Raw genomic sequence first — 576716 nt, 5'->3', positions numbered from 1 at the left:
GTGAGGAAGAATCCATTACTTCAAATGCAACTTAAAAAGCCAGACCACAGTTTGTAAATGCACTTAGGTTGAAAGATGTCCTGTAGTTTGATGAAACTAAAATTAAAGAGTTGATCCACGATGACCATCTTTACATTGGAAGGAAAATAATGAAGTTTGCAATTTTGAGGACGCCATCCTAATTGTGAAGTACGGGGATGAGAGCATCTTGTAGTGTTGGTCTTTTGCTACAGGGTGTACATGTGCTCTTCACAAATAGATGGTGTCATGAGTAAATATTTTGAAAGTGTTGAAGCAAACATCTCAAGACATCAGTCAGCAACTTAAAGCTTGGGCACAAGTAGGTCTTCCTTATGATCAAAGAACCCAAGAATAGTACCAATTTAGTTACATAGTAGTTTAAGGACAATAAAACAAAAATTTTTGGAGTTGCCTTCACAGAGTCCTGATTACAGCATAGGAAACTTGTGGTAATTCCTTGTGGAAGAATACTCAGAATGTTTGACCCATATCATATAGTTTCAAAGGCAATTCTACCAAAAACCTTGGAAATATATGTTAACCTCAAATTTTTAGGAAGGTTGAAAAGCATCTCTCTCTCATTATTTTGTTGTTTAGCAATAAGAAATAATGTTGGTAATCCTAACTGACCTAAAACCGGAAAAACCTAATCTGACTTGAGGTCAGACAGTGAGAAAAATAGAAAAGCAGTGTTTATTAATATGTGGTTTCAACTCTGTCTGGTTTTGCATTCATGCAAATGATTTAAATTTTATTACATTTTAAGTGGAAGGGTAAATAAGATCCTCCAGTTTAAAAAAAGTTGAATAAGTGGTAGCTTAATTTCTCTTCCAGAGCTCTGAGAGGTTAAAGCTGCATAAATAAGAAGAAGAAGAAGAAGAAGAGAAAAGCTGAAGCATTACTTTTTGATTGGCTATCTGTGGGCTGTATCTGCAGTCTTTAAAACGAACATCAGTTTCATCTCATCTACTGCTTGACAGAATTTAAATTGGATCCCAAAGAGAGTAACATGATAGAAATGAAATCATATTAGTTTTTGCCTCTGTGGTACCCATCAGTGTTGATTTGTTGAGGATGTATTTTATTTAAAATTACATGAATGTGTTTGGTAAACTTTTCAAGCCAAAACTTTTATTGACAATTTTTTGAAAAAAAAAAAAAGTCCAACATCTCTGCTAAGGTCAGAAAGCTCACTGTCGTGATATTTGATTGCATACTGCTTGGTAAATATTCACTATGAGACAACATCACCCGCCTAACAATTCAAATAAGCACCACTTCACAATACTCCACATAACTTCAGCAGCACACTGCACTGACAATTATGCTTTCTATTATGAAACTATCCCTTTATTTTCTACACAATTAACCCTGGGCTAACACTAATTTAAGCCTTCATTGCCCACCGGATTCTTCCTCCACATGAAGAGTAAACAGAGAACTACCTGAAGCGTAACATTGTAAGATTAAAGAGAAAGGAAATATGCAAACATGCAGATTTTCAAATCCCACGAGCATATTATCTATTAGATTGATGCACATATAAGAATATTCATAAGTTTATTGGCCAGCCCCTTGGTGATCTCTAATTATATGTGGCCACAATGGTGAGATGGACCAAATACGTTGCTAATTTAACTTTTTTCATTTAATTTATTGGCAATTAAAATGTAACTTCAACCTTGTCCTAAAAAGGATTAAGGATACGGTGCGCTTCAAGGAAATAATATACTGAGGCAAATGTTAGACTGACCAAACAGAGATATATATTTAGTTTACATGTATGAGTTAAACAAAACTAAATTAAGTACATTTATGTTAACAATCAGAAATGTATGCTATTAAACTGCCTTCAGAGGGCACTTAATTTCTACATAGAGTCCACCTGTACAAAAATGTATCTAAGTATGGATCCAGCTGTGCTGTGAAGGCCTCAAAAAGTTGATCAGAGAACATCAGTAAACAAACATGAAAACCAAGAACACAGCTCAGGGATAAAGGTGATGAGAAGTTCAAGGCTTATGAAATAACATCCCAAGATTTTAATATCTCATGGAGCCCTGTTCAGTTCAGCATCTAAAATTGGAAAGAGTATGGCACAATTGCAAACCTACCAAGACATGACAATCAACCTAAACGAACAGGCCGGGGAAGGAAAGCTTTAACTGAAGAATCGGCCAAGACACCTATAGCCACTCTGGACGAGCTCCAGAGATGCATAGCTTAGGTAGGACTATTCGTTAATTGTTAAAAAAAGCAATAAAAAGGGCAATTTGACTTTTGCCAAAAGCTATGTGGGGGAAATAGCAACCAAGAAGGTGCTCTGATTGGATGAGAGTAAAATCTAAGTTTTTGGATGCTGAACAAACTTTCCCTATGGTGAACCATGATGCAGGAAGCACCATGACGTGCTATTCATCAGCAGAAACAGAGAAGCTGGTCACAGAGGATAGACAGGGCTAATAAAAAAAGTCCAATGCTAGAGAAAATTTCTGCTTAGAGGTTCAAGACTTGAGGCGTTGGCAGTATTTTACCTGTAGCAGGACAACAACCCCTGTGGCCACAGATTCAACAGAATGGTTTAGATCAGAGTATTCAGAAATTAGAATGACCTATTTAAAGTTCAAACCTAAATCTAATTGGGAATCTGGGGCAAGGCTTGAAAATTGATGTTGAGACACTCTTTACTCTACACTTATGCCTGTCACCATTTTAAGATTTGTATATGCAAAGAACTTGATATCTGCATGATTTAATTGAATTGACTTTGTAAAGCACCTTGAGACAACATGGCACTATAAACTGAATTGAATAGCACAGGTCATTGCTGTTTAGATTTTTTTCAGCTTCTTCTTCTTCTATTGATAATTCTATTGGTAATAACACTAAAATCAGGCACTGATAAATAGGAAAGAGTAGGACATAGATTTATTTTAGTTATTTATGTTTTGTTGTGTGTGAGAATGACACCTGAACTTGCAGTAAGGGACAAATCAAACTCATTATTAGGAAAGCAGATCTTTCCCTCAGTTTATTGTATTTTTAATGTTGTTTTTCTGTTCTCGTAACGAAGCTCTCAATATTTTTGGAAGCCGAGAAGAAAGGAGGCAATAATGACTGCCCGCTGAGCTAATACATGCTGCCTTGTGCAAAGCTGTCTGAATCACAGGGGCAATCATTAAGACGGTTAAAGTAGTACACTGCGTGCTCTGTGATTATGTTCTAAAAACAAACCATGTGGCGGACAGATTAATATGGTCCAGTGGTGTTTTTAGATCAGAAATTGAGAGAGAGAAAGCAACCTGCAGACTCAAGCCTTTGATCATGGCCAATGCTGAGTGTGGTGATTTACTGCATCACAAACCCTTTGAAGGTCCTGCTTCTGATGCAGCAGCCATGGTCAGTCTTTTGAGATTACATTTATTATTATTATTATCCATCTCTATGGATGCACAAGAGATGATGATCATGATTGGATTCGGGTCAATATTTATTAAGTCTTCTTAGTTACTTTAAGGCAGCCGCATTATCAACATCAATCAGCAATCAATCAACATGCAAAAGTGAAACCTCAGGGAAGGTTTGAATTATCTATAAATGTGTATTATATGCATTATTTATTGTGTAAAATGAAAAAAAAAAACGTGTAGATTAAATATTCTTCAGTTGGATGCAGAAGTCAAGATTAATCAGATTGTTCTAAATAAACTGTTTAATATATCAACGTACTTTCAAGGTCATGTTCAAGCAATGAACATAAAACGAAAGAAAAGAAACAAAAGTCTATTTAAAGACATTAAAAGATCCTAAGAAAACCTCTAAAACTGTCAGAACCAGTTTTTGAAGATTGAAGAAAGTCTGACTCCATGCAGGAAAAGAATAAAGAGATTTTTAAAGGAATGTCTGGTTTAGATCTTTTATTTCAAATTGGCTGCTTTCTTTTTTCAAAGTACACCAGAGTTTTAATCATCTCTTTTTACAGTTTAGTCATTTTAATGAGATATCAGAGGCAAACCCAGAGTAACCAGAGATTTGGTTAGCCTATGTTTTGTAACTCTGCCCAAATTCGGCTTTTTAGACATTTTACTCAGTCATGGTGTGGAAACTAAAAGAGAGCCCCCCAACCCTTTTATTAATGCAACAGTTTTTAAGCTACAGTTGGCATGTGTGTTAAATCAACAGTTGCAAGCTCTAACTGGGCAGATAGTTCACTAATTAAATACATATTATTAGGTTGGTATACTCTTTGTGTAACTCTATAAAGAGCAGAATGACAAAAAGTTTGAATATTCTGTAGTAAAGTACTTTACAATTAGAAGTGAGCCCATCAATTCAATAATTATCTGTATGTTGTGCTGGTATCCACTGTAAGAATTATGATTATTGATTAATTCATATTGATCAAGTATTATAATTTAAAATCATAATTTGAAAAAAATGAATTTCTTAACCAAAAATCATTACTTACGAATAGAAATCAGAGATGTCCTCTGGTGTTGTGATTATGGGCTCAAAGCTCTTTAATAATTCCAATTAGCTATTCATCATTAATAATTGATAAATTATTAACCAAAACCACAAACTGTCACTGTTTATTCAACCGCTTCACCGAAGGCGGGGGAACTTCGACCTTGTTTTGACAGATAAATCACTCCTGCACAAAATAAACACAAACGCTTCTCTTAACTATATATATGAAGATTTATTGAAGCCAAATAATTCTGATATACCGTTATTCTGGTCCAAAAACCTTCACCTAACTAACAAGCGCTATTCTACAAAATGGGGATAAAAATGACTACCTAACTATAATAATAAAATAAAAATATATGCACATTTAGTGTACAGGTCCTTCTCAAAATATTAGCATATTGTGATGAAGTTCATTATTTTCCATAATGTCATGATGAAAATTTAACATTCATATATTTTAGATCCATTGCACACTAACTGAAAGATTTCAAGTCTTTTATTGTCTTAATACGGATGATTTTGGCATACAGCTCATGAAAACCCAAAATTCCTATCTCACAAAATTAGCATATCATTAAAAGGGTCTCTAAATGAGCTATGAACCTAATCATCTGAATCAACGAGTTAACTCTAAACACCTGCAAAAGATTCCTGAGGCCTTTAAAACTCCCAGCCTGGTTCATCACTCAAAATCCCAATCATGGGTAAGACTGCCGACCTGACTGCTGTCCAGAAGGCCACTATTGACACCCTCAAGCAAGAGGGTAAGACACAGAAAGAAATTTCTGAACGAATAGGCTGTTCCCAGAGTGCTGTATCAAGGCACCTCAGTGGGAAGTCTGTGGGAAGGAAAAAGTGTGGCAGAAAACGCTGCACAACGAGAAGAGGTGAGCGGACCCTGAGGAAGATTGTGGAGAAGGGCCGATTCCAGACCTTGGGGGGACCTGCGGAAGCAGTGGACTGAGTCTGGAGTAGAAACATCCAGAGCCACCGTGCACAGGCGTGTGCAGGAAATGGGCTACAGGTGCCGCATTCCCCAGGTCAAGCCACTTTTGAACCAGAAACAGCGGCAGAAGCGCCTGACCTGGGCTACAGAGAAGCAGCACTGGTCTGTTGCTCAGTGGTCCAAAGTACTTTTTTCAGATGAAAGCAAATTCTGCATGTCATTCGGAAATCAAGGTGCCAGAGTCTGGAGGAAGACTGGGGAAAAGGAAATGCCAAAATGCCAGAAGTCCAGTGTCAAGTACCCACAGTCAGTGATGGTCTCGGGTGCCGTGTCAGCTGCTGGTGTTGGTCCACTGTGTTTTATCAAGGGCAGGGTCAATGCAGCTAGCTATCAGGAGATTTTGGAGCACTTCATGCTTCCATCTGCTGAAAAGCTTTATAGAGATGAAGATTTCATTTTTCAGCACGACCTGGCACCTGCTCACAGTGCCAAAACCACTGGTAAATGGTTTACTGACCATGGTATCACTGTGCTCAATTGGCCTGCCAACTCTCCTGACCTGAACCCCATAGAGAATCTGTGGGATATTGTGAAGAGAACGTTGAGAGACTCAAGACCCAACACTCTGGATGAGCTAAAGGCCACTATCGAAGCATCCTGGGCCTCCATAAGACCTCAGCAGTGCCACAGGCTGATTGCCTCCATGCCACGTCGCATTGAAGCAGTCATTTCTGCAAAAGGATTCCCGACCAAGTATTGAGTGCATAACTGTACATGATTATTTGAAGGTTGACGTTTTTTGTATTAAAAACACTTTTCTTTTATTGGTCGGATGAAATATGCTAATTTTGAGAGATAGGAATTTTGGGTTTTCATGAGCTGTATGCCAAAATCATCCGTATTAAGACAATAAAATACCTGAAATATTTCAGTTAGTGTGCAATGAATCTAAAATATATGAATGTTAAATTTTCATCATGACATTATGGAAAATAATTAACTTTATCACAATATGCTAATATTTTGAGAAGGACCTGTATATGAAGATCAAACCAGCAGTTTTATGGACAAAATGTGCAATTTGGGTTAAATGGAAAGAGAAGTCCTCCTGGTGCTGATATCTCGATGGCGGCGATCAGCTGATAAAACGGTGGGGCCACGCCCCTTTAGCCTCTAGCAGTTGATTGCTCCAAATTTCGAACAAAGAGTCATAAAACTCGGAGGCGGGACTCAGTGGAAAAACTCCAGCAATAAAATTGGAACTCTTGTAATTATGAATATGAATATATTATTTTATATTGATATTTTAATATTTATTAAATCATATTTCGGTCTGTTAAGGGTTGTCCTGTGAATACCAGCCTAATAAGGCGGAGGCATTAGGACAAAATTGAAAGGGATGAGCCAAGCTCTGACATTATTGAACAGCAAAACTCTGCACAGTCATGGAATGAATTCACACAATTTATTAAAATACAAGAATTTATTAACAAAAATAAGTCATCTCAAAGTCAAACATATTTCAATCAACAAACTCTTCACCATGCTAAAACACTAAACTACCAAGCAGAATTAAAGAATAAGGAAGCCTAATGGGCTATGTACAATATAAACCAGTTGATCAAAGATGGTTGAAAACCATGACCGAAAGAGTGATGCAACATTACCATGCAATGTTTATGTTTGAGAACCAATGATCATCTTGAAGAATCTGGAAGTGAAAGTGAAGTTAAGTTAGTCTTGGAACCAACGTAGGCAATAATTGGCATTCCTTTGAACAACCATTCACAATGCAAGATCAGATAAAATATTATTTTAATAAAATAATATTTTAAGTATGATTTGCTGAATAAAACCAACCTTCTGGATGACCAATTCTCAACAGTGTTTAATTAGCTGCCTTTATTTATGAAATAGTAAAATGATATTTAAGGAAATAATATTTTGAAAAAGAACCAAATTTTTCTGGAGAAATGGGTCTTAATGGTGTTTACTTAGTTATCAAGTTTAGTAAAATAATGTTTAGGGAAATATTTTACTAGATTGAAAACCAACAACCTTTTTGGGTAAATGATCTTAGCAGGCAAGCACGTGTTCTTAGCTGTTAGCCGTTAAAGCTAACAAAAGAAGCTTGTAGCTTATCATCAGAATCAAACACATACCTTTAAAATACCACTAATAAAAGAGTTAAAATGCATAAGCGTGGACGGCACGGTATGGGCAATTGTCTGTGTTTAAAATCACCCTTTAAATAAAGTTTTTCTTAACTTTTAAAACCAACACAAACACAAAACACACAAACTGAGCACATGTGCTTACAGCTAATCTGCTAGCACTAAGATGGCTTAGTTTCAACACAAAGAAGAAGTAGAACCGTTTAGTCGACTGAATCAACAAGGAGGAAACTCATCTCCTTGGAAATAAAACCTCTGTGGGTTTTCATCTGTGCCGGGTGTCGGCGAGACTCTCAAACGTTCGGCTGCAAGCTTTTGTCTCTCCACATATGGGCCTCCGTTCCGTCATCCCATGAGACAAGCTGGAAATGGCAACGAAACTTTTTTTTCCGGCGGATTTAAAATACCGGTGACGTCAGAGCTGCGATGTCTGTTGAGCTGCGCATGTCAAAATGTGCAACCAAAATGGATGACTCCAACACCACCATGCGTCGAGCAGGTAAGAATGAGATTTTCACATGTACTGTACAGGCAGAAAATAAAGGAAAACCAGCTCTGTGCACTCATTTACACACAATTCACAATGTACCTTGGGGCATTTTACCATTTAAACTTGACAACAACGATTTTAAATGCAGATTTAATACATATTTTCATAATAAGGTCTTAGATTCTCCAACTCAGAGTGAGAAGAAAAAAAGATCTTAAGCCCTATGTAGTGAACCCATCCATCCATCCATCCATCCATCCATCCATCCATCCATCCATCCATCCATCCATCCATCCATCCATCCATCCATCCATCCATCCATCCATCCATCCTCACCATAACCCTTGAAGGGTTGCAGGGGACTGGTTATTATCAATAGGTGAGGGGTTGGGTACACCATGGACAGGTCAGCCAACAAACTGTAATGATCCTGGTGTGTTTGAGTATGAATGTGAGTGCGAGTGGTAATCTTTCTCTACTGGAGGGCGTAGCAGACACCTGCCGATCTCACACCTGCCAGCAATCCCATCATCTGGCTGCTGGTGATTTAAGGTGCTACAGAACGACCATTCCTCACTTGATGCTCAGCCTTCATGGTAGGCTTTAAAGCAACAAAGTATTCATTGAGAAGGTCTAGTATTTATGTGCATTTGCTCACCTTACGTCGAGCTGATTGTTTCTTGCCTGCTTCCAGGTTGAAATATTTCTGTTATCTGCCATGCCAAACCTACTCCAATCAATGAAGCCTTCTCATGCCTGAACCTTCTGGAACTCCTTCCACGGTCGTCCCCTGCATCTACAGCATTCTCAGCAGTCACCTACCTGCCTGCTCTCCAACTACCTCAAGCCAAACACAGCTCAGTACTCTGAGATCGACTTGCTCTTCCCATGTTGAATTCCACTCATTAACTCAAACCCGACCAAAGCAAACACAAGAGTGACCCTTCGTCACACCTGGATTACGTCCAGGATCCTGACTTGCATCCAAAGAAGATCCTCATCTATATCACAGAGTTATCTGTTCCCTAAATTCAAGAATTCTACACTTATCATCTCCCATGATCTTGCAGCTCTCTTCTTCCAGACACAGAATAAGACAATAAGACACAGCAAAAAACATGGGTATGTGTGTGATTTCCGCATGCGGGTCAGAAAATGTCCTAGAGTCATGACAGAAACAAAGATTTTCAAATAAAAGAATTCTACAGTCCATGACACTTTGGATCTGTGAAAAGTTTGCGCTTCCACTTTGGCCTTATGTTTCTTATTTTACAATGAAAGAATATCTCCTTCTAGAAACCGTTTCTTTAGATTTGTATTGTCCAATTCCTGTAAGGTTTAAACTGTCTGAAACAAATAAGATGAACATGTCCATACTCTCTTCCTGTAATGTAAGAATGCTTGAAAATCTTCTTTGGAGGTCAAATCGTCTGACAAAATATTTGAGTTAAAACAAACCTTTGCACTGCATAAAAGCAGGATTATCCAAGTTGGAGCCTTTTTCAAGCCCTTAAATCACTGACATAAAAAAATAATAGCTATTACACTTCAAAAGGTACCTATTTGGAGAATCAGATATCTGACTTCTCTAGTATTGAATTATAAGTAGTTTTGCACTGACAAGTCAAGAGTTGGTACTTAATCATTCCTAAACAAAATGCCATGTTGTTAAAACTATAAAAGCGCTGCCATGCGTTTATGTCAGTAATTTGCAAGTTTCAAGCAGTACGGTTAAAATGCCTGATTCTAAGATTAAATGAATATAATGGCAGTACCACAAGGCTATGTAATTAGTGAACATGTCTTGTGTTCAAATAGAGAACAAGACACCACAGTGAACTGTGTATGGCAGCCAATCATAAAGATTTCTAAAATATTTTATGTCTGAAGATATAACTCTGGCCTTAAATTAGTCCAAATCTACAGTCCAGTGAACTCAGATGTAGATAATATTGATGTAATGATATTTATGTGAAGGGATGTGTTCTGCTTCAAATTCTTGCTGCAAGCAGCCTCTCTGGGCTGCTCCACTGAAGTTGTGAGAGTTTGCTCACTGATAAAAAGCAGCTTTCTTCAAAGGCCCTCCTTTGAAACTTGTTTGTCCTGCTCCTTCAATGACTTGTTACACAACACCTGGCCTACATTGATTTGATCAAAGACATTAGCAAATATAAAAAAAAGGTTATTTGAAGAAAACTAATGGAAGAGCACAAATATAAAAGCATTACAGCTAAAAACAATTATCCAGTGAAATATTTCCGAATAAACAGCAGGGGGCCTCTGGATGAAATGCTGCCAGGCTTACATACTTTAAAAGAGTGTTTACAAAATTGTTAAAGTATAAAGTCTAAAAAAAAAAAAAAAAAAAAAGAGTTGTTCAGTGAGCCTTAACGACTCTTCATTAAGACCAATTTCAAGAAAGATTACAGAAAAGCCCTTTCTCCTTCGAAGCGAAGAAATAAACTAGGTGAGGTCCAAAGATTTTATGCTGTACACTTTTTAAAGTAGTCCTGCACAGCTTTTCCATGAAAAATCCAAATTAATATTACAATAACCCCATGTTTATTGAGCCCAGATTTTTTCTTTCAAAACATACAGAAGCAAATAACTTTAAATATACCCCTCTGTTCCCCAACTGTCCAATCAACAAAAGCAAAACCAACTGCAAAGAAGAGCAAGTTAGCAGATAATTCCACCTCAAAGGTGGATACCTTATTTTTTATTTGACTTGATAATTTAGGCTCCAGATAAATATGAAACAGAAAAAATGTATAATTAATGCAGAAGAATTAGAAACCATAAACTTGTCACTGGTACATGTGAAAATCTCATCCTTTCCTGCTCGACACAACATAATAATTGAATTGATGGGCTCACTAATTAACTAGTGGTGCCTCATGAGTGATACAAAGGCTTCATAGATGTGACAAGAGTTGATGTTTTACAAAATTAGCTTCATTTGTTCATGTTCAGACCCATCTAAGATGCATTTATTTTACACAAACATTTGTGACAAGATGGGAAACTGTGACAGCAGTTGAAACCACATCACTCTCACCTATGAATCATTCAGGCATGAAAAGGCAAAAGTCAAAGGATGAACAAGTGTTGTGTCTACACATAGAAGACAATTTTTCAAAGAACTCATTTTATATAGCCTTGCAGCAAGAAGGTCCTGGGTTCGATTCCCGGCCGGGGGTCTTTCTACATGGAGTTTGCATGTTCTCCCCGTGCATGCGTGGGTTCTCACCGGGTACTCCGGCTTCCTCCCACAGTCCAAAGATATGCCAGTTAGGTTAATTGGTCACTCTAAATTGCCCTTAGGTGTATGAATGAGTTTTTGTATGGTTGTATGTGTGTTGCCCTGCGATGGACTGGCGACCTGTCCAGGGTGTACCCCACCTCTTGCCCATAGACTGCTGGAGATAGGCACCAGCTTCCCCACGACCCACTATGGAATAAGCGGTAGAAAATGACTGACTGACTGACCTTTTGGCACTTTATCACTAGCAGCCTATCAAAAAGCCACAGAGATTCATTGATTTTTGTATGTAATCACAGCCAAAAGAACGCTTAGGAAGACCTTCAGAAACCTGGAGAAGTATTGATCAAGGCAAACAATAAAGTGTTTATAATAATATAATAATTTTCTCAGCTTATGCATATAGCCCCAGGGTAGATTTTTTTTTGTTATTACTAATACTTTTTAAGAAATATACAATGAGGACACATGTATCAATGTTTATGAATCTGTAATAACCTATTATCCTGTACTGCGCTTTGCACAAGGACCAGATAATTTAATTAATTCAATAAAATAAGTGATACCTCTGTAGAAAGAATTACTCTAAAACAGTGCCTTTAAACATCATTAGATTTGATTACATTAATAAACCAGTGAAGGATTGCAAACACTAACAATTCGGAGAGAAACACTGGTGCTTACATATCCTAAAATACATTACAACCCTCATCTCAGTAAGGAATGTGGCCTGTTTTCCCTCAGTAAACACAAAAACATGTTAAAACCATAATGCTATCCTCCATTATCCTTGCTAGCCCTGTGCTGTTTTCTTTCTTTTTTGGACATCCTTCAGTATTTGTCATTCTTCTTTCAGCCGGCACAAAGCTCAGCAGGAAAACATACGAGGCTGGCAATAAAAGGAACCTGAGATGCTAGAGCATGCATCACTATGGGAATGCTCCAAGATCTTATTTGTGCTTTTCATGCCCTAAGCCTCTTGTCTCTAATCTGTGCCACTTGATGTGTAGGTGTGCATGGGTGTGAAATACGCTTTCCTTCCATGGCAAGGATTGCACATTGTTCTTGCCAAAAGGAAGGAGGAAATGTTTGGCAACATTTGGAACAATTTTCTGAACCACACAAAGAACCTACAAAGCAGATTCAAACGAGGAGATGAAGAAACAGTGTTGCCCTGGGCATTTAGTGGCTTTGTACGCACCATGACATCATCATTTCATGAGCAATTGTGTCAGTCACAATGCAGACGATAGAGGATGTCGTGACCCTCAGATAATTGCAGTGTCTCAAGGGAAGCCTTGAGGAAACAGACAGAGGATTCCACAGTGTTTTCTCTTCAACAAAACCAACCAAAGCATTTGTAGCAGGGATGCAGAGACCTGTTAGTATTTGAAGTGAGGGGTTTACCATTTAGTGGGTTATTACAAACTGTCTAATAAATAACAAACAATAAATAATTCCATTCAATTCAATTCAATTCAATTTAGTTTAATAAATAACAGTTATCTCTAACCAAAAATTACAGGGCTATGGTTTAAAGCATCATCATAAATGATGATGATGCTTTAGGATCACACACATAAAGCTATGTTGGCTTATTATGTCGAGTGTGTCATCAATTATTGAAGCTGTTAGCTTTAAGCTGCTGTTTAATCACTGCCGCTGCCTCTATGAAAACATAGCAAATGAGCTTTCTATGAAAGACATGGCCTTGCCTTCATTTATTGTCACAGAATGCATATTTAACATGTTTCATGTCACACCGCTATCCATCAGATAAAGACACTGAATGGGGAGTTATGAAAACTCAACAATATAATACTGTGATTTGGCGATGGTGCATTAAGGCAGATAATCTCAGATTAATTTGGAGGTCCTGTGTGTACAATGGAGTTACATATAGTAGGATAAAAGCCAAATTGTGACCGTTTTTATTGAGCTTGGCTGTGTCCACTGAGTGACTGTCACAACACTGCAGTGCAGCATGACTCTGCATGATTCTGAGGTTGACCCATTGATATAAATGCATCTGTAAAAGCAAAGAAAGACAAAAGTTAAAACTAAACAACATAAAATAAATGAAAAGCTATCCAAAAATTGGATCACAATGTGTCACTTTTTGAGATCTTTAGCCTGCTTCATGTTGCCAAACAGGTTCTATATGAGGAATTTCTTAATTCCACAGGCCTGTCAGTTGTTAGGCCAGGGTGTTGCCAGTGAGCTTGAGCTCAGCTGTCCAAAGACATTAGGTAGTTTATGATTTAACTATAGGGAAATTATATTTTCATTTAGAGCTATGTTTTTTTCCAAAATAAATGAAATCATTAAAAATCTTTTTTTTGTATTTTACTCAGCTTAGAGACATGTTGAGGAGCTTCATTATCTTAGTGAAGCTTGGAGTAGAGCTGCTGTTCTACTGCAAGAGACTTAACTATGTGAAACTAAACTAAACTAAGACTACTTATTATTATTGTTTTACTTATGTATTTATTTTATGGCCACACTGTAATAAACAATCTAAGACAAAAATGTAAATATTTTCTTTTATTTATTCTAACTTAAGTCATTTAAGTTGTAGCTTAAGCAGAATTTGATTTGACCCTCCTGTTAGGAACATCAACCAACACTAACAGCATTTCAGTGTTGACTTAGTTGAATCTGGGAGAGGGGCTCAAGTTTAATAAGCTGATCTTAAAAGCAATCACAGATAACTGGTTAGTATTTGCTGAGATGCGTTTGTGAACAAATTGAACTCAAACACTTGAACTTAAACTTATAGCGTCAGATAGTAACATAGTAACTATGTTAAAATGATGAAACAATGCAGATTGTTTTTTGAACTTTTACAAAGTAAAGTTGCCAATGCCGTTAAATCTGAAATTTGTATCAATTTACAATGCTTTAATTTATCAATGCTGAAACTGTCAAGTCACATTTAATAGTATTCTCATTCTCAATTAACAAATATAAACATTTTAGATTTATAGTCTGTGTTGAAATTCGAGCATTTCTGGAGACTCCTGATGGTTTAGGGGGGTAATGTGTAACTCTGGTCCTCACAGCCCACTGCACTTCATGTTGTAGATGTGTCTCTGGTTTAACACACCTGATACAAATGATTGCATTGCTCCCTCAGTAGTCTATAACGTGCTGCAGAAGCCATCTAAACATCTACTCATTTAAGCTGTTGCTACAGGGGAACACCTTAAACATGCTGGACAGTGAGCCCTGAGGACCAGGGTTAACAAACATGGGTTTAGGGGGCCCTAAGCAGTGGCTTAGTTTGCTTTTGCTTTGGGCACGCTATGTTTGACAAGATTTGGTCTCTGTATGCTACATAGGGGTTTCTAAAATGTTCAGTACCAACATTCCTTGTAGCGTCTAATCTTAATTATTTTGCAAAAAAGAGAGAAAATATGAATTATACTAATGTGGCAGAAGATGTCTAAAATCTTTAAGGACCATTGGGACCTTAATTGCGGGCTGTGATTGTACACTTGTTATATTTCGCCTACAAGCTTTTGACCTCAGTGCTGACCTACATTAATTATCAGCGCTCAATGTGGATATTTCTTACATAATGGCTTTAACAAACAGTACTTTGTCATAATGAAGCTCGCTAACTCTACACATATTCCTGGCTGCTGTCACTGACTACCTACGGGTGTCTGTTTTTTGATTAATGGAGCTATAGATGCTCCAAGGGGCTAAAATCCACACTGCGTTAAGCTTAGTTTTAAAATGAGGCTCAAGTAAAACTGAATAAATATGCACATTTTCATGATTGTCACACATTTACAAGATTTTTTAACTACATTCACGTGAATTACACACAATGATTTCCACTTTTGTTCTGTAGAATAGGAGGATTTCACAGTGGGTTACAATGAAATGATGAAAGTCTCAAAAATCGGTTTAGAAAGGAGAGAAATGTGAAAGTCTTGGCTGAGAGCAATCAATCTTGGAGCAGGTAACGTTTTGCTTTGAAATTCTCTACCACCTGTAAGACTTGTGCTTCAATTTAAAGGGCAAAGATTGTAAAAACTAATAGAAATGACACTGATCCAATAGTGGTGTCAGGCCGGATCAGCTACTGGACTGAGACCTACCAATCCAGATGCCAGATATATATATATTACAACTGGCCTTGCAAGAGGTCTTGGTTGCTTGTGCGGCCCAAAGACATTAACCCTTTGCCATCAGTGGGTAATTGACAACAAACAACATGAAAGCCAGACTTATGAGCATATTTTGTTTTTAGCGCTGTGGTCTTAAACTTTTGCATTTTAATGTTTTCCATAATCTGCCAACTCTACTTTTTGTTTCTTGTTATCACTTTAAACACTCCTATTTCCTTCACTTTTCTGCACTTTTATTTTGTCCCTCTCACATTGGTTGACTTGTTAGGGATAGTATGCTTTTGGTGGTTGATTTGTCCTTTTTCTGATAAAGAAAATAAACAAAAATCTTTAAAAACTGTAAAAATACCCCCAAACCACTGGACCCTTTTACCTGCTCTTGTGCTACCTTTTCTGTTTTCATGAGCTGAGGAGTAACATTCACAATGGTTTATGGTCACCAAAGATACATTTTGAGTTCAATTGTAAAACAATTTACACTACATTTGACATTAATGAACCTCACTGTTCAGTGCCTGAACAAATTAAATTCACAGAGCTATTTTAGATAATGAAATCCATAGATCAAGTTAAGGTAGTGCTTTAGGTATGGCAAAAATAAAAAATCCGATATTGTTTGTAGAATGAATCGTCCTTTGTGTAAACAACTTTAGTGCATTATTGAATGTTTTATTTTTACTGTATCTGTTTTTCTAAATGATGTGAAACCCTAAAGCTTAAAAACAATCCAGATTACCTGCAGGCACCACTCCAACTGAGCCAGAAGTGTAATAAAAGGCAACGTATCAAATAAATGGTGGTAATATAAGAAGAACTGTAGAACATTCCTCTTTTCCCCTCCGCCTCATCTAAAACCTCATTGGTCATCAGCGAGATACAGAACTTGTCTATTTACAACAGAAGTCTTGCTTCTAAAAGAAACTCAGTGAAAAGAACACAAAATGTGTTTCAATAACTAAATTTAATTATATCTTGCAAGCTAAAATAAAATGGTTGCTTGTATGTGTCTCAACCTTCATAGCTGGAAAGTTTTATTTCTCTAGCAACGAACCTGCCTTTAATAGCCTCATATACATCCAAATGTCCCTGAGCAGATCAGCAAGGCAGGCCTTCTTAGCATGAGCTAAATGGGTAAAACATGTGAATCTGTAAGATGTACAGTAAATGGTACAGGTGGTGAGACAAAATAACTGAGCGTTAAGAAGGTGAAAGGGAGCAAGATTTCCTCACACAGAGTAAGATTAGGTTTAACGGTGATGGAGGTTCATTTCTCGCTGCAAAGTATAAATTGAGGTAATAAGCAGTTTGCTCTTGAGGTTTTCAGTCAAGAATTTAAGACACTTTCGTTTTAGCAGAAAATATGTTTTTCTTTGGAAACCGCAGAAACTGTAAAAAGTACAGTCTTCAATTCTAGGCATGTATTTTGAGCATTTCTCTAGAATATTTGGGATATACAGTTATATATAATAAATTACAGCATCATTAAAAAGTTTATTTATTTCAGTAACTCAGTTGACTAAGTGAAACACAATAAATAGATTAGTTATGCACAAGCTGATGTTTTCAAACCTTCCTTTCAGCTAATTAGGATTTTCTGATTGCATCTAATGAAAACACATCTATTTTGTTACAAGATTAGAATATTGTATCTGGCCAAAAAAGAAAAATATATTTTAATATAGAACTGTGGGCTGAATGAAAATATCTTAATACCTCTATAAAGGTTTTAATTTTCAAAAGGTGCTTTTAATTTGACAAGGAGCATCATCAGAAGGCATACTGTAATTTTCCAGCTTCTCTTAATTTAGTTTAATTAAAACCCTAAACGTGTACAAGGGTGTACTTTCTTTTTAGCATGACGGTACCTATCCGTGGGAATGAATGAAATGATTACTTTCTAAAAACTGTGACTAGTTGTCATGTAAACAAAAACCTGAGGTCTGGGTTCATGTCAATAGTTTCCACAGTGTGGTTATATCTTGAGAAATAATTAGCCCTATTAGCAAAACATATGAAGGAGATATTCTTAGCAATGCTAGGCACAATAAATTCAGCTTTCCTTTACATTTTCACTGGTAAAAGCACATAGATTGCAAGGTACACAGTATACCTTGTTTGGTGGTTTTGGCCACAGTTCGTTGTGTATGATTTAAACATATTCAACACATAAAATAATGAATTTCAAATCACGTTTAAAAGAATACAAAAGTTTCTATGCTAAGATCAAAAAGTGAGATTTTAGAAAACTCAGTGATATTAAGGCACCGACAAGTGCAAGTTTATTTTAAATGCATTCATGTTCAAGTTAATTTAACGTGTTTTACGGGAAATCCAGGAAACATAATGCCTAAAATCAGGCATAAAGAGAAAAAGAAATGCATGTTTGACTATTCTCAACCTTCAACAGAAATTGACACTAGTCAAATAATAAACTAATAAGCTGTAGGAGACAACATAGAAAGGCAGATCAATATCAAATTAATTAACTGTGTGTCCTTAGCATACGTGCAGTAAAATATATTGTTGTGCCTGGACTCTAGGGCTAGGGGGAGCAAACAGATGTTAAAACAAATGGCCCAGGATTGTACCTTTGAGAAACTCCTCATGTGATCTTTCATCTGGAGGGGCAAAGTATTTCATGATCTACCAACTCTTACAAAGTTTAATATGAAATACTTTTTTTAGTCTTCAAGCAGAGCCCAAGCTGCAGGAGCTCCTTGTCCTAAATTACTGTACTGTTACCAGTAACCTAATATCTCCAAGAGCCAGGCCTAACAACCAGCAACTGAACAGTGATGCAGAACTTTTAGAAACCTTTTCTTCAATTTCCAACTATTTTGCTCTGGCTTCAACTCAGGCTACATATAGGCTTAAAGTTGGCTTTGTGAATATAAGTATTTTGGACACCGAATGCCTTCTCCATTACAGCCACTTGAAGGTTAACTCCATTGTCTAAAAACTGATCTTTTCTTCAAGTAGTGTTTTGGTGCTTCAGGTCTGTGACTCACAAGAGGACTTGGAGCCGGTGGAAAGATCCATTTGGAGGTACCAGAGGCCTTAAGGGCGAGGTTCATCCAGCTGCTTTGTTCAAACGACTGGATTCATCTGAGATCCTTCTCAAATCCCTCAAGGTCAGATCTGATGCAGATTGAGAGGTAGTGATCATGCCTGTGTCCATCTTTCTTTTCTGGATTGTTTAACCCTGCTTTATCCATCTATCCATCAATCCAGAGTATTAAAGCTTAATTATGCATCCTAATTTTATTTTTTTTATCCTTTACCATTTTATGACTACATTTTTCATAATCTGATAATAAAACAACAAATGCTTATAAATACAAATAAAAAATAATTTAATTAAATAATGTGCCTTGGTATTTCTTCTGTTTGAGAAATTAGATTTGCTAGGTGACATTGAGGTCCCATGAACAATTTGTATAATATGAAGCTCATTATTTATTCCCCCAAATTAAGTCATATTATTAAAAATTCCCCCCACCACGCCACTAGTGAGTGGTGTGTTCTTTGAAACTTAACATGTGGAAACGAATTAGAAAATGAACTCTTTGTTGGAGAACGTTCGTTAAATTCAAAGGACTCAGCAGCACAAGGAAGTAGTCTTCATGTCGCCATTGTTATCATAGATATCTTCATCTTCTGTGGGTTTTAAACTTGTCAGCAGCTGTTATGCTGTGCGTGTGCGCACTAATTTCAACTGATTTTAGTCTGGCTGCCCATGAGACAGGGCTTCCCCATAAGAAGGTTTCCATTCTTCCCATCTACATGACAACGGAGACCGGGACGTTTTCAAACCATTTAACTCTGGAACCTGTTGTCACATTGTGCACATTTTTAGAGAAAATGTGCACCACTGTTGTGTAAACGAGTGGTAGAAACACAACTAAACATTTCCATCTTGATCAGAAAACATTGTCGTGTTAAAAGGGGCTTAGTCTTGATGCTACAGATCGTCGAGAACTTTCAACTCCAGCATTCCATACAGTTGATAAACATGTCTGTTAGGATAACCGGACTCTCTAAATCCTCTTACGTGTGAGTGTGTGTGTGCACAATTGGCAATCCTGTGAAGAACTAGTGACTTGTCCAGGGTGTACCCAGTCTTCTGCTTGCTGACCAGCGTCAGCCCCCCTTCAACACAAACAGACTGAAAAGGGATGGATGGATGGATGGATGCCCTCTGTGATCTTAGGGAAGGGGAAACAGCAAGTTCTGCAACCCAACAAACCATGACCTTACGAACATCTAAAGCCATCTGGTTGGTATGATGTTGGAACAGGTATGAGGGGCCAACACATTCTTTATTACACAAAGAAAAATGTTTAAATGAGTCATGTACAAAAAGCAGTCCAATTACCACTGGTGTCATAGCATATGTGCGTAAAACATTACACATGTATTTTTTCTTCTTCCTGTAAAATATAAATGGCAGCAGTCTGTACCAGGGACAGAGTATAAACAGCTGACTACTGTCCGTGCATATATACAAGGAAATGCAATAATCCATGTAAATTGATATGAAGCCATGCATAACTTTATTCAAAATCTCTGGGAACAAGATAGAGATTTGCATTGACTAATGCTTTAAAAAACTTGTTTTGACAACTGAACTGTTTAATATTAAAAAGAACTGTTTAAGAGATTTTTAAATCTGTCAACACAAGTCTATATTAAAACCAAAGCCACTTGCCTGCAAAAGCATTTTTTTTTTTGCAGTTAAGTATGTCACATCTCAAAGCATTTTGCAAGTTTCCCTGTCACAGATTATGTAAATCCTATTGGTGTTGGTTTGCATTATACAGCAATGTTTAGTTCAGTCTGTGCAGAAGCACAGAGCTTTCCTGGCTGTTTCCATGACTTGTGTCGACGTGACAGGAAAAAAGTGAATTTGCCAGGCTGAGTCATGCAGAGAGAGAGTGGGGGTGGCTGCAAGGTTAATTGCGAGTGGGAATAATTGGCCAGTGGGTTCAACTTGTCTGATGGGAGGAATTTGGAAACTAATCTTACTGTTTGGAAAATTTCCATGCAGTTCCTCCAAAAAGGCCTTTTTATTTGATGTTCTGTGCTCAGGCTATATTCAGCACTCTGATCACTGTCTTTTCAATACAGATTTTGTAGATTTTTACAAATTTGCCATACCAATATTTCAGTGTCCCAGTGCATTTGTTTTGCAATGCTGTCTACACAACTCCTTTAGTAAATAGTCACATGGTAATATTTATTATTGTAAGGAGAGTATTGAAAGGCATAATTTTTTGTCGGTTTGACCAAACATACTGGTTGAGGTTTTCATCACAAAAGGGGGTTAAAGTGGCAGAGCTCAGATGTTAAGGCTACCAAAGAATCAATTAAAAAAAATAATGCATAACCTGAGGCCTGTACTATGAAGTAGCATTAGTCATTCATCAAGGTAACATGTAAGGTTTATCAGCTTCAGTTCAAATTTTATCAAGCTGGCTCACTCCTTAACTGGGTCTGTCACCATAGTAACTTATGCTGGATACCTAACCTGTGCTGGAGTAGGTTAGGTTACTTATGAATTCTGTTACAACACTATGTAAAATATTTATAGGGTATATGACAAACTTGTTCTCTAGTCTGAACTAAATGCACTAACACAACCCTCTCACCATAACAATATTATCCAGCATAATTTTACTATTTTGCAATTTCTTATTTTATCCTGTGGAAGAGATTCAGTCAAGCATGATCATGTTGAATAGTTCAAAATAGCAGTCGCAAAGATTGATGAGGATTCACCGAGTCTGTTCTCTAAGCCAACAAACTGGGTTTGTTTTTAAACTACTCAACTTCTACCCCAATAGCATAAACCCAGCCTTTGGCTTGAGTAGTCTTTTTGTCCACTGTGGTCGACATTTTTACAGGCTTACTGCCAACTAGTTTCAATTTCCAATTTCTTTTTCTTATAGTTGGTGAGATCTGAAGACTTTTACAGAAATTAAACACTAGCGTGGTTCCGTGATTATAAGGATCATAGTTTTTTGCCATCTTCTCAGTAAAGCTGTAAAATGCAATTTATATTGCTCTAGAATACATATGTTCTTTGTCTGCAGTTTGATCCCATCAGCAACGTCCATCCCATCACTGAGGCTTCATTTAACTGCTCCTAGTTAAAAACAAAAAAAAAATAAAAATACAACAGCAAAGGTAGTGTAGACAGATTTGTTGTAATGTACCTAACTGGGTGAGTGTGTGAATTAGAGATGATACACATTAAATGCAAACTTCTGCATCCAGTTCTTTTGTTGCAGTTTTAAATCTTGTATTTGATAATTTTATATGTTGTATATGATCCACACTGAGAAAAGTTTATTCTAATGAGTGCATGTAATATTCTCACTAGAACTGTATGTTTTCTTATGTTATTAATAAACTCTGAGCTTCACTAATAATAAATATCTGTGTGCGTCAAAATGAATTATTGCTCAATGTTAAAAACTTTAATTTTGTAATATAATTGCATAATATAATCACCATTCCACCAATTCTGCTTTGCTAATACTGCTGCATTTAGCAGCAATTGGAAACTAAGTATTGTCATCTTTCAACTGAAAAATAACAATATGCAAGAAAAACCGAGGGTTTCATATAGAGCATAAAACAATCATTGAGGCGTTCTTGGTTCATTACTTTACTAAGTTAATTAGGTTATTCAAACTAATGAGAAGAAGAAGCAAGAGAGCTGCAATGTCTTATTTCCAATGTGTTGGTGTTTCAAATGTACAGTAAATATTAGATCATTTGAGTGGACATAAAGAAAAGGAGGGACATACTTACCATTAGCTTGTGACCCTAAAATAAGACTTAATCACTGTAAATCTCTCAATATGAGATGTTTTTCAAACAAGTGGCAGCACTATTTTTCTTGAGTCTTTACACTGGCAAAAATGTCATTTGCAGGATGCAGAGAAATTAAATGCATTTCTTAGCCATCAACAATGTCCTGGCTTTATTTAAGCTGAACATTTGACAAATTTCCCTCCCAAAAATGGCAGAGCTCATTTAAATTGGTTTGTTTCCAGGCATGGACCTAAATTTTCAGTGAGGTTGAAGTCTGAAACTTATGAAGAAACACGTATTTATACATTTGAGCCTGTATGTAGAATTTTGATCCAGTTTGGCTTATAGAAATTCCCCCAGAAAATATACAATTGTTCTTAAATATCAGTGAAGTTGTCTGTTGTATTATCATTCCACACATGTAAAGGAAAAGTTTAAATAAATCATAAGGGGCCCAAATGAACACGAGACTCATGCAGATGATGAAGCTCTGACTGGAAATGTGTTTCTCAAGCTGTTTAGCACACATATGCAATTGGCACTTGCAATCCAATCTTCTTAGACTTGTTCTCTCACATTGTGTTTATTTATTCTTGACAATCATAGCCAAACACAGATTCCTTTTTAATATTTAAATCAGGTTGTAGATTTCTGGTGAAACTTACTATTTTGACTAAATTCATTCCGGTTTTCACTATGACCATAAAAAGAAATTCTAGCTGTTGTTTTGACATCTTAACCACCCAAATATTCTGTGGATCATGTTTAAAATACAAGTTTGGAGTCTTTTCAGATATTTTTTGTTGCATGTGCTTTTTTACTAAGCATATCTATTCTAATGTGGCAGGCCTCTGAAGGAGCATATTCGGTGCAGCATTATTTCTGAACCATTGTGATGGTTTTTTGCTGCAGACCCTCTTAGCTGCTTGCCAAGCATAGCTTTGTCTCGAGGGTATGATTTGCCTCCCTTTCTGTTGATGTCTATTTGTACCCACACAGACAGGATCGACAGAATCAGCATCTGAAATTGAATTGTCTCTTAGACAAAATGTAAATGAATACTTCAGTGACTTTTAACTTAAAGCCAATGAGACCAATTTTATAGTGTTTTCGCCTTATTTATGTTCCATAATCTTTCTGAAACAGCCTAATGCAATCACAATGAAATAAGATGAAAGTGATAATCATATAATTTCTGGCTAAAATTTCATTTTTGAGCATTTTCTGTCTGTTTTAATTGCGTTGATGTATTATCTTTGTGTACATGCCACATATGTGTTTGAGATCACTTTACTTAATGTTGTGTTGTATATTAACTGGAGAAAGGTTTTGTCTTCAGGTTGCTTAGAAATTCTGAAGCTAAAAGCAGTAAATACGATTAGTGGGAAACATAATAATCTACATTCCCTTTTACAAAAACATCAATGAATGGTTTCAAAAAATTAGCTGGTGCCATGGAACTAGAGAGATCCAGCAGGTTGGAGTGCACCACCCAACCCTTTTCACCTCAGCTTTTTATCTATGTTTACCTGCAACTAACAGATTTATCAAAGTTGGGTTAGCTTCAGTCCTCCATATCAGGTTGGTTTGTGCATAAGTCACACCAAGGCAGAAGGTTGCTTGGCTTGTAAGTGCCTTACAGAAAGGGCTAATTTAAACTTTCCTTTGTTTTTCTTTTTTAGTTATTGTGGTTGCCATTGGAGGCCTGATTATACGGATTATTTAAAGTTCTTCATAACATTAGTTATTAGGGATGTCTCAGGAGGTGCTTTTTCTCAAAAACAAATTAATATTAAATGTTTGCCAATACCAAGTCCCTTCATTAAAATAAATCCATCCATCCATCCATCCATCCATCCATCCATCCATCCATACATCCATCCATCCATATATCCATCCATCATCTGTTAAATCCTCATTTCCTTGTGTGTACCTTTTGGCCGTTTCTTTGTTGTTATTAGGTTCCTATATTTTATGTTCTTCAGTTCATTTCCCTTTGAGTTTCTTATTTGATCTCTATTTCTTCCCTGTTACTTACTTATTCTTGTATTCCAATATATTTAGGTTTCTGTTAGATTCCTTCCAGGGTTCTCTTGCCCATGTTCTCTCTTCCCTCAGCTTTCTCTCCCTTCACTGGTCTCAGCTCTGTCTTATCTCTACCTGATTGCTCCCATCTGTTTTGCCCTTCCTTCCTCCACTCTTCCCTATGTGTTAATACGGTCTGTTTGTCATTGTTCTTCACTAGATTCTTCCTTTGCCTCCATGATACTGTTTGCCTGCCTGCCTCCATGCCCTTTCCCCACCTGATCCTCTGCCTATGTTCCGTTTCTTGCCTCTACGTGTGTTCAGTTGTCATTACATGTTTTTAACTCACTACGAGGCTCCAGCACTCCTGTTTCTCCGTTGGTCCTGCAAGAAACCACCACTGGGTATAAACTTGAAAATCTCTGTTGCTTCAAAGTACAATACAAAAATTACACATTTAATCAGTATTACAGTATTACATAAGGTCAATGTTAGTATTGTGATTGTGCTTCACCAAAATCCCTCTTGATTCTAGAAGTTAAATTATCATTTTTTTCACTGAAACATATTTTTATGCTACTGGGGTCTCTTGACTCAACACATACAACAACAGTCTTTAATAAACTCACATGTCTCTCTCGCTGACAACATTTTCATGTAGAGCTGTTGCCTGAGGTGCTAGGTTAATGCTAGCAATTTTATGTCTGCTTTGATATGACTCTGATAACTCAGCTTGTAACATATGGTTCTGGTTTGTAACATCATAAAAACTATTTGCAAGTGTTCCACACTTTACACAAAAGGCTGCAGCTGCTAATAAAGTCTCCCTGGGACATCCCAGATCTGTTATATCACCAAAACACAGTTTTTTCAGCTATGTATGCAAAAAAGAAGCCATGATTTTTAAAAAGTACAGCCAATCATGACTGTACTTCTTGCTGAGGATGCACAAATGATACAGACACAGTAAACAAATAATGGAAATCAAGACCCAAGGTCTCCATTACTGATAATTTTAAAATAGTTATGATCAGATCCCTGCTTTTGTCCACAACTGTACAAACAATAGATCACACAGTGTTTATATTATATCAGGTCCCACTCTCTGACATTAAGGGGTGGGGAATTTGTGGATCAGATCATATCTTGAAAAGGTAAGAAGATAAAAAATATTGATTCTAGGATGCATCAATCATTGTTAAAAATCTGTTCTTGTTCTGTCATTTGGTGACATTGTAAAAATGCATTTAGAATTTTTCAGGTGTACTTTGAACTTTTTGATCTTCATGATAATAAAATCAAAGCGGTCACCAATCACTGGTAATTGTCATGAATTACATTCTGGCCTTGGAAAACAGGTAGAAATGGAGGTGGCACAGGCAGTGGCCATGAATATTTCCTCAATCAAACAGCATGCCACCATTAAAGTCACTAATGTACTTCCATTCCGATGCATATATTTCAGTGCGGTGACTGATGTTGCACTACCTCTTTTTAATACATGCAACAGTCATCTGAAATATAAAAAATGTTTGAAAGCTGCAGTATATGAGGTGCTGCAGATTACATGTTTAATGTCAGCCTGCTCATAAATGCATTGCTTTTATAAATATGTTAGTACTAAATGTGGGATTCGGTTCCCCTTTATCAGAGTATATCATTATCTCTTATCTATATCCAATACTGCAATGGAAACCATATTGCAGAAAAGCCTTAGCTTTCTTTGCATTGCACATTTAAAACTTACATTTTGCCGTCTTTCATAAATGTTTTTTGGGTCTTTTTTTAACATTTTGTGGCACTAGGCTTTTATTTTATAGTGTATAGACAGGAAATGAACAGAGAGCGAAGTGAGGAAGACATGCAGCAAAGGTCCCAGGGTTGTAAATCTTGTGTCGAGGACTCATAGCCTCTGTATATGGTGTGCACCCTCTGCCTCTACACCATGCTCCACATCCCATAAATGGGCTTTTTGAAATAATTTGTATGCATGCAAGGGCATTTCTGTTCCAACAGGAATTTCTTTTCTATATTTATTATCAGTTTGGGAGTCACGATTGTAACAAATACTACTGAACTGGTAAAATAAAGAAGCATTTACCTTAAAGTTTAGAGCAAAGGACTCTAGTTAAAGTGAAAAAACTGAAATTGCCAGATGCAGTTTGTAGCCTATTGGGATGGGAAAGTGGTGAAAATGCCTGATTCATCTTAATTATTTACCATGTAGCTTGCGAGGGTATTTAATCTGAATATTTTTAGATAAAAATGTGCGAGGAATAGGAAGACTATCTATCTTTTCCAACAGTACGTATGTGTATATGTGTGTTAGGCATATAATTTGGTGGGTGGTGGTTTGTGCTTGCCATGAATATTAACATTCATGAAGATGAGGAAAAACCGATACAATTTTGTGCTTTTAGAAGGTAAAGCTCCTAAAAAAGAGCTATATCATATCATAAAGACTTATATTCTATAAACTCAACAATGTGTGTTGTAAGATATCTTTTAGTCATGTTGAGAGAGTTCTGGGACCTGAACTAAAAACTGCTTTAATGGTTTATTGAAGTAACGTCAGGATTTTCCTCCCAACCAATCAGTGCCCTAATAAAAATGAAAAAGACACCAGAAAATCTTTTTAAGAGCTAAATAGCTAGAATTGATTTCTAAAAAAAAGATTAATTACCCTAAAGTTTCATCTTAATTATTTTTTAATTAATTTTAACTAAGCATTTGCATCTTCGATGAAGGGATGATCATACAAATACAAGGCCATGAAAAAATAGCTATAATTGCATCACAAAGTTCTTTGTTAGTGATAATTAATTCCACTTATTTATAGGAAAAAATCATCTGTTTTAATATAGAGTACTTTATGTATCTGTGGGGATTCATGTACTCGCCTTTGACAGTTAAACTAAAATAGGAAAGAAATAATTTTATGAAAACAAATTCAAATAGGCATACAAAGGTCCAGAGCCTTTTAGTAATGACACAATGTCATCGATTAAGCTTAACTAATGAGTTTCTGGAAGCTCTGCAATTGAATTCCCATTTTTCCTTCACTAAAGTGAGACATTTTGAAAATGAAAGAGCATCATAGAATAAAAATGGTAGACTGTGGAGAAAAGGAACAATTTTCAATAATAAGTTGAATTTCTGAAATTTGAATGTGTCATTGAAAAACTTATTTTTATATCTTCCCTACATGCTTATACCAGTTTCCAGTCCCTCTTCCTGCATTACATTTATTTAAATCCAGATATCACTGGGATATTTTTGCCTCATTAACCTGATGAGCGACAAAGAGACATGATTAGCATTAATCTGAACATGAGAAACACAGGTATACAAGGTTTAAGAATAGTAGCAAAAACTTGGTCAATGTCATCCCCCTTGTAGAACAATTTAGTTCATTATAATGCACTTGTTGGATGTTCACTTCACTTTGACTTTCGGCTCAGATGATAACGAGTCAACCTTTCATCCGAGAACCCTGCTAAACAATGCTTCCCTAATCATTAAAGTGGCTAAGCCTGCAGATGAGCTCGGTGCGCATAACGCACCCATCACAGTAATCATTACTGACAGGACATGCAGCTGCTAATGATCTTCTCTTAATCACACTTAATCAGGTAATAATGATTTTGAGGTGAGAGATGAAGTGGTTGCTCTCTGCTTTCACCACGCTGAGGCCCAATTGTTTCACTTGACTGGTTTCGGCATCAGTGGGGGTGTTGGGAGGGGATCTGTCTGCATATGCTGCACTTTTTCTGACTCACAGGATCACCTGTTGAGCTAATGACAGGTTAACAAGTGCGCCCTCTTTCACATCTAAGGTTTTACATATCAGAGCATAAAATAATTTATCTAATGAGCTGGAGGGCAGAATATCAAGTAAATGCAACTTTAAATATACAACTACATTTGGCATTTATAACATTTACACGCACAAGACTAATATGCACAAACATCGTAATAAACTATGTATAATTATGTCTCATAAATGAATGACTTGCTGAATCACCTTTAGGCGTGATAATATGAACGAATCACTCTTCTTGGCAATGTTGCATAAGCCAATTAGAAGCTTGCAGACATTCATTTCTGCACTGCTCTGTTATGATCCTACCAAAGCATTTTAATCAGGCTAAGATCTGGACTTTGACTAGACCCCTGCATTACTTTATTTTACTATTTCACACACGTTGTTGTAGATTTGCTTATGTTTTGCTTAAGACAATTGTTCTGTTGATCACCACGTAAAAGGCAAGAGTCACCTGTTGAACAGATGACTTCATATTTGACTCTGGAATCCTTTAGTAAAAAGAGAAGTTCATGGTTGACTCAATGACTGCAAGCTGCCCAGGTTCTGTAGCCAGAAAACAAGCCTGAATCACCTGTTCTTGACTGATGATTTCAGGTCTTTATACTCATGTGCTGTGTTTGGTTGTTGCCAGTCATGGTGGTGTGGATTTTTACCTAATTTCTTAACTTTCGTCTTGTCTGCTCAAACCACATTTTTAAGAATTGTTTTACAAACCTCTGCTGTTCTTTAAAAAAATAACAGGCTATCATTTCACAAATCCTCAAATCAAGCTATACTTCTTCAGTATTTTTCTAGCTGTACTACCATACATATTAACACTTAAAAAGTATTTCAAGGTGTGACCTAAGGCTCAACTTGTTGGGAATGTTTTCAATGTCTGCATAGACATTCTAAGCATACGTTGATCAGTCTGTTTTGTAGTAAATGCTTTTTATAAACTAATGGGCAACAAAATATGCTTTACACCATTACTGACATCTGTCCAGCTTGGCAGTGTTAACACATCTGGAGGCTCCAGACCAAACTGCCACAACTTTAGCTTTTTTTGAAGGTGTTCACACCCAGTGATACATCAGTTAATCGTGTAAATTTGATTAGCAGAAAATTGATGCTTGTACATTTTCCAAAAATTGCTTCTTCTCTTTTACTTAAGTGACAGCTGGGTTGTACACTGTTCAGAAATAAAGGGGACACTTAAACAACACGATATAAAAACAACACAATATAACTCCAAGTAAATCAAACTTCTGTGAAATCAAACTGTCAACTTAGGAAGCAACACTGATTGACAATCAATTTCACAGCTGTTGTGCAAATGGAATAGACAACAGGGGGAAATCTTTGGCGATTAGCAAGACACACTCAATAAAGGAGTGGTCCTGCAGGTGGGGAACACAGACCACTTCTCAGTACCGATGCTTTCTGGCTGATGTTTTGGTCACTTTTGAATGTTGGTGGTGCTTTCACACTCGTGGTAGCATGAGACGGACTCTACAACCCACACAAGTGGCTCAGGTAGTGCAGCTCATCCAGGATGACACATCAATGCGAGCTGTGGCAAGAAGGTTTGTTGTGTCTGTCTCATAGTGTCCAGAGCCTATAGGCGCTACCAGGAGACAGGCCAGTACACCAAGAGATGTGGAGGAAGCCGTAGGAGGACAACAACCCAGCAGCAGGACCACTACCTCCGCCTTTGTGCAAGGAGGAACAGGAGGAGCACTGCCAGAGCCCTGCAAAATGACCTCCAGCAGGCCACAAATGTGCATGTGTCTGCACAAACGTTTAGAAACCGACTCCATGAGGATGGTATGAGGGCCTGACGTCCACAAATGGGTGTTGTGCTCACAGCCCAACACCGTGCAGGACGCTTGGCAATTGCCAGAGAACACCAGGATTGGTAAATTCACCACTGGCGCCCTGTGCTCTTCACAGATGAAAGCAGGTTCACACTGAGCACATGTAACAGACGTGAAAGAGTCTGGAGACACCATGGAGAGCGATCTGCTGCCTGCAACATCCTTCAGCATGACCGGTTTGGCAGTGGGTCAGTAATGGTGTGGGGTGGCATTTCTTTGAAGGGCCGCACGGCCCTCCATGTGCTCGCCAGAGGTAGCCTGACTGCCATTAGGTACCGAGATGAGATCCTCAGACCCCTTATGAGACCATATGCTGGTGCGGTTGGCCCTGGGTTCCTCCTAATGCAAGACAGTGCTAGACCTCATGTGGCTGGAGTGTGTCAGCAGTTCCTGCAAGATGAAGACATTGAAGCTATGGACCGGCCCGCCCGTTCCCCAGACCTGAATCCGTTTGAGCACATCTGGGACATCACGTCTCGCTCCATCCACCTACATCACGTTGCACCACAAACTGTCCAGGAGTTGGCGGATGCTTTAGTCCAGGTCTGGGAGCAGATCCCTCAGGAGACCATCCGCTGTTTCATCTGTTTGTAGCTCTCATTGTGAATGCAACACTTTGATTTTTGATCTTATAACATGGAGCTCACGTAAATAGACAAGCATTTTGGGGCATTCAGTTTATATTCCCATCCCAGCTCCTTCACACTCGGGTGCAAACCGCCCAAGTACATGCTGTAGCACTTGGCTAGAGGGGGCCAGCAGGACCACATGGACAGGATTTTGGCTGCGCCTAGAAATCCTGTCCATAAAAGTTATAAACAGGACCAGTTACAAAGGACAGCCCTGCCGGAGTCCAACATGCACTGGGAACAGGTCCAACTTAGTCCAAACTCCTGCTCCGCTTGTAAAGAGACCGGATGGCCCCTAAAAGGGCCCCCGACTCCGCACTCCTGGATGATTTTGCGGCCAGGAAAATAAATAAATAAATCCCAACTGCCAATATACAGCATAGGTTTGGTCCTAAAAGGTTAAAACACAATGTTTACATAAAATACAGACTTAATTTAAGCACAATGCTTAACAAAGTCTTCATTCATATAAATAATCAATAGTAGTGTAACAGAATGCAGCTGCAGCTTTTCTTGTCCTATTTGCTGTATTTCCTGTCTATAAATAATAAAACAAAATCCTTTAATTTAATGTGTTACTTCTGAGTGTTGTAGCTTGAGCCCTCAGTTAATACTCTCACATACAAAGTGAAGCCGAAGGTTAAACAGTTAAGTTTAAAGCAAGGAGAGACACAGAGAGCTAATGTCGCTCCTTAGAAAAATGGCAAAACCTGCCTGGAGGTGTGCTGCAGCTAAATCGCAAGTGCACACATAGACAGGCAGACACTCAGAGAAAACACACAGACATGTCAATTTATTGGTAAATTTAGATGCCATTCTCAAGGTAGAGTGTTCCTGGCCTAAAGCATCCTCCACAGAAACAATCTGCCACATTAAAGTCTGACAAAAAGTTTCATGGTCTTGCTGTTTTTTAGAAGAAAACGAAATTAACACCCAACAGGAGATGACAGATACATTATGTCCACTTTGATTTCTCACTTTTGTCAAAAATAATTAATTATCTTTAAAGAAAATAAAATTACTCACGCCGTGATATCTTACCGAAACAGTGTCTCTGACAAGATTTATCACACGACACTCAGTCTTTGACTCAGTCTAAAATCCCAACTCTTGCTCACACCGTGGTAAAAGTGTTAACAAAAATCTTTTTAGGTTTTTTGTTTCAGCACTGCCTGTGCTCGTGCAGCTTTGCGGTGAACCGTGGCCTCTCCTAATTGTAAACTCAATGAAGCATTCTTAACAGATGCTGGTGGAACGGCTCCATTAGGCCTTACAGGCGCCTGTCATCCTCATATCAAACCCATGAAATGTCAAACTGTCATTATCACACTGCCCGTGCCCCATCCATCCAGCCGGCAATTTAATTCTTATTAAATGCACATTATAAGTGGAGATGGATGGTCTTGGTCCAGTGGAGATGCAGTTTCAGAATGACTTCTGGTAGGGCACACAAGAATAAGCAGTTAGCACAACAGTGTTAACAAAAAGTGAAGTGCCTCGCTAAGTATTCATAGCCTTTAAACATTTTGTGACTTTGGTCACTACAGTCGTGAACTTCAAGATATTTTAATGATGTTTTTATGATAGAAAAACTAAGCCATAATTGTAAAGCTGAATGAATACATGATTTTCAAAGGTTTTTACAAGTAAAAATGTTAAAAGACGTCCATGACAACTCACGTTCTCCCGCAGTTTGGCACAAGCCCAGGAGGTCACACAGCAAACACTTGAAAGAGAGTGCTCTAGACAGAGAAGATACTTGTAAGCTGACAAAATGTAAAAAAAATTTTCAAGGGCCATCAGTACTTGCAAGGCTCTGTGTTCTCTGTTCTGCATTCAGTTGCTGTGGCCATTTGGTTGGAATCACAGGAACTGGGAGAGGATTCCCCCTGGGATATTCGCGTTGGCCTACACTTTCCTCAGCTGTGGCTCTGCGAAAATATTTTAGAGAAGAAAAAAATGACACACTTGCAGTTGTAATGACAGTGGAAGGTGATTCTACAAAGATGCATGACACAATTTTTATTTGTAATTTGTTTTTTCTTTTAGGTGACACACTGTGTCAAAGATCAAAGGAAAATTAGTACATGTGTATAAGGTAATGTACAGTGCTGTATAAAAGTGCTGCCCCTCTAACAACTTTTTATTTATTTTTCTTTGCTTTTTTGTTTCAGATTACAAATGTCAACACCATGTAAGAAAATCTGACTGATTACAAAAAGCAGTTTTTAATTTATTTAATTAACTGAAAAGAGTTATCCAAACCAACCTGGCCCTATATCAAAATGTATTTGCCTTCTTTGTTAAATTATGAACTAACCATATTTTCACAAGCCATACCCAAACCTGATTACTATCCGACCTGCAAAATCAAGGTTTCACCTAAATAGTACCTGACTGACAACATTAAGTAGGGTTACAATAGCAAAAGCCACTCAAATCTATCAGTATGGAAAGGGTTACAAATTCATATTAAAGGCTTTGGAACTCCAGTAAATCAGGGTGGGAGCCATTATCCACAAACGGAGACAACATGGAACTGCTGTGAAGCTTCCCAGGAGTGGCTGGCCTACTCAAATTACCCCAGGAGCTCATCAATGGCATCCAGAATAACATCTAAAACACTACAGGCTACTTACTTGTCTCAGTCTAGGTCACTGTGTAAAGGTGAATACCACTGCTGACTAAAACTGTTTTACATTTCCCTAAAAACATTTTGATAATCCTCAAAACTGTTGAAAATATCTTGTGGGCTAAGAAGACAAAAGTGAAACGTTTTGCCAAGTGTGTGTCCCTTTGGTGTAAAACTAACACTGCTTTTCAGAAAAAGAATGTGATTCTGACAGTCAAATATGGTTTAGGTTTAATGGAAGACCTGGAAGACTTGCCGTAATCAATGAAGCCATGAGTTCTTGCAGAAACTCCTGAAGGAGAAAGCCCAGCCAACAGCTCACCTGTTCATACACTTCAGCGCACTTGAAGCAAGACAGTGATTTAAAGCACACCAGAAAGTCCACCTCTGAACGGTTAAAAGAGAAAACTAAATAAAGATTTTGGAGCTGACTAGTCAAAGTCAAGACTTAAATCTGATTGCAATGATGGTGCCAGACCTGAGGGAGGTAGTTCATGCCTGAAATCCCTCCGATGTGGCTGAATAAAAAACAATTGGGCAAAGAAGAGTGGGCCAAAATCTGTCCACAACAATGTAAAAGACTTATTGCTAATTAATTCAATGATTCTTTTACATCTTGATTGAGGTTTTATCAATAACAATAACAGTTGTACAAAATACAAAACGGTTTAAGGGGTCTGTCTACAAGTGACATAAAAAATATTGACTCACTCAGCAGCATTTGAAGAGGGTTCCTTCCCTTTAATTACTACCTTCAAAAAGTAGAAGCTGCATTCAGCAGATAAATTCACTGTGGTGGGTGACCCCTTAGGTAACGGTTGTGGATTGGTTTGGTAAAGTAGTAAAAGTAGTAAACAGGAAACGTAAGACACAGGTTAATACATTTCCTCCATTTAAATAAAAATACCGTTCACACAATTAGTCCGGCAATTTGAAACCAGAAAGAAATGGGCATTTATTGTACTTTTCCAAATAATAAATAATGTATATAATTAATACACTTTGAAAAGTAATTAGCATGCAATCAATTTCTGTTTCAGCCATCTAAAACTAATAAAAATAATAAACCTCTTTATGGTGCATGTGCTATACCACCCACTCTTCCTGTTCATAATTCCACCCACAAAGTGTCCCTGATTTAGCTTTAAGCAGCCCTTTTCATGACTTACAGCACCAGCGGTATTTCAAACACTTGTGATAGTGACAAGGTGCATCGGTAACAACAAGCAAGCTGCTCCTCAGGGATCCTCCTGCAGACGTTGCCTTGAATATTAATAAGGCTCTGTTTCTGTTACACGCCCCCCCCCTCCCCCCAACTAAAAACAAACAGTAATGCTCCACTGATCAAAGAGAGCTCATTATCTGTGTGTAACGCTGCAGAGATCCTTTGGAACATCCAATAAGTTACAGCTTTTACAGTCAGATTCTCCGTCTGCTTGTCTCAGCACATCATCTCCAATGGCGGGGCAACACTTAAACCAATGCACATTCAATGTTGATTTAAGAGTCTGTTCAAAGAGAGGCTTCTGATTGCGTTATCAATAAATGACACAGCGATTCTTATTCATCTGTAGTGCACCGTCTGATTCGGCAAAAGGACAATTTCTGGCTGATAATCAGCCTCTCGTAACTAGTGGTCGAATTTTTCCCTCGAGATGCCTCATTTGATACGTTCGTGGGAGGGCGTCAATGCATATGCAATGACTGTCGGTAACTCAGAAGAGAGAATGAGATTTGACCTAGATTATCCACTTTTGGCGCTACACAAATTACTGCACTAATCATGAAGCAGATTGGCTAGTTGACCTCCTCTTTCGTCGCATGGACCTGCAGCAGATTGACTAATGATGACACTCATGGTGGGTGATTGTCACCGAACTGGGATGAGGGTTTTCTCTTTGTCAGTGATGTCACTGAGAGGCAGTAATTTGCTAAAACCTTGTCCCCAATTTTTTATAAATTTCAAAAAACCTTAATCGAAAAATGGGTCAGGTAATCAGAACCTCGTTACCTTTCTGACATTGTTTAAAAGCAGTTTTCGATAAATGATCATGAGTAGAAATGCCAATAAAATATTTGAAAGGAACTAAAGTACCTTTATTGAGTAGCTACAACAGAATCCAATTAAAGTTAAGAGAATGGACTTGACTCTGGGTGTGGGACTCGGATGGCTCAGTTCTGAATCTTGCTCATTGGTTTTCAGGGAATTTGGGGAAATGTGAGGAATGGGTCTGGTGTTATTGCAGTTTAGTGGTTTGCATGGGGGTCTAATATTGTTGGTTTGGATCCTATGATGGTGGGGCAGCTGGGCCCGGATTTTCTGCCGGGTTCAGGCTTGGAAAAAGTGTTGCTTTCACTGTGAGTTAGCAATCTAGCTAGGAGCAGATGCAAGCAGAGCATTTGTGGAGTGAGGAAGGGTTGCCAGGTGCTTTTGACTGGCATTTGGCCTTTTCTGGGACATTGGTTGGGGAAGGTTTTGAAGGGACACCAATCTGCCATTTAATTTGCGCCAGTGTTGTTGAGAGCAACTTGTTGACTGCATGATGTTAACTAAACCTTTCACTGGTGGTAGCTAGGGTGTTACATTATATGGGCTCACTGGGTCATGGCTCCTGTCTGCCCTGAGGTCCATGCTGTGGTTCAGCCCAGCATTTGCTCATAATCAGTCTCAGGGAGCCTGTCTCACAGGCCTGGTAGGGATGTTATTGGGGCCTGCCAAAGCAATGCAAGAAATGCATGGAATGCATTGCGAAGCATTACTCTCCACCTCTAAACGACCCTCTTTATTACTATTATTTTATTTAGGTAATTGTTTGGTTTGTTTGATCAACACCGTTATTGCTTTCCTGGTCACCAACACCTCCCCGCCCTTTTGACTTCTTTGTAATGCCTGTGGCCCATTCAGCTTGCTGAAGGAACCAGATATGTCTGTAATGCTATAAATTTTGTAAAATCAACTGCTAAACAGCAGGGATATCTAATTTCTCCCTTTCTGTGGAGTAAATATGCCTCTGACACTGTAAGGGAACCAGACCCACTGTACTGTTTGCACAAGCTGCCTGAACAGGAAACACACGAAAAAAATATTTAAAAAAAGAATTATAACAGGGGGGCATGCTTTGCAACACAGTTTACAAACAGATTCAGCAAGAGCTAATGGCTTTTTCTTTACCAATGTTTAGAATATATTTATTGCAGTTTATAAGGAAAACCAGAATCTGGTATACAAAATGTGAATTTCATAGAACACTTTGTGTCCATCCAGATAATTGTCCTGGTTACAAGCACTTCAGACATTTGGTTTAAGCTGTCCATCTGCCCTCAAGCCATGTTTTTGTCACTGATCCTGTGGCCAAGATTGGGATAATGTAATATTGTATTTGAGAAGATGTCAGCAGGGACCATTTTTATGAATCCGACTCTAATCTGTCTACTCACTGTCCATTTGAATCCTCATTACTTAAAACACTCGATACTTCCGGGTTTTGCAGCCAAGCAAGCATTCAGGCTTTGAAATGTCTTCGAGTTTTGTAAATCTTTTGAAGCTTAAGAACAAGGTATGTATACAATTTTAGAAAACCGACTTTCTGTCTATATATTCAAGTCTGTAATCCAAATATTATTCTGTAGGTAACAAGGATCTCTGCAGTGAACACTAGCCTTTATGCTGTGATGCACATTACTTCTTGCTAACAACTATACAACTACAATGGCAGGAAAGGAAAGCCAGTCATTGAAATGTAAAGGTTAAGAGTCAAATAGTCCTACTTATAAAACATGTTATATCCAAACATTTTTGCCACAAATAGCAAAATTTCTATTGTATTATTGGAGGAATGTAGGTGATATTCTAAGTAAACTAGACAATGTTATTTATTTTGACTACCAGAGACTGGTTGCAGTCACATGCAACATTGCTGCACAACCTCCTAAATCAGATAAAGTGAAACCAATAATAAATAACTATGATATCTTGTAATTTTACATTTTTATTTTGTCCATGACACAGTGAATGGTTGCAGTGGTCATATGAATTACTAAAGAGCAAGAAGCAGGCTCCTTGAATGAACAGGGAGAAACTAAACTGAACTAAGATATGCTGGAAACAACTACTGAGACAAACCTTTGATGAGGAAGCTAATGTACTGAGGCAGCAAATAATTACAAAAGCAGGTGGTATTATTAATAAATTAACACAGTTTAAGATCACAATAAACTTTACAATCACCAAGAGACAATTTGATTTGAAGCCAGCAGAGCAAAGAACATATACAAAGATAATACAAATACAGTTGACAAAAATACAAACATAACCGCAACATTCAAGGACACAACCAGGATACAAACATAGTCTCTGTTAAGTTAAAATAATTAGACCATCTGAAACCATGTGAAATTAAGCCTAAAAGCAAAATTATCAAATTTTGGCCCTTCATGTAGTGGCTTTCAAAATGTACAAACCCCTGTAAAAATGAAAGGTTTTTGTAATTAAAAAACATTTGATCACGATAAACCATTTCCCAGTCATATACAGCTTTATGTCTTTTAAAATACAACCCTGCAGTCAATTACACTGAATTGGACTGACCTGAAATAAACTTCAGCTGTTCTAATAGGACTTTCCTGACATTTGCTCTTTTGCATCCTTTAGCTAGAGCCATATTTTGCAGAGAGGTTACAAAGATTTAAATAGACATCATTGTACAAATGTAAAATTGAAGAGTGTGCGAAAAGTCCAGCGGTATCATTTATATAGCATGGCACATTGAAACAGTCGTCAATCATTAAAAAGTAGAACAACAGTGGCATTGCAAAAACCTGGTCAGGGAAGCTGCCAAGACGCCTAGAGCAACCCTAAAGGAGCTCTAGGAATTTTTAACAAGTTCTGGATGTGTTCTCCATATGACAACAAGCTCTTGTTTTCTCCCTATGTCGATGCTAAGGAGTTACGTTGAAAGACAAAAACAATTTCCAAAACAAACATCCAAGCCTGTCTGAAATCTCCCTAAAGCTTTTGGGAGGATGCATCGTGGTATGAAAGAACCAAACTGCATATTCTGGACCACAATTCCAAAAAGTATTGTTGTCATAAAAATATAAAACCCATCACCAAAAAAACACTATGCTCACAAACACGGTAGTAGGGGCAACAAGAGCTGTTACTTGTCTTTATTTGGGACTAAACGTTTTGTCATGGTAGATGAAAATTAAGAACAACTCTAAATAAAATTCAGTATTGATCCAAAATATCTTGGTTTCTGCTAGAAAACTGAAGATGAAGAGAAATTCTTCTGAGAAGTCCTCATAATCAGATAAATTGTCTTGTTGCTGAAAGAAAAAACTTGCCTTACCTTACCTAGATGTGGACTTTTGTTAGGCCAAGTAGGCAAACATTGCCAAGTCAACATAAAGGTGCATCTCAATAAATTAGAATATTGTTGAAAGGTTTTTTTTAGTCAGTAACTCAATTCACTAAGTGAAGCACATTATACAGATTAATTGCATCCAAGCCGATGTTTTCAAGTCCTGTTAATTATGATGATTTTCTCCTTACAGCTAATGAAAACACAACCTTTAAGATGAGAATATTACATCAGTCCAATAAAAACATTTTAATACATAAATTGGGGCTTATTGTAAATTATGTTTATTAACTTCCTAAAGGTTATTTTCTAAAGGTGCTTTTAATCTGCCAAAGGAGCCTCATCAGAACACATATTCCAATTCTGTGGCCCAAAAAAACCAAAACCAAAATTGTGTCAGTTGTTTTGTAATGTATGCAGGATGATGTAATAATTTCAGTTTTATCAGTTAAAGAAGTTGACATATTTTTGCATAAAAACATAACTGTGTCTGTGTGGACCTAACCAGATTAATGCAGTTAGCCCAGGAAGTTAAGGATAACACTAAACAACTATAATACCTCAACAAGCAGTTTTATAAATAAACACAACTGTAAAAACTCTCTTTCCAGTAGCAGAACTTAGTTTAATTGTAAACAAGGATGCAGGTCGATGGTGCAGATGCTCTGTTCACGAGTTAAACATTTTTTCAATGCTTTATAGTCTGTTATCTAACCTAAAATAAATCTTAGCTGGGGGGGCTTTGTGCTTCATGGACTTCTGAGGAATGGGTTTTAACAGTTTGTAAAACAAACATTTTCATTAGATGTTCACATGGATGAACTGAAAGCTGCATGTGTTGTTCTCACATAAACACCCATCTAGTGTTTTACATTACTTCAGCCTTTTTTGGTTACTCTTGACTAATTCTTCTCTGCTTGAAACAGCAGGTTCTTTATTATTGTTTATTTGCCTTAATTTAGTTTTATTTTCTCAGTCCAGTCAGCTAATGGTTTTTACTTCTCTCCCACAAGCAGCGACCCCCTGGGTTGTTTCAAAGTAATTTGGTTCCACCTGAAGAGACACACATGCTTGCTCAAGCGCACAATCAATATTAATCGACTTTGAAGGGAGGCAAAGGCATGTCTCCAAATAGATGTTGCTGCCTGGAGATAATAGTTTAGGTAGGCTGAAATGTTCGGACGCTGTGGTCTCTGTTGAGGTTATTGATGACCCCAAGCAACTCCTTGTTTCTGTGTTGCTTTTTTATTCATTTTCGCGCTCCTTCTCCAACAGCTTTTCTGTTATCGCTCCATCTTGTTGAAACCTTCCTTTTACTTAAGGCCCACATCAATGCACTGAGATTAATTGAATAAATGTAAGACAAAACTAAGTAGTTAATATTGTCACGGCTCATCTTGGCACATAAGATATTGATATTACATAATTCCTTGATTAAAAGTTGCTTTATGACTTTTGTTGCTCAAAGTTAAATGACTAAACAGGGCAGGGGCATTACATAGTATGTATTTTAAAATACAGGGTAATGCCACTATTATACCATTTCTAATGAGTGGCACAATAAAAATGTATGCTACTTTCTGACTGAATATAAATAGCAAGCAATTTTAGGCATGTGTTGCTTGTGAAATTTTTGTATTTCAACATTTTCATGTTGTAAATTATGCTTTTAAGCATTAAAATATAAGAGCAAAGACTCTTTTGTGTGTTTCTTTTTTTTTACCAGGTTCACCAGGAATGAAATCACAGTTTCTTGCATGCATATTAATACCGGACCCTTCACCTAAACAGGGCGTACAAAAGTATTGTGCACACAAATGAAATGTAGCAGTTAATTTGCCTCCTTCTAACTTTATAATTTAATGCTCTAGCTGTCTAGTTCTAGCAGTTATTATTATTAAACAAAACACAATTTTATAGAACTGTGCAGTTTGTAAACTACCTCTTCCTCTGATTGGTTAGAGCAGGCCAGCTACAACATTTACATCATTTAGACGTGTTAAAGTTGCAGTCTAAGAAGCTAGATTTCTGCATAAATTGATGATGGGCTTCAGAAAGTAGATGAAAACACAGAAGTTGGCAGAAGGCATTAGGGTTTCCTGATCTACTTCTGATTAACCAGCTCATTAGAATAACACTAAGACTGCAGGAACTACAACAGAGCCACCTTCTTCTGATCTTCCCTACAATGTACAGCACAGCACAAGCATTCACTTTCAGTCTTCAACTTGTAAAGAGGTGCCAAAACAGAACAACAATCACTGTAATCACTACTTTTGAAGCATCTTGCTACAGTGGAAGAGATTTGCTTGAATGTTCCATTTAGATGGACAGTTTTTTGAAAGTGACTGGCAGTGTATTTACTAATGTTGGTTCAAGGGGCATGAAAATTTGAACTATGCAAAGATTTGGGATCAACTGTTTCAAAACCGGCATTCAGTAATCATGAACATATTTGTATTTTGTTTAATGCTTTTTGTGCCATAAGTGGCCTTTATTTTTCAAGAAGTAAGCCAATAAGAACGGGGTGGAGAGAGGAGGAAGACATGCAGCAAAGATTGCCTGAATAGGAGGGTCGAACCCGCAATGTCTGTGTTGAGGACTGAAGCCTCTGAATATGGGTCGCCCATTTGGGGAAATTCTCTGTCTCTATACCAGTGTTTCTACCATGCTTGTGGTCTGCCTTTTTGCAAACACAGTGTTTAATTTGTTAGTGAAGAAATCTCCAGGTTAAGATTGATGATTTTGGTTTAAAGTCAGGTGTGTTTGGGAACGGATTTTGTTTTCTTTGATTGTTGCTGCGAAGATAAAAGCATGTTTAATGTTTGAAACGGTGCTCTGGTAATTGCTATGCAGGTGTGTGTTTTCTTGTTCTTTTTATTTTTCAGAATCAGAATTATGGACCAAATGTCAATATGAAACACCTGTCCCCTCATTGTTGTCCTGCTGACACTGCTTGTTAGAAAGAAAGGACTTAACCCGGGTGGTTGAAACAGCACAGGGGATTGTGGGATGTACTCTCCCTGATTTGGACTCTGTATAGGGTTCAAAAAAGAGCCAGGAGCGTCTCTGCTGACACCTCCCACCCTGTCCACAGCCTGTTTTGTGCCACTGCTTTTATTAAAGTGATACAGAAGCATCAAAACTGTACTTTGCTAATACTCTACACTGCTGGTCATTGTTTTGGATATTATACTTTGCTTTATTAGATTATTGCTCATCGCTGCAATTCCATTTTATCTTATGTTTATGTTATTTGTTTCACGCTTTTATCCCATGGAAGCTGGGATGCCACCAAACAAAATTTCGCTATGTAAATGTTTCTGTATATGCATAATGACAATAAAGACAATTATTCTGATTCTAATACCTCGTAAACTTTTACATATTTTGTCCAATCTTTTTTGCAAAACAGATTAAACACAGTCAGTTTAGATAGAGATTTGCTATGGACAGAACCTTTTATTACCTTGGCTACTAAAAAACATGAATATGTTCTTCTGTGTTCCCTACGAGTCTTATGGCGAACTTAAAGCAAAACTTCTTATGGCCTCCCATCGAGCGACCCGACATTCCACACAAGCCGAAAAAGAGGATTCAGAGTGAGCCTCGCCAGCATCCGGCGCCGCAACGGGAGGAGAAGGTACAGACCCATCATCCCATTCATCATCATGGGAAATGTTAGATCCCGTCCCAATAGTGGATGAATTGGCAACGCTTAACAGCTAAAACATCCTAGAGGCTACAGAGAGCAGCTTAATTATCCTGACTGAGACGTGGCTAACTGCACTAACTCTGGACACAACCTCAATGACTGCCTGCTTTTCTTCCCAGAACTTCACACCTCCCTGCTCTCAGCCATCACCCATCCCCTCTGCTTCAGAGGACTCCATCCCATAGCCCCCCTCCTCCACCACCATCCTGTCCTTTTAAACACTTCATGTGAGGAAAGAGCTGTGAAAGATCAAGGTGCGAAAGGCTGCAGGTCCCGATGGCATCAGCTCCAGGTTTCTGAGGTGCTGCACAGATCAACTGTGTGGCATCATAGGATACATGTTTAACATGAGCCTGAAGCTGTAGAAAGTACCACACCTGCGGAGGAGCTCCTGTCTGGTGCCATCGCCAAAGACCACAAGACCTCAGCAGGTACAGGTGAAGACCCTCAAGAGGATGATCCTTAACCATCTTCGCCCCCTGGTTAGGTCTTTGTTGGATTCGGTGCAGTTTGCCTACCTGCTTGACATTGGGGTGGATGTTGCCAGCATCTACCTCCTATACCGAGCTCTGACCCACTTGGAGAAGCCTGGAAGCACTGTGGGGATTGTGTTCTTTGATTTATCCAGTGCTTTTAATACCATCCAGTCTGGACCAGAGGGAGAGGTTCAAGTGGTCAGGAGTGGACCACCATCTGTCCCCATGGATATACCTCAGTGGATATAAAATTACACAGGTGGACTTTACTAAGTAGGTAATTTATGAAGAAAATTAGCTGCACTGGATTTTATTTAAGGGCACTGTACAAACAAATGTGTCAGGGTGTGTTGCCTTTTGGACTCTGTGTTATGTTTTCTTCTCAGTTATTTTGAGTGTTAGGTTGTGTTTCTCTCCCTCCTCATTCATAGCTCCTTTAGTTATTGTTATCTTTCTTAGTTTTGACTTAGTATAGTTTTCTCTGTCATTTTGCTATTATTATTATTATTATGATTATTATTATTTCTGTTTCTCCAACCCCTCTGGTTAGGTTGTGTTTACTTATTGTTTACTTTTTGTTTGTTTACATCCTAGTCCTCATGTTCTGTTTCCCTTCCTGTCAGTTCAGTCTGTGTTGTGTTAGGTTTGCTGAATGGGTTCCTTGTTCGTTCTTAGTTTATGGTGTTTCTTATGTTCCCTCTAGTTTCTCGGTTCATGTTTATTCTTTACTCTCATGCTTCATTTGGTTATTTATTTACAGCTTCGTTTCGGTATTGTTTATTAGTCCATTCACCATGTTTTAATCTATGTATTGTTTTCACCTGTTCCCTCTGCCTTCCTCCCTCCTTGTTACACCTGTTCTTAGTTCCTTGATTACCTGCCTTTGTTCTCATTCAGTATATTAGTTAGTTTGGTGAATATGTTCGATGCTGGTTTGTTGCTTGGGACAAGTTCCCTTTGTTTCTTCGTACACTGTCAGACCTGGACTCCTGAACTCTCAGTTTTCATCCTGCCTGCCTACCTGTGAGTTTAGCCTTTGTTTTGATTTAAATAAATCATCGTTCTGCCTCACCATGCCGACTCGTTGCCTGAATCTGCACTTTGGTCCACAACAAAAACCTTCGAATATGACAAAATGTGCCTATGTGTAAAATGTGTAACCAGGTGACAATCTATGTAGTGCAGTTATAATGCACAAAAAACAATAAAATATTGTTTGAATAAATTACTTCTACAATAGATTTGAGATTTAATATTGTTGAAATAAAAGTTGTAAAAATGCCCTATTTTGTAGAATTAGGAAATCTTAACAACTCTCCATCGATGCAGCAATAAGATATCCTCAAGTGCTTGCAAATGACAAAAATAGAATGCTATCATTAGCTGTCATTTTTAGTATTGATAGAAGAAGCAGCACATTTGGCAGGTTCATCTACATCTAACTGCCAAGTAAAGAAAATAAAGAGGTAAATGTTACTCCGGTAATAAGGGGCCACATAACCACCGCAGTAGCAAGTACTCAGTAAGATTTTTGTTCTTTTGTAAGTACATCTAAATGGTTAACAGACATCTTGACTAAAATTTATATACTTTTATATATATAATATACACTCACCGGCCACTTTATTAGGTACACCTGTCCAACTGCTCGTTAACGCAAATTTCTAATCAACCAATCACATGGCAGCAACTCAATACATTTAGGCATGCAGACATGGTCAACACCTTTCTTCCCCATTCTGATGGGGAAGAAAGGTGATTTAAGTGACTTTGAACGTGGCATGGTTGTTGGTGCCAGACGGCCTGGTCTGAGTATTTCAGAAACTGCTGATCTACTGGGATTTTCACGCACTACCATCTCTAGGGTTTACAGAGAATGGTCCAAAAAAGAGAAAATATCCAGTTAGCGGCAGTTCTGTGGGCGCAAATACCTTGTTGATACCAGAGTTCAGAGGAGAACGGCCAGACTGGTTCGAGCTGACAGAAAGGCTACAGTTACTCAATTAACCACTCGTTACAACCAAGGCATGCAGAAGAGCATCACTGAATGCACAACACGGGGAACCTTGTGGCGGATGGGCTACAGCAGCAGAAGTCCACACCGGGTGCCACTCCAGTCAGCTAAGAACAGGAACTTGAGGCTACAATTTGCACAGGCTTACTAAAATTGGACAATAGAAGATTGTAAAACCGTTGCCTGGTCTCATGAGTCTCAATTTCTTTGGGCCCCTTAGTACCAGTTGAGCATCGTGTCGACACCACAGCCTACCTGAGTATTGTTGATGACCATGTCCATCCCTTAGTGACCACAGTGTACCCATCTATTGGTGGTTACTTCCAGCAGGATAACGCGCCATGTCATAAAGCACGATTCATCTCAGACTGGTTTCTTGAACATGACAATGAGTTCACTGTACTCAAATGGCCTCCACAGTCACTAGATCTCAATCCAATAGAGCACCTTTGGGATGTGGTTGAACGGGAGATTTGCATCATGGATGTACAGCCGACAAATCTGCAGCATCTGTCTGATGCTATCATGTCAATATGGACCAAACTCTCTGAGGAATGTTTCCAGTACCTTGGTGATTCTATGCCATGAAGGATTAAGGCAGTTCTGAAGGCAAAAGGGGGTCCAACCCGGTACTAGCAAGGTGTGCCTAATAAAGTCCCCGGTAAGTGTATATACTGTGTGTATATATATATATATATATATATATATATATATATATATATATATATATATATATAATTTTCTTTTTAAAGTGAATTATAGTTTTTTAGATGTTTAGTAGAAGTCTAAATGTAAACTTGCTCTAGTCAAGATTGGCAAATATAAAAACATGGCCAAAGCTGGACTTCAACTCAGAACCTTTTGACTACTAACATAAAATTTTTATCAGATAAGCTATAAATGTTATTGTCATTAAAATTACACATAGTACCTCAAAAAGAAAAACTGTTGAACCTTGTTCCTCATCTGCCTCAGAGATACAGGTCCTTCTCAAAATATTAGCATATTGTGATAAAGTTCATTATTTTCCATAATGTAATTATGAAAATTTAACATTCATATATTTTAGATTCATTGCACACTAACTGAAATATTTCAGGTCTTTTATTGTCTTAATACGGATGATTTTGGCATACAGCTCATGAAAACCCAAAATTCTTATCTCACATAATTAGCATATCATTAAAAGGGTCTCTATACGAGCTATGAACCTAATCATCTGAATCAACGAGTTAACTCTAAACACCTGCAAAAGATTCCTGAGGCCTTTAAAACTCCCAGCCTGGTTCATCACTCAAAACCCCAATCATGGGTAAGACTGCCGACCTGACTGCTGTCCAGAAGGCCACTATTGACACCCTCAAGCAAGAGGGTAAGACAGAAAGAAATTTCTGAACGAATAGGCTGTTCCCAGAGTGCTGTATCAAGGCACCTCAGTGGGAAGTCTGTGGGAAGGAAAAAGTGTGGCAGAAAACGCTGCCCAACGAGAAGAGGTGACCGGACCCTGAGGAAGATTATGGAGAAGGGCCGATTCCAGACCTTGGGGGACCTGTGGAAGCAGTGGACTGAGTCTGGAGTAGAAACATCCAGAGCCACCGTGCACAGGCGTGTGCAGGAAATGGGCTACAGGTGCCACATTCCCCAGACCTGGGCTACAGAGAAGCAGCACTGGACTGTTGCTCAGTGGTCCAAAGTACTTTTTTTGGATGAAACCAAATTCTGCATGTCATTCGGAAATCAATGTGCCAGAGTCTGGAGGAAGACTGGGGAGAAGGAAATGCCAAAATGCCAGAAGTCCAGTGTCAAGTACCCACAGTCAGTGATGGTCTGGGGTGCCGTGTCAGCTGCTGGTGTTGGTCCACTGTGTTTTATCAAGGGCAGGGTCAATGCAGCTAGCTATCAGGAGATTTTGGAGCACTTCATGCTTCCATCTGCTGAAAAGCTTTATGGAGATGAAGATTTCATTTTTCAGCACGACCTGGCACCTGCTCACAGTGCCAAAACCACTGGTAAATGGTTTACTGACCATGGTATCACTGTGCTCAATTGGCCTGCCAACTCTCCTGACCTGAACCCCATAGAGAATCTGTGGGACATTGTGAAGAGAACATTGAGAGACTCAAGACCCAACACTCTGGATGAGCTAAAGGCCGCTATCGAAGCATCCTGGGCCTCCATAAGACCTCAGCAGTGCCACAGGCTGATTGCCTCCATGCCACGCCGCATTGAAGCAGTCATTTCTGCAAAAGGATTCCCGACCAAGTATTGAGTGCATAACTGTACATGATTATTTGAAGGTTGACGTTTTTTGTATTAAAAACACTTTTCTTTTATTGGTGGGATGAAATATGCTAATTTTGTGAGATAGGAATTTTGGGTTTTCATGAGCTGTATGCCACAATCATCCGTATTAAGACAATAAAAGACCTGAAATATTTCAGTTAGTGTGCAATGAATCTAAAATATATGAATGTTAAATTTTCATCATGACATTATGGAAAATAATTAACTTTATCACAATATGCTAATATTTTGAGAAGGACCTGTATTGTCTCAGTGCTGCTTCATCTCTGTCATATGAGCAGCTTGGTCAGAGACGTTCTGCCGCTGTGTGTGGTTAGAAATTATGACTGATTCTGAATATCGACCCAACAAACTTAACTTCATCATTGGTAGTATTCAGGAAAAGTGTTGTCAACAGAGCCCAGCCTGTGCAGCTCGAATGTTTAACAACACTTTAGATTAAATTTGTTTGTCGTGCCCATCCACCACTCACTTCTCTGTCTTTCTTTGTTAAATTTATAATACTTTTTTGGATAAACAAATCTACATTTAGACTTCTACTTTAAAAATTCCCATTAGACAAAACAAATATACAAATTTTGGTTTAGATGTCTATGGACCATTTTAAAATTATTTGGGCTTTTTCCAACAAAAATGCTCACTATGTTGGAAGATAATTATTGTAAAGACAATTTTTTTCAAAGCATATCTTGTCCTTAGCTGAGATTCACAGTTCTAACAGAATTACCCAGCTAGTCTGGCAAGGCATTGTTTCAACTGTTTTTTCCTAATCTTAAAATCTCAGCTGTTAATTTCACATTTGTGTGTTTTGACTACTGTAACTTTACAAGGATGTTTTTTTTTTTTTTAATAACATTTAGAAATGTTATTGAATGTGTTGTCGACTTAACACATCTAAAAAACTAATTGTATATTTTATATTTTTAACAGAGCTAAGTGGAAACGGGTTGATCTATTGAAATCTCATTATACAATGAAGTCCTGGGAGGCACCTGAATCCCTTCGAACCTGAATCCCAGGATAAACAGTTCATATTGACTAGATATTGACAACATATCCAACTGGATATACATTATTGTGAACCCTAATTATCTAATTATGATGCCTAACTTAACAAACTGACAAAAAAAGTCACATTGTCATTAATGAATGTTTGCCTTTTGGCATTTCGGGACTAATGAAATCATTTTAGACATCTAGTTTTTCGTTTCACAAACACAAGAGAGGAGATTGTAAACTGGATCTATTCAAGGCAGGGAGAACTTCACAATTGAAAAACTTCAGTTGTTCACATTTCAGTACACCCAAATAAAATACAGTTTTTTTGGTGTTTTTCTTTCCTTGCAAAACTGCCATTTAAATTATATTGATCATCCTGACAGGGTCAACCTGACGCCCTTTCTTTGGTTTGAAATTTGTCAACAGGCATCCTGAGAAATGGTCACGTTTACTCAACGAAATTAGAAAGGTGTGGGAAAAAAACTGAAAACTTGTTTTAACATAATAATGATAAAATACATTACGTTTCATTAGACTAAAAATAATCTTTTTCTATGTGTTTGTTTTTCTGTAAGCGCCGTGGTCAAGGGCATGTACAATTTTTTTACAAGCCTGCTAAGGATTCCAGGCCCTATCTCTGCTCTACATTGTCAGCCGGCAGCAGATGTGAAATTATGATCTTCTGGTTGCAAGCCCACATCTCTAACCTTTAGACCTGGGATTTCTAAACTGGCAGCATTTTCCTACTTGGCACGACACACGACGCCTGGCAATACAGCGAGCTCTCGCTGTAACAAATCAGAGACTGACTAGGAGGTTTAGACTTTAAATAGCTTTCAACCAACATTACTGTGTTGTACAGGTTACTGTGAAAGGAAGGTTCTGGAAAACAAGTATTTCCTTAAAAACTGGCCACTAAGTAGTAAAGCTACTTTCTTTAAAAAGGGAAGACAGTTTTGTTCTTTTGTGTTTGGCCTTTACTTGACTGTTGTTGGATGAAAAGAGGGCAGAAAGAATAAGAAAAGGGAAGACAATGGCCACCACAACCTGGAACTCAGTAAGGCTGCAGAAAAAATCTATAGCCTCTTGGGGGAGACTCAAAGCAATTAGTTAAGCTAGGTAATTCTTCTAGTAAAATTAACGCCATGAGGAAATAGAAGTTTCCATAACTGTCAGTACAGTCATGGGAAAAACTAAGTCCAGTCTAGCTGCTTAAATTGGATTTAAGAGTTAAAGTAAATGAAATGCATTTAAATAATTTCTCATCAGCAACTATGACCACCTCTATAAATGTAGGAGTTTGTTGTTCTGGAGCATACAGGTATTCAACACAATGACAAGAACGAAAGACAACAGCAATAACCAATGAAACTGTTCCTGCTCATCAATCTGGTAAGGGTTATGAAGCCATTTTTAAAGAAATAGAACATCATTATTTTGCAGTGAGAAAAATAATCTCAAGTTAAAATAAACAAGACAGTAGTTCATCTACCCAGGAGTAGTCATACCAGCAAACTACCCTTATTTCTCAGACAAACTGCCAAGTTAAATGTTAAACTAAGTTAAATGTTTATGACTGTTCAGTTAAAAAAAGATTAAACAATAAAGGCAGGTTTCCCTCTAAAATGATTTGGGAATTCAATGTTTTCTGAAACAATATCTTATTCCACCACATTCTGTCAAACACCAAACACACCATAAGAACACAAAAACCTAATACCACTTGTCAAGATGGCTGATGAGGTGGGATTAATAATGTCAGTTGAAGCTTAACCCAGACCAATTATGCAAGTGTATAATGACCCCAAAAACGTCAAATCAACAACAGGATTAGATACAAAAGAAAACAAGTAAGGTGTTGCAATGGCCCAGCCAAAGATGGACTTCAACATGATTAAAATGTTACAGTGGGACAATAGGAGGGCTGTGTATAAATTAAAACCTGCAAATTCAATTAAACTAAGGAATTCTTGCGAAGAAGAGTAGGCCACAATTCCTCCACCATGATATGAAACTGATGAAGTCATGTCGAAAATGAGTACTTAAAGTTATTGCTTCTAAAAGTTGTTGTACAACAGTTTCATTACTATATTGACAATCATGGAAAAAGACAGTTATTTGACTATACGTTAATCTGCTCTAAACAATTGTTAAGGGTAATATTTTAATATCATGTTAAAGCACCACATGCCACATCTATTTCTTAATTTAGGTTGTATGCCCACTTGCATCCATTTACTTGGCAGTTCTTGCATTTAAGCAATAATCATTTAATATTTTAGTACAAAATCATATAATACATACAGTATTTTTTTCTATCTGAATTTTAATTTTCCCTGTTCCAAATATACACAGACCTCAGGGCGCCTGCACATCGCCTCCTGACAAATTCCCATTTAGAGCGACACAACATGTCAGTGGTTGAAGCTTCTGATTGATGGGACTGATCCATTCAGAAAGCTCTCAGAGCAGCCGGCGTGTAGACAGGTGAGGGTAAAATCCTGTCACTCAACAGTTCAACTTCCATTACTTATTCAACTGTCCTGCCTTTGGCTGGCGCAACAGAGAGTAGGATGAAAACAATTAATGAAGCTATCTGTTCAGGATTAGGCGGCGCAGCACACAGCTTTCACCATGGACGCCTCTACCTTAAATGGATTCTTACTGTAAAATGTCCCAGCAGCCTCAAAGCCAAGCTCACATTATTTCACAGGAAGACTCCCTCAAGGATAAACAGTTTATTCTGCCCTTTGGGCAAAGCATATTTTTCTAGCATTTGTTTTAAGATGAGTCAGTCAACACAAGACGTAGTTTGGGCAGAAACTCTCTAATATTTCAAGAATCACAGGAATGTATGGGTTAGGTGAGATGTAGCCTTGTACTTGTGCTGTTTGCTTGAGATAAGAGAAGGCCAATTTCATGTTTTTACCTCTTTGACAGCAGCTGGCAAGTTTTATTTCTGCTGCATGGTTTGGCTATTGTTCATGTGTCAGAAGTGAATTCCACTTGGCAAGAATTACCAGTTTCCTCTTTAGTTTATTTCCTGGGTTTGGCTTCTTCACTGAACTCTTCTTTTAAAATTGAAAGAGTATGAATTTATGTATTTGTATTTTTTTTTTTTTTTGAGATATACAGTATATCAGAAAATGAAATAATGTATATATGTTATATATAAACACTGCAGAATTCACACTTAGTCATTATAGAACATGTTTTTTTATTTCACTTCACTTCACAAACATTAAAAAATGACAGTTTCCATTAAAATATAACTCTGTTAGGTACGCCTGTTCAATTGTTTGGTAACACAAATAATCAGCCAAACGCATGGCAGCAACTAGACGTATTGAAGATGACTAGCTGAAGTTCTAACTGAGCATCAGAATGGGCAAGAAAGGAGATTTAAGTCACTTTGAAATGTTGCATGGTTGCTGGAGTCAGACAGGCTGGCCAGGTTTCAAAAGAATGGTTCAGAAAAGAAAACATTTCCACTGAGCAGCAGTTGTGTGGATGAAAATGCATTGTTAAGGTAAAAGCAGAATAGGCAGACTGGTTTAATAAAATTGAAAGCTAACCTCAAATACCTACTTGTTACAACCAGGGCATAAAAACGTACAACATGTTCCTACTTGAAATGCAAGGGCTAGAGTTTGGCATGAACAGTATGAAAGCATGGATCCATCCTGCGTTGTATCAACAGTTCAGGCCCGTGCTGGTTTGATAAATAGTTTGGGGGATATATTTTGGCACACTCTGGGCACCTTAGTATCAGCTGAACCATCTCTTTATAAACACAGTGTACTCATACAGTAATTGCTACCAGCAAGATGATACACCTCGTCACAAAGCTCAAATCTTCTCAAACTGTTTTTTTGAACACTGTGAGTGAACTATATCTCAATGGCCTCCACAGTCGCTAAATCTCAATGCAATAACGCACTTTGAACAAGAGATAGGCATAATGGATATGAAGTGGACAAACCTACAGGAACTGCAGGATGCCATTATGTGAACATGGACCTAATTCCCTGAGGAATATTTCTGATATCTCATTGAATCTATGCCACAATGAATAAAGGCAGTTCTGATGCCAAAAAGTGGCCCCTCTTTTCAGATAAACTTCCTTAAATGCTGTACGACTTCCTGTAAGGATTGGATAATATGACCTACCGACCAATTACAGTACACGCTCCTTACCATAAAGATGGGTGTTAGCTGGGCAATACTCTTAGCTATGCAGTGTCATGTACAGTCAATTCCCTGATTTATCCTATTTTAAAATTCACAACTGCAGCTTCACCAAATTTCTTTATGGAAATCGAAAGACATCAAGCTTCTAACTGACAAAGAGTAATGTTACATTTATGTATGTACTTTTTAAGGTGGATGGAACCTGAGAGTGTCATATATACCTTGTATAAAAAGATACATGCACAGAACCATTTTTACATTAACAGAATTATTTATGTTTTCTGTTTACTAAAAAATAATTGAGAACATTTTTTTTACTATGTTTAAATTCAATGCTTACACAAATTTACATCAATTTTCACTGTGTGCATTTGCTAGCTGTAATCTGGCTATTTATGTTGCAATAGCACTAATGGCTTCTTCCTCTCTGAGGAAGCCCATACCAGTACAGGTCTTGTCTTTCTGTAGATAACAATGCTCTCTTCCCAGCTTCAGGCACCATTTCATCCATACCAGGTCTTTTGCTTTTGTTCTAGACATGATATGCACATTCTGTGCCAAACTTATTCTGGGACACAGAATATGTATCCTTACTAGATGGTATGATGCCTGGGCATTCCCATGCTGTCCGTATGTGCTTTATTTGTTTGATCAGTTGAACGTGACACTTGCTAGCTTCTGGAAATTGTACCTAATTATTGACCAGCCAGGAAAATCTTGGTCTGATTTAATGTCAGACACTAAGAATAAAATACTTATAATATATCTTATAATATATACTTATACATATCTAGATTCAGCTACAGTACATGTGATTAAAGCTGAAACTAATTATTTAAAACCATTACAGGTTTGATAGACAAAAATTGCAGTACAAACTAAACTACTACTACTTCAAATTTCAATCTCTGCAATAGGGAGGAACATACATTTCGGATTTTACTTAAGCTCTGCTTACATTCAAGGGTTAATAAAAAATTAAAACTGTTAACCAGGGAGTTGAATATACCTGAATCTTCTTCAGAGCAAATGTTTATGCATTTCTTGGTCTCTTTGGCATGTAAAACAGCTGTCTTGTTAAGCCTTGCAAAGCCTCCCCTCCTTAAAGTGAGACACTGGATTGGATTCAACACCTGTAAGCAATCACAGGAACCAATGCACAGCAGATGGGTTAAGCTTTCAGTTTCATCTGTAATTGCTTCAAGCACGACAGTTGCCAATCCACCGTATATTGTAAATAATAATCTCCGTAGGCATGTTTGCATAAAATTCAGTTTCCTGTCAGAGAGGCTTTGAGGGTGCTCTACACACCTGCTTTAGAAAACTTGTCTCAGAGCTCAGCAGCTACAGTGCTGCCCCTGCTGACTGACAAGAAAAGAAATCATTTCACATTTGATTTAGTATTTATGAGAGCATGATTTATTTATTTATTTTGATCAATGCATCCCTTTTTTATGCTGCTGTTGGCCTCTACGGTAAGGATCTTCAGATGCGATGATGCTACAGGACTCCAGTGTTAGTTGATGCTCTCAAAACCCTGTGTGCAGTCTCTAAACCTCAAATAGAATTGCTGTCTGGAGGAGAATGTGAACCTTTTCTCTTTATCGTCTGCATCTTTCAATGGCTTTACTCTTTAAAGCTGAGGAAAGGACCCCCCCACCATCATCCCCACACACCACCACCCATTGTGGATAGCTGTGATGGAAATCGGAAATAACTGTGAAGCCATTGTATTGTCTGGTTCTGTTTTAGCACAGAAAGCTGTACAGAAACAATGCTTCAGCAGAGAACCCTGGTAAGATGTTTAGGAGAATTGGTATGGAGTCAGATTTCTTTTATGGATACCCATACGTTGTTGTAGTGTAGTTTAGTGATTGCATTTCTTATGAGTAAAACTGCTTACTGAAGAGATGTTTAGATAGCAAAGACAATACTTGCTGACACATACTCAGCCATTTACTTGTGCTGTGACATATGCCTACATATGTTGAGATTTTTGACATGTGTCAGTTTGAGCTTTCTGGGATTACCGAGTCTTCTCTTTGAGCTGACCTGAGGGGACCCTGCTAAAACGGTTTGATCCGAAACCTGCACCTTTCATCTCAACTGGTCAGTCTGCATTAGACACTGACCTCCAGACTAAATCTCCGTGGAATTACTGAACACACAGTCGATCTGCTGAAAAGAGCAAAGACAGGTGTGAGTTATAGCTCCAAAGCATTTTCTTTAACACTTGCAACTGTAATTTAGTTCCCTAGGGTGCATAGACATGGAGGATTTCTGTAATTCTGGAATCTACAGAATTTGGCCTATTCAGGAAGAAAGCCATTGCTGAATTATAAAGCCATAAGATATTAGGTTTTAAGTTTGCTACATAAGTGAAAACCTGCTCTGGTCAAAAGAGACCAAAATTAATTCTTTCGCTCTACCTGTAAAATGCCGTGTGGCAGAAAACTACCACTGCCCATCATCTTGAACATACCGTTTGCTACATAATTTCATATCTGTTCACTCACAGTTTTGATGCCATCAGTGAGAATCTACAATGTAAATGGTCATGAAAAAAAAAAAAAAAAAAATTCATCGTCCCATCAACTCTGCACAGCTTCCCTGTCCCCTGAAAAGCATGATGCTGCCACCACCATGTTTCACTGTGGGGGTGGACAAAAAATAGTAAAATAACTTTAACTATATTTTATAGTTTAGATTCTTTAAAGTAGCCGCCATTTGCTGTTATGACTGAAATATTAACCTTTGGCCGTCTCTCAATGAACCTCTCGGAAGTTCTTTCAAGGTTCTTTAGAAAACCATTTCAGATAACCACCTCATGAAGCTCAGGGAGAGAACGCCAAGAGAGCAAAGCAGTCATCAAAGCAAAAGGTGGCTATTTGGAAGACACTGATAAATAAAAATGTTTAGAGTTATTTCACACTTTTCGTTTACTATATCATTCCATGTGTGTTCATTCACAGTTTTGTTGCCTTTGGTGAGAATCTACAATTTAAACAGTCATAAAAATAAAGAAACCCATTAAGTGAGAAAGTGTATTTAAAAGATTTGACCGGTACTCTATATGACACGATAAATCACAGAAATTAACCCTCAGAAGTGATGAAAAGACAAATTTATGGAATTTGAATGAATCATATTGGTGCAAATTTGTTTAAAATAGATTTCATATTAAAGGCTCAAAAACCTTCTATGTAATAAAGGGTTAGAGAAAATCAAGATTCATTGCAGAGTGCTCTTGTAATTCTTTGCAATTTTGACGAGAAATGGGACCAAAGTGTCTATTTATTAGGATAAAAGAGAAATGACAATAGACAGACAGAAGGGAAATTATCTCTTCAGCTTCACAGAAAATCAGTAAATGAGTTATTTGAGAGACAAGTGTGCTTGTTTAGGGAGATCAGAAGAAATGTGCTCTAAGTGATCCTCAGAAATTCAGCTTCAGATTGGTGCTTTGGTTTTTGTGTTCATTCTTTTTCTGCTTTTATACATTTAATACCGAAGTAAAATTATAGCCTTACCAGTTATTTTAACAAAAGGACCAAAAGTAGTCTACGTAACAAGCCATGTACGTCTTTAATGAAAATGTTGGATGGTTCATGTTAGAAATGGTATATTCTGATCTACATTAATATCCCCACTGCAGTAATGTATTTTTTTAGGAACACTTAAACACATTGTGCCTTATGCACTTGTTGCTAATAACAGCCTGTTACTGATGGTAGTATCTGTCTTTGGCCTAGAGGGCATGATTCAGAGAAACACATAAATCCCTTTTAATCCTTTTTTTGACAGTGTTACCATTTCAGAAATTTTCTTAGAAAATCTGGTTTGCTTGCTGACAAGCTAGAGATCATTTGGCTGTCTTTGCTCCTCAAAGGCTCAGCTTTTTGGAGATTTCATTTTAGTACTGACTTATTATTACAATTCCCTCTTGTAATAATCTGATATAAATTAACAAAATGCAAAAATTTATGATTTTATGACTTACTAATGTAGTTTTATAATGTCTGTCTAAAAATAGGATTAAAATGATCACCCCGGTTCTAAAGTCCCTACACTGGCTCCCTGTAGCTCAGAGAATAGAGTTTAAAATACTTCTGTTAGTCTATAAATCACTGAATGGCTTAGCACCAAAATACATTACAGACTTGTTGTCAGTGTATCAACCAGCCAGACCTCTCAGGTCATCTTGCTCAAATCTACTCTGCATATCCAAAACCAGAACTAAACATGAAGAAGCAGCTTTTAGTTCTTATGCTCCACTAATCTGGAATAAACTGCCAGAAAACTGTTTTCAGTTTTCATTTAGAGGAAATAAAATTTATACGGTCACAGCTAGAAGAAACAAATGAAGATGGAGCACTTTTACACACATTAGTATATAAATGATGCTACCGTTTCAGAAAAAACGAAATGATGCAGAGACACATTTAATTATGGCACCAATTAAATAAATTATTTTTATAGAGACCAGTTTTAAATTATTAAAGAAAAGAATAGCAGTGCTAAAAAAAAAAGGCTTTTTAATCTGATAATAGTGTCAAGACAGTTCAAATCTGGGATATTGATCTATTCAGTTAAATAGCACAGGGAATTGTTAATCTGTGTCAGTAACTTTGATGTTAATGAAACCAACAACATTTACACTAGAGGGACAATAGTGAGACAACCAGCAAAACAGAAATGGTTTTGAAGGTGGAGGTCACTGAGATTTTTTCCATCTTCATATTTCCTGGTCTTTTTTTTGGTCGTTTTGCTTTTGGAAAGGCTCAGTGCCACTACTACTAGCATGAGGCAATACCTGGACCCCACAGAGTTTTCATAGATAGTCCACATCCTCCAGTATGGCACAGATATTTATTCCATTGCTAAAGTTTTGCGGTTCCCCCAATAAACATCAGGCAGATTTCAGGAGAGACAGGTGGTTCCTCAAGGAGAGCTGGACAGGGCTGTAGAAGGTCAGAACCCGTCCAGCGGGTCTGGTAGGTACACTATGGTGCATGCACAAGCAGGATGAAGCCTATCAGAGCCCTGAGAAACAACCTCCTACAGGCCACTGGTTGAGGTCATTTTAATGTTTCTGACTTAACAATTAAACAAGCTTCATGAGGCAGGTCTGAGACAACACGCATGTGACCTTACACACATATGACATGGTCTGGTGAAGCCATGGAGAAACAAATGCTGCCTGTATCATCGTTTACCATGGCCAGTTTGGTGATGGTCTGGGAAGGCATACAGGTCCTTCTCAAAATATTAGCATATTGTGATAAAGTAAATTATTTTCCATAATGTCATGATGAAAATTTAACATTCATATATTTTAGATTCATTGCACACTAACTGAAATATTTCAGGTCTTTTATTGTCTTAATACGGATGATTTTGGCATACAGCTCATGAAAACCCAAAATTCCTATCTCACAAAATTAGCATATCATTAAAAGGGTCTCTAAACGAGCTATGAACCTAATCATCTGAATCAACGAGTTAACTCTAAACACCTGCAAAAGATTCCTGAGGCCTTTAAAACTCCCAGCCTGGTTCATCACTCAAAACCCCAATCATGGGTAAGACTGCCGACCTGACTGCTGTCCAGAAGGCCACTATTGACACCCTCAAGCAAGAGGGTAAGACACAGAAATAAATTTCTGAACAAATAGGCTGTTCCCAGAGTGCTGTATCAAGGCACCTCAGTGGGAAGTCTGTGGGAAGGAAAAAGTGTGGCAGAAAACGCTGCACAACGAGAAGAGGTGACCGGACCCTGAGGAAGATAGTGGAGAAGGGCCAATTCCAGACCTTGGGGGACCTGCGGAAGCAGTGGACTGAGTCTGGAGTAGAAACATCCAGAGCCACCGTGCACAGGCGTGTGCAGGAAATGGGCTACAGGTGCCACATTCCCCAGGTCATGCCACTTTTGAACCAGAAACAGCGGCAGAAGCGCCTGACATGAACTTTATCACAATATGCTAATATTTTGAGAAGGACCTGTATGCGTGGATGGAAGCATAGACCTAAAGGCTAGGCAACAGCACCCTGACTATAGTTAGGTATCAGTGTATGCAGGACCATACACTGGTAAATGTTTGGAGGAGTAAATCATCCTTGTTTCTAAAGGACTTTTGTTCTTTTTTGGTCTTCTGACTTCTACATTTTTCCTTAAAGGTGTGAGCATGAAAATGTTGCAGGGCTTGAGTGTGATCACACACGATTTGGCTGGTTCTACAGTGCATTTCCCTAGACGTCCTGCATGTAGATGTCCTGCAGTGATAGGTGTCATTATCCACTAGTCTTTGTGTTTTATTTATCACTTTGTGTTTGTATTTGGATAGTTTTGTGTTCATTGTTATTCTTTGGTTTGTGTCACTCCCAGTGTTTCAGTTTCACTTCCACTACATTCCTTTTTATTAAGATTCTTAGTTCTTTCTCTGTGCTTTCTTGTGTGTTGGTTTAGATTATTTTAGTGTTTTAGCTTTTGGTTCATTATGATTCTTATGTGTAAACTGAGAAAAGGTGTTGGTGGCTATTTATGGTTCATCCAATTTCCCTCAGTTTTCCAATTTCAGAACTTGGATCTGGGAATAACCTTAAACCTAACTTAAACATGTTCCAGTTGAAAGTCAGCAAACAAGTGTAATTGACTGAAGAAGCACATTTATAAATTCAAGATGTACAGGATACATGTACATGTGTGGCAGATTCACTGGAACTCAAGCTCCCAGAAGAGCATATAAACTGTTTATAATGGAAGCTATGACTATGTCTTAAATGCACAGCTGCCGCACTGAATTTCAAGGTCAGGGTTGTTTTTAAATGTAAATCTTTCCTATTTTCAATTCCTGTTTATTATTCCAAAGTGAAACTTGGGAATTTTTATTTACAGTAAAAAATAGACTTAAAAAAAAAACTTAACTTTTTTTTTTCTGTGATGAAAAACAACAAGAAAAAAAATCCAACTTCAGTTGTGGAACTTTTTCAAAATAGTTTGACAATGTTGATACTGAGAAAACTTAATTTGTAAGTTGATATTTAAGAAAATGTTTGAGAGCCACTGTCATGTATCAGCTTGTGAGCTGGAAGTATTGTTACAACCACAGAAGGAAGTACAACCTCCATGAATTTGTAATGCGAGCTTTGTGTCTCCTAACTTTGATCAGGTCAACCCTTCTTCACTCGTGATATATGAAAATAGATGTTTCGTTATTGGGAGTGATAGTATGTGGTCCCATTTTCATAAAAACCTTATCAGCACAATGCAGCTGTTACCCATCTCCTAAATAACCTGCCATCTCCTGATAAACAAAGAAAACATGTTTCCAACTGACACATTTTTTTCTCTGAAAGGGCTTCTGTTCTGTTTGTGTGTCTAAACTATTACCTCCACGCAGCAAGGACAGCGATCTGTTCCAGTCACAGTCATGATTGAGGAATCATTGTACACCTGAGTATTCCAGCTTGCAGTTGATTCCGTCACTCACTGCCTGTCGCTGTCGATTACACTTGGGTGTGGAGAAGTGTCAAAATCCAGAAGTCCCATGTGGTGCTGGTGTGCGTCTGCACGCCCTTGCCCAAAGTCAAGCGAGTCGCTGTCTTCTCCGATAAGATGGATGATAACTCGGCACTCTTATATCTTGTGACAAATGTCATGCTCGTGCTCCTAGCGCACACACTAAGGTATTTTCATTAGGTTAAAGGAGCTAAAAATCTACACTTGATGCATAGATGGCTAAAAATAAGAAACTACTGTAGCAAGAACAATGAGGAAAAATAAAAAGCATTTCATCTTCATGAAGCTCATAGATGCAATTTATTCAGAGATGCTGTGCTGCTGCTCAGAGGAAATGACATGCGCACAGCTACAGGGTCCACATAACTATTAAAGACGACTTTAGAAAGGGGGACTGGGTTTTTGGTTTTGTTTTTTTCTCCGGAGGGTAGAAGTATCTTCCTGCAGAACTGCACGGGTCATCAGGGGCTAAAGCCAGCTTTGCATTGAGAAAGGGCCTCAAGGAAGATGGGAAACTGGGATATGTTGACACACAATTCATTGGAATTGGAAGAATTCCATGTGGAGAATACAGAAATACCATTACAGCAGACGAGAGGCACTGCTGCTTTTTTTTGCTTTTCGTGGACATGAACAGATGTGTTTTTGTGCTCATCTTGTTTATATAGAACAGATATACAACAAAGGTCTTCCCATAGCAATGTAAACAAAATTTAAAGAGCTCAGATTCACATCTCAAACTTATTCTTCAATTTCATCAAACCCATTTTCATGATAATACAGTACACTACAATCAAGGGTTTTCCAAAGTTTATCTTGAGAAGGTGGACTTTCAAAGCTGTTCTTAAATAATACCTAAATCTTATTGGCTTGAGTGAACTTGAAGGAACACTGTATTCAGAAATAAGTTTAAAAAGCGAAATAAAAAAATATATTTTGGAAAAACTTATAAATGTATAGTATGTTAGCAATACGGTTTGCAATTTTGCTCAAATTCAATCCATGACATAATAACTATTCTATTTTAAAGTATACAGTGATATTACAAACCTGTTTAATAACAAATTGTTCTTTTTAACCAATCAATACCCAAGGCATTTTGACTCGGATTTTTTTCACAGCAGTTTTTCACATACAAAGTTCACAATAAAACATTTTCTGCTGGGAATGTGTTCTTTTAGCTGCAAATATTTGCTGATGTTTGCAAAGTGTTAGGTACACAGGAGACAGGACACGATACCAAAATGCTGCTTTACAATTACTTGTGTGCCCAGAATAATATGGCGAATGAGCCTTCAAATTAACATATTCCCATTCAAATACAAATAATTCCAAATTAATCACAATAACACAATATTACGATAATTCTTTCATCACTGTGCATTGTTCCATTTCAGCTGTGCCAAATCACTTCACTGTTACTACAGAGTAAATCTGTTGCAGTTATCAAATTTGAAGCTTTTCTACATGAAAAAAACAAATAGAATGAGAGGAGGCTGAAATTGAGCCTCATTTATCAAAACATGGAGTAGATTTGGGTGTAGTAATGGTTGTGGAAAAAGCTCTTCCGTATGTTTGGCCAATGCCAATGTATAAACAAACACATCTGGTTGCTGGTAGCTGGTGGCTGGAATCTTCAAATAAATACCACACCCCCGTTCATTCATAGTTTTGGTAACCTGACCTACAAAACTTTTGAAAAGGATGGACAAAACGTGGTAAAAAACACTCATTTAAAAACATGATAGCATCCAAACATTAGTGAAACATAAAGATGAACAAAACGGCAGTTCATTACACAATGTCTTTACGAATGTTGTGTATCTGATCTTCTTTAATAGCTTGCTTGCAAAAACACAAATATAAGAAAAGTGCTGAATAAGGTTCTGTCTTAATCTTAAAGAAATTATACCCTGTTCATCTGACTGTAAAGCATCAGACTAAAACTAACTGACCAGCGTAAAATATTGCAAAAGTGCCCTGCCAAAAATGATTATATAAAACTCTTTCCAGAGACCCAGCGCCCCTTTGTAAAAGTATGCACCAGAGATCTGCAGCCACATAAATCTCCTCACATGTTGGTCCTGATCCTGCTGTGTTTAATGTTCTATTTAATTGTTCAGCAATTACCCAACACACAGTCCAGATTAAAAAAGTGTTTCAAGTAAAACAACCATTTGCCTAAGAAATTTTTAGCTATTTCAGATGCTGACAAAAGTTTTTTTTTTTTTTATCCTCCATGATAAAGGCAAGCTTGCAACTGTGTCATTTTCTGCTTAAGTCTCCCATAGTATTTGCTGGCTACTGTAATGACAGGTTTTTGCACTGCCTATGGCACCTTGCTGCAGTCTGTCATTTTAAGTAAATTAAAAGAAAATCATTAATGAACATACATTTTCTTCACTTCACAGGACATTTTCTTCACCTGAAATCTTGTGTTGCTATACATCACTCTGTACTGGTATCAACGGATGATTCTCCAACTCAACTTAATTTCCTCTTCTTACCTCAAGACCACACTGACCTTAACCTGCATACACAATCTAAAACCAGGCCTGGAATCTAAGCGCATTCGCCTCTCACAACCAGATGGACACACCTTTCAATAAGCGTGCAAATGATCAAAGACACAACTTTTATCTACTTCCATGTTTGATCAATTAGGGCTAATTGTTTGATAAACATTCCTTTTTTTTACAGTACCTGCCCAAGTCTTTCTATTGAAAATGACAACATTTGAATGTAAATCTTAGCAGAGTAGCTTGAAATGTGGCTCACGCCACGGATTATCTGCTTGATATCCCCTGGGGACAAGGCTAGAGCCGGGAGGAGTGACAGTATTGTCACTCACTGCATCACAGTCTTCGAGGACTATCAGCACTCTGCAGGATGATCCTGATAACATCTGTGTTTGTCTCTGGCCTACCAGAGATCCTGACCTCCTATCAGATCACCAGTCTAATCATGTAGTCCCTCTGCCTTGAGCCCTGCAGCGAGAGGTCCGGCCGGCGCTCCCCCGCAGACCTGGAGTATAAACAGTTTAAAACATTGTTCCATGTGCTGCTGTATAGAAAGCAGAAGATTTATCCTTGGAGACGTCCTCAAATATAATGGTCAATATTATCTATAGCTTGTTCTGCAGATATTTAGCCTTTGCTATCTGCATAATAATCACACACTCGGGAGTTACATTTTCAGAAACTGCACTGCATCAAAAAAAGATTAGCTGCTAAAGTTTTAACTGCAATTCATGCGACTGTTCTGATGTACCAACAAAGGCACATCATAGTAAAGCATTGTGAGAGAATAGCCTTGAGCGGTGTGTGGGATGTGTCCCTATGGCTCCACCATAGGAGCAGAGTCCAGGATTACATGTCTCTTGATTTCTATGTTCTGTTGTCACGTCAGTGACAACAATAATTATAATGTACATGAGGGTGTCATTCAGGGACCCGTCTGATACAGCTGGGAAAGTAAATGATGGGCCAGTCATCATTTTTCTCCGTAATTATTTTTTTCCTGTTGTACAGTTGATACAATACTCTCACTGTACCTCGGTAATCTACTTATCGAAGAACCCAAAAGTATACAAGCTAGTAAGTTAAATTACTTAAAACAAAGTGTAACACAATGAATAACATATAAACCTATAAGGAAAGTGAGCTGCAGTGGAACTATCATAGTGTGGGGCTGACCTTTAGCATGTGTTACTGAGGAACTTCATATAACTGAAGTAATGAATGAAGAAATATACAATGACTGTTTGGATAAATTTACTGCAAACAAATAAATGATGCAAACAATGGAAATGGAAAATGCAGCAAATAAAAAAAAGATTCTAGCTCCTTAAACCAGAAGAGCAGCACGCTACTATTACTTACGTAAATATGCTGCAGTTCTTTAATATTTTAAAAGATTACGGCCACGTGTTTAAAAAAAGACATGAGGGAAAACTTACCTTTTCTTTCTTCCCTCCAACTTTCTTCTGGGCGATCCGTTAATGTCTTTACTGAGGGTCTGGTCCCATATGACGTGGCAGTCGAATCCCCTTAGTGGTCTGGTGCACGTCCGTTGTTGGGAAGGCGTGGTAAGGCGTATTAAGGCGTATTCGTCACTTCCTGTTTTCATTGTTGCACTTGGTGGATTGTTTGGTGTGTGAAGGTTCTCTCGTTTGATCTGATTTCTCTCTACTGTGATATCTCTTACTTGTTCTAATACATAAGCACGTTGAAACACATACTTTCTGTTGCTGCATTTAACGTTTGGAGACTCTCCGTGTCTTACACGGTTTTTCTAGTAGTGGTAAAGGGTCGCTAGCTTAGTGTTAGCTTTAATACCACCATGGCTACCCGTTCTAATGTTTCTCTCTCTGAGTCTCCTCCTCTCTCCTGCTTTCTGTGTCAGATGTTCGGTTACTCCTCTGCCTCCTTTAGTGATAATGGTACATGTAATAAATGTAGCATTTTTGTAGCTTTGGAGGCGAGGGTGTCGGAATTGGAGGCCTGGCTCTGCGCTGTTGAAAAACCAGCAGATAGCCGAGGCCCCTTAGCCAGTGCGGAGCCACCGAGGGTAGCTCCCCGTAGCAGTCCGTCAGCAGAGCCCACGCAGCCGGGGTGTCAGGCCGGCTGGGTGACAGTACATAGAAAGCATAGTTCTAGATCCCGGCCCACAGGTCACCACCTGCGTTTCTAACAGATTTTCCCGCTCAGCGACACACCTGCTAAGAAGCCAACTCTGGTAATTGGCAGCTCCATAGTCAGAAACGTGGCACTAGAGACACCAGCGACCATAGTCAAATGTCTACCAGGGGCCAGAACAGGTGACATCAAATCCTACCTGACACTGCTGGCTAAGGATGTGTAAATACAGTAAGATTGTTATTCACACTGGTGATAATGACACCCGGTTACGTCAATCGGAGGTCAGTGTTACTTCGGTGTGTAAGTTTGCCAAAACAATGTCGGACTCCGTAATTTTCTCTGGTCCTCTCCCCAATCTGACCAGTGACGACATGTTTAGCTGCATGCTGTCATTCAACCGCTGCCTGTCTAGGTGGTTTCCAGAAAACAATGTGGGCTACAGTGATAATTGGAGAACATTTTGGGGAAAACCTGGTCTGATCCAGAGAGACGGCATCCATCTCACTTTGGATGGAGCAGCTCTTCTTTATAGGAATCTGGCCGAATTTATCAGTTCTCCAAAACTCTGACAACCCAGGGTTCAGACCAGGAAGGAGGGTCGTAGTTTAACTCTCCTCTCGGCAGCTTCTGTACTGCTACCCACCCATTACCCTATTAAGACAGTGTCTTGCCCTCAGCCAAAATTGAATAGATTGAAAAATAATCTAAAAGGAGAAAATCATGAAAATCTCATAAAAATAAACACAACTCAGACTAAAAATAAAAATAAAACTATTAAATGTGGCTTACTAAACATAAGTTCTCTTTCTTCAAAGACTTTGCTAGTTAGTGACCTGATTTGTGACAATCAGATTGATTTATTTAGCCTCACAGAAACCTGGCTGCAGCAAGAGGATTATGTTACTATAAATGAGTCAACTCCTACTAATTGTTTAAATTTCCACATTCCTCGATATACTGGGCGAGGAGGAGAAGTAGCAACCATCTTTCATTCCGATTTATTGATTTGTCCCAGACCAATCAATAGCTACAACTCTTTTGAATATTTAATCCTTAGTTTTCCTCATCCAAATTGCAAAGCATTAAAACCACTTCTGTTTGTTGTTTGGTACTGTCCACCAGGCCCTTACTCTCAATTTTTAGATCAGTTTTAAGACCTTCTATCTAATTTAGGGTATATTCACACTTGCAACTTTTGGTCCACTTTAAACGGACCAGAGTTTGTTTCCCCCCTTGGTCCCTTTGTGTAGGTGTGAATACACTTAAGCGAACCCTGGTCTGGACCAAACAACCGGACCGAGACCCACTTTTTGAGGTGATCTCGGTCCGCTTCCAAACGGACTCTGGTGCGGTTCGCTTATGGTCTGAATACAAATCGGCCCCGATCCAAACCAACTACAAAAAGCGTACGTCTCTTTGGACATAAAATTGCACGTAGAGAATGTTGGCGTTCAGCACTCATTCTCTGATGGGCTTCCAAAATTATAAATGGAACGTCTCAAAGACTGTGTTTGATGAGCTGCTCTTCACCCTCACAATAATATTGCAGCTGTAATAACGGCACAAACATGCAGAACAGAGGTGCTGCATGCAGCACGTCTACAGCTGTTTTCCTAAATTTCCGGGTCTGTGCTCTGTCTCGACCCCGTCATTTCTGTCCAATGGGAACAATAATCGTCACCCGTGTGGCCTTGTTTACAAGTAATAGTTCACTTGTAAAAAGTACAATGTGAAAGCAAACCGCCCCAAATGAAAAAAGTAAAGTTCGTTAACCCTAACCCAACCCTAACCCGGACCAAAGGACTTTCCTGGTATGAATACCACCTTAGTGTTAAATACAGAGAAGGTTATTGTAGTGGGAGATTTTAACATTCATGTTGACACTGAAAGTGATAGCCTAAATATAGTGTTTAATGCTCTCTTAGACTCAATTGGCTTTGCTCAAAACATTAACAAACCTACCCACCTTTGTCTTCATTCTCTGGACCTTGTGCTGACATATGGCATTGAGTGTAAAGACATAACAATATTTTTTCATAACCTTGTCCTGTCTGGCCATTTTTTAATAACCTTTGAGTTTAATTTAACCGAGTACTCCACACCTGAAAGAAAATTTCATTATAGTAGATCATTATCAGACAATGCTGTAACAACCTTTAAAGAATCTGTTCCACTTTTAATTTTCTCATTATCACAGAAAAACTCAGTGGAGGGAAATAATTTTGTTTCTGCCCCTTCACAAATTGATTTTCTTGTTCATAGTGTTGCTTCATCATTGCGTGATGCATTAGACAATGCGGCTCCCTGGTTTAATTCAGAGCTCCATACTTTAAAGCACAATGTTAGAAAATTGGAGAGAAAATGGTGCTCTACACACCTAGATGATTCCTACTTAATCTGGAAAAATAGCCAACTGTTGTATAAAAAGACACTTCGCCAAGCTATAACAGCTTATTTCTCATCATTAATAGAAGAGAACAAGAAAAATCCTAGGTTTCTCTTTAGTACAGTTGCTAAACGTACAGAGTCATAAGCTCTTTTGAGCCATCCATTCCCTTAGCTCTAAGCAGTCATGACTTTATGGAATTCTTCCTAAATAAAATTGATTCTATTAAAAATAAAATCTTTGACATACTCCCGAAGATGATTACTTCATCCTCAGCAAGTGAGATAACATTGGAAGTAACTGTAGAACTTGATCTGTGTTTGGACTTTTTTGATCCCGTAGTAGAGCTTCCTGAGTTATCAGAAATATTAGCTTCATCTAAACCTTCAACTTGTATGTTAGACCCAATCCCAACCAAATTATTTATGAAAGAGTTCCCTCTGATTACCACCCCCATTTTAGATATGATTAATCTTCCCTTAGTAAATGGATATGTACCACAAGCTTTAAAGGTAGCTGTAATTAAACCTTTACTTAAGAAACCTTCACTTGATCGAGATGAGTTGAAAAATTACAGACCTATATCCAATCTTCTGTTCTTATCTAAAATTCTTGAGAAAATAGTTGCTAATCAAATGTGTGTGCATTTCCACTGCAATGACCTGTTTGAAGAGTTTCAGTCAGGTTTCAGAGCTCATCACAGCACTGAAACAGCTTTGGTGAAAGTCACTAATGATATTCTTATGTCCTCAGATAATGGACTTGTGTCTGTACTTGTCCTGTTGGATCTCAGTGCTGCATTTAATACAGTCGATATAGAAAGGCTGGAATATGCTGTAGGGATCAGGGGAACAGCGCTAAACTGGTTTAAATCTTATTTGTCTGACATATTCCAGTTTGTTCATGTAAATGATAAATCATCTTTAAACTCCAGGGTTAATTGTGGAGTACCACAGGGTTCAGTACTTGGGCCAATTTTCTTTACTATATATATATATGCTTCCAATAGGTCAAATTATCAGGCAGCATAGGAAAGGTTTTCACTGTTACACTGATGATACTCAGCTTTACTTATCCATAAATCCTGATGAGCCCAACCAGTTAGATAGACTACAAGACATGCTTTTAGTCTATCTAACGTATCGTATTTATTATTGTATTTCTCCTATTTTAGCTTCCCTTCGTGGCTCTCTGTAAAATCCAGAATAGAATTTAAATTTATCCTCCTCACATATAAAGAAAGCCCTTAATGATCTAGCTCCATCATACATCAGAGATCTGATTGTTGCATATGTTCCTAACAGAGCACTTTGTTCTCAGACTGCATGTTTACTGGTGGTTCCTAGAGTCTGTAGAAGTAGAATGGGAGGCAGATCCTTTAGTTATCAGGCTCCTCTCCTGTGGAACCAGCTCCCAGTTTTAGTCCATGAGGCAGACACCCTGTCTTCTTTTAAGGCTAGGCTTAAAACTTTCTTTTTTGATAAAGCTTATTGTTAGAGTGGCTTAGGCTATCCTGAGCTATCTCTGTAGTTATGCTGCTATAGGCTTAGGCTGCTGGAGGACATAATGACCACTTTGAACCTCTTCGTTACATTCTCACACTACTCTCCAATTTTGTATTAATTGCTGTTATTTCAGCTTTAAACTTTATGTTCTCTCTCTTTTCTCTTCCTAGAAGCTACACCGGGCCTGACTCTGTGTCTACCTGTGACACCTTTCTCGAGGGGGGCATCATCCAAGCTTCTGCTGGCAACAACTTAATGCTCACCCTTTACCGATGATCCACATGGCCTGGCCCTGTTTTTCAGTGTTTAACCCTGTCTCTCTCCTAGACATAGCAATTGACTACGTTTTTTACTGTAACTAATTATATGTGCTCTCTTTCAGACTCTATACTTGAAAACTGGCTCAGAGTTTATCGGTTCTTTCTTTCTAGAAACGACTAAAGGAGCTACATCCATTAACATTTACTATTCCTTCCCATAAAAAGTACTCTTGGATCAGTGCTTCTGTGTTCTTTTTGTGTCTCTGCTCTGTTCTCTCAAATCCCCAGTCAGACGTGGCAGATGGCCACTCACACTGAGCCTGGTTCTGCTGGAGGTTTCTTCCTGTTAAAAGGGAGTTTTTCCTCTCCACTGTCGCTACATGCATGCTCAGTATGAGGGATTGCTGCAAAGTCAATGCCAGTGACTGTCCACGTCTCTACATGCTCATCCAGGAGGAGTGACTGCTGCAAGTCACTGACTGGATGCAATCTGCTGGGTTTCCTTAGATAGAAAAACTTTTTATCCAATTTGAATAAATAACTGAATCGGACTGCACTGTTCAATGATTAGGATTAATTGGAGTGTATGTACCTGACTTATGTGAAATGCCTTGAGACGACATGTGTTGTGAATTGGCGCTATATAAATAAACTGAATTGAATTTTGTAGACTGAGCTGGCACCTTTTCTTAACTTACTGTTGTTTTTGGTTATTGCAGTTTTTTTTATTTTGCTTCTGTCTATTTTTTCCAATTGTTGCATTTTTCTTTTGCAGTGATTTTCTTTAGCATTTGTTTTTTATGTTTGTGTGTTTTTGGAGTTTGCCTCATCTGTGTGTTTGCAGCACGTTTTGCCATTTCTGGTGCGTTATAGCTATAGCTTACTTGAGTTGTTACTGACATCTGGTGTAAATTTCATGCCCAAAGCCTCCTTATAACAATAATTATGATCATCATCATCACATTCTTTATTTTGAACCATTTTGTGCTAGTTATTTGTAATTATAAGTTTATAACCCAAGAAGTTAAATACTTTTTTCAGCTGTAAATGTACTCTTCATCTGTTCTACAGTATGTAGGTGATCCAGCAAGGGCTTGTAGGACATGTTGTAGAAAATTTGTAATTTTTACAATATAATTTCTGAAAGGCCTTTAGTATGCCGGTAAAAAGGATTCAGAGAAATCAGTAGTTGAAGAAGTAACAATGCTCTTCTCAAAAAATCTAGTGAGGGAGTTCTCATCCATCAATAGATGTTGATTTTTGATTTCCAAGGAGAAGTACAAAAAGGTCAGAAACAGTTTCCGTTTTTACTTTTTTTCCTTGACATGACACCCGTTGACTTCACTGAAAATACCAAAGTGTAAAGGAGGTGAGACATTTTTCTACAATCCTAGTTTTAGTGTAACAGGAATATGAAAGGAAAAAATAAAGTTACTAGTGATAGGAAATAGTTGCTCAAGCAACATCTCAATGAAAGTACGAGTTAGTCTTTTCTGCCGTGAATTAAAGCTGTAAAACTTGGTGAAGAGTAAGAAAATACAGATGCTCTTTGTATATGAAGGGTGTTTCACCTCATCTTGCTGCACGCTGACAAGAACAGACTACGAGAAAAGTTGCATTAGCAGCTTTGGAAACTCTTTGTGTCACTCCTAAATAACAGTGTTGACTGTCGGCTTCAAACGTCAGAGGAGAATAGTGGAAAAAACATGTGATTTAGCTGTCTCAAGCAAGTGACGAATGTGGCTGCATTTCTTCTAATGGCTGCCAGAAGCTCATGCCAGCAAGAATTCAATGATGTCAAACGAAAGCTTCTCAATTTCCTTCTCTAAATTGTATAACTTTTTTCAGTGAAAAACATTTAGCCTGTCAGCTTTTATTGCTACCTGAGAATTTGGGGGATAATTTTATGATACTATAGATGGACAGCAGCTTAGGAAGAAATGTTGCTTTAGTAATTAGCTTTACTGACATATGTCTGTGTATGTTTCCTTTGATTAAATTATTCATCAGATTTTCCTACTGTGTGAGGTCAAACATAGAGAACTTCATCCTTCAATGGATAATGGATGCTAGAGGAGAACTTTTACATTTATATTGTGACCGTTTTACCGTCCAGGTCAGATGTTTAAATGCATCCATCACATTAATTAATGCCATGTAAATTTCGGGCTTCTATTGACTCATCTCGGTCATAATGTTTGGTTAACTGTCAGTTAAGGATTTGTGCTATTTGTTTTTGTAGCATTCAGTAAAATTTGCAGTTTAATTCTGTCTGTACAGCAGTCTCATTGACAGAGCAGGGTTTATTTAAGTCAGTTGGCACAAATCTTTTATTTGTCCAATACACTTGAGGTAGGGACTTCAGGAGATGATCAATCTAACTGAGATCCGAGCATTCAAAAAAACATGTTGGCCTATTTTTTGCAGCTTCTCTGGGATCATTGTTAAAACATCTAATCTGTTACCCTTAGATGAAAGATGACTTTTAGGGATGTTCTGGAACAACCTAGGATAAACAAACCTGCCATAAATTAAAGATGCTGGAACATTACCTAAATTTTGCTAGAAACATGGGTCAAATATCCAGCCAGGATAATGCCAGAAGCCTATTGGTAGTAACAAAAAGCGTGTGGTTGACATGCAACTTGGTGTGGGACATTTATCACAATATTAGGCAGGGGTATACAGGTCCTTCTCAAAATATTAGCATATTGTGATAAAGTTCATTATTTTCCATAATGTTATGATGAAAATTTAACATTCATATATTTTAGATTCATTGCACACTAACTGAAATATTTCAGGTCTTTTATTGTCTTAATACGGATGATTTTGGCAAACAGCTCATGAAAACCCAAAATTCCTATTTCACAAAATTAGCATATTTCATCCGACCAATAAAAGAAAAGTGTTTTTAATACAAAAAACGTCAACCTTCAAATAATCATGTACAGTTATGCACTCAATACTTGGTCAGGAATCCTTTGGCAGAAATGACTGCTTCAATGTGGCGTGGCATGGAGGCAATCAGCCTGTGGCACTGCTGAGGTCTTATGGAGGCCCAGGATGCTTCGATAGCGGCCTTTAGCTTATCCAGAGTGTTGGGTCTTGAGTCTCTCAACGTTCTCTTCACAATATCCCACAGATTCTCTATGGGGTTCAGGTCAGGAGAGTTGGCAGGCCAATTGAGCACAGTGATACCATGGTCCGTAAACCATTTACCAGTGGTTTTGGCACTGTGAGCAGATGCCAGGTCGTGCTGAAAAATGAAATCTTCATCTCCATAAAGCTTTTCAGCAGATGGAAGCATGAAGTGCTCCAAAATCTCCTGATAGCTAGCTGCATTGACCCTGCCCTTGATAAAACACAGTGGACCAACACCAGCAGCTGACACGGCACCCCAGACCATCACTGACTGTGGGTATTTGACACTGGACTTCTGGCATTTTGGCATTTCCTTCTCCCCAGTCTTCCTCCAGACTCTGGCACCTTGATTTCCGAATGACATGCAGAATTTGCTATCATCTGAAAAAAGTACTTTGGACCCCTGAGCAACAGTCCAGTGCTGCTTCTCTGTAGCCCAGGTCAGGCGCTTCTGCCGCTGTTTCTGGTTCAAAAGTGGCTTGACCTGGGAAATGCGGCACCTGTAGCCCATTTCCTGCACACGCCTGTGCACGGTGGCTCTGGATGTTTCTACTCCAGACTCAGTCCACTTCTTCTGCAGGTCCCCCAAGGTCTGGAATCGGCCCTTCTCCACAATCTCCCTCAGGGTCCGGTCACCTCTTCTCGTTGTGCAGCGTTTTCTGCCACACTTTTTCCTTCCCACAGACTTCCCACTGAGGTGCCTTGATACAGCACTCTGGGAACAGCCTATTCGTTCAGAAATGTCTTTCTGTTTCTTACCCTCTTGCTTGAGGGTGTCAATAGTGGCCTTCTGGACAGCAGTCAGGTCGGCAGTCTTACCCATGATTGGGGTTTTGAGTAATGAACCAGGCTGGGAGTTTTAAAGGCCTCAGGAATCTTTTGCAGGTGTTTAGAGTTAACTCGTTGATTCAGATGATTAGGTTCATAGCTCGTTTAGAGACCCTTTTAATGATATGCTAATTTTGTGAGATAGGAATTTTGGGTTTTCATGAGCTGTATGCCAAAATCATCCGTATTGAGACAATAAAAGACCTGAAATATTTCAGTTAGTGTGCAATGAATCTAAAATATATGAATTTTAAATTTTCATCATGACATTAAGGAAAATAATGAACTTTATCACAATATGCTAATATTTTGAGAAGGACCTGTATATGTTTGAGCCTATATGTATAATCCTGACCCTGTGTGTTCACTATAGTTAATCTTTTGTATCATTTTCTTGTTTTAAAAAAATATTTAAGTTCTGTGTTGTAAAATCAAAGTCTTAGAATAACAGGCCAAAAGTTGACATGAGAAATGTTACCATTTCCGCTTCACTTTTAAATCAGTCATTTTATGCTTCAACACAAACTTCACCATAAAAACAAATCTAAACCTGAAGCAAAGTTTTATTTCAATTTATTCTCCTAGCGCTGATGAATAATAATAATATTTTATGTAAATTAAAACAAAGTCCCAAGCAGTGAAAACTGTTCATGACTTTACTTATTTGACAGCAAACTACATCTGCAAATCTCTGCCAATTTTCCTATTTGGGTTGTTTTGTTCAATTATCCAAGCAGTACTTGAACACATAGCTGGAAGCTCATTTTTTTAAGCTGTCACTTGTGAATCACATTTCTTTACCTCCATGTGATACATTACTGATTAATGGAGCTAACTGTTTAAAGCAGTGGGAATTCTGAAAACAAAAGTCCATTTAGTAAATATCACCAATGGAATAAAGGCATGTTCCAAAAATAAGTGACACCCTTTTTCAATAATGTGGTTTAATGCATCAATTCAATGTTTTGATCTTTACCATTCGTTCAATGTCTGTACCTGTTTATCCTTGCAGGGTCGCAGTTTGTGCCTATCTCCAGTGGTCATTGGGGTGAGGGGGGGCAGTCAGTCAGGGGTCATCCAACACAGAGACACACAGAACAAACAGCCATGCACACACACAAATACACAAGGTCAATTTAGAGAGACCAATTAACCTAATAGTCATGTTTTGGACTGTAGGAGGAAGCTGGAGTACCCAGAGAGAACCCACGCATGGACGGGAGAACATGCCTACTACATGCAGAAAGACCCCAGGCTGGGATTCGTACTCAGGACCTTAATGGTGCAATCAACCACCGTCCCAGACAGTTATCATGAGAACTTTGAGCTGATATGTTGCATCTGTTTTTCTTGAAATATTTAGCTGTGCATTGTGGCTAAACACCCGTAAAGCAGCCTTAACCATCCAGGACTTTGCGCCATTGGTTTTTGCTTTCTTTTTGTACTCTCTTTTTTTCTTTAGCTTAACAATAGTTAAAAGTAAAACTTCTAGGCTTGGATTAGGACTTGCTATGTAAAAAGTAAATATTTGTGAGTTTCACCAATGCTGTTGTTGTGATTATGAATGTGAATATATTATTTAATATTTATTATTAATACTTATATTTTATTAGATAATAGTTCTGCCTGTTAAGGCTTGTCCTGTGAATACCAGCCAAATAAGGTGGTGGTATTTGGACAAAATTGAAAGGGATGAGCCAAGCTCTGACATTATTGGACAGCACAACTCTGCACACACATGGGATAAATTCATATTTAAGGAAATATTATTAAGGAATTGTTAAAATAATATTTGAGAAAATCTTATTTTGAATGAGGACCAACAACATTTCTGGATAAATGATCTTTAGTGGTGTTTAGTTAGTTATCATGTTTAGGGAAATATTATTTCTTAAATTGGAAACTACCAGCCTTTCTGGTTAAATGATCTGTAGATGGCTCATAAGTTGGGCGAGCACGTGTTCTGAGCCATTAGCGGTTGGAGCTAACAGAAGAAGCTTATAGTTGTTATCAGAAAACAAAACACCCTTTAAATAAAATGTGCCTTAACTTTAAAAACACAACACAGAACACATCATTAGCTGAGTTTATTAACACAAACAAATATTATTTCAATTTTTTAATTCTAAACTAACCTTCTCTGCCCAAACACTACATCACTGCCACTGCAACGACCGCCCAGGGAGAAACACTATCCAGCTCAGCTCCACCATCGCCGCCCAGCCGATCCAAACGCCAGTGACCCCATGCCCTAGAAGTGGACACAACCCCTCCACCCCACAGGCCACAGCCCCTCCACGCCACCCCCCGGCCCACCGCCCCAATCCCCCCTCGGACAAGACAGCCAGCAGAACAGCACACCTCCAAGCCCGCCCAACCCCCCCCAGACAGCGCCAGCAGCCCCAGCCCACCAGTCCACGAGAGGGATACATGCACCGGCCGGGGACCTGGGCCATGCAGGCCAACCGCTCCAGGCCAAGCACAACCCGCCAGCCGCCCCGGTGCAGTCACACGACATGCTCCGCCGCCCCACCCACCCGACCGCCAACCGCAGCCCAGCGCCCGACCCCTGAGCTTAACTTGTTTATTCAGGAAGTGGGAAACTACAGAATAACAGAAGTAGCTTAACACATATCAACTCACATACAGTCTCACCTGATTTATTGCAGAGCCAGTGCTTTATAAATTGGGGCTTCTTGAAAAGGTTTTATTTCTGACCTGTGCTGTCCACACTAACCTATTATGAGCACTGTGAATTGACATAACGTATATTTATTTCACCTCTCCACTATGTTTCCAAGGCCAAAACATGTCCTTGTGGAATCAAGAAAGAGCTGTAAGATGCATCATTTATGTGCCTCCTGCAAAAAAGCAGATTTCTTAATGTTAGTTCAATATAGTGCAGATTTATCTCAAGGAACCAAGCTGACAGAGACTGCTGGAATTTATTCCAATTGTATAAGCCACAGGTTTTAAATCATATAGCCCTGAGAAGCTGTGGTGAAGGTATCTGTTATTACACACAGCAGTGCACTTAAGGGCAATGTCACATCCGAGAAAGGTATAAGAGAAAATGACAAGAACTGTGGAGAAAGAATCCAAATAATAGCTGGCCAGTGATGTTTTCAAATTTCAGGATTTTTTAATTAGGATGTCTTACCCTGTATTGTGTTTTGTATGAGAGGAAAACAATTTATTTGCCACCTGCTGCTGCAGTTATTGTAGAGTAACATAATTCAGAGGATGTCTCCAGCACACATGCTGTCAGTGCTTCCATACACCCCCACTGTGTTTTACAGAAGCACCGCACAACCAGCCTGGTAATATATATTGTTATGGTGATGTGGCATGTTGTTATGAGAAAAGTGTGACTCCACAAGTACTTTCCTATTAAACTTGACTTGATGTAGAGTCCATTCTGGCACGAACAGCAAACGCATGCCTCGCTGCTTTTCCGCTGCTCTTTCTGACAAATTCTCAGACTCGTCGAAATGAAGTGTGACGAACATTACCGCAAAAGTGACCAGTGTTTGAATGACTGAATGCCATTTCTTTACCAGACTGATGAAGCCATTAATGTTATGTATGTCATGTCTGAAAAGGAGCAAGATGCATCAAAACCAAAGTGTAAGTTTGTATGCTTCAAAATGAAGACAGAGCTTCCATTTTCGGAGAGTTCTTTGATTTGGTGGTTTATTCACAAGATAGGTTAGTTGAATTAATCTGCTACATATTCCACCACTCTAACTGATGGGATGTATTTTGTCCTTCTGACTTTAGAGCAAATGCCTGCCTACAACACATATTTAAGACAAGAATTTAAAACTTTGCAATATGATAAAGCTTATAGTTAGAGTGGATTATGTTCCCCTTATGTTCTCAGCATATATTCACCACTTTTCCTCATGTTTGCCTTTTCTGCTGTCATTGCTGCCATTAAACGTTTGTTGTCTATTTGTTTTATTTGTTTTTTTTAAATATACCTGTCTTATAAACTCCTAGACATTTTCACAATAACTTTGTCTTAATTTTAAACATTGCTTTATATTAATGTTTCTTGTAAAATTAATCAATATCATATTTAGCTCCAAAAGACTGGAAGTATAATTCTAAGATTTTAGGGATATTTATGAATGTCAATGATTGCTTAATTAATAGTAACATTAAATGTCTATGACTGTCTATGACATTTTTACATAGTTGTTTCTTTGCAGGAATGAATCTTGTAGCTGTCAGTTGCTGGACTGATGCAGTAACACATCTATGGTTTTTGTAACTACAATATCTGCATCTCAATACACTCAACCATACTGAAGTCAGTAAAATAAAAGCTTGTAGGCTTTGAGGTGCAGATCTTCATCTTGTACTGTGCCACAAAAGAATTCATGGTCGGATGAAGCCAAATAGACAATATCATCCATGTGTGCAGCTGCCTGAAGTCTGTGACTTATCCACACATTGCGATAAACAGGACCATGAGATTGAGTAGCGGTTCAACCCTTTTTGAAGAGCTAAGCCATCAGTAAAACTCAATTTACTGGTCAATCTATTGTCCAGCTCTCTTGAAATGCTTCAGACAACCTCAGTGGAATCAAAGTAGACTCTACATAAATCTACTGTGAAGTTCAAACTGTTGGAAATAAAATAATGCAATCCGTTCAATGTTTATGTGAAATAACTCCCATTGGTTGCGCTTCTTTGGCACAAATATACAGTACAATTAGGCCAAATTCTAAAGCAACTACAGCACCCACAATTATTGACTCCCCTGGTAAAGGTGTCCAAAACCTCAAATTAAATGAATCTTTTATAAGTTGATTTAGTTAGCAATCCACGACTTCAACCACTTCCTTCTTACCTTTGGTATACATATGTTAGAAAGGCACATTTGTCTTAGCCACTCTTCAAAATAGGAAAGATAATAGAACATGCCATTCACTCAAGGCAGATGTGTTGATCTTCAAAAGGCAGTTAATGGTTTAAAACTACTAGAGTTGGAGCAACAATCAGAAAGTTTAAAATGACTGGATTTGACTGAAATGAGTGACTGGACTGTGAGAAATAAGGCTGGACAAGGATCCATCTCAATCATGTTTGAAAAGGCTGATAAAGCAGGTAAAAAGAAAAACTCACTGTTAGAGAACAATAGCAAAGAGAGGCATTAGGCTCACTGAGTCTCCATGATAACTATGAATGATATCTACATGCTCACTATTTGTTTGGGAGGCACACCAGAAAAACAAAATATTTCCTGTCCTACAACCACACAACATAAACCTGTGCAATTTCTTATATCCTACTAAAAATCAACTGTGTGCTTTGGTCAGATGACGGTAACATTATTTAACGCAGCAAACATGTGTATGGCATGAAGAAAAGGATGTTGCAAAAATACCCCAGGTCAACAGCTAAATATGGTGGATTTGTGTGATGCTGTGGGCCTGTTTTTCCATAAAGGAAAAGGGAAGGTAAGGGAACCAAAAAGATCATTGTTGGCAAACTGCAGGGAATTTTCTCTGTTGATATATATCTACTACTTGTTTTATAAGGCTTTTTAAACCTTTACCAGGGATAAAAATGTGCATCTCTAGCTACAGTACAGAATCATCGAGTTTTCAAATATAAAACTCTAAATAAAACGATACAAAAACTTTGAAATATGCAAATTGGTAATAATTTTGTTATTACAGGATACTTTAACATACATTTGTGTGTGTTTCAGGGGACTATTGTGCAATGTGTTTCAGAATATTTTCTGAGCAATCACTTCCATGTGACATAAAGAGGGAAAAAGGTAAGGTAAGGTAAGTTTATTTATATAGCGCCTTTCAGCAACGAGACACTCAAAGCGCTGTACATACAATAAACACAGATACAGACACAGAAAAACAAATCAAATGATAAAATCAAACAACAGAGGTAATTTAAAAAAGTTAAATAAAATAAAAAAAGAGAATAGAATGATGGACAAGAAAATGAAAGGAAAATTGGACTGAAAATGCAACTAATCATGCCTAAATGGCACAGTCAAAAGCCACTCTAAACAAATAAGTTTTTAATCTTGATTTAAAGCAACTTAGGGTTTCGGCGCTTTTACTTCCTTCATTCTGCCTGACAACCTGGAGATGTTATTCCCTGTGTAATAATTGAAAAGCAAACAGGCTAAGAGAATAAACAGGTTCAGGCAGAAGTGCAAGAGACGCATCATTTGAAAGGCACTGAGCGAGACGGGATTCAATTTCATATTGCCTGGCAGAGCATGTCCCTCTCTGCTGTCCCTTGTGCTGGTTACTGGCAGTTTCCGAGCCAAACAAAACCATTGTCATGTTTCCCCGTGACAGCTCTCTCCTGTAACTGGAACATGCTGGATATTGTGATATGGTTAAATCAGCATTACGTGACAGTGACCATGTTTACCCCTGACACAGGACTAGAGCAACGTGTTTTTATGTTGTTGGTGGAATCAGTCGGAAAACAAGCAGTAACGAAATGGAACATCAGCTTTGCATAAAGCCAGAGGGAGAAAAACATCAAACTTGGTGTAGAGTTTGAGTCCAAATTCTGCTTTCAGAAGCCACCATGAAGACACAATAAAAAAAAAAAAAGAAAAAGAAATGAACAACTCTACCTATGCCACCTTTATGTACTTCTATGTACCACTGTTACAGAGATTTTTAAATGGTAAATGGCCTGAATTTATAAAGTGCTTTTCTAGTCGCACTGACTGCTCAAAGTATTTAACACCAAAGCCACATTCACCCAGGTGTACTCACTAATGCACAGACATTCACACACCCATACACGGTGGGCAATTTCGGGTTAAGTACTTTGTAATGTGGCAGGAAGAAGCTGGAATCAAACCCACAACTTTTAGATTGCAAGACAACTACTCTTCCCATTGAGCCACAATCACCCATAGCAGGTTGCAGATGTCAAATTTACTATTTTTGCTCAGTTTCATAGTTCAATTTGCAGCCACAGCAGACATCTATCTTCAACAAGAGCTTTCTTAATAGGTTTGTAAATTATTAGCTCAGGATTGAATGTCACACTTTTTGACAGTATTGGAGAATTTCGCAACTAAATATTCAAAATCGTGTGAAAAGGAAACCGATAATAATCTGATTGATCAGCTTGATAACTTCATGCATATGGCAGCTTTTTACATATATTTGTTTAAAGGAAAAATGTTTTCAAACCTTTGATTTACTAATCTGCAAGTGATTTGAGATAAATATGTTTTTTTTCTGATTGTTTTCATCTGCAGGGCGTTTAGAGTTTCAGATGGTGTTTCACTTACTGAAACTAAAAAGATATGATGTACAGAATATTAAATAATATTAAGCGCTGCTTTTTGCTTTAGATTTCTAAGATGGAAGCAAGATCTTCTCATAGTGCTTAGATACTTGGTTTATTGCAGTTTTTCCATCAAAAAAATATTCTTTTACAATTTTCGTTCCTCCAAACTAAACCTTTGACTTTTGATAACTTTAAGGTGCCAATTTATTTTCATTTATCTCTTCCAGTTAAAACCAGATATTTACATACACTGTATAGAAAGACAAATGGCATTTGTTTCTCACTCTCTTGACATTAAATCATAACTTTTCCAGTTTGAACTCTTTTGGGATTACCAACATTATTTCTATTTGCTAAACATGAGATAAATGAGAGATAGCTTTTTCATCACTTTCTCTAAGTGTAACATATATACTTTACATACTTTTCTGAAATATTTGGTAGGACTGCCTTTAAACTATATGACTTTGATCAAATAATTTGGGTTTATTTCCACAAGCCTCTCACAATGGGTTTGCTGGACGTCTGGCCAATTCCTCTTGACAGAACAGGAGTCAGGTTTTGCCCACAGTTTATCTGTGGGACTGAGATCAGGGCTGTGTCCAAAACATCAACTTTGTTGTCCTTAATGCATTTTGCAACTAATTTGGCAGTATGGTTAGGAACCGTTTGGAAAACACAAGCTTTAACATCCTGGCTGATGTCTTGAGATGTTGCTTCAATATTCCACATAATGTTCTTATATCATGATGCTATCTGTTTTGTGAAGTGTAACAGTCATTCCTGCAGCAAAACACCACATGATCTTTCTTTCTCCTGTTCCTCTGATCATGGCAATGTTTGTAATGCCCAAACACTTCACTTTTGTTTCAACTGACTATGGGACATGTCTCCAAAAAATTAACGTATTTTGCAAACAGTTATCAGACTTTTTATGTTGCTTTTGGAAAAGATTGGCTTCTTCCTCTTGGAGTGGCCTTTTAGCTGATGTCTGTGCACTGTGACATTCTTTGTCCTGCCGGAAATTGTGCCTAAGGATAAATCAGACTTGTAGAGTACATTTTCCACAAGTCCCTGACACCTTGGCTGATTTTTTTTTTTTTCCCATTTTGTCTACTAAAACATTAAAGGTTTAGTCTGCTTTATTGTCAGACAGCGAGGAAGAAATGTTATAAGCCTTTTTGTACAAAGTATGTATTTTAATATCATGGGTTCTCCTACCTCAATACCTTCTTCCACGGCTACTAATACAAGAAGGAAGCCTATTATTTGAAATACTTTAGGTGCATTAAAACATGGCTTGACCATAAATTCATCATTGATGAAAAAAGAATAAGTCATTCTCACCTAAGTATACACTTGAATTAGTGACATCAAAAGAATTGGAGTTAGCCAAGAGCAGCAGAATAGGAACCCCACTGACCAACCAAGTACTTATTAATTCTAATATGAATAGTACCATTCCACTCATCAGAATTTCTAGCTTATGAAAATGACATCTTACTGCAGATAACTACAGATGGTACCTAGTAACTGGTTAAGAAAGTGTCCAATTAGGCTCTGGATGCAAACACTTTCCCTTAAAAGGGGGACATGGCATCTCCCATTTTAAGCAGCACCTCATGCCAAGAGATTCACAGCAAATTCACACAAACCACACATTGCACCCACAAATACACTGACAACACTAGTATGATGATAAAAGTATTATTTTTTTTTTACTGATAACAGCAGTAGACAACACCATTACAAGTTTATTTCTGCAAATAGATATTCTAACGTCTGACTAAGGAAATTCAAATTGATAAGAAACGTAAATGTAAATATGAATATAACAAAAGGGTCAATCACAGAAACTCATTAATAGATGGATCCAAGTTCATACCTTTAGGGACTAAACTCTTTAGATTGCTGCTAAAAATGGGGGATGTCATCCTCCCCTTTTTGAGGCCAAGTGCAGCTAGTGTCATAATCGGCCTTGGTTTAGTCTCACCAAAGTGCAGACTTACACTCAGGAGTCGCATGGTGTGTAGAAACGTTCTTCATTTATTTGTAATAATAAGTTGTGAACTTACAAAGCCAAAACACCAAAGTCAAACGTGAAGCCAGGAAACAAGAACAGGTTACAAACAGGGTGCTTGGGACATCTTCTGATGATGTCCCAGATGTGCTCAATCGGATTCAGGTCTGGGGAATTGGCGGGCCAGTCCATAGCTTCAACGTCTTCATCTTGCAGGAACTGCTGACACACTCCAGCCACATGAGGTCTAGCATTGTCCTGCATTAGGAGGAACCCAGGGCCAACCACACCAGCATATGGTCTCACAAGGGGTCTGAGGATCTCATCTCAGTACCTATTGGTGGTCAGGCTACCTCTGGTGAGCACATGGAGGGCCATGCAGCCCTCCAAAGAAATGCCACCCCACACCATTACTGACCCACTGCCAAACCGCTCATGCTGAAGGATGTTGCAGGCAGCAGATCGCTCTCCACAGTGTCTCTATACTCTGTCACATGTGCTCAGTGTGAACCTGCTTTCATCTGTGAAGAGCACAATCCTGGTGTTCTCTGGCAAATGCCAAGCGTCCTGCACGGTGTTGGGCTGTGAGCACAACCCCCATTTGTGGACGTCGGCCCTCATACCATCCTCATGGAGTCGGTTTCTAACCGTTTGTGCAGACACATGCACATTTGTGGCATGCTGGAGGTAATTGGCAGGCTCTGGCAGTGCTCCTCGTGTTCCTCCTTGCACAAAGGTGGGGGTAGCAGTCCTGCTGCTGGGTTGTTGCCCTACTATGGCCTCCTCCACGTCTCCTGGTGTAGCGGCCTGTCTCCTGGTAGCACCTCCAGGCTCTGGACACTACGCTGACAGAAAAAGCAAACCTTTTTGCCACAGCTCGCATTGATGTGCCATCCTGGATGAGCTGCACTACCTGAGCCACTTGTGTGGGTTGTAGAGTTCGTCTCATGCTACCACGAGTGTGAAAGCACCACCAACTTTCAAAAGTGAGCAAAACATCGGCCAGAAAGCATAGGTACTGAAAAGTGGTCTGTGGTCCCCACCTGCAGAACCACTCCTTTATTGAGTGTGTCTTGCTAATTGCCAAATATTTCCCCCTGTTGTCTATTCCCTTTGCACAACAGCATGTGAAATTGATTGTCAATCAGTGTTGCTTCCTAAGTGGACAGTTTGATTTAACAGAAGCTAGATTTACTTGAAGTTATATTGTGTTGTTTAAGTGTTCCCATTATTTTTTTAAGCAGTGTATATAGTTAGAGAATTGGCCCAAGTACTGAACCCTGTGGTACTCCAAAATTAACCCTGGAGTTTGAAGATGATTTATCATTTACATGAACAAACTGGAATCTGTCAGACAAATAAGATTTAAACCAGCCTAGCGCTGTTACCCTGATCTCTACAGAATATTCCAGCCTTTCTAAAAGGTAAGGTAAGGTAAGGTAAGGTAAGGTTATTTATATAGTGCTTTTTTCAGTAACAAGACATTCAAAGCGCTGTACATGAGGAAGAACAATTACAATACAATCACAAAGAAAATAAACACAGATACAGACACAGAAAAACAAATCAAATGACACTTATAATCCTTGGGAGTAATAATAATTAATAATCCTTCCAAGTTTACTAGTAGAAATTGGTTCCAAGCCATCTCAATAATAAAGCATATTATGCTAAAAGAAGATGATAATATTGATAGTCTCATCATTCCACTTAATTCTGTTGTAAATATGAATCTGATAATATTATTTAATATTTAATATTAATATTTTAATATTTTTTCAAATAATATTTTGGTCTGTTAAGGATTGTCCTGTGAATACCAGCCCCATTAAGGCGATGGTATTAGGACAGAATAGAAAGGGGTGAGACGAGCTCTGACATTATTGAACAGCATAAACTCTGCACACATATGGAATGAATTCACACAATTTCTTAAAATACAATAATTTATTAACAAAAATAAGTCAACTCAAAGTCAAACATATTTCAATCAACAAACTCTTTACTATGCTAAAACAATCCAACTAAACTACCAAGCAGAATTAAAGAATAATCAAGACTAATGGGCTATGTACAATATAAACAAGTTGATTAAAGATGATTGGAAATCATGACCAAAAAGAGTGATGCAACATTAACATGCAATGTTTATGTTTGACAACCAATGATTATCTTGAAGAATCTGGAAGTGAAGTTAAGTTAGTTTTGGAACTAACTTAGGAAATAATCAGCAAATGTTTAGACAACCCTACACAATGCAAGATCGTTAAAATATTATTTTAATAAAATAATGTTTTAAATAATGATCTGCCAAATAAAACCAACCTCCTCGATGACTAATTCTTAACGGTGTCTAATTAACTGCCTTTATTTATTGAAATAATATTTGAAGAAATATTATTGAGTAATTTGGAAAAGAGCCAAATCTTTCTGGAGAAATGGGGCTTAATGGTGTTTACTAAGTTATCAACTCTAGTAAATTATGTTCAGGGACTATTATCCACTAGCTTGAAAACCAACAACCTTTCTGTTGACTAGCCTTAATGCTAGCACACACGTGTTCTTACCGCATTCTTATAGCTTAGCACCAGAATCAACACATACCTTTAAAATACCAGGGTTAATAAAAGGGTTAAAATGCATAAGCGTGGACGGCGCATCATGAGCGATCTTCTGTTTAAAATCACCCTTTAAATAAAGCTTATCTTAACTTTAAAACATACAAAGAACACAGAACCGGCGTGTGCCGTAGCTAGCCCACTAGCACTAAAGATAGCCAGGGTCCACAAAACAAAACTTCATAACATGAAAACGTTTAGATCATTTCATCCTAAACCTATCTGTTAATCTGCCCAAACCTAACCTCTGACCATGTTGAGGGAATGTTGTCCAAGGGCGAAGTTTGAAGAAGGTATCCAGTCAACAAGCGGTTGGCTCGGTAGCTAACCTCTGCGTTCGCTCTGTGAACAAAAGAGTTAGCTCCGGAGAGCTGGCGGCTCGGCTTGTCCGCTGCCCAGCTGTTCGTTACCGTAACACGGTTGTGCAGGCCATAGTAACTTCCTCCAGACTCAGCTTGTAGAAACAGCTTCTCCACCGGGGTCTCTCCTCGACACAGTTTTGCTTCTGTGGGGCCTCGAAGAGAAAATGTAAGCAACTCTTACACCTTAATTTCTCCGTTCATGAATGAAAATACCGGATACACAGACAGTATTTCATTCTACTTAACTTTGCATATGATCAATGATCGTATGGCTTTGGATCCAGTTGAATTTATGTATTTTTGCCAGCAAAAGACATTCGCGCGCTGGACCTCTCCTGAACCGTCCTCCTGGAAGGCCGTGTGGAAAGAGAGCGATATGTGGGAAGGGTGGGGGTCTTATACGGGCAGTGGCATCACTGGGACGTCCTCTGCTACCCTCCTTCCCCCTTCGGAGTTGTGCTTTTATTTGGGTAATGGTGCCACAGGAAGTCCGCAGTTATCCCCTTTTCTGGCTGTGCCGGAAGAAGGTTAATGCACTTTATTTTGAAAAGTTCCAGGAATGTCTGTACCGGAGTTTTAGTTGAAATCCATGGCTGTGGTCCCAACAATTCTAACTAGGGAAGCTGAGTCAGAGTCAATGGTACAGAACAGCTGTAATCCACAGGTGTTAATGATATATTGCTTTTACTGGTACTGAAGTTGAACTAAGTAATAACAGTCCATTGTAGTCTAATTAAGAAAGCTGGGTCATTGGTGTAAGACCAGCTAAAGTCCAAATTACTAATAATATTTGGTTTTTGCTGGTAATGCTATTGATAAAACAAAAAATCAATCAAAAAGTAATGAAATACTAATAATAATTGGCTTTTGCTTTTAATCCTTCTGAGAAATCTGAAAATCTGTGAAAAGTAATGAAATCACACATTTAGGTAAAGTAAGATAGGAGGGAAAAAATCATATTTCAGACTCTATTCTTAGCAGAATAGTGTCTGAAGTAGTACAAAAAACCTCAGCAGGGGTAAGCAACACACACATAAGTAAAGATTTAGCAAGGGTACGGTGGAATCTTGAGGGTGCGAATGTATAAGTTTGAGTGTGTGTGCAAGAATTAGACTGTCAACACTGATAGAAGCGCCATTGTCCTTGAGAAGAGAGGTGGAAGTTTTATCAATTGGCCACATTGTCCTATCAGCACACAGCTGGTAGGGGAGTACTGGGGAAGAGCGTCATGTTTATATAACATCCAGGAGATATTTTGTCAATAGCCAGTTAGCAGAAGTTGCCAAGGCCACATTGGGGAGCCAGATTTAGAAAACAATAAATGTTGTGGTTCAGGCAATTTTGAATTTCCAGCTACCTTAAGAGTTTTACTGGTATGTCTCAATTGCCAAATTTCTGGTACTTTCCGCAGATCTGGAGCGTGCAACTTCTCCAAGATTATATCCTTTAACCTCTGAGTCCAACCGCTGCCAGGCTGCGATTCTGTTCAAGTATCGTGTCCAGCTTGCGATTCTGCTCTCAACATTTCAGTCTGAGTGTTGATCGCTCTACAGACTCCATCTAACATCGCAGGCCGCTTTGGAATGCTTTGAACAGCCGCCTACATTTTGCGAACCACTCCATAAGCCAGGCAACCACCAACTCCAAAAAGCAGAAATCCTGTTATCAAAAGTCCAAATATGTACACATTTTCTATGTCCTCGACCGACATCGTAGTCAGGCACACAATCTTCCACTGCTGCCAACAATCCATTGTGTATCCAGAGAAGAACGTCCCGTCTGGACAAGAGGTTCTCCTTTACCCTGGCTTCTCGTTGAAAAAAAAAAATTACATTGCGAGTCCAGGTGACCAAATCCATAATTTAAAAGTTTGAAGGATATGCAAAGCGAGGCTCTGAGAAATATACAGACAAAAAGTAGAAGCAGGGATCAACAGGGAGGGAGAGAAAACGCATGTGTCTTCCACCGAGAGCAAGAGAATATTGTGATCGAATGTATCAAATGCAGCACTGAGATGTAACAGAACCAGTACAGACACAAGTTCATTATCTGAGGCCATAAACATTGGTGCTGGTAGTACTGCAGAACTGAAAACAAACAGTGAACACACAATATGAACATTATTGCTCATACTGTTTTCCCAGCACTACTCCTGTCTCTCTCTCTTGGCGTCAAACATTTTTTTTGTGCCTTTTTATACATGATCCCTGTATGAGATCATGTATGAAATTTTTCTTTTTGCATCTCCACTGGGTGTTGCTGACTGACTTGTCTCCATTGCTTATCCTTGTTTACTCATTGCGCGCATTCACAATATATTAACTCCGGTCACACAGTCTTATCATGGTAAATATACACAAAAGGCAGCTGACAGCTGTATGTGCTGCACAAGGTGCCCTTGTTTTCCACTTGAGCATCTGCCCCCCAAAATGTCTGTGCATGCCACTGGCAGTAGCCCATCTGCTTCAAGGTTAGGGGTGTTGTGAAGTGGGGTGTTTAATAACTGTTAAACAGTTATTAAACATACCTTTCATAAAGCCCACAGAATGTTTTCTTTATTGGTCTGATGTAAATTTCTAATCTTAAACGTCGTGTTATTATTAGCTGTAAGTGGAAAATTGTCCTAATTAACAGAAATAAAGACTTGAAAAATATGTGTGTGTAATTAATCTATACAACATTGTTTCACTTAGTAAATCGAGTTACTGAAATGAATGAACTTTTCATTAATATTCTAATTTAGTGAATATGACAGCACTGCATTTCCATTCTAATGTTGGTTTCCTGGAGAAGAGCATTAATTACATACACACATACACACATTATGTACACCTGTAAGGGCTTTGTTTTTGACTGTCTCCATGGCAACATCTCTGTGTAAAGCTGGATGCATTAGCTAAAATGTGCTAGCAGCTAAAATTCTTCTGTATCAAGTGACAAAATGGCGGGTCAGCTGCATACGTTGCCTTTGCTGTATCAGTAAAGCTCTGAGATAAGACCTTGGTGGTGATGCAAATGAAGATAGGTGCCCACACAGATTGACCTGTAGAGCAATTGGTTACCACAGACACTGAACACATGCTGGAGGAAAGACATTATTGACCAATTAGTTTCCCAGATTGCTTAGCAAGTTCCTTTGTTGCTTCTGTGTTAATGGATTTGACAGGTGCACCTCCCCTCCAAAGTGCTTTTTGAAATCTAACAGACTATACTTTAATAAAATTCTCTGGACAAGAGAATGTTGTTCTATTTTATAGTTAGGTCAAAAATTATTGATACTTCTGATGAATTTACTTTTTTTTTTTCACCAAGAAGTTGATAAAACAATATCAAAAACTGTCTGTACTGTTTTTGTACTTTGTACTTTTAGTTTTGGTTTAGGTTTTATTTAGAGTATGAGCTTCTCTTTTATATTTTGTTGTTTTATTTTGGTTGGCAAAGTCATTTCTGTTCTGTGCTGTCTTTCCTTTCTTTTTTCTCTGTTTCTGAGTTTATTCATATCCCTTTGCCTTTGTATTTTAGCCATTCTCATATTAAGTTATGTTCTATATTTAAATTTTTCTGTCCTCTAGTGACTGGTCTCTGTGTGTTTAGTTGCTGTTCTGCCATTCATTCCATTACATTCCCTCTGTGCATTTTCTTAGGTTTCTCACTCAGCTGATCTCACTTGTCTAATTATACTCACACCTATCTGGTGTCCCACTGATCACCTCACCTCAGAATAAATCCCCCTTCAGTACATTTAGTCTCTGCTCTGTCAATTTGTGGTACATTGTATAAAACACAAATAAAAACAGAATACAATGATTTGCAAATCCTGTTTTGCCTATATGCAATTGAATAAAGACCAGATGTTTAACATCTAAACTGATAAACTTAAATTTTTTTATGCAAATATTTACTCATTTTGGATTGGTGCTTGCAACACATTCCAACAAAGCTGGGTCAGGGGGATGTTTGCTTTTAAAAATATTTAATAAGCATTTGGGACACTAATGTTTGAAGCTTTGTAGGTGGAATTCTTTTCCATTCTTGCTTGATGAACAACTTCAGTTGCTCAACAGTCCAGGGTCTCTTGTCTTCTGCACTTCATAATGCACCACACATTTTCAATGGGAGACAGGTCTGGACTGCCACTGTCTAGTATCCACACTCTATGAAGCCACGCTGTTGTAACACGTGCAGAATGTGGCTTGGCTTCAGTGATGTGCGATGAGGTGAATGATTAGTGAGGCACAGACTCCTCTGGAGTCAGATGTACAAATCTTTGAACCCAAAATAGAAGCTTTAATTATTGTAAAAGCTTTTAATTATGCTGTAATCAATTCCATGCTGTTCAATAATACCATAGCAAGAAATCCAAAATAATATCCCTTTATTTATAAGGTCAGTTTTCATTATTTAAATTTTTCTCTTTTTTATTACAACTGAAAATTGTGTATGATCTTACCTTTTATTCATATTTGAAGTCCATAGAAGCCGGTTGCATTAATCAAGTCTTTTGAAATCAACCCAGTTCTCTCTCACCTTCGCGTTGTGGATCTTAATGTTCAGTCTCTGCTGCCCATTCAATGCCAAGACAAATCCTATACTCTGCAGGGTTTTTATGTGTATCACTCCGGTTGAAAAGAGTGCGTTACCTTTCTCCCACTTGTTTGAAGCAGATCTTCCAGCTATAGAGTTGGTTTTCCTCTCTATTTAAAACCTCCTGTTTTGACTGAAGATCTAGTTTAGAAAAATCCTTTTCGAGTTTCAAGACGCAATCTTCCATTCTGTTGGACCAAATTTAAATAAGAGGACGATTACAGGACTATTCGGTGAAAATAACTCTACCCTCTGCGTAGCAAAAGAGTCCATAACAATGTGCTGTTAGCTGAATGGCCCAGAGAAGCCAGGGGCGTTTCTGGGAGTTGTTTATATATGGCTTTCACTTTGCATGGTGGAGTTTTAACTTGCACTTGTAGATGTAGCAACAAACTGTGTTAACTGACAATGGTTTGTTGAAGTGTTCCTGAGCCTATGTGGTAATATGCATTACACAACGATAACAGTTTTTAATGCAGTGCATTCTGAGGGTTCAAAGGTTTGGTTTTCTGCATTGCTGCTGAAGTGTAGAGATTTATGAAGATTCTCAGAATCGTTTGATAATATTATGTACTGTAGATTATGAAATCCCTAAATTCCTTGCAATTGTCTGCTGTTCTTAAACTGTTGGAATATTTGCTCATGCAGTTCTTCACAGAATAGTGGAACTCACCCCATCCTTGCTTGTGAATGACTGAACCTTTCAGGGATGCTCCTTTTATACCCAGTCATGACACTTACCAGTTTCCAATTAACCAGTTCACCTGTGAAATGTTCCAAACAGGTGTTTTTTGAGCATTCCCCAACTTTACCAGTCTTTTGTGGGCCCTGTCCTAGCTGTTTTGGAACGTGTTGCAAGCATCAGAATCAGAATCCTTTTTATTGTCATTGTGTAAAAAATGCACAACAAAATTCAAAAAATAGCAACTCTTGAAGTCAGTGAAAACAATCAAATAAATACATAAATGGATAAATCAGGGTTTACATGAATTTGCAGTGTTCAGGGCAACAGCAGATCTTGGGTAGAAATTGTTTTTCTGTCTGTTTGTTTTTGACTTTATTGCCCTGAAACGTCTCCCTGAGGGTAAAAATTCAAAGAGGCGGTGGCCGGGGTGTGAGGAGTCCCTGATGATGCTGAGGGCTCTCCGGAGGCAGCGGGTCCTCTAGATCTCCTCCAAATATGGAAGAGGGCAGCCAATCAGTCTCTGGGCAGTGTTTATGACCCTCTGGAGCAGCTTCCTCTGCCTCAGTGCAACTGGAGAACCACAGTGAGATACCAGGGCACAACACCGACTCCACAGAGCAGCGATAGAAGGACACCAGCAGCTCTCTGGGATCGGTTTGTCAAAAAATCCCTTATCCAGCAGCAGATATTGTGGGGGAGATCCAGGACCCCCAGCTTCCTCACCAATCTGCTCAGAATAATAGTTTTAAAAGCCGTGCTGAAGTCCAGGAGGAGTAGAGTTGCATAGCTCCTTCGCTGTTCCACGTGTGTCAGAGCGGTGGCGATGGCACCCTCTGTAGACCGGTTGGTTTTGTAGGCAAACTGGTGGGGGTCAAGTGTGGGTGGCAGGCATGAAGTGATATGAATTCGAAGCAGTTTCTCGAAGCACTTCATGATGATCGGGGTTAGTGCCACTGGCCGATAGTCATCGAGACTGCTAATATTGTTCTTTTTTGGCAGTGGGATCATGGTAGAGCACTTTAAACATGGTGGGATGGAGCACTGGGTGAGGTCCAGCAGCTTTCCTGGGGTTCACTGCCCCCAAGGTTCTCCTTACGTCCTGTACTTCAACAGTGATGGTTTGGCTGTTGAGGGATGACAGCTGCACTATGGGCTCTGCTGGTGATTCAGCTTCAAAACGGGCGAAGAAGTGGTTTAGCTCCCCTGCCAGTGTGACATCCCCAGATATTGCGGTGGTGTTGCTGGATCTGAAATTGGTGATGTGCTGGACCCCTTGCCACACCTGCTGGCTGTTGTTGCTGTTGAATTCTTTCTCAATCCTCTGCTTGTAGTTTGCCTAGGCCTCTCTGATGCCTCTCTTCAGAGAGGCTCGGGCGCAGCTGTACGGGTCCCTGTCTCTGGACCTGAAAGCGCTATTTCTCTCCCTCAGCAGGTTCTTGACCTCTTTGTTCATCCAGGGCTTCTGGTTGGGAAACACCCGGATGTTTCTCTCCACTGTGACGGTGTCAACACAGCGTTAAATATAGCAGAGTACTGCTGAGGTGGATACTTCCAGGTCCTGGTGGTAGAAAATATCCCGGTCTGTCCTTGATAAACAGTCTTGTAACTGCTGAGTAGCACCATCCGGCCAAGATTTCACAGTCTGGATTTTGGGGGGTGCTCGCTTCAGCACAGACTTGTATGCTAGAACGAGAAGCAGCGACATATGTTCAGAGGAGCCCAAATGGAGCAGCTGAGTGGCCCTGTATCCATGCCTGATGTTGGAGTAGGCTTTATCTAGCGTGTTAGCTCCCTCTACTGGCACATTTAATGTGCTGGTGGAATTTAGGGAGCGCTACTTTCAAATCAGCATGGTTAAAATCTCCCGCAATCACATGCACTGCCTCTTGGTGGTTGTTCTGTTGCGGCTGAGAGCATGGTCCAAGTGGCTGATAGCTGCACTGGCGTAGGCACCAGGAATATATACAGCAGTCACCATGACAACGGTAAACTCACGCGGAAGGTACAACGGCCTGCATCTGACGGTGATAAATTTCAGGTCTGCTGAGCAGTGCCTGTCAATAACCGTGGCATTTGTGCACCAGCTGTTATTCACATAGATGCAGAGCCCCCCTCCCCAATTTATGATAGGAGTCACGGCTCCTATCATATCTGTACGTTTTGCATCCTGCAAGCTCGATAGCCGTGTCCGGACTGGATGTCTGGAGCCAGGTGTCCGTAATCGGCAAAATGCAGCAGTCATGAACGAGACTGTTAGCTGCTAGCTGAAGCTTCAGCTCATCCATCTTATTTGTGAGGGATATGGCATTTGTGAGACAAATGCTGGGTAGTGGCAGTTAGTGTGGGCTTCTCCGTAGTTGTGCCAAGAGGCCAGCCCGGCACCGTCGCTTTTTTCTTTCCTCTCATTTCCCCGCATCTTCCACCTGACCATTGGGATAACAATCCATGAGGAGCTCGGTTTTTGGGGTACGTATATTATGCCTATGTATAAAGTCCTCTGTCACACACGGTTCGCTCCATAATCCAATACGGAAAAGATTATGTCTGCTGTAGGTGATCCTAGACATACTAATGAAACAATAAACCTTAAAAAACACCTAACAACTAGAGGAGCTCCGAGCCACAGCATCTGTGCGCGCTGCCATCTTCAGAGTAAGAACCAATGTTCTTTGTCTGTCAAATTCAAAATGAGTGAATATTTGCAAACAAAAAAAAAAGTTTATCAATATGAACATTAAAAATCTTGTCTTTGTTATGCACTGAATTCCATGTTGGTTGAACAGAATTTGCAAATCATTGTTTCCTGTTTTTATTTATATTTTACACAGTGTCCCAACTTAATTGGAAATGGGGGTTATATGTAGGATCCGGATTAGTAACTAGTGCACAAAAACCAGCTCAGACACTATAGTGAAAAAGTCCTTCATCATGAAGTCCTCCAGAACATTATCAAGCTCTTGGTGTGTTATAAACCATTGCAACTCATCACAGAGTGTATACTCACATGGGTAGGAAAAACACTTATACAGTACATCATGTTGCACACATATATACACACAACCTGTGACATCTTTCCGTCTTATTTCTATATAGTTTTATCACCATGCAGCCAGAGAAATGTTTTTTACATTTTAAAAACATTTGTTTCAGATCTCAACCAAACATGTTTGAGAGATCTGAAACAACCCTGTTGAGTGTAAAGCAAGCTTTGTATCTTTGGTGTCAGAGGAAACATCACCATGTTTTGGATTTCTGAAGTTATTAAACCTTTTATTTTTGCATTCATGCTACCTTCTGCCATACAAACATTTGGGTCCTACACACATTACCTGACAAATGAGTATTAATTAGGGGAAAAAAGTAACATATGTTTTTATTATACTTTATTATAAAATGGCATGTTGAAAATTATTTATACCCTTCTCAAAATTCAATGCAAATACCTTTATTGGCAACAAAGCATTTAAAGACTTGTAATTACTAAGCAGTGTTTGCACGTTTGCACTCCTATTAAAACTATTTATCTTTGGCGCTGAGCTTCAGGTTTTGGAGGTTGGAGGTAAACAAGTAGGTCCAACAATTTGAAAAGAGCGATCCTATCAAGTTTTATACCTCGTTCTTGGGACTACGAGTAGATTTTGGTTCACGGACCAGAGGGTTTGAGATGAAGTATTTGCCTTTAATAATTCAGTAATATAGGAAGAAGCTTGACCATGCAGGGTCTTCAAAGTTAAAGTCAGGATTTAAACAAATTACTGAACAGGTTATAAGTGCAAAGACATTAAAACAGGAGTGATATGTGTTCTTCTAGTTGAAAGTCTTGCTGCAGAAGTTTGGGCTGAATGAAGGTGATGAAGAGCTTTTTTGGTGATACATGTAAAAAATGAATCATTCTAATAGTCTAGATATGAAGATATAAATAAACATTTTAAGTTCCTGTTTTGATTCTATAAGTTTGGAAATATTTCTTAAGTGACAAAAAACATTTCGGACAAGTTGTATTAAGTGACCTTCAAGAGACAATGATTGGTTGAAAAGAACACCATAAGTCCTTAGGTTTGGCTTGACAGCAGAGGGAGTTCTGATCATAGAACCCATTCTCTATGGGACACTTATCAAGCTCTTGGTGTTCTCAGAGTTCAGTTGTTGGATTTATTTCTTAACCAGCATGTTTGTTTTCTTTTGTGACTGAAGTAATTCAGAGCGTGTAAAGAACTCTGAATTTTTAAGGAGCAACACAGCTGAATGTCATTTTTATAAATGTCATAGGAGCTATTGTGGAATGCATTGATGATCTATCCAAGTGGGTGACTATATAGCAAAAAAAGAAGTGGACCTAAAACAGAGCCTTGAGATACCATACATATTAGATCAGTGGAGTTTGACATGATTTGATTTATATGGACACCAGTGGCGGATGCTGGTCTTTCAAGGAGGGGAAGTTCAATTTCAAGATCGCTGATTCGCTCATTTCGCTGTCAATCAAAAAGGAATTCAGCCTCAGACAGATCATCCAATCAGCATGCAGAAGCCGAGGCCAGTCTACTGCCCCATAGACCCCCAGAGATGCTGAGCGTCCGATGGGCGGGACAAAGCCCAGCATTTTTGCTTCGCTGTTGATCTCACTGTTTAAAGCACTGTGAAGCTGCGGGAATGAGTGAGAGGAAAGCCACGCCATTACTAGTGATAAGAAGCTGATTCTGAACAAAAGTTGAGCGCATTTTAGCGCATATTTAGTCAATGACATGTACACACAACAGTATATATTTGATCACTTATTTTTGACATTTTAGCTGAAGCTGAGCTTCCCTTGCAGTCTTAGAGCAACGCCACTGATGGACACTGAAGCTTCCATCTGAAAGGTAAGCTGTAAACCTCTCTAACTCCCCACGAAATCCCCACTAAAGTATGCAGTTAGTTAGCATGATGTGATTGACAGTGTCGGGGTTTGCGAAAATGTCTAACGAGACTCAAATAAGGAAATCCTCAGTGTCTGCAGCCATCATGATGTCAGTGGACATCTTAAGCAAGCATTTTCTGTCCAATGCATTTTTACCCAAACAATGATTGGTATTTATCAAAAATTTGATGTTGATCCAGAAAAGGCCTTGTTGTCATCACCCTAATCCATAGCTTCCTCACAGACTCAGATTCAAGTCAGAACTTCTAGTCAGATGTTGGTAAAATTAAAAGATTACTTGAAACCTAAATCTGCCAAGGGTATGAAAAATTAGGCTTAATTGTATATTTTTCAATAGATATTAGAAATAGCAAACGAATACTTGTTACTCTTATAAAGCGTAGTGTCAGATCAAAGACACTGAAGTTTTCAACCCATAAATACTGCAGTTCAGTAAAAACAATCTAAAGCTTGCTTGCAGCTGTCAGTTGTTTCTACACAACTTTACAAGCCCAAAACCTCAGCGCTTTGTAAATGTGGCTGCTTCACAATGTTCAGATTTCTATGACTGACATGGGGTATTTTGTGATGCACAGACTATATATAGCATATTGAATCAGTCCAAAAAAAAAACAATCCAAATGAATGTTACTTTACAGAGACAACTCCCCCCCCCGGAATCCACTAATCAAAGAATAAAATCCTTACAGAACTGTTATTAATTGAAGAAGTTCATAGTTAATTTAAGATTCAGCACCCCCCACCCCCCCAAAACAAATCCCACAGATAGCTGTTTAATCATTTGAAACTAGCAGACTGTATCCTATTTGCTAGCCGTTGTAACAGATTTTTTAAAATGCTGATTATTTCATTCCATTTACTAAATTAAGTGCCCCAAGAAACGGACGTGCTTCTTGAGAAAAGTCAGGCCAGTGCGTGGTACCTCAGTGTGTTTCTGGACTATTTGATTTCAGACTACTCAACTAATACAGATAAAAGGTCAGTCAGTCATTTTCTACCGCTTATTCCATAGTGGGTCATGAGGAAGCTGGTGCCTATCTATGGGCAAGAGGTGGGGTACACCCTGGACAAGTCGTCAGTCCATCGCAGTCCAGTGCCATAATCTCAAACAGAATATTTAGAAAAACACAACAATTAATTTTAGTTCATTTATTGAGTTAGAACAAACTGTGTGAATTACGTAAGGTTCTAGAATAAGTGGAACACAATAATTCCTGTGGAATAAAAGTAATGGGATTGTCATACGTTTTTATGTTGACTAGTTTCCATGAAGCTATGGTAAATAATCCATGGCTTGACATAAAAGATGCAAATTTATCTTGTTTCTTTCTCTTTCTTATAGCCACCCTTCAGCATGGGGAAAAACAACAGAGGATGGAACTCAAGTTGATATCCACCATGAAAAAGTGTATCTATTCCATCTATGCATGGAATAGATACACAAAAAACAACTATTCCATCAAAATTGGTCAACATCTGTGGTGGGATGATAACCATTGATTTAAGCCTACTTTTAATTTTGAAACCAATTTAAATGAGAAATCATTAAAAAATATTACACAGGTTACATGGAAATTGCATGCAGATTCTACTGGTCACAAGGCTAACAAGTGCAATAATTTGAGGTGCAAAAAGTGCACCTCACACTCAGATTGGTTTTCAAGGCTGCGCTGCGGGGCATCGGTTGCAACCAGAGATAGGCACCATCCCCCACTTGACCCCGCACAGATAAGAGTGTATAGACAGTGGATTACACTTCTCTGCTTGAGGTTGATCAGTGTCACTATTTGCCAAATTGAAAGAGAAATTCAGAGGCATAGTTGTTGTGCAACACGTGGACTAATTCTAAAACTATGGAAAGCTGTGGAAATCCAGATGTGCGCCACTTGAGCAAATAGCACTCTCTGTGGCAATCCAGTTTGCCCACACTTAAATGAGATACTGGGCATGGGAAATCCCATCCATAATTCGGTATATTACAACCAGAGCAAATGGCTTACCATTCTCAAAGTTTAGGGTTCTAATTTAGAAATGTGGCGAACGCACAAAACGGGGCCTGAAACTGGTGTATGTAACTGTCCACGAAAAGGTTTTGATCTATAAAAAACAAACTTTACGGGACAATGTGCAGTCCCTCACGCAAACTCTGACCCATGTGTATGCTGGAGTTTGTCCTGTAATGGGTGGGTTACTGGTTCGAACCCATGCTCTGTCGGTGTCAGTCATTGTGTCCAGGGGAAAGACACTTAACCTGCCTGGCCTGCTGATGGTGGTCAGGGGGCTCAGTGGCGCCTGTGTATGGCAGCCTCACTTCTGTCAGTCTGTCCCGGGGCAGCTGTGGCTACAATGTAGCTTACCACTGTCAATGGGTGGATGACTGATTTTAGTGTAGCAGTCAGTGCTTTCAACCTTTGAGTGAAGAAATGTAGCGTTCAATCATCTTTTTAAAATCAGTTAAAGAAATCTACATCCCTCATTATTTTGGAATTAACAATATGAGGATTGCTACATCAGATCAGCATGTCTCTGTTAAAGTTAAAATTTTGTAAAAGTTATTCTCTATTTCTTTGATCATTTCTGCACCTTCTGTGTTTGTGGTCAAGCAAAGGACAACTGGACCTGGCCAAAACGTTTAGAAATGCTCGATATGCATGCTTGTGTCTGTATATTTTTAGTGCAGTCTTGTGCAGAAATAAAGTAGATAGCTCATGCCAAATAACTGCAACAAATCAAGCAGACTAAACCGCATTGTGAAATCCCTCCTCTATGTTTTCGTCTGATGGAGAGTGCTGGTAGAAGTCAGTGGTTTGACCTGCAGGAGCGTGGGCTCAGAGAACAGAGAAAATGTAGCCCTGCTTGCAGAGCTGACAAGGGGAACAAATAGGAATGGTGAAGTGGAGGTAACTCTCATTTGTGCTAATTTCCAAAAAAGAACCACTTTTCTCAAAGTGCCAAAGTTTCCCAAAGAGTGATGATATTGCTTGTGAAAAGACTATAATAATGACTCACCTGCAGCAGCGATTTTACAGACGCCACTTCATGTCGCTCGTTGCTATCATTATGCATGCCTAGTTTTTTCATGACCCTTTTTTTAAATTCTAACCCCCCCACACACCCTTAACACAAAATCAAAGTCAAATACAGTATCACTCTAACAAATGAGATGATTATATTGTAAGGATTTTTAGTGCTTTGATGAGCTTGAAGGTCCGATTCATGCGTGGTTTTTCGTTCATTTGCTGAACTCTGGTTTTTGCTCTGTACATGATAATGTGGAAGTGGCTAAAGTGCATAAGCCCAGTGTAGGAGATGCATATTGTATACAACCAGATTATCAGCCATGATATGTTAAATTACAACTGGAACAAATCAAGTAGGAGTCTTTTTGCTGTTCCATTGAATATTAATTAGGCTAATTAACTGAGGTAAATTGCAATTTGGAATGTAATTGGTAGTGGGATGACATTTCAAGTTCAAACGGAGCAGAAATGCAGTCACCCTTAACCATATGTTAATGGGATTTCTTGAATCTTTAGCCTCACTTTTGAATAGATTGGATTTTACTGTCCAATTAGCTTTGACCAACCATCATCTGGGTCAGTGACGGGAGCCTAAGGACTGAAGAACCAGGACTGGAGCATGTTGGCAGATAATATGTAAGAAGAGCAAGTGAACCCTACATGCTAAATCTAATACAGCATAAACAGCAGAATACTGGAAGTAAGTTAAATGACAGGGAAATTCTGCTTAGAGAACAAAAATAGGAGATTAGGGCTTTGTGCTTACTCACCAGGGGTAAGCTATTTTATATTGTTATATTGTCATTACTTACGGATCAAAATCAGAGATGTCCTCTGTTATGGTGAATATGGGCTCAAAGTCATTAATAATTACAATTAGTAAATTCTAATTAATAATTGATCATTATTAACCTAAAACCAAGCTAAATATCACTGTTTAATCAACAGCTTTACTGAAAGTGGGAAACTTTGACCTTATTTTGGCAGATAAATCACTCTTGCTCAAAATGAACACAAACGCTTTCTCTTTATCTCAGAGAATATTTATTAAATCAACAGCCCTGACACACCTCGCTATTCTGATTAAATAACCTTCACCTAATCAAGCATGCAAAAATTCTACACAAAAGGGGTAAAATAACTAACCAAACAACGATAAAACAACATTGAGTGCCTATGAAAGTCAAACAAGTAGTTTATGGCAAAAATTGGTTCTGGGGCAAAGCTTTGGGAGCAGCCTTCACCAGACTGCCATCATAAAACCCCCAAAGTTGGAGCTCAGTGAAACACAAAGGGTCACACACAGCTTCAAAGCAATAAAATATGAAATAAAACAAAACGGGATTACTTGGGGCTGTCTTCTCTGGAGCACGGAAGGGGGCTAATTTGTTACGCCTCTGTAACAAACTCAAAAAATGGTCGGCTTCTCCTCCTTTGGCAAAAGGGGAAAAATATAACGGACCGTCAGCAGTCGACTGGAGCAAAAACAAAGAGTTGAGTTGCGAGTTGGGTGTCAAACTTACGCCTTCGATTGGTAAGGTAACTTGCTGGTCTTCGTATCCCAGTAAGCTTTTAACTCACTGAGCTTCTCATAAGTTTGGTCAGTGAGGAGAATGAATGAAACTCACATGAGTTTCTTCTCCAGAATGATGCGCACCTCCGTTGCATGGTAACTGCGTCTCAGTTTCCAGCGGGAGAAAAAGCACTGGTGGGGCATCTCCTGTGTTCTTATATAGCCCACTGTGACATCAGAGCTGCGACGGCACTTCCTGTTAGCTGTAATTCATGCTGGAAGGTGTAGTAGCAGACAATATTGGGGGGTGTAGTAGCAGCCGACACTGGGATGTATAGAAGCGAACAAACATCCTTACACATGACTCTATTCAAAAGAGAAAAATTCTATCAACACCTGTCCAGGTGCTGATGCACTTGAAGACCTGGCTGACAAATAAAGGCTTCAATTCGTAGATGTCTTGGGCCACTTGGAGATGCACCACTTTCTGTATAGACGCATAAGTGACAATAACATACTGAATTGTAAGCTGTGTGCTCAAAAGAGAAAACAAAAAGAACTGATTTTTGGCCTTTGAGAAGAAAATGATACAAATGTGGATAAAAGAAAACATGATTTCACAGTATTTTGTTAAAGCATCTTTCTTGTTTTTTACCCTATAGGCTACTTGCGATCTTTTTTTTAATGTTTTGTTTTAGTTGTATATTTAAAATCAGCTTTTAAAAATAAAGTATTATTGTCGCACTCTCTCAGTGCAGCCATAAATTATAGGTATCTGCAGAGGGATTTTGTGGCATGTGATGGGCAGGTACACAAAAAATGTAGACCACACAGGCTTTGTGTTTGAGTGGACTGGGAGGCATGCATAACTCTTAGTTTGCAGTTTTTTTATGTAATTACAGACAGTTTTAGGTAAGTATCCTGTCTCACCAGAGACAAAAACACACTGGACCATTGTTACACAGCTTTAAAGGACTCATATCATGCTGTTACCAGGGCTGCTCTGGGTTTTTCGGATCATTATCTAATCCACCTCATCCCAACCTACAGACAGAGACTAAGAGCTTCCAAACCCAAGGTTCACACTGTTAAGAAGTGGACTGAGGAATCAAAGCAGATGCTACAGGCCTGCTTTGAATGCACAGACTGGACAGTTTTTGAAACCTCAGCCACTGACTTAAACCAACTAACTGATGTGGTGACATCATACATCAGTTTCTGTGAGGACATGTGTGTGCAGACCAAGACCTTCTGCACCTTTGGGAACAATAAGCCATGGTTTACTCCACACCTCAGGAATCTGCGCAGGGATAAGGAAGAAGCTCACAGCAGTGGAGATTGGGCGCGGTACAGGCAGGCCAGGAACACACTAAGAAAAGAGATCAAAGCAGCTAAGAGAAGCTACAGTGAGAAGCTTAAGAACAGCCTTTCTACTGGTGAAACTTCAGCTGTATGGACTGGTCTGAGAAACCTGACTGCCTAAAAGAGCCCCTCCACCCATCCTGAACAAAGTCGTCTCCTGGCCAACCGTCTGAATGGCTTCTACTGCAGACATGACAAGAAGCCATTCACACCTCAAATCATCCCCTCTACATCCCACCATCAGATCCTCTGCCTGCACTAAAGATCTCCGAGGAAGAGGTAAACAGGCTCTTTCAGCGCATGAAAACAAAGAAAGCTGGAGGACCTGATAACGTCTCCCCATCATGTCTGAAAGCCTGCGCACATCAACTTGCTCTGATCTTCACAAGGATCTTCAACAAGTCACTGGAGAAATGTGAGGTCCCCTCCTGCCTCAAACGATCCACCATCGTCCCGGTTCCCAAGAAACCCACCATCGTAGGATTAAATGACTACAGGCCTGTAGCCCTGACGTCTGTGATCATGAAATCCTTTGAGCGGCTGGTGCTGAAGCACCTGAAAGACATCACAGGCCCCCTGCTGGACCCCCTGCAATTTGCTTACCGAGCAAACAGGTCGGCAGATGATGCTGTTAACTTAGGTCTACACTTCATCCTGCAACACCTCGACCACCCAGGGACGTACGCCAGGATCCTGTTTGTAGACTTCAGCTCGGCCTTCAACACTACACAGACATCCTCCACCAGAACCTCACACAGCTCAACGTCCCAGCCTCTACCTGTCAGTGGATCAACAGCTTCCTGACAGACCGACAGCAGCAGGTGAGACTGGGGAGCATCTTCTCCCGATCCAGATCAATAAGTACTGGTGCCCCCCAGGGGTGTGTTCTATCCCCACTCCTCTTCTCTCTGTACACAGAGGACTGCACCTCATTGGACTCGTCCGTGAAACTCCTTAAGTTTGCAGACGACACCACTGTCATTGGACTGATCCAGGACGGTGATGAGTCTGCATACAGACAGCAGGTGGATTGGCTGGTACACTGGTGCGGTCAGAACTACCTTGAACTGAACCCACTCAAGACTGTGGAAATGGTGGTGGACTTTCAGAGAACACCACCCCCATACACCCCCCTCACCATCCTCAACAACACTGTATCGGCCGTGGACCACTTCAGGTTCTTAGGAACCACCATCTCTGAGGACCTGAGATGGTCTTCGCACATAGACACTGTTCGAAAGAAGGCCCAGCAGAGACTGTACTTCCTGAGGCAACTCAAGAAGTTCAACCTTCCACCGGAGCTGTTGCTCATCTTCTACACTGCCATCATTCAATCTGTCCTGTCTTCATCCATCCATGGTTTGGCTCATCCACAAAACAGGACAGGTCCAGACTGCAACGAATAATCAGGAATGCAGAGAGAATAATCAGGGCTGACCTTCCCTCCATCCAGGACTTATACAGGTCTAGGGTCAAGAAAAGAGCTGCCAAAATCTCTGCAGACCCCACACACCCTGCACATAAACTGTTTAGAGTTTTACCTTCAGGCCGTCGCTAAAGAGCACTGTTCACTAAAACCAGCCGCCACAAAGACAGCTTCTTCCCCCAGGCTGTTTCTCTGATGAACATTCAATAGAATACAGAACAACAGCATACAGATGTTGCAAATGCACCTTTTCTATTAGATATGTGAATATTGTACATTGTAAATTGTAAATTTGTATATTCTGTAATGCAAAAACAGAACAAAAGAGCAAAGTGTACCGGAGGCAAATTCCTTGTTTGTATGCACGAACTTGGCAATAAAGCTGATTCTGATTCTGAGAATGTAAAAGTGCCAGACGGTAGGATTTTACAAGTCTGCAATGAAATCACAAGCTAATTCTGTTTGTGGTGAGTTCAGTGATCTCTGTTCCTCTACTCACACACATCCTTCAGATACAAAGGCCAGACATAGAAAGCAGAGATGAGAGGAAACTATTCTGCCTTGTGGTCATGGGTCTTCAAAACAGTCTGGAGAAATTGAATGGCCAACACTTTCAGAGAACCCTTTGGCTTCTGCTAAAAAGCTCTCGCTGGAGTAAGTGGCAGGTAATTTTGGTTTGTAGCTACAGTGCAGCACTTTTCCTCAACTTGGAAAGAGGCTCACAGAAAGAGGTCAGCTTCATGGTTTTAGCTAAAAAAAATAAAAAGGACAAGATTTTGTTCTAATCAAAGCCAAATTACTATCTGAGTGAAGTGATCCTATTTGGCGATCCTCATATTGAGACCTATTGTATGCAAAACTCATTCAGGTGTTAATAAGGATCACACTAACAGTAACCCCTCCAATTAACTTCATTCAGCTTATTTTCTTTTAATAATGCTTCAAACAGGTCGCACATTGTAGCACAGAGTTACTTCTGAATGGTGTTTAAAGCAAACTGTGGAAATCTGTGCAAGTTATTGAATGCCTTTGCCCAGTATATGAATCATCCATCCATCAATCCATCGTCTGTACCCACCTGTCCTTGCAGGGTAGTGAGGAGCTGTTCCCAATCTCCAACAGTCTTTGACCAAGACGTGGGGTACACCCTTGAATAATTCCCATCATCTGTCCCAGTTTCATATGATCCTTGGTTCAGTTCAGGTTATTATGTCTCTGTTTTTGGGGTTTTTGGAGGTGAACGATTGTCAGTACGGACCTCCTAATCGGTCTGCAGCTATGCAGCCCCATAGGCAACAAACTGTGATGTACTGCGCATTTCCACAACTTTCTATCAATGCAAACTCTTACTACTATTGAATTATTAGCTCCATGAGCTTTCCTGGATCAGACCACATAAGACAGCGTTTGAGTCCCATGTTCATTATTGGCTGCCTTGACCCTGTTGCCTGTTCATCATGGTTCATTCTTTGGACAGCTTTGGATATATACTGACCACTGCAGATCTGGAACACCACTCAAGAGCTGCAGTTTTTGAGTTTGTCTGACCCAGTTATCCACTTATCACAATCTGGCCTTTTTCAAGCTTGTTCAAATCTCTCCATTTAACCATTTCACAACAATCACAGTTGATGTGATTGCGATGGAGATAAGGGTGCCAAGTTGTTCCTATTGTGTGGCTTGACAATCAAATCTTAAACAGGACAAAGAAAGTTTAATGATTAGTTTTAATGATAAACTAGATATCTAAAGCTTTGTTTATATAATGCAAATAAAAACATATGGTAGCTAAACTAAAAAGGGAGAAATTGCAGAAAATCACTGCACTTAATTTGCTATATATCAAGTCTCCAAGACAAAATCGGCTCTGATTGACTTAAGAAATGCATCCTGTGACATTTACAATTAGCAATCGTGTGAGCAAATGTTGCATGTGCCAGTCAACACTTCTCCGAGATGACTCACAAATCCTCTATATGCACAAGAGTAACTGTGTGGAATAGACCCATTAATCTGCAGCACACTTCAACGAAATAACAAACATACAGGAGTCACACTGTGAGAATCCTATATCTCAAATGAGGTTTTTTTTAGAGATTGAAGCCGACATCTTTTGAGAGATGAAGGAGGTTAAATGAGGCAGCAAATTATGCTCGGGCCCCTGATACCACCAAACCCCCATATGTCCTTGATTATACACAGTGTAATGTTGAATTCTTAGTGTGTGAGGTGCCTCTGCAGGGTAAAATCACCTGCAGTTCTAAATTATTCATTAAATCCATGTAAAATATTCTTAAGTGCCTGCAAAGGTGAAAGCTCTTCCCTTTACTGGAAGGCCCTTGGTAGTTACCAAAGTAACAAAGGTTTGCTGATAGCAAGAACAGAGCAAACAGGTATCAGCCATATTTACTAAACCAAGAGATGATAGGCAGAATGTGTCTAACACAAATTGCTGTTTGCAATCTAGTGTTGGATAATACCACAGAATTAATAAGTAGCTTGCTAAACTGAGTTGTTTTGATGGTTCTTTAAACTGAAGATTGAATTTGAAGTATGCAAAGCTTTGAAAAGACTTTGGGTCTTTGTAGTTAGGATTTAAGTAATTTGTACTTTGTAGTTTGGGTTTAAGATCACACAATTTAGCTTTCAACGCACTGTACCCCCACTGGAGCTCCTGCTGAAGTTAAACGGAGCAAAGTACTACAATACCTTTAAACTAGATACACATTATTTTGTGTTTTAATCTTGTAAATACAAATAGCAACTGTATAAATGGTTGGATTTAAGTACTGTAGCTTTTGATTAAAGTATAGCAATAACCATGAACTTGTAGATGTATTCATGGTTGCAAACACATGATGAAAATAAATGAATCCACAGTGCAATACTTCATAAGTGAGGAAGGAAAGTGTCTTCTGCTTAGATAAATGGAAATTCTTAATCATCATTTTAGTGGAATCATTGATGGTTTTATAGGTTGTGTCGTTTTCTGTGTAACCATGGACTTAAGTCTGTTAATAAAGTTTGATTGATTGAAAAATACTACATCCATCTGTTGGCTATACCAACATGTTCTTGTAGGGCTGCGGGCGAACTGTTGCCTATCTCCAGCAGTTATTGGACAGGAGGCAGTCCACTTCAGGGCAACACTGGGACACACAACCATTGCATGCACACATTCATACCTGAGTGCAATTTAGAGCAATAATGTTTTTGGACTGGAGGGAGGAGAACCTGGAGAGGACCCACACATGCAAACTCCATGTAGAGAGATCTCTTGCCGGGTTTCGAACCCAGGACCTTCTTGCTGCAAGGTGCAATAGCACTACACTCTTTTTAAAGGTGCTTTTTCCATCAGTATTGTATGTTACACAAAAACCAGTCAGTTATTGTTGTCTTGGTAACTTATCAGACACTTAAATCAAATTTAACTGGCTTCTAAGTGTTTGTAGAGAGAAACATTACAGAAAAAAGTAAGTACTCTTCATTCTCACCAATTAAAGCACAATACATTTTCTGCTACAACTTAGCAATTAAAATTGACAGATTAATTGGCATCTAAAATAATTTGTAGCCTATTGTGCTTGACATCAGAAAATGCACCAGCTGAATAAATATTTTAGGCCAAATATATCTTTTATATTAGGTTATAACACTTACAGCCAGCAGTAGAAAAACACATTTCAGTGGACAGATTCCCCTGCTGTCATTATATTGCTTTTCTGTAAAATAAATGATTTTGTATCATCCCTTGGTGATGGTTTGTAACTGATGACTACCAAGGTGGAACTCTTTGACCTCCTTTTTACTGCCAGTGACTCTAGAGACCACCTTGTTTGGGCCAGGGGTCAAACTGGATCAGCATGAGGTCAGTGCTGACATGGAGGCTTAGGCAGGTTCTCTGGGTAATTAGGAAAGGAAGGAAGGCCGCCTGGCTCTGTCAGTTCACCCCCAGAAGTTAAATGCTACTGGATTTCATCTTTTCACAATCAGCCTACCTTACGGAGGTATTATAAAATTTGTATTTAGGTACTCCATACCATTACATTGCCTTAAGATATAGGAGAGTTGGAATGCATGTTAATAAAGACCAAAGCAGCTCTAATTACTCCAGTAGCTTGTGGTTTTCAGTGATATATCTCACTTTCGATCTTTACATGGTAAAAAACAGCATTGCTAAGGGTATTTTATTCACTTGCTGAATAAACGGCATCAGCAACTCTATTCTCATTAGCTCTTTAAGGTGCTACACAACCTGGGTAAGCATATATGAGCAACAAATAGCTAATCTTTGAATAGAGTTCCTACACATAGGTCAGCTTGTTTTAATGTAGTGGCTTTTGGTCTTGAACACATCCCCATTATAATCCAACTTTACTCTTAATATTGGTTCTGCATGAGCATTTATTTAAAAAATTCAAAAGCTTTAGGTATTATTGCCGCTAAGCTGATATGAATATTTGCATTGAAGTACACTGTGAGAGTGTACACACACCTTGAATGTTTTTCACATGTTATCACATTACAGCCACAAACTTCAAAGTAGTGCACTGATATGAAGTGGAAGAAAAACAATTTCAGAATAAGAATCAGAATCAGCTTTATTGCCAAGTTCATACATACAAACAAGGAATTTGACTCCGGTACACTTTGCTCTTTGGTTTTGTTTTTGCAATACAGAATATACATATTTACAATGTACAATATACACATATATAATAAAAGGTGCATTTGCAACATCTGTATGCTGTTGTTTTGTAGTCTATTGAATGTTCAAAAGAGAAACAGCCTGGGGGAAGAAACTGTCTCTGTGGCTGCCTGAAGGTAAAGCTCTGAACAGTTTATGTGCAGGGTGTGTGGGGTCTGCAGAGATTTTAGCAGCTCTTTTCCTGACCCTGGGTGGGTTGAGTTCAAGGTAGCTCTGACCACACCAGTGTACCAGCCGATCCACCTGCTGTCTGTATGCCGACTCATCACCGTCCTGGATCAGTCCAATGACAGTGGTGTCATCTGCACACTTAAGGAGTTTCACGGACGAGTCCAATGAGGTGCAGTCATTTGTGTACAGGGAGAAGAGGAGTGGGGATAGAACACACTCCTGGGGTGCACCAGTACTTATTGATCTGGATTGGGAGAAGATGCTCCCCAGTCTCACCTGCTGCTGTTGGTCCGTCAGGAAGCTGTTGATCCACTGACAGGTGGAGGCTGGGACGTTGAGCTGGGTGAGCTTCTGGTGGAGGATTACTGGTATGATGGTGTTGAAGGCCAAGCTGAAGTCTACAAACAGGATCCTGGCGTATGTCTGTGGGTGGTCGAGGTGTTGCAGGATGTAGTGTAGACCTAAGTTAACAGCATCATCTGCCGACCTGTTTGCTCAGTAAGCAAATTGCAGTGGGTCCAGCAGGGGGCCTGTGATGTCTTTCAGGTGCTTCAACACCAGCCGCTCAAAGGATTTCGTGACCACAGACGTCAGGGCTACAGGCCTGTAGTCATTTAATCCTAGGATGGTGGGTTTCTTGGGCACTGGGATGATGGTGGATCGTTTGAGGCAGGAGGGGACCTCACATTTTTCCAGTGATTTGTTGAAGATCCTTGTGAAGATTGGAGCGAGTTGATTTGCACAGGCTTTCAGGCATGATGGGGAGACATTATCAGGTCCTACAGCTTTCTTTGTTTTCATTCTTCCTTGGAGATCTTTAGTGCAGGCAGAGGATCTGAAGGTATGGGGTTGGTAGCTTTATGGGAAGAATTTGTTCCTGAATGGGATGTGGAGGAGATGGTTTGAGGTGTGAATGGCTTCTTGTCATGTCTGCAGTAGAAGCCATTCAGACGGTTCCTCAGGTGAGGACTCTGTTCAGGAAGGGTGGGGGGCTCCTGTAGACAGTCAGGTTTCTCAGACCGGTCCATACAGCTGAAGTGTCACCAGTAGAAAGGCTGTTCTTAAGCTTCTCACTGTGGCTTCTCTTGACTGCTTTGATCTCCTTTGTTAGTCTGTTCCTGACCTGCCTGTACCGTGCCCAATCACACACATGTCCTCACAGAAACTGATGTATGATGTCACTACATCAGTTAGTTGGTTTAGGTTAGTGGCTGAAGTTTCAAAAACAGTCCAGTCTGTGCATTCAAAGCAGGCTTGTAGCATCTGCTTTGATTCCTCAGTCCACTTCTTAACAGTGTGAACCGTGGGTTTGGAAGCTCTTAGTCTCTGTCTATAGGTTAGGATGAGGTGGATTAGATAATGATCAAAAAAACCCAGCACGATATGAGTCCTTTAAAGCTGTGTAACAATTGTCCAGTGTGTTTTTGTCTCTGGTGGGACACTTAATATGCTCTCTGTATTTGGCGAGTTCATTGGAGAGGTTTGCTCTGTGAAAATCTCCCAGTATTATGATGAAAGAGTCCGTGTATTTTTTCTCCACATCTGTAATCAGCTCAGCGAGATGTTTTTCCGCAGCAGAAGTGCAGCCACGCGTTGGAAAATATGAGCCAATTATTATAAACGAGGAAAACTCTCTTGGTGAATAAAACGGTTTACAGATTATGGAAAATGACTTCAGATCCAGACTACATGTTTTCCCCAGCACTTTTACGTCTCTGCACCAACCTTCATTTATATAAAAGCAGATTCCGCCTCCTCGCTTCTTCCCCGATAGCTCCGCGCTGCGATCCGCTCTGAACAGCTGGAAGTCCGGCATCAGCAGTGCGCGGTCCGCAATGTTTTCACTCAGCCCTGTCTCGGTGAAGCAGAGAACCGCTGATCCGCGGAGGTCTGTGTTTTTACCGGTGAGAAGAAGCAGCTCGTCCATCTTGTTGCTTAGAGAGAGGACATTTGCCAGGTGGATTGAAGGCAGTGGTGTGCAAAGTCCTCTTTTGCGGAGCTTTACCAGCGCGCCAGCACGTTTCCCCTCCGATGCTTTCGGCGCAGTATCCCATATAGTGCCGCAGCTCCGCTTGCCAGGAGCTCAGTGAACCTTGGATCGATGAAAGATGGTGAAAAAATCCTAAGAGAGGACTCTCTGATGTTGAGAAGTTCCTCTTTACTGAATGAGACCACAGGATTGTGGCCCGAGACCATAGTACTATGGCTCGAAAAACATAAAAACACACAAAATGCAGCTTATTGGTCTCTGTGATGTTTACAGAGTTATATAGTAATACAGATATAAGGGAGGTTAAAGGAGGTGCTTGCTTTTGCAGGGCTGTTCTGGTGTAGAATGTAAACACATTGTTACATTTAATTCTAGATGCTTTTTGACAAGAAAAAAAAAACAACAAAAAAGACAAGCATGCTTCTCGGCAACAAAAAGGGAAAGGCTTGTACAAAACATATGTCTGCATCTAAGTTTTTTTTTTACAAACTGAAGAAAAGGCTTTCATGAGGCTGTGAAGACTGTGATAAAATGACATCTAACAGGGCTTTACAGCAGTCTGAATTGGGATGTATCAGTAAAAAAAGATAAACATATTTTTTACCCTTTTTTGAAAATGCTGCAATGAGGTGCATATATTTTACAGAGCTTTTTCAATCTAGAAAACAGATAAAGGTAAGTTCAACCAGAGCATCATAGAATTAAACCTAGTGAACACAATTTTGACTTGTGATGGATACTCCGACTTGAGACTTGACTAGAACTTGCCCCTCAAAGTTTTGAGACTTGACTTGAGCTTGGAAAGAATTACTTGTGAATATCTCCGATGGTATTGTTTATAATTGCAATGTACAGTGCCTTGCGAAAGTACTCGCCCCCCCTTGAACTGGTCAACCTCTTGCCACATTTCAGGCTTCAAACATAAAGATATACAACTCTAATTTTTTGTGAAGAATCAACAACAAGTGGGACACAATCATGAAGTGGAATGAAATTTATTGGATGTGTCAAACCTTTTTAACAAATAAAGAACTGAAAAGTGGGGCGTGCAATATTATTCAGCCCCTTTACTTTCGGTGCAGCAAACGCACTCCAGAAGTTCAGTGAGGATCTCTGAATGATCCAATGTTGTCCCAAATGACTGATGATGATAAATAAAATCCACCAGTGTGTAATCAAGTCTCTGTATAAATGCACCTGCTCTGTGATAGTCTCAGGGTTCTGTTCAAAGCGCAGAGAGCATCATGAAGACCAAGGAACACACCAGGCAGGTCCGAGATACTGTTGTGGAGAAGTTTAAAGCCGAATTTGGATACAAAAAGATTTCCCAAGCTTTAAACATCCCAAGGAGCACTGTTCAAGCAATCATATTGAAATGGAAGGAGTATCAGACCACTGCAAATCTACCAAGATCCGGCCGTCCCTCTAAACTCTCATCTCGAACAAGGAGAAGACTGATCAGAGATGCAGCCAAGAGGCCCATGATCACTCTGGATGAACTGCAGAGATCTACAGCTGAGGTGGGAGAGTGTGTCCATAGGACAACAATCAGTCGTACACTGCACAAATCTGGCCTTTATGGAAGAGTGGCAAGAAGAAAGCCATTACTCAAAGATATCCATAAAAAGTCTCGTTTAAAGTTTGCCACAAGCCACCTGGGAGACACACCAAACATGTGAAAGAAGGTGCTCTGGTCAGATGAAACCAAAATCGAAGTGTTTGGCCACAATGCAAAATGATATGTTTGGCGTAAAAGCAACACAACTCATCACCCTGAACACACCATCCCCACTGTTAAACATGGTGGTGGCAGCATCATGGTTTGGGCCTGCTTTTCGTCAGCAGGGACAGGGAAGATGGTCAAAATTGATGGGAAGATGGATGGGGCCAAATACAGCACCATTCTGGAAGAAAACCTGTTGGAGTCTGCAAGAGACCTGAGACTGGGATGGAGATTTATCTTCCAAATAAACGTATCCAGGTGTTGGAATGGCCAAGTCAAAGTCCAGACCTGAATCCAATCGAGAATCTGTGGAAAGAGCTGAAGACTGCTGTTCATGAATGCTCTCCATCCAACCTCACTGAGCTCAAGCTGTTTTGCAAGAAGAATGGGCAAGAATTTCAGTCTCTCGATGTGCAAAACTGATAGAGACAAACCCCAAGCGACTTGCAGCTGTAATTGCGGCAAAGGGTGGCATTAAAAAGTATTAACGCAAGGGGGCCGAATAATTTTGCACGCCCCACTTTTCAGTTTTTTATTTGTTAAAAACGTTTGACACATCCAATAAATTTAATTCCACTTCATGATTGTGTCCATTTGTTGTTGATTCTTCACAAATAATTAGAATTTTATATCTTTATGTTTGAAGCCTGAAATGTGGCAAGAGGTTGAAAAGTTCAAGGGGGCCGAGTACTTTCGCAAGGATTGTATGTCTTCCTGCACCACTGAAAATGGAGGTTCTCCCTTATTGGGCTTCAGAGGATGAAATAATAATAAATGAAGGAAATAAAATGCTTAGCTCTGCAGCAACCTTTAACTTTTTAAAGTAGCAACCAGAGACCTCACTAAAGATAAGCTGCTGTACATCTAAACCAGGCTGACACAGGTCCAGAAAAAGCAGCACCTCTCTGTTCAGCATTTTGCTGAGTCTTTACAGAATACTCTGATATGCTTAAAAAGGCTCATCCAACATTTCACCCTCTCAGCAATGATAGGAGTTCAGTGATGTTTTGAAAAGCCACGGCAATGATATTTGTGAAATACGTAAAATATACAGGCCAGATGAAATATATTCATCTAACCTGTCCTCATGTCTGCTTCACCCGCTCAAGCTGGTTAGACGCCAGAAAGAAAGCGGGTTTTTCTCAAGTTATGTTTTTATAATGTCTACTCAAGACACTTTTATTTCTCCCTTCAAATGTTTTATTCATAACTTTAAATAGTAAAAGCTAGAAGTTTAGTTTTAGGCCATTTAAAAAAATTTGATAAGATTTGTGAAATAAAAAATAGTTGTCAAAATGGTTTTAAATTTAAAATGTTTTACATCATGGTACCATTAGAAAAATATTATGTAGTTTTGTACTTGGACCTGTTTTTCAGATGCAACTACAAAATAACTTAATTACAAAATGACTTAATTATTTGATTTTGGTGTGTTGAAGAAGAGACAGGGAAAATCCCTGTGCTACAAAATGTCTTTTACTTGTTTGGTGTATATATGCAGAGCGCATGTAGATTATTGGTTGAATCTATCATTTCAAGGGGCCATCATAGTTTTACACGCAACAATGATTCTCGCCCTGCGATGGAGTGGTGACCTATCCAGGGTGTACCCCGCCTCCCCTCCATAGACTGCTGGAGATAACCACCAGCTTCCCCACGACCCACTATCGTAGAAGCGGTATTGAAAATGAATGACTGACTGAAAATGATTCTCCCTTCTCAATTTAAACACAGGAACAATATTCAACAAATGTGTTTCATATATAAATTCCCCCCTTCTGTTTAGTTCTGTTCAGATCTGGCCTCTGTGGGAAGATTCAGGGGCCCTCTTACACCCACAAGCCACCACATCATCTCTAGCATCACTTTTATATTGTTTAAGTTTGATAGTTTTGTATTCTCGATTTAGGACATGTTTTATTGTTAACTTATGAGGCTATATTCCTCTGATAAAATGCTGACCAATTGTACTTTGTTAGACAGTCACATGAGTCATGTCACATTATTTATATATTAAATAGCATATAGGATAAATGCATAAAAGTTAACAATGTCTTACGACAATTAGCTTTCATATATACATATCAGGTAGATACATTGTAGAGTGAGCTGTGAAGATATAAGGCTGCTTTAACAGTTTTATTGAGCTGCTTGTTAAAGGAGTTGAATAATTAAAAACAGACTCTTTTCAAAGTTGTGAATTAACAGTTTTTTTTTGACCCCTCATTTCAACCTGCAGTTGCGTCCGGTGAACAGTTTACTGTCTCAGCACGGTGGTGTTGGGAAGGAGCGTCAAGTTTTAATGCTATCAAAGAAAATACACAGGTATGATATAAAATCTGATTTCAGCAAAGACACAAATAGTAGAAATGATTCATTATTCCAATTTTTTAAAGTATCCTGCAACATATTCATGACTCTTGAACCTTTTTCGCAATTTTTCACAGATACTTTAATGTATTACAGTGTGTTGCGCAGTGTAAGTTTTCTACTTCGGTGTAGACAGAAGAGTCTAATTATGGTAGAAGAAGATACATGCTGTGTTCCTTAAATGGATTGTGGCCGGAGTCCAACGGCAAAAGGAACTTCTTATGGTTTGTTTTTAACAATAACCTTCTTCCTACTATGATCTTTTTACCACTGTAATTAGGACTGTGTTAATAAAGCAAAAATCAATATTGTTTTAAAGAAGACAACTTTGTCAATTTGTTGAATTTTTTCAATGGCAGACAATCCTCTGGTAACACTTATAAAATAGTTCACCTAAGATGGTTTTAAACCAAACAATAAAGATGAGGCAGAATGAACAATGTATCATAAAATTATTATGTACTGTGCTAAGATAGAGCAGCAGAACACTTAAGCAAATAACGTTCTATGAGTAATAAAGTCTATTGTTAAGATTTTGACAAATTATAATCCATCTTTTTAGGGTTTATACCAATTTTTGCTAGTACTACACAGATTTAAATTTAAAATGGACATTCTAGATAAATTAAATCTTTTCAAGAGAAAGATAAATGTAGAAATCACTCCCTTAAGAACTAATTCACTTTATCAGTAAGAAGAATGAGTCAGTACAATTTATCTGTGGTAGAGAGATGTTTGTTTCAATATTCAACATTAGCTTTTACTCATAGACTCATAGATATGTTCTTTTATGTCATGAAAAGCTAAGCGGTTTGGACCTCGTATCCTTTGGTTTGTGGGGTTGTTTCTTGGCTAGCGTACATGATGTTCAGTGAAGGAAAATCTTGCAGTTTCTTCATTCGTCACTGCAGGAGTGTGATTCGCATGCATTAATTACAGGTGGACCAGCTGCTGCAGTACAGGAAAGAGAGGGACAACCTGTGATTCACACAGACTTTACTGTGAAAAAAATGATAACACTGAAGTAAAGGCATCAGTCATGTCAGGCTGCTTCTTATTTTACAGTCCATTTATTATAAATTAGCTATTTTGACACCATTGCTGTATTCTGGAGAACAGCTAAGCAAAAGAAGGATATGTTAACAGTTGTTTATAAATGATAACACATGTTTAGCTTGTTCTAAATAAATTCCTTATAAACAGAAACTCTAAACCTACTACAGCATAAATGCTGTTGTATTTCATATATAACACCACCTCACAACATTAATTATGACTCAGTCACAAAAGGTCAATGTTTTCTGACATTGTTCCCTGATTCAACTTCAGTCATAGGATTCTTTTCCCTGCTTTTTGAACAATTAATGACTATGAAATCAAGAATAAATATTACACAAACTCCAAAAAAATAAGAATATCATTTAAACATAGAACAGAAAGAGATGACAAAAATTGAAGAAAAACAACAAAAGGCATTAAAACCCTGACATTTAAAGGATTCTTTGTCACATCCTGTGACTATTTGGTGTTTATATTAAAATAACTCACTATCCTGTAGCTGTCAGCATGAGACTACATCTTGTAAAATAAGTTTTATTAAAACTGTCAAAAACCCTGTCAAGCTGTAGAAAGAAGCTTTCAGGGTTGGGTTGGTGCTGGAATCTCTTGAAACAGTCAACAAATATCAGGTGGTCAAAAGGTCTGCTGATTCTGTAGTTCCAAAAGCAAAAAATGTGAGTGAGTCATGTGCCAGGGTTTTAGAAAACAGACCGCAACCAGTCATCGAACCAATGATTCAGGAGGTGCAGTGTGGCTTTCATTCTGGTCGTGGAACAATGGGCCAGATGTTAAACTCACAAAACTGCTGAGGGGGTCATGGGAGTTTGGTTGCACAGTTCAAATGTGTTTTATAGAGCTGGAAAAAACTAAAACTTTTCCCAAAGCATTTTGTGGAGGGCATTACAAGAGCATAGGGGACCTGGGTCACTTTCAATGTGTGTCTGGTCTTTGTATACCCAAAGCAAGAGCTTTGCCCACTGTCTCGTCACAAAGTCAAGCATCTTCCTAGTGTGGGTTTGACTCCTCTATTGCTTCACCTTGTTTGTGATGTTCTTGGAAGGGATTTCAAGGCATAGCTGTAGAGAGAAGGGTCCCTTTTTTGGGAAACTTTGTTGCTGGTTTTTGGTGGTGATTTGTTTCTGCTACAATATTTAGGCAATGCTCCTCCACATTGAAAGGGGTCTTTTGGGGTTGTTTGGGTATCTGTTAAGCCCCCTTCTGGGTGCCTCTCTTTGTAAGTTTACTTGGCATGTTCTGGTTGGAGGGGACACCACAGCAAACAACAAATTCACTGGAAGGACTACATATATATCTGCTCTAAAAACACCTTGAGATGAGCCCACAGGCCCCACCGGCAGCCATGTATGCCAGAGCAGATCCTGCCATAGACCCAGTGACCCGAAACCCCTGGGCCCATCACCCTCCTAGCGGAGGCTGAGTGATCTGGCACACCACAAAGCACCCAGCCCTGGACATTGAGAACCCCCAATGCACCGGTGGGCAGAGATACCAACCACCAGCAGGGAGTGTGGCGAGGAGGAAATGGGCCCCACATTTGATGGGTTGGGGGTAAGCTGATCCAAGAGAGGGAGCAGCCAAGACCCAACCTGACACAAAAACAGGTGCACACAGTCACAATCACATATTCACACCCTCATGCGTACACATAAAAACACTCACACCCAACTTTAACTTAGATGATTCAGTTATGTTAGCGTTCTCTCCACAAAGCATTCTGGAATTTGTTTTAAGAAAGACTATGAGTCAGATGAATGATGGAGATCATATTAAATGCAACTGATAACTCACACAACACGAGGGCACACACAGGAGCCAAGGCAACAGCAAAAGTAGAATGTAGTGGAGAAACTTAAAGTGGACATATCATGCTTTTAAATCTTTCCTTTTCACACTGTAAGTATTCAGTTGTGGTCTATATAAAGTGGAACTGCAATGATTTGGTCTGAAATCCTTGTTATTTTGCCCCCAGGCCCCTCTGTTTCCCTTTTCTGAGGTGCGTCTGTGAGCATCTCATTTTGGTGCCGTCTCTTTAAATGCTACTGAGGTACTTCACACCCCGCCCCCCTCCAGATCAAAGAGCTTACTGTAACCTGTTCAGCTATGTTTGTAATTTAATAGCTGAAATACAATTATCTAGCAGCACAGAAATAAGACAGAAATGGAAAAAACAATGCAAAACTGTTTCTGTAATAATACTATTTGGTAGGGTTATGTCCTCATGAAAGCAGCACGCAGCACTAACATAAACAGAACGCATGTTAATACTGCTATCAATGGCCAGGACATCATATCCACACACAATAAATTCATATCTAAAATAAAGTTTAACCAAAGCTAAAGACTAAAATCAACATAATAGACCAAATGAAGTGCACAGAATATGACACAACCAAGAACTAAAACTCAATACAAAGGAATTAACCAATATAGAGAGATACTAATAACACAAAAATGATCTTGATACAAATACAAGAGAGAACCAAAACACAAACTGCTTTTTGTGGTCCAATGAGCTAACCCCTCCCTCCTACTTCCCCATTTCTGAGGGGATTGGTCAATCCAGCTCTCCATCTAAAGGGTCCGGACTTCCCTAAACCTGAAAGATCTTACTAAGCAGGTTTACTGAAAGATCTTTTTAAGCTGGTGTCAGGAAATGACACGCCTAACCTCTAACAACCTACATCCACAAGTCTCACCCTTCTTCAACTGGTGGTCTGGACAACCGAGTAGCCCACAGCAGTCATCCACTCCTGTTTTAACAAATTTGGCTTAAGGGAATCTATAAAAACCTCTTAAAATCTCTTAGAACCAGGCAGCAAGACTTTTTACCACCAACGAAAAACCAAAAAATAAGGCGACTCAAATAATTGAATGTCCACAATTTATTAAAAATTGTATATGCTTTTTTAAATTAGTATCACTCTTGCAGGGGTCAATAACAGCTTAAATTCAGCAACACATAATAATTTCAATAATAGAAATGAATCATTCAACTTTACTTGTTTCCCTGATGCTGAAACTAGTGAGTTTGGAGAGGCCTTGAAGGCGGAGGCTCATACATGCACCCGATGGGGATGTTTCTTCAGGAAACAACGAGTGGATTTTCTTGAAAGAAAGACAACTTAAATCTTCAGTTTTCTTCCTGTAAGTGGACAGGCACTGAGGCTCCAGGTTTCGATGGTCAAACAGGAACTTTGTTGCCAAGAAACCCACCATCGTAGGATTAAATGACTACAGGCCTGTAGCCCTGACGTCTGTGGTCATGAAATCCTTTGAGCGACTGGTGTTGAAGCACCTGAAAGACATCACAGGCCCCCTGCTGGACCCCCTGTAATTTGCTTACCGAGCAAACAGGTCAGCAGATGATGCTGTTAACTGAGGTCTACACTTCATCCTGCGACACCTCGACCACCCAGGGACATACGCCAGCATCCTGTTTGTAGACTTCAGCTCGGCCTTCAACACTATCATACCAGACATCCTCCACCAGAAGCTCACACAGCTCAACGTCCCAGCCTCCACCTGTCAGTGGATCAACAGCTTCCTGACAGACCAACAGCAGCAGGTGAGACTGGGGAGCATCTTCTCCCGATCCAGATCAATAAGTACTGGTGCCCCCCAGGGGTGTGTTCTATCCCCACTCCTCTTCTCTCTGTACACACATGACTGCACCTCATCGGACTCGTCCGTGAAATTCCTTAAGTTTGCAGACGACACCACTGTCATTGGACTGATCCAGGACGGTGATGAGTCTGCATACAGACAGCAGGTGGATCGGCTGGTACACTGGTGCAGTCAGAACTACCTTGAACTGAACCCACTCAAGACTGTGGAAATGGTGGTGGACTTTCGGAGAACACCACCCCCATACACCCCCCTCACCATCCTCAACAACACTGTATCGGCCGTGGACCACTTCAGGTTCTTAGGAACCACCATCTCTGAGGACCTGAGATGGTCTTCGCACATAGACACTGTTCGAAAGAAGGCCCAGCAGAGACTGTACTTCCTGAGGCAACTCAAGAAGTTCAACCTTCCACAGGAGCTGCTGGTCATCTTCTACACTACCATCATTCAGTCTGTCCTGTCTTCATCCATCTCAGTGTGGTTTGGCTCATCCACAGAACAGGACAGGTCCAGACTGCAATGTATAATCAGGTCTGCAGAGAGAATAATCAGAGGTGACCTTCCCTCCATCCAGGACTTATACAGGTCTAGGGTCAAGAAAAGTGCTGCCAAAATCTCTGCAGACCCCACACACCCTGCACATAAACTGTTTAGAGTTTTACCTTCAGGCCGCCGCTACAGAGCACTGTTCACTAAAACCATCCGCCACAAAGACAGTTTCTTCCCCCAGGCTGTTTCTCTGATGAACATTCAATAGAGTACAGAACAACAGCATACAGATGTTGCAAATGCACCTTTTCTATTAGATATGTGAATTTCTTGTTTGTATGCACGAACTTGGCAATAAAGCTGATTCTGATATGTCTCAGAAGACAGTGGCTTCCAGAGGCTGAAGAGTTCAAGGAAACCCTAGAGGTATAACTAAGGTTGATTCAGGTCTTCCAGAAGCCTGAAACTTAGAGCAATCAGTTGTTCACTGATCAAGTTCACTTCAGTTGTCTGGGTAAAAAGGCAATAGATGAAATCAGATTCTCAATTTTGAGACACAGTCCTTTCAGGGCACACGGGTTGATCCTCTTTTTAATGCAGTTGATCAGCTGGGCTGTGTCTCTGGTCCTCTGCTTCATCTGTATTGGCTTTCTCCGTCCAATCTTGTTCGCTGGTCTTCTGCGAGGAAACAACCAACTATCCCCTATTCTTGCCCATTTTATAGAGCATTTTCATCAAACTCTTTGTGCTTATTGGCCAGTGGTTGTTGCCATGGCTGTCCAATTGGTCACCCGTGACAAAAGGTGATCTTTTCTTTGGAATTCCTCGAGTTGTGTGCTTCACATCAGACATGACATCATCACCTCAGTCCTGAGCTGTCTGCTGGCCTCTCCTTTGACCTGCGCCCTCACCTCAATCATCAGCCTTGTACTGTAAACTACAGCTCTCACTTCCACAATTCCTGAACATCTGCTCTATTCCTGTCTCACTCAACATTACACTTCTTCTTAAACAGAGGCTTTAATTCTTACATCGGTGCTGCTCAAACATTTAGTTACAGCCTTTACTTCATTTACAGTTTAAAACCATGACTTCAACTTCATCCTTTCTTATTCATACATCACAACTGATTATCATTATATCTCCTTCATATATAGTTGATTAATAACCTTTAAACCTTAATGTTTTTTAATCATCAGTTCACAATCATACTTTGATCGTATTACTTTTTATGTGTGTTTTAACTTGATAGTCAAAGATCACTCATTACATTTAATACTTGTAGAAAATAGAAAATCATCATACGTCATGTCTCTGGTTACACTTGTAGTTTATACTCCTGCAAAAGATAAAATGCTTAGTATATGACTACATACAGGCCTCTCCAATCTTTCAGTCCCAGAATATGAAAATATACTTATTTTACTTTTTATTGATTCAACTGTGAGCATTTCATGAATGTCGCATGGATTACATGGAAAGATCTCACCTTATTTTGGCAACCTGTAAATGATGAAACTTTAGTTTAGTGTTCTCTTTGCACTATTGGATAAAATGTGTCTCTTTTGGTCCATTTATTTATTTATTTATTTATTTTTTTTTTTGTGAATTGTCAAACATTAAGATAATATTCAGAATGACAAAGTATTCAAAAACAGCCCGAAAACTCTAAGTGTTGCTCCTTATTCATATTATACTGGGGAATGACTACTATGGTTTTATTGCAGTCCCATTAAATGGCTGGAAGTTGGTTAGTTTTTTACAAATCTATAATCTTTGTATGTTATTTTGCTTAAAAACCGCATCCATATTATGCTGCAACAAGCTAACAGGTTAAGTTCAGAGTGGCCATCTTTTAATTCAATCATTTCTACCCAGAATCAGTCAGCTGGTAAATCTTCCTCTTAAATTCATTAGACACTGGCTCATAAAGAGTGTAATTATTTTGAGTTCTGTGCCTCCATCCGGTTAGTGCAGGAGTCAATTAGGGTGAACAACTGAATGTTAACTGGCTCATTAGATGCTGGGAAACAAAGCAAATGCCACATTTCCATAGAAATTATGCCACTTTTGTCAGTGAAGAGATAACAGAACAGCTTCTAGTAGATCAAACAATCCATACAGAGCTTTTATTAGCTAAAAGTTCCCAATTTAATACAAACACCATCCACTCACCTTATTTTTCCAAAACAATTTAGTTTTTTGTTTAGATTTACTTTTTTGGATAATGCTGCATTTTGTTTTAATATGTTGAGTTCAATTAAATTAAAGAGAACAGTGATAAACTCAATTAAAAATATATTATACTGTGAACTAGCGCATTTGGTGTTTTTTTGTACAATTTTGTACAATCGATTAGTAATAACTTAATGTCTAAATTACCCACAGATTATTGCACATAGCAGCAGAGACAGACCAGGACTGTGCTACACACAAGTTAGCATGTTCATAGAGTCCCAAAAATAAGAAAAAAGGTGTGAATTCATATAATTATTGTAAAACATCAGTTACCTCTTCCTTCTTTTGCATATACCAGAGTATTCTGTGTGGGCTGAACTCTGTGGGAAAACACAGTAATTTAATGAGATTTTAAAAAGGTGGTATGGCCTCTGGAGGCATAGAGAAATTGCTTTCAACAAATAAGTTCTTTTTATCCTCGAGGATAAAAACGTGTGTTTAGGATCCTAAATTGACTGTATGAGTGAATGAGAGTGGGCATAGTTGTTTGCCTTGTGTGTCTCTGTTCTGGCACTTTGATGGATTGGGAGCCCATCTGGGGTATAGTGCATTTCTCGACTGCTGGGACAGGCTTCAGCCTCCCATGACCCTGAACAGGATTAGGTGCAAGAGAGAGAGAAAGAAAGAGAGAGAGGGGCAGATGGATGGATGGACAGACAGACATGTGGATAATGTTCTCAGGTTCAGCTCATGACCATTGTGACTGTGGGTTATAGCTCCCAGAATTGATTTGTACAGACAAGATCTAAGAAGTTGGGAAATATTGAAAAAATAGATGTCTTCGTGAAAATTAAACAGTGAGTCCTAAAAAGAGTTTAAACCTTTGTTTAACAATCAGGAAGTAGAACAAATCCACAAAATGTTTTTAATGCTTTTTTTGTTTAATCTGACTAAATGCATATTTAGCTGTAAAATGTATTAGCTGTAAAATTGGGTATTTAATGCTGACGGCTACAGAGAATAAATTGCTTTCAGACAGTTGTGAGAACTTCAAAAACCTTATTTGGTTGCTGTTTGAAAATAAACAGCAAAGTGTTATAAAGTTTGCAAGTAAAACCTTGTCTGACAATTCTAAAATTAATAAGAATGAGCCTTTTATTTCATGTTTTTTTATGTTGTCTCTGAATTAATGTTCTTGTGGTTTCATTCATTTCTATCTAATAATAGCTGTGCTGCAGAGCTATGTATTCATACCCATTCTTTCATTTTGTCAAGCTACAACAATAAACTTTGATGTACTGTATTGTCATTCCATGTGTTAGACCAACACAAAGTAGTGCATGATTGTGAGGACAGCATTAAGTCATGCACTTCAGAAATCTGGTCTTTGTGGAAAAAAGTCATGTAGGTGAGACAGGAAAAATCAGGAGGACAAACAGTACAGGCTTGGAATCTTAACCTAAAGCGATGCAAGGGTGAAGGTGCACTAGATGTTGTGAAGTTGATGAGAAAATGTTTATTTCAGGTGTAAGAGACTTAACTTGGAAATAATGACTTGTGCCCTGCGATGGACTGGCGACTTGTCCAGGGTGTACCCAGCCTCTCGCCCATAGACTGCTGGAGATAGGCACCAGCTCCCCCATGACCCACTATGAAATAAGCGGTAGAAAATGACTGACTGACTGACAATGACTTGTGAATAACCCCGATTTGTGTTTGTAATGTGACAAGATGTGTAAAGGTACAAAAGGGTTTATTATTTTGGCAAAGCACTGTATCTTCTCTCATTTTGTTTTGAGAACATTGTCTTATATATTGATTCTTTGTTTGCAGGGTATAGATACAGCAGGTCAAACAGCCAAGCAAACTCTCTCTCTCTTGCTCACACACACACACACACACACACACACACACACACACACACACACACACACACACACACACACACACACACACACACAGTTCCTATCCTCACAGGGACCTTGCATTGACTTCCATTCAATGCTATATCCTGATCCAGTATATACCTTATTGTAAACCTAACCTAAACTCAGTTCATACCTTAGTCCTAAACGATTTACCCACATGATCCATTTCCCTTTGTGTGGACTTGGCAAAATGTCCACACAATGGTGAATGTCCACACAGTGCTGGTGTTCCATCAGGGATTGATCCACACAAGGTTAGACAGACATACGCACACCCACACAAACAGACACACGCACACTCAAACACACCTGCACACACACAGCGCTACATATATGATACAGAGCCTGCCAGACCTTTGGGTTTGTGATGAAATAGAAAAAAAAGTGTCACTCTGGACATCAGAGGGACCACATTTCTTTGAGAGAGAGAGGAAGTGATGCTTTGCTCTTGTAAACACAGAGCTGGCTGGGAGAACTCAGCAAAGATATTACCTCTGGTCTAAGAGCGTTACAGCTGCAAAAATACCGCGACAGAGGGATAAAGCAATTCTGAAAGGGAAGCAGACCGGAATACAACAATGAAAATAAATTATCTGCAAGTAAAACCTGCACCCATGCATTCAGAAGCAGTCAAATGAAACCAGTTTGTGTTTTCCCAGTCACAAATAAGAGCGGACTGGTGAGAACAGCAGGTAAGCACAGGATAAATGTTATTCAATTTTTGTCCTCATCCATCTCCGTATATCACCATGACCCCACTAAAAGTATTTTCCTATTGGCAAATGTGGCAATGCTTCAGTGATAAATCAGAAGCAAAAGCTTTGTCCTGCAGCTCAGCTGACATGAGTCTAAACAATTAGATTTTGTTTGTGTGTGTGTGAATGCATCTTCTTGACCTCAGGAAGAGATGTCTGGCCACCAATAAGATTAGAGTAGACAACAAAAGTGCAATGATAAAAATTCTTGTCATTGTTTTTCAATTTAGTCTGATAAATATGTGTCCTTTTATTTATTTTTTTTATCACAATGCACTTGTTTTACATGCAAATTAAACCCTGCAACCACAGCCACACATTACAAGCCATCTTTCTTTGTGGCTACAACTAACTCAACTCAAAGCAGAAACACTGCATGTGCCACTAAGGTTAAACATTTGCAGCTGTGCCCTCTACTACTTCTCTGTACAGAGGATGGTGAGAAGTGTTTATTGAGAAAAGGCTACAAACAAAAGAGGAAAAAATGCTAATTAGTAACCAGAAATTACATTTGGGATTGGTGAAAAAAAAAGCTTAATGAAAACATGTGATGAGTTTCTCACAGCTGGAAACAAAGAGGGTGAGAGCTAGAAAGAAGGGAGTGGGAGTGGAGGTGGGTGTGAACAACAGCAAGAGTTTTGAAGAAACGTCAAATAATCCACAGTGTGTAACGAAGAGTGAATTGCTCTTTACAGTCAGCAATTACCAAACAAAATGCTCTGGAAAGGGCAGACTGCCCAAAATTCTATATTTCTTAATTTGGTTATTTTTGCTGTTTTCTTCTTTTTATTTGCTTGAAGACAGTTTTCAAGATGTGCAAAAAAAAAAAAACAAAAAAGGGCTTTTGTGTTTTTATGCAGGGTGTCGTGTGATGGGAAAAACACAGACTCTCAGATGTTGTTCACTTTTGCCTTTCAATTGACTTTTATGCCTTGGACACTGCCAAGACATGTGCCAATAAGGCTTTGGAAGTTGCACGTCTTTGAGTGCGTGAGTAGATTGGGCAAAAAGATTGAGCAAATACAGCATCAGAGCATGACAATACAATTATTTGACTAATCATAGCTCTCAGGCAAGCAGACAATACAGCCGTTGTCAACAGTCACAATATTGGCTGTAGAAAACAGAGAGAAACTTTTAAAGTTAGCAGCTTTTAAGAAAAAATAAACAAGTAACATAACCACACAAAAATAGCCACTGAATAGATAAGCAATAGCATTTTAACAAGGATTTGTCAATATTTGGTTGTTGGTCATTGGCTGTTGAATAATGTAAGTCTGATAACTTGTAAAAGCAAGTAAGGTCAAATTATACACATAGGCTCAGATATATACTTACATTCCAACTGTTAAGTATACACTATCAGTCAAGGTTTGGACACATTTTCAGCCTTTTTACTAGTAGTGTATTTTGTTGAATGTTCCACCTTTACCACACGCTTTAAACAGTTAAAAAAGATTCTGCATTAGTTCTAGCTGTAACTTCGTTAGGATGTTCAAGAACAACCCGAGAGCCACCTAGGTTCAAGTCTGCCATAAACTGGAAACTGCTAGAACACCAGTGTAACTTTCTATAATGGAGCCATCACAATAAACTGAAAGGACTCCAACCAAGAAATAATTTATAAATTAAAGCTAGACAACCAAATATCATTTATAGAGTGGCATCATCAGACAAGAGAAGTCTATTTGAAAGAAGCCAATATGAAGTTTTCAAAACCAAAATCATTTTACCATCAATCAGGCATGGAGGTCACAGTATCATACTGAAGGTCTGCTTCGCATTTGGTGACTGATTTCGATATTTGCTTTCTTTTATAATTCTGCTTGCATTAGCCATTCTTATGCTTATAAGACCATGGGCAGGTTTTGTAAATAAACCAAACAGTTGTAAAATAAAAAAAGATACTTCAGTGAAGGAACATTTAAAAAAAACAGATCTATAATAACCCAACCCACCACATAAACTTAACTAAGCACAAAAAGTCATTTTAGACAAAGCTACATTTGATAATAGACATAATGTTCCTTAACACATACACACCGTTTTTTACTATGTACAGTAGCTGATGAAAACCATCCCGTTTGCCTGTGAAGTCTAATTGTGTCATATTGATAACTATCCGTGACACTGTGATGCTGAATATACAAGTCATTAAGACTAAAGTAATTAGTGTCCTCATCATACCTCCAAGCAAATACTGCTGCAAGCTCCATGCTGATGACTATTTTTATGAAAGAATATTCTATTATATTTTCTAATGTGTTTGGAATTTAACATAAAGTAATGAAACACTAAATTACTGGAGATATAAAATGAGTTTCATCACATCAATAGAATAAGCTATATTAGGCAAAAATGGATCTTTTGAAATGTATTGTTAATTAGCTAACTGTGGAAGACTCTTGAGTAAGATAAATCCAGAGAAACCACAGCAACCTTTTTTGATTAAATTAAATAAAATTTATTTATATAGCATTAATTCATGGAAGTTTACAGAACAAATACTGTAAATGTCCAGTTGATATTTAGTATTAAAGAAAAAGTCCAATCACACCAATTCATTCCATTACCAATCCACTCTTATGAGTCATAGTCTGATTAAGATTTAAATACATACAGTACCATTTCATCACAATTATAAGACAATACAACAAATTTATCCAGCCATCTATTCTCTTGCACGAATCCGAGGTAGGGCTCTGGCAGTAACAGGTAAAGAAGGGAAATCTGGACATCCCTCTCCTCAGTGACACCCTATTCCAATCCCAGGCTAGAAGGGATATAACATTTCTTCCAGGGGGTTCTGGGTCTCTAACCATTGTGATATGTCCGGTGAAACCTCAAACAAAGGTGTCTTGGAGACATCCTGATCTAAAGTCCAAACCACATAGTCAAACTCTTAAATATGGTCTTGCTCTGAGGAGCTCTTTACCTTAAGTGCTGCCACCATACATAAGAAGTTAGTTTCAGCTGCTTGCAGATCTTGTTCTTTGGTGCTGTTCAATATGTCTTGACCATAGGTGAGGATTGGAACATAGATGGACTGATAGTTTGAGAACTTCACTTTTTGTCTCAGACCAGAGCAGCACCGGCACCTTGGGCGTAATCCATCTTCCTATCTCCCAATCCATACTTATATTGCTTTGACCAAAGCACCAAGATACTTCAACATTTCCACCAACAGGTTCAGTCAACATGAACTGTGATTAAAAAGTTATCTTAGATAAAACAGGGCAGCAAAAGCACTTCTTAACGGCTCCATATACAAAGGAGACACATCTGAACACAGATAGACTGAGCAAGTATTACTTTCTATAATAAAAACAAAGAGAATCCATAAAGTTGGTGGCAGCAATAGTTTGTGGATTATTATTATTTATTTGCTAAAGGAAAAGGCAAAAGTTACAAATATGATTTTTTAAAGTAAATGTTGTGACATACAGAAGTGGATTGTGAAGTACAAAATTATGAGCTATACTGCCACTGTCTGTAGAAAAAGAAAACAGGTAAACTCTTAAAGCTTTCTGATATAGAAAGGTGGAAATATGTAGTCATAAATCTCTTTCAGAGCTCATGAAAGACAACCATAATAAGTCTGTTTTATTTAGATGTTTTATGATTACTTTTTCTCTTAAAGGGTTACTTCACTTATGAATTTCTAATCAAAGTTTATCATTATAATGTTTGTGAGACTAATTAATCTACTTGTCTGAACAAAGTGGAAGAAGTGCCAAACGATTCAACATGGAGTTTCAGGACCTAGGACAGCTCCTTCATTGAAGACACATAGACACTGTACATCATTATTACATTTTCACAGTCTATTTTGATGCTGGATTGAATTTGGAAATAACACAGTTAATTATGCAATTAGGATACTATCTTGAAATATCCTTTTTCTACAGCAAACTGCCCTCGCTCATGTAGGCAACCATCTGCTCCATATGGTATGCCTTAAACACTGTGACAGGATACTTAAAACAGGGTTTTGGAAAACAGGTAATACATAGTAATCTTAAAAGCATCCTTATCAAGAGAATTGGATAGGAAAATAAAAAAAATATGTTTGCTTAGATGTGATATAATCAGTATCAGCTTTATGGGCCACGGTTGTGTGCATAAACAAAGAATATGACTTTCAAGTTTCAAGCACTCACATTGTACAGACATTAAATATAAGTGTATAACCTTAAGAGGAAATAACATTAAGATAAAGGAATGGTATATACATGTATGTAGAGCCATTATATATATTATGTATGTATTCATTTTGTTCATCAGAGAGACAGCCGGGGGAAAGAAACTGTCTCTGTGGCAGCTGTCTCACTTTGTTTCTAACACAGAGAGTTTTCGCTGGAGGGTGTGGCCTTATGATTTAGTATGTACCATGGTACAATGGCAGGATGGTAATTCTTTACTAGTAAAAAATCTGAAAAAACATGTTAGTAGCATTTCACCACAGACTGTTGTCAAGTGTGCTACTATTTTTTTCAGCTCAACAACATTTGTGTACTTATGTGAAGTTACCTTAGTTCAGGCTCTATCAGTCTGCCAGATCTGCTGCAATGTTCAGTCCGCTCTACCTTTACCAATAACAGAGTAAATCTTTGGATTTTGCGTCAGTTTTGCAACAGATTTGGAAATTGTATGTTCCTCAGTTTTCCAAGTCTGATACTTGAGAAAAAGATGATCATGCGAAATGAGCCAATGAGGTGAACTGATGGAACCAGCAAGCTCAACCAAGGAAACACATAGCAATATGGGCCCTTTATGGCTGAAAAAAAAGCTAAATGTAGGCAGTTAATATCATCTAACATAGCATTCTGTTGCACCTATGTGAACATTTTCCATCTGAAAATAGACACAATGTTTCTAGCTATTTAAAACTGCTACAGTCAGCAATAACAGATGTAATTTGTCTCACTTAGCTTCCACCACTTTATTTTATTTTCAAAAACCAAACACAGATATTAAATTTTTCTACTACAGCTAAGGAACCATTATCAATAATAACTTCACAGAACCTCTCCTAAAAAAAAATCCAAACCAACCTTTTATGCTGAATCACCTTTGGGTTACGAAACAGGGAAAAGATCCAAAGCATACCAGCAGGTCCACCACTAAATGGCTAAACTAACTAAATGTAAGTTTAAGGGTAGACTAGTCAAAGTCTGGACTTTAATCTGATTGAAGTGGTGTTCCCTGACCTTAAAAAGGCCATTCCTCCATAGCATTTTAAAATCCAGCATTTCTTTCCTCCATAAAATCTTCATCTAAAAAACATAGTTTCTGTTTACTCGTTTGTTGATGATCGTAAACATTTAAGTGTGACAAAAATGGAAAAACAGATCCAGATGTTTTAAAACAGCACTCAAATCAGCAGAAATACCAACAGTTGTGCCATGAGTGATAACAATCATTCCCTAACATGAGATTTTGTCCTTCACTGAATAAACGTACTCGAATGAAAGGTTGAACTTTTCAGTAGTAGATGCAATAAAATATTTAGTGTACACTCAGTGTGAAATAAAAGCCAAATATTAAAAAGACAGTTGTGGCTTTACGCTTGCACACACTTAATTTGATGGGGCTTTGGTGTTCTCACAGGCTGAAATCTGTAGATGATTAATTATTTTTAAGTAATGTAAGAAAATGACATGATTTGGATGGTTTTACAATGTGAGAAGAATAATGAATAGGGAACCATTAAGAGGTTTATCTCTCAGAGCAGACTAAACGTCTTTATGAGAAGAGAGTTGTCAGGACATTTTTTTATAATCCAGCACAGGCACATCACAAAACCATATTCTGTTTCATCTCTCAGCTCCTCTGTTGGCTACAAAGATCTCCAAATGTAAACCCTTAATTCAACTGAAACAAAGGCTTGAAACAAAATATAGGAGAGCTACGTCAGAACTTTGCTCTATTACAGCTGCAGTCAGGAGTTTATATGCACTACATTTAAAGATCCTTGATTCAGGATTGTCAACAATATATATTTTAAACCATTTATTTACCAATTTATTTATTCAGCACAATTTCATTAAGTGGTGCTGAAGGGTCTCGAATGTCTGGACAAGACATTAACCTCTCAATAGTGATGATGACTGACTGAATTTTAGGGTGTATTCACACCAGGAAAGTCCATTTGTCCACTTGTTTAGTCCGAACCAAAAGCAAACTTTATTTTTTTCATTTGTTTTCACATTGTACTTTTTGCAAGTGAACTATTATTTGTAAACAAAGCCACGTGGGTGACGATCATTGTTCCCATTGGACAGAAATGACGGGGGCGGGACAGAGAACAGACCCGGAAATTTAGGAAAACAGCTGTAGACGTGCTGCGTGCAGCACCTGTGTTCTGCATAATTGTGCCGTTATTACAGCTGCAATATTGTTGTGAGGGGGAAGAGCAGCTCATTCAACACAGACTTTGAGACGTTCCATTTATAATTTTGGAACCCCGTCGGAGAATGTGTGCTGAACGCCGACGTTTTCTACGTGCCTTGTCCCACAACAAACCAGTAGCGTTGCTAAGCAACACACAGCTTATCAGCTATGACTACCTTACAACACACACCTTTGCTACCGGCTACGATGGCTTCTTATGCCAAAGAGACGTACGCTTTTTGTAGTTGGTACAGATCGGGGCCAGTGTGTATTCAGACCATAAGCGTACCGCACCAGAGTCCGTTTGAAAGCGGACCGAGACCACCTCAAAAAGTGGGTCTCGGTCCGGTTGTTTGGTCCGGACCAAGGTTCGCTTGAGTGTATTCACACCTGCACAAAAGGTCCGGACCAAGGAGGGAAACGAAATCTGGTCCGTTTAAAGCAGACCAAAGGTGGCAAGTGTGAATACACCCTTAGATACACACGTTGGGAAAGGGTTTTTGAGCCATTTCTAAACAATAAAAGAACTACGTTTAGTGGAGTCAGGATTAAACTAATGAACGTTGTGCGCAATGCGAAGCATGGCAGTGGTAGCATCATGGTGTGGGGAATCTTACTGCCATTGGTACTGTTGCACAGAAGACAGAATAATTAAGAAGTTGAGCCACCTGCAGTTTTTTCCTCTTGATCCAATTCACGGACAGAAGCTGCATTTGCAATAAACAAAGCAGGCTAATGTTGGGCTTGCCCTGAACTGAATTTGTGGAGAATGATTCAATAAAATGGTCTATACCAAAAAACCAAGAAACAAAGAAGGGTGATTAAATATCCAGCTGCAATCATATTCCAGTGTTGTTGATGGTGGCAAATAATGTTTGACGTCTTGTTAAAAAAAATGTATCCAAATATTAGTGCGGGTATGTGTATAAGTATTTGTATAAGTTTATACATGTGGTCGAACTAAGCTTCCTCCAGAGGGTGGTGGGACTCAGCCTTACAGGCAGGGTGAGCAGCTCGGTCATCTGGGGGGAGCTCGAAGTAGAGCCACTGCTTCTCTGCACTCCGAAAGGAGTCAGTTGAGGTGGTTTGCAACTTGCTGGAGGGATTATTTATCCTGTCTGCCATGGAATGCCTTGGGATCTTCCAGAATGAGCTGGGGAAAAGAGGGTCTGGGGTTCCCTCCTGGACATTGATATTGGATAAGCAGAAAACAATGGACGGACAGATGGATAGATGGACGGACGGATGAAGTATAATTTTGACCTGGTGTGCATCATGAAAAAAATCCATCGTCAATATCAATACTGTATATCTTAGCCTTGTTTAAAAAGGTTATTCCTTGTATTATCTGTGCAAAATATTATTTAGTATTCCAAACTAATAGGCTATGGATGCCTATGTTAGGTCTCTGTAAATGTCTGACTGAAAATGTTCATTGACAAGGATAAAGTAGAAGTAATAGCAGCAATTGTACTGCAGCAGTGACATTTGTTAGGGGAGACAAGCAGCAAAACATTAACATTAACAGAATTAGTTTCACTGGGATACATGGCATTTGTTTTCTTTCCATTTTTTCATTGCTGACTAAAACTGTGTCATTAGGAATTACCTGGTTCAAAGTGACTGTTTTGTATTTTGTTTCTTGAAATAATTTGGTATTTCAAGACAAGATTTAAATTTGCAAACCATAACAAAAATGGACAGATTGTGTATTTGTGCATCTACTCTTAGAGTTGGTAATTCTTAACTTAACTGATTTTGTTTGATTCTCAGTTGAGTCCAAACTATGCCAGAGTGCTCAGTCTGACGCTGGCCAACTGCACGTTACCACGGTGACACGTTCCGTTGTCCTTCCTTGGGAAACTGCTTCACGTGCTGGGAGCTCTCTGTAATCTCTGTAGACCTCAGAGAGGAAAGTCAAGCCACGCTTGTACCTTAATTATTACCCCCTTTCATGAATGAATATACCGAATACACAGACAGTAATTCATCCGTACTTACTTAACTTAGTGCATATGATAGGTGATTGTATGACACTCTTGGATCCAGTTCAAGAGTTTATGTCTGTTTGCCAGCAAAGAGACATTAGCGCGCTGTGCCTCTCCTGTCCCGGTCGTCACCGTCGTGGAAGAGAGTGACTTGTGGGAGAAGTGGGGGTTTCATATGGACAGTGGCATCATGGGAAGTTCACTGTTACCCCCAATTCCAAAGTTGTGCCGCAAGTAGGCTAAGACAATTTATTTTGAAAGTTCCAGAAAAGTCTGTACTGGCCTTTCACGTTGTAACCATGGCTGTGGTCCCAACAGTCAATAGACTAATCTTTTAATATAGCCCCAGCCATTAATATTCTGCATGCAATTGCTGGTGTAGCAGTCAAAGAGAGATGCAAAACTGTTATTATACCTAAAAAGCTGATTGACATTGGGTTAATTTTACAATTACTGTTACCTGTTCAAGTAAACTATTTTGAGTTAAGTTCAAGTGTTACATTTTTGCGGTGAGTTGGAATGAACCAACTCTGAGGTGAAGAAGCGTGGAACTTAGATTTAGCATGTAATTTATTATTCCTCAGCATTATTTTTGTTTTGTAGTTTAAAAAATGTAACATTAGAATTAACAGAAACTATGTGCATTTTTGGACTGCAGAGAATGATCAGATTTCTTTGGGTAAAAAAAGGAGCAGGAGAAACCCTCTTTTTTTAAAATAGTGGGAGCAACAGCTCCACTTGCTCCATTTTTCGGGCACCTATGTTTGCATTTGCTCTGTCAAGAGGAATGGACCAGAATTCCGGCAAAATATTTTGAGAAGTCTTTGGAAGGATACAGAAAACATTTGACCCAAGTCGTACACAGTAAAAGGCAATTCTACCAAATACTAGGTAAAGGTATGTAAACGTTTGATATTAAATAAAAGTTAAAAACAATTCATGGGTGTAACATGGCTCATGTATGGAGCAGGTGCACCATACATAGAGCATAGAGCCTTAGGCACATCTGTTCCGGGTTTGATTTACAGCCCAAGCAATTTACTGGATGTCTTCCCCCTATGTCTGCCTTTTTTTCTGTCATGCTACGGATTAATAAAGGTCCATAGCACCACAAAATCATAAAAAAAAAGGTTTAATTTTTCTCGCATTTACCTAACATAAAAAAAAAATAACTTTGTGAATCCTACCAGACCTAAATCAGGAAATGTTTAGTCCTATTTATTGTCAAATTCACTGAGAAAGCCATGTTTTTTATTTTTGTTTTCTTAGTGTAAATATCTGGTTTCATTAGTAAAAACTGTACTTTATTGTTGTAAAGCTAATGGCTGCAGATGTTTTTTGTTTCTTTTTTTAATGGAGACTTTTAGCCTGTGAAACATCATCAGTCTGTCCCAAAAGCATATACAATTGCATTTTAATAAATTACAAAACCATCATCTTACATTTCAAGCGTTATTTCTGTCAAGTTTGAAGATTTTTGCTTACAACTAGTGAAAACCATCAATTATGTTTCTCAGGAAATCAGAACACCCAATAAATGAGGATTTTCAGTATATAAATGTTATGGCCTATACATATATACAGGGGTTGGACAATGAAACTGAAACACTTGTCATTTTAGTGTGGGAGGTTTCATGGCTAAATTGGACCAGCCTGGTAGCCAGTCTTCATTGATTGCACATTGCACCAGTAAGAGCAGAGTGTGAAGGTTCAATTAGCAGGGTAAGAGCACAGTTTTGCTCAAAATATTGAAATGCACACAACATTATGGGTGACATACCAGAGTTCAAAAGAGGACAAATTGTTGGTGCACGTCTTGCTGGCGCATCTGTGACCAAGACAGCAAGTCTTTGTGATGTATCAAGAGCCACGGTATCCAGGGTATTGTCAGCATACCACCAAGAAGGACGAACCACATCCAACAGGATTAACTGTGGACGCAAGAGGAAGCTGTCTGAAAGGGATGTTCGGGTGCTAACCCGGATTGTATCCAAAAAACATAAAACCACGGCTGCCCAAATCACGGCAGAATTAAATGTGCACCTCAACTCTCCTGTTTCCACCAGAACTGTCCGTCGGGAGCTCCACAGGGTCAATATACACGGCCGGGCTGCTATAGCCAAACCTTTGGTCACTCATGCCAAAGCCAAACGTCGGTTTCAATGGTGCAAGGAGCGCAAATCTTGAGCTGTGGACAATGTGAAACATGTATTGTTCTCTGATGAGTCCACCTTTACTGTTTTCCCCACATCCGGGAGAGTTACGGTGTGGAGAAGCCCCAAAGAAGCGTACCACCCAGACTGTTGCATGCCCAGAGTGAAGAATGGGGGTGGATCAGTGATGGTTTGGCCTGCCATATCATGGCATTCCTTTGGCCCAATACTTGTGCTAGATGGACGCGTCATTGCCAAGGACTACCGAACCATTCTTGAGGACCATGTGCATCCAATGGTTCAAACATTGTATCCTGAAGGCGGTGCACCAATACACACAGCAAAACTGGTGAAAGATTGGTTTGATGAACATGAAAGTGAAGTTGAACATCTCCCATGGCCTGCACAGTCACCAGATCTAAATATTATTGAGCCACTTTGGGGTGTTTTGGAGGAGCGAGTCAGGAAACGTTTTCCTCCACCAGTATCACGTAGTGACCTGGCCACTATCCTGCAAGAAGAATGGTTTAAAATCCCTCTGTCCACTGTGGAGGACTTGTATATGTCATTCCCAAGATGAATTGACGCTGTATTGGCCGCAAAAGGAGGCCCTACACCATACTAATAAATTATTGTGGTCTAAAACCAGGTGTTTCAGTTTCATTGTCCAACCCCTGTATATATATATCCGGAGGAGCTGGAGGAGGTGTCTGGGGAGAGGGATGTCTGGGTGTCTCTGCTGAGTCTGCTGCCCCTGCGATAAAGTGGAAGACGACGAGTACGAGTATATATATCTATATATATATATATATAGATATATATATATATATTTTTTTTTGCAAAATAATGCAAAGTTAAGTGGAAGGAAAAAGTGTGGTAAATAAGTGCATAAGCAACAGAATTATCCTTGACTGGATATTGAAGCTAGACCTATTTAAGAATGTGCAGAGATTCACAAGGTATTCCCGAAGCAGCGATCGGTGCTTCAAGAACCTCCACCTATCCTGGTCATAGACTACAAGTGTTGCAATTTATGTGGTAAAACACTCCTGAACCAGAGACAACATCAGAAGTGTCTTACCAAGGAAAAAAGGGATATTGCTCAGTAGTGCAAAATTTAGCCTTTTATTTGAACATCAAGGACCAGACTTGGAGGGAGATTGGAGAGATACAGCCAAGTTGGTTAAAATCCAGTGGGAAGTTTCTGCAGTCTGTAATAATTGGGGGAGCCATTTCATCTGCTAGTGATGGCCCACTGTGTTTTATTAAGTTCAAAGTCAATGCAGTCATCGGCCAGGAAATGTAAGAGTACTTCTTGTCTCCCTCTGCTGACTACATAAGTCAGAACAGACAGCATCTATAGCTTCATCAAACACAGACTGGGAGCAGGACCACAGCAAACTTCCAAAGGCAGTGGGAAAACAAATTTCTCACATGATAATTATGCAGATTCAACAGAAGCTCCACAAGTCTAACTTATGACCAGAATGTCTAACAAAGTCATAACGGTAAGTCTTGTCCTACATTCTTCAATAATGCATTACCCTGCCTAATTAATTCAAGAAAGCGCAGAAAACATGATTTCCATTGCTCTGCATTATAATAGAGGTGACTTTCCTTACAGTTAAGTTACAATTCATAATGATAAACTCTCATAATGGGCACATTATGGAGACTGAACCAAAATAAACAAGACAGTACACCCTGAGGTGTAACATATATTCCATTGTTTTACTGTAGGAATAAGCTGTCTGTTTTCTTCAGTGTTGACTTTGCAATTTAAAGAGATGAAGCCTAAGGTTTCACACAGAGGCATGCTGAAACTGCAGAGCAGGTAACACCACATCCTCACAGACAGACAAATCAAAGAGTTATTTATATGCATGAGATAAAATTCATGGATATGTCTTTGCTTCCAATAAATATAAACACTAGTTGTTCAGCAAAATAAGATGCAGTGGTCTGAAAAGCTAATATTTCCTTAAATTGCTTCTTCTAACTTTGAAGAATATTAACAAATCTAGTTACATTTACATGCTTGGTTTGGTAATTGTTACCTGGCAACATTATTTATAAAAAACTACAGTGGATGGCAAAATGGAAATCAGGATTGACCTTGTTCCAGTACAATGCAGTGTTTGCAGAAATACAAAGAAAAAAAATCATGACAAGAAGCTGTAGCAGTAAAATCTAGAAGGAAATTTTAGAAATGAAGTAAAAAAGTAGAAAGAAATGTTCAGTGCTACTTTAAATACTGAAGGTCATTGCTTTTTATTTGGCAAACATGAACAGCAAGGGCAGCAAAGTTGTTAAGCACAAAATGTCTTACATGAGTGGTCTGCAATTCTTTGTAGAAATTATATTCATTTTTCCTGGAAGTTTAATACATACTTTAATTACATACTCACCAAAATGGTTTAAATTGCAACATTAGTTTTCATAATGATTATGATATATAACCACTTATTTGAGCAAATATTATGAGACTCAAAATTACCCACTACTAACAGAAACTAAGCTGGCATCCTAAAACCTAAACACATAAAGTTTCTGTACACAAGAAATATGACAAAACGTTATCATAATTAATAGTTCTAAACTAACTTTGGTTTATTTTACCATTGCATTGATTTTTACCAGTCTCCCTTGTCTCTGTATGTCAATGACTTTCCAGAGAGATGCAAGGAAGGTGAAATAGTATTATTTTCAGTAAGGTGGACTGATCAATGGATCAGCTGTGGATCACGGGTTCTTTTTCCCACCAAACAATTTCCATTGCTTTACTGGAGCTAGATCTGGCTCAGTACCAGTGCTAGGATGATGCACCAATCATAGTGTTCATATTTTCATAGCTGCATTTAAGCTTCATTCATAATTGCTGTTTACAGCTGAATCTATAAAAGTTGTTTGTGAGCCCCTATATAACCTCTGACATGTCTTTTAATGTGTGGTGTTTTGAAATCCAGCTTAAAATGTCACGTTTAATGCGAGTTTGCAATGCTATTTATAAATACCAATCTGAGGTTGGAAATACCAATTGACATTATAAAAAGAAACACTAAAAGATTTGTTAAAAAACAGATTTCATACTACAATAGAATGCTGATCTGGAAACATCAATACTCAGGAAAAACCACAATAAGTTTGTATGCATTTTTTTTTGTAAAACCATGTAAGAACTGGCTATAGCAAAAGTCCTGTTCTGCTCGTGAAGCAGCTTTTATGAAATTAAGCACTAATACTTGCCTCAGTCATTTTTTATTCACTTCTCACCTAAATAATTTGGTCAGCCATATTTGTGTGGTTTGTTTTAAAAATGTACTCCTGCCTTATTGTTCCTAATATTAGGAAAAGCACAGAGACACTGCCATAGGTTACTGTAAACATAAAATTTGAAATAAAAAAGGTGTTTTTTCCATGGCTGCCTGATTCTGATAGACAATTATTTTTCTTTTTCAAATTTTTTGTGATCCTATAATTTGGAATGCTCTTTGTGGCATTTTATTCAGAAATATATCCACACTAAACTAAAACTTCAATTAAGCTCAATCTTCATACATGCAATATATCTATATTCATAAATGGAAGGCTAGAAGTTATTTTTTAACCTTGGTAGACAGGAAGTGAGAATGTGTTGCATTTCAAAATTGATCTTTAAAAATTAGATATGCTTTACACGGTAATCGAAAAGGGCAGTCAACCATTCAGTGTCGTGACCTCTGAGCTAAAAGGGTGAGTGAATCAAAGTCCAGGGAGTGGATTCAAAAACGATGAATAATCAAAACACATTTTTGCGTGCACCTTTTATATCCTATAAAAATATATATAGATATATATATATATATATATATATAGAGAGAGAGAGAGAGAAAGAATGTGCAGATACACAAACAAGGCCCGCTTAGGCAATAGTTCCGCATGTTTCTGTGTGACGTAAGCCCCACTAATAATGAATAGGGACATGACTGTATAAATAAAAGATACATATATGCATACGTGTATGCCTACATACTGGATCAGGCAGGCATTCATCCATCCATCCATTGTCCATATCAACTTGTCGTTGTGGAGGGCTGGTGCCTATGTCCAGCGGTCATTGAGCGAGAGGCGGGGTACACCTGGGTGGCCAGTTCATTAAAGGGCAACACAGATACACACAGGACAAACAACCTTGCATGTACATACTCATACCTAAGGTCAATTCAGAAAGTAGTTAGATCAAGCATTTTTATTATAAAGAAAGTTATGAGCTCCAGAACTCACCTTTGCTGCCGTACAGCGAAGGAAGCCTCCAACTAAAGGAAAGTGGGCATACAGTAGTTGCCCATTATTTTGTACTGCTATAATCTCTTGGGGGTTTAAAGTAGTCACCAATTTTTTTTTTTTTTTTTTTTATGTCTGGTCTGATGCTGCTGCCTCAACAGATGGCTGCAAACCAAATTGGACCCTCCTCCACCGACATTTATAGAAGACATGCATCATTGTGTGGCAGATTTTTAATGGATGAGAGCATCCTGAAGAAATCGTGTTTGCTGTTTACGTAATTGCCAACATCTTTAGTGTTGAATCTCTCTGTGTTCCAACACCTTGTTATGTGGATACTGACAACCTCCACCTGTTCTTCTAGTCTGATTGGGTAACATTTGTTCACAAATCCTTTTCTCCAAGACAAAATCAAGTGTCATGACTAAAATATGGAAACAGCCTCTCAGTAGATGCATGGGATCTAGTCTGCCTATAACTTTGCATTGCTGTGGCTTATGAATTCAAATCATGTCTTTTTTTATATCCGTTGGACTATTTTAATACATTTAACAACTAAACTTTAAAACTTATAAAAAATTGCCAACTGCAAAGAAGAAGCAGAAGACGAAGGGAGGCAAAGACTCTTGAAAGCAGTGGAGACATCTGCATGTTTTTATTTTAAACATCTTCAAGTTGTGCAGCAGTAAATAATTTGGAAACATGTTGGAATAGCTTAGTTAACACCTGTTAATTCCTGTGTTCAAATGCTCCACTACTCTATAGTGAATTTTATAGTGCTTTGCACTATTATTAAAAAGCAAGCTATTACCTGAAGCATGCTGTTAAACCTGCAGTACAGGATTAATCAAGTTAAATGACAGACTTTGATCCTCACAGTACTGTCCACGTGAAATGGAGTTGTTGAATGAGTTTCAACCCTAAGGTTATGAATATTGCACTACAGTGAAGGGTGCATATTTGTTTATTTATGTGGAGAAATCAAAATGCATTGACCTAATGTGAGATGTTGCAGCTGGTCAAATAATCCCTTACTATAGATAGATAACACATTTTTGGGTACCAAAAAGAACACAGAATCAGGCTAAAATCGGTGAAGCACTGATAAATGACATAGCATCGCCGCCTTGTTCTGTGTCAGAGTCTTCAGCTGCCTCTTAAACTGGCTGCAGAAGACAGACACGTAGAAGGCGAGACACAGTAGGGATTTCAGAGTTTCCCGATGTTGAGGAAATTGATGTAGCCGTGAAGATGTGACAGGAATTATGTGGGTCTAGGGAGGAAATGGGAGGTCTGTGTGGTAGGAAACTTTGAGGGAAAATGGTGAGATTCCTCCTGAGCAGAACCTGCCGGAAAACATGTCCAGCCCATCGGTTCTGTCCAGCCTTTGATCAGATTGATTTAGGCTCACCTTGAAGTCTGTGTGCTCTTTCACCCCTGATGACACATTCTGCATTTTTTGTTTTTTTCAGGTGGATTTGGCTCTCCAGCGTTTACCTTTCGACTTTGTGTTCTGTGGGAGTTTGACTCCCATTCAGTAATGGAAAAAAAGGCAACAAAATATACCAGCACAAAAACAAAGACCACAAATGTAACCTTAGAGAGAAAAGAGTTGTTTAATAGGTTTTCTTCTTCGGTCGTTTAGGAAAATAGTGTCATGCAACTTATGAACTGGTTTAGCTTTTAGCAAATATAAATTCACCTGAAGTTAGTCGTTAAATAGTAACAGAATCATTAGTAAGATTAGTAATATTGTAGTGCACCGCCTGGGGACTGGGAACTAACAACTTAGCCCTTTCTATTAATCTGAACATTTTTTCAGGCTGAATGTGTAAGCCAGTACAGAAACAACACCTACAAGGCCAATTTATGATGGTTTGACCACAGGCTTTTCAACCAGCGTCTGTCAAAGCACACCTACATTAATGATAACAAACCCCTTATTTCTTAAAAAGTACAATATACTTCAGGACAGCAAAACAACAAAGATTAAAATCAGTTGTACTAGACTTTAACTAGCTTCTATTTTGTCATACAACAAGATATACAACAATGGTGATTATTTTTATGTAACTGTGTGTGTGTTGAGTGAATGTGAAACAATAATTGCGAATCAAAGGGTTCCCCAAATTGGCTGCAGATACCATGTGGTCAGTCCTAACGTGTACTAAAATGTCTGCCTTGACTAGAAAAAAGGACTGAAACTGTGTAGGTGTTTGAGCCAACATTGTACTGAAAGAGAACAATGAATCTTGGGGAAAGTGAGATATTAAGATCTCTCATGAGGTCTGGTCCTTGTTCATAATAGAGAGGGTTAACTGGTTTGTCTCAGTGACATGTGATGTGGTTCATGACTGGTGAGGCACAGACTCCTCTTGAGTCAGACGTACAAATATGAACCCAAATAGAGGCTAATATTTTAATTTTGATCTTAACTGAAATATTTAATCGCTTTAAAAGCTTTTAATTGTTTAACAATTAAACTGTTTAACAATCTCACAGCAAGAAAAACAAAAAAAACTTTTATATAAGGTCAAATTTGATTATTTAAAATATTTTTTTAATTTTGGTTGATCTTTCTTTTTTTTATTAATATTGGAAATTGTGTATGATCTTACCTTTATTTGTATATGAAGTCAATGGAAGCAGGTTGGATTAATCTAAGTCTTAAAATGTCCAGATTCTCCCTCACCTTCCCCGTGTGGATGCTAATGTTGAGTCCGTGTTGCCAATTCAATGCCAAGTTAGATCAGTGAACTGTGCACTGTTTTCGGGTGTGGCACTCCGGTTGAACAAAGGCGGGTTACCTTTCTCCCACTTGTTTGAAGCAGATTTTTCAGCTCTGGGGTTGGTCTTCCTCTCCCTAAAACCTCTTGTTTCGACTAAAAATCCGGTTTAGAAAAATCATTTTCCAGTTTTGAGAACTAATCTAATAGGTAAGAGTACATCCTGGACAGGTCACCCAGGCCATCACAGGACGACAGAGAGACACACCCTGTAAGTAATCGTCCACAGACACATTCCTACCCAAAGGCAATTTAATGTATACCAAGATTTGATTTCAGTAAAGAATATAAGTGTCTGTTTCTTAATCAGTGAAACTGTTTTCTTTTATTTGCTGTTCGACTCTGTAATAGTGTTTAACAGAATAAAATCCTTGAAGGTAAAAAACTGACCATATGTATGCATGGTCTCTGAGTGTTTAAAAAAAAAAAAAGGTCAGTGACTAATGTTCAGTGACTAATGCAGATTATCTACAAACTGATATCAACTACCTATGATTTATTTAGTTTTTTTGATTTATTAGTCTAAAGAGTTATGTAATATAAAAAACATACACCAAAAGAAAAATAAGCTAAACTTCATGAAGCCGTTTTTCTATTTAATTACTCCTGCATAGTTAATGCAGGAGTAATAGCATTTATTTTAGATTTTCTTGCATTAGTTACATGAATCGCTGCGGTAGTCATCAACATTGTTTCACAGCAGCCATACTTAAAAGACTGTCGGCATAAGAAAATATGCCTGCATCCTTCCTTCTTCTGTTTTTCATTTACCCTCTTTGTCAAATAATCAGCTGCCCGAACTGTAAAATAATGAGTCTCTACCGACACTTCCAAATGGACTCATCCATATACCTTTTCATATCAGTATACCTACTTTGCAACATGTGCTTGCTAAACTGCATAAATTAAAACCTAGAATAGTATCAGATGTTATTATAATTGTAATGTATGCTATTTAAGCAGCGTTAAACATAATCAAACCAACAGCAACTCATGATATGAAGAAAATTCCTCGCAGTGATCATATTTTCTCCTCCAAGGCAGATGACCATCAATGTGACTTTAGGCTGAAAATAACTGCACTTGATTAAAGCTGCAGCTTAATCATAGCAGTGTCTCAGCAGTTTAGATGTAATTATGATGTGAACAGTATTAAATCACTCTGATGCATAGTGTGGTGGATGTAATATAATACACCAACCAGTTTCATAGTTGCGATGCATTTCTAACATAAACAAGTTGAAAGTAGCTCCAGCTCAGTAGTGAAGTGCTTACTATACTATTTATCTAGTGTTGCTTACGTAGCATGTTAATGTCTGAATAATTTAAAAGTGTTGAATTAGGTCTTGAGGTATTATTCTTCTTTGTTTGGACTGCCATTATCTGCTTTTTTACAGAAAAGAGAGATAAGATACAAACTCATACTTTTCCAGGAAAATTGCCACACCTCCACCCCCAAGTTGCAGAAAGTCAGTACAGTAATCCTACTTGCATTGACATTCACATTTATTGACACCAATGATAAACCTAAATATATATCTATATCTATATATATATATATATATATATATATATATATATATATATATATATATCTTTATTGATGTAATCTCCCACTGAAGGAAAATAAAAGTGCAAACTCTAATTGGAGTATATTAATTCAATCCCTTAGATTTTCTGCTTTGGAGCATATGGAAAGGTTACTTTCACCATTTCTGTCAGTACATTCTCTCTAGATCATCCAGAGACCATTTACTCTCTTCTCTTCAGCTCATCCAACGGGCTTTCTAGGATTTAGGTCTGGGAACTGTTGATTGAGACGTGCTGAGGATCATTTGTTTTTTTTTATTTATAAGTGGGTAAAATGTTCTGGAGCTGAATATTGTGTTGGACTCTTTGTTTGCATAGGCACTGAGGAAAATTCACCACTTTCAGCAAAATAGCATCAATAATTTTTTGCCATTAGTGGCCTTTACTGAACAGCAGTTTGACCGAAGGGAGGGGAGAAAGAAAAGAGAAGACTTCCAGCAAATGTCCCAAGAGCAGGCATTCAACCCAGGACAACCGCGTTGAGGACTATAGCCTCTACACATGGTGCGCCTGGTTTACCAATTGAGCCACCAAGTGCCCCAAAATAGCCTCAATCATTTAACACAATGCTCAAGTTCTTTTTGTTTTGATTGAGTGTGACACTTTTTTCTATACCTATTCCCTTGCTTTCAAGTAAGTAAAAACAGAAGAAGGAATATCTTGGTAATAAAAAGTGAGACGTAAAGCCTGAACCAGGACAGTGACGAGTCTGCATACAGACAGGAGGTGGATTGGCTGGTCCACTGGTGTGCTCAAAACCAACTGGAACTAGACCTGTAAAAGACAGTGGGATGACAGTGGACTTCTGGAAAACACCCCCCAAATCTTTCCGCTTCCTGGGAACCATCATCTCCCAGGATCTCAAGTGGGAGCCAAACATCAACTCCCTCATCAAGAAAGCCCAGCAGAGGATGTTCTTCCTGCGGCAGCTGAAGAAATTCAACCTGCCAAAGACTATGATGGTGCACTTCTACACAGCCATCATTGAGTCCATCCTCACCTCCTCCATCACCATCTGGTACGCTGCTGCTACAACCAAGGATAAGGGCAGGCTGCAGCGTGTCATTCGGTCTGCTGAGAAGGTGATTGGCTGCAGTCTACTGTCGCTCCAGGAACTGTACACCTCCAGGACCCTGAAGCGGGCAGGGAAGATTCTGGCTGATCCCTCCCACCCCGGTCACAGACTCTTTGAGACTCTCCCCTCTGGCAGGAGGCTGCGGTCCATCCGGACCAAAACCTCACGCCACAAGAACAGTTTTTTCCCATCTGCCACCAGCCTGGTTAACAAAGCCCGGAAACCACCCTGACACTCTCCCTTCCCCCACACCCCCCTTTTTTTGCTGACAGGACACCTGTAACCTGTAACTCTATGCATTACATTAACGCTCAGCTTGGACTCCTGCTTTACTTGCACTGCCATACTTGCACAATGATCACCTGCACTGTTGTATTGCTCTTGCATCTTATACTGCTCTATATTTACTCTCACTCACTTAAAACTGTGCACATATATTTATATTATATTGTAGATATGTTTATACTGTTTAATTTGTAATGTATTGCACCGACTACGCCAAAACAAATTCCTTGTATGTCCAAAAACGTACTTGGCAATAAAGCTTTTCTGATTCTGATTCTGATGGCCTCCCATCACCATCCTCAACAACACTGCTGTGGACCACCTGAGGTGGTCCTCACATATAGACACTGTTCGGAAGAAGGCCCAGCACAGACTATACTTCCTATGGCAACTCAAGAAGTACAATCTCCCACAGAAGCTGTTGGCTATCTTCTACGCTACTTTCATTCAGTCTGTGTGGTCACTGTGTGGTTTGGTTCATTTACAAAGCAGGACAGCTCCGAACTGCAACAAACAATTAGATCTGCAGAAAGGATCATCAGGGCTGACTTTCCCTCCATCCAGGACTTGTACAGGTCTAGAGCGAGTAAAATGGCAGCTAACATCTCTTTAGACCCCACACATCCTGGACACAAACTGTTTAGGCTATGTGAGTGATGGAAAATGAAGTCAAATTCCTTGTTTGTACTCACAAACTTGGCCATTAAAGTTGATTCTAATTCTGATTAACACCTGAGGAGTAAGAAAATACTACTTTTTACTCAGCTCTGAAGTTTTTTCCATGTGCACACATGTCCACTAAAATTTAATTGTTTTTTTAATTCCAGGGTGTTTTTTCCAAAACCCCAAATTTGTTTTGTAGACTGGAATACTATTGAAGTTTAAATCACTGGATCCAGAAGCGTCCAGTGACCCAACATCACACCTGCGTGCTGTCAGTAGGCCAGAATTACCTAATAAAATGAACTCTGTCTTTTTATCTTTTAAATAAATGGAGGATAAACCTGAATGTCATCTGTATAAAAACAGAAAAACGTTTTCTGTATTACATTAGTTTCATTCCATTATACTTGGCTCCTCTTTTTTTTGTGCTCTTTTTCTTTCCATTTTTTGTAGCCTGTGGTCTCTACAACCAGATAATGCCTGGTTCACACGGCATGCTTATTATGCAGATTTGACCTGATTTTCACCTTCCAACAATCTTAAGGATGCCCTGATTATTGTGATAATCTAAGATAATCTTATGAGATATTCCTGCTGTGTGTGGTGTGTTGAGAGTGATCTAGTCTCCTCGGAAGCACATCAGGACTGTTCCTACCTCAAATCAGGGATATTTAACATGTTGGATTGTCTCGACTGGATATCCTAGCATGTAGGGTGTTCCCCGAGGAAAAACAAACACATAGCCTGTTGAATGTGACATGTAGCCAAACACCTTTTGTTTGTTATTTAGTCCACAAACTATTACCATTACTCCTTCCTCATCTGCCATGTCATCCTCTTTGAACCCCTGTTTGATCTCCAGAGGTTTTGTGAGATCTCACATGTGACATTTAAATGTTCATGAGTGAAATCTGTAAATATGCAGTGTGTTGTGTTTGCTGTGTGGCTGTACACCACACACTGTAGGACCAAACCTGTTATATCTGCAGTTATTATCGTCATGTGTTGGGTCTCAGGTTTTAAAAATCAACCGACAATTTTAAAGTCATGTTTTAAAGGCACGTGAACCAGGCATTAAGCTACAAAATGGATGCTTTGTATTTATTTGAACAAGTTTTCAGTGGTTCTGACATGCTTTCGTGTCTTCTGCATCATAAATATATTCGGAACATATTCAATTAAATTCAATTCAATTCAAAAATACTTTATTAATCCCAAAGGGAAATTAAATGTTGTTATAGCTCATATTATGAAAGTTTCCTAAAGAGCCGTTGTAGATGCTGATGGCTATGGGCAGGAAGGATCTCCTGTAGCGCTCCGTCTTACAACAGATCTGAAGAAGCCTCTGACTGAAGACACTCTGTTGTTGTAGGACAGTCTGATGAAGAGGATGCTCAGGGTTCTCCATAATGTTCTTCATTTTATGAAGAATCCTTGTTTGCACAATGATCTCCAGAGGTTCCAGAGGAGTCCCCAGAACAGAGCCAGCCTTCTTAAATTGCTTGTTGAGAGTCCCTGGCTCTGATGCTGCTTCCCCAGCAGATGATGGCAGAAGAGATCACACTCTCCACAACAGACTTATAGAAGATATGCAGCATCTTGCTGCAAACACCAAAGGACCTAAGCTTCCTCAAGAAGTACAGTCTGTTCTGTCCCTTCTTGTAGATGGCTTCACAGTTGCATCTCCACTCTAGTCTGTTGTCCAGGTGAACACCGAGGTATTTATACTCCTCCACCACCTCCACTTCTTCTCCCATGATAGAAATAGTTTTTGACTTATTCCTGTTTCTCTTAAAATCTACAATAATCTCCATTGTTTTAGTCACGTTCAAAATGAGATGATTGTTTCCACACCATGCCACAAAGCGGTCCACCACCTTCCTGTTGTTGGAATAATTTAATATAGATTTATCTTATATTTTCTCCTATTCTTTAATTTGACTATTTGATATTATAACCTTTCATGATGTATGTGTGAGTAAGGATGTGATGAGTTGTCTGCAGGCAAAGATCATAAATGGAGCTGAGCTTGCTGAGGAGGAAGCAGTCCAATTGAGGAGGTCATAAAAGATGAAGGCTGATTGTGCTGAACGGACAACACACTGATCCTAACTTTCCACTATTAGACGTGGATCAACAGCGAGTCTATTCATCAAGGGCTTGTGTAACTCACCATCATTGTGGATAGTGTCATTGGCTGTATGTTGGACAACAGTCAAGGTATTAGTCCTTCCAGTTATCGTGTAGGCCAAACAAAATTGTGTTTCATTGGTCCTTTTACCTTTTAAATTAAATCAGTGAAGTAAATTAAGTTTTCAATGATATTCTAAGCTATTGAAGTACACCGGTGGATGGACTTGTTTAATATAATTCATTGTTAAGGAGTGAACAGAGCCAAAAAAGAACAAAGAAAAGTGGAGAACCTCAGGAGACTGTGAATGACTGGTGCGGTCAAGTACAGTGAATATCTCACCCATCCTCCTAGCTGTGCTTTCCTTCCAATAGTTGGTCTCCTCATTCCTACTGGGTGCTGCTTGGCTGTCTGTTCACTGAGTCCCAAGGCTTTACATTAATATTAAGAGGCAGTGCTAGAGCTGCAGCCACCCCTAAACCCTTCCTATCTCTTATGCTTGTAGTTTCAAACAAACAACAGCCACCTCTGTTAGGCCTTGGAATTCTTAAAATGTCAGAAGAATTGTCCCGAGGCTTTTCGACCCATTGAATTAAGCCATACATGCAAAACTAAGCCTCTAATGAAGTACATTAACCTCGAGCACCTATATCCACTTGCAAAATTGTGTTGTTTACTTACAAGCCACCAACGAGGGAGAAAAAAAAAAGACTGAGGAGAGGGTGGGAAAAGAGATATACTTGACAAGCCTATTATTTAGGAAAAGAGTCTGCAATGACTCAGTGCCTGGAATACACTGATACACTGCAATATCCCATTTAAGGGCGGAAAAGATGAAATGCTTTGTGCAACATCCCCAATACCACAGACACAAGAAGAAGGAAACGAAACAACATCTCTCTCTGGACCGCATTTGTCTGTGTGACAGAGCCGATATGCCCACAGATTGTTGCTTCAGAATGAGCTATTGTGCATCCAGCTTAAAAAAAAAAGCTTTTAAAAAGGCATTTATCAAGTTGTACATTTGAGATGATTCAGTGTTACTGACATTCTGCGCAGCTCACATTGGCATTTAGGTTTGGTGATCTGTCATCTGCATTTTCAGCCTCCAAAAGAATCTCTGTTCTTGTCACAAAGTTGATAAAAAAAAGAGTATTTGTACAAAATCTAACCATGGAGGCATTATGGCACTCATATATAAAACCAAGACCAAATTTTAGCCTTCATAATTCCCCGGCTATTTCTTACAGCTGTTCTTAAAAAAAGCTTGGAGCTAAAAGCAGAAGCAGAGACACGTCACATTTTGCTCACATGTCAGAGGGCAATTTACAAAAGACCTCTTAAATTAAAGATGGAGCTCAACTCTATGTATCTGGCTTACTCATATCTTGTTAAGAATGTGGATTTAATTGCAGGTTAGCATGAACTGTGTGAGAGTGTTGTTGCCAACGGAGACTGACATGAATGACGACTTCCAGGATGATTAAAAGAGAAAAAGGAGGAAAAATAGCTCACAGGAGTCTGAACTCAAACAGGTCTAAAATGTGTATACTCTTATCAAGTTAACAATGATTATTTTGGGAAATACCTCATTTGGCAGGAAATTTGACATTAAAAGGCAGCTTGACAGGACAAAGGAAGGAAGAGTAGTCATTTCATTTGTTTTTTTTCAACTTCCTTTTCTGTATCAAACCAAGATCTATCTGAAATAAATAAGATTAAAATAAAATTCCTGTTCCTGATCGGGCTTTGCATTGTGAAAGACGTGAAGACGTAAAATATGCCTCAGTTTATTAAATTTATCCAATAAAGGTCAAAAAGGATCCGTCAAATGACGCCTAACTGCCAAATTTTTAAATCCATACAAGATGTAGCAAACACTTTTCTTTTGTTAATGAGTATGAAGCAATGAAAACATTGTAAAGTCCCTGCTTGACATTTAATTGAATTTTATTTATTTTCTCAAGAACAATTGGGATGCACACAATGTGAAGGGAACTGCATTTAGGTCTGTTGTGTTTGGAGGATTTTTTTATAATTATAGACTCTGAAAGGACGTATTTATGTAGGCCTTGTAACAGAAAGAAAGAAAACGAAGATACAAAAAAGAGACTGAGCATGTTTGTACAATGAAAAACTGGACTCTAGACCATCAATAAACAATGAACCACACTTGTAAGTGAAACAAAAATACTTATTAAAGTGTTTAAGTATTGGACGAATGAAGCAGGAGGCTCTGTGTTTAATCGGTGGCCCAGGAGAGAATAGAGACTAAGTAGCTGAGACCCAGGAAAATGGTGAGAGGTGAATTATGTTTTGTGAGTTTCTTAGTTCTAGGGTGAATAACTGTAGTGCAGAGATGGTACCATAGATCTAGGGGTACTTGAGATTGGTGATGGTCAGGTGAGTAATGGTTAGTTTACAGTTGAAGTCATTCCCAATATGCTTTCAGATCCAGGTGATGAGAACGAGAGCAGATTGATAGGTAATGTGTGCTAAGTAGTTTATAGCTATACAAAACTTTAAAGTGTTTGAAATTACTAACTATACTTTAAGAGACGAGAGCAGATTGGTAGGTAATGTGTGTTAAGTTGTTTATAGCTATAGAGCCTTTCACAACCAGTTTAAGAGTGTTTATACAAAAAACAAACAACAAAAACTATACTTGAAATATGCCCCCTCATATTTCTTGCATTATCAGTTAAAATGATGCTGTCACACTCTTTGTCCGTCTCTTATCTGTTAAGAATCTCTTCTATTGATTTCTCATATGCTGTGGCTAGTATAAGATCAACGGAACTCTCGGGAATGCAGCACAGCCTGTATTTGATCAATAAGGAATATATGCATTGTGCTGTGAGGCTAAGCAGTGACTATGGGCAAGCAACCAATTTCCAAGTGTCTATACAAAAGCCAAAAGCAGTCTCATCAAATAACATAACCTGCATGTGAATGCAAAAAAAATCCAGCTCAGGTAGAGCTGCGATTGACTAAGTGCATAGTAGAACAATGAACATCCACTGCCAAAGGCGGCAAAACCATATTCTATATTCTCCGCCTCAGCAGTGGGTTGATCATCCAGAGTGATACATTTAGTCACCTCTTTTGTAATGACTTTGCCTATATCATTGTCCTTTTAAAACTAAGGGATTTGGCTCCACCATATACTTTCTCATTTTACTTTGCCATGTAGCTATTTCTTTACCACATCACTGCTAAGTTTGCAGATGGTCAATTCAGTTTAGGTATTTAGTGTCAATTCACAAAACATGTCATTTCAAGGCACTTCACAAAAAAAGTCAGTTCAGTCGAATCATACAGATTCCAAATCAAGTACATGTATTACAATTAATCCTAGTTAAATAATACAAACAAATTCAGTGTATCATTCATATTGGTAAAAACGTTTTCTATCTAAGGAAACCTTAGCAGATTGCTTTGAGCCATTGACTTACAGCATTCTCTCCTCCTGGATGAGCATGTGGCAAAAATGGACAGTCCCTAGCATTGTTGTTGACTTTACAGCAATCCCTCACACTGAGCATATATGTAGAAACAGTAGAAAGGAAAACTCCCCTGTAACAGGAAGAAACCTTCAGTTCAGAGCATATACAGTTAGGTGCAGTAGAAGCTCAGCCAATAGCTTTGTCTTGGAGAGAGACAGGGTTAAACACTGAAAGACACGGTCAATGTATTATCTATACAAGGAGAACATGACGTTGTTGGCAGTAGTAGCTCAGCCAATGCCTCCCTCCAGGAAGGTGTCACAAATTAACACAAAGCCAGGCCAGATGTAGCTTTTATAAGGAGAAGAAAACAGAGAGAGAACACAATGTTAGAAGCTGAAGTAACAGCAAATTGTCAGGATCTGCTATTTTGGACTTTGTTTTGGTTTTGTGTGTGTTTTGATTGAGCAGTTTATTTAGGTTTATTTACTCCTGCGTTGTGCTTAGTTGTGTTAGTTTCTTCCTCTTCCTCCTGGCTTTAGACCCCTTTTTGTTACGATTTACCCAGTTGCTTGTTCCCCTTAATATTAGTTGTTCTTACCCAGCCTTGTTCCTTAGTATAGTTCCTCATGTCCCTGCCTTGTCCAGTTAGTGCTCCTTCCAAATTTAGTTTTGTGTTTTATGTTAGGGTTTATATTTATATAGGTTTCCTTAGGTCTGTTTCCCAGTAGTTTAACTTTTCCCATGCCCCTGTTTAGTTCTTCCTAGAGTTACTATGTATGTTAGCTAATGTTTAGGTTTATTTTCCCCGTTCCTCCCAGTTTAGTTTAGTGTTTAGTGTCCCTTCCTGTCTTCTTTCCTAGCTCCAGTCACCATAGCTACCTCCATTACCTCAGTTCCCTTCACCTGGCCAGCACACCTGTAAGCATTCATCTGATTACTACTCCTCTCGTTCCCATTGTTTCACCATTCACCTTCCCTGCATATAGCTCACTGGTTTCATTTGTTCCCCGTCGCCTCGTTCTGCCAGATACCTCCTGGCCGAGAATGCTGCGCTGTTCTAACGTCATAATAAATATGGATCAAAATCTTACCTTCTGGCTCCTGAGTATCTCCCTGCAAGCTGGTCCGACCCAAAAACACACCATGACACAAATAATGAAAAATTAGAGAGTAGTAGGAGAACATAGCAGAGTTAGGGAAAGTGGTCAATATGTTCTCCAGCAGTCAAAGCCTATAGCACCATAACAACAGATATAGCTCAGTATAATCAAAGCCACTTTAAGCTTTATCAAAAGCCTTTACTAGTTTTTTCAGCGCCACTCCTGGATATTTCTAATTTAGGCAATATTCCAGCAGTGAAAAAAAGGAAATCCTACAAACCTATTTAATATGGGATTTAAATTACATGTCTTGGTTAAACATAACACCAACAGAAAGGACATGCGAGAGTTTGTGTCAGCATGTACCACCTGCTCCAGAGTTAAGCCCTCAAGACGCCCTCCAGCCGGTCTACTAAGGCCTCTTCCTATTCCACACCGACCATGGTCCCACATCTCTATGGATTTGGTCACCGGCCTACCTCCTTCTCATGGTAACACTGTACTCCTCACTGTGGTTGACAGATTTTCCAAGATGACCCACCTCATTCCTCTCCGCAAGTTACCCTCAGCTCCTGTACTCGCTGATGTAATAACCCGAGAGGTGTTTAGACTTCATGGCATTCCCCGTAACATCGTTTCAGATAGAGGACCTCAGTTCATTTCCCGTTTCTGGGGTGAGTTTTGCACCCTTCTTGGCATTGATGTCAGCCTTTCTTCAGGTTTCCATCCTCAGACGGACGGCCAGACAGAAAGGATGAATCAGGAAGTTGAGACCAAATTACGCATCCTATGCATGGATGCTCCCAGTCGCTGGTCACAGAATTTACCATGGGTGGAGTACGCCATCAATGGATTACCATCAAGTGCCACAGGTCTGTCACCATTTCATGTTGTTTATGGCTATCAACCGCCTATTCTCTCTGTTCAGGAAGGGGTTACCCAGGTTCCTGCTGCCCATTTAACAGCACGTCATTGTCTCAGAGTCTGGAGAAAGGCCAGAGCATCTCTCTGCAAGACCTCAGCTGTCTATGCCCGTAATGCCAACCGTCACAGATCCCAAGCTCCAAGATACCTGGTGGGTGAGAAGGTCTGGTTATCCACTAAGGATTTACCCATCAAGGTAGAGAATCGCAAGTTGGCACCCCGTTTTGTGGGTCCTTTTCCTATTGCCAAGGTCATTAACCCACTAGCTGTGCGTCTCAGTCTACCTTCTTCATTACGTGTGCACCCCACTTTCCATGTCTCCAAGGTCAAACCTGTAAGGTCATCCAGGTTTTGCCCTCCTTCCAGACCCCCTCCACCCCCCCGACTCATAGATGGAGCCCCTGTCTTCACTGTAAAACGCTTGCTACGTTCCCGACGTTGGGGCCGTGGCATCCAATACCTGGTGGACTGGAAGGGCTATGGTCCTGAGGAGAGGTCTTGGATACCTTCTCGCCTGATCCTGGATAAGGGCCTTATCCGCGATTTTCATCGCCAACATCCGGACCAGCCCAGAGGGGCGTCAAGGGCCGCCCCTTGAGGAGGGGGTGATGTCATGATTCCAGCCCTTCAGCTCACTTTGACTGTGCTGATTACTCATTGCCTTCACCTGCACTGGGGTGCTCCTATTTAATCAGCTGCTCGTCACCAGCTCAGTGCGAGATCGTCTGTTGCCTCTGTCACAGCTTTCAAGCCTTGATTCATGTTTCAAGAGAGTTTTTTCTGGTTATCTGATCCTGCCTGTTTTTTGACCACAGATTTCTGCCTTGTCCTTCTGCTGTTCGGAAAAGTCCTGACCTCACGTTGCTGAAACCTGCCTGTCTCTGACTCTGTCTCTGGATTACTGGACTATCCCTGCCTGAAACCCTCCAGTGCTTTACCTTGGATTGTCTCCCGCTTCTGCATCTGGTTGGTGGAAATATTCTCTGTCTCCTGTTTGTTCCTGGAACCCCCAAGACCTCCTGTTGTGAACTTCCCCTTCCTCCCCGGCTGGATTTCAATTCCCTGATAAACCTCCATTCCTGTCCTTCCTGTCTGACTGCTTCAGTGGAACCTCTTCTACCCAATTATTATTATTATTTTTTATATTAAAACTTTTGGTTAACCATTCTCTTGTCTGACTGCGTTTTGGGTTCTGGTTGAGTTGCATCATCGTTACAGTACGATCTCGCCAGTATGAACCCACAGCCGAATCCCAATTGGTGTTCTAAAGTAGAGGGGCTATTACTGGCCTAGAAAGAAATGTCCAGGAGCTTTTACGGGGACTTTCTTCTCTTAAAATCACCCAGGTCCAAGCTAGTTCCTCAGTTGCTCAACCACTCCCCTCTACTGTTGCTCCGACGGCTAACGCAAACAACGAGCCTAAGCTTCCCCCCCCTGAGCGTTTTAATGGGGATCCTGAACAATGCAGACCTTTTTTGACCCAGTGTTCCCTGCTATTTGAACTCCAGCCCACTGCCTTTCCTTCGGAACGGGCCAAGGTGGCCTATGCATCATCGTTACACATACATTATCTATCTAGAACTTTATTCTTTTAGGAACAATATGAGGGAGCTAATTTTCATTTCAGAATCCACAGCTTATTTACAGGTGTGTTTTTTATTTTTTAGTCCAAATAATTAAAAGCCCACTCCATACCGCTGCTCGTTATTCTCATACTTTCTGGTTGTGTAATTACGAGGCAGTATGTGCTCCATCAGCCTTTACGTCTGAGACAGTCAGTCATTCAAACCAAGGACCGCGGAACCGGTAGGGCCAGGGCCCTTCCTGCTTTTGGTCATCAAAGATGTAAAATAATTAGAAAAAGTTACACAAATAAAATGGAACTCTTCAATAGAAAGGATTTATAAATACAGATCAGAAAGCAGCATCATTCTCCAATGAGAGGGATAAATGATTCTATCTAAACATTTATTGGCTGTTTGTGTCATGTGATGTGAACAAAACTTTTCCCACACAAACGTTAGCCACCTAGCATTGCTTCTTATCGGTATCAGTTTGATATCCTCGTTAGTGTCCATTTTTATTGTTTACGATGAAACATAAAATAACAGATTTTTTTTTGGCACAATGCCACCGAAAGTGAAAGGAATTTCGGCTGCAGATATTCCAATTGTGGTTTACTCTACTTTAACCCGTGGGGATGCTTCGGCAGATGGGTCTGCTGCTCCCCCTTGCTTGTTTGCCGCTACAGCAGACATGGAGGATAACCCTGGGTGTGCTGCTGCTGCCTCGGCTGTCCATACTATATCTGGTGGGTGTCATCCAGTGAGCAATTTCATCTATAGCACATGTTAATCTATCTGCCTTTGTTAATTTGGTCACTCTGTTCTGTCGCCGTTGTTGGGATTATGATTATTGATTAATTAATATTTATCAATAATTATAATTGAAAATCATAATTTGAGAAAATTAATTTCTTAACCAAAAATCGTTATTTATGAATTGAAATCAGAGATGTCCTCTGGGGTTGTAATTGTGGTTCAAAGCCCTTGATAATTACAATTATTAAATTCTCAGTAATAGTTGATAACTATTATTAGATCGTTCGTTCGTCGTCTTCCGCTTATCCAGGACCGGGTCGCGGGGGCAGCAGACTCAGCAGAGACGCCCAGACGTCCCTCTCTCCAGACACCTCCTCCAGCTCCTCCAGGGGGAGCCCAAGGCGTTCCCAGGCCAGCCGAGAGACATAGTCCCTCCAGCGTGTCCTGGGCCGTCCCCTGGGCCTCCTCCCGGTGGGACGTGCCTGGAACACCTCCCGAGGAAGGCGTCCAGGAGGCATCCGGTATAGATGCCCGAGCCACCTCAACTGGCTCCTCTCGATGTGGAGGAGCAGCGGCTCTACTCCGAGCTCCTCCCGGATGGCCGAGCTCCTCACCCTATCTCTAAGGGAGTGCCCGGCCACCCTACGGAGGAAGCTCATTTCAGCCGCTTGTATCCGTGATCTCGTTCTTTCGGTCATGACCCAAAGTTCCTGGCCATAGGTGAGGGTAGGAACGTAGACCAACCAGTAAATTGAGAGCTTTGCTTTTCGGCTCAGCTCTCTCTTCACCACAATGGACTGGCACAGCGCCACCATTACTGTGGCAGCCGCACCGATCCGTCTGTCGATCTCCCGCTCCATTCTTCCCTCACTCGTGAACAAGACCCCGAGATACTTAAACTCCTCCACTTGAGGCAGGAACTCCCCTCCAACCTGAAGAGGACAAGCCACCCTTTTCCGGTCGAGTACCATGGCCTCGGACTTGGAGGAGCTGATCCTCATCCCAGCCGCTTCACACTCGGCTGCGAACCGCCACAGCGCATGCTGTAGGTCTTGGCTAGAGGGGGCCAGCAGGACCACGTCATCTGCAAAAAGAAGAGACGAAATCCACTGGTCCCCAAACCAGACCCCCTCCGGCCCTTGGCTGCGTCTAGAAATCCTGTCCATAAAAGTTATGAACAGGACCGGCGACAAAGGGCAGCCCTGCCGGAGTCCAACATGCACTGGGAACAGGTCCGACTTAGGGCCGGTAATGCGGACCAAACTCCTGCTCCGCTCGTACAGGGACCGGATGGCCCCTAATAAAGGGCCCCCGATTCCATACTCCTGGAGCACCCCCCACAGGGCATCACGAAGGACACAGTCGAATGCCTTCTCCAGGTCCACAAAACACATGTGAACCGGTTGGGCAAACTCCCATGAACCCTCGAGCACCCTGTAGAGGGTATAGAGCTGGTCCAGTGTTCCACGGCTGGGACGAAAATCACACTGTTCCTCCTGAAGCCGAGGTTCGACAATCGGTCGGACTCTCCTCTCCAATACCCTGGTGTAGGCCTTACCAGGGAGGCTGAGGAGTGTGATCCCCCTGTAGTTGGAACACACCCTCCGGTCCCCCTTCTTATAAAGGGGGACCACCACCCCAGTCTGCCAGTCCAGAGGCACTGTCCCCGACCGCCACGCGGCATTTAGGCCCCAGACAACATAGCCTCTAGGATCATTTGAGCACTCAAACCCCTCCACCACGTTAAGGTGACGGTTCAATGTCACTGTTTAATCAACCGTTTCTGCCGAAACGTGGGGAACTTTAATCTTATTTTGACTGACTGATCACTCTTGCACAAAATAAACACAAACGCCTTCTCTTTATCACGTGAATATTTATTAAATCAACCGTCCTGATACAGCTCGCTCTTCCAATTCAATAATCTTCACCTAATCAAACATGCAAAGTTCTACACAAAAAGGGTAAAATATCTAACTAACCAAAAGAAAATAATAGCATTGAGTGTGTATGAAATCAAACCAGCAGTTATGGCAGTTATGGCAAAATATAGAAGGAGTATGGTTTAACGAAGCTCTGGGAGTCAACTCCCAAAGTGTATCTTAGTTAAAAAAGGTCATAAAACATCCCCCAGCGCTGGGAAGTCTGCGCACAAAAAGAATCATAAAACTTCTGGCGGCAAGCCAGTAAGGCATGAAGTTGAAGACAAAGAAAATGGTTGATTTTCACCATAAGGTCATTATTGCACTTCAGTTTCACAGCGCACCTACGCTCAGGTGTCCACACAGTAAAAACACAACTTGCGAGACCCGGCAGCCTCAGAAATCAACAGCAATCAAGTTTCAATAAACAATGGCATGCACATACAATTTAGAACACATTAGACTATAAGTGGCGATTCTAAATAGCCCTAAAATCCTACTCTATCCTGCCCAAGCTATTCCTAATAAAGAAAATAAAAACGAATGGACTTTACTTGATGCAGTCTTCCTTGGACAGAGAGGTAGAGATAAAGGGGGGAAGAGTTTCCACGCGTTTCAAAGCGGTCCATCCTCGTCCTTGTGGCCTCCTTGGCAGAAAGGTGAAAAATATGACGGACCGTCACTAGTCGACTGGAACAAAAAAAACAAAGAGGAAATTTTCTTCTCCTTGAAACCTCCTGATTTTTTGGTTACGTGTTAAATCCACGTCTTCAATCGGTAAAGTTGAAACTTACAAGCCTTCTTATTCTCGTAAGCTTAATTCGCTTGGTTTTCTGGCCAATGGGAGAATGAATGAAAGTCCACGTGGGATTTCTTCTCCAGAATTATGTGCTTCAGATGCCGGTAACCACGTCTCGGTTCCAAGCTGAAAAGCAATGGGGGTAATCTCAGAGTATGTTATATAGTCAACCGTGACATCAGAGCTGCGACGCCTCCGTCCTATCAGCCACGGTTCCCGCTGGGATTTGTAGTAGCAGACTGTCCTGGGGTACAAAATGGCTGATGACGCCGGAAGGCATAGTGGCGTCCAGCAACGTCCACATGGTCCAATATTAAGCAACACATGGTCCAACACTGTGATAGCCGCTCCTCCAGAAAAATGTTTGCCGCCTTCCGGCCCAACTGTAGGGCTTCAGAGCTCCCAGCTTCCACATCTTCTTCTTCTACAAGCCAGGCAGACGTTCACTGCTCCAGCGACTGTTGCAGGGATCTGACAAAGTCTCACCAACCAGACGACCCAGCAATTCTCTCTGGGGCAAGACAGGTACAAGGTTTAACACAAAAAACCCAGTCTGTTCAACCACAGTGACAACTGTCTTCTGCATCGTCTGCAGCAGGTCCGGAATGCCGCTGCCCGTTTGCTGATGGGTAAAAGAAGACATGAGCATATTACTCCTATATTGTCCTCCCTGCACTAGCTGCCTGTACGTTTAAAAATTTTAAAGATTTAACTTTTGATTTTTAAATTGTCGAGCACCTTTTTTTTTTAGCTTTTACACAAACATGTTCCCAGCAGAAATCTGATGTCAGGTAAACTGCTGCTTTCAGATGATCCTAGGATTCTTGAAAGCTGACGAGACAGAGCTTATTGTGTAGCAGCCCCCAAACTGTGGAAAGGTCCTCCACTCACTGAAAGGATGGCCCATGCCGTGAATGATTTTATATCTCTTTTAAAGACTCATCTGTTTAACTTGGCTTTTTATTCTAGTTGAGCAGATGCATCAGGCTAGTTTTATACATTATTATTTTTTTTTTTTTATTGTTTTAAACTAATTCTGTTAGTTTTATTGTACATGTTGTATTTTATTGCTTATTTTATGTTTCAATTGCTTTGTTTTATGGAAATGTACAGCACTTTGGTCATTTAGGTGTGTGAAGTGCTTTATAAATAAAGTTTGATTGATTGACTGATTTAGTGGTCAGATAAAAATAGCTTCTCCACACCTGTGTCCTCCTGCTCAGAGAGCCCTCTTCTTTTATCCCCCTGCGTGTGTGTGTGTGTGTGTGTGTGTTGTATCTCAGCTGCCCTCTGCTCAGACTGCGTTGGTGATGAAGCAGAAACAATATAAATTTGTCGTGTTTTCTGACCAGTACGCATATTTTAGCGGCTCAGTTAGGGGTTTATTGACCAACAACTGTCTTAGATCTGGGCCACAGTGACATTTTCCAGAGGCAATTATAGCATCACAGGGGCAAAAAGTCAAAACTAACCATGTGACTGGTGGGGTGTTGTCATGTCATTTCTCTTACAAAATAACATAATAAGTAACATTATTAATAGACATTTTTATTAGGTCTCAGAGAAGGGCTTAGGGTTAGGGCTAAAAAACAAAAAGAAGAAAAAAAAATACGTAATTTGACCAGAAGGGCACTTGTGGGTTAGGGTTAGGAATAGGGTTTCAAAAGTTGACTCATGTATGATTATGCACTTACAAAAGTCTTGCGGCAGCTATTTTTCTGTAAGACAAAATAAATCTGTCTGATTGTCACAAATCAAGTCATTAATTAACAAAGTCTTTGAAGAGAGAGATCTTATGTTCAATAAACCACATCTGTTTTATTTTTTGTACACGTGGAGCCATATTTAATTTTAGGAGATTTTCATGATTTGCTCCTTTAAGATGAGTTTTAAATTTATTTGATTTAGCTGTGGGCAAGACACTGTCTCAATCTCTTGCCAACAGCATGGCAACTGAAATACTTTCATTTTCTGTTTTAAAATAGTTCCACAGAAATGTTTACAAAACTGTTTGGCATGGTCCATCACAATGGTTTATGGCACCTGATGGCTTTTGAGAAGTGACTGACATAAACAACAGGTATTGTTAGCTGACAGCAGTCAGTGACACTGATACGATTCATTATAGAAATGCCTTCAATGTGAGCCCAAGGTAATACTTGGGATTTTTACTTGAAACTTTATCAGAAGGTGATGTAGATTACTGTATCCACAGACAGGCAATCTGGTAACAGTTAGAAGCTCCTCTGGTTCTCTTTCAAAGTTGGGTGAGCAGCACAACAGAAACAGGTCCTACCTCAGAGGAGATCAGCAGCACAGAAAGAGAGAGGGAGCAAAACAAAGACTCAACAAATCTGCCCCAGGATAACAAGAGCTGTGCAATAAAATCATCATGATCATTTCAGCCACTTTTGTCTGCTATCAGAAATACATTTGTTATGTTGATTAACATTGCCATTAACTGGATTAAATGTATTAGATATTATCAGTTGGTCAAAAATGTCATCCTGGATACAAGTGGCTAATATTAGTTTTATCCAAAGGCTGTCTGAATTCAGTCTTAGGAAAAAAGTGAGGAGTCCTGTCATATAGGGGTGAGCTCACAAAAGAGACGATGCTTCTTTGAAAGAAGCCAGTTAAGTTGGTTCGGGCATCTTATCAGGTAGCCTCCTGGGCGTCTACCTTATGAGTTTTCCAGATATGTCCCACTAGGAGGAGACCCTGTGGCAGAATCAGAACTTGCTGGAGGGACAATCTATTTGTATTGGCAAAGGGATGTCATGGATCCCTCAGAATGAGCAGGGCAGTGTCACCTAGAGTGGGGATATTTGGGTTTCCATCCTAAACCTTTTTTCTCTGCAACCCAACCATGGACAAGAAGAAGACAATGGTTGGAGTAGGAAAATGTCAATCAAACACTGAGTTTTCTCCTAACATTAACTAAATCTTAGATCCATTTAGCAAACTGGAACCCTGCCAGCTTTTGACTATATATATTCTATATAATATTGTAAGATAATGAAATGGCTATATACAAAAATACTTGTTGAGATCTGCCAGATTGTCCTCTTCAGGTTGGAGGGGAGTTCCTGCCTCAAGTGGCGGAGTTTAAGTGTCTCGGGGTCTTGTTCACGAGTGAGGGAAGAATGGAGCGGTAGATCGACCAATGGTTATAATCAGTCTGACAGAGAGAGGTATCCCAATCCTTGTGGTTTTTAGTATAACAATGACCATCAGTGGGACCCTTTGTGAGGTGCCTTGTGACGACATTGTTGTAAATGAGCACTGTTTAACTAAATAATCTGAACTGAAACTATCTGTGTAGTTGTGCTGCTATAGGCTTATGCTGCTGGCGGACATAATGACCACTTTCACCCTCTTTGCTACATTCTCGCACTGCTGTCCAATTTTGCATTATTTGCTGTTATTTCAGCTTTTAACTTAGTTCTCTCTCTTTTCTCTTCCTAGAAGCTACAACTAGCCTGGCTCTGTGTCTACCTATGACACCTTTATGGAGAGGGGAATTGTCCGAGCTTCTGCTGGCAACAACTTAATGCTCACCCTCTACCGATGATCCACATGGCCCTGTCTTTTAGTGTTTAACCCTTTCTCTCTCCTAGACATGGCGATTGACTGAGCTTTACTGTAACTAATTATATGTGCTCTTTTTCAGACTCTAACCTTGAAAACTGGCTCAGTTTATCTGTTATTTCTAGGTGAAATGACTAAAGGAGCTACATCCATTAACATTTACTTTTCCTTCCCATATAAAGAACTCCTGGATCAGTGCTTCTTTGTTCTCTTTGTGTCTCTGCTCTGTTCTCTCAAACCCCCAGTCGGTCGTGGCAGATGGCCGCTCACACTGAGCCTGGTTCTGCTGGAGGTTTCTTCCTGTTAAAGGGAGTTTTTCTCTCCACTTTCGCTACATGCATGCTCAGTATGAGGGATTGCTGCAAAGTCAACGCCAGTGACTGTCCACTGTCTCTACATGCTCATCCAGGAGGAGGGAATGCTGCAAGTCACTGACTGGATGCAATCTGCTGGGTTTCCTTAGACAGAAAAACCTTTTATCCAATTTGAATAAAAAGCTAACTCCGACTGCACTGTTCAATTGTTAGGATTAATTGGAATGTATGTACCTGACTGTTGTGAAGTGCCTTGAGACAACATGTGTTGTGAATTGGCGCTATATAAATAAAACTGAATTGAATTGAATTGAAGAAGGACACTTATTTATGACCTGCACAAACACTAACAGATGCATAAGATGCCTTGCAGATTTGCAGATAACATAAATAAAACTGAATTGAATTGTATTGAATTGAATTGAATTGAATCGACAGACGGATCGGTGTGGCTGCCGCAGTAATGGGGGCACTGTGCTGCTCCATTGTGGTGAAGAGAGAGCTGAGCCGAAAAGCGAAGCTCTCGATTTACCGGTCGGTCTACGTTCCTACCCTCACCTATGGCCATGAACTTTGGGTCATGGCTGAAAGAACGAGATCCCGGATACAATCGGCTGAAATGAGTTTCCTCCGTAGGGAGCCAGGCACTCCCTTAGAGATAGGGGGAGGAGCTCAGCCATCCGGGAGGGGCTTGGAGTAGAGCCGCTGCTCCTCCACATCGAGAGGAGCCAGTTGAGGTGGCTCGGGCATCTATACCGGATGCCTCCTGGACGCCTTCCTAGGGAGGTGTTCCAGGCACGTCCCACCGAGAGGAGGCCCAGGGGAGGGCCCAGGACATGCTGGAGGGACTATGTCTCTCGGCTGGCCTGGGAACGCCTTGGGCTGCCTCCGGAGGAGCTGGAGGAGGTGTCTAGGGAGAGGGACGTCTGGGTGTCTGTGCTGAGTCTGCTGCCCCCACGACCCGGTCCCTGATTAAGTGGAAGACGACGAGTATGAGATCTGCCAGTTTCTTTCTTTTGGAAAATAAATTATTTTTCTTTGAGCTATAACCTTGAAATCTGGCTTTCTGGAAGTGGAATTCAGCCACTAAATAGAGTCAAAGAGAACTAAAGGTGATTATTTAGACACTCCATATACATTCCATATTTTTTTTCTTTTCTGAAAAGATCTAAGACAGTTTTTACAGCCAGGAGGTGACTCTATTGGAGGCATAAGGCAGGAATAAAAGGTAACACTGGTAAAGGAGGTGAGCTACTTGATAGGACTTAATTGGGTTGTCATGGATTTTACAACAGAAAAGTGTAACAGTAAAACATTTTTCCAGGAAAATATGAGAAATAATATACAGTGAGTTGATATGTATATAGTTTAGTTCCCTGTTTTTCATACATTGATAAATAAACAACCCTGGTGCTGTGCTTCGGAAACTGAAACATTGAAAATTTGCCAGAAAAAGATGCTTCACTACATAGTCCATATCATGTCACAAAACACTTCATTTACTCTCAATATTGGTTAATCTAAGCCACAAATTTAGTAACATACATCTATAAACAGGGCTGCATGGTGGCGCAGTTGGTAGCACTGTTGCCTTGCAGCAAGAAGGTCCTGGGTTCAATTCCCAGCCGGGGTTCATTCTTCATGGAGTTTGCATGTTCTCCCCGTGCATGTATGGGTTCTCACTGGGTACTCCAGCTTCCTCCCACAGTCCAAAGAGGTTAGGTTAATTGGTCACTCTAAATTGCCCTTAGGTGTGTGCATGGTTGTTTGTGTGTTGCCCTGTGATCAACTGGTGACCTGTCCAGGGTGTACCCTGCCTCTTGCCCATAGACTGCTGGAGATAGGCACCAGCTCTCCCATGACCCACTATGGAATAAGTGGTAGAAAATGACTGACTGATATCTATAAACAACAAATCTAAAGCATCTGTCTTAATGCTTACTGGATAGTATGTTTGGCATAATTGATAGTAACATATTGATTGACTAAAAAAGTGAGTGGGTGTTTCTGATACTGTGCTAGATTGGTTCAGATCTTGCTTGGTAGACCTGAAGCATTTCTGTTTATTGGCAATTACAAATCTTAGTGAATAAAGATTGAATGTAGGGTTCCTTAAAGCTCCAATTTTCTTTTAATATCTATATGTTTTCTTGCTTCAGACTATGACATATCTCACCATGTGTATGCTGATGACACAGCTTTACATTTGTATGAAAATATAAAGTTGGTAAGTTTCTGGGTATTTCATATTTCTGGGATTTTCATTTTGATGACGACTCAGATCTTTTTGCCAGGGGTTTCACCAACCTTATGAACTTTTAATTTTACATAGCATGTATTTCTCCCCCTCACACCAAAAAGGCACCTCCTTTTTACTTTGGGCTTGAACTTTGACTTTATCTGCTCTGAGAATGTTTGCTTTTTTTTTTTGGATCATTGCTATATTCTTTAAAATTTTTATTTTTATTAATCTATCCTTGTGACTAAGCCTTCTGCTTGCCCTGTGGTCAGCTCTCGATTTGTAAACTCCTCAACTGTAGATAATTTCTGCCTTTTTATTTTAGACAGCACCTGTCCTTTTTAAAAAGAGATAAGAATCTGCTTCAAAATCTTTGCTGTGGATTAATGACCCTATCTACTCTTTAAAGCATTCTTGCTGAAAGCTGAATGCTTGTGGAGTAAAAATAATTTGCTGGTCTATTTACTTGATCTAAAAGATATTTTGGTTTTCTTACCATTCTGTCTAAAAAGCAAGGGCTGCCGACCTTTTTAGCCTGGTTTCCTAAAGTGCTATTTAACACAATCAGTGCCATTCTTACCCCATCTCCACTGACAAACTATGTAATTTTATTTTTGTCATTTGAAAAGTCACTTATATCAGAATATGTTTCAGTCAGCTGTCTCTTTGACCATCCTTGTTCCTGCTCAGTCTGTTATTCTAGATCATTTTATATCAGTTTCTCTTTCAGTCCATCAACCCCTGCATACATGCTATGGTTAATGCCTCATTGGCTTCTGGTCAAGTCTTAGTTTACTTCAAGAATACTGTCATCCAACCTATTCCAAAAATAGCCCAATCTCTTAATTATCGTACTCAGAATTAGAATCAACTTTATTGGCCAAGTTTGTATGCATAAACAAGGAATTTGGCCTTGGTTTCCAGCACTTAAATCAAACCCACATTAACTAAAGATGTCTGCTAAAATGGCACGGAGACAGTTTTTTCCCCCAGGCTGTTTCTCTGGTGAACACTTGACAGTCAGAGTTCCAGAACAACACCATACATACTTGGACTGATTTCACTTTATATTCCATTGTGAAGTCAGTTGTACATTTAAAAAAGATATTCTTTATTATTGAGAGCATCATGTACCTGAGTCAAATTCCTAGTTTGTCTGTACAAACTTGCCAATAAAGCTGATTGTGACTCTAATATGAACTTTTGACTAAATAAAAATAAGGAAAAAGGAGCAGTATGTACATGTATGTGTAGGTACAGCCATTTTTTTATTTATATAAAAAACGAAAGACAGGTTGTGTCAGTACATATATGATTTGTTTCTTTCACAGGAGAGTAGCTGACTTCTCAGACTGTAAGGTGTTCATTATCTTCATCAGAGAAACAGCCTGGGGCAAGAAAACATCTCTGTGGCGGCTGTTTTTTGCTAATTGTGTTCTGTAGCCTACCTAAAGGTAAAAATCTAAACAGATTGTGACCAGAATATGCAGGGTCTGCAGATATGTTAGCTGCCTTTTTCCTGACCCTAGACCTATACAGGTCATGGATGGAGGGAAGGTCAACCCCAATGATCCTCTCTGCAGACCTGATTGCTTATTTCAGTCTGGACCTGTCCAGATGATGCAAAACTGCATGATCTGTTGACCTGTTTGCCTAGTAAGCAGAATGCAAGGGGTCCAGCAGGGGACCTGTGATGTGTTTCAGATGCTACAACACCAGTTGCTCGAAGGATTTAATGACAACAGGTCCGTAGTCAATTAATCCTGTGATGGTGCGTTTCTTGAGGGTCGGGATGATGGTGGAGCATTTAAAGCACGAGGGAACATCACACAGCTCCAGAGACTTGTTGAAGATCTGAGTGAATACCTGTCATACTGGTGGTGTTTTGTAGGTGAAAGCTGCATGGTGAGTAAAGTCTTAAATAACATCAGAACTGATACCTACAGAGGAGTGAAACAGCACACAGAGCAGAGCAATGACACAGGCACGGATCAGGTAGGCAAACAGTAGGATCCGGAGTCAAGCAATGTAACCCAGAGAGTTTAAACACAGAGGCAGCGTGGCGAAATGACCAATGAACTAGAAGAGCTAATCAGATTAAATGTGGAGCAGCTGATGCCAGGGAGAATACAGAGCAACTGAAGGAGGGAGGTTAATTCACACAGATGGACAGGAACAGAGAAACACTGGAAGGAATCTAAAATAACTCTAAATGTTCAGGAATACAAGAAATAAGTAAACAATGAAATGAACTAAAATATTAACACTAAGAATATAAACAACAAGGAAAGAAACGCATACAGGAATCCAAAACTCAAACATTTAATGATCATAGTCCATGACGTTGTTGGGCCATCCATTTTGGTCAGGAGAGCGACTGTGCGACGCAGCTCTGATGTCATCAAGGCTTATAAAAAGCAGAGGAGGCCAACTTGTAACTGCCATTTCCAGTCATAGTTCATGAGACGTTCAGAGGCATCTCTGGAGGAATAGAAGCTTGCAGGTGGGTTTGCTTTTCCTCCAAACTGGCCATTCCCAGAAGAGCTTGAAAGCTGGAAATCTGTCTGATACAAGAGGATCAGAAGATCCATATCCCGATTGAAGACCGTCAGACATGACCCAGGCGTCGGTGAAACCCACAGAGGTTTTCTTTCCAAGGACACGAGTTTCCTCCTTGTTTTTCAGTCGACTGCAACAGTTTCTCATATTTTCCCTATTTTGGACGGATGAGAAGTTACCGTTTTTGAGCAGATCACGGACACATGACACTCTGGTTCCTCCGTTTTTTTCTTCAGACCCACTACCCATTCTCAAGCCGGTGAAGAGAAGAAATCGGCGTCAAAGTAATTTTGTTCTTTTTATACTAAAACAGATAGGTGTATTTTGGGTTGGGCCGGGTGAGGCATAGTTAAGGTGAATTAGGATCACCATTAGATAATCCAAGATATTAACTTGTTGCATGCCATTTTTTTGAATAATGTTTTGATAAAAATTGATAATCAATAATCATAATCTTTACAAGGTTATGTGACCAAAGCCTGTTGGTTATGCCACATGTTAGGCTGAAGACTGATGGCACCTTTGCAGCAGTAGCACCAGGACTTTGGAACTTTCTGCACTTTAGTTTACTGTATGTGGACTCTGTGGACTTTTAAAAAATGCAACTAAAACCTTTTTTTTTAAACTATTGGGCGTACTGTACAATGGTTTTGGTTTTTCTTTTGTACAACACTTTGCAATCTATGTCTTAAAAGATGTTATATAGATAAAGTTTTTCTAGCTTACCCAATGACCACAGCCACTCAGTCATTGAGCCAGTGACTGTGAGTTTAATAAATTTAGGTTTAAAGATTGATTTTGTCATCTCAGTTCATCATTGATTGTCTATTGGTTCATGAGGAAAGGCCATTGAAAAACAGTTCAACTGATGGTGGTATGAACCCATATAATGTATCATGTTGATCATCAATCTACAGATGCATAAGCTTTAGTTGAATGTAAAGATGTTTGAAGTAAAACCTTTAACAGTCTTGAATCTACAGAAAAATCTATGAAGTTTCCGTAACTTGAAAGAAAGAAAAACCAGCATGAAACCATAAAGTACGTTGTAAAAAAATGCATTCTTCTAATTCAGGTTCACACTGCAAGATAATTATGCCTTTTTTTTGACCTGATCTTTGCCTTCCTTCAATCTTAAGTACGCCCCGATTTCCATGATGGCTCTAAAGATAATCTTTTGAAGTTATTTTTAGGCTCTAGTGGTCTTTATCATTTTTTCAAAGTATTTTTTGACATTGGTCAGACAGGAAACGGTGTAGAAAGAGCGGTGTAAGGGAGCGCAGAAAGCATCAATGGGCTGGGATTTGATCCCGCGACAGGCTGCGTCGAGGACTTAGTGGATGGATCGCACGCTTCAACTTTTCTTAATATTTGAGACATATTTGCTCCATCAGAGGATTTTATGGACAGTCTAGGACACTATAGGAAATAGGTGAACCATCTAGGTAGGATGATCACTATTACTGTCAGATGCTGAAGAAGAGATGGTGAAATTGCTTTATAATGTATATGTAAATTTCGTTTGTTCACTCACTATGGTCATTATACATAGTAATGGGTTCAGACCACAATGAATGAATCATACCTTAAATGATTCTGCTTTAGGATAGTCTTTAAAAATCTTCAAATCAGACAGTCTTTCTTGTGCTCTTGAGAAGAACACTAGTTTTTGTAGTCACAAAGGGACAGCCGGTGTGCTGAGAGCCATTTACACTGAAAATAATAGCTCAAACAACGCTGTCAAAAGCATATCTCCGACATCTGATAGCCATAACAGCAAAATACCTTGATTTTGCTCTGCATTTTGGAAATGCGTCTTATGAGTTTCACAAAAGATTGGCCTCAAACTACTGAGCATAGCAGGCTAAAATAAGTATTGCATCACAATACATTTGTACTGCTTCTGTAAAATGCCTAATAGTCCATCACACCACATCTTCTAAGAATAATCTTTAAAAACATACTGAATAAAATCCAGTCAGTTTTAGTAGGAATAAGTAGGTATGTCTCAATTACAAGTGTATTAGATCAGATGGCTGGATTTGCCTCACGACATGTGCACAAAATAGGATTGCCCTAGTTACAGCAGGATTGTTGCTATTTTGCTTTTTGAAAACATTTTTAATGCTTTAAAGTTCAGCAATGTGTCAAACAGCATTAACACTTCATCTAAAACTACTCTGTGATTTTTCCAAAGGGTTTAGTTAGATCGGGCAGCAAAGTTACCTGAATCCACAGCGATAAGCTAGTAATTAAAACTCTTAAAAGGGTACTGTTACTGTGCTATGGTGCACAGTCTCATTTTCATGTCTGCAACATGACAACCATGTTTAGATAGAGTTGTTCAGATTTCACTGGTAATTCCAGGCATGACTGCAACTGCTGGGAAGTGACAGCAACATTTTCCTGACAAGAACAATAAAACCTTGTGTTTCACCAATAAAAAAAGATGGTCTGCTAAAAGCTGATTTCTACAAATGATGCCAGCATAGGCTGGTCTTTCTGGAAGCTCTGACAACTTTTGATTTCAGCAAAGGGCTCTTTTCCATTGATTTGTTTGATTTTAGATGTAATCTTTTTTAAACTCAACATCATGTAAAAATCAACGTAGTGAAACAGAGATACTAGTTATTTGGTCACTATGCCAAATTAAAGGAGTTCTGTAATAGCTAATCAAATGTTGAACATACAAGGAACAACAAATGGCAAAGAACTGATTAAGGCATAGAGGTGTTTCATATAGGTCAATTGTTGATGGTTTATTCAACTGAAATTGGAAACTGCAATGTTGAGGTTATACTTAAAACCTAAGTGTAGGTTCAAACATATCTACAAATTTTTTTGCTTCATATTGTATCTATTTAGAGCTTGGACTTACCCCTTCTTGTCCAATGTTGGTGCAAAGTCAAGATACTAATCTGCAGACTGGACTGGCTCTTAAAGGCAGACATGAAAGTACTGTCAAAGTACTGTGTTTACCTCTTCCGTGGAAAGACAATTTCATTGTCTTTACTGGTTTCCTCATTGTTGAAAGTAAGTGATTTTTAGGTATATGTCTAAATTTAGATGACCATTAAATCAAATGAAAAGTAGCATACAATTAAGGTTTTGCATACGTTTCTCTGTGACAGAATTTCTATAATACTAATACTCTGCACTAGTACATTAATTATTTGTAATGATACTGTCTTCTATTTTATGAGCACGTTGTCACCATGTTATATAAGTAAATTGAAATTAGGCTGTCCTATGATAGCAGCTTTCAGAAATAACCTTATTTGAACATACCTTCTCTTACCCATGAGCCACACGAGAACAGACAGATTTAAACAGACATTTTTATTTAATCTGAGCTGGGCTCTCCTAGAATAAGTTAGGAGGAAGGTACAGAGCACTAGGAAGTCTATGACTCTTGGTCCAGGTGTGGACCAGTTTAAAAGGAAAATCTCCAAATTATCGAGACAAATAACAGTTCCAAGGAGTTGTCTCCTCCCCAGGGAGAAATGTTTGATCGTATGTTGAGAAAAATTATGAACCAAAAAACGCCAATGAATGAGTAATAATATTAGATTTTCCAACAGGCCTAAAATATAAAAATTAATTCAGTTTTTTTCTGTAGTCCAACTTTTCTTTACTTTTTGTTTTACTTTCCTTCATCATGCCACTGCAATGTACTTTTTAATGTCTTTTTGTTACTGCAGAGTAATTTTTTCATCATGTAAAACATTTTGAATTGTTGCTGAAATGTGCTATATATATAAACCTGCCTTGCCTCATCTTACCTTTTAAATTATAAGATTTACATACAGATCTTACGCAGTGTGGTTTTCAAAGTAAAATTGTGCTTTTTTTAAAACTTTTTTTTGTTGCTAAGTCTGCATGAATAAGTACATAAAAAACAAAAAAGAGTGTGGCAGATATCTTCATCCACAGTTACATTATAGTTAGCTGTCTTGTTAGTTTGAATAAATGTAATTAGAAACCTAGTAGGCGTAATAAGTCTCTGTTTTTCAAAACTTTTTAAACAGGGACCTGATTTTAATATTTTTGCAAAATTCTGAATATTTATTTATATCACCTTCACATGAAGCCATCAGAGTAAAACTGGGATGAAAGCATTTTGTGAAACTGTCAGCTGGAGCCAGCTCTCCTGCAGAGCTCACAGCTCAGGCTGGGCGTCAGAATGACCAGGAACGAGAGATGAGCCACACAAGAGCAGACAGATTTAAACAGACATTTTTATTTGATCTGTGTGGCGTTTAATTATTTTTCTCTCTACAGACTAAATGTCAGCAGTTGATATGGTAAAATGGACAGAATTGAAGAGTGAAAGAAAAAAGAACAATCAAATGTCCCCTTGTTTTGACATTTGTTTCTTCAGATGTTCTCACTACTGACAGTGTGGTGTTCTGCTATATAAAGGATTGCCAGTCATTGTCTACATCAATGTAAATGCCATAGTAGAAGAAAGTATACATTTCTGGTCAGAAACCCGTCACAAGTTGCTTTGATTCAGCAAAATCTTTTTAATAAAGTAATTGCTGTCGATCAATTACAGTAAGAAAAGATGGACAACCTAAGCAAAAATTACTATTGAACATAACATTTTTCTCAGTAAATTTCTGATGGGAATATTCACATTCGATTCATGTAATTTGTTGGTAAAGACCCAAGTATTTCAGACACAAAAAATAATCAAAACAAATTACTCAATAAAGTCAGTTATGTGTAAAAAAGTGGACACAGCTACACAGGGCATCATAAATCTTTCAATATTTACAAACAATCCTGCTCCTTATCAGTGCAAATAAATCCACAAACTTATTCATAACTACACTGCTCAAAAAATTTAAGGGAACACTTAAACAACACAATATAACTCCAAGTAAATCAAACCTCTGTGAAATCAAACTGTCCACTTAGTAAGCAACACTGATTGACAATCAATTTCACAAGCTGTTGGAATAGACAACAAGAGGAAATCTTTGGCAATTAGCGAGACACTGTCAATAAAGGAGTGGTTCTGCAGGTGGGGACCACAGACCACTTCTCAGTACCTATGCTTTCTGGCTGATGTTTTGGTCACTTTTGAATGTTGGTGGTGGTTTTACACTCGTGGTAGCATGAGACTCTACAACCCACACAAGTGGCTCAGGTAGTGCAGCTCATCCAGGATGGCACATCAATGCGAGCTGTGGCAAGAAGGTTTGCTGTGTCTGTCAGCGTAGTGTCCAGAGCCTGGAGGCGCTACCAGGAGACAGGCCAGTAAACCAGGAGACGTGGAGGAGGCCGTAGGAGGGCAACAACCCAGCAGCGGGACCACTACCCCCGCCTTTGTGCAAATAGAAACAAGTGGAGCACTGACAGAGCCCTGCAAAAGGACCTACAGCGGGCCACAAATGTGCATGCGTCTGCACAAACGGTTAGAAACCGACTCCATGAGGATGGTATGAGGGCCCAACGTCCTCAAATAGGGATTGTCCTCAGAGCAGGACGCTTGGCATTTGCCAGAGAACACCAGGATTGGCAAATTTGCCCCTGGCGCTCTTTGCTCTTTACAGATGAAAGCAGGTTCACACTGAGCACATGTAACAGACGTGAAAGAGTCTGGAGACACCATGGAGAGCGATCTGCTGCCTGCAACATCCTTCAGCATGACCAGTTTGGCAGTGGGTCAGTAATGGTGTGGGGTGGCATTTCTTTGAAGGGCCGCACGGCCCTCCATGTGCTCGCCAGAGGTAGCCTGACTGCCATTAGGTACCAAGATGAGATCCTCAGACCCCTTGTGAGACCATATGCTGGTGCGGTTGGCCCTTGGTTCCTCCTAATGAAGGACAATGCTAGACCTCATGTGGCTGGAGTGTGTCAGTAGTTCCTGCAAGATGAAGACATTGAAGCTATGGACTGGCCCGCCCGTTCCCCAGACCTGAATCCGATTGAGCACATCTGGGATATTATGTCTCGCTCCATCCACCAACGTCACGTTGCACCACAGACTGCCCAGGAGTTGGCGGATGCTTTAGTCCAGCTCTGGGAGGAGATCCCTTAGGAGACCAACCGCCGTCATCAGGAGCATGCCCAGGCGTTGTAGGGAGGTCATATAGGCACGTGGAGGCCACACACAATACTGAGCCTCATTTTGACTTGTTTTAAGGACATTACATCAAAGTTGGATCAACCTGTAGTGCGTTTTTCCACTTAAATTTTGTGTGTGACTCTATTGGTTAATAAGTTTGATTTCCATTGATGATTTTTGTGTGATTATGTTGTCAGCACATTCAACTTTGTACAGAACAAAGTATTCAATGAGAATATTTCATTCATTCAGATCTAGGATGTGTTATTTGAATGTTCCCTTTATTTTTTTGAGCAGTGTATATATGCATTACATTATTACAATACACTTTTTTGATAATGCACTTTTTTAATAAAAACCGCAAGTAATTGTCAGGGTTGGGGGATTCTTGTTTTATGTACCTGACGGGTTGGTTCCTAGTGGGTGCTGGAGACAATGGGTGGTGGAGACAGGTATTTTCCATCCCCGGTGATGAGCCCTGGAGTATTTAAGCAGGAGGCAGCCAGCATCTCATCGCTCGACTGTTAGCCCACCGTGGTATTTGCTCAAGCCGACATCAAGTCTCACTTAAGTATTCCTTGCTTCGACTTAGTTTAACCAACCTGTCTTCTTCCAGTGAACCGTACCGGAGACTACCTGGATGGTGCCCAGGCCGGCCTCCGGCGGACTAATCCCTATGAGCTCCTCGTTCCTGACTACTGAGGATAGACCGACTACAAGACTGTTGGAATTATGAATCTGAGAATATTATTTAATATTTAATATTAATATTTTAATATTTTATAAAATAAATTTTCAGTCTGTTAAGGGTTGTCCTGTGAATACCAGCCCAGTAAGGTGATGGTATTAGGACAAAATAGAAAGGTGTGAGACGAGCTCTGACATTATTGAACAGCATAAACTCTGCACATATATGGAATGAATTCACACAATTTCTTAAAATACAAGAATTTATTAACAAAAATAAGTCAACTCAAAGTCAAACATATTTCAATCAACAAACTCTTTACTATGCTAAAACAATCCAACTAAACTACCAAGCAGAATTAAAGAATAACGAAGACTAATGGGCTATGTATAATATAAATAAGTTGATGAGAGATGATTGAAAACCATGACCAAAAGAGTGATGCAACATTACCATGCAATGTTTATGTTTGAGAACCAAGGATTATCTTGAAGAATCTGGAAATGATGTTAAGTTAGTCTTGGAACTAACTTAGACAATAATTGGCATACCTTCAGACAACCATTCACAATGCAAGATCAGGTAAAATATTTTAATAATGATCTGCTGAATAAAAACCGACCTTCTGGATGACCATTCCTCAGTGGTGTCTAATTAGCTGCCTTTATTTATTGAAAGAATATTTGAAGAAATATTATTAAGGGAGTATTTTGGAAAAGAGCCAAATCTTTCTGGAGAAATGGGGCTTAATGGTGTTTACTTAGTTATGAAATCTAGTAACTGATGTTCAGGGACTATTATTCACTAGTTTGAAACTAACAACCTTTCTGTTAAATACTCTTTAGTAGCAAGCACGTGTTCTTACCGGTTAGCAGTTGAGCTAACAAAAGGAGCCAATAGCTTAGCTCCAAAATCAACACATACCTTTAAAATACCAGGGTTAATAAAAAGGTTAAAATGCATAAGCGCGGATGGCGCATTATGAGCAATCTTCTGTATTTGAAATCACCCTTTAAATCAAGTTTGTCTTAACTTTAAAAACATACAAAGAACACAAACAGGGCACGTGTGCTGCAGATAGCCTGCTAGCACTAAGGTAGCCGAGTTTCACACAAACAAAACTTCATAAAATGAAAAACGTTTAGATCATTTCATCCTAACTGTTAATCTGTCTCTGCCCAAAACACTTAACCTCATGAACCGTGGTGAGGAAACATTGTCCAAGGGTGAAGTTTGAAGAAAGTATCTACAGTCAACAAGCGGTTAGCTCGCTAGTTTCGCGGGGGGTTGAAGGTTCGTTCGCTCTGAACAAAAGGGTTAGCTCTGGAGCTGTAGCTGGGCGGCCCATCCTGTCCACTCCTACAGGGCTCGGAGAGAAAGTCAAGCAATGCTTGTACCTTAATTACCCCCGTTCATGAATGAAAATACCGGATACACAGACAGTATTTCATCCGTACTTATCTTTGCATATGATCGATGATCGTATGGCTTCCTTGGATCCAGTTGAAGAGTTTATATCTGTTTGCCAGCAAAGAGACATCAGCGCGCTGGGCCTCCCCTGACCGGTCCCACTAGAGGCCGTGTGGAAAGAGATCGGCTTGTTGGAGAGGGGGTGCTCTTATTCAGACAGAGGAATCATGGGAAGTCCGCTGTTACCCCCGATTCCTAAGTTGTGCTGGAAGTAGGTTAATACAATTTATTTTGAAAAGTTCCAGAAGAGTTCGTACCGGAGTTTAATGTTGAAATCCATGGCTGTGGGTCCCAACAAAGACGCTTCGTTGCTGCTGAACTACCGGATCCATTCCAGCTGGCTGCTTCCAGGCTGCTACCTCCACAACCCTCTTACAGCGAGACCTGTAAAAAAACAAAACATTTTGAAGCTTGTTGAAGTGACTTTTTTCATTAATATCCTTATTTTGAACATAAACATAAAAAATAATAATAAACAAACATAAAGATAAAACATTCATGTTCAGTTCGAAAAGGAGTAGAAAGATTCCACTGCTTATCAAATCCTAACCCCAATTGGCTCGTCTAGTGTATGCATTGTGCATTCCAATCAAGAATGTAGAATCTAAATACATCCCATCGAATGTTAACAGATTTATTTTGTCCTCCATGTCACAATTTCTACACTTTTATAATGTTTCTTCACAATTCATTTATTGCTACACAGTCTACACTATCTATTCTATCTACAAAGAGTCTCCTAAGATGGAGTTTTGACCAAAATTCTACTTGGAAGACTTACCTCCACTTCCTGCTCCGTCTAACTACTCCACTACGTTCTCCACTCCAACAAATCAGCTCCTGGTCCGCATTCCTTTTCAGCCAATCATCCCTCCAAGGCTTCGCTTTAAAAGACCTCTTAAAGAACTCTTAAAAGAATCTCCTGCTCTTCAGCTGAGCTTCGACCCTCCTCCACCCCATCTCCACCATCAGGCTTCAATCACCTTCTGACTCCCTTATCTCCTCACGCCTCCACTCCACCACCAGTATCAGGATCCCGGGGGGAAGACTTCTCTAATTCTAACCCTAAGATGTTCATTCAAGCTCATGTCATTATCACCGGGGTCCAAGTGCCAAAAGAAAACAAACATCAGCTAATACACTTATCTAATTGCCATCTCTGTGTTTCTCTCATTTGTGAGTTGAAATGGAGTTTTGACGAAAATTCAGACTGAAAGACTCACTTCCATCATCTGCTCCGGCCTGAAATTTGTATTCATATACCCATTTAATACAAATGTTATTCACCATTACTTGTATTTGATCCATTATTTTTTGTCTTTATTTTACTTAAATTTATTGACGATTTATTGATATTGAGCCACAGTCTCCAGATACTAATTTCTGATGTTATTGTCTCCAAAAGCTGATGTAAACCCTCCCCTGAGCAAACAAACAAATAAATAAATAAAATTTGGATTATCTGCAAATAATATTAATTCCAGTATATTTGAGGCTGTATATATGTCATTTATGTATAGTCTGAACAGTTTGGGGCCTAAAACAAACCCATAAGGAACACCACACTCTATGTCCATCTAAGCTGATTTGTATTCACCCATTTGTAAGAGAAATTGTCTGTTTTTTAAGTAACTTATTAAACAGTTCAGTCCAACCCCTCTGATGCCATAATGTTCCTGTATTGTGAATATCTTATGATCTATGGTATTTAACGCTTTCTTTAAGTTTTTCTTTAAACATTTCTGCTTCATTTCCTTTATTGTTGTCGTGGGAGGATTTTGGGTCGGACCAAAGTGCAGACAAGAGCTCGGTAAGCGCATCTTAGTAACTTCCTTGTTTATTCACAAAGTCCAAAAACGTAACAAAAACACTGCAGGGATGAAACAAAGACAAGATCAAAAACTTGCGCAAACCTGCAGGTACTCATGGCAAGGCATAGCATAGACAAAACGTAGCATAGTCGAAGCATAGTATTACAAAGCGAAGCATAAACAAAGCATAGACGTGGTAGGGAACGGGGTAGTAACAGAACAAGGAACCAGCGACGAACAGAGACACCAAACCAACTAATATACTGGGGAAAGACAAAGGCAGGGAATCAAGGGAACTGAGAACAGGTGCGACAAGGAGGCAGGGAAGCAGAAGGAACAGGTGAAACAAGTACCAATCCACAACTAAACACAGAGATACTAAATAAGAATTCAAGGGTGAAATAATAATAATAATAATAATAATAATAATACCACAAAAAGTAATAAGAAAGCAACCACAAAAGAAACTAAGAGTTAGAGGAATACAATACATACTAGGAAATGATAGAGGGAGGAAAAGGAACTAATAAACATGAAGCCCAATCCAAAATGGAAACAACTAAACAAAAGTTAACACAAAGCCACAAGCAAAGTCCAAAAATGTAATATCCTGACAATTGTGTATAGCATTTGAAATGTCTTCCACCAATTCCAATTTTGCTAGAATTGTTTCTTTCTTTTTTGAAACCATATTACTGTCCCTATGTAGTTTTTGTTTCTCAATGAAATCATCTTATCTACTTGTAAAGAGTTTTTCCAGAATTTTGGAGAACAGATACGACAAAAAAAAAAGAACAAGCCTAGAGCAATTTCCGCCTGAAATTACATAACTTAAATATATCAAGTATAGCCCCACAGTTAGAAAGTCTACATGCAAACATTTGGTACCTGGGTAAAGATAATACATGAAATTGTATTTTTCAAGTGGAACCACTATTGTAACTGTTACTATGTCTTATTTATTTGTTAAGCCCAGTCGGTTTGTCGGGCTGAACAAAAACGTCTGTCACTTGATTTATGAAGGGGTATTACTTTAACTCTTTTCATGTTTCATTTGGAAATTAACCAGTGTAAAAAGACAAGTTACAGAGTGCATGCCCATTGTGAAGCTTGTTCAAAGCTTGTTGTATGATATTTGGATAAATCAATGAATATTGGGAGAGCATCTTCTGCTCAGTTAAGATCAAAAATACCTCTTTGGATGTCATTGCACAGAAAGAGCAACACACATCACCCCACAGACAACATACTAGCAGTGAATGTTGGTGGAGCATGTAGAGACAATGGACACTCGTATTGACATTTCAGCAATCACTCATATGAGCATGCATGTAGCGACAGTGGAAAGGAAAATTCCCTTTTAACAGGAAGAAACCTTCAGCAGAACCAGGCTCAGTGTGAGTCACCATTCGCCATGACCGACTGGGGGTTTGAGAGAACACAGCAGAGACACAAAAAGAACACATAAGCGCTGATCCAGGAGTACTTTCTATGGGAGAGAAAAGGAGAACATTAATGGTTGTAGGCCCTTTAGTGGCTTTATCTAGAAGGGAAAGACAGCTAAGCAGATGAACTCTGAGCCAGTTTTCAAGTCTAGAGTGTGAAAGAGAGCACATACAGTTAGTCACAGTAGATATGTCTAGGGGAGACAGGGTTAAACATTGAAAGACAGGGCCAAGTGTATCACTTGTAGAAGGAGAACATTAAGTTGGCAGCAGCAGCTCAGTCAATGCCGCCCTCCAGGAAGGTGCCACAGCTAGAGCCAGGCCAGATTTAGCTTCTAGGAAGAGAAAAAAACAGAGAGAGAACATAAAGTTAAAAGCTGAAACAACAGCAAATAACGCAAGTTGGAGAGTCATATGAAAATGTAGCAGAGTGAGGAAAAGTGGTTGATATGTCCTCCAGCAGCCCAGGCCAATAGCACCATAACTAAGAATAGATTTAATTAAATCTATTCTTAACTTATGAACTAAATAGTTAGCTGTTTTTTTTGCATATTTAGATTACTTGGGTTGCTATTAATCTGGCATGAACTTCGTGTCAACAGGCCTATTAGAAATATATGTATTGACAAAAAGCATTAAGGGTTAGGGTTGCTTTAATATGTATGACAAAGCATATCAATTTGATAAAGTAGGTGAATATAAATGGTTCATGTAACATAAAGAAGGACTTGCCAAAAATATATTTGAACTTTGACAGAGCAGGTGGCTAAGAAAATACGATGAAGGTTAGAGGTCAGGGTTACTCTGATATGAGAGAAAAATGCGGTATGCTTCAATTATTATGAAAAATCAGTCTCTTGTTTTAAAAACACACTCTAGCATGTGTTCGCTTACACTCACTCACTCACACACACATACACACACACACACACACACACACACACACACACACATCTTTAAGCTTTTGAAAGTAATGTATGAAAATTACTTTTACTCCATAGCATGCATCAGCCTCCCCATCCCCTTATCTCTGGCTGTGTTTTGTTTATCTCACTCCTGCTCTCCATTTATCACCTGCTTTGGCATTCCTGTTAAAGCATCCCCATGGCTTGTCTCTTGGACAATGATGGACACAGGTGGTCGGAGAAATGCCCGCGTGCCTCAGACCCTAGCATGGTCTTGGGGTTCTGGCAGAGGCCTTGAAGGCTTATCATCCCACCACAGAAGTACTTTTTCATGCTTTTGATGTCGTATAAATTAGTTTCTCTGGCTTTTCTGTTAAAGCAATTTTTCTTTCCGCTCCTGTCAGAGAAAATCCCAGAAGAGATGGGTATATGATCCGAAATTTATGGGATAGTCATTTGCTGCCACTTTCCTGTCTGCAGCTGTGACCCTGACTGACAGTTGTAAGAATAGTTGAGATAAGACAAGAAAAAAAAAAATAGGCTAAATGAAGAGTTTAACAAAATGTAATTAACCCTATTATCTGAGCAAACAATGTTTAAACTTTGTGCTCATCAGGAGTCCAGAGACAATTACCTATTTGTTTCAAATTTTGTTTTAAAAGTTTTCTTTCCAGGTTTAAGCAAAGCAAAGATTTCAGAAAAAGTACATTTAAGTTATAAAGGACAAAATGATAAACAAAAAAATTAACACAAAACAATGAAAAGACATATTTTATAAATAAAACATCAAAAGCAAATTCTGAACAAAAATTTTATTTTAAAAAACAAAACCCTTTGTGAATTTTTTGTTTCACAGCTTTTTGCATAATCTTATATAGTTAGATTATTGTGTTTTCTCTGTTGTTTTTGAGCCATTTTCAATTTTTTTATTACTCGTCAGATTGTTTTGATGATGTAATAGACAAGTAGTGCATAACTGTTTAGCTAAACGGAAGGTGAAGCATAGTTTTTAGGTGATTTTTATAAACAAAAGTCTAAAAAGTGTAACAAGGATTTATTCATCAGCCTCTCACTGGTAAACACTTGACAATATTCTATGTATTTTACCAGAAAGGAATTGAAAGAAGTAACCTCAGAGGGGTTTGAGAAGTTCATGGGGCAAACCTGAGATCTGAAGGCCAACCATCTATTAAAAATAACCGAATCATATCAGCTTGTGCAGCATTTTGAACATCATCAGCGAGGAGGGTTTGTTACTGTGTCAACACACAGAACAACAACCCATCTGCCACACATTTAAATTAAATAAAACCCAGACACATGCACATTCTTATAATGCATAGACCCTCCTGTTTTTGTTTTATTATTTAGTCAGCTAGTGATCAGCTCATTAGTGAGACAAACCATAAAATATTGTTTTTCAATTATCACAAAAGTTGTAATGTGTTTTAAAATGCATGTGATTAAATAATTAGGACACAATAATTGAAACGAAATACACAATATTTAACTATTCCCTCAGGCATGAAACAGCTATAATAAGGTGAACTAATAAAACTGCTCGCTCCTGTATTTTCTTATTTGCATGGAAATACATGTCATACTGAGTAATAATGATTATTCAAATGCAAGTTACAACACTCACAGTTTTGGGTCCTAAATTCTCCAGAATTTATGTTCACAAAAAATGTATTAAAAATGTCAGCTATTTCATTAACTGTTATCAAGGAGATGGGTGTGTCTGGTCTGAGAACCTAAGGTTTCATCTTTGTCATAATCCTGGTGTGTCCTTGTGATTGTATGTGCAATGTGAGATCTTTCCTGTGGATGAGGATCTTCGCAGGAGTGCAATCTCTCCTCACCCTCGGATAACGAACACTAAGCCATTCTCCTTTAATGCAGAGATTGCAACTTTGTTCCATCATACCTGCCTCATCTAATCATACTCCTGTTTTCCAAGACACGGGAGAAGTCCCTATTTAAGTCTCCCTTTGCACCTTTTCTTCTTTTTTATTCTTTGTAAGTAATTCTTGCTTAATCATGACTTTGCCTCAGAGTGTGATTCTGCATGTGGGTCAGGAGCATCTGAGGCCAATTGTTCTCACCTGGGAAAAAGGTGAAATACACCCTCCGGGTTGGTGGTCATTCTATTTTATTTGTAAAACAAAAATAAAAATAAAAAATCACTGTCAACACAATCCGTTGCATTGTTTACACCAGGCGTTCTTAACCCTGGTCCTCATGTCCCACTGTCCCGCATGTTTTAGACATTTCCTTGCTGCCACACACCTGACTTAAATTAAAGCGGGATTAATAGGGTTCTGCAGCACTTAAGGGCACACTGAGGAAGTAATGCAATCATTTTAATCAGTTGTGCTGGAGCAGAAATACATGGAGAACTGTAGGCCCCACGGACCAGGGTTAAGAAACACTGGTTTGCGGGATTTCAATCCAAAACACTGTCGTGTCTATTAGCTACCAGTAGATGGCGATAAACTTGATATTAACTTCATTGAAAGAGGAGAGGGGAAACCTTCACATGCCTATTGAAGTGGAACACAAAATATTTTGCCAAAACAATTGTAGATCAAGTTTTCTTTGACTTATTTTACCATTGCCCTCTTAGTCATTAACATCCTCAGCTTACATCTAAAGTTTAGTTGATACTGAAAGACATACATCAGGTGAGATGGTTTAGGCACCCAATCAAGATGTCCCCCCCTGAATGTCTCCCTACCTGCAGAGGTTTTCTGACTTTTCTATCCCACTGGAACAAAACCTTTGGGAAGACCTAGAACTCAATGGAGAAATGATCCCTTCTGGCCTGAGAAAGTCTAGAGGAGGTACAGTACATAAAAATGAACTGGAAAGTGTCCCTGGGAGGAGGGTTTCTCTTTTGGAATTGTTACCACCGTGGACGAATGAATCAGAAGAACCAGAACAGTTACCTTAGCATGCGTTCATTGCAGATCTGAGACCAAATATTGTGAACTAAACAGCATAAACCCTTGTGCAGAAATGGCCACTAAAAAAACCATATAGTAAAACATAGTAAAGCTGAACTGCAATTTAAAAACAACTTATGAAACAGTTACTGATGATAAATATGTAATTATAATTCTAACAGTCAAATTAATTATTTAAGTGCAGGATATGTTCTGTGTTTTCCTAAATGGTTGTGCTTTAATTTACAGCAATAATAAACAGATGCAAGCACAGGTTGAGATTTCCTCCCTGTCTAGTCCAGAATTTGCGATGAAAAACTGACTGCTAAAACATTACATAACCCACATTACTCTCATAATTATAATAGAGAACTACAAATTGCAAGAACTGCACTGATTTAGGTTTCTGATATATTGTTGGTTCTGTCTTTATTTTGCGAAAAGTACAATGTTTATATCACACCATTTTCCTAAGGTCCCTGTAGACTTAGTAATTAAAAACATTTTAAATATGTCATGAGGTAGGCTGTAAACTTTAAGGATTTATATTACAGGCCTTTTTAGTGTTGGTGATTTTTGATGCCTTAATTCTTTTGTTTAAATTTTAAATAACTGATCCAGCAGGTTAAACGTTTTGGTCTACCAACTATATTTGTTTAGAGAAAGGAAAAATGATTTACCACAGGGACTGCATACCATGAATCTTGTGTGGTACAGTTGTGGTACAGTTACTATAACCCTTATTGGTTATAGTAACTGTAAGGAAGGGGCTCCTCTCTGCCACAGACTGTCACATGGAATTTGTTTCCATTTGTGCAAGGCAGAAAATCCATCAGATTCATTTTATTCCCACCTTCTTTCCTATGCATCCCAATGAGCCTAATTCAATACTAAAATATGGTAGAGTGCTGTTGAGAAAAAAATGACTGTGATGCCCATCTGAGCCAATGATTCCATAACCTTTCCTGGTCCAGTGCATCGACACGAACAGAATTGACTGTGACTGTTGTAGTTTTAGCAAAGGGGGAAATGTCCTGTATAAATGCATCACTGTATGATGCGGGAGAAGAGGCACAAAGCAAAACAGATGTATTTAATATGCTTGTCCAAAAGGTCAAGGGTTCAAAGGGAATTGATTTGCCTAACTTATTGGGGGTGAACTAATGAGATGGAATTGTTTATGCATTTACTAAACACTTGTCACAGTTCATGCTTTTTCTTTGGTTGTTCCAATACACAACAGTAAATGAGAAACCAGCTCAAGCCCATTTAGTATGCTAAATGGTCACTTTCTATGTGACAGATCTCTCTTTAAAGCCAATATGCACACTTGACACCTTGAGTCTGGCAGCATAATTGGTCACAGATATATAGAAGGTGTGCTGATTTTTCCCACGCAACATATCCATGCTCGGCTTTACTTTTGGCCAAACAACTATGGAGATTTTGGCAGTTTTATCCATTTTAAAAGATAAAGGTGTTTCAAAAAATAATTAAATTCTACTTGTATTCCACAATACAATGGCTCTGCAGTGTCCAATTTATTTGAATTTGAAGAATGTTATGAAAATTAATCTAATTTCATTAAAGCGAAACATAATTGGTTTTTGTTTTGTTTTTTTTAAAGTGTCATTGGCAGAAATATATCAACTCTTGTCCCTTTTCAAAATTGATCTGAAAAAGGCACAGTATTCTGAACACGTAGAACAGATGGAGCAGCACTACTAACTGCAGTTTTATTACCACTGCGACATATTGCTGCAAGCATGCATTGCTGCTTCATGTCTGTTCTCCCTGTGCAAGACTATTTTTGTAAGTTCATTTGATTTATTATTAAAGTACATGACAGCAATCGATTTATATGAAAAGAGCATTATGCTGTAAGTGAGGATAGTTTTTTTTAAGCTGAAGAAAATATAAAATTAAAAAACATTCTGATAAAGAGCTAAGAGAGGAAGACTATGAATCAGTACAGATCCAAATCCCAGGAGAGTGGTTGGATTCAGTTGTGAACATCATTTATTGATTGTGCCTTTCACTGGTCAGGTTTTGGCAATGAACGAGGCTGTGCTGATTTCATGTTGTCTTAAACCAGACTGCAGGAAAGTTTCACAGAGGTGATAAGAACTGCTCAAGGTGGCTGTGATGTCGTTGTACAAGATTCCAGTATATTAGGTACCTTTTTACTCTACTGAGTCCATGTATTACTTTATTTTCATCATTTGTTGCAGACAACCTGCTCCTAAAGTCACCGGGGACTATAAGGCTAAGAGAAAAAAAAATCCAAATATACTACTACCTGAAACACTAACCTGCAAAACTCCTCTTCTGTTATTATAATTGGTGTTTTAGATGTCTGTGTTACAGTTGTCTGTTGCACAGATATCTTAGACTAAACAAATTAAAGCAAAGAAAGAGGAGCAGTGCAACATCTTACACAAAAGTGAGACAGAGGATTTGTTCCACCAGACTTCACCCAATCCAATCAAGTGGGCTTTTCTGGATGTGTTCTCGAGCAATTCTGGCATCTCCCAGAAGAAAGCACTTGAATTAACCTGTCCTTCAGTAATGAGGAAATTAGATTTTTGAGCATCACAAGTATGATATTCTGCCACCTTCAGCAGCTCTTTTATTGCCCTCAAATATATTCAGGAGTAATCCAACCCACCTGATATGGAGTTTAAACGAAAATTCAACATGGAAGACTCACCACCTACGCCACGTCCAATCACTCCTCACTGGCTGCTCCAATCAATGGCAGGTCTGCACTCCTCCTCAGCCAATCATCTCCCAGGGCATCACTTTTAAAGACCCTCTGCATGGAAAACACCGCTCTTCTGCTGTGCTTCGACCCTCCTCCACCCCTTCTCCACCATGGGCTCCCAACTCCTTCCATACCAATGCCTACACCACCACCCGGATCGGATCCCAGGGTGGGAAGACGTACTTAATCATAATCCTAAGATGTTTATTCAAACCTACTTCATCCTCAGCGTTTACGTCTCCCTCAGGGGTCCGAGCGCCAAAGAAATAATCTATCATTAATAAATTATTTAACCGTCTTCTTGTTGTTTCTCCTTTATGTGAGTCTTTCCAGGTTGAAATACAGTTTCAATACAGAACAGAGAGTGGAGAATATGCAAAGTTGTGAGTGTTTTTTGGCTTTCATTGTTTTCTATTTTGCACCTTTTAATAGTTGTCATGTTTAACTTAAATAGAGTTTCAAGAGCAAACCAAAAATTTGGTGGTCTTATTCTGATGGGAAGAATATAAAGCTGTAACCTACGGTGGCCCGGAAGTGCAAACCACATCAACAAGTTACTAAACACATCTACAAATTATAAAACACAACAATATTTAAAAAAACACAACATTTCAAATAACGCAACAACATTAACTAAGCACAACAACAAATGAAAAAACACAACATTTCAAAAAACACAACATTTCAAAAAACACAACAACATTAACCTACCGGAAAAGGTAGGTACCAGTGGAAGACATGAGACATCGCTGATTGGTCAACCGCGCTGTTGGACAGATCAAAGCAAGTTTTGGCACAGTTCTTGTTCCGCCCATACTTGGGTAAGCTAGGTTTCTGTTGGAAAAATGTTCAAAAATTATCATTGTTTAGTTTAAACAAGGTTTATGTTTTAAGTTCTACTCTAGTTAAAGATGATTCCTGTGATTGTTTTTCAGTGTGTAAAAGGGAGTGGAGAGTTAAGGAATGCGGTCTGGAGTGGATCACTCTCTGGACATGACATGCTCATACCATATATGGGAATGACTACTTTTTATGTTCAAATCTCTGTAAGAATTGGCTGAACCGATTCCCGCTTTTTACTTGTAAGAGTATGAGTTGTAAATAAAAGGCTGGTGCAAGGACTTCTTCCTTTGTGAGAAGGAAGTCACTGTTTGGCAGAGGACTGTCTCTCCCTTGCAAGTCAAACTTACTTGGTTCATCTGTGCCTTATTCATACACTTGTTTGTAATTATCAGCTTTTTAACTCAAACATCTGCCGTGTGGGGTTCCTGTGTGCGCAGCCTCCAGAACGTCTGGAGAACAAAAATCCTGTACAGTGAATTCTGTGTTGGTAACCGCCGAATCGACCGAGGGGCACTGGGAGGGTGGATCAACGCGTTCCAACAGACAGTGTGAACGAACGCACAGGTAAGACAAAACCAACTAAGTATATTAAAAGGAATACGCAAGCCAGTAAGCTTGGCGTTAGCGCTATATGAATACGCGAGCCGGTATGCTCGGTGTTTGAAGAGGCCTGATAATAAACATGGGGTGTGTGTATGAATGTAGAATCACATGATTCACTCAGTGAGACAATCCGAAACCTTGCTGGTGCTAACATAAAGTTGTTAACAGCTGAGATGTGTCATGGGGAATTCTGATTTGGATATTAGGTGCTATCAAATCTCAGTCTAAAACTCCTGCATTCTCCGAGATTAGCACTCAAAGCGGAAAACCGGATCAAACCTAGGTGTTTGATCTAGAAGCCTGTTTTCGGGAGATGTTGGGGCCCTGTCTGAGGAATTCTGTTGGTTTGATGGTACAACAATATATATATATATATATATATATATATATATAAATACTATACCCCTGTTAGATAAAAAAAAAAAAAGAGCGGAGTCCGAATAATAATAATAATAAACTAGAGTAAATAGGATAAAAGTATATATAATAAAGCACAGAGAATAAAATAAATAGCGCTAACATAAATTAATAGAAGTAGAACTCAGTTCTTAATAATAAAATATAAATAAAAACTCTTAAAATGGGGAACTGCGTCCGGAAGCAGCCCCCGTCAGAAGGAGATGTAAAGTTTATACACTCAAAAGATCCAGATACAGTAAAAAACATCTTGCTAAATGGCAGAAAGATCATAATTTCAAAGGACATCTTTCGGTTCCTGCTGGTACCCATTTGGTACAGAGATTACAACAGAAAGACAAACTTAGGAAAAGGAAAAAACCCAGTCAAACTTAAAAAAAAAAAAAATTGGCTTGCTGAAGCTCATAAAATAAAGGCAGGGAACGATAAAAAGTTATGTAGCAGTTGCCAGACAAGAAGATAATGACACTTGTGTAGTAAGGGCGAGGGGCAGGCAGCCACAGCCCCAGCCTGCTGCTGCAGCTGCGATGGTGCCTGAACCCTCAGCGCAGGTGGGACAAATAACTGAAGAGGCATCACCATATTCACCATCAGTTTTTCCGACTTCACAAACTATGAGAGAGGGATCCCCAAATTTAATAATCATCTTCCCGGTAGCAAAAATACTAGGCAGAGAAAACAGGCAATTAAACTGGATGGCCTCAATGATACTGCCGATGACACTCCCTATAAACAATAGTTAAAAAATGCCCTCCATGCAAATGCTTTACCTGAGATTCGAAACTGGGTCACAAAACATAATATTGATCTACCCACCTGCTCGGTTACCAGTTGGCAGAACTGGGCAATGCATGCTGAAAAGGTGGTCAATTGAATGCATAGACAACCCCCTAATAATACCTTCTATGCTGAAGATGACGTATTTTATGCAGGACCAGTAAGTAGGGGGAGGGGTAGAATGAGAGGAGTTTTCAGAGGAAATGGAGATACTTGTGGACTTGGCTCTGAGTGATGACTTTAATCTGCTGTCCTTGTGCTAGATCTTTTAAGGTGCTCCAGTATCTAGCAAGCACCGCTAACTATTTTTCTTCTTGGGGGAATTTCTTCTCTACTGATGACAAAGTGTAACTCCACAAAGTTACTAACCCCCCATTCTCATTGCTCACTTTCAGCATGGAGTCCTCATCTGCACAGCTGATCTCGGCCACCAACTTTTCAGTCAAGCTCCTCGGTTCCAACCTCACGGCTTCTTGGATTGCTCGTTTGAGCTTATCCAGGTCGTTCTGGTTTGATGCAGTCCATGTCCAGTTTTTCTTTGTCATTTTTTCTTCTCCTTCTCACTTCTTTAAGCAGCCATATAACAGCTTAGCATATCTTTGATAATTAGGAACATGATCTCTCACATAGTTGCAGAATCCAAAAATCTTTTGTAGATCATTTTCGGATTCAGGTGACTGGATTTGTGCCAGCTTCTCTCGATACCCTTCTGAAAGTCCCAAATCTGTTGTCACTTGGAATCCTAGGTAGTTCACCTGCTGCTGTGATTCTCTCCACCACTGTTTGCAGTCTCTCTAGGTGCTCCTCTTCGGTGTCGTCTGCAATGAACACATCATCTATGTACACTGTTGCACCTAGGTCACCCAAAACTTCCATCACAGCTGACTGGAACACATTTGCCACACATAACTCTTGCCTTTGTGTGTAAATGCTGTCTTGCCTTATGCTTTGCGAGTCTGAGGGAGAAGAATCAATTTGCTAGATCAATGCAGGATTTATATTTCTTGACTCTCAGTGTCTTCAGTGCTCCTTGGGGATTGATTAGGCTGGCTTGGTTTGCTATGGTTCTTCGATTGAGGGCCTTGAAGTTGTTGGCCTCCAACCTCCTCCTGCTGACTCTGGTTTCTTTACCGCTTGAATGGGACTGTTAGTGATGGGATTTAGCTCTTCTCTGATGATTCCTAGAGCGCTTAATTATTTTACTATTTTATCCATTTCTTCAACGGCACCCGGGTTCAGGGGGTACTGTCGAACAGGTGGATGCACTCCCCTTTCTATGAGGTGCACATCCTTCGGTCCCAAGTCTCCACAGTCGTTCTTGAACCGGGCCACATTAGCTGAGGTGATGATCTTCCGTAACCTCTCTTTCCCAGCCGGGGAGAAGTCGCTTTCTTTCAGCTTCTGTTCAGTTACTTCTGGCACATCTACTGCTTTGTACCACTCTGAGTCAATCCTACTTTTACTAACCTTGACCGTAGCTGTCTCAGCCTTTGAGATAGAGAGTGGTGCTCTCCCCATGGTTTGTTGAGTTCTTTCAAGTCTGTGACGGTGATGAGGTTTGTATGGATCCTTCAACCAAATGATTCCTTGCCAAGTTCCATACGGCATCTCTTCTACGGTCCTGTTGGCAAATTGGACCGTAAGGTATCCCGTTGTCTTTAGGCTTCTGCGAGTCATGGATACCTCAGCCCTGGTGTCCACTAGATAGGGTTCTCCTCCCACCTTTGTGTAGATTTCATCCCGCCTCCAGTAGGCAATTTCCAGGGTGACTCGCGGCCGTGTCATCATTACTTAGCTGGCTCCCCGGTCCCGGATCTGCGGGACTCGAAGAGGGCCTTCTTTTCTTCAGAGGACAGTTTGTCGTACTCCTCCCTAGGGAGAAAGGTGCTTTTCTTTTGTGGGCCTTGTGATGCTGGTGGTCAGTAAAATCTTCTTTGCTGTTCTTCTCTAGCTCTCCTGATCTGGGAGTCTTCATCATCCATGTCTTCCAACACCAACCTCTCATAATGACTTTGAGCCGTTCCTTGTTTGTCTAAGGGATGTGCTGTTACATGGCTCAGCCACAAATTTTTTAGCTTCGTCACTTTCAGTAGCATTGGTGATCATCTGCCACACATAATTGATGTAATTTTCACCACTCTCTTCTGATCGTTTCTCTCTAACTAAAGTCTTGATCTTTTTGTACTCACGAAAAACATCAGCTTCAGGGCTGGATGCCGTGGGTTGTTCAGACATTTTCCCTATGTTGTTGCTTGTGGAGAGTGGTGCTGACGGCAGTGGAGGTTCTTCCTCTTCTTCCTCGGCTGATAGCTCATCAACCTGTCGCTCGATCTCTTGTGCATACTTGTATGCTGCTTTCTTTAGTCTTCATAACATCACATCATGCACAACTCCTACATAAGCGGTTCTGAACATACAAGGGCTGATAAGTTGCTAGGGTGTGGTAGGATGGCATCATTAGGATGTTGGCCCATTCCCCAACTGTTGCTTTTACCCTAAGTTCAACTTTGTATTCCAGGCGGTCAGCCCAAACAGCTGGGACGTGGTAGTCTCTCTGTCCAGCTTCTGGTACGTACGCTCGATGGCCATCATTCGCTTGAACCAGCCCCTATGTCAGGTCTCTGGCCATTCTTTCTGAGATCCGGTAGATGTCAAACACTTCCACTGCTTTCTTTTCTCCTTTTCTCTGTCCCACTTTGAGTGGCTTGTGAGGGGTTACCGGCTGCACTGGGATTGAAAACAGGCTTTCAATGTCATCACTTTCTGCCCCAGAGGTCTCATGTTCTGATGGTTCTTCTTCTTCCGATCCACTGATTTCACTGTCTTCTCTTTCTGGGTTCAAGGGCTCCATTTTAAATGGACACAGGAGCTCCTCTTGGGCTGCACTTTGTTTTATCTTCTTCTTTGCTTTTAAATATTTTGTTGGAACCGGCTCTGTTTTATCTAGATCTTCCAGGCTGCAATTAGTTAGGCTACGCTCCACAGCCTGCACGGAGGTTGCAGGGGCAGCTGCGTCTTTCTTTGCTGATGTTGGTCTTTTCTCCAGGCGGGACGCTTGGTTGGTCTCACTCTTGTGCAGGTAGCGTTTTTCATCAGGGTGTGGTTTGATTTCATTCAAGGATAACCTGACAGTTCTCCAGACTGGACAGACCCAAAAGACAACACCTTCAAGGTGGACCCTGAAAACACAACCTTATTGATCCTTGATGGATAAAAAAGAATTGAAGCACTCAAAACAGACCTAGTGGAAACAAAAGTGGTTATGAGAAAACAATGTGTCTTTTAAAAAAATATAAAAAGAAAATTATATGGGGATTATTGTAAATGAAATTGCTCTGATAGAGAAGTAACTAAGTATATTTATTTGTACAGCACATTGAAGGCAGGGCAATTCAAAGTGCTTTACATTTAAACAAATACAAAATCCTAAAAAACCATCAAGTGGATGTTCATGACAGCCATGGGGGGAAAAGTTGTCAGTGTGTGAATGTGTGTGAATGGGAATTATTGGTTTCATTAAAGAGCGTCTTTGAGGGACTTTTAAAAGTGCTAATAAAGGTCTGATGTTCTTATGATCATTGCCAAACTTTTACCTCTATAAGGTTTCCGGAATTTGTTTTTCCAAAATCATATAAAGATAGTAAAGGTTCAACCTGAATTGAAATACTGATAAACATAAGAAAGCTCATAGACCTGTCTTCAATTAAAAAAATTATTTTACAAACAGAGTAATTAAATTTTATGTGGCCAACGTTTGTCCATTTTGTCTGTCTGTTTTTGTGAAATGTTTGTTTTATATTATGTAAAAATTTGGGTATATGTGCATGATAATAATTAAAGCCTATAAGTGCAAGTATGATCCTCAGCAGTACCATAATATTAGGTCAATTGTTATGGTGAAACAAAAGGATTTAAACAGATGTTTGGACTTTTTCCAGTCAGGTTCAGAATCATCAAATTAGATTTAAAATTTAACACAAGATGAAATGCTCCTTAACAAATTACTGGACAGAATTACTATTCCTGAAATTGAGAAAACTTGAGTTAATTGAAATAAACTTTAGTTACTTGAAATAAATACAAAGTGTAATTAAAAGGGGAAGAGCTATAGATGACTGAAACTGTACAGGTGTGTTTATAAAACTGGGTAAGACAAACTAAGATTATAAGACAAAACATGTTCTTCATTTTTGTGTTCATCAATTTTATTAAGCCTTCTAAACTGATGAGGAGTGAGTTTTTTCAGAACTAATGAAACCTAAAGTAAACCAAGCATTATTAAAATAATAGCAACTAACAGAAATAGTGACCTCATTCTTTAATATAATGAGAACTTACTGCATTAAAAAAATAGATTACAATAGATGCATCTAAATAAAGCTAAATTAAAATAGATTATTCAGAGCTGTTATAATCTTGCTGATGAATAAAAAATGTGTTATTGGAACCAGATGATTTAAAAGAGAGCAAGGTTATCATGGCCAAAGAGAAACATTTGCAGGAAAGATCAAATTAAATATTATTTAACCTTGTCTATCGTGACACCATACAGGGTTTTTTAACATCTTGGACATCTCAATCATCTTGTCCATGGATTCTCTCCAGTGCACCATATCATCTCTTACTCAGCTTCTCCAGGAGTTTGCCTCCAATTCTGCCACGTCAGCACTTCCTATTCTCCGCTCTGCCGACGTTCAACTTGCTCCTTGGTCCCTCCCACTGACATTAACCCTCGCAACGCTCGTCCTGGCTCGTCTCTAAGGGTGAGATGTATTGCTTCATGCTCTCTTCTATGTTTCCTCATGCATATGCCCTTCAACTATGCTGTGTTTCTCACTCCTCTTTTATATTCAGGTAGATCCTATACTCCCACTCAGGCTCCGCTCCAAATCCTGCAAGGGCAGCTCATTAATCTGGAGCAGCTTGTCCTCGTTCTGGGCTCCGAGAGTTCCCCAGACTCTGTTCCTGTCTCTGGTCCCCTCGGCTCTGTTCCTGTCTCGGAGGTTCCGCCAGACTCCACGCCTGACTATGAGGCACCTGGCTCACAGCCTGTCAATGAGGTGCCTGGCTTACAGCCTGTCTACGAGGTGCCTGGCTCACAGCCTGTCTACGAGGCGCCTGCCTCCAAGCCTCTGGAGTTCCACAGAGTTTCTGGGAGGCCTTCTACGCTCCATGGTCGGCCTCCTGATCTGCCGCACTGAGGGTCCACTACTCTGCTCGGTCGGCCTCCCGACCAACCTGCGGCATCGCCGGCCGCCCAGGTCTCTACGTCTCTGCCGATCTCCAGGTCTTCGCCGCCGTCGCCGGCTGATCAGGCCTCTGAGTAGGGGGTCCTGGACTCCTCATGAACTCTGTGCCTGCTCGGGACGACCTCCTGGTCGCCCGCCTCTTCCTCTGTTGTTTTGATAATAACTTCTTCTTCTTCTTGCTGAAAAAAGGTGTTGACTATCTTTTTTTGTTTTTTATTCTTCATTACTTTTTCTGCATGGAGGGCATGATTAACATAGTCTTCTAGATTTGCTGTGGGGAACCCTATAAAATGTCTCCTTACCCAGGTATTAATTGCATCCCTGGAACCAGCATGTAGTGCATTTTTTAACTGCTGTCGATAAGCTCCTTGCTCGTTTTCATCTTCTTGTAGACCACTATGTATTTTAAACACTTTTGTCAGTCTAATCCTATATTCTTCAAAAGGTTCTTCCTCTTTTTGTTTCACTCTGGCTATTTCTACATAGTCAGCTCTGCGTCTGTATCTAACTGTAAGCCTATCGATTAATCCTCTCACTCTGTTTGTTCTACTGTTAAAAAGAGTAAAATATTTTCTAAGGTTACACAGAGAAAAAAAACCCATGTCATGCCATGAACCTCCGTGACACGCTGTATCAACAGCCTCCAGCGTCTCAAAACAATAATTTTAAAAAATAAACACAAATAAAACATACATGAGGTACAGCCATGGTGGGGATGGATTTATTCACCAAAGGGACTCATTTTAGCCCATCCAATCCTGTCAAACCTCATCAGATCTTTGGTACAAAACAAAAACTTTCCACCTGCTCTTTTTACTCCCTTTCTTTTGTCCTGCTGTTCTACTTTGCAAGTCCATCAAACATTACTTCTTAGCCTTCTGACCTTTTCTGCTTTCCACAAAAACGTCCATTCTTATCTCCTGCATCACATCTCTCTCTTTTTAGTTACTTTTGACCAATAATCTACATCCTCATAACCTTCTTTGTCCATTTTTTCTTAAATCACGTTTACTTTTATTGTACTTTTAATTATAGCATCCTATAGATTAACAAATTTTTTAAAGTTTAAACGACCATCATAATGAAATGTGGTGATCCATTTATCTAAATATTTTAATTTTTATATTTTAATTTGATCCTGTGCTTCTATAAATTTCCAATCTTTACATTATTATTCATTTTTAGTTTATTTTACTTGCCCCTTTTCGCATTTTTTTTTTTATTTAAATTTGGTCCAGTATATAAATATCTAGGGTATTCTAAATGCTGGATTATTCTGCTCAGTAGGGTGACAGAAAAATCTCCTTTTGTGGTAATTCTCACTTCAACTCTTTCAAGTGGAGAAATCTTGCCTTTGCTTCCACAAAAGTTAGTCACTTACAATCCCACTGCTTTGGTATGAGGCAACACCTAGTGATTTAAATCCTCCATTCATTTCTCACATGCACACATTTTTAAACGCGGAATTTTCTTAGTATTTTTTGTTTAAAATACTTAAGCGTGGACTCCGCCGTCCTTGAAATACGGAATTTTTCAGTATTACTTCTTAATACTTCAGAGGACTCCGCCGTCCTACTTTTACCTGTTAGGGCCTAGGATTCACAGGGTTTTAGTTCACGCAATGACCCCCAGTCATTCGTCACACTTTTTAATCCAAACTCAACTCACCACTTTGTCTTCTCCTCTCTCTCAAAGTTCCGTCAGGCATCAGACCCCAGCGGGCGGGCCGAGATCCAGTCCCGGAAAGGGTCTGTGAGTCTGATAAAGACTGCCGTGCGCACGGTCTTTACTGGAGTCTACCAACTCGCTGGAATCATCAGGCGTAATTGGAATCCGGTTTCGAAGGACCAAATTAATGGCAGGTTTAAACAACCTAAAATACTTATAGCATCACAAAAAAGAAGAGAAAGACAAATAATTAGTTATTTCACTCGCAGCGAGGAGAACGGACAGAGATGTGCTTCAGTTACAAATCTCCTACCGCTCTGAAAAACATCTGTCCGCACCTCTCTTTTTATTATCTTTCGGGGGTCCCTAGTTACAAAGAACGCTACTCTCTAAGGATGGGAAAAACAGCTGTTTTTAAAACTGGGTGTGTGGCAAATGTATCATTCTATATTTATTATATTGCTTTATCTTGTTTTGTTTTTGCCACACATTTCCTTTCATTTCAAGAGGTCACTATAACTGGTGTTAAAATAATTGTTTTTGTTTCACACTTCTTAAATAAAAGCTGTGAATATTAACACAGAACACAGCCTTATCACCTATTGTAAAGTCAGAGTGATATTGGATTGTTTTTTACTCATTAGGATATTGTTTTGTTATGGTGTATAGTAATTAAGGTGAGTATATAGTTATTAGGGTGGTTTGGCTCAAATTAATAATTTTGTTTTTTTGAGACATTTGTTTGAAAACAGAAACAAAAGATAAACAAAATGGTTAAGTTTTTTATCCTTTACCTGTTTTTGGATTTACTATAGGTATAGTATAACAGGCAGCAGTTTTTTAAATTAGCTTTATTTTACAGCTTCTAAAACTGCATGAATGCAGTTTGGTTCTGTCAACCAGCATGATGAATTATAGCAAGGAAACTTTTCCTTGGCATGGCACCTTATATGATGTCAAAATAAGGTGAGATCTTTCCATGTAATCCATGCAACATTTAGTAACTGTCAGTCAGTCATTTTCTACCGCTTATTCCATAGTGGGTCGCGGGGGAGCTGGTGCCTATCTCCAGCAGTCTATGGGCAAGAGGCAGGGTACACCTGGACAGATCGCCAGTCCATCGCAGGGCAACACACAAACAACCATGCACACACTCATTCATACACCTAAGGTCAATTTAGAGTGACCAATTAATCTAACAGGCATGTCTTTGGACTGTGGGAGGAAGCCGGAGTACCCGGTGAGAACCCACGCATGCACGGGGAGAACATGCAAACTCCATGCAGAAAGACCCCCAGCTGGGAATCAAACCCAGGACCTTCTTGCTGCAAGGCAACAGTGCTACCAACTGCGCCACCGTGCAGCCCACATTTAGTAACTGCTCACAGTTAACTCCATAAAAGTTACAATAAATATCCTTATGTGTAATCCATGCAATAATTATTAAAACACACAGTTGAAGCAGTAGACAGTGAAACAAGCATGTTCTCATATTCTGGAGCTGAGAGACTGGAGAGGCCTGCGTGGAGCTACGTATTATCTGCCACATGTTATCTGTCTTATCTTTTGCTCAAATATAAACAACAAATATCCAATGATGTATGATAATTTTACACTCTTTCACATGTATTAAATGAAATTAGTAACCTTTGATTAACAAGTTAAAAGAAGTATGATTAAAATGTGGGTAAGAACTGAGAATTAGAGTAAAAAACATTAAGGTTTGACATTCTCAATCTGCTATATATGAGAGAGATATAACGTTAATCATTTGTGAAGCATGAATAAAAAGAATGAAGTGATGGTTTTGTAACTCTGTTTTAAAGTAAGTGCTGAAAGCTGAAGAATGAAATGTGTAATACTGTGTAAAGTTTCAAACTGAGCAGATTAGGGAAAGAACTGGAGGACGACTAGGAGTGACGAGAGCCAGCTGCATGCTGACAGCGAACCTTTTGAAGTCTAAACAGGAGGAAGGGAGGATGCAACTGCAGCCAGCTGCGTGGCTTTTATCGGCATCTACAAGGCCGAGAAACAGAATCAGTAGGTCACGATGACCATGACCAAAGTATTGAGCAATAACCAAGAAGCTGAGCTGAATAGGTTGCCCAATAACTGAGAAGCCTAATAAGGGGCTGACTGGTGAAAGCATCAAGCACCATAAAAGCAATGCTGAAGGAGGGAACGGGGTTGTTTCCTCGCAGAAGACCGGCGAACAAGATCGGACGGAGAAAAGAAGCTTAGATGGAAAAGGAACAGAGACACAGCCCAGCTGATCGACTGCATTAAAAAGAGGATCAACCGTTTGCCTTAGAAGGACTGTGCCTCAAGATTAAGAATCTGATTTCATCTAAAGCCATTTTATCCAGACAACAGAAGTGAACTTGATTGAACAGCTGATTGCTCTAAGTTTCAGGCTTCTGGAAGTCCTGAATCAACCTCATTTATGTCCCCGGGTTTCCTTCAACTCTTTAGCCTCTGGAAACTACTGTCTTCGGAGACATATAACCACAAAGATCCTGCTTAACCATCGAAGCCTGGAGCATCAGTGCCTGCCACTTAAAGGAAGAAACCTGAAGATTAAGTCGTATTCCCTTCAAGAAACCACTCGTTACCAGAAGAAACTTCTCCATCAGGTGCATGGATGAGCCTCCGTCTTCAAAGCCTCTCCAAACTCAATAGTTTCAGCATCAGGGAAAGACAGGTTGAGTTGATTGTTTCATTCTATTATTGAAATTATTTTGTGTTGCCCAATTTAAGCTGTTACTGACCCCTGCAAAAGCGTTACTAATTAAAGAAAGCATATAAAATTCTAGTTAAATCATGGACATTCAATTATTTGAGTCACCGTATTGTTGGTTTTTCATTGGTGGTAAAAAGTCTTGTTGCCTGGTTCCAAGATATTTTAGGAGGTTTTTATAGGTTGCCTTAGCCACGTTTGTTAAAAAAGCGCCCTTGGGGTTCGTGCTGAGCTAATAAACTTAACCTAGCCCATATACCAAGAGCCAGTTGTAAAATTAGGGAATGAGCAGCCATGAGCAAAAGTGACTGTTGAAAGTGTGGATGACTGCGATAGGCTACTCAGTCGTCCAGACCTCCAGTTGAAGAAGGGCGAGACTTTTGGATGAAGGCTGTCAGAGGCTAGGCGAGTCATTTCCCGACACCAGCTTAAACAGAACTTTCAGTAAACCTGCTTAGTAAGACCTTTCAGGTTTAGGGAAGTCCGGACCCGTTGGATGGAGAGTTGGATTGAGCAATCCATTTAGACATAGGGAAGTAGGAGGGAGAGGTTAGCTCATCGGACAACGAAAATTAGGTATTTTTGCAGTTCCCCTTGTTGCCTTGTAAACACCTCTTATCTCAACATGTTTCGGCATTTGGTTTAGGAAGGAAAAAGTCTGTTAGTGTTACCTAACTATTTACCTTTCAATCTGAAAAGAAAATATCAGAAAACAAATGCTGTTGATTCTGAATGATTTCAGGGCTAGTTCAGCATTTTAGTTTTTTTTGTTTTTCCAGAATATGTATGATGTGGGGAACTTAAGAGGAGTCAGTGTCCTACCTGTAAAACGCAGCTATCAGAGCAATCGCAATTTTGAGAATCAAGAGAAATTTTTATTAAAGATTCAAATCATTTTCTTAATGTCCAAACTAAAACTACTCTGATGGGGGTCTTCTGCCAAAATATTAGGTCATTTTTATACTAACCACAGTAATTACTATTAGCATTTCAAGCTAAAAAAAACATCTTAATCTGTATTTATTTGTTGTATAAAAGTATTAAAAACTAAACTGTGTGAATGTTAGAAGAATGTATTAACACTGTGGTTGTTCACACATGTTAGAATAATATAAATTATACTATAAGAATATATAATAATATAGAATAGTTAGTATTGCAACGTCAATTACCTAAAAGGTGCATACCAAATTAAACACTTTTAGTTATTCTTAAGAACTTTACAGGATTTACCGTGGAAGATGCAAGTTCAGAATATTTAATAAGAATCACATTATTTGCTCTGATTTAACATCCTATTTTTTTTTTATTTTGGTATAACAGTACATAGCTAAAGTTTTATTTGCTGTTAGGTCAGTAATAAGTGCTGTGTTTTCTGTTTTGTTGTTTTCCATCTACTATACAGTCGTGAAAATAAGTAAACAATCTTTCATTTCTAAGGTTTTCATATAATGAAACAGTCTTTACTAGGTTATAAATTTACTGAAATCTAACCTAAAGTTTACAGCACAATAACAGGCCACATATTCTACTGTATACACCCCCAAAAAATCTAGATGCATAGAAAATATGCAAAACCAGTTAATCTAAAGAGGAACCACCTACTTAAATTCTATGTAAACATTACCAATCTCATTGAAATGGAGTTTAGATGAAAATTCAACTTGAAAGGCTCACCTCTACTTCTGGCTCCATCTAATTACTCCAATATGTTCTCTGCTCCACCCAATCAGCCTCTGGTCCACATTCCTCTTCAGCCAATCATCCATGACGACTTCGCTTTAAAAGACCTTCATGTGCAGAATCTCCTGCTCTTCAGAGGAGCTTCGACCCTCCTCCGCCCCATCTCCACCATCAGGCTTCAAGCTCCTTTTGACTCCCTTATCTACTCAGGCCTACACTCCACCACCAGTATCAGGATCCTGGGGGGAAGACTTCTCTAGTTCTAACCCTAAGATATTCATTCAAGCTCATGTTGTTATCAGCAACCATGTCTTCCACCAGATCCGAGCACCAAAAGAAAACAAACACCAGCAAATAAACGCCTGTAATTGCTGTCTCTGTGTTTCTCTCATTTTTAAGTCTTTTCAGGTTGAATTGCCTTTTAGAATAATTTCAGTGACATTTATTGTATGTGCTTTGTAATTATGTTTTAACATAGAGTATTTTAGGTGATGGTACGGACTTGGCATTTGGTTTTTAATAACAGTGATCATTATCTGTTGGATTTTATGTGTAAAGGTTTGCACAGTATGTATAAACGTGGTCCTTAAGAACCAGTACTAAGAGCCCCGGAGGGTGTTAACTCAGCTTTCACAATGCCTGCAAGCATGAGATCTTGTGTTTTTAGGTTGGCGCTATATTTCTCATTGAAGTCAGTCTCAAAAAGTGGTATCCAGTTGTAGTTCACAGGTGACTGTCTGGTGGTTTTTAAGTTAAATGGCTTAAGTTTGACACACTGTTTCATTGTTTTAGGGTCTTATTTTAAAGGTAAGAGAGGAATCAATTCTTGAGTTGCCCTGTTGTGTTGACAAAATCACTCAGCTGGCTGACTGACAACACTCTGCTACAAAAGCACTGAAGAAGCCTCCACTCCACCACTTTTAAACAGATTGTGGAGAAGCATTTTGGGTTAAAAAAAAGCACTGTAAAAACACTAATCATGCTTAAGTAAGCATCTGCTTTGGAGCTTTCTATTGATGCAATCAGCCCGATTTTATCAAATGCATTTCAAAATCAAAAATAATTTGATCAAAGATAAACTGGATGAATCTATACTAAAAGATTATTCAAAACAAGGGTTGTTTATAAAATCTTTACATTTGTGAAAACTTAAAAAAAAAGATCACTCATAGTTTTACCAAACATATTTCTAAAATCCTTTTATGTACTTAAAAACCCAATAGTGCATATCATATTGTGTTGTAATCTAGATTTGTTACTATGCTAGTGCTACTTGATGCCCAGGAGCATGATCTGGTCAGGATGTATTACTAAAAATAAGATGGATATGTAAAATAGTAGTTGATAAGCTACCTGGATGTACATAACAAATATGTTTCCTCTATTAGAAATAAATGTTCAAAATCCTATCTGATCTGAATAAAGCTTTGATGTTTAAGAGTATTTTTTGTCTCTCTCAGCATATAAAGTTAGGGTTTCATGGCCCAGAATTCTGGGCTCTAATACTTTAATCAGAAAACTGCCCTACCATAGGTCACTTTTGAGGGAGACTGAGAGGGTCCATGGGTCTGAGAATCTCATCATCCAATTTCACCACTTGGCTGATGGGTAAGACCCCTTGACGCAACAGCTGTACCCTAATTTTTGGAACCATAATTGTTGGAACCATGTTTTCCTGAAAATCTTCAAGACTATTCGGCCATCTTTTTGTGACTTTCAGCTTAAGCACACTCGGGTTATGTAGCAGGACAATCACACCAATAATTCCACATCTGGATGACTCAAAACAGATATGAGACCTTGGAGTGACCTAGTCAATGTCCAGACTGAAATCCATTTCATGCTGGATGCTGTAGCATGACTCTTAACAGGCCATTCAGGTTTAAAAAGCCTCCCATGTGGATGCAGTAAAGAAACGTTTCAAAGAAGAGTGTGCCAAAATAAAAAAAAAACACAGAAGTGGTGCCACCCTTATTGACAAAACCATTTTTTTTTTTGGTTTTATGAGGCAATTTTACACAGTACACTATCATTGTTGGATATGATGCTTTGGCTAAATTATGAGGTTTTTTCAAAGACATTTTAAAGTCTCTTGGGAGGAGGTGGTCTTGTAGGGAGAAGTTCAGATCTAGGAATATCTACAATATTTTGCACCATTTCGATACTAAACCTCAAAATTAAAGGTGTTAGTGTGGACCAAAAGAGACTTTAAAATGCAGGTTTCAAATAGTTTGACTCAAATGTTTAAAAAATGTAAAAGGCAAGTGGAGAAAAAAATCCAAACATAACATAGGTAGTTTGTGAAGTTTAATGTTAAACTGCAATATTTTTTTTCCCACATTTTAGATACAATGTTCATATTTACAGAAACCATAACCTGAAAAATGTAAAACAAACTAACAAAAAACAGGTTAAACTGTATTATATTGTTTCAGCCTGGGCATTAAAATGTCTTAGATATCTATAATTTGCTTAAATGTGCAGGAGACTTCAAAACAAATGTGGCTTCTACTGTTCGTTAATAGTAAAAGAAAAAACATAACTGAATGCAAACCTTGCAATCTTACAAAAGGCTGAACAGAACTTGTTGAGTGAAGAACAATATGGCAATTATTATGTTTAAAATTGGAGTACAGACAGTCTAGTATATGTAAATGCTATTGTGACCATGTTCCGCAGCAAATAGTAGCACTTACACATAATCTTTAACAGCAATAATATTAAAAATAATAATAAAAAGAGATTAATTTATACTAAACGTGTCACAAAAAGACAAAGATGAGTTTTAGTGGGGTTTTTTTCCACACAGCAGGTACAGCAACATCAAAGTCCTTCAGCGGTTCCAAGCAGACACCACTGCTTAAACTAAACGCTAGCACACATAGAGCCATTGCAAGACAAAAAGGTGAGCACAGGAGAAAGTCTCATAAGTTTTAACTCTGTTCCAATAACCACCATTATGAGTAAACACTAAATTACCTTTCAACATCATCAGGATTTTTTTTTTTTTTTTCACATCAAGCACAAACAAACACAAGTAGTTCCTTTACTGATTTTTTTCCCCCCCTAAACTTACATCTGACATGGCGCAACAATGTGAACTTTCAGTTTTTCAGCAGATTGTGTATGTCTGGAGGGCTTGTGTGCAGGAGGCTGCATCCTGAAACTGGCTCTAACATTTTAGCTTATATATGGTCTGAAATGAAAAGTCACACTGTAAAATGGACTCTGAAAATAAGTGTTATTTTATATACTTAAGCTTTTAAAAAAAATACAGTTCTACCACAGACTCATTGTAACTCTTTAGGCTATAGTTCGTACAAATCATTTTCAAAACAATATTTAAATACGTTAAATGTGTGGGTTGTCCTTGGAAAAGCCATTTCTCTCGTAATGATAACCAAACTAGTTACTGGTAACAGCTGGTTTTCCTGAGGACAAGCCAAGTATGTGATTGTCTTCACTTATTACTCCTGTTACTTGATAACTGTGCAAAGAACCCACAAAGAAACCAGCCTCAACATCTGTAATAAACTTGTGTTTTTACATAAAGATATGGAAAATACAGCATATGGTAAAGCGATCATGTAAACTGGGATTGTGCAGCGCATCGCTATCAACAGCAATATGTTTATTTGCCATCAAATAAGGTAGCTCTACTGTAAACGTTGGCAAGTGAAGCAAATTAACAGACTAAAACAATGTCTTTGGCAACTACGGGTAGATATCAATAAAATACTAATCTGGATGGATAATACGGTGCGAATGAGCAAATGAGAAAAATAGATGCTGTTGAGTTCAAGCCCTTTGATTTTTGTTCTAGTTAATGAGGACAACATTCTGTTCTAATTAGAAATGCACCAATAAATTGGCGAGAGATCAGAATTGGCTGTTCTTTGCCACATTATCTCCGATTGGTGATAAGATTAGATTTTTTCCTATCTATAAAATGCATCAAAACTAAGACATCTACCACAAGCATGTACCTTAAAGCAGTTTATTTAGTTTAATAAAGGGGAACAATATATGTGGCTCCTTCGTTTTCTGTTGGATTTAAAACTATGTCCTCTATCAACAAATCTGTATTACACTTTCTCTTGTGTGCTATGTAAAGTAAATATTGGAATTGACAGCTCAGACCCCAAAGGAAATCAGAAATCTGTATCGGTCAGAAAAATCCTGCTCAGTGCATTTGTAGTTCCAATAGTCCAAAATAGCTGATCTTAACAGCAAAACCGTTCTTAATGGTAATGATAGGTTCTGCTGGAAAACTGCAAACTAAAATCTCCAATGTAATTAATTGGGTAGTCCATGTCAAAACTCAAATTTTCTGTTTTATTTTTATTTTTTTACCAAAAGAAACACCCAATCACAGTTACTGTATATAGTATGACCTTTAAGCAAGCAACAAAACAAAACAAAAAAGCACATTCCTATGAAAAGTGACAACTACTGCAGGGAGGTGGGAGAGAAAAAGGAAAGAAAAATCTTGAGTGGCTTTTTCTGTACACAACTGAATGGTTGGCAGAAAGCAAAATACAGTTCCTTGCAACAAGTATTCATATTTGGAACGTTTCCAGATTTTGTCACGTTACAGCCATAACCTTAGATGTCTTTTACTGGGATTTTATATGGCAGACCAACACAATGTATTACATAATTGTGAAATGGAAAGAAAAGCATGCATGATTTTGACATTTGATTCTTTTTAAAATGGCTATCTGAAATGTGTGGCATGCATTTAAAGTTGCCCCCCTTCACTGGAATACCCCAAAATAAAGTCATCTGCAACCAGTAGCCAGTCTGTCCAGCTTCCTTATCTTATAGCACGATGCTGCCACCACAGTGCTTCAAAGTTTGTATAGTAACAGTATTAGGTTTTTTTGCAGTTTTTCATTGGACTTCTATCTTGCCTTCATTTGAATGGAGCACCTTTTAGCACAAATTTGATTTGTCCACTAGATTTCTTGTGGCAATCTTCAAATAGGACTTCTAGCTTTTTTAAGGCCTTTTCTTGAAACTCTTATATAAAGATTTTTTTAAACTGAACAACTTCTGAATGCAATAAACTACATTGTGGGATCAGAGAAAAAGGGGCTGAATACAATGCACACTACATTGCAGAGTTTTATTTGCCAAACACTGAAGAAAAAAAAACAAAGTTTTATTTTCCTTTCACTTCACAATTGCATAATGTGATGTTTGGGTTTATCATACATTTTCCAAAAATACATAAATATTGTGGTTGCAGTGTGGCAAAATGTAAAACACTTCAACGGTAATGAATATTTTTTCAAGGCACTGTATTTAAAGGTGAAGGAGCAAAAGCAAACAGGAAGTGTGGGCACATATGCAGGGCGAAGGCTTGAGTGGTGGAGGCAGGCTTTTGGTGGCGACTATGCTAAAATCACAAGGTGACTGAAGTCCTACAGCTTCTGTGGAGCAAGCAGCACACAATACACAAGGGGTGGAGGGATACGGTCATAAAAGAGAGGGGAGAGCCCACAAAAATTTTAAGCAAAAGTAATAAATGAAAGCAAAGTCAGGGATGGATGCACATCTCTTTAACAGAGCTTTTTCTTTGTTTTTTAAGAAGCATTTTGTTGGACTAACCAGTTGCCTCTTGCTATGAGAGGGTTATATAGAATGGTCACACGGATTGCTCCTTAGGGAAAGAGAATGCAGCTCGGGGGGTATGGGTGGGAAAGCTCGTGTTGGAGTACATAGGCTCGTTGGTTGGGTGCTGAGTGTAAGGATGCTGGGGCAAGAAAGTAACAGGAGGGTAGGCTGGAGCAGACTGAGACTCGGGGACTTGTTCCATGTTGGAGGCTTGTTGGTAGCTTATGTACTCAGCCGGGTTCAACAGCTCTTCTGGTTGCTTCCCAATTTCCTACAGAAAGGCGATAACAGTTAAAAAAATTAATGTTTTTCCTTGAACATTATTAAAATTAAACTACAATTCAACAAAAATTGTACCTCTAATCATCATGCATGTCTATCTTTTTACGGAGTAAACATGACTTTAACCAGATTGGTTAATAAAGCCAATCTCTCCCAACAAAGTCTGTGGGAACCATGTTCCAGTAAATAAACATTGTTGGAGTAGCTTATAAGAGGATCAGATGTGGTAGAAATATGACATATGTGCATAATTGGCACCTAACTGTTTGCAATTAGTGGCATATTGTTTATGAATAATAGAAAACTGCAGATGCAAATAGCAAAGCAAATTATTGAACAGTAAAATGTTGATTGTTTAAAGCAAGTCAAATGAATTCAAATCGAGGCAAAAAATGGTTAAATGAAAAATAATATTGGTTGCCTTTCATTTTCCAAACAAATTTGCAATTTGTGGTCAGTTTATTTTCTGAAATCTAAATTTTTGAATTGAAAAAGAAATTGTGGCAGTTTTTAGTATCTTTTTTTAACTTCTGTGGTTACCCAGTCCTACAAATTCTACTACATCTGAGTAGTATATATAATCTTGGATTCATGAATATGTATGCATATTTTTCTTAAATCTCAGTTACTGTGAAATTCTAGAAATGTGCATGATTTGCTGCAGATTTCCCTAAATCATTTTAATACAACACATTTGCATCAGGTTTAAATATTTAAGACAATGCAACAGCAAAAATTGACCTTAATTTTCTCAAACTACATTACTCATCAGTGCACTGAAAAAAAAAAGAAATCTGCTTTTTTGATAGATCCCATTTCCAAAATAACAAGCAGATATTTTTCAGAGAGAAAGACCTTGCAGGGATGAAAAATAAAATGTTGGGTTTCAGACAAGAGGTAAAAACATGCGTCAGCAGGCGCAATACAACATGTGTAGGAGGTCATGATCAAGGAGAGCCAGCATATGAAAGATAATTACTTAAGCCATCTGATAACAGTTAAGAAATTAAATTATTTATGAATACCAAGGAAAATAATCTATAACAAAGCCTTATTTTGAGATTCAAATGTATGTTTTGTCACAATTGTCCTCATATTTGACATTATTTCCTACCATACAAAAAACAGGTGCAGACACAACATAGTTGTTGCATCATGTTGCTTGTCAGATGCAATATTCTCTGCATGCAATGCATCTAAAACCAAAACGTTTGGAGGTTTTTTTACAAAAATCTTGGAGATGATATTCTTTAAACTCAGACTCATCCCCCAGCTGCAGCTTAGAGAGCGAAACAAGTCAACTTGTTCATTTGCACAAAATCCCACAGGTTTGATGTGTTCTTTTTACATTTTGTAAGCTAGATTTAGTTATATTTACCATTTACAGTATTAACAGATAATTTCTTTCAGAGGTTACATGTATAATTTCTTTTGTTTTTTTAGTGGTTCAGAAACAGAATTTCCACTCATTGGTGTACAGGCATTACGTTATTTTTATTAATACCTTTTTCAATAAAATATTGCAACAGCGTGTTAAGTAGGAGGAGAGTCGAATTTCCAACACAGTAACTGTATTTTGTTGACATCAGGAATGCCCTATGCTCCTTTGATTTTATAAAGTTCACAAACATCTTCATGCATGGAGGTGAAATTCTGCTCAGTTGGTTCAAAATTTGAAATCCTACTTCAAAACATAAGTAGGATCTGAACCTTGCCTTTTTCTCTTTGGCGTAGTATGCTTGTACAGCATCTATCCTTTAGTAGAAATATTTTCTTCCTGCTTGTGATCTCTTTGGCAGCGCAAGGGTTTTGTCTGGCGGCACTTAATGAATGGTTCAGCACACAATAGGAAAGTCCAAAGGAGCACAAACAAAGCTTAAAACAAAGGTGACAGTTTTGTACAAGTCAGAAATGCCCCGCCGCCCCATTCTTTAAAAAACACTGGAGATTCCAATCGAATCAGCACATCTGCAAAACATACACTCATTTACATACACATTTATTTTCTCGGATACGAAGCAGATTTAAAGCGCAGGCCACCTTTGTTGGCACACATGATAAAGATATGTAAAAAAGACTTAAAATATAGTAATTTATTTCAGTACCATAATTTCACATTGAAATTTAGAAAAATCCAGCCTTCAATTTGACTGCATTTATTCAACAGCGAAAAAATTCTAAATTAAGATGAGTTAAAATAAATATTCTTAAAAATAGGCTTTATTTATGCTTTACATATCAAAGTTGATCAGAGTTTCCTGGAATATAGTATTAGTAATACAGGATTTTCTGTATTCCTTGGGTTTACATGGCATGACCCAGAGGTCCACTTTTTAAGTCACTGGCCACAAGGCCGTGAATAACGATCCATATCTATCTACCTTGCCAACACACTATAATCATGATGGTAAGGAAGGTAAATATCTCCAAAACTCACTGTTGGATAATGCAGATAGTGTAATCTTGGGGTCACAAACTCTGCATACAAACATTTAGATGCCATCCACATAACCAATCATTTGGGAGGCATGGCAGAAAAAACCCTTATGATGATAGGATGTTTGTGTCCTATAATTACCTATCTAAAGGCCTGGAGGTTCCTGAAGCCTATTGGAACTTTTAACTGGAGTTGTGTGCTTTGGTCTCCAGAGACTTTTAGGCAACAAACACTCCAGAAGGGCTATATGAATATGCATACTGTTTAGTATGGATGATCTGTTATGCTGTGGGCCCGTTTCTTTTCCAAAGGTACTGGGGAACCTCGCTAGAGCGTATGGCTTTATGAAATTCTTGAAAAACCAGATTATTTTTGTAAAAATGGACTCTACCAGTAAACATAAAATTGGATGTCATTTGGTCTTTCAACAGAAACACCTAAAATAAATGGCCAAATGAACAGAGACAGGATTCACGAGATACAAAATCATTTTCTTCCTAATTGTTCTGGCAAGCTCAGTCCACAGACGTGAAATCATATAGAATACTTGTGGGGTGAGTTGAAGAAAAGAGAATACAGAGATGAGCCAGAATGCTGGATAATGATGAGAGATTGTGCAAAAGGATTGGTCAAAGACACAACTCTCTGTGTGCTCAAACTTTGTTCAAATGTTATAAGAGAAGACTAAGTGTTGTCCTGCTGGCAACAGAGGGTTTTACAAACTTTTGACAGCAGGGGAGCCTATAATTGGGCCACCAGTGATGTTGTTAAAAAATACATTTTATAACATGACATTTCTTCTCCCATGCCGAATAAATTTACCCAAACTAAAGGTTGGATTTTCCTGAGATTTTTGTGTAATACAATACATTACTGCCGGAAAGATACATTTGTTTTGACATTTTTTATGCACGTGTACTAGGGGTACCAATAAATGTGTCCTGCACTGTCATCATTATGCATTATTGACAAAATATATATTTAGAAAACTGATATGAAGCATTTAACCACAACCCCAGTACAAACTTTGGACTGTGCTGAGTATTCCAGTGGAGATATGACCCAGTGCATTCATAAAAACCTTCAACCCCCCAACTGATGAACTCTGCATTAATTAAGGAACCAATAGTAGTCATAAAGGTAGAAATACAGAGAAGGATAGTAATGCTTTTGATATTGCTTGACATGCTTCCATGCAAAAATGAAACAGGATGAGCATGAGAGTGAAATGAAACTCACGAGTCTTCTTCAAGCATCTCTACATCTACGAATATGATGATCCCAACTCTGAGAATGTTTTGTGAGGCAATGGAACCACAAAAAACAACAAAAAAAACAACAAAAAAAACAATCTTTATCCTTCTGACAGATGGTTGCATTCCTTAAACAGAACATAATTGAACAAATGTGTATTTGAAGGGTAAAAGCTTGGGGTAAATATAAAGGAATAATGCATAAGCAAAGGGATGCATAAGGAAACTACCCAATAAGAACTTTGGATGTTCAATTAAATTCATACTGCTTATTTACATACATGCACTTAAAGAGACAAATCCAAAAATGATGAAGTATGGATCTCGAGTGACACCCTTAGAGATGAATGGTGACATAAGCACAGTAGATCTGAGGAAGACAAAAGGGAAGCAGTGAGCTTTTGTGAAGCTGAATTGGTGTTCTCACAGCAGGAGAAATACAAGTAAACTGCTCCTGACAAATGCTGGAGACATTGACTGTAGTCCAAAAAGCTTATTTGTTTCAGGTCAGTATCAAGGACCATTCAAGCCGCTAAAGAAAATTCTCCGCTTTGTCAGGTTATTAATGTCTTTGCTTGCTGAAAAATCCTTTGTGATTTCAGGCAAACCAACAGTCTCTGGAGCAGGTTTGCCATTTTATAGAATTCCTTGAAGACATTTGGAATTTAAACCTACATTTTATACAAAGTGCTGACAAAAGATTTGCTCAAAGTTGTATTTTCAAATATATAATTTACTTTAGATTTACCTCCAACTCTGTCCAAAAGATTTAGAAACAAAGCACAGCATGAAACATAATGAAGGATTTTGTGGGCAATTCCTACTATTCTAAAGGATAGTTTTTAAAAAATGTGAAAGAATGTGACCTTTGAAGAGAGCCGCGAATCTTTACTTTTGTATTCAGCTCATAATTGCTTGTGCCGAATCTGAAGAAACCCCATTACTGGAATAACTGAGAAACTGCATATATAGTAATTACTTAAGGGTTTAATGTTGACATTTTTAAAACATAGGAACACAACGACCTGGGACCTTCAACAAGAGACAAAAGAAATGTATAACTATTCCTACACCTATACATCTACACCTTTAAGCTGCATTCACTTTTTTTTTTTTTATCTGCCCAAGGTTTTGCCTCTACAACCAGATATTAAGTGGATCTAAATGTAGTGCATTCAGGATGCTTACATTATTTAATATTTTATTAAATAACTATTTTCTCTTTCAAGTATTGTCTGAGGAATACCAGCCTAATATGGTGGTGGTGGAGGTGGTGGTGGTGGTGGACAATAGATTAAAAAGTGACTCAAGCACTGGCATTACTGAACAGCAAAACTCTGTACACAAATAGAATAAATTCACAACAATTTATCCTTAAAATATATGAATTAACAAAAATAACTCAATTCCAAGATAAACATATTTCTGTTAAACTCTTAATCTACGAAGCAAAATAAAATAATAAATGAAACTAATAAAAATGGTTGAAAAACAAACAATTATGCAATATTAAGATTTAGTCTTATCTATGTTTGAGAACCAAGGTTTATCTTGAGAAATTTGGAAATGAGAACAAACAAGTTTTAGAACTTAGTTTTAAATTAGTCCTAGAACTAATTAAAAACAACTAGTATGTCTCCAAATAACAAATCACAATGCAAAATCAGAAGAGTAGATAACATTTTGATAGTATAATACTTCAAAGAATAATTCATAATTTGTTGTTTAATTAGTTATTCTTTATTAAAATAATAGTTAGGGAAATATTTTCTGGATTGGGAATCAATAAGTAAATAATTCTGGATAAGTGATTCTTAATAGTGTCCACTAACTTCTGGTGGAGTGCCATGTGATATGCCCCCTTACCCTCGGTGGAGGGTCTGATGCCAAATCACTGGGGGTGTCAAGCGAAAGGTTATTTACACGTCTGTTGTGGATGGGGAGTCTAAGTCTCCAGCTGCTGAAAAAGCATGGATCCCTCTTTCTCCAAGGAAAGCTGCTCAAGACTGGGCTGACTGTTTGCCTTTCCTTCCAAACTAGTGTTTTGCCACTGATCCTAAACCTACAAGAGACTCAGAGTCAGCCCAGCTCGATTTAATAGCAGATATGCAATTCACTTCTTTGTTTTAGAAATCCTTGAGCACTTTTTTTTTTGGGGGGGGATTATAGGGCTGGTGCTACTTTTCAGGTCAATGGTCAAAAGTCTCCTTTAGCAATACTGCAATTTCTCTTACAGGACTGATGGGAATTAAAACTTGGCACTGCTCTGTGGTGTGTTAGAAAAGTGCTTGATCTTAACTCAGATATCATCAATTGTTGCTGGCTGTAACACGGCGCACAGTACTGTTCACTGAACAAATGACAGCTTTTAACCAATTTGTTCAAGTCACATGCCAATGCTTTTCTATGTCACAACCATGAACTTGTTGGGATCTCAGTCTAGATTGCCAGTCTTTCAGTTTTGAATTGTAGTGTTGTATTTTTTGGGGTGACAGACGCAAATAGCAAAGTGTGAAGCTATTTCTGTCTTCATTAAGGATCACCACTGTCTGAAAATGTTTTTTTTTTTCTTATATTTTATAATTTAAAAATGTGACCTAAATACTATTAACAATTGTTTTCTGTGGCATACTATAAATTAATATAATACAAACAATAATAATTTTTTTATCTGGCTTTCTTCATTTTTTTGTCACTAAGGTTAAAAGCTTTAGTTATTTTGTTTTTCTTTTTTATATTACTTATATTATATGTTTTTACTGCCAGTTTGTTGCTGCTCCAGTAATGTTAAACCAATTCACATACTTCACATTACTATGCTCTGTGTGTGTAGCAGCGTACGTGTTCTGAAAAGGAAACTAACAAAAGAACAGTGACAGAAAAAAAAACTAAAATAAATGTTAAATACAGACAGAAATAAGCATTTATAAAAAAGTTGCTAATCATGCACTGCTTACATGTAGTATGTTGACAGCACTCAGATTTTGTGAACTTTGTTCTGAACAAGTCTGTCTAAATGCAAAACTAAATCCAGTAACTGACTACACTAAGTATTTACCATGCAGGCACAAATGCTGTGCCATTTCATTTAATTCCAGGCAAAAACAAAAACTTGTATTTATCTGAAAATGTCAAACTACTAACATGTATAAGATGAATAAGATATGTATATTCCTACTGGGATGACATTTTAGAAATGTTTTTTCAGTGTTTCCATATTCAAATTTCGCAGGAAGTATGGTCAGATTGATGGCTTTGTTAAATGAAAGAAGGATAGTCTGGATATGTGAGCATTTGCAACAGAATTATAGCGGTGGAGGTATTTCATAACCAAAATTAAAAAAAATATTAAAACACTAAAACCTAAAGTACAATTTAAGAGATCAGCCTAAATAAAGGTCAAACTTGTATTTCTTCACCATCCAAATTTACCAACCCTTTCTTATTGACTTTGCCACCAGTTAGATCTAAGGTAAGGAAATTGAGGAAAGAATTAATGACCCCATATTCCCATGTTGATTTTTTTTATGTTCAGGGACACTTAAAAACTGAAAACTGCTCTGGATCAGACTCAGACTTGTGGTGAGACTAAGCTCTCTTATCACATTTGAACACAGTCAGTCCTTTGTTCTGCATGTGGGCTTAAAAGCATCCTCCAGGATTTATGAATCCCCTGAAAGCTCATCTGTGTTCCCCCTACATCTGCATCCTAAGATTTCTGCCAAACAAATGTTTTAAATTGCCTTAAAATAATTTAGATATACTTGTCATCTTCACAGATCTAGAAAGTGATGCTTAAACAAAAAATAAATATTGTCATATGAAGTTGTTAGGGATCAAAATGCAGAAAGGTGGATAGGAGAAGCCTGATGAATTAGGATGTTTATCTATAGAAGCAATATGAAGCCAGTCTGAAGACAGAAAACAAGGATCTGAAATGGGAGTGACCAAACCAAGGAGTATTTATACTGGTGAATTTGATTACTGAAATGCTACACAGGTGAGTAATGGGCAGATGACAAACTATTCAAGCTGGGGGAGCATTTTAAACCAAGGTAATGAGGGAAAGTTCTGGGTACAGCAGGGAAATAAAGAAATAAAACATAACTATAATAACCAGAAAGGCAAACATAGGAAAACCACTGAAAACTAAATAACCAAACACAACCCAACAAAATTCAACAGATCACGACATTTCATGTACATATAAAAAACAAACCTTAACTGTATACGCACTAATATATAGATGAAAAAAACAGCAACAATAAATGAAACAATACATTTATTGTAAATAATTGAATTAGAAATATTAATGATGGCATATGGAGAAAATCAACACATATTTAACAAAAAGAGCAATACTGTTGCTGCTGCAAACTAGCGAGCGTTAGCTTGGCAGACACCAAGTCAATGCATGATTGTGATTTGACAAAGAATTAAAGTTGTATCCTCGACACTACACTTATTCAATGTCCCAAAAAAAAGTGTGTGTATGTGCAATTGATGTGTATCTAGGTGCAACCCAACATGGACAAAAAGGATGTGGCAACAAATCAATATGAAATATAAAAATACAGTTTAATCAGGTAAGGTCCAGTTATAAGCTATTGTTATTTAAACTTTACCAAGTAAATTACGGAGCATTCAGTGGCTATATTCAACAGAGGCAAATAATGATGTGTAAGAAGTTAAAGGTTGGCTCATGACTAAATATGAAGTTGAGATATTTTTCTGTCCATAAAGCTCAATGTGAAACAGCTGTACAAGGTGTACTTACAAGAAAACAGAAACATGTGTGATCAGAAAGGAATTCCAGAAAATGGTGCTGCAGAAAACACAAATTCAAATCCAAATCCACTGCTGGAGCATTAGTTAAATGTGGGTGAAGTTCCCACAGAGGTGGATGATTTTATTTGTTTGAACAAAATATCAATAACTACTGTATTTCACTTGCAGGCTAAAAAGAACTCTTAATGAAAGGAGTAGCCCTTAAAACTCAACCAGTCAGCTGCTTTAGGAGTCCCCAAGGACAACTAAGCCGTAAGGGCTTCCTTCTTCAGCTTGACGGCCTATATCACCACTGGTGCCCACTAGCGTGTCCTCTGGTTGCCACCTCAACATCCACAGATAACCTTCAGTTTACATCTCCTATAGATGGAGGTCCTAATCATGGTCCATTCAGATTCCATAGGAGTTTAACATTATTCAAACAAAATGGCTTTTTTTCTGATCTCTGCCTGCTTTAATTAGCCAATCCTTGAGTTCATCTGAATCAGTCTTTTTATGAGTTATGATGCCGGAAATACTGATTATTTAACAAATTGCAATTAATGCAATTAATACAAACCTTTACAGTAAAGCTTTCTGTAATAAAACAGTGCATACATTTGTTCTAAGCACTCCCGTTAACAGTGTTATATACTCATGGTGCCTTTATTAGTTTGCTGTATTATTGCCTCAGAAATTGAGATATAGTAGGGTTTTTCGCTTGGTTGTTTTTTCAGCTTTTAGTCTTATCTTTGCTTTGGTGTTTTCTTGTCTGTGTCAGAATTCACTTAGAACAGTTATTATTTGTGACATAATACTATAAATATGAACCATTTAACAGCTTTCATTTACATTATACTGTATTTAATTATAACGTAAAACTGAAGCCTGCAATGAGTGCTTTCTTTAAGGAAGGGTGGTTAAATTGCTGCTCTTTCCGTCACTGACCCCTGATGTTTTGGTGCTTGGCTCATGTGTGTGCTATCATAATATGTCAACTGCTTTAGGTGTGTTTCTGTTTCTGGCAGGTATTGCTGGGGTCCTGTCATTGTTTAGCGTTTGATTATGGTTCAGAGGTATCTATATTTCTCTTAGATCAGGTGTTATGGCTTGTTTTTTCAATTATGTTCACCAGTATATTCTACGTTTTTTTTTTTCAAAATACAAAGCCAAACTGCTCCTTTATTTTGGAACACAACTTGATAACTTGTTCGACTCCCAGCCGGTCTTTCTGCATGGAGTTTGCATGTTCTCCCCGTGCATGCGTGGGTTCTCTCCGGCTTCCTCCCACAGTCCAGGGTGAACCCCGCATCATGCCCATAGACTGCTGGAGATAGGCAACAGCTTTCTGTATTGCAATATTAATCTTAGGTCATATTGCCAGCCCTACATCCAAGTACTATTTAAAGTGAAACACATTGCCATGGCTTTTGGTATTGGGGATACTGAACCAGCAGCTTCAATAAATGATTGAGCCAACCTTCCTTACCTGCTCTATGATTCCAAACATACATCGTAGGTTAGCAAATGTGTGTTCTTTGGCTGTTTAATTCAAAAGCCTTTCCAGTCCAGTTGGACTTTTAATGTAATTGTTGTTTTTATCTTTGCATTTTTTATATCTGCAGTCTTCTTCACCTCAGGCATTTCCAGAGCAGATGTACATTTTACTACATCAAACTGTGGGCAGTGAGCCCAGGAATCTTGCTGATTTAGGTTATTGGCCTATCTCAAATGCATAATATCTTTTGATGGGAAACTTTAATGCAAAGTATATCTTTAAATGAAAGGCTCAAAGATTTATTTGAACTTAAAGAGTGAACTAGTACGAGGTTAGACTTCTGCTTATGACTGGGATTATTACATGAAAAGTGTTTAACAGTGAATAGCAGAGTGGACAATAATACATATTCTTTGCACACAGTCCAAAAAATAAACTTTGTGCACGAGGATGACTGAACTGATTGAGCCCTTCATGCAGGAAATCATTGTCTGTAAAATTCTCTGTACTCAATATTTAATTGAAATATTCACAGAGAACATATTAAATTAGATCTCATTCCTATTCTCTTTTAAAAATAATTAACTTTATTGCACAGTTTCAAAGCTACATTCAAAGATTTAAAAAAGTACTTGGTAAAGGATCAGGATGGATTGTGGTCTGATGTTAATTACCACTCATTAATGTCATTTCAGTTAAGGACTCAAGTACTATAAAAGCTATCACATACTTTTACTGCTTCCCTACTTACAACACATGCATCGTTTAGTGTTAAGGTTTAGGATTTTTAAATGCTTTAAAATGAAAAGAAAATCCACTCTATCTTTAGTTAGATCACTTTTTTTCTCACTAAAAGAGAATCTGAAAATGCATGATGTGTGTGTGCATGCTATACCTTCTCAAGGGCCAAAGGTTGCCCCAATTTAATACTTCAGACATCAGTTGTGTTTTATTGTTGTTATGCTGTTGAGGCATAGCTTCACTTATTAATTAAACCTGGGGACCTTCCGAAGGTATTCTCTCATGCTTGGTTTAGACTAGCAAGAAGATCTCACGCCAATTTTCTTCAGAATATTCAAACTAAAACCAATATTCTTGGTCAAGGACATGTTTATACTCTATTTGTGTGAAGATGAATCACACATCCTGATGGACTAAAATTTGTAATTACATTTGAATTTTATGAAAATGTTAATATTAGTTTATCTATTGAAAGCAGAAGTGGGCCGTGGTCATAAGCTAAGCTACTGTACTTCAAAAACCGTACAAACATAAAAATGTTAAGGTTTGTCTAATTGAGATAACACAAAATATATTTTAGTTAAAGCTATTAAATATCCATGTAAAACACAATGAAATAAACTTTTGTTTTCAGTTATTGATGAGTTACATAGTAACATGAAATTACTGCATGAAAATCTTTTCAGTAATTTCATGATTCTAATAGCTAGGGGAAAACTCATTCGTATCAAAGCTATCTGATCATTTCCTCCATAAATGTATCAAATTTGGTTAGTAACAAGTCTTTTGCCTCACGATAAAATCTAATGATGTTAAACATCTCTAAAATATTTTAAATTGTATAAACTCATTTGTGGCTTCACTTACCCGATATGACATTATTACTTTACACTGAACTGTCTAATTCTTCACTGGAGTAAGTGACTGTTGAATTTTTGAAACAATAGTCTTCAAAGAGATAGAAGCAGACATGAGGCACATTCTGTGACAGTGCAGATATTCTGTTTTCACGGCTCCACAGAAACAAGAACAGAAATGACTGCTAATTCTGACTTTCTAATTATTCCATGATAAAATGATAAAATTAAACAGACAAGTTACATGAACATTTGGAGTGACAACCCTTCTTGGAATTCTGTCAGGTTATTATCTATAACTGCATGATACAGATATCCATCTAAACACCAAAAATACAAGCAAGTATTCTCTGTCAGGGAACACCAAAAAACTGCTTTTTGTGTGAGAAAAAAAATATCTAGAAAGACTGACACGTATTTGTGAGTTTCCATGTGACGCTGCTAATAAACACAAATAGGTGAACTGACAGAAGAACAGGGCTATTATTAACCGAGGAATGTAACGGTGTCTTTTATTGCTCACTTGGTTGAACACTATGAAGAGCCGTTTCATTCAAAATTAAATAAATACTGCTATTGATAAATTATTAATAAATATTCCATGAAATAAATAAATATCCCCATGAAATAAAACAAAATAATGATGTTAAATGACATTTTTATCTTGTTTTATTTAATTCATTTCAAGATTTATTTAATTTACTTAAATATTTATTTAATTTACTTCAAGATTTATTTATTTATTTCATAATGCAGTTTTATTTTGTGACACTTTTATTTTGTAAAACTACTTTACGTATTTAAGTTACTTTTATTTTTTCATTTTAAGCTCTTTTTATTTCATGTTCTTATATTCAAATGAGGTGGGGGGGGGGCTTTATCTGTCGGGCTGAGTTCAATTCGTGGCAGCGGCCGGCAGAAGCATGCTGCTGCCGGCCAGAAGACAGCATGCCGGAGGGAGCCAGGGGATTCTACGAGGATGCCAGAATCAGAATCAGAAAAGCTTTATTGCCAAGTACGTTTTTGGACATACAAGGAATTTGTTTTGGCGTAGTCGGTGCAATACAGTACAAATTAAACAGTATAAACATATCTACAATATAATATAAATATATGTGCACAGTTTTAAGTGAGTGAGAGTAAATATAGAGCAGTATAAGATGCAAGAGCAATACAACAGTGCAGGTGATCATTGTGCAAGTATGGCAGTGCAAGTAAAGCAGGAGTCCAAGCTGAGCGTTAATGTAACGCATAGAGTTACAGGTTACAGGTGTCCTGTCAGCAAAAAAGGGGGGGTGTGGGGGAAAGGGAGAGTGTCAGGGTGGTGTCCGGGCTTTGTTAACCAGGCTGGTGGCAGATGGGAAAAAACTGTTCTTGTGGCGTGAAGTTTTGGTCCGGATGGACCGCAGCCTCCTGCCAGAGGGGAGAGTCTCAAAGAGTCTGTGACCGGGGTGGGAGGGATCAGCCAGAATCTTCCCTGCCCGCTTCAGGGTCCTGGAGGTGGACAGTTCCTGGAGCGACAGTAGACTCCAGCCAATCACCTTCTCAGTAGACCGAATGACACGCTGCAGCCTGCCCTTATCCTTGGATGTAGCAGCGGCGTACCAGATGGTGATGGAGGAGGTGAGGATGGACTCAATGATGGCTGTGTAGAAGTGCACCATCATAGTCTTTGGCAGGTTGAATTTATTCAGCTGCCGCAGGAAGAACATCCTCTGCTGGGCTTTCTTGATGAGGGAGCTGATGTTTGGCTCCCACTTGAGATCCTGGGAGATGATGGTTCCCAGGAAGCGGAAAGATTCCACAGTGTCAATTGTGGAGTCACAGAGGGTGATGGGGGCAGGTGGGGCTGGGTTCTGCCTGAAGAAGGTGCCAGACCGGCCGTAAAAGCCTGCCACGGCGGTTGCCGCTGTTTTCGTGGAAGCTGTTTGTGCAATAAGTCTTTGTCATCCTTTCAGCATGTCATACACACACATAGTGCTCTTTATTTTCCATCTCAAGTAAATACAGCCACCTTATGTTATGGGTCTAACACTGTTTATCGTCAATTAAAATTAACAGGCTATAACAATAATGACATTCCGTTTGCTGATAATCAGCATTGACTTCCACAAAAACAGCGGCAGCCGCTGTGGCAGCGTGTTAAAGGCTTTTACAGCCGGTCTGGCACCAGGGGAACCTGGGGAATCCTCGCAGAACCCCCTGGTTCCCTCCGGGCATGCTGTGGCACTGACGGCAGCAGCTCCGGCATGCCGCCTTCTGGCAGGCAGTGGCATGCTTCTGCCGGCCACTGTCACGAATTGAGCTCAGCCCTGCTGTCCCAGCGCCACCCAGCAGATAAAACTCCGCCCCCTCATTTGAATATAAGAACATGAAAAAGAGCTTAAAATGAAAAACTGGGGTTAAAAAAGTAAAAGTCACTGAAATACGTAAAGTACCTTTACAAAATAAAAGTGTCACAAAAAAAAAACTGTATTGTGAAATAAATAAATCTTTAAGTAAATTAAATAAATCTTGCAATGAATTAAATATAATAAGATGAAAATTTCTTTTAACATAATTATTTTTGTTCTATTTCATGGGAATATTTATTTATTTCATGGAATATTTATTAATAATTTATCAATAGCAGCATTTATTTATTTATTTAATTTTGAATGAAACGGCTCTCCATAGAACACAAACATCAGGATTTATTCTTATACATGTGTTCCCACTTCACTGCAGCTACAGTGTTTGCCAAAGGTTATCTTTCTGGTAGTCTGTTGAGTCTGTTCCAGTTTTCCTAAATGTTCTCTAATGACCCCACATATGACCAACAAAACAACTTAGCTAAAATAAAAAAACTACTGATCCAAACAACTACAGACCTATCACAGTACTTCTTCAGGCCCTCGGGAATTCTTCCAACAAATTCGAAAGTGTTTTGGAGGACCAGTTGTGGAGAAAAACACACATTTGTGAATAAGATAGAACAAGACTAATTGCTTAACACATTTTTAAATACCTAAAGGCAACAAAAGTAAGCTATAGTAATAGTACATTAGATAAACCTTTCAGTCAGATCAGAGGTAAAAGCTTTTGGATTTCAGTCTAACATTGCTCCAGTGCAACACACAAAAAAGAAGAATCAACTCAAATGCATACATTTAATGCTGGGGGTTAATCTAAATGAAATCTGGCTTACCTTGAAGCCATTTTAAGTACCGGTACATTAAGTAGATAACCTAACCTTAGGGGAAATAAGGCTCAAATACGTTTTATATCTGATAATGTAATAACACTTTCACCATGAAAGGATGCAAGGGAAATACATAATTAAGATTTTGCTGATTTTATTTGACTGATTGCTTTTAAGTTAAAAATGAAAAGTTAGCTCTACAACCTCCAAGTCCTCCATGTGATTTTTTTGTTCCTATGTACAGTATATGGCTGAGTAGAGCAATTTTATACAAACAATTGTATTTAATAGTTTAACCTAAAGGGAGCTAACTACTATTGGACTTTACAAATACAAACAGAGGATACGGCAGCTTGCTAAGGATGGAGATTTTCCTCAACAGTGCCATTAGTTGTACTTCCAGTTTAATTTTTTGTCTTTGTTTCCTCTTCATCCCCTCCTGATAAGGAGAACAAAACTTCCAGTTTATAATATTGTTGCAGAATGACAAAGTTAAGCTTTGTTTGAAACCTTTGGTATTTACACAAATGAGGAACTCCTTCACATATATCAAAGAAGGTAGATTATGAATCAAAAACACAAAACAATAACCTGCATTTATTGAATCTATGTTTCATACTCTTAGTTTGAAGTAAGATGGGAAGTAGTTCTTGAGTTTTAAACTGTTTGTGTAGCAGCATTTTAATTACACAGTCAAAAAAACTAAACAGAGGCTGAGGAGATATGAATGATGTGTAAGCACTGTGAGATTAAGTTTGACTGAAAGAAAGCAATGCTACTGTCTACTTTGGGGCTTCCAAGTTGAGCTAGACTAAAAGGCTATTTCACAGTTTTGTTCATCTCTACTTCAAAATCTGAAATAAATGGTCTTATTAAACCTAAACAGGATGACACTGTACAGTAGGAACTCCTTAACACATTCTTTAACAAGGCCAATTAATAGCTTGTTATGAAACCTTTATTCTATTTTTAAAAGGTAAAAATTAGCATTTCTAATGCATTTACAGCATTATAACAACTTCATTGTTGGAAAAGCAAACAAAACCTCAATGTGGACTAGTCAAACATATACTGGATTATTTTTCACTAATAACAGATTCTTCAAAATGCAGGTTAGGATTTGAGAAAACGTTTGTCAAAACACCCTCTTCCCCACCGTTCTTTCTTTTTAAATGCACACTACAACAACACGCATCAACACTACATTTGAGCTGACACTTAGCCGGCATTGATTGGGATGTGGCCCCACTTCGGTGGAGGGGCTGGGTGGCTGGACTGCTTGGTGGGCCGTGGTGTGCCATGCGGGGGTACGGGTGGCCGGCAGCCTGGGGCGCCCCTGGGGTTTGGGGGTGGGGTTGGCGGGGTGCCTGGTAAGAGGTGCTGCCGTGGCCTTCTTCCTCTGCTTCCTTCTGTGGTTCTGGCCCATGGTCGGGCGCCGTGCTGCAGCTGGCGGTCAGGTAGGTGGGGCGGGGAAGCACATCTTGTGACTGCACCGGGGCAGCTGGTGGGTCGTGCCTGGCCTGGAGCGGTTGGCCTGCATGGCCCAGGAACCCGGCTGGTGCATGTATCCCTCTCGTGGACTGGTGGGCTGGGGCTGCTTTCGCTGTCTGGGGGGGTTGGGTGGGCTTGGTGGTGGGCTGTCGTGTGGCGATGGTGGAGCTGAGCTGGATAGTGTTTCTCCCTGGGCGGTCATTGCAGTGGCAGGGATGTAGTGGCTTTTTTTGGGGGGGTTATTTGTGGCCGACGGGGGCATTGTGGGGGCATGGTGGAGGACACTGGCCCCGGGTACAGGGTGAGTGAGTTTTTCCCGTCATGCTGTGGGTGCGGTGCTTGGTGGGGTCTGCCCTGTTGCGCCGGTGGGCGGGGATGGTGTTGCGCGGGGCCCTTGCCTTGCCGTTGCAGTGCGCTGTGTGGTGGGGGAGCGGGGTGCGGCAGGGGTGCTTAGAGCGGGGCTGAGTGTGGAGCTTGGGCTGGGTGGGTGTGGCTTCATCAGCCTCTCGGCTATGGAGTTCACCTGTGGGGGTGTTCCCCTGTGGGGGAGGGGATTCGTGGCGTTTGGGTTCGGGGGCATGTGTTCGATATCGGTATCCTTGTTGGGGGTGGCCTTGTGGGGAGGTTCATGTTGGGGTTCACTGGGGGTGGGAGGCTCATGGGGTTGGGATCGGAGCTCAATGGGGGGTCGGGACTGCTCCGTCCTGGGTCGACTCCGGTGGGCGGGCTGCTTTGAGCCATGTGGACCCCTCTTTTGTACATAGCCCCCTCTCCGGAGGTGGATGAGGGTTGTTGGGAACTGGGTTCGGGGCGGGGGGGCGGGAGCCGGGCTGGGGTCACACAGGTCTGGGCGGTGCCGGCGCTGTCTGTCTGTCTCTGCCCCAGGAGGGAAGGGGACCACCTTCTGGGTCCGAGGGCTGGTTGCCCCTAGGGGGTACCGGCTCCTGGACCTGGGAGTATAGAGTATGCATGGGGAGCATGAATGAGTGTATGACTTTCGTTGTTGTTTGTCTTTACGTTGGGTGCGAGTGATTTATGTGTATGCATGAGGGTGGGAGTGGGTGATTGTGACTGTGAGTGCCTGTTTTTTTTGTTTTTTTTGTGACCGGTTGGGTCTTGGACTGCTCCCTCTCCTGTATCAGCTTAGGCCCCTCCATCTTATAGGGGGCCTATTACCTCCCCGCTATACTACCTGCCGGTGGTTGGAGTCTCTGCCCGCCAAAGCACCCATCCTGTACTTGGGGTTCTCGGTGTCCGGGGCTTGGTGGTTTGGTGTGTGCTGGCTCACTCCCGGTGGCTGCTTGCCGGGGCCTGGCCCCCTGGGCTCTGTCGGGCCTCTGCTTGGGGGGTGGTGTGTTCCGGGGTCTTCGGTCTCTGGGTCCATGGCTGGATCTGCTCGGGCGTGGACGGTTGCCGGCGGGGCCTGTGGGCTCGTCGCTGCGGCTCCCTGGGGCTTCCGCATTGTCGCTGCTGGGTGACTCCCCTGGGACTCTCCACTGCTCTTCTCTGGGGGGGTTGCGGTAGTCCCGGCCGTGGTTCTCCTGAGGTTCCTGTGCTTTGGGGGGCCTTTGGATGTCTGCGGCTCGGATCTCCTCAGTGTCCGCCCGGGGACCACGGGCAGTTCGGTGGGTCCTCAAACTCCATATTGCATATTTTTGTGGAGAAGCCTTGTATACAAAGCGCGTCCACACTCATACTCACAGGTGTTAAGCTTCAGGTGTTGACAGATACACAGATGTTTTATATTGGGCTGCACCTCTCACTAAGTACATTTTACATTCATAAATACCGTGTGCTATTTTGTTAAAAAAAAAAAAAAACAGCTGCAGGTGTATAAGCAAGCAGGGTGTAATATTTTATTCTCTTCATCCTTCTTTCTCTCCTCCACTCTTTCCTTCTTTTCTCCCCTTTTTCCCTTTTGCCCCGTCTCTCTCTTTTTCAAGCTTCCGTTTTCCTTCTCATTTCAGTCTCCGTGTCCTTAACAATTGAAATAGTCCCAAATAAGTTTATAATAAAGTTTATTTTAAAAATATCAAGCAGAGCTTTAAAGCATTAGCTGTGATGCTCCGCCTGTGAAAGTAAATCTGTTGGGCAATTTCTTGGCACTCAGACAACAATTCTGAGGGATACTCTGCCGGACAGGACACGGTAAAAAAAAAAAAGAAATACAATTATCTAGTACAGCCGAAACTCTTTATTCCCAGGCTGATTAAAAGATGTCAACAACAGAAGCCTTTTCCATCCAGCCTTACATGTCTGACCCAGAGCGAGAGCAGAAGGTACGATGCTACTGCTTTCCTGCTTCTGTGGTTTTCATAGACAGAAGGACCTGACCCCTTAATCAGATGAAGTCATTCGGCAAATCCTTCTTGATACAGGCAAAGATTGCTGAAGGCTCTTGTCCTTGAAGTACGAAAATAGGAATTTCCATGAAAAATAGAATTTAACCAGGCACTTCGAAGCAGTTCTGATGCTGGGGGTCATGTAATTAATTGTGTGGGTTAATACATCCATAACCAAACATTTAGACTTACCCACTTGCAGCTTTGGCGTATTTGAGCTTTGACTATAAAATCGTGGCGAGAAATAAAAAAAGCAGTTAAGCGAAATTGGTTGGCCGGAAGTCCATCACCTTGTTTAGCTGTTCTGCAGCAAATACTATCATGTTCAAAAAACGTAATAGAGGATAGAGAAAATGGAACGAATTGAAGAATATGACCCTAACCGAATACATAGATATCTATGCAGCACCCCGAGAGACACCAAGTTCAACTTTTTTTTTCTGCACTCCTACAGACTACAAGTACACAACAACATGTATTTATGGGCTAAAAAGGTGGATTTTCCATGATATGTCCCCTTTAAATATTACGAGAGAAAGCAGTTTTTCTATAATAAAACATCTCTGTCTTGTTGAGGTTAAAATGCCTTGACACATGGTGGCCAGGATAAAATTTGTTAATTAAACAAAAATCTAAATCACATGCTACCTCTCTTCATACAAGATGTTGGAGATTTAGTACTGAGATATAATAAAACACTCTTCGCCACAATTATCAAAACAGTTATGATAATTGAGTTGTTTTTAGAAAAAGTTCAAACCCTCCCGGAAAATTCCACTGACGTGTAGAATCCACACGAAGGCACAAATCTTCGTCTTTGGCACAACATGGTGTCCCAGCAACTTAGACATTCCACTGTCTTGTTCATGCATGCATGTTTTGCTTCTGCACAATACATCCAGAGCATCCATACAATAAGAATGTACATTCAGTTTGTTTATAATCATGATTTCTTCATTTGAATTAGAGGTAGCTGTTTTTCTGATAATTTGTAAATGCTTAAAAAAATTGGTGCAATTGCAGCTGTGGGCCCATCCCACAAATAGCTTTTAATTAGCTTTTTTCTCCAACCAGCATCCACCTGCAGCTGCTGACTTTGCTGTGAAAAGTTTATTTCCATCTCTTGTCACCTCACCTGGTCTGTGTTTAGGGTTGCTGGAAGCACTTATCCATTTTTGTAGTTTTTCTTTACAGTAATAATACAGTTTCACAAAACACCATGTACACGATACATGTTCAATGTGCTGTATTCCAATAATGTAGCTAAGTGTTGTTCAAAATACAAATCTCAGATTAGGATGTTTTCTGCTCTCATCACCTCCCCTCCTCCCTGCAACATCTGTTGTATAAAAATAGAACTTGTTCTCCAGGAGACAATGTCGCCAAGCGGTAAAACCCATAAATAATACATAAAACATATGCACATAACTTCTAGGGGACCTATTGGTTCATTGTTACATTCAATCTATCTTGTAAAATGTTTCTGTTTGAAGTTGCAGGTTTAAATAAAGTCACTCGGTTATGTAAATATATCTGTTCCATGTAAACCTGCTTACTAACAAGTGTTTTCTCGGTATTGTGCCTTTTATTTATTCAGAACAGCTGAGGAACACGACTCTATTATTATTCTTCATGCATGTCGAATCATTTTTAAATGAAATGACTTTCGTGTAGGCCTTTATTATTGATAGTGTGGAGGGGAAGTTTGAATTTATCATAGCTGTCACACTGAATCAAGTGTGAAGCAAGTCATAACATAACAAATAATTAGAAGTTTTGTAAGCAGAAAACAGTGTCTCCTGGCAACCAGCTGCTGTGTTCAAGCAGACGTACTGTACTTGATGTAGTTTTTTTTCAGGTTATTTCTCTTTTTGGAGGAAAGAATAAGATCCAGGTAGGTTGAGAAATGTGACTGCAATTTCAGTGCCTCCATGCTTATTGGTACATCTGATTCCAAAGGCCACTGGTGGAGGATCTGTCATGCTGTGGGCCAGTTTTCTTTCCACAAAAGCCCTAGAAACTTTGTTCAAGAGCATGATATAATAAACTCTTTAAAATACCAGAACATTTCAAACAGAATCTGATGGATTCTACCAGAAAACCGAAATTGTGTAAATATTGGGTTTTTCTACAAGAAAATTATGACAAATAAATGGCCAAATCAATACATAAATGGTCCAGATCTTAGGCTTTGTTCTCACAGCATGTAAATGCGACAGTGTGGGGCAACAGTGGCTCAGGTGGTAGGAGCTTGCCCTGTTACCGTTGGGCTGCCAGTTTGTAATGCTGCTCTGTCTGTATCTGTTCATGTGTCATTGGGCAAGACACTTCACTGTCTGCCTGCTGATGGCAGTCAGAGGGCCTGGTGGCGCCGATTGTATGGCAGCCCCACTTATGTCAGTGTGCTCCTGGGCAGCTGTGGCTACAATGTGGCCTACCTCTGTCAGTGTGTGAATGGGTGGAGGACTGATTGTAGTGTAAAGCGCTTTGGAGTCCTCGGACTTGAGAAACCACTATACATAAGTGCAGGTCCCTAACCATTTACCATATCCGACTTTTTAATGGCGGTGTCAATGGCCAAATTCAGATTTTTTCATCTCCAAAAAATCCAAATTATGCCAATTCCATATGTGGTACTAAAACTGATATGTATCCGATGGTTTTCAAAGGGTCCACAGTCTGGACGGTCATGTCGCATTCCATCCAACTTTTACATTATTGATCTGGCTCTGATTAAGTATCTACACATTCACTGCTCCACAAAAGGCCATTGTTAATAGTTATGCTCTTTTTTTTCCTACCTTTCTTCATCTTGTTATAATGTGCAATAATGTTGTCTGCTCCCATTGCTCAAAAAACGATACACAGACACAACATCAACTTTTATTCCTTCTGTGCATCTGGGTCGCTTTGGGGTCATGAACCATTCAGCATGAAGTCTGATGGGGGTCAGTGTGAACCACTATGCAAAAAAACTTGCATTTCAGGAAATAATTTAGCTGAAAGAAAACAGTTACAGTCAGAGCAATACTTTTCGAGTTTAAAACCAGGTTGTCCTACCTTCAAAAATGTCAATATGTCGAGTTTGATAAAACGTCTTGAGACTAACTAGAGCCATGTCCTTTAATTAAGCCTTTTTAGTAGCAAACGCTTTGGCATGAAACAAACTGTTAAGTATGGTAGAGGATCTGTGATGCTCTGGGCCAGTTTATCTTCCAAATGCTTTAGGAACCTAGTTAGAATGCATGTCATCATGAACTTTTTGAAATACCAGAACATTTTAAATAAAGATCAGGTGGAGTATACCAGTGAGAGAAGAGAGCAACAGAGAGTACCCAGGACTAGAGATGTAAGGAATCTAGTGGTTTCTGTCTGTGTGCTCTCTTCCTCCCTCTCCTGGTGCTGCAGAGCATTACAGAGGTCTATACTGAGCTGCTGAGTTGCTGCACACCTGCATCAATCAGCTTCAACAGTCTCAGCGATGGAGCTTAAGAGGTGCTGGCTGCTGGTCATTCGACGCCTGAGTGCCAACCATAGTGATACCTCTAGCCCTCCGTGCCCTGCATTATGTATTTCCCTTGTCCTAACAAGTCTTGGTCTAACCTGGCTCTGTTCCTTTCTTCAAGGCTCTTTCCTGGATTCCCCTTTGGCTCCCTCACCTCTGTGAAGAAACATAGAACCCTGCTTAAGCTCATAAGCTTAATAGCTTCTCGGATGACGACTACCATGACCGGCAATTATCAGGTTTCTCTTCCGCTCCTGTCTACAATCTGCCCGCCCTCCAACAAAAACATCTACCATCTGTACGCCAACCTATATCACAGACAGACACCAAAGGACTCAACTTACACCCCCCTGTTCAGGACTCCCCAGTAAGAACAGTATCATCTCTGAATTATTCCTCACATTTGTATTCCCTCTGCTGATTTGTTCCCTTCCCCCTTCGCTCTCAGTCACTTCCCCCCACCTGAATATCTCTGGAGCTCCTCCTTGGATCAAATCCTCTCTGTTCCTTGCAGAAAATAAACCTTTACACTTTTCAGTGTCTCCTGACGGTTTTCTGTATGTGGGTCAAGAACTTGCCAAAAACTATGATGAGATTGTGCAGAGGAATGGTCAAATACCCCTATATCGTTTTATACTCTAACTTTATGTTGAGTTTGGAAAATCTGTGCATTTGAGATGAGGATGAGGATGTAATGAAGCTCAAGGTTTGGTTGTACAAGGACCCCCTCTCCTATCAGCCCACTACACATGCTAAAGCATACATGACGTCAGAAAGATAAATTGATTATTCATACAGTGTATGCATGTATTACAATAATGCCAAACAAAATTCCAATGATTGGATAAGGAGGTAAAGTGGACTCCATGGGTAAGACTGATGGGTCATAAAGGGGAGGTGGGGAGTAGAGTCCTGGGGTTAAACTTCAGACAGTCCTTCATAGATATGAAACATAACTGCCCTGGGCTAATCTTGGTCACAGCCTGATAGTCTGTATGTTCTTCAGATAATTGTTAAAGTCAACAACCTTATATGTGACTGAGAACTTGCATCACAGTAAGTGCCTATCAATTTAGGTCTCATTATGTTGTACACAACGAAGCTGACCGTCATGTTGGCCTGCTAGACAAAAATCATCTCACTGTAAGTATTCACACATTCTTTACAAGACAAAAATTTCCACCATAACAGAATAGAAGACCAAGTGTTGTCCAACTGGCAAAAGTGGTTTAAAATGTTTGACAGCAGGTGTCAATAAGTGTGCCACAATTAATTCTGATGAAAACAGTTATTTCTTAATTCAAAATGTTATTTTCCCTACTGAATACAAACATTAATGGATTTTTTGTTTGATTTTGCTTCTCAGATAAAATTTTTAATTTTTTAAGACCTTTGACACATCTTTACCAGGAGTGGGGGAATGCTGTAAAAGAACATGTTTGACATTTCCCACCTTCTTAGATGTCTCAAAATGTCTGATTCGATGATATCTTATGCTGTGAACAAGTGAATGCCTAATGAGGTTTTTAGATGATTTGTTTTTTGTACATAAAACCTGCTAATAAACTCAACACTGAATAGAAAATAATGCACACTCTGTCTACCAACCATATGTTCTTGGCAAAGTGGCTTGACCTGCTCTCTGAGATAAAGAACGCTCAAACATAGGACGGCTTTAAAAAAACGCCTGAAATTGCATTTGTCTATTTTCTTGTCTTATTATATTTTAAATTGTTCTTTATTTACCAGAGTGGCTTAAATGTGCTTTAACTAAGATTGAAATGATAGGTTATTCATTTTAGCATTTTTCTGCATTGATTTGTGAAACGCTAATACGTTTTTCCATTTATTTTTAAATCTTTGGTTACTATCTATGGGTTTAATATTGTATTTTCTTTGTATATTTTCCTCTTTTGAATCAAATCATCTTTAAATGAGAAAAATCTCAGGTTTAACCACTTTAGGGATTACCATAGAAACTAGTGCACCAGGTCTAGCAACAGGATCATTTCCACTTTGCTTTATATCCAACTTGTGTTGCATAGTTATAAAGAAGATTTCAAGTAGTGTTGAGGAGAGTGTTCATGTGTGATGGAGGGATTTCTCCTAGCTCTCCTGTGGGGTTCAAATGACATATCAAAGCATAATCTTGTAGATGAGGGCATGTTTTGCTCCATTACTAATCAGGGTTTACAAGAGCTCCAATCACTTGAGGAACACATTTAAAATATTATTGACTGTTCAGACAAACACTGCTTTACACTGCAGTCCTTTGAGCGGCTGGTGTTGAAGCACCTGAAAGACATCACAGGCCCCCTGCTGGACCCCCTGCAGTTTGCTTACCGAGCAAACAGGTTGGCAGATGATGCAGTCAACTTAGGTCTACACTTCATCCTGCAACACCTCGACCACCCAGGGACGTACGCCAGGATCCTGTTTGTAGACTTCAACTCGGCCTTCAACACCATCATACCAGACATCCTCCACCAGAAGCTCATCCAGCTCAATGTCCCAGCCTCCACCCGTCAGTGGATCAACAGCTTCCTGACGGACCGACAGCAGCAGGTGTGACTGGGGAGCATGTTCTCCCGATCCAGATCAATAAGTACTGGTGCCCCCCAGGGGTGTGTTCTATCCCCACTCCTCTTCTCTCTGTACACAAACGACTGCACTTCATCGGACTCGTCCGTGAAACTCCTTAAGTTTGCAGATGACCACTGTCATTGGACTGATCCAGGACGGTGATGAGTCTGCATACAGACACCAGGTGGATCAGCTGGTACACTGGTGCGGTCAGAACTACCTTGAACTGAACCCACTCAAGACTGTGGAGATGGTGGTGGACTTTCGGAGTACACCACCCCCATACACCCCCCTCACCATCCTCAACAACACTGTATCAGCCGTGGACCACTTCAGGTTCTTAGGAACCACCATCTCTGAGGACCTGAGATTGTCTTCACACATAGACATTGTTCGAAAGAAGGCCCAGCAGAGACTGTTCTTCCTGAGGCAACTCAAGAAGTTCAACCTTCCACAGGAGCTGTTGGTCATCTTCTACACTGCCATCATTCAGTCTGTCCTGTCTTCATCCATCTCAGTGTGGTTTGGCTCATCCACAAAACAGGACAGGTCCAGACTGCAAAAATAATCAGGACTGCAGAGATAATCATCACGGCTGACCTTCCCTCCATCCAGGACTTATACAGGTCTAGGGTCAGTAAAAGAGCTGCTAACATCTCTGCAGACCCCACACACCCTGCACATAAACTGTTTAGAGTTTTACCTTCAGGCCGTCGCTAAAGAGCACTGTTCACTAAAACCAGCCGCCACAGAGACAGTTTTTTTTTCCACCAGGCTGTTTCTCTGATGAACATTTAATAGAGTACAAAACAACAGCATACAGATGTTGCAAATGCACCTTTTCTATTAGATATGTGAATAGTGTACATTGTAAATTTGTATATTCTGTAATGCAAAAACAGAACAAAAGAGCAAAGTGTACCGGAGGCAAATTCCTTGTTTGTATGCACGAACTTGGCAATAAAGCTGATTCTGATTCTGATTCTGATAAGGAAGAAGACTGGGGCTGTGTGTAAGGCTGGGCCAGTCAAAGTCCAGTGCTAAATCACATTGAGAATGTATTGCCAAGTATGGAAAATTGATCTTCATAGCTCAGAGATATTCACAGAAGCATTGAATCTAACTGAGCTTGAGCTATTTTGCTTAATGGGCAAAAATTCTGGTCTCTCTGCTAGACACACACCCCAAAAGACTACAGCTACTCAGACAACAAAATATACTTCCACAAGGTATTAACTCAGGGAAGATGAATACAACTACACACAGCACTTTTCAGATGTTTATTTTCTAATGTTTTTTAAACCACCTATGTTTTATCTTGCCTCTTTGCTATACAGGTCCTTCTCAAAATATTAGCATATTGTGATAAAGTTCATTATTTTCCATAATGTCATGATGAAAATTTAACATTCATATATTTTAGATTCATTGCACACTAACTGAAATATTTCAGGTCTTTTATTGTCTTAATACGGATGATTTTGGCATACAGCTCATGAAAACCCAAAATTCCTATCTCACAAAATTAGCATATCATTAAAAGGGTCTCTATACGAGCTATGAACCTAATCATCTGAATCAACGAGTTAACTCTAAACACCTGCAAAAGATTCCTGAGGCCTTTAAAACTCCCAGCCTGGTTCATTACTCAAAACCTCAATCATGGGTAAGACTGCCGACCTGACTGCTGTCCAGAAGGCCACTATTGACACCCTCAAGCAAGAGGGTAAGACACAAAAAGAAATTTCTGAACGAATAGACTGTTCCCAGAGTGCTGTATCAAGGCACCTCAGTGGGAAGTCTGTGGGAAGGAAAAAGTGTGGCAGAAATCGCTGCACAACGAGAAGAGGTGACCGGACCCTGAGGAAGAAGGGCCGATTCCAGACCTTGGGGGACCTGCGGAAGCAGTGGACTGAGTCTGGAGTAGAAACATCCAGAGCCACGGTGCACAGGCGTGTGCAGGAAATGTGCTACAGGTGCCGCATTTCCCAGGTCAAGCCACTTTTGAACCAGAAACAGCGGCAGAAGCGCCTGACCTGGGCTACAGAGAAGCAGCACTGGACTGTTGCTCAGTGGTCCAAAGTACTTTTTTCAGATGAAAGACAATAGTCTGCATGTCATTCGGAAATCAAGGTGCCAGAGTCTGGAGGAAGACTGGGGAGAAGGAAATGCCAAAATGCCAGAAGTCCAGTGTCAAGTACCCACAGTCAGTGATGGTCTGGGGTGCCGTGTCAGCTGCTGGTGTTAGTCCACTGTGTTTTATCAAGGGCAGGGTCAATGCAGCTAGCTATCAGGAGATTTTGGAGCACTTCATGCTTCCATCTGCTGAAAAGCTTTATGGAGATGAAGATTTCATTTTTCAGCACAACCTGGCACCTGCTCACAGTGCCAAAACCACTGGTAAATGGTTTACTGACCATGGTATCACTGTGCTCAATTGGCCTGCCAACTCTCCTGACCTGAACCCCATAGAGAATCTGTGGGATATTGTGAAGAGAACGTTGAGAGACTCAAGACCCAACACTCTGGATGAGCTAAAGGCCGCTATCGAAGCATCCTGGGCCTCCATAAGACCTCAGCAGTGCCACAGGCTGATTGCCTCCATGCCACGTCGCATTGAAGCAGTCATTTCTGCAAAAGGATTCCCGACCAAGTATTGAGTGCATAACTGTACATGATTATTTGAAGGTTGACGTTTTTTGTATTAAAAACACTTTTCTTTTATTGGTCGAATGAAATATGCTAATTTTGTGAGATAGGTATTTTGGGTTTTCATGAGCTGTATGCCAAAATCATCCATATTAAGACAGTAAAAGACCTGAAATATTTCAGTTAGTGTGCAATGAATCTAAAATATATGAATGTTAAATTTTCATCATGACATTATGGAAAATAATGAACTTTATCACAATATGCTAATATTTTGAGAAGGACCTGTACTGTATATAGATTTGTTTATGGTAGAGTTCTGAAGACAATATCATGGTGATTGTTTGCTTCAGTTTCGCCATCCACAGCGTTATCCATAATAGTTTTGGGATTCAGCAGGGTCAAACTGGCTCAAACACATAAGGCTGAGCCTATCACAATTCAATTGCAACTCAACGCTAAAATCTGAAATTGTCTTTAGTGGAATCTTTTATTAAAAACATTGAATGTTGATAAATCATGCCATGGAAATACATTATTTATTATCCAGCTAGCTTTTTATTTTATCAGTGTACATTGCTTAGTGAAAAAATACACAACTTTAAGAACTGTAAAAGCCTAGAGCTAATTTGCTTATGGAAAATATTTTCTCTGAATTCCCCCAAACATCGAAATTAATATTTTTTTTATGATTAGAGTATTTGTATGCCCGCTATCCTGATTTCTGAATACCATTTCCTTGGATTTATGCTCCACACTGTGTCATTTGCACCATCATTCACACCTTTCTACTCGAGTTCCTTTGTGTTTTACACAAACTGTATAGGCTTCGATCAAACTTTCTGCACAGCAGCAAGAGGGAAAATCAAAAATTGACCAAGACCAAAGAGGGAAGTAGTAAAGGGAACCTTGTGGATCACATAAAGGGAAGTCAGTGCATGTGAAAGAGGGCATGAACGGAGGGTTGGAGTGCATCAGTCTGTGTACCTTGAGGCCAAAGTTTGAGGGGAAAAGGCCTATTATGGCATGCGCTAGTGTGAGCTAGGCTGGATGGTTGCATACTCGACAAGGTCCCCAGGGCCAGTGTGAGCAGAGCTTCGTGGGCTGGGAGATGAGGCCAAAGCTGCAGTATCCAGCTCCGCATACTGGACATCACAGTCCTTGTGGCCAGAGTTCTGGAGACAAGAGAGGTGAAAGGTGTGTGAGGAGTGAGGCAGCCAAATAATGTCAGAGTGAAATAGACCGATAACCTGACAGAGAGAAACTGACAAAGAGCAGAATAGAGAAAGATGAGGAAAAAATGTTAGGTGGGAGCGGGACGTTTTGAGCTTGTGTTAGAGAACAGAGCAAATAAAAAAGTGGTGGCATGGAACATATACGAAGAAAGATGTCTGAAAATGATCAAAAGTGACAAGGCAACAAGAAGATGGAGATGATACAAAGAAAACATAACACACAATTCGAAAAGGAGTGATAAATAAAAGGTTAGAGATGGAAAAGGCTCTTTGTACAAAATTTTGGCTTTTTTCTTTATGTTTTTCTTCAATAAATGAACTGTTCAATTAAAGTGTTTTCATATACAATTAAAGCTGTGTCTGTATCTTAATGTGCTTTTCTTGGAATGTATGCCATATTTAAAGTTGAAGGGCATGAAAATGGAATAAACAAAAAAGATAAACAGTGGAACTAAAGTGAAACAGACACTGGCTGCATGCAGCTTGAATGATTGAATTATGGTGAATGCATGTCCGCACAGTCTTTCAAACCACAAGGACTGTAATTTATGCGTCTCGATAGCAACAGAATTCAGAAATCATGCTTGGAACTGAGGTTGCTGTGCAAAACAAGAAGACATGCCCAGAAGCGTTTTAATACACACGGCAGGCTGGTTTCCTCAAAAATCCGCACTATCAGCATGCATGTACACAGCATCTAATCAATAATTGTTAGAAACAAGTTGGATGATTGATTACTGGACTGAGTTGATAAAGATCTGGCCAAGTTAATGGTTTAGTAAATGGCCTGAACAAACTGATTAGTAGGTAAGAATAAAAGCTGAAAAATGTTTTCTCCCGACATAAAAATATCACTTATAGGAAAGTTTGTTTATGAAAATGATGCTTACAAGCAAAACTAGGACCAATTTTGAAGGACCAAATGTTTTTATTGAATACAATTATTTAGTGTGAAAAATATCCAAAAAGAAAAAAAAAACTATTGACATGTAATTCTATGTAAAAGAATACAACATGTTAGGAATGAAGTTAAATATATGTTTAAAAGGGGCTAGATTGTTACTACTAGATTGTTACTACTGAAACTCCACAGTATGTTCTTGTTTTATTAGGGCAAAAACTACTCAATCAAGAGTACCTTGATTGTGAAGGAATAAAACCAAAAGCACATTATTCAATGGTGGTAATTGATTTAGCCATTTTTTGTGAGGTCTACCTTTAATAAAACCTGTTTCAGGGGAAAGTAACACTATTCATTTCCCTCAAAACACCATCCCTGATATGATGGCAGCAGCATCATGTTGTATGAATGCTTTTCTCCGTCAGAGACAGGGAAGCTTCTCAGAGTTGAATGGAACATGGATCATACAGGGTAAGCCTGGAAAAACAAAATTATAAGCTTTAAAAGGCTTGAGACTGGGGTGGAAGTTCATCTTCAGCTGGACAGTACCCTAAACAGCCAGAGCTCAAATGGATTTTTTTTCAGTTAACGAATGGCCCAGTCAAAGTACAGACCATTCAGGCTATGTGTTTATTATGTATTACCAACCAGTGTAATGGTAATTGGACAGAAAATATATGGTACTTTTCGAAACATAGTGAGCGCTCAAAGGGATTTACACTCGAGGCACATTCACCAAGCTCCACTTTCAAGCACGCAAACTTCCATACACCAATATGCAGATCAATACCCAACTTGAGGTTAAGTGCCTTGCCCAGGGGCACATCAACATGTGACAAGATGAAGCTGGAATCAAATTTCCATTTGCAAGACAACTACTCTACTCACTGAGTCACAGTCCCCCTGAAGTCACGAGTGAAATATTTATATTTATCGAAACTAACACTGCACATGCCCCTGAATACACCATCCCCACAGTAAAACCTGGTGTTAGCAACATCGTAGTGTGGGGATACTTCTCATCAGCAGGGACAAGCTTTTAACACAGCACAAATACAGCGTAATTCTAGAAGAAAATATGTTAGAGGCTGCAAAACGTCCACCTTTGCAAGAGGTCCACCTTTCAGCAGGTCAATGATCCTAAACATAAAGCTAGAGATACAATGTAATAGTTTAGATGAAAATATATTGCTGTTTTAACGTAGGCCAGTCAAAATGTAGGCTAAACGGATGTCTCTGTTACCAACAGAGGTTAAAATATAGTGGTTTAATACCTCCATGAAAAAAAAATAAATAAATAAAAAATAAAAATAAAAAATAAAAATAAAAATAAATATATATATATATATTTTGTATGTGAAACTAAAATGTGTGTGTAAAGTATTTCATGTGAGATCTGTTTTTTTTTTTTTTTTGAGTTAAAAGTTTCTCTCTTGCCCTCGTGAGGAGGGCTGTCTGCTGCATGTGGAACCTGGCCAAGGAACATGGCTTCTAACATATGACAGACTGTGAGAGGATAAGTTCTAATGTAAGACATATTTTTGAACCCCAAACTATTAATTCTTAATGTATAAAACTACCCAGATGGTTTCAGTGCCTTAGGCTTTTTCCACAGTAGCAAATGCACAAACACAGCTTTTTGTATTTGTGTGAGTGTTTTGGCCTATCATCGAGTCCAAACCTGTTTTAGATTAAATCTGAACACACCTCATGTTGGAAAGATAACTTTAAGAATGTAGTAGCTGTAGCTTACAGCGAAAGTTTTTTTTAAATCTAAATCTATGATTGAGTTGCATCAATGGCAAGGAAAAGAGAAAAGGTATTAAAGCTTTACAAACGTTTTTGCAAAAAAGGAGCAGGTGTATATACTCATGTGTGTGTGTATATATATATATATATATATATATATATATATATATATATATATATATATATATATATATATATATATATATATATATATATATATATATATATATATATATATATATATACAGTGCCTTGCGAAAGTATTTGGCCCCCTTGAACTTTTCAACCTCTTGCCACATTTCAGGCTTCAAACATAAAGATAGAAAATTCAAATTTTTTGTGAAGAATCAACAAGTGGGACACAGTCATGAAGTGGAATGAAATTTATTGGATGTGTCAAACGTTTTTAACAAATAAAAAACTGAAAAGTGGGGCATGCAATATTATTCGGCCCCCTTGCATTAATACATTTTAGCGCCACCCTTTGCTGCAATTACAGCTACAAGTCACTTGGGGTTTGTCTCTATCAGTTTTGCACATCCAGAGACTGAAATTCTTGCTCATTCTTCCTTGCAAAACAGCTTGAGCTCAGTGAGGTTGGATGGAGAGCGTTCGTGAACAGCAGTCTTCAGCTCTTTCCACAGATTCTCAATTGGATTCAGGTATGGACTTTGACTTGGCCAACACCTGGATACGTTTATTTGTGAACCATTCCATTGTAGATTTGGCTTTATGTTTTGGATCATTGTCTTGTTGGAAGATAAATCTCCATCCCAGTCTCAGGTCTCTTGCAGACTCCAACAGGTTTTCTTCCAGAATGGTCCTGTATTTGGCCCCATCCATCTTCCCATCAATTTTGACCATCTTTCCTGTCTCTGCTGACGAAAAGCAGGCCCAATCCATGATGCTGCCACCACCATGTTTGACAGTGGGGATGGTGTGTTCAGGGTGATGAGCTGTGTTGCTTTTACACCAAACATATCGTTTTGCATTGTGGCCAAACAGTTGGATTTTGGTTTCATCTGACCAGAGCACCTTCTTCCACATGTTTGGTGTGTCTCCCAGGTGGCTTGTGGCAAACTTTAAACGAGACTTTTTATGGATATCTTTGAGAAATGGCCATCTTCTTGCCACTCTTCCATAAAGGCCAGATTTGTGCAGTGTACGACCGATTGTTGTCCTATGGACAGACTCTCCCACCTCAGCTGTAGATCTCTGCAGTTCATCCAGAGTGATCATGGGCCTCTTGGCTGCATCTCTGATCAGTCTTCTCCTTGTTCCAGATGAAAGTTTAGAGGGACGGTAGTCTTGGTAGATTTGCAGTGGTCTGATACTCCTTCCATTTCAGTATGATTGCTTGAACAGTGCTCCTTGGGATGTTTAAAGCTTGGGAAATCTTTTTGTATCCAAATCCGGCTTTAAACTTCTCCACAACAGTATCTCGGACCTGCCTGGTGTGTTCCTTGGTCTTCATGATGCTCTCTGCGCTTTGAAGATAACCCTGAGATTATCACACAGCAGGTGCATTTATACAGAGACTTGATTACACAAAGGTGGATTCTATTTATCATCATCAGTCATTTGGGACAACATTGGATCATTCAGAGATCCTCACTGAACCTCTGGAGTGAGTTTGCTGCACTGAAAGTAAAGGGGAATAATATTGCATGCCCCACTTTTCAGTTTTTTATTTGTTAAAAACGTTTGACACATCCAATAAATTTCCTTCCACTTCATGACTGTGTCCCACTTGTTGATTCTTCACAAAACATTTGAATTTTATATCTTCATGTTTGAAGCCTGAAATGTGGCAAGGTTGAAAAGTTCAAGGGGGCCGAATACTTTCGCAAGGCACTGTATATACAGGTCCTTCTCAAAATATTAGCATATTGTGATAAAGTTCATTATTTTCCATAATGTCATGATGAAAATTTAACATTCATATATTTTAGATTCATTGCACACTAACTGAAATATTTCAAGTCTTTTATTGTCTTAATACGGATGATTTTGGCATACAGCTCATGAAAACCCAAAATTCCTATCTCACAAAATTAGCATATTTCATCCGACCAATAAAAGAAAAGTGTTTTTAATACAAAAAACATCAACCTTCAAATAATCATGTACAGTTATACACTCAATACTTGGTCGGGAATCCTTTTGCAGAAATGACTGCTTCAACGCGGCGTGGCATGGAGGCAATCAGCCTGTGGCACTGCTGAGGTCTTATGGAGGCCCAGGATGCTTCGATAGCGGCCTTTAGCTCATCCAGAGTGTTGGATCTTGAGTCTCTCAACGTTCTCTTCACAATATCCCACAGATTCTCTATGGGGTTCAGGTCAGGAGAGTTGGCAGGCCAATTGAGCACAGTGATACCATGGTCAGTAAACCATTTACCAGTGGTTTTGGCACTGTGAGCAGGTGCCAGGTTGTGCTGAAAAATGAAATCTTCATCTCCATAAAGCTTTTCAGCAGATGGAAGCATGAAGTGCTCCAAAATCTCCTGATAGCTAGCTGCATTGACCCTGCCCTTGATAAAACACAGTGGACCAACACCAGCAGCTGACATGGCACCCCAGACCATCACTGACTGTGGGTACTTGACACTGGACTTCTGGCATTTTGGCATTTCCTTCTCCCCAGTCTTCCTCCAGACTCTGGCACCTTGATTTCCGAAAGACATGCAGAATTTGCTTTCATCCGAAAAAAGTACTTTGGACCACTGAGCAACAGTCCAGTGCTGCTTCTCTGTAGCCCAGGTCAGGCGCTTCTGCCGCTGTTCCTGGTTCAAAAGTGGCTTGACCTGGGGAATGCGGCACCTGTAGCCCATTTCCTGCACACGCCTGTGCACGGTGGCTCTGGATGTTTTTACTCCAGACTCAGTCCACTGCTTCCGCAGGTCCCCCAAGGTCTGGAATCGGCCCTTCTCCACAATCTTCCTCAGGGTCCGGTCACCTCTTCTCGTTATGCAGCGTTTTCTGCCACACTTTTTCCTTCCCACAGACTTCCCTCTGAGGTGCCTTGATACAGCACTCTGGGAACAGCCTATTCGTTCAGAAATTTCTTTCTGTGTCTTACCCTCTTGCTTGAGGGTGTCAATAGTGGCCTTCTGGACAGCAGTCAGGTCGGCAGTCTTACCCATGATTGGGGTTTTGAGTGATGAACCAGGCTGGGAGTTTTAAAGGCCCCAGGAATCTTTTGCAGGTGTTTAGAGTTAACTCGTTGATTCAGATGATTAGGTTCATAGCTCGTTTAGAGACCCTTTTAATGATATGCTAATTTTGCGAGATAGGAATTTTGGGTTTTCATGAGCTGTATGCCAACATGATCCGTATTAAGACAATAAAAGACCTGAAATATTTCAGTTAGTGTGCAATGGATCTAGAATGTAAAATTTTCATCATGACATTATGGAAAATAATGAACTTTATCACAATATGCTAATATTTTGAGAAGGACCTGTATTATATATATATATATATATATATATATATATATATATATATATATATATATATATATATATATATACAATATTTTACACACAAATAAAGCCATTGAGTAGACAGTCAAAAGCTTTCTGGAACCATCATTATGTTTTTAGATAAAGCAGCTCTGCAGCTTGCCCAGATCTGAATTTAGGCGTAAAAGGAACGTTCTGAGGCTTCTTTTGTAATTAGCAGTCTTGCATATATGAATACAGTTGAAGATATGGACACAAATTGCAGCAGTGTAGCACTATAGCAGTATAGCTGACATTCACATATGTATCCATCAAATGTCTATAAACCTCTATCCTTGTGGGATCACAGGTGGTGCCTGTCGTCAGCGGCCATTTCAAGGCACCTTGGAGACAACACTACATGTTAAAGAAAAGGTTCTGGATCAGAAAATATCAGAATTCAAATTTTAAATAAAGGGTTTATAAGGCATATTCTTCCTCTTTAGAATATTCATTCATTAATAAAATATGCCCATTTTTGTTTATTTCCAGTTCTGTCTTATCATATTCAGGATTCACATCATGCCAATTTTTCAGGCTTTTTATTTGTAAATACAAACACAATAAAAGGTTTGTTGTATTTATTGTTGACAATCTGGAGTTGGCACTTTTAAATAAAATATCTTTTGATATTAGAAGCAAAATAAACTGATGGATTAATGTAAAAGAAACAGTCCTTCCTGTCATGATTCACCTGTGTTAGGTGTTAGATCTGCACATCCCTGTTTATGTTCTTTGGTTCCTGTTATGTTAGTTCATCTCACTGTTTATTTTTTCTTGTATTCCTGTACATTTAGTTCTGTTAGATTTATTTCAGTGTTTCTGTGTTCCTGCTTATCTGTGTTCATTAGCCTCCCTCCTTCAGTTGCTTTGCATTCTCCCTGCCACCAGCTGCTCCACATTTCATCTAATCAGCTCTTCTTGTTCATTGATCATCTCGCCACCCTGCCTTTGTATTTAAACGCTGGTTTTTATTGCTTGCCTCTGGATCCTACTGTTTGCCTGCCTGCCTCATGCTCCATGTCCTGGTCTCCCTGTACGTTCCTTTTAATATTAAAGCCTTTCATCACTGCAGCTATGCTCTACATCTGGGTCCTTCCTCTACCTCACCATGGCACCTAAACAGGAATAAATTAGAACCCAATAAGTATCTCTACGTTGAACATACCTGGTGAAGTTTAAAAAAGTTTATATATATATATATTAAAGCAAATAAATCTTAGCAGGTCATTGTATTTTTACATTTGTTGTACATTCCAATTTTTTATTTAAACTAATCGAAAATATCTCATTTTAATTGTTGAAAACCTAACATTTCTTGAAAATTCACACAAAAATGGGCCGAAAATAGTGAAACCCATCCAAGCATTGCGTAAAAGAGAAACATAGGCTTAAAAGAAAAATTGTTATAAATACAGAATTGTACAGCAGCTAACATATCAGTATGTAGTAGCCATTTTATAAATCTACAGCCACACTTAACACAAAGGACATTTTCACTGGTTAAAAATAATAAACGCCCATTTAGTGACAATTTTAACTAGAACCATTCAATATGTAATTTGTTGCATTTAACAAACACTAAATCCAACTGATTTTGATGAAACTACATTTTCCCCAGTGATGAGCAAAGATTTAAAGGGTAGAAGAATGTGCATTTTAAAGAGAGCTGTAGGCCAGCATTTATATTTTGGAAGTTGAAGGACTGTGTAGAAGAAAACCACTATTATGGTACATCTTGTATTCCCATTTGCACTGATAGGTTATTATTTTTATCTGAAAACAAATGAGATGAAATGATCGGAGCTATTGCCGAACGTTATTTAAATCTACTTTCCAATTTCACTCTTGCATATTTCCTCTGCACCAACAATCTGCACGCAGTAGATTTTTAAATATATGGGCTATTTGTCATGACCAGAGTGCAATCAGGGGGAAAATTACAGCCACATCGCCTTCAAATTCTTTAGACAGTGTTTTCCTCCAGGAGAAAACCATCATTAGTAACACTTGAAGCTCAGCAGTCAATGCATGTCCCTCACAGATAGCGTTTTGGGAAACTTACTGATATCCTATTTATCTTAAGTGCAACCTAAACTACACTTTTAGTAGAATGTTTTAGGCGATAAGGAACTAATCTGAAAAAAATCTTCCCTAAATTTTCACGGATTATCAGATCTAAGCACCTGCTCACTTGAGCACTGAAATGAAGACGACTACTGTACACAGAAAATCAAAATCCGCTCACTCAAGAAAAAAATTATTGTAGCTGATTCATTTATGCATTTTTTTGAGAAGCTTGAGTCATATTTACAATGCATCATCAGAAGAAAGTGGTTTGTGTAAACGTGGCTTGATAAACAAAAAATATACATGTCCTCAGCTTCACACAGCCTGGTCAATGTGGAAATTATTTTCTGATTTTCTTTGCTGATGTACAAAAATATTAAAGGAAATAAATTACGCTAAACACAAGCAGTCAGGGTAAATAATTAGGAAGTAATACATTTCGAAACACCACAAAATGTGGTCAGTCCTGCACACTTTAAACCAAACATACAAACAGATAAAAATGAAAACAACAAAAAAAAGTGTTTAAAAACAGAATTGAAATGAGCTCGTAAACCTGAGAGCCAAGACTGCAGGATAATTCAAATAAATAAACAGTTCAAGGTTCAAGATTAAAGACTCAGTTTAGGAATCATTATGCAGCTTATATTCCACCATAAAATTACACTCACTCCTATTTATACATGAATGAATAAATAATCAAGTCCAAGAATAAAACTATTTTTCATGGTGGAGTGTGGAGGATGAGTTCATTCTCACACCCCGAGGAAAGAAGCTGCTCCAAAGTTTGTCAATACAACAGCAGCAGAATGAGCAAGCTGTGGCTGGAAAGTCTTTATTCTATTAGCATCCACTGTTATTCACAAACACCTCCACTCCCCGATATTACTGATTTTCCTCCAAGGGAAGTGTAACATGTAAAAGTTGTTTCTCAGCTTGCAGTGTATATATATATATATATGTTATATTTTATGATATTTCTTTTATTTAGCAGAGAAATGTACAAGTTAGAAGCACATTTGAAGCAATGTAGGTTTTAGAATCATTGTGTGATCTGGACTAATTAGGAATCAAACAAGCAACCCACTACCAAAAACATGACAGCTCCAACTCGAGAGTTGCAACTTCATAATATGTCACAGTGGTTACAAATGTTGGTATCAGGGGCTCACTGTGGCTCTTTCAACCCTAAGTAGAACGTTTGGAGCTCATCTCCATAATCAATATAAATGGGATTTCTAATCCTTTCCTTTTCCACTAAAGACAGAAAATATTCATCATGAAAGCCTGGTAGTGAAACGCTTCAAAAAGCAGAAAGAAACAGGAGAAGGGGAGAAAAAGAGTAGCCAAATTATTAAAAACTGCATTTAAACTCAAACAGGCTGTTCCTCAGCTAATCAAACTTTTATGAACATTAGACTTAAAAAGTACCTAAACAACACAGAAATCAAAGCATCATATTTTAAGGCATTAGGTCATAAAGGTGCGAAAATGCTTTCTGACTTTGAATGTGGAAAGATTGTTAGACTGGAGAAGCAAGCCTGATGCACTATTGCTGCCGAGGTTGGATGTAATAAGACAGTCACTTTAAATGTCTTTAACCGTCATGAGGGTTATGAGCAGTGTTGGGCATGTTACTTTAAAAAAAGTAATTAGCTATAGTTACTAGTTACTTCTCCCAAATAGTAACTAGCAACAAAAGTAGAGTTAGTAACAGAGTTACTCCACTATAAAGGTAATTAGTTAACAGGGAAAGTAACTATTGTGTTATTTAGTATAAATATGTCTAAGAATTTATTTTATTCTAAGGTTTCACAAGCCAGTTGCATTAAGTGGTATTACATGGAAGTATAGTAGCCTTTAAACTTTAAATATTTACTTCACATGAACATTCTTTCCTTTTACCACTGGTAGTGGCTGCACTTCCACCTTGAAAACGCAATCTTTCCCTCCAGATCCGCCATTGTTGCAGCTTACATGAGCAGGTCTGTTTTTGTGTGTAAACTGCTCTGATTGGCTTACAATGAAAGCTTACTCTACCTTAGCCAATCATCATCACTTATGTAATTGTCTTGCCCCTCGCTCCGTCCTTCACCAAAGTAAAAAAGCTTAGTTGGCAGATGAATGAGTAGCTTTAGATTATAATGCCCCCATTTAATTGTCAGTAACAGCATTGTAACGCTGAAAAAAGTAATTAATTTGATTACTCGTTACTGAAAAAAGTAACGCCGTTTATTTTAACGCTACCATTCCCATCACTGGTTTTGAGACAAAAAAGTGGTAGTTCCAAAATATTTTCACCTGCCCTGAGTTGAAGGATCTACCAGACTGTCTGTGAAGACACAGGCTAATCCTTGGCCCAAACTAAGACCATTACTGATGCCATCTGTAGCCCAATAACCAGAAGGTAGAAGACATCTGAAAGAGAAAGTCTTCAAGAACAAAAAATATCTTCTAAGACTATTTCTCTTCCCACACTAAAAGCTTTCCCAATTTAACTTTGATAGGGAGTGTCTCACTGGACATGTTTTTAGCAACACACAGCAAAAGGGACTCCATCGTGATCTGGGAGCTTTCTATTGATTCTGTAGAAGTGGCACACACATGTGGTTTACATGGTGTGCATTCCTCAACATGCTGTGCTCAGGAAGCAGAATCTTTCAATATGTCTAGAAAAATCAGTGGCAGGTTTCCTTATGATGATCAACATGTGGTTTCTACTGGGTTTAATGTGTAGAAGGGCAATGTGGGAACATAACTTCTTCCAATGATGTTTAACCAAAGGCTGAGACACATTACTGTGACAGATTTTTGGTGTTTGGGGCATTTTGCAAACTGGTATTTTATGAATACAGAAATAAACTTATGGCCTGAATTGGCTTACACTTGACTATTACAGAGCTGCATTTAATCGTACCTAAAACATGTAATTATATCTCTCCGGTGCTCTGAAATGACTTGAACTGGCACTTAACGAATTGAATATGCACCTCAAAGCCTGCAATAAATGATTTGGTTACACTTTAACTTCCAGTCGGGGTTATTTTTAATAGATGTGTTATGAAAAGATTAAAAAACCAACAGGTCACATGGAATATAATCAGATAAAAGCATGAAACAGAACACATTTGAGAGCCTAGATCTCTTGTAAATTATCAATTTTTGCCTTTGTTTTTCTATTTTAAATCATTGTGTCTTTAAATTTAGGCTTGAAAGGACAGATTCTCCTCCAGTCTTGGAGCAAAAAGGCTTCCAAATCTGAAAGGGGGATGCATCCAGAGTTGTATGAATGATTTAGGGAAACCCACACTAGAATGCTTTCTGCATTCACACCCAACATATACCACAGAAACAATTTGAATGTGGAAATCTAGAACCCTTTTTGCAGTTGAATGGATTTCATTAGTATGTAAGGTGGCTGGTATTCAGCTTCAGCATTCTATAGTTTTACAAACTGATGATTTTTTAATGACAGCAAATTGGTGCATTTCTTTTTCAAGCTGTGAAACACAATAAGACATTTAAAAAGTGATTCTATAATGTATTAAACTTGTCTGCAATATGAAATCTTGCTTTTTTAACAATAATTTAGCACAGTTTCTTGCAAAAAATAGTTTTTTTTTACATTTGCCACAATACAACCAACAACTTTAATGCATTTTACTAGGCTTTTTTGTGATATGCCAACACAAAGTAGTGCATCATTTAGAATGAAAGGACATTTCTGAATTTTCAAAATGGTGTACGAATAAAAATATTGCATTTATATATTGCAGTATTGCATGCATTTGTATTGAGCCCCCTGAGTCAAACACATTTTGCTGCAAAAACTGCTGCAAAACTGTGAGAATATGTCCATATGAACTTTGCACATCTACAGGAAGAAAGTGTGGTTCCTTTTTCCTTGCAAAACAACTCAAGCTCAGTCAGATTGAGAAGGTGATTGGCTGCAGTCTACTGTCGCTCCAGGAACTGTACACCTCCAGGACCCTGAAGCGGGCAGGGAAGATTCTGGCTGATCCCTCCCACCCCGGTCACAGACTCTTTGAGACTCTCCCCTCTGGCAGGAGGCTGCGGTCCATCCGGACCAAAACCTCACGCCACAAGAACAGTTTTTTCCCATCTGCCACCAGCCTGGTTAACAAAGCCCGGAAACCACCCTGACACTGTCCCTTTCCCCCACACCCCCCCTTTTTTTGCTGACAGGACACCTGTAACCTGCAACTCTATGCGTTACATTAACACTCAGCTTGGACTCCTGCTTTACTTGCACTGCTTTACTTGCACAATGATCACCTGCACTGTTGTATTGCTCTTGCATCTTATACTGCTCTATATTTACTCTCACTCACTTAAAACTGTGCACATATATTTATATTATATTGTAGATATGTTTATACTGTTTAATTTGTACTGTATTGCACCGACTACGCCAAAACAAATTCCTTGTATGTCCAAAAACGTACTTGGCAATAAAGCTTTTCTGATTCTGATTCTGATTCTATTGTACAATTTTGAAGTTAGGCCACATGTTTCCATTGGATTTAGGTCTGGCCTTTGATTGGGCCCATAGGGCACACAGCTTTTTTCATGTAGGCCAAAAGGTTTTATTGTAGTCTCTTCTCACCAGAAGAGCACTTTCCCCCATATGTTTTACTGTGCTCCCTACATGGCTTGTAGCAGACTACAAACTGGATTCCTCTTAGGCTATTTTCACCAATGGCTTTCTTCTCGTAACAGTTCCATGAAGGTTAGATTTGTCGAATGCATGACTAATAGTTATCCTGTCAACAGATCCACCTAAGCTATGGATCTCAGCAGTTCCTCCAGTGTTCCCATGGGCTCCTAGGCTGTTTCTCTGGTTAATGCTTTCTTTGATCAATGATATGGACTCTATTTTCTAATTAGTTGAGTGCCGAAGAAAACTGGTTGGACCAAATTTAAATTTGGCTATTAGAATCAAGAGAGGCTGAAGAAGGCTACACAGTAAAGCATTTAGATTTTTCTTTGTAACAGATTTTGAAAACCATGTATGGTTTTCCTTCCGCCTCAAAGTTACCTGTTATTTTTTATTGGTCTATCTCATAAAATCCCCCAAAATATATCTAAAGACCCTGTAGTTGCAGGAAACATCTATCTAATTGGGAGCATTTTTTTAAAACTTATTTTAGATAAAAGCTGAATTAATTAAATTTAAAATGCTAATTTAGAGTATTTGAAAATACATAAAACATCTGGACATCATTGTCTTCAGTTTCTGCAAGTAAGTCATACATTATCGTCCACTGTAACAGCAGATGTTTGTTAGCAATATGACAATCTTCAGCTACAATCAGTAATGATGATTCAAAAGACAGAGGTTTGTGTTAACTACTATATGATTGCTCCAGAAAGTGTCCACATTAACCTGGAACACAGTTAACAAAAGTCTCTCAGCCAGCGCACACAAGCCTAAACAAAGCCTGTTCTCAAACATCTGAGCCACTGAGGAACATTCACAACAGTCTGCAGAAGCACACAAGAAGCCAAACACTTTTTAATGGAGGTGATCATCTGTAGACCACCACACTGCAACTTATCTGCACATGCTTGCAAGGCAAAACCCACAGGTAATTATAGTGGATTACATGGAGTGGAGGAGAGGTGAGGCAGGGGGGTTTAAAGGAGGAGGTGAGCAGCGAGGTCAGAACAAAAGATGATACAGAGAGAGCAGGAGATGATGTTGCCACCTTTATCCAGAAGATGAGAGAAGCTGATGGAGATGATCCGGTAAGAAGCTTAGACAAAGCTCCCTGTGGATTTACTGGCCAGCTTTCACTTTTAACACCAGGCAAGCAAAAATAAGAGATCCTCATTGACTTTGTGGAGGCTCTCAACATTGCAAAACAATTATCAACTCCAAGCATAATGATAACAAAAGGTCACCCTTTTTATAAAAATTACACCTGATCAGAACAATCCCGCAGTTACTGTGCACCTTCTCGTGGCATCAGCACTCACCGGTTTATCAGTGAAGGGGGTGGACTCAGAGGGTGCCATGTCATAATAAGGGGGCTGAAGAGGCAGCTTCTGCATTTCGTCATCCTTGTCGAGATGCACCACCTTGAAGAAACAGCAAGAGGTCAACATGACAAGAACTACTCATGAGGTCTATGCTGCAACTATTCCATTGCTGAAAGTCCCACCTTTTACTGCATATACATATAGTTCAAAGCAACAACACAGCAACACAAACACATTAAAATTAAAGGTTTCTGACTTGTTTTCTTCATATTCGGTTCGAGTTTTGATGAGCAAAAACTGGCGTCATTAATCTCAAAACTGACAAGGATTACAGCTTGACAGTATTTTAAACTTTCAGCTGCAGTGCTGAACTATTGCACCAGTTATTTTGTCAAATTAATGATTTTCATATCACAGAAATGCATGATGCAAATCTCTGAAATAGCAGAGCAGATATGTTAAAGCGACTGTAAAGCTGAAATAAAATGACACAACATAGCTACAGGGATTTTATTTCATGCTTTAAGGTGGGATTTGATTGGCAAACAGATACAAACATAGACTAACTGACCCTTGGCTGACCCCGTTATTCATATTTACATTTGTATTGCCTTTTTCATATTTTGTCATATTACCACTATAAACTTTGAACAAAATATATGGTTTTCAAAGGTTTTGAAAAATGTAAAACTCCAAACTGTTTCTCCTCTTCTCTCTGATACAACAAAATAAAATACAGTGCAAATGTACAAAAGTCAGTGTGCAATTTAATACATACAGCTGCACCGTGAAGGTTTCAGAGGTTTGTTAGAGAACATTAATACTGTAAACACACAACCTCACGAAGACCATGGAGCACAACGGACACATCAAGAGTAAATTGTTAAGTCAAGTCAAGTCAAGTTTATTTGTATAGCGCTTTTCAGCAACAAGGCAATCAAAGCGCTGTAAAAGAAACAGAAGCAGCATGGAAGAGCTGCAGAAACCCACACAGTTCAGGTTGGAGAATTAGTCAACAGAACTACCGATTGTGAACCCTGGCCATTATGGAAGGATGGCAAGAGAAAACATTTGTTGAAAACATTATTTAAGAAGTCCCAAATGACATTTGCCAAAAGCTATTTTGATGACACAGAAGGAAGAAGATGCTCTGGTCAGATGAGAACAAAACTGAACTTTTTTGGCTACGTGCCGAATGCTATGTGTGCTGAAAACTAGATATCTCCCTGAAAAAAACATGGTGGCAGCATCATAATGTGGAAATGCTTTTTTTCTGCTGGTCAGAGTTGATTAGAAGACAGGCAACAATAAATGCATGGGTAAACTGAAAGTAAACTTGATTAAAGCTGCATTAGACTTGAGACTGGGGAGCACGTTCACCTTACACAGTTCAAATTGAAAATCTGTGGCAAAACATGACTCTTCCTGTTCACAGAAGCCCTCCATTCAATCTGACTGAACTTGAATTATTTTGCAGAGAAGAATGGGCCATTAAGTTAGAACTAAATGAACTTGATTTAAGATTTTATTTATAAAGAAAATAAAACCCTTTTCCTTCAACTTCACTGTTATTAGCTGTTTTTGCAAATTGATGTTCCTCCTTGAAATTCCAATAACATTAAATAAAATAAAATAGGCTCTTCTGTCAACAACTTTGCACACTTGGATTTAAATTCTTACATGCAATGACATTTTTATTCATTACTGTCTATACCTGGTTATGATTGAAAGGTCAGGTGCCTATCTCCAGCAGTCATTGGTTGAGAAGCTGGGTACACTCTGGACAGGTCACCAGTCCCTCACAGAGCAGCACAAAGACACACAGCATAGACAACCTTGTATGCACACACACACACACACACAGTCACACCTAAGGGCAATTTAGACCGACCAGTTAACCTAACCGTCATGTTTTTGGACTGTGGAAGGAAACCTTACTCCCCTGAGAGAACATATGCATGCACTGGGAGAAGTTAAAAGCTTGATGCAGAAACACCCGAGGCCAGGATTCACACCCATGCCCTTCTTGCTGCAAGGCATAGTAATATAGTAATATTACTAATAATACAGTAATATCAATGGCGACAGAGTGTAGCCATGTCAAAGTGTAGCAATGTTTAAATCCCAACTAATCCATAAATATACACTACCGGTCAAAGGTTTTAGATACACTTTCTCACTTAATGGGTCTCTTTATTTTCATAACAATTTAAATTGTAGATCCTCACCAAAGGCAACAAAACTATGAATGAACACACATGGAATTATGTATTAAACAAAAAGTGTGAAATAACTCAAAAAATGTTTATATTTTAAATTGTTACAAATAGCCACCCTTTGCTTTGGTAACGGCTTTGATCTCTTAGCATTCTCTCCATGAGCTTCATGAGGTGGTCACCTAAAATAGTTTTTCAAAGAGTCTTGAAAGAACGTCTCAGAAGTTCATTGGGAAACGGCCAAAGGTTAATATTTCAGTCATCTCAGCAAAGGGCGGCTACTTTAAGGAATCTAAAATATAACATATTTAAAGTTATTTTACAAATTTTTGTTTGCCACATAAATGCATATGTGTTAATTCACAGTTTTGATGCCTTCAGTGAGAATCTAAGAACAATGTAAATAGTCATAAACATAAAAAAAAAAAACATTAAATGAGAAAGGCATTCAAAATCTTTTGACCAGTAGTGTAGATCTCTCTGGAAATATAGTTTTTCAAACATCATTCTTAAAAAAAATAGCCTTTTTGTGGACTTGTAACTCATCTGAAATAAAAGCAAACTGCACTGAAAGCATTTTTTAACATACTGATATGTCAATCTAAAAATATGAAACTTATGTATGCAAACTAAGGCTTTATTTTACCCAAAAAAGAATATGTTTTAAAATATGACAAATTTATGACACATTTAGTGCTGTTGAAGCCAGTTATGGGTTAAAACATATATCTGTAGTCTTCACTTTAGAATCGCAGCTTTTACTGATTCACCTGAAGCAAATCTGAGGTGTTGTATGTTCAGAGAAGCGTCATTTTTCCTTTCAGCAGGTTGTCTGTACTAAAATGACCCCATCGTATACTCTTAATGGATCTATCCACCTGCTGGGTACAAGGCCTTTGACAGAAAGGGGCTTTTTCAGGTTTTTCAAGGTGGTTTACTCACAACAGGCTCTTAACACGTGTTGGGACAAGGAGGCAATAACTGCTACTTTTTATGGCCCTAAACATCCCTATTAAACATTTGTTCAAATTTTGCAATGAAAAGTGCCAAAAAGTGATTGAAAGTTGTCAAAGTAGCCAAAAAAAATGAAGTTGCCAAAAAAATTTGTTTTGTCTCTGCAACAATGTGCTGTTCAGTTTAAGGGATCAAGAGGCTGCCCACTGCTGTTTAATTCACTTTTCCCTTTCAGTCAGCAGTAGCAGTTGAACTCCAGTCAATACACTCTTGGGTACTGCGAAGCTCTTTATGTCAAAAGGTGAAGAATTGAATGCCTCAGTGGACTGACAGAGAGCTGAGGACTGAACTTTAAATGTAATAAAATGAAGGACAGTTTTATTCAAACAAAAAAATGTTGCAGCTTTGTTGATGGTTGAACTCTATTTGGATCTCAGAGCAACAAATGTTAAGCCTGTCTGGAGGGTTTCTGTACCTGGTATACATATTTAATTTGGGGTCAGCTATACAGAACGTGCTCATGCATGAACATATTATCGGTTGAGCGTATATCTGTGGTATTATTAAGGCATTACAGAGGTGAGGATAAGAGTTCCCATCTATGTACTTCTGTCTGCTTTGTCTGGTTTGTTTTTCCTGAGTGGAAGGATTTGCCAGGGGCAGATTAGTTGCTGCATTTAGTCTGCTTGATCATAAATGTTTGAGCCGCATTCAGTCGGCTGCAGAGAAACCCTGGGGACATTCATGCGCTGATAGAAATACAAAAATTGTCACATAGGCCTTATGGATAAGCAGATGCAATAAAAAATGAAAAAAAAAACAAAACAAGAATTCTAAATAAAAGATTGTCATTTGTTGAACAGAGAGGAATTTCAATACACTTATTCAGTTGGAATCTCCTGTTGAGAAAATATTGTTCAGAAATAGGTCTTTGGATGAGGCTTCCACCATATGATTCAGCATGCCTGCTCATCTGGTGGTGGCCTGATCTCAGTTTTCTGACAGTCTGCCAAATGTTTAACTAAAATGTTTAACTAAAATGTTACTCAAACTGTTTCGTAATTCCATGCACTGTGGATTAAAGTGTTAGCTCTTTCACTTCACTCAGGTGGTGCAACTTAAATTATTTACATACCATCGTCCACATTTTCCCCCCTGTATTGTTTCACTCCATGTTACCAGCTGCCTCATATTCTCCTGATTAGTTCCTCTCCTAGTTCATTGTTCCACACTCCACTTCCCTCAGTATTTAAGCATGGTTTTCATTGTTTGCCACTGGTTCCCTGATTCCAACCCTGAAGTCACTCAGTTTTGCTGTCCGCTCCTTGCCCGTGTTTCCACCCCTTGTAAGTCTCTTCTGTTACACTCATTAAATAATCGTTCAACTCACCTTGTGGCTCCCTCGTTGCTGTCTGTACTTTGGACCAAAATCAAATCCATGTCAAAGGCTTTGTGCTTGGATTGCTACTATTCGTCATGCACCTATTCCCTCTTAGTAATGTGTTGCATAAAAATGACATTCTCTTCCATTGTTAACAGGATGATACCCAACTATAACTTTCCACTAAATCCACCTCCTCCTTTTCATCTACCTCATTCTCTAAGTCCCTGCAGATAGTAGCATCATGCTATTACAAAAACCTTCTCAGACTTAACAGTGATAAAACAGACATCCTTTTATGCTATTAAATGCACCTTGACACAAATAATAATTTTCAAATTTTTGATGACTACTGAAATGTTCATTCAAACCCTAGAACTGTCATAACCTAATTGATGCATTATTCCTTTTTCAGTGTGTTTGTACCACTTTGCTCTTTGCTCTGTTGATTCCTTTTTTGTCTTTCCACAGTGACATTGCGTTTCTTGAAAGTTACATGTGAATATAATGTTTTAATATTGTAGATATTACCAAGGTTTCACAGTTTCTGGAAGAGAACCAGGCCCACAGCATCACAATTCATTCACAGTAGAGTACAGAAAGCAGAAAGTCATTCCTAGGGCAACAAATGGTACCTGGAGCACTGTTTGGAAACCACTGCTCTAAAGCTTTCAGGTTTGTTTCAATCCTTTCAATATACAGCAAATTATTTTTTTTCCCTTTCTTTTCTTAAAAAGAATTCACTGGATCCCAGCAACATTATATCATTAAAACACATGACAGCTAAAGGGAATAATCTTGTCTCCTCACATTTATATGGATTTTGTTTTGACATCTACCTGCCACTTCCTCAAAATACTTTGCTGTTCGTGGCAACTCCTTGTAAGGGATCAATGCAAGCAGCAATGTCTGAAAAGATCACTTAGACCGTTCAGAATAAGAAAAAAAAATGGTTTTAATGCTTTAATTTGCAATGACTGCTAAAAAAAAGCAGGTTTTTGAAGTGAAGGTGAAGGTTTTTGTATAATTTTGATAAAGTTTTCCTGAGGCAAAACCTCTAGAAGTTCAAAACGTAGAGAGAACAATAATTAGAGCTGTGTCATTACAAGTTGCCTGGTGGCTGTGCAGATGTTGATTATCTCTGTGTCATTTAAGGAAACAGCTCATCACATTGACTGACAGGCTTTCAGGCAGGATCTCACCCAGCTAAGTGGATGAAGACACAAATGTAGATACTGTTCTCTGCCTCATGATTTAGAGGACACAGTCAAAAAATCGCCTATTTTTTTAGGGTGGTGTGAAATTTACTTTTTCAGTGGGTCATTCCAACAATATGAGCTGTTGCAATGCAGAATTGTTTTCTCACCACAATAAGCAACACCTGAATTTATGTGGGTTTTCTTTAATTAATACCAACTCAAAATTATACACACAGACTGAAAAATGTACATAAACTGCATGATAATTTGGGTATTTCCCCTACTTAGCATCTTGAACATCTACAAGCTTCTGGAACACTTCTGGTGGGATATTTGACTTCTATTGTTATCAGACTTTATACATTTCATTTAAATTGATTTGTTTCCTGCATGGACTTGGATTTGAAACATTTTTAATGGGGTTTGGGTCAGAACTTTGTAGAGGGTATTCCAGAGACTTAATGTTAGATGTTAGGGCTTTATGTTTCAGGCATTTCTATCATGGACCACATCTAATTTGAATGAGCTTGCTGTCAGAATGAGGAGACAATTGAAAAATTTAACTGATGTTAAATGTTTTGGAGCAAGGACACACTTATAACATGAAAGACACCGAGCTCCTAGGACTGAAATCACCCACTGCTGGTTTCAGATGAGGTTGGGAATAATTTTATTTTTATTTTGCAGCACTGTGGTCAAAAAAGCACCAGAATTTGCTGTCACCGCCATACTTGAAATCTGGCACAGGCCCTTTAGAGGCAGAATTGCTCACTTCCTGTGTAACGGCTGATTTGACTTAAGGGAGGGCCTTAAAAGGCATTAAAAAGCTGATATCCGGCATGTTGTAGGTATGTCACTGACTTAACTGACTTTGAACAGACTGCAGAACTATTTGAATGGATATTTTGGAGCATCGATGTATCTAAAACATACAAGACACTGGATACCAAGGAATTACCCACCTCTAATTTTAAGTAAAGTCTGGATGTCATTATAATTTCACTGAGTCCCTTAAACGTTTCCTAGGGAAAACGAGTCAATCTGTTGAGTGCTGTCAAACAACTTGCATTTATGCTGGCAAAGTGAAACTACAAGCTAAAGTCTGTCATGATCCTTAACCACAAATTTTAACATTGTCATGTTAAAAACACCCCACCACCCACTATGGAAGAAACGGTAGACATAAAAAAAGGATGACGTTAAAAACATTCTAGAACTTTCAGCACCACTTCTTAATTTTAAGAACTATACATTTAACCCTTGACGTACAAGTGGACTAGAGAAACAATTTTTAAATGCATTTAAACCATTGATTCTGATTCTTTTGCAGATTTCAGTTTTATTTATACAATTATTGCATCCAGAATAAAACAAACTAAAAAATAGCACAAAACGGTTAAAATAAAACATTAAAAGCCAAATCTATGACATTAATGTCCATGATAAGTGGATGTGAACTTCTGACCGCTGTAAATCAAGCTGCAAATGCATATTAATCTCACAGTGTTAATCCCTCACAATGCATTATTTCATGCAGTGTTTACTGTTGATGTGATAGGCATGAGTCTGTTCATTATGTAAACAACAGTAGCAGTTAACCTGAGCAGATTACATTCTTTTGCAGCTTGAGCCTTCTTTTTTCACAACTGAAGCATTAAATCTCTTGCTCAATTATTCCTCCATCGTAATCGGGATGGAATGATACATTCATTCTCCAGCTTGTTGATAGTTCAGGTGTACAGCGGTTTGACTCAATGATTCTGAGTGTCATAAAGTTGTGCCAATACCTACTATCCATATTATGAGTTTAATCAAAAATTAAGTGTCCATTAAACATTCAGTACTTCTCACTGTTCTGGGGAATACTGCAATTAATGCCAATATTAAAGAAGGTAGCAATTTCTGTAGGGTTCAAAATCTTTGCTTTATAAAGTATCTACTGCACCATCCAATAAATACCAACTACTGTTGGTTCTGCAAACCCTTTCTAGTACACTGTGGTCCTAACAACAGGAGTATGAAGGTCCACTGGTTATTTAAAAAGAATCATCAAGAACAGTTTTACCCATACTAGTCTCACAAAAACGCAGTAAAGAATCACAGTCTATTGCATTAAAATGTGTGGCAGAGATTTGATTCAATGGCTATGTTTATAAAACGTACTTTAGATTTTATTACCTAACACTTAACCAAAAAGTCACAAACACTGAAAGTCTAACTATTAGAAATACGGGAACATACACTGATTTCACTTATTGATCTACAATATCTTTGTAAGTAGAAACTACTTTGTAACAAGTTTGTCCAGACAATTGTGCATTACAACACTGCACACTGTGCTTAAGGCATAACAGCCAAATTTAATCAAAGTAGTATTTTATCGTATAACAACCAAACATCAAAGGGCAACTGAATACACCTCTTCCTTCTACACAGCTGGCCTCAACCATTATCATTTTTCTTCCAAGGAGTGTTAATGGCTATGGATGTGGCACCTAACTTCGGCCAGCAGGTCGCAGATTGGAGTGTAAAAATGTGGGCGGGACCAAATATTCAAACAGTGTGTTGAACTTTTGACTCCCCCTTGAACTGAAGACTGCACATTATTAGCCCAACCTGGTCCGAGAAAATAATTTTTCTGGATTTTTTTTCTGTTACTAAAATAATTCACAATTGAGACATTTTTTTTCCTTGGAAAACATACCTGTTACCTATAGCATATGCTGAGACAGTTTTGTTAATTCCGATGTGTTATATTTGGTATTGTTGTGTATCTACCTTGACATCATTAAAACTAGCAGTATACCTGTTGAACTTTTTCACAAAATGTCACTTTACAACCACAAACTTTGATGTCTGATGGATGTTTTTTTAGCAGTGACAAGAAAGCTAAACATAGGACAATCCTGGAAGAAAACAGCTACTAGAGACACACTGCACAACTCTTGCAGCTATATTTGCATTAAAAGATGGTCCTACAAAGTACTCAGTAGAACTAAATTCAAGTGTACCCAAGAATATTCAGATTGTCTTTCTTTGAAGAATTTTATAAACATGTGACAATTTTCTTCCATTTCCTAATAATGGCCTACATTGTGTTGGTCTATTAAATAAAATACCAATAAAAGTTTTTGAAGTTTGTGGTTCTAATGCAAGAATATGTAAAAAGGTTCAGAGGGCATGAATACTTTGGCGAGCCACTGGAGGTTTCTTATGGTGGGGTCCCGTTTCACATTTTAAGCACCAGCCTGTGAGGATTTTAATAAAGAGCTAAGAGGACAGTTAGAGAATTCGTAAGGGGACATCTAGGGAACCCTGGGAAATGGGATTCAGCTAAATTCTACTTGATACATATTCATAAAAATGTCAAGAAAATAAAAAGGCAGAGGCTTAACCCTGGTGTGTTACTGCATGCAAAATTCTATGAATACAATAATTCACATTTTCAAAAATTTTTATTGCGACAATTTAAAGATAAATTTGTGCTTCACTTTTTAATGGTTTCATTTTAAAGTTCAGCCGACAAGGATGATAATGAGACGTCTTACCTGGATGTCGTCAGATGTCAGATGTCCCTTCATGTCACTGTTCTTCTTTTTGGGTGGTGGGGGAGCTGGTTTGTGGGCAGGTGGGAGGTCAGTCCTGTTAAAAGATTGAAAAGACAACATTACACTCAGCACAGTCAGGGTGTACTTCTCTTTATGTCCCTCACCTTCTACAGCACTCTATAATGAGAAGTCCTGCCTGCACTTGCCTTTTTCACTCTTTCCTTGGATTTTGATAGATCTCGTGTTGGTGGCTTTGTTGCAGCGCCAGCCATCCCTGCCCTTGCAAAGGCTATCGCTGGAGAGACACTGTGCTAATGAGAGTGGGCTGTAATTGGACACTGAGGTGAGGAGATGGGGATGGAGGGGGTGTACAGGGCAGGGAGAAGTGCATGTGTGAGTCAAATCCTGAGGGTTGGACTGAACCTCATCCAGGGTGCCACCTGGACAAACACCCTGCCTACTGTGCAGTGTCCGTTTGTTTGACATGTCGTTCAGAGCTGTGACACAAAGAGCTCAGCGGGCACTTTTAACCGATTCACTGGTGCAAGCATCCCTAATCCCAATGCACTCACCCCTCCCCTCTGAGGCCACACCTGGGAAAAACAAACCTACATGAACTCAATACTAGTGCTCATCTACATTTGGAGCCAAATATTTACATAGACCATATAAAACATTTTGTTACTCAGTGACATTGAACTAAGCTAATCTTTTCCTGATTTAGGTCAATTGAGACTACAAAATTATTTTTATCTGCTAAATGCCAGAATAATGAGAATTAGAAAGTTTTTGATTTTTTGATTTTTTTTTCATTTCCTTAGTGTTTGGTGAATTGAGTTTTACATTTTAGGTCCCTTCCACAAATGTTTTATGGGTGCTGGTATTTTGGTCCATTCTTCTTGACAGAACTGGTGTAACTGTGTAGGTTTGTAGGTTACCTTGTTTGCTAATGTCTGCTGCTAGAACTCTGTGTGGCATTGACCTGTCGTCTAATCTCAGCTGCTGTTAACCTGCAATTTCTGAGACTGGTGACTCGGATGAACTTATCGTCCGCAGCAGAGGTGACTCTTGGTCTTCCTTTCCTGGGGCGGTCATTGTGTGAGCCAGTTTCTTTGTAGCGCTTGATGGTTTTTGCGACTGTACTTGGAGACACTTTCAAAGTTTTCCCAATTGTTCGGACTGACTGACCTTCATTTCTTAAAGTAATGATGGCCACTCGTTTTTCTTTACTTAGCTGCTTTTTTCTTGCCATAATACAAATTCTAACAGTCTATTCAGTAGGACTATCAGCTGTGTACTGTATCCACCTTCTGCACAACACAACTGATGGTCCCAACCCCATTTATAAGGCTTGAAATCTCACTTGTTAAACCTGACAGGGCACACCTGTGAAGTGAAAACCATTTCAGGTGACTACCTCTTGAAGCTCATCAACAGAATGCCAAGAGTGTGTGTAGCAGTAATCAAAGCAAAAGGTGGCTTCTTTGAAGATCCTAGAATATAAGACATATTTTCAGTTGTTTGACACTTTTTTGTTCAGTATTTAATTCCACATGTGTTAATTCACAGTTTTGATGCCTTCAGTGTGAAGCTGCAATATTCATAGTCATGAAAATAAAGACAACTCTTTGAATGAGAAGGTGTGTCCAAACTGTTGGTCTGTACTGTATATAGAATCATAACATTTTTCAATTTTAGTTCAAACCTCCTGCACCTCAGGGATGGTTTGATCTAACTCACAGTTGCTTAGTCTATCTATGATCTTCTCAGTCAGACAGTTTACAACTAAGTGTAGTAATGGTAAAATAAACAGAATCTGAATGAGCTTTTAAAGTGTCATAACTGTGCTGCATATTTCTCACTCTCCCTGAATCTGATAAAATACAGTAGAAAACTTCCCAGGGCTTTACAGGTGGCTGGAAGTTGCTCGTCCAGTGACCAATCTGTAACAGACAAAGTCTGCTCCTCAACACTTGTAAAAACATCATCCTATGGGCTTGGAACTAAATCTCACTTTGAACTTTGTAAATGGGCTTATTAATCACCATATAACTAACACAAAAAACAAAAAATAAAACTTGAAGCTGAGAAATCACCAAGCAAAGCTTAGCAGAATCAATAGGTATTTGTCACATTGTGTACGGGCATAGTTACCTTTGTGTATGTAAAACACTGTATTTGAAAAAAGCAACAACAACAAAAAAAACCTCCTTATTCAGGCATTTATCAAAAATAAATATTGGTTATCCTAACAGACATAAAACAGGAAAAGTTGAGTCTGATTTAAAGTCAAATAGAAAGAAAAAATTGTTGCATCTCTTTTTATACAGTATGTATAAACATCTGGTTTCAGCTGAAGGTCAAAACCTTTTGACAGTTTTTAAGCAGATCAATAGTAAAACATTTTCTGTCATGATCTGATCTAATAACAGAAAAGGAAAATGAGATTTGTGGACCTGATGGACAGCAGTAATTGAAAGCTTGATGTTGAAATGTTTTGAAGTGAATTTGGATAATTATTTCAAACAGAAAGGTTTGCCACCATGCAACAGTCACAAAGAAAACCTCTTCCCTCGAACATGCCGGCAGTCAGATGTCAGCTGTCGTACTCTGACATGATATCAGGAGTGATCAAAGATAATGAAGTGTAGCATGGATACTAAGCTGTGTACCTACACGCATTATCTCCACCTCCTCCCGCCTCCCATTCGCACTGGTTCACGTCCTTATTGAATAACATGACCTTTCTGCAAGGCCATGCTGGCGTTTTAATGTGCAGAAAATTTGTGCATGAGTGCACCTCTTAACTCTTTCTTTCACGCTCATTATTTCCGGTCCGTATCACCTTGTCTCCAGACGGGGCTGCCGTGCCCCTGCCAGATACATGTGGCACCAAGCTCAGCCTGCCTGCCTGCAGCACTGAGGCACAGCTATCAGACGTTCAGCATATTGCCTCCTCCACAAGGCAGCACCTACAATTTTCTCTAAGATAGATAAATATCAATCTTAAAGAAATCCATTATCCACAGGTACAGCAGCATGCTCATTAAAAGCATTTTAATCCACTGCTTATGACAGACTGTATATCAATACCAGGGAAAATTTAAAAAGGGTTTGACAGGATACAACATACTGGTATTTTGAAGAATACATTTCCCCCTCTATCTGCCCTGTGCAGACAACAAGACAGCAAATTACAGCTATGACATATTAAGTTTCACAAATCTTGACAGTTTTTACTGTCTCCCAAAAAATTTGCATTGCCTAATTTAGATTGGACAAATGCATTAAAGCAGGGTCAAGAATTGCCAGAAGTATTGAATGAGTCAGCATTTTCCACATGAATTTTACAATGGTGTCACAGGTTGGTAACAACCAAAGTAATCCAGATATAAAAAAAAAATCAATACAGATTAGTCTATAAACGAAGTCATATGCAGTAAGATGAAATAAAACAGGGCGAATGTGTTGAAAAGGAGATGCTGGATTGAAGGCCAGTTCTTCCCCCTATCAAGGCATATCAGCTGGCTTCATCCTAACTAATGGCTTGTGAAAATGTTTCTCATTACTAAGGTATCACAAAAGAAGCATCTAATGATGGGTGAAAAGCTTTCTCAGGACTGTCAAAGGAAAATTGTTGTAAAACATACTGATGGCATTGGTCACATGTGCATTCCTAAACTTCAGAATGTTCCAATAAGCCCCTTTGGGGGCCACAGTCTGAAAATGGGAAGAATATCAATGGTTAGGAGTAATTGGAATGTATGTACCTGACTTTTGTGCAGTGCCTTGAGACATGTGTTGTGAATTGGCGCTATATAAATAAAACTGACTTGAATTAAATTGAATATCATTTCACCATAAACCAGCCTTGAACAGTTGCTCCTCACAGGATATCTGACAGAGGGAAAATCAAAAGAATTGTCCAGAATCCAAGGACCACTCATTGACAGCCTTAGGATAACCTTGAATTAGCTGGGTTTGTTAAAGGAAAACACAAAGTAATGCACTCAACTGGCAACCAACAAAATTCCTAACTGATCTTCTTTGATCTGTTCCATATTTTATGTTGTTCAATGCAGGAAAATCTAAATGTGCAGTGAAAAAAAGCAATTGTGTTGTCCTCAGGTGTGGACACATTCATTCAAACAAGGTAAAATCCTGCAATATGTATGCATGTAAATTTCCATTTTGGTCTGCATTTTGTCTGCCTACATCTGATCTTGTGGAAACGTCAGTGATTGCATTTCACTGCAAGACAGCCGTTTATTTGCATCCCCACCACTATGCAGAGTGGTTTATTAAATTTGACCAAACACAAGGATATTCACTCATCTCATGACTGCCACCTTGCAGCCGCCATATTGGCCCTGACATACTTCCCATTCTTGATTGAATCCCGCAACATTTGTTATCATGTTACACACAAGCAGCAGAGAGTAGCACAGGATGTTGCTACCATTTGACACGTTGCTTGGGAGGAGGGAGCAAAAAGCAGCAACAGTGTTTGATGAAGTGCTGTGTGTGCAGAGCGTACAAATAGATGGTAAGACCAGAGCACAGGCTAGCAGATACCAAGACACACACACAGCCTGTGTTTGCTGTGAAAGTAAACTTGGGGTTCCTCAATGCATGCTGCTTAATTACACAACCTATTGTGTAAAATGTATTTTTATACATCAATACAGCCATGAAAAAGGAAGACATTCCCAAAACCCAAAATGTGTTTTGGGATGTTTCAAAAGATGCTGCCAAAGTAATTTTTTATATCAATCAGTCAAACTTTGTTTTATAGACCGATTTTTAAACAGCCAAGTGTAACACAAGTGTTTTTACAGAGGTTGAGTTGGTGTTTAACATTGAATGGCCATTAACCACATTATCAAAAATAATTGAAATCATATCTGAACATAATTCAGCTCTGTTCCACCTTAGGTGTCACTCTATTAGATTTGCTCATCTGCAGCCTGTAGTTAATGGAGTTAATCTAAGCCACATCAGTAAAACAAAATGTATCTTTAAAAATATATAATATCTAATAGTGTCTTCAGGAAGAGCTAATTTGGACATTACAGTAAAATCTGTAAAAATAAAAGTAATAGTTGAAATTAGGGATGGCCACATCTGATTTCGAGGATCTAATCTGGGTCTTGATCAATTCACTGGCTAAATTTAACTGCTGATATGTGTTGATTGTACTTCTTTTGACAGTTGCACCACCAGCAAGACGTACCGTCACCATTTGAACAGCCAATTTTGAATAATCAGAGCCTATATTAATGTGCACTGTTTGCAGTTCTGTAGCATAGAATATATACATTGTTTTGTTAATCTTACAAATCTGTGTGTTTTTTACCCTTTGCAATGCCTTTTCAGCAAACTGCTCTGCATGAAAACATCATCAGACTGTACCTGAATATGCTGAGTCAGATGTATATCTTTGAAAGAAATGATAAAGCTATACATGTTTTTGGTGATACCAGAACATCATGTCTTAATTTAGTCGACCCATGTTGGAGCAGCATATTACGTCTGTCTTGAGGAACAGTGAAAAGACTGGATACTGCAGCGTCCAAAACATCTATCCAGGGTGAAGTGGGTGGGACTCACACAATAGTAATACAGACCACGGAGCCCTTATTATTCACTGTATTCTTACTGTGGCGCATATACATGAGATTTATTTTAGTACTGGACTCGGACTTGGTATGTGCAAATGTATCTAAATGATTTCTTAGATTGGTAATGGTGACAAAAAATTATAATTGGCACATCCCTCATAGAAAATCTTAATATATTACAAAACTATACTTTGAATTATAAAAACAGCATGGAAATGTCTAAAATGAGTAGTTTAAGCACAGTTTCCTATTTTACTGCTCAGAAGTAGCATATAGTAGTAAATTTTAACATATTATACTGTATATGCAAACTGAGAATTACCTGAAAAAAATATGCGAACACAGTGAACTAATTACAACAGGTCCTAAATGTATACATGTTTATAGAGTAATTACTTGCTTAAGAGGGGAAAAAGCTTCACAGAGTGTATTTATTAAGTCATTTAGACAATGCTGGCTTCACAGGCATTCCCTCATAAAATGGATAATAGGTACAGTGAATGAGGGAAATTTCTCAGAGGAGGTAGGTAGGATGGTCTCAAATATCTGCACAATTTTATGTCCAACCACCAGAAATAATTGGACTTAGCAGTCTGTTAAAACTGTTTCTCTAAACTTTATTTCTTTATTTTGGATTTTTATGCAATCTTATTTTAACTTCAAAAGTTGCTGGCTTATTTATTTTACCCAATTGTTAGGTTAATGCTATTTGCAAAAAAAAAAAAAAAGTTAGGTAGTTGTCATATTTTTTGACCCAAATTTTAAAGTTAGAAAAGCGACTAGAAGGGGCCTCATCTTTCTTCATGACCAACAGTTTGAGTTATACATCAACCTGAAATGAGAAAGCCTAAGATCTTAAAGACATTCTGTATAAAACAGTTGATGTCAGGGTGTTGTGTTAATTACTTTTGCTTATAGTATAGAAGAAGCTTGTTCACAACATAAGCTTTTTACCTCCTACATTGTTAGCATCAGCTAGTGCTAAATACTGTATGTTCAACATTTATACTCTGACCAAAGATACAGGTCATACAGTCAATATAGACAGGCAATATTTAATATTATATGAAGAATGTGAATTCTGGTGTCCAAATTCAATTGTTTGTCAATACACATTATTTCAGAAATTATTAAGGTGTTGTCCTTATTTTTTTTATTATAAAAATGAGAAATAAAAAGTAAATTGAGACCTGAGCATTACTTATTCGGTATTTGAGGTTATGGCCTATTTTTATCAACCCATTCTTTGGCAGCATTAATTTTAGAGATCATTTTGACCAATTATCTGTTTTGGGTGGGATTAAAAACCATGCTGGGTCAAAGCCATAAACCAAACCTGTTTTTTTTTTTTTTTACCATGTCCTGTCCAGCAGTGTAGCGCTCATAATTGTTGTCTGAGCGCCAAGAAATTGCCCAAGAGATTTACTTTCACAAGCAGAGCATCATAACTAATGCTTTAAAGCTCTGTTTGATATTTATAAAAGAAACTTTATTATAAACTTCTTTGGGAATATTTCAATTATTACGGACACGGAGACTGAAATGAAAAGGAAAAAAGAAGCTCAAAAAAGAGAGAGATGGGGCAAAAGGGAAAAAGGGGAGAAAAGGAAGAAAGAGTGGAGGAGAGAAAGATGGATGAAGATAATACAAGATTACAACCTGCTTGATTATACACCTGCAGCAGTTTTTTTGTTTTTTTTTAACAAAATAGTACACGGTAATTATGAATGTAAAATGTACTTAGTGAGAGGTGCAGCCCAATATAGAACATCTGTGTATCTGTCAACACCTGAAGCTTAACACCTGTGAGTATGAGTGTGGACGTGCTTTTGTATACAAGGTTTCTCCACAAAAATGTGCAATAGCGAGTGTGAGGACCCACAGACCTGCCCCATGGTCTGAGCCACAGACATCCAAAGGCCCGGCAGTGGTTCTCCACCGCTGGGACTACCGCAACCCCCCAGAGAAGAGCAGTGGAGAGTCCCAGGGGAACCACCCAGCAGCGACAGTGCAGAAGCCCCAGGGAGCTGCAGCAACAAGCCCACCGGCAGCCGTCCACACCCGAGCAGATCCAGCCATGGACTCAGAGTCCAAAGACCCCGGGACACACCACATCCCAAGCAGAGGCCCAACAGAGCCCATGGGGCCAGGCCCCGGCAAGCAGCCACCGGGAGTGAGCCAGCACACACCAAAGCACCCAGCCCCGGACACAGAACCACAAGTACACCAGCGTGCAGAGACTACAACCAGCGGCAGGTGGTGTGGCGGGGAGGAAATAGGCCCCCCATAATATGGGGAGCCTAAGCTGGTCACAATCACCCACTTCCACCCTCATGCATACACATAAAACCCAACAAACAACAATGGACGTCATACACTCACTCACACTCCCCATGCATACTCTATACTCCCAGGTCCAGGCGCCGGTACCACCTAGGGGCAACCAGCCCCTGGACCCAGGAGGTGGTCCCCTTCCCTCCTGGGGCAGAGATAGGCGGGCAGGGCCGGCACCGCCCAGACCCGGGCAGCCCCGGCCCAGCCCCCGCCCCGAACCCAACAACCCCCATCCACCTCCGGAGAGGGGGCTATGTACAAAAGAGGGGTCCACATGGCCCAAACCAGCCCGCCAACCAGAGCCGCCCCAGGACGGAGCAGACCCGACCCCCCAATGAGCTCCGATCCCAACCCCATGAGTCTCCCACCCCCAGTGAACCCCAACAAGAACCTCCCCACAGGGCCACCCCCAACAAGGACACCAATATCGAACACATCTCCCCGAACCCAAAAGCCACGAATCCCCTCCCCCACAGGTGAACTCCATGGCCGAGAAGCCGATGAGGCCACACCCACACAGTGCAAGCTCCACACACAGCCACGCTCTAAGAACCCCCGCCGCACCCCGCTCCCCCACCACACAACGCGCCGCAATGGCAAGGCAAGGGCCCTGCGCAACGCCACCCCCGCCCACTGGCGCAACAGCCAAACCTGTTTGTTAAATCAAGCCAGGCAGTGATTAGTCCAAATTTGACTCAGGACTGAGTTAAGAAAAAACTCAAATTGGGATGTTTCATGGACTGCAGTTGGTGACACTGTTGCTTTAGTGCTTTAGAGGAAGAGGGTTCAAATCCCGGCCTGGGGTCTTTCTGCATGGAGTTTGCATGTTCTTCTCATGGGTGTATGGATTTTCGCTGGGTTCTCTGGCTTTCTCCCACGGTCCAAAAACATAACTGGTCACTCTAAATTTCCCTCAGGTGTGCACGGTTGTTTGTGTCTCTTAGTAATGTCCTGTGCACCCTGTCCTTCGCCTGTTGACCTCTGTATGCCAGTATTTTTCACCAAACTTTGACTGATAGATGGTGTCGCTGCAGATAGTTATAAAGCTTCTATTCAAATATAAAACCGGATTTCTCAAGTCCAACTGCAGATTTCTCCTTATGATATTTTAAGCTAATGTGTTTGTGAGTAATTACTGATAACCGCTGTTTAAATTAAGCATATATAGTTGAATTTCTTTTTAACAAACTATGATGTACAGAACACCCAAGATCACTATTGGATCAACTATTTTTAGATGCTTAGATATTCTTACTCTAAATATTTATTTGGCTTGTTTACATGAGAAACATCTCATGAATGACATTTGTAGTCCAATATTTTCCACCACACTTCTCTGTCTCCAACATTTTAATTACACCAATTAGGTTTAAACTCATCTTTCCGGTTGTTCATGACATTAGCTCTGTCATTCATTAGTCAGAAACAATGATGCTCTCCTTGGCTTGATCACCTCATGTGCATCTCAGCTGTGTGAATGTGCAGGCTTCTTCAGAGCCGAACGCGATGCTGGCAGCATGAGGGCGTCGGCTGTGTGAGGCAGACACAAATGAGAGCTGACAGGATCTGCAAGCCTAAGGGGAGCAGAAAGCAGTGGGCAGGGAACCATAAGCTACTCTCTGGCTTTGCACTTTGTTTCCTACTCAGACATCCACCTTGAAGACCTCGCTCCTCTTCGCTCGGTTGGCTACAAAAGGCTCAGGGCAGCTTAAGGGGGAGATTTGAGGGGGATAGCAATGAGAAAACATAACTAATCCTTAAACTGAGAAGAGTAATTTGAAAGGGAAGATTTACTGCAAAGGAAATAACGTTTTACAATACAATCAGAAAAAAGTGACCTTCCTATTAGAAGGTGTTGTACCGGTGGGACTCATTTTTTGTGTTTAATCAGGGTAAAGATGTCCCTCAGCATGACAGTCAGAAAACACCCCTTACTGTCTCACTTCCTCTCTCCATCTTGGCAAGAGATTATAAAGTATTGCATCCCCAGTAGCATTTGGATTAAATAGCCACCTTATGACTGCAGCCAAACCCATAGAAAACAACTTGAAGTGCTGGAGCTGATCCTTGGCGCTCCCATTGATTTCTGTTGATCACAATCTTATTTGGCAATTTAAATGCTAATGATACTTTTAATTGCAAGACAGGATAAATGTAATTTGATCTTTAGGAGGCAATTACTTTCATGCTTTGTCTGGCTCCAATCTTTTTCAGAAGGCGGACAACAATTACTCTGTAGAACTCAGCTTTTCTTCTTTGCTTGCAAAAGAAGAAAGAGGAAAAAAAATGAAAGAAGCAAAGTGGGTTTTTTTTTGTTATTTGACAAGTTTATCAAAAAAAAATTTCTTTTGCTGAGGGGAATAGCTTAGCTTCCAAAAACATTTACTTTACAATCATATATATCCACTCGGTTTCAATATGTTTTCAACATAATACATTGTACACATACATACTCTGCTATACAAATAAACCATGGGGATTATGGTGGTTGCCCTAGACATTTGTACTGCATGTATCACATTCTATACAGAAAAACAAAGCACCATTTTTAATTACTGACATTAAAAATAAAATATTTTAACTGACACCCAGTAACAGTCCATGTTCAAAGACTCACATGAGAAACAATCCTACTTTGGTTACAGCTTAAAGCAAGAGGGTGTGCAACAATAAATTACCATTTATCACATTTAAAATCTGTCCACATAGCAATGATGACCATCCTTCAAATCAAAGGGTACACAAGAACAAGTCATGTCTCTTGGATTTAGTTCTTCCAGAATGTTTTAAATGTGCTGCTAAAGCAGGAAATTACTGTGTAACAGTGATTTCAAACACCTTCCAAAATAATAGAAATGCTCTATTTAAGTTCTTTTCAGTACTGATTTTTTACATCTAGTTTGGATGTTTTTATTTACCCTGACAGACTATTGCATACCTGCGTTTCAAATACATACAAATATATGCTGCTTTTTGTAAATAACGCTCAATCATCTGATACCATAGAGTACGTAATTTGATCTCCAGGTAAACTTCCTCAGATTTTTTGGGAGGCAAAAATTCAGAGGCATAAGCGTTGCAATCTATGGATGCACATACAGCAGACATGCACTACTGGAACATGTGAATGATATGCAAATGTGATCTGAAAACTTTAACCGATCTCCTTATAAGCCATGCAGACGCTCTGTCTGCACTGGTGAACATTCACTCACCGTGCTAACATGACTCTGTCTTCTGAGTTATTCATTTGGTCATTATTTAAATAATTGGGGCTAGGGCTGTGGAATATTAGACAATCATGCAATGGTTGTCTCATTAATTATTGCCATGATTTTAGTTGCTTGGGCTGCATGGTGGAACAATTGTTAGCACTGTTGCCTTGCAGCAAGAAGGGATTTTTTATATGCACTGTAATACATTGTTTTATTTCTTAACTTAGAAACAAAAGTTCAAAAGCTGCCTTAAAACTATGAGTAAAGTCAACTTTCAAAATTGCAGGGTCGCAACTCTTACAAGCTTAAGAAAAGTCAGGACAATTTACAGTAAAACACAAACTTGTGTTTTGTGTAAAAGCCTCATTATAACAATTAGACTTTAAGAGATAAAAAAGTGCAACCAACCTAAGGGGGCTGTCAGTTTTTACTGGGTGGAATTTGTATGTTCTCTCTAAAATTGCCTTTAGTATTGAGTGTGTGCATGCATGGTAATTGGACCTGTTTGTGATGCCTTAAGATAGTCAGGAAATATCCACAATATCCTCATCCTGTTGGTTGATCTCATGTTTCATTACAATGCTTCCAGCACTTAGTTTCTTTGGCACTTTAACCTTTGTCAGGTGTGGGCATCTATTACAGTTAAAACTCCATCAATCAGCCTGAATACATGTATATTATTGGCAGCATGTAAATCCATGATATTTGGAATATAATATTCAATGATAATGCGTCCCAAACTGTCTTTTACGATAATATTATTGCACCGATTGATACTGTGGTGACGATATGTTAGTGACATATTGTGTCACTCAACTGCAGGCAATTTTGGAAAGAGAATTCAACTTTCATCTGCAGAGGGTCTGGTGATCTTTAAACAAGAAAAAAAAGAAAAGAAATGAAATGAGACAATGACATCATGACATAAACTAATTACTCTGTCCTTATACATAGCACACTGTAAGTTTTATGCCCCTCATCTGTATGCCAAGATACGTGGCAAGTTAAGAAGCAGTGTGACAGCAGCTTTATGGGTATTCTCTTATGCAGTTGACAGCATGCTGGAAGTTGGCATCAAAGCAGTGTATACCAGCAACTATTTACAATAATGATAACCCAATCTGTACATCATTTTTTTCCCACATTGCTATAATTGGCCGCGGTTTTCGACATTTTGGAGGTCATACATCAAGCTCTGGCAAAACACAGAGCGATGATCACCATATTGGAAGAACATCGCCTTTGACATTGCCCATCTATTTTGATAATCAGTTGACTATTGTACCAGTGTAGCCTCTAAAAGGAGCCCGGTGATTTATTAGGATTGACCAATTTTGAGTCACATCATGTGCTGCTTTGTGAGGGCAAACAGAGGCGTGACTGGCGGTGCAGTCAGGCATGTTATCAAATGCCCAAGCTTGATTAACAGCTCATCAACATGCAGAATTAAACAGTCTGGTTAAACGCTTCCCCTTTACCCTGGCATTACACTCTCACATAGAACTATGAATCTCTTTACAATGATCCTTTGCAGTAACACAAACGCAACATATTCTCTTCCTGAACCTTATCAGTATTTATATCATTAGATATTTCAATTAAAAGAAGTGAATAGCTTTCTAATAAGACACTGAACATGACTGACACCAAGTCACAGGAAACAGACAAATAGCATTTAACCACATTTCACTACATGAAGCATTCCATGCCGAACTAGTGAAAGACAACAACAGTCACAGTACTGACAAAACAATAAATCTTGTCATGCATTTTTGACAGGAATCATGCACACAAAAAGGGGAAAAGGAACAAGAGGCATAGGAGAAAAGTGGGAAAAGGTGGACAGTTAAACATAATATTATTGTGTGTTAGCTTATGACACAAAGTCTCTATTACCTTAAAGAGACAGAGGCTGCATAGGATTAATATCAACAAACGTTCCCAAACCCGTAGCAGAAAGATATCGTAGTGAGTTGGTAGGAATGTAGCCGCTAATCAGACCAACCCCCATTTAGCTGATTTTGGCAATTTCAAACAGCTGAAGCTGAGGATACAAAGTACTATTGGCAGATATTAAACATCTACACATTTAAAAAGTCAGCTGCAAAGTAAATAGGTTTGCTCTACTCTTGATGGACTTCAAGTGGACTGACAAGTCATAGTTGATAAGGACGGTTCATACCGTGGCAGCCTAAACATGTTCAGCTGATAAACAAACTTAACAATGGCTTCTTGGTATTATGTAATGATGAATTCAGATCACAAAAAGAGATAATATTTTTGTGGAAAACCTAAATAACATCAATTTTTTTCACAACAGGTTTTAGAAATTTCAGACTGTGTTTCAAATAATCTAATCTATTCTAGTCCAAATCTGAATAATCTGATAGTTGTGGTATTTCTTTTAATTCTTTTCTTTTTATTTATTTATCTAATCTTCCATTTTTGTGTCATTTGAGATCCATTTTTATTTGTGTTCCTAGTTTTACCCTTTGTAACTCCTCATCATAAACACAATATTTGGCTCATTATTTGGTTGTTCTTTTCCTTGGTTTGATGTTGATGTGTGATGTTTTGGTCAAATGCCAGGTTAAACAGAGATTTGTAATTCAAAAATAGCCCATACAACTGATATAAATTCAAAGTAGCAACATTAGCCATTACTGCAGTAACTAAACAAGTTTTATAACCTCAGCTAAGTAACTAACCTCAGCTTTGAATTTGAAGTACAACATATGTTTATATACAATAATTGCTGTTCATCACAGTATTTCAAATACAGCCTGATTAATTGGAGTTGGACACTTCATCTTTATAATTTTGATGGGGTTTAATTAATCTTCGAGTTGCTTTTCATCAAGCTTAATTTTCTTGCATAACTGTTTATCAGAAGGAATTGCTGGCCAGCTCCATGCCATGCTGACATGGAGCTGGCTATTTTCTGTTTTATTTCTGCATCAAATGGAATTGAGTTCAGAAGTCTATAAGGTAGAATTAAAATAAGTATCTTTTTAACATGTGAAGTCCAGTGTTTCTCAGTCATGATCGATGAAAGTTTGCAGCTTTCAGTGCTCACAATGGCGTGCTCAAATATGTCACTTGCAGGCCGCCGTTACATGCAGGCAACAGAATAGAGGATCCAGGAGGGCAGGGGTCAGCGGGTGACAGACTGGGGTCAGGTGCCTCTACTTTCCTTGTGGGGGACTCTGGCTTCTCTGGAGCCTGTGTCACACAACTATCAGCAACAGCAGCAACAGCAATGCTGAGGGAGTGGAGTGGGAAACAAAGAGCAGTTACTTCAGCGTCAGAGCGAGAAAGAAAGATAGATTAGCAAGGAGGGAGAAAGAGACAGAAAGCAATGGGGGCGGTAAGAGTCTGTGTGATTCATCTCTCTTGAAAAAATGAGCTCCTGAGAGGTAGAGAAGTGGGGTTTCTAGGTCATTGTGGGTTCAGAGTTGGACGTGCAACTTTTTTGGTCTCTGTTGCAGATGGAAACAAAAAAGCTGCCAGAGTGGTTTGTGACTGTTAGGACGGCTTCTAATATTATCTACAATCTCGTCTTCCAAGCTTATAAAGGCTCTTCTGTACCCTAACTTTGATTCTGCACCACCTTGATCGTGAAGCTTAGGCAGTTTCCCCAGTACCTTCCCACTTCAGAGTAATTTCCAAGGGAATTGGGTTTGCATCTTGAAAATGCACTATATGCTTAAGTGCATCATATAGAACCTGGCAACCTCTAAGCTATCAGTCATGGCTGTTCATCTCTTTCCTTCTTTAGCTACTTGTTTTCAGGGTTTACACACTTTGAGATAACAGAAAATGTTAATTTAGATTTTTGCAGCTCTGTTGCTCATTGTTCTCTCTGCTGCACCCAGTGGTCTGTTTTCCTCCCCCTGTGGACAGGCAGCAGCTGGCAATGTTCAAAACTGCCACGGCCCCCTGGTTTGCAGGCACAACAAAATTACCTAGCTGGCTGGAGGTGGAGTCGCAGAGGTAAACAAAGTGCTCCCTCAATCTGCCTTCAACAGCAATTTCATGAGAGTAATTGATGTTACAAAGGAAATCTGTCTTTTTGTTTTCCTCAAGAAAATTTTAAGTTTGACAACATTTCATTTACGGGTTTGAATCAAACCAGTATTTTAACTGGTATGCATTGCATCATTGCTAATGCTAACAGCATGGATTTTATTTATTTTTATGCCTGTTTACAGATCGCTCATCTCGAGCTCATATCGAGCTCATATCGATTGCAGATGAAATGTATTTGCAAAGCATAGCGATATGTTTGGAGGTTAAATTTACTCCCTTTCCAGCGGTATTCTTAAAAGTTCTGAAAAGTCAACTTCTTGTGTGATGATATAATAACCATTTGATCCAAGATAGCCTCTCTTAAGAAGAGACTGCAGAGAATATTTCTGCAATCAGTCCTGATTAAAACAATAGTGTTTCAGATCCACATTATAATCAGGAGGGTTCTTGGTAGATATGATCATTGATTCTATCTGCTCTTGAAAATAAAGATGATTTTGTTTCCTTTTTTTTCGGCACAAGTGCAATTACATTATGTTTCATCCGGAGATGTAAAGGAAATGAGATTATTGACTCCTAGTATACATTAGAAAGAGTTGAAGAAACAAATTTGAAGCATATTCTTCTGTTAAAAGACAGTTCTGCTGAAAAGGAGTTTTTCTCTCGTTGACCGACAAGAGCGCCCACCTAATCTTGCAACCTGTCCACCCCCCCCCCCCCTGCAATATTCTCTGGTGCTGGCTTTGGTACTCACAGGTCATTATCTGTCTCAGTGCGAGTCTTCTGCTGTCGCCGATGGACCATGAAAACAGTAACAGCCACACCAATGATGAGTCCAATGGCAACAACACCTCCAAGGATCCCGATAACACCACCTGGGGGACCCTGAGGCATTGGCTTCTCTGCAGACAAGAGAAGAAATGACAATGTCAGCCTGGGTGTTCTTTGAGTATTTGATGGTGTTAGGTTGTACTTGGCAGAAAAGCAGCAGAAAAAGAACCTGGCAGTGACAAGAAGGAAGTGTTATTAATTCCACATATCATGCGTTCATAGTATTCATATCCCTTTAGATTTTTGACACAATTACAATTACAAACTGTAGTGTGTTCAATCAAATGTTATATGAATCAATAACTCAAAGTCGTTTATCACTGCAAAGCAAAAGAAAAAAATAATAGATATAGATATAGATTTGTATTCTGCCGCTTTAAATGGGATTCCCCTAAATACATTCAAATGCAACCAACTGATTTTAGATGTTAGCAATTAAGTAAACCAAATGTGTAATTTAATGTCAGTATAAATATAACCATTTTGTGAAGCTCATACAATTACCAAGACATGGTTGTCCACCCACACTGAAGTGTAGGACCAGGACAGCATTAATCAGAGGAGCAGCCAAGAGGCCATGGGTAACTCTGGAGCTCTCGAGAGATTTGTGTGCTCCACAAATCTGGCCTAAGTGAAAGAGTGGCAGGAAAAAGCCATTGCTGAAAAGAAAGCCATAGGTAATTCCTTTTACGGTTTGTCACATGTAATGTAGGGGACAGTTAACATATGGAAGAAAGTGCTCTGGTCAAATCGCTTTTCTTTGGCAGGTACACAGATGACGGTCAGAGTTGATCGATGGAGCAAAATACAAGGAAGAAAATAGAAGCTTCAAAAGAAACCCCCAGTCGGTCGTGGCAGATGGTCGCTCATACTGAGCCTGGTTCTGCTGGAGGTTTCTTCCTGTTAAAAGGGAGTTTTTCCTCTCCGCTGTCACTACATGCATGCTCAGTATGAGGGATTGCTGCAAAGTCAATGGCAGTGACTGTCCACTGTCTCTACATGCTCATCCAGAAGGAGTGAATGCTGCAAGTCACTGACTGGTTTCCTTAGACAGAAAAACGTTTGATCCAATTTGAATAAAAAGCTAACTCTGACTGCACTGTTCAATGGTTAGGATTAATTGGAATGTATATACCTGACTGCTGTGAAGTGCCTTGAGACAACATGTGTTGTGAATTGGCGCTATATAAATAAAACTGAATTGAATTGAATTGAATTGAATTGAATTGAGTTGGATGTTCCGCTACTAGGTGGACAGTACACTAAACATAAAACCAGAGCAACTGTGAAATGGTTTATATCAAAATCCAGACCTAAATCTGTGGTACCTGAGAATCTGTGGCAGGACTTGAAACTGCTGAATTGACTTGAAAAAGCATCTGAAAACTTGTAATGGTTTTTCCTCGACTTTATGATTTTTGCACTAGTTTGGGTTGGTCTATTACTTAAAATGTCAGTAAATACTATCAAGATTTGTGGTTTTAATTTGATAAAATGTAAAACACCTTTGCAAAGCCCTGTAATGATCTTGAAAGATTATTTTTTTAAATCTGTAACACAAAACCCTATTTAAAAAAAAATCAGCTCTGTAACTTGGTTGAAACTGTAAATGTGTAAGCAGAAACGTATTGAAAAATAACAATAAAACAATGGAGTGTTCCAACAGGAAAATCTCTGCAAAACATTTGACACAGCTTTTTCCTGGCTTCAGCCTTTGTGTCATAAAAACACATCCAAATACTATTTTCAGACACTTATTTCAATGTGAAAACCATTGTCCTTCCTCTCCCTGGCACTGCATGAATACCACACTGTTGTGGTCAATGAGCAGCTGCTGTCGCTGCTGCATTTTTAATGTGCTTTCCATCATCTGTTCCAAAGAAGCCTAAATTGGCTCAAACATGACAGTGAACTCAAAATGGACTCTTACATGCATCATAAAGCTATTACAGGTCCTTCTCAAAATATTAGCATATTGTGATAAAGTTCATTATTTTCCATAATGTCATGATGAAAATTTAACATTCATATATTTTAGATTCATTGCACACTAACTGAAATATTTCAGGTCTTTCATTGTCTTAATATGGATGATTTTGGCATACAGCTCATGAAAACCCAAAATTCCTATCTCACAAAATTAGCATATTTCATCCGACCAATAAAAGAAAAGTGTTTTTAATACAAAAAACATCAACCTTCAAATAATCATGTACAGTCATGCACTCAATGCTTGGTCGGGAATCCTTTTGCAGAAATTACTGCTTCAATGCGGCGTGGCATGGAGGCAATCAGCCTGTGGCACTGAGGTCTTATGGAGGCCCAGGATGCTTCGATAGCGGCCTTTAGCTCATCCAGAGTGTTGGATCTTGAGTCTCTCAACGTTCTCTTCACAATATCCCACAGATTCTCTATGGGGTTCAGGTCAGGAGAGTTGGCAGGCCAATTGAGCACAGTGATACCATGGTCAGTAAACCATCTACCAGTGGTTTTGGCACTGTGAGCAGGTGCCAGGTCGTGCTGAACAATGAAATCTTCATCTCCATAAAGCTTTTCAGCAGATGGAAGCATGAAGGGCTCCAAAATCTCCTGATAGCTAGCTGCATTGACCCTGCCCTTGATAAAACACAGTGGACCAACACCAGCAGCTGACACGGCACCCTAGACCATTACTGACTGTGGGTACTTGACACTGGACTTCTGGCATTTTGGCATTTCCTTCTCCCCAGTCTTCCTTCAGACTCTGGCACCTTGATTTCCGAATGACATGCAGAATTTGCTTTCATCCGAAAAAAGTACTTTGGACCACTGAGCAACAGTCCAGTGCTGCTTCTCTGTAGCCCAGGTCTGGGGAATGCGGCACCTGTAGCCCATTTCCTGCACACGCCTGTGCACGGCGGCTCTGGATGTTTCTACTCCAGACTCAGTCCACTGCTTCCGCAGGTCCCCCAAGGTCTGGAATCGGCCCTTCTCCACAATCTTCCTCAGGGTCCGGTCACCTCTTCTCATTGTGCAGCGTTTTTCTGCCACACTTTTTCCTTCCCACAGACTTCCCACTGAGGTGCCTTGATACAGCACTCTGGGAACAGCCTATTTGTTCAGAAATTTCTTTCTGTGTCTTACCCTCTTGCTTGAGGGTGTCAATAGTGGCCTTCTGGACAGCAGTCAGGTCGGCTGTCTTACCCATGATTGGGGTTTGGAGTGATGCACCAGGCTGGGAGTTTTAAAGGCCTCAGGAATCTTTTGCAGGTGTTTAGAGTTAACTCCTTGATTCAGATGATTAGGTTCATAGCTCGTTTAGAGACCCTTTTAATGATATGCTAATTTTGTGAGAAAGGAATTTTGGGTTTTCATGAGCTGTATGCCAAAATCATCCGTATTAAGACAATGAAAGACCTGAAATATTTCAGTTAGTGTGCAATGAATCTAAAATATATGAATGTTAAATTTTCATCATGACATTATGGAAAATAATGAACTTTATCACAATATGCTAATTTTTTGAGAAGCACCTGTATTTCCAACATTGCACTGGAACAATGGACCTCATTCTGCTGAAGGAAATACATGCAAACGTTACACTGCAGACATCACTTTAGCTGATTAATGAGGGAGACAGGGGGTTCCAAACCAATGTAGTAAACATTGCAGACTGTTGATGCTGCTCTGTGTATTGCGTTCTCTGTGCTTGCACTGTTGATAATGTAGATTGTATTCACTTTGACAGAGGAATTGCAATTATACTCAAAAGATTGATGGAGTCTGTTTTGCAGAAGCTTTCCTTGTCTAACGCTATGCCCGCACTATAAAGGTTTTTAAAGAGTCTATGAAATTTAGTGAGCCACACTAAGGTTGAACAATATGACAATATTAGAACGTGTTGACGTTCTAATCATGTGCAACATGAAACTGTGTTCGCTGTACTCTAATGACCTCTACAGTCACTAGATATCAGTAATTTTGAGCACCTTTGGGATGTGGTGGAATGTAAATTTAAATCACAACTGTACAGCAGGAAAATCTCCAGGAACTGTGTGATGTTATCGTGATAATATGGACAAAATCCATTATGTTCCAAAATAAAGGAAGTTCTCAAGACCAAAAGTGGTTCCAACCTGGTAATAGCTAAATTATAACAAGTTGTGTCTATTAAAGTGTCACTTGGATGAATACTATGCTCTTGGCTTCAAATAACATACTTTGTCAAGCTAATTCTACTAATTGTCCTTCAAGACTTTATAGGCTTTATTAACTGCAAAAAAGGTTTAGACATATTTTTGCAAAGATTGTGCTAAATGATCATAATCTGTTGAAAATGTTATTTGGCATATATGTTCTGTATATGTTCTTCATTAAGAGCTATGCTTCAACATAAAGAAGCAACAATTTAAATGTTTTATACAAGATACCGACAAACTGGAAAATGAATATTTGTTGGATGCTATTTCATCTAACTATACTGGAAGAAACTGGAATGATTTCTCATTTATTTGCACAAAGTCCTGTTTCATGAGCTATTACCAACGAATCATGATTTTTGTGACTTAGATAAAAGACTAATTTACTGCAGGCCTCATGGGGATCTCTGTTGTTTTTAATTTGATGTCAGGTGCTACAAAAATAGAACAGTTCATTTTAGAGGCATAATTAATTTTTTACAGGAAAACAGCCATGGTTTATGTTTTTCTTGACAGGAGCAGTTGAAGCTGTCCTCTTTAAGACATGCCAGGGACCAATCATCAGCTTGGAGAAAATCTGGCAATTTGAAGAGGACAGCCTATCTGCTGCTCTTATGATGTCTCCATTGTTGTCTGCACGCCCTTCCCCATGGTGACAGGACAAGGCCTCACTCCCAGGGGGCCTCTACTCGATGGTCCCCGCTCAGTTGATTCACCACTCATAATGATGGATACACAGAGGACTACTTCACACACAGCCACACAATAGCAAGCACGTTAGTCCACCTTGTATCCTGCACTTTGTGCCACAGTCAGTGACTATATATCACGTCTATCAGATTGTCTTGCCATTGTTGCCCTGGCTGATCTAATTTTCTGTCATCTTGTTCCTAAAAGGAATATCATGTCAAAACCTTACACTGAAAAACAGTGAATATTTTTTTTAGCTCCACACAATCTTTTTTTTTTATATTTATTTTAATAAAAAGGCTGTGGAGTGGTTTGAAAGACCAAGTGTGAATGTGATGTTGTTGTAGCAAGGGAATCGATATGCCAGAACTCCTACTGTTGTCACATCGTGCTACATCATGAAAGCCAGTGGGCTGAAATTCATGCCACTAATGCAAATGCCAGACACAATAGTGTGTTGTATAACACCAATACACAGAAAAGAGGACTGGATCAGAATGCAATTTCCCTGTTGAGGAGCCGTAGGCTCGGGATTTACACTGTCACTTCCTTACACATGAAGTTGGGGGAGCCATCTGCTGCACAGTCTGAACACATTGGCTGCTTCACGTGTAGCTGGAGAAACATCAAAAATTCAAGCCTTAATTTTCTGTACATGAGTTCCACATTAAAGCATCCCACTCACCAGGTTTCTTCTCATATTTAACTTTGTTGTTTATGGCGTAACTTGGTAAATGTTACAGGGGCAGGTGTGGACAGTAAAAACATTAGAGAGCATGCAATATTACTCCTACGGCAGCTACAATGTTACTGACCTGAACCTGGATATTTTCACAGAGTCGAGCTTCACTCTACAATGCCAGCCAGAAGTTTACATACACAATTTACATGGAGCTCAATATCATAATATTTCTGCTCCTCATGTTACATTTAAAGTGAAATCTTTTCATGGTAGATAGTACAAACATCTTTAATGTACTTTAAAAACAGGACTTAGGTGTGAATTACAATATGTCAGTTTTGGAGCACGTGCTTCTCTTCTTAGTCAGCGTCCTCAAAATTCATTATGATGTTAAACTTCTTTCAGTGAACAGTGACAATGGTCTTCAAGCGGTGTCAAATTCATGGCAGATTTGAGCCTTAATGGTTCTTTATAATAATAATAATAATAATTTATTTAATTTATAATACTTTTTGCATTTTATAAAGTCAAAGTGCTACAGGAGGAAAAATTGAATACAGGGACATTAAACAAGCAATAAAATAAGCAAGATTAAAAGAACACTTAAATACTACAGCGTTTTTTAAAAGAAAAATCTTCAGTTCTTTCCTACAAAAGAAACTACCAATGAGAACTTGCCATACTCAGAAACTTGCCATAAACAGGAAGTGCTACAAGAAAAGGGGTTTTCTTAAACCAAAAGCAGCCCATTGCTAACAATTATAGGTAATATAACTAAGTTACTGTTTGTCCCTTATGTGTGTTATTTCTGCTTTCAACCCTGCTAACAGAGCAGCATCAGACTTCCCTCATCATTTAAAAGCATACCACACACACACTGTTTGTAGGTGTACATTTGCAGCAAAAATATTTTCAGATTACAGCAACATTACTTTAGGAAAAAGTAGTTTCCAACTTAAAACAAAGTAAAAATTCTTGTCTTATTTGTTTTTATTTTAATTCTTTAAAATTTTTGCAATTAAAAAAACAAACATGAAGAGAATATTGCATACTTAAGTTACTTTGCTTTGAATGTGAGTTTTAGGTAATAGCTTCATGGTTATTTCATGTAGCGTAATTTAAAAACAACTTTTTCATTGGTCGCATTCACAAAAGAGCAATACAGACAAAATATCTCCTCCTTCAAAAATGTTCTTGAGCCAACGAAGCATGACAGAATCAGATGCATGATTCTACCTTTCAAAATAAATAAAAAATAGACTAGTATATTGTCCTGTTTGATTTATGTAAAAAGATTTAGCACTTTTAAATTAAGAGCCTTGTCAATATATTGATACCTCTTCAAATTGTTCCACATTTTGTCAAGTTACAACAAACTGCACTATATTTTGGGGGGATTTTGTGTGATAAAACAACAAAAAGTAGCATATAGTTTTATTGTGAAGTCGAACACAAATGATTACTGATTTAAAATTGTATGTTGTGCATTTATATTCAGCCGCCTCTCAGTCAAAACTTTTTTCGATGCAACTTTAAGTCTATCATGATACATGTCTTTGCAGAGTTTGCATTTCTAGTGTCTGAAATGTTTGCAGATTCTTCTTTGCAATATAGTTCAAGCTCAGTCAGATGGCAGTGAGAGCATCTGTAAAAAATCTACTTTCCACCCATAAATTCTTAGTTTTATTTAGATCTGAACTTTGACTGAGCCATTCTAACACATGAATATGCTCCCTATCTTTATCTCTAATAGGTTTCCTTCCAGTATATGCCCTTTATTTAACTTCCTATTAACTCTGATTGCCTTTCCTGTTGAAGAAAGACACCCTCACATCATGATGCTGCCACTACCTTGTATCACCCTATGAAATGTGTATTCAGGGATAGGTGCAGTGTTCCTTTTCTGACACACACAGTGTTTTGCAAGTAGTAGAGTTCAATTTTGATCTCAGGTACCCTCTTCCATATGTCTGCTGTGTTCTCCACATGGCATGTTGCAAGCCCCAAATACTTTTTCTTGTGGCTTTTGTTCAAAATGACTTTGCTCTATTAATTTTTCCATTAATATAAATTTTCCGGAGTGCAGGACTGTTCTGTGGACAAAATCTTACATTGGAGCTGTGGATCTCTGCAGCTCCTCCAGAGTCACCTCTTGGCAGCTTCCCTTATTATTGCTCTTCTTGTCCATTCAGTTTAAGTGGAGGGTCATATCTTGGTAGTTTTCCAGTTGTGGTTTACTCTTTCCATTTTCAGATGAAAGATTGAGCAGTGGTCTGTGAAATTACCAAAGATTAGGATATTGTTTTAGATCCTAATCCTTCTTTGTACTTCGCCACAATTTAATGCCTGTGCTGTCTGGTTTGTTCCTTGGTCTTTGTGATGCTGTTTGTTGACCAATGTTCTCAAACAAACCCCTGAAACCTTTGCAGAACAGATGTATTTATTTAAAGAATAAAGTACACACAGACTGACACTATTTTCTAGTTGACCAACGGGAGAATCAGATTAGGGGGGCTCAATACAAAGGCACACCACACCTTTCAGACCTTTATTTGTTCTTTCACAAAGAATCTTTAAAAAATATAGGAAATTTTGTTTTTGTAACATCATACAATATCAAAAACTTTGCAGGGTATAAATACTGTAAATGTAGTGTACTATAAATATTTCTAAATAAAAGGCATGTTTACTATTTCCATACTGACAGTCTAACAATGGCTACAATATGTCTGATTTCAAGAAAATGTGAACCCTTTGTTTGTCAAATCAAAGTTGTTAAATCAAACACACCTTTGACATTCTAGAATTGTGAAAGTTGACAACCCACATAAAAGCTGACCAAAACATTGTTTAAAGACAGTTCTTCAAATGCTGTGTTTTGTGGCTGCAACTGAAAGCCTGCTATTGATTTACAATAAGTGTAAAGCACCCGTCCGTGCAGCCACTCTCTCTCTCTTTGGTGCTTGTCCAGCACTGTGTCAAATTTAAGATGACAAACCTGACCTTGGGTTTTTGTTGCTCCAGCTCCCTCTGATGTGGTGGCAACCTTCATTGTCACATCTACTCCCCAGTGTTCATTCAGCTGCACCAGATGTATTTGTTTTTGTTGTTTTTTCCCCCCTTGCATTGGATTCAGACTCAGAGTAACATCACCGGCCTTCATACAGTTCTTTGTCAGCTCCCATAGGTTTTGTAGTCTGCAGTTCACATCAGCTGGTGGCTAACGAGGAATCAAATTTCTATGACTATTCATCAAGAAGGCATCACTGGCTGAATGCAGCAAGTTCCTCTGTTTTTTCAGTCAAACAGCCAGCCAGTGGTCTCTGAAGATGTTTTCTTTAATTTGCCCAGTAGATACATTTGCGTTGCTCAACTATTTCAATTTGTTTTACATTTTATCACATCTTTAATTGCACATTTTAATGCATTTTATTATTATTGTTTTTATGATAGACCAACACAAAGTAGATAATTATTGTGAATTGAAAAACAGACACATGGTTTTCAAAGCTGTTTACAAATATATATCTTAGGTTCTGGTTCAGGTCTCTTTATTGGTACCCATGGGTAGATTTTTGCTGCGGTACTGCAGTGTAGTCATCCGCTAAAAAAACATGCGAACTAAAGAATACGTTTATCAGAGGTGCAGCAAAGGCTAAACAGTAAAACATGGAATACAACAGAGAAAATTTGTATTACCGTATTTTCCTGACTATAAGCAGCTACTTTTTTCCCATGCTTTGAACCATGCGGCTTATAATGAGGTGTGGCTTTTCTGTGAATTTTTCTTCACCCGCCAGGGGGCGCTTTAGCAGAAAGTGATAAAAACGAGACAGGTGGGAAGTCAAAATTGGAAATCAAAGAAGAAGAAAGCGCTAATTTTCATTTAACACGTGCAAGCAGCAGGCACGACAGAGATTTTTTCTGAGGTTGTTCAACTCAACACTGAAGAAGATGATTTCAGTGGTTTCAGTGCGCAGGAGGATGATGAATAAACCAATCAATAACGTTTCTAATATGTTTGATCAGTGATTTCACTTTTATGCTACAGGCACCATTCAGAAACTAATCAGTTCAGTTATGTTCAGTTGAACTATCTAATCAGTTCAGTCAATATCAGCGGCTTTTAGCCCGGTGCGGCTATATGTACATTTCCATTTTTTTTTTTTTTACTTTGTGGGTGCGGCTTATATTGAGGTGCACTCTATAGTCTGGAAAATATGGTAGTTAATTAATTTTAAGATTTATTTAAGAGAATGATAGGTGCAGGAATTAAGCTGTTCCTGTGCCACTTAGAGTGTGATGTGCATTCATATTCAGCCCCATGCATCAAGATTTTGTATAGTCACGTTTTGCTGCAATTACAACTGCTAATCTTTGGGATATGTCTCTACCAGCTTTGCACATCTAAAGACTTCATCTTTACCTGTTTTTTGCAAGGTAGTTCAACCTCAGTCAGACTGGATGCACAGCATCTGTAAAGAGCAGTTTTCAAACCTTGCCACATGTTGGGGCACTTTGACTGGACCATTCTAACCCACACATATGCTCTGATCTAAGCTATTCTAAGCTACCTGCTCTACCTGTATGTTTAGGATCATTATCCTGCTTGAAGGTGAACCTCCCACTTTATTTTTAGCCTTTTAAATACTTTTTTCTTTTTTTTTTCCGGCATTGCCATATATTTACCTACATAAATTCTACCATAAACTTTGATAAGCTTTGTTGTCCTTGCAGAAGAAAATCATCTCTACAGCATGATGTTGACATCACTCTGTTTCACATCAGGGATGGTGGGTTCAGGGTTATGTGCAGTGTTAATTTTCAACTTACACAGCCTTTTGCTTGAAGACCAAAACATTCAGCCCCGGTTCCCACCTGATCAAAGCCCCATCTTCCATATGTTTAATGTATCCACTATATTACTTCCAAGCTTGTGACTTTCCTTTAACAACACTTTTTTCTTACCACTCTTCCGTAAAGATCTGACCAGAGTGTCTGACTACTGTAGCCTTGTTACCATGTTTTCCTCCTTTTGGATCTCTCCAGCTCATCCAGAGTGACCAAAGGCCACTTGGCTGCTTCTCTGGTTAATGCTTCTCTTCTCTTCCCTGGTCTGTCAGTTATTTGGACAGCCATTTTGTCATACTCTTTTGATTTTTGCATAATGGATTATAAACTAATCCTGTTTAAAACTTCTACACAACTTTATAATGTAGCATTTTTTAGATTTTTATTTGTAAAGAACAATGTGTTATTTTCTTTCCACTTCAGTTGCACTTCGTTATGTACAACTTTGTGTTGGTCTATCAAACTAAATTGCACAAAAATATATTTGCATTCTTTACAAGGAAAAATGTTTAAAAATCCAGGGGTATGAATACTTTTGCAATGAGATGTAAGTGCTTTCTGATTTTTTTTTTCTTTTTTGATTTCCTGGCAGTGATTTTAAATTGTAATTTATGTTTCTCAGATTGGCATAGGCTTGGGGTCTCATGAAAAAGAAGAAACTAAGGATAAGGCCTTTAAATTGATTACAATCTAAGTTGTGGGCCTTTTTGAGTAAATCTGTACCACATGCAATCTGATCCAGAAATTCACTGTCACGGCTGTTCATGTGTTAAATCACAAGCAAACCAGGAGGCAGATGAAACATGTGTGCTCTCTTTTATCCAGCCTCCCATCGAACATGTTAGTCACACATTCCAGAGCAGGAAGAGTTCAGGTAGGAGGTCAAAGGTTGGGTTCTTTCCAGCTGGAGAGAGCCAAGGCAGCTCCAATGCCCAATCTGTCACAGAACACAGCAAGGGCCTAAATGGAAGCAGGTTTATAAGGTATCACTGCTACATACCTGCTGTGGCCCAGTGTGCTTCATTAAGCACTGGCTCAGTAAAGACAATTCACAGCCTAATGATGTCATTAAATGTAAAGTCACCCCTGGCAATATGATAAAAGACAGTAAAAAGGCAGCGTATTATATCTGAGGCGTCACACTGATGGTATTAGGAGGACATTTGTGCGGTGGTGTTTTGTTAAAATGTTCCAGGCATAAGTCTGATCATATTCCAGGAATGTGCTGTGGCTCCTGGCGCTTTTCGCAGATCCCATCAGAAATTGTAATTGCCATGTCCTCCACAGGGAGCAGAAAACTTTCCAGCAATACTGAGGTCTTTTGAAGTGGACAGATTGAGAGTTTGGCTTCTACCCTATGCCAGCTTCACACCGACAAAGCCAGTCTGAGATGACCACCTGTTCCAAGGAACGCACCCAAAGTTCGCCAGTAAACCAGCAAAGTGTAAGAGTCAAGCTTGCTTTTATCTCTCAGCTCATGAGTTTTGCAGCTACCTAATGTAGAAGACAATGCCCAAGCTGTTAGTAATTTAACAGGAAGTTTTTCCACTTTGGGTAAAATCAGCAGGCTTAATAAAGAGAAAGAAATGTGGTTTAATGGAGTTCATAAATCCGTATTTCATGCTGGCAACTCCAAGCAGGGCATGCTGCTTTGTCTCCCCTTCCTCCCCCATGCTGAGCTGGTAATCTCGTTAAAGTTCAACATTTTCAGAGCTTTCCCCTCTGGGAGCTGGCGATTTTGATGTCATCATCATTTCAGAAGCAGTTTACCCTTATTGTTTACCTGAATTCACACCGTGGGTCTGTTGCTTCACCACCTTCGTTAAACTTGACAAAGGGGGCCGAGGTTGATGGGGGCCAGGCAAGTGTTTGAAATCACCCCACAGAGGGCAGCAGTTCATTAAATACAAATTGTCAACACATGTGTGTACTAAGATGGAAGCAAACTCAACCAATGTATGCCTGCCTAGCTGCTTCACAAACATTTGAGCAACATGACCTCATAGCAATTTTTGTTTTAATCTACATCATAGTTTCATTTTAGCTCTAGATTTTCAAATTGACACTCGGAGCAAGCAGATGGATGCCGCTGTCATGGCTGAATAAATGTCTGCTGAGGCATTCTGCTCCTCTTTATAGCCACTTCCATTCCTGTGTAAACATGTTGTGACTCAGTGATACATCAGGCCAATCTGGGGAAGTAATCACCAGCCTTCAATAATTAAGAAAAAACACTTTGTTCGCTTCTATGCTGATGGCTGGTTCACCACAGCGTCCGGCGAGGCAGATGAATTGACGACAAACGAGCACCAAAGCCTGCCATCAGTGAATATGAAATTGCAGAATGCCAAGCTGATGCTGACACTGTCATGAGGTATTACCTCCTGTGACCGCTCAAATAACAACAGCTCTAATTAAAGGATGATTGGAAGGGGTGGGCCACTGCCTTCTAATGGAAGAATAAACTGCAACATTGCTGCAGGAAGTGAATTGGGTTTGTTTATTAACTTCAGGATGCCTCTAGCTAATGTCAGAAAGTAATAGCTTATTTTTAAAGCTGCATTACTTTTTATTATTCCTACTAAATAGTCTATGCACCCAAGTATTCTAATTAGAAAGCAATACATAAGCATATAGCAAGTATTACACACTGTCCGACAGGCGTTTGGTTTTGTACAGATGAGTACATGATGTGTTCATAGGAATCATCACTAATCTGTAGGGGTGTAATGAGATCACAAGGTTTAGCTACTGTTGGCATTTTAATTTATCTAGTCAGATAAATGTGAGTTGATATCAAGAACCCCACATAGGAAATTGATTGCTCTAAGTTTGACGCCCTGTATGGTATAGACGCCCTGTATGCTACGCTATGTAGCCTATATGTATGAGACCTTTATTTTGAAGTAAGAAAGGAAGTGAAGATGAGTTGCCATGTTGTGTTGACAGAGTTGGTTAGTAAAGACTTTGCATCAGGCTAAACAAGAAATTCAACTACATTTACTACATAAGCACTGAAGAAACTGCCTAAATGTTTTAAATTGTCTGTGTTGCACCATCTTGGATAAGTTGCTCAGTAGAAAACAGAAACTGTAACGGAGTAGCAGACACAATATGAAGGATTTGTAAACTGTCAGGGAATACCAACTGGCTGCTAGCAGCTAATGTCAGGGAAGTTAGCATCTGCTTTTAAAACTAAACTAAAGACATGCCAGAGACCCGAATCCAGCAAACCGGACATACCACCACCCCAACCAAAGACGGTAGTTCGGCCCGTGAGCTTGAGCTCCCAGCTCGCACAGCCACAGAACCACGGCCAAGCTCTCCACAACATGACTTAGAGCAAGGGTCCTACTCCAGGACTACAGAGGGACTGGACATCCTGGAGAAAGAAGATACAGTCCTCCTAGCTGTGGGTCTGAAAACAGGGAGACTTATTCACCATTTTTTGGTGGCCTACCAAATTGTGTTTTATTGGTGTTTCACAGCCTCCCAAGCACAATTTTCCCACTCACACAATGTTTGCACTAAAAGCCCCCAGTTTGTTTATGTTAAATGTTTCTCTGGGTCAACAATTGTTCCAAATGTTTGTATGAATGTTCTAAACATTTCAATAAAGGCTGAATTTCCTATAGAAAAAGGTCAAAATTAAAAGACAGGCGAAAGTCAAACGATACTTCACCTCTCTCGCAGAGGTGGGCAGCACCTTCCTGTCAACAGTGCTGCAGGCCATTCACCTAGCAACACGTCTCCCCCTCTAGAGCATGCGTTCTTCAACCTTAAGGCGAGAGAACCATTGCAAGTACGAGGGCCTGCAAGTACCTTGCACTCCCTCTCGGTCTTTATCTAGCTCCTCGTACCTTTACCAAATGTGTGGAGGCAGTACTAGCACTTCTCAGAGAAGCAGGCATCCACATTGTACCTTATCTGGATGACTGGGCTTTAATAGACAACTCCACAGAACAGGGGACAGTACACCTGTCTTCGGTTTTGTCACACATTCAAGCTTTGGGGGTTTTTGGTGAACTTCCAAAAAAGCTTGCTGACCACAGGTCAGCAGTTTTCATTTCTCGGGCTGGAAATATGCTTCCTGACGAGAAAAGTGCATCTTTCAGACCACGGAGTGGCTGTTTCATCGCTGCCTCACTCAGTTAGAGTTGGGACACAAACTATGTTCCCAGACGATTTTACAACTGATGGGCATGATGGCAAACACGGTTAGTCCCTGATTTTGCTAGCACCCCTTTGGCCAGCGAAGTCATGGCATGCCTAGATAATCAGCTTGCTGGCAGCAGAGCCCTGACAACTCCCTGTTTCGTGGCATCTCCTCACCTGGAGCTGCAGAAGCCACATGCCTACCTGCTGAGAGGTCCATCTTGTTAGCTAATGGCCTCCTCCTGGCTGTTGTTGTAACAGTCCAGAACATGAGAGAATCCACCACCAGAGGGTTTTATGCCTACAAATGGCAAGCATGTGAGCAGTGGCGTGAGGACAAGCACCTTGTTCCATTTTAGTGCTCAGTGGTGGATGTTTTAACATTTCTGCAGGAACTGCTGGAAAAAGGTATTTCTTTTTCAAGTCTACCTGGCTGCTATTTCTTCCTGCCCTGTTGGTTTTAATGGACTGATGCCAGGTGTTCCTCCTCTGGCTGTATGTTTGTTAAAAGAATTTTATAGACCCAGACCTGTGGTCACACCCAATATCCCTTCCTAGGATCTCATGGTGGTGCCTGGGGCACTTTGTGACCCTCCATTTGAACGTTTGGAGTAGATATGAGGTTCCATTAATATGGTTGCACTGCTTCTTGCTCTGACAACTGCAAAGCGGGTTGGGGACCTCCATGCCTTGCCTGTGATACCCATCGCCAGACAGTATTCACGTGATGGCTCACACTCCTTGTGCCCTTTACATACAGTGTGCATTTACAGTGACTGCACGCACAATGTGAGCTTGCTAACCCAGCCAAGAGAAAGGCTCTATTCTTCCCCTTGGCAAGGTTAGCAACCCCTTGGATGTGATTGCGCTTTCTGTGGCTCACTCTGCTCTTTCTGCTGGGTTTAAGGTGCTGCACTAGCATGCTGTGTCTGACCCAGGTTAGATGTGAGGGTTTATATATGTCCCATACTTCATGTGCTGTACTGAGTGAATTGACTGTAATGGAACGAAATGTTGTGAATATAACTACTGTTTCCTGAAAGAAAAGAATGAGGTACAATACATGGGTGTCCCGCTGCTCATATGGGCTCGGTGAGGAGCGGCTATCAAACTGAGTAATGACAGTAATGAGAGATAGGTCTATACTGCACGTGAGGCCTGTTGCTTGTCATCATCATGCCGTTTGCCTAAAAGGCGTGATTGGATGTGGCTTCAGCCAGGACGCGCAGGGGCGTGATATCCCATACTTCATGTGTTGCATCTCGCTCCTCTTCTTCAGAGAACAGTAGTTATATGCCTAACATTACAATCTGTTTCTGTGAGATTACACTCAAAGCAATCGTAATGTTTTTAATGAACCTGGACTGTATTTGATCACACCTAGTTTAAAATCTTAAGTACTTAGAGTGAGCAGACCTGAGCAGGATAATTTTGCACTTACCAAAGAGTTTTTGTTTTGGTAATATATCATTGAAAATTTCAAATAAGCACAATGGAATGTTTGGTAATTCTGAGCAAGCTTGAAGTTGTGTTTAAGATTTCAAAAAAATAAAGCAAAAAAAAACATTGATCTACAATGATTTAAAAGCAGTTTTTTGTGTGTGTGTACATTATTCCTAAAAAGATGTACGGAGGATGGTACATTTTAGGGGATTTTGGGGATTTGAGAAAAAAAGAAGAAAATCTGACAGAGCGACAGATAATTTACTAACAATTTGTAAGCACAATAAAAAACAAACTACCCCACCTCCATTAGCTACTAATGCCACTAATGATGCTTACGTTAACATCTGTTTTACAGGTACACATTGAGGCAAAGTTAAAAGGCAATTTTATTGTTTTTAAGGAATTGTGCACCACTGTTTTTTAAAAATATCAAAAAGAATTTGAAATGGTCTAGTTTTAACCAGATACTTTCACAGAACAGATACTTTCACAGAACATATACTTTCACAGAACAGATACTCTGTAAAATACAGTGTGAAATGTAGGAAACCTTTATTCTAATAAAAACATAACTAAGAATTTTTTATGTTTTTCAGCATTAGGAGTTATAGAAGCACAAAACGGACTAAACCCATTCTGGAGTGTTCTTCATTGCTGACAGATATGTTAAAATACAGTTTGTGATTTGTAAAACCTTTACTATTCATGTGAAAATTAAAAAATGGTAATTCTTTCTTCTCCTCAAAATATGGCTGAAATCAACTACACTCAAAACATTGAGTATCAACTCATCTCGTGAAATAGATATATAAATACACCCCAACTGATTTAAAAATGCATTTGGGATCACTAAAAAGAGCAGTAGTTTTGGTCATGCAGCTTTCAGTTTGTTTAGCAGGTTCTCTCGCGCTCCCCAGCTCTTTCATCCCCCAGCTGAGCTCTTGTATGTGCTGAATGTTAATTTAGTGGACACTTGCTGGTCCAAACTGGAGGATCTGCAGCATTTGTACAGACCTTATCGCTGCTGCCTTCTCTCTGCAAGCAAAATTACCTTTGTGTCTGTCCTGCAAGCGCCAAGAGGTCACTGCTGTAATTTCTCTTGTCTGGTTAAAAGCTGACAAAGCAACATATTCTGGATGTGTTCAAGAAGAGGCTTTCAATTTAAAGAATACTTTTTAGTCTGTAGATCCCATCCTACTTCTTTTAACCGCCCCTGCAACTAAGAGGCTGCTTCATCTCAACAACCATAAACGTATTTGAATAATCATGTAGGACTGAGCATTTGTTGGGACATAAATTATATCTATGGTCCAACAATCCACTGTTCATGTTCTCTATTGGGAAATGATAATTGATCCACTATACACAGTGGCAGACTTCAAGCTTTCAGAACACAAATATGATTTAAATCTTCAGATTGCTCTTCTCTGACATTTCAATGTTTATTGTCACTTCACAATTTTTTTTTCAGAGCAGTATTCATGAGCTCTTGTTAGCTTTTTTATAAGTTAAATAGAAGGATTTGGGATCTAAATCATCATTAAAATAGAAAACAAAATAACACCTGGAAAAAAGAAACTACGTGAAAAGTTTCATCACACCAGTCATTCTCTGATGTTTCATCCTGATGAGACATCAGATAGTTTATTTTTTCCCTGTAGTTAGTCTGAAAAGCTGATTCCTAAACGACTATAAAAAAAAGCAAACCTATTGAAAATGGCTGAAAAACAAAGCTAGAGTTTATACTGTGAAAATGTGAGCTTTCACGTGTAATTACATTTAATATTAATCATGTAAAATAATGAATTGGCTTCGCTGGATGCAGATTATGCCACACAGTTATTGAGGATACTTGTTCATAAGGCTGACATTAAAATGATTCTCTTCATAATGCCGTCAGATGAATGGTTGCTAAGGTTATTAACTACATAGATACATAAAACATCCACTTCATTACTCAAAATTATTATCCTCCTCATAATTAAACATTACCTAAATTGATTAACATATAAATGTTGAATCACATTGGTCACAGCCATCAATGAAACATTGTCAGTGTCAGTGTTTCAGTGAACTGGGTGTCATTTTGATGAAGAAGTCCCTACCATTGTCCAAATCTATTGGTAACCTTTGTCCATTTTTGTCATGTTGTAACAGTAAACAGTAATGTATTTTATTGCCATCTTAATGCAACAAATCAACAGGGAAGAAAAATTATAAATGTTTTTTTATGCTTTGATCAAAATCATCATATTGTACCTGTGGCTGTATGTTCTGGGTCATTGTCGTGCTGAAACCTTCTGTCCAGGTCTCAAGTTTTTAACAGCCTCTAAGAGGTTTTCTTCCAGTATTGTCCTAAATTTAGTTTTTTTTCACTTCGCAATCAACTCGGAGAATGCTGATGAAATGTATTCCTATAGAACGATGCTGCCAGTACTATCTTTCAATATGAGTATGGTGTGTTTAGGGTCATGTGCAATTTTAGTCTTCCACCACACATAGGGCTTTAAATGTAGACCAAAAAGTGCAACATGTCCTTACCTGAGAATAACAATTACCTTCGCATTTGCTGTGTCTTCATTATGTTGTTTGGTTGCTAATGTTCTCTAACATATCTCTAAGGCCTTCACAGGACAGTGAGTGTAATAATATTGACCAATATTAAATTATTATGAGCAATTATCCAAATTCAATAAAAATCCTGCCTGTCAGAAGGACTTTTGTTGTAAAGAGTTAATAAACATTGTTCTGGTATGCATTTTGCTGTTCTTACTTTAGAGATAGTCTGCAAATGTTGTTTCCAGGTTTAAACCGACCTGTCTCCGATAAAGTAAGCTATATCTCAAAACAACAAAATCCCTCAGGGCTCTACCACAGTTTTAAAAATAAACAGAAGCTCCTTGAAAAACTACTCCAGAGATGACCATCCCAGAGATAACCATCTTGTCTGTCTTCATAAGTTTAGATTTGAAACACAAACAGAACTGTGTAAGCCAAAAAAGACCTCTCTACTGATACTTTCCCTTGTTTGGTTTGGAAGCGATGAGAACATATTTGGAATTGTGTCTTCCTCGACTCAAATTGAAGTTTGATCTTCAATTTAGAGGCAAAAATAGCATCTTTTACCAGAGCTCATAAAGGCTCTGGAGGCACCACATGGCATAAAGTGTAATATATTTCCTGAATTATTCACAGGCTCACTGCAATCTAACATTTTAATGATGTTGCCCTGGAAAGACTCACCCCAATTCTTTTTATAGAATTTTACATTTTATGTTATCTGTGTAGAAGCTTATCTCAGTTCAAAAGATCTTGGGGAATTTACCCACCTAACAACTGGAAAATGGGTGAAATTCTTACATATTAATTCACTGTGTTCTCAACCACAGATTTATTGAAGAAGAATTATAATTTGTCTAGTGGAAAGTAATATTTGTGATGGCACGAAAATTGATGTAAATAATGTGGCTTGGCTGAAAGTTAGTTTGCTTGGCACTGCATTTCTCTAATGATGACCTAAAAATGGCAGTGACATTAGCTTAAATGTGGTAAATATAAAACCATCTGCTCTCACTAATTTAAATCACAAGAATTTTCAGAGTTATGTTACTGATTGCTTGAAATTAAAAAAAATATACAAAAGACAAAGTTGATGAAGATTATAAAAAAAACACATATAATCAACAATCAATTCTGGGTTTTATAAATGTGATTGCCTCTCCCAACAAAAACAAACTCTTGTTATTTTCCCCAAATACTTGTTGTGATTATGAATGTGAATATATTATTTAATGTTTAATATTAATATTTTAAAATTCTTTCAAATATTTTGGACTGTTAAGGGTTGTCCTGTGAATACCAGCCCAATAAGGCAGTGGTAATAGGACAAAGTGAAAAGGGATGAGCCAACCACTGACATTTTTGAACAGCAAAACTCTGCACACACATGGAATGAATTCACACAATTTCTTAAAATACAAGAATTTATTAACAAAAATAAGTCAACTCAAAGTCAAACATATTTCAGTTAACAAACTCTTTACTATGCTAAAACAATCCAACTAAACTACCGAGCAGAATTAAATAATAACGAAGACTAATGTACAATATAAACAAGTTGATCAAAGATGGTTGAAAAATCATGACCAAAAAGAGTGATGCAACATTACCATGCAATGTTTATGCTTGAGAATCAAGGATTATCTTGAAGAATCTGGAAGTGAAGTTAAGTTAGTCTTGGAACTAACTTAGGCTATAATCAGCATACCTTTAGACAACCATTCACAATGCAAGATCAGATAAAATATTATTGTGCATGCTTGGTTGTTTGTGTGTTGCCCTGCGATGGACTGGCAACCTGTCCAGGGTGTACCCTGTCTCTCGCCCATAAACTGCTGGAGATAGGCAACAGCTTCCCCGTGAACCACTATGGAATAAGTGGTAGAAAACAACTCACTGACTATTTAGGAAATAGTCAGATATTTAAGGAAATATTTTGAAAAAGAACCAAATCTTTCTGGAGAAATGGGGCTTAATGGTGTTTACTTAGTTATCAAATTTAGCAAAACAATGTTTAGGGAAATATTTTACTGGATAGAAAATTACCAACCTTTTTGGGTAAATGTTATTTGGCAGCAAGCACTGTCCTTACCTGTTAGCCATTGAACATAACAGAGGCTGATAGCTTAGCACCAGAATCAAACACACCTTTAAAAGTACCGTCAATAAAAGGGTTAAAATGCAGGAGCGCGGGCGGCGCGTTATGGCCGATCTTCTGTGTTTAAAATCACCCTTTTAAATAAAGTTTGTCTTAACTTTAAAAACACACAGACAAAGAACACAAAACTGAACATGTGTGCTGCAGATATTCTGCTAGCACCAAGATAACTGAGTTCAAAACAAACAAAACCAAACTTCATAAAATGAAAAACGTTTAGATCATTTCAATCTAAATCCTTCACTATTATTCTGCCCAAACCTAACCTCTTATGAACGTGTTGAGGAGTTGTCCGGGCGACGATGAAGTTTGAAGAAACGTCCACAGTCAACAAACGGTTAACTTTCAGCTAACCTCCGTAGCTGTGGGGGTGTTGAAGGTGCAGCTGCTCTGTGAACAACGGCTTAGCTTCCATATAACCTCCGTAGCTGTGGATGAAAGATGGCTCGTTGTGTCCGCCAACCACACTGCACGTTACCGTAACCACGGTGATGCGGCTCCTGTTGTCCTTGTCTCAGGCAGGGAAAACCGCTTCACTCGGCTCGTAGAGACAGCTTCTCTACTGGGGACTTCTCTGGGACAGTTTGCTTCTGCAGGTCTCAAAGAGAAAGTAAGCAATGCTTATACCTTAATTTACCCCTTTCTATGAATGAATACCAGATTCTTTCAACAGTAATTCATCAGTACATCAGTACTTAACTCAGTGCATATGATCGATGATCGTATGATACCCTTGGATCCAGTTGAAGAGTTTATGTCTTTTTGCCGGCAAAGAGACATTAGCGCGCTGGGCCTCCCCTTTCCTGGTCCCGCAGAGGAGCAGTGGAAAGAGATCGGACCATTGGAAAGGGGGTGCTTTTATACAGACAGTGGCATCATGGGAAGTCCGCTGCTACCCCCCTTTCCTCAGTTGCTGGAAGTCAGTTAAATGCAATTTATTTTGAAAGTTCCAGAAAAGTTTGTACCGGAGTTTTAATGTTGTTTCCATGGCTGTGGGTCCCAACAGGTGCCTATCTCTAGCAGTCTATGGGCAGGAGGCGGGGTACACCCTGGACGGGTCACTAGTCCATCACAGCTAAGGGCAATTTAGAGAAACCAATTAACCTATCAGTCATATTTTTGGACTGTGGGAGGAAGCCCAGAGAGAACCCATGCATGCATGGGGGAGAACATGCAATGTCTATGCAGAAAGATCCTCGGCCAGTAGTCGAACCCAGGACCTTCTTACTGCAACGCAACAGTGCTACCACCTGCACCACAGGGCAGCCCAGTATGCTGGATTAAACATGAGGAAATAAAGTAGCTTCTGTGGAAAACCAAGTTTTGTGGCATCTTTGAAAAATGTCACTTTAGACGCGCATTTTGAAAAGCGCACGTGTATCTGAATCAAGGCTTTGAAATGTGCAGTGTCCTGCTATGTCAGGACTAGGTACACTTACATTTGGTGTGATGTCACATCTTCAATTTATTTAATTCTTTCCCTTTCAAGCATTAACCATCAATCTGGAAATTAAATTGGAATGAGTGCACCCAAAAGATTAATAATTATCAGCCAAATTAAACAAAAAATAGGTCAACCTGTCAGTTTCACTGTTAGCTTCTAACGTTCAACATGCCAGTGTTACACCTTTCAATAAAGTTTGTAGTCACTTTACACAAGGTACAAAGTGTAATCTCCATGTCAGAATCATTGGTTATTGTTTAATTTCTTAAAAATCACAGTTCTCAATAGGGGGCATGTCTCTCTTTCTCTCTTACACATTCAGTGGCTGAATAAGAAATCTCTCAGTTTTACAGTTTTATTTTGCTTCCAAAACAGCTAAACACCTGCACTAAAAGTAGTGACCCTCTCAGCAAAAGCAGACATAATTTACATAAACAGCACTGTTTTGTTCCACAAAGATGTAAACAGGGGTTTTATTATGATTGTCGGCATGTACAGTCAGCATGGTCAGAAGAATCTTGGTTGCATATGGATGTGTACTAAGAGTGCCAGCACACCCTAGAGCAGGTACTGGTTTAGAAATGTATGTCTTAGCAAGAAAAACTGTTGTAAAAGAAACTGTTGTATGAATTTGCCTTCAGGAAGACTGTAGAAAGAAGGCAGTCATGCTCACACACAAATCAAAATAAAAACAGGGGGATAGGGGTTTCAGCAAATGATTCTCAAAAGCTAGAGCTAAAGATTAAAGACAATACATCTGTATGCATGAAAAACATGCAAAATCAATTGTAGACTAAATATTGAGCCAGAACAATTCCTTCTGTAGATGCAGCTTCCCTGCTGCTTGATGGGAAAGTAGCTTCTACAAATTGGCACAAATGTAGTACTCATTTTAGTTTTTGCAAAGCCAGATTGCTAGACGGATGCCACAGTGGGCTATTTCCACAGCACTTGATATTTTGGGGGAAACACTGTAGTGAAAACACGATGTTGCACTGTTAGTGGAAGAGGTAATCAATCAACTGATGGAATGCCTTCATCCTGTATTCCATGCTGTTATATGGGAGGGAGCAACAAAGAATAATACATTATGTGGGGGTGCTATGATTTTTCAGGCAATAAAAGAAAGTAAATCAAGCTTGAACAAGAGTGTTGAGAGAAAAAAAAGTCTTGCCAATAATTTTGTATCTCAGGTCCAACCATAAAAAAGCTGCCAATTCTATCAAGAAATTAGAAAAGCAACACAAGTGAATCTGACAAGTTATAACAGTGGAGCAGAGCCAGTTACAAACGTTTAAAAATATGCTGACACAGCAAAGTGTCACCACTGAGACAGACATTAGCCGTTACCGCAAACCATGATTTTATGGTTTAAATGTTCAATGAGAAGGAGAGCTATTTGAAAAGATCTCTGCCATGAAGGGCGGCCAAATAAGGTCACTCAATCATCTAAGCTGGGGATTCAGGTTTCCGTGTATTTAAAATGAAAGTGGCATCCATTTTTCCATGATTGTTTAATGCAACTGGCTAATGTGAGAATATACCTGACCTGCTATCTGATGTTTGCCCAATGTCTACAGTTAAAATGAGGTGGTGTGTCCTCTTCACCACATATAAGAAAAAATTCCCTGAGAGAAGCTGCCCGACCTTAGATCTGCCACAGACCATGTAACAGGGGTGAATATTGGGATTCTGCATGCATACCATCACCCACTCACCAAAGTCGGATGCAGCTTTGCTCTCAGAGCTGCAACTGCTTGGACTGACAGCCGAGTTTCAAAGGCTGCTGCTTTCATCGAGCTGCTGAAACTAGTTACAATGTGTCCACCGCTAAATACTGCAGGGGAATCTTAGGACTCTGCTGTAACCACTGAAAATTATCTGCAGTGGGAAACCAGAGCTGAGAAAAAGAGTGTGGTGGAGGAGAAGAAGAGAATGGGGAAAATTAGACCCTGCCCCAAATCCAAGGTTGTGCAAGTTCTTGGAAAGAAAGAAGTGCAGTCCAAGGAAAATCACTGTTGCAAGCACTCTTACCTCAAGCTGAGCTGAAATTTAAGATCATTACAGGGGTGAGAGGAGGTATTGTTTTGACATAGATGCAGTTAACATCTAGAAAATAAGCACAAGCATGTGCACACTTTTGGAGAAACTACCAGATTTAAACATTTACATATTTGGGTTCTTTGAGCTCAGTTTGTTGCTTTTGGAAACCGTTAACTTGCGGCAAGAGAAAGAGAGAGGAGGGGGAGAGAAGTAAAAGATGTCAGCATGGCCCCAGTAACAACATTCTTCATTGTTCTCTGAGCGCCACCAGCTCATGCAGTTCGTCCCCGAATCCAAAGCAAACACATCTAACCTTATCCCCAACTTGATAGCAGACACGTTTCAAGACTCCTCTAATTCTTAACGAGCCTTCAGAATGAAATGATTATCCACTATTATTAGCAGATTTTGATTATCTTGATAATATATGTTGTGACCTCAGAGTTGCATGGAGTAGAAACCACAATTTGACTTGTGGCCCCATTTAACACCAGTCACCTCTTTTATAAATTCAATTATGCAAATTTGATCATTCACCTATTGTCTTCAGTTAACTAATAGAAGCTAATAACAAATTCCTAAAATTGTGATCAACCACACCACATAATAAAATCATACTTTGATTGTCACAGTGGGAAATATATCGTGCAAATAAGGTTTTTATATAACTTGCTTACAGTCAGTTGTGTCTGGTGTACAGGACCTTAGTACAAACCTGAAAAGAGTCAAGAAGAAGAGACCAAATGTAAAACATTGCACTTACAAGCAATAAGGTAAAGTTGTCAAATAAATCTCTAGATTTATTTCCATTTGCATTTGGTGTCATTCTTAGATCAGATATTGATCAGATATTTCTGCAAACATTTAGATAGATGGAAGTTATATGAGCGAAAAACTCCATAATCAGGGAGGCTAACTGGAATATGAAACATTACTTTTTGTTATTTCTTTATTGTTTTTATTAGTTTTTTTTTCCTTTAACCTTTATCTGCCTTGTAACATAAATAATCAAGAAATATTAACAGTTTTTTCTTTCTTTTTAAAGACTTTGACACAAAATAAAAATATTTACAAAGTAGAAAATTCACAGATATACTGTCATTACAGTTCACAATGCTAACATCTTACTTGCAAACACATTTGTTAGACTTTTTTATAAATGTCTCCATCTTGACTTAATTTTACTAAAATAGGAAACTACTACTACTACTTTTTACTACATTTTTAAGTTCTGCAGGGTAATTATCAGTCTTGTAAATGTAAAATGCAAACATTGCAGCAGTGTAACTGACATTGCCAATATGATTTATTGTAATTTGCTCATAGCAACACTAAATGTATAAGTAAAAGAGGATAATCGAAATATATTAGCATCAGTGGATATTCAAATTCAGAAATTGGTGACATTGAGCATAAACTCACTCACAAGCATCAACAACTATTAAACAGTAGCAACCACCTATTGACGTAGCATAACCATTAAGCTATTTGTTATTTTTTCTTTTTGGATTATTGAAAGAAATAACCCTCTAAAATTCTTTTTAATCAGAAATAAGTTTAACATGTAAAATATCCAACAATTCTTTAGAATTAGCCTTTTTAGAAAACATTAAATGATTGTAACGTAGGTTTCTTCTGGAAAAACTTAGGGCCTGATCTTCAAAGATCCCAAATAGCGGGTGTTAATTGCATGTACTATAAATACATTGTATGTGCAATAAGTGGGCGTGTTGCATGCAATTTTCAAAGATTGCGCGCACATTGTATAGCAGGTGCAAAGCAAGTGCTGACCGCTCTATTAAAATTGTGTGTGCTACTAGCTGGGACAAGAGGAACATCAAACAGATCCTCAGCTGTGTTACTAGAAATACGCAGGAATTGTTGCCCTGCATCATTATAAAAGATCCAGTTGCTGTTTTTTCCCTTCTGTTCCATTTGGCTCTTGCTTTTCTGGACTGTTATGGTTAGTTAACTTTTGTTGTGCTACTCACAGGAAGTTTGTCATCTGCCATGACGAGATTATTTCTCCTTTCTTGCTCGACGTAACTCGCAAGAAATTGGCCAATCAATATTAACAATATAAATGACAAATATGTCTGTTAATTTATTTGTCTCCCCTGAACTTTTAATTCTTTTCGGAGACTCACTGTGTTTTGTTGTTTTTTTGAGAGTATATGTTTGTAGAGGTCAGAGTTTATCATAAACAGCCACAATATTTAAGCCTGAATGTAATATTAGCAACATAAAAATAGATTATTGTAGGAGTTGGCAATCTGTATGTTAAAGTTTTGCTAATTTCAAAACATAGCGTCACATAACTGTCCTGCAAAAAAGTTAAATCAAACATGTGTACGTTATGTATGTAAAAATAAATAATTTTATGATGATTTTACTAAATTCGTTTTGTTTGTTTTGCCAATATTTTAACGATACAACGTGTTTGATTCTTTAAATTGTTTTTTGGTGACACAAAATAATTTTTAACTGCATAAACAAAACCCTCCCTTGGCATATGTTCACATTTAAACAACGTAGTCAAACTGACCCAGCTCTAATTGCCCTGCAATAACATAGCGTTACTGTCAATAATGCAATGCGTTTTGTTTAATGACAAGGTTAAAGCATACACTTTCTTTGTCACCACATGGAAAAGCTGCCTTAAAATGGTGATTTTTCACCTGCTAATAAGGGATTTTAGCATCCAGTTTGCAAATGAAGGATTTAGTCTGCCTTATAATGTCTTTAGTTCTTTCCTATTATTTATATTATCAACATCAAAGCACAGTGGGTCTTTTGCAGGATGTGTGCGCTTGATCAGTTATATGCGCATTTTGCAATGATTAGGTTTGTGCGTGTTCAGCAGATGATCACTGGCAGCGATGTTACGCTGGAATGATGTTGAATGAAGTGTTACAAGGAGTTTTACCATAGGAGAAATATCATGGCTTCTGTTTGTGATTTGCTCCAAATCAGATCTTAGATGATCCTACATAGAAATATATATTCTCATCTATTTTGAATATTTTTATTTTTGACTACCCAAATCTGTTGGCACATAAACAGAAGATTCTCTCTCCCTGTCATCTGGTATTTTGTCTATGCCTACTTCTGGCCAAAGTGACAGCAGAAGCTGCTGGATAGTAAAACAGATCAGAGCAGATTGGATTACATCTTTACTCTGAAAGCAAAGAATACTTTATTCTGATAATTAACTAATAATACAAAGTAGGGACAATCTCTGGAGAAAAAGAGGTGAATGTGTAATGTGACTTCGTGGGACTTGAGACTCAAAATAGTTACAGATCAAAGTGCTGTCACTAAGTATCACATCACACTGTGAGAGAAGATGATGAACACAACTGCTAAATAGGTCTTTGACTTGTTACCATGTGAGAATCAGGGAGTAACTGATCTGGAGACAATTTGCTAAAGGCTCCATCTTCAAAAATGCTTCCATGTGGCAGTTTCCAATGCCATTTAATGCCATTTATGTTTCTTTGTTTAGTTCCAGTGGAGCTGCAACAGTGTAATTTTGAGGAGGACTGGAGACGAAGACCCGGGTGGGCACGCTAGTTTTTTTTAAAACCACATGCATACATGATCCATTCATTCCACATGAATATTTAGTTTGAGCTTGTGAGGGTTTAGATTTGTTTTTATGATAGTAACAGTTCTATAAATAGTTTTAATCAAACACAAAGAAAATATGTTTTTGAGTATGATCCATTTCTGCTTTTTCCACTAGTTTAAACAGCCTCAAATGTATTATTTACATGTTAAAACATACAACAATACTTCTTAAACCGCTGCAATAATTGAAAATCAATCAAATTTATCACATTGTGACTCACAAAGAGAGTTGCTTGTGCCAAATGGCAGTTTTCATATCGACTTGTGTTATGTGTGTGCACTTTTGGCAGCGGTTTGTTTGTATTGTTGATAGTTGGTTTATTATGCCCCAGAGCCTGAAAGCTTCATTGTGTTATTGGCTGAACAAATACATGTTAGAGACAGTTGAGGCTTAAGCAAAACCAAATTATTATCCCGACTCCTCTGTCATGTGGTCAACTCTGCTAATTTTAATCTTAGATGATCTGAGGACATCAGATCACCATGGTACTCCTGTACCTTCTGTGTCCACAAGCCTCTTTCATGGAAAACATTACACACAAATCAAACCTCAAAATGCTCTGAAAGGTATGTGTTTCAAGAGGCTTTCTTTTGTGTGTGCAGCACATTTATGGCTTTTGCAGATGTGGTGGCATTCATCACCTGGTATGCCTGAAAAAAGATCTCTGAAAAGGGACATGTGTTGGCTGTTTTTAGAGGGACCTGTTTTACAGTTAACCAACCATGTTTTTTAAAACCTTACCAACAATCAAAACCCAAAACCAACTTTATGGTTAAAGAAACTGAAAACTGAAAAGAAACATATGAAAACCAAAGAGCAAAGATTTTGTGATATAAAGAATTATGATATTTAACAATTTTAAAATGGGATACTCAACAAATTTAAAGGATGCTGGCATAACGTTAGTGTGTATTTCTGAATCTCCATATACAAAAAGGTTTCAGTCTGAATAATTCATCCCCTTATATCGATGCATCTCTCTGCCTTTATCATTATCACCAGTTAACATGAAGGTACTTTCTTGAGTTCCAGATTGTCTTTCTGACTTATGTCTTTCTGACTGAATAAAATGAAAATTTCCTTTTACTAAAATTTTAAACTAAAGACAGAGAATTTTGTCATTTCTGGCCAAACCTTAGACAATACACTATCAATATAAAATTAGGAAATGTTTTCTTTACCTTCCTCAAAAAGACTGACACAAATCAAATGTGTGACCAATAATTAGCTGACTTTCTACCATCATAATTCCACCATCTCTTGATAACGTTGCTTTGAATTTTATAAGAAAATCATGACACAGCAGACTCAGGCCAAACTCTTCGTGGACTCAGACTCAACACAAAGTTACCAAACATTTGGTACATGCCTCCTTGTATCTAATGTCTATGCAAGGCTGTCTTGCTCTATTGCAGTTTGAATAGAATTCCATATTCACATTGCAGTTAGACATCCCCACAGTCTCCAAGACAATTTAAACATTGTTGAATTACAGCAAATTTGGTAAACCTCTCTTCAGTGCAAACACAAGCATGACAGTACTGCGCTCTTAATACTAACGAAATAAATTTTCTCTTTCCTGGCCAGGCAGCAGTAATGCTACAGCAACAGGCATCAAATATGTGCTAGGGTGTTACCTTGACTATGTCACAATATGTCGAAGTGGTAGGTTTCTGTACCTCCAATAACAGTTTCAGCCAAGCTGAAGAGGAGAAAGCATCAATATGCTCATCAGCTTATTAGCAGCATGAGAGATGACCCCTGTAAAGGAGTTCTTTGCACAGAGGGTACAATCCTGTGCAATAATTTTAACCTGGCACTGTTATATGTGGGTTTTTTTTATTATTTCTGTAACACATCAAGCCTGACTTACCCGTAACTTTACATGCACGTCCTATTTGTTCAGTTTGTTATATGGTAAGGTCAATTCCCTTCTGTTGACAGGGAGAGATGTTTTCTTCACATTGCCTTCAGTGACTTTGAGTCAGAATGTATAAATGTATCAATTCCAGCATTTAATTGACACCATATGCTATACAAACCTTTTTTTAGAATATGTAAGGAAATGTTATACTCTAAAATTGACTTCACTTCACATGCCATCTTTATACAAGAATTGTGTTGTTTACAGTGAAGTAATGCTTTAAAACTCTTCAGTATATCTCTTGGTTATACAACTCAAGGAACCGCTGACTTTCAGAGTGCAGATTAATCCCAACAACAAAAGGATAGATAGAGAAGCTTCACCAATTAGCTTCACCACTCACTGTCTACTGATTTCTCCCAAACAACTTGACTGCTCCTCCTGGATTATCTGTTGGATATTAGACCATGTGAGCTTGATTGTGTGAACCTGTGTGCACAATGTGCATGCAAGTGTGTGATTTAATTAAAGTTTGAGGCAGAGTGGGAAAAGTTTGATTCAGCATTGGCAGGGTGAAAAATTGTCTCGTTTTCTTGTCTTCGTTTCTGTGTCGACTCTTATCTCCTTTTAAGCTCGGCCACTGCACAGGTTATCTCTAAATTACAAACAGAACTCATTTATTCTTCAATTGAATTAGGTCCTGGAGAGAAGACTTGCACTACCATCTCTTCTTTATGAAACAGCTCCGACGCCACTGGCTTTCCACAGACAATGATTAAACCGCAGTGCAACCTGGATCAAATAAGTCCCAGCAACAATGACATGGGTCTTTTGCAGAATGTATTGCAGGCCACACAATACACAGCTTAACCAAAACATCACAAGTGTAAATGGGAATGATTGCAAATGCAGAGCCACCTGATACTATAAAAAGTCCTTCACTTTTTACTCACTTTCTGTTACAAACTTATTCTATTCTACTCTTTTAAGTTCTGAGTATATCTTTTGTCAAAGATCTACACATGGTACACCATCATGAAAAGGCAAAAATAGCTTTTTAGAAAGATCATCACATTTTTATTGCCGAAAGGTTGCCAGTACAGTGTTTCATAAGTATTCAAACCCATGGTTTAATATTGCGTTGAGGCATCTCTGACAGCAGTCACAATCTCAAGTCCTCTTGGGTATTTCTCTACATGTTAGGTTCACCTGTTTTAGCTCCCATTCTTCTTGCAGGTCCTTTAAAACCTTTTTATTTTGGTTTCTTTATATGTGTTTGATCGAATTTTAGTCCAGACTGAGGTTGGATCACTAAAAGCCGTTCACATGCCGATCCTAAAGTCCTACGTTTGTTATTTTAGCTGTGTACTTTGGGTTATTGTCATGTTAAAAGAGAAATCATCATCCTAATCTAAGCTCTGAACACTCTGGAGTTTTCTTCAACAATACCTTTAAATCTGGGTGTACTCATCTTACTGATTATAGGAACTGGTCACCCAGTTCCTGGTGCATATAAACATCACCACAGCATTGTGCAGCCAACACTGTGCTTCACACTATGATGTTATGATGATGTTAATCAGGTGTTGAGGAATGCCAGATTTTCTCCAGACATGAAACGTGGAGTTTAGACCAAAAAAGACCGGATTGTTGGAGTGCATAAGCAATGGTGGACCTTGTAGATGGCTGAATCTGTCACCTCTCTGTGCAAGGTTTTCCTCCTCGATTAATCCATTATATCAGGTGGCCATATCTAGGTTGGATCCTGGTGGCTCAAAATTTCCTACATTTCTAGTTAATGGAGAACACATTGTTCTTGAGACTTTAAATGCTGCCTTTCCATGATTTTTCTGTGAGTGCAATCTGGTGTCAGGGGGCTAGAGATAATTCCTTTAACTTCAATGCTTAGTGTCGGAGTTCTGGGAGTTTCTTTCTGTTCACCTGTTTTACTTGCTATTTACCCCATTCAACCTCTAGATGGCACCAGATGCACGGTAGGAGCTGAGTCCACAAGTGTTCTCCATCAGCCTCATCAGAAGAGGAGCTTATGTACCCAACGTTGCCAACACTCCGACGCCTGAGTGTTAAACTGCAGTGGTAACTCTAGCTGGCCAAGACAAGTCTCCTTGTGATTATTTTCTGAGTACTTACCTTCTCGTGTCCTCCTTCCCAGGTTACCTCCAGTTCAGAGCTTCTTATCCAGTCTGCGTATGCAGAAGATCCAGACTCTCTCTCCGCAAGAGAACTTCACAGATTATCTTCTTTGTTGGCTTCATTTGTGTTTCAAGTCTCCTCAGGATTCTTGTGAACGAACCTGGCTCACCCTCCATTGTGTTCCCCTCCAAGATCATCCACCTGGTGCCACCTTGACCTCAAGTGCAAGTAAAACAGAATTACCTGGACCTTTCACTTACCCGACATGCTCCCAGAGTTTTCCATCATCTCACTTCTCCTCCCCCTTGGCGGATCTCCTAATCACCATCTGTAAGCAAACATTTATCAAGATCAACAACCCGGTATGTTACCTGTCACTTACCATTGATCCCTTCTCCATACAGCAGCGAGTTCCTGTTTCTCCAGCAAACAAAATATTTCTTAATAAACTTGTTAAAACATTTCCAGTTTTCCTGAGTGTATTTCTGCACGTGGATCAAAGCAGCTAGTAAAACGATGACAGAACACTCAGGCCACTCTGACCCAGCAGATACACTGAGGAAGACTCTTTCAGATCACAGCCACCAGATCCTGTCCCACGGAAACTCACTTCGATCCCTCCTGTAACAACAACGCCATGCAAACCAACAGATTGAATAGATATCCTCTTTACTCCAGCATGATCTGAACAGTCTAAACCAGAGAGCGCCACTGACAGCAACTTCCTCATTCCCGTGACGTTATTTCCCCCAATCCGGGGAAGTTCTCCGTTGAGGTTGGTAGTTGTGAAGGTTTCCTCCTACAGTGCTCCCTAGTGTTTAATCGCTCTCCACAATTTTTTCCCCATGATGATGTTAAAATCTCTTTTATTTTAGGACTCCTTTATGGAAAGCACTAAGATGGGCTGAGGCTCGCTTTACCAATCATGACCGCTTTGGCTGCACTTATAATGATTTTATAAGTGAATTCAAGCAGATTTTTGACACCAAATTAGATCAGACCAATACAGCCCGCCGTCTGTGGGCGTTAAAACAAAGAAACAAACCAATTTCAGAATTTTCTATAGAGTTTCATACACTAGCAGCTGCTTCAGGTTGGGATACATGCGCTCTTAAAGCCACTTTTTTCCAGTCCCTTGACAAATCTTTGAAAGATAAGATAGTTTGCTAGATGAACCCAAGGCTATAAATGAATTTATAGCTCTAGCTACTCGAGTTGATAATAGATTGAGAGATGGAAGAAAGTCACGTTTTGAAAGGTTTGCTGTGAGATCACAGGCACCTCTGAGCTCAGCTGCAGCACCTCACCCTGAACCACTTACACCTTCTCCAGAACCCATGCAAATTGGTCGGACTGGGCTTTCCCCAGAGGGACATCAACGAAGAATGGAATCCAAGCAGTGTTTATACTGTGGCACACACGGACACTTCATTGCCTCATGTCCAGTACGACCAAAAGAGAGGGTCCGCCAGTTGTAAAGGGGAACCTGATGGACTACCATTTCACCCCTACCAATAACAGATTCACCATACTAACTACCATCTTGTTCTCCCAAGGCTCACTCCATTTATCAGCTCTCACTGACTCAGGAAGTGAGCAAAACATAATCGACCAATGCTTGGTGGAACAGGCTCAGATCGAGACAGAACTCCTTCCTATTCCTTACCTGGTTTCTGCCAGGTGAGAATGGTGAGAACCTTCAACACATGACACACAAGACCAAGCATTTAGAATTAATAATCTCTGGAAATCATCGTGAACTGATATCCTTTTTCGTGTTTCCTGTTTCTCAGGCCATACGACTGCGAGACCTTCTCTCCGGGGCACCTCTGCCCTCCGGTAGACTCTATAATGTCTCACGCCCTGAACGACAGACCCTCGAAAGATATATCACTGAGTCCCTAGCTGCAACCATCATTCGTCCCTCATCGTCTCCACTAGGGGGGCAGCTTTTCTTTGTGGGGAAAAAGATGGATCCCTTTGTCCATGCATTGACTACAGGGCACTAAATCTTATCACAATCAAGAACAAATATCCTCTTCCACTCATCTCTTCCGCATTCGAACCTGTACTAGATGCTACCATATTTTCCAAACTCGACCTCCGTAATGCTTACCATCCTGTCCGAATCCGCCAGGGGGACGAATGGAAAACAGCTTTTAAGACCCCTTTAGGACATTTTGAGTATCTGGGTATGCCTTTCGGCCTCTGTAACGCCCCACCGTATTTCAGGCCCTAGTGAATGATGTCCTGAGGGACTTCATTGATTGTTTCGTTTTTGTGTATTTAGATGACATCCTCATTTACTCAAGAAACTCTCAGAGCATCAACAACACATCTGCTTGGTCCTACAACGCCTCCTAGAGAACCATCTGTTACCTTCCTCGGATTCATCCTAGAGGTTGGGCAGGTTCGTTCAGATCCAGACAAGATTAAGGCTTTACTCGAATGGCCCACTGCTGACTCACATAAACAGCTTCAATGGTTTTTGGGCTTTGCCAATTTTTATAGAAGATTCATCAGAAACTACAGTCAAACTGCAGCCCCATTAATCGCTCTGACTTCCACAAAACACCCCTTTGAGTGGACTCCACAGGCAAATGCTGCTTTTCATAAGCTCAAGGACAGTTTCTCTCAAGCCCCCATTCTCATTCATCCAAACCCGTCAAAACAATTCACACTAGAAGTTGATGCATCTGATATTGGAGCAGGGGCTGTGCCATCCCAAGTTTCTAACTCTGATGGCAAACTTCACCCTTGTGCCTTTTTTTCCTGCAGATTCAATCCAGCCGAGAGAAAGTATGATGTGGGAGAACGAGAACTCCTGGCAATAAAACTGGCCCTGGAGGAGTGGCATCATTGGCTGGAGCATGCTGAACACCCAGTTGTGGTATGGAGAGATCATAAAAACCTAGACTACCTTCAAGCACCCAAACGCATTAACCCTCGCCAGTCTTGTTGGTCCCTTTGCTTTTCACGTTTTAACCTCTCAATCTCATACAGACCTGGTTCCAAGAATATCAAGCTCGACGTCCTCTCTCGACAGATCTCCCCGGACAACTCTGACAAGGAGCCTGCTCCCATCCTAACGCAAAGTTGTGTTGTTGGACCCCTCAGAAACGAACCAGATCCCGGACTTGGACCCCCAAATCGAACTTACGTCCCATCAACTGTCTGGTCCCACCTAATCCACTGGTTCCATTCATCCAAGTTCTCGCCCCATCCTGGTTCTAGTCAAACCATCGCCCTCATCTCCAGAAGGTTTTGGTGGCCGTCCCTTCATAGGGACGTCAAAGAGTATGTACAAGCCTGTACTATTTGGGCTAGAAATAAGTCCTCTAACCAACCACCCGCAGGACTATTGCAACCCCTTTGTGTTCCTAAGGTCCCTGGTCACATATAAATCTCGACTTCATCACCAGACTTCCCACTTCAAGATGTATGACCAACATACTCACTATTATCGACCTGTCATCTCATTCCACTCAGAAAACTACCCTCTGTCCTTCAGACAGCTCAACTTCTGGTAAAGCATGTTTTCAGACTCCATGGTATACCTTTGGAGATTCTCTCCGACCACGGACCTCAGTTCACAGCTAAGGTTTGGAAACAATTCTGCTTAGCATTGGGAGCTAAAGTATCTCAGACTTCAGGATAGTACCCTCAGTCTAATAGTCAGACTGTTGTTTAACATCAACCAACCCCACAGACTGGAACCAAATCCTGCCATGGGTTGAGTACGTTCATAATTCTCACACTTCTGTTGCCACAGGTTTCTCCCTTTTCGAAGCTTCTCTGGGCTACCAACCATCATTGTTTTCCACTGACGAGAAAGAGATCTCATTCACTTCTGTATGTCATCACATCCATAGATGCAAACACATCTGGACAGCCACCGCACAAGCCCTTCAATGCACTGCTGAGCAGAACAAAAGGTATGCAGACAGGATAAGGGTTCCAGCTTCCCAGTACCAGCCTGGTCAGAAGGTTTGGTTCTCGTCACATGATATCCCTCTAGAATCAATGTCCAAGAAACCTGCTGCCAGGTTCATTGGCCCGTATGAGATTGAGGCAGTTATCAGTCCTTCAGCTGCCTGAAGCTTCCTGCGAGTCTCTGCATTCATCCAACGTTCCACGTCTCCCAGATCAAACCCGTCATCACAAGTCCTTCTTCTCTGACTCCCTCTCCTCTCTTCCCTCCCCTTCTTCTGGGCCGCCAGGCGGTGGCTGTTGAGGGGGAGTACTGTCGGAGGTCTAGGAGTTTCTTTCTGTTCACCTATTTTACCTGCTATTAACCCCATCCAACCTCTAGATGGCATCAGACGCACAGTAGGAGCTGAGTCCACAGGTGTTCTCCATCAGCCTCATCAGGAGAGGAGCTTAAGTACCCAACGTTGCCAAAACTCTTGCGCCTGAGTGTTAACCTGCAGTGGTAACTCTAGCTGGCCAAGACAAGTCTCCTTGTGATTATTTTCTGAGTACTTACCTTTTTGTGTCCTCCTTCCCAGGTTACCTCCAGTTCCGAGCTTCTTATCCAGTCTGCGTATGCAAGAGATCCAGACTCTCTCTCCGCAAGAGAACCTCACGGATTATCTTTCACAGTTAGCTGCATTCGGATTTCAAGTCTCCTCAAGCTTCCTGTGAACGATCCTGGCTCACCCTCCACCGTACTCCCCTCCAAGATCATCCACCTGATGCCCCCTCCACCTCAAGTGCAAGTAAACAGAATTACCTGGACCTTTCACTTACCCGACATGCTCCCGGAGTTTTCCGTCATCTCAATTCTCCTCCCCCTTGGCGGATCTCCTAATCACCATCTGTAAGCAAAAATATATCAAGATCAACAACCCAGAATATTACCCGTCACTTACCATTGATCCCTTCTCCATACAGCAGTGAGTTCCTGTTTCTCCAGCAAACAGAATGTTTCTTAATAAACTTGGTAAAACGTTTCCTGTTTTCCTGAGTGTATTTCAGGGTCAAAGCAGCTAGAAAAACGATGACCCTTAGGTTCTGCTCCGATATGTACTGCGAACTGTGAGACCTGATATAGACAAGAGTGTCTCATTATGAATCCCGCTCAGTCAACTGGTGGACTCAGGTAAGTTGCTGATGCATGTCAAGTGTGCTCAGTGGATATCAGATAGACAGCCTAATTTTGAGTGTCAGAAAAACTGTAATGTATGTATCATTTTTAAATGTGGTATTTATTAATGTACCTGGAAAAAAATGCCTGGAAACATGTTTTCAATTAGTCATTATGCATTCTTTTGTGTAATCTTCTAAAAAAAAACTATTGTATTTTACAGTGAGTCAGTAATGTAACAGAACATGAAAAAAAGGTGTAAATGTTGTCTGTTGGCACTGTGTACAGGTTCTGCTTAAAATGCAATTAGTGCCTTCTCAAAATTGCTTACAAAATTAAAGAGGAAAGACAAAACTGATGTGAAAAACAGGATTTTACTTCCATGACACAAATGCAGTTTACAGGGAGCTTTTTTCCTCCACATTGTGTCAATCATTCTTCCTGAGCAGACATCATGATTAAAACAGGAAGGAGCAAAGAAAAAACCTGTTCTGTTCGTAAGATCTATAAAAGCATTCCAGAGGTAATAAATAATTCTTGATCACATTTCTGGCTGCTATAGTGACGAATTATTATTTGATGTTTCTCATATACTGCACCTCGAAACTCTTCTGGAATTGAACCGTCTTCTCCTGCTACAATGCTGAAACATCTGGCTCCCCCATTACACTCACACATGTAACAAATGCAGAAACCTGACGCTGTGGCTCCCATCCTTTGTGTTAAAAAACGTCAATTATCAAGTTTTGTGCCTCTTCACTTTCTTAGCAAATTAAAAACCACAGCTGTGACAGATTTCTGCTAAGTTTGACAAAAATGGAAAAAAAGCTGTGACTAGCGAGTTCAAGTTCTTTTCAAGTTCTTGGATTTAGATGTTTATTGTTTGAGAAAATGGAGGCAAAAGAATAACAATCACAAAAGAGGACTTTAAAGTACTTAGGGTTTCAGAAATTCCGATTTCTGGTATTGCTGTTCTTAGAGCAGAAAAAATGACAATTAAGAAAAAAGAAACACATAGAAGCATTTAACTCTTGATATCCTTAGAAGTTACTAAATGTATTGAATGTTTTCATTATTACCTGCAATTTAAGTAAAACATCAAACATATTTTCTTCCTTTGTTCACTTCTTGCTGCCTTTACATGTGTTTGTCATAAAATCTTCACAAAGAATGGAGAGCTACAGCTGATTTTATGTACATTTTTTACCCATGTCCCATTTGTGTTTACCTCACATTTCTATTCCATACGAAGATAGGCCAATGTAAGAAAATATTGTCTCATTTCACAAATATGCTGACACTGCTTCTTATGGACATGTTGAAAAATTATCCATCTGAGCCAGACTGCCACTGATTATTTGGACTTGTGAAAAACTTTCCATGGCATGAGCTTGGCATCTCTGCAAACACTCTGTTTTGTGAATACTTACTCATCTTTGTATGCTGAATTGTTTAACTGAGAGTATCTCAGCTTCTTTATTTAAATAATTAAGCTATAATTATTTGACCCCTTTGGGGGAACTCTTAGAGCATTATCTTTAAGTTCCAGTTGGTCAGTTCATTCTCAAATACAAAAAAGCTAAAAGAAGTAAATGACTTTTTGGCAAAGGAAGCACCTCATTCTGATGCAATAGAAGTATAAATATAATTTACTTCAACCTGATGAACACATTATACAAAACTAGAGCTCTTTAAAAAGCAACACATATACAAGGCATGACAGGACTTGTTCTACAAAATATGCTGCATTTCTTCACACTTAGCACAACGTAACATATAACAGTTTGAAATAAATCACAAGTGCAACATCTTTAATTCCAGTTGTGACTCCCACAGATCCGCAGCAAAACCATCACAAGTAAGAGCAAAATGCCAAAACAATAGAAAGAATGAGAAACTGGCACCCCAGAAATGTAACATAATATGTTGCCCTTAAGAACTAGCATGCTTTAAAATTCCCAGCATTTAATCCCTGTATGTATATATATATACAGGGGCATTACAATATGTTGTAAGTACTATGTGACAGGAGTTGATGTTTCACAAAATGTGCTTCGGTTCATCACATTTGGACATATGGTAAAAGTATTTTTTTAGATTTACTGGCACCCCTGGTTAAGATGTATAAAAGGCCTTAAAATAAATTCATTGTTTCCTGCATTAACATAATGTTATGCGATAAAACAAAATTGCATCAGGGCTCTACAAATTAGTTCTGCAGATTTCTTAACCTTCCTTATGTTTTCCTCGGTGTGTTGATTTGTAGCCACGAACACACCAGCCTTTCTTAAGTGGCATGTTTTCTTGTTTTGCTCATTTTTAAAGATTGGCTAAAAGAAATGTGCCTCTGTTACTTTATTCCCTGCTATCCCAAGTATTCAGTAAATATAATTATAAGCCTATTGAAACCCTGATCAAATCAAATAAATGAATAATAACTGTAAAGGTTCATTTAAAATTATTTGAAAGCAGCTGTTGCATGTGCCAGTAATGCTAAAAGCAGTGGGTTTGAGAAAAAAAACAAAAAACAAACAAACACCCACACTTATTTTCAGTAAGGGATTATGCTACTGCAATGAAAGATTAAATAATTTTAAGACTTTTTACACATCTTTAGAGCAATAAATGTAAAGGGCACTATGCATGGTCAAAGACAAAGCATTGTGACAATAGCTGTAGTCTAAAGAAACTGAGCTTACTAATGCTAAGAGGACATATTTTTAAACAATGATCCTCTATCATTGTTTTTGTAGTTCTTAGAGCAAACATACTAAAATTAAACAAACAGCAGAGGCTGCAGAACACATTAGATGGTATGATGTTACATAAATGGAACTCCTCAAAACTCCTGCTGGAATTAACACTAAATCTGCTGTTTTTATTGGATTTGAATAAAGAAATTATCACCATGCTCTGGTTAGAAATAAGAAGATTTGTATGAAAGCATAAAAATGGAAAAATATTAAGAAGGTCTTAATTCTGAAGTGTGAAGGAGAGTAAGAAAATTTTACAGCTGTTTTCAGTGTACGTTTGTGAATTTGGACTTAAGAAATGCTGGATCTTTAAATGCAATACAGGTTTGTCTGGAGATGGAATAGGCATGGGCTGTTTACCCATATGAAGGTATATATACCAAGGCTCTGAAAAGTTAGTTTCTAAACTTCTAAAATTTTGCTTTATTGCTTCTACAGATTAAAATCATTTTTGTTGTGAAGCCAGATCCAATAGTTTTGTCTGGCAGTGCGAAGCACAGTAATGCACAGCTGTCCCTCCCCCACCCGTTGCTGGCTCAACTGGCTGAAAATTAGTTATTACACTTTACACTGACTCTTCAAGTTCTATTTTGGGCAGCATTGATCACTAAGGAAAATATCTCCCATACCTTTAGAGAAAGTTTGTTTTCCTCACCAGCTTGATCTGTCTGCTCTTTTGCACACAGCAGGTGGCAAGCTTATGGTTTTATGAGGATCAGGCTGGAGGATCCTGCTACCTGCAACAACTAGATGTGCTGTTGATAAAACCAGTGGGAAGAGACCAGAAAACAAAAAGCAAAGCAAAACTCACTCACAGTACCCATTTTTTGAACTCACCACATTTGTTTTTTTTTCCTTCACCAGTATAAAAAATTACAAAGCAAAGACATTTGGAACCTCGTACATTTTAGCAGATGGTGAAACACTGCAGTGCCGAAGTTGCAACACGGCAAGATAAATCTTTGTGGGTTCATCAGTTTAAGCAATCCTATTCACATTAATGCACTGTCATCCTGCCAATAAAGCAAACATCATTTCACCTCCTCCCTTGTAATTATGATATTAGTGGAGCTTTAACGCAACTTGGCTTGTTAGCCAGAAAAGCTGTGGTTCCTAAGCCTGGCCCACTGTGGTTTACCTCAACCAATAAAACTGTTTGTGCCTCACAAGAAATGTTTGTGTAGTTGAAAACCCCACTTGCCTGGTTGTTCACTATGGACCATATAGTCCTTTATAAATATTGCTTTAGACTTATTTCTGCAGCACTTCTTGCTTAAGAGACCTCTTGTCTTTGATAACTACCTCTCTCCCTTCCTCGCCCCTCTCCCTCTTCTACATCTGCTTTCATTTTTCTCAGAGTGTATGACAAACAGCAAAGAAATTCCAGGCTGTGGTCATCCTAAGCCAGTCGCCCCTCCTCCTGCTTTCTCTTGGCAGGATGGCTCGTGTCTCACATTTAATCTTGAATGCTTCGCCAGGCAGCTGGGCCTGAGGGAGATTCAGAGGGGGAATGGTGGAAACCTGATCTGGTAAAGCATGCGCTGTACAGTGAAACCTTTTCATAAAGACTCAAGACTCAGGCCCTAACAAAGGCATTATAGGAGTTTTTCATCAGAAAAAAAACTATGTCCACATGTTTCAAGTCTGCAGGATAAAATTGGCAAAAGGTGGCAACAAAAAACACACAAAGTTTAGGCAAAGCAGCAGGACCACATTAAATGGCAAATTAATTGAACAGATGGAAAAATGAAATCTCCCCCTCTGGGCATGCAGTTGCCCTTTTTTTGCATTATTTTTTAAATCAGGAATGTGACTGTTTTCCACCAAATGAGAATAAAAACATTGCCAGGACATATGGCATCTATTTAGCTTTCTAAATTGAAAGTGCCACCAGTGGCCACCCCCACATCACAGTGTCAAAAATTCTCATTCTCATCCATCCCTGTATAATTTCAGCCACAAAGAGAGAGCTTTAAGGGAAGAGATAATTGAGTGGCACATGAACCTAATCTTTTCTGCACAGTCTCCTGAGGGCACTGGAAGAGACAAAACTCTTCACCTCTTAAAGTCTCAAAGGATTTTTTTTTTCTTAATCTCACACTGGACTCGAATTAGAAAACTGGTGGATAAAATCTACCTCCGTTTGGTCCATTTGGTCTCTGACTAGAGAAAATTATGCTAACGGTGCTTCTAAAGTAAAAACCACATGGTAGAAATGTTCTGAAGGTTAAAATTTATCCTTGTGTAAAATTGTAGCTATAATAGACTTTTTTACTCATCTATGATAGATGAAAAAAATTAAGTGCTTATTTAGTGAAGTGAAAGAAGGTACATAAGCAAATAAATAAATAAATATATATAGTACAGACCAAAAGTTTGGACACACCTTCTCATTCAAAGAGGTTTCTTTATTTTCATGATTATGAATATTGTAGCTTCACACTGAAGGCATCAAAACTATGAATTAACACATGTGGAATTATATACTGAACAAAAAAGTGTGAAACAACTGAAAATATGTCTTATATTCTAGGTTCTTCAAAGTAGCCACCTTTTGCTTTGATTACTGCTCCGCACACTCTTGGCATTCTGTTGATGAGCTTCAAGAGGTAGTCACCTGAAATGGTTTTCCAACAGTCTTGAAGGAGTTCCCAGAGATGCTTAGCACTTGTTGGCCCTTTTGTCTTCACTCTGCGGTCCAGCTCACCCCAAACCATCTCGATTGGGTTCAGGTCCGGTGACTGTGGAGGCTAGGTCATCTGGCGCAGCACCCCATCACTCTCCTTCTTGGTCACATAGCCCTTACACAGGCTGGAGGTGTGTTTGGGGTCATTGTCCTGTTGAAAAATAAATGATGGTCCAACTAAATGCAAACCGGATGGAATAGCCTGTCGCTGCAAGATGCTGTGGTAGCCATGCTGGTTCAGTATGCTTTCAATATTGAATAAATCCCCAACAGTGTCACCAGCAAAGCACCCCCACACCATCACACCTCCTCCTCCATGCTTCACGGTGGGAACCAGGCATGTAGAGTCAGAAGAGGGGCAATATAGGGTGCAGAAGAGGTGAACGGATGGTTCACCTCTTCTGCACCCCACAAAGACACAGTGGTTGTAAACAAAGATCTCAAATTTGGACTCATCAGACCAAAGCACAGATTTCCACTGGTCTAATGTCCATTCCTTGTGTTCTTTAGCCCAAACAAGTCTCTTCTGCTTGTTGCCTGTCCTCAGCGTTGGTTTCCTAGCAGCTATTTTACCATGAAGGCCTGATTCACACAGTCTCCTCTTAACAGTTGTTCTAGAGATGTGTCTGCTGCTAGAACTCTGTGTGGCATTGACCTGTTCTCTAATCTGAGCTGCTGTTAACCTGCGATTTCTGAGGCTGGTGACTCGAATGAACTTATCATCCGCAGCAGAGATGACTCTTGGTCTTCCTTTCCTGGGGCGGTCCTCATGTGAGCCAGTTTCTTTGTAGCGCTTGATGGTTTTTGCGACTGCACTTGGGGAAACTTTCAGTTTTCCCAGTTGTTCGGACTGACTGGCCTTCATTTCTTAAAGTAATGATGGCCACTCGTTTTTCTTTACTTAGCTGCTTTTTTCTTGCCATAATACAAATTCTAACTGTCTATTCAGTAGGACTATCAGCTGTGTACTGTATCCACCTCCTGCACAACACAACTGATGGTCCCAACCCCATTTATAAGGCTTGAAATCCCACTTATTAATCCTGACAGGGCACACCTGTGAAGTGAAAACCATTTCAGGTGACTACCTCTTGAAGCTCATCAACAGAATGCCAAGAGTGTGCTGAGCAGTAATCAAAGCAATAGGTGGCTACTTTGAAGAACCTAGAATATAAGACATATTTTTAGTTGTTTCACACTTTTTTGTTCAGTATATAATTCCACATGTGTTAATTCATAGTTTTGATATCTTCAGTGTGAAGCTACAATATTCATAGTCATGAAAATAAAGACACATCTTTGAATGAGAAGGTGTGTCCAAACCTTTGGTCTGTACTGTATACATATATATATATATATATATATATATATATATATATATATATATAGCCCCATAGACCCCAGAAACACAGGGCGTCTGATTTTTGCTTCGCTATTGAACTCACTGTTTAAAGCACTGTGAAGCTGCGGGAATGAGTGAAAGGAAAGCCGCGTTGTTACCAGAGATAAGAAGCGCATATTTAGTCAATGACATGTAGACACAACAGTATATATTCCCTTGCAGTCTTAGAGCAAACGCCACTGATATATATACACACACACATATATATATATATATATATATATATATATATATATATAAGACAACATCTAAACACCAAAAAAGAATAGAAAAGAACAAAATACAGTCCAGCAAAGTCAAAGAAGATATCCCACTCTGAAAAGATGTCTTGGGCTGCTTCTTAAACAAATACGCCACAGACTATAAATGAAAGGGCAAAGCGTGTTGGGGCCACAACTGCCAAAGCTTTATCACCTTTAGTTTTTAGCCTTGATTTAGGGACAGAAAACAATCCCTAAGCAGTTGATCTCAGGGTGCATGACCATGAAAAACTTCAAAAGTTCAAACCAGAACCTTAACGTTCCAAATTTAGTTTTCAAAAGACAGAACCATTCACCACCTGTAACTGTACCAGCTTTGGTTGAATAATACATCACCTGAGCATCATGGCAGGATCTAATCCTGTAGCATTTTAGTTACACTTTAATTTTGTTAGGGCTTATCACTTTATATAGTCACTAACTTTTTCCTTGAAAATATTAAAATTAAGTACCCAGGGTGGTTCGGGCTACAGAAATTCTAATTGAGCCTCGTCCAATGAAAGTAATTACCACCGTTGGGCTCTAATGTTTGCCTGTCATGACTTAGAAGAGAATAGTAAGTATGTCATTATGCAGTCTAACACCCACAGCTGACAAAACCGTTCGGGAAACCTCTGAGCAGACACTATGTGGGATTCATGATACAAATTCTTTTTTTTTTTTTTTCAGGCAACTAGAATAGAGAGTTGCACTAATGTATACAATATATTGTGAAAAGTATTGGGCCCCACCACCACATCAATGATTTCCAGTGTTCCAATCACTTCCATGGCTGCAGGTGTATAAAGTTTGGTGTGGAGAACTTTGACTGACCTGCACAGAGTCCTGACCTCAACCATCTTGAACATCTTTGGGATGAATTAAAGCAGAGGCTGCAATTCTGGTTTACTCATTTAACTGTGAACACACTCCTAAACCTTGTGGAAGATGTTTACAGAATTGTTACAGTTGCTGTTGCTGGCAATGGTGGGTCCATCAACAAATTGGACCTTATGGATTAAGAATAGCATGTCACCAAAGTTCATGTACATGTAAAAGTAGACAGGCAAATACTTTTTAGCAAAATAGTGTTTGTGTAAAAAACATGGTTTAACCGTATTTCAGCATCATTCTAACAGGAGAGCACCAGAGACATAGGTTGCCATTGTTATGAAGAACCTTGATAATTATGGTGAAGTATGGAAGCTACCAAAGAGGATTTGAATAAAGGCAAAGCCTGAGAAAGATAAGCATGTGGCTGATAAGACACATATCTGGAGGCGAAAAAATGCACAGAGCAAAATCAATACATTCTTCTGAGAAGGATAATTAATTTTCTGAGCACAGAAGCTTTCTGATAGGTTATGTGAAGTGCTACAATCATCTTCCTGTGTTCACTTTGTAGCAAAACATCTATTTTAAGGGTGGATGAACAGCACATTGTATAAGTGTCAATACCACTTGAAGTTGTTCACTTTTCATGACATTGCAATCTCAAACTTCCAAGTAATTTATTAGGATTTCTTGTAAAGACAAACACAAAAAGGTTATATTTCTAAATCTGAAGAAAAGGACATGTTTTGCTGTTACATTCAAAAATCTGAAAGTTTTGTGTGCATATCTGTTCATGCCTCTGAGTCAATACTTTCCAAGCCAAAGCAAAGCAAGTTTATTTGTAAAGCACATTTCAGCAACAAGACAATTTAAAGTGGTTTACATGATGAAAACAAGACATGAAAAGAAAAAAAAAACATAAAGAACTATGTTTCACCGCAATTACAGCTGCAAGTCTTTCTGGGTATGTCTCTATCAGCTTTGCACATCTAGAGAGTGTCATGATTTGCAGGTACCTGAATTTTGTTTTGGGTCTTGCTCATGGTTGTTGTATTTTGTCCAGATGGTGCTTTGCTTAATTTCTTTTTGGTTTAGTTACTTATATATTCTGTTTATGAGGCTTTTAGTTCTGTTGCCTCTGTAAGAATTTCCCTTTGGTTTTATTGTGTGTTTGTATTGCTGTTTAGTCCTTATCTTGTTTTGTTTCCCTTCTCAGCCATTTCCACCTTAATCGGCTTCATTTGGTCCACTTGCTTCACGCCTATGAGTCTCATTGCTTTCACCTGTGCCATGATCTATATATACTGTTACTGTTATATCCTGTTTACTCCTTGCTGGAGAATACTTTGCCTTGCCACACCTGACAATGTCCTTGACTGTTACATGTCAAAGCTGTCTATGTTCATGCCTGCATCTACTGCCATGTGCCTATTGGGAGTTTTTCCTTTTTTATTAAAACACATTTTTACTCACTGCATGTCCTTCTGCCTGTCTACACTTGGGTCCACTCTGAAAACCATACAATGGCTCAACCTCAGTTAGCCTGGATGACAAGCTATAGAGACGGCAATTTCTAAGATTTGCTACAGATTTTCAATTGGATTTAGGTCTATAATTTGACTGGACCATTCTAACACATAAAGATGCATTTGTTTAATTCTTCAACATTCAAAGAAAATAAAATATGATAAAGTCTCAATCTTGTACTACCATTCCATTGTAGCCCTCGCTGTATGTTTAGGGTTGTTGTCCTGAAGGGTTTTTACAGCCTCTAATAGACCAGTATTTACCTCCACCCATCTGGTCATCACCTCTGACCAGCCTTAATGTCAGTGCTGCAGAAAAGTGTCCCCACAGCATGATTCGGCCATTACCAGGTTTCATCATGAGAATGGTGTGTTAAATATTTGCTATATAAGCTGAAAATGTCGGTTTTGTCCAGAGCATTTACTTGGCATATTTGTTGTGTCCCTTAAATCTGTAGTGGCAAACCTAATATGACATTAGGCTTTCTTTTAACTGTAGCTTTCTTTTCAGAATTCTTCCATAAATGTCAGACTTGGGAAGTTCACAACTAACAGCAGTCCCTCCAACAGCGTCTCATCTGAGATCTCTGCAGCTCCTTTAGAGTTAATATGGGCTCCTTGGCTGCTTCTCTCAATGATTTCCGTATCCTGGCCTGTCAGTTTTGGACAGCCATGTCTTGATGGTTTGCAGTTTTGCCTTTCTCTTGCAAATTTTACATTTTTAGAATTATTGCTTGAACAGAGCTCTGTGAGATGTCAAAAGCTTGAGAAATTGGTTTATAACCCAAACCTGATTTGAACTTCTCTATAGCTTTATCTCTGACCTAACTCTATCACATGCAATTCCAATAAATACACTGAAGTTTGGAGTTGTGAAATTACAAAATGTTAAATATTTCAAGAATAAGAACACTTCTGCAGTGCAGGCTCTAAACAGAGACAATCACCAGTCTTTTAATTCAAATAAATCTATTAGTCAGTCAGTAAACATGGTTGTAATAAAAACAACTGAACTACAGGAACAAATTCATATTGTAAATTCATATTCATGCTCTTATTAGAGAAAGGATGTTTCTGCTGTGTGTGTAGGTCCATAAAAGTCATTATTGTCTGTGTTTTTCTAAGAAATAATTCCATTAGCTCTATGGGGACCCACAATGATGTAAATAAAGAGAACATGTTTGAAAAGCAAGTTTTAATATCAGTTTAATCTTCAGGTTTCATGACATACTAACAAAAGGGTCTTTTTTATATTTCTTTTCCTGGAACAAATGTGCATTGTTGTGCAGAAATGACTCAACTGGGCAAAATTTCTACCAAATCATTGTTGTATACTTGCTCCCCTCCATCCAGTATTCTCTAAACAGAGCCTGCTCTTTATTTATGCTTCGTCTGAGCACTCCCTGTCTGATGAACACAGGCACTGAGTGACAGTGCCAACAAATTAAGAAATACAAACCTCTTTTCCCAGTTACTCCGCTCCCTTTGAAACAAGAAGTGTATTCTTGTTCGCCCACCGCAACCCATCTCATCAATCAGTGGGAGCATCAGGCAAAAGGTTTGAATCCAATGCCCAAATCCTGCTCTGTTGTTTCCCTAGCCTGCTGACATTTACCACATCTTAGAAAGATGGCCCCCTTTCTCTGCAACTCTTCCTAACACATTTACGAATATTAATTTGGATCTGATTAAACAACTACAATCAAAAAGACCATTGTGCTCTTAAAAAGAGATAATTATTTTAGCTGAAATTAATTTTCTCAGTTTTTTCTTGCTGGGCTTCATTTCGTTCTCAGATTTATTTTTCAATCATTGAAAACGACCAAATAATGTGAGCATATTCTTTTTTTTTTGCTGGGATCACTCAAGCAGAACATGATCTTCAGAGAATAATCAGGAGAGAATATTGATATAATAGAAATGTTGTAAAAGTCAAGTCTCTGTCCCACAGGATGACCTCATTTTGACATATAAACCTACTGCTAAATCATTATGAAGCAAAGGCCCTTGTCTTCCATCACGACTCTCCCTCATCAGGCTGTAATGTACACTGCAAACTTTCAATACCTTCGTAGCATCTGCTTTTTTTTTTTTTTTTTTTGTGGCAAGTCATGAATTCAATAGAGAAAGGTCTCTTTCTAACACAATGCATCACCTGATTGATGGCCATTTCTGAAAGGACTGCCAGAACAAAACAAGACCCTCAACTTCAATTCCCTCTGAGGCGATGAGTTTTGTCGGGTGTCAAAATGAACAAAAAAGCGAGCAGAAGTTGATTCATTCTGACCTGAAAATAGATGATGGATGAAGATCGCCAAAAAAAAAAAAAAAAATGCACAGCAGCACAGGATGAAAAAAATATCACCTGGCAGATGAACAGGTACTTAATTATGAGGTACACAAAGTTGCATCAGGCTGCTTGACAGTAATGTTTCCCCGGAACACTAATAGAACTGTCTTAGTTCAAATAGACTCTTCTACTCTGATACTACTCTGTGTCACTCAGATTGAAAAATGGCAATGAGTACAATAGTATGTAAATGTATTACAGATGTGGGCACCTCTAATAAAACTGGGTTAAAATATCTATCTATCTATCTATCTATCTATCTATCTATCTATCTATCTATCTATCTATCTATCTATCTATCTATCTATCTATCTATCTATCTATCTATCTATCTATCTATCTATCTATCCATCTATCCATCTATCCATCCATCCATCCATCCATCCATCCATCCATCCATCCATCCATCCATCCATCCATCCATCCATCCATCCATCCATCCATCCATCCATCCATCCATCCAAGAGTTGATGATGTGACAGAAAGGTGTAGGCCGGATGATTATAATTGTCCCGGGGGGGTGTAGGGGGATCGGCTAGAATGCACACAGTAAGGGGGGAAGTTCAAAGGGACCGTGGATGGACTGATGATGGACCCATTATCTAGGATGCGTCTCCTATCGGCAATTCGTTTGCTCTGAGCAGATGTTCTTTGAAGAGCAATCTTGGTCTGATTTCAGATTCTGAAACAGCAATGATCTCCATTGGTGTAAATGGATGGAATGGTTGAATCTGAAAACAAGGAAGGTTGTTAACCAAGGGAGCCTTCGAAGGGTGAAACTCCAGAGGCAGCTGGAAATTATGAGCGTATTTGACCCAAGTAAGGTGTTGACTCCTGGTGACAGGATTGAGGAACAAACACACCAGAGGGCATTCTGAAGCTCCTGTTGCATACATTGCCCATTGGATTGTGGATGATAGCCAGAGATGAGTTGTGATTTGATGCCTAAGGCAGTGCAGAAGTCCTTCCAGACCTAGGTGATGAACTGGGGGTTGCGATCAGAAGGGGTCTCAGTAGGGAACCACCTAGTAAGCAACTGGGTGGTCTCTGCAGTGGATGGTATAACTTGGAGGGAGCAATGAGATGACTGGCTTTGGAGAATCGAGTGATTATGGTAATTATGACTGATTTGTTTTTGGAGACGGAGAGACAAAATCTAGGGCCACATGGGACCATGGGCGACTGGGGACTGAGAAAAGTTGGAGAAGACCTGGCGGAGGACGATGGGAGCTCTTGTTCCTGGCACAGATGGTACAGGCAGAGAAATATCCTTGAACCTTTTTATTCAAGGATGGCCACCAGAAGTCAAAACAAAGGAGCTTGACAGGGCAACTAACCTGAGGTTGGCAGGAAAAATAAGAAGTAATGGCCCTATGGATGACTTTGGAGTGGACAGAGGAAGGAACAAAGAGACGGCTGGGCAGGAGCCCCAACAGGATCTGGTTCGTCTTGGAGGGCATGTTGAACCAAATTCTCTAAATCCCAGGAGCAGGACCCAATGGTGGAGGACTGGGGAAGAATAGTCTCAGGTTCGTTGGGGGTTTCATCAGGCAAAAACTGTCTGGAGAAAGCATCTTGTTTGATGTTTCTGGATCTGGGAGGGTATGTGATAGTGAAATTTAATCTGGAGAAGAACAGGGAGCAGCGCGACAGTGAAGAGTTGAGATGTTTGGCTGATTGTAATTAAAAAGATTTTTATGAACGGTCCACCCAATGACTAGCTGTTGAGTTCATTTGAGCCTCAAGCATTAGTTTGATTACCAACAACTCACGTCATAATTCCTTTCAGCTGGGGAGAAACGTTTGGAAAAATATGCACAAAGGTGGAGCCAACCATTAGAAATAGCCCTCTGAAACAGGACAGCTCCGACCCCACAGTCTGAAGCATCCAGCTAAAGGATAAACTAGTTGGCAGAATCAGGATGAATGAGAGTGGGAGCTGCAGAGAACATCTTTTTAAATTAATAAAGGTTCTAAATCTCTTGGGACCAAGACAATGTTTTTTTGGTGGAGGTGAGATAAGTTAGATGATTTGCAACCTAATGAAAGTATCTGATGAAGCGCCTGTACGGAATTGACAAAACCCAGGAATCATTGTAACTGTTGGGTTTGGGCCAATCATGCATTGCTATGAATTTTTCCCTTCAACTGTCCACCCCCAAAGATGTACCTCAGAAAGGTTATGAATGTTTTGTGGAAATTGCTTTTTCAGCTTTTGCAGGAGACAGTTCTCCAGATGTTGAAGGACCTGATGGATATGGATTTTGTGTTGTTAGAGGTTTTTTGAAAGGATCAGAATGTCATCCAAGTAGACAAAGACAAAGATAAGGAGCACAGGTGTTCTTGAAGAGTCAAGGAGAATGGATAGTATGGCTGACTGAAGAAAAAAGGACAGACTCAATGCAAGACAACTGGGGAATCTTTTGTCCCGAAACTTTCTTCTGATGTCTTTCTTTAGGAGACAAACGAGCTCTGCCAATTTGCATAGGTGCGGGTTGAGGTTCTGAGCAAGATACATTTAATGTCCTTCCTTTTGATATCACATGAGACTCAAAAACAACGGGTTCCCCCGATTCTGCTGCCAGAATGCAAAAATCACTGGTCATTTCTGTCACCGATCTATTTCCTTCCCTTAAGCCCAATAATCTCTTGGATGACTCTTCCTCAATAGTTCTTTGAGTAAAAATCTATTTAAACTGCTCAAAGAACTCATCATAATTTACGGCTGTCTCCATCCGCTTAAGAGCCTTGTCCTGAAGGAGGCCAATGACATAGAAGAGTTACTAGCTTCGTCAGGAAACAAGTGAGGACAGCGGTTGAACATCAAAGCCCATTGAGGCAGGAATCTCCAACAATTGTCAACCTCTCCCGAAATGTGTATGGGGGTCGGAGAGACAAAGTCTTGAAAGTCAAGAGCTAAGGCGGGACCAGGAGAAGCTACAGAGAGAGCACACAGGGTGGAGTTTTACTTTTGCACTTGTTTGTTTAAAAAATCTAGAGATTGATCTACAATGCTGTTTTGTTGGGCTAGAGTCTAGAGCAAGAAGTCATGGCAGCAAAGGAGAATGTCTTGTTTGGTGAGGAGGGTTCATAGTTGTGCCATAGGGTCTCATTAGCCAGATTATGTCATGATGTTGGTATGTGAAAGCCTTGCACAGGCAACAACTCTGGACAAGAAAAAAGCACTAAACTGTTTATTGACAAAACTTGAGATAATGAATCTTTGTTCCAGGTTCAGGGAAGTAGTCCAGATCAACACTGAGGAGGACAGCTAAGGGATTAAATGAGAAAGCGATGTAAGGTAATTTATGATAATGATGACAAAAGAGCCTTACTGCTGAAATGATGATGATGCCCGGTAGGTGGTGAACATACCCACAGAAGCTGAGGTCAGCAGGTTGTGGTAAGCAGTGCAGGTTGGTAGCGATCCATGTGTTATGTTTTCCAGAAGCAGATGAAGATGATGGAGGTGCGCGAGAGGTTGGACAGACAGGTGAATGTGATGGTGGAGCGAAGGTGAGTTCGAACAGCAGATCCAGAGGAGCGACCAGAGAAGAAATCAGGAGATTAGCTGATGGGATCTTGAAATGAGTTCCCCTGTGGATTTGGAAATGAGGAGGCAGAGGACTGGAGTCCAAGAACAGAATGAGATTAAATAATCTGGCATCTACCTGATGGAATCGCTCCTCCTTAAATTCTTCCGGATTGAACCATGATTAGCTCCAGCTGGTGGACATACCTGCCAGTCACATCTTGTAATCAGAGGAGGTAAAGCACAGCCCTGTTGATATGACATATTGCATGATACCTAACAGATTTTCAAACAAACTTTAATGGCAGACAAAGGTAACCTGTGAGAATACAAAAAATACAAAATACAAAACTGTATTCTTCCCACGATTAAAAACGCTGTCCAAACCAACATGACCAAATGTGATAAAGTAATTGCTCCTAACCCTATTAACTGGTTGTGTCACCTTTGGCGGCAACTATGGAACGCCAAAGTGTTCAGAATTTAAAAAAAGCAATAAAACATTATAACATTAGTATCTACATCAAACATATAAAGTGACAATGGAATTGTGAAATAATTGAATGCACATTCAATTCTCAACTCATTATTAGGAAATATATTTAATTGTTTCCTTTTAAAATCAGCCTTGTAATGTCAATTTTTTTATATATAAAATTCTGAATTAAAAACTGAATGACTTGGCCTGTCAATCAGGGGAAACAGGGCAGAAGCAGTTTTTTTTTTCATTGGCTGCTCCTTTACCCAGACAGAAACAATCCCACACTAATCCCACGCTGATTGGCCGAGAGTCAGTTGAAAAGTGGTATTATGAAATAAATAGGCCATAGGGAGAAATCACCCTTATAAAATAAAAGCTGGATTTTTGAAATAAAAGCTGACTTTTAAAAAATGACATTTTGAAATTAAAAAAAACTTCTGGAATTATATAAAAATAACCTCAATAATAATTTCAATTATTAGGTAACAATTCTGTATGAAAATTGTTTTATATTATAAAGCTGATTTTAAATGGAAAATGAAATATATTTCATAATAATGAGCTGAGATTTTATTATGCATTCAATTATTTCACAATTTTATTATCACATTATATGTTTATCTATTATTTATTGACGTAGATACTTATTTTACAATGTTTCATTTATTTATTTAATTTTGAGCACTTTGGCGTTCCATAGAACAGCTGCCATCAAGCATTTACAACACTGGCAATAAGTCTTTTACATTACTGCAAAATAATTTTTGGAAGCATTGTTTCAATTGGGATGAACTTCTCGATCAGGTTTAAGCTTTATTTTTTAGTCACTCAGAGATAGACTTGATGATGTTCTTTAAATCAATGTCCCGGTATACGCTAAGGAAAGGCGAATGTATGCCCATTCGTTTGTGACCCTTAACTCATTTTCTGCTAAAGAGCAGTGTTCATGATTCCAAGGTCTGAACCAATATTGCATCCCCAGAGCAAGTTTGGTTCACATAATGTGATGAAAATATATGTGTTGTAAGATAAATTCTCAAATCATACAGAACCATACTGAGTGAGGATTCAGAAGAGGTGCACAGAAAGAGAAGAGACTGTAAGTTAAGCAAATATTAATGCAATCACTTTAATCCAATGAAATAGCAGTACAGGCGAGTTGGTGATGCAGTGATCAGAGCACCGGGTATAGAAACACTGCATTGACAGCAATGTGAGGTTAATCCTGAAGTAATTACAATTTAATTTGTGCATTAACAATAATGCTATATGTTTGTCCTTGAACATATTGGTGTATGCATATTGGTGATGCAATGCAGCCTTTGATCAGATTTTGAAATTACTCTCCCTCAGGGATTGAACAAATAAAAGTTTAGTAAAACACATTGTAAGTCTGGTTAACCCTAAATAATTTACCTGAACTGTGTCCAACAAGTCAAAGCACCATTTGTACTGCTGCCCTGAAGGGTATAGTTACTGAGTCACACCATTTGTGAGGAAGTTGTTTAGCTGATGCACTGTTGTGTTCCACAGCATTTTTGTGTCTGTGAAAATTGACATTTATTGAACACAACAATTTATCTGTCATTACAGGGTGTATGCCTCCTCCCATGTTTTCCTTTTCATATATAACTGCAGAAAATAGGAATTTTTCTTCAAAATCTGAACTTTTATGCAAAAGCTTAAAGAGTAAAGGAAAGTTGTTGTTTTTTATTATTTAATGCAATTGATTTAGATAAAATGAGCAAAACCAGTGGTTTAGACTGACTCAAACATGAGTCACTGGAATTCTTTATGGTGAGCAGCACAGAAACAAAAAGCACATGTTTAGCACTATGCACAAACTACACAAAATCCAAAAGCAATCTGAATGAAGCTTTTGATTTAAAAATTAACCTATTTACTGTGTATTATTATTGGCTAAATACAACTTTATTAGCCATATGTTTTATGCCATATACATGGATTGCTTCATCAGAATGAAGTGTAGACATCATCCAATCTTCTGGCTATTCTATAGGTACCTGTTCTTTTGAATGCTTTTTTTTTTCAAGAAGGACTTTTGAAATAGTTCTGTAAATGTAACAACTGACATTTCATCTTACATTTCCAGACTACTATAATGTTTGTTGCATGCATATAGCATGCAATATTTGGTTCCTCTATTTTTATCACCAAATTGTTTCAAATAATTTAATATTATTTTTTGTTTTTGATAGTTTAGAAGCAGGAAAAATGGCCAAGCTTAAACAATTGAGGGAGTTTCACAACAGCCAAATTGTGGTGGCTAGACAACTGGATAGAAGCATCTTTTGTGGGATGTTCCCTGTCTTCAGTGGTCAGTGTCTTTCCAATGTCGTCCAAGGAAGGAAAGGTTGAGAACCAGGAAACATGAAGGGAAGGGCATGATTGTGCAGTCCAATCCAACAGATGAGCTACTGCTTAGATTGCTAAACCAATTGTTGGTTCTAAATTCAGATACACAGTGCATTTTGGTCAGGACTGTATCAGTCAGGGTTCCCATGCTGACCCCGTTCAACTTCAAAAGTGTCAAAAATAGCCACAAGAGGATCAGAGTTTGACCAAAGGCCAATAAAGAAGGTGGCGTAGTCTGATTAGTCTCCTTCGTTTTACATTACATGGACAGTTGGGAGGTGTGCATTGTTTACCTAGGGAATACATGGCAGCAGGGTGCTCTATAGGGTAAAAGCACGTGAATGGGGACAGTGTGATGCTGTAGGAAATGTTTTTGCTGGGACCCATGGCCATGGATTAAAACATCAAGATGCGGTACAGACTTTTCTGGAACTTTCAAAATAAATTGCATTTAACCTACTTCCAGCACATCTGGAAAAGGGGGGGGTAACAGCGGACTTCCCATGATGCCACTGCCCGTATAAAACCCCCATCTTCCCAAGGAAGCAACGTCTTCTACGCGTGTCACCCAGGGGCCTGGACAGAGAGGCACAGCGTGCCTATGTCTCTTTGCTGGCAAAAAGACATAACTCTTCAACTGGATCCAAGAGTGTCATACGATCAGGTAATCAAATGCACAAAGTTAAGTACAGAAGAATTGCTGTATGTGTATCCAGTATTCATTCAAGAGCGCAAATAATTAAGGTACAAGCGTTGCCTGATTTTTTCTCTGAGGTCTGCAGAAACTTTGTTCCCAGAGAGTTTCCCTACAGAGACGCTCTCTCTACGATGCCTAGAGGAGCAGTTTCCCAGTCTCAAGGAGGACAACGGAGACCGCATCACCATGGTAACGTGCAGCTTGGTCGGCCCGACAGCAAGCCGCCCCCCCCCAACAGCTTCGGAGATTAGCTGAAGCTAATCTTCGTTCATAGTGAATGTTTCTTCAAACTTCGTCGCACCGTACAATGTTTCCTCAACATGGTTCATGAGGTTGGTTTGGGCAGAGAAAGATTTAGGATGAAATGATCTGAACGTTGGGCTGCACGGTGGTGCAGTTGGTAGCACTGTTGCCTTGCAGCAAGAAGGTACTGGGTTCGATTCCTGGCCAGGGGTCTTTCTGCATGGAGTTTGCATGTTCTCCCCGTGCATGCGTGGGTTTTCACCGGGTACTCCGGCTTCCTCCCACAGTCCAAAGACATGCCTGTTAGGTTAATTGGTCACTCTAAATTGCCCTTAGGTGTATGAATGAGTGTGTGCATGGTTGTTTGTGTGTTGCCCTGCGATGGACTGGTGACCTGTCCAGGGTGTACCCTGCCTCTCGCCCATAGACTGCTGGAGATAGGCACCAGCTCCCCCGCGACCCACTATGGAATAAGCGGTAGAAAATGACTGACTGACTGACTGATCTGAACGTTTTTCATTTTATGAAATTTGGTTTTGTTTGTGTTGAACTCAGCTATCTCGGTGCTAGCAGGCTATCTGCTCACCACATCCTCAAATTTGTGTTGTGTGTTTGTGTGTTTTTAAAGTTAAGAAAAACTTTATTTAAAGGGTGACTTTAAACACAGAAGATTGATCATAACGCACCGTCCACGCTTATGCATTTTAACCCTTTTATTGACGGTATTTTAAAGGTGTGTGTTTGATTCTGATGCTAAGCTATCAGCTTCTTTTGTTAGCTTTAACTGCTAACAACTAAGAACACGCGCTTGCTGCTAAAGAATATTTACCCAGAAAGGTTGTTAGTTTTCAATCTGGTAACTAATATTTTCCTAAACATTATTTTGCTAGACTTGATAACTAAGTAACACAATTAAGCCCCATTTCTCCAGAAAGATTTGGCTCTCTTCCAAAATATTTTCTTAATAATATTTCTTTAAATATTATTTTAATAAATAAAGGCAGCTAATGAGACACCGTTGAGAATTAGTCATCCAGAAGGTTGGTTTTATTCAGCAGATTATTCTTTAAAACATTATTTTATTAAAATAATATTTTATCTGATCTTGCATTGTGAATGTTTGACTAAAGGTATGCTGATTATTGCCTAAGTTGCCAGGAGATCATAAAATAACCAAGAATAAAATCTAAAGCACTGCATGCCCCACTTACGTCAGTTAAGGTCAGTGTTCCTAATTCAAAAATAAGAAAGAGACTGTTCAAGACAACACAAAAGTCCATCTCACCTGTGCAAAAATCTTGATGATCTCAATGACTTTTGGGAGACTGTTCTGTGGACTGACAAGACAAAAGTGGAACTTTTTTGGAAATATCTTAAATATATCTTAAATATCTTAAAAGTGTTGGGACCTCAGCCATGGGTTACAACATTCAAGGCCAGTAAGAACTTTTCTGGAACTTTCAAAATAAATCCCATTAACCTACTTCCAGCACAGCCAAGAACGAGAAGGGAATAACAGCAGACTTCCCGTGACGTCACTGTTGGAATAAAAACTTTGCGCACCAACAAACAAACCTCGCAGGTCCCCAGCGGAACAGGAAGGAGAGACACAGCGGGCTAATGTCTCTTTGCTGGCAAACAGACATAATTCTTCAAACTGGATCCAAGAGTGTCATATGATCAGGCAATCATATGCAAACAGTGTTCCATAGAGTTTCCATAGAGTTTCCAGCAAGGTGGAGCAGTTTTTTTCCAGTCTGAAGGAAGGACAACGGGACCGCATCACCGTTGCTACAGCAGTAACGTGCAGTTTAGCTGGCCTGGCAGAACGCACCACCCCACTTCACAGCTACGGAGGTTAGCTGCAAGTTAACCCTTTGTTCAGATTTAGAATTTGTAATATGACCTTAAACTGGTCATTTCTGCTTGAAACCCTTCCACTGAGGCTGAAATACAATGATTTGGCAAAGAAGAGTGGGGCAAAATGACTGCCAGGGTGGCACAAGGTATTGGTTATAGGCGGCACAAACTTTTCATGTAGGGCCAGGCTTGTTTGGATGGCCTTTTCTTCTACATGAATAAAATCCTCATTTGAAAAACTCAATTGATGTGAAACATTCAGATTACCTTTTTTGCTTTTTGTTTTTTTGTCAAAACAGATGTCTGTTTTGACAAAAAGTCAAAAACAGAAAAAATCAATAAGGTGCAACATACTTTTCACAGTACTGTGAAAATGCATCTTATTAATAAAAGAAAGTAAAAGTGCTATAAATGAATGACATCTGACAAAGTTGGCAATGGGAAAAGAAACCTGATCTCAGGGTAAGGACTTGGCCTTGCTGAAATTTGCTTTATGTTTGAAGTGGGGGTTTGCTTTTCTTTTGCATGTTCCTGTCAAAGAACAATTGGGCATAGATACTTGTGAAGCAATCAGCCAGACTGCTGATGAATGCCTTCTCTTCAAACAGGAAGCTTTTACCCCACAAGTCTATTCATTAAAAGAAGGAAAACCTGTTAAATCAACACAATTGTCTCATGTTACCTATTGACAGGACACTTCAAGGCAGGAAGTCTTTCTGTCTATACCTGCACAGGTTGAGTGAGTCATTCTTATCTTTTTGTTCTGCTTTTTGTTCTGCTTTTAGACTGCTTTAGGACAGATGTGTAAGACAGTGCATAAAAGTATCAGTAGTGTGACTGTGATTAAATAAGTTTTATAATGTTATCTATAATTATATCAGCACAAATGCTGATGGGAAATGCACATGGAAATAAGTGTTATTGTGAGCTGATGAGAGATTTCCAATTAGTCAAGTTTACAGGAACAAACTCAAACCCTCAAGTTCCCTAATAGTCTTAAAATGTTCATGTTGTGGCAAAGTACAAAGGCTGTGAAAGGAATCTGATAAAACTTCAGAGAGTGTGAGTTATATAACTCAGACACCACGATGAACTTCCAAGTTATAAATAAAGATTGACAAGAAGGAAAATTAATCAGAACTGCTTGTTAAGGCTGCAGCTTTCGCCATCTTCTCAGCAAAACAAGATGTCGAAGCCCTTTAGAGAAAGGCTCAAGTGATTATCAGCTTGTGGGCCTTTTTAATCTTCATGGAAAGACAAGCATAAAGAAAAATGTCATCAGACATGATAAGCATTTAATTATGCTAATACGGTTTTGACTTTGATCGGCAAATTAAATCTTAAAACAATAAGTAAAAATCCAATCCCTCATAAACCACAAACACAAGAACAACAAATGCTTGGTAATTATTTCTGTTCTAGAAAATTAGTTTGCAAAGCCAACCCTAATATTGTAGCTAGACTTAGGTTCACCCTGATGTTTATAAAATGATTTGGCCACACAGATTTACTGACTGAAACATACAAGGTCTCGTAAAAGTATTCACACTCAATGATCTTTTTCAGATTTGCTCATATTGCAACTTTAATGCATTTAACTTGTATTTTATGAGATAGACAAACACAAAGTACTGCAGTAAAGCAAGTGTTTGGTGATTTTCAACCTTTTTTATAAACAAAAGTCTAAAAAGTGTGGCATGCCTTTGCATCTAGACCTTTTTACTCTACTGCCACTAAATAAAGTTCAGTGCAACCAATTGCCATTAGAAGTCACCTAATCACTAAACAGAGTCCACCTATGTGTAATCTAATCTGAATATAAATCCAGCTGTTCTGTCAAGCCCTCAGAGGTTTGATACAGATTATTAGCGAACAAACAGCATCATGAAGACTAAGGAACACAGAAGACAGGTCATGGATGAAATTGTGGAGAAGTTTAGGAAGTAGGTTTAGTTTATAACTAAATATTCCAAGCTTTGAACACCTCATGAATCATAGTTTAATCCATCATCCAAAAAGGAACAGAATAGGGCACACCTACAAACCTATCAAGACAAGGCTGACAGGCTGAGCCAGAACTAGATTAATCAGAGGAACAGCCCAGAGCCCCGTGCTAACTCTGGAAGAGCTGCAGAGATTCATACCTCATGTGGGAGAATCTGTTGACGGGACAACTATTAGTTCTGCATGTAACTAATCTTGCCTTTATCAAAGAATGCCAAGTAGACAACAGTTGTTGAAATAAAGTCATTAGATGTTGTAATTAAAGTCTGCCTCAAGGTGTATAAGGAAAACAGCGAAAGGGAAAGAAGTTTCTCTGATTCAATGAGATCACATTTGATCCAAAAGGTCTGTAGACGATGCAGTCAACCTAGCCCTTCACTTCATCCTCCGGCACCTGGACTCCACAGGAACCTATGCCAGGATCCTGTTTGTGGATTTCAGCTCTGCTTTCAACACCATGGTCCCAGCTCTGCTCCAGGAGAAGCTCTCCCAGCTGAGTGTGCCCGACTCTACCTGCAGGTGGATCACTGACTTCCTGTCTGACAGGAAGCAGCGCGTGAGGCTGGGGAAGCACGTCTCTGACTCCCTGACCCTCAGCACCGGTTCCCCCCAAGACTGTGTTCTCTCTCCTCTGCTCTTCTCGCTATACACCAACAGCTGCACCTCCAGTCACCAGTCTGTCAAGCTTCTGAAGTTTGCGGACGACACCACCCTGATCGGACTCATCTCTGATGGTGACGAGTCCGCGTACAGATGGGAGGTGGACCATCTGTTGAACTGGTGCAGCCAGAACAACCTTGAGCTCAACGCTCTAAAGACAGTGGAGATGGTTGTGGACTTCAGGCAGAACCCAGCCCCACCTGCCCCCATCACCCTGTGTGATTCCACAATTGACACTGTGGAATCTTTCCGCTTCCTGGGAACCATCATCTCCCAGGATCTCAAGTGGGAGTCAAACATCAGCTCCGTCTTCAAGAAAACCCAGCAGAGGATGTTCTTCCTGCGGCAGCTGAAGAAATTCAACCTGCCAAAGACTATGATGGTGCACTTCTACACTGCCATCATTGAGTCCATCCTCACCTCCTCCATCACCATCTGGTATGCCGCTGCTACAGCCAAGGATAAGGGCAGGCTGCAGCGTGTCATTCGGTCTGCTGAGAAGGTGATTGACTGCAGTCTACTGTCGCTCCAGGAACTGTACACCTCCAGGACCCTGAAGCGGGCAGGGAAGATTCTGGCTGATCCCTCCCACCCCGGTCACAGTCTCTTTGAGACTCTCCCCTCTGGCAGGACACTGCGGTCCATCCGGACCAAAACCTCATGCCACAAGAACAATTTTTTCCCATCTGCCACCAGCCTTGTTAACAAAGCCCAGAAACCACCCTGACACTCTCCCTTTTCCCCACACTGGCATCCTATACTGCTCTACATTTACTCTCACTCACATAAAACTGTGCACATATATTTATATTATATTGTAGATATGTTTATACTGTTTAATTTGTATTGTATTGCACCGACTATGCCAAAACAAATTCCTTGTATGTCCAAAAACGTATTTGGCAATAAAGCTTTTCTGATTCTGATAAGTTCGGCCAATATGCAAAATGGTTTGTGTGGGGAGAAATGAGCACACCAACATGGTGATGGCTGCATCTTGTGTGAGGATGTATTTCTTCAGCAGGGACAGGACAATCCGAAACATAGAACCACGACGATCATAGAAAACTTTAGATCACAGCATATCAGTGTGTTAGAATAGACCAAAGTCCAGATGTAACTATGGCCAGACTTGAAAATTGATGTTTAAAGATCCTTTTAATCCATTCCAGCCTAAACTATTCTGTAATGAAGAACATGCAAAGAGTTTCTAGAGTTGCAAAGCTGATCGAGTAATAACTCAAAAGACTTGCAAGCTGTAATTGAATCAGACAGTGGTATTACAGTACAAAGGATTGGATCAGAGGGATTGAATACAAATGCAAAACAAACTTCTCAGATTTGTATTAGTAAAACCTATGAAAGATATAAATCGTTTTTCTTCCTCTTCCCAATAATGCAATACTTCGTGTTGGTCTGTCACAAAAAAATATGAATAATATTCACTGAGATTTAGAGATGTAACGTGACAGCAAAACTTTAACTCAGGCATTATTCATGAAGCAGCCTGTCTGCAATCCTATTAACCATTTTTTAATCAAACCACAACTTTAAATTCACATCACTGCATTTGCCACAGAAAGCACACACATAGCTTTCCAAGTAATGCCTAAGGCTCCCCAGATTCCTTGTAAGGTCCTTGAAGAGCTTTAATTGGCTTCTTGTGTATTTTTTTCATATGGGCTTCTGTTGCTGGAAAAGATTATAGATGACAAGGACACCATCAAATAAGTTGGAGACAGATTAAGTGGTTGTACCCTGTAACCCTGTGGTATGTAAGAAAACAAACAGAAAGACTGTACAGGTGCGCCCAGAATTTGATTAACATACAATATAAAAAAGTGTAAATGTACAGCTGAAACAAAGCAAAAATAATTACTGTATTTGTGCTGATAACATCAACCTGTGCAACGTTTAGTCCAACTTTGAATTTGACTGGTGCAACTTTTCAATCTGAAAGCAATTTAAGAAGATGCTCTAAGAGAATCTATTTTGAAACACACCAACCTTTTCTGCATCACAACTAAATAGATGTGACAATGATGGCAACAGCAAAGGACAGCTTCAGGTTCCTAAAGAAAAGGCAACTAGATGACCCTTCTTGAAGACCTGGAAATACAATGACCTCAGTGACTCAGTGAGGTCAAAAATAAACACATCAAGGAAAAAAACACAAAAAGTGGACCAACTGATTTTTTTAAATTAAAAGAAAAGCCCAAAGACGTTTAAGCAAACTGGTGTCATAAAGTTAAAAACTAATGCTAACTAAAAAATAATAGATAAAAAAAAAATCGTCAAACTGGCTGTGATGAGACATGCCTGCAGAAAAAGTGGATAAAGTGGATTTGTCCAACTTAAGACATTTTATGTCTGCTTACACTCGAAAAGGAAGTCATCAAATTGTTTGACATTTTCACAAACTGCTTTGAGTCTGTGTTGTCCAATCACGTTGAGCGTTATGATGAAACATAGACTGTAAAACTATAACTGATAAGTGTTCATTTTGCATAAACTGAAAGTCTGGCTGAGTTATAGGACTGATTTCACCAGCACCTTGCAGCCTCGACATTTACAGCTGCTCACTGCTTGATAAGGGAAACATTAATGTAGGATAAGGCTTTGGTTTGCACATGCCACTGCAAAATACATGGAAAAGCTATTTTTTTGAAACCTAAAATTACATATTTTTACAGTGGAAAATGAGTAAACATTTACTAGCACAAGTATTTTACATCTGTTTGATTCAGATATAGTAATATTTTCTATTTCTGCGCTGGAATATCTGTCCCCAGTTACTGGGAAACCCAAACACTGTCAAATAATATGACTTCTAAGCTTATGATTTGACATTTATGATTTGTCCTTTAATTTAAATTGTGTTGCTCTGATGGAGGATCATGCTTTCACTTTTAATGTAGGATATTTTTATTTATCTTTTTTACTCACAGAGGAAAACAAGGCCTGCCCCACTGATTTGGACTCATTGGCTGAAGTTAAATTTATCAGCTGTAACTAGAGCCAGTATGAGATTCTCACCGTTTGATAATCTTACGTAGAAATATCACAGTTTTATGTTTTTTTTTATTTAGAAAATACAAATTTTTACACTTTTGAAACAAGCTTGAAGTAAAATACAGAAAATTGTAAGTTTTCAATTAAACATGCTGACTCCGCACATATGCTCTTCTTCTTGCTATCTGCTCATCCTAAAGAAACACGAGACTAATAAGCTGATCTTAGCTGGTTATTTGATTGGAATGTCTGATGGTGCCTGCGGCCACAGGTGCATCTCAATAAATTGGGGTGTCATCGAAAAGGTAAATTTTTTTCATGATCAAATTCAAAAAGTATAGAAGCATATATAGTTTAATTACTTTGATATATGTAAGTGTTTAAGGGGTGTTTAAGGGGTGCGCGGTGGCGCAGTTGGTAGCACTGTTGGCTTGTAGCAAGAAGTTCCTGGGTTTGATTCCCGGCCTGGCATGACCCCTTTCTGCATGTAGTTTATATGTTATCCCAATGCTGGCGTGGGTTCTCTCCAAGTACTCCAGCTTCCTCCTACAGTCCAAAACATGACTATTAGGTTAACGGGTCTCTCTAAATTGCCCATAGGTATGAAGGGCTGTGTGCATGGTTGTTTCTCCTGTGTCTGTGCCCTGCGATGGACTGGGGACCTGTCCAAGGTGTATCCCGCATCTTGCGCGTAAACTGCTGGAGATAGGCACCAGCTTCCCCGCAACACTGTACAGAAGAAGCCAGTATAGAAAATGGATGGACGCATAAATGACTGTCATTAAGTTGGTAACTGTGTTGTTTTGTTTTCATTGTTTTCCACAAATATCAACATCGCAAAAGAAAATGAAAAAAGTATTATGTTTTCTTTATTTTAAAATCTATAATTAAAAATAAAATGGTGGTTCTTTAAAAACGACAATACATTTCCTATAGTGCACATTTGTGCCTCTAAATAGGTTTTTAACGGGTCTAAGGGCAGAAATGGCTCTTTGGATTGGAAAGGTTGCAGACCACTGACCTACACAATCAGTATGAACACACTGACATCCTTCACAAGCCGTGTAAGCCATAAAAAGCCATTGCGAATGAAGCTGGCTGTTCACAGGGGGCTGTATCCAAGCAAATTACTGGGAAACTGAGATTTATGCTAAGCTCCATATAGGTGTAGAAAAGGCTGGTCACTCTCTGATATCTTATTAAAGGTCTTTAATCACAGAAAGTGTGTTGATGTTCCATGATATGAGAATGCGGCCTTGTTATGACTTCTCAGTTCATTTGGGAACAAGATTTCTGTCGTATTGTAATTTTGTGTGTTCATTAGTTTGCCTTTTGTGACGCATGGATCACTATTTCAAATATACAGTTGCACTTTAAGCAGTGGTAGTCTGCATTTACATTTGTATCAAATTATCAGAAGTAACCTTCAAACACCAGAGTTAAAGGGGCCCATAATACCAGAGCGACAGATTCTCATAGTGATCAAGCAGTGTTAAAAGTGGAACTCTGGACCCAATTAAATATTGCCTGATGATCTCTGGTGCCCGTGATAATTGTATGGTTAGGCTGACTGCTGCAGATACCTGCCCATGTCTCTCCTGAAGTACAATCAGGTCCCACTTCTTTTCAGTTTTGCTTTAAAATCTTTGTTATTCTCCTGAGTTTTAGCTGTTGAAATATACTTAATTTTAAACAGTTTTTTAAGAGACAGTTTATTTTTGGGAGGTTAAAGCAGTAGAAACATTCTTGGCAATATGAGAGACAGAGAATTTTGACTCATCTAAACATCAAGACTTAGGGATCTGACCAATGCAGGAAGCGTTTAGGCAACGCAAATGTGACCTAATGCTGTTTCAAAGGTAGTCTTGGTGCCATAATCAGCGGTCACTCCTGCCTCAGCCTGATGTCTCTGCTGATGAGGATTGTTTCTGACAATGGGTCATTGGCTCTGCGTGACGACAGACATGCCTGCATGCCCTGATGGGCTGCCTCTTCTTGCACAGTTGGTCTAAATGTAGACTGGCACTGACACTAATGTACACTGATGAAGCTGTGAGAGTCAATAGTCGGGGAGGAGAGCGTGGGGGGTGGGACACACCGGATTCTTAATTTACTCCATTTGTCCCATTTGTCAGATGCTGGACCTCTGTGGTAACTGAACTGATGAATCATTCTGAATGTGTACCAGAGAGCTATGTGTACAGGCCACGTAAGTTCAGTCATTCTAAGGGGAGAAGGTTCATTTCATAGCAAGCCTGAAGTCTGGGAAAGGAAACTTTATATCTAACTGACGTAATACTTTTGTGTGACATTTGACTCATCCTGTGATTTCTTTTTCTCCCAGTGAAAGCAGCACGTTCAGGTTGGATGATCCCAAAAGACACTGTTTAATGCGAAGTGTCTGGACCTGGGAATGATGTTACAACCAGTATTAACTAACCCAAATCTGGCATCCTCACAGAGATTACAAATAGTATATATTTTGCACACACTTAAACACAAATAAATGAAAATTTGTGGCAAGGCTTCTTCAACACCTATGTAGCAAAGTATTATTAAACGATCTCTGTTAATTCATTAATTTTCATTTGGTTGGGGAAATCACACAGTAACTGGCTCCGTGGACAGAGTAATTATCTTGCAGTTGGACAGTTGTGGGTTTGATTCCAGCTGTTGAGGTGCCCCTGGGCATGGCACTTACCCCCAAGTTCCCTACCCATGTGTGTATAGGGTGTATGAATGTGTAAAACCATTAGAGTGGTCAGTATGACTAGAAAGGTGATATATAAATTCAGTCAATTTACCAAAGTTCAGTCTATTTACACCACAGATAGTGTTACAAGGTTTTCATAAGCCTTTTAGCTAATTCACAGTTGGGTTTTCTATTAAAACAACCAAAAAATACACTTCTAAGATATTATTAAAAAGGCTATCCAATGAAAAACAAAATATCAAGCTACGTAGAATAGAATCTCTCAAACTTGCAAAACTATTTGGATCAAGGACATTATTAAAAGCATTAAACAAAAGAAAACAAAGAAGTTAAAACTACACTGTCGATGCACATTTGTTGCTAAACCTACCAATAGATTCCCTAAAAAGATGCACATTCATAACTGATTTTACAATTCAATACAATTCAATTCAAAAATACTTTATTAATCCCAAAGGGAAATTAAATGTTGTTGTAGCTCATTATGAGGGTTTCTTCAAAGAGCCGTTGTAGATGCTGATGGCTGTGGGCAGGTAGGATCTCCTGTAGCGCTCCGTCTTATAGCAGATCTGAAGAAGCCTCTGACTGAAGAGATTCTGTTGTTGTAGGACAATCTCATGAAGAGGATGCTCAGGGTTCTCCATAATGTTCTTCATTTTATGAAGAATCCGTCTTTCCACAATGATCTCCAGAGGTTCCAGAGTCACCAGAACAGAGCCAGCCTTCTTTATCAGCTTGTTGAGCTTTTTTAAGTCCCTGGCTCTGATGCTGCTACCCCAGCAGATGATGGTAGAAGAGATCACACTTTCCACAACAGACTTATAGAAGATATGCAGCATCAAGCTGCAAACACCAAGGTACCTAAGCTTCCTCAAGAAGTAAAGTCTGCTCTGTCCCTTCTTGTAGATGGCTTCACAGTTGCATCTCCACTCTAGTCTGTTGTCCAGGTGAACACTGAGGTATTTATACTCCTCCACCACCTCCACTTCTTCTCCCATGATATAAATAGTTTTTGACTTATTCCTGTTTCTCTTAAAATCTACAATCATCTCCTTTGTTTTAGTCACGTTCAACATGAGATGATTGTTTCCACACCATGCCACAAAGCGGTCCACCACCTTCCTGCACTCAGCTTCTTGTCCATCTCTGATCCACCCCACAACTGCAGAATAATCCGAGTATTTCTGCAGATGACAGGAGTATGTCTTGTACTGGAGGTCTGAGGTGTAGAGTGAAAAGGAATGGTGGGAGTACCGTCCCCTGTGGTGCTCCTGTGCTGCTGACTACCTGGTTAGACACACAACCCTTTAGTCTCACAAACTGTGGTCTGTTTGTCAGGTAGTCTTTGATCCAGGAGATTGTCGAGGCCTCCACCTGAGTCTTGTGGAGTTTCTGACAAAGCAAATCAGGTTGGATTGTGTTAAATGCACTGGAGAAATCAAAGAACAAGATCCTCACAGTGCTGCTGGCTTTGTCCAGATGACAGTGGGTTTGTTGAAGCAGGTGTATGATTGCATCTTGAACTCCAACTCCACACCGATAATCAAATTGCAGGGGATCCTGATAGTTTATTGTTTACTTACTCAGGTGGGCCAACAGGAGTCTCTCTAGGACCTTCATGATGTTGGATGTCAGGGAAACAGGTCTAAAGTCATTGAGGACTGATGGGGGAGTTTTCTTTGGTACCGGAACAAGACAGGAGGTCTTCCACAACACCGGAACCTTCTTCTGGGCCAGGCTAAGGTTGAAGAGGTGCTGCAGAATCCCACAGAGCTGCTCTGCACAGCCCTTCAGGACTGTAGGGCTGACATGATCTGGACCTGCAGCCTTATTCTGGTTCAGTCTCTCCAGTTGCATCTTCACCTGACTTCTTGAGACACACAGGTGAAAGGGGGTGGCAAAGGAAGCATCAGCATCTTCTGATATGGCTAAAGACAAACATGTACAGTACAGACCAAAGGTTTGGACACACCTTCTCATTCAAAGAGTTTTCTTTATTTTCATGACTATGAATATTGTAGCTTCACACTGAAGGCATCAAAACTATGAATTAACACATGTGGAATACTGAACAAAAAAATGTGAAACAACTGAAAATGTCTTACATTCTAGGTTCTTCAAAGTAGCCTCCTTTTGCTTTGATTACTGCTCCACACACTCTTGGCATTCTGTTGATGAGCTTCAAGAGGTAGTCACCTGAAATGGTTTTCCAACAGTCTTGAAGGAGTTCCCAGAGATGCTTAGCATTTGTTGGCCATTTTGCGTTCACTCTGCGGTCCAGCTCACCCCAAACCATCTCGATTGGGTTCAGGTCCGGTGACTGTAGAGGCCAGGTCATCTGGCGCAGCACCCCATCACTCTCCTTCTTGGTCAAATAGCCCTTACACAGCCTGGAGGTGTGTTTGGGGTCATTGTCCTGTTGAAAAATAAATGATGGTCCAACTACTAAACGCAAACCGGATGGAATAGCATGCCGCTGCAAGATGCTGTGGTAGCCATGCTGGTTCAGTATGCCTTCAATTTTGAATAAATCCCCAACAGTGTCACCAGCAAAGCACCTCCACACCATCACACCTCCTCCTCCATGCTTCACGGTGTGAACCAGGCATGTAGAGTCAGAAGAGGGGCAATATAGGGTGCAGAAGAGGTGAACGGATGGTTCACCTCTTCTGCACCCCACAAAGACACAGTGGTTGTAAACAAAGATCTCAAATTTGGACTCATCAGACCAAAGCACAGATTTCCACTGGTCTAATGTCCATTCCTTGTGTTCTTTAGCCCAAACAAGTCTCTTCTGCTTATTGCCTGTCCTCAGCAGTGGTTTCCTAGCAGCTATTTTACTATGAAGGCCTGATTCACACAGTCTCCACTTAACAGTTGTTCTAGAGATGTGTCTGCTGCTAGAACTCTGTGTGGCATTGACCTGTTCTCTAATCTGAGCTGCTGTTAACCTGCGATTTCTGAGGCTGGTGACTCAGATGAACTTATCGTCTGCAGCAGAGGTGACTCTTGGTCTTCCTTTCCTTGGGCGGCCCTCATGTGAGCCAGTTTCTTTGTAGCGCTTGATGGTTTTTGCGACTGCACTTGGAGACACTTTCAAAGTTTTCCCAATTGTTCGGACTGACTGACCTTCATTTCTTAAAGTAATGATGGCCACTTGTTTTTCTTTACTTAGCTGCTTTTTTCTTGCCATAATACAAATTCTAACAGTCTATTCAGTATGACTATCAGCTGTGTACTGTATCCACCTCCTGCACAACACAACTGATGGTCCCAACCCCATTTATAAGGCTTGAAATCCCACTTATTAAACCTGACAGGGCACACCTGTGAAGTGAAAACCATTTCAGGTGACTACCTCTTGAAGCTCATCAACAGAATGCCAAGAGTTCAGTATATAATTCCACATGTGTTAATTCATAGTTTTGATGCCTTCAGTGTGAAGCTATAATATTCATAGTCATAAAAATAAAGAAAACTCTTTGAATGAGAAGGTGTGTCCAAACATTTGGTCTGTACTGTAGAAGCAGAAGGGTCTAGGGCTGAGGTGGAAGATAAAACATTTGAGGTGTTACTGGACAGCTGTGGGTCCTGTGGGTCAAAGGAGGGTTAGATGTCTGTTTGGCTGTGAGCAGGAGAGGAGGATGCTGAGCTTGTTTCTGAACTGAACCTATTGAAGAATGTGTTCAGTTCATTGGTTCTGTCCAGACCTCCATCGGTCTGATCATCCTTCTTGAAGCCTGTGATCTTCTTCATCCCTGTCCACACATCTCTGGTATTGTTTTGCTGGAGCTTGCTCTCCAGCTTCTTCTTGTACACCTCCTGCTGTCTCTTATCTTGACTTTAAGTTGCTTCTGTATACTCCTCAATAATTCTCTGTCTCCCTCTCTGAAGGCTCTTTTTTTCTTGTTAAGCACGTCCTTCAGGTCAATGGTGATCCAAGGTTTGTTATTGGGGAAGCATCTCACGGTTCTGGTGGGGATGATGTTATCCACACAGAAGTTTATAAAGTCAGTTACACACAGTCATGGCATTGATGTCCTCTCCATGTGGCTGGCACAGTGCGTCCCAGTCTGTAGCCTCAAAGCAACCTTGCAGAGCTTCTTCAGCTTCCTGTGACCATTTTCCCACAGTCCTCTTTATTACAGGTTGCCTCTGAACAAGGGGCTTATATTTCGAGCAGAGAAAAACAAGATTGTGATCTGATTTGCCTAGAGGAGGTCTTGCTGTAGAGATGTATGAGTCCTTGACATTTGTATAAAACAAATCCAACGTTTTATTTTCTCTGGTAGAGTAGCTGACAAACTGTTGAAACGTTGGAAGTCTAGCAGAAAGTGAAGTGTGGTTAAAATCACCAGAAATTGCCACAAAAGCATTGGGGTTTTGTGTCTGTAGCTTAGCAAAAACTGAGCTGATGGCATCACATGCAGTGTCGGCAACAGCGGAAGGTGGAACGTAAACTATTACCAAAATAATACTGGTGAACTCTCTGGGTAAATAATATGGACGAAAACTTACTGCCAACAGTTCAATATCTGGACTGCAGAGACGACACTTCACAGAAACATGTCCTGGATGACACCATCTGTTGTTCACAAGTACTGCCAGTCCACCTCCTTTACATTTGCTGCTCCTCTTTAAATCTCTGTCTGTTCGTATGGTTAAAAAGCCCGGCAGAGAGACGCTGGAGTCTGGGATATGATCCTGCAGCCATGTCTCAGTAAAACACATAATACTGCGTGCCCAGTACTCTGGCTGGGTCCTTTGTAGGGCATGGAGTTCATCCAACTTGTTTCCCAACAATCTCACATTGCCCATCATAATCGACGGAAGAGATCGTTTGAACTTCCTCCTTCTCTCTCTTCTCTTAGCTCCTGCTCTGCATCCACGGTGTCTCCTTTTCAACTCATCAGGGATTTGGGGTTGTAATTGAAGTATTATTTTAGCTTTTGAGATATTAATCAGCTGCTCCCGGTTGTAAGAAACAACCCCATTGCCATGGCAATGCATCATAACAAATGTCCAAAAGTAGAAAAGTATTAGGAAAAATCCTCCAAGCTGCACAGCATCCGACACCGGGGAGGAGAGTCAGCCATAAAAAAATCAACTGTATCCACCACAAGAGGAAGAGTTCACAAAAAAGAATAAATCAGAATCAAAAGTAACAGAGCTACTCCAAACTGCTGCCACTTTGAGCCGCGCAATTCCAGAAATTACGTGAAGAAAAGATATGTTCAAGGGCTTTCCTCCTTTAAAAGAAAAAGATGCCTGGGCTAATGAGCTCTTACAGTATGTGATGGTAATGTTACTTGAAGGAGCTTTGGTAGATCTGTGCCAGTTCTGTCATTTCAGAACATTATCATCATGAATCGTCATTCAAACATTAAAATGTGCATAGTAAATATCAATTAGGTTCCCAAAACTCAAGAGCAAACATTTTTCTGAGAATGTGACAGTGATTTTATTGAAATTATCAAGAATAATTTTTGATTCCTGACTCCACTATGACCTCTATGGTTTGAGGGTAGATTATCAGACTATAAGCCAAATGTGAAAATGTAACTCAATTTAACCTAATGTTACACTGTTTCTTTAATGCAATTTGAATGTGTTAATTGGGTCTAAATATGAGAAAGTGAAGCATTTTTGACAAATGTCTTTAAAGTGTGTGTGTGTCGCCTTTAATATGCTCCTAAAGTGCACATATATTTAGATCAGTGGGGGGAAATTCACAGTGATCTGCTCTGTCATTAATGGGTTTATTCATTTTCCATGATGTCACCTTCTTTTTAAATGATATTTTGTTCATATTAAAGCATAAACCGATTAGCAATGGAATTTCACTGGTCTATGAGTGCTCCCAAGTGATCTGATAATTAATAGCAGAATTAATCAGAAAGTAGGTCAGGTACTGTCACTTCAAGAACAGACAGTGCTGAGGTCAGTAAATCAAGGATTCAAACTTTTTCATGCTGACTGCATTTCTGCAGTGTGCTTGTGGCTTGTTTGGTAATTATATAAACTGAATGCTGTGCTTTTGCAAGATTTTATTTAAAATGAAACAAGAATAGGCAAGATTTTCTAATTTTGGCCGGTCAGTATTACTGTTGATGGTTCCAACTCGGAACTGAGAAAGTTCAACTTCTGACTAGCGGTCAAATTAGGCTTCGACATTTATGTATTTAAATAATAGATACACTGAAGAGATTTAATGAAATTCAACTTCAAATTAGATGCATGCTTTCTCAAATTAATGAGGAAAAAATCCCTTTGTATATTCTGTTAATCTGTAAAAATTACCTCTGCTGGGAGTTCCCTGTTAATCTAGAACATGGCAGTCAGAGCTCAAAGTTTCCCAATCTTGGAATTTTCTTAGATTAGGTTCCAGAAAGGTTTAGACTACCTTCCAAGTTATTAATAAATGCATCCAAAATGCTCAGTGGTATATATCATCATCACATCTGGAACAGCTCAGTGTCCTTTATCAGCGCTATTAAACACTTCGGTCTACATTTGCTGACTTGCTTGATTGTCTTTATTTTCCAGACCCCACTCTTCTGGAACCAGTTCACTTTCTGGGACGACAAAACTGTTTTCTGTTGAACCCAAGCTCAGAACAAATGTCTCTGAACAAGCCTAAGCTAATAAAGATTTGCTGCAACTTTATGTTGGTCCTGCTATTTAGCTATTTATACATTTGACCAACATTTGTGAGCTACTTTTAGCTACACCATTAGCTTTTCATCTATCAAATCAAATTTTCACTCCACTAACAATGTGTGCAGTATGGCAGTAAAAAAGGACTGTTTGAATGCAATATTTGGTAGGTCATTATAAAGTAATAGAGTAAAATGCATTCACACTGTCCATGCAAGCAATATATTTGGTTGGATGGTTGACTGGGTTCTCAGTGCCCTTGATGACAACACTTGAAATAGATTTTAGTGTGAGATGCTGAAGTTCACTGAAAGTTATGGGAACATTATCAGGCTAGAAAAGAGAAGGAGCAAGGGTAATAAAGATTTATGCACGGAAAGTGTTACAAATGAAATGCAGTTAAGCTTAGCTTAATCATGTAATCAACTTTATTAAATAAAATAGTTCAGGTGTACCAGTACACAAAAAACAAAAAATTGTATTATGCATTAGCAAATTTCCCCAAGAGACTAAAACGGATATTTAATCATAGTGCATTGTATCTTGTTGTATTGTGTAGTATTGTTTTTTATCTTATAGTATTGAATCCTGTCATACCATATCATGTCATATAATCTCATTTTGCATTGCATCATATTGCATCATATGACCTTGTGTCATATTTTATCATATCATAAAGTTGTATTGTGATGGAATCAAATGAAAAAGAACATTATGTAGGTATATTTAATGTGTTAATATATAAAGCACATCTTTATATGTTCTTTAAATATTATCTCCTTCTCTGGCATTATATAGCCACCCCAATGGATGTGAATATATTTGGTTTAAATAATATTCTATTAAGCTGTAACTGGTGCAAATCATGCCTATATGCATTAGCCTCAAGCACAGAGTCTATCATTGTGCAACTGAGGATTTTAATAGGAATGTCAGTCTTATTCTGTTTTATCCTCAATATTTCATCCTTATAAAGACTTTTTTATTTTATTTTTCAGAAGACTGCACAATACACAAAAGCAGGAGTACACAAAACTTATCATCACAACTTTGGTTATGACTGAGGCGAGTTTTACCATATGTACACAACAAATTCGCTTTTTCTCACTGGATAAAAACAGTGCAGTCATGCAAGCAAAATTATAATTTAGGAGGACTAGTGTATCAAGAGTTTCCCAGGCTGACTAAAGACAAAGCATTGGTTAGTGAAGAGAAGACACAAACCAAGTAAAAGGAACACAGTATTTCCAGTAGGATTGTCAGTAGGGTTGTTCGCACTTTTCTCCCCAGTAGGTTCAGTAGGTTTAGACCACTTATTTGGCTCTGGGATGGTAGATAGAGTTTAATTGGAGAAGTCTAACGCACAGCTGGATAGCGGAGCTGTTCCTGCCCTGCCTGGCTCTGAAAATGAGAGGGCATGAAATCACGGCTGGTGTCCCTATGCAGCCACTGCAGGCATCCCTCGAGATGACAGGGAATTTATTCATAGGATCTGAGCAGCTCCAATCTTGTTTGTGAACCGTCTCATTTGCAAAATAACAGACAATCATAATTTCCGCAAGTTGATCCTGGGTTAATCCAAATAATTGACAATTCATTGTAAGTCCATGTTTTCTGGAAACGGAATTGACTTGTTCTGTCTATCAGCAGGGAATGAACTGAGTGTCCAATTGATCAAGTTATGTGGATGCAAAACATTTAATAGACAATTGCAAATTAATCAGAAAGTGGCAGTAACTTCCAGCATAATGGACAGGAAATTGGAAAGCATGTTTTCACTGTGTAGTCTGATCGTAAACCCCTGGATAGGCCATTGTGCAATTATTATTAGTAGTAGATAATACTAATAAATAGTAAAAATAGCTTTGGAAACAGCTTTTCACATTTTATCATGTTGAAAACACAGACTTTAATATAATTTATTGAAATTTTATGTGATACACCAACACAAAGTAGTACCTAATTGTGAAGTGGTAAACCAATTGCTTTGGGAAGATACCTAGTTAGTAAAAAGAGTCTACCTGTGAGTAATTTATTACAATGGTCTCTGACGTTTGCAACATTAATGAACAAACAGCATCAAGAAACACAGCAAACTTGTTAATGTTAGGCTATAAAACAATATCAGAAGCTTTGGACATCCCATGGAGCACTGTTAAATCCAACCTCTGAGAGTAGAAGGAATATGACAGCTGCAAACCTACAAAGACAAGGCTGGCCAACTGAACTGACAGGCTGAGAAAGAAGAGCATTGATCAGAGAAACAGCAGGGAGTCCCATGGTGACTCTGGAGGACTTGCAGAGATCCATAGTTTAGGTGGATGACTGTTGAAGGGACAACTATTTGTTGTGCACTTCACAAGCCTTTATAGAACAATGGCAAGAGGAACAATGACACATGTGGGGGACACAGCAAAATGTGGAAGAGTTTGCTTGGTTTAAATGAGACAAAAGTTAAACTTTTAGGTCCATATGCAAAATGCCATATGAGGTAAAAAAATAAAAAATAAAAACTACCACTGCACATAACTTTAAGGGTACCATCCCAGTGTGAAACATGGTGGTGCTAGCCTCATGCTGCTGGGGTGTTTTTCTTCAGGAGGGAGAGGAAATGTGGTCAGAGTTGATGGGACAACAGCTAAGGCTAAATACAGGGCAATCCTGGAAGAAAACATCTTAGAGGGTGCAACAGATTTGAAACCACAGCAGGGCTTCACCTTCCAACAGGACAACAACCCTAAACATACAGTTAGAACTACAATAGGGTGGTTTAGATCAAAGCAGATTCATACGTTGTGAAGTGGAAGGAAGCGTGAAAAGAATGTTGGAACATGACAAAGTGTGAAAAAGATCAAGGCATATAAAATACTTCTGCCAGTCACCACAAATAGCAGCTTCTGAGCCGCAGTGTTGTTGTACACCACAAACAGTCATGAAAGTCCTGACTCAAAATCAATCAGTTTTAGTCAGTCTTGGCTGGAGTTGTCAGAGTTGACACTTAACTTCATGTGTACTGTTTCATTGTGCTTTGCATGTGCAGTCTGTGTTAAGGTTTTTATCACCTGTAACTTAGTTCATGTCCCTTCCATCAATACACATTGAAGCACCTGGAAAAACTCAGGTTGAAATAGAGCATGACAAAAATAAATCTTTTAAATTTGAGTCTTCATGACAGGCTTTTGCAAGAAAAAAAAATACCAAGAATGACATTGATTTCAATTTTGTTAGTACATTTATTCAATAAAAAAATCTCCACCACTTTCATGTTCTCTCAAAACATTTCTTGTACTAAAATAACACATTCACTTGAAGGAGTTGAAAAAGTCTTGGATTGGATATTTGGGATTATTGTCGGGGCTGACTAAATATGTTTGTGGTGCTGGTCTTAGTCTCAAAACATGTCGGTATTTGTCTCAATGAGGTCTTGCTATAGGTATAGACTTCAAAGCTGAAAAATAAAGTTTCGATTTTTGTTTATGAGTTTTCACTGTTCGCAGGAGAGAAGCAGTGCAGCAATTATCACAAACTTCATTATATTTTGTTTGGATTTTATTCAACAAACACAAAGTAGCAAATAATTGTGAAGTCCATTTCTTTTTACATAGCTGTACATTTAAGCCCATCTGTCTTCCCATCAACTTTGAACAGCTACCCAGTTGATTAAAAAACATCCCCACAGCATCATGATGCTGCCACTATGTTTCACAGTGGGGCCAGTGTTTTTAGAACGATGATCAGTGCTAGTTTTCACATACAGGTCCTTCTCAAAATATTAGCATATTGTGATAAAGTTCATTATTTTCCATAATGACATGATGAAAATTTAACATTCATATATTTTAGTTTTATTGCACGCTAACTGAAATATTTCAGGTCTTTTATTGTCTTAATACGGATGATTTTGGCATACAGCTCATGAAAACCCAAAATTCCTATCTCACTAAATTAGCATATCATTAAAAGGGTCTCTAAATGAGCTATGAACCGAATCATCTGAATCAACAAGTTAACTCTAAACACCTGCAAAAGATTCCTGAGGCCTTTAAAACTCCCAGCCTGGTTCATCACTCAAAACCCCAATCATGGGTAAGACTGCCGACCTGACTGCTGTCCAGAAGGCCACTATTGACACCCTCAAGCAAGAGGGTAAGACACAGAAAGACATTTCTGAACAAATAGGCTGTTCCCAAAGTGCTGTATCAAGGCACCTCAGTGGGAAGTCTGTGGGAAGGAAAAAGTGTGGCAGAAAACGCTGCACAACGAGAAGAGGTGACCGGACCCTGAGGAAGATTGTGGAGAAGGGCCGATTCCAGACCTTGGGGGACCTGTGGAAGCAGTGGACTGAGTCTGGAGTAGAAACATCCAGAGCCACCGTGCACAGGCGTGTGCAGGAAATGGGCTACAGGTGCCGCATTCCCCAGGTCAAGCCACTTTTGAACCAGAAACAGTGGCAGAAGTGCCTGACCTGGGCTACAGAGAAGCAGCACTGGACTGTTGCTCAGTGGTCCAAAGTACTTTTTTCGGATGAAAGCAAATTCTGCATGTCATTCGGAAATCAAGGTGCCAGAGTCTGGAGGAAGACTGGGGAGAAGGAAATGCCAAAATGCCAGAAGTCCAGTGTCAAATACCCACAGTCAGTGATGGTCTGGGGTGCCGTGTCAGCTGCTGGTGTTGGTCCACTGTGTTTTATCAAGGGCAGGGTCAATGCAGCTTGCTATCAGGAGATTTTGGAGCACTTCATGCTTCCATCTGCTGAAAAGCTTTATGGAGATGAAGATTTCATTTTTCAGCACAACCTGGCACCTGCTCACAGTGCCAAAACCACTGGTAAATGGTTTACTGACCATGGTATCACTGTGATCAATTGGCCTGCCAACTCTCCTGACCTGAACCCCATAGAGAATCTGTGGGATATTGTGAAGAGAACATTGAGAGACTCAAGACCCAACACTCTGGATGAGCTAAAGGCCGCTATCGAAGCATCCTGGGCCTCCATAAGACCTCAGCAGTGCCACAGGCTGATTGCCTCCATGCCACGCCGCATTGAAGCAGTCATTTCTGCAAAAGGATTCCCGACCAAGTATTGAGTGCATAACTGTACATGATTATTTGAAGGTTGACGTTTTTTGTATTAAAAACACTTTTCTTTTATTGGTCGAATGAAATATGCTAATTTTGTGAGATAGGAATTTTGGGTTTTCATGAGCTGTATGCCACAATCATCCGTATTAAGACAATAAAAAACATGTTTGCTGTGCTCTATAAATAGCTTTTCAGGAACGTTTAACAATGGCTTTATTCTACCCACTCTTCTATGAAGGCTAGATTTGTGGAGTGGATGACTAATAGTTGTCTATCAACAGGTTCTCACACCTGAGCTGTGAATCTCTTTGGAGAACCACAGATTTTGCTTTAGTTTTTTTTAATGTAGTTTATAGTTTTGCATGCATTTATCTTAAATAAAAAATTAAATGTCAGGATAGCATAACAGTTGTTCATATGTGGACATGTGTGGGGTTTTAAAGTCAGTAATTTGTTTCACATCTGGGAAGGCAATGTAAAGCAAAGGTTATGATTACTAGACGGTTTCTTTGATGAATATAATTTCAGCACCTTCAGATTTTGCTTTCTTTTCAAAGCTGCTTGCACTGCTGTTTTAAGATCTCTGAGGATGATGCATCCCAGGGGGGACAATCAACACTCCTGGGACCGACGGAGGTTAACCATCAGCGTCGTTGATTTAGGAGAACGTGGAGGAGGAAGGATGTTGACATTTTTTCTGTGCGGCAGTGCTTCTCTGAGATGATGGGTTACTGCGCGGAACTTCATGAAAATCAGGCACATTCCACCAGAAAAACAGAACAGTTAGCACAGACAGTGATCTACACCAGGAACATAAAAAAGATATATTAAAGAAGCTAACTTAGTTTTATTTCACCAACTATTTAAGCAGGCAAATTTACAGGCAGTGAAAAGAAAACCTGAGTGGATGTCAGGTGCCAAACAGCTCTAAACATGGCAAGAGCACTCAGCCAGGTGTGAGTGATGGTTATGGCATTATAGAAACACCTGGGATCTATTCACTTGGCTTTCTAGTGATTGTTCAGTCAGCTGCAGTATTGTTTTGTTTTAAATTTATAGGTCATGGCGGAAATGTGCCTCCACATTCTGACCCTCTCTAAATGAAAGGTTTCAGCATTAGTTGCACCAGTTGTTGCATCAGAGACACAATCTTCAGAAACAAACAGCAAACTGAGAGTCAAAGTAATTGATTTGATTCAACTTGAAGTTCAAAGTTTATAGTAATAAGCTTTTTAAAATTTAAAAATGATATTATATAGCTTTTACTAAATTGCATTTTTTTTTTTTGCAAGTGTTCCAATAATGTTTTAAAATATCAAATTTTTACATTACACTAGTTTAGTAGTGTGAAATCCTGTATAGGCTTGGTGGTACATGTATTAGTGCAACCAAGTACATCTCAGTGAAGTATCATTGAAACCTTTATTTCAGTAACTCAATTCAAAAAGTCACACCCAGTAATATATTTCAATCATTTATTCATATTAGTTTTTATGCTTACAGGTAATGAGCACATTACATAAGAACCAATATAACAAAGATTTTTAATACAATAATGTCAGCTGACTGAAAAGTATATCCATGTACTGTTCATTAATTTCACTCAATACTTGATCTGGGCTCCATTAGGCTGAAATACTGCATCAATGCAGCGTTGCATGGAGAGGATTACCCTGTGGCTCCGCTAATGTGTTGAGGAAGCCTTGTTTTATCAGTGCCCTTCAGCTCATCTGCATTGCTGGATCTGGTGTGTCTCATCTTTCTCTTGAAAATAGTCCAGAGATTCTTTCTGAGGTTTAGGTCAGGCCAGTGTGCTGATCAGTGATATCACTGATGATCACAGTGATACTATAGTCATTAAAGCAATACTTTTGACACTTTTGGCAGTGTAGGCAGGTGCCAAGTCCAGTTTGAAAATGAAATTATTAACTCCATAAATATCTTTTAGTTCATTTAGTTTGTTTAGTTGGTTAAATGTTTAGTAGATGGCTCCACTGACAGACTTGATAAAAAGAAGTGGACCATCACCAGCTGGTCAAATAGCTTCACAAATCATCACTGCTGGACTTCCAACAACTCTGTTGCGATACTGTGCTTCTTGACTCTTCATCCTTCAGGTTGTTTTTTACACCCTCTAAAGACTTAGGTTATCCCTGTTGCTTATATACCTTTTTCTACCCCACTCCTTCCTTCCATTCAACTTCCCATTTGCATCCTTGGATACAAGACTCTGTGAACACCCAGCTTCTTTATCAATGTCCTTTTGGGACTTACTTTGTTGTAAGGGGTGTCAACAACTGTCTGATGGACAACTATTGGACGTGAAGTCCTTGCCAATGATTGTGCAGGTGCCATGGTTGTAACATAACATTTCTGTAAGTTACCAGGAGACTGAAACTTGGGTTTTAAATACCTGTAAGCCAAAATCATCAAAATAAACTAAAATGCATGTTTTAATGTATCACTCTACATGTAATGAATGTATTTAATAAATAAGTTTCACTTTTTGAGTTTAACTACTGAAACAATTAAACTGTTTAATGATATCCTAATTCTCAAAGATTCAGTAAGATGTAGAAATATTTATATGTATGCATGTAGTGAAATGCTTTTTCTCGCCTAAAGTCAACTACATGTATGAGTTTACTTAAGTGATGGATTCACAATTAGTTAAATGGTTTTCAAGGTAAGAAAATGAACATACTGTATTACCAGTAAAAGTTTGTTCAATAGCAGGATTTTTATTCCAAGTGTATTAATAATCTCAGAAGTGACTGTGTTGAAGCCCTGGGGAGCAGACGGCAAACTTTTCTCTGACATTTCAAAACACCCTTCCTCAATTTTATCCTTTAACATATCTCCAGTGCATTAACTTTTGGGACCTCTTGGGGAAAACGTATAAACAAATCTTTTATGATGTAAAATTCGATTAAAGGCTGCCGTCTGCGTCTGTGCGAGCGACTTTTATTAGTCCCAAGTCTTCAATTCCCGAGGTGGAAGTGCGTGATAGTGTCTCCCACAACAGGCAAAGTGTAAACTCGTTCCTTGTAGTAAGATCATTTATTATGGACAACCCAAACGTGACCTCATAATGTACACACTGAAAACAAAAGCACAAAAGGAACCAACATTACTTCTAGACACTATTAACAATCTGTTTATGCAAAGAAAAGGTTATTATAATGTGAACAAGCTGCGACTGAACAAAAAGGTTTTCCCTCTTTTCTCACACACAGGAAGGTTTCTTGGTCTTCTGACAACAGTGAGACATTTATTAAGAACACGTCATTATATAACTTACACAGAAGAATCTTATTAATACACAGCAGATCCTAAAGAGATAAATCAGTTATTTGAATGAGTGTGATCCCACAGATCTGTATGCAATGTGGCTTCAGAGTTGCAAAGCAGTACAGGCAAACCGCAGCCTACTGATCAATAAGTGAAACACTCCACTTTTATCCAGCTCAATGAATTGGATATGCAAATACACCATGTCCATTAACCATTCAATCACTATAGTGTAATGACTCGTATTATTGGCTGTGGGTGCACCTCTGAAGTCATTTGGATTGATTATTTTTCTTCCAGTACTTGTCCTACTGGAGCCTCAACAATTCACAGTAGCAAGACGTTTCCTGCAAGGCAAACATATCTCTGAAATGCGTTTTCTCCAGAGTCAATGGGTAGTTATGGCCCGCAAAATGAACTGACTCCTGAAAGAAACAAAACTTATTAAACTTTTGAAGCTAAACATTTATTCTACCTTAAATTCCACACTTGACTGAACTTATTAGAACCATAAAGGATGAGAATCTAACCATCCAAAAAAGCAAGAAAAGAGAAAAGCCCAATTTAAATAAACAATGAGATCATTTTCATGTTCTTTTGAAGGTAATGCTGTCTCTACATTGTGATCAGTTTTATTTTTTTAAGTTTTACTCTCTCTATTTCACTCAGTGGAGTAATGGGATGCTTTGTTTTTGAAATTTGCACCCCAAGAGTAGCACATTTTAAAAACAAAATGCTGCCACATTGTGTCCTGGAGGTACTTTGATAGAGGGAAAGTGGTAGAATTCCTCCCACAGCTCTGTGAAGCGGAACAAAATGGATAGATAAATAAAAAAAAAAAAAAAAAAGCTAGACGGGCATGCATGTTAAAAGCCTATGTGCCATCAAAGCCCCTTAGGGTACAAAGGGCTCTTTTAGCAAATGGATGGCAACAGCTGCAAACTCTGGGCTGTTCTTAATGTGCACAGTGCAGATGTCTGCATTCGAGTCCCACAGATCTGTCTAGCTCTACACTGGGCCTCTCTCATCATATCGCTGCAGCTTCATTAGGCATTGAACTCCGTTTCAACATCTGTCTGACAGTTTTCACTCTCTAATTAAAGCCAAAAAAGTTATGCTGATCCCCATCAGAGACTTGTGTTATATACTGTAGGCATCCCTTTATCTCTGCTGTGTTATACTAACACATCCTGGGTCTTTTTATGGTTTTCTTAGTAACAGAAACAGTACTAATGGGAATAAACAATCACTGCAAAAATATCTTGTAAACTCTTTGTATCACGTTAACTCTGGATGAACCCAGGACATTATTTCCCGCATCCCAGGTATGTATGTGTTTTGCTTCACAATCCTCTTTAAGGCTGTGGTTATCCCTGCTGTTTATGCACATTTTTCTCCAACACTTTTTCCTTCCACTCAACTTTCCATTAAACATGGATAGAGGACTGTAAACCGCCAGCATTTTTAGCAAACACTGGTGTGGCTCGCCTCGGTTTATGGGCTATCCGAGCCTTGCAAACACAAAATACTTGTATTTGTTCTTCTCATCAGTTCTTTTTATGTTTTGGTCCAGGAACTAGTATGCACCTTAAACACCTGGGAAACCTGTTTCAAATTAACTGACACACGGCTCTAAAATGTGGTCACAATGCCCTTTTAGCTTAAATATTATTATAACAGACAGTTTTGTTCAACCAAATTTATTTACAGAACAAATGTTGTGGGTGTGACATTTTACAGGCACATAAGAAAATGTAATCCAAAGAAGCACCTGCATGAGACACTGTTACATTACGGATATTGGGAAAAGGCTGCAATTACCAAAAATGAATGTATATGAAGCCAGAAATGTCCTGCAAACATGGATCATATTCAGTCAGATAACATTTATCCAATCAGTAAACTGGGACAGGTTGACTATTGAACTCATTTAATGCTCAAAACAAATACAAGTTACTTTACTGGGTCATCACAATTGAACAATTAATTTTTTATTCTTATATTTGTAACACCCTCAGAAATATACATTCACATGGCTGCATACAAACAGATTTATTATTATTTTTTTTACTTTTTGAGATTCTTTCAGCGATACCATTTTGACAGACCATATACATTACCCCTTTGCATGACAGTGAAGTCACTATTGGCATGTTAAAAAGGTACTAGAGGAGCGGTTTTTAGTCGAGACTTTGGGAAAAAGCTATGCATCAACTTCATCTATCCATCAGAGTCTCCATGTTTGCACTCCGATAAGGTTTATTTTACACGACAAGCTCCCTAATAAACCCAGACTATAATCTCCACCTTATGTACAATATTTACAGTGGAATGTTAAACATACTGAATACAAAAGTAGATTAGGATGGAATGAAGTTACAGTCACTATTATAAAATAGAAAGTCAGAACACCTCCGTAATATGAATGTTAATATTTAACAATGTACATATCAATCCTAAAGTGTTTTTTGTCTGTCCAACATGTCTGAGAAGCAGTTGTGGCAGTGGTTTCATAAGAAAATCAGAAACAAAAAACATATGAAACCATTCAGTTGTGCTTTCAAATAGGGGCCATGTTCATTCATTTAGACATGCAAGGTTCTTTTTACTGGATTACAGTTGCAATTGTTGTGCTTAAAAGCTTAGAAGAATCTTAACAACCAGTTAGGCTGCAGAATTTAGACCTCTTCAGGACAAATATTCAATATTGAGTGCAATGTAACATTTAGCTGTTGTTAGTTAAAATGGCAACAAATGTAGCTTTGAATTTGATTTAGTGATCAAATATAGATGCAGTGTTAGTAAAGTGCTGGAAAGAAAGCTAACTAGATTGAACAGCACGTAAATGATCATTTATGTCAAATACAAGAGATTTGCAGTCTGCGTTGTAAATGTTTTTCACTTCCCTGGAACTTTTTCACATTTTCGTATGTTACTGACAAAAACCCCCAATGCATTTTCATTGGGATGGTAATTAAGACCAAAATAAAGTAGCTCATAATGGTGAAGAGGAGGGTAAATTACAAAATATTTTTCATTTTTTTCCTTTCAAATAAAAAACGGAAAGGTGTCCATGTGTATTCAGTAACTTTACAGACAAAATCATGTGTATCCAATTGTCTTTAGAAAATATAGTTGTTTGGTGAAGCCCTCAGTGGCTTGTTAGATAACATTAGGGAACAAATGTTAAAGTAAAAGTAATCAGAATTTCAGAAACTTTTGTTTAATTTTTGGGAGCCATGATCAACATTATTTAAGAAGTTATTATAATCATAAAAACTTAAATTTAGGACCAGCATAAATAAAAAAGAAATGAAATGAACGTAAATATTTAATGTGCTTAATAATGTAAGGTAAAATGTTTTTTTTTTACTTCTGAATGTACTTACACCCAGTCAACAATGCCTCGTTCTAGTTTGGGCTAAACCTCAGAACGGTTACTGATGGCGGGTTTTCGCCAGATCTAAATAACGTGGCTTTCAAGTTAAACCTTTTGTAAATATACACTTTACCACCATGAAGGAGCTGGTAGCGGATAATGTCGCTAAAATGTATTGATTTTAATTGCCTCTCAAAGAGCTTATGTCAAAAAAAATAATCTCCTTATTGTAAAAAACAATGAAGTCACAAAAACACAAATTTAAGATGTAAAACTATGTGTAAAATCTGGACAAATTTTCGAGTTTCTAAGGTCTAAAATTGAGCTGAGTAAACGTTTTTACGACTTACACGTAAAGATCCTGCAGAAACCCTGAGTAGTACATAGTTCTGACAGTTAGTAGTCTTCTGTAGGCAATTTGTTGATTTTATTTATTCAGGGCTATCTTTGTAAAAGGGGACTGAAGACAAAGGTATGCCAAACTTGATGATCACAATTTTCTTTAGAAAAGTTGTCTGTAAAAGGGTCTATCCTTTTCCTTCTGCTTCACATTTCTGCATCACTTTTTCTTTGGTCTATGACACAAAAACTCCCATAAATCACACTGAAGTCTGTGGGTGTTATATGGAAAAAACATGGAAAGTATGAATACTTTTTGAACAGTTTGTTTTTTTTCATCCGTTTGGGTAATGAAGAGCATAAATAAACTGGAAGTGTTTGCTATGACTACCTCACACCTCCTCACTTTGATAGGCACTGAATAAAAGACCAAAAACAGAAATCGTGCTCTGTTTTCTTATAATGCTGTGGTTCAAACATGTTTAGACTAAAAAAAAATTACAATAAAGCATTCCCCCTGCCTGTGTCAGAAAACAACTATTATGCCAACAGTGACAGAAGAAACTGGCTACTGTTGCTTAGTTTATTTTGAGCCATGTCCTGTCTGTGTAAAAACCAAATAAGGCAATTCAAATATGAATCGGAGCAGAACTGAATGGAACAGAACGAAAGTGACTTCTAATAAGAACAACATATCCCTCATTGTTCAATGCTTGTTTATGTATATTATACAATATAGATTGAGGCTCATGATTAACATGCTCATCTAAAAGCATACAGTAGACAAGCATGGACTATAAAACATTCACATCTGCAAGAAAATGTCTCACAGGGATGTTTTTTTTTTTTTTTGTCTTCTTTATCATTTCAACATATATTTATATAGGTACTTTTGTATTGACTGAAATATTGTTGCTGGGTACTGCGTACCGATTAACTCATAGCTCTGCCAACACTGGCGACATTAAAAAAGAAGGATTTTGTCGCCTTTTTAAGCTGCAAATGAGGACAAAAACACACTGGAATTGACTGTAAAAAAATACCAACAAATGCACTTCCACTCCCACACACAAAAACATGCATGAAATAAGGCTTAATACAGTATTTATAGTGCTCAGAGCTAGTCAGATATGTTGTTTACATCCACAGATTTACTGCAATGCTTCTTTTATCTCAAATATTTCACATTGAGATTTTTTTTTTTTGTTTGAAGGAAATACATTTTACTGATTGCTTAATGGACCTCAGAGCTGAGGAGAAAACAAGACTTTCTGCTATACTAGCATCCATTGGCACTTGCTAACATCAATTTTAAAAACAGATAAGGATATATACTGTATAATGCTTGCATACAGAGTCAGTGTGTCCCCATATGCTGAAATAGATCTTGACATTAAGGCAAAAAAAAAAACATTTCATTACTGTAAAATCACTCAAAAATAGCTGGAATTCAATTGGAAAGGAGGAAAAGAAAGAAACATCATAAAAGCAGCAGTCGAGTTCTTATGCTGCCTTCTAACTTGGCAGCATGACCACTATTATGTTTTCAAATCCCTTTACTTGTTAAAATATTTTCTCTGTTGGCGTAAATAAAAGCATCAGTTGACATTTCCCCTCTTGTTCAAGTCCTTTGTGTCCATGGATGACTCCTGGTGGAAAATGAGGTTGATGTAAGCCAGTTCTTTAGTAAACAGTCACAATAGGAGAGGCAGAACCATTACTGGAAATTTCCTCAGACACTTTTTGCTGACATCCATTTGATAAAAAGGGGTCAGAACCAAACATAATTATGGCAGCTCAAAACGCACACACAAACACAAAAAAACCCCAGCAAGACATTTCATTAAAGTGGTAAGATTTTTGAGCGCGTGTACACAGGTCAAACTGTTCAAGTCAAGTGACAATCATAACATATCTGAGCATTATTAGTGATCCTGTGAGGCTTAGCAAATGTCTTTTGGACATAATTCCTTACGAAAGAAATCATACCCTTGGAACCTTTCCAGATTTTGAACATTACAACCACAAAAATCAATGGATGTGATTGAAATATTATGGGATAGAGCAACACAAAGTGGGGCACAATTATAAAAAAGAAGCAAATTAAACATGATTTTCTAAATTTTTTGTAAGTAACAATCTGAATCACTACTTTGTAGAAGCTCCCTTTGCAATGAATAGATTTCTCATTTTCTCAGTAACTTTCTATAGATCATGGCATGCTGTATTACCTTTTGAGATCTTTTAGCCTACTATATGCTAACAGAAAGGTATTATTTAAAGTGATTTTATAGAACTTGGAGTAATCAGGCCTGGTTGTGGTTCGTGAAATTGAACGCAGCTTTTCCAAACATGGTATATCATATTATTAATGATTATGAGTTACTTGAGTTGTGTCCACCAGTTTTGGCTCATTCTTCTTTGCAAAATATCTGAACCTCTGTCAGACTAGATGGAGAGCATCTGAACATCCGTTTTTAAACACTGATACAGATTCACAGTGAGGTTAAGGTCTATGCAGTTCTAACATATGATTATGCTTTGATCTAAAGCATTCCCTTGTAGCTCTGGCACTATCCTTACGGTCATCTTTTGTGGTCTGTAGCAGGTATTGTTTCAGGCTGGCCCTGTCAGTAGCTCTATGCATCTATTATCAGCTTCTCTGTCCCTGCAAAAGAAAAGCATCCCACAGCATCATGCTGCCACCACCATGTTTCATGGGCACCTTCTTCCACATGTTTACTGTGTCCCCTACATGGATTTTGGCAAACTGCAGAAGGGACTTCTTATAGCTTTATTTGAACAATTCAACCATCTTGCCACTCATCCAAAAGGAGTCAATTTCAGAGGGTACAACTATTGCTTGTCATGCTGGCAGATTTCCCACCTGAGCTATGGATTCTCTACAGTTACTCCAGAGCTACAGTCACCCTCTTGGTTGCTTTTTAGATGAGGTCTTTCAGATCTGCCAGTTTGATCTAGATTTTACTTCAGGGTAAAAGAGGGAAAGTGGCTGAATTTTAATCCACATCACAGTTTTAAATTTTAAATTTGCAAAAGGTTTTCTACATAACATGTCCCTTTCCTTCCAATTTACAGTTATGCACTACATAATGTTGGTATATTGCGTAAAATCTGAATAATATACATTGAGGTTTGTGGTTGTAATGTGACAAAATGTGAAACAGTTCAAGCGGCATTATTACCTTTGCAAGACACTGCTTTTGCAATAAATTGAAAAATAGAACATTGAGCCAGCTTCAGCCCTTCTCTCCAATGATTTTATAATTCCCTAATATGAAATGTTAGCAATAAAATTAAGTAATTGAATGTTATGATGTCGCCACCACATGTCTGCATGGCTCAGTAGCTGACACCCTTTTGGTAAACAAAAATAATTCAAGATGAGGGTCAAGATGTATTAACAATGTCTTTGGAGAACAACAACGTGCTTGCGTCATAAATGATACACATATGTACAGCTAGTTTAATTTTTTTTAATCTTTTTTTTCCTGAAACATTTGACCATAAAGTTTCAAACACTTTGAACTCCATCTGTAAATATGTCAGACACATAACTCTCATTTCTCTGCAGATCATACAAAAAGAGAATATAAAAATGACAAAATTGCAAATGCCAATGAAAAAAGAACAAAAAAGACCCCATACATCCAGTGTAGGACTTTCACAAATGTGCTCAGCAAAACCTTAACCTGTTTTCTTTTTTTTTATACATTTAATACATTTCAAACATGAAAAATAAAATACACATAAAAGTAGAATACAACAGTATTAACCAATCACCTTTCTGGCCTTGTAGCCACACTGAGTCCATTTACATACCTTAGTTTGTATTCTTTTCCCGTTAACTTGATGAAAGTGATACCAATGCTGTTATGTTGAGAAGTCGTTTTCTTGGACTTTAAATAGACCCTTGACTTTCTAACAGTGATTAGTTGGATGGAGTCTGATGCGGGGAAGGAGGGAGTGAGGTGGAAATGCCACTGTGGGAGGTGCAGGCTGACGAAGGGAGGGTGGGGAGGGGTGTAGGTGGGTATGAGGGGAGGTGAGGTGGAATGCAGGTGAGGGACAACTGGTTGCTCTCGGTTGTATGCCACTACACGTACCACTCTTTCTTAGAAATGACAGAGCCGTCGGTTTGAGAGATCATATCATCGGCTATTTCAGGTTCTGGGTCGTACTGGAAGGCAAGAGTCCGCTCCTCATAATCTCGGCTCTCCCCCTCATCTACAGTGAAGTATGGTCTCTTCAGGTCCTCGGATTCAGCATCGAAATTCCGCTCGCTCGCCTCAAATCCCCCAGTGTTGCCGATTTGTGCTGGCTTCTTCTCGTCGTCCGAGTCATCCGGGTACTGAAGGTTCTTGGGGATGGGGGGATGCGCAGGCAGACCGCCCGCTTTGCTGTACCCGTTTCCGAACACGTGCTTCTTCGTGCTGTAGTCTCCCTTGAAGGTGCGCTGGCGACGGCGCAGGAACACGAAGACCAGTATGGCCGCCAAGATCAACAGTATTCCTCCCCCCACAGCGCCCCCGATGGCGGCACCTGCACTGTGCTGGTCCTGCGAGACGCCATGGCCCCTGGGTGTCGGGTTGATAGGGAGGTCTGGGTAGGAAAAGACAGATGGAAGGGAGTGTGTCAGTGCTCTGGTGGGAGGAGGTGCAACTGTGCAGGTGCATTTTTTCAAAACAAAAAAGGAAAGATGATGTAAGGGACACAAGGACGGAAAAGCAAAAGGGATAGGAAGGACCCCCACCGCATAAGCCATAACCAACCCCACCCAATTCCACAGGAACCAACAGTGTTTCTGAGGGCAGTAACATGCAGTTTCAGGCACAGACAGAATGATTTTAAACTTCAGTTGACCAAACAAAGTGAATGAAGGTTTATTAAGCATGCAGAAATTCTTGTTCTACCTGGCAAAAAGATGTAACAATTTACTAAAAGCTTAGCAGCAGATGTGTTTACAATGCTTTAAGAAAATATGTACATCTTACATGTTTCTTCTGTTTTTGCTTCTTTTTGCCACTTAAATGTTTCAGATCAAACCAATTTTATTATTAGACAAAAATAACCCGAGTGAATAAAAAAAGCAGATTACAAATGGTGGTTTTATTCAATACGTGAAGACAGCTTTTCAAATTAACATTGACCTATGTGAAGTAATTGCTCCCTAAACCTAACAACGGTTTAGTGTTAACAATGCCTGACAATTATGTTTTTACATCACCACGGGGGCCCATTCTTCTTTACAGAAGTGTTTGAAGTCAGACACATTGGAGGGTTTTTGCGTATGAATGGACAATTTAACAACAGCATCTCCATTGAATTTGAGCCTGGACTTTGACTAGACCTCACCAAAGCCGTCATTTTCCTGTTTTTTGGGCCATTCAGAGGTGGACTTACTGGTGTGCTTTAGATCAATGTTCTGCTGCATAACCCCAGACCATCACGCTACCATAACCATTTAATTGTTGGTATGCTGTTCTTGCAGTAATTCTGGTAGGCCAGCCACTCCTGGGAGGGGTTCACTGGATCTGTGTTTGGAAGGATGATTCGGCCCAAAGCCATGGCTTTGTAAACGTTTCTAGACATATACTGTATGTTAATGACTTTGTTTCTCATCTGTTGCTAAATGTCTTTAGATTGGTTCATGATGTTTTCCAGACTACTTTTTGTGTTCTACCAGTCTAGCAGTAATCAAACCTGTGTATGACTGGTAAAATCAAACCAAAAATATATTAAACCAAACAAATATGGTTTTATATATTAAAACAGTTAATTGATACCTAAACGAGGGGGGCAATTATATTTTCACATGGGGTCAAGTGGGTTTACATAGATTTTTATGCTTAATAAATGAAATCATCATTTGAAAACAGCTTTTGTACTTACTCAGGTTATTGTTGTTGATGATAAAATGTGTTGGATGATCTAAAGCTTTTAAATGTGACAAAAAAGCAAAAATAGAAAGAAATATTTAAGGGGCAATACTTTTTCATGCCACTGTAATTCACTAAGGAGGAGTCCGGCAAAAAGTAGCAGAACAAGACATCTTCATCAGCAGTGCAGAGGTAATGAAATGAGAGAGCGCCGCCTGGGATGATTATCAGCAGCCAAGCATACACGGACACAAAGCACTGAGAGAGCAGATAAACACGAAGCTCCTCCACTGAAGCAGTGGAGCGGCACACCAAAGAGACAGCATCAGTTTAAAAGAGGAAATGTGTGTGTTTCTTTAGAAAGAGCAGCACAGAAAGGAGAGGAATATATGGAAGAAATCCATTAATATAGCAATGACTGAATAGGACTATTAACTTGCTGTTGACTATATATAACACGACATTCATTTCTGGAGCTAGAGTGAGACATCACAACCAGTTTTACATCACACTGAACATACTCATTGGGTTAGTTTCCTATTGTAAAACTACAGAAACCAGAATCTCCTACTGTACTGGTATGCTGATACTTAAACCGAAAAACTCAGCAAAGTACCCTTCGGCAGTGAGAGGAAAAGACTGTAATCAAAGCTTTGACGGTGCATTGGTATTTGGGGTGAACGAGCACAGTACAAGTTTGTTTGCTTGAGAATGTGTTGAGAAGTGGGAAAAACAGCATTTATTACTCAAATGATGTTGGCGATGAATCAAAAAGAGGAAGGAACAAAAAGGGAGCATTTTGTTTGAAAGGATTTACAGCTTTTGATATGATTACTGGTTTGGCCTTTGCTTTAATATTTGTTTTATTGCCACCCTATAATGAGACATCTTAATGTAATTGGGATTAGATCTTAACACCGTCCATATGTTCATCTGGATCTGAAAACACGTGCACTGATATTCAGGGAGCTGTTAACAAACAACATGATGAACGCAGCTCGTTTGCTCTCTGCCTCAGTATTGCCTTCGAGCATGGCTGAGCAAAAGGAAGCTCATTTGCACTGCTAACAACTAAACAAAATGGCTGTTGAGCAAAAAAAACTGTTACTTGAAAAAGTATTCCCACCCCTGTAACCTACCCAGTTTTAACAAGTAGACCAATAACTCACTTTACTGTCTCAGTGAGTTTACGTGGCAGACCAATACAAAGTAATAGATCAATATGAAGTGAAATAAAATGAGACTCATAATTGGATTTAGGTCTGGACTTTGACTGGGCTATTCTAACATTAGAAGGTCATCCTCTGCTCCAGCCTTGACTATTTTGCAGTCTCTAACAAGTTTTCCTTAAGGATTGTCCTGTAATAAGTTCAGCATGATGCTATCACTACCATGTACCAAGGGGGGAATAGTTTGTTCAGGGTGATTTTTACTGCAGGTTTTCCATAACATGCAGGCATTTGCAGGAAATTAGATTTTGCTCTCATCTGACCAAAACACTTTCTTCTACATGCTTGCTGTGTCCCCAACATGACTTGAAGCGACCTGGCAGCAGGTGTTCTTACTGCTTTCTTGTAAACCAAGCCTCTCTTCCCCTCCACTTCCCAGGCATGCCCTGCAATGTTAGGTCTATTGTAACGCTGTACATTTAGTGCTGCACATTGTGATATTTTATCTGAATATGGAAATTACAATTTTCTTCAAGACTTCTTTTTTGCGATCACCTACATTTTATAGGCAACCAAACATAGCATCCATGGAATCCTTTGTCATAGGAATATTGCACATTCTGAGACTAAGTGACAACTGCGATGCTCTGCAGGTCAAGTTTATCATATGAAATCCAAATAGGATACATTGAAGTTTGTCCTTGTGACTGAAAAAGTATGAAAAGGTCAAGGGGTGTGCATGTGATGTTACTGTGCAAGACAGCCAAGTCAAACAGAACATTACATGAAGAAAAGAGACACATTTTAATCTAAAATGATACAAATTTTAGACATTAAAAATCTTCTCATATGATCAACCTGAAGCCTTGAATCAAATCAGTTACGCTTGATAAGAACTGCTCTTTATTAGAATTGATGAATCTGAGCATTACAGCTACAAAGGGATGGCACTAGGTGAAGTTAAGGAGCTACTGAAGGATTCTTCTCTGCTGTAATTAGAATGGCACTCTATAAGGAAAGACCTCCCGAATGCTGCCGCTGCTCCTGCGCTGCTGCCTTTCTCCCGGGGCCCGATTGCAAAGCTCTCCAATTTCTAAAGAGGCGGCATGGTCTCAAATATCAGCTCAGGTTTTAATCTGACCACCTAATGGGATTATTCAGACACAGGCCTTCATTACACACATCAATGGGAGAGCAGAGCCAGGTCACCCCTACTAGAGAACACATCCTTCTACCAAGCCCGAAGAGGGGTGAAAACCCAGATGATTGAAAGGGTGAACAGTAAAGGGAAAACATTCGGCTGTAATCCTCTGCACTGGCCCTCACTGACCTCCTCTGCAAAGACCTGTTTTTGCTCTTTTAAATCCTAATTTTAATCTTAACTATGGGGATTTTCACCCAGGTTGCTAAAATGAGACATTTACTTTCATTAAAGGAGGTAGAAGACTCAAAGCCACCCTGTTAAAGTACAGAACAGAAGCAGTTAAAGGCGACACAATCAGCCTTCAAAGGTGCTCCCTGTTATTTCCATTTCTAGGAAGGACCAATACTGCTTATTGACACCACAGGATTAAACCACTAAAGATTGAAGGAAGAGTTCAAATCTGTCTTTCCAAAGATCTTCCCTGTAAAAACATTCACATAAAAATACCAATGTTCACTGTAATTCTTCTGTTTCTACAGCAGGTCGGCTTTAAACATTGAACCTGTGAAAACAGTAAACTGGAAGAAATAAAGAAATGAACGAAGGAAGGATGCCCAAAGGAAGGAAAGGTATAAAGGAAACAAGGAAGTGGGGCGTAGAAAACAAGGAAGGAAGGTAAATAGGACACAAAGATGGAAGGATGGAAGTATGCAAGGAGGAACAAAAAACAATACAAGACAAAGAGGGACACAAGGAGGGATGGACAGAGTTAAAAAAAGAAGGATGGACCAAATAAATGACAACAGCAAGAAAGGAGGACACAAGAAAGGAAGGAGCAAGAAAATCAAAGAAGGATAGGCTGAAAATAGGAAGGTAGAGCACAAGGTTTGAGGGACTTTAATAACTTCTTCAGACTGTGTATTATGATCACAAAGTACGGGCCTGATTTAACTCTACTTTTTTAGTGGCCTCCCACCCAAGAAGAACCTGTCCTGGTAAAAACCACTAATGGAATGAGCTATTAGGGTGCTTTACCCAGATGAATCCTGTGGTATAATAGGAGTACTTTAAAAACTGAAAAAACAATGTGCAATGCTCAATGGGTCTCCTCAGCGCAGCAGAGGAACAGTGCTTTTATGCAACAACAAAAAACGACCTCTTCCCAGAATGTTATCGAGCCTCCTTTTTCCCTGATCTCATTCCTCCACAAGGTCACTTCAGTGGCTTTGCAAACATGAAGATATCACAAGAAAATAACTCTCCAACAGAGCCTCCGTGTCTCATTCATTTTTGTGAATGCATGAGAAATCTGAGTAGCCATGGTACAAACTACTTATTTTTCAGAAACAATCATTTTATAAAAATATGTTAGAAATTGAGGTGATTTGACAGCCTGGAGGAAGGAGAATGGAGCAAGGAGGAAGCATTCCTCTTTGCACACCTGCTCTACCGGCAACACCTGCCAACCGCCAGATAAAGACGACCCCAAAAGCAGAGAAGTGATACTGCTCCAGCAAACAAAAAAAGGGGGTGTCTATTAGTGGCACTACGGAAATATGTGGCTAGTGGCAGAAAGTTTGACTTGCAATGTCTAAAACATGCAGCTAAGATTAATAGGAGGAAGAATATGCTGTGATAGGCTTTATTTCAGTCCAAAGGCATAATAGATGCATGCAGGTCAGAAGCAACAGGAAATTCTTTGGCTCTTTTAATGCCAGAGCCCTGTTGTTTAGAATTAATCATCTAGCTCTAAACGCTCACGTTTGACATGATCAAGTGGATGATTTACTGTGTCCTAAGTTTTCCACTGCTTTTACAGCGCTATCTAAGGGCTCCATCTACAGAGCCTTGCAAAAGTATTCATAACGCTTGACCTTTTTACCATTTTATTACAACAACAAACTTTATTACATTTTATCAGGATTTCTGATCATAGACCACCCAAAGCAGCCCACCATTCTCCCACCTGAGTTAGGGAGCTCAGTAGCTCCCCCAGAGTTACTATGGGCCTCTTGGCTGCTTGTCCGACTTCCTCCTTGCCTGTCCTTCCAGTTTAGGTGAACACCCATGTATTCACTGATATTGGGCCATACACATTTTTTCTTTGGAAGGTTTACAGAACAGATGCATTTATTCTGAGATTAAATTACATACAAGTGGAATCTTTAATTATTTATGTGGCTTCTTGGGGCTTTATTTATGGGTAACAGACTAAAGGGGGCTATAGCCGAATGCAGGTCACATTTTTCATGTTTTTTGCTAAAAAAGAATGAATCATTTACCTTGGACTTCACAATTATGTGCCACTTCATGTTGGTCTATCATTTAAAACCCCCTTTTGAAGTTTGTGGTCATGGCATGTTAAAATCTGGAAAAATTGAAGCTGAATAAATAGCTTTGCAAGCCGTTTTAAAACAGACAAGTCATTAAAAGAGAAAAATTGGAAACAAGTGCAACCCCAATAAAACAAAAAGAAAAAAAATTATATTTTGTAGTGGAAATGATTTGCGGCTTCTAAAAAAACAACAGACTAGATATGGAGCAAGGGTATGTATTTCAGTGGAAACCACAGCATAAAACAAACAGCAGGACCACCGAATGTTCAAAGATGCTGAAGGAAAGGAACGTCTGAAGGGCCTTTTAGAGAGGAGTAGTTTCTCAACTCTGTCCTGCAGGTTTCTAGGTGTGCTGCAATCGTGTCTACACATGACAAAAAGGCAAACCAGGAGACAAACATTCCTGAGATTTAGCAACAATCAAACAATCAAGGTTACAGCAGAGGCTGGGAAAATGAAAAGATTTCAAAGTGGAGGGAGTGGTGTGATAATGTGACTAATCTAGGAACAAGCAGCAGACAACAGAGGATCAAAGGGAAATGCAGCAAGAAGTTGGGGAGTGGTGACAGAAAGAAAAAAGGAAGATGGAGAGTGCGCTTTAGAAAAGTCAGCAACAGTGACAACAGCAAATAAAGAGTGGCATAATGAGTGAATGAAGAAGGGGACAATCGGGGAAGACACATTAATTTAGTGGATCCAAAAATCCTCATTACTTCTCCTGTCTGAATTTGCCAGCAGTTGTAAAGTCATGGAAATGTAATTCTGCCACATCGAATAAAAGCTCATCACTGGCAGGAATTAAACATGCTTCATGGGGAGTTGCAGCTGAGGCAAATCTCTTCTTCAACCTCTAGTGAGTGATTTCTTTCTTCCACATCCATGCTTTTTTTCCTCTCGGTTTGTCAAAATACTTCTTATTTTATTATCACTTATCCTACTGGGGCAGAACCCACCTCATATGCAGGTAAATGCCACTTGCTGCACTAAAACCTTCAAACTCATAACTCAAATTGAATTTTTCTTTCAAACAGCCAGTGGATAAGAAGAGTGGAGGACGTGGTGGAGGAGATAACGCAGTGAAATGCTCTCATCAAAACACCGGTGACATCATCCCTGCTATGCATGTGTGAACATGCAGCAGGATCGATCCTTGCAGAAAAACAGCAGACTGCTTTGTGCGTTTAGTCAAAGCTGCTCTTACAGCTGTAAGAGCTATTCAAACCCCTTTTCTCACGTATCAACCACAAACTGCAATGATTATTATTGAGATTTTCTCTTGATTATCAACACAGTCATGCTTAATGTGAGGTAGGAGGAAAGACAGACATGGTACTTAAGTGAAAATCTGAAAAAACCCTATGTCCCATTTTTCCCTCTTTGCTCTGATACCCCTAAATACAATCCGGTATAATTCCCTTTAAAACTCACCAAATTAGTAATTGTGTAATTTAATATCAGTTGAAATACAACAAGTTTTTGAAGGCTAAGCACAAGTAGTGATTTACAGCACAGATAAACAAAGTTGCAGCTATCTTTACAAAGCTGGCACATCATAAACAGAAATGCCACATTATGGTTGGAAATGTTTCTTTATGGGTTTTTTTAAGCTCTTGGAGATAATCACTTTGTGCTACAGGGGCCTCTTCTAATCACTTTAAATGCACTTTTAATGAGCGATGAATATTTACACCAGCATCTTAACACCAGTGGTCCTTTAAAAACATGTTTGCTCATAATGTAGCATTATTAAACTATCTCTCCCTTTATTGCTGGCCTGCATGTGGCTTCACTGCTGAGCTAAGAGGCTGTTATTAGGTCAGCAGGCTCACTGTAAACAAATCTCTAAACATTAGGATGTGTTGAACCAGAAGAGGTTAGGGCACTGTTTGTTTTCCACACTGTCCTGCTCTCAACTTTTTCACTACTTGCCTAGTAAGAGGGATGGATGGATGGATGGATGGATGGATGGATGGATGGATGGATGGATGGATGGATGGATGGATGGATGGATGGATGGATGGATGGATGGATGGATGGATGGATGGATGGATGGATGGATGGATGGATGGATGGATGGATGGATGGATGGATGGATATATAGATAGATAGATAGATAGATAGATAGATAGATAGATAGATAGATAGATAGATAGATAGATAGATAGATAGATAGTTTTGTTTCCCAGTTGTTATGTTGGGAGTGTAATGAGTGAATCACCACACAGCAGAATCAGCAGCTCTGGAGCCTGTGGTCAGACTCCAGGACATCATGTGACCTACTTCATCAGGCTCTCAGGGAGGCGTGACAGATCCAACACCACACGGGTGGACAGCAAGGAGGAGGAATAAGGAGGAGGAGGTTAGCTGGCCCGAAGGGGCTCAGCCAATCCCCCCCCCCGCTCCATCTGTCTGCCACATCCCTCTCCTCTGCATATCCTCCGGAGACCAGAAACAGCAAGCCATGCAGAAACAAATGTTAAGATAAATCACTTCGATCTCAGCTGCTCTTCTCTCACTTGCTCTCCCCTGGTGACATTTGCATTTCAAGTGTCCAGTTAGGCTATCAATTCCTTCAAATACCAGAAAAAAACCTATAGTTATAGAAAAAGGCAACATTCTTCTCCTCCATTTTACGCAAAGCAATGCCTTCCCTCGCCAGTGCTCACACTGGCACAGAGGGCGACCTGCGCTGCTCAAGCTAGGGGAGCAATCCATGCTAATGTCTCATTTGGATAATGAGGTGTGATCTTGGCAGGATCTGACATGCAGACAACCCCCACGCAAGCAGCTAAAGATGTGGGGGCGAGCAAGTAGCTTCATCATCCTAAAGATGCGAAAGCCTGCAGGTTTGTAGATGTCAAAGCAGAAAGTTCAAGGGTGATGAGAGACATGCAGGAGGAGGTGTGTGTGGGGGGTCCTCAAATGTCTGCTGACATCTTTCAGCTTTAAATGAGAGTGTAATAATACACAAGACACACACGTGGCCTTTGGATCTATGAATAATGCAGACGCCGATGTGAGAAGGCGACTACGCAATATGATATAGGACACAGATTGAGACAGATGACAGGCAAAGACAAACAAATTTCGCATTGCAAGGGGAGCCTGTGCAAAGCTGGCATCATAATGTCACTTCTTTCTGTCAGAGAAGAGAAAGAGACAAATGGCTGCACAGCAAAGCACCCCTGTTAGATGTCAGTAATATATAGTACTATATTTGTTTTATTCAAGGATGTTCTTGCTGCAGTCTTGCAGGTTTTATTACGCAGAGCGATGGATGCACCGTCACATTGAGACAAGTAACTTATACCACAGTGACAGTGAGACACTTTAAAATGGACCAAATACCTGTTATAAAGAGTTACAATGACGCTGTTACATTCTCATACAATGGCTTTTTCACATTTGATAATGTTACGACCACAAACTCCAAGGTTGTTGATTCGATGTGATAAATCAACACAAAGTGTAAAATGGAAGAACAATTATACATGATTTTCCTATTTTTTAAATAATTAAAATTACAGTTGGTAGCACTGTTGCCTTGCAGCAAGAAGGTCCTGGGTTCAATTCCCGGCCTGGGGTCTTTCTGCATGGATGCATGGAGTTTGCATGTTCTCCCCGTGCATGCGTGGGTTCTCACCGGGTACTCCAGCTTCCTCCCACGGTCCAAAGACATGCCTGTTAGGTTCATTGGTCACTCTAAATTGCCCTTAGGTGTATGAATGAGTGTGTGCATGGTTGTTTGTGTGTTGCCCTGTGATGGACTGGTGACCTGCCCAGGGTGTACCCCGCCTCTCGCCCATAGACTGCTGGAGATAGGCACCAGCTCCCCCGTGACCCACTATGGAATAAGCGGTAGAAAATGACTGACATTGAAAACAATGTGGTCGGCATTTGTTTTCAGTTCTCTGATTCAATACAAACCTGAGACACATGATGCTGTCATTTTCTTGCACATAGTGTTTTGCATGTAGGCTAGAAAGTGCGCCTTCTTTCACATGTTTCCTACCGGCTGCGAGAAAAGTGTAAACTGGACTTCTTATGATTTTCCTACAACAATGGTGTTGCGATGCTTCAGGTATGTGGAGTGTATGTGGAGTTTTTAACTACTACTTAGGGTAACCCTACTTCCACCTGAGCTCTAGATATATGCAAATCCTCCAAGGATTATTCTTCTTCCACTTCAGAATTATTTGCAACTTTGAGTTGCACTAAAATGTAAAATATCAATTAAATACATTAAAAGTTGTATTTATAACATGGCAAAATATATATATATATATATATATATATATATATATATATATATATATATATATATATATAAAAACAAACGGAAAACTGGATCCCTTGAAGTCTGCAGTGCATAGGAGATTTTCTGGGATTGGTCATTTGCTTCTGTGTCAAATCCTCTTGAAACCCTTTAAAATAAGTTTTATCTGATCCAGAACGACATTGCTACTGTAAACCACAACCATCACAACAGAAACCCAGAAAATATTCACACGAGAAATGGTGCTCTACCACCAGAGTAGGGTTCTAACAACTTCAAGAATCAATGCACAAGTGCCCTCGAGTTGTTCTGGGGACTTGTGGTAGCCTGGAGTCTGGTAAAAGTAATTTCCTGAATGCACTGAAGCCCTGATATTTACAGTTTTCAGCGATGCTGCAGCCAATGTGATAAAATCTTTATCGGATAAACCAAAAGTTTCCAGATTTTATTAGTCAAATCCCAAAAATTAAGCTTCAAAGTGACAGTATAAATAGATTTTCTGGAGAATTTATGACAAGTGCATGCAGAGAACAATTGTAGCTTCATAATATTTGCTAAGGTTTCTTCATCACATTCAGAATTTCTGGTACAAGATAAAAATTTACCCTCAGAGATACCTATGGGAAGAAACTTGTGCCATCAGAAACTGAATTTGAATTGCTCCGACTGAATTTGTATTTGTGTTATTTGAAATGAAATGCATTGGTTTGAAAATGAATTTCACTAAATTGAAACTGAATTTTATGGTTTGAAACTGAATTAATTCGCTTTTAAAATGTATTTCATTGTATTAAAAATTCATTTTGATTACTTTCAGATCTGTAATTTAATTTCAGTTCCAAAATTCAGTTTTTTGTGTCACATATCCGGGTCCTTGAGGATAGCCACAGATTAATCAAACAAAGATCCATGGATTTACGTTTCACTTCACCTTAAACTTCCTTTACGGCATGTTGAGCTGCAGCAGTGCAGCTACATGAGCTTGTCGGACGTCAATCACCAAGTAAAATTACCATCTATAAGAAGCGTCATGTAAACAAAAGATGGTCAAACAGCAACACTTCCAATAACCTCCAGTTATTAGCTAAACATGCCAGATTAGCCTAGTTTGCCGCCGGTGTTACGCCGGTCTGCGTTACTCTTGCCCTTACCTCGGCGTAACATCTGTTGCCTAGCAACCGCGTTAGCGTGAAGCACAGAGCTGTGAAGCCGAACAAATGGAGCCTGAAGGTTAGTAATGCTGTTTCTACTGTAAATAACTACACGGTTTTTATTTACCCTTTTACATATTGCTGATGGTTTATAATGGTGTTTTGTTTTAAAATTTTATTGTTTTATGATCTTGTTCATTATTCAACCATTTAAAATGTTGAAAATATTTCTTGTGTTCATAGATATAAAAATCTAACACTAGATAAAATACATTGATGACAAATACCATTTATTTAATTTATTTGTAAAGTTTTCAACAACTTAAACACTAACATATTAACTTTAGGAACAAAGTTTAAATCATTTTATTCGCATAGTAATAATAATAATTATTATTATAAATAAACCAAATATTAATATTAGATTTCATCTGACTGAATTATATCTGTTTAACTTCCACCCATTGGGGAAACCCAGCGGGGTTTTGAAAACAATGTGCCGGGAGTCAGCTGTTCTCTCGGGGTTTAGCGCACCTCAACCACCCGGTCAGCTGACAGCTGGAGAGGCGAGCCGGGGACGAACATATCGGCATATTTGTGTAATTAAGCGATATCTTGATAAACTGATCAGATATTTTAGGTTTACACAACTACATTCTCGTCTAAAAACATTGTAAACGTTCAGTTGTTTCACAGAATGCGCAATATATCCAATTTTATTCACAGCTTTTCTCTCTCCTCCGGCCTTTGCTACTTCCGTTTGAACAATCTACTTCGACCCGCAATGAATCATGGGATAGAGTGAGCCACGGAGGATACACCGGACCTATCCTTCAAATCTGGGGATAAGAAGGACGCATTTGTTGGAACCTTGGAGATTGGACAGCATTCGTTTTCTCATCCAGGACATTATCGGCCTACAAATGCGTTCTTCAAAGGATGCAGTCCTGAATTTGGACCCAGCAATAGTGAACAACATCCGTGAATCATTAAATCTGTGTTTGATTAATCTGTGGCTTCAAGGACCCGGATGTGTGACACAAAAAAACCAGACCTGAAAGTGAAAGTAATCAAGCAAAATTTTCAATACAAGCAAAGCAATTTTCAAAGCAAACAAATTCAGTTTTAAACCGTTATATTTAGTTTAGTTTAATTTGAAATTACACAAATACAGATTCAGTCAGAGCAATTCAAATTCAGTTTCTGATGGCACAAGTTTCTTCCCATAGATACCATTTTGACCAACTCAAAAACGCTTTGTTGCTGTTGTGGTAGCACGTATTTGGAAATAGGTATGTTCTGCACTTAGCTCATTTGCTTCTATCACAGATTTTACTGAGGCTGATGACTGAAGTGCAAGAACATCTACTCAGGTGATTCCTTTTTTTAGGCAGCATCACCGCCTCTCACCATATACAGGTCCTTCTCAAAATATTAGCATATTGTGATAAAGTTCATTATTTTCCATAATGTCTTGATGAAAATTTAACATTCATATATTTTAGATTCATTGCACACTAACTGAAATATTTCAGGTCTTTTATTGTCTTAATACGGATGATTTTGGCATACAGCTCATGAAAACCCAACATTCCTATCTCACAAAATTAGCATATTTCATCCAACCAATAAAAGAAAAGTGTTTTTAATACAAAAAACGTCAACCTTCAAATAATCATGTACAGTTATGCACTCAATACTTGGTCAGGAATCCTTTGGCAGAAATGACTGCTTCAATGCGGCGTGGCATGGAGGCAATCAGCCTGTGGCACTGCTGAGGTCTTATGGAGGCCCAGGATGCTTCGATAGCGGCCTTTAGCTCATCCAGAGTGTTGGGTCTTGAGTCTCTCAACGTTCTCTTCACAATATCCCACAGATTCTCTATGGGGTTCAGGTCAGGAGAGTTGGCAGGCCAATTGAGCACAGTGATACCATGGTCAGTAAACCATTTACCAGTGGTTTTGGCACTGTGAGCAGGTGCCAGGTCGTGCTGAAAAATGAAATCTTCATCTCCATAAAGCTTTTCAGCAGATGGAAGCATGAAGTGCTCCAAAATCTCCTGATAGCTAGCTGCATTGACCCTGCCCTTGATAAAACACAGTGGACCAACACCAGCAGCTGACACGGCACCCCAGACCATCACTGACTGTGGGTACTTGACACTGGACTTCTGGCATTTTGGCATTTCCTTCTCCCCAGTCTTCCTCCAGACTCTGGCACCTTGATTTCCGAATGACATGCAGAATTTGCTTTCATCCGAAAAAAGTACTTTGGACCACTGAGCAACAGTCCAGTGCTGCTTCTCTGTAGCCCAGGTCAGGCGCTTCTGCTGCTGTTTCTGGTTCAAAAGTGGCTTGACCTGAGGAATGCGGCACCTGTAGCCCATTTCCTGCACACGCCTGTGCACGGTGGCTCTGGATGTTTCTACTCCAGACTCAGTCCACTGCTTCCGCAGGTCCCCCAAGGTCTGGAATCGGCCCTTCTCCACAATCTTCCTCAGGGTCCGGTCACCTCTTCTCGTTGTGCAGCGTTTTCTGCCACACTTTTTCCTTCCCACAGACTTCCCACTGAGGTGCCTTGATACAGCACTCTGGGAACAGCCTATTCGTTCAGAAATGTCTTTCTGTGTCTTACCCTCTTGCTTGAGGGTGTCAATAGTGGCCTTCTGGACAGCAGTCAGGTCGGCAGTCTTACCCATGATTGGGGTTTTGAGTGATGAACCAGGCTGGGAGTTTTAAAGGCCTCAGGAATCTTTTGCAGGTGTTTAGAGTTAACTCGTTGATTCAGATGATTAGGTTCATAGCTCGTTTAGAGACCCTTTTAATAATATGCTAATTTTGTGAGATAGGAATTTTGGGTTTTCATGAGCTGTATGCCAAAATCATCCGTATTAAGACAATAAAAGACCTGAAATATTTCAGTTAGTGTGCAATGAATCTAAAATATATGAATGTTAAATTTTCATCATGACATTATGGAAAATAATGAACTTTATCACAATATGCTAATATTTTGAGAAGGACCTGTATGTGCTTTATTCCCTTCATATCAGTGAAATGGAGGATGGAGAAAGCGACAGTAAGCGAGTAGCAGAGGTTGTCACAGGATGTTACGTAAAGTCATGTAAACAGCCTCCTGCTCTTTTCCTCACCTCTGCTTCGCTCCCAGATGCTGTTAGCCTATCAGCTTATTTTTAGCTTCCACGTTCGCTACTTCATTAAATTCCAAAAGTCAGATTCATTGGGGCATCTCACACGATCACGTGGACATATTTTATTTATTTATATTTCTGAATGGTCCCCACTTTATTCGACTCATTTTCACCACGTGTCAGATTTTCTATTCTCGCCACCATTTTCCCTCGTAACTTGATTTTCTCCAACAAAGCCATCTATTGCTTGTTCAGGAAAGCGTAAACAGATGTTGGCACCGATAGGCATGTGCTTACAGAGGCATCCATTCTCATGCTTTCTTTCCAAATTGAAGAGAAGACTCACACTCCATCCAGTTTACCCCATGTGCCAAGGCCATGTTAAACAGATCCGATGTTAGTCTTTCCAGCTGATCCCGGAATGATGTGCTGTCTTTAAACTGTTTTTTTACAGAAACCGGCTTTTGTGTGAGAGAATAAATCTCAAACTTAGTAAACAAATATATCCAAGAATATGGAAAGAAAAAACTTTCCCACATGTCAATTTACTGTTAACTGCCAAGAGCGAAAACCACACATGTGCTTTCTCAGGGGCGATAATGACATAATTGTAAGGCCATCCTGACCAAACGGCCATTAATCACGCTGTATTATGTGCTGGGAAGAAATTTAAGGTGGCGACATTCATTTGTTTCAAACACAAAAACAGAGTGCGGTGGTGGAAAGCTGATTATCCTAATGAAAGACTGATTTAGCTCTCATGAGCTGGAGGATGATCTTTGAGGTTTAACTGCTTCACTCAGTCATCTTCCTGTGGCTTCCCCTGACTGCTTGAGTGGCATTCCTATTAGTCAATTAAAAAAGCTGCTGAGAATGACTGGTCAAAAAATAACTTCCATTGTGGAGCTTGTTTAATTGTCTTTACTTTTTAGCGCTCCCTCTGATGCCTGTTGGTGATTAGCTGATTAATCATATCTGACGACTCGTCAACTTTATCTCAGGAGATTTCTAAACTGCATGTAAATGAGCCGGGAAGCATTGCATGAAGTTTTCCTCTTCCGCCTTTCTTCCCTGAGAGTGAGGATTGATTAAAAAACAAGAAGTACTTCATTAGATTCTGACACCATATCTGCAGAACACGTGTCCTGGTGGAAAGCTGCCATCACCCGCGCAACTTACTATTGTCGATGCCATCCAAGCTCCAATAAACTAATTGAAACAAGGCTCTCCATGGCCCCGCTGATATCAGCAGCTCCACAGCACCCACCAATCCGTCAGTAAAAGAAGCCTGATTAAAATACGCTTTCCTTTAAGAGCTCCATCAGCTCTGCATCCCATAGTGAGAAAATAGCTTTTCTCCCATACAAACAAGTTGTCAAGGACATTTTATCTCCCTAACACAGGTGGCGGGGGCTGGTTAACAGACAGGTGTGCTGCATATTACCCTGTCAATCTAAAAATTAACTTCAATATGAAAACAAAGAGAGCCACTGCCAAATTCATCCATATTCCAGAAAATAGCTGAGCTTGAAGATGTTTCTAAATCTTGATTGCTCAGGCTTCCTTTTTGTCATTACTTTGTTAAAGTTGACTGCAGGCTAAAGAGAACATCTGGCTGAGCTATTGATTCTCAGCTCCTCTGAAGCCACTAAATCTCAGAATCATTAAAATCAGAATTTAACAAGGAGAAAAATGCAAGTTTTATATTTTCCACCAGTCCAGCATATTTAATTTTTGAATAAATGCATTGAGGCTGTTACGTTGTCACTTTCCTACACTGCAAAGAACACTTAGGTGGCAATATTTATAATATATACTTATAAATACTTACAATAACAGCAGAATTCACCATTCAAGTTTCAACTAAAAATTCACCTCTAACATGCATTGATTCACATAAGCATCAATCCAATTTCCAACCCTCAGAGCCCAGATTCACAGTGAATATCAGGTTTCAAAATATCCACATAAAGCTAACAGGCGCAGGTATAAAACCTACAGGCATATTTATAAAATTAAAATGTGTTCCAATGAGGCTCAACAGACTATAAGTACTTTTTGAAAATAACCTTTAAGCCAAGTTTTCATTAAGCCCATATTTCTGCAATAATAATTGGTTTTTTATTGGTCTGATGTAATGTTTTAATCTTAAATGTCGTGTTTTCATTAGCTGTAAGCTGAAAATCAACATAAATAACGATGAAAACATCATCTGTGAGTAATTAATCTATATATGTTTCACTAGTGAATTAAATTACTGAAATAAATTAATTTTTTTATTATATTCTAATTTATTGAATATGACGGTTTAAAAGCATTTGTTTTGCACAAGCATGAGACATGAAGACAAAACTGCGTTGCCTCTGTCAGTTTGAATAAAAAGCATTGAATTACATCGCTTCAGATCATCTAAAACCATTTCTGAGCTGCTCTGCAATTTGACGGGGCTGGAGCTGAGCCTCTGAACTGTGCTTTAGGAGGAGAGGCTGGCTGCTCTCCCTTTAACTTGACAGTGTTACTATGGGAACCGGCAACGTGCTTTTAAGGCTTGTATGGTACCCTTTGGGAAATTCAGTGCTTCTGGCAATTTAACAGTATAGAACAACACTTGGAGCTTGTTTCCAGCCAGCTTATTAGTTCAGAGGGTACAAAAAGATGTCCAGGTGCTGTGTGATGTTTAATATTCAGGGCAGGTTTCGCAGTGTATGTATTTCCAGATGTCAAGGATGGGGCTTCTTTAGTGGAAATGAAAGCAGCTTCAATCTGTCAGGCAGAAAATATGAAATTCTGAGACATGTGAAATGCTAAAATACAGTTTTAGAGGCCCTACAAAAAAATAAAATTACACTGAACCATTTTGTATTTGTGAAAGGACGGATATGATTGCAGATTCAATTATAAAGGGAACTTTTGCAAACATTTACAAAAAGTAAAAAAAACAACTTTTTCATATTTCAAAAAAGGCGTGTGGCTTATATTAAAAGGGTCTCAATGAGTGTGTGGTTGTCTAAAGCTAATGCTGTTTTAGTTCACATGTAAACTTCAATGAGTGAAAATAAGGTAAAGAATAATGTATTTCTATTGCATTTATTGTTGAATAAAATATTAACTTCATGTAGAAAAGAAGTAGCTGAAATGAGCATCTCTAAATATCCCCATTTATTTTTTAATAACTGCATTTTATGGGGTGTCCAGGACCTAGTGTCAGCCTCTGTCAATTTTGGCTGCTGCCTCTTTAAAGACCCAATCCATCTGGGTCCAGTCTAAATCTGAATGAGAGCATTTATTCCTCAGCATTTGTTTGACAACATGTCAAGCAAGCCTCTGGTAACAATTATTCAAATCTTTCACCCATTGTATAAAGTTCAGGAGGAGAAGCCTCAGCAAGCAGTTTCAGGCTGTTCTGAAGAAATGTCTTCTGTTGTTTTGTACTTTCAAAAAGCCCGAAAGTCACAGGAAAGGGACAATAATATGTCGTTTTATTCTTCCTTATAATATGATGTTCACTCGTTGAGCTTATTCTTCACAGAAAGTTGCCACTGTTGTATCCACCTGCTTAGAACAAGGAGTGATTTCAAAGATTCGACATTCATCATTCCTCTTGTCTCACCTGCTGCCAAAGCAATCTGGAAGCCTTTAAACGGTTGCAAATGTAAAATAATAATAAAAAAAAAAACCTTGACAAACTGAAACTGAGCAGACTACAATCATGTACCCACGCATTGCTCACTTTGCTCACACAATAAAAATTATGCAGACAAATGAGGAGAATAAACAAAGGCTACTGGGACCGCAGCATTGTGGTTTGTTAATTTGAGCGATCAATGAAAAAAGGAGAAATGGAAAATTACTTTGGTGCATTTGCTTTGTCTTTTTAAAAGAGGCTCAGTTCTTTATGCCAAACACAAGCTGGTCCACAGTGATTTACTCTTTCGAAAGGTCCTTTAAGAGCTTTTGAGATTTATATTATTGCACTACTAAATTGGAACACTTCTCACTTCTCCATGTTTTTTTTTATAGTCATATCCCTACAAGAGAAATAGCATATGGAAAGAGAGGATGCGCAAGCAAATGATACTGTGAGGAACAGCTGTTCATTTCACAACAAGCACGGCATTGCCAGAGACACGGGTTAACATGCAAAGCAATGCAAGTTAGAACACGCCAGATTCCCAGAAACCAAGCAGCTAAGAGAGAGAAAAACAGTCTTTCCAGTTCCACCAGATCAAAACTGGAACCGTCCCCCAAACTCCACTCATACAGCTGCTACCAATCAGGGGAAGATCCCCTAATCTTTAGGATGTATAGCGAGATCTGGTTTGTAATGGATAGCACAGGCTTTGTAGGTCTCCTCTGGCTTAGAACCAAGAGGAACCGCAGAGTTTGTGTGCCAACAATTATGTGGAAGGGTAGGAAACTGCATCAGTTTTGCTCGGCATTTTGTTTCCCCCCCAGAATAGACAAAGAAAGAATTTCAACAGCAGAGGAGGCACGAGCAGTTTAAGCAAGTTATGATCAATACAGTGCCCTCACCTAAAACCCCCAATTTCCTGGATGTTATTTTGGGCGGTGATAATAAACCTGCGGTAGTTTGCTCTCAAACGAGTTTGGATGTGTGATAGGAGGGGGGATCTGTTCTAACAAGCAGTGTGGAACTCTGACACACAAACACTGAAAAGCACAGATGATTTGTGACAATCTCCTGGTCTTTGCATGACGCAGTGCTCATGTGTCTTGATTTTTTTACCTTTGTCACATTCCAACCACAAACCAAAATGTATTATTATGTGTTTTTATGTATTAGACCAAAACAAAGTAGTGCCTAATTATGAAGTGGAAGAAAAATTAAAAATGGCAAAATGGTAATCGTTTTTTTTTACAGGCAAAAAATCTGAGAATGTGGCTTGCATTTGTATTTACCCTCCTGTTTCTTGATTGGATTTAGACATTGACTTTGACTGGGCCATTCTAAGACACGAACATGCTTTGATCAGACAGTCAGACACTGTAATTCTGGCTGAATGTTTAGGTTAGTTGTTCTGCTGTGAAGTGAACCTCTTTCTTAGCCTTCAGTCGTTTTTAGCCTGTAGCATTTTGAGCCTGTTGCCTCCATCCATTTCTCCATCACTTCTGAGCAACCATCTTGTACCTCCTCAAGAAAAGCACACCCACACCATGACAATGATATCAACATTGTGTTTCTTGGTGTGTGTGATGTGTTCACTGTTATTGGAAGTACTTGATTCCAGTCTGAAATAGTGTTTTGCATGCAGGCCAAAAAGTTCAACTCTGCTCCCAACCTGACCAGAACACCTTGTTCTACCAAACTGCAAACTGGGCCTTGAATGGCTTTTTACTCAACAATGACTTCCTATGTGCCATTTGTGAGTGAGGGACTAGTAGTTGTCCTATAAACAAATGGCTGCTCCTTTAGAGTTTGCATGGGCATCTTAGCTGCTTTTTCACCTGTCAGGTGTGTTCCTTTGTCGTTATGATGATGTTTGTTCTCTAATATTCTAGCAAAACTTTGATACTGTCAAACAACAGCTGTATGTATTAACACTGATATATATTAGAGATTATTTTATAATTAGATGAAGGCATGTTTCATTTTATTCCTGTTTAATTTTGCTTCCACTTCACAGTAATGCATTAATCTGTGTGGGTCTGTCGCATGAAATCCCCCCAAAACCTTTAAGTCTATAGTTGTAATGTTAAGAAATGTGAGAAACATCCAAGGTGTATGAATACTTTTAAAAGGAGAGCTAATCTGACGCACACTGTATTGATCAAATCATGCCAGAGATACCGAAGAGAAAGAGCGGAAACGGCAGCCGTACTTTCACCTACCTGTGATGTTGACGTCCACGCTTCCAGTGCGCGTCCCGATGCCGTTGGTCGCATCACAGACGTAGGTTCCAGCCAGGTCGTAGGTCACGGGCCCCTTAAAGAACAGAGTGTTGTTTTTGATCTCCACGTTGCTGGGTATTGAGCCATTCAGACTGTGGTATAAAAAAAGAAAAGCAATGATGCAGACCGCATATAATGGCATAATTACTCCAACCCACAAAAAAACTGAGGGGAAGAAAATCTCCTCAAAACATTTAAAAAATAATCTCTGGTCATGAACAAGCCTGCATGTGAGGGTGAGATAAATATCACAAATATCTGACAGCACTTTATTTCAGATGTCATCCATCATGTCCTAACAAAATTATGAGGACACGGAATCCCAGGAGGTCCTAACAGGTAAGATATAGCTGATGCTGGAGGACAGGCTGTTTCAGCATGTGAATATGAAACAGACAGTTGGGGTTAAGGAGCAAGGGGTGGCTCCTTTGTCATCTATAGCCCAGCTCACATCACAGAACTTAAAACTCAAGGGAGGTGTCAGGAAAGGCAGCTGACAAATGCAGAGTCTACCAAATGCTGGGCTGTTACTGAGGATTCTGCCCATTTTTCCTCCCTAAAGGTGTTTGTCTTTATGGTTCAATATCTCTGCTGCGCTCAAACCCGCCCGTGTCCTTTAGATCAGGCCAGCCCACTTTAAGGTCACAGATCATGAACGTGGAAAACCCTCCACTCTATTATCTGGACCCACTTTTCACGGCGCCCGCAGGCTAAAAAGAGGTTTCGACTTTCCTAACAATTAGCCGTTTCCTGTCGCCCTCCACCCGATCGGCTTCATTGGCTGCTCTGAATGTGCCCGGATTAAGACGAGTTACAATTGTGATAACGCTGAATAGTTCTCCAGCCTGACTGTGGTGACAATGAGAATGCTGGCTGCAAAGATATTCTCTAATCTCTCCTGGGTCAGAGAGTGAGAAAGACTTTGAGAGGCGCTGCTGTGCGAGTGCATTAAAAACAATATGGTGCTCCATTTACTAAAGTGAGAAAAAAACAGGATGAGATTACAGAGAGAAAACAAAATTAGGCCTCATGCTAACAATGGTCACAAATCAGGCACTCGAGCTGTGCTTTTAACAAGGCTCTTCAATGACAGGGGCAGGGTGTGTAATTATTGTATTCTTACATGAAATAAGCTGTGTGAACGGATCAGGAAAATTAAAAAATGTATTAAAAAACTTGTTACAAAGATCCTTCACATATTGCTCAAAATGTAATACTTTCTAAGACTCCAGAGTTCTGAGATAATTTTTTTTACAATTTCAACAATAATTATTAAAACTTACTATGTATTTGTTTTGCATTCTATAGTGGTCTGGCTTCATGTTTGGAACCTGATGGATGGATGGATGGATGGATGGATGAAAGGATACCATGTTTAGAAAAGGGACAGGGAATAAAGTTGGGATATTAAGAATTTTCAGACTGTGTATGAACCTTGTAGTTGGAACATATTTCAGAGTAAAAAGCAATAGAAAAAGCAGAGCTTGAGTTATTTTTCCATTGGTCACCTTAGTGAAGCAATTGCAATGGGACTGCAAACAACCCACAATACAGTATGTCACGATTCAATAATCAGTTAACTTGTGAACCTCTATCAAATGCTGAGTTGTGCAAAGCCCAATAGATTTGCTGCAGAAATGAAAGGCTTGCAAACTGCGATTCACCACTGGTTCTGCCATGACCGGCAATGTCTGCATGAGTGAGTGTATGTGTGTGTGTGTTTGCGTGTGTGTGTGTGTGCATGTGTGTGTGTGACGGAGTGTCCGGGCATGAATGGAGCCTGAGGGGCTGCAAAATAAAAGAGTAACAAACAGCTTGAGAGCGATACGGATTCTTTGATGACTGGCTGGGTTCCTCATGTATGCAGTGTTTCTGTATAGATGTTGATGTGAGGACGCTGCAGCAACCTCACCTCTTGGTTTCAGCATAAACTGCATCATTATTTCAGGAGGAAAATCTGTACTAACGGTAAATATACTCTGAAATAATGGTAAAACAGCTTTACATGGAGCTTTGTCTTGTTCACACAAACAGTAGAAGTGTAACAATACATCCAGCTCACAACATGAAATATCAGGTTCTCCAAAACAAAATGAGAGATTTAGAAATAAAGTTTGGGAAAACCTAGAATCTCCTAAATCAAGTATTTTAGATTTTGCACTAGAGATGATATAATGTAATCCAGACTCATTAAAAGTCAATAAAGAAAAGGCTTTTTGCTCAGCACTGTTAGGAAGCTATGAAGGTGATGCCACGTTTAGCTCATGTAAGAAACTAACAGTTGCCTGGGGCAATGTTCTAACAAAGCATATATTCATATCTTGTTTTGTTTCTCTACTGAATACCAAGAATACTACCAGATACTGTTTTAAAATGCTCTGTCAACACAGCAGGGTTACTCAATATCTACACTTTATTTCTCCAAAGCTTTCTTACATGGTGTCAAACTGAAAGTTCTCCCCTTTATATCTGAGGATCTTAATAACACTCTGCAGACAGAGCCACAAACTGACAACAACTGGAACAAGCCTCAGTTTTGAGGAAATGTATTTTATATCTGGATACCTTGTGGCACAGAAATGAACCAATGTTGAACCAGTTCAACTAGCACCATGAAATGAACCAGTTCTGGTCAACCTTTCCTTTCTTAATTTTTTCCAGTGTTCCCGTCGTTATTACTTATGTAAATTCGAAGTCACCAAGGATTGTTGCACTAGCCTTGGTCAGTATGTGTATTACTAAAGAATATGTATCCCTACTTTTACTTAAAGTTGCCAACATTTCCCAGTAAAGCATGTTTCATTTCAGTTTAAAAGAATAGAATCATAAATTTTGCTGCACTCTATTAAGCCTTTATGCTACCCGTCTTGCTCTCTCTCCCTATTTCGCAGCCTGAATGAACCTTAGGCATTTTTCTCAATTTGCTTTTAAATAGTGTCTTTCATCAGTGTGTCCTATCGAGAGTATTCAATTTATGACTTTCTGACCAGCCGGTTCTGGAAGAAAATCGGTCTATACTAGTGATCAGCCAATTTCTCTGTCCATATTTAATTACAACCCAAATGAGCAGTATAGTAGATGAAGAAATCTTAATAAAAAATATTTAATAAAAAACAACAGAAAAATACAAATTATTTTAGTTTTGCCCATGTATTCTATCCTTGTCCGTTCTGTAATCGGTGGGACCTCTTCCTGTGTGTACTCTGGATTAAACAAATAGCAGTGGCCTTCAAATTCAAAAGCCAAATCCAAATAGTGATACGAATTAAATTAATAACCCTAAATATACAGAACACTTAGCTTTGTGTTTGCTTATTTCTCTGTATGCAGTATTAAGATTTTTGTATTCTAATGAAGCAAATCTTAAGTAACTCCATAAAAGACGCTAAAAAGTTTTCTTTTTAATCGAACACTTTTCCATCAAGTCTTTTGAGGCAAATAAGTTAGTCCAACTGTGGCCCATGAGTGGCACTATGACATTTGTTGCTTGTGGTTGTAAGTGGAAGACATTGCCCTAAAGAGAAGCATTTGTGGGGGATATCCAAAAAACAAAATCATACAGCTCTTCACCTAAGATCCTGTCTTATATCAGGGAAAAGTTAAATAAGGCATTTATAAATAGGTCAAAGCAGGTCTTGCCAGGTTGATCTACTAAACCTATTGTCATGAATTAGTATCAAAATTTATCTCAAATGTCTGTGTTGCCAAGGTAACCAGAACCCTAAAAAACTGTTTAGAAAGGACCCAAAGAAACCAGAAATAAGTGAGGTATTCGTTTGGCCTCCAAACAGTGCAGATAACAATCTGAGGATCTGATGGCATCTGAGAGTGACAAGCCTAATCCTAAAAGACCCCACCCAGTCTACCGGCCTACAAGAATGCACTGATATACATCCCAGAGCTGCAGGAAAACAAATATTCTTTACCCACACTCTTATTTGCTAGACCTTCTTCAGAAGCATGAGGGGATCTGTTCTTCTGGTGTGAATTCTTTGTCCAAAGGGTATCTTAAATAACTTGTCTTATGAGAACTGTGGTGAGTTTTCCTTGTTACAATCACATAGCACAGCTTCCTTGCACAAGCAAGCCAGAATTAAAAGAGGAAACTTAAAATGAAAAAAGTGAAATGTGAAAAAGGAGAACTATCTCCTTTAGAATAATTTCCCAAATGTTGGTTTGTTTTCCAAGTTTGCACGGTCATTTGACTCCTACTGCCAAATAAGGATTCAAAATATTCTATTTGTATTCATGAGGAACAGCCCTTTACTTTACTGCTGATAGTAAGATATAAATCAGACAATAACTTCAGTGTCATAAGCCAGGGGCATATACAGCAATATTTTCCTAAATTGTTCATTACTCTGACAGCATTCATATGGAATCATTAAAATGCTCCCACTCCCACTTTTTTTTAAATTGACTGGAGGTCCTTCAATGCCTTTGTAACCGATTGTTATCAGACAGACAACCATTAGCTTCAATCAGTTTACTCTGTCACCACAACTCGGGGCAACTCTAGAATTACTTCCTTCTTATCTCACAACAATAGAGAAAAATCTAAATAAACTCAAATTACTTATCTGTCATGTCAGGTTCAACTTATTCCACCAGACATAGCCACATGCTAAAATCATGTTTCTGGAGACACATTTCATTTTGATTAAAAATGTTGGGAAACCTTTATGTTGTGTGAGACCTTATGGGAAGCAAAACTATGTGACATGGTCCAATTTATTTATTTTTTGAATCAGAGAAGAAAAAAGTTTTCCTACTACTTTTGGTATATTTGATACATATAAAAGGACAAATGTATAGTGAACACCTGCTAAATTTGGTAGTTTTCAAATGCTTATTGTGGACTGCTCTAATCAGTTGGGCTATCGGCTCGCATAGTCGGCCAACTGACGTTACCTTAACAAGAGCAACAATAATTAAAGCTGCAAGCAGCCTTGAAGGCCCTCGCACCTCAGCGCAACTCGGCCTGTGCAGCGACCGCGGGAGCCTGGCATCGCCGGCGGCACGCCACCAATGAGGCCGCCGTTCAATTCCAAATGTCGCCTCTAGGTGGCGCTGTGACTGTCATATCATGATCTTCACTAATGCAGAATTCTGGTCTGGTGAGAAGCATTTAAAATTTGGGGGAAATCTGACCTTCCAGAGAGAACCTGCTCTCAGTTGTTTATTAGTGGGCGGAGTCTAAATGATGTCATGAACTAACTGTGTCAACATGTTCAGCATTGATCAGTCATGATGTATACTAAATTTCAAGTGGATCCGATGATGTATGAGGGAGATAGAGCACTTGAAATGTCCCAGGGGGCGCTGGTGATCCAAATTCCAATGTACTCCAATAAAAATGTTTGGGGACTGACAAAGATAAACCATAATCAGTTTGGAGTAAATCGGACATTCCTAATGGAAGCTGCCCTCACTTGTTTGTTTGTGGGCGGGGCTATAATGATGTCATTAGTTGACTGTGTCAACATGTCCATCATTAACTCATGATCATGTATACTACATTTCAAGTGGATCCGATGATGTATGATGGAGATATAACCCTTGAAGTGTCCTAGGGGCGCTGTTGATCCAAATTCCAATGTAATCTAATAGAGGTGTTTGAGGACTGACAAAGATCAGCCATATTTATTTTGGAGTGAATCAGACCATCCATGTGTAATTTAGAGCCAAACGTATGGCCGTGGCGTGACATCAGAATTCGCCACGCCATCATAGCCACACCCTCCAGCTAAAGCATTAAGTACTGGCAACTGTCTATGACCATCATGTTATGTGTTACTTGGGACAGTTTAACATTGATAAGGTGAAGAACATCAAACACTGACTGTCTAAAGGAAAACGGGACACTTCTTGTTCTAAGGGGGCGGGGCTTCGATGATGTCAGCATCTGATCAGTGAATATTGTTCAAGCCTAGAGGCAGATCAATCCCAGAAGGTTTCAGGTCTCTGTGACTTTCCTTGTAGGAGCTATATCAATTTTGTGTTTTATGGCGAGAAGTAATATTTTGAGGCTTGGCCACGCCCACACGCTTTCATGTATCAAGAAGCTTTTGATAACTTTTGATCCCCAATCCCTTAAGAGTAAACTGAGTGATTTTCAAGACTGTAAGTCAAAAGTTGTAGGAGGAGTTGGCTCAGATATGCAGGCTAGAAACGCCCAAAACAGGGTCAAAATGGCAACTTCAATCCAAGATGGCCAACTTCCTGTGGGGTTTGGACCAATGCTCCAAGATACTTTTTTGTAGGTCCTGAGAAGTTACATATGTGTACTGAATGTCAGATTTCTCGGTGAAAGCATGGCTCGGGGCTGATTTGTTTTCTTTTTTTCTAGGGGGCGCTGTGGACGAATTAGGCCACACCCACCAAATATGTCATCAGATCTCTGTTGGGGACTGGACAAGGATCAATCACATTGAATTTGGTGCAGATCAGATGATGTATGTGGAAATTAAAGCCAAACCTATGGCCATGGCGTGATGTCCAACTTCACCGCGCCACCACGGCCACGCCCTTTTATGAAAAGGCACTGTGGTTCAAACGAAGTTAGACCCACTAGTTATCTGTCTTCTGACACACTTTCAAGTGGATTGGATCAAGAGGGTCAGAGAGGCACCTTTCCATGTGAAAAAAGTGACTTCCTGTTCTCAGGGGGCGTGGCTTTGATGATGTCAGCATATGACCCCATAGGATCGTCGGGAACCTTCATGCCAACTTTGGTGTGATTTGGTGTTTTTTTGGGAAAGTTATTGCATATTTATAAGAATTCCTACGATTACAATAGGCCCTTGCAGTTTTCCTGCTCAGGCCTAACTATCATTTTTGTGACCAGAATTGTTTCCAAACAACTTAATCTGTCATTTTAGTAAACAAGAAAGAAATAAAACACTGGAGGTACTCAGAAACAGGTGGAGGAGTGGGAGCATTGGACAATCCTATGAATCAAACAGCCAGAGAAACATCTAGTCCCTCCATTACTTTCTCTGCAGTGTCAGTCGCTAACCCCTTGGAGGTTAAAAGGGCTTTCATGGGAACTGTATGATAAAAAAATCTCTTTGGTTTTGAATCTGCAATATCAGTAACTGGCCCATGTCTGAAGTTAAATAGGTTTACACTGATTTTAAGAAGAGAACAACTGGGTAGAAAAGAACCCTGGAATGATGAACTGGTGGGTCATCAAAGTCTCAAGAACCATTGACTTACAACTGCCTAAACAAAGCCGTCATGACAGCAGAACTGGCAACACTTTTTCAAACAAACCAGGACTTGGATATCTCTTTAAAAGGCCATTAAGTCTCTGTGAACTTCAACCACAACTACTGGCGACTAAAGACATTAAACAGTTGTCTTATTGTTGCCTTTAATCAACATGACTAATAGAATCTCATTTTCAGAACAGAGATAAGCAAGCCAGTTAATTAGAGCCGAGTTTGAAGTAATCACACTGTGAAATGCATTAATAACAAAATACAGATTTCTTGATTTATGCAGAGCTTTGTCTTTGAGAAACTGAAAATGCCTTCAAGGATGCGATGGGGCTTTCTTGTCTGCTGGAAAATAGCTTTTTAATGAAAGGTTAAAAAAAGAAAATTATAGTCTGAAATCTTATCATGCAAGTTTTTCAGTTGTGATAACACAGAACTCTTGGGCACCGTTTTCTCATCTTGTGCCCACTTAGAAAACTAAAGGATGCCCTAAAAACAAAACATTTTAAAAACAAACAATAATGTTCAAACAGAATGAGGCTCTCTGCCCGGTAACCCTTTTGTGAATTAGATGCAAGGACTGTATGGGGCAGTATATAAAGAAACCCACAACTCAAAGATAGAGCTGGACGTCTGGCTGAAACATGAGTTTTGGTAAAAAAAAAAAAAAGAGCTGTAATTAGAAAAGGCTACACCTTCTCTTGGACGTGTTTATGATGCTGTCCTGCAACATCGTTCCATCACAGCCTTGTGCTGACCTCCACAGTGGAGCCCAGGGGGAACCTTCACAACGGATTTGGCTTCTCATTTTCAGTGCGGCCATGGCCGTCCTCTCCGATCTGTCAGCACTGTGCCCTCGTCCTTCTATATCACATCTCTTCACCCTCCTCCTCCTCCCTTCCTGTCTCCTCTTGCTTCAGATAAATAAAGAAAATATATCAGCTTGCTTTTTCATTTTGTGTGTACATCGGGATTCCTCCTCACAGGGATATATGAAGTGCGAGGGAGGAAAGTGGAAAAGATATCTGAACGTCTTGTAAAAATATCATTATTGTTCGAGGAGCAGATACAATGAAGCTACAAGCGTCTCACCTCCGATCCAGGAAAGTTCCTCCCAAACTCACCTTCATGAAGCAATGAAAGGAAACATTGCAACATTTTAGACATATAATGTCCAAAATGTTGATCCATTTATTTTAAAATAAATTTTTTGATGTTTGCTGTTAAGCATTAATTAGGTTGCTTAACACAAACTACAGGAAAGACTTCGGTACCAACAACGGCAGAAAGACGAACGTACATTCACTCATCATGGGCATGGTTATAATTAATTTTGGACTTTCAATGATGCATTTAAACCATTATTTTTGCAGGATGGAGAAACAACTTCAGTGACTTATAAAATAATTTATTAGGTGAACAAGTTTGAATTTATTGTAAATTTTCCTGAAAACACAGATTAAAAAATATACATACAGGCTCAAATATATACAAACACCCCCACTGTTATTTGCAAAAATATCATTTAGCGGTTTGCAGAGAAATGGCATGGTTTTTATAGCCATCCATAAGTTTTAGGCATAATTCTGGCAGGAGATCTGGCCAGTGTTCTTGGCAGAATTGGGAAGAGCTGATTTAAATCAGTTGGTTTCCTGGCACAGACCGAGCTTTTACGCCACATCCATAAACTGAATCTTGTGCATGTTTGGGATAATAATAACCTGTTGCAACAACTAATTGTGTCCACTTTCATAAATCATAGATAAAAGATTAAGTTGAAAAACTTGTAATATCATTTATTTATTCAGGTAAAAGCTTTAGTTATTTTTTTAAAGAGTGGTGTGTTCAAAACACAATAAAACATAAAATTCTTTAGCATTTTATCCATTTTTTTTAACAGTGCAACACTAGCATTGGCAGTGAAACAGATCCTAATCATGATGCTGCCACCACCATGCTTGACAATTGGTAGAGTGCTCTTAAGCTTGAAAGCCTCATTTTGACTTTTTTATCAGCACCTTCTCAGCACCCCATACTGATTTTAAATTTGCTTCCCAGTGAACAATTACACTTTTGTTCCAGCATCTTCCAGTTTATGACAAGCTTCTGCCTTGGTGGCTCCTTGGTTGAGCCTGATCATTCTAACCAACTTTTCTTCTTCTAAAAGCAACAGTTGGGGTCAGATGGGTCAAACTTAAACACAGTTGGGTGTTCTAACAGACAATGATAACATACTTGAATCACAGCTTGTTTTGAGGATGGAGAAAGCAGTCAAATGTCACGCCAGAATTTTGCCAGTTAATCTTGTTAATTGCTCCAAAAGTGTTTTTTTTCTCAGCAATTAGCTAAATGACATTTATTCATTCATTATTCATTTTATTATTACCAAATATGTTTGTTGTATTGTTATTTCAGACTGAAAAGAACTGCTCAAATGCATAATTAAAGTTCCCAAATCAACATGGCATTCATGCCTATGGTGAGTATATCTAAATATTGCAACTTCCGTTGTTTACATACCTTATGTATTATATTTACTACTTATCAGTTTTAGAATCTCAGGCCATTGCTCTGAGTGGTTACTAAGAATTTCTCTCATGTCTGTATCTCTTCCCCCTTTCGCATTCTCTGTGATCATCACCGAATCAGAAATACTGATCTCAGTCGGTATGATGGTTTAATCTACAACTTCTCAGCTTCAGTGGTCCCCTCGGCGTGTCGGGATGAGCCGCTGCCGCCATGCCCTGCTGGGAATACAACAGCGCTAACAATAACGCTTTCTCACCTCACTACCTGCATGCTGGCCCAAAGACTTCAAAGCAAAACAGCAAACGCAAAGCACCAAGTGTGCACCGTTTGCATTTATCTCTCGGTATCTGTGACCGTCAGGTAGACACGGGGTGTGTGTTGCTGCTGTAATAGGCCCATTGTGCTCTGCCTTGGGTTTTATCTTGATTCCATGTTTTACAACAAAACGTGAGGCTGCTGATTTTGTCTTGGCTGATTGGTTTCGTCTGTATAAAAATGTCGGGAACGTGTGCTATCATTCAGCATTCCTACTCTGTGAAATGACCCTCCTGTGCCTCAGCAACACTTCGACAACAAGGTTTTGTTTTCCCCACAAGTCTGAGGTGAGAGAAACAGAACGCAGCCAAGCTACATCTTGTTTTCTGAGCCTTTAAGGGCTTCTGTGACAGATTTAAGTCAGACTCACAGTTTCCACTGGTAAATTGTCACAGGGGGGTTGGCATCGGCCCTGCAGGTCAGCTGAACATTCTGACGGTTCAGGTACCAGTTTCCATCAAACCCTTCGATCATCACCTCGGGTTCATCTGCAAGGAAGGCACACTGATGTAAGTTTAACCCCTCAAGAACATCATAATAAAACATAGTTTTAAAGTGAAATTTTTGCTAAAGTCCAACAAGACTTCAGAGGAAAAGTTGATATAAAACATGACCCCTCTCTGATTTATGGTTAAACCAAATGTTTAGATACTGTCTGACATTAAATCAGACGAAATCTTTCATGTTTTAGGTCAGTTAGGGTACCCTAAAAATGTTTCTATTTGCTTTCTTCATTTTGTCTTCATATAGTGCATATCTATAGTTTCTGCTGGCATTGCCTTTTAAAATGTATGACTTGGGTCAAACATCTTTCCACAAGCTTTTCACACTAGTTTGCTGGAATTTTAGCCCATTCCAATTAACTAAAATGATGTGAACCATATATAAATTAATCAGAAGCATACAAAACCATTGCATCACTTATGCTTAAAGGCAATGTAATCACTATGTATATAAGCTTTTGACCTTGAAGATATTAATATATATTCTGGCATTTAGCACACAGAAAATATTTTGTTAATCGTAACTGACCAAAAACCGGAAGTGCTCAGTTTAATTAATGAATAAAAAAATGTCATGCATCTTTTTATCCAATATAGCTAAGCATCTGGTGATTAAGAACTGTAAACTATTGTGTCAAGTTTGCTAAAACAATGAAATCTTCCAATCACAAAAGCAGAAACGTTCTGGATTCTGTCAGCACCAGACTAATAACAAGCCTTTTGTTTCAGCATCAATTCTTGTCTTCATAAATGTTTAATGCACTATTGTTGACTTGAAAAATTAACAATTTCAGCTGGTTTACTAGACGCTTCAATGGCTGCAATCACTTCTAGAAAAACTAAACTTTTGGTTGGAAGAGAACATCAAACTTTTACAATAATTGGTTCCTTACACTGCACATTGAGAACCACGCTGTCGGTGATCCGCTCACTCCGGTACATCACAATACATGTGAGCTTCTGTTTATGGGTCTCACGGCTCGGGATCACAACATAGTTGCTCCGAACCGTCACCGTGCCATTTTGGTTGCGGGTCTCCTGGTAGGTGGCTTCCCCCTTCAACCTCGTGTCCCACTTGATCACACTTGGGGGCTTCCCGTTGGCTGAAACGCAAGTGGCAACGGTCATCTTGCGCTTTTGACCCCTGGCCACGATCGTCGGGGTTGTCAGGGTCATTCGCGTCATTGGCCGAGCTGTTGGAGGAAAACAAATAACATTACCATCATTTTAAAAGGTACGAATTGAATGATGACTGATCTTAACTGATCTTGCCAGACTGATGAGGTGGACCTACACAGCGGGTTTCTTCCAAGGTAGATTTAACACAATAATAAGGAAGTCTATCGACTGACTAGCTGTTAGCCTTTCATCCATTTGAAAATGTTATTTTTACCTTTTAAAAAACAATCTTCCTGAAAAGTTAAAAGTCTATATGCTCTCAGGAACACACGCCTAGACTCTGGTTTAGTATTGTTCACGCTAACTATGCTAATCATGCAAATTGTGATAATTGTGCTTATCACTTTCAGATTTATTAAATTATTTAGTCTTTCTCTCAAAATAGGAAAACCCTGAATTACAGTGACCTCTTCAAAACACAGAGGGTGACATTGCCTATGCTTCCAATATAAATAATTAATAAACTTTAATGGCAGGAATACTAGAAAAAAACTATGTAAATACTGGTAATTATAGTTTTTAAATTACAATAAGCAAAATCAGCATTAGCAGACCAAAACTTGTAAGTTGGAAATGGGACTCTGATCAATGAATCTTTATTAGGAAATCTCAGTGAGGAAGAAGAGCAACTACTCCATCTACAATGGAGTATATGAAGTAGAATAAACTTACAGGCTGGGATGAAAATGGTGTTAAATGCAGACTTTTTTGCTCCTCAGAAGGGAAGGAGTTGTCAAAGCTGCATTTGCTTACCCAAATGCACAGTCATCCAATTTCAGTCCTTTGTGGGTTGCCAATTAGCAATCTACTTTGAGTATATCAAAAGGCAGGCTTGAGTTTAAGCGAATGCATAACTGAAAAGGAGCAACGGCGAGGCCCCTTTGAACACTGATGGTTAGTTATCTACATGCAGATTCCTGACGTTCATGGAGATGTTGCTGCCTAAAACGTCCTGGGAGGCTCAGTGGCATAAAAATGTGAAGTCAGAGCTGACAAGTAGTACTCAGGCAAGTACTCAAGTCAAGTGTTTTTTCTTTTTACTGGAATTCAAAAGAAAGCACACCAGCACTTAATTACTAATTAACTCTCTAATCGGAGTTAGCATCAACCTTTTCAAAACTGCCTCTTTTTAAGATAAACTACATCGGAGGCGCTGCTTTTTTCCTGCTGGATGAGACAGTTTGAACCAAATTACACACTCTAGAATGGCCTTATTGATTTTTGTCTCACCTTTCATTTTTATTGACTGCTATCTGCTGTGGCTTCCTGTTTTATAATCTGGTTTCAGTGTTAACGTGTCCATCATCACATAAGGAGTGGGATTTTCACAACATGTACAGTATCTCCTGCATGGCAGTGAAGGCCATGCGTCATAGTGGTTGGGAATTTGGTTCACCTGCATTGGCCTTCACTGTAAACAAAACATTTACAATGCCTTGTGAAGGTTTTCACATCCTTTAAACTTTCCCACATTTTGTCATGCTACAACCAAAAAAATTTATTTTCTTGAGATTTGATGGGATAAACAAACACAAAGTAGTTCACAGTTGTAAAGTAGAAGGAAAAGGATTAATTTTGAAAAATTAAAACTGAAAGAGGTGCCATGCATTTGTGTTCAGCCCCATAGCACAAGCTTGTTTTTTACAGAACTGCCCAAAATTTAGCTTCATCCAACATGTCATTAACTCTGACCAGCTTCCTTGACCCTGCTGAAGGAAGGCATCACCACAGCAGGATACTGGCACTCTCCTCTATCAGCTGTTTCACAAAAAGAAAAGTTCTGAAGTGCATGTTGTCTTGTTGACAGATTTTCCCACATGGGCTGTTGATTTCTGCAACTCCTCCAGAGTTACCATGTTCCTCTTCTCTAAAGCTTTTTAGGTGGACAGCTGTGTCTTAGTAGGATTTTTAGATGACAGATTGAACAGTGATCTGTGAAAAGTCCAAAGCTTGGATATTGCTTTTTAACCTAACGCTGCTTTCAACATTTCCACATCTTTATCTGTCTGGTGTGTTCGTCCATCTTCATAATGCTGTTTGTTGACCAAGTTCTCTAACAAACCTTTCAGGCCTTCATAATACAGCAGTATTTAAAGTGAGATTAAATTATAGCCTCTATTAACTAATTAGTTGACTTCAGAAGGCAGTTGGTTGCCGATATCTATTTGTATTTTTATTTGAAAGAAATAAAAACCACATATCTTTTTCTTTACACTTATGTGCTACCTTGTGTTGGTCTGACAAATGATTTCCAATTAAAAACCACTGAAGCTGGTAGCTGGTGATGTGACAAAATGTGAAAAAGTTAAACGGGTGGGAATACTTTTGTGAGACCTCGTTTTCCATAAGCTGGGCAAAACAGTGGAAAACCATCTTGCTTGAGATACTATGAAATATAATCAGACTTACTTTAGGAAAGAACTTGCTGCAAAGAAACAATAAGGAGAAGACTTGGATTTTCCCTTTAGCTGGAGGACGTTTGTTTCAAACTGTATTTACTCAGAAAAATGTGTTTAGTTTCCGTCTTAAGTCAAACAGAAAGGTAATTTGGGTGGCAGGTTTTACATCACCTATGGGGGCCGTCAGATAAACAAAAAGCTGTTTGAAGAAATAACCGCTTAACTGATGTAAAGATGTTTAACCTGTTTCTATTTTCTGGCTTAGAACATATCTGATTCAGAGTAACAGTTGCACAATATGTTCTGGTAAATCTACTTTTGTTCAACAACTTGTCAAAGCTTGTAGTAGTCTGGCTGGATTTGAATGCATTTCCTATTTCCAAAATCATTTCATCAAATTTAAGGATGTGGGCTTTTTTTATGATTTTCTTGTCTAATTTTGAGAGATTAACATTGGATAAGAGCACTGAACTCTGTGCAAATTAAAAGAATGTGCAATTAAATGAAGCAAACAGATTTGCAATTAGTCAACTCCAGCGATGAGACTACAACACAACCAAGTATGAACCCTCTGAACTGAGTTCGGATGAGGCAAATAGAATGAATGGCTACCTTGGATTTGCCTTCTGATATGAGTGTTATTGATGTCTCTGAACTGATTACCTTGAGCAAAAAAATGATGAGTACCATCGACCTTCTTACTTCAAGAGAGAATTTATCTTTGACCACAAAATACTACATTTAGAACCATTTTACCTTCTCCCACTGTTTATACAGAAATTAATCATAGTTTAGGCGTTGTACAAACTAAATAACCAACTAAAATTGAAAAGGAAACAAAAACAGATTTAACTCAAATGAAACCAATTAGTTTCCTCACCAAACACTGTGAGGTTGACCATGTTCTCCCTGTTGCCCGCTGGAAACGTGGTGTACTCGCAGATGTAGGCCGCCTCGTCGGACAGCTGCAGGTTGGAGAATACGATGGTGGTATCCTCCAGTGATGGGGGGCGGTGGCGAACCGCCGCCTGCTTGAAGCCCACGCGCTCCTTGAAAGGGGGCAGGACGGACACGCCCAGGGCTGGGTTGGCGATGGCGACGTTCTGCTTGGTGGCATTAACCAGCTTCTGCCAGGTGACCTGGGAGATCTTTACCGGGGGGTTGCTATTGATGAAGATGCAGCGCAGCTCCACTTGTGAGCCCACAAAGCCAGACTTACTGGAGTCCATCTGTACACTCTGGCCATTTCCAGCTATACAAAGAGAGGAAAAGAGAGAGAGAGGGAAAAAACTGATTACGATTAACAAGAGTCCAAGGCCAAGTTCTTCAGTCAATAGCAAGTACATGCACTAAAGGTCAAAGAGTGAATTCAACCTTCTAGGTACTACATGCACACTCACAGTCCAGGCCATGGATTCAACCACACACTCCTCTGTGCTAGATATATCTATTCCCTAAAACTCAGTGTAAAAAGTTGGGAACATGCTATTATCACAATGGGCACATCCATACAGCCTCGTCTTTGTCTTTGAAGCTCCTGTTTCTGATGAGATGGGCGGGTCGAGCAAGAACCAATGCATCGCTAATGAACAAGTACAAGGGCAGAGAGTTGAAGCCAAGTCATCGAGTGTCACGCTCCCCTCCATTCCGTCCCGGGATTACACCGGGTTAGGCCATTGTAATTTTAATTACTTTTTACACACAAATACCTCAATGATTGCCTGGGGTTCCTATTAAAAGACACAATGTGGAGTCCGTGCAAAACAATGAGAAGGCACGCATTAGCTATAATATAAACTCAGCAATCACACACCTCTTCCTTTCTATGTATGCCTGTGGGTAAGTTAGTAGCAAAAAGCAAAAAACAATCAGTTAGTGAGGATGGATGATTAACCTCATTTGTTTTCCAGAATTTATTGCATGCAGTGCCCTCTACATGTGTTGGGACAACTGGTTTAAAAATGTGAAAACAGTTAAAATAATTTAAGACATCAAAACATTCCTTTCAAATAAGGAAGGTGTTGTTTGATCTTCATAAGTCAGGAAATACAAGAACATAATTACCCAACTAAACCTGCCCATATCTAACGTTTAAAGTAACTGAAAATATGACAAACAAGAATGGTTTGTTTTACCAACAAGCAGAGTGAGGATAATGATCTCCAAACTTCCCTTTTAGAAAACTAAGAAGATAGTTAAAGAAAGAAACAGACACATTTAAGACTTTCTTTAACCAGATCATAAAATGTGTCGGGGAGTTGTGTATATTCAACAAATGTTAAACCGAACTTTCTTGAAGCTGCTCTTAGGCTGTTTTATTTTATGTTTGTGCATATGTTGGCATTTATAAAAACATGTTTTAGTTGCGTCTAGGCGTGAAGAAAAAAGCACATGTTTATTACATATGATATGCCTCTGCATTGAATTGCACTTGTGTTGGGATGAAGGTTTTGGAATGTACAGTGTGATTCTACGTGACGACAGAGTACGTTTCTTTTAGCCTTAATGTCACCATCTCCTTTCTATCTTGTTCCATACTTAAACACTGCCGGATCATCTTAAAAACTTTAAACTATAATGCCTTATTCAAAGTCTCTAAGTGCACCTAAGTGGTTATTATAATATTACTAGCTAAATAATAAGGAAACAGGTCTAGCTCCCCTCCTCTGCCAGAATCTTCAAGTATTTAGCATGCCGAGATTAGTAACCCGCTATCAGTGCAGACGGAGTGTGGTATGAAATTGAGTAGCATTATCTGGTTATTGCTGTGACATTTGCATTGTATTTATGAAAATGTCATGGCAGCAGCACGATGTGCAGTTTATATGGCGTCTCTTAAGTTACAATGCTGATGCTACAAACTTTTTTAACATGTTCAGATAAATCTGCAGGAAATTAAAATGCATACACTGCAATATGAGATATGTTAAAAAGTGCTGCTGGAGCAGTTATTTACTTAAGGAGGTGTATCTTAAAACAGCACTAAAACATATCACAGAAATCCAACAGTGTGATGTATAATTTCACAGCACATGCTTTTGAAAGCTTAAGGGGACTTGAAGGTAACATCTTAAACTGTTCTTTATGTCCAACAGGTTTGGTCTAGAAATAAAATAAGCTTACTGTGTGTGTGTAAAGATGACAATGATTCAGTAGCAGACTCTTAAAATTGAGATATTTTTCCTTTCCTTTTTATTATAACTGGGAGCTGGATATCTCAGATTTCTTCCATTAAGAATGCATAAGAAGCTATTTAAAGACTTTACCTTTGTCTGAAAAATGCTCTACTATTTTAAACCCAATTCAAATGAATTCCTCTGCTGTTTATATTCTAAATAATTATTTACCTGGACTCTACAGTGAATGAAATCAGAACAGATGTACCATTGCAGGGCCTTTGCCTCTTGTTGCCTTCAACACATCTTTGTTTTCCCAGGCTCTGATTTACATCCCTTTCCAGGTGAGCTCTGGTGATGTCCCATTTCCTCATCCGACAGCCCCTCGCTGAGCTCGTATTTACAACCATCCACAGCTATAATTATCTCCTATGGATAGACAAGGACCCACAGGAAGAAAGGCTGGAATTTTCTCAGTTAATCAGCCTGGCCTCATAAAGCCACGAGTTGTGAACTGAAAGAAAATATGTCTCTAGTGAAAGAGCCGAGGCCCGAACACACGTCACAAACAGAGCTGCTCTTTAACAGCGAGTAATGGCACCACGGTGCAGGATAATCGCTACCTTCTGTTTCCACAGGGGGCATTTAAAATGTATATAAAAGAGATTCATTTCTTTAAAACAGTATTTTATCAATCTGACAGGAATATAAAGCATAGCGGAGAGGGATCGATTTGTGCGTGCAGCGTCAAACTATCTCAAGCAGAGGCAGCAGTTGTTATGTTAAGATTTTAACTTGTAAAAACCTCAGGTAGTCAGCCAAAGGACAGAGGGCCACAAGACAGGAACGAAGGAGAGGAAATGATGCAGACTCTGGGTGGAAAACTATTAAGATAAACATAGTTGTTTTTTTTTTACCACCTTTCACAGTGGGTGTATAACCCGCATGGTAATTTGCTTGTGCTGGAAAGCAGCACATTATGAGAGAGAGGCAATTTCAATGTATTGTTATATGCTTTCAGTCAAATCCTGCCTTTGCAGCTGACTTCAAATCATATAAAACAAACTGACAACCTTTTGATGTTGCTGAGCACACATCATCTTTCATTTCCGTCTGAACACATCAGAAAAGGGCTTCTGATGACAGATTGATTCACTAATACAGTTTGACAGAAAGGACTGGCAACCTTGTCATGAGTACCTTCAGAACCACCTGTGTCCTCGAACAGCCCAGGGCAACCCTTTACTCCCATTTGATCATGGCATAGATTACCAGTTGTGGCAACTATAGTCTGATATTTTCCGAAGCGCAAACACAATTTTCCTTTGGACGACACTAGTTAAAATTTAATCTTAAGTTGGAGCGCAGCAGGGGAGCTGTGGACACAGGGGGACTGTAAAAACCCATAAATATGTGCCTGGTCTTATCTAAACCGCTTCGCTGCTAAAACAATAACGGCAGACAGAACCTGTTCTGCACTTCCTTCCTGGATCTGATGGCTGCATCTTACAGTGCTGTGAAAAACTGAAAAAATGTTTTTTACAGATTTCTTCAGTTTTTGACAGACTTGCATGTTTAAGATGAAAGTAATATAAGGGAGAGATAAGCTGATGAAATATATTTAAGAGCGGGACACACACCTTTCAAAAAAATGTAGTCCACAGAATATTTTCTCAAGTCTTATCAGTATGGTTCTTTGGCATATGTGAGGTTAGTGGGTACTTTAGAAGTTATTTTGGATTTTATTGTAGACCTGGATGATTTGATGATGCATTCTTGGAGAAATTTTGGTTGTCAGGCAACTCCTGGGAAGGTTCAGCGCTGTTCCACGTTTTCTCTATTTATAGATAATTGTTCGCTGTGGTTTGCTGGACTCCCAAAGTCTTAGAAATGGCTCTGTAACCCTTGCCAGACTGATGTTATTGGCTTTGTTTCTTATTAAACTCCGTTTAATTTGGGCATGATTTGACATCTTTTATTTTTCTGAGTTTGTGATTCTACTGGTATTGCAGTAATCGTGCCTGTGTGTGGTTTGAAAAAATGTGGTTATTCACACAAAATTCATGATTTAACAAGAGGGTAATCGCTTTTTCAAATAGGGCCTAGTTTGTTTTGTATTCAACTTTTGTATTAATTTAGGGTTTGTTTGTCTCAATTAAAATATTTTTGATGATCTGAAACAAAAAATAAAAATAAAAACAGAAGAAATCTTTAAATGTGCAAATTTGGATTTACAGTTTTTACAGAACTGTCCATCACACTAAATAAATATTAGGTCATACAAATGAAAACCAAACGAATAATTACCACCAGCCACACAGCCAGAACCTCTTAGTCAAAGACTAGGGATGCCCCTTGAGACCCTCCTCTGAAAACCAAGGCCAAGAACTTAGTAAAACTATAAAAACAGACTGCACCATGCCATTACAACCCCATAAAGGAGCACATACAAGCAAGGCAAGAGGTATTAATGTGATAGATTTCAGGAGGCTTGTAGGAACCAGTGGTGCAGAAAGGGAGGTGGAGCACACCAAGAGGGAGATAGGCAAAGTACCACAGATGCAAAACTGCAGAAAGGGAGAAGGAACAAAGAGAAAGGTGGAGCTTTAGGGAGATTTGTAGGTGCGCTGTGGGTCTAAGCCTGGATGGCATTATCATTTGTGGTGCTGGAGCTTTGTTCTTGCACTGACAAGAGGGTGACTGGGGGGACAGTCATGCTCTGATACACCTGAGGCAAGACGCTGCCCAAAGAGTTGCCAAGCACAGAGAGAGAGAAAAATAGAGAGAAAGGAGACCTATTTCTGAACAGAAAAGCAACAGGACAAACAAACAAAGGTAAAAGTATGCCCAAGATGGCAGAATGTGAAAAAGAGACTTGATTCAGATGAGGTGAGCTGACTTAGGGGGGCACCATTAAAACAGCTGTTGTACCGTCTGGCCATGCACTGATAGCAACAGACTCTGAAGACCTCAGCACATGGCTGTGCACAAAACGTTAAACTGTAATAAAGCCTGGCTTGTCAGGCAGAGAGGAAAAGCATGTGCTTTGTGTTGTTTGCATATGGCACTTTGGGACCTAACAGCTTTAAGCTTTCTTACGGCATGTGGACAACGTCCAGGAAAATACAGAGCGGCAAGGCAGCTCTCACTGGAAGGAGTCCCGATCACAAAAACCGTAAAAGCCCGATTGTACTGAAATTAGCCACGTTCAGATATTTTATGACACTGCCGGGAAAAGAAAAATGAATAACAATAAAACATGGATTTCTTTCTGTAACAAATCAAAATGAAAGAGCAATCACATTAACATTTCATATCTGCTTTTTGTTTCTACTGCTGTAAAAACAAACACACAAAACTCATTTATCACAGATGTTGCTGCCTATGTTATTAGCAATCATAACAGCATAAAACTATATTGAAAACCAAAATATGAGAAAGTTTATTTCCCACAAACCAAAAGCAATTTAGCAACTCATATAACAACTGATATGTAACACAGTAAGGGTGGGTTGTATTACAGTATAAATTTTTACCTGGGTGTCTAAAATCATCAACAGTACTGTTTTGAATGCTGTCTGCTTCACATTTATTGACGGTCATGCAAATATTCATTTTAACATGTTTTGTTGTTGTTTTTTGTGGAATCCGGGTCATTTCTTGACTTCTGCAATTTGGAATACCATTTCCTAAACACATGTTTCCCTTTTGTCCCTTATTCCATTTCATATCCATAAGCAAACCATTTTATATCCAAGCACCCAAGTTTATCAGATTATTTTTTCATAATGCTTCCTGTTTGGGCTAGCTACCCATTAGAAATGTGACTAATTACACCTCCTGAACCAACAAAAATAATTCTGAACCATCTCCTGATGGTATATATTATTTATTAGAGCCATATAATCACATTTCAATATGCTTCACTATGAGTAAAATAAAGAAAAGTACTTTAAATTGTTGGTTGTTAAAGCACTTTCAAAAAATGAAAAAACATGCACTGTCAGTGCAAAACATTTAATTCCCTAAAAGTCATTTGTGCAAAAATCAAAACTGCAAAGGTACGAAATTGCAAACATGGGAAATTAACTGCACCTTTTACTGCATTAAAAATACACTAAAATAGCTTCCTCTTCTGCTGCCATTCCTGCAAACAGTATTAACAGTCTGAACATTAACTCTGCCAAGATGACACTACAGAACCATGATCGTTTCGATTCCTTGCCATTTTTGTACAGTTTTGGTCTTTCATCTCCAGCCTTCTGAAGTATGAAATGGGGCCATTTTTCATAGACGGTTACATTCTAAACATGCAAGTGTTCGACCTGCCAGCCAGGGAAACTGATGAGTAAAAGTCATTTCTCATCTAAACAGTGGTTATATAGCCACAAGAAAGAGGTCATTCAGAGTTCTTGGGACTTATTTAGGAGTAATAATCTTGTATATTTCATATAAATAAATTGATCCAGGCCAGGATTAAACACAAACGTTTCAATATACTGTATGCACTAAATCAACCAACACAACAATATGTCTCTGCATTTGAAACTCTCGTAGACAGTGGCGCACAGAAACTTTAGAAGAGAAGGACACAGTGCAAGCTAAAATCCAAAAAGCTGTAAAGTTTGCAGCATGCTGAAGAGGGGAAAGACTCCACCTGAGAAAAAGCTTTCAGTAAGGTAAACTTCTATAATGAAAAATAATGGAATGTTATTGTGATGTTTCTGTAAAGTTAATGAATGTTTTAGTGTTTTTGTTCTATTTATCTATTGTTTAGAGCCCTTTGTCCATGGTTTGATTTCAGTCCAGAAACAGCAGGTTTTTGAGATTTTGTCCTGGTATTTTTAAGGAAATACCCAAAACCTGTTTTCCCAGGAGAACTGGGCAACAACAAACATTTTTCAAATCTCACTTATTGGCCTCTTTTAGCAATAATAATCCAAGGTCAAATTTGTGCAAAAGTCAGATAAACTTCCCTATTATTCACTTCAAAGAGCTGCAACATGAAGAAGGGAAATATTAAACAAGAAACTCTCATCAATGTCTTCTTTTTAAAGCCACCCCACACATGTTGGCACACTGAAAGGCAGTGAGGCATCAGTGTTTGAAGTTTGGTAACTTCAAAACCTCGAGAATGCGTAATGTCATGGCAATAAACCGCATTCTGTTTAGGCCTCAATGTCTTTTTAGCTTCTGGGGGCGGAGATGAAACGGTGTTTCACTTTTCAGTGGATGGAGCACTAAGCTGCCACTTCCTGATACCAGGAAGAGTTTCTGTGTCCTAATCTTCCACATTCGAGAAAAACATCATGCCAAGTGCAACTTTAAGGCATAATCCCCCTCATCATGATCTCTCATGCTTTGGTTACTTCATTGTTACTTAAGTTGGGTGTTGAAAGATAAAACGTGGCCTGAGCCTCTGGGGATAATGACTGTTTAATGTAGTCACAGTTCCCACAGCAATAGCACAGGCCACTGTTCCCCCTTTTCATGACCACACATGGGGTGCTTATGGGGGCAGGTGTGGTGGGGGTCCAAATCCACTGTCTCATACACAAAACCTCTCATTAGTCCCTTGTTTATAACCCTGATGGAACCTTTTGAATCTTTTGTTATTGTGTTTTTCAGTAATTTAGAGCTCATCCTGTGGCATTGTGCTTAGTTATCCAGCAATCAAAAAAACGATTTTCATAATACTTCACCCAGTGAATTACTCTTTGGTGTAGCTGAAGGTTATTTAATTAAAGTTCAGGCTTTAATTTGCCCCACAGGAGATGCCGTATCCTACTTTCAATGACTGTGGCTGTTCAGTTTTTTTAAATGCAGCATTATGTGCCAGGGAATTTGTTTTAATCTACACTCAGTCACTATTAGATGGTGCTTGAGCCCAGCCTATTTGGGTAAATAACTGTGTACCTGCCAAAGCAGCTCTCTTTACCCTCTGTCTCCATGAGCAAACATTCAAATGCAGCAGCAAGCAAAACCTCACTGGAACAGATGGTTAGTAGACCTGCTCCTAATTTCCCACTATCTGGTTCAAATTTGAAATGCTCTTTTGTATAACATGCCCACTCATTGCGGACAATGTAACATCTGCTGCGCTGTAAACATTAATGATTATCTGGAATATATATTGCGTTAGGCAACTTCTCAATCTGGAATGGCTCCATGAACAGCGGCTGTGAATTTCATTTGAATTGATGGCAATGGCCTTGTTTGAGTGGGTGAGAGAAATTTAATAATGGAGTGCTATTGAACAGTAGTTCTGTATTTTTTTTTTTTTCTTTTCCACATGGGAACTATAAAATTACAACTTTCAGGTTGACAGCAATTTCCACCCAATGTCACAGCATCTGCTATTTCTAAAGCAACACAAGGTTCAGAGCACAGGTCCGCACACATTTTGCCCCAGGAGCCAGTGTTCAGGTGTTTGAAATGTCAGGGAGATTGCATTAGTTTGCCTGCAAGAGAGCTTTTCATCTTAGATCAGCAAGATAATGATTCATCCTTGAATGAAACACCTCCACTCAATACCCCTACTGTTCTGTTCCTGAGAACCAAATCGAGCTGACGAAGTGGAGTTCATTATGGCCTTTTTGGGAACCTGTCATTTGCCTTTCTGAATTTAATATATCTGGTATATACCAGTAAATCAAAGGTAAATCAGAGTAATGAGATGGATGGTACATAATATCAGGTTCACAAGAAAAGATGTGAGACAAGACTTAGGGATATTTTACTAAAACTCAATTTTGAGGAGATTTTATAAATAGCGTAACTTTCACTAAAAACAAACTATGTTTTAAAGAATCTCTAATTGGCATAGAATAGGTCACTGCAGGTTTGAATAGTTTGAAGATATTTTGGGCTTGTTCAATACTGAGCTGTTCTGAATGCCACAATTTGAACATGCTTCCTTGTGTTGCTGTGTTATTCAAAAATAATAAAGAATGCATACATTTTTGTTCAATATAGAATACGCCAGTTCAGGTTTGATCAGGCTAAGTAGTTTAGATTCTACATGGGATATTATCAAATTCACTCTAGGGTAATAAAAAACAATTCATTGCATTTAGGTTTAGAACCAATAGGAAGTTTGGAAACGGATTACTTTAGCATGGCTAGCGACTAACAATTAGCCAGTCAAAGTGGGCAAGGGGCATGCTCTACTGACCAAATATGGGTACATTTATGAATTGGCATGTTTTAAGAAAAGGTGATCAATCTATAAGCCACTTTTTTCAAGAGCAACCAGTTGGCAATGCTGGCATGGGTGCTGCCATTTCATCCAATCTGTACTATTGCAGTTTTGATCCGATACCTTTTTTGGGTTATTTGTACCAGTTTTGATGACAGATGACAAGTAATAAGTACTTCATTATCTATTCATGTTGACTGTAAAGAAATGTGGTCATATGACTCCAATAAACAGCCTTTCCTCTGTCAGCAGGAGGTTGCTCATCATTTTGTTTAACTATACACGTAAAGTATATTGCTATATTTCTTTAACAGTTTCAAAGACTAAATGCAATTTTTCAACAAACAAATTTAGTTTGATAGTCACTTTTGTTTGGGATTTTGTACACAAGGCAAATACAACAACAAAAAAAGAGTGTGTGAAATAATTGATGGCTTACAAAAAATTACTGGCTGGTATATACCAGTCATTGAGGTTTCTATAATATTTTGGCAATCAAGTCCTGCCTGGCTGACTGTCAACAACAGAGCAGCTAAAGACCTACTTCCGTTTTTCAAAATAATACATGATGTAAAGCTTAAGGCATACACCTTCATATCTAGGACACAAGAGCTTAGACTTATTTCATCAGACACAGTCAGATGCATGGGATGGAGCTCACTTTAACAAGAATTGTTGGCATTTTAAGGCTGTGGGATCTGGTGCCTTGACGTGGTTTTATACCTATAAATCCTAGTCCCTTTGAACTTCATGTAATTAATGTTTTTGTTATGCTAACCTAATAGAAAATATCCTCAGAGCAGTTTAGCATTTTAGTTGTCTTTGAATTTGGCAATGACAAATAGAGTAGGGCAAAAAATAAGGCTTTTGCCCTACAGAGACAGAGAGAGAGAAAGAGGGAGAGATGGGTCATATCATGTGTAAACACAGCATCAGTGGGCTCTGAACCCTCCTCCATCGCCCTGCAGCTTAACTAAACAAGGCCACCATAGTTTCGGTTCTACGACACAAAATAAATAAAGCTGACGTTACCTGACCAAATGGAGAGATGACATCACCAGCTGATACCCGAGAGCGAGCAAATGTCAGTAAACAAAGATCTGGGTATGAGTGAAAGGGAGGGATATTCCCCCACCTGGTAAATGAATGACTTTAATTCCTACAGTTGTGTGTGTGTGTCGCGGACTGAAACGCCGATGGAAAAGCCAGAAACTGGACCAGGTGATGTGAGATTAAGACATTAAACGTCAGTGTGGTGTGAGAGCAATAGCAGCCAGATAATAACCCACTTTATCAGAAGGATCCCAAGCCAAAACACTAGGGAGCACTTACATAGATGAGACAATTAGTCAACAAAGCATCACGGCCGTTGAATGGAGTCGGCACACACATTGATGTGCGCTGGTCCTTTTCCAATAATGCAAAAGTTTCCCTGGGCCTTCAAACAGGAGCATCTGCAGGATGTCTTAATAGCAAGGGGCAGATCAATAAATAAAAAGGGGGCCACAGGCGCACATTGCATTGATGTATTATGGCTCCAGACAGGCCGAATCCTGTTGGCAGCAGGAGTTAACGGGTGGGGTTACATAAATATGATGTAGAGGATTTTCAAGGGAGTTGAGGAGGAGGAGTTAGCAGTGAGAGTGGCGCATGGAGGGTCAGCTGTGGAGAGCAGATTACAGCACTCAGGATATTAAAGTAGCGGGGAGACGCTGCTGCAGGCAACAAACCCCCTGTGGATATTTCTTTATTAGCACAGGGTGACAAGGAGGCCATGTCCACGTATGCTTTGGACACAGGTGAGAGAACTTCAGAATAACACACCTGCAATATGCGCAGGTAAAGGTGCAGTCCGTGGAGGCACAGTGCATTACCAATGTAAATTCAGATCTTTACCAATCAAAAATGTTGTAAAAAAGTACTCCTTAAGCTAAACATGTTGTTGGAGAAAAATATAGTTGACTTAATTTTAGCATTTAAATGAAAAGCGCTGTCAAGCCCCACTTCGTTCCTCTCCATTGTGCTTCAGCTGTGTCTACAGTGGAGCCTGTTATGCACAACGAATTACAACAGTTATAACGTCACCTCTATTCTGATTGCTGGTTTTCTCCTTTATACAAGATGGAATTTTGGAAATAGGAAGATCCCTCTTGCTGATCAACTATTTTTGTTTAGGGGAAAACAGTTGATAATCTACAAAATACATTTTGTGTTTTTCTTAAAATCATTGCAAAAGTGCTGTTAAATATATTACTAAATAAACATTGTTTTCCCTTAGAATGCTGGCTGAAAATCATTGGCAGGTTAAGGTCAACTTAGTTACTTGCAAAGGTATTCATACCAAATAAGCTTTTTCACATTTTGACATCTTATAACCACAAACTATAATGCATTTTTTTTTGTTGATATTTTAAGTGTTAGACCAAAACAAAGTAGTGCATAGTTCTTAAGTAGAAGAAAACATAAACATGGAAATTTTACAAATAAATATTTGCAGAAATTTCATTGCAGATTTGTCTTCAGCCCATTCAACCACTTCCTTTCAGAAGTCCCTTTTAAACATTATTGAACAAACAGCATCGTGAAGACCATGGAACACACCATGGATAAAGTCAGGGTTGCCACATAGAAAGTGTATGAACACTTTTGCAAGACACATTATTTCTGAAAATGCTTGAAAAATAATTTCTTCAGGAAGGAAAGGTGCCAGTTGCAACACCCTTAATCATGGGTGATTGTGATAGTTGTCGCTTTGACTGCATTAGTCATTATAAATGCTATTTTTAACATCCTGTTTTCACAAGTAAGAACTACAAACATCTTAAATGAATTAGCGCTGGATAATAAAGCGGAGAGGATTATCCATAAAAATACATGTGGAGGAACGGGGGCTGGCTGGTCTGAGCCAGAACCACAGCAGTACCCTATACCTCCGCTAAGCACTCAGTAAATATGGCATGAAATGCATGTAAAGTCCTGCCAAAAAGTGCTGAGAAAGAGTCTGGCCCTGGACAATCATGCATGACAAATCCCTCTCTCACACCATCTGTTCCATTGTCCACAAGTAAAGATAAGTCTTGGATAGCGTACAAACACTGGATATTTCCCTATGATTATGCCAGGCACTTGTGTTGGATACATAAAAAAACATTAAGATTTCAAAAAATCAAACAACTATTCAGCTGAAACTGGATGATCAATTATTGTCTGTATATGTGAGGACAGAAACAGGCAATTCATGCTGAAATCTTCTCAGTGAAAACTGCTAAAAATGAGTGTAAATCTGTACACAGCTTGCAATGTGACCTTTAGAAATACTCAGTGAGAGCACAGAATATTGTTTTTTTGTGTCTGACCCACATCAACCTTTACTAGTTTTTTTTTTTTCTTTTTTCCAGAAAGGCCAGCTGATATCTCACAGACATTCAGAACGGACTGTGGAAGCAATTCTGGATAAATAGCTCCGGTATAAGCATACTGAAAAGCACTGCAGCATGACCAGTGCTTTATTGAAACCATAGAAGAGACTAAACAATCAATATTTGATTAAATATTTTTTTCAGCTCTGGGGTATAGCCTCAAGATTTCTTTGAATTAATAAATGTTGTGCATATCATACATATATATGAATGTGTAGGGAAAAAACGCAGGAATGGCTTTCATCAAAGTGCATCCATAACTGTAGCTCAATAGAAAAAGACATGCAGAGGAAAGAGTTATTTTTCTCCAGCATGGCACAGGGCATTCATACAGCAGATCCATTAACATACAGGAGAGGGAATTCACACTCCAGCTGGAGTGGGCAGTGGGCTCAAGCCCCTGTCTGCTATCAATTAACAAGCACACTTAGTATGTCTCTGAGTCATGATCATCAGGGGGCTCAGAAAACACTGCGCATTTCTGCAATTTAGCTCGTGTGTTTGTTCGACATGTTTGTTCATAAGACTGTTTCAGGTAAAAATTGTTAAAATTGTGTGCATGGCTACAAATAGTTAAGCACAAATAAACACGATTAGGAATTTTGCCCTGAAGTCACATCATTTAGGCATGGATTAGTATCCTGATGTCACCACTGGAGGAATAAATGTGGGTCTTTGCTTAAGCTGATAATGTTAGATATGCTACCCATACTTTTCCTCCCTGAACATGTTATCTTATCTTGTTATGTAAATTTTTTTTCACATTGGTAATGCATGTACATTTTAATAAGCGTAACAGTGACATTTGCTCTGCAGTAACCAAAAGATTTTTTTTGGCATCATTATGCAATGAATTCTCTGTAACCCTAACTCCAAAGAGCAGACTGAATCAAAGAACGTACAGTGGATATAAAATGTCTACACACTCCTGTTTAACTGCATGGTTTTGTGCTGTAAATTAATTAGACCAAGATCAGTCATCGACAATTTCAGAACGTTTTCCACCTTTAATGTACCCTGTATGACCCAATAAGGAAAAAAATAACTTTTCTAGAGAGAAAAAAGTTTTAATAATTGCAAAGTCTATGGTCCAGAGAGCTCCCAAAGCATAAGGATTGTCAAAAGGTATCAGTCAGGAAAACAGGTTGCTTTAAAAGCATGGATAAAAATCTCAAAATGATGCTGAAACGGGAATGGTTTAACTTTGGCCGGATGTCTCAGTTGAAAAAAGCTGGCCCTGGCCACTGATATAATCTAAGCATCAAAGTTGAGATCATTGTCCAGTCTTGCATCCGGGTCTGTAACAACTAGTGTCAGATACTAATTTTAAAGACTCAGGTCAAAACTTACCCTAAAGACATCTCTGGCCCCAAACAACATGACCTCAGTCTTCTTATTCAGGTACAAGAAATGTATTGACATCCATGACTTAATTTCTGCAATGTATTTCAGTTGGTACACAGAGTAACTATTTTCCTTTTTTAGTGGCATACACATCTGACTGTCCTCCACATAGAAATGATGTACTGTGCTTTCGGAGAATTGATCCCAATAGAACCTGCGTAAAATAGTCAGGTACGCAGGTTCAGCCTATAATATGGGTTCAGTCAAAGTGGAGGGAATTATGAACAGTTCCTGATAACATTTAATGGTGGTACTAATCCTTCAGGCATCTGCTAGAAACTGCAGATCAGCTTCATCTTTTGGCACAATAATGACCCAAATCATAGACCCAAATCAATAAAATAATGGCTTCACCAGGCTAGCCTTGAAATGGCCCGGTCCAAGTCCTCTAATTAAAAATTTGTGTGGTGATCTAAAGAGTGATGTGCACAGGAGATGCCCTCACAGTCTAAGTCTATTAGGAGCACTTTTCCAAAGAAGAGTGGGCAAATATTGCCAAGGCAACCCATGCCATGATGATAGCCAAAAAGACTGAGTGCTGTAATATAATCAAATGCTGTTCCAACAGAGTATTAGTTTATGGTTGTGCACACTTAAGCAACCACGTTGTATTAGTTTTTCCTTTTTAAATTTTCCTGTAAAAGTTACCAGATTTCTGTTGGAAGTTGAGTTGAACAGGTTATAGGTCACTTTATGGTGAAAAAAGTCCTGAAAAAACTATTTTCTTCACCGTAAACCCATGTGTTGTAATGGTGGTGTGGACTATTCACATCTACTAATACAGTGTAAAAACCAACAGTGAAAAAACTGTAAATAAATACAAGAATTAACAGCAACAGCATGGGAACACCACAAGTTTCAGGATAACATTTGGATTCTGGTCTTTGTCACAGTTCCCCTGCTTTTAATGTGTGTTTGGATCATAAGCATTTCTGAAATCCAGCGGTTCTCGGCAGAACTCTGAGACCCAGGCTGAACCATTTCCTAAACCACGACCACAACCCGTTCTTTCCAATGCGAGCCAGGCTTCATGTTCCACATACATACAAGGGTTGGAATGCTCACCACATCTCAGGACTACAGTCACATTCTGCTGCATGTGCTTTCCAGCTGCGATCAAGTATTGTCTTTCCCACCAGCCTTTGAGCTCAGTTCTATAAAACACATTATCATATCTCTTCATGCTTCCACACTTTCTGCACAGCAAGCCGGTACGTGACATCATGCAGTATGTCAGACCTTGATACCATTTAACCACTGTATTACTTTGTCATTGCTATTGTATGCCAAACAACCAGGAATTAGAGGACAAAATACCAGACTGGAAGACTGAATAATACGTTTAGCAATGAGCAACTTTAGGTAGGATTATTTTCAGGATTCTGTAACTCCCTGTTGTCTTATTGTGACATTATTGATGGAAAGCTATCAAAGAACACATGGAATAACAGCAATGCACAGTTTACAGTTGTGCATTGCTGTTATTCCATGTGTTCTTTGAAAGACATGTAAACTGTGCATTGCTGTTATTCCATGTGTTCTTTTGAAACACATGGAATAACAGCAATGCACAGTTTACAACTAGTCTTTTAAGAGAGAAGCAATTGGCATAGAATGATGAACCACAAAGCTACAGTGAAAGGGGAACTAAGGGAGGGGAGGGCTTGAAACTGAGTAGGGTGGTACAAGTCACTCCAGCCTTCATCAGTTCTAAAATGTCAAACAATATTTTTTTGAAACGTAGACCTAGGATACAGAAGCAATTTAGAAAAAAACAAACACAAAATGCAAAAGAAACTGGACCAGTCATTACTAAAATTTGGCTAACAAAAGAAGCAATGAGAGCTCGGACAAAATGTTTATTCATAAAAAATTAAAGGTTTTTTTTCTTTGAAAAATTCACACTGGGTGGTCTTAAGGCAAAAAAGAAGTTGGGAATAAGAATGCAGTGGTTACTGATTTCAACGTTTACAGAGGTTTTTTAAAAAGAATGCTTGACAATTTTTCATTTCTCAGTTTCATGTCCCATAAATGAAAACCACAGAAAGTGCCAGAGTAAGTGGAGTTTTATTTGGCTGTATAGAGCATATTGGCACTGCCATGCACTGCTGGTCAGCTTGCTGAAAAAGGATTATGCACTTTTCTTGCACTTACAAGAAAGAGACATTCAACATTTTATCGAATTACACTTTTTGTCAGAAGAGGTCATTCACCACTGTGCTAAAATTACAGGCTCACTGGCTTACCACATCATGCTTTTATATATATAGGGTGTCGGTTTTTAAAACTGCAGACAACAGCTTTGCTGATGTCCTCTGACATCTAAATGAACATAACTATCGCGAGCTCCAAACTGGAACAAAATTGGAAAGGAAAATGTGTACTAAAAAATCTGATTTTTACCATTTCTACACATGCAAATAGAGTATATTACACAAAATACCATGATACAATAACCATTTGTTGTTGTTTTTTTTCTGTTAAGGTTATCACACCCAGGGAATCTCAAACATGACAATGCCTAATCCGGAAATTACCATTTTCTTTTTTTTTATCTCTGCAAGAGCTGTTGTTGCTTTTGAAAGTTCAAGAGCGACAATAAACACCTCCATTTAAAGTAGGTGCAGAAAAAAAGTATGTCCAAATTACAATAATTGGTATTAACAGCCTTTCACTACACATCTGTGCATTAAAATGCGTAAATGGATACCACATAGTCCTGCGAGAAAACACTGGAGATAATTATGTGGCTCAATGCAGTCTTGCTGTGGTCAAATTGTAACTGTGTCACTGCTGTGTGACTACTCGTCTGACAGCTCGAGCTATTAACTGCAATCAAACCAGCGACGTAATTACCCTCTATGTTCAAAGATATTTTGTAGTTGAACCCCACAGATTAGACTTGAAATGCAGAAGAAGGCGGTGTGAAGTTAGCTGGCGAGAATGGAACAAATTATCACTCGTATGGCTTTGACGAAACAAAGAAAGAAAAGTACAGCTGACAGACGCTGATAGCACATGTCTATTGATCAGCAGATGGAAGAAGTAAGCGGGCAGTCACAGGGAGATTCAACAGCTCATCCGGGCCTTTTACAGTGGGTGGGTCACATTTATTGGCTCTCTATGGGCAGAAAGCCAAATAAACACATTGAGTCTTTTACTGTGATAGCAATATCTCACAGTGACAGTTTTAGAAAAATTTGAGTATATTTCAGTTGGGGAAATAAGAAGTTAAGAGTTTTTTTTTTTTTTTTGGGTAAATCACAGGTGTAGCAATTGTTGGCAACCCCAACAGTTCTTTCAAAATAAATGAAACTGAATCAATTTGTTATTTACACTTCAATTTTTTTAAAGTTTTTAAGTCCTCTGGCTTCAAGTAAACTCTAACTATTAATCTATGATCTTCTGTTTGCCTGGGGTATGAATATGACCTGACACAAAGGCCTATTTCCTAGAGCTGCTGGCCACTAGTCTGGACAAGGACCAATATTTATCTTACCACCACACACAGTGAACAGGATGGAAAGGTAGTGGCATCTTGAGGTCACTAAATCTCCATAACAACTATTAGACACTATCTACAGTAAGGCGAAAAACAGGCTTTGGTTGTTCCACCATCACAAATGGAAATGTGTAGTGTTTGCTAAATTCTAACTGGACCAGATGAATTTCTTGGAAAAACAATACTCCCGGTGGCTTTGGTATGACAGAAAGAATGAATATATGGAAAAGCAACTGACGCTCACTGTTAAGCATGGTGGAGGATCTGTAATGTGTGGGCCTTTTTTTCTTCCACAGGCTCTGTTGGAGTGCATGGCATCTGAAATAATATATATCTAATGGCTCCTCACTGGAGCCATATATTATGATAATGATCCAAAACATATGACCAATTCGACACAGTTAGCTAAAATTATTACCATATCAGGAACAATGGCCATAGAATTTAATAAATAGCAATAAAAAGAATAAATAGCAAGATAAGCAAGAACAGAAATTAATACAGTTAAAAAAAAACAAATAAGATTCTTAAAATTTAATATACAATCAAAATATAGCTCTTGTCTTATTAACAAAAAAAGAACAAAAAAAAAAAAAAACATGTGTAAGCCCAAAATGACCAGTTAGCGACCATATATGGACTACTTGAAAATGTCTAGATTTAAGAGACAGACAGCTTTTTTATTTACTAAAAAACTTATTTTATGCAGTTTGTTCCAAATCAACACATAAATGGTTCAACAGACACAAAACGTTTTTCCAAGACCACCTTTGTTGTTGAACCTAAATCCTACAGAAAACTTGTGGGGAGTTGAAGAGAAGAAAGCATAAGAGAAGACCCAGGACCCAGGATGATCTAGAGAGGAATGGTCAAAGATCCCTTTCTGTGTTTGTTCCAGTACTGTACAATGTTCAAGAACACAAAATACTGTCTAACTGGCAAAAGAGTTTTACAAAATATTGTAGGCAGGGATGTCCATATTTGATTTTAGCAAACAAGAGCTTTTCTTAATATCGGAATCTTGCCAATTTTACTGAAAGAATGTACTCAAATTAAAGGCTGGATTTTCATTGTTACTGCAATAAAAGAAAATTTATTTGAAGGCTCTCTTGTTGACTGTCTATCTTAGTGATAGTGTGAGTCACACTGGAGCTTTATAGCCACTAGCAAACGTACACTGTTTATTACCTCAACATTTCAAAAGTGCTGACATTGTTCATAGACCATTGCTGTATCTGCCTGCATAACAGCATCTACCACCAGCCCAGTTGTAAAGGATGCACACTGTACACACATGCTACGGGAGTATTGTTTAAAGCTCTTACCCTCGAGTTGCCCTCCCTCTCTGTGTATAGACCTGCTCATTGTTTGACAGGATTGACAAGCTCCCTGGCAGAGCTGATTAAAAGCTTTAAGGTCAGACAAGTGGAACAGATATCGAGCGAACACCTGTCTCCTTGCTGTGAGCCAGTCCCCTATTGGGTGTGTCCTCCACTGGCATTGGATCAATGGCTCCATTAAGACACAACCTGGACTACTCCTTTTAACCCCACTCACCCACCCATACCCCCAACAGTCCGTGTTGCTTGCAAATAACCCTTCACTTCCTAATTTTCCTTACCTTTCCCTGTCTTTCGATTACATCACCTTAGAAAATTGCTGCATTTGCTGGAGCTAAAAAAGAGAATAAAGCTTAAACCAGACATTTGCATACAAAATAAGCAAGAGAATTCTTCCAATTCAGAAGTTTACACACATTTCCTTAGTATTTGGTAGAATTGCCTTTCCTAAACTGTATATTTTGGCTCAGACATTTTGAATACCCTTCCACAAGCTTTACATAATAATTTGCTGAGGTTTTGGCCCATTCTTCCTGTCAGAACTGGTGAAACATGCACCTTTTCAGCTTTGCAAACAGGTATTCTATGGGATTGAGCTCAGGGCAAGCTGAGTAGTTAAAACATTGGGTTAATTCACACATTTACCACCAAAACCCACTCATTTTTAGAACAGAGAACTCATCCACCTTCTAAACAGCATAATAGCTGGACATAACCATGCTGTTTTCGCTTGCATATAACTGAACAAGTCAAAGTTTTAGGCATCTGCAAATGTCGGAAAAGGAGGAACCACACTTCATGACATTTGTTTTGATTTTCCTATTATGTCACACAAGGAAGCAGTTTATTTCAAATGTTGCCTTAAAATACATCCACAGATGTGCCTCTATTTAACGCAAATGTGAATCAGAAACTAACAAAGCCAAAACATCATCCCCTCGAGCTTTTTCAAATTGTTTAAATGCATAGTAATTTATGCAAACGTATGAATTCTGAAAATAATTTATAGCCTTTCAGCAAATACAAATAATGTTGGTAATCCAAACTAACCTAAAACAGGAAATATTTGTCTGGTTTAAGGCCTGACAGGGAGAAACATGATTAAATCCTTATTTTGTTATAGCTTCAGACCAAATTTCATCCACTTTCTGTTAAAAATAACTATGGAAAAAGCTGCCCACTGAAGATTTGCCAAAGGATTACAGATCATTAAAGAGATGTTTGAAGTTCACTTGAAGCCTCTCCAAACATGTTATGTGAATCACAGAATGAATAGTGTCTTAGCCACATTTTCTAATCCCTAAAATAAAAGAGCCTAAAGAACACGGCACTGGGTGTGTGGAGACAGAATCTAGAAATGGACATTGCAGTGTAACCCGGCAGAAATTTGGAGGTGAGTAAAGTTAGATACCTTCTCCTGTGGATACCTAACCAATTTCATTCCTTCTGCTTTTTACTCACAGGTTTGCAGAGGATAAATGTTCTACTTCACACTGTATCACACAGCAATCTAAAAAATGAAACCTTATACTACAGCTAAAGCTCATTGGTTGGCTGACTAACCAAAAATATATCTCAAACTGCACCCCACGCAAACTAGTCATTGCTGCAGCACTTCCTTTTTTCTCAAAAAATGAAACCTAACGCCATAGCTCCAGTTCATTGGTTGGCTGATATACTTCTACCAAAACAATATCTCAAAATGCATCCCATGCACACCACTCACCCCTGCCCACGTGGTCACCTGGATGATTTCCTTGATCTAAGATAATCTATGCTTTGTTTTTATCACAGAAAAATTGTTTATGTCTTTTTTACATTTCTCCTGAAAAATCCAAGTCACAGACTAAACTGACTTAACCAAGAGACAAAATGTCAAATACACTGACGGAGTGAGCTCTTCTCATTTCCTCATTTCTAATCAATCTCACCGAGAGAAACCCCCTTTCTTACAGTTTTGTCATAATTTCATTGTTCATGAAAAAGACTGACAAGGAACTGTCAGTTTAATTAAAACAGATAAAACAGAAATTATTCAGTGACTGACTATAAAGACGTCTTTGGTCTTGATGAATAACCATATGCAATGTACTTATTGTTGAAGCATGTAGGGCTTTTTTCACTCTGTTTTATCCCATATAAACCTTTAATAAAGTTGTGGAAAAACTCAGATGTGAAAGATACATTTTCAGTAGTGTTTTCAAGCTAGTGTGAAAGTGACTTTGCCAAAAGAAGGGGTGAGTGTCACGACTCCATTTGCAGCTGTTTGGATGAAATATGTCTCGCAAAACAAGCAGAAAGGGAGAGGTGCTGGGATGTACCAAAAGCTCAACTAGAACTAGCATGCACTTCTTCAGAAATGGAATTCAAAGCACTACCAGTTCACACAGACAACATTCTTTAGCACAGAAATTGTCATTTTGGAAATAAGGCTCAAAGTGAGCTGTTTTCTCTATTAGTGAGGTATATAAAAATGAAGTCTGCGAGATAGTGAGAGAGAGCAAGTCTTACATAAACTGTTTTAGACTTCTGAGCTGTCAATCTCTGCCACAGAACACACTGTCAGCCCTTTAGAAATCTCAGAATTAGGGTCAGGATCTAAATTACCAAGAAAAAAAGAGACTTCTGTTTTGTAATGCTAGTTGTAATGCTAGTTGTACAGAATGGCATATTCACTCATAAAACATGGTAAAGACATTTTAGAGCGTCAACTCCAAGATAATTTTCTTTGCTTTAAAATAATATTAAAACTCTGCAATATGGCTATACGCACACACAGACACACTGTGGCATCACCTCTGCTCCTTACATTTATGGCTGGAAGGCTTTAAAGAGAAATCTGAATCAGCTAAAATTGGCACGCCAAAAACATGGGCCCCTAATTCGGATCAAAGCATCTCAAGAAAATATGTCCACTGATATCTAAATGTGGGTAACAAATTCCAATTTTAACATAATTCTCAGGGCTAAAAAACAACAAGGACATCCCTGGAGTTATACAGGGGTTGGACAATGAAACTGAAACACCTGTCATTTTAGTGTGGGAGGTTTCATGGCTAAATTGGACCAGCCTGGTAGCCAGTCTTCATTGATTGCACATTGCACCAGTAAGAGCAGAGTGTGAAGGTTCAATTAGCAGGGTAAGAGCACAGTTTTGCTCAAAATATTGAAATGCACACAACATTATGGGTGACATATCAGAGTTCAAAAGAGGACAAATTGTTGGGGCACGTCCTGCTGGCGCATCTGTGACCAAGACAGCAAGTCTTTGTGATGTATCAAGAGCCACGGTATCCAGGGTAATGTCAGCATACCACCAAGAAGGACAAACCACATCCAACAGGATTAAAGGGATGTTCGGGTGCTAACCCGGATTGTATCCAAAAAACATAAAACCACGGCTGCCCAAATCACGGCAGAATTAAATGTGCAACTCAACTCTCCTGTTTCCACCAGAACTGTCCGTCGGGAGCTCCACAGGGTCAATATACACAGCCAGGCTGCTATAGCCAAACTTTTGGTCACTCATGCCAATGCCAAACGTCGGTTTCAATGGTGCAAGGAGCGCAAATCTTGGGCTGTGGACAATGTGAAATTGTGTATTGTTCTCTGATGAGTCCACATTTACTGTTTTCCCCACATCCAGGAGAGTTACGGTGTGGAGAAGCCCAAAGAAGCGTACCACCCAGACTGTTGCATGCCCAGAGTGAAGCATGGGGGTGGATCAGTGATGGTTTGGGCTGCCAAATCATGGCATTCCCTTGGCCCAATACTTGTGCTAGATGGGCGCGTCACTGCAAAGGACTACCGAACCATTCTTGAGGACCATGTGCATCCAATGGTTCAAACATTGTATCCTGAAGGCAGTGCCGTGTATCAGGATGACAATGCACCAATACACACAGCAAGACTGGTGAAAGATTGGTTTGATGAACATGAAAGTGAAATTGAACATCTCCCATGGCCTGCACAGTCACCAGATCTAAATATTATTGAGCCACTTTGGGGTGTTTTGGAGGAGCGAGTCAGGAAACGTTTTCCTCAACCAGTATCACGTAGTGACCTGGCCACTATCCTGCAAGAAGAATGGCTTAAAATCCCTCTGACCACTGTGCAGGACTTGTATATATCATTCCCAAGACGAATTGACGCTGTATTGGCCGCAAAAGGAGGCCCTACACCATACTAATAATTTATTGTGGTCTAAAACCAGGTGTTTCAGTTTCATTGTCCAACCCCTGTATATTGTTTATATGGATATCCTGTTAATATCCAGTAGCCTTCCACTTTGTTATAAAAACTTCCGTTTTAGGGTGTTAACACATAAATTTTAATCATTTTTCAGAAGAAAGATTTGGCTTAGCATATTGTAAAACAAATGTGTTTTAAAAGTTTGTATAAATATGTATACGTTTTTTAAATTAACCGTGATATTACAGCATGCACCATTTATGTTCTCCCTTAGTTTATATGCAGCGCAAATACTTACTAAATGCAACTTTAAAATCAATGAGCTCTAAATGGCATCTTACCCATATGCAGCTAGGCTATTTCAGTGAAGAGTTTCTGTCACCAGAATAGTGAATGTATTTTTTTTTTTTTCACAGCCTTGCTGCATTAGATAGTAAACATCTGTTGCTGGGAAATGAAAGCTTGGCTGAAAATTTCCCATCCTCACTGTGCCCTTCACAGATTGCAAATGTTCCCTGTACTCCTACACTAACAGATTCATACACTCAAAAGCCCGGTCGAAAATGTTGGAGTACAAATGAGCCCAGTGCGGGTGTCTGGACAACTGACAAGACAGCGCATGTATGCAAAAGACCAACACAAAGAAGCGCGTAATAGTAAGTGTAGTGGAAGAAAAATGGTACATGTTTGTTTTTATTTTTTTTTATTTTTTTTAACTAATTAAAGTCTGATTTGTATGAAATGAATTTGCATTGACACTTCTAACTTAAGTCTAGTGCAATCGATTGCACTGGAGCTCTTAATGGATGCCCTAAACCATTCCATGTAGCTTTGGCTGATTGTTTTAGGTCATTGTGTGGCAGGAAGGTGAACATCTGCCCAAGTCTCAAATATTCTGCATCCTCTTTCAGCTTGTCTTCCAGTATTGCTCTGTTTTTTAGCTACATCAATTCTGAATAGCTTCTCTGACCATGCTGAAACATAGTATGCCAGCAGCATGATACTGCCACCACCATGCTTTAAAATGAATATGGTGTGCTCAGGGAAATGTGAAATGTTAGTTTTTTGCCTTTCATTGTGTTTTGCAATTAAACTTTGCTTTTTAATGATGTTTTGGTAGGATTGCAGTTGTCTTTACCTTGACAGATAATTGACTCAACAGTGCTTCTGTGGATGATCAAAACTTGGGATGATATTTTTTAACCTAACCTTAGAAACTTAAATCTACAAAGATCAGATAATCTTTTATATATTTTTCTGCAGTCGGGTGCCTTGATATCAACAGTGGAGATTTTAAAAGCCGCTGTGAACCTGTGTGTTTGTGGAGGATCTTGGCACTGCCAGCCAGCAGTGCCAAAACCTAAGCAGTGTTTGTGATGGCAAACAGGATTTATATGGGATCTATAAATGGCGGATTTGTGGTCCCTTGCGATGTGTTCATGAACATGAAGTCAAAGGAAAACATGCAGCAAAATGAAGAGATCAACAAGCTCATGCACTTAACCTCCTGTTTCAATGTCCCAGCCTTACAGAAACTTAGGTTTTTCCATCAAACTAAGAATAACAGACACAATACTGTCCAACTTAAACGAAATTATTACAATGTATTTAGTTGTTTAGACTGGTCTCTGTAAAACCACCTCCTGTCCCTGACTTAAGCTGTTCTCCATGGATCAACAAACAGTCGGTGCTACTGTAGCTCTAGTTTTTCCGGACTAGGGCCAGCACTTTGGCAGTCAAAAAAAAAAAGAATTTACTGATTTCAAACCCAAATAAAATGTTTTGTTGCCTGTTGTTGGGTTCTTACTGGCACAAAGACCCAAATCCTAGCCCAAACAAACTTTGGCCAAATACTCTAATGCCAGCTTTAACCTGGCCTGCCTGGATCTGCCCGTTTGTCAGTGAATCACCCAAGACGCACGTTAATGGCATGAGTGGGCGACTGAAGATTGATGGTTTTTTAAAATAACAGAGAACAGCTGACAAAGGCATGAGACTTTAAAAACACAGCACCTTGAAAGAGTTGTCAAAGCACTTGAACTTTTATGTAGTGCACCAACACAAAGTAATGCCTAATTGTGAAGTGGAATGAAATTTTTCTGCAAATAAAAATGTGAAACGCGTCTAGATTCTGTTCAATTTACTGTAATACCCTAAAATAAAATCCAGGCCAAACATTTTACTTTAAAGCAGAATTTTAGTGTGGCCCATCAAATATCATAGCCAACAAAATATTACATCAAAGCATTCTTTTGTGATTGCGATACTGGATATGATGTTCTGATGGCGATTTTGCTATATTGTGTAGCAATAACCATGGTGTGCAAATACTTTTTCAAAACTAAATAAAAAAAAGAAAACATTTAATCTAAAAAAACATGGAATACAAACCGTATTCACACAAACTCAGACAGATCACCGTCTTGAGAAAAATAAATCACAGACTGATGAAGGCCAGGCGTGTTATGAACGATCTCTGCAGAGACAGGGCCCTTGCTGCTTTTATCTATTCCAGCCTGGCTGCGCTGTATCCTCACGTGCAATACAGTGACATAGTCGATCCTTCATACATAATAGATGCGTCCGTGTCCATGGAGCTGCACATGCTTGAGGCAAAGAGTTTTTTTTTTTTTCCTCAATATTTTCACTGGCTTGAATGTGTTAGGATAATCAGCTGGATTTCCATTTGCGCAGTTTTTAATCATGCTAATATGAAAGATAAGGATGAGAACATTTTACATGATCTAATATGTGAAGTTGAATAATAAATAATGCAATATCTGACTTGCTTTAATAGTGCCTCTGTTTTGAATTTTGATATGTCAATATGTTTCTGCTGGTAGAAATTGTTAGAAAGAAAAAAAAAACAGCTAGTGGAAGATTTGTGCTCTGAACAGTAGCAGCAGGTCAAAAATATAAATCATGACCAACTCTGAATTAACTATACTGTATAAATATGTTTTATTTAGTTTATTGCTTCTAATCAGAGCAGATTAGGCCACAAACTGTCATACTTAAGATGAATTCAACTGTATGTTTTGGTTTTTTTTATTCCAGTGATGATCAAAGACTTTCATTTGCAGAGAGGTGGGACCTTCACTGATATGCAGCAGTTATTAAAGTACTGTCTTCCTTTCCCCAAACAGTTAGCAATTATTATGCTCATGGTAATTTTCTTTATAGTTTTGTAATGCAATCCACTTTCTGAATACAAATGTCTCCTTTTTAATCCTGTTGTTGTGGAGACAGAAAAAAAAAACATCACTAAAAAAACCTGTTAAATATTAATATAGCCATTTTCTGGCTACAAGCGGATCTCGTTTGAATGCACTAAAATGAAACTTGCTTTGACCTAGTTAAAGGAGAGCCCCGTGACAAGGCCGCGCCCGTCCTCTATCCGTTAGACCAGCCAAGCAGAAACAGCCACATCCAGCAGTGGGATGCCCTCGGATCCTTATTGACCGTTTGTTAGAGGGATTCGAGGGCGGCCGGGTCTTTGTCCGACTCCTCGGCTGATTAGGCGGATGAAGGACCAAAACCTGGCTGCTCCTTTGCTACTTTGTTAAGATCCAGCCACTCCCCTGCAGGACGAGCAGGCCAAGACAGGCTGAGGTGACACTCCTTTCTATCCTGCAGCTCAGCTGGCTCGACTGATGAACTGTGACGAAACTGAACTCCAAGGTCGTTAGTACTGTCTTTATTTATTTTTTTTTTGTTATAACAAACCACAGAAGCCAATCAGAAGAGAAGTGTGAGACAATGGTGAACTCTGCTGATGGTTCTTGACTTTCAGCTTCGCTCTCTGACTCGCTCCAGTGAGTACCTGAAGGATTCTCTCTGTCTCTCTGTCAGGATGCAAGAGATGCAGCTCGTGCAGCCAGCTGCTTGCGTGTCAATTCAAGAAGAGCACAAACAGCGTCACATACATGCCCAGACATGATTTACCATGCACACCTTAAAATGAGTCAGAGCTGTGATTGCAGACAACAAAGCACTCAAACTCTAGGGAACTTGTTTCACAAATCAATCCAAACAAGGAGGTTCAGGCTGATCCGTGTGTGCAAGGAGATTGCTTTTCTGTTAGACTTATTATTCAGATCACTTCTATGGGCCATTTCACGCAAAACTAGACCATTTGCAGGTCTCAAAGCACACTACAGAGCATTCTGCTGGTAGTTGGGTTATAATTCTCCCCTCTAAACTTAGACATTTTGAAAGAGGTTCCTTTGTGTTATGGGGGTTGGTTTGTCCCACCTTTTCAACTCTTTACATCAAGAACTCCATGTCGGCGTACAAAAGGAGCTCCTTCAGGTTTTCTGAAATAGAGCCCCACGGTGATTCTAAATGCTCACACCAACCGAGTCTACAAAAGCAAGCATGAGAAAATTGTACATTATGCAGAAAGGTTGACAAAATCCCCGCAAGGAGAACCCATCACACCTTCAGCAGTTTGAGAGCAGCTTTAAATAGTGATCAATTCCCACACTATGAATTTTTCTTCTTGTTACAGCATGAACAACACATTTCTGTGTATGCTCAAAAAGTCTTCTAAACATGCCTCTTCAAAAGCCTAAAAAAACCCTCGACCACAGCACCTTCTTTGTTGCTGAGAAATAACATCTAATAGTATAATCTGAGATATATTCTAATGGCAGAAAAACAAGTACCGGAACTGTTGCAGATTCGTTTCCCAGTTTGAGTATTGGATGTCCGCACAGACTTTGCAGGAAATATTCACACATTCAAGTTTGTCACACATCAGTTAATCAAATTAAGTGTGACAGGCAGGAGGCAGGAGTACTTGTTGATAGTATGAAACAGGAAAATAAAACTTGTAACTTTAAAACTAAAATTACATCTAAACATAGAGATTATGTACTTTTTTTTCCTGTTTTTAGCTGCTTAGAACCTTATCCACCTTAATAACTGTTAACTCCTCTCTAAATGCGACAGGAGTCTACTGGTCTTTTACATCGAGTGAACAAATGATGGATTTACTTTAAAGTTCATTACATTTGTTTTTTGGCTCTTATGCTGGGAAATTTTTTATGAAATTGAGCATGTTTGGCTGTCAGGGGATTACTAGTTAGTCAGCGTGCTCTGCTTGTTGGTTTGGCAACATAAACCAATTACCAGCCACAAAGACAGTTAGCAAAGGGATGGGCTGTAGAGGATTGGGTATCAATTGGCTCATTAGTAGATGTGTATTGTTCCATTTTTAAAAGAAATATAATAGCAGCACCCTCCACATATACTGGCAACTTTAACAGTATGTTTTGAGTACTTTTTTTCCTTCCCTTACCATCTTCCTCACTCAGCTTGGTGACAAGACAGACTTGGGTCCTTGTCCAGTCTTGTTTTGTCACAGTTTTGTTAAACTTTTTAAATACTGCTCTGACTGTAGAAATGATCATGTTTAATAGAACATGTTTGCAGCTAACATGTACTGAGCTAGCAGGCTAAAATATAAACAAAGCAAGGACGTACTAAGGTAATATGTTTCGAGCTAACATGCACGAAGCTAGCAGGTACAAGGCTAAATTGAACCAAGCAAGGATGTGCTAAGGTAATATGTTTCAAGCTAACATGTAGCATTCTACCATGTACCAAGGTAAATATAATGAGCTAGAATGTACCACGCAAACCTATCCAAAGCTAAAAAAAAAAAACTAAATAACATGTGCAAAGCTAAAGAATCACATTAACATTCACTAAGCAAACCAGACCAATATAACATGTACCAACGTGACATGTACCAGGCCAATGTATCAAGACTGGGAAAGTTCCCTTTTTTTGCTACCTTTCTTTGTCTTTTCTCTTTTAATGAAAGAAACAATACTTAATTTCTATTTGCTTTTTACATTAACACTATCATGCAGAAAAACTGCATGATAGTGTCATTTACTTGAGTGTGTTATTACAAATGAACATACCATTGGAAGCGTAACTTTATCAGTGCAAAAGCAGTAAATAAATTGAAAATGACTTGAGTTAAGAAAAGAGAAAAAAGGGTGCTAATATGATTTTGGCAGCTGAAAAAAAAATCACACTAATCTTTACTTTCTAAAGTCTTCCAATAAACTCCCAAGACATTAATTTCTAACTCATAAAGCATGAAACTCTTTCTTATTAAATGCTATACAGATGATTGGAATGCCATAATTATTATTGCATTTTAATCAACAGAGGCCTTAACTGAGTTAGTGAGGCAACTCTAAAAGATTCTCAAGTATGAGCTCGCACACGGTTTTTACAAGTGAACTCTGGGAGATGCAGTGCTGCTCCGAGCTTGCTTTGGCTCGGTGGATGCCCCTAAATCTTGAAGTAAGCCATCAATTATGTAAAGCTGCAGTGTTTGGAATTCACCCTGCATCTGAGGCAGCAATTTGACACAGACTGAGCTGACATTTTTATTTTAGTTGCAGTGACACTTAAAGTAATTAGACAAGTTTCTGACAAGCACTTTCCTGACACTTCAGTGCTTGCACATGTTTCAACCTTTTTTGGATCAGTGAGCTACAAACTAAGGAGCAATCATTGTTTTTGTTTTTTTATCATTTGTTGCACTTTGTCTTTATATTTTAGACTGATATGTCCTTCACCAAGCTACTGTCTGTAATAAAAATTCATACGACAAATTCGTGAAGAAAAATGAGTTTAGATTGCATAAAATGTTTTCAGTACATGGCATATTTATTGTCTGTCATTTTTAAGTTAGCAAAATCTTCATGGAACAAAAACACTTTAGATAAAAGACAAACAGATATCTGAAAATAAGGGCCCCCTCTGTTTAGGATTGACCTGTTTGTCCTTCTGTTAACTCCAATGAATAAATATTACAGGGAAACACTTTAAATTTCAATTATGCCAAAATAATTAATATGTTTGACAAAGTGAGAGCTAAACAAAACAGCAGTTCAGCAGTTTTGAGTGCTAAGACGTGTGTTTGCGTGTGTTCTTGCCTTGACACAACAATGTCCTTGGCTGACATTGCTGAGACACTCACCCTGAGACTTGCTGTACATGATTACACTGGCCGAGTCCCTGTATGGTTCTTTTGTCGCAGATCATCTGCACTCTAAAAACTAATTAGTTAACATCAACCCAATTTGGGTTATACTGCTAACCCAGTCCTGAGTGAAATATGAACCGATTCAGGCCTCGGCTAATTTAATCCAACTGGGTTGGGTTATGGATTTGACTCAGGACACTGTTTTAGATTTTAAACTCCATAAATAGGGAAAAGTGACTAATATCTTTTGATAGGGTAACCAAAGAGTTGGTTGAAAAGAATAAATATTTGGATTTTTATCCAAGCATCCATTTTTATATATAGGGTTGCAGGAGGCTGGTAAGCTATATTCTGGAGTAAACACCCTGGGCAGTTATGGTCATTACTTCGCTTCAACAAAATGGTACTGCATAATTTCCCCTTTCATAGTTTCTCACTACATCCTGTGGAAGAGAGGTTTAGGGAAGTCTGAACGGTCCAAAATGGTAGATTCATAAGTCTTGTAGTGTTTCTTTCTGATTAGAACTAACCTCTGAGATGACAGGCTAAACCAAGTATTTTTGCTAAAGAAATAACCCAGCATCAGTTTTAGAGTGTGCATGGCCACCAACAGGAACAAAAAACAACACAAATGTAAGTGATAACCTCACAAGGCACTCTTTCTAATATCTGACCAACAAAAATATCTTTGGTTTAATTTCCTCTCACCTCGAGGTGTTAGACCAGCATGTGAGTAAAGAGGGGCAAAATGACATGAGGTGCAGGAATTCAACAAGCAATGCAGGGGGAGACAGAGAGAGAGAAAAAGGAACGCAAAAATAGACAAACAGCAGGACAAGAACGTAGAATAACAGAGCCGAGCGCTCCCATTCCTCTGAGAATCACTAAATCAGACGGCGCTTCTATTTGCTTTTATGCATTTAGCGAGGTACTGCGCTCTTCCCTGTGAATGTACAACGCCCACACTGTAAACAATAAAGTTCCAGATGAAGGAATTGCTGTGCAGCACAGCGTGTTTGGGGGAGAACTTTTCAAAGTCGTTTCAAAAAGACTTCGCTAACAGTTTACCGGCAGAAGCAGGGGTATGTGTTTTTATTTCAATCAAGAAAGAACCGTGTTCTGTTCTGGTTTAATTTTAGTCTTTCCATTGAAAGCAAGCCGGTAAAGCTACTGAAATCAATAGGAGGGATAAAAAAAACTGTCAAATAAGGGCAAGAGAGCACAACAGGGCAAGTGCATTTTAGGACAGTCAAGCGGGTTTCCCCAGGTAGCTTCTTAAAAGCACACCGAAGCAGAGTTCCATTGCCTCAGCGATTCATGACACCTAAAAGGTCAGTCAAGGGTACATTTTTCATGAAGGATAGACACAATCCTCACACTTGCCCCTTTAGGAACCCAGGAACACTGTGGCACTGCTATAGAGGCAAACATAAGCCTATAATATGTGTTTTTGACTTTTGAGGAGATGGAGGAGGGAGAACGAGGGTCGGGGAGCTTTAAGGAGAGGACGGAGAGCAGAGAAACAGCTGGGATGCCAGATCAAATGGGCGTGCAGGAGGGAGAGGGCTTGTTTTTGCCTCAGTGAAGCGATGGGGGGAGAGCCAAGCGTGTAGTGCATCAAATTTTCATACGAGCATCAGTGCACAGCTTAGAACTGCATTATAGAACCAAAGCAGCAGAAAATATCCTCGAGGAGCAGCTGAATAAAAATGTGGCGTATTTATAGAGCCATGAAAAGACCACATTTGACTGATTTAATTAAGCTAATTAAAGGACTGTAAAGGACCATCATGCAAAATATACTAATGTACATGCAACTTTGAAATATGCCACATTGCATTACAAGTGAAACCTACATACTGTCTTCATGCACATATTAAGAATCAATAGGCAAAGGGAGAAAGAAAATCAATACAAGCACCGGTTTAATGTGAAAATCTTAGCTCAGTGTTACACCATATGCCATTTTACACTCGAATGTTGAGTAAACAGGTGTTGGAAGGTATCCATAGCAATCAGGGCCAAAATGTTCTCACAAAGCTTCAAGTCATGGCAGAAAGGGTTGTTGGTGGTAAACAAGGCCTGATTCTACAGCTCTGCAGTGGTGGTCCTTGTAATGTTTGGGGAAGAAGTTGATTTTGAAATTAGTTATCTATATAAAACAAAACATGGCAAAAATACAGGAACAGAAGTTTTGTATGACAGAGTTCCTGGACCACCAAGGCTTAGATAAACAGTGAATTAATGTAATGATACCTTTTAATAGTGCAAGGCCATAGTAAATGGATAAACAGCTTGCTGTAGGCCATTTGTTGCATAATGATGTTAAACACATTTATGTGGCTCCATCTTTTCCGACAACAACTGTTGGAAAAACAAATGGAAAACTGCTGAGACATTCTTATTAATGCTAATGTAAACTTGCATTGAAACATTTCACAACTGTAGAAAATACTTCATCTGATCTGTCTTTAATGGGGTAATTCGGTCTTAATTACTTATTAACCAGCAACCATCTTCTGTGGCAATTCCATTTCCCAAATCTAAATCCTATAGGAAACATCTGGGTTGAGCTGTAGAGCAGTGATCATAAGGGAAAAACATGGACTCTAGATGGTGTAGAGTGTGTGCAAAAAGAAACCCTGAACATCAACCAAAGATATTCAACCTGGATTTGTGCATGTATTGTTTGCTCTATATGTTTGGTAAATCTATGATGGTAAAATGACTAAAGATGCAATAATCGGCAAGCATGTTTGCTTCTGTGCTGGGCCTGTGATGGAATGCTAAGTTGTCTGAGGCTAACTCAAGACTATTGGGAGGAAGAACAAAGTGTTGTCACTGTGAACATCAGAACATGAACATCATGAGATCACAGCTTGTAAAAGAGTATTTCTTGCAACACATGTTTTCTTTTAGCCAAATCTACAACACATTTGTCAGAAAATGTGACTGCTTTTATGTATGGATGAGCAAATGTTGTACAAATGTGAAAATAAAACCCTTCAAACCGGAGGTGAAACTTTACCTGGTATAAAAAAGAAACTAACAAATTTAACTCCATACAAACTTCTCTGCTTTCTTTTGAAAGCTTGTCTTTGTAAATATTTACCACAGCATGTTAAATCTATTTATTTATTTAGCAGAGAGTTTTCTAGATTACAATGCAATGCTGAAAGGGCTGCACAATAAACAGCGAATGCTGCATGGCTTGGGTCATGTTCGACATCACACCTGCTTCCCAGCCTTGGCACTTGTTTCATAGAAGCAGTAAGCAGATGTGCCATTCAGAAGAAATGGTCCGCTTTAAGGTGGGTGTAAAAAGCATGAGCAAACAGCCCACAGTATTACAATATTCAAAGACATAAAACGAACTCGCTGAATCGTGGCAAGGTTGTTTAATGGCAGCAAAAACAAGGACATTAGTCCAGTTTTTTTAGCATTTCTGCTTTAATCTTTCACTGTACATTAGCCTACAAAACCTGCAGGAGGCAAGACAGTTTTTTATTGAGTCAGTAAAGCTAGAATAAGAGCTTCATGACCAAGGAAGAAGCTGGGATATAAAATAAGTTTCAATAAATAGAAATGATTGCTGTAAAGTTTATTAACCAAGTAAAATAATGATTTATAAATGAGATCAGGATAGAATGGCTAGGATAAAAAGTTATACTTTATTTTTATAGTCTACAATTGATTTTTGATAGCACAGAATGGGCAGAAATGATTTTAGAACCATCCATCCATCCATTTTCTATACAAGGGGTGTTGAAATCCAGTCCTCACCCTGCAACGTTGTCGCTGTTCAGATGGCTGAGAATTAACTCCAAAGCATGCAGTAAAGTTCAACAGAGTCCTGTTAATGACCCAGTTATTTTATTCAGGTGCATTAAAGCAGAGACCCATCTGAAAGTGGCAGGACACTGGCTCTCGAGGACTAGAGTTGGAGGCCCCCTTTCTATATCTTTCCATGGTTGTGGGACTCAAGCTGTCAATTATGTTTGGAATACACCCTGGGCAGGTCTCCCAGTCCACCATGAAATGAAAATGACATTAAACACATACATTTAGAAGCTAATTGAAGAGGTCCGTTTAACTAACATGCATGTTTTTGGACTATGCAAGAAAACTAGAGTACCTGGAGGGAACCCTCAAATGCACAGGGAGAACATGCAAACGTCACACAGGAATACATGGTAATAATTCAAAACCGGAATTTTATACATCTCTGAAGATTTTACAATTATTAAAGGAAGACTATGAAGAAAAACACTAAATGTACACTTAGTCCTGAAGTTAAAAATGGCTTATATTACACAACAGGAGAGGCATTCAATGTGTTTTCTTCTGTATGAACAAATAAAGCTTTAAGGACAAAATGTAAGCACTATAACCAGGCGTGCTGCAAATTCACTACTAAATAAAGCAATTTTAAATTATATGTTCTAACAGGATTGACAGCTAACAACAACACAACATAACACTCTGATCATTTTCTTTAGACTTGCAAATTATACCTAGGTAAGCTTTGGTGAAAGGAGACTTAGAGTTAATGTTACTTGGCGTTTTTTTCTTTAGCAACATTCAATTCCAAACCATCTAACGTTCTAATATATACCTGTAAAACATGTTGAGTAGGAAAATGCTATTTTCTCATGATCAGTTTAAGCCCAGTCTTTGTAACAAAGTTCCATTATTTCGCTTGCTTTGTTTTCTTTCACCTGGAAGGACTGTAATGACTTTCAGCGCGATTACTACTCAGAGCAGGTCCTGCTTCCTTGTGACAGTGAATCAGAAATAAGGATGCATCCCTGCCCCTTCATAATACGCCACTTTTGTGAGACATTTAGCATTGGCAGGGTCCACTTGTGCAAAGTCGGCCTCGGTAATCCTCAGATTTCACAGTGTCTAAATAACAGCGTCAACAACTTCTCCCTAAAAACAAACAAATCCCTAATGGCAATACACACTGTACAAATACCCCCACAAACACAAACACAAACACACACCAGACCAAACCACCTGTGGAGGACTTTAACGGCTTTTCTGGATTACGTCTCCCTTCCACAGACCGGTTAAACTGCTCAGTCCAGAGCTGATGTCACCCATGCTGCTCTTTCTCTCTCTCTCTCTCCACTTTTTTCCTTCTTTGGTTTAGTGCAGACATGTGGGCAAGTTGGGTGTGGCCACTTCTGCCACAGCTTACTCTCTGGCCAGAGTCACGTATAATTTCTACACATTTTCTAACCGCGACACAGCCAATACAAGATGCCTGGAAGCCCCACAGGAGCAGCTGCCAGCTTAAAATGTGTCCGTCGCTGCTTGGTGCAAACAATATTCAGGGTTTGACAGCCACTCAGGAGCGGCATGTGCCTGTAGGGCCGTCAAAACCACACATGGAGTTCCAACGTCTGCGCCAAGGTCAATCACCAATTTTCTTGGCCTTATTTACTCTGGTTTGCAAAAGCATTGACACCTGCATTTTCACATTATGTCACGTCACAATCCCTTTTGTCCTGTTTTATTTAACAGACCAACACAAAAAAGTGCATACCTGGATACATGGCACATTCGCAAACCTACCAACACATGGCCATCGAACTAAACTGATGTGCTGAAAAATGAGAGCATTCGTCAAGAAGCAGTCAAGAGGCACATGGTAACTCTGGAGGAGCTGCGGAGACCCACAGCTCAGGAGGGAGTATCTGGCAAAAGGACAAACATTTGTCATGCACTCCAAAAAATTTGGCAATAACAAGGCAGGTCTTAAAAGAAACCCATGAGAAGTCCTGTTTGCAGCTTGCCACAAGCCATGGGGGATGCAGGAAATGTGTGGAATAAGCTGCTCTGATGAGAACACAATGTATCATTTGCGCCTACAGGCAAAACACTACGTGTAGGAGGACTAACACTACATTACTCCGAACACACCATCAACACACTAGAAATTCGGTGGTGGCAGCATCATGATGTGAGGATGCTTTCCTTAGGCAATGACAGGAAGCCGTTCAGAGTTAAAGGGAAGATGGATGGAGATACAGAGAAGATACAGAGAAGCTCAGGAAATCAGGAAGTCTTTAAAAATCTCAGGTGAAGTTCCTACTAGTAGGAAATAGGTCATAAACATATAGTCAGAGTTAAAATGAAATGGCTTAGATTGTTAAAAAACCATTTCAAAATTATGAACTACTTTGTGTTGGTCTATCACATGAAGTTCAAATACACTGAAGATTGTGGATGCAATAAACAAAAATATTAAAAAAATATTAAAAAAATATTAAAAAGGTGTGAATACTTTAGTGAGACACTGTGCTGTAGAACGGCTTCAGATGTGTGCCGGTTTTGCATAGTCCCACTTTTTTTTCTTGATATCTCTGAGCTGTCAGAGAACTGGTGTCAAGTTATGTTTAAACTGTACATGTTGATGAATACCAAGAATGATTCATACCCTGGAAATTCACATGGCAACTTCTAAACAACAGTCCCATTCAGTGCACTGAGCCCATGGTATTACAAGCCGTTGTTTCAACAGTGGCTAAGACACAGTTTGTCGTTGTAGGTGCAGGCAGGGACTTGTCCTGCCTGTCAGAGCTCAAACCTAAACTTCCTGGAGATGAACACTTGTGTGTACCGTGTACGTGTGCACGACTGTGCGTTGGGGGCTGAAAAGAAGGCAGAGCTGTCATCTGATAAATGTATTTTATGATTATTTATTTAAAAACCCTGGTGACACTTTGGCAGTGCTACATTCTCAAGGAGGGAAGGACAAACAAAGGGGAAAAATATGGGAGAACACCCAAAGGGCAGCAGGAGAGATGGTTAAGATCTTTCTGCTGTGTAAATTTACTTTAATCCGTGACTTACACCCCCTATAACTAACAGCATAAGTTGCAATTACAATAATCTTCCAATTTAAGCATGTGTTTTTGGGTGGTCTGTGACGGCTTGTGTCTCTAATTGGTTCACTAACAGGACTACAGCCAAGCAAAGCGAGGAATAAACGTACTACATCTGAGCTTGCTGTGTCTCATTTTCTGCAAAGCCTTCTCATTGCATTATTCCCTGTTTATAGACAAAAAAGGAGGTTTTAGCAGCTTTAAGCATGTGACAAACCATATAGAATTGTGCACAACCAACAGACTCCAAGCCAGCTTCGACCTTTGAACCAAATTTGCACCTTTTTTTTTTAGGTTTTGCATCTTTGCATTTACAAAGCGATAAACAAAACAAGCTCTGTGTACACTTCCTGTATGCTTTGTTTAAGCCTGATACAACGTTCACTTGCAACATATTATTTAAAAAGGTTTAAACTTTTGTTTCCTTTCTATTAAGCTTATTATTTAATGGAAAAAACTTAAACATCTCTAAAGGTTTTCAAGTTTTTAAGCAAAAATGTGCCATAAAAAAGGTTTTTATAAAGTTACCTCATACCCTCATTTTTGTGTGGTTGACATGCCAATTCCAAATGCCCATTTAGGACCATAAGACACAGACTCAAGTAAACTTCATTTTAATTCAACAAACAAATGTAAAAAATACTTTTAAAGAAAAACAGCATTGCTGGAGGTTCCTTGATAGAAGAAGCAGTTTTGGACCCAACCAAGGTATTCCAAAGACACACATTTTGAAGCATAGACAGATTTTGCTGCACCACTACTACTTTTACTTACACCACAACTACTACTACTTTTATACAAGATGCCAAAGAAAGTGCTGGAGAGACTACATATTTCTCACGCTGTTTGAAGCAGAGCGTTACGCAGCACAGCCTCTCCCCACTTGTTGCTGCCATTATGAATACCAATAATTAGGCACCGACCAGTTACCATTATCAATGTATTTCGAGGTTTTAACAAGATTTGGTTTCAAATCTTAAAAGATTTTCCATCATTCTAGTCCAATGGTCATTCTGGGAGATGTCAAACAAAGTGCTGCCCCTCCCGCACATGTTGCTGTGCACTGCCGGCCAGGTAGGTAAAAGAAGACTACTACATTTTTTCTCTGCTAACAAGGCCAATCTCTTTTGAAATATTTCTGGCCATGATAAACGCGGACAGTAATTATGATGAAAACTAAAGGATACTAGAAGAGAGCCACCCATCACATTTATGAAGGTAGGTATTTTATACAATATATTCTGCACAATAAGCACATAAAACCTACTACTATTTTTTTCCAAAAGGTATTTTGTGATTTTGCCTGTTATAATGCAGTAGGAATATTTGTTTTTATTATTTGATACATTTTTGTATTCATGCTGATAAACTGTTATTTTTACACTGTGAGTCTTATGTTGTCTGATGCCCATCAACAGAGAGCAGCATGTTTCCATTGCTTGCCCAAATATGATGAATGATGAAATGTGATAAAGACAGCATTTGAACATTGAATTTGATGTTACAGATAAAATGTAAATTACAATAAAGTAATAGTCTAGTAATTTCACCTGCTAAAGTGAACATACAAACCTGAGCCAAACTACCTGTAAATGACCAATCCTACAGAATTTTTTTTGCCTTCCTAACACATGGCTTGTCTGCTGTAGCGGACAAGCGCTGCCCTTTAAACCATCATAAAAACACTTCTTTCTCTTCAGGTCACACATCCAAACGTGACATTTAAATCGGCCATGTTTAATTTTTTTTATGCCTTTGCTGTTTTGCCTGAACACAAAAGGTCTCCTCCCTTCGGTTGTCACCAATCAGAATGGGCTGAAAGTCTCCGGAAACAATCAACCCTGCGTCTGCCGTCAACACAAATTAGAGAGTAATTACTACAGAAATACCCATTCAGTAGTGTTTCCCTCCTGAGTCTTTCCCTGTGCCTCACCATCTGCATTACTTCAATAATATTTATCTTGTTATCCCAAACCATCTCTCATTCCCACAATGCCCTTTCTCATAGGTCCCACAACCAAAAAGCACTTTGTTTATGGATAATTTCCCAGACGTCCATTCCAGTTTATTGTCTCATATTCTATACTACAGTCCTTTTCCTGTGGGCAAATGACCTGTTTTTTCTTTACCTCCCCTTGCCCCAACAATCCCATCGTAATACTTTGCCAACACTTCTGAGCTCCATTAGCATCTGGCATCCCTCCGCTAATTGCATGAAACTAGGTCTGCAACCTCTTTTACACCCAATCAGCAGGGGGGCAGAAGGGTTCCCTCTCTTGATTATACGCTGTAGAAGCCGGGTATAAGCATTGGAGCTGATTAGACAAGTAGCTCATGTGGGTGTTGCGAGGTAGGGCTCCTCTTATACCTCCTCATGCCATTCTGTTGGTCGTCATGGCAGGGGTGGGGTGAGGGGCGGCTGGTGACAAAGTCAATTATTTTCACCTCTCTGCTACTCCCTGCCCGCGGACATGTAATCTTAAACGGTCTCAGTGATCCCTGGGCAGGCTTTGAGCCCTTGGAGAATACGGTTTCACAGATGAAGCTGTCACAAGAAACAGCTTGTGTTCAGCAGCAGGTGATTCGGCCGCCTCTCACCTGCTGATTGGCTTTTATGTTGATAATTTAGGCAAACAGAAAACTCCTCACTCTGAAAGAAACAGTATGCAACATTTTATCAAAGGATTGTAATGTATTATAAACCTAATTGTTCTGAAACACATCTTTCCTTCCTTCCTTCCTTCCTTCCTTCAGAATTTGTTAATGTTCTGGACAACTATGGAAATTTCACATGAAAAATGTATATGAACTATACATATAAAACAAAGAAGGATGCAGAAACAAAAACTGTTGAATTCAAACCCCAAGGACAAAACTAAGCCACCATTTGACGAGCAAGCCTCTTTTGTTGAACAGCCTTTTATGTTAGTTTCTCAGCACTCATATTGCAAGATCACAGCACCCAGTTTTCAAGTGCATTAACCCAAGAGTTCACAAAGTTAGACAGAAGTGGCTAATCATGAAGTAAATGTCAGACATTTGGTCTCCTAAAAGATAAAGCTGACACTCCGTTCCTTCTCTAGAGATACTGAGCCTTTTTTTTTTCTGAGATACTGGATGTCTCCGCAACATACCAAATCCATATCTTTAATGGCAAATGTGAAGGACCCTTTTGAGCAGAAATGGAGCTGACTTATACCCTGAGATGGTATCAAAATGCTGCTGTTAAAAAGGGCAGAGCGCCGTTGTCAAAGACAAAAAAGTCAGAGTAGTCTGACATTCTACCGACGCACATGCAAGTCTGCCTTTTCAAGACATAGTTAAACCAATTCAAGTCATAGTTAAAGGAATGTTTCATTGTGGGACGAATTAAAACATCCTGTTATGTGAACACAACCCTTTTGATAGGAAGATCTTTAGAGGTCGTCACAAGATTCCAGCTCAAAAAGCTTGCTGCTTCAATTTTATGAATGTTTTTTAGTGCAAAATGGTCATTCTCATATCAGATAAGTTCATTCAACAGGAGGCTGCAGCATTTTGGTTATTTTCTTTCTTAAATCAAACTTTTTTAAATGTTGTACTACAAATAAAATGGAACATTAATGCTGTACTCATCTCCTTTAGGAAGCTGGGCTTGGTTCATACCACACACCACAGAGCACAGATGCCACCATGTTATTATTTATTAATCCAAGACAAAGAAAAAAATGAAGTTAGTTTTACCCTAGATTTGTTAAAAAATATGAAAATAAAAAAAATATATAAAAATATATTACTAATTACACATACTGAAATAAAAATAAAACAAAAACTATGCGTGTGAAAGATTTAATGCCAAATAAGCAAAACTTTTAAAGAACAACAGCCATTTTGGATTTTGAGCTTAAGATTGATAACTCTTTCTTTCTGGAGCATTCCTGTTTGTATTTCCATCCTGAAGCTGAAGGGTTCTAAGTGCACATAAACCAGGTCCTTTAACAATCAGTGCCAGTAGTTTCTTTTTTTCAGTTCATGTCTACAAACAGAAAACCATTGCACTGCTGTTTTAAAACATGCCTGCCATTATAAAGAAAAATTTAAACATGTAATATTTACTTGAACGTCTCATACAATGTTTGAGACCCTCTGGCCTGGTGGATAACGGAGTTGCTTTTGCAGTGATTAATGTTGAGAGGGTCGCAGCAGAATCCCAACTGGCTGCAGCTGAGAAATGCATGTTGACAGAGGTGATTAGATTATCTTTAAACATTCATCAAGTTTCAGGAAAGAGTCAAGTTCTTGGATAAGTCTTGTCCACATGTTAATCACCACTCCGGGTCATCATTCGTCCCTTTTTTCACCTTTTGACCAGACCTTTTCCTTCTAATTGCATCTATAAGTCAGTCTTGTTTAAATTAGTTTGTTTGTTACACTATTTTGAAAAAAAAGTCAGCATAACAAAACAAATTCAGCTTTCCCATTTTAACCATTACATAATTTGTCTAAAATATCAACTTTTGATTTCAAACTAAATCAAAGGCTCTGTAAATGGCTCAGTGAATTTCCCACCAAATCACCATTTGTTAATACTGATAAATATGAAAAATCCGATTTTCAGATATCCCACAGATCCCTGCTCATGAAATTGGTCAAGAAACATCAGACATGCATAAACATGTCAGTTGGATGTGGATATTCTGTCACATTTGATAGTACCACGCTACATGTCCTTTGTTCTTTGCTTTTATGTGTATTCTTTCGGCTGATGGATTCAAAGAGGTACATCCTCGCAGAGCTACCTCAGATTTATAAATACTCTGCATTTCAGTTTCACTCATTGCACTGGAGGCAAATAAAGGCAGTGTTTTTCGCCTCGCTAATGGATCCCACACAATGGAGCTGAATGGACATCAAAGTTGAGCCCAAAATGCTTTAAAATGAAACCATTAATAAAATAGCTCGCAGGCCACATATTTGTAAAACACAGGGAAAGTAAACGGATCCACTTTTGATCAAAAGAACATCTGATTGTCAGAACCAAACAGAGGCATTTTATGTCCAAAAAGTAAACTTGTCAAACATTTTGGAGACTTTGCAATGTCAGAAACATGACAGTTGGTATAGTGTAAAAACTTTGGTTAGATTGGTTTTACTGCTCAAGGAAATCCAATCTGTTGAGTTGTTTCTCTAACTCAGGTGCTGAGGTTAAGCTCTTAGGACAGAAGTTGGGTAAGTTTGTCTAGATATTAGGCCACAAATTGTAAGAGCAGAAGGAGCCTTCATTTTGAAGTACACAAAAACCTGAACTTACTTTACTGAACCCACAGGATGAATACGACATATAAAGATGGAAGAATAGGGCCGTATAATGGTAATGTCAGTGGGTTGTTCACATTAAAGAAGATTCACTTAAGAGTTTTTTTTTTTTTTTACTAGCTAACATTAGCCTGTTTCCTGCTAATTAGTTACCACAAGCTAGCACTAGCTATGTTCAACACTCTAACCTTGACCAAATAGCTGTTCATAAATTTTGTCATATCATTAATTTGGTTAATATCAGTTTAATTAGCTATTATGAGGCTGCCATGACTACATTTTGGCTACGGGTTACTTTTTTCAAGCCACTCTTTGGTAGCTTTACCATTAGACAGTATATTTTACTAATTTCTGGGTTCTAAACCTAACACATCATCTTGGATAAAATGCATTACCAAACCACCCATGCCTGGATTGGTTCATATTGGACCAATGAACACGTTAGCAACTACCCAAGGTTGATTTATTTTTAAGTCAGCAAGTGTTAGAGTGTGAAGACTATAAAGTCTAATCCTGAAAAATTACAGCCGTCAGATGATACAGTTTCTACACAAGCATGAACACAACTGATACAAATCAGACGCCAGCCTTGACACACCTAAGCAAGAAAGACAACTTCGCAAGAACTGTATAATCTGACTACAGCATGGAGATGTGTCTTAGTATCGACACACCGACAGATGTGACTGCAGATATGAGACTACTTTATATTCAGCGTTTTAACAATAGGGTGTAGGAGAGCAGTTTTACTTCAGGGCATCAGAGAAAAATGGAAAGAAGGTAAACTGAAACACTGTTGTGAATAATGTAATCTTATTACTCTTGAGGCATTTCGCAAATGCACTGATCGAGTGCCTTGGAAGAAGGGACACACAATGGTTCAGTTTCGAGCTCAAGGACACTTCAGCAGTTTGTGCTAAAAGGTCGATACATTCTTATAGACCTGTGTCCCTAGAAAGTTTCTGCTTAAGAATGCTTGAAACTAAAGGTTAAGTCACCATTTTGCACAAAGTCACTTGAAACACACTGAGTGTTTTAATAAACATTTATTATTTCCCACTGAGGTGAATCAGAAACTTGAAAACAAAGCCAAAAGGGCTTCAAGAGCCAAGCTGTAATCTACATTTCAGTTTGGGCCTTTAAGTCAAGTCAAGCCTCTTCTGTATGGAAAACAGCCCTGTCAGGACCTGTGTGGAGGGCCCCCTCTTTGTGTCACTGTCATTTAGCATCTGTGCTGGCCTGTCAAACAGAATGCCACCCTCACACTGGCTGCTGGCCCCCGTATGAGACAGGATGCTGAACAAAGGCTCCGGGATGATAGATGGTGTTATACAAGAACCCACTGTTTTTGTTAGGGAGCGGGGGAGGTAATGGTGGTAGGTGTGGGGGTTCGGGCCTGACATCTTTTGATAGATATGATTCTGAAAATGCGTCAGTTTGTCAGATGAAGCTGTCACAGTGAGAAGGTGGGGGCAAGTGAAGTGAAACAGAATATCAGTCAAAAATCATGGAGTGGCCAAGTTTGAAAGTAATTGTGGCATTTTAAATTGTTTAACTGCTGCTTTTGTTGTCGTCCATTTCCAAATTGAAAAAGGGCATTCAGCCAGATGTCATAAACATGTATATGTTTGCAGGAATCTAGCCTAAATTAGTTGTAAGGGGGGAACAATTGTGCATAGAGAATAGCACAGCTTGCAAAAGCAGGAAACAATAGTTGAATGCAAAGAGGAATAGAAGCTTTTTCCCACAGAAGAAAACAGCTAACACCAACATCTGGCTTGTGTTAGCACTACTAAGAGACACTAAATCACTGGATCGATTTGGCGACTAAAATCCACATTTAGTCCCTGGATCAAACAGCTCTGCACCAGTAGCAGGCATTTATTGGCTCCAGCTTTGATCAGCAGTGATAGAGGCATGACACATTGGTGTGCAACCCACGTTTAAAGACTGAAGCGACCCACATGGAGGCTGTGAACCTGACAGGAGCTGTGGCAAAAAAAAAGAAACACCAACAAATCCGTTTGACTTGTCTCGTCAGCAGATAGAAGCCCTGCTTCGCAGCCTGGACTCCTGTTGTCACTGGATAAACTATTTTTCCTCAAAGTCATACAAAACAAAAATTTTGGTCAATGGCTGTCATGTGGTCACAGCCTGTATGACAGTTGTCTGCCATCCCCTACAGATGTAGTCTGCAGGCTTGTTCCTGGGAGCATGAATGCCCATCATTGTTGATGCCAGCACATGCATCTACTGACAGCTGGAAAGAAGTTAAACCACTTGCTGCTCAAGTCTAAACACGCTTAAATAAAACCTTACAAGTACCTGCTAATGCAAAGTCAAAGCATGTGCAGCAACGTGACAGAGCACACGCAGTCTTGCAAAAGTAAACATGCCATAAACAATAGTTTATTATATTGGGGTTTTAGGTGAAAGATCAACACAAAGTAATTCAAGTGTGAAGGAAGGAAAATAATAAATGATTTTCAACAGTTTCTTACAAATAAAGGGTGGCATGGATATCTATTATACACCTCCTGAGTCAACACTTTGTGAAACCACCTTTGCCAGCGTTTACAGGTGAAAGCGTTTTGGGTTGTGTCTTTACCAGCTTTGCTCATTCAGAGATTAAAAAGTTTTCAAGTTTTGCTACAGATTTGCAATTGTATTTAGGTCTACACTTTGACAGGGCCCTTTTACCGCATGAACGTCCACCCCATCTGGAGTCTTCTGCAGTTGCTAACAGGTGTTCAATCAGGATTGCTCTGTATGTGGCTCCGTCCATCTCCCCATCAACTCTAAAAAGCATTTATTTTTGCCATTTTTCCATAAAGACCAGATTTGTGTAAAATATACACTTGAGCAGTGGATCGTAGCAGCTCTTCCAGATTCCTGATCCAGTCCAGAGCTTTATTTAAATTGAGATTAAATCACAAGCGGGTGTTCTCTTTTTACTAATTAGGCAACATGTCTGCACTGGATCTTGTTTAGTTGTATCAGATTAAAAGGGGCTGAATACATATGCTCACCTCACTTTCAGATATTATTTGAAAAACAGTAAAAAAAAAAAAAAAAAAAAAAAAAAAGATATTTTTCTGAAACCAAAATCATGCAGTATCTCACGTTGATTTGTAAAATAATTGTGAAAAAGGTTAAAGGGCACTAGGAACGTTTGCAAGACAGTCTAATTATTGTTTTTAGAATAACAGTGCGCAAAGAAACAGAAGATGGTTTCAAATCTGGGTTAATATCATTGATTAGCCTGCTCTGTAGATGGCCTGCTGTTTTAGATGACAGAACTCACTAACACAAACTCATCAGCTCAGTCTACGCTCACCCTCCCTGAAACGTTGCCCCCACCCTTCTTTTCTTTTTTGTTTTTTTTCTCCTGTTCCAACGCTAAAATATTGTGTCTTCTCAGTGAGCTCTGATACCCAGAGGGTTCATGTGTGAGTCATGGCCACTGGCTGGGCTGATACACAATGACAGACCGGGCCTTAGGCAGACAGAACAAATGCCATCACGTTAAAGTCATCTTGCAGCACTGAAGCAAAATGACAGCCATTAACAGACTGAGGGATGCATTCAGGAGAGGAAACTTAAGCACACAAATGCACAGGAAGTAAGACAAATGACATACTTAACAATTTCACTAAAGCAATACCAGGTTGAAACATTTCTTACAATCATTTGGAACAATAAAAGGTCCTGAGACAATGATGATGTTCTTTAAAAGGTTTCAAATCCAGTTTAAAATGAATTATATAGCCGAACTTTGCCTTTGTTTGATCCCTGGAAGACAAACAATCTTTTCCCTACTGGTTGCTAACGCAGAAGAAGACAATATGCTGCCAAGAGCTGATATAAAAAGAAATCTGACTGGCATTTTGATGTATAATTCTAGCCTTGCTCTGTCAAAAGCAGTACTGTCTGAGTTACAATGGGAACATAACTAATGAGCACAAGAGAAAGAATAAGTTTTCATTGCTTTAAACAAAATAAGCTGGCAACCCTTGTGGATTTTTAAACAGGCTCAGAACAATTGTGTGAACTCAAATTGGTATACAATGTGAAATCAAGTTAAAAACAATACAAAAAACAGAAAAGTCACCAAAAACAAGTTTTGACACAGTGTAATAACACAGATGGAGTATATCTGAAACAAACTCAAGGTGTTCTGAGATTCCTCTTTGGCTGCACAGTTATTCTGTTGCTGTCATCTTGCAGAAGTTGGCCCTCGGAGACAGCGAGCTGGATTCTGTGACTGCTTTAGTCAAAACAAAAGGAAAGTGTTTAAGGTATGTCCTGACCACTTCGCTATTTCCTTCCATAAATAAAAATCTTCACGTCATCTGAGACCTCAGAACTTTCAACATCCTTGTTTATTCCACTTTCTTTCCATTTAGCAAGGAGGAAGATATACAGTGCCATACAAAAGCATTTATACATCTTGAACTTTCTTTACATTTTGCCACATTACAACCACAATGTATTTCAATCTGAAATTTGACAAACATAGAGCAGTGCACAACTGTGAAGTAGAATTAAAGTAATACAGTTTTAAATATTTTTCTAACAATTAAAGATCTGAAAAGTGTGGCAACCATTTTGTATTAAACCCTCTTTACTCTGATACCCCTTAATAAAATCCAGTATAGCCGTAAGTCAGAAGCAATTTTTTTTCTCAGTTTAAATCCATCTGTTCTGTGAAGGCCTTTCAGGTTTGTTAGAGAACATTAGTGAACAAACAACATCATGAAGAGGGATGAACTTAGCAGATGGGCCGGGGAGAAAGTTGTAAAGAAATTGAAGGAAGAGTTGGGGTCTAGATATACAAAATCCCAAGCGTTTGACATCTCACTGGGCATCACTGGGCACTCTTCAATCCATAATCAGAGTTGAAAGATGGATGGAGCTTAATACAAGGCTATGCTGAAACCCATTAAAGGCTGAAAAAGACTTGAGACTGGGGTGGAGGTTCACCTTCCAGAAGTACGGTGACCCTAAACATGTATTCAGAGCTAAAATAGAATAATTAGATAAAAACAATATCATGTTTTAGAATGACCTAGTCAAAGTCTGAACCTAAACCAAATTAGGAATCTGTGGCAATACTTGAAAATGGATGTTAATATATGTTCTCTCTCCAATCAGACTGAGCCTGAGCCATTTTGCTAAAAAAGAATGGACAACATTTTCTGTCCCTAGATGTGTAAAGTTGGTAGTCCCATATCCCAAACAACCTCCAGCTGTACTGACTTTGAAAATGCATCACTTTTCTTCCACCTGACAATTATGCACTGCTTTGCTTTGATCTGAAACAAATCCCAATAAAATACATGGGAGGTTTGTGGTAAAGTGACAAAATATGAAAAGTGAATAACTTGGAAAGGTGTATAAACTTGTCATTAAGGCTGAAACAGACTTCATCAGGACTCAGACTCTTGAATAGATCTACCTGCTGTGGAAAACAGGTCAAGGAGCAGTAACAAAAGTGATGCAAAGTGAACTTTAGGGTGACACACCAGGCAACAGAGGCAGACTTCTCAATGAGACTGATTAACCCCATGGCCTATTAGCTTTGTTTTCTTCTGGCAACATCTGCTCCAGTAAAACAGGCTGCAGGAGTTTAAGGAAGCAGGTCAGCTGCAGGTTTTGAAAGTTTAAGGAAGGTATACAAAAGTTTCATAGTAATAACACACGATCCCCCTTGCCTGGGCTGACTCGAAAAGTGAGACATTTGTGCAAACGTGTCAACCGCAAGGCTGCAGCTTGTAAATAAGACATTACCCTCTGTGTTTACAAAGGAGCCATGTGTTTTTCTTATTTCAAAGTGCTTTTCCACAGCACTACTGTAGCTCACAGCTTTCTCCAAGGCATGAGACTAATAAAGCATCTCACTTCCTTTCCAGGGATAAAAATATTCAATTGTTCCGTTTTCAGTAACTGAATCCTTTTTCATTTTTCAACTTGCTCCTCTGCTTCTCCGACGGACTTAAGCGGGTATATATATAAAAAAAAAGTTTCTGTCTGGCACATTTGGACCAGAGGAATCAATCAATTAGGTATAAGCGTGATAAGTCACTCTCTCGTTATGTGCACAGAGGCTGCACACTGAGGCTGCACAGCGTACTTACTCGTGCAGACAATGGGGTCAGCACGTGACCCCACCCAGCGCTGGCGACAAACACATCCCTTCTGCAGGGCTCCGGGCAAATGGTTGAGGACCATCTGACTGAATGCTTAACGCGCCGTCGTCCTGACACATTGGGTTAGAAAAACAGAGCGCTTCTTGTTGCTAAAAATATTACCGCACATGCAAAATGCTCTTGAGGACTGGTTATTATAGTGCGAACTCACAGATGTGTGTGCATATGTTTGTGTTTATGTGTCGGAGGTACATCTGCATGAAAGAGAAGACCGCACAATCTCCATTGTGATGCATGAGTTCTGGTCATGCTGCCTGGGCTCATTCACTCTCTTTGACATATTCATTTCCTCCAATATTTAAAACATATAATAGAAAGGAGGGGAGCGTAAACAGCTTTTAACTAATAAATTACTGAGTGTGTGTGCCTGCAGAAAGGTTACACATTTCTAATGGGATTCTTTTTAGTCATCTTTGTGGGACTTTCCCCTGCTCCTTTGATTTATAAGCACATCAGTTGGCTCTTCAGTTTTGAAGCCTTGTTGATTCATATGAGGCTGACAGCTCTTGACAGTCTCCATAAATATTAATCATATATTTAAGGTGGAAGGCAGGGCGATGAATAATCTGATGGACGAAACAAGCCAAGAATATTAATGAACTAAATCTAATGAATCCTCTAAATTAACTAGCTAAAACAGTCTTCTCAGCTGCGTATGGTCTGCATTTCCAAGAAAAAGAAATAATTATTTTAATTTTCATCTTTAAGAATTGTACAAAGGCACATTATAAGAACTAATTAAGTATAGAGGATTTACATTTTTTATTATACCTTAATTCAACCAGAGAAATCAGACAGGAACCAAAATTGATTTACAATAAAAACTTGGCAAGCTGAGAAGCAGTTGGTAAATTCAGCCCTGAAACTTGAAGGGATCAAGGTTTAGCCTCAGCAAAGATAGGGAAATAATCAACAATTGTGTGGATTAAAATAAACTTGCATCATCATGAAACAGCAAAGCTCGTAATCCTCTCATTATTCACAAAAGTCTACTTTCACATCCACCACATAAAATTCAATACTGTCTCTACATGATGAGCCAAACAAATGAGTCCACACATGAAGCACAATGGGCTCATTCATGCCTGGGAGATCCTCCTCCCTATTCCTTAAAAAACAGCCTCAATTCAAGGTATGAGACGGCCTCTAATGGTAGTTTTCATTTATTCGCTACTAAGATTTTGACAGATTTGTAAGATTACAGCTTTGTTTGAGGTGTGTGGGAAGGCAAAGCATCAAAGGCATATAAAAATCCTCCCAATCATGGCTTAAATTTAAGTTAATGTTACCTTTCAAGTTAGATTTATCTTTTTATGTATTTTTCAGTCAAATGGGACAGTTCAGAATTTCAAAGTGAGAAATATTGTAGAGGTTTGAGTTAACTCATTGATTTTTACACTGCCTTGTTTTTCTCTGAACAGAAACGCTTCATGTTTCACACAGGAAAGTCTTTGGTGGCCCACCATCTACAACCTCCATTTCCATGTAAATAATCATCGGCTTCTCTGTAAATAACTACCAAATGTATGTGTGACAAAAGTTTTAAATCTATTTCCCTCATAAAGACCTTTCTAATATTCGGCGATGGCATTTTTGTGATAGGAGTTGCTTCATGGCGGAAGAAGTCTGCTGGGGTCTTGGCCGTTAGAAAGCAACTATACAGATTAACTGCTTAGCCTCCAAACACCAGGCATCCATGGAAATCTCTTCATGACCTTTTGAGGATGACCACTACTTATCTTTTCTGGATGAATAATACATTTTTAGGTCATAAAACCTCACCTCACGAATTCTTAACTATCCCCTAAAGAGCTGGTTTATGAACACTGGAGATTCTCTAGGTTCACAATAAATAAACCGCAAGGGGACTGGAATTTTGACTATCCCAAAAACTAGCTCTGCCAAGAATACTGTCATACAAATGATAGCTGATTATTTTCTCTAAGAGCATTGTGTTTAATCAGTTGTTAATTCTGTGCCTTTCGCTGTTTTCTCTTTCTTAAATAGAAACACTTGCCTGTTTGTATTCCAACATCCATGTTTATTGAGGACATCTTCTCACCACTTCTATTTGCTATAGTGATTATTTTTTAACTTCTGGCACACTGAGGATGCCAAACTCTATTTCAGCTTTTTATAAAATGAAGCCATTTATTCTGTATTTGCTGAATCTTTCTCGGTAATTGTGCTGCTGCTGTCAATGTCTGCAAATAAAAAGGTGACTTTTTTTGTTGATTTGCTATAAAGGCAGGAAACGTGCATGCACTGCTGCAAAGCATTTGGTTGTGCAAAGGTTTTTAGGTCAACAACACAACTAATTATTTTGCACACACATTCCTTTAGTGCAACTTTAACTTTGGTGCATGTTTTGTTGTTTATATATTGCATGGAAATGCTGTCAGTCTTCATATGCGAGTCAAAACACATCAGCAGATATAGTAGGGTTCACTATTCGGATGTCTGTAAGTCAATTATCTTGTACAATCAAACACAACACACCACTGAAGTGTGTCTGCCTGAACTAACAACAAAGTCCAAATCTACTTGGTAAGTAGCTGTATTCTCAGAAGATGGCAAGTCCCTGCCTCAGGGATTCTCTGAGCTCAAAGCGTGAAAAACGGTTGTGGATGTCAAGTTTCCCTTGACACTCATTCACTGATGATCAATTTCCCATTCTCCATCTCTGGCCTGCCCTCACACATCAGCTTCAAGCAGACACAAGTAAATACAGTATGTGGCTTAATGCGTTTTCCTCTCTGGGGATTTTACAGACCAAAGTGGCTTCGGGAGGGTAAATAAATAAATATTCCATTGAGTGGTTGAGTTGATTGCTTTTCTGCTGAATAGTGAACAGCCCTTCTTTCTACTGCTGTCCAAGAGAAACATTTACTTTTGTTGCACTGGCTTATATAAGCACTCATACCCAACATTGTTACTGACATAAACCTACAGGTGGACAATATCAAAAGTAGCAATTATACAGTCTGTTTTTCCAGGTTTTGGTAATAGAATTTTCCATTACTTAGCATTTAAAATTTTTGCTTACATGGATACAACAGTATTTTAGGGATTTGCAGGGATATCTGCATTCAGAGTTAGACTACTGGTTTGCCCTGTAAAGCTGCATGGACCTAAGTACCTGTTTGATGGGGCTGTTACTCAGGAAGTTAACCAATTACTATTAAGTTAAAAGGATGCTTTCAAAAGGATCATGACAAAACATCCAGCTCACTAGACAAGGCGACATATAAGAATTAAATGAAACAAGATTTTAGCAATATGCTTGGCCGAATATAAAAATATCCTTCATTTTTGTTAGTACAAATAGAATAAATGTTTCACAAACAGCCTCAAACAGTACTCAATTAGCTCCCAAATAAACCATTTTATGTTGGAGGCTTCTTTAATGCTTATGTAACTGAGTGTTATCGGTGTGACAAACATGGTGTCACGTTTAAACACACCTTCATACATGGGGCTCATGATAACAGCTCAGACCTACTACTACAACAACTTACCTGATCACTTACATTTTATTTATTTACAACTAGAGGTGTTAAAATTCGACATTGTTTGGTTGGTGATTCCATTTCTGGCATGTGATTGCAGTGATTTACACCAAGTTACATATCTTCAGCACTTCATAATGGTTATTGATGGTGGGTTTAAATCAACTGCCAAAGTCCCTATTTTCAAGCCAAAGCTTGTTAAATACAGACCTTCCCATGACAAAGAAGGTGAATAATTAACAAGAACACTCTGATTTTTATTGCCTAAAGGAACTACAATAAGCAGGTTGAGGGACACAATTCTTTCAGGGTTATGTAAGATTTTTTTAGACACCACAGAAACCCTGATTTATCTATGAAAACACCACAAACTATTTTCGGCTTCACCCATGTCATCTGTCTCACTCCCCAACTTGTTTACATTAAGTAAGTGTCATTGCTGGACACTATAGTGTTTTGAGGATATCTGCCCAGGATTTCTGCCTAGATGAAGAGAGCAGCCAACTGCCATTTCTCCATCTTAGGTCAGTTGGGGCCTTTGCAACTTCTAATTAATTGTTAAATTTAGCAAAACATTGTACAGTTATTCATTTTATATAAGTCTCTACCAACAATTGAAACAGGAACTGAACCCAAACTTCTCAAAGTTTGTAACTATAATAATTTTTAATTCCTAAGGGAACATCCAAAAGACATCAACAGTACATTTCCATGATAAAATCTGACCGAGAGACAGTTCTGTCCAACCACTGAGCCCATTTTTATCAAACTATATTTGTGCTGTCTATTTGGCATTGACAGTGGAGACCTGAAATATATCCTTCAAACCATCTTGAGGTGAAATGATGGCTAGACCAGATTGATGGAACTAAACTTGGTCACTATTTCATAGCAAAACATCATATGATTTGATTAATCTCTCCAAGCACATAATCCAGTGCACCATCCAAAGTGTGCAGCCCTTTCACCCCACCTCTGCACAGCAGATGCTGGCTAAGCTGTGATCGGACCAAGGGCGCGGTAGCAAACACAACACACCAGGCTCTCAACAACATGACCTTGAATGAAGAGGAAGCTGACAGACAGGTCTCTCCATTTTTCAAAGAACTAAAAAGGCCGCGGCCCAATTACAGGCTCTGGGTACATTGTCTTGTTAACTTCAGCTCTGACTGTACATTCGGGCAGCTCAGAGATCAAGTGCTCACTGGAGTCTAAATTGACAGGGCTACCTTTTCCGCTGTCACAGCCTCCTGTATTACTCCATCACTGGTGGGTGATGGAGGAGCATAAAAAGCTGTCGGAAACATCTATGCAGATGTTGACAGCATCAAAGTCAGCGTATTCTGACAACTTGGCTTCTGTTAGGCAGTCTAGTGAAAACACACTATAAGCACAGAAACACACGGAAAAGGTGGACACCTGCCATCATAGTTTACTCTGGCTGCCATGACAGGTAGACTATATTAGCAGTTCATTCATCACACAAAAATAGCACCCTTCTGCAGTTTATTTGCTGTATAAAGTTGAGGTAAACTCTTCAACCAGAATCCCAGATTATATATTTTTAGTTGTATGCATCATTTTAAGAAAAGGGTTTAGTTTTCATCAAAATACCATACAAATGTATTCACAAGGTGCATCCCTTTCCATGGTCAGTATTATTTACAGAAATTCCAAGATTTTCTGGTTTGTACTTATATTTGATTATTTCCTTCTTCTTCTGAATCATCTACATCATGCATGGGCTTGTTACCAGCATCAATTTGTGCATAGGTTTAAAAAGTTCTAGTTTCAAAACTGTTAAAAATCATGCCGTTCCTACAGTTTAAATGCTTTTAATGAGATGCCAGAGAAGATGCCAACGTGTCCTGACTTCATTTCAAGCTGGATGAAACAAATGAGTCAAATTCAAATAAAACTTTTTTTACTAATCCCAAGGGGAGGTTAAATAAATGATAATGCAGCATGGCCCCATTCCCCACGTCTAAGAATCAAGATCAAACAAACTAAAAATACATTTTGAGTTTATTTCTATAATAGTAACAATTAGGGGTGTAATGAAACTTGCCAACAGGAAAAGGCTGTGATATTTCTGACTAAATTAAAGTCGGTCTAATTTAGCGCAATCCATTTTCTGTCAACATGTCACTTCGTCTGAAAGAAGTCTAAGCTGTTATCATGATCCATGAATGTGACGGTAAGTTCTTTAGGATTGAGCATACACAGGAAGTAGTTCTAGAGTTGTTGCTCTCCTGATTTGAGATTATAGCTAACATCGTCGGCCCACAACATTCCCTTACATTAACATTGTAAACTCACAGAGCTTTTTGGCTAAAAGCAAATGGTTCTAGAGCTTTCTATCAGCGTTAAATTAATAGTTCTTTAAAATCTAAAATTCTCAGTCATCAAACCTGAACTGGATGATTCTACACCATGCTGCAAGTCACTGGCTCGATGCAATCTCCTGAGTTTCCTTAGATAGAAAAACGTTTAACCGATTTGAATAATAAACTGAATGTGACTGCACTGTTTGATAGGTAGGATCAATTGGAATGTGTGTACCTGACTTGAAAGATGCATGATTTGATTAAATTGACTTTGTAAAGCGCCTTGAGACGACTAGGTATTGTGAATTGGCGCTCTATAAATAAAACTAAATTGAATTGAATACATTAAATGATTTTTGAACTTTCATTTCATTTGTGAAAAAAAGGTAAGCATTTAAACGCCAAACAAAAATAAAACAATACGCGGATTAGGTAAACCTGGACAGGAAATGAATAATAAAACAGAGGATTTTTAGTTTTCCCAAATATATTGCTAAGACTTTGACTTGTCCTAGTTTTGTGTACCCAATATGGTCTTATGAACTACTAGAAATAACATGCTATTTTGTTTAAGCAGTAATATAAATACTTGTTGCTTTTCTGTTTTACATTAAAGCAGGTAGATTGTGGTATACATTTTTTCTTTTCAACTTATAATAAAATGAAAAAATAATTTTACATTTCAAGTGAAAACAGAGAATGTCAAACGAGCCAATACAGGTCCTTCTCAAAACATTTGCATATTGTGATAAAGTTCATTATTTTCCATAATGTCATGATGAAAATTTAACATTCATATATTTTAAATTCATTGCACACTAACTGAAATATTTCAGGTCTTTCATTGTCTTAATACGGATGATTTTGGCATACAGCTCATGAAAACCCCAAATTCCTTTCTCACAAAATTAGCATATCATTAAAAGGGTCTCTAAACGAGCTATGAACCTAATCATCTGAATCAACGAGTTAACTCTAAACACCTGCAAAAGATTCCTGAGGCCTTTAAAACTCCCAGCCTGGTGCATCACTCCAAACCCCAATCATGGGTAAGACTGCCGACCTGACTGGTGTCCAGAAGGCCACTATTGACACCCTCAAGCAAGAGGGTAAGACACAGAAAGAAATTTCTGAAGGAATAGGCTGTTCCCCCAGAGTGCTGTATCAAGGCACCTCGGTGGGAAGTCTGTGGGAAGGAAAAAGTGTGGCAGAAAACGCTGCACAACGAGAAGAGGTGACCGGACCCTGAGGAAGATTGTGGAGAAGGGCCGATTCCAGACCTTGGGGGACCTGCGGAAGCAGTGGACTGAGTCTGGAGTAGAAACATCCAGAGCCACCGTGCACAGGCGTGTGCAGGAAATGGGCTACAGGTGCCGCATTCCCCAGGTCAAGCCACTTTTGAACCAGAAACAGCGGCAGAAGCGCCTGACCTGGGCTACAGAGAAGCAGCACTGGACTGTTGCTCAGTGGTCCAAAGTACTTTTTGCGGATGAAAGTAAATTCTGCATGTCATTCGGAAATCAAGGTGCCAGAGTCTGGAGGAAGACTGGGGAGAAGGAAATGCCAAAATGCCAGAAGTCCAGTGTCAAGTACCCACAGTCAGTGATGGTCTGGAGTGCCGTGTCAGCTGCTGGTGTTGGTCCACTGTGTTTTATCAAGGGCAGGGTCAATGCAGCTAGCTATCAGGAGATTTTGGAGCACTTCATGCTTCCATCTGCTGAAAAGCTTTATGGAGATGAAAATTTCATTTTTCAGCACGACCTGGCACCTGCTCACAGTGCCAAAACCACTGGTAGATGGTTTACTGACCATGGTATCACTGTGCTCAATTGGCCTGCCAACTCTCCTGACCTGAACCCCATAGAGAATCTGTGGGATATTGTGAAGAGAACGTTGAGAGACTCAAGACCCAACACTCTGGATGAGCTAAAGGCTGCTATCGAAGCATCCTGGGCCTCCACAATATGCTAATTTTTTGAGAAGGACCTGTACCTACTTTAAAATTCAGCTTGGCATTTTTTTAATTGACAGAAAATTTTTTTAATGAAATCTTAGTCTCTAATTAAGACATTTAAATTGATCAGCAACGACGCTAAAAGATTTCCTGAACGGGCCTCACTAAGCCCCACTTTTTTATATCACAAGTGATTGGAATAGCTATTAATTTGCAAGTGGTAATGGTGGCAGCTCGGTGACACAGACAGGACAGGAGCAGCATCGATCCATACTCCACCTGATTACTAATAAGGTATTGACCTATAAATGGCACTTCAGAAATGACAGCTACCAATATTGACCTTTAAAAGAGGAGTAAATATAAAAAGTGTCTTGCAAAGCCTGCCGCAGCTCGTGTGCCAAGAGGTCAATACCCAGACTCTATTAGAGACATTTAAGGAAAACATTCTCCTGGAGTAAAATGCCACATTTGGCTGTTTGCTCAAATAATCACGCGATGCAGGAATGGAATATCTGACTGCCTCAACAACACACAATACAGGCTTGATGAAAGTGTGGTGACCTAACTGTGCCGTCCAAGGCTATGAAATACGCCTGAGTGTTAATTGGAAACCTAGCTTCCCCACTCAGGCGTGTCATTGAAAAGGAAATAGGCACGAGCAGCAAAATATACAAAGGCATTCGAAAGGATAAAGGAACACAGCTCAGCGTGATTGGAGCAGGCAGATGAGATGACGCTAAATATACATTGGGCAACACTGTAATCTTAACACAGGCAAATAGCCTTTTGTCTAAAAGTGTCCTGTCGGCAAAAACAAACTGTAATTTGTTGCATTAAGGAAGCTGTTTTTGTCCTTGGGAGTTACAAAGAGGTTTAATATAAATGCAGAAAATTAATCTAGTGAAGATAATGAAATTTTTCAGTTTTAGTTGCAAGAATGCTTAGCTTACTCTCAGTGTCATTTTAGCATTTCATATATTAATAAAAATATGCTTTTGAGTGTACTTCAGTGTGTTTCAATTGCACTACTGCAAAGTCAACAGTATAGTTCTAGGACCCCTACGACTGTTCAACACCCTACCCCCATTCCCTGACCTCCATTTCCCTGTTGGTCAGTTCACAGCGAATCCGTAAAGCCTCCCAGCATCTCCATGGCGACAGGCCTCAGCCGAGCAGATGGCCTCAGTGTGCTGCGCGGCAATTAAAGAGGGAGTGACGAGCAGGGACGAAGAAAGTGGGTCAGGATCGGGGGGAGCAGGGCCGGCAATGCAAAGCTGCCTCGGCCTCGAGCCTGCGCACAGTCGTGTGCATTTGTGCGCTCAGTCAGGCACACACACACACACACACACACGCATATGCATCAGTGAACCCCTTCCCGGGTGTTCTCAGCAAAAATAAACACACGCACACACCCTACGCCAGTCACAAAGCATCAGTAGTGTGAGAATGAAAAGATAGGATGGAGGAGTCAGGGAAGTGGGGCACACATCAAACTGACCTGGAATTCGGTCAGAAAAACGTCCTCCAGAATTACACAAGCATTACAACAAATAAGCCGATAGGCTTAACCCTTCAAATTTCCACTCCCGACATGTACAATCATCCCTTATATATTTGCACTTAGGCCTCTTGAGCATCACTAACTCTCAAAGGAGATGTCTTTCTAAATTTCACAAACAACAGACATGTAACATGCCCTTGGCAATGCAGTTTCATGCCGACCACTTTCACTGTTTTGCAGTCTCTTTCGACCTGCAAGGCCACAATTTAGCAAGGGGTTACCAAGACAGTGGACTGGTCAGCTGAGCACAAAACTTACATAAATATATCTATTTTTGGACAAACTTTCACATTTCCAAAAAAGTGTAAGCCCATAGCATTATGATATGTTTTAATCCACTGGATTTTTGTAAAGAGAACATGGACTCACCTGTTCAGGCCTTCTGGATTTTTGGTGTATTTCAGTTACCATGTTAGATCACCACATTCAGGCATGGCACAGTCACTATTAGACTAAAACCACTTTTTCAGAAGGTTTAGGGCATACAGTAATGTAGCCCTTCACCTCACCACTTGTTGCTGTGCAGTGGTTGTTTGCTGGTATAAAAAGGCTCCTGCACTTTTGCCTCTGTTTCAAATAAGACCAATTTGTCTGCACACTGCAAGGTCAGCTGGCAGAAAAATATAACAATGTTTAACAGAAAACACAAATTGAACTATTGTGAAAGGTGAGGAAACTAAATGAGTCCCACCCATTGTTCTTACTGAGGTAGCACTGTTTTGTAGCACTATATTTTGCAAGCATTGAGCTCGTGGTGCATTTGTTTAAAAACTAAGCAAACTAATTATGTTATATAATTATGTTTAAAATATTTGTCTTGATACAGTCATACCATGAAACTGTGGTATTATTTACACAAGGTTATCATGCTGTGAGAATATCACACCGGTTGATGCCTAGTTACTATAACATTTCAGTTTTTTTATATGGTTGAAGACATTTCTAGAAATTAGATATTTATGAAAAGTGTTTTAGAAAAGACAAATGTGTTTTTCAATTAAATCTATTTTGATGTGGACATGGCCTGAAAACCTTAAAGTGGGTGGGTTGTGGTTATTTGCATACGTAAAAGGAACTCATCTAAGTAGAGCACCAAAGTGACTCCATTAAAGGGGCCCATATTCTCCTAAATTCAGCCCTGGGTACCAAGTCACATCTTAACTTCAACTTGACTTAAAAGGACCTTCTGGAGCTTGTTCAAAATGAGGAACACTTCAATTAATCGAACTGACAAGAAGATCTTCAGCCAATTTAATTCCAAATTCACTTTTTAATGCATAATAGTATTCTAACAATTTTGCAATGAGCAATTAATTTGCTTGAAGACAGATTTAACAGAGAATGTGGGGCAGTTCTAAGGAGTCCAGGGACTTCCCATGTGGAAACAAAAAAGACCTAATGAGCTGTAAAAAATTGAATGAACTTTTACTTGCTTGAGTCTTTTCTTACAGCAATCTGGCCCCAAATGTGACTAAACAGAACTTCAGCCAAAAACACTATTTCAAGTCAAAGCAGAATCACCCCTGGAACATAGCCTCATTCAGCTGCTAACTCCCACCCCCGCAGGGTCTGCATGTAAATCTTCATTCTCCAGCTCTTCTGTTCCTTTTTACTTTTAGGCTGTTATTTTCTCCGTCCATTTTCCCCCCAAACAACTTAGAAAGAAACCACAATCTTTAGGCATACTCAGCAAAATGATTTGAAACTCAGAACCCTGAGGGGTATAAGTCTGCAGGCTTTAAGAGTAGGGACTTAATCAGTTTTATATTTAATTTCTGACTCTCACATTTGCAACTCTTTTGTTCGTATTTTTTAGTTTCATACTCCATGACCAAAACTGTTTGGAGTGCTGGGAACAATTTAGAGCATACCCAACCTTCAGAGGTAAATATTTATATGTTACCTATGTGAACAGAGAGGAAAATTGGGTTAGGAAAATAGATATCGGAAATGTCTGCCAAATCATGAGCTAATTAGGCACAGGGTCACTGAGTGGGTGCTGTGCCCACTTATTGTTCCGCAAAAACCCGGGTTGGGGGGCGAAGGATGGGGGTTGTTTCTCAGTACTCCCCAAACTTCTGTCTCTCTAGTCTGACATGACATTTGGCATGTCTAATGGTTGAACTTACAACTGCTGTGAACTACAAAATGGCCCCTGGTGATTCCTTTGCTGCTATCAAAGCCCTTTTCCAGATTCCTGACTGGTTAATTCCACTCGCTAACCCCAAAGCCAAGAAAGCTGGAAAGCTGCTGCCAGAGTGTAAGCTCCCATGTGGAAACCCCTGGCAGACGTTATTGAGCTGGAAGACATAATGTGAAGAAGAGGCCAGGGGGGTGGGAATTGGTGGTGGAGGGGAAGCTGTGGGGGGGCAGGGGCAGTAGGCATTTCAGATGCAGGTGGTCTGCATTTGAAATATTTACCTTCAGGGGAGAACAGCACAATAACACAAATGAAATGCCAGTGAATGCCAGCTGGTAATAAGATTGAGGTCAACAATGAAGTATATCTGAACTTCAACAAAGATTTTATTTTCTAACACCCAAACATGATGGTCTCCTCCTAACAACATCAGGAAATCACTTGATGTGCAACCAGAAAGTCTGTGTAACCGTATGCATGTGTTATATGTTCAACTATGGTTATACATGCATGTGCTCCGTCATTTCTTAAATGTTTCTTAAGTTTAGATTTATCTACCAAAAATATGCTACATTAAGGTTTAGAATCTACACCCATCTGGCATAACATTATGACCACCTGTCTATTAGAGTGTTGGTCTTAACAGCCTTGATCTGTGAAGGGATCGACTTAATCAGACCCCTGAATGTGTGCTGTGATATCTGGCATGTTAGCAGCAGATCCTCTAAGTCCTGTAAACTGTAAGTTGGGCCATCTATGGATCAGACGTGTTTGTCCAGCACTTCACAGATCTGAGATTGGATTTAGATCTGGGAAATTTGGAATCCAAGTCAACATCTTAAACTTATTGTTGTGCTATGCAAACCACTGGCTACCTATGCTTTGCGGCAGGGCACACTATCCTGTTTAAAGAGGCCACGGCAATCAGGGAATCATGTTTCCTTGAAAGGTTTTAATAAATAATGACTATGGTAGACTGGGAACACCTCACAAGAGCTGCAGTTTTGGAAATGCTCAGGCTTAGTCGTTCAACTATCACAATTTGGCCCTTGTCAAGTTCACTAAAATTGTTACGCTTGTCCATTTTTCCTACTTTCTTCCTAACTCCTAATGTATGTCCCACCAACAACCAGGTGCCATGATGAAGATATAATCTGTTTAATTTATTTCACCTTTCAGCAGTCATGTTATGCCTGATCCATGTCTAATTAATATTTCTGTTGCACAATGCTCATTTTGTTTTTTGTTAAAAAAAAATATCTATATAAACATATATATATCCATTCAAAACTCTTTTTTTACCTTAGTGTTTATGGGTGGGTAAATATAGATGATCTCGTATAGCCTACAGCTTTGCTGCATCCAAGCGTAGACTTTAAAAAAGGTGCTAAATTGATGCATGCAGACGCAGTTCAGTCACGGAGCTACAGAACAAAGGTATAAATAAAGAATCTTCTGACTTCACGGTGAGACAATAGGTGAGATTACTCACCTGTAAAACCCCCAGTCTTCAACACACCTGGATGTTCTTATTGGTGAGGTAAAATTGTCTATTTGGGAAACTCTACTTTCTAAAACCAAGCCAGGCCACATTTTGTTGAACTCAAGCCAGGGTAAAATAAATAGTGGACTTACACTTTTATTTAAAAAGGGAATGAAAAGCACTTGCGATACGATTATTTTATAATATATTTGTATTAGATGAGCAAACAAAAGTTTGTGCTCACATTTGAATAAACAGTGTAACTGTAAATTGTGCTTTTTGTTGGAATATTCCTTAACCATACAATTTGTTGGTAAATCTTAGAGGTTTTTGTTTAGTTGATTGGATTTTGTATAACTACACTGAAGAATAGGCTATTTTTAGTTTCACAATTCGAATCACCTCTGTAGTTCTTCTAAAGTAAAGCAATTATTGTACTATAATGCTTGAGTTGAGGTGATAGATAATTCACAGATTAATTAAAAGCTGCTATAAGAGCTATTTGCAACCTGAATCTATGATTTACATTTTAACAAGTTATTGGTTAGTTAAAATACCTAAAACCTAAGAATAATAATACTTTGTATTATTACTTTGTAAAGTATGTATAGTGCCCTACCTATCTTAACACAAAGTATGTATAAAAAGTAATTAAAAATCACTGTAAGTGGGTTTCTAACCATAACCAGGTACTAGAGATGCACCGATAAAATGGGCGGTGACTGTGATTGGTTGATTTTCAGCTTGATTGGCCCTCAAAAGTAAATAACTTGTTGGAATCTCAAAACTCTGATTGTTTTTCAGTCAGTTAAGATGCTGACAACAACACTGTTCAGCATGAATTATGTTGCTGAGTAAAGAAAAGTCAAAGTTGGCTATATTTAAGGTTAATAAGGCATTTAAAATTAAGTTAGAAAAAGATCACATATGTACTAAAGTATTGAAATGAAAACTGTATTTTCTTGTCTCCGGCTCATTCAGGCTGTGAGAGAGACAGCAAGACTTTTTTGTGGGTAACAGGAAGGCTGAACTGTGTTGTCCTTTTTCCTTTTAAGCTTTCAACCTCTGTCAGGAAACCTGGTTGAGTTGGAGCCTTTTGGAAATCTCAAAGCTTAGACTTTTACTATTCTGTGTGATAAAGCCAGTTAAAAATGACAATTATGTAATTATGCTCTCTTATAAATGAAAACCTTGTGTTTCCTGCAACTGCTTTCTCACACAGTGGCATGACACACTTCACCTCCTATTATAAAGTAAATACCACAAATCGGTATCAGCAGGTTAGGTGACTGTTCACAAAGTTCTAATTGTTGCATCTCTGCGATGTACATTTAATTCCTAACTAGTTCCATTTGCAAGTTAGAATAATAAAAAATTGGTAACATGTAAGCAAGGATGCAGAAAATCCCCAATCATTGCAAACAATGTACAGGATTTTAACTTTCTAATTTCATTCTAAAAAGTCACTGTAAGGGGTCACTGTAAGGGGTCATTGTAAGTACAAAACAACATTAGAAGGTGACATCATCTGCTGTTCAATGGAAGCCAAAGGCAACTGTAAATTATTCAGGCTTCACTGGGAAACCGAAACATCTTGTTCCGTAGACCAATGTGACAGAGTGTCAGACAGATTGGCAGGAGCATGACAAGGGTGACAAATCCACAGTGGAAGAAATTTTACCTGGATATAAGTTAAGGTATATAGGTGCGAGTCAGCTGAATATCTCCCAGTATTAAGCAGGCTATGTTATGGTCTACCACACTGCCAAAATAAAGGGATGAATTCTGCAGTGCAGGCCACCTCCGTACTCGCCTCTATTTGTCTTAGACCAAAGTTTGAGTGCATAAATACAAAAGAAAGATGAAAGTATTCCAAAGTTAGGTGCTTTTATTTATTTTATATGCCGCTAACTGAGAAAGCCTGGAAAACCAGGTGTCAGGTGGAGATCAGAATATGTATTCACATGTAGACAACTGAACTCTCATTTATATTGAGAAATAGTCTGTAAAGTTGATCAAAGCAAGCAGCAGAGAGAAACGCTGAGAGAAATATTAGTTGACCTGTTATCAGCCATATTTTTCTAGTTTGCCTGCACAGGACGGGGGCACTAAGGAGCTTTGCACCGAGCTGCAGCTTGCTGGGAGCTTAGCTATATGTCAGGGAGAATAAATAAACCTGTGTTTGTGTTTTATAAGCACCACCCCAAACCCTTTCATTCAACCACTACCGCTGCTGAAGCACCCCCGTCACCCACTCCCCGTTTACAACCACGCAGTTGCTTTGAAGCGCAGTCAGCTCCCGGAGAGATATCGGCACGGAATATTAAATAAGCGAACACCATCACTCATTAAAAAGGGAAACATTTCATGAAACAAACCCCCTTTTGTATCAAGTGTTAACCAAGCCAACACTCGGTGCACGCTGTCCTCAAAGGGAGAGTGAGGAAACCAGGGAGATAAGAAAGATGGAACGTGGTAGGTGCAGAACCAAGATTAGTAGAAAGTAAACGAGGGAAATAAAAGAGTTGTTTTTGGAAGGAGATAAGCTCTGGGACTTGTGAGAGCTTGAGTTATGTGGCACCATGATGGAAATTTAAGACCGTTTTAACTGGGAACTTCTTCGTGACAGACTGAAACGCTACTAAATTTAAAAAAATGCTTGAATTTTTCATTTAGAGATATTTTGCAAGTTATGATTAAATTTGAGCCTGACTGCTAGAGATGAGGAGATGGCATATGCAGTGATGAAGCCTGAAGGCTTGAAATGGAATTGATCAACATGGAATTTTTACATATTATGGATGTTTTCACTTGAATATGGGACACACAAACATTTAGAATTTATTAAACTGACCTGCTTGAGTTTATAAATCAGAAAAAATGTCAAAATGTAAATTTTAAAGTTGCACCAATGAGGTTTTTCCATGATGATACAGATTTATGGTTTAATTTGACTGACAACTGAATGACAATACAATTCTGATTTTGATTTTTGATGGGTGTTTTATCTCTAAGGACGTAAAGACATGCAACATAGAGCAATGAAAAACTTAGTGGGCCAGTAGATAACCAATCAAAACCAGTCAATGGAAAATTAGACAATTTATGCAAATATATTAAAATAAACTCCCTAAATTCAACAGAAAACTGTGATTTGATTCACTGAAAGTCTTATTTTACAAATGTGCAGTCAATAAATTAAACTGCATTTATATTCACTTGTACAAGCAAAGCAAAAAATGCATTGTTGAAATGTAAAGACATCTTGTTGCATTTCATAACCATAGCAAACTACAATTAAATACCCATAATTTACAAGTAAATTTATACTGTGTAATCATTTAACCCAGAACAATAAATAACGTCTATACATTTTCCTGCCACACTGAGCTGGTCTTTGTCTGTTCCATTATGTTTACAGTTCACTTGCTCATGTTTTATTTACTGTCATGTTAGATTAGTAAAGCTCTGACACAATGAGTGCAGTGCAATGGGCGCAGGGCAGGCTGACTTTCTACAGCAGCTGCTTTAAGCAATGAAGAAATGACATGGATGTTTTATAATTAAATTTAAATATGATCCAAATTCAATCAAAAGTTTAAGCTAATAAGCTCACTAAGCCAAATAAAGTCACAATCCAGTTTATTTTATTCTACTTAAATGCAATTGTGTACAGTCTTTTCAATCCAATTAATTTCTAGTGAAAAATAATTGCTCTCCAATTCAGTTTAGTAAGTACTAATAAAGCACTATGTGTGTAAAAACTATATCCAGGTCTTGCTGCATGATATTGTGTTCTTGAGAAGAAGACTTAAGCTATACCTTTGGGCAACGTAAGAAGTTCCATTTTTATAAATAAAGTTTTCATAAATCTAACTATTTTAAAGAATCTGTAATCAGTGTAGAATATTCTAGTCAAGGTTTTAACTATGTCCACTTATTAGGGTTTTTGTGCTTGCTCTTAATGCCAAATAAGGATTTAAAATTCACATTTTTATTTCCTTTCACAAATTGGATAATAGTTTCATTAATTTTAAACTGTGTTTTAAATAATTTTGGAGGAGAATTAGTGTTTAAGTTTAGTGCAGATAAGAAGCTCTGATTTAGATACTAACAGTAGCGCCTTACAGCTAACAGTTAGCCTGTAGCGGTATTCTCACATTGCTTAGAAATTGTTCATATATTGTCTGTTTTTTTTCTTTTTTTTCCCTACCAGGCGCCCAAAAGGCTAGGATTAGGGCTGCACAATATGACAAAAATATGCCAGTCAGTCATTCATTTTCTACCGCTTATTCCATAGTGGGTCGCGGGGGAGCTGGTGCCTATCTCCAGCAGTCTATGGGCGAGAGGCAGGGTACACCATGGACAGGTCGCCAGTCCATCGCAGGGCAACACACAAACAACCACACACACTCATTCATACCCCTAAGGGCAATTTAGATTAACCAATTAACCTACCAGGCATGTCTTTGGACTGTGGGAGGAAGCCGGAGTACCCGGTGAGAACCCACGCATGCACAGGGAGAACATGGAAACTCCATGCAGAAAGACCCCCAGCCGGAAATCGAACCCAGGACCTTCTTGCTGCAAGGCAACAGTGCTACCAACTGCGCCACTGTGCAGCCCCAGGAAAAAAAAAAAAAAAACAATAATTTGTAGTCAATAATTAGTTTGTAGTCAACAGACAACCTACAACTAGACCCTACAACTAGATCGCCATGAGTGGACAAGGCAAAGGAGGTAAAGGACTCGGGAAAGGAGGAGCCAAGCGGCACCGTAAGGTCTTCCGTGACAACATCCAGGGCATCACCAAGCCCGCTATCCGCCGCCTGGCTCGCCGCAGAGGAGTCAAGCGTATCTCCAGTGTGATCTACGAGGAGACTCGCGGTGTGCTCAAGGTGTTCCTGGAGAACATCATCCGGGATGCTGTCACCTACACCGAGCACGCTAAGAGGAAGACTGTGACCGCCATGGATGTGGTGTACGCCCTGAAGAGGCAGGGCCGCACTCTGTAGAAAAATATGCGGTATTCAATATTATTGTTGAATGCTGCAGTAACAATATAAATTGCGATAAAAATAAGTAAAAAGTGTTGATGTCCTTCTGCTGTGCATTCATAGCAAATCCCAGACGATCCCAGACAATGAGCAATCTATCCAGCTCATGGAAAAAATGTTATTCTTTATTTCAATCTCAACAAGAAGGTTTTATTTAAAAAGGGGCTTCTGGCCGATGTTAGCCGTTTTGGCCTTCAAACAGTTGTAGTTTCTTAACGACTTTTCCACCTTCCCACCTCTTTATCTTCTAAAACTTTTTTGCTGTACTTTTTAAGATGTACCTGTATTACATCTCCAAATGTAATACAGATATAGAGATTGTAATGCTTGGTACTTAAATGATTAACACTTGCACTGCAAATTGTGTATAGTGATATTGCCTCAATTATAAATTTGTGAGATGTTATGCAGCCTCATTCATAAGTTATTTGTCGCCATTTCTTTTGGCTACTAGGTACTCCAATAAGCTGCCACACAAACAATTTCATAATGAATCTGGGCTCTTCAATGCTCATGAATCAGCGTTGTCAGTAAGCAAAAGGTATTTTAGTCATAAGAAAGACTTCTCTGCAATTTCATCTTAACCTGATTTTCAAAAATGCATTTACAACATTGAAAAAAATTTTTTTTGTTTTTTAATGTCAAATTATGTAAAGCATCTAGTTATCCAGCTGTAATCCAATATACAATAATATGCCGCTAAAATACATTACAACAGATTGACTGTAAAATAACGCAGTTGCCAGTAATTTCCTGTTATTTCACAGTGGAATGATTTAGTATTCAAAAACCATAAAATAATGGCAAAGAACAACGTGGCTATTGTTCCCAGGAAGCATCTCGTATCTAATGTTTAATTTACAGCCTAAGCTGGTCCACTTTGTCTGCCAGCTGCACTGATTTATCAGTTTGACTGAAGACAGTTGAGGAAGAGCTCTTGTCAACACACCGCAAAAGTCAGCACAAAATTTAACGGACACAAACAACGGAAAAAGAAAAATCATCGAAACTACACCAACAGGTTTATCAGGTTTTAGAATAAGTGCACCTCAACGAGTTGTGGGGGTTAAAGGTGTGAGAGAGATAGAAATGTGAACACACGGTCATAACGAGCTAAAACAACATGCAATGTTTCCTGTTACACTAATTACAATTTTAATGCATTTGGCTCAGTTCAAAAGAGAGCAGGGACGATCCTACAGGATCCATTTCCCTCCCTCTACACTCAGACTCTGCAGGATGCTCTCAAAATGCTTTCTATTTCCTCTTTGCTCCTTAATGGGGGCACATTGGCCTGGTTCATTGTCACTGAGTTTTTTAGGCTGTCACAAGGAAAAGTGGGAGCTGCAATCATTTGATCACCCGTACTTTAAAGGCATACAGTGAGTGGAAGGCTGAGAATTATACTTTCTCTCAATCCCAGATCAGCTTGTGACTAAACGTCCTCGTTGTAAACTCTGAGACAATGAGCAAAGAATTGTATACCCATATGGCTTCTTTTCCTTAAAGCAGCCAAGCAGAAAATACAAGACGACTGCAGTGAAAAGGAAAAGAAAACAGTGAATGGCTCCCATCTCCTTGCACGGCAGCTTGGAAAAACAAAGAGAGTGATGCGGCTCTTGCAAAAAGAAAAAAAAAATGCTTTTAGTGGATATGACTGAGTAGTAACTATAGTAACTGAAGGGAGAAACTGTGCAAGTTATTGGTAAGACGGGCTGATCTCAAATGAAAACAGCGCTAACTGTGACAAGCTATCCAACATGTCAGAATATTTACATTGTCTTCTGAGATATGTATCTACTCAAGAACCACAATAAATCTAAGATATTATTAGATGTTAGATAAACTTAGTAATGGAAAGAAAAATATGAAGCAAGAGCAGTTAGTCAATTCAATTCCCATTCTCAAGAGCAGGAATTTAACCGCCTAATCTCCTGACAAGGATCAGCTAAATAAGGAAGAGACTCGAACAAATTAATGTCGATTCAGAAAAGCTCCAAGCTATATTTGAGCCCTCTGATTGATTGTCTTTGCTGATACTGCGTTTTGACTTGAAACACAAGAGAAATTCTACGGATTTAGGATATAGAATTGCAACTCTAACTTGCTGATAGATGTGGTGTTCCTTCCTGATCTGACATGATGGCTGTCTGAAGAGAGGGTGGAAAAGGAGCTGGAGAGGACATCGGAAAAACCAAAAGCCAAAATCAAATGCCGGATTTGATACTGAACTGTATGTTGTGACTAAAAGGTTTGGTAACCTTAGAAGGCCTGCGTCCGGAAGAAACTTCACTGCTGATACTTGTTTGAACTTCCCCAGCCCCCTAAAATAGCTACATCCAGTGTCAGATGATCCGATTCCTGCCACTTCTTTATCGGTCATGCGAACAACAGCCAGCAGAATAAGCGAGCTTTAGTCCAGTTTACAGTGGATCTCAAATGTGTACAGTTAAAGTACCAGGTTTTTGTAATGTAAAAAAATTGGGATGATCATGAGTCATTTAAAAACTTTTCTAACATTAATGTGACGTATAACTTGTCCAAATCGACATTTAAGCAATAAAAAAGGTTAAATAACCTGGTTGTATTCATGCACACACCCTTAAACTAAAACTTTGTTCAAGCATCCATCTTTAGCATTCAGTTTTTCTTGGTAGAAGACTTACATGAACATTTTATCACTCTTGTACTATTTGTCCAAATCTAGCAGATTGTGAGGACATTTTCTGCCATAGTTCTCTTTATCTCTTTAGGAAACCCCTACAGATGTTTCTATATGATTTGGTTCTTGACTAGGTGGGCTATTCCTAAAGCAATTTTTTGTTGATTTTATTCCATGCTTGGACTCAAAGAGATGCTGAAAAATAAAACCATTCTTCATCTTCAGCTTTCTAGAAGCCTGAGGTTTTGGGATATAAACTGTGAGGTGTTCGGAATTTTTTATAATTTCATCCACTTTTATCGAAAATGTAAGCCCAAAGCATGATACTACCACCACCGTGTTTCCCTGTGGATCTAGCATTTCTTTGGTGATGATGTCTGATGACACCAAACCAGGAATTGTTTGGCTTACATGCAAAACACTAAGTGATAGTAATAATTTCATCCACCTTTACGAAAACCTGGGTTTGATCTGAAAAAAAGTACGCCCAAAGCATGATGCTGCCACCACCATTTTTAACTGGTGGTTATGATGTTTCTTTGGTGATGCACAGTGTTGTTTATTTCAAGCATACACTACCGATCAAAAGTTTTGGAACCCTTTTCTCATTTAATGGTTTTCTTTATGTTTACGACTATTTACATTGCATGTAGATTCTCACTGAAGGCATAAAACTGTGAATGAACACATATGGAATTATGTAGCAAACGAAAAATTGTAAAAGAACTTTAAATATATTTTAGATTTCTTAAAGTACCGCCCTTTGCTGTAATGACTGAAATATTAACCTTTGGCCATCTCTCAATGAACCTCTGATACGTTCTTTCAAGACTCTTTAGAAAACCATTTCAGGTAACCTCCTCATGAAGCTCATGGAGACAATGCTAAGGGTGCAAAGCAGTAATCAAAGCAAAGGGTGGCTATTTTGAAAAATGTAAAATATAAAAATGTTTAGAGTTATACCACACTTTTTGTTTACTACATAATTCCATGTGTGTTCATTCACAGTTTTGTTGCCTTTGGAAAGAATCTACAGTGTAAATAGTCATGAAAAAAAAAGAGACGCATTAAGTGAGAAAGTGTATCTAAAACGTTTGACCGGTACTGTACATTCCAAACGTTTTTGGTATTTAGAAATATTTTTATGAGCAGATTTGTTTTTGTTTTTTTTCAGTTGAATTGTACAAGATACAGAAATGACCTTAATTTAACATTCATTCAGTCTTCCACATGCAAGGAATGCTCCATTTTGTCATAACCTTTCCATTATTTAGGTTCAGTTCTTCTTGCCATGTTTTATTCATCTATTTGGTGATATGCAGTCTTCATGCAGAGATCACAAGGGTTAGTGATGATGAGAATCCTGAACTTGAAAAGAAAAAAAGGTCCCTTTTGATCAACTAATTTAGTGTATAGAATAAAACTTAAAAGAGAAGAAACACCGCTTCTGTTATTAATGAAGAGCCACTCCATTTCTACAATCACAACAGACAGAATAAAGGAAACCTCAGCTTTACAGAGACACTTCACACAGTGTTCTAAGGGGGATTTGCCAAAGAGCTGACAGTAGAACCACAATGAGCTAAATTCTATGCAAGATGAAGTTTGAGTGCCCAAGTGCCTCCATTAGCTCCAACAGCAAAAGCAAAGCTTAATCTTCTGTCGGCTTCCTTCGAGCTAGTCTCCCAGGACTCAAAGCGTTCTCACCCATCTATCACCTCAGCAGGGACCAAAGTAGTCTCCCCAAAGGACTGAGGATCAAACTAAAAGCTATCAAGGCCCAACAATCCACATGAAGACACTCTCTACTTTATTATATCATCCAAGAAGAAGACAAGTGCCACAGATTACCAATTATAATTTTCTCCACAAACAGGATAAAACATAAACAAAGTGAAAACGGTAATTACAATATTACATAGGCCAACAGTGCTCCCTCCATGACATACAGCCAGGTGACAAATTAAAGGGGAACCCTGAGCACAAGATTGGAAAAACAACAAGTGCAGGTGGATCCATGCAGGTGCGCTGCATGCTACAATTACACAATTAACTTCCACTCATGCTCCAAAAAATAGGAAACCGCATCAAGTTAGAGAGTGGAAATGTGAATTTAAAAGGGGGCTTGTCATTGGAGTACATGGTCAAAAAGTCAAAAAGACAACTTGAATGGCTTTACTTTTGAAAGCTGGCTGTGTATTTGAACTAAGATGAAATCTGTATTTCGAGCTGAGGGAAATGTCAGTAAGTATAGGATATTAAAATCACAGTTTGTCACATTACAACCACAAACCTCTATGTGTTGCATTGGAATTTTATGATGTAAAAATGAAGTAGCGCATAAATGTACAGTGGGCACTGTAGGAACTATGGAGATCCACAGATCAGTTGGGAGAATCTCAACCATTCTCACTCTGGTAATCATTCTCGCTGGTGGTAGCAGTATCATGCTGTTGGGATATTTTTCTTCGGCAGGAACAGAGAATCTGTTCAAAGTTGATTACAAGATGGATGGAGCTAAGTACAGGGCAATCCTGAAAGAAAACCTCTCGACGTTTACAAATGACTTGGGCCACCTTCCATCTGGACAACATCCCTGAACACACAGCCAGAGCTACAATAAAATGGTTTAGATCAAATCAGAATCATGTGATAGACTCGGCCGGTCAAAGTACAAGCCTACATCCAAATCCAAATTTATGGCAAGACTTGAATATTTCTGTTCACAGACACTCTCCATCCAGTCTGGCTGCGGTTGAGCTATTTTGCAAAGCAGAATATCTAAAAAATGTTGGCCTCTAGATGTGCAAAGTTAGTAAAGACATGCAAAAGATTTGCAACAAAATCTCAATTAAATACAATGAATTTTATTGTTGTAAGGTAACAAAAAGTGACGTACTAATTATTACACTTATGTGAATTATATAAGAGAAACACAAAGAGTAGATCTCTTTCTGTTCTTTCAAAGGTGGGTAAACATAGCAGTGAACTGAGCCCAAACAGTTAGTTAATAAATAATAGGGATGGATAATAGGAGTTGCAAAAATCAACATGAGGCCCTCATTTGGTGGCTTGAGATGAGGCGGTGCTCGTTTTGCTAGCAAATTTCAGGTCCAAGTTCTTTTAAGTGTTAATCTTTATGCTGTGATTAAATATTTTCCAACTCTGATGGGAACGGTCTCCTTCCAAGGTTTTAAAACTTCAAGTCAAAAGGCATGAGGGCTCCTTGAAGGGTTTGATGAAAATTATATGAATCATATGTTGTGCCTTTTTTTACAGTCTCAAGCCAACTAAACACCTCAAGGAGATTTGTTCAGATGTGTTGGACAGAACCCTCATCAAAGAAAGAAAACGAGGGAATATCTTGTGTAACTTGAGTTTCCAACACTTGTAGAACTAATACTACAGAGGATTGATTTTTTTTTCAGCTTGTGAAGGCCCAAAACTTTACAAAGAATCCCTACATTGGTCCAGCACTCATCATCAAACATCTACTCTATCCCTATTTCTAAAAGAGCTTTTAACTGTCCTCAAATACCTTCTGCTCACAGTTGATCTGTCCAACTGTACTGTGTGACGTTCCCAACACAAAATTGCTTTATGCACTTCAAATGAGATTACACAAAAACAAACACACAGTGCTGCCCCACACCATGTGACCATTTGTCACAAGTCAAAGTTAAGTGCTGTGTGTCAAGCTTTCAATAACAAGCTTTGAAATCAAGCTGTCCGATTCTTCATTGGTTCCAACAACAGAGCTATAGATCAGCAAATCCAACAGGAAACATCAGATGCTGACTGACAGGTTTTATGGGACATCGCATTGGAATCGAAATGAGCCAACAGTTTATGGGTTAGTGACATGAAAATAAATGCAGATGTGTGATGAAGCCAATAGACATTCAGGAGGAACTCTGATATAGAGAAAGTACGAACAATAGTAGTCTGCAGCAAAGAAAACACAACTTGTAACCTGACAAAGTATTACAATGCCACAAGCTAAATCAGTTTTAATACTGAATAATATTATATTTACGTCCTTCCCGAATTGCTAAATATTATTAAATACCACTTTAGCTTTTAAAAATGTTGTCACATTACTACTACAAATTTCAATCTGTCTTATTGGGATTTCTGTAATAGACCAACACTAAGTAGTACATAATTTTGATTAAGAAAGGAGAGAATACACTGTTTACCTACTTTTGTGTAATTTAATCTCATTATACATACAGCTGTTATGTTAGGAATCTCAGACGTTTGTTAGAGAAGATCAGTGAACAAGCAGCATCTTGAAGACTAAGGGACATAATAGCCAGGTTATTGATGAGATTTTTGAATAGCTTTAGAGCAGAGTAAAGTTAGGTTATATAAAAGTAAGCCAAGCTTCAAACATCCTAAAAGGTGCTCTGCTCAGATGAGACCAAATCTGAACTTTTTGGTCTAAATGCAAAATGCTATCAACATGAACACACCATCCCAGCAGTCGAACATGGTGGTAGCATCATAAAGCATCTCCACAGCATGTTGCTGCCACCACCATGTTTAACCATGAAGATGGTGGTAGCATCATACAGTGGGGATAATGCTGCTACCATCCCATTATGAAACATGGTGGTGGCAACATTATGTCAATGGCAGCATCAAGTATCCCCAGTTCATGCTGCTGCCACCACCATGTTTCACCATGCAGATGCTTTTTTTGCAGGGACAGGGATGCTAGTCAGAGGTGATGGTAAGATGGATGGAGCTAAACACAGTGCCATGACAGAAATAAAAACTGCTAGACTGGGGGCGAAGGTTAATCTTCCAGAAGGACCACACTTCTAATCTAGCAGTGAGAACAACATTGGAATGGTTTTTCAAAGTTTTTCCTGTGTTAGAATGGCTCAGTCAAAGTCCAGACCTAAATCCAACTGAGGCTGTATTTATCCAGCTATCCATCAGATCTGACTGAGCTTGATCTATTTTGCAAAGAAAACTGGAAAAAAGGTCAGTTTCCAGATGTCCAAAGCTGGTAGAGACGTACCCCAAAGGTCTTGCAGCTCTAACTGGAAGGAATGTTGCTTCTACAAAGAATTAACTAGGGGTGGGGGAAGGGGGGTAAATATACCAGCGCACACTTTTCCCATTTGTATTTGTAAAATCATTGGAAAACATTGCATTACTTACATTCAACTTCACAGCTATGTAACTAGTTTCAGTTGATCTGTCCCACGAAAATACATTAAAGTTTTTAATAGACAAAATGTGGAAAAGTTGATGTAATATGACTACTTTAGCGATTCACATTGATTTCCCAAATGTGGAGTCTTTCTAATATGAATAATATAAGTTGGAGAATATCCTTACACCATGGCACAGACTTATAACTATATAGGCTGGTACAGCACCAGGACCCGTTGATAAAGCCAAGTCATAAAAAAACACCTGGATGCTAACTCAATTCACATCCAATTAAATTTCAGGCTGGAACACTGGAGAGACAGAGGACTGATATAAGAATGCAGACCAGAGCTGCTGCTCTTATTCACAGATCTATTATATTCACTGTTCCTTCCATTTAATAATCTATTTGGCAAGCAGCTCTCAACATTTCTCTGTTTATGAATTTGGAACTGTTTTGTTTTCCACAAATGGCTATTACCATGACAAGCACAAATGCTCCCCCACCCGACCTGTGGATAACTGCAACAGGGTTCTCTGTGCAGCTATACCTTCATTTGTCTGGACCTTTATTCACTTGTCTGTGCTTTGGTAAAAAGGAGAAGAGCCTGGGACATGCTGTATATCAATTAGGCCATCAAAGACAGACAGGCATTTATGGCATCGCCCTTTAACCTCAGGGTGAAAGACCAAATTCTTGTTTTTGCATGTCAAAAGAAACTGGTCCAAACAACTCCTGAAGCAAAAAATATAAAGGTTCTTCTTTTCACAAATATGTCTGCAGAGATGAATTATTTAGCTGCTTTGGTATCAAATAAAGAAAATGATATATACAGGAAGTGTATTCATATGGTCTTAATTATGCTTCAATAACAACTCCTGCTGTACTCGAATAGGACATTTCCAGGATGCTCGAAGGGCACTTTGAGACATTTCCAGCACACTTGATTGAACAGCTTCAAACGATTTCAACCACGAATCCCAAGAGACCCAGCTAATCCTGATCTTCTCCACAAGCAAAGGGATCATCTCAATATAAATCAGACAGCGCTTTTGATCAAAGTATTCAATCAGACTTAAACACATGACCCCACAAGAAGCCTTGCCGCCAACAAGGTCAGAATCTTGGTTGTTCTCAAGCTACAAAAAAGGAAGCCGAACGAGGCAAAATATTCCACAAGGAAAAATTTATTAGACTTAAAGGGGGAATAAGGGAAACATTACATCAAGTAAACACGTCTTAGCAGCAGCCAGTCGGGGGAAAATAAAGCCATCTGAGTCAATCAAAACACCATCTGATATTTCCTCACCATGCTTGACCCTTTTCTCTTTCTTACTTGAAATCGAGGCTCCAGACATGTAAACAAACCAAAACGTTCAGCTAAGCCTTAAAAGCCCCCTTAAGCATAATGGACCACAAACACGTACGCACATGTCTCCTTGTGGGCCTGTTTTGTTTTCCAATTAGAGCCTGTCAATACAACCTGAATAATGATGCACCTTCCAATGAATCTGATAGGCCTATTAGGCATGTGTGGAAATAATCAGAGTCATTTTGTGCAGCATTAATGTCAGGATGATCAATGTCAAAATATAATTTAATTCATTTAGCAGCTATTGTCACTTCAAATACATCTAAATGGTGTATAAAAAAAGGGAATGTTAGAGGGCATTAAATGTTAGTCATTTAAATCTTTAAAATTTGAATTAAGCATATATGTATATATACAAAATGTTCAATAATGGGTTTTTTTCTAACATTGGCAACTTTATTCTTAGCTAAACATTTTACTTACAAATTTCAGGAAGAAGTTGGTTATTCTAACCACTGAGTGTTGTGTCCAGCAGTGAACGTTAAGGCTCATATGTTTATATGGGTTGTATTATATACTAATATATCAACTCAGAAAGAGTGACGTTATTCTTGTTGGAGCAAGTATTTAAGGTTGTATCAAGCCGAAGTTTAGCTAGTTTAGAGACTTCTTAATTCTGAGGTCGTTTTTAATATGAATATAGGCGCTGTATTATGAAAATATGTATCTTATGTAGTATCTTATGTAAATGTCAAGAACTGTCAGAAGATTTGTAGTTGAAAACATTTCTGTGTTGAAGCATGAATTTAGGTTTCTATCCATCTAATTTAGGGACAGAGCTAATACTAAAGTCAGACTTGCTAACAAGCTAAGCTTCTTAACTGAGGCAGTCATTGCTAATGAACAGCACATTTTTTTAAGAAAATGTTTACTGCACCATCTTAGAATAAATAAAAAAAAGTTTCTTGCTATAATAGTTGATATTTTAGAAATGTTGGCAGGGTGTTAAAACAATTTTACTGGATAAACTGTTTTATCAGTACAACCTTCTTTTGAAGAATAGGTGTCATTAAGGTTGGAAGACAAATGTCTTCTAAGCATGAGTCATTCTTCTTCTGAAAACAGTGGCACCACCCGTGGTGTGGGTTTGAGTCCAATTTGTCCTTGGATTTAGTATCAAAACTGCAGGGTATGGAGGAAGCCTGCAGCCATTTTTTTGTTTTTAGTCCCTAGAAAAAAATTCACTTTGCAAGTAAGATCCCAAACAAGACCAGAAATCAGTATTTGCCAGGAAGGTTTGAGCAGAGCAATTCTATCAATGCCATCATTTTAAGATAAGCTACTACATGTTTAAAAGATTTCCATCATTTATTTATTTATTGTTATCCCATTTTTATGTCCTTCACAGTGTGCCAGTTTTAAATACCTATTACTTATGTGTGGCTCTGCCCCCACATTCCTCTATATATGACCGCAGCAACATGAAAACGCCTGAAATTTATTCTGCCTTTTGGCCTTTGATATGCCCCTTTAAAAACTTTCTGAATGCGCCCCTGCCTTGAAAACACCGATATATCACGAAATAAACAAAAACGAGAACGGTTCACATCATTTTTATCCGATTTTGATTCTGTTTAACTGCAGAATAGGAGGCAAGAATAACATATTTCAATTATCATTCCACTGCACTGCGTGTCTCCCAAGGGCCATTAAAATGAATTATTGGGAAACTTAACGACGGCTTGGCCTGCATGACTCGCACATATCGCCATCTGCCTGCTGTCCGCGTAAGTTCATTATTTGGCAGCCCAATAAGTATTCGGAAGTCGTTTTTATTTTGAAGTGGGCTGGTTTCTGAGACAGGACAAAAAACACTTTCCAATTTTCACCTCACTGGTCTGAGAAAAACATGCAATCAAATCGATTCGCACCCCAAGTCATTAAGAACAATCCAGCACACGCACACAGTGCAGGGAGGTCATGTTGAAACAAGGCAGAAGATTCCCTGCTGATGTCTGTGGATTACTGCGGCTTACCTTGGACCTGCAGCGCCAACAGGAATGCCAACATCCCCGTGAACAGCTCCATGGCACCTCAATTATCCCGGAGGGTCTCTTCTGATAACCTGAGAGCGGGTGGACAGGGCTCACTCAAGACGACAAAGAAGACGCATGCAACTTCTGCAAATCCCACTTCGGCCGCAAACTGGTCTACCTCTCCCTCACTGGGCTGCAGGAGACTTTAGCAAAACTACGGTTTCGGCGGCGCTCCGTGCCAAAGCATCAATGTCACGTCTGCGACGATTCCCCCCCCTGCTGGTTTGGCTCTGGAGAGTTTGCACTGGATGGGTCTCCGGAATGAGATCCAAGCTGATACAGCGTTCCAGTTAAGAAAAATATCAGGCGACGACAGAAAGCGCTGTTGAGTTTTCCTCAGAGGGACTCTTTCAGTTCAACCATCCAGGCTTTGTTGCTCCATCTACCGCTGCGGCTGCTCAACTCTCTTTCCCTCCCTTTCTCTCTCTCTCTCTCTCTCTCTCTCTCTCTCGTTCTCTCCGCCTTCCTGTATTGTGGATCAGAGGTAAAGTGGGCGGGAGGTCTTCGATCGATGCTGCATTGGGAAGTTTCCAACACTGGGAAGGTAACTCCCAAGTATGTAGCTGTTTTAAAATAAACTGACAGTGCGCCTAAAGGGTCACTCTTTCCAGATTCAGATCCGCAAGTTACAAGTTCCCTCCGGTCTGCAGCCTCAGACTGAAGGAGGAGAAAGCAGCAGCAAAGCCGGCCGACGAAGTTGCAGTGACTCTAGAAATCTCAATGCGCCCTCTGCCTCACTTCTCACGGATTATTTTCGGACATGAAATGCAGCGTTGCAGGTCCCGCTTTGCGCAGCGCCCCGCGGATCTGCCTTCACAATGTGTTGATATAGTTGACGCTTTGTTAGGGATCGGGTGACGTTGGTGATCGGGAGGAGCCTGGACTGTCCTGTAAAATATTAAAGTACAGCGAGGGAACCCTAACTTTAAGATGTACATTTTGTGTAAGGAAAGAATATAACAAATTTGTAGCGGAGAAAAACAGACTCAATGGAAATAATAGAAAGAGGGGTTGGGGGGGGGGGGGGGGGGGGGGGGGGGGTATCGTGGCTCTCTGCCCAGGACAGCACGATCTCAGGGCGTCAGAAGCAGCCAAAATGAATGTTATGTTGCTAACTGCATGCCTATCTACTGGGGACTGGGTGCCCCCTTCTAATGCAACTTCATTGGCTCCGAGTGCATTTCAAGATTCCAGTATTGACTTGGAAAGACCTGCATGGTCAGACACCAGTCTATATATCTGATCTAATACATCCCTACTAGGGCCATGAGGTCCTATGATCAAGACCTGCTGATTGTAAAAAAAAAAACGAAAATAAAAATCTGCTGTTTGAAAAGTTCAAGGTGTGAATTTCACAACAGAAAATGCTTCCCCCTAACAGGAAACTTGCAAAGATGTTTTGCAAAAGCATCTTCACAAGCCTCACATTTAGACTCACTGTTTTGTGTGTTTTGACGCTCCTTGCTGAAGCAACAGAGTTCAGATTAAAGGCCATAATTCTTTCTGAATTCCAGCACACAATTTTAATTAATAGTTTTTAAAAAGGTCTCTACAAAACCTAAGAGTTTGAAAACTTCCCTTTCCGATGCAATAAAACATTCACATGACAGCTTCATGAATCATTACACCATTTACTGCAAATCAATTAAGTAATTGAAAATTTTTGTGTGAGCAGGGAACCATCACAGATCCCCTCAATGGCGCCTGCAGCAACCACAGCCAGAGTTCATGTGAACCACAAGCTCAATATATAAGTCTGGGGGCAGAGAGAGCTGAGTTATGATCCGATTTGTTACGTATTTGAAATGAAGTAAGAATTTTATAAATTAAATGCAGAGGAAGTTATGACTCCTCTTATAATGATTTCCTGCCAAACAAATTAGTCATTATGAGTGTGGGTGCATGGGTGGAGATATATTTTACCTCTTGAACCATCTGTACAAACAGACTGAATATATATCACCCACATTTCCTTATTTTCTTCATATTCCTACTTTCATCGTTTTCTCCTGACACTTCCGGACAGGAACAAGACTGTGAGGGTAGGAGGTAAATGAATGGTGGGATGAATGTGATAACACTTCCCTCTTGTGGACGGTGGTTCTTCTGATAATTACAGAGGGCCAGGGTTAACGTGCTCAGTGTTTGAAAATGTGGCTCACAGTGCCTTGCAAAAACATTCATAAGACTTGAACTTTTGACATTTTTCCATGTAAAAAATGCAGAAACCCATTTTTTTCTCATACTTCACCATTATTTTCTGCATTGTGTTTTTTCTATTACACAAATCCCAATGCAATAGTTTGACATTTCTGCTTGTTATGTGATAAAATGCAGAAAAGCTCAAGGGGTATTCATACTTTTGCAAGGTACTGTATATGATTAGATAATCAAAATGAAAAATGTCATATTTGCCCACAAACAAAACCACATAGTAACCTGGTGGAAAAATTGGAGAAAAAAACCTTGTCTTACCAAAAAAGAATGAGTAACCTGGTCTAAAGAAACAGACATCAGGAAAAACTCTTTTCCACAGGTGAGTGATGAGCACACACCTGCAATCCAGTTAAATGTGATAAGACCAAACATTCACACAAGAAGCATGGAGATAAACTCAAGAGTTGACATTCCGTTTTGTCAAAGTGTTGAGGAGAAAATTAAAGTGCTACTACTTGAAATTCTACAAGCTCGTCCCTAAGAAAAGGTTTAAACAAATGTAGTCGTGTCAACAGAATGCCATTCGCAGCCAACATATATTATCGTCTATTGAAAAGGCACATACAGGAAATGGAAATTCATGGATGTCACAGAAGATAGTAAGGGTGTGTTCTACAGCTCAGAATAAAATATACAGTATAAATTAACATCATTCATTTTTCTTTTGCTGCATTTTATCATTTGGAAGATAATCATTTTATGTTAAAAACCTTTAAAGTTAAGAGAAACAGAAGACAATATGTCGAAAAGACTTGGAGAATTTGAATGTGAACAGGAAGGGAAGATAAAATCTTCTCCTTCAAGGTCAACTTCCTCAAGTGTGCCCCTGTGCAAAGCACTCCATGAGGGCCAGGTGCTCGCTGGATTCAGGGACCAACCCGAGAGCGTTTAGCTGTATGAGTCAAATATCTGCTGAGAAGGAAGGAAAATATAGCTTCCATACTTGACTAAACGTCCTGCGAAAGATAACAGAGTAACAAACTTTGCGTGTTCCCCTTCCCTTTGTGCTTTAACTCTGATGCCCCCTTCATCGAACAGCTGAGGTGATTGATTTACAGGCAGGCTGATGAAATTTGATACACTGACTCTGAGTTACTGACAGTGCCAGAGCTCAAGGCTCATACCTGTGCTGCTGTGGATATAAAGAAACCTGCCTGCATGAAACTTTCTCTGTGGAGATGGAAAAGCAAAAGTAAATGGCTATAAGCTAAAAAAAAAAAAAAAAGGAATATAAGGAATACGGAGTTTAAGGAAGCACTGGGTCAAATTATTGATTATTTCGTTTGAAACAAGCAACAAATGAGACTACAAATAAAGACATTTTCAGTTTCATTTTCTATTTTTTTAGTAAATGCATAAAAAGGACAAAGATGTACCATGTCAAACAAACAACTGCATTCAAGATACCAATATCACAAAGAGTCTGGAGAGGATTTACAATATTACCATCCCCAAACTTAAGGATGTAAATTTCAATATCCTGAAAAATGTAGGTAATAAATATGTTGCTGCTCTGTATTATTCTGACTATCATAAGTACGTTTTGCCACACTGGCTGGTACAGTCTTGGTACAGTTTTGTTGTGCTGTATGTTACCTAGCTGGAATGACACTGAAACACTTCAAATAAACATTATACTTCCATCACATTATTGCATATCTGCTTTGCTTTTCAATGGCATGGGAAGACACTTTGCCTTAGGTAAATAATGTTGCAGCATTGTTATCCTACACCTTTAACACTGTATCATGCACAATTTCATCACCAGCCAAGAAAGCCCCAAATTATTTTGTAAATGTATACTATGTAAACTACACATGTGCGGTCTTCCTTTAGCGAATACTTAAAACTGACATTGAAATTAATTTCAGTACAGTGAGTCATTCCTACTGACTCAATTGATCTGTTAGCATAAAAAAAAAATACAAGGCTGTGAAATTATGAAACGTACCCAGTCCTGATCCTGATGATGATGAACAAAGTGGTGGGTCTGTTGTGATTGATCTCTGAGCTAAAAACCAAAATTGTAATGGCTTAAATATGATTGGCTAGTACAGCTGTTGGTTACCAAGAACACAGGCTATGGACAGGCAGTACTAAAGAAAAATAGCTCTGATTTCTAAGGTTAGTCCTCCTGTGGCTTAGTTAGGGAACCTCCTGCTAAGGGAAGATGTTATTTCACAGATATCTAGACATGAAAAACACAATTTGTTTCAGTATATGTAGACATCTAATTCACAGTTGAAACCAGATATTCACATACAGTGTAAAAAAATACACAAGTTTTCTCTCACTGTCTGACATTAAATTAGACAAAACTGTATCTGTTTATGTCACTTAGGATTATTCTTGTATATTTTGCTACATACATGAATGATAAGAGAAATATTTTGTTTTACTTTCATACTTTTTTACTCTCATTACTTTCTTCAAATGCAGATGTGTACATACACTAAGATAAGTATACCATTACTTTAAATAAATTGGCAAATTCCAGATTTCATGTCATGGACAAGATTCTGAAGGGTTGGTTCACAACATTTAACTTTAATAGAGGCATATTGGTGGATGTATCTTAAAGCAACACCTCATATTGTGTCCTTCATAGGAAAATCAAAGAAACTTAGGCCAAACAAATTTACTCAAACAATTAAATATAAGTGTAAGCACTCTAGTAATCATAGAATGAGACAGGTTCCGTGTACCTGAGATGAACATGTTTTGGTGCTCAGAGTGAATCAACTACAGAACAAAAGACAAGACCTTGTGAAGATTCCTGCTGAAAGTGCTGGGAGTGTCATTGTCCACAGTGAAATGATCCTGTATCAACCTGGGCTGAAAGGCCACTCAGAGAGAAATCAGCTGTTAAACCAAAAGCAAAATAAAAAGCCAGATTAAAGTTTTCATATCCACTTAGGGACAAAGTTATAATTGTGGTTTCATGAAACTAAAATTAAATTGTTTGGTCACACTTAAAATTACATTTGGAGGAAATAGAAGGAAGCTTGCAAACCTGAGAACACCATGCCGCCCACACATCATGTTGTGTGGGTATTTTGCAGCAGGAGAGATTGTTGTATTTAAGTAGATGGCATGAGGAGGAAAGATCCCTACTGCCCCTTTGCCAGTGGATCTTTTTAGGCGGCGTGGCTTCGCTCCACTCGGCCTCTTTCTGCTCGACACGGAACCTGTTGTGTTTCCATGGACTCACTGACGTGCGCTGTGCCGCTATTAACATTACAGTGTGACCTTGTCACATGGAAGTAATCTGCGTGAAACGGTAATAAATAAATAGAAAACTAAAAACATAAATAAACAAAAAATAAAAAAATGTTGTATTGTTGTATATGAAAGAACGTCGTATATGTTTTTTTCATGTGTAAAAGAATCCACTGGGATAATTATCTGGAACACAGCCCAGCCAGAACATAAAATAAGGCTCAGGGGTTTTTATGTGAGGGGAGTGTGGCAGGAGAGAGGAGAGACACTGCTGTCTGGACTGGTAATGCTTTAAAGTTTGCCTGCAGAGAGCTTTGGGCTTCATGAGGAAGTTTTTTGTCTCAGCTATGGCAATAATGAGGACAAGGACTTTAAAGTGCAAAACCGGCAACTTTTGACTGCAGTGAAGTTAGTTTTAAGTTGGATATTCATGCTCTGTGGATTCAGCGGGATCTTCCCCCTGTTTGATCCGATGCATGCAGTCTGATTACAGGCAGACGCTGGTTCACTTAAGGACCGTCAATAAATTTCCGAACCAAACACTTTGTTTCATGGTGGTATTGTCTTTTGTGTTTTGAGGAAAATGTTTTTGCCTCTGAACAGCTGATTTTATGTGTGATCAGCGTGTTTAGGATGTTACAAAATACAATGCTCGGAAAGCAGGCCGAGAGGAGTGGAACGGGGCTAAATGGAGCCAGTGGAAAAGGGGCATATGTGAAAATATTTAAGGACCAGTTTAAAACTTCCATCTGGAAGTTAAAGTCTAGAGAAAAATAGTTATTCATATTGACAATGATCCCAAGTATAACAATAAATTAGTTACACGCTGACTCAAAGTCGACAAAGTCAATCTTCTGGGATGGCCATCACAATGCCCTGATCTCAGTCTCATAGAACATCTGTGAGTAGAGCTGAAAAGATGTGTGTGAGCAAGGTGGCCTACAAACCTGCCAGGGTCACACCAGTTCTATCAGGAGGAATAGGCCAATAATTCCAAGTAATTATTGTAAGAAGTCTGTAGAAATACACCCAAAATTGTTTAGTCCAAGTCATGCAGTTTAAATGAATTGTTACTTAATACTTGTTAATTACTTGTTACTTACCAACAACAATATAAAAAGAATTATGAAAACGTTCCCTGTTAACTTGTGCAGTGACTTACTGGCATAAATTAATTTAAGAATGATTTATAACCTAAAAGGAGGCTTTAAAATATTTTTTTTTTTTTTACAAACACAGCAGTGTCAAACCTCTAACACTGTCCAAACGTCCCTATTTTCAAGTGAGTTTAATAATAGTCTTCAAATGTTCTCCAGGAAAACGTCAAGATGATTCCAGTCTGTGGTACCAAGAGCCAACTCGCTGTCAGAAATATGTGGACTTGTAACCTGTGGGGAAAAACAAAATAATGAGACCTAAAAGAGCTTTAGGGTGGTTCAATCGGGATGATGATAATGTTAGCCACATACTGAGGCAAGAATGCTATATGATCAAAAGCTGCTTAGATCTAACAGCACATAAGGATGGTTGGGAGGAAAGCAATAGGTTGGCAAGCAGGAGACCTGAAATGAATCATGCTGAAAACCTTTTAAAAGAGCTGGTGTATCATTATAAAAACAGTGGAACTGCAGCTTTACAAAAGCTTGATTGCATACATAGAAACAAATGACAGAAACTGCCTGCTTTTCAGTAAATTAAATAAAAGTGTTGAGAAGAATGTCATAGCATGCTCAGGTCAATAAAGATATAAAGGCCCTTAGCACATTTTGGATCTGTCCTGGAGTCTCCTCTCTGTGGGATTTTAATGAAAACCCTTCTAATGAAAGGACTCCAGAAAGCATCCTGATCTGATGCTTGAATTCCCTAAACGTTCTCTTGTTGATTGCTGAGGAACAGCAGCTCCACCCCATCTCTCGCCAGATCACCAACAAGGGTAGCCCATATTTAGCGCTTGTTTCCAGGGTCTCATTCTTTCAGTCACGATCCATCTATGGTGACCATAGATGAGGGTTAGAACATAGATTTAACCAAAAACATCAACTTTCATTTCAACTCATTTGCAGCCTTTCCAGAGCAATGCCATTATTCCCCTAAATAAAGCACTGTTCTGTCCATCAATTTATTGTTACATCTAGTCATCACTCCTGAACAAGAATGTAAGATATTCGAACTTCAGGCAGAGACTCACCCATAACCTGAAGGTATATTTCAACTTTTTCTCTTGTAGGACTTTTTTTTATTTAAATACTTACGTTCTTTGATTCAGTTAGATTTTTTAATCTACCAAAATTGTGTCATAGTGTCTTTAAACCAGAGGGTGTGCGTCTAATCCACTTCAGTCCTACATTTTGGCAAAAGCTCCAAACAGATCACTGATTTGTATACATTATGACAACTGTCCTCTTGTAACCTAAATGCTGTGAGCACAATTCACTGAAGAACTTGTATGGATGGATTGCTGAGCAAAATAAAATCCAGGTTTTGGGCAACCTGGATTAAAATTAGATCTCCACCAGGCTCAGTTGTCTTGCTGCGTAATGGCGTGGTTAGGTTCCTCAAAAAAAAAAAAAAAATAAGAGCAACACGCCAGTTGACTGTAATGATTACTTTGTTCAGTTGGATAAAATGTTGAAAGGAAACCCCCTAAAAACCACGTTGTAAAGTGCTCTGTAAAGACATTTACACCCTGAAATGTTTTCATATTTTACCACATTACAATCACAAATCAAATGTGATTTTCTGTCAGACAAAGTGGTACATGCAGTATGTGCATTTGGACTGTCCCCCCTTAGTCTTTACTTTGTAGAACCACTGCAGTTTTTGGAAAATAGCACTACCAGTTTTGTACATCTAGAGACTGAAATATTTGTTCTTCTTAAACAAATAATTCACTTCAGTTTTATTTATATAGCGCCAATTCACAACACATGTTGTCTCAAGGCACTTCACAACAGTCAGGTACATACATTACAATTAATCCTAATCACTGAACAGTGCAGTCAGATTCAGTTATTTATTCAAATTGGATAAAAAGTTTTTTTATCTAAGGAAACCCAGCAGAGTGCCTCCAGTCAGTGACTTGTAGCATTCACTCCTCCTGGATGAGCATGTAGAGACAGTGGACAGTCACTGGCGTTGACTTTGCAGCAATCCCTCTTACTGAGCATGCATGTAGCGACAGTGGAGAGGAAAAACTCCCTTTAAACAGGAAGAAACCTCCAGCAGAACCAGGCTCAGTGTGAGCGGCCATCTGCCACGACCGACTGGGGGTTTGAGAGAACAGAACAGAGATACAAAGAGAACAAAGAAGCACTGATCCAGGAGTACTTTCTATGGGAAGGAAAAGTAAATGTTAATGGATGTAGCTCCTTTAGTCATTTCACCTAGAAAGAAAGAACAGATAAACTCTGAGCCAGTTTTCAAGGTTAGAGTCTGAAAGAGAGCACATAGAGTTAGTCACAGTAAAAGCTCAGTCAATCGCCGTGTCTAGGAGAGAGAAAGGGTTAAACACTGAAAGACAGGGCCATGTGGATCATCTGTAGAGGGTGAGCATTAAGTTGTTGCCAGCAGAAGCTCGGACGATTCCCCTCTCCAGAAAGGTGTCACAGGTAGACACAGAGACACAAATAGCTCAAACCCTGACAGAATGAATTGAGACCATCTGTTAGGATCCATTTTTCAGTCTTGTCACAGATTCTCAATTGAGTTTTGGTCTGGACTTTGACTTAGCCATGTAAATGCATGAATATGTTTTGATCTACAGTATCTATTTCATTGAAGCTCTGGCTGTCTGTTTAGAGTCACCGTCCTGATAGAACGTGAACCTCCACTCCTAGACTCAAGAAATTTGCAGCTTCAAACAGGTTTTCTTCCAGGATGATCCATCCATCTTCCCATCAAATCTGAACAGCTTCTCTGTTGTTGCTGAAGAAAAGCACCCCCAAAACAAGATGCGCCATGTTTCATCATGGGAAATATATTTTTTGCCCAACGTCTCCTGTTAATTTTCCACAAAGAATATTGTTTTACATGTAAGCCACATGCCACCCTTCCAAAAAAGCAATATTTGTAGTGAGCAACACTAATATTTGACTTGTCTGCAGATTTTCCCACCTGAGATGCTGATTTTTGTAGCCATTAGCCTTTTGTCTCTTCTCTTATCAATGAGTTCTAAAAGAAACAGTTGCACAGGATTTCATTTAGCGGACTCAGAGTAAAGACGGGTGAATACAAATGCACTCCACACATTTTAGATTGTGTATGTTTTTTTCATTCCACTTGATAATTATGCACTAGTTGTTTTGTTCTATAAAATACAGTTTTGTGGTTGTAACATAAGAAATGTGGAAAAGTACAACAGATATGAGTACTTTTGCAAGGCCCTGTATGTTATCAGAATAGAATCATTTAATTTGTAGGTATTCAGGCTGAATACATCATATCAACAAGAAAAAGCTCTGCTGGACCTCTGCTAACTGATTCCCCTCAGCGCTTATTAATGTGCAATTATACTCTAATAAAGCAATTACAGATCATTTCTAAACAGCAACTTGATACTGAGGGGTCGATAATTATCTTAGTAATCACTTAGGCAAAAGAGATCTTCGAATTTAGTTCAGACAGGGACACAGATGAATATACTTCGTACAGATAAGCACTGGAACAAAAGTAATAAATCCTGCAGCTCCAAGAAGTCTATGCAGCTCATTACTGGCCTCAATGCTGGAGTCATATCCTCAAAGCCAGTTGAATTAGCTTACAAATGCAAAAATAACTTCATATAACTAGACTTCTAGATATAAATCATACAGGTAATTTCAGATAGGTATGTGATGACCTGTTCACTAAACCAAACAGACACAAACCTGCACAGCAAGGAAAAGCCTTCACTGTGCAGAAAAGCCAATGCTGCAATGTATGAAGCTGCTAATCTGCTTTACAGTGAACACTCTCACATGAAGGTCCCAGATTATGAAAGTTGTTTTTTATTGACAGTGAACTATCTTTCTTTTTACAAATCAAAAAAGTAAAAATGTCTCTCTTGCTTTTCCTGCATGAATACCAACCAAACCAAAAAGCGGTAAATATTTGAGAGTTAAAGTCTCAGTAGGTCCTGAGGAAAACCCAAAAAATGTAAGAGTGCAAGTTTTCCCACCAGCTTTGACCGTCTGATCACTCCATGTTGGACACGTCAAACGGAAAGAACCCTGGGGCTAAAGATTAAACTTTAAACACGCTAATTTATGAGATTTCTAACATCCGAATATTTGTGTATAATATGTCTGACATCTGACCTCTGTCGACAGTTTGTGCTCCTGCCGGGCCAAAATGCAAATTTAACCATCAGTTTTGCAATCTGCCTTGTGAAATATGCAATGCATCATTTGTTGTGTTTAATGACCATATTTGGTGATATTTCCTAAGCTGTCCCGTCTAGGATAAATAATTCAGCAATAAAGTGAAATGAATTAGAAATAAGTTTAACCTTTAATAGGGTTCTGCTTATCCGTACGCAGCTACACTGTCTGACTGATCAGAGACAAAAACCTCTAAACAACCAAAGATGAGACAATTTAACATCCTTATGAGACATCTCTGGGCTCTGACGTTAATGCTCCAAGAGCTATGGACTCTTGAGGGGCGCTCGTTTAGTAATAAAATCTCTTCCCTTGGCTGGTTTGATTTCAGTAATACCATTCAGGGATTTAACATAAATAACTTTATGCAAATCAGTTATGCTTATAGCCAAGTTACTTGTAGTCCAGTTATTTATGGAAAAAACAGTGGAAATAAATAAAACAATAAATCACAACCCAGATGAGGACTTCTATTCTATCAATACAAGCACAGTAAGATGCATGTCTGTATCTTTTTATGTCCACTTACAGTGCCATTTACACTTTTCACATTTGTTATGTAAGGAAGGAGAGGAAGGAGAGGAATACAAGGTTTTCACATTATTGAACCAAAAAACCTTTTTGAAAAGAATGGTGTGCATTTGTATTCAAAAGTAAAACCCAGTGCAAAGTACTTTTACAGCTGTTCTTTGAAGGCCTTTGAAGGTGAATTAGAAAACAATAGAAAAAAACAGCTTAATTGAGGTGCACATAAGACCGGTCGGGGATAAAGTTGTGGAAAGATTTATTACCGTGTTAAGTTAAGATATAACTAGCACTGTTAAAGCCACCATCTGAAAATGGAAAGAGAATCTCACGCTTGCAAACCTACCAGGACATGGCTGCCCTCCAAAACTGGAAATCTGGGCTAGGACAACATTAATCAGAGGAGGAGCCAAGAGGCCATTGGCACCTCGGGAGGAGCTACAGTGATCCACAGTTTATGGGGAGGAACAACTTTTAGTCATTGACTGTGTAGGAGACACAGCAAACAGTTGGCTCGGTCAAATAACAGCCAAAATTGTAAACAACATTTATGGAGGAAACCTAATATTGCACATCATTATAAACACAATCCCAATGGCACAACATGGTCATGATGTGGGAATGTTATTTAGCATATGTGGCCAGACTCTTCACAGAAGCCACAGATTGTTGTTTGGAGCTGATTTCAGCACAGTCTGAGTGAGTTTAAACTATATTTACTATTTAAGGAGAATTAAAAATTCAGTCTCAAGAAGAGAAAACCTGGTTGAGACATACCTAATAATAGTTACAGGTGTTAGTTTAGCAAAAGGTGGTTTTAAAAAGGGGCTGACAATGTATGCACTATATGCACAACACGTTTCAAATATTCGTATACAAAAACATCGCAATCTATATTTACAGACCTTTTCCTTTTTATTGAAAATTTTACATGATTCTGTCTTGGTCTATTAAATAAAATCCCAATAAAATACACTGAGGTTTATGGTTGTAAACGAAGAAAAAGTGGAAAAGTTCAAACAGTATGCTGTTAAAAGGCACAGCTTACCACAGACATGTAAATCATAAAAAAAAATTCAAAATGTGTGTATTCAGCTGTTTTTCTGTCCTTTGTTTTGAAATCTGATCTCTTTCAGTCACAACACACACAAAAAAGCAAAGTGAATCTATCTCAGCCTATGTTACCGAACAGATAATAAAGATTTTAAATAATTGGTCTCTTCAGGAAGCCTTTTAGAAAATGACACCAATTCCTACAAAGAGCATACTGATTTCTGAGAATGTAGGCAGTTACATTCTTTCCGCTCTCGTTTACTATAAAAGATGATGAAAGCATGCAGCATGCAAAACAATATATTCCACTGTATATGCAAAATAAGGACAGGATTATGGTGTTTTTATCTTGACTAAGAGGTAATAATTTTATCTTTTTCATTCTAAATTTTAAATAAGCTAAAACATGTGAATGCAATTCATGTCCTGTGTATAAGACTCTTCCCTTACATATTGCTTTTGATTTCCAACATCAAAAGCTGCATGAATCCTTTCTTCCCCGAGTTTAGTCTTTGAGCTCTTGCTGAAACTGTGCAGAAGTGTGTGGTTGCATTATTCCTGTGAATGTGGATCCAGCAGCTACATCTCAGCACAAAAAAGCCCTTTTGCAGTGGCAGCAGGATAAAATCTCAACTCTGGGGATAATGGGATGGATCACATGCATGGCAGCACTTGCTAAGTTACATGGCTTTAACCATCTATCAGCTCACTCATTTTCAAACCACTTCACCCTCCTGCAGCCCAGATAGGCTGATTCCGCTTTGACTGGCTGCCTGCCTGTTAAAATGTGAATGTTTCTGCCCTCAGATTGAAGCTATCAGGCTTCCCACATAGGTTAACTAAATTACCATTCAGATGGTGTTATAAGGCAACACTAAATCACTCTCGGTTTCATGATTACAGCACCATCCTGATGCCAATAAGCCACATTTATTTCACTCTTCAGTGCTAAAAATAGGAAAGATTTAATAGAAGCATTGCTCCTAAAGCAGCGGATGGCAAGTTATTGTCATTAATGTCCGTGTGTGTATGTCAAGGATGATTTGCTTTCAATCCAATCACTTTCATTTAAAAATAGAAACAGTCTTATTTGCTGATGTTTCAGTGTTCATACCTTTCTGATTTGTGCTGACAATTCTTCATGTCTAAACCTCGACTTTTTCTCTGTATTTTGAGAAAAATCCATTCTGAGGAACTAAGGACTACTGTAACCCAGTTGTGGATCAGCGAATACTGCAGTGAAAAACTATTTGTTGCAGTAAAAAATTCTTGTTTTTTCTTTGTTTTACACTTACAATGGCTTTTGTCTTTGGAAAGTGCCATGGATTTCATTTTGCCCAGTCTCTTTATTATTGTTGAATCATGAAAACTGACCTTGGCTAAACCAAGTCAAGCCTGTGGTGCTTTAGATGTTGCTCTGGGTTCTTTTGGGACTTCCTGGATGAGCCATCAGAATGCTCTTGGAGTGATTTTGGCAGGTAGTCCAATCTGGGGAGGTTCACCAATGTTCCATATTTTCTCCATTTGTGGATTATGTTCTCTCCCTGTGGTTTGGTGGAGTGCCAAAGCCTTAGAAATGGCTGTGTAACCCTTTCCTGATAGTGATGGGAACTCCTGTGTCTTTTAGGGAACTGGTTATTTTAGCTGAGACTTTGTTTCTCAGCTGTTCATGAATTCATGATTTAACAAGGGGGCAATTATATTTTCACATAAGACCTAATTGGCTTAAATCTCTAATTTCCCTGGATTAATGAAATCATTAATTAAAAACTGTGTTTTGTATTTAATATACTCAGGTCATCTTTGCCTGATATTAATATTAGTTTAATGATCTGAAATATTCAAGTTTGACTAAAAAGCAAAAAATTCTAAAACAAAATCTGTAAGGGGGAAATACTTTTTCACTGAACTGTATGCTTTTTTGCAATGTATTATTACTAGAATTGAGTTGAAATGAATGTAATGATTGTCTCCATGATTGGACTACATGACTGGTGATGTGATTATATACTGTATGTCTGGATATGAATTTGACCTGTTTGTGTTGTAAAGTGGCTTGAGATGTCATTTGCTGTGAATTGGCGTTATACAAATAAAGTGAATGTAATTTGCACTTTGAGGAACAATATTCCAGTCCAGTCTTTTTGGATAAATGAATAAAACATAAATTGCATGCAGGTGTATTGTATAAAATGAGGATGAAACACATTGGAAAACCCAAACTTTATTAAAGTAATACCCCCATCACACTACTGCATATGTTTTAGACAGGCAGACTTGATAGCATTAGTGTCACAGCCTATAGATTTACCGCTCTGCACAAATATGTGTTGCATGCCGATGTGAAGTCTACATGTCAGTTTAACTTATTTTATGATTATTTCTTGTAATATTTGTTTGACCACCTGGGACACTCATAGCCCGTGTATAGAAAACCAAACTTTCGTCCCCAGATTGTCAGATACAAAGAACCTAAAGACGAGGACCTTACAGCAAAAATGACCTAAGTAACTTACAGATTGGGCAGAAAAGCAAGCCCATGGGTTTTGTTATTTTTTATTTTATTTTATTTTTCTGCAGCACTAGTGGCATTTATTTATTTATTTATTTGACAGTGGGCAGACAGGAAACGGGTAGAGAGGAAAGCAAAGGCATGCAGCAAATGTCACCAAGGCCATGACCTGAACCCGTGACCGCCATGTTGAAGACCCAAGCCTCAGTACATGTGCCGTACGCTTACACATGTACACCAACAGCACCGTGCCCATCCATGGTCTTTGTTGATAGAACATTATGATGCTAAATCTGGAGCAGTTGAAGAGATCCTCAGCTCAGGTAGGCAAATCTGTTTACGTGAAAACCATTTATTGTGCTCTCAACAAAATTGGCCTTTATGAAATAGGGCCAAGTAAAACCTTCATAACTGGAGAAAAGAAAACCAAAGTCCCATTTGCAGTGTAATAAATGTAAGTGACACAGCACAGATGTGAAAAAAGTGCTCCAGTCAGATGAGACCAAAATTGAACTTCTTGGTTTACGTGCAAAAGTATAGTTAAGTACTAACACCCCAATGCACCATCCCCATATTTAAAATAAGCTAATAAAATCCACACCTCTAAAATATCTGCAGAACAAAGTCAAAAAGTTGTAACACAAACCACATCAGCAGCTTTCAGACTCTGCAGAGAACACCTAAAGGTGACACAACCATCTGCAGCCTTGTTCCTATGTCTTAATCCTCCACTCAGGATGCTTGATGATTCAGCATCAAGTAAAACAAATTACTTGTTGATGTAATCACATTGTCTATCATTTCCCTTGTCACATCAGCCAGGATCATTAAATCCAGCCTTCTGTTGGGGGAATGATTCCAGAAGACTGAACACACAATGTGCAACTTGTAAATAACAAATAAAAGAAGAATGTGTTTACTGTTTATGGCAGGATGCCATTTCTGTTATTTTGACTTGCAAGTGTGATCACATGCTGCTACTCACAAACAGAAGTGATAAACCAATAAAGAAGCAAAAAAATGGAGGATGGCTAGAAAGGGAAATCGATTTATAGGAAATGTTCTTTTTTTTCTTGAACTATGTAAATGAATGCAAAGTATATGTACAAAAACCCAGATAAGACAATTTGAAATGCAGGCTGCATCGTGCCCAGGCTATTCCCGACTACTGCCTGCGGCGTCTGATTCCACTTTCGTATTTCAAAGGAATGCATCATTAGAAGAGTTAGCTGAGAGACACATGTTTTCTGTTGGTGCCTATTAACTTCCATTTATATTTCACGATTTATTTACCAGAAGCCTATTTGCATAAAGTTATCACAAAGGAGTAACAATAAGGGCTTTGCCTTGATACAAAATGAAAATATGCCACTTCAAAATAAATGTAGAGTATTAAAATGATCTTTAAAGCCAATGAAGGTTTGTTTATATAATTGAGTCAAAGCCAATGAAAACATGTGGCTGCAAAATTGAAGATGATGGGAAAAAACTGAAGAATTCTTTTATAAAAAATCATGTTGATAGATGTGGTCAAAAGTGTAACATTTGTGGTTAATTGTTGATTGAAGTGTGGAATAAAATATAAAAGCATTTCTTCCATTATTATGCTGCTTTCACAAAGTTGCACATAATTGTGGAATAGAGGTTAAATAAATAGTTATTTTTTTTTTCTTTAAAAGGTTGTCGTACAAATATTGAGCAAGTGTGGTCTGCGTTTTTGTTCAACCATTCTGAGTGATTAAGTTGTGGAACCTCCTTATGCCACAATTCTTCTGCAAGTACCAGCATTTTTTTCTTCTTGCCATATATTCTAACTTGGATAATAGGTCTGAACTTTGACTTGATCATTTAAAACAGAAATCTCTATCTATCTATCTATCTATCTATCTATCTATCTATCTATCTATCTATCTATCTATCTATCTATCTATCTATCTATCTATCTATCTATCTATCTATCTATCTATCTATCTATCTATCTATCTATCTATCTATCTATCTATCTATCTATCTATCTATCTATCTATCTATCTATCTATCTATCTATCTATCTATCTATCTATCTATCTATCTATCTATCTATCTATCTATCTATCTATCTATCTATCTATCTATCTATCTATCTATCTATCTATCTATCTATCTATCTATCTATCTGTCTGATCAAATAAATATTTTATATTGTTGCTTCTTATTGTTGTACTAGAAGGCGGCCTAGTGCAACACTTATGCAAGAACCATTCCTAAGGACTACAGTAAATTCTCTGTGTTTGCTCTCCAGCCACAGACTGAAATTTAGCCGTGAAATGCCTCTGGAACAACTTTAACAAGGTTACAGCTGCTCCATGTTTGACAAAAAAGTAACACAGAGCATAATATTTCCATATTAGCCTTCTAAAGCTGAGAACGTATCATCAATAGGCTTTCAACAAGTCGGGTGTACTGTAAAGTTGATGAGCTGCTCCACAGCAACTTTGACCTTGATTAGTATCTCTACATTTTATTCCATCACCGTGCTTTGATGCTACTTCCGGCTATGGCCTTTAGAATTAAATACATCTTTCTAGTAGTATTATGTGTATGTCACTGTGCTCTGCCTCAATTTTGATTATGCAGTACTTCTGCAATCATTTTTCTTTTCTTTATATTCTAATTACATACTTTCATAATCAAAACTACGTAATGAGCTAATTCTATATAGGATACAAAAGTATTTGCTATACATTATGTCATTTAGGTACACGCTATTGTTTCTATGCTGAAATTTGTAAGCCAATTGAAAACATATAGAATAATAAAATACAGTAAAGACATCTGTATCTTTTGTAGATGTTTGAAGAGATTTACAGTGGTTCCATCATTTTCAACCTGGACTGAATGGATACAGTATGTTTACTGCCTTGTTTTCTTCTGCAGATCCTTAAAAACCACACCCCACTACTCCATTTGAAACATTCATTCAACACTTAATATATAAACCAAGCAAAAATTATTGTGCTTTAAAACACGCTCACATACACTGAGGGATTCTATCCTTGTATTAATTTGAATATGCTATGTTATCGTACACCAAAGCAAAGTCATAGGTTCATCAAACATGTCACATTACAATAGTTAAAGCAGGGCAGTTCACATCCTCCTGATAAATGCTGAACATGAATTAAAGACACTATTTGACATTTTAGATGAGACGGCTGCTGATTCAAACACAAAACACGAAAGACAAGCAATACCTGCTCTCCATAAATTCACTAATACTTTTAATCGCTTGGCAGGAGACAGAAAGTAATTTTGCTTCTTTTATTCTTGCAAATTTCAATATAAAAATCTCTGGTGCCATCAATATTACCAATTATGAAACCCATCAAAAGTGCCTCCAGATTAAATCAATAGCTACTATATTAAGCTTTTGGAAAATGCACTTGCAGGCTGGAAAGACATTTTATTGTGTCATTTGAGCAGAATTCAAATCTGAAGTTCATGTCCACTCAACATGCTGCGCAAATTTAGGAGCAGCAAAAGTTGCTTCTTGCCCACTGAAGCAAAACATTTAACTACTAAAACATCTACAGTGCCTTGAAGAGGTATTAAAACAAATTAGAAATTGGGATTTTTTGTTATTGACCAACACAAATGTGTGTATCAATGTGAAGTGGTTCTTGGCATGCAAAACACACTGCAAAATGACAGAGGAATGTGTATTCTAGCACTGTGCATCCCCCTGTGCAGACCATCCCATTGTGAAACTTGGTGGTGGCAGCATCATGCTGTGGGAATGCTTTTGTCAACATTGACAGAGAAGATTCGAAGAAGGAATGAGCTAAATACAGGATAATCATGGAGGAAAGCATGTTAGAAGACAATGGGATATCCTGCATGTTTTAGATTTCCCCCTGGATCAACACATCTGAATCAAATTGGTTTATCACCAGGTCTCTTTAAAATCACATCATATGCTAAGTAGGTAATTTAACCATTTAAATCAGCTGTGTTAAACCAGGCACACATCTAAAACATAAGGGACACCTTTTGTTTTTTCAAAAGATTTTTGTGGCAGTAGTGGCATTTCTTGGCACTATTCTGACAAGAAATGAGCAGATAGGTGGGGGCAAGACATGCAGCAAAGGACCCAATGTCAGAACAATCAGTTCTGTACTCCATCAAATTGTCTATATGAAAAAGTTACAAAAACAATACCATTTTTAATTGCCTGCCACTGAAATTCTGTTCAAAGTTTGCAACAATTTGTGAAAGCTGGTGGGAAGACTGATGATGCTAAATACAGTGAAATCCTGGAAGAAAATGTGTTTGAGGCTGCAAAACACTTGAGACTAGGGCATAGATTCACCTTCCAACGGGACAATGACTTTAAGTACACATTCAGAGCCAAAATAATTGCTTCACATCAGTGCATATTCATGCGCTAGAATGAGCTAGTCAGAGTTCAAACCTAAATCTAATTGGGAATCTGTGGCATCATCCAATCTGACTGAGCTTGGGCTAATTTGCCAAGAATGGTCCCACTGGTGTTGTACAAAATTGATAGAGACATACTTCAAAAGTCGCTGAGATGTAATAGCAGTGCTCATTCAGGGAGGCTGTTAGGCGTTGCAAGTTACACTTTCTCTTAGTGGTGGCAGTATCATGATGTTGGGAATCTTTTCTTCTGCAAGGATAGGGAAGCTGTTCAGAGATACTAAGAAGCCCCAAACTTCCTTTTTTTTTTTTAAGTAATTGTCAGATCCTGGTAATTTTTGCCTGCTACTAACCCTCTTCCACCAGTAGGGGCGTTAGGAGCTGAGGAGCTGGTCATCACCCTGTTTGTTTTTCCCATCGTTCAGAACTCTTTAGTGATAGGTTTTCCTTGGTTGCAGCATCACAACCCGCATCTCAACTGGGCGGAGTTAAGGGTAGAGTCTTGGTCTACACAGTGTTTGTCATCCTGTCTCCAATCAGCTGTTCCACATAGTACTCCTGAGAGGGAGAGAGAGGTTGAACCCACCGATCTTGCTCAGATACCAACTGAGTATCATGATTTAAGTGCAGTTTTCAGTAAGTCTCGGGCTAAATCTCTCCCGGCGCACGGTCCTTATGACTGCGTGATCGACCTTTCGTCGGGGGCTCCATTACCTTCCAGCCGTCTTTATATGATCTCGGGACCGGAGAGGTTGGTAATGGAGAACTATATTAAGGAGTCATTAGCCTCAGGGATAATCCGTCCATCTTCTTCTCCACTGGGAGCTGGGTTTTTTTTTGTTGGCTAGAAGGATGGATCCCTCCATCCATGTATAGATTACAGGGGACTAAACGCCATCACGATCAAGAATAAGTACCCTCTACCCCTGCTTTCATCAGCTTTTGAGCCAGTTTATGGTGCCACTATATTTACCAAGCTTGATCTTAGAAACGCTTACCACTTGGTTTGAATCCGCCAGGGAGATGAGTGGAAGACGGCTTTCAAGACCCCACTTGGACACTTTGAGTACCTTGTGATGCCATTTGGATTATGTAACGCACCTGCTGTTTTCCAAGCCCTTGTGAATGATGTGTTAAGGGACTTCCTGAATCTGTTCGTTTTTGTTTACCTCGATGACATTTTGGTCTACTCTAAGACTTCTGCAGAGCATTGTCAGCACGTCCGGCTAGTCCTACAGCGCCTCTTAGAGAATCAGCTGTACGTGAAGGCCGAGAAGTGCAAATTCCATCAGCTTCCTGGGTTTCGTCCTTGAGGGTGGGCAGGATCGCGCCGACCCCAACAAGATCAAGGCGGTGGAGGACAGGCCTATTCCAACAACTCGAAAGGAGCTACAACGTTTTCTTGGTTTTGCCAACTTTTACAGGAAGTTTATTCTGAACTACAGCCAGACGGCCAGTTCCCTTACAGCCCTGACATCCTCCAAGGTGCAGTTCACCTGGACTACGGAGGCAGACAACGCATTCAACGCCTTGAAAACTAAGTTCACCCATGCACCAGTACTCGTTCATCCGGATTCAGCTAAGCAGTTTGTCTTGGAGGTGGACGCTTCGGACACCGGGGTGGGGGCGGTGCTCTCCCAACGCCAGGATCTCGACACAAGACTCCATCCGTGTGCCTTTTTCTCTTGACGACTATCCACAGCAGAAATAAACTATGATGTAGGTGACAGAGAGCTCCTGGCTATAAAGCTCGCCCTGGAGGAGTGAAGGCGCTGGTTGGAGGGCGCTGAACACCCTGTGCTGGTCTGGACAGACCACAGAAATTTATCATACATCCAGTCAGCAAAACGGTTAAATCCTAGACAATCGCGTTGGTCTTTGTTCTTTTCTCGTTTTAATTTGTTGATCTCTTACAGACCTGGTACCAGAAATATAAAGCCAGACGCCCTGTCACGTCAATTCTCTACAAATGAGATGGAGGAATTAGCTGCACCTATCCTACCTCCTAGTTGCATGTTTGGAACCATGACCTGGGAGATTGAGGACTGTGTGCGGCAGGCCCTCCTTACTGACCCGGGGCCAGGATCTGGACCACCTAATCGGATGTATGTGCTCGACGCCGTCCGGTCTCGCCTCATTACCTGGTTTCATGCTTCAAGGTTTGCGGTCTACCCAGGAGCTAGTCGGACCATTGCCGCAATAACCAGACGCTTCTGGTGGCCCACTCTACATCGGGACGTTAAGGACTATGTATCTGCTTGTAGAACATGTGCTCGAAACAAGACATCAAATCGACCACCTGCTGGCCTTCTACAACCACTGGTTGTTCCACCTCGACCTTGGTCCCACATCGCCGTGGATTTTGTTACTGGCCTTCCAGATTCTCATGGTATGACGACTATTATGACAATAGTGGACAGATTTTCTAAAGCCTGCCATCTTGTACCCCTCAGGAAACTACCATCCGCCTTCCAGACTGCCAAGCTTTTGGTCAAACACGTGTTTCGTTTGGATGGAATTCCCCAGAACGTGCTATCTGACCGGGGACCTCAGTTCACCGCCCAGGTATGGAGGGAATTCTGTGCAGCATTGGGGGCAAAGGTTTCTCTAACTTCCGGCCACCATCCGCAAATCAATGGCCAAGTAGAGAGACTTAATCAGGAAATGGAGGCAGCTCTACGCTGCGCAGCATCCTCCAGTCCCACTGACTGGAGCGACCATTTGCCATGTATTGAATACTCACACAATTCCCATGTGTCCACTGCCACTGGGTTTTCCCCATTTGAGGTTTCGCTAGGGTATCAACCACCCCTGTTTCCTGCGGATGAAAAGGAGATTGCTGTTACTTCTGTACGACAGCAAGTCCGGCGATGCAGACGGATCTGGGCGGCCACTTCCAAGGCATTACAGCGGTCTGCTGCAGCCAACAAGCACTACACCGACAGACGATGGACCCCTGATCCTGCCTATAGCCCGGGTAAGCAGGTGTGGTTGTCTACACGGACTGTTCCGCTTAAGTCTCTGTCCCGGAAATTATCTCCCAGGTTCATCGGTCCTTATGTTATTGATTCTGTGGTTAATCCTTCTTCTGTACGTTTACGTTTACCCCCTAGTTTCCGAGTCCATCCTGTTTTTCATGTATCTCAGATTAAGCCTGTCCAGTCCAGCACGCTTTCCCCTCCGGCCGTGCCCCCTCCACCCGCCCGGGAGTTCCAAGGCCACCCTGCCTCTCGTCAGCGGGGAAGAGGATGGCAGTTCCTGGTGGATTGGGAGGGTTACGGTCCTGAGGATCACCTCTGGGTTCCCCGGTCTTTCATCTTGGACTCTAACTTGATTCAGGACTTCTGGTCGTCCCAGGCCAGTTCGTCTGGACCGCCCGGTGGCGGTCGTTGAGGGGGTGGTGGTGTCAGATCCTGGTAATTTTTGCCTGCTACTAACCCTCTTCCACCAGTAGGGGCGTTAGGAGCTGAGGAGCTGGTCGTCAGGTGTTTCGCATATTGTCATCAGCTGAGGACTATAAGAAGGAGGCGAGCCAGTACTTCGACGCCTGAGTGTTTTGCCTCTTGGTGGTATTTTACCTGGCCAATTCTTGGTTTAAGATTATTGCTTATCTGAGAAGATTCTGTTCCTTGCTCCTTGATTAATGTTTTGTTGTTGTCTCAGGTTGACTAAGTCTCGTTCTTGTGAGACATCAGAAGGAACTTTCAAACTGTTTTATGGACTCTGGATCCTTGTTTTTGTTCCGCTGGCAGCCTGATCAGATATTGTCCTCACAGCTTTATGCGAACACTGTCCACCCTCCTCCAAACCTCTTTGAACTCACCTGCTGCGTAGCCACCGCTCACCAGGATCACAACCTCTCTCCATGGCGGACTTAACTCTACTTAATGTAAGCTTTCACCATAACGTATTTGAGAATTTCAGTTGTGGTTTCTCACCTGCGTCCGTTTTCCCTTACAGTCTCCCTGCTACTTCAGTTCCCTGCACCTGAGTTCCAAAATAAAAGTTTTACTAAACGTTTCTCTGTTTCTTCCTATTTTTCTGCATGTGGGTCAAGTCGGCCGTCAACATTATGACAGTTATTCCAAAAAAGCCTTATCCTTCGACTTCACAATTACACATTTCTTCGCGTTAGGGATAGGACTCATGACTCTTTGTAGACTTCAAAGAGCCGATAAAAAGAATTGTTGAAATTATCCTTGTGCGTATTTCCAAGAACAAGCTGTTTTACGCCTAATATAGTGTTAAATATATTTATTTATTTTGGGAAACCGGGCAGGTGTGCGCGAAATATACAACAAAAGCTGAATCATCTGTATTAAGTAAGATTAATATTTTTATTTAGAAGTTGCAAAATACAACCGCAGTATGTTCATGCAAAAAATATTTCCTTATGTATATATTCTTCATAAAATTTAGTATAAAATATCAAAAAATAAATATTAAATACCAATGTAGTTCTTTACTACAAGAGTTGTGTGAAATAACAGCTTTTTAATGCTATATGTAATAAAAAAATATGTAGGAAAGCAAATTGTAACAAAAAAGAAGCGAAAAAAGTGAACTTGAGTGGCTCTGGCAGAAACCAAAATAACATCCTGCACCTTTAAGTATAACTATTAAAGCAAGTGAACAACACCTAACTGTACACATTAACTATGAAAAGTCTGCAAACTTCTGTTGTTCCACTCGTTTTGTCCTCAAGCAAGGAGCAGACTGTGACGGTCCTCTTCCTCTCTCTGACTGCATGGAGCCTGCGTCAGCGTCACACACACCCTGCTGCCATGACACATGATGATGAAAACAAATAGTGAGCAATGGACTGTGTATGCTCATACCCACCCCCCTTTCGGTTTCTATATTTAGCCGACTAATTAATATAAAATAATTTATGTTAAAATAAAATTTAAAAAGTAGCCTTATAAGCAGGCTAAGCAGTAAAAAACAGAGCGTGGCTGTCGCTAACTAAGACTCGAGTCCAATCGTTCAAGATGAAGAGATGCTCAAAAGAATCGATTTGTTTGTGAGCGTCACATCACTACTTCATGTTGTTCTAGCACATAAAATCCCTCAAAAATACATTGTACTTTGTGGTTGTAACACAGCAAAGGATACCTTTTGCTATGTTATGTATAATATTTAAAACTCTAATATGGAATGTAAAGATTACACTGAAAACATGTTCATATGCATGTATTCAAATGCATAACGTAATGACGGCACAGTGCAGCCAACTTTGTAAAGCCAAGTCTGAGGAATTTAAGTGCTGAGCGAGTCAGAGAATACCAAAGTGCTGCAAGGGAGGTATTATATCTGCAGATCTTTAATTTCAGTCTTGGGTTTCAAAGGCTTGCACTGAGAAAATGAGAGAGTTGGTGAGTGGACAGTGGGCTATCAGCAAGTGGGTGGGCAGTGACACAGGGCTCATCACAGGGGCCATTATGGAGGCACATACAAGACAAAATTACTCCGTCTGTGTGAATGAATTTCAGCTGCAGGCAACACTGAGATCTATTATAAATATTGTGGGCGAAGATGAGAAAACTATATCATGTCACTTAAAGGATTATTATTTCTAACCTGTGGCAACAATGCAGAAAAACAGAAATATGCAAAACATAAGAGGAACATCTTTTTCTTTGTAAAAGATCAAGAGAAAAAAAAACAATGTTTGGTTCTGCTCTCTTTCACAGAGCTGAGATAAAAAAACTACTAAAGTTCAAGTTGTTTATTTTTATACTATCACAGCAGGGGCACCAAATCACCTTGAGATCAGTCTCCTCTAATGCTTGTGTGAGAGAAATATCTGCTTTTCAATTAGAAATTTAACAAGCCTGCAATGTGGGGTAACCTCAAAGCCGATGCAGTGTCAGCGGGTCTGCAATAATCATGTGGCTAATGTGCCTATCGAGCGACGTGTGGATGGAGAGCCTCGCCTGCTGCAGCATCTGAAGATAGCTCCACACAGTCTGTTCTTTCTGATAAGGTGCAATCTGATTGAAGCATGTTGCTGGAATATAAGTCGACTAACAGAAAATAAACCTCAGTCAACAGCTGCAGATTAATAAATCTGCAGCTGTAATCACACAAACATGATCCTGTCTTGTCGATCTCCTATTCCTGTTTGAAACCCAGACTGTTCAGCAGCCTATCTCTGCTGGCTCTTTGCCTTCATGCGTTTGAATACCCTCTGAGCATGCCGGGGGGTGGGGCGTGTGTGTGTGTGTGAGTAGGGGGGTTATCAGCTTCCACCTCCTGGTAACAACCTGTCTTATAAAGTTGTTGTCGAAAAAATACATTTTTCTTTTTCAGCGGAGAAAGCTACATTTGACAATGCAAAGATAGCTGTAATACATAAAAAAGTAAGGATGTGCTGGAGCTGATAAGGATGACAGGTGGAGAAATTGATTGCTGCCTGTTTTCCTCTGCATGTGGATTTTGCTGATCAGACCAAAATCTGCTGAAGGAGCGTATTAAAAGGATGCAGTTGACACATAACATCCTGTATTTATAATAGCCAAAAAAGCATTTTTCAAGGAACACTTTGGGGACGAGATGGAATCTGATGGCCAGGTGACAAAACTCAGTTATCTCAGCAAGTTTTGCACCCTTCTTACCATTATCTCAGAGAAACACAGTTTGGATGATCAATCCTCAGTTTCACAGGATTAAAGCAGTATGTGTGCTGATTATCTTTACTGATAAACTTACCTTATGTCCCTTGAAAGTTTTCACATTTTGAAAGTTTTCACATTTTGTGACGTCACAGCCACAATTTACAGTGTATCTGAGACGGATTTTATGTGATTAAGCAACACAAAGTAGTGCATATATTCTGTTTATGAAATGCAAGGAAACTGATACATTTTACAGTTTTTTTTTTTTCTCAAGGAAAATCTGAGACTAGTTTTATACAGCCCTCTCAACTGAAATACCCCTAGAAAGAATTTCAGTGCAACAGATTGATTTCAGTGCCACCTAATTAGAAAGTAGATTCTACCCATGTGTATTTTATTCTCAGTATAAATCCAGCTGTTCTGCAATGGTCTCATAGGTTTATTAGAGAACTAAGAGCATCATGGAGATGAAGGAACACAGCAGAAATTATTCGAGGATTTAACATCTTAAAACAACATTCCATGGTTCAAAACATATCTGAGAGCAGTATATAACATATCAGAAAGTGGAAAGAGTAAGCACTACTTCAAACCTACAAAAACATGGCTGTCCATCTAACCTGACAGGTTAAAGAAAATAAACATTATGTCAGAGAAGCACCCTATTTCACTAGTAACTATGGAGGAGCTGCAGAGATCCATGTGTTGACACTGCAACGTTTAGTTGTGCATTCCACAAATCTGGATTTCAAGGAGTTGTAATAAGAATAAAGCCACAGGAAATCATGTTTAATGTTTGTCACAAGTCATGTAGGAGAAACTAAACTAAGAAGCTAAACTATGGAAGGAGGTATTCTGGTCAGATGAGATAAAACTTGAACATTTTGGGCAACATTCAAAGCACGATGTATTAAGAACTTATAAACTATAATTATAAACAAAAATGGGCAAAAATGTCAGATTCTAGAAATGTAAAGCGGACAGTGACATACCACCTTACACTTTGCAGCAAAGTTTATTTCTGACACATTGTTGATTCAGGGGGAAGAATACCAATGTAGGCCTTACTTTTAGATTTTTATTTGCAAAAACTCAGAAAACAATAAAGTATTTTCCTTTCACCTTAAATTATGCAATTCTTTGTGTTGATTAGTACTTGAAGTTTCTTTTGCACAAACAATTTCTATTGTCATAAACAAATTCTCTCTTATTCTTAGCAAAGTGCATGCTTGCATGACCAACATAGTCACAACTGTTTTTTTATTCTGTTAGGTTTATTTCTTTAAAACTTGAAGGAACTTTTTCTTTCTCATCCACTCTTTCCTCTGTCCTTGTTCATACTGCTGCCATTTCACTGTTATTCCCATGACTGGTGGCTTGCCAAGCAGCCAAGCAATACACTTTAAAATGAACAGTTGTAGCCAATAAAGTAGATTCAGAGCAGTTAGTCTTTAAGTACAGCATCACCTCACAGACTGTTACTGGTTGATGAAACTTCTTTTTCTTTGTGTGATCAATCGAAGAGTTCCATTAACATTGCAGAGATAATTGATTAAATTATTTGCAAAGCACCATGCTGTGCATCGAACAGTTGATGCCGGTGTAATAAAGGGAAATTGGAACATTTCTGCACCAAAGACTAAACTTAGATGCCTGGTGAAGAACGAACAATGTCATTATTTTAAGATTTAATAAGCAGATGAATTTCATTATCTTGCAAGATTGGGACATAGTAGAAGTGATCTTATTGCTTCAAGATTGAAACTTCTCATGCTATGTCTGAAAATACACAGGTAACATATGCAAATTGTCTATATATAACATATTAATGAATATGTATACATGCAGTAGAAATACAAAAATACTTAAATAAACTGCATCACTGCTTGCATTCAGACCCACAAGGCTGCATGATGCATGATGGTTTTAGGCTCCTGTTGATGGTAATTTGACCTGACACTGTTTCTACTGTCCCCGAGGAACCCAGAAGAAGACAGCACAGTGACTCAACCAAACATGATCTCAAACATCCTTTTTCTTATCTTGGAAGAAAGAAAAAGTATGATTTGAAAACAAAATTTGCTTCACAACCATTTTTCAGCCAGACATAACAGTACTCTAAAAAAAGGCATGAGTCACCCTTTTTGATATAAACACAGTAAAATGTTAACCTCACTTTGGATATTTTGTCGTATTTCTTACCATGCAAACTACAAAACATGGCACTTTATAATAAAATGAAGCAATACATCAGTTTCATAATAATATGATGGGAAGATTTCCAAATAAATAAAAAAGATATAAACATAAAAACCAAAACAAAGAGCAAAATTATTTTTATTCATAATTGGTTTCAGAAAAGGCATTCTCTGACTTTTGAATCTTAAGTAATTTGTGTGCAAATGTATTCATAACTTGTGACCTTCCACATTTAGCCATGTTACATCCATAGTCTTCGGTGTATTTAATTTATTGTAGACCAAAATAGAGTAGCAAATAAATGCAAACAGGAAGAAAAATTATGCAGGATCATCTAAGAAACATCTTATCCATGCACTGGGACACATCATCAGGGATGCATCCTGTCAATGGGTGTTTCAGGTCTTTCAACATCATACACCATCTCCCATGGGAACCCAGCCAGGGTTTATCAGGCCACAACTTGCCTCCTAGCAACAACCCACAGATCCGTGTTCTTCAGTCAAAGCCACCTTGCGGCTTAACTTGCAGATTTTATGGCCCTCTTTATAGCCTCCCCTGCAATGCCCTGTCGGCTGAGAACTCTATAGATGGATCGACCAACGAATCCTCTGCAACCCACTTTTGTGGGTTTGTAGAATGTTTTCCAGCCTTTGCACTGGCACATCTCCCGCAGTGCTGGGTACTTGGCGCGCTTTCTCTCATTGGGTTCCTCCATCCTCCATCCAGGGCACTGTAAGCTCCAACAGAATCAGGTGTTTGGTGGCTTTGGTGGTTATGATCATATTCTGGGGGAGTGAAGAAGTCAGGGATAAAGTTGTCCTTCCAGCAGGAGAACAATAAACATAGAGCCAGAGCTACAATCAAATGAATTAGAATAAAGCTTATGTACAGGTCCTTCTCAAAATATTAGCATATTGTGATAAAGTTCATTATTTTCCATAATGTCATGATGAAAATTTAACATTCATATATTTTGGATTCATTGCACACTAACTGAAATATTTCAGGTCTTTTATCGTCTTAATACGGATGATTTTGGCATACAGCTCATGAAAACCCAAAATTCCTATCTCACAAAATTAGCATATCATTAAAAGGGTCTCTAAACGAGCTATGAACCTAATCATCTGAATCAACGAGTTAACTCTAAACACCTGCAAAAGATTCCTGAGGCCTTTAAAACTCCCAGCCTGGTTCATCACTCAAAACCCCAATCATGGGTAAGACTGCCAACCTGACTGCTGTCCAGAAGGCCACTATTGACACCCTCAAGCAAAAGGGTAAGACACAGAAAGAAATTTCTGAACGAATAGGCTGTTCCCAGAGTGCTGTATCAAGGCACCTCAGTGGGAAGTCTGTGGGAAGGAAAAAGTGTGGCAGAAAACGCTGCACAACGAGAAGAGGTGACCAGACCCTGAGGAAGATTGTGGAGAAGGGCCGATTCCAGACCTTGGGGGACCTGCGGAAGCAGTGGACTGAGTCTGGAGTAGAAACATCCAGAGCCACCGTGCACAGGCGTGTGCAGAAAATGAGCTACAGGTGCCGCATTCCCCAGGTCAAGCCACTTTTGAACCAGAAACAGCGGCAGAAGCGCCTGACCTGGGCTACAGAGAAGCAGCACTGGACTGTTGCTCAGTGGTCCAAAGTACTTTTTTCGGATGAAAGCAAATTCTGCATGTCATTCGGAAATCAAGGTGCCAGAGTCTGGAGGAAGACTGGGGAGAAGGAAATGCCAAAATGCCAGAAGTCCAGTGTCAAGTACCCACAGTCAGTGATGGTCTGGGGTGTCGTGTCAGCTGCTGGTGTTGGTCCACTGTGTTTTATCAAGGGCAGGGTCAATGCAGCTAGCTATCAGGAGATTTTGGAGCACTTTATGCTTCCATCTGCTGAAAAGCTTTATGGAGATAAAGATTTCATTTTTCAGCACGACCTGGCACCTGCTCACAGTGCCAAAACCACTGGTAGATGGTTTACTGACCATGGTATCACTGTGCTCAATTGGCCTGCCAACTCTCCTGACCTGAACCCCATAGAGAATCTGTGGGATATTGTGAAGAGAACGTTGAGAGACTCAAGACCCAACACTCTGGATGAGCTAAAGGCCGCTATTGAAGCATCCTGGGCCTCCATAAGACCTCAGCAGTGCCACAGGCTGATTGCCTCCATGCCACGCCGCATTGAAGCAGTCATTTCTGCAAAAGGATTCCCGACCAAGTATTGAGTGCATAACTGTACATGATTATTTGAAGGTTGACGTTTTTTGTATTAAAAACACTTTTCTTTTATTGGTCGGATGAAATATGCTAATTTTGTGAGAGGAATTTTGGGTTTTCATGAGCTGTATGCCAAAATCCTCCATATTAAGACAATAAAAGACCTGAAATATTTCAGTTACTGTGCAATGAATCTAAAATATATGAATGTTAAATTTTCATCATGACATTATGGAAAATAATGAACTTTATCACAATATGCTAATATTTTGAGAAGGACCTGTATGTGTTAGAATGGTCCTGTAAAGTTCCAGAACCAAAGCCGAGTATCAGTGGTATGACTAGGAAATTGCTGTTCAAAAGCACTTTCGTCTAATCTAACCGAGCTTGAGCTATGTACCTATAAAACCCTTCATTGATAAAAATGTTTTAAACTATGTATCATCACTTCACAATTATTCAATAGTTTGTGTTGGCGTTTCACATTAGATCCAAATAAAATAATTTACATTTTATGGTTTTAAAATTTCAAAATGTGAAAAGGTTCAAGGATTATGAGAACTTTTTGTGAGGCACTGTATATAAATACAAATTTGAGCAAGCCAGAAGCTGTAGAGGATGTGAGTTTGTTTAGTTTAGCTTAACTAATGTGGTTTTCATCAATGCTTTGCTGTCCAGTATGCATGTTTGTTTCAGAAAGAGAACCTAAGGAACCAAAAAAGCACCATGAGCTGCTGTTTCAGTTGAAGCCAGCTTTGGGATGCCTGGGTGACACTATCTGTTTGGCTACCAGAACGAGGGAGCTGTAAGTGAGGTGTGATAATGCTGGACACGAGCATAAAACTGGCTTAGTCTTCTAGAAACATTCTCTAATCAGCTTGATGCGCTTAGTTAGCAAAGACTGTGGGAAATGAAGTGAAGAAACCCAGGTCAGATAATGAGACTTACATCTGTAGTACAGAGAATAGGATTTCCTTGAAGCTAGAAGAGGAAGGAGAAAGCTCATTATCCTTATCGCTTGTCAGAGGCGAGATATCAAAATTATGCATATTTTGTGAGGCTCTAATCGGAAATTAGTCCAATCCCTCTTTTTCATTTTTTCATTTTGTGTCCATTTTTATAGTCCATGCCTGCAAATATATAAAGCCAGAGCACAACTCCTGTCTTACATCAATGGGCTTCTTTCTTGCAGCCTTTTCATTGTGTCTGAGAAAGATGATGGTTAATTTGAACAGATGGATGATAATCATGTGTGTTGCAAAGTCTCCCTGGAGACAGTCCTCCACCTCTGGTAAGGAACAGCCTGGTTTTTTTTTTTACATCCTTCCAAGGCAACACACAAAATAAAATATGATGTGTGTGGGCAGACAAGGGAAAACAGTTTATCAAGCCACCAACAGAAATTGCAACATACTGTAATCATAACTGACATTGATTAACAGATAGACTGATCGCTCTAGCAGTTCAGTATGATTTCCGCATGTTCGCTGAAATCTTGTTTTATTCAAGAAAAAGTTATTTTTACGAATTTATCACAGTTATAGACTTCTCTGTTAATTTTCCTCTTCGTTTATGCAATCAGAGAAAAACTGTCACCATTTTCTTCCCCTTAAAAACATGTGACAGGACAGGCACAATGCCATGTAAAATATTCATATTCCATTAACCTTTAAAACTTTTGTCATCTTACAACCACCTATTTTAATGAAGTTTATTGGGATTTTATTTTCTGAAAAAATATATAAAGAGTTGCATGCCTTCGGATGCAGCCCCTTCTGCTACCTCTATATTAAATCCAGTGAAACCAAATTCCTACTGAAGTTGCCTATTTGGTGTATAAAATACCTTCAGTATAAATACAGTTGGTGTATGAAAGTTTGTTCCAAAATATCAGCATCATGAAGACCCTGAGCCAATCTGAACACACTACCGCCACAGTCAAACATGGTGCACAGTGGCTGCATTATGCTGTGGGAATGCTTATTGGTCCAAGTTGATCAGGAGCTGAATGGATGCATGGCAAGCCTGGATTAAAAACCTGTTAGATGCTGCAAAAAACTGACACATTGTGGAGGTTCAACTTGCAGCAGGACAGATGGAGACATTTTATTTTGAATCAGGATAATCTTATTACCTACAGCATGCACTGGGGCGGTTCGCAGCTGAGTGTGAACCGGCTGGGATGAAGATCAGCTTCTCCAAGTCCGAGGCCATGGTTCTTGATCAGAAAAGGGTGGCTTCTCCTCTTCAGGATGAAGGGGAGTTCGTGCCTCAAGTTGAGTATCACGAGTGAGGGAAGAGTGGAGCGGGAGACCGACAGACGGATTGGTACTATGTCAGCAATGATGCGACGGCTGTATAGGTCTGTCGTGGAGAAGAGAGAGCTGAGTCAAAAAGCGAAGCTCTCAATTTACAGGTCGATCTATGTTCCTACCCTCATCTATGGTCATGAGCTTTGGGTCATGACTGAAAGATCCCGGATACAAGTGGCTGAAATGAGCTTCCTCAGTAGGGTGGCCGGGCACTCTGTTAGAAATAGGGTGAGGAGCTCGGCCATCCGGGAGAACCTTGGAGTAGAGCCGCTGCTCCTCCACATTGAGAGGAGCCAGTTGAGGTGGCTTGGGCATCTATACCGGATGCCTCCTGGACGCCTTCCTCGTGAGGTGTTCCAGGCACATCCCACCAGGAGGAGGCCCAGGGGACGGCCCAGGACACGCTGGAGGGACTATGTCTCTTGGCTGGCCTGGGAACGCCTTAGGCTCCCCCCGGAGGAACTGGAGGAGGTGTCTGGGGAGAGGGACGTCTGGGTGTCTCTGCTGAGTCTGCTGCCCCGCGACCCGGTCCCGGATGAAGTAGAAGACGACGAGTATGAGTACAATATTATTACCGACCAATTAAAAACTTCTTACAAGGGAACATGTAAGTTGCTACACAGTATTTGTCTTTTAATGGACCGCACTTTTTGCACTTTAATTTCGTAGTGAATATTCAGTGACTTTTGCTCAAAAGCAGACGTTGATTCACCCAAAGTTGCTTTTAATTAATATATTAAAATTAGCTAAATACAATAAATGTCAATTAAAAGTGTGACTTGATTCTTGTTCTTATTGCTGGGAACTGACAAAACTTGTTTTCAGTTTTTTCAATTGATTCCAAATTTACATTCCGGATTCCTTTATTTTAATACAGGAAATGTGCAAAACCCTTTTTAGGCATTGGATCTACAATGATGCACACATCCCCTTACTACAAAAAATGTGTCTACTTTATTTTTATTTTAAATATTGCATGCTTAGTTTATTCTTGATCACAACAAATTTTTTTTTGACATGAGGTTTTTGTTTTGGCATATGATTACTTTTGTCTTGATGACTTTGGCCCACTTGTCAAAAAGTGTTAGAAAGGCCCAGTCAAAGTCCAGACATAAATTTAATTCAAAATCAGTGGAAAAAGTTGCTGTTCTCAAATGATCTTCATTAAATCTCACTGAGTTTATGCTACTGCAAAGAATGGGCAAAAATATCTAGAGTGCAAAGCTTGCAGAGAGATTTCCCAAAGGACTTGTAGCGGTGATTGCAGCAAAAAGTATTTACTCAGGAGGTTGAATACAACTGTTAAAGATTTTGTAAAACTATGTATAATTTTGATTCCAGTTCACAATAGGCACTTCTTTGAGTTAATATGTCACATAAAATCCCAATAAAATGCAAATGTGTTGGTTTGTGATTGTGACATGAGAAAAAGTATCCGAAAGGAGCCTGTTTATTTATTTTACTTTACTTTTTTTAAGGAATCTGTGAGTCATCGCAGCCAACAGCCTGCCTGCAGGCTTTGCCATTCCTCCCTTAAAGAAAAACAGCGAGAGCTTGCTGCTTGCTGCCCAAGGGCACAGGGCCATTGTTTGGCTCAGACTTCCAACTTGCTTCAATAGAAATCTGTTGGGAGGAAATCACATGGTCACTGGACTAACAGCTGCTGGAAATAAATTGCAAATATAACACATCACATGTTGCTTTATCTTAACACCTCAGAAACAATTACCTAAACCTCCTCCTTGTCTGATGCTAATTAGCAGTTGATCAGAGTGTTGGGACCCACAGCCATGGATACAACATGAAAACTCCGGTATGGACTTTTCTGTAACTTTCAAAATAAAGTGCATTTGACCTACTTCCAGCACAGACAAGCAAACTGTAACAGTGGACTACCCATGATGCTACTGGCCGTATAAAACCCCCACCTTTCCAATGGTCCTATCTCTTCTACGTGGGTCACACAGGGACCTGGACAGAGAGACCTAGCTTGCTAATGTCTCTTTGTTGGCAAACAGACATAAACTCTTCAACTGGATCTGAGAGTGTCATAAGATCACGTGGTCATTTGCACAAGTTAAGTACGAATGAATCACAGTTTGTGTACCCAATATCCATTCATAAAAAGGGTTAATTAAGGTATAAGCATTAATTGACTTTCTCTCTGTGTCCTGCAGAAGCAAACTGTGTTCCAGAGAATTCCCTCCAGAGACGCTGTCTCTATGAAGCTGAGTGGAGCGGTTTTCCAAGGCTGAAAGGAGGACAACAGGAGCTGCATCACAGTGGTTACGGTAACGTGCAGTTTGGTGGCCCGACAGAACGAGGCACTCCCCACAGCTAAGGATTAGCTGTAGCTAACTGTTTGTTGACTGTGGACATTTCTTCGAACTTCGCCGCCCTGAACAGCTTTTCCTCAGTACGGTTCAGAGGTTAGGGGTTTGGGCAGAGAAAGATTTAGAATGAAATGATCTAAACGTTTTTCATTTTATGAATTTTGGTTTTGTTTGTGTGAAACTCAGCTATCCTAGTGCTAGCAGGCTATCTGCAGCACACGTGCTCAGTTTTGTGTTCTGTGTTTGTGTGTTTTTAAAGTTAAACCAAACTTTACTTGAAGGGTGATTTTAAACACAGAAGATGGGCCATAACGCGCCGTCCACGCTTATGCATTTTAACCCTTTTATTGACGGTATTTTTAAAGGTGTGTGTTTGATTCTGGTGCTAAGCTATCAGCTTCTTTGTTAGCTTCAACTGCTAACAAGTAAGGACACGTGCTTGTTGCTAAATAATATTTACCCAGGAAGGTTTTTAGTTTTCAGTCCAGTAAATAATAGTTCCCTAAACATTATTTTACTAAACTTGATAACTAAGTAAAAACCATTAAGCCCTATTTCTCCAGAAAGATTTGGCTCTTTTCCAAAATATTTCCTTAAATATTTTACTATTTCCTTAATAATATTTTTTTAAATATTATTTTAATAAATAAAGGCAGCTAATGAGACACCGTTGAGAAATGGTCATCCAGAAGGTTGGTTTTATTCAGCAGATCATTCTTTAAAACATTATTTCAATAAAATAATATTTTATCTGATCTTGCATTGTGAATGGTTGTCTAAAGGTCTGCTGATTATTGCCTAAATTGGTTCCAAGACTAACTTAACTTCATTTCCAGATTCTTCAAGATAATCCTTGGTTCTCAAACATAAACATTGCATGGTAATGTTGCATCACTCTTTTTGGTCATGATTTTCAATCATCTTTAATCAACTTGTTTATATTGTACATAGCCCATTAGTCTTCATTATTCTTTCATTCTGCTTGGTAGTTTAGTTGGATTGTTGAAGCATAGTAAAGAGTTTGTTGATTGAAATATGTTTGACTTTGAGTTGACTTATGTTTGTTAATAAATTCTTGTATTTTAAGAAATTGTGTGAATTCATTCCATATATGTGCAGAGTTTATGCTGTTCAATAATGTCAGAGCTTGGCTCACCCGTTGATTTTGTCCTAATGCCATCACCTTACTAGGCTGGTATTCACAGGACAACCCTTAACAGAGCGAAATATTATTTGATAAAATATTAAATTATTAATATTAAATAATATTTTCAGATTCATTGTCACAAGAGCCAGGATCCAAAATTGGTGATTTTAGATTCATCCAATTCAGTTCTTTATTTATGTAACCCCATTTCAAAACAAATGTCATCTCAGACTACAATATATTTAATATGCAGAAATATAAAGTCATTTCAAAACAATACAATCAGATTCAATGTAACTCAATTTATAATGCCACATATTTGAAAGTTATCAGAGAAGCCATTCATCCATCCATTTTGTACATGTCTAATTCTTGAAGGGTCATGGAAGGCTGATGCCTTTCTCCAGCAATCAAGAAACCATCTATCTTGTCTTTATGCAAACAGAAGCACAAATAAGAAATTCAGGACTACTTATTACAATTGAATAACAGCTCTTGCGCAACATTAAGAAATACTTTAAGCTTGGGAAGCAAAAATATTCACTGATAGTATGATCTGCACAACACAGCAAAGCATGCATGTTTTTAGTATACTGTGAAAATAGTTTTGTTAGAGGGTAATTTCTTCATTTTCTCTGAGAGAGCGGCCTCTTGGCTGTTGGTAGCACTATTGTTTTGCATCATGGCCTGAGGTCTTTCTGCATGGAGTTTGCATGTTCTCCCTGTGCATGCATGGGATCTCTCATGGTACTCCAACTTCCTTCCACAGTGTAGAAACGTCACCCTTCAGTAAACTGTTTGCTCTAGATTATCCTTAAGTATGAGTGTGTGCATGTCTGTCTATCCTTTGTGTCTCTGTGATAGACTGGTCATCTGTATGAGGAACTGCCTGTTTGGCTCTGACAATCTTACAGGTGGTGCCCAAGATTTCTGATGAAAGGTACCAATCAAAGGTAATAAGCGGTTATTATCTTATCTACAATAGAAATCTCTCTTTTCACCTTCATTTAATACAAGTCCAGCTTAGTTGGGTCCAGGAGGATGAAGTTATCTGATAGTCCAAGAGGCGCCTTCTACCATCTAAAAGCAACTTCAGACTGAAAAACATCATTGTGGTTTATGCAAATGCTATTATCTGAGTTTAATGGGGTGTCATGTTTGCAATGGACAGTTTTATGGATTTTATGGTTTTATAGTTTAATAGAATTTAGAAACAGATTAATATAATACAAGAAACCCAGGCAGGGAAATGGTGGTTCATCAATCATCACATTTAAAACAACTAAATTGGTGTAAAAAGCAAAAATATTCTAACATTCTAAGCTACTTTACTGATTTTTACGGAGCCTTACTTTTACATCAGACAGTTAATCTGACCAGAACTAACACGTTCCATTTTCAGCATGTTACACACAGGAAGATCATAGGCAGCTCACCACCTCCTATTTCCATGTCCAGTGTAAAGTATCATAAGCTTGTGTGGAAATCACCTCTGAATGGAAACATGAAAATAATTTTAAGGTTCAAAAACAGCGTGTGTATAAAGTACTATAGTGTTTTTTGGGTTGGAGTTGCTTCAGATGATAGAAGCCTCTTTTAGTCTCAGCCCCTCTTGGTGTAGCCATTAGCTTCAACCTCAAGAAAATCTAATCTGGATTTATACTAAATAGAGATGCTTAGATAGTTAACGACTGCAGGTAAAATATTAACTGCTTAAACCTGTTTAACCGAGCTTCACTTCAAAAATCCTTGCCTATCCCTCTAGGCTGGTACTTTTAGAACAGCTGCAGTGGGTTGTCCCACGTTTGACTTCTAAAAAGTACCAGAAACATTTGCGCTCTGGTTCTGGTACAAGGCAGTTGATCCAATATACACTGAAACATAATCAGCAGAGCTGATATGACGCAATTAGAAAACTAACTTTTGAAAGAAATAGAATCATAATCAGTGAGTTGATAATTTCCCACCTCTGGAACTGAACCAGAAAATCTGAGCAACATCACTTTCAATCTGTTTCTGCATTTGTTTATATGTTAAAGATAATCAAGACCTGGAATTATCTGCTTAATGTTTTTGAAATAATTAACACCCAAAGATTGAAACAATGCAAATGCAACTTAAAACCAATTAAGTGTGCTTAATCAATTTTCTACCTTTAAAACAACGGAGTGAGTAATAAACGTTGTACACTGGTCTTAACAAAGAGATGCATACAGGTTGCTTTTTCCCATTAAAGGAGAAGAACAGACAAAGCAGAGAATCGGAATGAATTATGATAAAACAGCAGAGGTAGAATTGTGATACACCTGAAAACTTGTCAGATTCAAATGCTTCATTCCTATTAGCGATACATAAGAAATGTCAAAGCTGGCATAGTAAACACTCTCTATGATGTTGCAAGTTACTCATGCATGTTTTACATGCTCTTATGCTGCCAAGAGATTGGTCTGTAGAACCTCTGAGAAGCTGAGAGGCAAATTCTCTTGTTGAGGTCAATGTATTTGCTCTCCTTTTTACCATACAAAGCTGCAACGCATCAGCATTTTGCCTTCCTGTGAGCATTTGTTTGCAGGGGTAAAAAGGATATATATACAACTCAGACTCATTTATATAGATGCTTCCCTATTGCTTGCTGCATTGCCAAACCTTTATTTTTATTAAATGAAGAAATTAAACAGAATCCCTGTTTGCTTGAAATAGAGGCGTAGTTTCCCTCCTCCATCCATTATAATGGTTTCCTACTCATGTGCTCTTGCGGTGCACATTGTGCCAGCTGCAGTCATGTCGCCTCTATTAACAATAAAGAAGCACAAAAGAGGAATATTAAGGGTTCGATGCTTCAGCGTATCAGGCAGCCACTGCATCATTTGTCATGCAGCAAGGCTGTCCTTGTACCATCCACATCAGAGAGTGTACACGCGTGAAAATGCATCTCCTCTCAGTTGTGATTAAAATTTGGATTTGTTGGGAGTAGTGATGCGGCAGACTGTGACTTTTCTCAGAGCAGAGTGTGAGCTGAAATTCAGACTCTTGGTGTGTTTTTATTATGTCAGGCATGCCTGAAATACCTAAGATTTCTCAAGTTTAGAACCTTTAATTTGCAGAAACACTGTGGATATTGTATAATAACCATTAAGATCTATATCCATCACAGTAAACATTTTTGAAACATGTCATAATAAGCACCTGAAGTATTTTCATAAAGTTTGTAAATTTTTTTTTTCAGTACAAAAGAGAAATATGCAGGAATATAATTTCAACGATTAATATTTAAAGAATAGTTTGGGATTTGGAGTGGTAATGTGGAGAAGTGGTACCAAAAGAAGACAACAGCAATAAGAGGGATTTCTGTTTCGAGAATCAGTCAGAAATTGTGACCGGATAGTCAAGCTAATATCTTCTTAGACTACTGACAGATTTTAAATTATTTTCATTCATCCAAGTCTAGTAATAAACAAGACAAGTATCTATCAAAAGATTAAAAAAAACATTTTAAAGGATCAGTTGGAAAAATAGCAATTGTTGGACCATTTGTTTGCTGAATATTGGACCATTTGTACATTGCTGGACGCCACTATGCTGTTCAGCGTCATCGGCCATTTTGTACCTCAGGATAGTCTGCTACTACAAATCCCAGCAGGAACCGCGGCTGATAGGATGGGGCGTCGTAGCTCTGATGTCACAGTGGGCTATATAACATACTCTGAAACCGCCCCCATTGCTTTTCAGCTTGGAACCGAGACGTGGTTACTTCGCAACTATGGAAGCAAATCGTTACCATATTTCAAATGAAAAAGCATTTTCAGAAATGCTTTCTCATTTTAAGAATGTATCATTAATTTACTCAGGTTGTCGAAATATAACCAAATCAGAAGATGACACAGATTCGATGCACAGAATTAGATTGAAATGAGGTTTTATTGTTCCAACTTAGGTAGACCTTGATTAGAGTTGTTAGAAGCCAGAGGATGAGGAAGCCCCAAGGATCCGAGCAGAGAGAGAGTGTTCTGGCGGTGGAAATATTTACAGTGCAGATTTCCTGAAGAAGAGTTCCATATGGCGACAGGCAGGCAGACAGATGGGCAGATCGACAGGAAGGCAGGACAACAAGCGATCAGGCAGGCTGACAGAAGTCCACATAACAGAGACTATGTTCCAGCAACAGACTGTGTCAGCAGCTGTCTTAAAAAGCCATGAGCTCATTAGCTGGATGAGTTGCAGCTGAGAACAATGAAGTGCCAGAACCAGCCAGCAGAGATCTCACAGTACCCTCCCCTCAACGATTGCCTCCAGGCAATCCCGAACGTTTCTCCGGATGACGTCTGTAAAAAGATGTAATGAGAGCAGGGTCCAGGATAAGAGAACGAGGTACCCAGGTTCTTTCTTCAGGTCCATATCCAGCCCAATCCACAAGGTACTGAAAACCACGCCCCCTACGTCGAACATCCAGGATACGATTGACCGTGTAAGCTGGATGGTCATCAATGAGACGAACAGGGGGAGGGAGCTTGGTGGGTGGATTCAGGGGACTTTCCGAGACTGGCTTGATCTGTGAAACATGAAAGGTAGGATGAATGTGCATAGAAGCTGGCAACTTGAGTCTCACCGCAGAAGGGTTGATGATCCTTTCTATGACAAAAGGACCGATGAAACGGGGGGCCAACTTTCGAGTAGTATCCTTTAATTTAATATTCTTGGTGGAGAGCCAGACCTTCTGATCAATGCAGTAGACCGGTGCAGTGGAACGGTGACGGTCAGCAAACCTTTTATTCTGTTCCAAAGTGCGTAGAAGTGTCCTCCTGGTCTGACGCCAGATCTTACGACACCTGGAGATATAATGCTGAACAGAGGGGACAACAGTGTCAGATTCAATACTGGGGAATAATGGAGGTAGATAGCCCAGAGAAATCTCAAAGGGAGATAAACCAGTAGCAGAGGAAGTATGAATATTATGGGCATATTCTATCCAAGTGAGATGTCTACACCAGGAAGAAGGGTTGTCATTAATCACACATCTCAATGCTACTTCCAGTTCCTGATTGCATCTCTCAGTCTGCCCATTAGACTGAGGGTGGTAACCAGATGAAAGGCTTACGGTAGCACCAATAGCCCTACAGAACTCCTTCCAGACTTGTGAAATGAACTGCGGGCCTCGGTCAGAGACAATATCCAAGGGCATGCCATGAATACGGAAGACATGAAGAACCAGAAGTTGAGCAGTCTCCAATGCAGACGGAAGCTTAGTTAAGGGAATAAAATGAACAGTCTTAGAGAATCTATCAACAACGCTAAAGATGACTGTGTTTCCGTCAGATGGCGGGAGACCAGTGACGAAGTCAATAGAGATGTGGGACCATGGGCGACTGGGGGTAGACAGAGGTTGAAGAAGACCGGCAGGAGGTTGATTTGAGTTCTTGTTACGGGCACATGTGGAACAAGCTGCGACAAACTCTCTAATGTCGGGATTCATAGTGGGCCACCAGAAATACCTCTTGGTAAAAGTGATCATACGATTAATCCCCGGATGACAGGTAAGTTTATTATTATGAACCCAATCCAGAACTTTATTGATGACGGAGTTCGGAACGAACAGTTTGCCTACAGGACCAGTACCTGGGTCTGGTTCAGATTGTTGTGCCTCCCTGATGTCCTTTTCAATGGCCCAGGTGAGGGCGCCCACAATGCAGGATTCCGGTAAGATGGAAGCTTCAGTCTTGGATTGCTCAGAATGAGAAAATTGGCGAGAGAGAGCGTCGGGCTTGATGTTCTTGGAGCCGGGTCTGTAAGAGATAGAAAAATTAAAACAAGCAAAAAACAGGGACCAACGGGCTTGTCTGGAGTTAAGTCTCTTGGCATTTTGGATGTAAGAGAGGTTTTTATGGTCAGTCCAAATGAGAAAAGGGACTTCCGCCCCCTCTAACCAATGCCGCCACTCCTCAAGCGCCAACTTGATAGCCAGAAGCTCTCGATTTCCCACATCGTAATTCTGCTCTGCTGACGACAAACGACGAGAAAAATAAGCACAAGGATGCACCTTGTTGTCTATAGGAGAACGTTGAGACAAGATGGCCCCTACTCCAATGTCAGAAGCATCAACCTCCACAACGAATTGCGCACTAGGATCAGGATGAGTCAGAATGGGTGCAGAAGAAAATAAAGTTTTCAATTTGCAAAAAGCTTTCTCTGCCTCAGGGGACCAATGGAATGTCTTCAGAGAGGAGGTAAGTTGAGTGAGAGGCACAGTGACCTGACTGTAGTTCTTTATGAACCTTCTATAAAAAATTGCAAAACCTAAGAACCTTTGGAGTTGCCTGCGATCCGTTGGAGTAGGCCACTCTGCCACTGCCTTGGTCTTCTCAGGATCCGTTCTGTACCTGCCTGCTTCAAAAATAAAACCCAAGAAGGTCACAGAAGAAACACCGAATTCACATTTTTCGGCTTTTACAAAGAGTTGGTTTTCATAAAGCCTCTGGAGTATGGTCCTAACATGCTGGTGATGCTGATCAATGTTCTGAGAGAAAATCAAAATATCATCCAGATAAACAAACACAAAGAGGTTGAGGAAATCACGGAGAACATCATTTATAAGAGCCTGAAAAACAGCGGGTGCGTTAGTCAATCCAAAAGGCATCACCAAATATTCAAAATGTCCCAGGGGAGTCTTGAAAGCTGTCTTCCACTCGTCACCCTCTCGGATCCGAACCAGATGATACGCATTGCGCAGGTCGAGCTTGGTAAAAATCTTGGCAGTGTGTAATTGGTCATGTATAGAATCAATGAGTGGTAAGGGGTACTTATTTTTGATTGTGATTTGATTCAACCCCCTATAATCAATGCAGGGTCTTAACGTGCCATCTTTCTTCCCCACAAAGAAGAAGCCGGCGCCAACGGGGGAGGTAGATGGCCGAATGATCCCGGATGCTAAGGAATCCTCAATGTACTCCTTCATGACTCTTCTCTCCGGTCCAGAGAGATTGTATAGTCTGCTGGATGGTAACGGAGCACCTGGAAGGAGATCAATAGCACAGTCATAGGGGCGATGCATGGGTAAAGAAAGAGCCCCCTGTTTACTAAAAACAGATGCAAGATTGTGGTATTCAGGAGGAATCTTAGACAGATCAACAGGCTCAGGTGGTTCAATTTGTTTGCTAGAGTGAGAGACAGCAGTCTTTAGACAATTCTGGAGACAGTAATCACTCCACTTCTCTACTCTGCCCTCCACCCAATTAATTGCGGGATTATGTCTCTGCAACCACGGAAATCCTAGAACCAATTGTGGGGAGATAGAGGAGACAACAAAGAACTCACCCCATTCATGGTGGTTACCTGAGGTAATGATGTGAAGGTGGGGCACTTTAAACTTCACCTGAGATATGGTTTGACCAGTGATGCCCGAAACAGAAAGGGGGTGGTTGAGAGACTGAGAAGGTATCTTAAGTTTGTCAACTAGATCCAAGGAAATAAGATTCTGTTCCGCACCAGAATCAATAAAAGCATCCACTGGACACTTTTCTTGGCCAATAATAATAGTGACTGGAAAACACAGACGAGATATAGGGGAAAAATGGGACATGCTCATCAAAGTCCCCTGACCTATTGACGAGCCCCCTCTTTTCCCTTCTTAGGGCATCTTGCAACATAATGTCCACCTTGTCCACAATACAAACAAAGACCAGCCCCAAAACGACGTTGTCGCTCTTCAGGAGAGAGACGAGTGTGACCGACCTGCATAGGCTCAGGTTCCACAGATCCCTCCGAAGAGGAAGTGGGTGTATCAAGGTAAGCGGTCCGAGGTGCCATAAAGTGCTGCCACTCTGACTTATGATTCCTCTCTGCTTGTCTCTCTCTTAGGCGGTTGTCAATACGGATTGACAGTTTGATTAAATCATCCAGTCTCACAGGTTGATCTCTTAAAACCAACTGGTCCTTTATCTGATCTGTAAGGGAATTCACAAAAATACCCTTGAGTGCCGCTTCATCCCAACCCACCTCCTGTGCTGCCACCCGGAAGTCGATGGCGAACTCCGCCAATGCCCTCTTTCCCTGTTTGAGGGTAAGTAACTTCTTAGCAGCTGTCTCCTGTTGGAGTGGTTGATCAAAGACTTCCTTGAAGTGACTGAAAAAAACAGCATAACTCAGAGACTCAATAGGGTTAGTTGTGAGAAAAGCGTGCGCCCAGCGTAAAGCAGATCCTTTTAGGGAGGTAACAATAAAAGTGATCTTGGAAGCAGCAGTCGGAAACAGAGAGGGGGAACGACTAAAAGCCAACTCACATTGGAGAGAAAACCCACCAAAATTATTAGGGTTGCCATCAAAAAGTTCAGACGGACGGAAATCAGGTTCTCGGATTCCGGATGAGTGGGTTGTGGGTGGCTGAGGATTCTCAGAACGAGCTGGAGGATTGGAAGGAGCGGGTGAGAGTTTGGTTAATATTTCACTTAAGGCATGTACCATACCACCAAGTTCCGTGAGATGGGCATCTGTCGTCCTTTGTTGTTGTAGCAACTGTTGAAGCATGGTCTCAGTGGATTGGAGGCGTTCCCTCCAGGAGGTCTGTTCATCTTCATCTGATTTGTTTTTCGACATGTCTGCTGGCTGGAACATACTATCATTAATTTACTCAGGTTGTCGAAATATAACCAAATCAGAAGATGACACAGATTCGATGCACAGAATTAGATTGAAATGAGGTTTTATTGTTCCAACTTAGGTAGACCTTGATTAGAGTTGTTAGAAGCCAGAGGATGAGGAAGCCCCAAGGATCCGAGCAGAGAGAGAGTGTTCTGGCGGTGGAAATATTTACAGTGCAGATTTCCTGAAGAAGAGTTCCATATGGTGACAGGCAGGCAGACAGATGGGCAGATCGACAGGAAGGCAGGACAACAAGCGATCAGGCAGGCTGACAGAAGTCCACATAACAGAGACTATGTTCCAGCAACAGACTGTGTCAGCAGCTGTCTTAAAAAGCCATGAGCTCATTAGCTGGATGAGTTGCAGCTGAGAACAATGAAGTGCCAGAACCAGCCAGCAGAGATCTCACAGAATGTGGCTGCATTGTTTGACTCATAAATGAAATTAGTTATCAATAATCCTATTTGCATTTTAATTTTCTTCTTCAAGACTGCTCATTCTTTCACTTAATTAAAATGAAAAAGAAAAATACTTTTGAGATTTATTTTTCAAAATATGCCCCAGCAAATAGATACCAAAATTCAATTTGAAATGTAAAATTCGAAAATGAAAAAGCATTTCCAGAAATGCTTTTTCATTGTAAGAATGCGGCTGCGTTATTTGACCCATAAATAAAATTAGTAATCAATCATCCTATTTGCATTTGCATTTTCTTCTTCACAACTGCACATTTTATGCCATAATCAAAAAGAAAACAAAGCAGACATTGCTTTTTCGTTTTCGTGGTCTGCCCGCAAAGTACTGCCCACAACTCGAAAACGAAAAAGCATTCCGAGCTGCGGGCGCAGAAGAGTGACGTCAGCAGCCGCCCTTCCTCAGCTCCCTGCTGACCGAGCTACCCATCTTGTTCGGTGGGAGGTGCTGTGCACGTCTGCAGTGCATTACATTGCAAACGTGCCGCGAAATTGATTGAATTGCAGCAGGACCGAGCTCAATTTGTGGCAGTGGCAGGCAGAACTGGTAGTTCTGCCTGCCTGCGGAACTGCCACAGCCTGCCACCGAAGCTGCCACCGGAACTGCCACAGTCTGCCGCAGGGTGGCACGGGATTCTGCGAGGATGCCAGAAGGTGCCAGACTGGCCGTAAAAGCTTGCCAATGCGGTTGCCGCTGTTTTTGTGGAAGCTGATGCTGATTATCGGCAAATGGGATGTCATTATTGATTATTATTTAATAAACAGCTTTAGACCCATAACATAAGGTGATTGTATTTACTTGACATGGAAAATAAATAGCACTATGTGTATGTGTGACGTGTTGAAAGGATGACGAAGATTTATTGCACAAACGGCCGGTTTATTATAGAGCATGAGCGGCTATTCTGAATCGTCACTCACAGAAAATTACAAATAAATGCTTAAAAACATGCTGGATGTCTCAGGCCATAAGGCTGCCACTGGAACTACCAGTTCTGCCTGCCACTGCCACAAATTGAGCTCGGCCCTGCTGCAATTCAATCAATTTCGCGGCACGTTTGCAATGTAATGCACTGCAGACGTGCACAGCGCCTCCTACCGAACAAGCTGGGTAGCTCGGTCAGCAGGGAGCTGAGGAAGGGCGGCTGCTGACGTCACTCTTCTGCGCCCGCAGCTCGGAATGCTTTTTCGTTTTCGAGTTCTGGGCAGTACTTTGCAGGCAGACCACAAAAACGAAAAAGCAATGTCTGCTTTGTTTTCTTTTTGATTATGGCATAAAATGTGCAGTCGTGAAGAAGAAAATGCAAATGCAAATAGGATGATTGATTACTAATTTTATTTATGGGTCAAATAACGCAGCCGCATTCTTAAAATGAAAAAGCATTTCTGGAAATGCTTTTTAATTTTCGAATTTTACATTTCAAATTGAATTTTGGTATCTATTTGCTGGGGTACATTTTGAAAAATAAATCTCAAATGTCTTTTTCTTTATCATTTTAATTAAGTGAAAGAATGAGCAGTCTTGAAGAAGAAAATTAAAATGCAAATAGGATTATTGATAACTAATTTCATTTATGAGTCAAACAATGCAGCCACATTCTTAAAATGAAAAAGCATTTCTGAAAATGCTTTTTCAATTGAAATATGGTAACGATTTGCTTCCATACGCAACTGGAGCATCATTCTGGAGAAGAAACTCACACGTGGACTTTCATTCATTCTCCCATTGGCCAGAAAACTAAGCGAATTAAGCTTACAAGAATTAGAAGGCTTGTAAGTTTCAACTTTAGTGATCAAAGACGTGGATTTAACACATAACCAAAAAACCAGGAGGTTTCAAGGAAAATAAATTTTAATCCTTGTTTTTTTTGTGCCAGTCGACTAGTGACGGTCCGTCATATTTTTCACCTTTCTGCCAAGGAGGCCAAAGGACGAGGCTGGACCGCTCTCCTGAGTTATCCACGGACGCGTGGAACCTCTCCCCCCCTTTTTTTCTACCTCTCTGCTCCAAGTAAGACAACACCAAGTAAAGTCCGTTTGTTTTTTTTAATTCCTATTAAGATTGCTTGGGCAGGATAGAGTAGGATTTTAGGGTGATTTAGAATCGCCACTTATAGTCTAATGTGTTCGAGGTGTATTTGCATGCCAAGTGTGATTGAATTTTGATGATCGCTGGATTCTGAAGCCGCCGAGCTTTGCAAGTTGGGTTTTACTGTGTGAACCCCTGAGTGCAGGTGCTCTGTAAAGCTGAGCTGCTATAATAACCTTTGGTGAAAATCAACCATTTTCTTTGTCTTCTTCATGTTTTATTGGTTGCCGCCAAAAGTTTTATAACTCTTTGTGTGCGCTGAGCTTGAAGCTTGGGCAAAGTTTTATGACCCTTGACGCCTGGTGGGGGTAGTTACACTCAAAGCTTCGCTTCGCACAATATTCCCCTTGTATTTTGCCATAACTGCTGGTTTGATTTCATCCACACTCAAGGCTGTTTTATTGTGTTTAGTTAGATAATTTTTCCCTTTTGAGTAGAACTTTGCATGTTTGATTAGGTGAAGATTATTGAATCGGAATAGCGAGGTGTATCAGGGCTGTTGATTTAATAAGTATCCACGTAGATAAAGAGAAAGCCTTTGTGTTTATTTTGTGCAAGAGTGATTTGTCAGTCAAAATAAGGTTAAAGTTCCCCACGTTTTGGCAGAAATGGTTGATTGAACAGTGACATCTAGTAATAGTTATCAACTATTACTGAGAATTTAATAAATTTAACTAACATGGTCTTTGAGCCACAATTACAACACCAGAAGACATCTCTGGTTTCGATTAATAAATGAGCATTTTTGGTTAAGAAATAAATTTTCTCAAATTATGATTTTAAATTATAATTCTTGATAAATATTAATTAATCAATAATCATAATCCCAACACAATTTATCATTTTTCATTTACATGTTAATAAAAATATGCAGATGGAAATTATTTATACCCATCTTAATAATCAGTGAAAACATTGTTTATGGCAATCAAACACTTAATATAATCACTGACCAGATTTTTTGCATTTTTCCTCTGGTAATTGGAGGTTTTATCTTTGATGACGAGCTCCAGGCTTTTGAGGTTGGAAGGTCTCCTTGCCATAACCCTAATTAGTTTTTCCACACACTCAATTAATCAGATTGACTGAATTTGGGCTACTCCAAAAAGTTAAAATATAGGTCAGGTCATGTTTGGGTTTTAATATTGAAAATGAGAAATTATAACATCTAATCTAACAGATCTACTGTAAAAAAGATTAACTTTTAGATCTTCTAGAGCCTTGTAGAAAACAAAATACCTTTTTATTGACATCATCTGAGAGAGCTGAGAGAAAGGAAAGCACTACATGTGGTGTGTGTGTTTGTGTCAGCGCCGCTCCCCCTCCTCCACTGGGAGCAGAGTAATTTTATGCTCTAATTCTCTCCTTTAAATTAGGCAGGAGGCATAAAATATGAAAAAGAGAGATATTTTAAGAGGTCACATGATTCCCAGCATAAATACTTAACATGCTCTGGAAATTAAGCATTTTATTATTTGTCATGTGCACAAATATTGTTCAGCTCTCAGTTGATTAATTATGAGAAGTAGTCTCTAATGTCTTCTTTATCCTTTATTTATCCATGAAATAAGATGTGATGCAGCCTTTTAACAATCTGCCAAACGATTTTGCAATAATCCAGGTGTTGTTTTTAGGGCAGGTGTTGTCGGATTAGTTTTGACACTTTGGAATCACTGAAAACTGTTAAACAAGTGTTTATTTTTAGGTTTTTCACCTAATATTGACCTTGTTTTTGCAATTTACAGTTGATGGCCTCTTTTTAATCTGAAGGTATGATCAAAAATCTCTCCCTGTGGTGTATGTGTATTACATGAAGATGTTTTGACATTTTAGTTTTTGATAGAGCTCAGAGTGCCTCACATTTCATTCTGCATTACAAGCAGCGAGCTGTTGAGAATAAATTAATTGCTGTCAAATCTGCGCCATCTTTGCCTTACCTACCGACATTTATGAGCTGTTATTTCTCCCATGTATTAGTAAATTGCATGCATGCTATTCATTTCCCCAAGGCACCTTGTCGTATTTTCTCATCTGCGCGAAGTGACTGGGGCAGGGAGCTATATGGGAGACATATTAGTGTCCAGAAGCAGATCACCAGGAGGGTCGGGCCCGTCTCGGTGATTTATTCCAAGTCCAAAAGCCCTGTAGGTGCGTGTTGTCAATCCCACTGGCATCACCTTTGGGTCACATCAAAGCAGCTGAGATGGAGAAAACAGATACAGTTGTTTACACATTGAGCCGCCTGCTCTATTCTTTCTCGGGGGGAGGAATTAAAGCGTAAACTGAGGGTGCTGAGTGGCATTAAATATGAAGACGTGTTGAAGATTCTGGTAAATCTGACTGACTCTACATCATGGAGTTCTTTCTTCAACCAGAATGCAGAATTGTGTTAAGATTAATCAATAAAGATGGTGTTTATTTGGCATCACAGTTTTACATGTACAATGCTCTGAAAAACTATTTACTCATTTGCTTATTCTTTCTGGTTTTTGTCACATGTTTAAGATCAAACACATTTTAATATCACATTTTTGGGATGATGAGTTTAATGATGACTTTAAACAGGCTACTCGTGCTTAAAAACCCTCCAATGTGGCTGAATTGATACAATTCTGCAAAAAGAGAAAACTTAAATAATTTGCCCCTTAATAAATATAATCATTATTTGAAAACTGCTTATTGCATTTAGTCAGGTTATCTTTCATTTTAAAGTTGGTTTGATGATCTGAAACATTTTAGTATGACAAAAAAGCAAAAAAAAGAAATCTGTGAGTTAGGAAAAACGTTGTCACGACACTGTAATCACCTTCAACCAGGCAGAAAAGTAATTTTTAAGTAAGAGCATTTTCACACATTTACTGTGAATAAACAGGATCATGTTTGTAATTTCAAGAAAGAGCTACAGGATGTAATGGTGAAACACCTGTCATGAACTAACAATGCAGAATAGAATCAGGTTAGCTTAAAAGTCACCGCACGCTACTGAATCCTGCTGTTTGCATGCCTGAGTCATCACTTCTTCTGCTGCTGTGTTACCCAAAGGTCCATCGGCATATTAATCATCACAAACAATACATACCATTACCCTTTTATTACTCTCACTGAAGCCATAATGCATAAATACTTCAACAAAAAGAGCAACATTAAACACCTGACCCACTTTTTTTTTTTGCTTATGCTTGTATTATAAGTAATTATGGAGGCCAAAAAACATCAGTTCAGCAACACACATTTTTCCTTGAACATTCACCTCCCTCCAAAATGCTGAAATGCTTTAAGCCAAGTTTTGCAATGTATAGTTCAGCCAGCTGTCCAGATATTGTAGTTTTAAACAGTATGGGGCAAATACATATTTGAAAGTACAAGATTTTGTCTCAAAGTAATTGTTTGTACCTGTAGCTAGAGAGCTGTCAGTTGAATTCCTGTGCACAGAGTCACTGATGATTAACTATGCAGCTGATGAATCACTTGATCTACATCCATCTGCCTATGGTGTGGAGGCCAATACATTCTGTGCTGTTACCTAATCGCCTTGGCAACATCCAGTTAAAAGCAGGGAATTTCCCACTAAAGTTCTCAAAATGACTGAAAAACTGGTACATAGCAAACCTGCCTTTTCCCTGTTTTCTGAAAACAACCTGGGACAAAGGGCTAAACGGATTAATGTGACCAAGGTTGAGTGGGGTTGACCCATGCTTCTCGCATGTACTGGAACTTGCTCAGGTGATAATGCTAAGACAAGCTAAAATGTGAACTTTTTTCCAACATTTCAGACAAAAGATTGCATTGAATTGCTATTTTTGTTTTCAACCAAAGGATGTTGAGTACATAATACACTGTTAATTTTTGCTACATTCTTGACATACCTGTGGGTCCTTGGCTGTGATAAGTCTAGTTTTACTACATACTCTCACATTCAGCTCACTTTCAGAAGAAAAGAGTCTTGATCAAAACCCTACAAACCTCAACATTTAAACATCCATCAGCACAACATGTCCCTTGTGGTGTTTCAGTATCACCTTTAGGGAGTACGAGATGTCCTGGTGAAATCTTAGATCTTTGTGGACTCCAGGCGTTTAGTTGAATACCTCAAAAAAATTGTTTGGGTTTTTCCCGCTAAACCCCAGCTCAACGTCCCAGCCTCCACCTGTCAGTGGATCAACAGCTTCCTGACGGACCGACAGCAGCAGGTGAGACTGGGGAGCATCTTCTCCCGATCCAGATCAATGAGTACCGGTGCCCCCCAGGGGTGTGTTCTATCCCCATTCCTCTTCTCCCTCTACACAAATGACTGCACCTCAGCGGACCCGTCCGTGAAACTCCTTAAGTGTGCAGATGACACCACTGTCATTGATCTGATCCAGGACGGTGATGAGTCTGCATACAGACAGCAGGTGGATCGGCTGGTACACTGGTGCGGTCAGAACTACCTTGAACTCAACCCACTCAAGACTGTGGAAATGGTGGTGGACTTTCGGAGAACACCACCCCCATACATCCCCCTCACCATCCTCAACAACACTATCGGCCGTGGACCACTTCAGGTTCTTAGGAACCACCATCTCTGAGGACCTGAGATGGTCTTCACACACAGACACTGTTCGAAAGAAGGCCCAGCAGAGACTGTACTTCCTGAGGCAACTCAAGAAGTTAAACCTTCCACAGGAGCTGCTGGTCATCTTCTACACTGCCATCATTCAGTCTGTCCTGTCTTCATCCATCTCAGTGTGGTTTGGCTCATCCACAAAACAGTACAGGTTCAGACTGCAACGAATAATCAGGACTGCAGAGAGAATAATCAGGGCTGACCTTCCCTCCATCCAGGACTTATACAGGTCTAGGGTCAGGAAAAGAGCTGCTAAAATCTCTGCATACCCCACACACCCTGCACATAAACTGTTCAGAGCTTTACCTTCAGGCCGCCACAGAGACAGTTTCTTCCCCCAGGCTGTTTCTCTGTTGAACATTCAATAGAGTACAAAACAACAGCATACAGATGTTGCAAATGCACCTTTTTATTATATATGTGTATATCGTACATTGTAAATATGTATATTCTGTAATGCAAAAACAAAACCAAAGAGCAAAGTGTACCGGAGTCAAATTCCTTGTTTGTATGTACGAACTTGGCAATAAAGCTGATTCTGAATCTGATTTCTAATTTAATTGTTGTCTGACTAAACACTTGATTTATAATAACATTTTCTCTAATGTATTTGTATTATTTCATGCTGATTTTATAAAAGAAATGGGTCTTATCTATAAAATATTGGTGTATACCTAAACGTAGCAATGATTGTAAGAAAATTTCCACATGTGATTTATGAAACTATGGTTTTACTCTTTAACCCCAGTAGACAAACAGTCGGGGGAGTCAATAAAGCTGCAGGTGCAAAACAATTTTCATTTAGACACCCCACCCCACCCTTATTTATTTATTAATTGGTGGCCTCATCCCAGATGAATAGATGATCTGAAGTTGATAAGACACGTTTTAGTCTACATTTTGAATGAATCTAATTGAAGTGACAGCCTCAAAACAGAAGATTACTGACTTGGTAAAAAACACACAAATATAACCCAAAATATAGTTTCTCACAAATGCTATTTATTGTATTGCAATTTTGATAACACAGTTGCCAAAATTATCGTTTAACAGTCACATATTTTAATTGCTGGATGTTCTCCTGTCTGTGGATAATAGTCATTATCCATAATGTATGACCATAGGTGAAGGTCTGAAAATAGATAGACCAGTACATCAAGAACTTTGGTAGTTTGGCATTACTGCAGACAATTCCCCAATCCATCAATCAATCTTTGTTTCAAACATCCCATCAAGAAAATACTAAGATATTTGAACTTCACAACTCGAGTCAGACGCATTGTCACATTGCCATGTTGAGGAGGCTTGTAAGACTACACCTGTCCAAAAATTGTGCTTTGTTTATATTTTTTAAGAGATTTCCAGTTTTGCTCACCTAGAGATCCCATGCCATTGGGGGTAGAGTGAATGTTTATACTGCCGTGCCGCATGGCTGGATACCAGTTACAGTGTGTGTTGGTGTTGCTGCACATTGGACTCATTTATCAAACAAATGCACAGCGGAGAGATTCTCATTTGTAAGGTAATTTTGGAATGCATCAATTTGGACATGGGCTCAGGGGTCGCTCAAATCCCAAGGCAGGTCTTAGATCAGTTCACAGTTGAAACCAAAAATTGACAAATACTGCATAAAAAGAAACAACTTTTACCTTTACTTTATGATGTAAATCAATCCAACTATTTTGGTTGTTAGTCAGTTACAATCACCAAAATAATTTTTATTTGGTAAATACCAGAATAATAAGAGATTGTTTAAGAGATTTATCTTTCACTTTCTTCAAAGTCAGAAGTTTACATACACTGAGTTTACTATTCTTTTAAGCAATTTTGGAAAGCCCAGATGGTGATGCCATGGCCTTTTATGATTCTGCTTGGTTAGTTCCCAATATTTGGATTTAATGCAGACACACCTATAGATGGGTTTCGAAGCAACACCCAAGACTGCTGGGTTTTAAATAAGACTGCAGTTACACGAGCACAGATACAAGTAAAATGACCTTCCCCCAAAAGGGTGGTTATACTCAGCCATAGAGCATAGTGAATAAGTTGCATCACATGTGTGGAGCTTTCAATAGAGTAACTGCTTGTCTAAATTGAAAGGAGGAAGTTTATGTGTTGTAGGCTTTAGGATGGCTGATGTATGTCTCCCTTTGGAGGTCTTCCAGGCCTGTACCACTTTGGGGCAGACCCAGAGCCCACTGGAGGAATGTTATCTCCCTTGTGGCCCAGGAATGAATGTCACTGGGAAGAGGGATATCTGGGATTCCCTCCTGGACCTGTTATCTTTGTGACATGATCTAAGATAAAATGGAGACAGTGGAATGATGATAGTGTAATTTTCCCAATATTGTGGTAGTGGTTCGTCCTGTAACCAGTGGGTTGCCATTTCAAATCCCTGCTCTGTCTGTCTCAGTCGTTGTGTCTGTGGGCAAGACACTTCACCCGCCTTGCCTGCTGATGGTGGTCAGAGGGCCTGGTGGCGCAGAATGTATGGGAGCCTCACTTCTGTCAGTCTGCCCCAGGGCAGCTGTGGCTACAATGTAGCTCACCACAGTCAGTATGTGAATCTGTGTATGAATGGATGGATGACTGATTGTAGCGTAAAGCCCTTTGTAGTCCTCACACTTGATAAATTGCTATACATGGGCAGGCCGTTTGTGTAATTTTACTAAACCAACTTACATTCATTGTAGTCAAAAAAATGTATTTCATTCATAAAATAGAAATAAAGGAAAAGATAAAAATAAAAACAACAGTCCCATGGTAGGTGTTATTCATTAGTCCCATGTTTAAAATCAGACTACAATTCTCGTCCTCCGAATGATCTTCAAACCAATTTCAGTCTCCTTTTCAGTTCGTCAGGTGATCAGTACAGGGGGTGCATCTGTCACACATCAGTATGATAACTGGTAGCATTAAGTTGTAGAGTAGCTCTCTGTATGTCAAAACCCAATGGTAAAGAGGCGCCCAGGGCTCTGAGAAGTGATGTCAAGGGCTCTTGACCAAGCATAAGTGTGTGGTATGCTTGGAGTTGAAATGTGCCTTTACACCAAGCTCATGATTTACATGAGAGTAAGAAATTCTCCAAAAAAGGAACACAAAACTTTTAAAACATCATGCAGAGAATAATCTCAAATGACTTGCTTTGACCTTTGATGTGAAATAATAAGTGTTTGTGTTTATACCCATCAGCAATTAATACAGCTGACAGCTGATTCATAATTTGTCCAAAGTTTCTGTGCAGTTTCTTTTCACCAATAAAAGCCCTGAGCCAATAACATCCTCACATTCACATCCATACTGTAATCCCAGTGGGAAGGATTCACCCCAGTACGGTTTAATCATTTAGACAGGCAAGTCCTCCATGCATTATAAATAGAACAGAGCTCTCAGCCTCACAGCATTGGTTTGCGTCTTGCCAGTCGCTACAAGTTTGAGCTTTGAAATGCAGCATTGGTGTAAACACATCAACATAATTAACAGGATTAGATGAGCTTTGCTTTAAATCACAGGACATTTATGCTTAATTTGAAAATTTGCCTGTTATATTGTCCTTTCAATCTCCACACTTTGGTCAAAATGAAACTGAAGTTCTTTAAATCAAAGCAGATTTGCTGTTGGTGCAAACTTTGTGTTTGTTCTGACCTGACCATCAGTTTGATCCAGTTTTACTCACAATGACATGAAGATCATTAAATATTAAAATTGTTCTGGATGATGTTGGCAGTCTTCCTGGCAAAGCTGCCACCTTTCAGCCCCTGACTACAAGTGACTGCCTTTGATGCACATCATTACCATCTCTCAAACTTTTGTTTGCTTCAGAGAGAAATAAAAAATCAACTCTAAAGCAAACCCGTCTGCATTGTACAAGAACTCATTTGATTATTTAAATCCTAACCTCTCTGTAAATGGAAAAACAAAACCTGTTTTGAACCATCAAACATATTTCATCCAAATGGTGTTGTAACCAGGGCCATCCTTCTCCATCAGACCTTCAGACCCCTGACAGATGTCTTTGTGCTGTTCTCTGTGATTTAAACTTTGATACAGAGTCAAACTGATTGCACCATGAGAAACCAAAGGAGATTATCCTGATAGACTCGATAGAAAGAATGTTCCCCATTATGTGAGGTGAGAAAGGTTTGATTAAAATGAGTTTCAAGTTAATTCTGCTTCCATCTTCCAAACACAACTTACCCATACCACTCAATCCTCAAGATCTAAAAAGACTTAAAAAGCTGAAGCACACTTTGTTTCTAGATTATTCAACAAACTGCATAATGATAGAGTTACGTACAATGTGATCTGTTATACAAAGCATTTAGCTTGACCTGAGGACTGATCTTATGTGTAATGTTCACTGAATAATAGATTAACTTCAAAATGTCAAACCAAAAAATAAATAATAAAGCTACCATGGAGTCATTGTAAGGTTGTGGTGGAAGGGTTATAACAATGTTGGAATTTAAAGGATTAAAATGTACTGACAATCTGTCAAATCACTTTCTCTGCATGGCAGTTTTATGTTCTTGCTTATCGGTTTCCTTTTAAACTAGCGTTTATGTAGTAGAGATGTAACAAATGCTGGTTTTAATAACGGGAAAATTTAGTTATCATATTTGGTTAGTATTACTGCTTTACTGCGATGTTGTTTCTTTGTTTCTTTTTTCATTGAATGTTGACTTTAATTCCCATCTTCACATGTATGCTGGAGTTTTGAAAAATGACTGTTGCCTGGGTCTAATTGTAAGAAAACAGGATGATTTTCTTTTACGTATTAAAAGCATGTGTGTTGATTTGATGCACTCTAGTTGTAAAAAAGTTCATGCATACAGGAGACTGATGGGGTGGAATTCACAGTGTCCTGCTGGGTCAAAACACGGTACATACTTTTCTGGGTTTACATAATCTTGTTTTATTTATTTATTTATTTCATTATTAAGGATCAAATGACCATTTGGGAATGAAATTTGAACGTTTATGAGTGCCCCTAATTCGTCAAATAGTTATTAGCCAAATGCAACAATGTTAAATATGTATGAAGGTAATGTGGAAGCATAATTTTCTAACAGCTAACTATTTCCTTCAATGCCATTGCAAATAAAGGCTAATACACAATGATGTGATGGGGGTAAAAATATAAGAAACCTGAATGCAGTTGTTAACTTGTTGGAACGGTGTAAGTCATGCTTCAGATAGATTTAATGGTATTGACAAGTTATGAGATTTAATTGATTGATGGCTAGAGTTACTTTTTGTTATGTGTGAATACATAAGGACAATAAAGGATTCTTGATTTTAGATACCCAATAAGACTGGTTAGCCTGTGGACAATAAGGGGTTTGAACATACATGAACATTGTTATAGCAGCATTTCAGATGCCTCACTGCAGATGTGAGCAGAATCCAGTGAAAACGAAACTGGGTTTATATAAATAATCATAGAACACGAAACCTTAAATGCAGCTGTATTTTGGAGTTAATGCATTGCAAGGTATGGATCTGAAGATTTATTTTGTCCTCCCTAAATGTGGCAGGAAACAAGACGAGATGTCTTCTTCCAGTACTGCTGTTATATAGCAAAAGTGCACTTTACCCAAGTGTTATTGCTTGCCTTTTAAATTAAAGTAGACTTTAGTTAGCTGAGACAGTTTTGGACAAAGTGTACCTCAACTATTAATTATGTATTTATGAATGTGGTTGCAAAGAGTTGGCAATATTTTGCAGACAGATAAAAATATCTTCAGAAATGTTCTTTGGTCTAAATATTGTGTGATATGTTTCTATTTGCTAGCTATGCTTTTACATGTGAAAAGAATGATATGATATTTCTGCTTTGTCACTCATAACTTACCATAACCACACTAATTACAATTCAGCTTTGCATTACAATTTAGCTTTGTTTCAAATAAAAACATAAAACATTGGTTGACTGTACATGTAGAAAAAACTTATTTTGTTTTCAATCTAAATAAGACTTACAGCCGGATAAAGAACCTTGAGCATATGAGCCCAATCCGTAAAACTGACACATGATGCATCTAGATACAGCTCTTATTTATATGGTAAAAAGATGTTTTTCTGTTGTCTCTCACTGCATTTTGGCCTTGGAGAAAGATAATTATTTTTCAAAATGTAGATAAGGTAAAATTGCTGTCAGTAAAATGCCATCAAAATGTAATTAAGTTTCTATTTAATGTTACCATATCTGCTGTTTTGGTCTGAAACATGTATCATTTCTTTTTTATTCCTCACATTTTGGCTTTTCTTGCCTGAGATAAATAACAGCCAAAACCCATTAGAGAGATTTTCCATAGTAAGTAATGCAGAGGAAGTGCTGCCCCTAGCAATGTCAGAGTAAGTTACAGTCATCCAGGAATAGGTACTGAGGATACGAGGTGAACATGTCGCCCCGACTTAGGTCAAGCCAACAGGAGCTTTGCAGGAAGTACAAAGCAGCTCAACTGCTTCCCTCAGCCACAAAAAGCATTGTTTCATGCAGCAGCCAACAATTTCAGCTCATGAGCTCTCCAATCAGATCAAGGTTTTCAAATATGTTATCACTAACCACAGTGAACCAGCAGAGGTTATTAATGTTTCTCTGATGGAGAAAAAGGGCAATATTATTTCCAGACAAAGCTCAATTACTTTTTCTTCTTGACACTAAAGGTTATAGAACTTTAAGACAAATAATATCCTTTCCCACACATTCATTTACACTCATCCACACACTCATACAGGCTGTGCAATTGCATTATAATACCCCAGCTGTTCGAAAAAACTGCTCAAATGACCAGAACAGACACAGATACCTCCAGAAAGGATAGTGGATGTTGAAATTTTATCAGGAAAAGTTTAAGTATATATATATCTATATGGATATATCTATATATCCATATATACAGTGCTCGAAAAAATAAAGGGGACACTCAAATAACACATCCTAGATCTGAATGAATGAAATATTCTCATTGAATACTTTGTTCTGTACAAAGTTGAATGTGCTGACAAAAAAATTACACAAAAATCATCAATGGAAATCAAATTTATTAACAAATGGAGGCCTGGATTTGGAGTCACACACAAAATTAAAGTGGAAAAACACACTACAGGCTGATACAACTTTGATGTAATGTCCTTAAAACAAGTCAAAATGAGGCTCAGTATTGTGTGTGGCCTCCACGTGCCTGTATGACCTCCCTACAACGCCTGGGCATGCTCCTGATGAGACGGTGGATGGTCTCCTGAGGGATCTCCTCTCAGACCTGGACTAAAGCATTCGCCAACTCCTGGACAGTCTGTGGTGCAGTGTGATGTTGGTGGATGGAGCGAGACATGATGTCCCAGATGTGCTCAATCGGATTCAGGTGTGGGGAATGGGCGGGCCAGTCCATAGCTTCAATGTCTTCATCTTGCAGGAACTGCTGACACACTCCAGCCACATGAGGTCTAGCATTGTCCTGCATTAGGAGGAACCCAGGGCCAACCGCACCAGCATATGGTCTCACAAGGGGTCTGAGGATCTCATCTCGGTACCTAATGGCAGTCAGGCTACCTCTGGCGAGCACATGGAGGGGTGTGGAGCCCTCCAAAGAAATGCCACGCCACACCATTACTGACCCACTGCCAAACCAGTCATGCTGAAGGATGTTGCAGGCAGCAGATCACTCTCCACGGTGTCTCCAGACTCTGTCACGTCTGTCACATGTGCTCAATGTGAAACTGCTTTCATCTGTGAAGAGCACAGGGCGCCAGTAGCGAATTTGCCAATCCTGGTGTTCTCTGGCAAATGCCAAGCGTCCTGCACAGTGTTGGGCTGTGAGCACAACCCCAATTTGTAGATGTCGTGCCCTCATACCATCCTCATGGAGTCGTTTCTAACCATTTGTGCAGACACATGCACATTTGTGGCCTGCTGGAGGTCATTTTGCAGGGCTCTGGCAGAGCTCCTCCTGTTCCTCCTTGCATAAAGGTGGAGGTAGCGGTCCTGCTGCTGGGTTGTTGTCCTCCTACGGCCTCCTCCACGTCTCCTGGTGTACTGGCCTGTCTCCTGGTAGCGCCTCCAGGCTCTGGACTATACGCTGACAGACACAGCAAACCTTCTTGCCACAGCTCGCATTGATGTGCCACCCTGGATGAGCTGCACTACCTGAGCCACTTGTGTGGGTTGTAGAGTCCGTCTCATGCTACCACGAGTGTGAAAGCACCACCAACATTCAAAAGTGACCAAAGCATCAGCCAGAAAGCATAGGTACTGAGAAGTGGTCTGTGGTCTCCACCTGCAGAACCACTCCTTTATTGAGTGTGTCTTGCTAATCGCCAAAGATTTCCCCCTGTTGTCTATTCCATTTGGACAACAACATGTGAAATTGATTGTCAATCAGTGTTGCTTCCTAAGTGGACAGTTTGATTTCAAAGAAGTTTGATTTACTTGGAGTTATATTGTGTTGTTTAAGTGTTCCCTTTATTTTTTTGAGCAGTGTATATAGATTTATAGATATATATCCATACAGATATATCTGTCTATATAGATATATATATATGAATGCTCTTCTGGATTGTACCGTTCCCAGTCCACAGGGAATTGAAGGCCCTGGCCCCGTCTCCAACATCCTGGATAAGTCAAACTGCAATGGTAGGATAATAATCAACGAGATGGGAGAATGGAGCTTGGAAGGGTAGCACAGAGGCCTAGAGACTACTCGTTTAACCTGACTGACATGTAAGATGTGATGAATCTTCATGGAAGCTGGAAGCTTTAGATGGACAGATGCGGGGTAATGAGATGCTGAATCTCAAATAGACAATAAACTTTGAAATTTGTCTTGGGACAACAACCAGACTTTCTGACCTGAGATATACTGAGGGCCTGAGGTTCTCAGACAATTGGCCAATTTGCAGTTTCATTCCGTATATCTCCAAAAGTCAGCCCTGGTCTGATTCCAGAAATGGCGGCGGCATCTGAGATGATGTTGGATAGAGGAAACCACTAGCTCGATTTCTTGGTCAAGAAAGAGAGGTGGCTGATAGCCTAGTGAGGCTTACAAAGGAGCACATTCTGCCCAAGAAAGCAGAGAATTCCAAGTGGCAGTATGAGGTGAAACTGTGCAACAGAAGGTAGGTACAAGTTCTTGATTTATCCTTTTAGTCTGACCATTAGACTGGGGATAGCAACCTGAGGATAAGCAAACTGTGGCTCCCAAAGCATTACAGAATGGTTTCCAAACATGGGAGATAAACTGTGGGCCTCTATCAGATACTACATCCGATGGGATACCATGCAACCTAAAAACAGGCAATACTAGCCACTAAACTGTTTCCATTGCAGAAGAAAGCTTACGTAATGGTACATAATAACCAGCTTGAGAGAATCTATAAACCACTGCTATGATAACCATGTTGCCTTTAGACTGGGGTAACCCAATAATACAATCTAAAGATATGCAAGACCAGGTATGGAAGGTGACTGATGAATGCTCTTGTTCTGCAGGAACATTTTAGAAGAGATAGCATGACTCACCCTGGGATGGCAGGCAAACTTTTAGGGTGAACCCAGTGGCACCCCAATGTTCCCCCCTCTGGCACACACATAGAGGCAGTTGGAGGGACCAGTCTGGGGGTCTGGTACAGTCTCCTGAACTTGTTGAACAATGCCTTCAATTTTCTGGGTAAGACCTTCTAAGACACATTTGGATAATAGTATGTTTTCAGGTGTTGATGCGCCTTCATTTGTGGAAAATTGTCAAGATAGTGAATCAGGTTTAACAATATGAGTTCCAGGGGAATAGGTGTTTTCAAATATAGAAAATATCAAATTAATTTTGTTCACTAAAATGCACAGATCCATGGGGTCTATAATGCTTTCCCCTGGATCTCTCTCTCTAAGGGAGTTGTATACTTGGAGAGCTAGTGACTTTAACAGTCTGGCGATGGGCTGATCTTTGGAGTGATCTTCATTAGTAGGAGGATGATGAAGATGATGAGCAACAGGTGTGGCAGCCGAAAGCAGAAGGCACCGAGAACAGCTGGTGAACATTGGCCCATTGGCTCCACCTAGAGGAGAGCAATTGTCCAGATACAATGTCCTAAGAATGAGTGTCAGATCTGTTTTTGAATATTTTTGGTAAACAAAGTTTACAGCAGCTTCCAAATCTGTCTGTATTACTAATTACAGTAAGCAAGCAACAAGGCATAGCTTTGACAGGGATGTGAATATTCTCCCGTTATATGGTGCGTTTCATTTATTAGCAAAATTAATGGTTCATGTTTGCTGGCTTCATAAAAATGACCATACAAATGTCCCTCAAACTGAACTCTGCATTAAATAACTTTGGGTCTTTTCAAAAACTAAACTCAACAAAAAATTTATAAAAACATATCTGCCTCCAAAGTCTTATTGCTGATAACCTAGTGTCATGAATAAACACTTTCTATTATGCTGATTTTGTAGATCAGTATTCTTATTTGCTCTTTACATCTGGACTTACTGTAATTTATTGCAGAGTAATGCAGATTTATGGATTTCTAACAATTTTGACTCAAAGTAAGTAAAAAGAAAAGCATCTAAACCACTGAAATCTTAATTACAGTGTAGAGTTTGGGCATGGGTTAACAGCTGCTAACTACATCATTACAAAAACACTAATAAAATAGAAGCGGTTGCCATTTTATAAATTCAGAAATTCAAAAATATTGATATTAACCTATTTTTCTTTTTAATAGAAATACTTGTTTATATACTTAGTGAGGTAAATATTTTACCTCATATTTTAATTCAAAGTTAACAGGTCTTTACATGTTGAATTTAAATTTCTACATTTTCAGTCAAACAATAGGCATTAATTTACAGTCATTCATTTATGTTGTTAAATCAGACTGATGATTTGAAACATACTGCAAACTCTGTTTGGGAGGCATATTTGACAGCATACATCCATTGTGAGAATGTTCGTTTTGGTTACTAGATCTTTCAGACTTGACTTGGACTTATCCTTCAAATGGGATTTGAAACCATCTCGTTTGATGCCACTGTACAAATCACATCAGTGTGCTGCAAAATATCAGCTATTAAACATGTCTTGGCTGTACTGAACAACTGTCCTGTTATTGAGCTTTTTATAATTTCAGGGACTTAAAAAATAAATATTACATACCATATAAAATGAGAAATTCTTTCTTTTTCAAGACTGTGACGTATTCCCTGGCCACCAACACACTGCTGGCAGGCCCGATTATGTGACATGAAAATCTGCAATGTTAAAAGAAAGAGTGATTGTTACCAAGCATACAAACAGATATTTTTCTATTAAAAAAATCAGTCATACAATTTCAATTTATTTCAATTTAGTTTATTTATATATTTATAGCACACAATCACCAATGTGATGTAAACTGAGTTCAGACAATATGTTTTTCACTTTGTTTAGAGGCATTAAACTGGTGAAATCCTGTGAGGCTGCAAGGCAGGGGGTTTCTGATATGGCTGACAGGAGAACGTTAAATCACCCAAAAGAGAACTGCAAAGTGAAGAACTGCCAAGCCTTCTTTACTCTTTCATAATGTTGTCGAATGTAATCTTCCAGCTGTAAGTTATTCAGCTAGAGAGTAAAAGCTGCATGATAACACACCCGGAGCACTTTTCGCCCCTCAGTGTCTCTGACAGCACAGATGCTCAGACAGGCTGGGACTGGTCATATAGTGTCACTCACAATCAGTTGCAGAGTGCCAAAGTGCATTCATCCAGAAAATGCCAGATTTCAAAATAATAACTTTTTTCTTTCACTGTCTCCTTATAGCTTGGCTATCTCAGATTCTGAAGACAGACTATTGGAAATCTTGACCTTCAGGATGACAGTTATCATTGCTCAGAGATTTGTTGATGTGTAGTGAGTTTGTGAAGTACAAATCTCTGACCACTGAAAGTTTAACTCAAGTTTGTAACCATCTTCAGCAGTGACTTACACCCGATGAGTCGGCTGAGTATTTGAATAATGAAAATAACCTCTGGCTATGCTTCTTTGTTCATTTTGCAGTTCTTTTTTTTTCTTAAGCCTGCCTTTGAATATGTTTTAGTTTTTTACATTTTTTCAAGAATTTCAATTCTAAAACTATTCATACCCCTTGATCTGTTTCATATGTTGTCAAGTTACAGTGAAACTTCAGTGTGACAGACCAAAATAAATTAGCAACTAATTATGATGCAAAGGCAAAGTGAGATGGTTTTATTGATATCTTTTGTACAAATAAAATCTGTCTAACGGAATGTGCTTTTGTATTTAGTCCTCTTGAGTCAATGCTTTGTCATTTCTGAAGCAAAGCGTCCAGCCGTGTGCATCTACAGATTAAAAATAGTGCATATTCTTCTTAGCAGGATAGCTCAACTTTAATCAGATTTGTTGGAGAGCATTTGTGAAGAGTAATTTTCAAGTCTCACCACAGATCTTATCACGGGATTTAAGTCTGTACCTTGACTGGGTCATTATGACACATACACATGGACAAAATTGTTGGTAACCCTCGGTCATTGAAAGAAAAACCCACAATGGTCACAGAAATAACTTGAATCTGACAAAGGTAATAATGAATAAAAATTCTATGAAAATGAACAAATGAAAGTCAGACATTTCTTGTCAAACATGCCTCAACAGAATTATTTAAAAAAATAAACTCATGAAACAGGCCTGGACAAAAATTATGGTACCCCTGCAAACAATGTGACCAAAGGGACATGTTAAATCAAGGTGTGTCCATTAATTAGCATCACAGGTGTCTACATTCTTGTAATCAGTCAGTGAGCCTATATATAGGGCTACAGGTAGTCACTGTGATGTTTGGTGACATGGTGTGTACCACACTCAACATGGACCAGAGGAAGCGAAGGAAAGAGTTGTCTCAGGAGATTAGAAAGAAAATATAGACAAGCATGTTAAAGGTAAAGGTTATAAGACCATCTCCAAGCAGCTTCATGTTCCTGTGACTTCAGTTGCACATATTCAGAAATTTAAGATCCATGGGACTGTAGACAACCTCCCTGGACGTGGCCACAGGAGGAAAATTGATGACAAAACAAAGAGACGGATAATATGAACGGTAACAAAAGAGCCCAGAAAAAGAGGCTAAAAGTGAACTTCAAGCTCAAGGAACATCAGTGTCAGATCGCACCATCTGACAAAGTTTGAGGCAAAGTGGACTTAATAGGAGACGACCAAGGAGAACACCATTGTTGAAATCAAATCATAAAAAAGCCAGACTGGAATTTACCAAACTACATGTTGACAAGCCACAAAGCTTCTGGGTGAATGTCCTATGGACAGATGAGACAAAAATTTTACTTTTTGGCATGGCACATCAGTTCTATGATCGCAGACGGAAAAATGAAGCATATGAAGAAAATGACACTGTCCTCACTGTGAAACATGGAGGAGGCTCTGTTATGTTCTGGGGCTGCTTTGCTGCATTTGGCACAGGTGTCTTGAATCTGTGCAGGGTATAATGAAATCTCAAGACTATCAAGGGATTCTAGAGAAAAATGTGCTGCCCAGTGTCAGAAAGCTTGGTCTCAGTCGCAGGTCATGGGTCTTGCAACAGGATAATGACCCAAAACACCCAGGAATGGCTAAGAGGAAAACATTGGACTATTCTGAAGTGGCCTTCTATGAGCCCTGACCTAAATCCTATTGAGCATCTTTGGAAGGCGCTGAAATGTGCTGTCTGGAAAAGGCACCTTTAAAACCTGAGATAACTGGAGCAGTTTGCTCATGAGGAGTGGGCCAGAATGCCCGCTGAGAGGTGCAGAAGTCTCATTAACAGTTATAGGAATCGTTTGATTGCAGTGATTGCCTCAAAAAGTTGTGCAACAAAATGTTAAGTCAAGGGTACCATCATTTTTGTCCAGGCCTGTTTCATGAGTTTATTTTTTTAAATAATTCTGTTGAAGCATGTTTGAAAAGCAATGTCTGACTTTCATTTGTTCATTTTTATAGAATTTTTATTCACCATTACCTTTGTCAGATTCAAGTTATTTCTGTGACCATTGTGCGCTTTTCTTTCATTAACCGAGGGGTACCAACAATTTTTTTCCACATGGTACATATACTTTTATCTGAACTACTACATTTCTTTGGTTGTATTTTTAAGATAATTATCCTGCTGGAAGGTGAACCTCCACCCCAGTTTCAAGAATTTTAAAGCTTCCAACAGAATCCTTCCATGAGTATTGTACAGGTCCTTCTCAAAAAATTAGCATATTGTGATAAAGTTCATTATTTTCCATAATGTCATGATGAAAATTTAACATTCATATATTTTAGATTCATTGCACACAAACTGAAATATTTCAGGTCTTTTATTGTCTTAATACGGATGATTTTGGCATACAGCTCATGAAAACCCAAAATTCCTATCTCACAAAATTAGCATATCATTAAAAGGGTCTCTAAACGAGCTATGAACCTAATCATCTGAATCAACGAGTTAACTCTAAACACCTGCAAAAGATTCCTGAGGCCTTTAAAACTCCCAGCCTGGTTCATCACTCAAAGCCCCAATCATGGGTAAGACTGCCGACCTGACTGCTGTCCAGAAGGCCACTATTGACACCCTCAAGCAAGAGGGTAAGACACAGAAAGAAATTTCTGAATGAATAGGCTGTTCCCAGAGTGCTGCATCAAGGCACCTCACTGGGAAGTCTGTGGGAAGGAAAAAGTGTGGCAGAAAACGCTGCACAACGAGAAGAGGTGACCGGACCCTGAGGAAGATTATGGAGAAGGGCCGATTCCAGACCTTGGGGGACCTGCGGAAGCAGTGGACTGAGTCTGGAGTAGAAACATCCAGAGCCACCGTGCACAGGCGTGTGCAGGAAATGGGCTACATCTGCCACATTCCCCAGACCTGGGCTACAGAGAAGCAGCACTGGACTGTTACTCAGTGGTCCAAAGTACTTTTTTCGGATGAAAGCAAATTCTGCATGTCATTCGGAAATCAAGGTGCCAGAGTCTGGAGGAAGACTGGGGAGAAGGAAATGCCAAAATGCCAGAAGTCCAGTGTCAAGTACCCATAGTCAGTGATGGTCTGGGGTGCCGTGTCAGTTGCTGGTGTTGGTCCACTGTGTTTTATCAAGGGCAGGGTCAATGCAGCTAGCTATCAGGAGATTCTGGAGCACTTCATGCTTCCATCTGCTGAAAAGCTTTATGGAGATGAAGATTTCACTTTTCAGCACGACCTGGCACCTGCTCACAGTGCCAAACCCACTGGTAAATGGTTTACTGACCATGGTATCACTGTGCTCAATTGGCCTGCCAACTCTCCTGACCTGAACCCCATAGAGAATCTGTGGGATATTGTGAAGAGAACGTTGAGAGACTCATGACCCAACACTCTGGATGAGCTAAAGGCCGCTATCGAAGCATCCTGGGCCTCCATAAGACCTCAGCAGTGCCACAGGCTGATTGCCTCCATGCCGCGCCGCATCGAAGCAGTCATTTCTGCAAAAGGATTCTCGACCAAGTATTGAGTGCATAACTGTACATGATTATTTGAAGGTTGACGTTTTTTGTATTAAAAACAGTTTTCTTTTATTGGTCGGATAAAATATGCTAATTTTGTGAGATAGGAATTTTGGGTTTTCATGAGCTGTATGCCATAATCATCCATATTAAGACAATGAAAGACCTGAAATATTTCAGTTAGTGTGCAATGAATCTAAAATATATGAATGTTAAATTTTCATCATGACATTATGGAAAATAATGAACTTTATCACTATATGCTAATTTTTTGAGAAGGACCTGTATGTAGCTCTATCCATTTACACATCAGTTCTGACCGGCATCCCTGTCCCCACGAAGAATGACTTCCCTAAATCATTATGATGCTAGTTTTACACTGTTTGCTCCTCCCCTACAAGGCTGGAGATATTCTTTACACAATTCAACAATCTCCATAAAAGCCAGATTTGTGAAGTGAACATCTAATAGTTGTCCTGTCAACATGTTTGTACCCGAGCTGTGGATTCTTGCAGCTCCTCCAAAGTTACCGCAGAACCAATGGCTGTTTCTCTGATTAATGCTCTCATCACCTAGCCTGCCAGTTTAGTTAGACAGCCATGGTAGGTTAGCATTTGTTCCATATGCTTTCCATTTTCAGATGATGAATTGAGCAGAGCTCTATGAGATATTCAAGGCTTGAAACATGGTTTCCCAGCCTGCTTTAAACTTTTCCATAACTTTATTCCTGATCCATCGTTTGTGTTTCTTGGTCTAGATGATTCTGTTTATTCACTAATTATATCTAACAAACCCCTGAGACATTCATAAAACCATTGTGTTTACACTGATATTAAATCGCACAAGGGGAAACTTTATTTACCAATTTGCTAACCTCTAAAAGTAATTGTTTGCATCTGATTTCACTCACATTTACAAAAGACAGGGAGAATAAATACTTAGTCACAGAACACTATTTAAAAACCATGTATCATTTTCCTTTCATTTACCAATTACGCTAGAGTGGTTGTAGAAATTGACCCAAAAGCAAGTAGGATCATGGAAGTCTCATCATGAAAGGTGAATTACGACAATAACAACAATAAAAAAGAGAAATAAACAATATACAAAAAACAATAAAAAAGATGCTCTGGAAGAAACTCAAAAGATGCTAGAACACACAGGAAAGCTGTAGAAAGCAAATTTTAAAGGAATATCACAACAAACTGACGGAACAGAGGGGTATATATGCTGGGGCACTGATTAGTAAAAAGTGTATGATGAGACCAATTAACTGAATGCACTGCAGCTGAGTGGTGACACAAGCTGGGGCAACTGAGAAAGAATGGCTAGAAATGATACACTTGGAAATAAATAAACTGTATGATCCCAGAGAGGTAAATTAACAAGTAAACACAAAACATGACATAAATAGGCACTAGGAATAAAAGCTAAGGAACAATATATATATGGAATGCCAAAAGTGTCAAAACCCCAAAGTAATCAAAACACAAAACCAAAAGAATTATGATATTGTCAAATTTCTAGGAAGTGGTGGAAGACCAAAGCGCAAGCAGGAGGATGGTTTCCGCATGCTGAGTTGAAAAATTTAATAATAACTGAACTCACACTTACAGTAGGGCACACAGGCAGGGTAATAGGCAAATACACAGAGACATGGAACTAAGGATGTCAGCGGTTGATCCGGCCAAGAACAATGAGAACCAGAGGGTATTAATACTGAGAAAGACAGTAAAATGGTCCAATGAACACGGAGAACTAATCAGGAAAAATGTGAGGCAGGAATGCAAGGTAACTGATGGAGGTAGGTTGATAAACACAGAATGATCAGGGAATCTAACAGGACAGGAAATAAGGAAACAGTAGAAAGAACTATAGAACATTAACAGGAACCAGATCAATCAGGAAATACAAACTCAAATAACACAGAAAGTAGTCTAAACAAAAGAATAAATCATGAACCTAATCCAATATAAACAGTAACTAGAAGAAAACAGACAGGGAAGTGCAGAGGAACCAACAAAGAACCAAAACTTAAAACCTAAAACAAACATATATTGACAGGTATATGCACTACTTGTGTTGGTTACATAAAGTTCCAATAAAGCTTGCGCTTGTAACTTGAAAATGTGCATAGGGTCAATGGGAAAGAACTCTTTTGCAAGACACTATACTAGCAGATAAGCTGTAGACTCTCCTGGGGAGTAGAGGTTATAGGGTGGTAACCATGTCTTTGAAGAAGTATAAAAGAAGAAGGCCTTCTTTATTGTGATTATGGGTATGACAGTGATGGTACAAGGCATTGTCGTCTGCCTGCATCAGCATCACAGGACTTTCAAATCCCTTATGCAAAGCCTTGAAAGGCACGGTTGCTTCCTCACAGGTTTTTAAAAATAAATTAAAACAATTTAAACCCCTAAAAAGTAAATAACTTCCAATATTTTTCTCTTCGCAATAATGTTTTAAACTAAAGGTTTATTGACTCAACCGGAACTGCGCAAAGTTATTTGCTACAGCTAATGCACTGTTAGAAACAGATGCTAATGAGGAGTTTTTATGTTTTGGCACGGCCAAATCAGCAGGAGGATTGTGCATTCTTCAGAAGAAGATAATTTCCCTCTGCAGAATGCATTTAAATGTGTAGCACCAGAAACCAAACAGATTGTAGATGATGTCTGCAGCCAGGCGTAGCAACGTCAGCCTTCCCGTTATGCTCAACTGGATGCACAGTTGAGGATGCACAGTCCTCTGCCTGTTGTTAGGAAGTAACCCTGTAGCAGGTACAGTGCACCCGAGACAGTCCTAATGATGCCTGTGCAAATTTGGTGCTGAATATCTGATGTAAAAATAGGAATGAAAAGCCAAGTCTGTGCCTGGAACCCAGGGTTTGATCAGCATATTAATGCAGAATAGTGATTATACTCTGTTGGCAATACCTCAAGGCTGGACATTTAATGAAAGACTGACCTTCCCGCCAAAGCAGAATAGCATTACCTCAAATGGGAAGTTCACTATCAGCATTAAATCTTTAAATAAAATCTTGATCATTTACATAATTAGAATTTTGATCTACAAAGAAGTCCATCCACGTGCTGGGCTGTTTGGTAACATGTACTGCAGGACCTTAAGAACATCCGCACAGGACAAAGGAGAGGTATTTTAAAAGGGAGATGAGGCAGTTCACTGTATAAAAAAAATAAAAAAGCTACATACAAGTTCACTCAGGAGGAGACACCTTTTTGCTGAGAGCTTCTGATTAAATAGAGCTGCAGCAGAGAATATACTGTCGGCCACTTGCAGTACGTAACTCCCATATAACTTCACAGCTCTTATCTACTCTAGTAATGGACTGATTGGGGATAACACAATTGTTTGATGATGCAAGCAAGAGATGAGAGCAGTCATAGGATAAAGTACATCCTTTGCACAAGTCTCAGGAATGTATCATTTGTTTATTTGATTATTTATTTGTTTAGTTCGTTACCTTTTTTTTTCAAGATGAAGAGATATTTGGCCAATTCCTGACTTAGAGTTTTCGGAAAGCTTTGATCTGGTGATCGAGATTTTAGCTGATTCCAGTGTTTTCTTTACAGACTGTGATGAAAAATAATCAGGACTCAATAATCATTTATGTTAGAACCTGAGTCGACATCCCACCTTGTGCATGAGAAAGAAATTGCTGTGAAATGTTGTTTTACAACTTTAAAATAAAAATAAAGATTAGGTGAAGCTGACATTTTAAATGGTCTGTAGTGTTATGTGTGGCAGAAGACAAGCACTGCACATTATGCTGATCGCACCATCCCCACAGTGAAACATGATTGTGGCCTTTCCTCAGCATTGTCAAAAGGAATATGAATGAAGCTACATACCTGGCAACCCTGGCGAAAACCTGTTAGAGGCTGCAAAACAGTGGAAACAAGGCAGGAGTTTTTCCTTCTAGCAGGACATCAATCCTAAACAACCAGAGCTGTGAAAAATGATTTGCCTTTTTGCAAATTTTTTTCTTTTTTTGTTATTTATTATACTCACAGATTTTCTGTCATTAAGATAATTTACTCCCCAAAATGGGGGTACGTTATAAGCATTACAAAAACTTCATAAAGGCCACAGGGCTTCACGTTTAGACTTATAATATGAAGTGTGACAGCAGTTTTAGTATATTGACAAACAAACTATCTTGCTAAACTTATTTGCTCACCCATCCAAACAAATTAAATTAACTGTTCTATAAACAGTTTGAAAACATGGGGTCTCTCTCAGGAGCTCAGTGCATTCCAGTGATGTGCTGAGATGCCACCTGTGCAGTAAGTTCAGTTGTTTAGTTTCCTTAAATGTTATTGGTATTATAACACAAAGGAAGTGATTAGGAACAGCACAGACCCGTTCATGAAGCGGAAGGCTGTGTAAAACACACAGAGATGGGTGAGCTCAGTCAAATGTCTGCTTAGTAAATAGTTACATGCCTCCAAATTTCATGTCGTCTTCAGAGTGACACAGTATCAGTGCAGCTTTATGGAATAGGTTTTTATAGCTGAGGAGCTGCATCCAAACTTACATATACATCACCAAAGTGTGCTGCCATTGGACTCTAAAGCAGTGGAGATATGTTCTCTTCCGTGACTAATCATGCGTCAATGTCTGCCAGTCTAATGAACGAGTCTGGGTTTTGCAGTTGCCAGCAGAACAGCACTTGCCTACATTGTGTCAAGTGTTTGGTGCTGAAGGGAATATCGTGTGGGGCGTTTATCAGGAGTTGGAATCACCTCCTTAGTCACAGTGAAATTAACTCTTAACTCTTCAACATAACAAGGAATTTTGGACAATTTCGTGCTCCTGACACTGTAGCAACATTTTAGAGATGACCCCTTAAATTGCGACATAACTGTGCACCAGTAGACCAAGCAAGGTTCATAAGGATATTAATGGGGAGGTTTGATGTTAAGAAACTTGACTGACTAACTGACTTAAATCTGATAGAGCACTTTTAGGATGAATTAGAGTAGAGACAGTGAGCCAGGCCTTCTCGTCCAACCTCAGTGCCTGACCTTACAAATGCTCTCCTGGAAGAATGGTCTGATATTCCCATTAACACACATAGAAACCTTGTATAACGCCTTCTCAGAAGAGCTGAAGGTGTTGTAGCTGCAAAGGATGGGCCATAACATGTTAAAATAGGCAGAACTTATTTTGTTCTTTTCTAGTCAAACCGACAACTCAAAGCCTTTATCCACACTGACAAAGACAGACACCTTCATGCATGATATGCAGATCGATAGGCGACTTGGACTTCTCCAAGGGGACATCAACATGTGACAAGGGATGAACCCACAACTGTTCGACTGTAAGATGACTGCCCATCAGTTTAGTGAGGACGAACTTTGAAGCCTTTGTATTAAAAAAGGGATGTCATTGAAATTCAAGAGTGTAAAAGTAAGTGATCCATTGCTTTTTGGCAATAGCGCACTTGCCCCTTGTTTGTGAACATCCCTCCTACATAGTCCCCCGACTTAGAGGCATGCTAGATCCACCACTGCTTTCAGGTCGCTAACCGTACAGACATGAATAACAACTTGCATCAATCACAAACCATCTATTTTTGTAAAAATAATAAGAAAATCAGTCATTCTTATCCAGAAGAATACTGTTTAGGTTAATGAATAAATATATAAAAACCCATGAACTGGAGTGCAAATGTGTGTGTATGTCCTTTATATGTAAATGTGTTTTCGCAGGCAGTCAAAAAGCAGGAAGTGCGGTAAACCATGGTGAAATAAAAGCAACAGGGTAATATAAAAGCTCTCTCTGTGCTGCACTTTGAATGAGAGTTAGCCCACCTTTCCAAAGATATAAATGAAATTAATTAACTCCTGACAGACAGCCATATGGTTTATAAATAACAAGCCAGTATACAATATATCATCCTATTAAAGGTGAGGAGTATGTGGGACAGGTGTTATTAGAGATCATTAAAATTAATGTGGATCAGCCCAGACTGATTTTTAATGAAATCTTGTTTGCCGTGCAAATAAATGTGGCTGTGTCCTTGTTGTTTTTTTCAAATGCTGCTGAAAATAACTCAAAAATGGTGGGGAAACATTTTATCTATCTCAAATACTAATAACATTGCTGAATAACTAAATTAAAGCGAAAGTCTAGAATTGTCACTATAGCAGGCAGTAAGTGTGGTAAGGAGCAGCATCGTTTGGATGCTGGGAGGCAGAAATCATAAAAAAAGCATGGCTGAAAAGGAAAAAAGGCTCACTCCTAATATTCCAGTCCATAACTATAAACTGAAAATGTCCCACTGACAGCAGAGAGGGTAATGATGTGATATAAAATGAAATTCTTTAAACTGGGTACAAATCCAATTCCATTCCGTCGCTGTTATCACAAGTTTGTCACATTTGTGCATCATGTCCCAATACTCTTTAATCCCTTGTGACAACTTCTGCAAATGTACTTTTCTACATTCCCTCTTATTTCTTCAAAGAGCCACACAGTCAGAGTCAGAAACACAAGCTCTGTCTCTTATGTGATGATATTAGATGGCGGCACTTCTTTCTAGTTAGGGAATCCCTCTCCTACACTGCAGCAGTGAGCAAAAGACAAATTTGGAAGTTTGTTTTCTGTCTCAATTTAGTTTTGGAAAAACTTGAGGAGAGTTTTAGTCTTTGATTCGGCTGTAACGGGCAGATCTTCCCTCTGAAAACCCTTCTGCGCCAGCAGCCTACGGCATAGCTGTCCAGCCAGCAGCAGAAGGCTTGCAAGCTGATGATGGAGTGGTGCAGGGAGGAATTTGATGAAGCACTCTAAGAGGCTGATTCGACATACAGCTGATGGCTTAGCTCACCTCAGGCATGTAAGCTATTGCTTTACTGTTTAGCAACAACACTTTGCTTTCATAGCTTTTTGGAAGGAGACATTTAGCATGAACTACCTTCGATGGCAGTAACTGCAGAGAATAATCTGTTTTATGAGCTTATCTGGTCACAAGTGAGTTCTGAAGATGATTCCTCTGTACTATGGTGATCAGGAAGCATGGAGAATGGCTTGGTAGCCTTAAAACTACATGAAGGCTCATGCTTTGTTTCTTAGTTTTCATGATTAAGGGAAAGGTGAATAACGAAAATGTACTTCCGCCAAGAATGGGTATTCAAAACAGCAAAAATCAGTCTTACAAGTTCTTTATCATGTAACAGTTTAAGATGTGCACAAATAAAAATACTAAATATGGTCAAATCTAAGTTGGTAATAGAATGGTTGGATAATAAAGAAACATATGGATTTTCTTCCAAAAAATCTTTTGCAACTATTTTACATTTTGTCATATAGCATTCACAAACTTCAATTTATTTCACTGGGATTTGATGTGACAACATAAAAATGTGCAAATTGCGATAGGTACAAAATGATACATGGCTTTTAAGATTTTTCGTAATAAAAATCTTAAAAGTGTGGTGAGCATTTGTATTCAGTCCCCCTAAGTTACCACTACGTAGAGACATCTAGCACTAGCCTAATCAGAGTGGAAGGATAGTGTTGGTAGTCACTATAATAGTGGTCCATAGGCCATTTAGCTCATTAGCATGTTTTTATCTAAACCATTCCATTATAGCTATAACAGTATGTTAAGGACTGTTGCTGAGGTGCACCTTGACCCTAAGCCTATTTCAGCGTCTGAAATGTTATCTTACAGAATTGCTCTGTTTTTAGCATCCATCATCCAAAGATCCCTGACTAGGTCACCTGTCCTCGCTAAACAAAACCATTTCCCCAGGATATGGTTTTATTACTATGGTGTGTTGCTGATTCTAATTTTCTGCAACATACTGTTTAAATGGGCTAACGTTTATCAATGCAGGGGGTTGACTCCTGACCTTGGTACCTATGCTGCATACCCTCCACCCTCTCTCTGGCAGTTTCCTGTCTGATTACTGTGAATAAAGGCCACTGTCGACACAATCTTTTGGAAAAATAATCCATTCTTTCAGCAGTGGCTTTCTTCTTGCAACTCTTCCACGAGGTGCAAATGTCTACAGGTCCTCCAGAGTTATCATGGATTAAAGGGACCTGAATACGAATCCCACATTGTGTTGAGCAGTCACATAAAAAGGTCAACGGGCATGAAAACTTTTAAAAGGTGCTGTACACACCGAGCTCTGTTGTGTTCTTACGTTTAACAATTAATCACCTGAAACACCTCCCCAGCTTGCTGCCAACTCAGTTCCTCATCCGTGATGCAGCTCAACAGTGTGACTGCCACCGCAGCTTTTGGCCCAGGAGCCATTGCCAGTGATTTATAATCATGCTGTATTTTGTCTCACTCGGGTGCACCCCACTAGCCACAGTGTTGCCCCGTCAGAGGCTGCCTCGCCATATCTGTGATTCAGTGGAAAATGGTACATGTGAGGTGATATCTCAGACGCTTGGATTCATCAGAGAACGCCCTAATCTAGTCGTGTGTCATGTCTGCCTCTGTAACAATGGCCGAAATAAAAGTGATGAGGCAGAACCAACACAAAATATCTCCTGTGTGAGGCTACTCTGTTAAAGTTTTGCAAGTACCCGTTGAGGAGGTTTGCTCAGATTTCAGGTATTTTAAGGCATTTTCAAACCCAAAAATGTCACTCATGAGTAGAAATCTGCTTCACTGATACATTAAAAGACAAATTCATCACATTTGGCATCTCTGAAATGAAATGGATTAAACTTTTAAAATAAAACTATTGCATTGATTGAATATCAGCAATTTCTTACATGTTTATAAGCAAAGTGGAAAAAACAAAATAGATGTAAATTAGAAGTGATATGTTAGCAGACAGATGCTTTGTTTTGATTGCATTCTTTAGATTTTAAGTAACTGCCGTCTTACATTTTCAAGCACGTTTACTTTTTTCATGCTGTCCATTTTTACTACATTTACATAAAACGAGCAGCTTGTTAGGTTGAAAGTGTAAAATGATTTCTAAAACTGATTTAGCATCTTGTAAAATTCTGTTAAACTGCATAAAGTCTGCCTGTATTTGCCAGGCTGACCGGCCCCTGCTTGCGTCATTCTAAAAGAAGCTAATCAAACAGGCAGAAATGCCAGAGTCAAAAGGCCTTCAGTAATCACTTGAGGCAGCATCTCTGGATTTCACTTTGAATTTTTCCTTTATTGTTTTCTTGGCAACTGAAGTTCATGCCATGCAACCAAAAATTCACATGGAAACAGCTCTGAAGCACAACAGAGTTTCTCCAGTATTTTATGACCTAGGTTTTCATAAAAGAATATCTGCTGTGTGCAGCTTTATTCATTGCACTGTGTTGCCTCATTTCATCTGTGTTTCCTTGCATGAGTCCAAATCCACATGTGCAGATTTCTACTGGAGATAAAAAGAAAATATTTCTATTCAGCTGTGAACTACACAAGATAATTAAATAAAGTGTGTAATTGGTTTCAGTTAGACAAGCTGCAAATATGCCCAACACAATCAAGGTTTTTTAAAAACTGTTGAAACTACCACACAGGACCAAAGTGCAATACAGATAAGTAAAAAACATAGAAAATAAAGACATAGTGGCAGATACAAACCATGAAATCTAGCTTCTTTTCAGTGACTCCCTGTTAAATCCAGAATACTTAAAATTCTCCTTCTTATATTTACTGATCAAAAAAATTAAAGGAACACTTTTTAATCAGAGTACAGTATCAAGTCCGTTAAATAGCTGGGATATTTTTCTGGTCTTGTTCTGGTTAATAGAGGGGGTTGGTGTTAATGAAATTAACAACAGCATCATCAATAAGACAAATCCAAATAGAGGAATGGTTTTGCAGATGGAGGCAACAGATGTTTTTTCACCTCCTCATTTTTAAATTTTTTTTACTGTTTTTCAGTTGTTTCACATTTGACCAGGGTAGCTACTGGTCACAACAAGTAGTGTCACTACTGGTAGCATGAGGCCATACCTGTACCATACAGAGGTTGCAAAGGCAGTGGCACATCAATACGCGCCATTGCCTGAAGGTTTGCTGTGTCTCCAGGCACAGACTCAAGAGCATGGTGGAGATTCCGGGAGACAGACAGTTACTTTAGGAGAGCTGGTCAGGGTTAATAAGAGGTCAACCCATCAGCATGACCAGTATCTGCTGCGTTGTGCAAGGAGCAACAGGATGAGTGCTGTCATTGGATTTTGCTGTGCTTGTGTGTGTGTGTGTTGTCTGTTTTCCTCCTGTGCGGCTAATTGCCTAAGGGTGTGGCTCTTCTGGCTACAAAACATATGCAATATGTTCCTGCTACTACTCAACGATACATTATTACAGTGGTTTTAGATCATTTTGGCTTAAACCCTGCAGCAAGCTGAGATAATCTGCGGTTTTAAACTGCTCCCTGGAAGATTACCTACAGAATAGAACCTGTGCTTTAATGTCCAACAATGTTGTCTGTACTGACCCATACTTTAAACTTCTTTTTCTGAGTCTTTTTGGCACATATCTGCAAGCAAGATTTGTCAGAATGTTGTGGATCCTAACCATGACCTGTGCATCCATAATGTGCACATAATGATGAAAATACCTTCACTTTCTCTGAGCTTTATATTTATGTCACCAGTAGCTCCCCACAGAGTACGACTGTGGCTCAGTGGGAAGAGTAGTTGTCTTGCAGGTTGTGGGTTCGATTCCAGCTTCCTCCTGCCATATGTTGATGTGCCCCTGGGCAAGGCACTTAACCTCAAGTTGCCTACCGATCTGCGTATTGGTGTATGAATGTGTGAGTGTTAGTGAGTGCGATTGGGTGAATGTGGCTCTAATGTAAAGCGCTTTGAGCGGTCTGTATGACTGGAAAAGCGCTATATAAGTTCAGTCCATTTACCATTTGGCTGGCATGAACATGCTGATTTTCACATTTCTAATATTAAAGCATTAAAAACCTCAACTCCTAGGAGTCTCCAATGCAGAGCAGCATAAATCATGTCATGGTAATGTACTGTAGATTTGATTATGCTAAATTGAATGTGCCACAGGCATTTAAATCTCACTTCTGCTCTCCATGTGCATACTGAAAGCACACTGCGCAATGTGAAGTTTGTAAGAAAATAAAAAAAATCTGGAATATTTAATTAATTAAAACGGCAAACAAGTATGTTTCTGAAGAACACAAAGAATAACTCTTCATTGAAAGTGTTAGATCATTATGAGTTGTCCTGTGTATATTTTAGTCAGGCAGCTCTGAGGTTACTGGCATCTTTTCTATACATTTTTTAATGGGCAAAAGTGTGCAGCTTAGGTGAGTCTTTAATGAGCTTTCAAGATTTCCAGGCAAACGAAAACCATAGGAATTTCTATGATATATTTATTTAAAGATATTTACATTAATGTATAATGCCTTGAAAAATTTTCCTGCCCGTTGATTTTTGTCACATTTTATTACAACCAGAAACTTCAGTGTACTTTATTGTGATTTAATTTGATAGGATAACAGGGAACTAGAAGAAAAATAACATCATAACTAAACTCCAGTGCATGAAATTGCCTTCACAAGTCAGCTAGTTAGTTAATAGGGTCACCCTGTGTGTAATTTAATCTCAGTCTAAATGCAAGTGTTCTGTAAAAAGCCTTAAACAATTGAAGACCAATGAGTTTAAAGCAAAGTTTGGTTAAAAAATTTTTTCTAAGCTTTAACCATCTCAAGGTGGAAAAATGACACAGCACAGCACAAGTAGGATAATCTGTTGATTATTAGCTGTGAACTCCACTAATCTGTCTTTTATGGAGATGATTAAATTTATTGTTGAAACAAAGTTGGGCTTAGAGTTTAGTTTCCATTTTTGGTATTTTGGGTTTCATTGTGTTCCTGTTTTTTGATTTTCTTTTGCAGTTTTAGTGTTTACTCCCTTCCTCAGCTTCCTGCTGTTCCCAATCTGTCCGTTAACTCATTTGTGTAGCATTCTAGTAATCACCTCCCCAGCATTAAAAATCCAATTTCAGTTAATCACTGGTCAGATCCTCTGCTTGTGCTACCATCCTGTTGTTCCAAGCAAGCTGCCTGTTTCGAAAAACGTAACACTGACAATCACTGTGAACACACCATAGCCATGGTGAGGCATGGTGGTGGCAGCATCATACAGTGTAGATTAGATTGTTTTTCAGCAGGGACAGGAAAGCTTTTCAGAGGTAATGGGAAGATGGATGGAGTGAAACACAGGGCAATCCTGGAGGAAAACCCGTTAGAGGTAGCAAAAGACTTGAAAGAATGGTGATGAGGTTCAGTTTTCAGCATGACAATGAACCTAAACAAATGGCTAAGAATATTAATGTGTTAGAATGGTCTAGTCAAAGTCCAGAGCGAAATTTAATTCAAAATCTGTATTAAGACTTGTTGTTCACAGACACTTCCTATCTGCCAGAGATTGATATATTTAGCAAAGAATGCGTTTAATTTCTAGAATTGCAAAACTAAAGGTATAGACATAACCTACAAACCCTAGCAGCGGTAATTGTGGTGAAAGGTGGTATAAAGCATTGATATAGGGAAGCTGAATGCTAAAGCAGACTAATACTTTTTGTAACTTTTTGTTTTTAATTGTAATGTGACAAAATGTGAGAAATATTGAGATGTATTGGCATCTCAATCAAAGATTGAGATTGGCATTTTGGAGGGTACTGTGCAAGGTTTCTGCACATATTTGCCAAGACATCCCCATTCTTGGAATATCAAATATGCTTGAAGAGCTCAGTTTGGCCTGAAAGATTCTTTTTCATTTCCTCATTTCATTATAAAAATCTTTTTAAAAGCTCTTCAGAATATGTGGGCAAACAAGATTGTTGTGTTTCATTCCACCACTAAAGATGGAATAACTTTAGAAACCTGAAGACATGTTTCCTGACTTTTTAAATATCCACTGATGGTGTTTCATTGTTTTTATTTTTGAATAGGTCTCAGAATGGAAGTCATGCCACTAGTCGACAAACTATAGTAGAAAACATGCTGTAAGACAAAAAAAGGTACCAGTGTTATAATTTCAAAAGCAGATAGTCAGAAAATTATCAGGGAGGTTTAGAATACATGAATACCCTTCGAACGTCACACAGAGGACAAGGTAATAACAATGATACTGGAAAAAACTACTATAATAATAAAAGAACAGGAAAGGAAAACTACTTGTCCCTGTGGCAAGTAAACATTGCAATAAGTAGTACTTTGAAAGTTTTATAACGGCTCTGTCAGACTGTGTTTCATTCATAGTTTGAGTTGAACACCGAGCAGTGCTGTGATGTAACTTATGTTTCTGGCAATAGAAAGATTCAAAAAGATGTTTCATGATTGTAGGTTCTGGCACCATGGGTCAATGCTATTCAAACCCTGAGTGGCTTCCTGTGGATTGGCACTGCGCAAAGGAAGTAAAGCAATATAACATTCATCCTTGCAAATCTGTATAAAGGCCCCACAGCCTGCTGTGCTCAACAAAAGACCACAGCTGAGTTTTTTTAATGCACATATCTGAATTTCCTACATCAAAGGTGGTTGTTATTCCGTTAAGAATGCACAGAATAAAAAGCTTTTCTTTTCACATTTTAACGATTTAATTTACCTGAAGTGTAAATATGCAGACTTGAAATGTGCAAAACGTGCAAAACCTGTAACAACTAAGGCAACACAGTGAGAAGCCAATAAGTTCTTCACTAAACTTTAAAATAAGTTCAGAAGACTCAGCTAAATGTTAATAATCAAAAAAACATCCCTGCTTTGAAGTAAAAGCACTGATTCATACTGACACACTAAAGTTTAAACTAATTTTGCAAATCCAAATGCAGCATCACAGCGGGAGTTACACAAGAGCAACAAAACCACCAAGAAGTGCTTTTATATAAATTCAGTTTTTTTGAATGAAACTGTTGATTCCTTTGCACATCAGTTTTTTCAAATTTTATTTTACTGTGTGAAACATTCTGACATAAAAACACTGTACCTGCTGTCATGCTCTACTTGATAGGTTTGGAGGGCAATTTCTGAATTGTGTAAGGGTGGTTTAATAGTTTTTTCCCTTAATGAATAAAATCATCATATTTATTTGTATTTATTTATTTTTGTCTAATATTAAAAATGTTTGATGATCTGAAACAATTGTGTGATGGCAAGTGTGACAAAAGCAAAAACAGAAGAAGTCTGCAAGGGTATAAACACTCTTTTATGGCACTGTATGATGATCCCACCTTGGAAAAAGAAATGATTCAAATAAATCATTAAAGTTGCTATTTTTTGTGACATTTATGCTGAAGATCAGTGTATTTAAACTTCTGACCAGAACTGCATTCCATCAAAACATCTGTTGGGCACCAGAAACAGTTTCATACATTGCAGAGTTCACAGGATGGATGCAGACAGCTCAAAGAGGAATTGTTTTCTCTGTAGTTACCTTTAAAAAGCTTCAGGGTCAGCTGCTGCTGAGTAAACAAGTGCTGGAAATGATCAAGGAATCAAAGTATCTTCTATTCTGTGAAAACCTTCAGAGGGTTGCATCCTCAGTGTGGGGAAAAAAAAATCTCCACAAACCCTTTTAGAAGCCTATAAATTTTAAAACGCTGATGAGCAGTTCCTTTTTCCACAGTTACAAATGGCCCGGGATATTAAAGTGAACACCTCCATCTTAAAAAGCTATTTACTGTATGCTGATGTGAAAGAATCCCAAAAGTGAAATAAATGTATTCCCTATCTCTCACAATATTAACAGCACAGTAGCATTAATGGGCAAACCCTCCGGTCCTTCCATTCGCCGACTTCCAGGTAGAAACGAGTGTGGGCCTCGTAGAGCAGAAAATATGCTTTATTACTCACCAACATTGAATTTATTTTTATGTTCAACATAACCTCTCAAATACTATTTAAAGCAGGTTTTAATCTTCCAAGTGACACTGATTCAAATTAAATTATTTGCTGCAGCAAGCAACATGGCAAAAGACTAAACCTTTTCTACTTGAAATATATATTTTTACTCTTTTCATCAAATGTTGTGCACAGATATAAAGTAATAACATAAATCAGGGCACTCATTATTTTCAGTGACAGCTTCGTACTATTTTATTCAGTTTTTGGTTTACAGTAATGTGGCTTCTGCCTGGCAGCTGCATCAACAAACTCTCAAAGGATTTAGTTCACCAACACAGACAGTGTCAGTTCACATAAAAGAAATAAAATGCATCACAAGACACTTTATAAAAATAAATCTGACTTCAACTGAGCAAGCACTTAGTGGGAACTCCGATAAAATAATTGATTACTGGGAGAGCAGTCTTCTTTGAAAGGGTCTTCATTTTTTTAAAACCGTTACCATCATTAGCTACCATTTTGCATTCCACTTAACAGATTTGGCTGCTAGCAGCATGTTTAGGTGTCTATATCTTCTATTAATTAGATCCATCATCCTGCCTTGCCAGTTATATTTACACCAAAGCAAACACAGATTGTTTAGGGATTAACATCCATCCACCCTCGCAGCACCAGCTCCAGGAGGGAAACCCAGATATCCCTGTCCCCACTGTCCATCTCCAAGGACAGTCGAAATGGTCTATAGTACCTCTATCATGTTCTGGGTCTGCCTCTGGGACACCTACCAGCAGGACATAACTAGAAAACCTTTAAAGAAGCAGAAACCTTTTTTTTTTTTTTCAATGTCAGCCACAGACCACAGAAATTATTTTCTCTAAATAAAAACACAACAATTATTTTTTAGTAATTTGTTTTGCCGCTCAACAATAAACAAAATCTGCAATCATTTAAAATCTTTAATTTATTCTTAGCACCAAGAATATGGATCACTTTCTTCAAAATCCCTTGCTGCATTTAGGCCATGTTTGTTGAATGAGTGCACCCAAATCTGATTTTGAGTAAAAGCTGCTGGAGTGGATGTTTATGGTATGATTTATTAAATTAAAATCAAAGGATGAAAGATTAATCATTTTTGTTGTATCTAACATTTTCGATGTGAAGATTTATTTTGTCAATGAAAATCTCGGCCTAAAAATTTTCATCTGCATTAACTGTCTGTGCTGGCAGGCTAATTTTATATCAAAATCATTCTGAGGGTTGAAAATGGCCCAAAGGCTAAACCTTGGTCAGCGCTGCTCTAAATGGAGGCACTCAGCCCAACGGGGCTCATGACGATTTTCCTTCCTGCTGCTGTTTTGGGCTGAGCCCCAACCAACCCCAAGCTCCACCTAAGTGAGTCATGGCAGGTGAACTCATCTCCCTAATCTAGGTGAGATTAAACAATGTCTGTGGTCATTTGCCAGTGACATCCTTGAGTGACTCTTCGTCTGACCCCTCTCCTGAGGTAGTTCACCAAGAGAGAAATATTTTAGATCATAAGAAGACCCCTGAGCAACATAACACACTGGATCATAATCATTATACAAACCCCTCCAACCCATTAAAGTACTGATTATGCATAGAGGATTTGTGAAACACTTTTGCTTTTATTTGCTCTGCTTGCAGGTGACTGTGTTCAATTTCTTTTCTATCTAGGGTGTTGACAAAGACTCCATCAATAGGATCATTGCATTAATAAACCTCAAATAAACTTTTCCAATAAAAAATAATTTAAAAGATTTTAAATTATTTTAAATATCAGTTACCACATGGTTCAGTCAGAGAAAAAGACACCAGATGGAACTGGTAAAATGAAAAAAAAAAAGTTTTAATGTTTGTCACCTTTCTTATCAGGAAATGTGGTCTTAAACAAAACTCTAGACCAGTATTAAAGGAGAGTGCAGCAAATTTTAAAAACTGTTGAATAGTATTTTAATCTAAATGACACCCAGTCATAATAGGGAGCTATTAATATTAAATCATATCCAACCGTGAGGCCAGCATGTAAAGAGATGCCTCTCTTCACATATAGGAGAAGCCAAAGACCAAAACTAACTGTGGAACTACACAGGTGGTCCAGCCAGCCAGTCTGCAATTTGCGACACCACAAAGACATCACAAAGGTCACTACCTTCAACAAAATCAAATTGAATCTCTAAGAAAATAAGTAGATTTAGCCGAAATTTCATTTAAAATAAATGTTTTACCTGTTTTCCCCCAAAATGTACCCCCGGTAAGTTAAATATATGCAACACAAACCCATCACCCTTTCCACCATGCATCCATGACAAATTACAGGTAGACAGAGAGGATAACTTTCCTAAAGTTTGTTGCAGGCACGTAGATTTTCACGTGTGAAAATAAACTGCACACTCTTCCATACTGTGGCATATCCTTGTTATTTGACTTGTTCAGTCTGCTAATGGCACTTTTCCAACAGGGAAGCACTGCTAATGGTAGCAGCCTCCAAACAAATGCAATTGACCTTCTCTAAAAATCCACAGAAAAAGACAGCTTAACTGACCCCACACATATGTTAACTCAATTATAATAAAGACTTTCATTTCCAAAGTCTATTTAACTGGCAGGTTGTGTGGCTTTATGAGAATACAAACTCTGCAAGAGCTTGTTTTCTCAAAAGCTTGATGAGTTTCAGCAAAACAGCCACAGAATTCTGATCTCTTTCTTTGAAAATAACTTCTGAATGAATCCTCTATGGTTTACAGAGCGTAGGCAGATCTGCTCCTGCTCTACCTAAGAAGAGGTTACTGTATATAATTGCCTGACTACAGGCAAGTGCTCGTCATGTCTCCTTGGGATGCATATGCCAATGCGTTTCCTGTCTTTTCTAGCACATTCACCTCTGTCAGCTACATCCGAGATGCTTACAGAGGTTCTGACACTGTTTATGGAGTCGTACAAATTAGTGAACAAATTACAATCTAAACTCAATGGGGTTTTCTAAGAATACTGATTCATGAGAACTGTATGTACTTTCTGTGAGGTCCAAATATGCTCACTTGTTCAAAGTAAGGAAGAATTAATATTTTATTGAATGTTATGATTGTTATACATCTGTTTAATCAACAATATATTGGAGCCAAAAAACAGAAAGAACCTTGAAAGTGTAAAATCTGTTGTTTTTTTAAATTGAAGAAGTCATTTTACACTTTTTCTCTAAAACTAATGGAGCTTTTTGAGTCACACTCTCTAAGACAGGAAATGGTAAAATGGTAGATGCCCTGACCATGTATAGCGCTTTATCAAGCCTGAGGACTCCAAAGTGCTTTACACTACAATAAGTAATCCGGATGGCCTCCTGCCAGAAGGGAGAGTTTCAAAGAGTCTGTGACCGGGGTGGGAGGGATCAGCCAGAATCTTCCCTGCCCGCTTCAGGGTCCTGGAGGTGTACAGTTCCTGGAGCGACAGTAGACTGCAGTCAATCACCTTCTCAGCAGACCGAATGACACGCTGCAGCCTGCCCTTATCCTTGGCTGTAGCAGCAGCGTACCAGATGGTGATGGAGGAGGTGAGGATGGACTCAATGATGGCTGTGTAGAAGTGCACCATCATAGTCTTTGGCAGGTTGAATTTATTCAGCTGCCGCAGGAAGAACATCCTCTGCTGGGCTTTCTTGATGAGGGAGCTGATGTTTGGCTCCCACTTGAGATCCTGGGAGATGATGGTTCCCAGGAAGCGGAAAGATTCCACAGTGTCAATTGTGGAGTCACAGAGGGTGATGGGGGCAGGTGGGGCTGGGTTCTGCCTGAAGTCCACAACCATCTCCACTGTCTTTAGAGCGTTGAGCTCAAGGTTGTTTTGGCTGCACCAGTCCAACAGATGGTCCACCTCCCATCTGTACGCGGACTCGTCACCATCAGAGATGAGTCCGATCAGGGTGGTGTCGTCCGCAAACTTCAGAAGCTTGACAGACTGGTGACTGGAGGTGCAGCTGTTGGTGTACAGGGAGAAGAGCAGAGGAGAGAGAACACAGCCTTGGGGGTACCGGTGCTGATGGTTAGGGAGTCAGAGACGTGCTTCCCCAGCCTCACGCGCTGCTTCCTGTCAGACAGGAAGTCAGTGATCCACCTGCAGGTGGAGTCGGGCACACTCAGCTGGGAGAACTTCTCCTGTAGCAGAACTGGGACGATGGTGTTGAAGGCAGAGCTGAAATCCACAAACAGGATCCTGGCATAGGTTCCTGTGGAGTCCAGGTGCCGGAGGATGAAGTGAAGGGCTAGGTTGACTGCATCATCTACAGACCTGTTGGCTCTGTAGGCAAACTGCAGGGGGTCCAGGAGGGGGTCGGTGATGTCTTTTAGGTGTGAGAGCACAAGGCGCTCAAAGGACTTCATCACCACAGAGGTCAGGGCGACGGGTCTGAAGTCATTAAGCCCTGTGGTCCTTGGCTTCTTGGGAACAGGGACGATGGTGGAGGACTTGAAGCAGGCTGGCACATGACATGTCTCCAGTGAGGTGTTAAAAATGTCTGTGAAGACTGGAGACAGCTGATTAGCGCAGTGCTTCAGGCTGGCTGGTGAGACAGAATCCGGACCAGCAGCTTTCCGGGGGTTCTGTCTCCTGAAGAGTTTGTTTGCGTCCCTCTCCTGGATGGAAAGAGCCGTCCTCGGCGTGGGTAGGGGGCTGGTGGGGGGGAACTTCAGGGTGGGGGTTGGAGGTGCCAAGGCCCCTCTTGAGGTTGGAGAGATGGGGGTGGTGGATTGTGGCTGCAGCTGTTGGGGGGCGTCGTGGGGGATGGTTGCAGGACTGTCCCTTTGTCTTTCAAAGCGGCAGTGGAACTCGTTCAGGTCGTTGGCGAGGCGTCGGTCGTTGATGGAGTGGGGGGCTTTCGGCTTGTAGTTGGTGATTTGCTTGAGCCCTTTCCAGACAGACGCAGAGTCGTTGGCTGAGAACTGGTTTTGGAGCTTCTCAGAGTACAGTCATTTGGCCTCTTTCACTGCCTTGCCAAACTTGTACTTTGCCTCTCTGTATATGTCTTTGTCCCCACTCCTGAAGGCCTCTTCCTTATCCAGTCTTAACCTTCTGAGTTTAGCTGTGAACCAGGGTTTGTCGTTGTTGTAACTCACCCTGGTGCATGATGGTACACAGCTGTCCTCACAGAAGCTGATGTAGGAAGTCACAGCCTCTGTGTACTCGTCCAGACTGTTGGTAGTAGTCCTGAACACATCCGTCTGTACAGCCTAAACACGCCTGGAGATTCTCCACAGCCTCACTGCTCCACTTCCTTGTCGTCCTCACAACAGGTTTGCAGAGCTTTAGTTTCTGCCTGTATGCAGGAATCAGGTGGACCATGATGTGGTCGGATTGGCCCAGTGCAGCACGTGGGACGGCGTGATAAGCGTCTCTGATGGTGGTGTAACAGTGATCCAGAATGTTGTCTTCTCTGGTCGGACATTTTATAAACTGTCTATATTTGGGGAGTTCGTGGGTGAGATTACCTTTGTTAAAGTCACCAACGACGATTACTAAGGAGTCCGGGTTGGTCCGCTCCACACTCAGTATCTGGTCGGCGAGCATGCGCTGTGCGACCTGCACGTTAGCTTGCGGCGGGATGTAAACACCGACCAGGATGAACGAAGCGAACTCACGGTGGGAATAGAAAGGCTTACAGTTTATGATGAAGGATTCCAGGTCTGGAGAACAGTGCTGCTGAATCACTGTCACGTTGTTGCACCAACCACTGTTGAGGTAAAAACAGATTCCTCCACCTTTTGCTTTGCCGGAGAGTTCCGTGTCTCTGTCCGCTCTGTAGAGCTGGAATCCTGCCAGCTGAAGCGCAGAGTCCGGTATTAATCCACACAGCCACGTCTCCGTGAAGCACAAAACTGCCAATGAATAAAAGTCCCTGTTTTTCCCCAACAGCAGTTGTAGTTCGTCAATTTTGTTGGGAAGTGAGCGCACGTTAGAGAGAAATATTCCAGGTAACGGTGTTCGTAGTCCACGCTGGCGAAGTCGTACCAGCACCCCAGCCCGTTTCCCTCTCTTCCGGCGTTTCACCGCGCGAACAAAGGTGAGCGCACCTTTGACCAGAATGTCCAAAAATTCCAGAGCAGTAGGCAGAAAAGTTGGAAATAACTCCTCTGGTGTAGTAGCCCTGATGTTCATGAGTTCTTCTCTGGTGAGAGAGCTCCGGGTACCATCACAGAAGACTGTTTTAAAGCAAAAAACAAAACAAAACAATGCGCACCAACACGCCATCTTGGGTAGAAATGATCATTTCACATTTCTAGTGTTTCAAACATAATTTTTGTCACAAGTAGTCGTTTATCACAACTGTGAACTACAAGCAGACAAGCCTGACAAACAAAAAGCTTTTTAATTACCCAGGTCTCCAAGTTACTGCTCTCAGACATTTCTCTGACTTCTTTCTCCTCAATGGTGAAATTTAAATGACAGACTGTGCTATTACTACCTTTTTCTTGGGTGGCCATTGTGTTATGCATTGACAACCATGTTTGCGCTCACTTTCGATAATCTCGTACTCATAAATCTCCTTCAATGCCTTTTTACATCTTTCTTCATTTCGGGTCTGGAAATGAATATACAGGTCCTTCTCAAAATATTAGCATATTGTGATAAAGTTCATTATTTTCCATAATGTCATGATGAAAATTTAACATTCATATATTTTAGATTCATTGCACACTAACTGAAATATTTCAGGTCTTTTATTGCCTTAATACGGATGATTTTGGCATACAGCTCATGAAAACCCAAAATTCCTATCTCACAAAATTAGCATATTTCATCCGACCAATAAAAGAAAAGTGTTTTTAATACAAAAAACGTCAACCTTCAAATAATCATGTACAGTTATGCACTCAATACTTGGTCAGGAATCCTTTTGCAGAAATGACTGCTTCAATGCGGCGTGGCATGGAGGCAATCAGCCTGTGGCACTGCTGAGGTCTTATGGAGGCCCAGGATGCTTCGATAGCGGCCTTTAGCTCATCCAGAGTGTTGGGTCTTGAGTCTCTCAACGTTCTCTTCACAATATCCCACAGATTCTCTATGGGGTTCAGGTCAGGAGAGTTGGCAGGCCAATTGAGCACAGTGATACCATGGTCAGTAAACCATTTACCAGTGGTTTTGGCACTGTGAGCAGGTGCCAGGTCGTGCTGAAAAATGAAATCTTCATCTCCATAAAGCTTTTCAGCAGATGGAAGCATGAAGTGCTCCAAAATCTCCTGATAGCTAGCTGCATTGACCCTGCCCTTGATAAAACACAGTGGACCAACACCAGCAGCTGACACGGCACCCCAGACCATCACTGACTGTGGGTACTTGACACTGGACTTCTGGCATTTTGGCATTTCCTTCTCCCCAGTCTTCCTCCAGACTCTGGCACCTTGATTTCCGAATGACATGCAGAATTTGCCTTCATCCGAAAAAAGTACTTTGGACCACTGAGCAACAGTCCAGTGCTGCTTCTCTGTAGCCCAGGTCTGGGGAATGCGGCACCTGTAGCCCATTTCCTGCAAACGCCTGTGCACGTTGGTTCTGGATGTTTCTACTCCAGACTCAGTCCACTGCTTCCGCAGGTCCCCCAAGGTCTGGAATCGGCCCTTCTCCACAATCTTCCTCAGGGTCCGGTCACCTCTTCTCGTTGTGCAGCGTTTTCTGCCACACTTTTTCCCTCCCAAAGACTTCCCACTGAGGTGCCTTGATACAGCACTCTGGGAACAGCCTATTCGTTCAGAAATTTCTTTCTGTGTCTTACCCTCTTGCTTGAGGGTGTCAATAGTGGCCTTCTGGACAGCAGTCAGGTCGGCAGTCTTACCCATGATTGGGGTTTTGAGTGATGAACCAGGCTGGGAGTTTTAAAGGCCCCAGGAATCTTTTGCAGGTGTTTAGAGTTAACTCGTTGATTCAGATGATTAGGTTCATAGCTTGTTTAGAGACCCTTTTAATGATATGCTAATTTTGTGAGATAGGAATTTTGGGTTTTCATGAGCTGTATGCCAAAATCATCTGTATTAAGACAATAAAAGACCTGAAATATTTCAGTTAGTGTGCAATGAATCTAAAATATATGAATGTTAAATTTTCATCATGACATTATGGAAAATAATGAACTTTATCACAATATGCTAATATTTTGAGAAGGACCAGTAACTGTCACAAGCTGCAATCCTGAACACAACTGAAAAAGTTGTAAAAAAACTATTATATAAGCACTACAACAACAGAAATAAAGGATGAGACTTCAATAACACTGATTTATCGAAAACTCACAAATGCAGCACATCCTATCCTTTTTTTTAAGCACATCTTGTTGAATGCCTAAGTACAGAGAAGGTTGTTCTTTTCTCCATTTCTCTATCATCCCTGGAATTTTTTGTATTTGCCCACATCTATATAGCTAAAGGACAAAAGAAAAAAAAAAAACGGGACAGAAATTGCAGTCTTGTAGAAAACATTGAAGTGTAACATTTTCATTCTCTCTTCACTCTCTTCATCTATTTGCTTGTGTCAAACGTCAAAAACACAAAAAGATTTGAAGCAAAAAAACTGAAAGACATTAGATTGGTCTTGTACATTTTTTTATCAGACAATTATGGCAATCTGTGTGAATGGTCAGACATACAGTGAGGTGAATCCCTTTGGGGGACCAAGACTGCTTTTGCACCTGCTATCTCATGAAGTTTTTAATCAGAGAAATGGGGGGCAAGTCCAGATTAAAAGTGCTAGAAACATGAAAGAAACGGGAACCTGAAGCTATCCTTTGCAAAAGTCGATTAGCAAAACATATTAGGTCATGCACTAATACAATTATTTAACTTTTAGATGAAAGAATCTGGGTACTTTACGCAGATCCAGCAACTTTGTATTTTTCACAACACCTTCTTGTTCACGACCAGACATTCAAATTTTGCCTCTCCAATGTGACTCTGAAAATAAGAGCTGACATAGGTGAGAATGAAAAAAAGAGGAAATTAGAAAAACACTGAGGCATGCACTTTCATCATGGAGACGTTGCTTTTATCTCAGGTAAGAGGATGTTTATGCTAGCTGCGCCTAAAACCACTTTTTTTTTTATCTTATTAGCACAGATGGAAATTTCCAAATGCGAGATCTTGAGAGGGCTCTAACAAAAAGACGACAGAACACTGCACATCAAAAGGAAGGAAATGACAACTTATTTTGAAGAATCATCCAGGTAACAGCTTGCAGTCGGTATTTGAGGGAAGGCAGTTTGCATGCAGAACACACACTTGTAGACTTTTTCGGTCAAAACCACTTGAGGAATACACTCTGAGCAAAAAGGCTTCTCCACTGTAGCTTGTAGGAATTATCATTTGGCAAGGAATTCATCTTTGTGACAGGTGACAACAGACTCTATGAAAATCATTTGATTAATGCAACATTTGACTTCATATCCAGTCCTGCCTCAGAAACAAATGGACTGTAGGTGGGGCCAGAGTTACTGGTGACAGTCTCTTGCACCAGAAGGAATACAAAGTGATGGGTTCACTTTGTTATGGTTTGTATGTATCATTGCGATGATAAATTTTGGTTGTTTCATCCTCTGAACCATATTTAATGCTAGCAACAGTACATCCCAGACCTTAATCTTTTCTGCACATTTGTCATTCTTTCTTAAAAGAAAACCTCATTTTTTGTTTGATGTGCCACATGGTGTGCAGGGTCTGCAGAATATGACAAATGAAAGAGAAGCTGAGCATGAGGACTCACTATTGTTCTATTTTCCAAATTAATTACTCAAGTTCTCTGATAAGCTTTGCAAAAAAAAAAAAAAAAACATACGAATGAAATATCTTAGTACTAATATGGACTTCTTGGGTTGAAAAGTACAAAGGGAAAAACTGTTTCAAATAACCTTTATCTTTCACTGTCAAAACTGAGACAAGTCCTTTGAAGTGTAAAATTTCCCTTAGCAAGTAAACAACTCTCTCCCATCCATGACGTTTACCTCTTCTCTTTGTGCTGGCAATTTTCTACATGAATAAAGAAGCTGCTCCTTTCTCCCACTGGCTAGACCCCAACTGGAATGCAATCTGTTATAATATCAACTCAAGCCCCCCTTGGCAAGCATCATTAGTCTCTGCTCTTTCTTGCCTTTTCTGTGTTGTCACTAATTGTGTGGGAATATTCCCATTCATTGGGAACTTGAAGATATTGTTCCTTGCAAAGATACTGTGTATTTTTACTAGTACATTTTTTACATTTTGTCACAATACAACCACCCACTTCAATGTATACTGTTGGGATTATATTTGAGAAACCAACACAAAGTAATTCTTAACTGTGAAGTGAAAGAAAAGGGTTTCTCTACCAGCTTTGCAAACTTAGAGACTGAACTAATTGCCAATTGTCTGGAAAATCGCACAACCTCACTTAAAATTGATGAAAAACACATGCATGTGCTTTCATTATATATTGAATTGCAATGGTAATCTGAATGTCTGACTTCCAATATTGCTTTTTTTTTTTAACTCTGACTATCGTAGCTACCCTCTCCCTTCTGAAGAAAATTATTTCCATGGCAGATGCAGCCAGCACCATGTTGCACGTTGGGGGGGCACGTTCAGGGTGATGTGCAGTATTAGTTTTCCACCATACACACCGTTTTGGTGCCATCAGACCAGAGCACCTACATCCTCACCAGAAAGGCAAAAACAAACAAAAGAAGAAAAACTTTCAAGGCTCCGTATATATACAGAAATGGGAATGTTTTCACAGTTATCAGATGATTTCACCAATTAAACTTAAAATTTAAACTTAAAATTAAATTTTCTTCCAAAACTCTTGATTTCTTCTTAAAGAGTTTTAACTCAGGAGTGTTTTTTTAATGTCTGAGGAAAAATTCCCATCTTGCTGGATGTAGCAAATAAAGTGAATCTCCTCTTCCGTTCTATTGGGATACTGCTGCTGGCTGCACACTTCGCTCTGCAATGTAGGTAAGAAGGCTGGCTTAAAAATGTCTCACGCATCCCTGTCATAAAAGATTGAGCATGTGGGAGTCATTGAAATGTATTCATGCTCACAATGTAGAGAAAGCATGGGGCCACAGTAATGGTTGTCTGGGGCTGGTGTGCCTCACTGAACTTAAGACGACATTTTCTGTTTGACTGGCTGCAGGGATGTTGGAGTTATATAACCCTACAGGAGGCCACAGATGAGAGTGTCACGTGTGACTCCTAATAAAATGCAACATTTAGTTTGTGTGCCGTGCAGAGGATCACGTAGTCCTAATGATTTTCCAAAACAAGCTGTTTTTCTGTTGCTCTATAAGAATGAACCTTTAAAACTGAATTTCATTTGCTCAATTAGCCTTAGTCACTTGCTAGTTGTAAAGCTAATCACCTGTAATGAAAGAAAAAAACTGAAACCTCAAAGAATGTTTAGACATTTGATTTAATTATTTTACCAAACATTTGGGGATAAAATCTGAGATGAAATAATATGAAACTGTCTCTTCTCCTTCGTGGAATAGACACAAACTGCCCTTTTTCTTGTGAAAGTAAGAAATTACTCAACACCAATGTGATTTCTGGCTTAGGGTGACCATTTCCAGATGTGAAAATGTTGTAAAAATGCAAATCTGACCTTTTGTGTTCCTTATTACCCCATTTCTTTATTTTCTGTTATATTAAACAACAAACTCCTATTAACCCTGACCAGCTGCTCTGTCCCTGCTGAAAAAAAAAAATTCCTAAAACACAATGCTGCCACCACGGTATCTTACTTTGGGGATAGTACATTGACGGTGATGTGCAGGGTTAGTTTTTCAACACACATACAGAATTTTGTGTTTAGAACAAGACTAATTTTGGTATCATCTGAACAAAGCAGCTTCTTTCGAATGCTTGCTGTGATCTACATGACTTGAGACAAAGTGTAGTTCTCCCATAAAATCTTGCAATTAGGACCATTGGGATGCAAAACAGCTTCAAAATCATATAAATAGACTTTTGTCTATCTTTTTCCAAGCAATTATGAAACAAATCACAACAGAGGGTTTCGATTTACACCTCTACATTTGCTCTGCTTCCAATGAGTGGTTAATAATGTGATTCAATGAAAATAAATAAAAACATGTATTTAAACTGTTGTAAATATGAATCTGAGAATATTATTTAATATTAATATTTTAATATTAATATTTTATCTAATAATATTTCGGTCTGTTAAGGATTGTCCTGTGAATACCAGCCCCATTAAGGCGATGGTATTAGGACAGAATAGAAAGGTGTGAGACGAGCTCTGGCATTATTGAACAGCATAAACTCTGCACACACATGGAATGAATTCACACAATTTCTTAAAATACAAGAATTTCTTAACAAAAATAAGTCAACTCAAAGTCAAACATATTTCAATCAACAAACTCTTTACTATGCTAAAACAATCCAACTAAACTACCAAGCAGAATTAAAGAATAATGAAGACTAATGGACTATATACAATATAAACAAGTTGATTAAAGATGATTAGAAATTATGACCAAAAAGAGTGATGCAACATTACCATGCAATGTTTATGTTTGAGAACCAAGGATTATCTTGAAGAATCTGGAAGTGAAGTTAAGTTAGTTTTGGAACTAACTTAGAAAATAATCAGCAACCTTTAGACAATCCTTCACAATGCAAGATCAGATTAAATATTATTTTAATAAAATAATGTTTTAAATAATGATCTGCTGAATAAAACCAAGCTCCTGGATGACTAATTCTCAACGGTGTCTAATTAACTGCCTTTATTTATTAAAATAATATTTGAAGAAATATTATTGAGTATTTTGGAAAAGAGCCACATCTTTCTGGAGAAATGGAGCTTAATGGTGTTTACTTAGTTATCAACTCTAGCAAATGATGTTCAGGGACTATTATTCACTAGCTTGAAAACTAACAACCTTTCTGTTGACTAGCCTTAATGCTAGCACACGGGTTCTTACCGGCTGGCCGTTGGGCTAACAAAGAAGCTAGCTAAAGTGCTAAGCTAGAGATAGCTTAGCACCAGAATCAACACATACCTTTAAAATACCAGGGTTAAAATGCATAAGCCCTGACAGCGCGTTATGAGCAATGTTCTGGTTAAAACCACCCTTTAAATAAAGTTTATCTTAGCTTTAAAACATACAAAGAACACGAACCGGCCTGGGTGCTACAGGTAGCATGCTAGCACCAAGATAGCCGAGTTCCACAAAACAAACTTCATAACATGAAAACGTTTAGATAATTTCATCCTAAACCAATCTGTTAATCTGCCCAAAACCCAACCTCTGACCCTGTTGAGGGAAAGTTTTCCAAGGGCGAAGTTTGAAGAAGATATCCGTCGTGAACAAAGAGTTAGCTTCCCGCTAACTTCTTCAGTTTCTTCCGATCCGAAGGTGCGTTTGTTCTGTGAACAAAGGTTAGCTTCCCGCTAACTTCCTCAGTTTCTCCCGATCAGAAGGTGACCAGCTGTTCGTTACCATAAACACGGTTGCGGCCGTCGTCTTTCCTCCAGACTCGGCTTGTCGAAACAGCTTCTCCACCGGCTTCTCTCGAAACACCGTTTGCTTCTGTGGGGCCTCGAAGAGAAAATGTAAGCAACTCTTACACCTTAATTTCCCCGTTCATGAATGAAAATACCGGATACACAGACAGTATTTCATTCTACTTAACTTTTGCAAATGATCGGTGATCGGTCCTTGGATCCAGTTGAATTTATGTCTTTTTGCGAGCAAAAGACATTCAGCACGCTTTGTTCCCTCCTGACCGGTCCCTCTGGGAGGCCGTATGGAAGAGAAAGACTTGTGGAAAGGTGGGGCTTTTATTTGGGTATTGGCGCCACAGGAAGTCCGCAGTTACCCCCTTTCCTGGTTGTGCTGGAAGAAGGTTAATGCACTTTATTTTGAAAGGTTCCAGGAAAGTATGTACCGGAGTTTTAGTGTTGAAAACCCATGGCTCTGTGGTCCCAACAAAACCTTGAGACTCAGATTGATCAGGCAGTGATGGGTATCACCTTATGTTATGGCTAAACAAGAGTTCTGTCAATAGTCTTCAGCAGCTTCTCCAAAGTGGATACAAATACACACCACACGTTTTAAGATATTATTGTATATCATTTTGCTTCTAATGTCTACGAAATACTACTTTGTGCTGGTTTATCACATACAATGCCACTAAAATAAACAGATGTTTGGTGTTGATTAAATGTGAAAAGGTCATGGAGTATGAATAGTTTTACAAAGCACAGACATTTCAATGATGGGTTTCTTGTAAGATGCTTAGTTAGTACCATTGTGGCTTGAAGGATTTCTACACAAATGACTGCACCTCAGCAGACTTGTCCGTGAAACTCCTGAAGTTTGCAGATGACACCACTGTCATTGATCTGATTCGGGACGGTGATGAGTCTGCATACAGACAGCAGGTGGATCGGCTGGTACGCTGGTGTTGTCAGAAATTCCTGGAACTCAACCTACTCAAGACTGTGGAAACGGTGGTGGACTTTCGGAGAACACCACCCCCATACACCCCCTTCACCATCCTCAACAACACCGTAGCAGTTGCGGACCACTTCAGGTTCCTAGGAACCACCATCTCTGAGGACCTGAGATGGTCTTCACACATAGACACTGTTCGAAAGAAGGCCCAGCAGAGACTGTACTTCCTGAGGCAACTCAAGAAGTACAACCTTCCACAGGAGCTGCTGGTCATCTTCTACATTGCCATCATTCAGTCTGTCCTGTCTTCATCCATCTCAGTGTGGTTTGGCTCATCCACAAAACAGTACAGGTCCAAACTGCAACGATTAATCAGGTCTGCAAAAAAAATAATCAGGGCTGACCTTCCCTCCATCCAGGACTTATACAGGTCTAGGGTCAGGAAAAGAGCTGCTAAAATCTCTGCAGATCCCACACACCCTGCACATAAACTGTTTAGAGTTTTACCTTCAGGCTGCCGCTACAGAGCACTGTTCACTAAAATCAGCCGCCACAGAGACAGTTTCTTCCCCCAGGCTGTTTCTCTGCTGAACACTCAATAGAGTACAAAACAACAGCATACAGATGTTGCAAATGCACCTTTTTATTTATATATGTGTATATTTGTATATTGTATAGATGTATATTTTGTAATGCAATAACAAAAACCAGAGAGCAAAGTGTACCGGAGTCAAATTCCTCGTTTGTATGTACGAACTTGGCAATAAAGCTGATTCTGATTCTGATTTTAAGAGTTGTGTTTCTTTCAGATACAAAGACAACAATGTTCAAACCAAACTCCATGTTTCCAGTTTAATGAGACAAAGAGCTACCAATGAATGCAAAATCCTTGACGTTTCCTTAAAATCTGCTCTAAAGTGAGTGTATTTTTAAAAAACCTCCAGCGTAGGATGAAAGACGTTGTCAAACCACTGTCAGAAAATTAAATTTGGTGTCTTTTAAATGAGGATTTTATTTTCACCTCTCTCTAGTTCTAGTTTCCTAATAGTGATAAACCAGAATTTAGAATATATCCAGAGTTGAGTAGATATACTTGACTAAATCAATGTTATTACTTGTAATCAATGTTAAATATTGTTATTGCAATTGACAGGCATAAATCGTTATTTGACTGAAATAGAAAGACATAACTGAGCCATCCACTTTAGCCATTTCTCATCCCACATCATCATCTTCCAGCACATTTCCACTGAGCTGACTTTCACAGATATATTTACACATGCAATGCAACAAATAGCTTTTCACTCAGCATGTGTTAAAATTAAACATGAAAATGTTCTTATACACCTCATAAAACGTGTATTTTCTGCAAATATCTAGATATGCAAAAATGAAGTGACAAGATGTGTCATGCCAGTTTTGCATCGCATGTGTTTTAATTTTTTTGAAGTAAAGGCCTATCTTTATAACACCATCACACTATTACATATCTCATTTGCATTTCTATACTGTCTAAGATAGCTCTAAGTAAATGGTGGTTCAGCATCACTTTTCTACAAATCTGATCATGTAGCGTACGTAAAGCAATATGCAGCTAAGAGAGACTAATACAGAGGTTATGGATATGTCAAAACTTTCTGCTGTATGAGAATCACAGTTGTACTGTAGTTCTTATACAGCATAAAAACATTGCTAAGCACAGCTTAGAGATGCCATGTATACCACATATAGACCATCCTGCTATGAAATTGTCATAAGTGTTACTCAAATATTCTAGCAAAGACCTGATAAAAACTTAGCCCAATCTAATGCTATGGAGAGGTCCTCTTAGTGCTGAAGAACATTTATAACACAGTTTTAACTAATTTACCATTAATACCAAACATTTACATAGACCCAATAAAAATAATAGTGCCAAATACAATTTTTATATTACTTTCTAACAAATTTTGAAGTTTTCATACAATAAGATTACCATGCTTATAATAATATTGAGACCAGATGATGATCATATCATGGCTTTTAAAACTCCTGAGTTAAGGCACACCTGAGGATGTTTTGTAAGGAAAAACTCAGAGAAATCCGTTCACATATCTGGAAGAGAGGTGCGGACCTCCACAAGACCAGTTCGTCCTTGGTTGCAATTTTCAGATCCGCTTTGTTCAAACAGTTACAGTACAGGTCCTTCTCAAAAAATTAGCGTATTGTGATAAAGTTCATTATTTTCTATAATGTAATGATGAAAATTTAACATTCATATATTTTAGATTCATTGCACACTAACTGAAATATTTCAGGTCTTTTATTGTCTTAATAAGGATGATTTTGGCATACAGCTCATGAAAACCCAAAATTCCTATCTCACAAAATTAGCATATTTCATCCGACCAATAAAAGAAAAGTGTTTTTAATACAAAAAACTTCAACCTTCAAATAATCATGTACAGTTATGCACTCAATACTTGGTCGGAAATCCTTTTGCAGAAATGACTGCTTCAATGCGGCGTGGCATGGAGGCAATCAGCCTGTGGCACTGCTGAGGTCTTATGGAGGCCCAGGATGCTTCGATAGCGGCCTTTAGCTCATCCAGAGTGTTGGGTCTTGAGTCTCTCAACGTTCTCTTCACAATATCCCACAGATTCTCTATGGGGTTCAGGTCAGGAGAGTTGGCAGGCCAATTGAGCACAGTGATACCATGGTCAGTAAACCATTTACCAGTGGTTTTGGCACTGTGAGCAGGTGCCAGGTCGTGCTGAAAAACGAAATCTTCATCTCCATAAAGCTTTTCAGCAGATGGAAGCATGAAGTGCTCCAAAATCTCCTGATAGCTAGCTGCATTGACCCTGCCCTTGATAAAACACAGTGGACCAACACCAGCAGCTGACACGGCACCCCAGACCATCACTGACTGTGGGTACTTGACACTGGACTTCTGGCATTTTGGCATTTCCTTCTACCCAGTCTTCCTCCAGACTCTGGCACCTTGATTTCCGAATGACATGCAGAATTTGCTTTCATCCGAAAAAAATACTTTGGACCACTGAGCAACAGTCCAGTGCTGCTTCTCTGTAGCCCAGGTCTGGGGAATGCGGCACCTGTAGCCCATTTCCTGCACACGCCTGTGCACGGTGGCTGTGGATGTTTCTACTCCAGACTCAGTCCACTGCTTCCGCAGGTCCCCCAAGGTCTAGAATCGGCCCTTCTCCACAATCTTCCTCAAGGTCCGGTCACCTCTTCTCGTTGTGCAGCGTTTTCTGCCACACCTTTTCCTTCCCACAGACTTCCCACTGAGGTGCCTTGATTACAGCACTCTGGGAACAGCCTATTTGTTCAGAAATTTCTTTCTGTGTCTTACCCTCTTGCTTGAGGGTGTCAATAGTGGCCTTCTGGACAGCAGTCAGGTCGGCAGTCTTACCCATGATTGAGGTTTTGAGTGATGAAGTGGGAGTTTTAAAGGCCTCAGGAATCATTTGCAGGTGTTTAGAGTTAACTCGTTGATTCAGATGATTAGGTTCATAGCTCGTTTAGAGACCCTTTTAATGATATGCTAATTTTGTGAGATAGGAATTTTGGGTTTTCGTGAGCTGTATGCCACAATCATCCGTATTAAGACAATAAAAGACCTGAAATACTTCAGTTAGTGTGCAATAAATCTAAAATATATGAATGTAAAATTTTCATCATGACATTATGGAAAATAATGAACTTTATCACAATATGCTAATTTTTTGAGAAGGACCTGTATATTGATACGTGTCCCTTATTCCCATGACTAATTTTTTCCTTTCTTTTCCTTTGGCTGGGTCTGGGAGTAGAACAGTAACACTAAGTAGGTGTAAAAAAAAAAACAATAAAGAATAAACCTATACCGGAAAATATGGGCACCTGATGGAACACATTGAAGTTAAGGGGAGGGGGCCTACCTTCAATGTCCACTTGGCATTTGTCCAGAGGCTGGAGCTCCATCGAGGATGGCCAGCCCATGCAGTCCAATGACCATCAGTCGCTCAGTTTAATAATTTCTTCCTTTTTTTTTGTATCTTTATAGTCTTTATATCTCCCAAAAACAAACATCACAAAGTGTAATTTTCCCCATTTCCCTGGTGGTTAATTGTGGCAGGCGTTGTGGACTTCCCGGTGCCACAATTAGATGGCATCTGTTCCGCTTTTCTACTCATCCAACGCAGTTCAACTGCATACCAAAGGGTGACGCTCCCCTCTGGGTTGATTCGACCCGAGGTGAAGGTTTCTTCCACCTGAAAAACCTTCCCGCACTGCACTTCTGATTTTTCTTCTTAAAAAAACTTTGCTGCAGCCACCCCACACATGCCATGCATCATTCTTGTCACCCTTCCTTTTTTTCCTCAGGTGTATCGCCAGCCCAATCTAAAGGCTGGGTCGGCTCCACCTCCCCCCTTTCCACCAGTGAACCATCAACAGGTGCCACTAATTTACAACCATAAATCGTGGGGAGAGGGTAACACATTTGCGTATATAACAATATGCAATTCTATACTGTATGGGAAAGTGCAGCACATCCCGTATATGCTTTGAGACTGGTTCTGTGTCTCAGAGATGTGCGTTGTGTGTGTGATGTGTGTTGGTACAAAATGTGTGTATCACCACCGACCCAAAGCAGAGGACCTTCTGAAGAGGATGGCAGTGGTAAGACAGTGTCGTTAGCTGAAAGGCCACTTAGAGAGGAAACAGATGTTACTCCTTAAGCAACATAAAAAAAACAGATTATAGTTTTCAAACTGGCTCAGGAACCAATACTTTTCTTTTCATACATATCCTGTGATCTAATGAAACTAAAGCTGAAATGTAGTGAACATTGTTACATTCATCCA

General features: G+C 39.2%; 2 protein-coding genes and 2 long non-coding RNA genes across 9 annotated transcripts; 3 read left to right on the top strand and 1 right to left on the bottom strand.

Moving 5' to 3' along the window:
* Positions 1 to 185265: 185265 nt before the first annotated feature.
* On the top strand, positions 185266 to 192132 carry LOC124883679. The gene is made up of 3 exons (XR_007042271.1): positions 185266 to 185521; positions 191307 to 191517; positions 191613 to 192132. It is a non-coding gene; the product is annotated as an uncharacterized LOC124883679 (long non-coding RNA).
* An 8249-nt stretch (positions 192133 to 200381) lies between these two features.
* Positions 200382 to 476162, bottom strand: nectin1b (nectin cell adhesion molecule 1b). Of its 6 annotated transcripts, none has more exons than XM_047392149.1 (11): positions 475117 to 476162; positions 397207 to 397578; positions 393642 to 393941; positions 392616 to 392733; positions 382122 to 382273; positions 272011 to 272158; positions 270421 to 270489; positions 256058 to 256151; positions 246757 to 246858; positions 232359 to 232471; positions 203815 to 203981 (listed from the first exon to the last, which is right to left on the bottom strand). In XM_047392149.1, exons 1-11 carry the CDS (start codon positions 475166 to 475168, stop codon positions 203951 to 203953), a joined length of 1551 nt encoding a protein of 516 aa, XP_047248105.1. In that variant the 5' UTR covers positions 475169 to 476162; the 3' UTR covers positions 203815 to 203950. The 6 variants fall into 6 exon arrangements, with proteins under 6 accessions (XP_047248102.1, XP_047248103.1, XP_047248105.1 ...); XM_047392148.1 differs by having other exon boundaries at positions 203849 to 203981; positions 232284 to 232471; XM_047392146.1 differs by lacking the exon at positions 232359 to 232471 and having other exon boundaries at positions 200382 to 203981; positions 475117 to 476161.
* LOC124884307 lies at positions 408333 to 410662 on the top strand. Its single transcript, XR_007042415.1, has 2 exons — positions 408333 to 408439; positions 410039 to 410662. It is a non-coding gene; the product is annotated as an uncharacterized LOC124884307 (long non-coding RNA).
* On the top strand, positions 463601 to 463897 carry LOC124884306 (histone H4-like). Its single transcript, XM_047392153.1, has one exon. The coding sequence runs from the start codon at positions 463601 to 463603 to the stop codon at positions 463895 to 463897; it is 297 nt and encodes a 98-aa protein (XP_047248109.1).
* Positions 476163 to 576716: the final 100554 nt, after the last annotated feature.

This window comes from Girardinichthys multiradiatus, chromosome 18 (genome assembly GCF_021462225.1).
Source record: "Girardinichthys multiradiatus isolate DD_20200921_A chromosome 18, DD_fGirMul_XY1, whole genome shotgun sequence".
NCBI classification, from domain to species: domain Eukaryota; kingdom Metazoa; phylum Chordata; class Actinopteri; order Cyprinodontiformes; family Goodeidae; genus Girardinichthys; species Girardinichthys multiradiatus.
This window is presented reverse-complemented; position numbering and strand designations above follow the sequence as displayed.

Excerpts from the sequence above, each read along its gene's own strand:
- nectin1b (XM_047392146.1), bottom strand. The coding sequence starts at position 475,168 with ATGGAGCTGTTCACGGGGATGTTGGCATTCCTGTTGGCGCTGCAGGTC. Across the intron at positions 393,942-397,206 it reads GGTCAACCTCACAGTGTTTG|CTCGGCCAATGACGCGAATG; the intron begins GTGAGGAAACTA and ends TTCCTCCAACAG. Across the intron at positions 392,734-393,641 it reads CGTGGTTCTCAATGTGCAGT|ATGAACCCGAGGTGATGATC; the intron begins GTAAGGAACCAA and ends CCTTCCTTGCAG.
- LOC124884306 (XM_047392153.1), top strand. The coding sequence starts at position 463,601 with ATGAGTGGACAAGGCAAAGGAGGTAAAGGACTCGGGAAAGGAGGAGCC.